This window comes from Ochotona curzoniae, unplaced genomic scaffold (assembly GCF_017591425.1).
Source record: "Ochotona curzoniae isolate NIBS_2020 unplaced genomic scaffold, NIBS_Ocur_1.0 contig_908, whole genome shotgun sequence".
NCBI lineage: Eukaryota > Metazoa > Chordata > Mammalia > Lagomorpha > Ochotonidae > Ochotona > Ochotona curzoniae.
In genome coordinates, this window is record NW_024466607.1 from 25,756,286 (window position 1) to 26,307,799 (window position 551,514).

The window sequence follows — 551,514 nt, forward strand, 5'->3', positions numbered from 1 at the left end:
CATTATGCTTAAACTCTCCCCACTGACAACCTTTCAAGTTTAGGACATTCTTTTTCCCAGAACTCTTCATTTTTGAGGACTCTGAATGGAGTATACACCAAGTGTGAACTGCTTCCAAGATAGAGTTGAGCCATTGATGAGTTGAACTAAACATAGGAATAAGAATGTTGTCATTAATTCGAGGAAATTGACAAATCAATCTCCTGGAAGAAGAAAGGGGAATACTGGTCTTTAGCAACTAGATCACTGGCAATGCTATGGGAAAAGGGAGGGAAAAAAGTTAGATCAACAGCCCCAAAATACACTGGGGTGGAAAGAGTTAGTTTTGATATTATATAGCCTATTAGAGAAACTATGAGAAACTATTGGAAAGTCAGATAGACAGAGAGAAGGAGAAACAGAAAGGAAGATCTCCCCAAGCAGCCACAACGGCTGGAGCTATACCAATCTGAAGCCAGAAGCCAGGAGCCTCTTCTAGGTCTCCCACACAGGCACAGGTTCCCAAGGCTTTGGGACGTCATTGACCGCTTTCTCAGACAGCAAGCTGGATGAGAAGCAGGGCTGTCAGGATTAGAACTGGCACCCATAAACAATGACTTTATCTACAAGTGCTGGGTTCAGACTGGGAAATTTAATGAATCAGCACAAACTAGACAAATTTCATCTTTCATAGTACAGGAAGTTGGTTAAGAAGAGCGCATGGGTAGGATTAGTTCCATTTGAAAATTCTGATGAAGGAATTATTTTGTGTCTCCCACCTTCTGCTGATTCTTGGCAATTCTTTGGCTTTGTCAACACATCAACCCACTCTCCACCTCCATTATCCCATTGCCTTCCCTGCGTGTCTTCTCCTTTTTTACACTTTTTTTTTTAAAGAGCACAAGTCATTGGATTTAGGGCTCACACCAATCCAGTAAGACTTCAACTTGACCTTTAATTACCATTTGCAAAGACCCTACTTTCAAAGAAGGTTGCATTCTGAGGTTCCAGATGGTATGAATTTTGAGGGGACACCATCCAATTACTTTCACAGACATTTTTTTTTTTCATGGGAGTGAATGCCAAGGCGTTATGGACCCAAAAATATCAGCACCTGTTACAAAAATCATAAAAGAATAATAGGAGAAAAATCCCAACGTTTTAAAAATATGAGTCTCTGATTTAAGAACTAAGTATTTCTCATGATTGATGTAAACAGATCCATATAGAGACAAATCATTATATTTTAGAACAGGAATAAAGATAAGATCTTGAGCTACTCCAAAATGAAAGGATGGTATTTCACACAGAAAACTATATGTATTTGTGTGTGTGTGTTCATGTATAACAGGGGTCAGAATGAAATCAAGATTCTGATTTACTATATTAAAATGCTAAGTGTGTGGGTATTTATTCCCCTAATCAGCTTATGCACTTGCTGGTGGTTGCAATTGCTGGGTCAGTCATAACTTCAGCCCTGTATTCTACATAAACCAATGGGTGTTGCAGTCCAGCCCAATCTGGCATTCTACACACTCAGCCCTCATGCAAACCAGTAGAAGCTGCAGCCTAGTCAGAGTGATCCACCATAAACCCCCACCAGGCCTGCCCACTGCCCTGGTTCCCATGCTTGCAGACTGGTCCAGTCTTTCCCATATTCCATTCAGCGCTCATACAAGTCAATGGGCATTAAAGCCTACTCAACCCAACCAGCCCCACTATCCAGCCGGTGTGTGCCATTCTCTGTCTAGCCATGCCTGTCTCCAGTCCTGATTCTCATGCTTACCAGTTGAAGTGGCAACCCTAGAGGGAGGTGCCCACTCTCAACCCTGGATCTTGCACTATCCAGGTGTTATGCAGTTTAACTTGACAGGATTTGTCCCCATGCCAGTATCTGCCACCTAATGCTATGGCAAAACCCAACCAGTCCATACCCACTCTGGCTTATGCATGAATCTCCTGTTTTGCATATACTCTTGAAGACACTGTTCCTTGAACCCACTGTTTTGTTACAACCTGTACCATCATCTCTATAGTACCCCTTAAACCTTGGGTTGAAGATACCCTTAGCTCCCACTCTGAGGATTCCCATAAACTGGGGCTGGTGATCCCAGGATTTCAATCCTCTTAGTCAATCATTATATTTTGTCAGAGCAAAGAAAAATAGCATATTAAGGTTAATTTAATATATGGTCACAAGACCAACTCACATGCAGAGAGAGAGAGAGAAAATAGGTGTTATCATGTGATGGGAGTAGTGACCACTTGCATTTAAGGATGGGACCCATTTGTTAAGTCAATCATTGGGTGTGGCTAGACAAGATTAGCCCATTCTTAAACTTTTGAATGCATGCCATTAATTTTGTGGATTGGGTTACCATTAGGCGAGTCAAAAAGTGTGATTAGAGGGTAAGCACCTTGCTTCTGAAGTTATTTTAATTTCTAAGATAAAAATGAATGATTCAATCCATCATGAACCTTGAAGAGCTATGTTCAGTCACAGTGCTGATGGATTTTTCTACAAATTGTAACACAGCTGATCTTGTAGAAAGCTAATGAGGAAAAAATTGTGTAATCCTGTGACAGCAGAAACTTTTCACAAAAAAATTACATAGATGAAATCTCTGAAAATATTAACTGTCTTCAGCTAAAATTTAAAATAATGTCTGTGTTTAAAATAAATCATTATATATATACATTCTCTGCTGGGACATCCTTTTTTCATGTTAATGCTTCAGAAAATGCAGAACTCTAACAGAATAATGAATGGATATACCTGCATTTTAGACATGTCCATTATACTAATTAAAATCTAGTATGGCCACAGCTTTTAATCACTTTCCATCACTGCTGCACTCAATGCAGCTAGCTTTATTACACGTGATAATGCCTCGCTGGCAATAAATCTTCATAAGACCTAAAAAGAATATCTAATTATGAAATTCCAGGAATGGCCTTTTGTTCACAGATTTTGTAAGAGCAGAATGCATAAGCCAGTTGAAGTTGCTTGCTACTTAGTAAGACAAGCAAAAGAAACAAAATAAGACTAACAAGAACTTAGGCTTTCACTGTTTTTATTTAAATCTTTTTTTCTTATATTTCAATGTATTTTTAACTTATTAATAACACTTGATTATCAACTGAGTCTGGAGAATGAAAGCAAAACTCTGAAGTCTTGGGTTCTAGTTGTGATTCTGTCATTTTCTTGCTGTTCTTAAACCTTAGCTTCAAAGCCTTACATTCTCCAAACCTATTTTCTTCAACTGCATAAAAAGAAACTGAGCGTAGCTTCTCTGATGTGAGGAAGACAATGAAAGGGCTTTGCAAATAAATCTCTAAGCAGATGGGAGGAAAAGAACTTATGAAACAATAAATGAAATTATAGAAACCATAAGGCAGACCTGGAGACTCATTAATTTACTCATTTAGTATTTATGAAGTATCCTCTATGAGCTCAGTTCTTTACACTACTGGAGATTAGTAATGAATGAGACACACCAAATCCCACTTTATGGCCCCCAGCCACCATCTTGTAGTCTAAAAGGGGAGACATAAATGAAATAAGCAAACACCTAATAACCCTACAGTAAGTGCCATTGAGGAAAAGACAGGAAGAATACTATGAGAAAAAGAAACAGATTGAGCTGACATGGTAAACATCACTGGTATTCAAAACTAATCTTGGACAGTAGGATGAAATCTGACCAGCAGTTAAAGGAGTATACAGAAAGGTCCCATTCAGAAAGTCACTCCTGGATGACCAGTGCACCAATGAGAAGTTGTTGGCTTTGACTCAAAATGTTAAGGCATCCAATGGAAGACTTAAGAAGGAATGTTGGGATGTGACACTGTGCTTTACAAAGATAACTTAGGTATATATCACACTCTTGAGCTGTGAGGATCCAGGATGGAAAGATCATGCTGCTTGATACAGCTGTTAAGACCTGTGCATCTCATATCGGAGGGAAGGGATTCAAGTCCATGCTCCACTTTGCATTCCAGCCTCCTGCTAATGAAAACCCAGAGAGGCAACAGGTGACGACTCAAACCTGCTACATGGAAGGGAGGCCCAAATAGAATTCCAAGTTCCTGGCTCTGTCTGGCTCAGCTCTGGTGTTGCAAGCATCTGGGGAGTGGATCAACAGTTGGGAGATGTTGATCTCTCTATTTCCCCTGCCTTTCCTCTTTATCCTCCCTCCCTCTATCATATTCATTCTCATTCTCTCTCTCTCTCTCTTTCTCTCTCTCTCTCTCTCTCTCTCTCTCTCCCTGTGTATTTTCCCACATTTCAAATAAAACAAGTTTTAAAAGAATGAAAACAGAGGGCTGGCACCAATATCTCAACACCAATGTTTCAATGTCTAACCCTCTGTCTATGAGCACCAGCATCCCCTATGGGCACTGGTTTGTATCCCAGATGCTCTATTTCAGATCCACCTCTCTGCTTATGGTCTAGGAAAGCAGCAAAAGATTGCCCATGTCCTTGGGACCCTGCACCTGTGTGGGAGTCCTGGAGGAGGCTCCTGGCTTCAGATTGGCTCAGCTCTGGCTATTGTAGCCACTTGGTGAGTGAACCAGTGGATGGATCTTTCTCTGTCTACCTGTCCTTCTCTCTATAAATCTGCCTTTCAAATAAAAATATTCACAACAAAAAGGACAAATACAAGAAACTACTGTTGAAGGCCAAAGAAGAGTGATAACATTTAAGAATTAACAGAGAGGGCCCGGCGCAGTGGCGCAAGGGTTAAAGGTCCTCGCCTTGCACGCCCGGGATCCCATATGGGCGCCGGTTCTAATCCCGGCAGCCCCCAGCTCCCTGCCTGTGGCCCGGGAAAGCAGTCGAGGACGGCCCAAAGCTTTGGGAACCTGCACCCGCGTGGGAGACCCGGAAGAGGCTCCTGGCTTCGGATCGGCATAGTATCGCCCCGTTGCGCTCCCTTGGGGAGTGAATCATCGGACGGAAGATCTTCCTCTCTGTCTCTCCTCTCTGTATATCCGCCTTTTCAATAAAAAAATAATAAAAATAAATCTTTAAAAAAAAAGAATTAACAGAGATTAAATGGATGCAAGATGTTTTTTAGAGGTGGAACTGACTGAATGTATTACAATTTGAAAGAGGAAAAATTGGAAAGAGGAAAAAATGAAGCTCCAAGACTGTTAGCTTGAGCAGTCATAGTGTGGTTTCTTTTACTTACAAGAATGAGGAAGCTAAAACAAATGTGTAAGGAAAGAATATATGTTTCTGGAATGGTTGTTATGGCATCCAAGTGGAGCCATTAGGGAGGCAACTGGCTAGGGAATTGGCATGGGTTGGAGAACTACAAAGGTCCTGAGTGCACATTCAAGCTTCTAAAAGCCACTGGTATTGGTTCGGTGCAAAGCAGCCAATCCTTGACATTGCTGTGCTGCCATCTTTGACACACCATACCTGTGCCACCATGTGTAGTATTGTTTCCAAGGCTGGACATCATGTCGAGTATCCTTTCTATTTTCCCTTGTGTATCCTTATCCAAGTTTCCAGCTCTGTCCAGATACCATCAACCTTGAGCATGGGATAATTTTCAGTTAAATGCAACATTAATGTGTTTGTAGAAAAGGCAAATGATAAAGCTTATTTTTTCTTTCCTTCTTTTATTAAATGCAGACATGTTTAAGAAGAGGTAAAGAATGATAGACTTTTGCCAAAATCAAATATAAGTTCTGAATATTTAGCTTAAAGACATAGGCATAGAATGCAGATTTCAAAAATTTTTTCCTTTGCCCCTTGAGTCTCCATGTAAGTGGTAAATAATTAATTGTAACTTCTTTGTCTATAGATAGCACTCAGTGACAGTCTGCATATCACTTTCTAATATTTCACAACGAATTAAAGAAAAAGGGTTTTTGTTGTCACACATTAAAGTTTTGCACATTCCCTTTTCTTTCTGATTCAAGTAACATTGATGCTATAATTTCATTGGATGCTGTGTTCTATTGGATATTGCTAGGGCCTTAAATGACACAGTAATTTCCTTGAAGGAACTCCAACAGGAGCCAGTCTGAATGTGAAACCTCACTTCAGCATTTATAATCTCCATGAATTTGAGCTCACTGCTTATTACTTGTCCTTATTGTCTTATTTGTGAAATGGTAATAAGAACCTGATTTTTTTTTTTAAAAAAGCAAATGGAATGTGCATAGTCTTGGCATAGTGCTGGGTAGAGCAGTAGGAGGCTGTAGTTATTACTATCATCAGATGGAACCAAAACAATGTGGAGTATCAGGGCTGCATATCCTAGAGTATTAGAATCTCTAGTGAGGAACACAAAATTATCAAGTTAATAAGCTATCAATGTAACTTGGGTGTTATGGTGATGTGAATGATGTGGACACAGAATAAGATAACAATGTAAGTTTAATATCCATAATGTCCAACTTGCACAAAGTTTCTAAAAATTTTCCCCAATAAACTAACTTGATGCATGGCCTACTTCCTGGAAGGCATGAGACATCTTGAAATCAAGTATTATTTTCTAGGATTTCATATGTTGGATGGGTGTCCACATTCATCAAGAAACTCTCATGATCTCAGGGAGACCACACTCACTTTAGATGAGGATAGGGTTGGAAGGAGAAAGAAAGAAAAGTGCCCTGATAGCAGCAAGCTATGGAAAGAAATGGCAATGACTTGGCATGAGCTACTGCCCTCTGCACTTAGAAGCACTTGAACATGCGTTCATGCCTCAATGTTATACTGTGGTTTTCTACTCATACTGTTGTTTTACTCACAGGAGATCTTCAACCATTTACCAATATTTGCTCATCACCTTTTCCACAGCTGATTCCACACCTCACCACAACTCTAGGAGATGGCACATGTTGGGGAAAGTGAGTCTCAAAGAGATGACATTCCCTGCTTACCAGTATCAAGCCTATTTGCAGTTGTTTTGTGTTTGCTCTGAGAGCTAGTCTAAATGAACTTCGGACTAGACTAAATGGAAGACCATCAGACTCCAAAGTTATCATTCGCATTTCTGACTGTGCATGAGCAACTTAAAGCTCCATAACTTGTAAATGTACGTGTATACAGGTGTCCCTGGGCATATGCTGAAGTGGCTTCCAGGACCGCCTGCAGATACCACAACCTGTGGATGTTCAAGTCTTTTACATAATGTGGTGTAAGATTCGCATATACCCTATGCAAATTTCTGATGCACTTTAAATCATCTCTATATTATTTGTAATATCTGATAAATGCTATGTAAATTGTCATTGTACCACATCATTTAGCGACTAGTGACAAGAATAAAAGTCTGTTCAGTTCAATGCAGATGCAATTTCTCCCCACAAATGTTTCTGACTTATGATTGGTTGAGTCCTTGGATGTGGAACCCATGGATACAGAAGGCTGATTGTATTTTAAGTTTGCGAAGCACAGTTTTGTGTGGCTACAATGCTGCTGTGTGGGAGGGTGTAAACGGCACAGCTGTTGCTTCTGCCTGGCTGGCACCTATTCTCTGTCCCTCAGGAAGTGCTTTGGAGAACTGTGCCTCACCTGATGGAGGCTGCCCCAGAATGTGTCAGTCTAGGACCCCACTCTCCTCTGAGAAGTGTCTGGACACATACCTCAAGTTTGATCTGATAGACTATCTCTTCAAAGGAATTCAAATATTGAAGTAAGAGATAACTGGACAAGGCCAGCATTATTGGAATAACAGGTTAATCTTCTGCCTGCAATGCCTGCATCCCATATGGGTGCCAATTTGAGTCCTGGCTTCTCCTCTTCCCATTCACTCCCGCTTATGATCTGGGAAAGAAGCAGAAGATGGCCCAATTTTTGGAGCATGGAGCACCCATGCAGGGGACCCAGAAAAAGCTCCTGGCTCCTGGTTTCAAATCGGCTTAGCTCCAGCCATTGCAGCATTTGGAGAGTGAACCAGCAGGTTAAAGACCTCTTTGTCTCGCCGCCTCTCACTGGAACATCTTCTTTTTAAACATTAACTAATTGATTTTAAAAAGAGATTTGGGAGCATAAATTGTTGATAAAGATCTAGCTCATCTATGTATAAATCACTAAAGATGTTATAGACTGATTCCCATTATTTAGCAGAAGAGTTACCAACCTTTCTCTGTAAATATTCTAATAGTAAATATGATATTCTTTGTGGTTCATAAAATCCCTGTCTGAAATATTTAACACTGCTACTGTAAATGCAAAACAGCCCCATGGACAGTGTACAAAAAGGAGTGAGTGGCTACAGCTCAAGAAAATTCTATTTGTAAATACCATCATGAGGCAAGATACACCACTGGGTCATGATTTGAAAACCTAGAGCTTCAGAACTTACTTCAGTTCCTGCCATTTCCTAGATAGTTTTTCAACTTTTTCTCTTTTACTTTGTAAGATCCCTGCGTAGACAAATAAATTACTACCTTGTTTAATGTTATCAGAGTTCACTTCTTTTGCTTGCTAACAAAGAACAGTCATTCCACTTTCCTACAATCTTCAAGTATCCATCTATGTGATTATTGCAGCAACAATACCAAGTAGGTACAGTTTCCTTCATGCTGAGAGCAGAAATCTGGGATTTCTTCGTACAATGACAGCTTAATGATAAGTTACAGAACAGAAATTTGAAATAATCTTGAGCTAGTTCCAGAAGCTACATCCTTTCTGTCTTCCAAAGCCAAAATCCTGTCCCCTTCAATGTTATGCTCTAGCCTGAGCATGCTCTGCACTTTCACCATCATACTTCTAATGAGCACTGAGTATAATAAATGTACTTAGCAAATTCTCTCCTAGATATCTCATAGTCAGATCAACCAGAAATCAGACAAGAAACCCTGTGATTGAAAATCACAACCTACTCAGACTGGCAACCGGAGAAATAAAATGAGGCACACAGATAACAAATGGCGGACATCCATGAGAGAGCATGGCATTAAATAGCTGCAATCAGTGAAAATGAAATGTGGGGCAAGTCTACACTGCTATTAATGAAACTGAGAAATGGAATATTGATATTTCATACCAATACTGAGAGCTTTCTGGTTAATTACATTCCTGGATAAAATCAGAAAAAATAATGTGACACATTTTTGTTTTCAGAGAACACAGTGATTTTAGTCATCCTCTGAGAAATGGGCTTAGCTCTGCAGCATGCCTGCTCTCTGCAAAAACCTGGAACAGCATTCTATTAACTGTGAAGCCCTGAAATGTGTAGTTCTGATAGGTCCTTTGATAATACATTTATTGAGCACTTGCAATGTGCTTGGCTAAGATCCTTTATAAAGCTCATGTTTGGATGAATAAACACAGAGACATCTACATCTTAGCACAGAAAAATTATCAGAATAAGATTCCATGTCCTTCCCCATCATTTCTCCCTTACACTGCATAGTTTTATAGTCCTTTAGGAGAATTAAACATTATATATTTAGTTGTTATATATCTATTTTCTATTTCTTAAAACAGAATGTAAATACTAGGGAAATGAAAAGCTGTGCTTCTTGCTTTGTTTCCAGTGCCCACAAAGTTGTTGAGGTCCCACTCTCACAGAAGTCCTTTCTCAACAAAGCCTCAGAAACTTTGGTTGGGATCTAGTATTTGAATGTCAATTATTTATGTTATATTTTCTTTAAAGATGAATATCTCTACTTGCTCTGCTCACCATGCAATTCATTGGCCCTCTCAGTCCAAGTGCTGTAGTAACACATCTTTCATGGAGAGGTTTTATTAACCTAAAGTAATTAGATAGGGTTTGAGAATGAATATGGAGAAACACAGGTTGTCTCTAAGTGTGTCAAATCTATATTCTGTCACTTTCAGCTTATTCTCTTTCTTTTAAAATTAGAACTGCTTTTTGAATGAGTGCCAAGCTGATTAGAGTTAAAACTCTTGTTTGCCATTTGACAACCAAAACAGAAATTATAAAAAAGAAACTGGAAGAATACTGCTTCATCTACAGAAACTCAAATAGCTGGGCCTCCCAATGATTTGAAACAGACATTTGAGATTCAAGCACATTCAATCTTTGAACCGTTGGGTCCACATCTTTCTGCCACCTCCCATCCCTATTTGTGCCTCTGCCTCTGATCTAGACCTTTCTGTTTCTTTCTCTGTCATTTCTCTCATCACCTACCTGCAAACTTCCCTTTTATTCACCTTTCACTCTCTTTCCTTATTCTCTAATCATTTTTGTTTGCCTATGCATGCTATGACAAGCCATCCTCGTAACCCTCTAGATACTGTTTCCTCCAGAGAGGAGGATCTGACTGGCCCTGCCTGAGCCTGGTAGCATCCTTGGTCCAATCAAGTGTGAGCAGACAAACTGTCACGGGATATAAACAAGACGAGAGTGGCAAGGTGCAATGCAGCAATCCCAAAGAGCCTAGGGAGGACTATTTTTCAGAGAAATGAGCATAGAAATTAATATGTGTCTACTTCCTCCAAGCACAAAATGGAGATGAGAATTAATGGATGTATTCTAAACTAATGCTGCTTAATAAACAAAGATTGATGACAGAAATTCAGCAGTTCAAGTGAAACAATTCTTGCTATGGAAAGTTATTTAAACTTTCAGGAAGTCAGATCACTTCACAGATGCGTAGTCCCAACTTTCTAGAAACACAGCCTCTTAACATCACCGGAAATCAGACAAAGCTCCTATGCTGGCTTTACAGAACCAGGATCCCATACAAGCACCAGTTCAAGTCCCAGCAGCTTCACTTCTAACCCAGGTTCCTGCTAATGCACCTGGGAAAGCAGTGGAAAATGGCCCAAGTACTTGAACCCTTGCATCCACGTGGGAGAACAAGGTGCGTTCTTGGCTCCTAGCTTCATCCAGGCCCAGGCGTAAGGACACTTTGGAGAGTGGAGAAATGGATGGGAGACTTCTTGCTTGTTCTCTCCTCCTTTCCTTATATTTCAAATAAATAAAATCTTTAAATAAAAAATAAAGTCACCTGAGCTAATTTCCACAGGCACCCATGCAGGTGCAGGGTCCCAACTGCTTTCCCAGGTCACAAGCAGGGAGCTGGATGGGAAGTGGAGCTGCCAGGATTAGAACCGGTGCCCATTTGGGATCCTGGCATGTGCAAGGTGAGGATTTTAGCCGCTAGGCTACCACGTGGATGTCCTAGTTATTTGTATCTCTTCCAATAAATTCTTGTGATTTATTAACTGATCATCCATAAGATGATGGATTGCTTGTAAACACTTAAGATTGTAAATGTCCGTTTCAACACTGTTTTGCTACATATCATGAGTAATGAAGGTCTAGTTTTTAACTGTTTTCTTAAAATATTTATTTATTTTTATTACAAAGTCAGACATACAGAGAGGAAGATCTTCGGTTCCATGATTCACTCCCCAAGTGAGCGTGACGGCTGGTGCTACACTGATCTGAAGCCAAGAGCCAGGAACTACCTCCAGGTCTCCCACACCAGTGCAGGGTCCCAAGGCTTTGGGCCGTCCTCGACTGCTTTCCCAGACCACAAGCAGGGAGCTGGATAGGAAGTGGAGTTGCCGGGATTAGAACTGGTGCCCACATGGGATCTCAGCACATTGAAGGCAAGGACTTAAGCCACTAAGCCATTGCATCAGGCCCCTAGTTTTTAACTGTAACTCCTTCGGGATCACGCACTAGCATCTGTTTCTTTCTTTAAAAAAAAAAAAAGATTTATTTATTGCAAAGTCAGATATACAGAGAGGAGGAGAGACAGAGAGGAAGATCCTCCATCTGCTGGTTCGCTCCCCAAGTGAGCACAACAGCCGATGCTATGCCGATCTGATCCGAAGCCAGGATCCAGGAACTTCTTCCGGGTCTCCCACACGGGTGCAGTGTCCCAAGGCTTTTGGGCCATCCTCGACTGGTTTCCCAGGCCACAAGCAGGGAAGATGGGAAGTGGAGCTGCCGGGATTAGAACCGGCGCCCATATGGAATCCCGGCGCGTTCAAGGTGAGGACTTTAGCCTCTAGGTCACGCCGCCTGGCCCTAGCATCTGTTTCTTCAAGAAGGTTTCCGATTCCCATTCACCTTTCTTGTGATGCATTTTTATTTTTGAGCATGTTTGTTAACTTCATGATGATGAAAATTTATTATTTTCACCGTGTTGTAGACTGTACTTGCTGGTTCTATATTTTAGGGGATAGATAATGGAAATGTAGCCTGGACTGATATGTTCAGATATGGAGATAAATTGCTGTATGTCACTATGCATACAGACCAAAGATGGACTCCTTCCCAGTAAAGAATTGAATACATCCTATTAAAAAAAAAACTGACTACATCCTAACAGTATGATGGTGGACTCTCTGACACTGTCCATGCCTACATTGCTGGGAAACACTTCAATAGCAGCATGATGGACTTGTGACTGTTCATGAAGGACATCCATTGTAAAACTAGGGAGGAAATCAATGAGTTGGGGCGGGGGAAACTTGGGGAGGGGCAAGGGCAACCCCATAGCCTATGGAACTATATCATAAAACAAAACATTCTTAAATGTTAAAAAAAAAAGTAGTGTCCTAGAACTAATGTCACTACATGGAAGAAAAGGTAACCACTTGCTGGCAGGTATCTGTGCGTGGCTGCATCCTCTTTGCAGTCATCTGAGGTCTGAATGACAGGCTGTGGTTCTCAATGGAGGACTTGAGCTGGAGTTCTGGGCTGCACTGGGAGGAGCTGCCTGCATCATCACAGCTCACAGAAGCATCTGTGCTGCCAGGCCCCCTGAATCCTCCATAAACCGTGGCAGCTGAATGCAGGAGCCTATTTTTATTTTCTAGGTAGTCTGAAATTAGATTTGCCGACTTTGCAGCTCCTGTCAGATGTCTGTTTCTCTGAGGAGAGATTTTTCAGAGTTTGAGCAAAAGATGTTCCCAAGGACAGTGGTTATCTTCATCACCTCCCAAAGCAGGATGCTCCACAGTATTTTGACTTCTGAGTACAGACCATGGGGTCTTTTCCATCTGCTTACTGTGGAAGGGATGAACCACAGTACCTAGCCTCCTCCTTAAACAGGCTGTCAGCAGAACCCAAGGGCTACAGGTTAAGCCAGCTGTGAAAAGTGAAACAAGCTCTCAACTGAAGGCTGTACTTGGATATGACTAATTATGTAAGTGGTGTCGTGATTATACTCATAGTTATCTGTGCATTTGGCAATGGATATGAAAGTAAAGATGGAAAAGGAGTGGAGATGCTGTCAGTAAGAAGGCATCTTGACTTGTGTCCCTTTCTTGGAATGCTTTGTTTACTCCTTCAAAAAAAAAAAAAAAAAAAACTCTGGATGTGGCAATGCAGCAAGGTGGAGGAATCCATCATGGGGGGAAGGTTGGAGGAGGAGTAGAGGGAATCCCAGTGCCTAAAAAACTGTGTCACATAATGCAATGTAATTTTAAAAAAAAGAAAAAGAAAAACCTCTGGAGTACCGTCTAAGTTCCCAGCACTCCCCTATTTCGGGGAAGTAGAAATAGACAGGCACATGGGTCTGTCTGCAGAGGCAGCCAACTAACAAAGCACAGGAGCATTAGGCCAGGATGGGTCAAGGGGATCTATCTGCTCCATCCATCTTCTTTTGTTGTTGGTTTCCATACATTCCCACTGTTGAAGCCCAGATCATAGATGGGAATGAAATGATGTGAGTGGTGGCAGATGGTTGATAGGCAATTCTGGAGTTAAGACATAGTTGCACTAAGTGGGAGGTAGAATTTCTACAAATGCAGAAGGAAGAAATTCAGGTGAAAATACTGGCATAAGTAAAACTGCAGTGTGTCAAGATATGAGGGATGGCCCTGGAGGATGAGAAGCCAAGAGGCCCACAAAGCAGACATGCAAGGCAGATGCTATACTTAAGCAGATTAAACCATCTGCTTGTGATGTTCATACCCATATTAAAAAGCCAGTTTGAGTCCCTGCTACTTTATTTTCCATCCATCTTACTGCTCATACAGCTGGAGCAAGATGATGGTTCAAGTGTTTGGGTCTTTGCCATTGATATAGGAGTCCTGGATGGAGTTCCAGGCTCCTGGCTTCAGCCTGGCCTAGCAATGGCTAATCTGGTGATTTAGGAAATGAACCAGTAAAAGGAAAATCTCTCTCTCTCTGTGTCTGCCTTTCCTGTGGTAGAAAAAAAATACTATACTCACATTGGAACATACGACTCTAATCCCACTGTTTTAGTTGGGATTTGCCATTGTAAGTAATTATAAATAAAGCAATTCTGGCTAATTTAGGCATTATTTGGATTTATGGAATGATATTGAAATTCATTTATTTAGACTAATTTTCACTTGAAAGGGAGAGAAACAGAGAAATACAGGAATGATCTCCTATCCACTGGTTCATACTCTTAAGGTCCACAAAAGGCAGGAGTTGACCAAGTCAATCCAGGAGCCCGAAATTCCAGGATTTTCACCTGGGTGTCAGGGACTCAAGCCTTTGAGTTATCACTTCTTGCCTCCCAGGGTGTGAATCAGCAGTTAGCTGAAATCAGAAGCAGAGAAGCCAGGACTCACACAGGGGATGTGGATTCTGAGGTGAACTCAGCCACTGCTCACCCCAATACTGGGGAGCTCACCTAGCCATGGAGAGAATGAGGACATTCACCCTCAGAAACAGCACTGAAACTGCTGCCTTTGCCCTTCCATCCACAAGCACCCCGGCTTGCCTCAAATCTGCTGTAAAGCACAGACCGTTAAACTACTCCTCTGCCTCCGTCACCGAGAGCTCCAAATGATGGCCATAGCTACCACACTTGTATCACCTTCCCCAGAAGGTATTAAAGCAGGTCGGCCTCTTAGCATCAGTATTTCCTAGTTTGAGTCCTGGCTAGCACAGTTTATTGGGGAAGATTAAGTCATATGTTTGTGTTCCAGCTTCAAGAAGACTAAGAAAACCCAGAATGGACATTTTCAGTAAACACATATAGAAAAAAGCACCAATGCCCCAGGCACACCTATTAAGCAGGGAGGGAAAAAAAAAAGGCAAGCGCAATGGCTGTTATCTGTTTTTTCCTCCAGATTATCTCTTCCACAAACCTGAGGATTCTTCAGAAAAGTTTACAGAAAATACACATTATCTTTTCAATGTATTTGAGAGACAGACAGACAAACATCTTTCATCTTTTATAAACTCAAATATTCATGATACTGAGGCTGAAATGGAACCAAGAGCCAGTTATTCAATCTGGGTCTCCCACATGGTTAGCAGAAACTTCACTACTGGATCGGCCTCCCAGATCTGCATTAGCAGGAAGCTGGAATTAGGAGCATAGTAGGTACCTGAATCCAGTCACTACAATATGAAATGTAATGTCCCAACTGGCATATCAAGAATCCCTGTGTTATTCTGTAACTCTACTTTCACTGAACTTTTTGAAGCCCCCTAACATATACACAAATGTGTGTATAAATAATTCAGTTTGGATACATTCTGATAGTCACAAACTCAGCATATACACAACCCATAAATAGGTTTTGCTTAGGATACATAGTTCTTGTGTTTGGTTGCTTTAAAGAATCTGATACAAATATTTCAAAATGTGTGATATTTTTATATAAGGACTCAAATTCCCAGTGAAAACAAGGCTTGCATTCAGATCCGGCAACAATTAATTGCAAGTGAGGAAAAGCTGTCCTTTAGCAATCCACAGTACTCATCCAATTCTGTTGGAATCCTTATAAGCCACTTCACTCATCCACATGCACATCCTTGAAGTGAAACTTTGTGCCATTCTTGCCGTCCTGCATCTCGGTGCCTTCACGTCACAGTACATTTCTAATCTTTTCATATAAAACTACTTAACTCTATTGGGTGCTGCACATATGCTGTAGTTTGTTGAACTAAGTTTATTAAACTAATGGGCATGAAGACCTGAGTGAAGACTGAAATTCTAGCTTAAGAGTGCTCATCAATTGCCTCAAACATAGCACTCCACCTCTTGGGGTCTTAAAATTAGGGGATGAGTGGGATCTTTTCTGGGTTGACCCATTTAGCCATGAGATTAATGTCTGTAGTAAGCAATTATCCTGCTCCGTGAGAACTTCAATAATCTTTGAGAGAACTGGTTAATTGTGCTATAGATGCACAACTGAAATTGAGACAGTCATTAAAAATTGTGACATAACACTATTTGCTGGTGATAAAGGAAGTTACAATATTCAAGTCAGTTTTAAGCCTCTAAGGTTAATACAATTGGAGATGCATATTCGGCTGTGAGAAATACAGAGAAGGCAAAAGAACCCTGTTCCCATTTTTCCCAGTGGCAACAACTGGCATTGCCACAGTGCACTATCACCAGGACAGTGACACTGATACAACCCACCCAGCTTATCCATATCTCATCCTTTCTATACACGCTCACTTGTGTTCTGTGCAGTTTTGTGTTCTATGCAGATTTACGCCACTACTGTCACAGTCAAGACATAAAACAGCTCTACTATAAGGTGTTTATAATATTTTAGGTAAAATACATCAGCTCATAATATACTATAATATTTATTTTGAAAAATGCACTATACCAACACACACCAAACAATTGTGGTTCTAAGTTAAACATTGTCATTCACTGCGTTTCTGATCTTGAACAACTCACTTTGCCTTTATGAAGGACAGGATAGTAGTTGACTGAAACTTACCTTTTTTCTCCAGACAATGTGTTTACATAAGACATTTTTACTTACAAAACTACAGGCATTTTGTATCAGGCAAAGGTATGGTTGTACTCTTATTTGTAAAGCATATATTTTAGGACCACCCCTAAACTCCAACACATCATATAATACTGAACTCCACATAGCTACATACTATGTTGTTGCCTGTACATACATATCTGTGGTAGAGTTTGATGTATAAATCAGGCCCAGTAAGATCAATAATAATAACTAACAATACAGCAATTTTCAGTATACTCTCACACTTTAATAAAATTGCTGTTATAATTACTCCTGTGCTTTGGGGGTAATTAATAAGTAAATAGGGATGCCTGAAAACAAGCATTATAAAACAGCCCATCTAATAACTGGGAAAGTTACTTCATGACAAGGCAAGGAGCAGATACAGTGAACTAAAAGTGCCTGATTCATATCTTGGGCAAGATAACCCAGAATGATGTGAGATTCCATCAAGCTACTCAGAATGGCAAACACTTAAAAACTGAGGAATTTATTTCTGGAATTTGCTACTGACTATTTTCAGACTGTAGCTGACAATGGAAACTGCAACCTCGGAAAGCAAAACCATGAATAAGGGGTGATTACTGCTTTACTGTGTGAATGTTATCTTGTACATGCCAACCAACTTCTCTTTGTTATAATTTTATGAGTTATCTCCATTTCCTCCAAGGAAATAAAAAAAGGATTTGTTGTGAGTTTGTATCACTGCGAAGTATTCTCAGAGCAACCGGCCTCCCAGTGCCATTCGTGCTATTCTTCCATGAAATGCGCGTATTCTTTACAGAGGTACTGTGCCTGCTGCCTTGTACATGCGACATATCTTCCTGTACAGCGTGGATTTTTTTCAAAAGCCCATGAAGAAACAAAAGAGGCTGGCAGAATCTCCTGAGGGGCACACGAGTCATTTTTGAAGGTCAGTGCCATTCCTCTTTGGCCTAGCTGTCATAGAGGGCAGGAATATGCTCTCCTGCTCCTCTCCTGTGGCATCTGTAGAATCCACCTGCTGTGCCCAATGCTCCCTGCACCTGCTCCAAGTATCACTGCCAATGATGATGTCCTTAAGGAAATGCTCAGGCTGCCTCCAAGGGCCTCAATAAAAGCAGCCAACCACACTGCTTCTCTCCATCCTTCCTTTTGGATGGTCCAGAGCACAGACTGCTGCTTAAGCAATGGGAGACACCTGGCTACAATGGAAGAAACCTACAGTCAGGAGACCTGGACTGGGGACCCTGCTCTGGCAATCCAACCTTTTCCAAGTCACATAGCCAGTCCTGGCCTCCATCCCTTCCCCTGCCTAGTGGAAGCTCATGTCTGAGGCAGTGCTTTACAGCATGCTTAGGATCTGACTTACACAGACATGTGTTTAAATCCCTGCTTCAACACCCACATGAACTTGGGTAGAAAGCTCCATTTTTTTTTTTTGTCTCAATTCCCAGTACTAATCCACAGCATTGTATAAAGGAAAATCTTACATAAACAAAATTGTTTATTTATTATTTCAAATAAAATAATTGTAAGAATTTTCCACCAAATTTGGATCTTAAGTTAACTAGATAATGTGATTCAATACTGAATCTCTATCATGTATACATAATTCATTTGGCTACATGCTGGGGAGCTACTCAGAGAGAACCATCATCATCTTCCCAAGCATCTGAAGTTGAAGAATGAGGTATGTGTACCCACTGAGCTAAGAGACGTGCTTTGTGAATTAAGAGAGCTCACAAGCAGAACACAACAAAACAATCAATCGTGGAGTGTCAAATATGAATCCAGATTCTCCAGGGCAGAAAAGAAAAAGCAGATACAGAGTTGTAATTGCACTACATTGCCTCTGAGTATCTTCTCACAACATATTCTGGGGAAAGATGTGATAATGAGAACCAATACTTACCAGGCATTTATTGTATTCCACACACTCTAAGTAAAATCTCTTTTATTCTATCACCACTGGAAAAAGTTGCTGTATTAGCCATCCATTCCAGAGAAGGAATTAACACATAGACTTACGTAATCCTGAAGGGAACAAGAAGTTAAATAAGCCCTTTAGCACAGCTGGTTATAAAAATTACCCAGCACAGTGCTTGGAAATGTACAGGACTTAGTATTTAAGCTGGTTAGTATGCAATTTATTCTAATGGCACTGACTACATAAAATATTAGCTGTCTGTGCAGAGAACTAGGATAGTCTTTTGATTTTGTGCAGATTCAAAAAAGACTACACTGGGCCTGGCGCGGTGGCGCAAGTGGTTAAGGTCCTCACCTTGCACGCCCGGGATCCTATATGGGCGCCGGTTCTATCCTGGCAGCCCCACTTCCCTTCCAGCTCCCTGCCTGTGGCCCGGGAAAGCAGTCCAGGACGGCCCAAAGCTTTGGGACCCTGCACCCGCGTGGGAGACCCGGAAGAGGCTCCTGGCTTCGGACTGGCATAGCATCGACCGTTGCGCTCACTTGGGGAGTGAATCATCGGACGGAAGATCTTCCTCTCTGTCTCTCCTCTCTGTATATCCGCCTTTCCAATAAAAAAAATAATAAAAATAAATCTTTAAAAAAAAAAAGACTACACTGAAATCAAGCCATGGGAGCTGAAAGCCTGAAAAAAAAAAAAAAGGATTTTCCTATGAAGAAAGGGGGAGGGTGTTGTAGAACCGAAAGGATAGCCGAAGCAAAAGTAAAAAAGCACAAAGTACAAGACACTATTGGAGAACTGCTAATGGCTTCTGGTTGCAAAGTTAAGCACATGAGGCCCCAGGCCAGCCCCAGATGTTCACAGACCTCTTGGGAATAGCTTGGAAAGAACATGAAATTTGTCTTGTGGGCCATGGGCTTTTATTTGTACCACCTAGATTCTATCCCTTCAAATTTCGTATTTCTATTATTTACAAGCTGATGCTTAAAGCTAAATATCCAACTTTTCAATTTTTCTTTTTCGTTTTGTTAAAAAAAAAAAGAAAAAGAAAAAGAGTTCTTCACCCTACTGATTCCCCCTTCAATTTGGCAGTATATTTTGGCACTGAAACACCACTAGGTCCTTAAGATAGCTTCATATGTTTCCACCTTTCCTTGTGTGACACTGAGAAAGCTTCTTTCCTTTCCTTTATCTGTTCTTTTCTTGGGTCATGTAGACTGGCAATGACAGCTTTGAGCCATGATGAGTAATGGTCACATAAGAGTTTGTCATATATTTACGTCTACCCATCTGCTGGAGGCAAAGTGCTAAGTTATAACTGTTTTCATTAAGGAACTCATATTTCGATAGTGGGGTGGTTGGTATACTGGTCACTTTCCCACATACAGTTATTTCAAATAAAGTTAAATTAGAATTTCGGTTTTTCACTTGTACTAACCACATTTTAAGCACACGTAGCTGGTTTACTGTATTACACAGCACAGATCCAGAAATGTTCCTCATTACACAAAGTTCTATTGGATAATGCTGTTTTGGTGTTTCAGTCGGGGATGAAACACAGAGGAATACACAACAAAAGGCACAAGCCATTTGGCTTACATGTGTTGGATAGGATGGGAGATGATGACTAGTGGTTCCAGTAGTGGGAGAAAACACAAGCAAGCACAGTAATGATCATTACGATTAGACTGGAGTAGAGTTTGTATTGCCAAAGTTCCTGGAAGCAGGGGTTGGTTCTGAAGATGGGTTTGGGCAGTTGGAACCAGAGCAAGAGAGGGCATTCTAGCAATACAATCTGAAGCCACCTCCTACAGCCCTGGGAAAAAAAACAAGGAGGTCACATTTTGAGTAGTGAGGCCAGCAGATTTCCCTCTGGGAATAGCTGAGTGGTTCTACCAAATTCAGAGATGCTCAAAAGTCACTGTGGGGCCTTGTCCCTAGACCTTCACCCCAAGAAGCAACTGAACAACCAACCCTGGCTGGTTTAACCCATTAAGGCCCAGGGAAGCACCCTCCTCCCAAGAAGCTGTTGAGCAGCCTCCTCTGAATGGCTCAGTCAACTGAGGCCACTGGCAGGTAACTGAGTTTCCTTCTCACTTTAATGTGATCCCAAAAAACAGATGAGCAGTCCACCCAGACAGCCCTGGCCCACTGATGTCCTCAGACATAGATCTCTGGCCCCTATCCCTCCTCAACCTTAGAGGCCCCATTAATAGAGCTGTGCAGCTATCTGAAACTGACAGATACACCACTGGTGCAACAGAGCATCCCTGTCTTCCTTCATATGAAGAGCAGATCATGATGGGTACCCCGCACTCGCACCCTAGTATGCCATACTAAGAGATGACAACAAAGCTGTCCCGCTTAAGGGAACTGCATTGCACCTGGTGGTAAAGTCCCACAGCCTGTTCTCTCTAGACCATTAAAACCGTTTCAGGTAAGATCATTGTTGATTGCATCTGAAGAAGCTACAGGGACACCACATGGACATATCCACCTACTACGAATGTTGGTGGCATAAACCACCAACAGCCGAACACACATCACCAGCAGAAACTCATCTGCTGTCAAAAGCATCCCCGTGAAATTAGCTGAAAAAAAAAATGGCTCACAGAATTCACAAACACCAATGAAAAGACACAAAAAGCATGAAAAACACGGTAGCATGATATTGCCAAAGAACACAGTAAGTTCTTAGTAAAAAGGCCAAAGAAACAAATCATTGGGCATCCTAATAAAGAATTCAAAAGAACTATTATAGGGAAACTTAGTGAGATACAGACAGAAAATTCTATGGCATTATTAAGCTAATTTATGATACAAATGAGAAATTCAGAAAAAAAAAGATAGAAGTGATAAAAACCAAAAAAGAGCCAACTACAAATTAGAAACCTCAGAACATGAAGTTTAAAAGATATGGTTGAGGACCTCAAAAAGAACAGTTGGACAGGGAGAAAAACTAATTTCTGTGGCTGAAGACAGGCCTTTTGAAATAATTGTCAGAAAAAAGAGCCAAAAAATTCAAAAGAAAGCAAAATTTATAAGACTTATGACACCATGGCTATCATGAGCATTCAAGATGGAAAATAGAATGGAAAATGCATGGCAAATATATTGAATAAAGCAACTGTTGAAAGCATTCCATGTCTTAGAAAGGATGTGGACATATAGGTCCAGGAACTCCAAATGACCACTAATGTTTAAGAAAGAGACTGTATGGCAAAACAGCGAAGAAAACACATATAATCACCTCTTCAGATTCTGGCATCACAGCACCAGTCTCAATTCTGGTAGCTGTGCTTCTAACCCAGCTTCCTGCTAATGGACCTGAGAAGATACCTGAAAATGGGTTCACCCATGTGGGCAACCCAGACGGAAATTCAGGCTCCTAGCTTCATCTGGCCCAGCCCAGTCATTGTAGCCATTGTAAATGAACTAGCAATGAACATACCACACTCTCTCTTTCAAATAAATAACTAAATCTTAAAAACAAAATATACAACTCAAACAACTGTATAAATAGAAAAAAAAAGCAATCTGGTGTCAAAAACCTGAATAGCTATTTCTTCAAAGAAAACAAAAAGTTGCCAAGAGATATATGAAAAAAATGTCAGGGGCTGCTATTGTAGCATAGTGGGTAAACCATCAGCCTGCAATATTAACATCCTATTTGGGCACCAGTTCATGTCCCAGTGATTCCATTTCCTATCCAGCTTCCTGACAATGGCCTGGGGTAAACAGCAATTGTCTAGGCCTCAGCCACACACATAGAAGACTTAGGTAAAGTTACTGGCTCATGGCCTCAGCCTGGCTCAGCAGTGGCCACTGTGGCCACTTGGGAGTGAACCAGTGGATGGAGCATCTCTTTCTCTTTCTCCTTTTATCTCTTGCTCTCCCCCGACACTGAACTCTTTCAAATAAATAAATAAGCCTTTACAAAACTGCCAGCAACACTAATCATTAGGGAAATATAAATTTTAACAATGGCTATCACCTTACATCTGTCAGAATGGCTATTATCCAAAAGATGACAGATAGTTTTAGTAAGGATTCAATTAAACAGGAATCTTTGCTCACTGTTGGTGACAATGTCAATTTAATATAGCCATTATCCAATATTGAATGAAGTTTCTTTTTAAAACTATAAGCTATATTACTGTATGATTCTCAATCATAGTTGTGAGTACTGATCAAAAGTTACTAATCTAGTATGTTGAAGAGTTGCCTGTACTTTTAGGTTCAAATAGTACTGTTCACAACATGGAAAGTAACAGAACAAAGTGTCCAAAACCAATGAACAAATAAACAAAATAAGGCAAATATACACAATGGGGTACACTTTAGCATTTAAAGTAAACTGTGTCATTTCAAACATCATGCATATATCTGGAGCATATTATGTTAAGTGAAATAAGTCACACAGAGAAGATAAACAACATATACAATGCCATCTAATTGTGAGATCTAAAACAATCAAATTCCAAGAACCAGAGGTGAAATAGTGACCAAAGCAAGCAGAGGTGGGGAGAATGGAGAGATTATGTTCAAAACATATGAAGCCTGAATAAAGAATTTTTTCTTTAATATTTGTTGCAGAAAATAGTCAATACATTAAATAATAATGCTCTCTCTATCTCAAAATTGCTGAGATAACAAAGCATATTTCACATTGTAATCATTTATCAAAACATTGCTTGGTACCCCATAAAACTGTAGCTACAATTTATAAACCTATAATTATAAAACAAAAATAAAGGGAAAAGATCAACATCAAGGAGTCTTTTTTTTTGTCTAAATTTTTCTGATATATACACAAGCGACATATATTATAAAATAACCTGATTTGAAAATTCATGAGCTAATCTCAACATCAGAGAAAACATGACAAGTTGCATCCAGTTCAGTTATGCATTCTATGAATGTGTAATTTGATGCTTGAAATATACTTACTAGCTCACCTTAGGTGATATACTATCCTACTGATGATCTTGAGATTCCATTACATACTTCATGCTTTAAATTTTAACATATTTCTGATATTTGTCGTGTTACTATATGTCAAAAGGATAATCAAATGTTAATAGTTTCTTCCCACAATCATTTCAAAAACAGCTTAATCCTATTGCTAATTGTCTATTATTTATTTTCATTTGAATTTATTTATTTTCATTTTATTTGAAAGAGATGTACACAGAGCCAATTTCCATCCACTGGCTCACTCCCTCACTGCTTGCAAAAGCTAGGGTGGGCAAGAATGAAGCTAAGAGTCTTGGGAGTTGAACCTGGAGTTTTCATATGAGTAGTAAAGGTTCAGTAAATTTGAGCTATCACCTTATTCCTCCCAGGGTGTGCACTAGCAGAAAGCTAGACAAAAAGAACTGGAACTGAGACTCAAAACCACACATTCTGAATTCAAATACAGTCATCCCAAACAGCATCTTAAACACTTCACCAAATGCCCACCCCCTAGAATGAATTTTATTTCACAATCAGCTGATGCTCCAGAGATTCATTATAAAGTTAGGAGTTCTGTAGTCAAATAGCTCTTGAATATTTGGCTGCAAATAAGAAGTGTAAAGTTGAAGAAGCATGATGGTATATCAGTTCATAACAGACAGCCAAAAAGACTCTCCTAACAACACACTGTAGTCCCAAGACCACACACTAGCCCTTAGTCAGGCAGCTGCTACTAAGACACAGATTCTCATTCTCTAGCACAAAATAACCATGGGCTCCTGTGGAAGGAATCCAAAAATGGGGATATTGCTCCAATGATTGTTTTGCAAGGTGTCCTCAGACCTGGATTCTAATTTACACATACATTCCCTTTTGTTACAGTTATAAAGTACATCATTCAAGATTTAAAGGAAATGACGTAGGGACTTCACTAATTCGGAGAGCAGAATGAATTTTGCAAGGCACACATATGGAACATAGAATACATATTTGTTATTGCTACAGGATATTTGATGCTTGTTACTAAAAGGTACAGACTGCAACACGGACCTTCGCTGAATTCTATTTAAATTATACCAGACATCTGAAAAGCACCCAATTCCACAACTAAAAAAATAATTATTTAGAGGATATCAGCTGATTGGTTTTACAAATTAAGAGTTCCTACTTTGAAAAGTGGCTTGGCCCTATACACCAGGGGACTTATAAATATTTCTCTCCGTAGCAATAATTCTTATAGCTAGAAATTTCCTCTAAAGCGATAATCAAGAGTGGCAGCTGCTAATATTTAACTGCAGCAATTTCACTTACTGCACACTTCCATAAAATGAGAAACAAGCAAAATGTATCAGCAAGTGGAATTGTTTTAATAAATGGTCACCTATGTACAAGATGACCTATTATATAGCAATTACTATTACATTTATGACAAATAATGTTGATGGACAAAACGTACTATCTGTCACTGGAGCGAAGGCTTTAACACTCAAGGGATGCCTAAGGCTGCTAAATTTGCTAGGCAAAACAAGTCTAAACAGGAAACTGGATTTTGCTTATTTATCAAAATCAAAAGTAAGCAGGATTTTGTTAGCGAATTTTTAGGTAGGGGAATGTGAACTATAGAGAAAAAAATTTAAAGATGTTAAGGCAAACATAGCAGGATATGAAGAAGGAAGGGAATTGAGTTATAATTAGAAGACCAGCCTACTTTCACTGAACAAAACACAAACTCTGAAGGCCTTAGCCAGTAGTTCTACATTTGGGGAACAACGTGGAATTTTCTTAAAATTTCAGATGCCAAGGCTCCATTAGACCCATCAGAATCTTTGGGAAGTAAGATCAGATATCAGATTGTTTTTGTTTTGTTTTGTTTTGTTTTGTTTTGTTTTGTTTTAAGCTCCTAGATGACGCCAATGCAAACTCAAGTCTAAGAACCTGACTATGGATTCCACTGAGAGCTCACTCCTCACATGGCACAAGGAAAGAGAGAACCCAGATCTCAATGTGTATTTCCTCCTCCTTGTATCAGTCTAAGCCCTCTGTAAGAGCTTTGAAGCAGTGCCTGGAACCCTCCAATGAAAAAACTCTTACACTTTCGCCATGCTTCGGTTCTATGCATGACAAGAGTGTAAATTTCCTGAGTTCTTCCCACTTTGGAAGCCCCCACATCATGAACAGGAAGCTAAAAAAGAGCCCAGACTAATGTTCTCAAAAGCATCTGGAAACATCCTGAGGAATCAGGCAAAGTTGAAATTTCAGCCTGCCTTTGTTGTTACAGCAGCATGGATAAGAAGTCCCCAAATTCCCCATTGCCTTAGACTTATCAAACCAGGCCATAGCTTCAAGGTGTGTTCTAAGCACATCCACAAGTTTGCAGTTCAACATTTAAAACTCTAGGATGATGTGCCCACCTCGTTCCTTGCTTGAGAAGATAATTAGATCTCCTTCAGAAAGAGAAGCAGCTGTGGCATTAGTACAAAGAGATACCGTAAACATGTCTCAGGAGCAGAGTGGGGAAAGGAATGAGAGACAGAAATCATAAATAAGCTTGAAAATTCACTGGAAAGTGATGTCCTTAAGTCCATCAAGCCCCCAGCTCCTTTTCTGGTAAGCACACACCATGCTTTCAAGGTTAGAATTTGTAATCTTTAAAGAATGAGTGCCTCTCCAGCCTACTCCATCTCAGTTCTCACGACACATCAAAGCCAGACAAAGCACGTTGTTCACCACATCAATCCCTAAATGGTTTTCATGAATGCTGAACTCCACTGTGGCTTGGTATTTTCCATCCTAGTCTCTCTACAAAGATTGGATACACAACAATAAGCAAGGTGCGGAGTTTTCTGACAAGAGTTAAGTTTCTTAACTTTTCTTAAAGGAAACAGAACACAGATTTGATCCAGTGTGGGAATTATTATTAGCCAATGTTGATCTGAGACACAACTTTCCAAATCTGCAGAAATTCACCCAAAGAAATGATGGCATTCGCCTAGAACAGAGCCTGCAGCTCCATCGGACACGATCCTACCAGAGAAGCAGCTGTTCTTTTCCTGCCCATAGGAGGGCAAGGCAATGGATCATAAATAACTGCAGCAAGTGTAAGAGGCGGAAGGCCGTGTATTGTGCTCTTCTGCTACAAGGGGAGCCCACATTTCCCAGATGAAAATGATTTCACTTGAACATAGATTCACAGCTAGAAGCAACATTGCTTAAGGAACATCAAGTTTGGCATATTTTGCTTTGACTTTTGGTTAACCCATTGGGAAAAAAAATATCAAATCCTCATCATTTTATTTGTTCTTTGTTCAGTAAATAAAATTCAACCTACATGATTTGCAAAGGCAACACTGTGTCCTCACTAACAGATAGCAAAACACTGATGCATACATAAAAGAACTGAACAAATATTAGCTCAGTGAATCAATGAGACCTGTGGTAGACCTACCCTCAGTCTAACCAATAATACACTGAAGCATCTATACAAGTCAGCACCTGAAATGCTCCTTACTTGCTATAAGCAAGACCTGCTGCATGTTTTGAGGAGGAAAGTTCCTTTCACTAGAGGAATATGTTTAGAAGAAGTAGGTTTTGAGCTGTACCTGGAAGGATAAGAAAATGTACAAATCACCAAGAATTAAGAGTACAGAATATTTCAAAATATGAGCAATGACCAACATAAATTGCTATCTCAACAGAGAATCCTTCTAAAGTAGGAAACAAAATTTCACAGCAGAAAATTCAGAGAATTTAATTGGAATTTGTGCCTGAAATGAAAATTACAAAAGTGAGTGTAAATGATATTTTACATCTTGTCAATGATTATCATTGTCATATTCTCAGTATTAAAACCAATGCACCAAGGTATTTGTGTTTGAAATCTTTTATACACCTGCATAATCAAATGGCATGCCCTTTTTCACTTTATATTTGATCTTTACTGATGGACCATGAGGTCATTCCTGGCAAAATATATAAGAATTCCATTATTTTCCTCTATGTCACCTTTCTCAATATCAGAGTATTGCATCTTTTGTAATGTAGACAGTTCCATATCCAGTCATTTCCTACTATGTGCCTTGCAGAGGGAAGTTAAAGCACCTGACAATCCCATCAAAACTGAGAGACTTGAAGAGCAGAGAGCTCAATGGAGTTTGTTTCAATTTATAAGATTTTTTTCATTGACAGTTTTTCTTGAATGAGACCTCAATGTATTAGTCGCATGCACTCACAGTCCGGAGCAGAAGGACATCTCTCACCACACATGGGCACAAACTGTTGCATGAATGAGTGAAGTAAAAAAACGTGGGCTTTACTGAACTTATCTGGACAATAAGACGCTGGACTTTATGCTAGATATGTGTTTGCAAGGAACGAATCTCAACTGAACTTGAACTGTGGTTATGCATCAAGGTGGAGGAATCCACCATGGGGGGAGGGGTATGGGAGGGGTGGGGGGAATCCCCAGTGCCTATAAAACTGTATCACATAATACAATGTTAACAACAATAAAAAAAAAAGTGGGCTTTTGAGACAGGTTTTATAGTAACGGGGCAGTGAGATTGTCACCTAGTTCCATGAGGGGGATAAATCTCCTTATGGATGTGATTTTAACTTTGCTTTCTAACAGTGTCACATTTTTTATATTTACTACTATTATCTGAGAATATTCGTTATCACCTTCATCATTACTAGAAAAGGCTTTGATAGAAAATACTCAAGATAATGATCCCTTGTAGTTGCTTTTGATGTTGGAAGAAGTAAGGATGGCAACATTGATAGGTGCTTTAACACCAAGAAGACAGGATTCCTCATTCCTCCGTAGAAAGCCATTGCAGGTGTATGATCACAGAAGTGGGGCTATTCTGCAGGAAGATCTATCCAGCAGCGCAGAGAGGTTCCAGATCTGCACACCGTCAGGCAACTGACAGGATTCATCAACACGCGTACTGCCTTACAGAATGGTTGCCTACAGGGAAAGGCAGTTTCCTCATTTGTCAACACATTCTGTCCCCCTTTGACTTCCAACAATGGATGGTGATGCACACCTTCATATACCTTGCCAGGAGGAGATGCTTTTCAGAGCCATTTGCAAGTTTTAAGCAACCCAACACAGAGATAAATGGGATGGACTATTTGAAATAGATTCTTCATTCAGGCCCAGCATCATGCCTGAGGGGAGTAGGGTTAACTAAGAAGGAAAAAAGATCCTCCTCCCTGCTTCCTACTCCTATGAAAACTGGAAATTAATTTTTTCATCTTGAGATGATTTCTTTAGGAATTAAAGCAAATGAAAAGGCTAGCTAGACCTTTTGTAGAGGCTAATGGCTTAGGAGAGTGCCTGAGATTAAGATCTGACACTATTAGAGAAACCATCTTTCTAAACCAATTTATGTAATGCAACTTTATGTTTTTCTCTTGAGCTCTCTAATGAAGTGAAATTAGACCTTTGTATGGATATTTTACCCACTACAGTTAGTAAACCCTGTTGGGGGAGACACCGGAGAAATGTGTGTCCCCTTTGTCCACCCTTCAGAAGTAAAGCATCTAGAACCAAAGGCCATTTCACCCTAGCTCTGGAGATGGGAGAAGACTATTACCCTTCCTCCACCCTCCACTCTCCATTCTTGTTCAGGCTTTCAGTTATTAACCAATTTGAAATGAGGCTGTTTTCCTAATCACCTGTGGGGCCACCCTTGAGTCGATATTTCATATTCATTAACTAATGAGCAGCTGGGAGGCTGGCAAAAGCTTTCGCAAGGCTGGTTTCTGAGCTAAGTCAATCCACTTCCTTTGATTCTTCTGCCACCTGAATGTGCATTTGGCTCTTTCCTAAAGAATCACTCCTAGACATTGTGGCCTGTGTTAACATTGTCAGGTGCCATTGTGAGCCCCGGAGTTACGTGTGTTTAGGCTATTGGTGTGTATGAAAATAAAGAGAAGGTTTGTTGCTCAGGTTCACAAAGGGCCCTGGAAAGCTCAGAAAGACCTTTTGTTCCCCAGTCTTTATTCTCCTTTCCTTCTCTTTCCCTTTGTTGTTCTGCTGTCTCCTGGCATACTCTCTTCCCTCATTGCTCTATACTGTCTTTATTCCTTCTTCACATTATATTCAACTCTCTTTCTTTCCTCCATCTGTCTAATTAAAATTTTTTGAATGGTCTGTTTATTTCAAGTCTATCCAACCAAGTGAAAATGCCAATACCCACCTCTCAGGGCTTTGTAAAACATGAAATAAACAATTCATAAAATGTATGTGGGACATAGAAATGGCTCCATTATTGCTTCCTTCCTTGAAACTCCACAATCGTGAAAAAGAAATAATTTCTGACCATCTTTCCCCTACATCATTGTGACAATCAAATTATTTTGGGAGAATATTATATATTTGCAAAGTATTTCATTTTATTTGACTCTCTGCCTTTCCCCCAGAGATCAACTTAGCTGTTCCTGATCTGATTCTCTTGTCATGTGGCTTGAGAGAATAATTTTAATGGCAAAACTGATCATACTTTGCTTTCCTGTGCTTGAAAGAAAGCATGAACTGTAGCACTTGAAGATGCTTTTCATAGCGACCATCTGCCACTACTTAACACATCCTTAGGGTGCCCCCTTCTGTTTTCTGAGAGTAATACTGTAGATTTTCTTTTTTTTTTATTGTAGTCTGAAGTCCATGGTAAAATTTTTTTGCAAGGGATGTGTGAAGGTAGGGTAGTATTAACGTCAATGCTGGCTAGTTGGAAAAGCATAGGAGCTCTGGGATTTGCCTTGATGCTCTACGTAGGACCACACCTCTCATACTGTTTGTCAAAGTTCTTGGAAAATATCTTAATGACGTGGATCCTGTCTATAAAGTGATGATGTTGACAGGAAAAAAAAAAAAAAAGGTATTACAACTCCTGTTGTAGATGACAAAACTGAGTAATTTATAGGTCTTTCCAAATGAGAAGACGCTTAAATCTTTGCTTGTTGAGCTTTGGGTAGACAGATACTTTATCTGTATTTCTTAGAACTCACAGTTAAAACAGGGACTGTCAGTAGCTCAGCAGCAGGACTAGCATTCTAAGCTCTGTTTCTCACCCAGTTGCCCTCTGGCCTTTCTGCTGGCTTCTTTCTGCTTTCCATCTCCTTTAGTGCCTCCAACTTCTAAGCTTGCCTGAGACCCAGAGGACTCCAGAAGACTGCTCTTTCCTTTCCCATTATAAGTTTCTGGAACACACAGTTAGAATGCTCTCCCTAGAGACAGGTGTCTGACTCTGAACCTATGTAAGCGGGAGGTGCAAGATGACACAGCAGAAATACAGAAGTGACCTCTGTGTTCAGTTCCTGGAAAGAGTTCCTGAAAAGACGACTAACAAGTGACGTCTGAGTTACCGCAGCATCTGAATGCGAACACCAGAGGGAAGCCTGAGAGTATTTCTCACCTGTGTCTTGAAAAGGACTTTGTGAAAGCTATACCCAACCCCACCCACTGCAGGCCAGCTTTCTAAATAAATAAATAAATAAATAAATAAAATGACAACCAATTTCTTGATAAATCCAGCCACTAAGGCTAAGGCCAGAGCCAGGGATATATTTTCTAGTTAGTAGCTATAAACTGCTTACCTGGCGACATGCTCCAAGAACCCTCTGAACAACACAGACCATTATCTAAATCTGAATGATCATCGAGACATTACCAGATCCTAACAAGGGCTTCTTCTGTTGATTCATCATCAGCTCCAAAGTTGCTATAAATAATTATTACCTTACTATTACTATTACTATGAAAGCAATACATAATTTCACTGTCTCAAAAGCCAATGCAAAACTTCAAAAACTGCAGTTGAAAGCTTCCCTAATTTCTACCACGTTACCAACAGACAACAAGTGATAACTCTTGAAGGTATGCCAATCCAAAATGTCTACCTGTGAGTATACAGAAGCATACTTGAATGTGTGTTACAGGACAGCAGCTGTACAAACAGTCACATGCCTTTGCCCCCTCATCCAATCAGCCACTTCCTAGAATTGACACAATATTTTTTTTATCTTGGACATTTTAAAGTCATTACTGGGAGGCAGAGAGGAGATGGGGTTAGGGGAGACTTACTCTTCCTAACTGGAAATCAAAAAACAAATGTTGATTTATTTAATCCAGAAAAACAGGGGAGTGCTCCTTGTCTTCAACTTTTCTGAGTCTCAATTTGACCTCCACACCTGACAAGTAGTGGGATGAGACACCCAAGGACTGAGAGGCCCATGACCCAGGCACAGCCTCTCCAAGGCATAGATTTCAACCACTTCTACTCTTTGGAGTTCTGTCATTTTCAGGTTTTCAGAGGAGTCAGATTTTCCTGCCATATTTGAATTTACTTAACATTAACTATCCTAAATGTCAAAGAACTGACTTCCTTCCTCCAATCGAGCCATTCTGTATTTCCATGTAATTCTACCACGAACAGCATTCACTTTGGATGATGATTCTAACGACTTCACCTATCCCTTGGAAAGAACATTTTTTTTTAATGAATTTAAAGGCAGCCAATTGAACTGTACAATTTTGCTTCACTCTATTTCATCTCATCTCTATATTATGACCAGTTAATAATGTGACATTTATTAAATGCCCTGTGCAATATGATTACTCAAATCTATAGTTCTGTGTGAATTATAACAGCCATTTTGGAAATTTTCTGTTGTACAGACAGTATGCCAAGTTTTTAGCCTTCATAAGCATTGATTCTTTTTTTTAAAGATTTATTTTATTTTTTATTGGAAAGGTGGATATACAGAGAGGAGAGACAGAGAGGAAGATCTTCTGTCCGATGATTCACTCCCCAAGTGGCCGCAACGGCTAGAGCTGAGCCAATCCGAAGCCAGGAGCCAGGAGCCTCTTCCTGGTCTCCCACACGCGGGTACAGGGTCCCAAAGCTTAGGGCCATCCTCTACTGCTTTTCCAGGCCACAGGCAGGGAGCTGGATGGGAAGAGGGGCTGCTGGGATTAGAACCGGCGCCCATATGGGATCCCGGGCGTGCAAGGCGAGGACCCTAACCACTACGCCATCGCACCGGGCCCCCTAAGCATTGATTCTTAACACAATTTACGCATGAGGGGATGAAATTCAGTATTTGCCAAGGCTACAGAGATGTGCAATCCAATTGAAAAACCATGCTACTCACATAGGTAGCACATTCCAGAGACCCAGGTTAAATCAATTTTTTAAATTATTTTGAACTTAATTTGTCCTAACAATGACTATTTCAACAAGAAACATCAATTTTAAAAAGTGATGAGTTGTTTGATTTTTCTGCTTGAAGTCTTGCAGTTCACACTGTTTCACTTAGAGCACGTCTCAATTAGTCCTAATTGAGGACACGTGCATTCAGACAGCTTTGCCTCACGTTTAGGCCAACAATATCCTCTGGTTTGGGTTTATGCTTCTGCATGGATTAGAAGACAGTGGCCTTGGATTCACAGGGAGAGGGCATGCAGAAAGCAAATTAAACTGATGATGCAATATTGCTGCTTGCCTCACACTGATGGGTTTCTTAACGCTGAGTTCTGAATCCGGTGCTTTCCACTGGGAAGTCTCGGGGGTTGATCTTTCTCACATATCTGACCTCTCATTCTGACCTTGTCTTCTTTGATGAATTCTGGAAAAGTTTCATGTAAGAGGCTGTTTGCAACTAATTTTTTTTCTAACAAACAAGGGGCATTTGCAAAGCCTGCGGACTGGTAGGGCTTAAAACACGTGAGCAACTGTGACACACAGGTCACTCCTGCCAGTACATCTGAAATGTGGAGACAAAGAGAAGCCTCAAGAAAGTGGCCACAAGTCTGGCAGCCACACTCACTCATTGAAAAGGGAAGAGGTAGCGACACCAAGAGCGGAAGTACTCAGCCAGCAAAACAGGGAGACTCCAAATGAAAGGCTCCAGACAGTGTGGTGAGTGAGTGGCACCTGCTCTCACCGGTGCGCCTGGCTGTGCATGGAGATGAAGAGCACATAATTAAGGCCTGGGACTGCCAGTGGTGTTCAACCCTGTGGCACAGCTCATGAGGCTACTGCTCAAAGCTGCGTTCAAGAAATTTCACTTCTTCTGGGAAGTCTGTTAACTGAGACATTTCCCCGTTATTTTTAATAAGACACAACCGATGCATAGTATAAGTCCCTCATTTTACTGTGTGACTTTATGAGTTTCAGCAACCATTATCACAATCAAGACACTCCACATCTCCTTCCCAAATTCTCATGTCCTTTTGGCAGCAAATTCTAAAACCCATCATGGCCCCTGGCAATCACTGGTTAGTATTGTGTCATTACAGTTCACCTACTCCAGAAAGTCCTATAGATTTTTAAAGGATCCAGCCTTTTGACTCAAAGAATGTTTCACACAGCCTAACAGTTTCCATCCTTGCAGCTGTGTGTATTACCAAAGCCTTCCTTTCCTCTGCTGTGTGGTATTCCACTGGAGGGACTAGCCACATTTTGTTCATCAAAAGCTGAAAGAAATGTGGAGTGCTGCCAGTGTTTGTAAATTGCAAATAAAGCTGCTTTGTGAGCAAAACCAAGAAGTTTTGTAAAAAAAATTTTTCAGTTCCTCAACTGCACAATTTAATTACATGTTAACAAATTGAGTTACATAGAGATGTATACACAAACACACAATATTTTAAAAGGATGTGCATCAATAAATGCCCTTTTAAAAAAACAGTGTGAAATAATTAAAATGTCTCGGTTGTTGCCTATTTTAATAACTAGTCCAAAATCAACAGCAATAAGCCAGTAAGACTTTGAGTCCATTTACTTCTCCACAAATAATCTTCTCTAGTGAGTGTTCACACACAGCATTAACAGCCTTGTAAGAGATCTACCCCCATTGGTTTCATTACGCATCATGCTTGTTTGCTGAGCCCTCTAAACCAGAGCTGAGCTGTTGACTCTTCAGTGACATGAGGATATACAGCCTATGGTCAGTGGAGAAACTAGGATTTTCTTTTTAAAAATACTTTATTTTTACCCAGGAAACCATTGTGGCCTCTGCTTGATGTTTGTCACTGAACACAAATCCAGGCACCTTATCTTTTCTAATAGCTAAAGAGAATGACAATGAGCAGTTCTATTATTACGGCTCTTAGACCAGCCATCTGGCTGAGAAAGACAAAACAACCTCTTTGGTAATGGATCTCTGTTTTTCTATAGAGGGAAAGCTGGCAATTCAGCTGAAACGAACACGCTTTACCAAATCACCCTTTATGAGTGAAGACTCAGAGCATGGACTCTTCAAGTTTCTGTGTGTTTCTTGACAGCTAGAGATGGTTCTTCAGATTTGCCTCAGCTCACTGATACCCACTATATTATTTCCTGACTGCTTAATGGTGGAGGAGGAGCAGGCATCACAGAAGAGCATTTTCTTCTCCTTTTGTTTGTTTCAATAGTCAGGCACTGGGTTCTTGATACACATTTTGGAGCACTGTGAAACTGAAGGTCTGTGATTAGGAATGAATCAGACTTGACCTTATGTGTCTAGAAGAAAAAAAGGTATCCTCGGTAATAATTGATAATTGGGTGTATGGCTGATACCATGAAGAACAGCATGTGTGCATTACAATATTTATTACAACAGCAAAACCATCAATTAGATATGATTGCACAATCAAGTTTATATAGATTAAGGAAGTGAGACTCACAGAGGTTAACTACATTGGTTATAATCACACAGCTCATGTAAGGGTATAGCCAGAGAAAGCTGTTACAGAGTTGTATATGAACTCAAGCTGTTAGCCATCACATTTCATTGCCTTCCTGAGCTATCCAGTACCCCCACAGCTCTCTTATCTGTACTAACAACTAAATTAATATGGCCTATATAGCATATGCTGTCCTGGAATAGTTTGATTTTTATCCTGGTTTGTTTTTTATTCCTGGACATAGCCCACACCATGGTTCTCTGTAAAATCCATTTGTTAGCTAATCTGTATTCCACATTGTATTTAACCCTAGATATTATATAGATTCTGAGTGACAATTTCTTTATGTTAAAAATCTAAGAAAAAAATCTTCAAACACACGACTGGCATATCTGAAACTAACCATCATGGAGTGAATGCTGGCGCTCAAGGGAGAACAGAGAAAATATAACAAGTATATAGGAGCTTCGATGTGTCAGCAGCCAAGATATAGCCACACACCACACAAGCAAAAACACACTAGATATCCAGTGGCGGTTGCATGAAACTAACAATGATGTCATAACCATCTTTTGAGAAGTACAGGCCTTGCTGTCCCCACGACAGCACGCTTTTCAAAGCATATGGCTGTCATAAGGTGGCACATGAACTAGGCATATAAAACATCCATTGCCTTCCCGACATCTTAGCGTGCATACCATCATTCCAGTGTTCACAGATGAGAAAACTGATGTTCAGACAAATAAAAAAAGTCAATCCACAGATGGCAAGAGGAGCATAAGGTAGACTCTCATTTCTTTTTCAGATTTTTTCATCTTTTGCTACTTTGCACCAGAGAAAGGTTGCATCTAATATTTGTGTGTTTGGTTTATTGTCAGGGGAGTGGCAATACTGTTAAGGCAGCTCCTAAGCATTCTGAAAGATTTATCTGTTTGTGAGATCGGAGACCATTTGGAACTGAAAGTGCTTTAAGTTTGACCCTATTGGGATAATACCAATGTGTGATCTCAATGGAAGAAACAAGATGGATAGAGCAGGGTCATGCAAGTGTAGTCTACACCTACAGATCTTTCTGCAAGTACCATTCCCACTTAGTCTCACTGAAATTATATCTGGAAGAATTGCATTCATGTATGAACTAGTTTCTAAAATTGGCTACTAAGAAGAATCCTGTATAGAGCCCAAATTATGCCTAAATATTCCTTTGAAGGGGGCAGGCATTTGGTCTAGTGCTTTAGACGGTCATATCTCACACCAGAGCATCTGGGTTTAATTCCTGTAATAGAAACTAACTCTAGCTTCCTGATAATGCACAGCCCGGTGGCAGATCAAGCACTAGGCCACTGTCACACATAGGGAAGACTGGGATTGAGTTGCTAGTCTCAGATTCAGCACCTCCAGTCACCGTAGGCAGTTTAGAAGTGAATCAACAGATAGGAGAGCACACCCCTGCACACACAGCTTCAAATTTAAAAAAAAAAGAAAAGAAATTCATAAAGGAGGAAAAAAAATGAACAACTCTCCCAAGAGGCCCTTAGCCTGGCTATGCCCCTGATGTAATAATAGGTTACTATTTCCTTAGCTGAGTACAAAGCAGTGAAGGAATCATACTTCACAAACATCACTCTCTTTCAGTGTTGTAAGATGCAAAACGCAAGAGAAAAAAGCATGTCAAAGTCTCCAACTTAGAGCAGCCATCTGGACCACAGCCATCATTCGTTCTTCTACGTCTCACCACCCTGTCTGGAAGTCTGTTGCTTAGGAGCAGAATCAAGTCTGCAAGGCATGGATCTCCAGAGCACATCTAGGATAGAGCAAGTTGACGTGTACTCCCACAAGTGCATTACTAAGGATCTTTAGCCGCTTGCAGGGCATAAAACACAAAGATAGCAAGATGCAACTTTACACCTTCAGTGATGGGGAAGACCCTTTCAACCAGATGTATCTCTCTCTTTTTTAAGATTGATTTTATTTTTATTGGAAAGTCAGATTTACAGAGAGAAGGAGAGACAGAGAAGAAGATTTTCCAACTGCTGGTTCACACCTTAAGTGGCCTCACTGGCAGGAGCTGAGCCAATTTGAGGTCGGAAGCCAGGAGTTTCTTCCAGGTCTCCCATGTGGGTGCAGGGTTCCAAGCCTTTGGGCCATCCTCTACTGTGTCCCCAGGACATGAGCAGGGACTTGGAAGGGAAGTGGAGCAGCAGCAATACAAATCGATGCCTATATGGGATCCTGGTGCATGCAAGACAAGGACTTTAGGCACTAGGCTACCGTGCTGGGCCCATATTACTTTCTTATAGGATTGATTTATTTTACTAAGTCAGAAAGCACGTGCTTTAAAGATGCTTGGTTTCATTAAATTGACTTTTTTGGTGATCCTTTTTATATTAATTGTTAATAGTGAGCTCTGAGTTCTTTCAGAAGTCTCATAAGTTTATAAAACTCCTCAGAAGGTAGATTGGAATGCAACACTCCTGCTCTCCCTCTATCTGCCAGATTCCATCCACTGTGCGGCTTTGACATGGTCTCCGGCCTCTTCGGGCCTTACTTTTCATGAGCAACATGAGTGCTTTGTATCAAATGACTTCTAACATGCTTTGCAAATAAGCATTCTATCAGAGACCATGATCAAGATGTTGACGTTTGGATATGCTTTTGAAAAGCCACATTTGAACAAACTATGCTTGTTAAGGTGGAATTTTAAAAAGAGATTCACAGATATTTTTTCCCACCTCCTGTTTGTAGAACTGCTTGAGAACAAACAGGTCTCCCGAGTGAAACACAGATGAGCAAAAAGAAAGGGAGGAGATATTTGTGCTTCAAAATAACAATCACGTTGCAGGCTATAAGCAATGTTCTGCCAGTGATCCATGAACACAAGGAAGCGAAATGCAGAGGAAGATTTAAATTCAGTACTGGGGAGACTTTCCTGGTTCTCAAGGTTGAGAAGGAGAATGAAAAGATATTTTTGAACATCTCTGTTCTATATTTCTAAAACTCAAGTTTTTAGAATATGATCAGATACTATCATCTATTTCTAGTTTTGGTTTGGTCTAGGGATATTTCATGATCAAACATCTGAGAATTAGGGTCAAACCCTTTTTTGTTGCAGGACTTCTGAGAGGCTTTGCTGTGTTAATGAACACTGCTAGTAGGATGTTAATGAAAAGATCTCAAGAAACTCGATCTTCTAAAATTGATTTGACCACAAAATACTTTCTAAAATAAGTTTTTCAGAACCAAGATACCAAGCATCTGGCACAGCAGTGAAGTTGCAGCATGAAGGACCTGCTTCCCATATTGAAGAGATTGGTGCAAATCCTCATTTCTCCACTTTCGATCTACCTTCCCATTAATCTGTCACCTGGGAGGCAAAAGGCAGTAGCTCCAGCATTTGAGTCTTCTAACCAAGTGAGACCCGGATTGAGTTGTTGCTTCTGGCTTTGGTCTCTCCCAGCCCTGGTTACTGTGGACATCTCAGGGGTGAATTAGCAGGTGGAGAGTTTTTCTGTGTCTGTCTCTTCATCTCTCCAACTTTCAAATAAAAACTGAAAATAATAACATTTAAAAAATAAAGAACCTGTGTTCCTTGGAATATTTTGGTAAAGTTTGTCTCACTTGTCCAATATTCATGATTGAATAAAGTTTGGCTTGTACCATCTAGTCATTGGAATGAAAAATGAGACGTCGTGGAGTGGCTACTTTGAAACATGACTGACTTGGAATGCCAGTTACCTGTCATTCTCTCCTTCCAATTTACTTGCTGAACAAGTCCAATGTAACCATTCCAAAAAGCAAATCTGATGTTTTCACACACTACCCAGCACTCTTGGCCCACTGCCTTTAAAAACAAATGAGTTTGTCTTAAAAGAGTTCCCAGGTGCTGAGCGGCCTGACTTCCTCTACTACTCAGCCTTTCTCTACTACCCATCACTCTTCATGCTTGCATTAATTTCCTCATGCTGACATTACAAAGTATCACAAACTCAGTGGCTTAAAATAGCAAAAAAAAAAAAAAAAAAAAAAAAAGTATTCTCTCACAATTCCAGAGGCTCCAATTCCAAAATCAAGGTGTTGAAAGCTCCATGCTCTTTTGAAATCTCTAGAGAAGGGGCCTCCTCTCATGTCCACAGGTGTTCCGGTGTTCCTTGGTTTGTGGAAACAGTTCCAAACTCTATCTTCACCTTGCTTTGCCTCTCATCCATTACACTGGTGAAAATCCAGTCAGGAATTTTAGTTCAGCTCTGAGGTTTTAGCAGGTGGTACTGTGGCACAGCATGTTAAGCTGCTGCTTTAACACAGCATCTTGTACCAGAGTAGCTGCTCTTTCTTTTTTTTTTTTTTCTTCTTCTTTTTTTTTTTTTTCTAAGCTAGCTCTCTGCTAACGTGCCTGGAAAGCAGCAGAAGGCAGCTCGAGGACCTGGACTGTTGCTAAGCATGTAGCAGACCAAATGGAGTTCCTGCCTTCTGGCTTCAGCCTAGCCCAGTCCTGGATATTGTAGTAACATGGGGAGTAAAGCAGCAGATGGAAGCTTGCTCTCTCTTTCTCTTTCTTTCTCTCTCTCTCTCTCTCTCTCTCTCTCTCTCTCTCTCTCTCTCTCTCTCTCTCTCTTAGTTTGATAGACCTCCAGAAAATTAAGATTTGTCACAAGGAAAGGACTCCTTAGTCACTTCACCCTGTAGATCTTTTTCTCAATATTTTAGCTCCTGTTTTCTTTTTCCTTGTAGAGAGCCATCCAAATGTTCCTAAAAATTCATGCAACCATTTCAAAAGCTTTTGCACTAAAAACTTAGCTTTTAATTCCATTTTCCCACAAGTTTTTGAAGTCCTTCATATTTATTCTAGTCCTATGTTTCTCAAACTATGCCCACTTAGAAGTGAATTAACCTAGACAACTTGTGAACATCTCTAATCTTCTTATTTTCCCCAGATGTTCTTAGACTTTCTGAGATAGAGTAAAATAATCCTCATTGTGAATAACATCTATGAAGAATTCCTAGGTTTCCTAAAATTTAGAACTTCTTGCTTAACAATTACTAGTTTAGGGAGCAAGTTATGCTAAAATTGTTCAGTGGATATTTATAAACACATAGCCACAGGAGGAAAAATAGTCAGATGATATCTAAATTTTAAGTGCTTTATTTCATGTATTCACAATCTGAGGTGATAGAGATAAAACTTTTGAATGTGACACAGATGTATTTAAATTCATATGTGAAAAGGCTACAAAACGAAGACATGAAGTTGGGGATATGGAAAAGTAAGGAAAAGTGTCCTTCAGAAAGGGAAAGAATGAAACTGACAGACATACACAGAGAAGCATCAGGCTGTCACAGAGGAGGACAATGCGAACCAGCTCCTGGTTTTCCGATATCAGGAACAAGTCCTGTTGGCAGTGGAGAGTGTTTTCAGATGGAGTAATTACACTTAGTTTTGTAGTCCTGTCATTCCTGCAACCTAGATCATTTTTAACGAAAGCATAGAACCTAGTGGGCAGGTAAAGTGATGGGAAGGTCGGAAGATAAACAAATCCCATGGAAGATTTTCCCTCAGCGGCAAATGTCAGGACCCAGGGCAGCTTGGCGTGTGTAAATGTTCTGATTCAACATTGACTTTCCTGTAAGCTGTGGTCTAATTTTTCCTGTCACATTATATGATCAAGCTAATTTCCTTAAGAGTGGATTGTCAGTCACGAGCCAGAATATGTGGATTCAGTTTTGCCTTGAGTAGCTTGTGAAGGCACTGTCACCAGAGACAATGATTCATAGGAAACAATTATCATTAACAAGATTAAACAATTTCATGAATATCCTTAAATGAATTTATTTACCTCATCTTCTTACAATGGATGTCTCTGAAATAAGCCATCAGTCTGTTTGTTTGTTTGTTTGTTTGTTCTGTCTCCATCTAAATTAAAGTCACAATGTCCATAACCAAATACAGTGTGAATGAATTAGATCTGTGAGCAACAGGATTCTTAAAACCAAAATAATTCATCAGAAAAGAAAACAGAGACCCAAAGAAAGGAAACACGGGCCATCTCCTATCCTCTGATAATCTAAATATCATCCAATCTCCTATCTTAACTAACATCTAAAACATTTTAGAAAATACTAAAAGAAAAAAATATCCATTCAGATATACTCAAATCACAGCTTTAAGCGTGCTGAGCTTTAACGAAGCTAAAGTCATAGGAAACCCATGAGGGTTTTCACATTGCCCACCCCACCTGAAAGACGCCCATGGCTTTCAGTTATCTGGGCAATGTTTGGTTAATTTTATATCTGTTTTCCTGGAAGAATGTTTCAGAGATCTTGGTTTAGAGATGGCCAAAAGATGAAAGAACAGTTTCTCTGGTATTTCATGTACACACACACACACAGAGAGAGAGAGAGAGAGAGAGAGAGAGAGAGAGAGAGAGAGTCAGCAACTTGCAGAACAAGCATTTATATTCAAAGCAAAGAGAACCCGTCTTAATTACTCTCACCTCCACTGTGTCAGCCTTCTTTGAATTAAAATCACATCAGAATGGGCTCCAGCAGAAGACCTTGTATAATATAGTTGTCTGGAGGTTTAAACAGCTTGGGAAGGAAGACCTAGTCTGCCTCTGGGGTGGGTCTCAGGAAGGACGGGGGTCCATCCTGAGAACTCCCTGGGTGCTGCTGTCCACCCTGGTACCGGAAGAGTTAGCGTTTCTCACTCCAGGATGCACATGCTCTTCTGATGTTGCAGCTTCTTCATCTACTTTCAAAAGCCACATGTCATCTGCTTTGGTTTTCTAGGAAACATGACCTTCTCTGTATCATTTTTCAAAGGCAGCTTTCCATCTAATGAAATCTAAGCATTGTGGGGATGCTTTGTACTGAGTCTTCTAGTTAGGATCAACAAGTATTTTTCAACTAGTATTCTTCAAGTGGTATTCTTTTGCAAAATGTTCTGCAAATAAGGCAGGAGCTCTGCTTCCCTCTTAGAAATCACAGTCCATGTCGCAAACGCTGTGGACTCTTTGAGGGAATGTGTCTTTTATACTTCCACGGTGTCCCTGAGCTCAGCATTCTAGGTTAGTAAGAAATGCTGCCTTGAAAGAATAGCTAAGGTTCTGAGAAATTTCTCAGTAAGGTCATATATCTGCTTTTGATTAACTTACTATTTTTGCCGAAAGCTTCACTTCTGAATTTTTAAATTTCTACACAGTATGTTTCACACATAGCACAGAATTTGCAGGTCACCATTTTTTCATTTTCCTCTAATATGTACATTGTACTTCAAGGACAGAAGGAAGGAAACCCTTAAAAGCTCTGTCATGATTAAAAAAAAATACTTCTCTGGAATGGCATTGTGGTGTTTCAAGTTAAGATGCCACTCAAAATGAACCTGGGAAAGCAGTAGATGACAGCTAACTAGTTGGGCCTCTGCCATTCACGTGGAAGATCCACATGGAGTTCCAGGTTCCTGCCTTGGGTTTGGTCCTGCTCCATTTGTTGCAAGCATTTGGAGAGCAAATCAGCAGACTGAAGATCGCTGTCTAAGTCTCCCTCTCTCTATAATTTTGCCTTTCAAATATGTATATTTGTTTCCCTTTAAAAATGTGATACTACTCTGGAAATATAAGTATTATTTTATATCTTAAAGGTCAAGGAAGTGTAAATGATGGAAGAAAGAAATTCCAATGAATCTATCCTTGTGTGCCAGAATCAACTTAAACCACAAAGTCAACACCTGGATGATTTTCACACTTACTGAACTAGACTAGTCCTTCTGAATTATTTGTAGGTCCAGGTTAAAATACGGCAATGAACATTTAGCCTACCTGATAAGATGCTCATGAACTACCTCTGAATGTTTGAGTTCAGTTCTCAGCTCCAGGTCTGGCTCCTAACTGCACTTTCCTGATAATGATAAGCCTGGGGAGCAGCAGTGACATCTCAAGCTCTTGGATTCCTGACACCCATAAAGTGCATCTCATCTGCCTTCCAGTCTCCTGCCTCTGGTCTCAGCCCAGTGCTGGCGGTTGCAGTTATTTAAGAGTAAACTGGTGGCTAGTCTTCTAAACTGTTTGTTCATCTTCTCTCTTGCTCTCTCTCATTCTCTTTCTCTCTCTTTCACCCTTCCTCCTTCTTAGACAAAGAAAAATAATTTTTAAAACAGTAAAACAAGAAAATACAGCAACAGTCAGCCTTTCACATTCTATGGCTCTCTGCCAAATGCTCAGTCAATCCATGGGATAACGGGTCTCCCCACTCTGCCTCCCTCACCTTCACCAGAAACGCTGGCTCATCCTTGTTTAGGGATGGTTAAATAAACTGCCTAAAAAGCTATTATCCCCCTCCTTATTCACTTAGTTCATTTTTCATGAACCTCTATCTGTGGACTCTGGCATCATTTCTTTCTTAGTAAAGAGGTCTCAGTTCTCTAACCTATACATTCCTGACTTAAACTTCTGCAAGATAACATTCATCACAATTTCAGTAAATAATTATCTAGGTAATTAGTTGGATCACATCTGCCTCCTGCATGGATTAAAAGCTCTTGCAAGCTCAGACAATGCTTGCCCTGCTTGCCCAAAAACATGTGTTTGGTAGGAATATTATAATTACTTATTGGCTGAAATTTGGCTTCGTTTTATACTCAAATAGGCTTTCAAAAACTTCAGAGAGCACATGTTGACTAAATAAATTTTTCCCAGGAGGACATTGTTCTTACTAAGGCAAAAAGACTCAAATAAATCTAATTATTGAGGTGGATATTTGATACAATGGTTAAGCCATCAATTGCAATGTCCAGTCTTAACTCTGCTTTCCATTCCAGCTTCCTGCTAATACACCAACACTTGATATTCAATGTAATGGTTATACATTTTGCACAAAATAATTATGCACGAAACTGATTATGCATAGGGCTTTGACTTTTAAATTTCCTACCACTTTCTCTTGATTTGCGGGCTTCGCTAAAATATTGCTTTGGGCAAAATTGACTTGGGAAGTATGACTTCCTAAATACTTTCCTTATTCCCATTGTCTTTCTCATATTTGAAAGATTTACTTACAACAAAGAAGAGACACAGAGAAAGAGATTTTCCATCCTAATTAACTTCTCAAAATCCCATAACAGCTGTGATGGGCCAGACTGAAGGCAGATCCAGGAACTCCATTATGGTATTTCACAGCGTTTCTGGGGACCCCAACACTTGGACTGTCTTCTACTGTCTTCCCAAGTGTATTAGCAGGCAGCTGGATTGGAAGTTGAACAGCCTGGACTTGAACTCGTGCTCAGATATTGGATGAATGCCAGCTGAATCCACTATTAGTCATTTTCCTAAGAAACACTTCAGCTTTTGGTGCGTTTGTCCACACAAATTAGTATTAGGAGAGTGGCTGAAGAACAGAAATGACAATGAGAAGGACAGACCACGGTAACTGTTAGTGGAGGGAATAAAAAGTGCTATCCACGTTGATTTTCTGTAACCTTAATTTTTTTCTTCTTCTTTCCTTCCTTCGTGCATAGCCTCTTGGTTTCCTTCCCTCTTACCTCTCATTTTACTCTTTTTTCCCTCTATTTCTCTTTTTCTCCCCCCATATTCTCATATGTCTTTCCTTCTGAATTTCGCTTATATTTAGTGAGGATTTTAGTTGTCTCTTCTGTAATAAGTAATACATTGGTTTTTTTGTGGATTCTCCAGTGTTTGTATGTCCTAGGCATATTTCCACTAAAAATGATTACTAAAGATGAATCACTAGCAAACTCACTGAAGTAGTATTTAACTTATACTTCATTGATTTCAATTGCTTGTGAAACAAATTTTATCTTCGGAGTGCAGTGCAATAGCCTAGAGGCCAAATCTTCACCTTGAATGTGTCCTGGCTGCTCCACTTCCATTCAAGCTCCCTGCTTGTGGCCTGGAAAAGCATTTGAGGATGGCCCAAAGCCTAGGCATCTTACACCCATACGGGAGACCTGGATGAAGCTCCTGGCTCCTGGCTTTGGATCAGCTCAACTCCAGTTGTTGTAGACAGTTGGTGAGTGAATCAGCAGATGGAAAATGTTTCTCTCTGTATATCTCCTCTCTGAATGTCTGCCTTTCCAATAAAAGTAAATAAATAAATAAAAATTTAACTGCATTCATACTGTCCTTTTGCCCTGTGTTTTCAATACTGAAAACAATAATCAAGGCAGGAGCTCCTATGGGAGCGAATCAATACAACTGGGAAACGCCAACTCACTCAGAAAGCACCTTGATTTCTGTGTTATTGATCATCAGGGAACATCAGGCGTAGATTGGTTTGCATCAGGAACTTCCCCAATGCTTCAAATCCACACTTTCCATTAAAAGGCTACTCATAAATCACCTAACATTGTAACTTCTAGAATCTTTTGAAGCAGCAATATTAGAATGACATATTGGCCTGCTTGCATTAACATGAGGAGTGCAGAGGACATGATTTACAGATCCCCCCATCCACTATCACATCAATAAATCACAACGTCCAGCAGAACGCATTTCACACTGGCTTAGTACTTGGCAGCATGGCCACACAGAGGTGCCCTAAACTCACCTCTACAGTCCTATGGAAGAATCAGAATCACAGACAAAGATGGGAGTTTCCAGATGAGTGATTCTCAGCAAATTCAGTGAGATGAAGAGAATACAGAGGGTTCGACAAAATCAGGAAAACAGCTCATGTTATGAGTGAGAAATAAAGAGGGATCTGAAAAATAAAAAACCCAAAATGTCAAATAAGAATGCATTTGAAAGTCTCATTGCAGACTACATGAAGCAGAATAAGCAATGCATGAACTTCAAGGCAAATCTTCGGAAATATTTCAGATTGAAAAAAAGAAACACAAAAGAGACATCATGCAGAAAAACAACAAAGAAAACTTACTCAAAGGAATTACTGCTGAAAATCTCTGCAATACTAGGAATGATTTGGACATCCAGGTACAGGAGACCCACAGGATCCAAATAACATAACCAGAAAAGACCCTCATGTGTAATATATTACAGCTCAATTATTGAAAGTGTAAGACAGAGAATTCTGAAACTGAATGAGCCAAGTCACAAATAAAGAAACTTTCACTAGACTAACAGCAGGATTTCTCTGCAGAAATCTTACAGGCTAGGAGGAAACTAAATAACATCATATAAATTACGTAAGAAAACCTGCAAACCAAGAACACCATACCCAGCAAAGTGATCCTTCAGAAATGAAGGGCAGTGCTGCTGGTAAAGCTGCCACCTGTGACACGGGCAACCCAAATGGGCACTGGTTCATGACCTAGTACTCCAATTCTGATCCAGTTCCTTGCTCATGGCCTGGGAAAAGAAGTAGAAGACGGTTCAAGTGCTGGGGACCCTGCCACCTGGGAGACCTAGGTGAAACCCCTGACTCCTGAATTTAGTCCAGCCAAGCTCTGAGCTCTGGCTATTGTGGCGATCTGGGCAGTGAATTTGGCTATTGTGGAGATCCGAGGACTGAATCAATCTCTCCTTTCTCTCTCTCTCTTTTTCTCTCTCTCATGACTTTCAAATAAAAACTAAAATCTTAAAAAATAGAAAGAAATGAAAGACAAACACAGAAATTTCAAGATGAGCAAAACCAGAATTTATCATCACCAAATTGACCTAACCAGAATGCATAAGGGAGTCCTACTTCCATGTGTAAAAGAATAATAACTGCCATCACTAAAATACAGGAAAATATAAGCACACTAGAACAGAAGGCTCACAAAACATACACATAAAAAGAAAAATATGTATATAAATAAGCCACCCAACCACAAAGAAAAAGAAAGAAAGAAAAGAACAAAGGATAATCAAAACAACCAGAAGAAATTTAGCTAAATGGCAGGAATTAAGGCTTTGCTTCTCAGTAAGAACCATGAATGTAAAGGTTGTAAATTCTCTAAAAACACAGAATGACAGAATGGATTTTTAAAGAAAAGACTTGCGAGAAATCCATTTCAGCATTAAAAAAAAAAAACATACAGACTGAAAGAGAAAGGACTTAATGGGAAACCAAACATTCCGAGTACTTATACTTATATCAGATAAAACAAATGCATCATCAACTTAGCTATTCACTGACTAGTGAGTGGACAGAGGAAATGCCCACGCCAGGGGAGCCTTAAAGGATGAAACCCTGCCACTTGGAAGACAATAGAACTGGAGGGTAATATAAGCCAGACATAGAAAGACACATAATGCATAGGTTCCATCATGTACAGTAGCTTAAAAAGGTCAACTTAGAGGTAGAATCATGTTACCAAAGGTTCTAAGGCACACTCAGCAGAAAGAAGTTCCAGTGTTCAACTACACAACAGAATATGTGTTATGAAGAACTAGATGAAGAAGCTCAACTCTCCAGGGGAAAAAATGGATGAGATGAAAATAATCATTCTAATTCAATGAATACATGATTTTTACATGGACTGAAATACTACATTGTTACCCATAAATATGTGCGATCATTACATGCAAATAACATCTCAAAGAGAGATCATATTATTTATTATTATTTCTAATACAACTAACAAAGATCAATCAATAGAAGACACCCTGTCCGTTTGCATCAGATCTTAACACATTTATCTGGACTAAATCTGTAATAGGAAGCATACTAGTATGTCAAGAAAGGGCAGACGTTTGGGAGAGAGCTTACTTCAAATCCATTTTTACTTTATGGTACTTTTCTAAACAAGACAAAGAACCATAATTTTTTTAAGTTCTCATTAACATTTACAAAATTCAGGTGCCAGACCCCAAAAAAACAAAATGCACTTATTTTTTTTATTTTCTTCTACTTGAGTTTCACTTTTGGTAATCCAACCTCATACTTGGCATTTTTATATGTGCTTCTTTGATACCTCAAACTCAATTAGAAACAAACAACTTACAGTCACTTTTCATCTTCTTCCAATCTATATAGCTTTTTCAAAATTACATTACATGCTTCTGGGGGAGGTTTTATACTGCCTTCTTGTATTCTTTAGAATGATGCGATGGTCCTGGAGCAAGGACACCTAAGGTTATAGTCTTTCGCAGAAACAGTTCACTGTTGAATCCTTTCAAGCCCTTACACTCTCTCCATAGGCTAATCCTGCTGTTATTTGTTATAAGGTTGTTCTCTTCTTTCGTTTTCCATCTGCCTTGGTAGAGGACAAGGACTTTAGAGAGCTCAAGCTGTTTTCAATTTGGGGGAAGGAGAAAAATTAGCCTGCCATTTGAGCTTCCTAGGGTCTGTAATGAAGCACTCCACTGCGAAGTCAGGTTTCAGAAAGTAGCTTGAATCTTTCTTTAGCTGGGGATTTATAAGGACAAATTCCTTCAAATGTGCTATAGTCTTAAAATGGCATGTCATTAAATGATAATTTCATTTAATTTGTGGTAGATTGCCCCAACCCACCGAAGAGCATTTATTATATTCCTCAATATATGAAGTTGTATAAGAGGAATTGTGCATCCATGCTTTCCAGGATCCTTGATGGAAAAAAAAAAAAATCTAGAAACCTCAATCCTGCTATTTCCTCTCTTGCCATTTTCATTGCCAGTTAGTATATTCTTTCTAGTCATTTCTTTTGGACGCATTCTCATTTCGTTTTTTCTTTTTTTCAATTAGCCTTTCAATTTCAAGAGCAGGATCCTGTTTACTAGGATTGTAGAGACCAACATCTTTCAAGGTTGCACCGATTGATAACACCATGCAATAGTGGTCAATGTAATCCATGCCAGGGTTGTGATGTCTAGGCTGCTCTGTTATTCTCTGTAGAATGCTAGCAATTTGTTTCCCCAGTAGATGGACAAAAGCACCAAGGTGAACGCGTTGGCTTTAACATTTACTAAGAACCCACTATGTGTTGTGTATCACTCCAAGTACTTTGTATGTCATGTGTCAGCATTAAATATCAGAATTATAATCTTCCCTTTTCAGAAGACTGCACTGGAATCTAATCACTTTATATTCTAACATTCCACTTTTGCCCCTAACCTTGCTTGCTCAAGTTTTATAAGATGTACCTACAAATTGTTTGTTTGTTCATTTCCTCTCAACAGAGTAAAATTGGACTCTGTATCTTCTAGTTGGAAAGTGCTGCTTGTTTCTGCATTAATGCAAGTTTACGCAGAAGATTTGAACTGAAAGTCTGTGCTCTCCAATACATATTAACACAAGAATTCTTCTTCAGAAGAATTTGAGAGACACTATATTAAGAATGGTTCTGTGGCCCAATGAGTTTGGGTACTTCTGGATTAAACAACATCAAACTGACTTTCTGAAGCTTTTAATTGATACTCCATTCAGAAAATACTTTGTTGTGGCACTACACTAAATGTTAAAAGAAAGAATGTAAATGAAGTCCCCACTCTTTAGTAAAGCAATGATCAATTAACATACTTATCTAAAAATTGAGAAAGTTAACAAGTTCTATGAAGAAACTCAAAGGAAGATGTAATAGAGACTATTAAGAAGAGGATTTCCTGCACATGCAGCACTTCCCCGTTATCCAAGTGTTCATGCCCTAAAGTCTCAATTAATCCTGGTAAACTATGCATCAAAATGTTAAAAATGATCATTTAAAATTCACAATTTTAATTTTGTGCTATCCTACTTCATAGAATTTTATCCAAGGTTAAAATCTTGCACCATCCTACCCTGGCCTGGAATATGAATCATCATTTTGTCGAATGGATCATTAGTCGCTTAGCAGCCAGCTTGGTTATCAGATCAAATGTCTTGGCATCGCACTGCTTGTGTCCAGATAACCCTATTTTGCCTATTATAGCTCCAAATTGCAAGAGCACTGATACAGAGGAGGCACAAGCACGTGAAACACAGAAGGCGAGATTAATTTTTTAATGTATCAGCCTTATTTTTCTACCTAAAGATCAACAGTGCATGTAGGTTCAGTACCAGGTGTAGTTTTAAATGCCTGAAATTGGGAATCTTGAAATACATGCCCAGAGGAGAAGTTGAAAGAGGAGACTTCTACCTATGGTAGGAAGAAACAGGAGTTGACATTTTAACAGAAAACCTGAGTGATGAGATGAAGACACGTAAGATGTTGAAGACTGTTTGGGGCAGAAGGAAAAGAACATAGAAAGGCATTGGGCAGAGAAAATTTCTGCCAAGCAACTGAGGGTTTCTTTAAATGACAGGTACATGATGGCCTGTAAGGACATGGGCAGTCATCAGGTCATGCAAGAACTTACACATCCACAGCAAGATTAACTTTTGTCCTATGTAGAACAGGAAGCCTTTGAAGGGCTTTAACAAGAGCAAGCTTGTTGTTCTGTGTTATTAGCAAGGGCTAATGTCAAAGTTGCCCAAGCACAGCACTTGGTCTGTTCTGTTCACTACGAAAGTTCAAGGCCAGTCTGTGGCATACAGAAGGTGCTTAATAAACACCTGCTGAAAGAAGGTAGAATCTGGAAGAGAGTAGGAATGAAATGTAAAAAGTCCAGGAAGAAATATGTTGATGTAGTCAGAGCTTTGCACTGAAGCTTATGATGAAAAAGAAGGAACTATTTTGTCAAGAGAGGTATTACAGCTTTCTGACCCATTTGATGCAGAATTTCGGCAGGAATAAGGAATCAGACATAATTAAGTTAGTAAGTGATTAATAGCAGGCTGAGCTGTAGGCTTGCTGTTCCGGCTGTGTGTCCTGGATGTGACCGTCAGGCTGGGACTCGGCCAACTGTTCTTTGCTTTCCAGCTGCTCCCTATTAGGCTCCTTCCATAGGAGATGTACAGGGATGGGAGCGCAGAAAGGTAGAGCTTTTTCCTTCCTGGTCAGTTTCTGTGACCTTTGGCATACATTCAAGACTTCCTGTCTCATGTACACTCCAGCAGAAGCAGTTGCTTGTCATGTCACAGGCTTCGTCCACTAGCACTCACATAATCAGCTTCCTTGTTTTCCTCTGAGAATTTAGTGCCACATGACACTCCCTCTGCACGTGTCTGAACTCCTACCTCTTTAAGCTTGCTTTTCACTTTTTGTTCTCTGAATCTACAAGCGTAGCTGTTGAGTCAGTTTGGTGTTTCTATAATATCTTTGCACTCTTTGATTTACATAGTTAACAACTCAATGACTAATTAATAATTCTTTTTAGATTTTTTTAAAGATTTATTTACTTTTTTTTTTTTTTGAAAGTCAGATATACAGAGAGGAGATAGACACAGAGAAAGATCTTCCACCTGCTGGTTCACTCCCCAAGTGGCTGCAAAAACCAGAGCTGGGCCGACCTGAAGCCAGAAGCTTCTTCCAGGTCTCCCACATGTGCACAGGGCCCCAAGGCTTTGGGCTGTCCTTCACTGCTTTCCCAGGCCACAAGCAGGGAGTTGGGTGGGAAGCATGACAGCCGGGACACGAATTGGTGCCCATACAGTATCCTGGTGTGTGCAAGGTGAGAACTTTAACCACTAACTACCTCACCAGGCCCTCTTTTTTTTTTTGATAGGCGAAGAGTGATCTTCTGGTTCACCCCCGCTCTCCCCAAAATGCCCATAACAGTGGAGACTGAGCCAATCTGAAGACAGGAGCTGGGAATGCAATTGAGGCCTCTCGTGTGGGACACACCTACTAGAGCCACACCTGCTCCCTTGGTAGGAAACTGGAATCAGAAGCAGCTTAAGAGCTTACTCTCAGCACTCCAGCATGGGTTCCACACACCCCATCTGGTGCTTCATTACTATATCAAATGCCATGTTGATTATTCTTCATATTAAATAATCTCAGCTCAAATAGCTAGTATGGTTTCTCTCTCCCCACATAGTTCTAATCAATGCATTAGGACTTTTGATTTGGCTGACAAAAGAAAGATGGAAAAGACTGGTAGAGACATAGACTGAGTGTAAATGGAGATTTGAATACCTGAAGTTTGATTTGCCTTTGGTAGCTATAAGTGAAGAGCTGAAATAGGCACTCAAACAAATGTTGACACTAAAGAGAGAGTTAAAGTTGAAATATAATTTTTGGAATTGAGGAATGCAAATGGCATATGCATTCATGGGGCTAGATGATTTCACCTTGCAAAAAAGTACAAATGGATTAGAAAGCATTTAATCTAGGGAAAAATGAAAGAATAGTCTAGAATTAAGTTCAGTGCTCTTAGATTCACTGTGAGTCCCAAACTGTTACAGGAAAGAATCTTTTTTTAAAATAATCTTACTTAGTTGATTAGGGTACAAAGGGTCAAGGGCTACAGGAAAGTGGACGATACCATTGTTTCCACACTAATATCATTTTTCTCCCCATATCTGGGATCAGGGGAGAAACAAAAGGAAGAGCCTCACCCAGCCTCCGACCCATCTCAGGTCCCCGATGTGAGGCACACTCTGAGGGTTACAGGAAAGAATCTAATAGATGTTCAGAAACACTGGTCCGATCACTGAGCGCAAAGAATGAAAATGCACTAGTTGGCCCACTAGCATAGAAGGCAGAAGGGAGTTTGGATAAATTCACCAGAACAGAATAGAAAGCTGTGTGATTTTGGTCCAATTATCCTGTGCTATGTTTTCTCCGACCTTAAGTTAAGTAATAAGTACTCAAGAGATTTACAGAGCTGCCTGAACAGAGGACTGTTTCAGCACTTTCCATCTGTCCCTCCCAGTCCCATAATTAGAAGTCAGAAACATTCTTCAGTAAAGTGTATGGGCTCTTAAGTCATCAAAAAACACATTCGAATCCTGGCATTTTCACTCATCATCTGCATACTTGTATTTTCAGGAAAATTTGCTTTCTCTGAGATGCAGTTTCCTTGGTTAGTAGGTAATGAATTTGTGCTCCTGTCCCCACCACACACACACACACACACACATACATACACACACACAATAGCTAAAGTATCTCCAAAGAGTTTAGCACTGGCCCAAGCATACTGTTGATGATAATTAATGTTAACTACCATTGTAGTAATCTGCATTACTCAGGTTTTCATTACTACAGTGGTATAAGTCATACCAGCAAATTATGAAGGGAAGAGGTTTGTTTAACTTCACAGCTTTGGAGCCTGAGATTCCAAACCTCAAGACAAAGGCTTGATGGAAGGCCCCCCGGTGGATGGTAGAGCTTGTAGGGAACAAAGAGCACAAGGTAAGCAAAGGGGCAGAGAGAGTGGACGGGCCATAGCTCAGACTTTCATGAGAACCCTCTTAGGATAACTCTAGAGGTCACACAAGAATTACCTTTCCAGTACATCTCCCACCTGCTCCAACCTCCTAAAGATTCCAGGACCTCCCAACAGTTCCACCCTGGGGATCAAGGCGTTGACATGTGGATATGTGGAGGATCCCCAGTGTAATATCCAATGCACAGAATTTCAAAAGCAGTAGTAATGAAAGACTGCATCATATGCCTCCAGGCCAGAAACTATGCCCAGTTGTTTCTTGCAAAGCACTGAGCAGAGTGGCTCCTTAATACACTTGTTGTGGGTAACATGAGGTTATCCTTTGGGTCCCTGCCATTTTAAATCAGACCTTTCAAGCATCATAATCCTCCTGATAGAACAGCAATGAGCAGCTAGATCATTATTCTAGATGAACTAGATCTACTCATGCTGCAGCATACTGCAGAGTTCCTAAATGATTTATACCACAGCCAAACTCTGATGGGAAATCTAAAAATAAAATAATACCATGAGAATTTAAAAAGGCTGATCCAGAATAGAGTAAGATTTGGTGTTATACATTGAATTTGAGTAAAATGATCCATTTCAAATTTTAAAATTATTTTCAAAGAAAAAAAATCACCCACCCTGATTTTTAACTTATAATGAGAAGTATATAAATGACTTACAAATACCTAGTCAAATTATACACATCCCAGTGAGCAAAAGGAAAAGACCTTTCAAAAAAAGTGCCAAGAAGCTCTTACTGTAGCTGTATAGTCAGAATTATGTATCTGGCAGAGTAGGTCAAGTTTAGGTAAGCAACTTCAAGATATTAACAATTCAACATGTAAAACTGTATTCCCTGATTACTCAAAATTGAATGTAAACCTGACTCTTCCAAACTGTTCCATACAGTTACTCATCAATGTTGTATTCCTGTCATTCCAACACTAAACCTCTGTATTCTGCATATTTCTCAAGAAGAGGAAGAGAGAACCTCAAGAATTATGCAGGGAGGTTTGACAGCATGAGTCTGGAAGGGACATGGGTCTCCTCCATTCCATTTCATCAGCTATATTCCCTTAGGATGTCTTTCCTCTTGTATTGCATTTCCATGACTCTGTGGCCTTTATGAATACAATTACTCTCTTTTAACAAAACTTTGCTTGGCTTCCTAGACCACAGAGCCCATGGCCGACTGAAGACGCCTATCGCAATGCCTTGCTTATGAGAAGGGTTCAAACATACTTAGTTGAATAAATGAATGTTCTTTTCTCCCTAATGTCAGTAGAAATTCCTGACCCTCAAAGAACGTATGGTCTATCAAACTGTTAATATCTTGAAGTTGCCTACTTAAATTCTAGTTCAAAGATGATTTGGCTTCCCACCTCAGGCAGATGCTTAACCCCCAAAGTCATAAGCCACTAGAATTACATGGTGAATCAGCCAATGCTGAGGCAAAGGAGGTGAGTCTGGCAGTAGGGCCAGGGGGGTAGTGTGCCTTTGGAAGATAAACCTTGAGAAAGGGTTGTTACAGAATCCTGAAACTGACTTTCTCTGCTACCTGGGGCACCATGGGATCTTTCTGCACCTGTTCTACCACACTCATCAAGTGCTCAGTCAATAGGAATGAAGTTCCAAAGACATGACAGAAATGAGCTTTTCCCTTTTTAAGTTAGTTGCCTTGTGTATTTTGTGGAAGTAATGAAAAGCTGAATAACACATGGGAAATTGATTACGATTCAAAATAGAAAGAAATGAGTGTTCTTTTTGTGCAAGAGTTGGGTAGAAGATGGGATTGATGTTGCTCAGGGGAAGGAGATGGTGGAGGGGAGAGTTCAAATCAACAAGCTGAATTGCGTGTTATTTTAACTTGGGGAAATGTATGTTTTCGATGGTAGGTAAAGGAATATCCAGAAGTTCTGGAAGGAACCACAAAACTTCTTACAAAGCTTAAGAAATTTGTATTGACCAAAATATCTAGGAACATGGAATCTGTTGAGCATTCAGATAAAGTAGATGGCCTGGAACAAACTCGGAACTCTGAGCTTCCGTGAAGAAAACACATTAAGAGTTTCGACTTTCTTCCTCAACCAATACAGGACTCCAAAGACACAGAGGCCTCTGGTTACCATGCCCTTGTCAAGCAGAGCCTGCTGGACTTGTCCTCAAAATCAGATTGAACAGGGCAGGTCCAAGAGAACACATTTCTCCTTGTCTTCACCATGGAGCTACTCCACTGCTTCATTATGAACAGGGTGGATTTGCAGGCCAGGATGGCGGCATCTGTTTTTGCCATTAGTTTCTTGGTATGAGATTCTGGACCTCCCCAGATGATAGCCATCACTTGTCCTTCTTCTGTAACTCTCACTGTGCTCCTTGGTAAGAGTTTCACCTCTACATTTGCCAGACTCACAGCCATGGGAATGTGAATCGTAGCTTCCACATGTGTGTCATGAACTGCAAAAACAATCCGGGATATGGGTCTTCATGTACTGATACAGAACAAATGCCACTGATTTAGAATGTACCTCAGAGATGGCATCACTGAGAGGGTAATCTCCAGGCTGCCACCATTGCTGTGGCTCCCACAGGCCACTCCACGGCTCTGACAAGCTAACAACCTCCGAGTGCCACAGTCAGGGAATCAGCCAATGGGTTCTTCACTCTCCTTTTACTCATCATGTGGCCATTGGATGACTCAGTTTCAAAATTTCACCTTTTCATCTATTTTTCAAACTATTCTGGCACCAAGTCTGGCTCTCTCATCAAAAGGCTCTAAGAGGCACATTAGCATGCAGGAATTTTGCTATAGCATCCTTTGGGGATCAACATATTTAAAAGGGAAAGGAAAGAACAACGAGGTAGGGAAGAGATCACAGGGCTATGATGACATAGCCTAACAAGGGCCTCATTCAATCCCACAGGGGACTTTGAAACTGGGATAGGCCTTTGTGGTTGCACCTTTTAGCAAGAGGACAGAAATAGCACATATAACCTAGACTAATTATGGTTCAAAAATTTCTTACTGATCACATCTGCATTGTTCCCCCAAAGGCATGCTATTATAAATAATAGGACTCTGTTCATGTGGGGGAGCAGCTTAATAAGCCCAAGATCCAGGACCCATCAATTGCTAACCTCACCAGGAGCTGGAGAAACAGATGCTTCAGTTTAAAAGGGAGGAGTCTAGGATATCTAGATCCAGCCACGAACAACATCTGGGATGAGTGAGGAGGGAAGGAGAGACGAAAAACTAAGAAACGTAAGATCGCTTTTGACAACTTGAAACAAAAACCAGAAGACAGCCACTTCATTAACTATAGATGTATTTTTTCCCACATTAAGAAAAAAAAATCTGCGGGTAGGCCATTCAAGCTGGTATCACATTCCAGTCCATCAAAGTCTCGAAATCCCTTTATCTTTTTGAGCCCTCTATATTTAGCATGCAGGCTTTGACCCGATCGTCATGACATAAGAGCTCCATCCACAGGTATTGTGTTCCTATCCAAGGCTGGGAGGAAGGTGAAGGGTAAAGGCCCAGGCAAGCTGTGTCTGTCCTTTTCTAAAACGGTGGACAAAACAGCTTTCCCAGGAAGAACCCATCAGTATTCTTCCACTCATATGTCATTAGCTAGAAATGGGTCATATGGCTACTCCTAACTCCAAAGGAATCCAAAGAATTGAGAGTTTGCATCTGAACCCATGCTGTCACATACACAATTGGAGTCCTGCTCATAGGGAAGGGGTAGAAACTGATATGACACTGGCTAGTCAGCCAGCAGCGTCTGCTTCAGGCAAGGTGGGGTCAGATCATGCAGGGTTCCGTCTGCCACAGGAAAGAGTTTGGATTTTATTGTAAATGTAATGAATGGACACTGAAGGATTTTAAGAAAGAGAATGATGGGATGTAATTTATTCAGGCAGTTGGATTCAGCTGGATTCAGGTGCTGTGGGTTATATGTGGGAGGGGAGACAGATGGAAGCCTACTGTGATAAGCCAAGAGCACAACCATGGCTCCTTTGACTGAGACACCCATGCCCTAGGAGTGTATCAAGACTGCCTGAGCCATAGCCCGAGACTGTCACCACGATTAGAGAAACCCATTCTGCGTATGACTCCATTGTCCTTGTAAAGGAGAAATCACTTATCGCCTGAATGCAGCATGAATTTAATCAGTACTATCAGACCACACTGTCTCCGACTAGAAAGCTAGATCAAGCAATCAGATTATGTTGTTTTTAACCTTGGGCAGATAACAAGCTACCATCTGCACTTTACGTACCAAACAGCTGATACTGAAAGCAACTATGCCACCACTTGCACCTACAACTTTAAAAAAGTAATTGGATGGATTTCTGAGTCTTACTGGAACCTAAATTCATTGTTGTGAAGCTTTAGTGAGTAGTTTCTTCATTCCCTTTTGTAATCTAGTTAGTTGGCATTTTCTTTTCCTGAATTTCATTTCTCCTTTATTTATTTAATCTTCAGTTTTCCATACCTTCACAATCTTTGGACTCCTCTCAAAATCTTTTGATGGGTTAAAATATTTATAATTAACAGAAAAAATGGGTTTTCACGTAACTTTATGCATCAATCTTTGCTTTAAATCTTTGTTGAACAAACTGATAGGAATTATATCATTTTAATGACTATTTCCAAAATATTTATTCTTTTTTATTGGAAAGGCAGATATGTAGAGAGGAGGAAATTCAGAGAAAAAGATCTTCTGTCCACTGGTTCATTCCCAAAGTGGCCAAAACAGCCAGAAATGAGCTGGTCCAAAGCCAGGAGCCTCTTCTGGGTCTCCCATGCGGGTGCAGCATCCTGAGGCTTTGGGCCGTCCTTGACTGCTTTCCCAGGCCACAGCCAGGGAGCTGGATGGGAAGTGGAGCAGCTAGGATACAAACTGGCACTCATATCAGATCCCGGAAGATGCATGGCAAAGATTTAGCCAGTAGGCCATCACAGTGGACCCTTAATAACTGTCTCAAAACTTGCTTTATATGAGTATTGAATGTTTGTTGTTATAGCCCTTGTCTATTTTCTTGCTGGATTATGGTTTTTTCTAATCTGATTTGCTGAACTGATTTGCTGAGTTAATGGTATTAGAGCCATTAATCTTTTGACTAAAATATAAATTAAAATATTTTTATCTCAAAAAAATAGTTAATTAAATAATAAGAGGGAAAGAAAATACTCTAAGTTTTTCTGCAAGTAAACAAGAAATAGAAATAACTATTTGGCACCACCAAGTGGTTACTCCAGAAATTGCATAGGGGAAACAGCCCAAATTCTAGCTTTACTTTCTTAGTTATTTAAGTTCCTGGCAGAAAATGAGATACTAGCATGATTGCTGCCATCTTGAAGGGATGCTATTTGCAGAACTTGGCTACACCATGGGTCCTCTCTTGTTGATTTGAGGGGGAAGAGTTACTGTTTATGTAATGAGGGAAAGGATTGTTTGAGATTTTTACTTGGATTTGACATATTCTTATTCCCTTATGTCAGAAAGAGATAATGAGTCTCCGAAAGTTTCCGTGAATCAACCAAGAGTTTACAGATGGTCAGCAAGACAATAAAGATTTCATCTTTTTGCCCAGTGTTCTGCCAAATATGCTATGCATCATTGTGGCATGTAAACAGCAGTGGTCAAGGGAGACGTGTCCTTTCAAGCACCCAGTCAGGCTTTTAGGTGTAACAATGGGCTACTCTCACTGTGTTGTTTCATGTTGTTCTCTGGCCATTTAGTAACCTCTGTGTGACAGGACTTACACAATATTTTTTGCAGCCTGCAGTGAAGCCAAGTATATCTCAAGCTACTTTGTCTAACTAGTGTTATTCCATATCTGTGACCTACTTTCCATTTCCATTGTTCCAGTTTTATGTGTATTTCTTGAGATAAGCAAAGATGGAAATACAGAAATTACAAAGTTCAATTCAAGCTATCCCTTCTCAGACTTCCTACATCTATTAGTAATTAAGCTGACAACTGGATGTGTGCCAATTGACACATGAAGCACAAATCTAAATGATTCTATGTATATACTAATAGCCATCAAAAGTCCTGTGACTTCCTTGGGAGCCTAACCCTGAGAACAACTTTTCAGTAAGTGGCAGGAGATGCATGAAGCGATCTAGTCTATGAAAACAGCACCTGCTCAATTCCAGCTTAATTCAAATAATTAATGACCAGCAAGGTACCCTCTAATTAATTCACTACCATTTCTTTAAGCTCAGAAACTTTAACCTTACTAAACAGTTTCTGAAGATCTGCTACTTACAATTCTTTCTTTTATATTTATGACTATCATATCAAGAAAGAAATAGCTGTCATTTCAGAAATAAGATGCTCTGAACTGGAATCCTGGTGTTATTATTTGTAAGATGGTACCCTAGCACAAAGAAATCTTCTATATCCATGGCCTTCATTTTCACTAACTACATTTTAGGGTCACTCACTCTTAATTTTTACAGACTTCAAAAGATTAGCAGTACGTGCAGTACTGAGCATGTATGTGATGTACACAAATACACATACATACAAACATACATTTTGGCTATTCAATAAATTGGAACAAGTCATACCATTATTATCACTAACGTAATTTCCAGAAGGGAAAAAAAGAAACAATTGTTAGAGCTGGCAGTGTGGCAGAGTAGGGAAAGCTGCTGCCTGCAGCACTGTCACCCCACATGTGCAACTATTCGAATCCCAGCTACTATAGTTTTATTACAACATCCTACTAATGTACTTGGGAAATCAGTGGAGGATGGCTGGGTCCCTGACCCCACGTGAGAGACCCAAATCAATCTCCTGACTCCTGGCTTTGATCAGGTTAGATCCAGCCATGGAGGCCTTTGGGGAATAAGCCAACAGATGCAAGATTTCTCTCTCTCTCTGTAACTCTATCTTCTTTTCTTTTAAGATTTATTTATCTTTATTAGAAAGGCAGATTTTACAGAAAGAAACAAATAGTGGGAGGTCTTTATCTAGCAGGTCACTCCATATGGCCACAATGTCCAGAGCCAAGCTGATCCGAAGACAGGAGCCAGGAGCTTCTTCCAGATCTCCCAAATAGCTACATTGTCCCAAGGACTTGGTCCATCCTCTACTGCTTTCTCAGGTCATAAGCAGTGAGCTGGAAGGAACCAGAGCAGATGGGACATAAACTGGCACCCATATGGGATGCTCGCACCACAGAGTAGAAGCTTAGGTTGCTGCACCACCACGCCAACCCATACAACCTTGTCTTTCAAACAAACAATATTAAAAATTATAAAAAGCAGTCATTATATTAAATCATAAAAAGGCAATCATTACAAGTAAGTCCTCTCTTTGCAGTTACCCTTGGGCTGTGAGATCATTTGAATGAATGACATGGTGCTTCTATGCTTAGATTTTCTAAGTCATGAAAAGACTAAATGAGGGTATTTTCCCTCTCAGCACACTCATGTAGCAGGAGGACTAATTAGGTCTCACTCATGATCTCCTAGGACTCCTTCTGGCATGTGCACACTTGCAATGTTTCCACAATGGAGAAGTTTAAACAGTGTTAACTGAGAGAATGGGCAGGTGTGTGGTTTCTTCCTAATATAAGAAATATGACTTATTAAATAGGCATTTAGCTTTCTGCTAGTGCAGATCCCAGTAAGTAGTCAAGATGTAAGTTAGTTTCTGCCACCCATAGGAAAAACCTGTATTAAATGTCCAACTCTCAACTCTAAGTCTAACCAAGGATTGTAGCAATCATTTTGAAAGTGACCCAGCAGATGGAAGCTCTTTTATCTATATCTCTCTTTCTCTCTCTCTCTGCCTATGAAACAGATAAACAAAACTTTCAAAATAACAGTAGAAATCATATTTATCTGTGTTGTGGAAAATCTATAGTTAATGCAAGTACCTAGGCATTCAGCACACCATTCACTTGAATTACTTTGAATTAAATTACTTTGAACTTAATTATGAACTAAACTCATAATTAATCATTACAGTTATCTGTGCTTTTGTGAGTTAGTCATATGTTTGCTGGTAAGTGCATTAACCTGATCTACCATTATTGTTGAGTATACAGATGCTCGACACCTTCAGAGATTTCTCCAATCTTCTAAGCGTGCACAGCCTCTGGAGGCCCGCCCTTGACTTGGTCTAAATGTCTCACTTTACAGTCAAAGCTACTTGGCTTATAGACATAAAATGACTTAGCCAGAGATTAAATCCGAGCACCTGGAGTCTCTTTCTCATACTCCCATCTCTTCTATAGAACATTTCCAACTTCTATCTGAATCTGTTTCACTAGTATTATTATTATTCAGGTTAAATATTTGCTTGAATCTGACTTAGGTTTACTCAGTCAAAATTTAGTCTCATGGAAGAAAAAACATAAAGATGGGAACACAGACTGTTGACTAAAAGAGGCCGGGAGGAGTGGGAGGGATACAGAGTTTGGATTTAAAATTAGGGGGAAATGCGTGTAGCTTATGGTTTGTGACAAATATACTAACATAGGATGTTAGTATACAGGGAGGTAGGTGTGAAGCATTTCAAAATTGTTGATACAACTCTGCAATTTGGTGCAACTGTGCTGTTTTATAAATTTAAAACTATTTGAAAACAACAACAACAACAAAAACTTTCTTAAAAGCCTTGTCATAAGAAGTGGTATCATGAAATCACTGGTCTTAGATACCAGCTTTTTTTTCTTTAAGTAATTTAAACTAATTTATAGTTATGAAAATGTCTGAATAAAAATGTATTTGAGTACCCCCCGGAATCTTCTCAGATAACACCCAGAGCATGCAGGCTACAGGATGCCCTATCCTGGCAACACTGCACTGCCTGCCTGGAGTAGGAAGGTCCAGGTTTTCCCCTTCCCTCCAGTGGCTTTATTGTCTCACTGGCAGAACTCAGTGGCTGCTCAGAACAATCCTGTATAGAGTTGCAAAGTACTGCAAACATGGACACCTGCACTCATGACTCAGAAATGTAATGTAACCTATGAGAAGAAAGATAATTCAAAAAGCTATGGGAAATGGGATGAACCAGTAAGTTTATTTTGATGAAATTCTTTTTCAAACCCATGAATGACAGCAAGTTTTCAAGAGGCTCGTCGAAAATGCATATTACAAAAAATTCTCTGAGTTTTGGCATTTTGAGCACCAAAACAAAACTTACTTTAACGTTCCATTTGTTTACAAACTTGATGATGTACCCTAATATAGCTGTAATATTGCTTGTCTCTAATACACACAGCATGTCTCAGTTCTGGTCCTTTTCATATGTTTGCTATTTATTCTTTCTGTTCACAGATATCCTGAAGGAAGGATTTTGATCTGCTGCAGTAAATAGAGCATGAAAATCAGGTCTGGTTTGCAGTGTACCCTAGACATTAAGCCTACATCAGCTTCTGCAGGCTTCACCTCACCAGGAAGGGGCAGCGAGTAATTAACTCTTTTGGCCTTTTCACAGTGGCTTGACCTTCAAGAGATTGAGAAACATCATGTAAATGTTCAGAAATAAATATGGCCTGCGACATCAGGAGCCACTGGAGACATTTCTCTACACGTGAATTCAGCACGGATAGCACGGTGAGGAAGAGCAGGCACTTGAACTTTGCCTGGACTGAAGTAAAAACTCTGCATCTTCGTGTCACTAACAGAAAAGTGGGAATGATAACAGGACCTTCCGGAGCTGGCGTTGTGGCCCAGGGGAGTAAGCCACCGCTGGCAGCACTGACATTCCATGTGGGAGAACTGGTTCAAATCCCAGCTGCAAGATGTCTGGTTCACACGGAAGACCTCAATGGAGTTCCTGGCTTTGGTCTGGCCCAGCCTCTAAAGTTGCAGCCATTTGCAAAATAACCCAGTGTATAGAAAACTTCTGTATCTCTTTCTCATTTGGTTTGCACTTCAAATAAAATATTTTTAATAAAATAAATCACTTCATAGAATCATTAAAAGGGATCAACCAGATTCTATGGGTAAAACTCTTAACATTATACTTGACATTTCTTAGGAACTTGGCAAATTTAACCATTACTACTATTATATTGAGGCTAGCAGGCACCTGGGAGGTTTGAAATTGTCTGGCCTTTGTTATGTTTAAGATGCTCAGAGGAGGGACAAGCATTTAGAATAGTAGTGAGGATACCATTAGAGCTGTCTGCCTCCATATCAGAGGGCTTGGTTTGAATCCCAGCTCTACTTTTTTTTAAAAAAAGATTTATTTATTATTTTTTATTGCAAAATCAGATATATAGACAGGAGGAGAGACAGAGAGGAAGATCTTCCATCAATGATTCATTCCCTAAGTGACCACAACGGCCAGAGCTGCGCCGATCCGAAGCCAGGAGCCCAGAGCCTCTTCTGGGTCTCCCACATGGGTGCAGGGTCCCAAGACTTTGGGCCATCCTCGACTGCTTTCCCGGGCCACAGGCAGGGAGCTGGATGGGAAGCGGGGCTGCCAGGATTAGATCTGACATCCATATGGGATCTCGGCACCTTCAAGGGGAGGAGTTTTAGCCACTAGGCCACTGCGCCGGACCCCCAGCTCTAGTTCTGATACAACTCCGTTCTAATGTGCACCTGGGAAAGCAAACAGATGATAGTTCCAATACTTGGCTATCTGCCAACAAAGTGAAACTCCTCGATTGTGTTCCTGGCTCCTAACTTCAGCCTGGCTCATGGCCCAGCTCTGATTGCTCTGGGCATTTGGAGAATAAAAGACTCTCTCCTTCTCTCTCTCTCTCTCTCTCTCTCTCTCTCTCTCTCGTTCTCTCACTCTCTCGCTCTCTCGTCATCTTCCTGAATTTCAAGTAAAATGAAAATAAATAAATGACATTTTTACAAAATATGCTCAGAAGGTACCATTTGAAAGGGCTTGGAATTAATCACAGTTTCCCGTTAAAGGAGAAAGCAATGTTCCCTTACTGCTTAGTGACTGCTTCTTATCACCCAATTAGATTCTTAACTCTTCCATCTCCGGAAATTACTTCCATCGTGACAGCGTTACTGATTCTTCGCATGGGAACAGCACCACTGCTGAGTTGCCAAACTCTAGGCTCCACCGCAAAAGTGGTCAGCAACCTTCCTAGCAAAGGGCCATTTTTCTCTCCACAGCTCTCAGGGGAAGAGACTCATGCCAAGCAAGCAAACGGCTTCACCAGATGCTAAGCCATTCAGCGAAGCAAATGTCACATGTCAGAAAAATAAAAGAGAAAGTTCAAGTCTTGCGCAGATTTCCTTATCAAAGCCAAGATGACTTCAAATAGAAATCGGCTGCGCTACTGGGGCTTTTACACCTGTTCCCCTTATTGTAACAAGATGAACACATTAGGCTGACTCTGCCATTGTTCTTTTTCATCTTGACTTGTTTTGTCCTTAAGTGAAAAGCTCTATTTCTACCAAGAAAACACTAACAAACCAGTGCACAGGGTGAAAAGACAGAGGCCACATGATTATAACTGCAAGCCCAATACAGTGGAGGAAAGAAAGAAACAAGGCACTTCATATGCAGAAAGATACGCCAGATTTTAAAGTCATTGAATACAGTGATTGCATTTACTTCCCAAAGGCTGTTTCAAACGAGTATTTCAGATTATGGCTTTTATTGGAAATACAGCTGAAAGAATTGAAATGTGATAAAGTAGCATTCTTTTCTTCATTCAGCACCTGCAAAATTATCAAACCTTTTTCAAGGCAGCCTATGGGAAATGACACTGGATGGGCCACCTGGGATCCAGTCCAGCTATCATACTAAGTGTAGAGACCTGAGCTTGTTACTCTCAGGACCTACGTACTTCATACATAAAATGCAGAAACAGGGCTTGCTTGTCTAATATCCCACAACTGCTGTTATCATCTGAAATGACAACGTGTTCACCATGGAAGAAACAGTTGAGATTATTATTTGACTAAATGGGGAAAGAGAAAACATCTTCCAAAGAAACCTTTATATTTTAACATATTCATTTTTTTCTTTAAAAAAAATCTCCATGTTAAAATTGCTTTAAACGCTCAGATTGTTTTTTCTAAAAATAACTACGCAATGAAACAAGTTTTCGTGAACTCAAAGTTTTGACATGCTACCCTCTAGTGGTGACTGGGAACTACTTCAATAATTCTACTTGGAAACGCATTCAGTTCTTCTACTCATAATACAAGGAGTAAGGAGGGTTTTCCTTTAAGTTTTAATTACAGGCAGTCCAGCACAGACAGCAGCTCAAAGAATTGGGACTATGGATTTCAAATGCATAGTTTCCTAGCGTCCTCTCCAAGCCAACTACCTCAGGCTCATTGAGAAAGAGGCCCCCAAAACTGAGTGGTTTAACAGAGAATTCGGTGGACTCTCAAACACGCTGAAACGTGAAATCCACTCTTGCAGCCTCCTGCAACCTTTAACAGAGATTTGAAATTTATCAGAAATCTACTGTTTGGTTAGAAAGCCACTCTCTTTTAGCTGCAGAGAGATATAAGTGCAAATTTTATTTTCTTAATCTAAAGGTTTGAAATAGGTGCAGTAAACACACCATTTGTTGTTCCCTGTCAACTCTGGCATAAAGATCACGTTCTTCAGCACAGAATCCAAGGCACTCCGCAGTCCGGATTCTACATTTCCAGTCATCACAGTCCCACAGCTCTCTCTGCCTCCACTGCATACTGACACCATCACCATTACCACATTCCAAGCAGAACTCTTTTCAATATCTAACATCCTGTGCAATTAGTTCTTGCATTTTAAAATATGCTATTCATTTTACATGGAATATCCTGCACCTAAACTTAAACTTTCTAGAACATTATCGTTTTCAATGAATACCAACAGAAATGAAGAAGATAACACTGTATGATGTTGAGATAACAATAACAACCAGGAAAAAAAAAAAGCAGAAAAAACTTTCTTCTGCAGTTAGCCACTTTCCCCAGCTCATCCAGTATAGCTGTGTGATCTGGATGAAAACAATTATGTTCGTTACACACAACAAGGCAACAGAAATGTTAACACTGGTCATCGCCTCTTCCAAACCTACTGGAAGCCCAGAAGCTGTTTCTATTTTACCTAAGTTTAGACATAACTGAGAAACAGAAGAAAGATAAAATTCAAACTGTCTACTTTATTTCTGACAAAACCTGGTTGGAGAACACAGCTTAAGAGGATGCCAAAAAACATCCTTGCTAATATTTTTCCCAAATCCTTGGGTCTTGGGTTCCCATCAACAGAAAGGTTTACTGCTATAGAGCAGATACACCAACTCAGAACTGCTGTCCAACATTACTTTGGGGTTAAGAGGGAATAAAAGGAGTCATATTTCAATTTTTGCAGCTTTTTAGTAGACCAATTGTCCTCAATTTAGAAAATGAGCAAAAGCTGTCTGCAGCAAACCCCAGCTGTGTAGGAATTCTGGCACGGCCCCTGTGTGGAAGTGATACATGGGATGAATAGACTTGCTAAGCTTCAGAATGTACTTTTCCGGAGCGAAAGTTTTTTTGTTACTGGAGTGCAGTCTGTTCTGCTCTGAGCTGGCGGGACTGGGTCCATCTGCTGGCTTCTCACACAAGATGCCACTTTGGACAACTAAAGAGGAGATGACACAGCTAAATACAGAAGTAAAACTTCAGTTATTGAAGAAACAGAGAGGCTCTTTCACTTTAATGACATTTTCCTTAGGCAATTATCGAGTCACAGGTAAGAAATCATGCAGAGCTTGCCTTGGACATTTTGCCTGTATTCTCTTTCAACCAAGAACGTTTGCCAAACTATAGTATCACAACCAGGATATAGTGATACAACCCATTGATCTTATTTCAATTTTTTCCAGTTTCACTTGTACTTATTTGGGTGCATGCTTATGTGTGCGCATATGCGTCAAGTTCTTTAGAATTCTACCACCTCTGTTGACACTGTCTCTCAAAGTAAAAAAAATATATATATATGTATATGTATGTATATATATATATATATATATATTTCAACAGCACTACAGCCAAGACTCTGAATCCACCACAACATAGATTTATCACGTTTCTCTCTGACAACCTCTTTTCTCTGCTGGGGATGGATCTGCCTTGAAGACATAAAGGATTCAAGCCTATACATTAAACTCCAACCAAGGATAGACAGTCTTTGTAACAAATAACATCAGAGTAATTTATGTCCAGAAGTAACCCGATCTCGCAACAACTAATTTGCTCTGCATTTCTGAATTTTGTTTTGAAAAGTCTTTGTGTTATGAAAACAAGCATTCTAATAAACATGAAGCTTGTCGTAAATTTTTCCTTTTTTTCCTTGTCACAGGACTTTCACATAGAGCAAATTTGAAAGTCAAAGTACTGATGTTTGCTTTATTGATAGTGCTTTGGGTGTTAAATCTAAGGACACTTTCACCAGCCCTAGTTTGGTAATTTGATCTCTTCTTGTAAAAGTGTGTTTTTTTCTTTTTTTGCTATCTATGTGCTTATTCATGTAAAGGGAACAGATTCAATGTATTCTGAATAAAAAGTGTTAAGAACATGACGATAATTTTTAGTTTCTCCTTTGCTCCCAAGTTGCCTCTTCCTTTCTTATTTTTCTTCTAAATTTTGTGATGGCATACTTTTAATTCACTTTATCATCTCAAGGTTAATCCACCACTAAATAAACAATTCAACAATCGTAAACAGAAAGACCACTGCTCCTCAGAGGTACCAAGTCAATAAACAACAACCCAACCTCAATATGTCAATTTCACTCATAACCATTACATTTTTTGCATGTATTAGTTACCACAAATTAGAGAGAATTTACAACATGTTTTTTTGTGAACTGTCTTATTTCACTAAGAATAATGGTCTGCAGTGCATCCACTTTGTCACGAAAGACAGGATTTCATTCTTTAAAATTCTTCTCCAATTAGTCAAAAGAATCAAAAGGGAGAGAATTCTCCCGAACTCCACTAAATCAATACGCATGACACATAACAAATTGAAGAATAAAAGCCATCTCAATATCTCAATAGATGCAAAGAAGGCACTTGATGAAATATAACATCCTTTCATGATTAAAAAATAAATAAAAACTTTCAGCAATTTGGGTACAGAAGAAACCTGCCCCCACACAATCAAGGCAACAAATGACATTCCTGCAGCCAGCATCCTATCAAATGGGGAAAAGCTGGAGATATTTCCACTAACATCCAGAACAAAGAAGCCCACTTTTATCATTATTTCTCAAGATGGTTCTGGAGGTGTTAGCCAGGGTCATTAGGCACGACAAAGAAATCTATGCAAAAGGACAGTCAAATTATTCCTGATTGCAGATGACAAGATCCTATACATATAGAAACAAAAGACTTCACCAAGAGACTACTGAGACTAAATCAGATTTTCACGATGTTGAAGGAAATAAAGGCAGCAACAATCCACAGTATTGCACACACACACAAACTGTGACATGGCTGAGATGAAAACTTGTAAGATCATTCCATTCACAATAACTAAAGTTTTCTGGTTCTATGTTTTAAGTTTGTGATACTTTTTGAATTAAGGTTTATAAGGTATATTAAGCTGAGCTTCTGCTTTCTATTTCTTCTTTAAAATTGTTTCAGCCTATGGATATGCATGTGTTCTAGTACTATTTGTTAAAAAGGCTATTGATGTTTGCAAACATTAAATATCCTTTTTGCTTTTCTTAAAAATTAGTCGTTTTCTATGGGCTTAGATACAGGTTCTGTATTTTTTTCACCTATTTATGTATCTGTCCTCTGCCAATAACACACTATTCTGAATACTGTAGTTACATAATAATCTTTAATATGGAGAAGAATCATTCCTTCCACATTTTACTCATCAAGATTAATTTAGCCATTTTATGCCCATGTTATTTTCTACAAATTTCAGACTAACAATTTATAGTTGAGGGCCTGGCAATGTGGCTAAATCCTTGCCTTGCATGTACCAGTATCCTGTATGAGTATTGGTTTGTGTCCTGGCTGCTCCACTTGCCATCCATGTGGGAGACCTGGAAGAAGCACCTGGCTTCTGGCTTCAGATCAGCTCAGCTCCAGCTGTTGTGGGTACTTAGGGAGTGAACCAGACGATGGAAGATCTTTCCGCCTTTTCTTCTCTCCATAAATCTGGCTTTCCACTAAAAATAAAATAAATCTTTAAAATAATAATAATTAAAAAAAAAACTTTCAGGCATGTCAGCTGCCACCTCTGAGCTAGCCAAGCGCTTGTGGGGGCCGGGGTATGGGCTCACAGGAGGCCTAGAGGATTGCACTGGTGGGGCATACAGAGACCTGCAGGGCTCATGCAGAGACAGTCGGAGTGAGCCTGGGGATTTCCCCATGTGCTTGGTCTCAGGAAGGGTGGAGAAGGGGGAGTGGAGAGCTCTAGGTTAACATGCTGCTGCGGTGTGCTGGTGGATCTGGTTTGGGGAACTTTGAATGGACTAGGAACTTGAGTGGGCAGAGGAACAAGGTCCCAGGCCAGCAAACATGCCAGGAGATTGGGACCCTAGTGGGTAGACAGAGCCTCAGGCCAGCACCCTACCCCACTGTAAGTCTGGGCTTCAGAAGACTAGGCTGGGACACAGGGACTATAGGCTGCTCAGGAAAAGGGTAAGAGGATGTGTGGGAAGGAGGACCACTGAGGGAGTATGTTACAAGAGAGGATTGACTTCTGAAGGACTTCCATCGACAAGGTCACTGTACTTGCAGGTAAGTGCGGAGCTGAGACCAAGCGGTTTGAAGGGGGGCGGGGGGGACTGGAAGACCTTTAAGGTTCAGACCAATGCACCAGGCCACATGGGAGACATGAGCTGGGCTAGTTAGCATCAACCATTGATGACCACCACTCATTGGCCCACACTAAAGCTAGGGCTGGGGGCCTACTTGGCAGGGCTAGATCACAGTATCTGCTGGTAAGAATCAGAACAGGGGACAGGTGAGTTAGGTTGGGTCATGACACTAACCAGCATGCAAAAGAATCAGGTCTTGGGGTAGTTTCTGTAGGGGATATGTGGGCCCATCCCTTCAGAACTGCAGCTTTTGTTGGTTTGCTTAAGAGCTGGGGTAGTGATGGGCTGAGCTAGGCAAGATAATGGAACCCTCATGTATGTTCATGGGTACTGGGGTTGGGAACAGGCCAAGATGCCCCAGGTTGCAGTACTGGAAGGCGCACCCAAGAATAGGGTGCGGGGTGAGCCAGGCCACAACATCCACTAGCTCATACATAGGCCAGATCATAAAGGGCAGACTATGCTGGGTAAGGGCCTAGTAAATGTTGGCATGTGTGAGATCTTGATCTTGGGAGTGGGCCTGATGGGATAACTTGGGAAACCCCCTTAGTGGGCCATAGCTCCCACTGATGAGCATGTGACTCAAGCCTTGGTGTTGGCCAGGCCTGGCAAGGTAGCTCACCATTCAGAAAGTATATGGGTTGCTTCTAGAAGGGGGCCAGATTGGGCAGGGCCAGGCCAAACCTTAGTACACTGGCATGTACAGGTGCCAGGCTGGAGTGTGGGTCATGCCAGGTTAGACTATCACACCTACCAGTTTGTATGAGCCTAGCTATTGCATTTCTCAGCGTTTCAGCTCTATAACTAAGTACATATCGCAAGTTAACAATGGAAGAATGAAGCTGATTTTCACTCATTGTTTTATAAGTTCATAGTCCAAGATTAAGTCAGTCCCATGGGTTTGACCTCCTGTGATCCTGGAGAATGACAACAGCAGAGCATGTGTAGAGCAATGAAGCCATGGCCAAGCAGGAAGTAGAGAGAGCAGCTGCGTCTACCTCACCCTTACACAATCAACGTTCTCGAAAGAACTCTCTTGACAAGGCACACTCCCAATGGTGTATCTCACTAGGACCATCTCTTAAATCCCATATTCAGATCAAGTTTCGACCCTACTGGAACAGAATGATGCTTCAAGCCTTTTAGTACCATTTACTTATGACTTTGAAGTAGAGCTGTCTGCATGAGTTCAGGAATCATTTCCTGTTCAGACCACAGCAGGTACCTATACAGCAAAGCCAGTCCAGGATGTAGGTCTTGTTCATGCATGAAACAGAGACGAGATACCTACAAAACGCCAGGAGTTCTAGGAACTAGCTAGAATCTACCACATCAGCTGCAGGGAGATGCATAAATCTTGCTACATATGCCAGATAACGTTTGAACCCACCATCATGAGAACGGGGGGGGTGAAAATTCACCTCATCAGTATGGAACATAAACTCCTACTTGTGAAAGCAACACAGAAGCTGAAGTAAAATGAATGAAATCCACAGAAATTTAGAAAAAGCAGTGTTAAAATAGCCCACCAGGGAAATTTCCATGACTTAAGGAACCTACAGAAGCCACAGAATTCAGTCTCAGCTTAAGATGAGGCCCTGGTTGAAGATTCAAACCATTCAAATAGCAGAGGGGAGAGAATTAGTGGCTGGAAAGTAAGAGAATGCAAAAAGGAAGAAGAAATTGTACATGGAGAATAAAAAAATAATAGAATTGCCTGAAAAAGACTTAATTATTTTTAAATGCTTAAGTAATAAATGAAAACAAGTAGAAAAGACAAAGTATAAAGGAATATAAATAGAACAGATTAGAAAATTGACAGCAATCATTAATTTAAATTTGAAATGTACCAAAAAAATTTTTTTTAAGATTAATTTACTTTTTTATCTGAAAGTCAGATATTCAGAGAGGCAGAGAGATAGAGAGGAAAATCTTCTGTCCACTGATTTACTCCCCAAGTGACCGCAATAGCTGGAGCTGAGCTTATCTGAAGACAGAAGCCAGGAGCTTCTTCCAGGTCTCCCACATGAGTGCAGAGTCCCAAGGCTTTGGGCCGTCCTCGACTGCTTTCCCAGGCCACAAGCAGAGAGCTGGATGGGAAACGGGGCTGCTGGGATTAGAACCATTGCCCATATGTGATCCCAGTATGTGCAAGGCGAGGACTTCAGCCACTAGGCTACTGCGCCAGGCCCCAAATTTACCAAAATTTTTTTTTAAATCAAACAACTGGTTAAGCAATGCATTTATAGATGAGGAAAGTTATAAATATCTATATATGTGTATATATATACACACAGATTATATACATATTATAATATGTATATATCATATACATGTTAACCAAGAAAATAACATATAATGTAGGGCAGAGAAATAGAACTAAGAGAACTTAGTACATGAAAGACAGGAGGACAATCTCCTATATATCTGATATGATTTCTAGAATGAGAGAGCAAATTGAATATAAGACATGTAATTTAAGAAAATTTTTCTTTGAATTTTCCAAAACTAAATATAAGTCAATCTTGAGATTAAAGGAGCACCCCCACCCCAAGATCTGACTAAAACAAATAAAAACAAGCTCACATAAGCTTGGTAGGAAAATTGCAGAGTATGAGAGTTCCTCTGTGTGCTCAGTCACTTTGCAAACAGCCCCAACAGCCAGGAGGATTAGGCCAGGCTGAAGCCAGGGGCCTGAAGTCCCGCTGGAGGCTTCCCTGTGGGTGGCAGGGGCACCAGGACTTTGGCCATCTTCACTGCATCCCCAGGCGTGTTAACAAGGAGCTGGATCAGAAGCAGGGCAACCAGGGCTCAACCAGCACCTCTTGGGATGCTGCCCGCACAGGTAGTGGCTTAACGCACTGCAACAAAAGGTTAGTTCTTCAAAATGATTTTTAAATGCCATGGAATGTAATATGCAAACTAGCCTGGGACAGGAAGTCCTTTCCAAATATCCCCCTAACTCAAATGATGATCCCTGCATCAATAAAGAGAATCAAATCAGAGGAATCTAATAAATGTTATTAACCTCTGTAGGTGATGTAGCGGCTAAGAGACTGCACAGCACCATGAGGCAATTCTGAATTTGGAGAAAATAAGGTCAGATTCCGTCTAAGATTACAATGAGAGAAGCAGGAAACAGCTGGATTGGAGTTCAGGAGTGAAAGTCACCAGATGGGCCCATCTGATGATGGAGGTTACCTGCAGGAACAGGTGCCTGCAGACACTGCAATTTCTGCTGGAGCTGCCACCTGAAGCAGAGTGTACGTGGAACTGCAGTAACTTGCCTGCTTTTATCATGGGCTAACTGCAGGCTTTCATTAAAACCTTCCTTTAGACACGCCCAAAAGGAAGCAGAAGACACGGAAACCTAGGTAATGCTGCTTCTTGCAATACCCAATAACCAAGGAGAGAAGGACAGAAAACAAATCTGAGGAGTCAAACGGACGACACCACTCACGCATCGCTGCAATGGCTCTTAGCACTAGCACCGGCATCTCCACTCTCAGAGGCCGGGGCGCTGTGTTCTCTTCTCTAACCCTGCTGCCTGCTCTGTTCATCCACTCCAGCGTGGCAGTCAATGTCAGTGTGAAAGAAGCAGGTGCATCTGTGTGTGATGACTGACTGGACCCCTCCTGCCACGCAGAGAGCCTGCTTCTCCTCCATGAGAATTGCATTATATGCACGCTAGGACATGTGGACTTCATTTTCGACCATCTCTCTACAGAGCTTTCTGGAATACAGATGCCCTGTCAAATCTGCTCTGCCCAGGAGCTCATAGTGAACTAAAAATAGCTTTTGCTGTCTGTATAGCTTTTCTTATTCTAAGCTTTACTTATTCTAAGTAGAATCATTTCGGCAGCCGCAGGAAGCTCTTCCTATTTGCATTTATTTTGTCCAAAGAAAATATATGGTTCACATGACTGCTGTGCTTCAAAGGAATAATCAAAATACAAATTGCTTGAACTATAAAGACAGGAGCTCCAAAAACCTATCATAAGGAAAAAAAAAAAAAAACTAAAGGCACATTTGGAACATACATACAAGATTTTTCTACCATGGTTTGTATCAGCTTCCCTCACTAAGGCACTACTGGAAAGGAATTTTGAAAATCATAACTTGATTCCTTCCAAAATTTTACATTTTTGACTGTGTGAACCAGAAAATAAGTCCATGTTGCAGCATTGTTTTCATTTGGGGTTGATAATAAGAACACAGAATATGATACTTTCTGAATCTAAACTAATACTAGGTATTTGTCTTTCCACTTTCTGAGAAAGTCTTTGATCAAGAATACCCTATCAAGGAGAGGAGAGACTGTTGAGGCTCATTTAAAAAGCTCTGGCTGGCTAACATATTGAGTTATCCAGACTTCTTACCTGTTGCTTATGTTCTCTTGGCCTTGATGAAGGCTTGTTGTTACATAAAATATCATATTCTACACTTGGATGAACATTTTTGGTGGTAGAAAATACATGGCTTTGATGGCTGTGTAATTGTTAACTAATCTACACAGAAAGTGAAGTAGATTTCGTTAACTGGTTCAATTTATAAAAACTTCAGTGCTATCAGCAGGCAACGATTTTCACTTTTTGAACTGCTTCTGTTTGAGTTTTCTATTAAATATTCAGTCCATACAACTGGTAACAATTGGTCAGTTATATAAGAATACTTGGTGGAGTGACTCTGTGTGTGTGTGTGTGTGTGTGTGTGTGTGTGTGTGTGTGTGTGTGTGTAAACTATTTCATAAAGAACGTTAGCACCCTCTTCTGGATGTTCTTTTTTTCTTTTTTGAAGCTGTAATGACACTATTATGACCATCTTTACAATAAACAATCTCAATATTTGTTTCATTTATTTCTAATCAAACCACAACCTCTGCGTCATTTAATTATACTGTATCTCCCAGAAGCACTGATAATTGCTAGGATCAAACAGCATTTCATTGCTAAACATTATCCACTGGAAGTAGGCTTCAGGGAAAAAATGCTGCTTCTGCATGTCTCAGCATGCATGGCTCCTGTGATTCTAAAGCATACAGAGCTGTGCAAAGAGGAAGGGTACACAAGGACACTCCAGGAGAGCAGATCGGCACATTTTTATCCCAGCTGCCAGTGCTTAAGAAAAATGTGCCCCCTTGAATGCTGTCATTAAATTGTATTTCTTTACAAAAGCAGACATCTTTAAAACCTGACTCCCCAGAGCCCTTCTTAAGCTTTCATTAATGCCATCTTATGGGGACGATGAGGGAAATGTGGTTGTACTTGTTTGATGCATTCACTCACTCATTCATTCATTCATTTTTCTAGAAATAATTAATGAGTATCTCTACATACCAGGCACATTTCTAGGTGCTAGACTGACAAGGAAGTTTCAAGTTCATGAACACAGAGAGACCACATTTGCAATGAGGGGAGAAGTATACACAGAATATGTGAGATGATAATAAAATCTATACAGAAAAGTAAGAGTAAATGAGATTTTTTTTAAGTGTAGAAGCAAAAGTATTGGTATTTTGTGCCAGTGGTTAGAAAAGTCCTTTAAATAGACTTACAGATTAAGTAAAGTTTCTAGGGGTGGGGAAGCTCTTACCCACCAAAGGCCACTTCGATATCTATAATATCAGTGGTGCGCCAAACAAAATTTTCAACTTAAAAACTTGTCTCCTATAGATTCATTGCATCTCAATTTCCACCTATGGTTGTGTTGGTAGGGCCAGACAAAAAGACTCTGTGGGCCTTATCCCATCATGAGCCAGAGTCCCCACCCTTGGTAGACCTTGCGGCTGCTTAGAGAAGGTGTACAGCAGGTAGAGAGAGCAGGGTGTGGGAGCCCCTGAGGCAGTACTCTTGATTTGCTGGAAATACTCCCAGTGCTATTTAGGGGCTCCATGTGTCACCACTGTGTGCAAGCCTCCTTAAGCTAAGAAATTTAAAAACTTGGAAGTAACTCTTTAAACTAGCCAAACCGGAATTTATATACAATCCTTTGCTTCATCATTATTGTCAATGCTAGCAGAAATAACCATGCAGCATGGAGCCTGCTAAGTTCAGCAAAAAAGTGCATTAATGGAAAAAGGGAGAAATTATGTTTCTCAAGGAAACTGGAATTCTTCTTACAACATTCACATATACAATTGATCACAAGTATTGAATTGAAACTGTTTTCCAGTGCCCAGTGCCACGGCTCAGTGGCTAAATCCTTGCATTACAAGCACCAGGATCCCATATGGGCACCAGTTTGTGTCCTAGCTTTTCAACTTCCCACCCAGCTCCCAGTTTATGGCCTCAGAAAGCCAACTGAGGATTGCCAAAACCCTTGGACCATGTGGAAGAGCCAGAAGAAGTTTCTCGCTCCTGGGTTCAGATCAGCTCAGCTCTGTCCATTGTGCCACTTGGGGAGTGAACCAGCAGATGTAGGCTCTTTGTCTCTGTCTCTCCTTCTCTCTTGAAATCTGCTTTTCCAAGAAAAAATTAATAAATTTTAAAAAGAAAAAGAACTATCTTCCAAATACTCACCAAAAAATTTAAAGTGAATAGAAATGTGTCATTTTATCTGTGGTCTGGGGAAATCCACTTTTCCTCTGCAAACCTCAGATATTGCAAAATGAAGGAATTAAGTAAATTAATATTTAAAAAATTTAAACCCTCTGGGTAATCTGAGAGCTACATGTATTAAAAAAAAAGATCCTGATTGAACTGTAGATTTATTCTGTTCAGAACAACAAGGAATTTGACTCTCGAGTTTATTTACACTTCACTTACGGAGTTGAGTAGTTAAGGCCTCTGTCTGGGATGTTGTGTGACAATCAGTACACTCCATCTATCTTAGGGCTATCTTGAAATGTACCTCAAGTGCATTGCTTTCCCAAACTCCTGGCTGCTCAGGATATTTTCAAGAAGCTTCAGGTCTAACTCCATCATCTGAATTGCTACTGGTTCCCTTCTATAGCATGAAGTCTTTTTTCCCTCCCTTCATCCCCAAGTCCCATTGCTTCCTTTTCTGGGCCTCAAGGGAAAGTTATTTCCCAGGATGCCCCCAGGGAGTCAGCCTAAATATAAGAGGAAAGGTCGGCAGACTATGGGATACAGGGCACCTGAACAGGAAGGAGAAGGGAACAGAGGAAATAGTGCAGCCAGCCAAGCCTGGCATGAAGAGAAAATGGCCCAAAGCTGGAGCAGAGAAACAGGAATCCAATCTATGCCCCATGTGGTTTTCTCTGTTCTTGAATTATATAACAGTGGCTGCTTCACCCACCCTTACAATCTTTCACTGAGATTAAAAACAGCTGGCCAGAGCATTGAAAAGACAGCTAACCGCCCAGAGGGAAAGGGATGTCCAAGAGGCCTTCATCTTGAGAGCTGCTAACAACAGTTTCAGCAAGCTCTATTCTAAGAAATGCCACATCACATAAAAAAAAAATTCTCCTTCCTTTTCTTTGCAGAATTTATCAGATTCCCAAAACATGTGAATGCTGATGCTATAACATAGCAACATTGACTCTGGATAGTATTGTAACCTCTCAGAATCAGGATTCGACTGTAAAATGCGGATGGGGATAAGCATCTATAGAGTTGCATGGCAGGTGAGATGGTTTCAGTATATGGCAACAATTACAATCAAGATAAACATGAAGTGGTTGGCTACAAGAAGCCTAGAGGGTATTTCCATTTAAAAGAGTGCTCTCACCGGAAACAGTGCTCATTTTAGGCAAAGTATATATAAAATAGGAAATACATTAAATGGAGGAAAAGGTTTCAAGAATGAGAATTCCAATATTTCAGATATTATAGCACTAAACCATTTAGATATGCAACACATTTATAGTATGATGAAAAACCTTAATCATACCCTTGTCAATAAGTCTTTGTTTATTCCTCAAGAAGGTCTTATATAATTCCTACTGGAAGCAAATCTATTCTGGGGCAAACTTCGAGGCAGTGACAACATAGGGAAATATATGTTTTGCAATATTTGAAATGTGGCCAAAATCATTGTGCTTATTAGCTACTGGAACCTGCCTATTTCTTCAGGGTCAAGGGACAATCGCTGTGCCAGCTATTATGTGAACACTGGGACAAATATTGTTTTGATGAAAACTAGCTCTATATTTGGAGATCAGATGCCATTGTTGAAATGTAATTATTAGCTCTCTATTAGTGAATGAACATTTGATCCTTAGTCCTGTTTGTTCCTTTTCCTTTATTCATTCGCTATCTACAGAGGTAGACTCATTAGTAATAACAAGTGCGCAGTCTACCTCCCCACACCAAAAACATAGTTAACACAAAATGCTTGGAAAAAAAAAAATCTAAGTTTTTTTCTGAACACAGTCTTTCAGAAGAAAAAAAGCAGTTCATGGAATAGAAAATGAAAAGGAAAATGAAAAAGGCCAGAACATCTGTAAAAACATGTTAAATTACTCTAATAATTAAAGATATGGAAAAATCAGAAAATTTCGAGAAAACAATTTCAGCTAGCAGATTAAAGAAATCTAAAATGAGTGAAAAAGACTAATGAATGAAGCTGTAGAAAAACAGGCACCTTTATATAAAACAGTGGTCATGTGATCTTTTTTAAGGTAACTGTCATGATTTTCATCAATATTTGAAAAAAAAAAATGGGGCAGGCACTTGGTTTAGGAGATATGACACAAGATAAGAGGTGCACATCCCATATTAAGCTACCTAAGTCGGTTGCCCAACATGAGTTCCTGACTGTGGCTGCCCATTCTACTGACCTTTGGAATCAACACTGATAGCTCAAATAGTTGAGTCTCTGCCATCATATGGGGAATCAGCTTTTAGTTCTTATCTCCCAACACCAGATCCCACCCAGCCTCAGCCCTCCACATGTCAGCCCTCCCTGACATGTGGAGAACAGGCCTCTGTGTGGGAACTCCATGTCTGTCACCAACAAATAAACTTTGTTCCAGAACTTACAATGCAAGGATTTATATTGTCAATATCCTTGCCCCAAATAAATTCTCGAGCACACTGGCAACAATTATTATATTTTGTCACAACAACAGCAGTACAAATGAACAATATATATGACTGCTGATAAAGAATGATAAACAGTACATATACACACATGAGAGAACATTTATAGTACTCTTTTTTCTTAAATTTCTTTTTCATGTGGTGTGTTGAATGCTTTGCTGCAGGGCGCAAAGAATGCAGCAGAGTGCAAATAACAAACTATGGTTAGATTTTAGTTTCAAAAACCTGGACCCTGACATAAACAGAATACTTGGAAACCTCTGCCTAATTAAGGGAGCCTCAGCTATCTGACACTACAGATTAAAAATGCTCTATTGCAAGAAGGGAAGAAGCTAGAAGAAAAACAGGCACATGCCCTAGAAATGAGCTGTCTAGGTAAGTGAATCCAAAGGTGGAGTCCACAGATAATTTTGCCAATGAAAACTTGCTTTGAAATGCTTGTAAAATGACAAGGATTCCTGTTTTGATAGTTTTCTGGTACAATGCTAAGAGAGTAGAGCAGAGTATACCAGCTCTGCACGGTGTAACTAGAACATGAAGAGAGTCTGCAAGATGGTTTTCCAAAAGCAGTGTGCCACTAACTTCGCTGAGAATAACATAAGCTTATCAAGGAGCTGGTGGGACTGGGTGAGAGCCACGGGTGATCAGCCACAGCTCAGCGCCTGAAGACCGGGTGAGATGGCACAACCACCAGGGACAAGATTCAGCCCACTTCCTTATCTTAGTGAGTCTCAGGAGCTGTGGCAATGCCATGCTCAAAAACTGTGACCTGCAGAGATTAAGGTTCGACTCCCCAACCCCAAGGAAAACAAAACCATAAGATTAAACTAAGTTGCATAAAAGAAATAAAACCAATTAACTGTCTTTTTTTATCTGAATTGATGAGTTGAGTTAGCCTCTCACTTCAAACGCAATGGAGTAACATGAAACTATTCAAGATAACAAGGCAAGTTAATACATTCTGATACTAAAAAAAAAATCTGCATGATAAATTGTAAATGTGAAAAAGGCAAAATGAGTTACAATTTGAATAGTATACCTTCCACTTTCATTACAAAAGGCAAAAAGGCATGTATTTGGGCCAGTGTGATGGCTCAACTAGCTAATTGTCTGTCTGCAAACAGCAACATCCCATGAAACTAATTCGCTGGCTGCTCTGCTTCCCATCCAGCTCCCCGCTTGTGGCTTGGGAAAGCAGTGGAATACAGCCCAAAGCCTTGGGACCCTGTACACATGGGAGATGCAGAAGAAGCTCCTAGCTCCTGGCTTCAGATTGACTCGCCGCTGGCCAGAGAGGTCATTTGGGGAATGAATCATTGGATGGAAGATCTTTCTGCTGCTCCCTCTCTCTGTAAATCTGCCTTTCCAAAAAATGAATGCATCTTTAAAAAAAAAAAAAGGCAAGTGTTGTAAATGTTTGAAAAAAATCTAAACAACAAAATTAACTAATTTTCTATAGAGATTTAAATTATTCATTTCAGATCATTTTATAAAGATTTCTTTCAAATCTAGCACATGTATAATTTTTACTGTCCATAGTAAAATATCCCTTTCATACATATGACATGGTTCGTGATGTCTTACACTGAATTGGAATTCTATTTAAGTGGCATCTGTTGTGATAACTTCAGAAGAAAGACTGATAACATGTCTTAAATATTTTTACAGTGTAGCATAAAGCTGCCAAAAGGAATTCATTGTGTTTTCTTTCTCAGTTTTGAAGTGTGTTGCAATGTGCCTTTAAGGAAAACTTCATTCAATCATTCTGTAAAAGTGGCTATTCAGCTTTTCTCACTACAAATGTTACCAGAAAGCTTCCTAAAAATATGTTGCTGATTGGAACAATAAGGTATGACTTGAAGAACTGAATAGCAGCATGCATTTTCTTATGCCCCAATGTATGGCCATGTCTGCAGGTAACCAATTTTGAACAAATGACCAGAAAATATAAAGGCAAGTCAGAATGGCTCCCTCAAACTCATCCTACCGCTATCTAAGCACCCAAAATTATTTGATGAGTTATCTGTCGGAATTGCATATGACACATTCTTTCAAATGTCCTAAAACCGATGCCAAGTAAAAACCTCTTGAGGGTGGATTCAAATTTTAACAGAAGCCAAAGGCTATTTAGACTCAAATGCAATAAATAAATAATTCAGTTCAATTCAGGTAATAAATTCACAGTGAACCAAACATGTCATAAATAAGAAAACAGAATTGTTTTCCAAGTATAAAAGAAACAATGGCATATCCCACCCCCTGCATGTTATTTTATGCTTCATAACAAGCTGCTTTTAAAAAATATATATTTTTTGTTTATTTGAAGGGTGGAGCTACAGAAAGAGGAGATTGGTGAGAGGAAGACGAAGCAGGGCAAGAATTCTTTTATCTGCTGATTCACTCCCCCAGAGAGCTGAAATGGCCAGGGCTGAGCAAGAAGCAAGCAAAGGAGTTGGAACTCTGCCAGGACTGCCACATAGTGGCAGGTGCCCAGTACTCAGGCAGTCTTCTGCAACTTTTCCAAAGTGCATCAGCAAAGGAGCTGGATCAGAAGCAGGTATCTGGGATAGGAGCAAGGTCTTCAGCTAGGATTCCCGGGTCATGGGCGACAGCTTAAACAGCTATACCACAACATCAGAGCTAGACTACTTTAAAATAATAATTCTGATGAAAAGTCGCTCTATTAACACCAAGTGTAATTGACTTACCTTAGCATTTTATACATCATATTTGTTTTTAAAATACAAACTGCAGGATTTAAAAGCTAGGGAACACTTGAATTGGGCATTTTTGCCACTGCAGATCAAGCTGTATTAACTGGTCATGGAATCATTTTAGCAACCATCACCCACATTGTGAAAGTTAAAGGCAGGGTCTGGTACGATGGCTCAGTAGCTAAATCCTCACCTTGCATGCTCTGGGATCACACACAGGTACCATTTTGTGTCTCAGCTCCTCAGTTTCTCATCCAGCTCCCTGCTTGTGGCCTGGGAAAGCAGTCAAGGATAGCCCAAAGTCTTGGGATCCTGCACCCATGTGGGAGACCAGAAGACGTTCCCGGCTCCTGGCTTCAGATTGAATCAGCTCTGGCCATTGCAGCCACTGGGGAACGAAGCAGCCAACTGAAGATCTTTCTCTCTGTAAATTTGCCTTTCCAATAAAAGCAAATCTTAAAAAATAATAAATAAATAATTCAGTTAGAATGAAGTCAGTAGTGTGGAACCTAATCTAAAGTGGACAATGTTCTTATGATATGAAGAGATTAGGACACAGCCAGGGAGATAGGGAGGACCACAGGAAGACACAAAGCAGAAAGAGCCATTTGCACACCAAGGAGCATTCACAGAAGAAATCAGCCTGAAGGACACCTTGATCTTGAAATTCTGACCTCCACAACCATGAGACTCTGTTGTTCAGCCACCCAGTCTGTACCATCTGCTGTGCCAACTCTAGCTAATTTTCCCCCAATACATAAAAATGCTGACACCCTCTCAGGTTATGATGACCATGAATAACGAAAGTCATCTCAAAGCCCAGCTTTAGATGACAGAGGCAGTCACCAAAGCATGGGCCCAGCAGCCCAATATCCCTGGTACAGAGTCAAATGGTTCCCGGGGCCACCAGCAAGGCACAGGCCCAGGGCCCACTACACATTGCAGATGGCCTGGCTGAGTTGTGGAAATCACTGTGATGCCAAGAATAAAATCTACATTGAGCTCTGGAGTCAGAAAAGGCAGGTGTGTAAAATGCCTTCCCATTTATCTGGCTCTCTGGTTGTTTATTTAAATAACAAAAAAGTTACAGTAGGCCAGAGTTTGAAAAATTAAACAATGGCCTGGGAGGGATAGAAATATAAATGGAAAAATAGGCTAGCTCTGAAATGTGTTGGGTTGGGTTGCTGATGGAGTGAACTGGAGTGAATACACTTGGAATAAAGAGAGTAGCACTGCACACCACAGCTCACTGGTGCGTGGGGCAATGTGGTCCAAGTATTACTGGATGGGCAGTCTTTTGTAGGAGAGAAACTGGAACTAAAAATCTTCATGAGATGTGCCCATATTTATAGATGTTTGCTTAACTTATCTGAAAATATTTAGAGTCAAAGAGAAGACAGCTGTCAGTCAGTTGGATCACTAGCCAGTCATCTCTCCCACTTAGTCACTAGGATTTTTTTAGCCCAAATATTCTCTAGAAAATTGACACAAAAGCTTAACATCCTTTTATTTTTCTCCAAGATGGTATTTCTAAAGTGCTTACTACATCCTGGAATTAAGCGAGCACTTTAAATCTATTACCTCACTGGATTTTGTTCCAATCAAAATTGTCACATAATAAAGCATTCTGAACTCAGTGACTTAGAACAATAATTTATTTAGCTCCGAGATTTACAATAGCAATCAACACAGAACATTTGTTTGAGTTCCATGTGGTGTCAATTGGGCAACTTTACTGCAGCTAAAGATTCACTTCTAAGATGTCTCACTTATGTGACTAACACATGGTGGCTAGCTGCCAGCTGGGAGCTCAGCCATGGCTAAGGGCAAGTAGCTCTAGTTCCCTTCCATCTGGGTCTCGCCATGAGATTTCACGACTTGGCTACAGGACTGGGTTCCTAGAACAAGCATCCCAAGAGATAAAAAGTAAATCTGCTAACACTTTACTGTCCAGAAACTGACACAGTGTATTCTATTGGTGAAGCTGTCACAGAGACCAGATGGAACAGGAAAGGACAACAATCTCTGCCACTCAATGAAAGAAATATCCAAAACTTTGAGAGCCACCTTTCAAAATTGCTAATTCTTTCATTATAGACATAAAATAGACTATTAATATTTCCCAATCTTACATACCAGGAAACTGAAACAGAGAAAGAATTTCTTGTTTACCTAAGGTAAGTCTGAACAACTTTTTAAAAGAAAATTACAATAAAATCACAGTCAGTACACACACACATACATCTTATACATACACATAATTAGGTAGGAACCACCTAAGGGACTAAAATTAGGTTCAAAATATGCAAATAAAAAATAAGACACAATACATAAAAAGAAAGAATAGCCATACCATTACCCATACAGACATAGAAAAAGCATTTGACAAAATCTCATACTCCTTCATAATAAATATTCTGACCAAATTAGGTATAGAAGCAGCACATATTCACATAATAAAGACCATTTATAGCAATCCAACAACTAACATCCTACTGAATAGGGAAAAAGCTGAAGATACTGAGGAGATTCTTTTAAATGCTAAAAATAAAACCATTGCTTAACCCACTACCAGAAATCCCACTACCTGATATACATACAAACAGATAAAATCACTCTGTCAAAGAGATAAGTTAGTATACCACTATTAAATGGCCAAGAAAACAAACTACATGTGTAAGGAAAATGAACATTTATTTAGCCCTAAAATGTGTGAAGTATTGTCATTTGCAACTACACGGCAACAGAACCAGAGGTCACTGTGTTAGCTGATACAAGCCAGGTACAGAAAGACACCATGTACTCTCATTCGTGGAATCTGGAACAGTTGGCCTTGGGGAAATTAAGAGTATAATGGTCATCACTTAGACGCTGACGAGATTAGGAGAGAGAGGGTAGATGGAAGAGGTGTACTAGTGGTTATTCAGTCAAAATTAGGAATAAGAAGTTACGTTCTACTCCACAGCAAGATGATTACAGGTAATAGTATACTGTAAATTTCTCTTTTAAAACATTAGACAAGAGGATTTTGACTGTTTTCACCATAAATACATGTTAAATATTTGAGGAGACAGATATCCTTATCATATTTTGAAACTATGCCATATATGCATGCATAAACATCAAATGACAGCCCATAAGCAATCAAAATTTTGTTACTTAAAAATTAATTTTTAAATTTTTTAATATACAGTTGTTCCTGAGAAAGGGTAATAATATTATATGATAAGAAAAATAAGCAATGGAAGAAGAATTATTGTTTTCTAATAATAAAAGTATGGGCTTCCATATTGTTCAATACACTGGAATGTGGTGGCAGCGTGGCACTGTATTCAATTCACACTCTGCATTGGCTGGCATCTCTATTCTAACCACAACATGATGGTATTTGTGGTTGAGTAATACCTCAGTAAACAATTATTAAATGAGTGAGACTTTCATTCATGTGAAGAAATAATATTTAGACATAGATTCAATGTACACTCATGAATTTAATTTGTATTTGTCAGTATTTAACAAAATGTTTTTGCTTTTTCCCCTTAATTTCTATCAAGCAGTGATATTTTAAACCTATTTTACAAGTGAAGAAATTGAGTCTAGAAATGCAAAAATTCATCCAACAGTCAAAAATTCATGAAGATTTCAAGCAATGTAAACCAGGCAACACTCAAGCCAAGCAGACAAGGGTGTTGTAACACTCATTATTGACACAAATGGGAACATGATTATGCCTCATCAAACCAAAGATGTGCTCACATCCCCTAAGCTGGATGAGGAAAGATAATTACTTGTGATATCTTTCTCTTTTCTCATTTTTCATATGTATGGTTTTCCTGCCACTGTTTTCATATCATCACATCCACTATTTAATTTCACCTAACCCAACCCTGGAATCATCAGGGTTTTTACTTTAGTGTCTAGACACCAGTAAGAGCTCAGTAAATTGATAACAGGGAGAAAACAAAACAAACCAAAAAAAAAAGTGTTATCATAAATCCCCTTGTTATAATTATGGAACTCCTTCACAGGTGGTTTCCCCACTAAACCTAGCAGCCCCAGTGACTCTGGTCTATGGTGCCTTTAGGGGGTTATCAAGCTATTTAAACGTCTTTCAAAATCAAAATTTAAAAACGAATATTATTCCGGGTGGGTTCTAATCCTCTTTACACCAACACAACCATAAAATCCATGTCTTTATTTTGAGTTTATGGAGATACAGCCCACAAGCCACAGGCTGTTTTAAGATTCTTTAAGAACCAACGTACAAAGTGACGGAAGCACAGACTCCTTCAGAGCTTCCGACATGAAGCCGGAGCAGCTGACACGGGGCTCTTCCTCAGAGACACGGAGCAGGCTAGCTCAACGGACAAGCCAAGGCGCAGTTGGAGACACTGAGGAATTTTCTCTCTCAAAATTAAGTGGGGAGCAGGCCGTGGGAGCTTTCCTCACAGAGCACACTGTAAGGGGGCACAGCGAGGTCACCCCAGGGCCTGTCCTCCCGGCCTGAGGGGGCCGGAGCGATGGCCAGAGACAGTCATTCCGAAGCAAAATATTCTGAAATGAAATCTATTTACAAGGTGCCCATCTGCGGAGCGCATTCCTGGCCCGCAACTTGTACTCCATTCCTGTCAGAATGCTGTTAGCAACGGGGCGAGCATGGACCAGGGGTTGGAGGTACCACAGGGAAGACAGGAATTCTAACTGCCGTGGTCTAAGCTTGGGTCTCATATTATTTCCTAAGTGCTTACCTCTTACTTGAAAAGCATTTTTAAGCGCAGGCACCAACATGGCTTAAGAGAGTGGTGAGGTTTATGCGGGGTGGGGAGAGGCATACAGACACACCGGGACCATGTTGGGGAGACGCGTGGGGCGGTAAAAGGGGAAGGGGGAGAGATTGTTACCTTTTTTTCCCCCCCTTAGAATTCAGGGTCCGTCTGCCAGCAGCAAGAGAGCGAGCAGGTACGAGAGCCCCAGAGCGCGGAAGTGCGAGCCCCTCCTCAGCTTGGAGAGTGGTTACGTCACCACCCCACCCCACACCGTCCCCACCCCTCAGGTCCCAGGTAATGATGGGTAGGCGTGCTTGGCTGTACAGGTGGGCAAAAAGTATTCCACAGGCAGGGCAGGTGTGGCTTCTGAACTAGCTGCTCACCTAGAGCATATCATAACCGATTTTGATTCTAATAGGATACTTGAAAGTACAAATTGTAGAGTCAAGAGAAGTTCAAATGAACATATATTTTTGTTTGTTTTTAACAGAGCAAGCGAAGAGCAAGCGAGTCACGATAAAGGTTTCTTGCGAGGGTCTGGAGCATTTTTCTCCACTAAATACACTTCGAAGGAACTGAAGGAGATCGAAATGTACAAGCAAGGTGTTCAGTATCAACAGTTTCAACAAAAATTCTTTGCAACAACTAATTAGACAGGAGTACATTTTTTTTTTTCCTACACTTGAATATTAGTTGTTTTTGTACCGTGAGATGGTTACTGCAAATGTGAGCGCGCAAATTTAAAGCAGCACAGGCCTTAACTCGTGGTTCTACTCGGGAAAACAGTCACAAAAACAGCGATTGTGAGAGAAACAATTACATGACATTCAAACAGCAAAAGGAGAGGCTGGCGTGGTGTTAAGGAAATCCCTGTTTCATGTAATTAATCGATCATGTGCTTGATTTTGATCATTTCTATTTACATGAAAATGTTCGTGAGGAATATGAATGAATGAAAATCCAGAGGTCCTAATATTAAGCATCCTACATATACTTTCAATTTCTAGGAGTGAAATACTTTCAAAGAATACTTTTTGTTATTATCTTAGTGTTAGCAATAAATGACTGAGAATTCATTTGTGTACTTAAGTATCCCACATGCTTTGTTGTCCAATTGCAGAGAGTCCAGCATCCTACTGTCAGGATATATTTAATAGTTTGGGAGTCCATCTTTGGTCTGGATGCAGAGATGCATACTGCACTATGTCTCCACATCTCAACCTGTCAGTCTGCTACACTTCTACCATACATCCCCTTCAATACTGGGTCAGAAAACACAAATGTATTTCTTTACTGCGCTTTTGTTACTCCCTGGCAAAAGAAGCAGGAGTAATGGGTCAAGACTCCTATTTTTAGTTTATATGGTACTAAATTACTGGAAATTATATTTTTACTTCTATAAATTTTAGTAAATTGAACAGAGCAGAAAAGGTACCAAAGTTGTTATTTTGCTTTTATTTACTCAGAGTAAGTTCCCCATAGACACATGCTTATAGTATACACACATTAAACCAAAAAAAATCTTTAATTGAGCTTAAGATACAAGTAAAAGTCATTCAAAAGAAAATTACGTTTTCTCCAATTGAATTTATAGAACATATAAAGGAAAAGGCAACATAACATTCATTTCACCAGATGAACAATAAATATTCATGTTTCATTTGTTATTGTACCATTGAGTATACTAGATCTTTAACTAGGGAAATAATAGAGGGAACAAGGGAATAATAGTGATTAGCATTTTTTAATCAAACACTCTGTGTCATCTCAGAATTAGACTCATAAGCCCAAAAACTACATATAAAATATATCAGCTGTTTTGAAAACAAAATGAATAGTACTTTGCTTAATATAAAAGATGCTGTAAAATAATTAGAAGTAACATTGAAACAAAAGGATATATATATATATTTCTTGTATATATATACATATATATATATATACATACACAGAGAGAGAGAGAACATATACACACCATTTCCTATATCTTATTAGGTAGGGAGGCTGCTAGCCAAATAAAATTCTCACCAATATTTTACATGCTAGACATAAATCTGGGAGACATACATTTCTTGGGTAATTCTTGGATAATTACAAAGTACACAACTAGTTCAGATTCTCAAGGATTATTGGCTTCAAGCATGGCCTTGTTTGCATTTAGTTGCATGAATGTAGACTAATAATTCAACATACCTATGTTTCAGTTTCAATATTCATAAAAAGGGCATGATAACTAATTCATAGTATTATTAGAAGATTATCAAAATTCCTGGAAAATGAAAAATTTTGCATAAAAGCAGTTTACAAGGATGCTTTTGATATCTGTTAAACAGTGTTTGGACATAATTATATTTCTCTCTTTTTCTTTCCCTGTCTCTCTCTTTCAAACATTTATTTGAAAGGCATTTACACACCAAGAAGAAGATTCAAAGACCTTCCGTATGCTGGCTAACTCTACAGTAGTTGCAATAACCAAAACCATGTGCAAGGAATTCTGTCTGGTGTCCCATGTGGGTGATAGGGGCCCAAGCACATGAGCCATCTTCTGCTGCTTTCTAAGGCACATTATATAGATCTGGGTAGCACCGTCCCACTCACCTCCTTTTTCCTTCCTTCCTTCTTTCTGTACCTTCCTTCCTGCTCTCTTTCTAAGTGCTCGTTATTTTAACCTATGGTCTATTTCTGGCAAACAATCTATGTAATTGTACCTTTCTTCTGGGTATTACTTGCCAAGCAGGTGTAAAACTCCAGTGCAATATAATTTAGTGAAAAACTAATTTTAGATTTTATTAGCTTTGTGTGTGTGTGTGTGTGTGTGTGTGTGTTCAGCAATATCTTCATAGTCATCAAGCTGTGCAATGAGACTGAGTTGTTGGAGAACGATCCTGGAGTACCAAAGCAGTCAGTTTTGTAATATCTTGTATTTGAGTTCTTTGAATTTGGTTTTTGCTGACAGGTTTCAATTAGAAAAGAATAAGTAAACGACTTTCTATAAATGTTGAGCCAGGTAAAATTTTCTTCTACCTCATTAGAAGCAAATACAAAAACAATGTTGTCAAAATGAAACACAAAGTAAAAAACTTTCTGGAGAATAGCTGGAGAATGTAATAAGGTAAACACATTCTGTACAATGTGGGGATTACCTACTTTTATGACGTATACAGTAGATTACACCTGACCATTCTGTCTTCCTTATCTGTAAGCTTTTCACCTATAAATATTTCTTTTGTAAGATAAGAATAAAATGGTTTGTTCTATTATAGAATACCACATTCCTCAGAAGAACATAAAGATTTCTGCTGATTTCTATTAACAATCTTCAGAGAAATCAACAAGCTGTATTATATACTCTTTTAAAGTGTGGGAACGTAGGTATATCTCTCCTCCCACCCCCCAAAAAAGGGTATTTCGAATGACTCAATACTTTATAAACCCTCAAGGTAAAATGCCTCTCAATTGACAAGCTAGAGTTTTAAGGAGAAAAGAATAGAGAAATGAAGAACAAAAGAAGTTGTGGGTCCCAGCACAGTGACTCAGTGGCTAAAGCCTCACCTTGCACACACCAGCATCTCATATGGGTGCTGGTTTCATGTCCCAACTGTTCCACTTTCTATCCAGTTCCCTGATTATGGCCTGGGAAAGCAGTGGAGGATGGCCTAAAGCTTTGGGACCCTGAACTCACGTTGGATACCTAGAAGTTCCTGGCTCCAGGATATACATAAACTCAGCTCCAGCCATTGCAGCCACTTGGGGAGTGACCCAGTAAAAAAAAAGATCTTTTTTTTTCTTCTTAAAGATTTATTTTCTTTTTATTGGAAAGGCGAATATACAGAGAAGAGGAGAGATAGAGAGGAAGATCTTCCACTCCCCAAGTGAGCGCAACGGGCCGATGCTATGCCAATCCGAAGCCAGGAGCCTCTTCCGGGTCTCCCACGTGGGTGCAGGGTCCCAAAGATTTGGGCCATCCTTCTTTCCCGGGCCACAGGCAGGGAGCTGGAAGGGAGGGGGGAGAGTCGCCAGGATTAGACCTTAACCATTGCGCCACCGCGCCTGGCCCGACAAAAATCTTTTTCTCTGTCTCTTCTCTCTATAAATCTGTCCCCCTTAGGAAAAAAAAATCTTTAAAATTAAAAAATAAGACTTTTGAAAAATATAAGTTCTCCAAAAATTCTTTTAATGCTTATTTTGAGTAGTGCTCACATGACAATCCAGTCACTCTAATAAATGTCTGTGCCAGAGCTTTTCTGGTGCCAGATATTCTTCCAGGCGTTTTACTTAAGGTTAACACATGTATTCCTTCATATAAGGTGATGGGGTGGTAAGGCAATCATCTCTATTTTAAAGACAATGAAAACTAATTGACACAAATGTGACACACCCAAGGTCATACAAATAGAAAGTGATAGAACCAGAATATGACAAATTCAGTAAACCTGATTCTAGAACTTGTGCCATTGGCACTTGTGCTACATTTTTTTTTTTTTAATGTTGAGGATAAAGACATAGGGAAGAGGCCTCCATTATTTGGGTTCCATTTACTTCATTCAAAAACTGCAACGAGGGGCCCAGCTTGGTAGCCTAGTGGCTAAAGTCCTCATCTTGCACCTACAGGATCCCATATGGGTGCTGGTTCTAACCCCAGCAGCCCCACTTCCCATCCAGCTCCCTGCTTGTGGCCTGGGAAAGCAGTTGAGGATGGCCCAAATCCTTGGGACCCTGTACCCACATGGGAGACCAAAAGAAACTCCTGGCTCCTGGCTTCAGATTGGCTCAGCTCTGGCCATTGCGGCCACTTGTAGAGTGAATCAGCAGACAGAAGATCTTCCTCTTCTCTCCTCTCTGTATATCTGACTCTGCATATCTGACTTATTTTCAAAAATAATAAACTGCAGTCAGTGGAGTACAATTAAATTCAAGCTGTTGTAGTCTCTGATTCTGCTAAAAGATGGGAGTGATCCAAGAACGTCAAAAATGATGAGCAGTTTGGAAAAACACAGCTATTCATGAAAGTAACTGGATCACTGAGCCTTGGAGAAGAGTGAGGACCTTTCTGGTAGAGTTCAAGTGTACACACAGAAGAGCTGGAGTAGAATATGGTGCACATCACCCTTCACGAAACAAAAAGTTTTGTTTCTGTTTCAGCCAACAAAAAATATCTTCCCCTAAAACTTGTGACATTTTCCAATTTGCAATAAATCTGTATATCATCTTCTCCCTGGAAAGTTATGAGAGTAGGAGGAAAACCCTGACTCTGCTATTTGCTCTTCACAAAATCTTAGCTGAGATTTTAAATTTCTCTGAGCCTATGTTTCTTCATTTACATAACAGGAGTAACAGTTATAACTGTGATGCTGATGAGGAAACTAAATGAGTTGTATTTACGGAGGCATTTGGCATTCCATCCAGCAGCAACTTAATCCTTACTGTGTTGACAGAGTCATTATTATGTCTGCTGTTGCTACCACTTTCCCCTGGGGTCAGTGACAAATCTTGCAATGCTGATTTCAGTTCTTTAATTTGCATATGTTCAAGCTTGTTCAAATTTACACAGATCTGTTTGTTTAAAGTGAAGATGGACACATACATGGGCAAATTATTTGAAGGCATGAGTTTGCATGGGCTATCCATGTTTGCAATTCCATCAGATATAATCATTAATTTTAAAAATTGCCTTGTTTGAATACTAGGAATTCTAATAGTAAGTCTGTGAAATCTTACTTTATGATACAGTTTTAGACCAAACATACACATATTCTCATGCACGTCATTGTATCCATTTAAGATAGAAACATAAAAGATGGATTTTTTGATGTTTGAGTGAAGAGACAATGTTTTGTTTATTGTAAAAATGTGGATTTTCAAAATATTCATAATATCTTCCATCCTTGTTTGCAAGTATCTTACTCAAACCACAGATAAATGCAGACATGTTTTGTTCCTTATTTTCTCAGTTGCTCACTCATTAATTTCACCTAAGAAAATTTGGAAACTTTTGATTAGTGGCATGAGCTGATAATTAAATTTTAATATTTTGATAGATTTCACCTCATCACTTATTTATTTTAGATTTCCTGATATATCATGGTGTTTCCTCAACATGACGGTATCACAGATAAAACTGTAAATTACATTTTCTATTTTCTCATATACACACAGGAAAATGAAACCCTTAGAATAATAAAATGAAACCACGGAAAATATGTTTTCTTCTATGTTAATTTTTTTAATAATACAAGTCCTTCTATTGCATCTTGGTATTTTATTGTGGTTTTTGAAGCATTGGTCCAGGACAGCTTCTCTTTGACATTCAAAATGATTATTTGTAACTTGATCTTTGTTTATTTGCTTTTGAAGAAAATAATGAACTTGTTAAAGTTTTATTTATTTTTGTTAGAAAGGTAGATTTACAGATGAAAGGAAGGACAGAGAGAAAGATCTTCCATGCACTGGTTCACTCCCCAAGTGGCCACAATGGCTGCAATGAGCCAATCCGAAGCCAGGAGCCTCCCTTGGGTCTCCCACACAGGTGTAATGTCCCAAAGCTTTGGGCAGTCCTCAACTGCTTTCCCAGGCCACAAGCAGGGAGCTGGATGGAAAGTGGAAGATCAAGAACATGAAGCAGAGTCCATATGGGTTCCTGATGCATGCAACATGAAAATTCAGCCACTGAACCATTGTGGCTTAAACTATTCCCACCAATATATGAATAAACTTTGGTGAAGGCATGTTACAGAACTATTCAAAGAACCTAGCTCACTAGCAGCACATGAGAAAAATTCAATCCTTAGTTGCCACATTACCACGTCTCTGAACCTTGGCACTGCTTGCATTTTCCAGGTTATTCTTTGTTGAGGGATGGGGACTGTCCATCAATATACGTCGTTAACATGGATCATTTATGCCCCCACCAAAGTCAACAAGATCACTGAGTCATCCTGGTAGGTTTATTGCAGACTGAAAGGAAATTATCGTTCATGATCTTGGAGTAAAAGAAAATGTCACTTGGTTGCTGATAGTAACATTGCAGCAGTGTTGCCATCATTTTTCTACCCGTTCCTTCCTAGTTTAGGGGGTGCATGTTATCTCCAAGTTTGAATGCAAAGGCTCTAACCCAGAAGTCTACAAAAACATTGAACATTGCAACTGTGGTATGAAACTCTGGGTTATTTTGGTGATGCAGCTGTTGGAAGCTCATACATTTCTGGAATGTGAAGAGCATCCTCTGACAATGTGCGATTGTTGTCTAAGCCATTACACTGCCAATTGTCACAATTCTGGCTTTCTTCACACAGTGTTTGGAAAACCTGAGAAATATGCCACCGTATTAGAGAAGAATGTTGGGTGTGAAGAGAGACCTGGGGGAAGAGGCTCAGTAATCACACTTGGTGCCAAGTTCTCAACTCAAACGATATGTAAGTAGACAACATTTTAAATAAATCTCTGCCTATCTAAAGATATACAAATGAATAAATGACCTTGGGGATGTTCTTAGCTTTTCTAAGCCAGAACATATTTCTCATATAGGGGAAACTGCAGTGATGCTTAAGTGATGTACATAAATCACTTAATATAATGCCTGACAAGAAGCAGGAATTGAATTAACAATAATGGTAGTTGCCATTATTAAACACCTATGAGAAGTATTATACCTCAAAAGCGAGGGAACTGTGATGAACAGAATAAGAACACCGGCCTAGAATGCAAGCACAATGAGGTCAGACAGACGTAGGGTAGCATTTTGGTTCAGCTGCTTTATTAGCTGTGGGAACTCCAGTTCAAACCCATGAGCTTAAGTTACGTTACACTGAAATAAAGAAGTTCTAAAATCTTGCGGCTTACTCTCCAAAAACACATTTTATTGCTCAGTTTCCTCTCTACCAACGGCCACCTGCAGCTCTGCTGTGTGTCATTCTATGAAGGACTCTGGCTGCCAAGTATCCTCTACATAGATTTCATGCTCATCGTGGTAGAAGGACATAAGGAAGAGAGCAAAATCACACAACAATTCTTAAAACCTTCACCCAGAAATGTACAAATTACCTCTGCCTATAATGCATTGATTTGAGCAAACCAAATGGCGACTCTGACTCCAGAACGGCAAGGATATGTATAAGAGAGGGGGCGCTACTAAGCAGCTGGATGATGCTACACTCTGCCTCTGATGTGTTCCTTTAGGCCTTCATCTTGGCTTCTGTAGAAGCACAAAGGCTGAGATGTGAAACTTACACCTGTAAGATTATGAAGGTCAAACTCTGCCTCCAAATGTGATCTACAAAATCGTCCGAGTTTGCGTTAAGAACCACATTGTCATTTCACAGACTGCAACGAAGTGAGGTCCTAAAGTACCTATGCAACTTCATCTCGAAGATCACGTACAAAAAGTTCAGGACACACACTAAGTGTATGATAATGTTAGTTCCCCCGTTGACCCAACTCATCCCTTGTGGTTACATAATGGTTTATTTTTAAAACAACTGTTTGTAATTATTTCATACTCTATGCACATGTAGGAAGCACAGTAGAACAAAGCTAGCTGACTGCAGATGGTGGAACTAGCTCTGAGGAGTCCCTGCTCGGTAAATGTCTAGTTTATCTCTAACAAATTCCACGGGCAGGGGGACATCTACACTTTCTTACCCACTTTTGACCTGCTATCTCCCCCTCCCACATTGAAACTATTATTATCTATGTTTTTCTCTCATATCTAAATATTAAACCTACCTCACCCCCGACCATGCACACACACATTCAAATACACACAAACTCCAAACCATTTTGGCAAGTCTTTGTAGTAAACAGATGGACTCGCTGTGTTGCTGGGAGACCAGCTCATACATGGAATTCAGTCCAAAGGAAGTGAGAAGCAAGGGGACCTATCATCTACTTAATATAGTGGCTCTGAGCTCCTGTCCTCCTCCCGTCCCCTGCTTTCTCCCTTGTCTTCTTGACTCGTTTTTGAATTCCGTTTTAGCTTCGTTGGTTGCTAGTTGTAAAACATCCCAACTCTTAGCCTTGCTTTCCTATGTGAAGTAATGTCTATTAAACATCTACTTTAACAGTTTCCACCTAAAAGAAAGAACCCAACTGTTCCTACTTTAGTTAGCAAGGTTTGCCCACTCAGAGGTGGAGTGAAGTGGTGGAATCAACGCATTACCTTTACTGAGGTGGGGGAGGGAGTGGCGGGCTGGGAGAGGGGAAACGTCTGGAACTTATCCAAAAGATCTCAGTACATGAAAGGTACTTGAATTATACTGCCTATTTAGCCCTTTATAAGGTTTTTTTTTTTTTTTGTATTTTTTTTACCTTGGCTAATTCAGCCTCAACAACTGGTGTGCACAATAACTTGCACCTGCCCTTGCCTTGCAACCATCAGGTCCCATTAAGGATAAATATGTTTCCCCTGCCTTAGTCCTTTCTAGGCAGGGTAGATTCACCTTCTGGGAGCCCCACGGCACCTGCCTTCACTCTATAATCAGGCTACGTTGCCATTTTCTCTGCTTGTCCTAGGACAAGAGAGAGAGAGAGAGAGAGAGAGAGAGAGAGAGAGAGAGAGAGAGAGAGAGAGAGAGAGAGAGAGAGAGACAGAGAGACAGAGAGAGAGAGAGAGAGAGAGAGAGAGAGAGTGTGTGTGTGTATCCCAGTAGCTGCCCTTGGGGAACTTTGCTTTAAGGTTTGAGTTATGAATGTTTGAGGTCGACAAATAGCCTTTTCCTGTGGTGTTGAGAAGTCAGTCAGGATTCATACACACGTGCTCCATATCACCTGTGGGTGTTTTTCTCTGACCCGAGAGCCCTTTTCTTCAGGTGGGAAAGCGTCGAGCTAACCAAGCCAGCCCATTCTCCGTTAACCGGCAGCTCAAACTTTCCCTGGAGCTGCAGAGCACGGGGCGCGGCGGCTAAGGCTGCACCAATGTCTGCAGGTTGTGCTTGGCGCACTCCCTCCGGAGCGCGGGACGGTCCAATGACAGCCTTCCCCGAGCGGCGTGGGTCTCTCTCCTCCCCTGTTGCCTCTGCACGCGCCCCGCGTCCGCCTCCCGCCCCGCGGCTGGCTCGCCTCTCCTCGCCTGCTGGGCGCGCTGTGTTCCCGGAGCGCACGGCCGGGCGCGGCGGCGTTAGGCAGCTGGCGCCGGGCAGCTGCTTCTCCCAAGTGCCCTGCCGGCGTTTAGTTGCTCCCGGGCCTTGCTCCACCCGCCTTTTCCTAGGGGTCTTGTGACCCTGAGAACGGCGGAGTCCGTCCAAGTTCATTCGCAGTGCTAACCGGCAACCGAGAAGACCGAACGAGAGGGCGAGCTATGGATCCCGTGAGTCAGGTAGGAAAGAACGGGGCAGGGCGGTGAGCGCTCTTTCGAGGACTCCGGGATTTGGGGAAGGAGCCTCCAGCCCCTTCCTCATGCTGTTGTGTCTTTTTTCTGTTTCAAGCTGGCCTCAGCGGGCACCTTCCGGGCGCTGAAGGAGCCTCTTGCCTTCCTGCGAGCGCTGGAATTGGTGAGTAATGGTGGGCGGGAGGGGGACCGAGGCAGTCAAGGATCAGGTGAGGCGAGGTCGGGAGGCGCGATCTCCACTCTGCTCACTCCAGAGCTGCCCCGCTGCCACGGTGTCGTTCCAAGGTGGTGGGGACAGAGTCTAGAGACTCTGCTTGGAGGCGACAGGAATGTGGAGGGATTTGGCAGGTCCTTAACAGAGGTGTCTTCTCACCTCGGCGCTCGCGAAAGCACAGGGGCCCCGTGTTGCTGGTTGTCTCTCCCGGTGGTGGGGAGCGAACTGAAGAAGCTGCCCCAGGATTTGTGAATGTTTACGACTTGAGAGCTTGGGAGGAGGGACCCATGGGGTGGCTTGAAAGATTGGACCAAGCTTGGAAAGTTGGTCAGCACTGGGACAGCTCTTGGCTGTGGTACACTGCTGGCCCGGAGCTGCTGCTGCTGTCAGGGAGACACCACAAGGATGCTGAGGTTGACCTAAGGAGTGGGTCTGCTTGCTGCTGTGTTGTAGTTTCTGTGCCACTCCCCCTCGTGTTTCTAATACTTAATCCTGGAAACTCACAAGGCTGTGCCGCTTTTTTCAATGATTGGAGTGAAGGAAACGAGATTTTTCCTATTCAGTTGCTTTCAAAAATAATGATAAAATGAAGCTGTCCTTGGCTATCCTATGGCAGTTTGCCCTTGGACGGAGCAGGGAAGCCGAGAAATGGTTGCTCATGGGGCCACCGAGTGTTGTCATTGTTGTTTGTGGGGGTGATGATTATTCGGAGTGAAATCTGCAGGTCACACATCTCTTGCTGGGAGCTCTGGAAGGCGAAGTGAAGCTATCTGAACAGAAAGTTCAAAGCCCGTCATGTAGCATTAATCACGGGCCCTAATGTGGACTTGCTGGGATGTTATGTAAGTGCCTGTCTGTGTCCCCAGGTCTTCGCTCCAGGGGTTGTATTTGGTTTTGCCTGAACAACTGGTGTGTGTTGATAGGGATGATCTATGTGATCATCATATTTGTTTCATTTGTGATACAAAAATAAAAGTGTGACTGTATCAGCTTGATGTGTTTGAGGACCCCTTTTGGATCGTTTGGGTTGGGGGTTCTCAGCTGGCTATCCATGAATTGTTTTCCTGACAGGCAAGTTAAACAAAGCAAGCTGTGCTCATGTTCCAGGAAACTCTTCAGTTGACAGTCTCACAATTCTGTCCGTGTTCATGCACTTGGCATTCAATAAGCATTTTCTGTGAAATAATGGTGTTTTGGATCAAAACAAAACTGTGTTGTCACATTGGACTCTCTTGAAACAAAGTTCAGTGGTCTGACATCATTTTCTGACATAATCTGTCTCACATTCAGTTCACTGAAGCATTAGTTGATGTTCAGTCCTATCGGAGCGTTATTGTTTGGCACTACCCATCACATAGCTTCTACTGGGGTATTTCAAAATGTGGTCAATCTGTATGAAATTGCTTAAATTACAGAGTTCTTTTTAAAAAAAATATTTGAGGGGCAGAGTTAGAGGGAGAGATATATGACAGACACTCAAAAGATTTTCCATTCACTGGTTGACTAGCCAGGTTGCCCCAGCAGGGCTGGACCGGGCTGAAGCCAGGAAGCAGGAGCTTCTTTTGGGTCTCCCATACGGAGGCAGAAAGCAAGTTCTTGGTAATCCTCTTCTACTTTTCCAAGGCACATTAGCAGGGAGCTGACTCAGAAGTGAAGCAGCCAAGACTTAAGCCAGTACCCATGAGGGATGCTGGCATCCCAGGTGGTGGCTGTTTACCTAGCTACGTAAAGGTGCCAATCTGGTAGATGACAGAGTTCTAAGCACCTGAGATGAGTGCCCATAAGGCTGCATTTTAAACAAGCTGTTTGGGTAATTTGTAGGCACGTGAAACTTGGAGAACCACGACCCTAAGCTGTATCAGGTTTCTCCAAATCTCTAAGTGTCCTTGATATTTCAGCGCACACTGCATGAAGTCCTCACACATTTTGAGCCTGAAAAATAAGCTTTCTTTTCTATCTTAACTGTTATCTCCTTAAGGAAGATTTCACTCATACTTATTTCTTACCCTTCCCTCTAACCCAAATGGACTGATTCAGGCTATTCTTTGGGCCTCCGTTTCATTCATTATTTTTTTCCCCTGGGACTTTTTTTTTTCTCACACTGATTTGTGTTCTCCTGTAGTTATTCCATTATTTATATCATTTATAACATTGACAATCTTTCACCTCCTTTAGGACACTGAAAATCTAAGAAATAGAGGCTTTTTGCTTACAGAGCAGCCAGTAGGCTCTGATCGGTGGTTAAGAACATGAGTCATGGACAAAGAAAAGCTAAGGAGGCAGCTAAGTTTTATGGCTGATCTACACATGGGAGGAGTGAAATTAGAAACTTGAGAGTAGAGACAGAGAAGGCTAGTTCCTGGAAACATTTAAAGTAGTACATATAGATAAAACAAAAAAATTTGCATACAGTGGGTGAAGAGCCATGCTGAACTTCATTTTTTGGCTAGAGATGCCGACAGTGAGAGTTTCTGTTCTATTTGTGTCCCCTACAAGAAGCAGTTTTCTCTCATGGCAGTTACTAAATAGTAAATGATCAGCAAAATGTGTAAATTGGTAATGACGAGCACTAAAAATACTGCTGTTTTTCCTGTTAAAATTTTATGAAGCAACAGAGACAGTCTGCGACTTCCCCTTCGTCAAGCACTCATCCTTTTGTTCAGGTACTTCATGTTTGTGTGTGCTATATAAATAAGAGTGTGTGAAAGGGAATGTGTGCCTTCATCCATTGGGGCTACTATAAGAAAACCTCATGAACTTGGTTGTTGGTAAATGATAGATATTCATTTCTTTTGATTCTGGGAGCTGATAAAAGTTCAAGAGCAAGGTGATAGACAATTAACTGGGTGTCTGCTGAGCACTCTTTTTCTGGCTCAAAAATGGATCCTACTTGCTGTGTGCTTATATGGCAAAAGAAAAGGTCTCCACTTTCTGTGGCACTTAATAGGAACATCGACACCATTTATGGGGCTCTACTCTTGTGAGATAATCACCTCAAAGACTCAAATCTTAATACCATTACTTTGGTAATTGGATTTCAGCATGTAGATTTGGGAATATTGAGCTCAAATATTTGAACTGTAACAGCATGTTCAAGGATGTCTCAGAAACATCCTCTGGAATCGAAAGAATTGGAAACAACTGGAAAGTAACAGCAAGATAATTGAAATTTGAACCCTTTGTGGTGTGGAATATTACACTGCCATTTAAAACAGTGGAGTAGGTTAATGTGTGTTGATGTAGAGTTCATTGCATGGAATTTTGTTTGGGAATCTAATAAAAATACATCATATCCTATATCCTATATATTTTATAAACTTGCTTAATGAATAATCTCTTCTTTAAATCAATATCTCTATTTAGCCATAGTAAAAGTAACAGAAAGCATCTCATTTTTGAAAAAGAAAAAAAAGGACTTTTTCCTTTTTTAAAAAAAACCTGTGTTGGCACATTTTTTTCTTCCCTGTAAAATCAACATGAATCTGGATATGCACCTGTATATTTGTGTGAAAATGAAAGTGGAAGACACCAAGTCATTGGCATTGTTCAAGACTACTTTGGGAATGCAATGACATTGAAAATATTAACTCCTCCAAATGATATTTGCTTGGCTTGCATAGTTTTTCAGTACAATAGTTGGTTGTGTATGTGTGTGATCTATGTGCATACGCAGTAATGCAGAGTTTTATATGCGTGTAATTTGAGGTGAAGGTGATAAACAATGATAGGCATAATCATAGACTTGTCACATGTCAACAGTTGTACACATGAATAATTCTTTAAAACTAATTGTATCTTATTTCCTATGGACTGACCATAGGAGCTGATTTTACTTCTAAAAGGCTTTCACCTTGTTTGGATTCACAGCTTTAGAAGGAAAACACACTTCATTTGTATGTTCTTTCCTTTCAAGAGACTCATGGATTTAGTACATTTAATATCGTAAAAGTGTAGAGGCCAAGCCTTCCTAGAAAAGCTTTACCCAATTTCAAAAACTTTGAAGCACTATTTCTGTGTCCTTAATCTCTGCTGAGCTGAGATTAGGGGACTTTTCAATGTCTTTTGGGACAAAATAAGAATTTGGGACACAGTGCTGAGCCCAGTGGTCTGCTTCATTTAATCTGTAATGATAAAATAGCAGTGAGAGATCTCACTGGTGATGACAGGAAAACTGAGTTTATTTTGTTCTAAGACTTACTTTAAAAAACTCAGTGTTTTCCCCTCTTTTTCCCATCTTTAATGGATGAGTCCTAATTTTCTGCTTCTGTGCTTTTTCCCTTTCCTTACAAAATGTTAGCATAGTACTATTAACAAAGTTCTAGCTTTCTACCTGTGGACTCACATGAAATGGAAAATGGGCATCTCCAACCATCACATTGCTGAAGATCGCATTGTTGCAGGTGGACAGACCCTGAAGGGACCTACATTCTGTCAAACTGCTGTTGACTTCATTTGCATAGTGCCCCAGCACAGGACAACAGATCCAAATTCTTCTGGACCAACTTGCCTGATTCTTTTCATTATTTGTCATCCATCCCTAATTTTACTGTCCATTTTCTGCTGTAACCCTTGGACTTTGTCTGCATTCTGAGTTTCTTTTCTACTTGTATCCTTTTCCAGAGTGGTCAGCAACTCCAGAGATTTGCTACACCTTGTACATGAAGTATAGGTCAACTTAATTTAAATGGAGTTACTAGCATTTAGACATCTCTTATTCCTGAATCTGTATTTTGAGCTATAGTTTTCAATAAAACATCAACATCTTTCTTGATATGAATGCAATTTATAAGTCATGTTAGTGATAATAAAATGGATCATGCTGATGCAGTAGAATAGCTCAGTTTTAGAGCCACCATGTCAGGCCTCTAATGACAGACGTAATAATAATGAACTTTCATTATGCAGACCCTATATAAGTCATTGTATTGTGGGCTCTCCACATGTCCATATTGGATCCATGTGACTTACTTTTCACTAGAACACTCTGGAATGATCATGAAATCAAGGGCAAAACTGTGGAGAATGGCAAAACCAAGATTTAAACAGCCTCACTTCAAAGTGTATTCTATTAAATGCTGCGCTATTCTCTGCCTGCAATGTGGCAGGTACTTGCTGTATCATGACCCTAATCCTCAAAGGAATTTTTAAAAGAGTTATCTACTTTTCAGTATGTATCTCTCTCTCTCTCTCTCTCTCGCTCTCTCTCTCACACACACACACACACATTTTCTGAAAATGCCAAAGATTAACATTGAGAGTTGAATTCAGCAGGTATTAATTGTATATAATATTTGGTCTGTGTGCATGAGATAACTTTGTCCCTTAAGAATAAGCAAGATTGAAAATTCTAATGTAAAACTTTTAAGTGAAGAGCAATAATCTACCATTGACAATCTGATGTAATTTAAAACTATATTCATGTGAATTTAGCTATAATGTTTCAGATTTTCAGTTATTGACAAAAATCACATGCTATGAGAATATGAAGCAATAAATAGACACTAAGAGCAAGATCACTTAATGCTGTTTTGAGTTTATTTAGAAAATTGGTATCTAGCTTCACAAGTATTAGAAAAGAGATAGGAGTGAGGAATGTTTCTTGGGGATTTGAATTCACATTTTATTCTTCCCCCACTTGGTCACCTTGGGCAAATTATTTCATTTATTAGGTTTCATTTTTCTCATCTGTAAAATAGAGCTAATAATAGTTCCTACTTTAGAAGTTTGCTGTCATGATTAAATGACTTAATCCAAGTGAAATACCTCAGAGTGCCTGGGCTATAAAATATTCTCAAAAAGTGATTATAAAAGTGGTGATGAAAATTCTGGAGATTATGAGGACGGTGAAACAGAAGAAACTGTAAATCAATTCTAGGATAGTTCAAGTTTTTTCACTACTTCTTGCAAATAAGACTCATTGCAAAACCTTAAAGTAAAAAATCGGTGTCCACACTTCCTCAGACCTCCTTGGACTCTTGTGTGGAGACTTACTTTAACCATCGCATGAAATTTCCAGGGACTGGCTCCATGGAATACACTCATTTCAAGCAACCTTCCAGAGGGGATAGTGTTGAAGCAAAAGAGTAGATCTAATGGCACTATTGCAGGCGCTTAACCCTTGAGGAACTTTTGGTGAGGACTAGAATAATTTTTCTGGTCTTTCTTAAAGTGTAATCTGTCAATAATTTAAAGGGTTACAGTGTAGTCAAAAACAAAAAAAATCTCTCAGAGAGTAGGTGAGGTCCTCATCGGGTCAACTAGGCGCTTTCTAGCATAACTGTGCACTAATTCTCAGGTAGAGGTGGTCTTGAGAGCTTCCCCAAGAACATGGGGAGAATTGTACACTGATGCCCAAGGAAACGAATTTTCCTTTGTACTATTTCCAGAGGATTTTCAAATCTTTGTGATATAGTATTAGAAGAAAAAACAGTCTTGTGTTCATAGAAAAAAAATACTAAAAGGTATCTAAGGGAAATGGATACAGACCAGAAACTGGCTTTAAATCTTCTGCTTTCAAAGGCCTAAACTTAATTTTGCTCTATATGCAATTATTTCTGTTCATTAGTTTAGTATTTTCCTTATCTGAACATGAGAGCACTGACTCTTGCCTATCTTCCAATAACATCAGAGATTGACTATTGTTGTGAAGCTATTGAATGGGCTCCAAAAGTAACAGATGATTGTAATTGTGATGATCCTCTATCTCTGGACACCAGATGGTTGATAAGTAGAGGATAGGGTAATATGTGACCCGTGAGAGCCTATTCTCTTCTCCTTAAGAGACAGAGTCTTACCCAAATAAATAGTCTCTCTCCTCTAACCAATATTGTAGTCTTTTTATATCTTACAAGAAAGAAGGATATTGTTGGTGAAGTTGGTGTATTATCAAAACTTGAAAGGATCAACATTCATCCTTTTTGAACTGTTACACCAAAGGCAATTATTTCTCAAAACACAGTCCACATTTCTTAAATGTTTTGGAGGGGCCTAGTGATGGAGTCTTTATAGTCTGGTGGACTTTTTCCTCTGTCATTCCCTTTCCTTAATATAATCTCTCCTCCTCTTTTTGTGTAATTTCTCTAAGACAGTGATTTCTGGCTTGCCTTCAGGCATCACCACCAATAAGCAACTCTGCTATGGTTTGTTTATTAGTTTGGGAGTTGAATGTCTTCCAAAGGCTCATGCATTGCAGAGTGGTAGAACACCAAACTTATACTAATGGTATTAAAGGTGAAAACTTAACCCAATTGTGATATCTAAAGCTTAGTTCATTGGAAAGTGATTGGATTAGATTCTTTCATTAGGGTAGATTCCCCGTTATTAAGACCTCATGGATTATAGACATAGTCACACACATTCCATCTTGCCAAATGATCCTGTACACCACTTGGGAGATGCAAAAAATCATCCTAGGCTAAACAAGTGGGGATTATTCTGTCTCAGGTCATAAACCTTGAACTTAAGTGAATCTCTCTATAAAATTAGTTGTTGTGTATATATCATGGTAGCAGAAATAGTCTAATAAACATCTGCAGAGGTCTTGTTAGATCAGACTCCTGGTTTTTTCCAAAGCATAGGTTTTGAAGATGTGTGTACAGTCTAGCTCCTCAGCCAGACCAAATGCTCCATGACAGCAGGAGTCTTATTCAACTTCTATATTCAAATGTTCTAAGACCCCAGCATCATACTTGTCACAAGACAGGACCAATTCTAAGCAAATACACAGACATTGTATCAAAACACTCAGACAGTACTTGCTGATTAAGCCTAGTTGAAGGGCCAAGGAAAGAGAATGAAGAATGAATAAATGAATTCTAGAAACACAATGTATGTGGTGTAAGTTCCCCTTCAGTATCTCCATCATAGAGCGCAGTTTTAAGGACTTCGGTAAAAACAATTGTTAGGTATGTGTTGGTTGTAGAGGAGAGTGCTCATATAAGTGACTCAGCTGTTAAAAAAAGCTATGGTTGGGAAAGCTCCTGTGTAATTATAGAAGAGAACCCATATAGGAATAAGCATAAGAACTGAAACAGACTCAGGTTGCATGTTGTGAGGTTCAATGCAATGAGCAGCAGAAATGTATTAACAAGGATGCCACCATTATTTTGTGTTGTCTATTGAGCTGGTTTCTCTCAGGATGTCCCTATTCTTTTTGCCATTTTTTTCCTATGATTCTGATTTAATGTTTTAAGAGAAGTAATGGTTTTTATACATTGAATATCACTATGAGCTTCAGGCCAAATCATATATCAGTAGCCAGTCTCTGAACTAGTTGACCATGAATCGGGTGCCCAATGTTGTACTTCCACTTGGGGCCTGAAATAAAAGAGTCATGAAACTGAAATCATGGAGTTGTTGGAGATACAGTCTTTCAGTAATGCGGATGAAAGGCCAAGAGATGTGTGAGAATAAATGATTTTTCAATAGTGCTTCTTTCATTAAAGTAGGTCATTTTCTGAAGAGATTTTACCTTTGAGGTTTGAGAATTAACATTCTTGGAATTTTCTGATTTGGTGATAATTCTGTGGATTCACCATTATAAGATTATTCCAAAGAACGTGTTTTTGTCTTCACTAGCTTGTGCCATTTTGTCCATCTGTTAAATAACTCTCCTTCTAAAAGGAGTGATGAGGTTTTGTCTAATGGTGACATAGGCCATTTGGGAATGAATATGTTTCTACAATGTCAAGTGTAATCAATCTCTCCTCGAGGCCAGAAGATTACATTAATTACTACATTGATGTGTGTGTGTGTGTGTGTGTGTGAGTGTGTGACAGAAAATAGATCAGTCATGCAAGAGTCTTTGGTTTACTCTATGTGATGAGTGTGTGTTAGAGGAAGGTAGAAGGAGGCATTGTTTGATGAGAAAACAAATAAAACTTTGTGGAAAAGCCTGGAGGACAGTATGCTGCGTGAAGGAAATTGTATGTTGAATCAGCCTTATGCTGGAATTGTGCTCTTTTCTTCAGCCATGGGACTCTGTGTGGGCTTATAAGTCTTCTGATCCTTTACGGCCACAGCAAGTAAATGAGGATTCTGAGAGATGTGAAGGCAGCATTTGGAACAATGGGGTTAAGACCCCTCTTGGGACATGCACATTCCCATATTGGAGTGCCTGAGTTTGATTCCTGGATCTACTATCAAATCCAGCTTCCTGATGTTGACAGTCCAATTACTTGGGTACCTACCACCCCTATGGATAATGCATAGTGAACTTCAAACTCCTGTCTCTGATATAGCCCAGCCAGAGCTCCTGTGGGCATCTGGGAATGAACAAGTCAGTGCCTTTCAAATACAAAGGGAAAGAAGTCATGAGTTTGGTTTCTATAAGGGTTAAGTAAAATAATGTTGATAAACCCTCCAGAAGTATCTAGTCCATGTTACAACCCTCTGAGAGAGAAAACTTTTAAGTGATAATATATCATTAAATAAAATTAAACATTTCCACATATCCCTTTTTAAAATATTTATTTGTGTATTGAAAGAGTGAGAAAGAGGGAGGTCTTCACTCTGCTGGTTCACTCCCCAAATGGCTGCAGTGGCCACCGTTGGAGCAGTCTCAAGCCAGGAGCCGTAAGCTTCATCCAGGTCTATCCCATGGGTGCAGGTGCTTAAGCATTTAAGCCATCCTCTGTTGCTTTTCCAGGTGCATTAAGAGGAAGCTGGATTAGAAGTGGAGCAGCTGGACATGAACTGGTGCACATGTAGGATGCTCATATTACTGATAGTAGCTTTAACCAGTACACTGTGGTGCACGCCCTAATATTTCTAAATTTTCTAGCTTAGTATAAACCTAAAGTATGATCAGTGTAGTGTTATTAATATTGATTCTTTGCATGATCTTCCTATAGTAGAACATTAGCTATGAGGTGATCATAAACAACACACAAATAGTATTGGTACTACTGTATGCAATCAATGTACTACATGGTATGAATCTATTATTTCAGTGAAACTCTTATTTCCCTTATGAAGAGCCAATTAATGCAGATGAGAGATCCAAGGCCTTGAGAAGCCACACTTTTTGCCTCAAGTTGCATAGTTAGTATGTCATAAAGCTAGAGATTTAACCTACACAAATATAACCAAACTCTGTTCTCTTAATCATTCCTTATGTTTTAAAGTCAAAGGTTTCCACTTTAAAATATGCACAATATATCTCTGTGGGAAGTACACATCAAACATATACACAAGGAAATTTCACAAAATTTGTGGAAAGTGGAATTAAAGGAGAGACTTTTTGGATAAAATATTTAAAACTCATGCATAACTTTGCTCAGTATGCATTTTTTTACATGAGCTTGTCTGAATTTTCCATATGGATGCAGGATCCCAAGGGCTCAGGCCATTCTCTGCTGCTTTCACAGGTACATTAGCAGGAAACTGCATTGAAAGCAGAGCAGCTGGAACTTGGGCCTGTGCTTATGGGGGGTGCTAAGTTCCTGTTCTACTCTACTGTGTTGTCAGAGAACAAAGCAACATTTAAATTTCCTCACATTGGCAAGGGGTTCCAAGCCATTATATGGGCCTGCTTTGCTTTGTAAAATACTCTTGTTTCCTGAGAAAGTTTATTTACCTTATACATATCTTCCAAAATAAAATCATCTTTGATTAATCCATTGCAGAAAAAAGCAAAATTCTGGAGTATCCTGCTTCAAATTGATGTAAAGAGATTTGTAGAATTTAAAAGGGTTTGGATATTTATTAAGGTTGCAAACACTTAAATTTCGTGCAGATATGGGGTAAATTATCAAATCAGGTTCTGTCAGAGGGTGATAGAGGTGCAAATGAATTTACTTTGTGTATTTGTGTATGTGAGCTGCCGTTTCTTGGATATTTTTATTTTGAAGGATCATGTGCCAAGTAAGAAGGCATGCCCACTATGGCTTTAGCAGGAAGTACTCACACATCCATCTGGTCTTTCATGAAACTGCCTGGCTGTGTGCTCGTGGGATGACTGCATCTGCTGATTTTTGCCTGCACCTGGTAGACAGTTGGCGTACCTGCTGGAATCCTTTCTGAGGTGGGGTCCAGAAAGGCTGAGAAAGTGAGGGTTCGATTGGAAAAAAGATAGACAATTTTTAGGCTCAAACCCATAATCTGAGTGATGAATGGAGATCTTAAGAACCATAGTAGTTAGAAAGAAAGTTGTAGGAGAAAAGGGTAAGTGGAGATTATGATTGTTATTCAAAACATGCTGGATTTGGAACCAGCTCAGTGTGAGTTCACACAGACCCTGGCGATGCTCATGGCAAAACAACCTCACTGAGACTAAAGTTCTTCAGGGATTTTAGCTACGTTAAAGATGTGTTGAAATGAAGTGAATTCATGCCGGAGAAACCATGGGCCAATCTTTTACTTCCATGTCTCTGTTTCTCAGATTCTAAAATGGATATCAATATCTCAAATACAGAGTTGTGGAAGAATGAATTCTGTAGATGATTCCTTCAGAGTGGTCAATTACTGCTGATTGACCATTAATCTAGGAAATTGCAGTTTAGATATCTTGGGGGTGCCTTCCTGTGTCTAAGACAATTCCTTCAGTGCCCATCCACAGCTGCAGTTGTCCGATGAAATGTGCAAGGTGGATTTTCATGTTTCATAGGCACTGACTAGAATTTATAAAAGAAATGTTATTGTCAGACCCATAGATTCTCTCTGTGAAGCAGCAAAAGGCCGTGCTTGTGGATGTGCTCAGTAAAATCACCCAGGGTGATGTATTTGACATTCATTTTTAAATATAGACTTCATTGTCCATGTAAGAGTGCATGTTAAATTGATAGTGACATTGCATTCTAGCTTTCCTGGAAGGAAAAGATGTGCTTGTAAGTAAATACGAAGTATAAATGTCTCTCTGGCTCCCTCCCTCTTCATCCTCTCTCATGACATCCATGTGTAGGCAGATTCTTGGCTGGTTTTTTAATGCCTGATTGTTCACTACATTCCCATTTGGGTTTGTGTTTGACTGTTAGCTGCATTATTGACAAGATCCATGAACTTAAATGTGATCTCTCTGAAATTTTCATAATTATGGGAGTAGAAATAACAACTAGCATCACAAACTGTTATATTAAATGAGGTGACATTTGCAAGAGTAATAGCACACAGGAAATATTCAAAGCACATAGATTTTCCTTCTCCCCTCATCCCTAATAATTTTTTTTTTTTTTACTGTGGAAGAAGAAAAATTAGAAAACTCACTGGAATTTTTTTCTATAGAGGTTCTCTCTTACATGTGCCAAGCATGTACACATGCACATCTATGTGCATGCATGTTCTTTGATAAAGATGTTAAGGAGTAGATCTATTTAACTGTGATGCATTTGAGTAGGTCAGTAAGATTTAACAGAGGTGGTTATCAGAAAGGAAGAACTTCAACTGCAGTGTGAAGTTCTTTATCAGTGTCCCAAGCTTTGGCAAGGTCACCATGGATTTGTGAAAAGCTTTTTTTTCTAAAGAAAATAAGATACTCCTTTATTTTTTTAAGAGAGCAAAGGCTCCGTTAATGCTAGGTGTTCTATGTAGAAATAATTGGCTATGCTTGAAACACTGCAGTAAGATAGATTTTTACTCAAACCTTCTAAGGATTGTGTAAAATGAACTTGTTCAATGTAACATAGTTTTTAAGTAACACACCAGGGGATTTCAAGTCTTACAAATAATGTTTACCCTCTGCTATCCTGCTGTGCTAAACATAAGACAAGTATTTTTGCACTTGGTATTAGGGTGGGATAGCAATGCTAATTTGAGCCATTTTAAGTACCAGTAATACAAATAAAAAGTGGTAAATAAAAATGACCTCATTTCCTTCTACCAGCAGATACTTTTTTAAAAATAACTTTTACAACTTATTTTAAAATGATTTATTTCACTTGAAAGGCAGAGAGATTCAAAGGGAAGAAGAGGGGTGGATTGAGAGAAAGACAGATATTACATTCACCAGCCAATGGCTTAATTTCATCTAGGCAAGTGCTTGGACCATCTTCTGGTGCTTCTTATAGGTAGGAAGCTGGATCAGAAGCAGAGCATGCAAGACAGAAACTCATGCTCAAAATGATAAGCCAGCATCACAGGTGGCAACTTAACTTGCTGTGCCACAATGCTTGCCCCCCAGAATAAACGTTTAGTCATTTTTATGAGAATGTGAATTTTATGTGAATGTTTTCCCTACAACTTTGTTAGAGTTGTAAAAGATAACAAAGATCCACAAAAAGAGTGCCTTATGTAAGAAAAAGGTATTGTCAGGAGTGTAACAGTTTAAGATCAGGACATCTGATTTGCTGGCCATTTTTGTGGTAAATTGGCTTATAGATCACCACCCTGGTATCTGACATCGCGTGACATTCTGTATGTGTGTGTATTTTCAAACTTGCTCTTTCTAAATGCATCAGTTACATTGAGTCAGGGTCTTTTCCATCTTAAGGATGACCTTACCTTGATGAAGTGTATATACAGGAACCCTAATTCCTTGGAAGATCACATTCCCAAGTAAGGAAAGCAAGTCACCAAATGAATTTTGGAGAGGGACACAATTCAATCCGTATTAAACAGTATTTAAGAGGGGTTTAATAGTACACCTAGTTTGTGCGTCTTCCACTACTGTGAATTCTATTTCTTTGTCACTAGGTACAGTATCTTTCTCTGTAATCTCAATGGTAACATATTGTTATATTCTATGCTTGCCCTACAGATTGTTTGATCCTTAATTTCAGCAGTTTTCAAATATATATTATGTTGTTTACCAGATCTATAGAGAATTTCTCCTTAAAAAGAAGTGATTCTTGAAATTTTAATACTGTTAACTTGAGTTCTACACATAGAAATGTTTATCCAAAAGGCTATATGGTTTTAAGGTATTTGAACGAATTGCCAGATTGCCCACCAATGAAGTGTTATTGGCGTGAGATTTACATAAACCATCTAAACATTTTTCTGATTTGCTAAGTGAAAATGATGTCCTGAGTTTGCCCTTCTTTAGTTTTCCCATGAGATTGCATGATTTTCCTAGGCTATTCAAATTCTTATTTTGATTTTAAATAAACAGAATGGATTTACAAAGCAATAGCTGACAATTCATGATACTGTCCACGTGGACTTTTACATAAGCTGCTGCCATAATCGTTCTAGGTCATTGTACTGTTTCTCCATTTGGAATTCATTTACATTGTTGTGTTCTGACATGGGCTGAGAGGCACATAGCTGAACCTGGCTCTCTCTGAATCATTATATAAGAATGTAAGTTATTGTTAGAGTGTCAGAGAGTTGCCATGAAAAAGCTTTTAAAATATATAATTTTATAATATGCATTTATTCTTCTGTTTATAAGTTTATTTATATCATAATTTAAATTTATTCATCCTAAATGACTTACTATTCTGCTTTATTTATTTTAAATAGAATGATCGGATTTTTTAAAGATTTTATTTATTTTTATTGCAAAGTCAGATACACAGAAAGGAGGAGAGATAGAGGGAAAGATATCCATCAGCTGTATCACTTCCCAAGCAGCTACAACAATCTGCAACAGTGGGAGCTACACCAATCTGAACCCAGGAGCCAGGAGCTCCTTTCGAGTCTCCTACATGGGTGTAGAATCCCAAGGTTTTGGGCTGTCCTCGACTGCTTTCCCAGGCCACAAGCAGGGAGCTGGGTGGGAAATGGGGCTGCTAGGATCAGAATCGGCACCTGTATGGCATTCTGGTGTGTACAAAGTGAGGACTTTAGATGCTAGGCTACTGCACCAGGCCTACTGTTCTGCCTTTAAATGAGACGCATAAGCATTGGTCCAGATTCAGACTTTATTGAAATTGCAGGTCATATGTAAATTTGGATGCATAGACACATGTGCACAAATTAATAACATATATACTTTGAAGATGGATCTGAGGCCTGCTATTTTTTTGGGTGGGAAAGATAGAATGGAGTGCATCATGTGAGAACTCAGAAGCATATTTTGCTGTTTATTTTCATTTTATTTGAAGGGAGTTAGGCTGGGAGAGAAAGGGAAAGAGACAGAAGAGGAGAGCCAAGACTGAATTAGAACGAAGTCAAGAACTTGGACCTCCATCCAGCTTTCCCATGTGGTTGCATGATCCATGTGCCCAAGCTCCCATCCGTTGCCTTCAGAGGTGCACATTACTAAGAAGCTGGGTTGGAAGCAGAGCAGCCAGGACTCCAAACCAGGCATGCTCGTACAGGATGTGAGCATCCCAGCAGTGACTTAGCTGTTGTGTCAAACATTTATCTCTATGTCTGACTTTTGATTACAGCATACCTTGTCAATAAATAAATACAGTAACTACATAATTCCAAAGGTGCTTTTTCTCTTTCATCGATCTAGTTTCTGACCTCACTTGTTACACTGTAATATAATGTGGTAGATGTTCTTTGCCTCTTCCTCATAGATTGCTATTTGGGGCCTCTATGGCCCTTTGGTGAACTAAAATAACGCTTTCTGACCTGCACTGCGTACTTATGATACTCTAGATCCATTAGCAGTATCTTCTACATGTTATACCAATGAGTTATAATGGCATTTTTAAAATGTATACATTCATATTTCTTTTTTGGGCAAAGGACCTAAGATATAATCCCAGTTCTTCTAATATGCTTAACCTGGTAGTCACGTAGAGCAAAAAAAATCGGATCTTCTGCCTAAAGTTTGTTTTTTTAAAAACCAGTTCTTGTTAGGGCAATATACTTCTCATTTGTCTCCATTAGGTTCTTAAGTTTTCTTCATAGCACCAGGCCAGTCTCTGCAAAAAGACAGAGGGGGTAAGGGAGAGAAAGAGACTTATTTGAAATGCAGAGTTAGAGAGGGAGAGACAAAAGACATCTTCTATTGACTCCCCAACTGACCATAATGGCCAGGGCTGGTATGGTCTGAAGCAAGATTACAGGAAATTCTGAATCTCCCATATGTGTGAAAGAGCCTAAATACTTTGGCTGCCCTCTATTACTTTCCCAAGCACATTAGCAGGGAACTGAGTCAGAAGTAGAGGTGCTAGGACTTGAACTGGCACCTGTATGGGAATCCAGAATCACAAATGTCAGCTTTACCCATTACAATATAATACCAGCTCCACAAAGTACTTTTTAAAACAAAATTTTCTTTTGAATATATTTGATGAAACAACAAATGAAAGAATGGTTTTGATTTTATTTTAGTTTTGATTGTGTTTGTGTAAATCAGAACTACAGTTGCCTAGCAAGTCACAAAAAATACATAGACTGCAAGGGAAGAGCTGGTGCACTCCAAACATAAAGAAAAGCAACTGGAAATGCTAATTGCCTATATGATCAGCTTACAACTGGATCTGTGTCTTGGTGTGTTGTACCACACCCTTGAAAAATGTACCAGTTTTACATATCAATAAAAGCAACTTTCTAATCCGAGTGAAAAAAAAGTTCCTAAGAGTTATGGGATTTACTGCTCCCTGTTTTTTCTGCTCAGTGTTTTTTCCATAATGCCTTACCCACCCCCACCTAGTTGTGAAGATCCTTATGCTTGTCTTTTTGCTGTATGGCTATGTTTGGGGAAATGCTCAATTTCCTCCCTCATGTTGGTTAGCCTGGCTTTGAAAAATCTAGATGACATGTCGAAGGCCATCTGGTCACAAAAGGCCAGGATGCAAACTGGTGTGCTGTGGGACAAGCAGCCAGTGCATTAGGAAACAGAAGACAGGCTGCCAGACACAGCAGCAGTGGCCAGAGAAGGTGGAGCGCACTGCACCTGCTCCCACGGGATCAGCTGCCTCTACTCTGATGAGTTGTTCATCAGAAACACAGGCTCTGTGTGTCCTGATGCTTCTGCGTTTCTTGAGAAAATAATAAAAAAAAAAAGATGTTGGTACTGCTAATAAAAGATTTTAGTATCCACAATTTTTTCCCCTTTTTTGTTCTTTCGTTTTTAAATATCCCATCATTGAGAAACAAATATTACAGAGAGACAGAGAGTGCCCAACTCCTAATTCACCAAGCTTGGGACTGGGTCAGGGCTGAAGACAGGAACCAAGAATATAATCCGAATTACTGGGGTGTCAGGGACCCAGTGACTTGAACCATATTGCTGTTTCACAGGGCCTAGACTAGAAAAGTTGGAATCAAGTGCCAGAGTTGGGTCAAACCTGGCACTCTGGTGTAGGGAACAGTGTCCATTAGGCTGGGTGCCTAGTCCACATTTCTTCGTTGTTCAAACTGGCAGAGCTCTTCCTTTGCAGGATAAACTGAATGTCTCTGGCTTGTGTCTGATGTGCAGCTGTTTGTTGGAGCTCTGGGAGCTTTTTCTGGTATCTGCGAGGACCTAGCCCAGTTCTATGCAGGAGGTTCACAGGATCTGTTTGATGAAAGAATGGGAAATATGGTGTCCAGAAACAAATTCTAACTAGACTTTTGAGATGATGGAGTCAGTGATTCTTCTTTGCCTCCCTTCAGATAAAATTCCCTCTCCTTTCAGACCTGACAACCAGGAAGCCTCAAGACATAGGCAGTGTATCTAGGACCCAAACACTAATGGGACTGGAGACAGTGGCTGATGTTAGGAAAGAACGCTCTGAGTACCAGCAATACAAAGAAGTGACTTTCTCTATCGACCAGTGTGATTGAAAGGAATTAGATCCTCTAAAAACGTAGCTTAGTTGTTTGTGGTTGAAAGAACCAATGAATAAATGAATCCTAATGGGGGACAGCTCTGAATATTTATCTGTAGAGTAGGCTTTGCAGTAGAATATTCTGCAATAAAGGGAATGTTCTGTATGTGGCTATCTTTGAGCAACTGAATTTTTTTTGGTTTTATTTACTAAATTGAACAGTGTAATTTTCTGTCAGATTCTAAACCTCAGCAGAAAGCTAATGTAGAAACAGGTTATCACGTGGTAGAGAAGTTCATATCCAAAGTTATGGCATCTAAGGGGTCCCTGTAGAGGAGATTGGGAAGGTGTGAATTTGGGAAACAATCAGCAAGTTTCAGGCAATAGGATATGCAAACATGAGTTATAGGAACCAATACCAGTAAAGAAACAGTAAAGAAACAGATCTAAGTAGAAAAGAAACATAAAAAGCTTTGTTTTTACTCAGATAATTTAGGCCACAATCACTAAAAGAAGAGGAAAAGATAGTGAAAATGTTTCACAACTCCCCAGGCACGCTTTGCCAGCAAGGCTGCCTGCAGTCCCAGCAGGATGTCTTTGGAGTCCTCCAGACTCGTGGTCTGGTTTAGGGGGCAGACCTCCAAGAATGGTGTGCCCAATTCAGGAGCCCAGGAGCTATTGAAACCTCCCACATGGGTAACCGAAGACTCAGATACATAAGCCACTATCTGTTGCATCCCCGAGTGCATGTTAGCAGGGAGAAAGATCAGAAGTAGAGTAGCCAAAAATCAAACCAGGTATTCTGATATGGGATACAAGCATTTCACACAGTGACTTAATGGCTACTCAAAATGTGTGCCACAATTGTCTGATCTTTAAAGTACTAACTTTTTACAGTTATTCTTCAACATGTCATTATGGTAGTGGCAATTCGTTTGTTGAACTTCTAGAAATTTGAGTTTCCAAGTTTTTAAAACTTCACCAGTTCTTAGCTTATGTTTTGTGCACTCTGTTTCCATGTTTATAGTCATATGTTGCTTAGCAGTAGGATATGTTCTCAGAGATGTCCCCTTCAGTGACCTCATCCTGGTGTAGATTTCATCCGTATTGAAGATTTGTACGGAGAAGTAATTTTCTTCCATGATGAACTTATGTACAGTTTCCAAAAATCTTTCTGCTTTCCTATCAGTCTTGCAGACGCAACGATTCTTGAACAGTTTAAACCGCTGAGTGATAATTCAACATTCTAGTCCGGTCTTGCGTTTTCTTTCCGCATCTTTTAGGGAGTGATTGTCATGCTGAGAGGGGCAAGTTTCTGGTGCTGCTGTTCAGTCCACATCATCAGCAGATTTCTCCATATGTGATACCGGCCCGGCTTGATTTCTTACTAGTCTCATTGCCATCTATGAAGTAGAAACTTCCTTTACTCTGTTCTTACTCAGGCTCATAGCTTTAGTGGAATGAGATGTGTTTGTGAAGCAGTACCCACCACTGATTTTCCACCTCTTGAGTCCTTAATCACTTTTAATTTCATTCCCAGGTCAATCACTCGATGTGGCCTCTTCCTGGCAGCACTAAGCAATAGGTTGTATATAATCTGGGACCATGATGAACAGAACAACATGAAATTAATCAAAGGCAGGGGAAATAAGGCAATCAAGGGGCCTGATCAACAAGAGATGTATGAGGCCGCCGCCTGCATAACAGAGTATTGTTTTATAATGAGCTTTATAAAATAAATCCAAGGAGTACCATCTAAGACAATGATAAATGATATCAAATACAGAAATAAATAAGCATAGTCATTTATTATTAGGTGGTATTTAATGTCCATAATTGTATTTCTATTTTTTTAAGATCTGTTTTATTGGACAGGCAGATATACAGAGAGGAGGAGAGACAGAGAGGAAGATCTTCTGTCTGCTGATTCACTCCCCAAGTGACCACAACGTCCAGAGCTGAGCCAATCCGAAGCCAGGAGCCTTGAACTTCCTCCTGGTCTCCCTTGCACGTGCAGGGTCCCAAGGCTTTGGGTCGTCCTCTACTGCTTTTCCAGGCCACAAGCAGGGATCTGGATGGGAAGCAGGGCTGCCAAGGTTAGAACCGGCGCCCATATGGGATCTCAGCACGTTCAAGGTGAGGATTTTAGCCACTAGGCTACTGTGCCCGGCCCTCCTTTATTTTTTTATAAGACTTATTTATTTATTTAAGAGTTGGTATCACAGAGAGAAGGAAATACATAAAATTGGTTCATTCCCCAAGGGATACCGCAACTGGGACTGGGCTGGCTGATGTCAGGAGCTGTCTCCTGCATAGATAGCAGACACTCAAGTACTTTCACCATTCTCTGCTGCTTTCCTAGGTGCAATATCAAGCTACAGAGGGGAAACAGAGCAGCCAGGACTCAAATTGGTGTTTCAACAGTTTGTAGGAATCACAAACAGAGGCCTAACCTCTGTGCTAACAACCCTGACTATATATTGTACTTTTATATGACTGGCAGTGTTATAGTTTGGTTTCCCCCAGCATCACTTCAAACACACGTTTAGCATATAACATTGTATGATTTTGATAGCTCTGTTTTCACTAGACAATAGAAGTTGTTCAGGCCCATTATATATTTATGGGACCACTATTTTATATGCAGTCTATTTTTTTAATCAGAATGTTCTTACGTAGTACATGACTGATTATTTGAACTTTTTAAACATTGAATTAAAATAATCAGTTGTAATAATATGTCCCATGTGAGAGACCTGGAGGAGGTTCCTGGCTCCAGGCTTCAGATCAGCTCAGCTCTGGCCATTGCGGCCACTTGGGGGAGTGAATCAGCAGATGGAGGATCTTCCTCTCTGTCTCTCCTCCTCTCTCTCAATATATATCTAACTTTGCAATAAAAATAAATCTTTAAAAAATTAACTTCACAAGAGAGCAGAAGCTCTAACTATCAGCCCATCTGACTCCTCTTCCAGAAATGACATGGTTGCTATCTGCTAACGCTACCCATTTATAGTTTCTTCAAATGTAAGAAACGGTCAGGTTTGTAAGCAAGAAAGGTCTGAGAAAGTTGGTGAATCACCAAGCTCACCAGCAGTGAGGATAGTGGTTTCACAGTAACAAGAACCAGCACATCTCCATGGGTGGTGACACTTATCTAGATGTTGGGGTGCCACTCTTCCAGCTATCTCCTGTATAACAGGATGAGACACTTCCTTGTTTTGAATGTAGCATTGTTGAATCATTAATCATTAGAAGTGCTTGATATTAAAATTAGCAACAAATGATGAGTAGCCTTGATTGCAAACACGTTTTTCATTTACAGTGCTCTGGAGTGATTTGGATCCATTTCAATAACGCTTTCAAGTTTCCCTGCCAGTTTCAGAAGAAACTCTTCACAGAGGGTCTGGAGGGATACAGTGATGGGAAGGAGGAAATGCAACCCTCCTCTGAATGATGCCTTTCAAATTATGCCTTGGAGTTGACATTTTATAAAACTGCAAATGCTGCCAGAGTTTGAGTTGTGAGTGTGAATTGTGGAAGAGGAACTTCATCACCCATATCCCCTCCATGCCCCTAGTCCATCCTGAGGTAGTGTCGGGATGGGAGTACTGATTCAAAAAGGTTGAGGTTAAGAAAAACTGTAGCATGGTCTAAGTGTTCAGCAGGTCTTCAGGTGTGCTTTAGGATGCCATAACTGTAAGCAACTCTGTTGGAACATCTATCCAGATCCTTTACAAAGTTACCACTCAATACTCCCCTGCCCTGGATGTTAGGAATATTAATTGTCAGACGGGCAGAATCTACCCTTTCTAGGGAGTTATCTTTGATTGAGTGAAAACAGCTTCATTCTGAAGCTCATACCCCATTTCAGAAGTAGCCCACAGCCAGTTACAGGCCAGCCAACACAGAGATAAAACGTCTAGCTCTCTTGGTGTAGGGTGAGATGGACTCTAAGGGGAACACTTGCTGATGTCAGCCTGAAGCTAGCCTCTAGCTGACAGCTTTCTAGCTACTTCCTGTGTCTCTCTCTCTTTTTGTCTCTTCTCAGTGCACGTCCCAGCATATGGACAACACTAAATCTTTCAAGTTGCATCCCTAGAGAACCCTGTCAACACAAGGAATGTTCTATATTTTTTAATAGTCCTTATTTTCCTTAAAAAAAAATTATTTGGGCCTGGCACGATAGCTTAGCGGCTAAAGTCCTTGCCTTGAACACACCAGGATCCCTGTGGGCACCGTTTCTAATCCCTGCAGCCCTGCTTCCCATCTAGCTCCCTGCTTGTGGCCTGGAAAAGCGGTTCAGGACGGCCCAAAGCTTTGGAACCCTGCACCTGTGTGGTAGACCTGGGGGAGGCTCCTGGCTCCTGGTTTCAGATTGGTTTAGCTTCAGTCATTGCATCTGCTTGGGGAGTGAGTCATTGGATGGAAGATCATCTTCTCTGTCCCTTTTCTTCTCTGAATGTCTGACTGTCCAATAAAAATAATTCTTTAAAAAAATTACAATTACTTTATTTGAAAGTCAGTTACAGAATGAGAAAGAGTTAAATATAGAGAGATCTTCCATCCAATGATTCATTCTTCAAATGGCCATGACAGCCAGATCTTGCAAATCTTGGCTGATCTGAAGCTGGGAACCAGGAGCTCCTTCCAGGTCTCCCACGTGGTTGCAGGGACCTGAGGCCTTGAGACTTTCCCAGGTACTTTAGCAGGGACCCTGATTAGAAGTGAAGCAACTGGGGTTTGAACTGGTGCCTATATGAGTGGTAGATCCTAAGCTTAAGGATTAGCATGATATGCCACTGTGCTACCTTCAGGCCATATTTTTTTTATAGTGTATCTTCAAAGGAAGATTTAGAAAAATGGGATAGTTCTGTTAAATGTAATGAAGTAGGCTCAGTGAAAAGTTAATAGGATTTTAAACTCTAGGCTTGACTCTCGATTTCCCTACATTTAAACTCTGTGAACATGCACAAAAAAGTCACTTTGTGAGTGCCAGCTCCTCACTGGAAAAATGGCAATGTTAATATGCTTTGTAGACAAAGCCTTTACTATGACAGTGCAAGGATACTTTCATGCATTGCTAGAAAATGGATTTAGAGTTTATTTTGATGCAGAAATTATGAAATCCATGCAGTGTTTTCATAGTATGAATTTCCCGTCAACTTGTGGGAGACTCCTATTACAGTGCTGTTCTGAAAAAATAATTGTGGATATTTAGATAGTATTTTGGGTGATCTCTAAGTATAAAATATACGTAGCACTCTCACCAGTGTAAGGACTCTTAGTAAGTATTGTGGATTTTGAGCAGATATTATTAAATATCTGCTTAAAATAGATTTTAAACCATTGGATAATTTAAAAGACATGTCTAGCTATAGAACAAAATTTCATTTCAAACACCTATTTCAAGTCAAGTTGTAATGATAGAAATGGATGAAGTAGAGTTTGTAATCTCATATTGACTTGGATGCCCAAACCTCAATACACTATTTTCAAAAACCATGTTTTTAGCTGTGCCACAGCATCAGCAGCAAGCTCTGGGCCTGGGGGCAAATCCTATCAAGCTAGACTGCAGGACCACCTGGACAGTGCAAAACTCAAGACTGACAATGGGCCCAGTAGGGAAACTGTGGGCTCCTCTCTGAAGGGTTGCAACTCCCACTGGTGAACATGAGAACCAGAACCAGGACCTGGTTAGACAAGTGGTGGCACCTGCCGGCATGAGTATGGGCTGGATACTGGCATCAGTGGGGTTGAGTTAGGCTTCAAGGCCAATTGATGTGTACACAAGCTGAATGAAATGTGGGACAGCCTGGAGCAGTGTGTTGCAAATATTGACACAGCACAGGAACCAGGGCTGGAAGCAGGCCTGGTGGGGATTATTGGGAGTCACTCTGACTTGGCTGGTTTATGTGAGGGAAAAATATGTAGTGGCCTAGGTTGGGTTGGGTAACAGCATCCATTGGTTTGTGTTAGAACTGAGGCTAGAGACAGAAATGACCTAGCAATTGTAACTGCCAGTGTGTGCAAATGCTGATATGGGTGATGGACTGAGCCAGACCCTGTACTGGCAAGCACGCACAAGAGTTAGGTCTGGGATCAGTTCAAATAAGGATTTTCAGGGATTCTTCCAGCTGAACCACAAGAACTCAGAACTCCAACTATAGGGAGAGTCACAGAATCTGTGGTTTGACCATGGAGTGCGTGTGTCAGAGCAGGTCCTCTTCAGTGGCTTGGATGGAGTGATGGACAGTATTCCCAGATGCACATGGAGGATGTGGCAATCCATTGGAGCCTGCAGAGGACATCTGGTACTGTGGCAGGGGAAGGAGGGCAGAACAGATTGGTTGCCAACACGTGGCTAGGGTAGCTGATCAATGTCTGGGCCAATGGAGGCTCTAAGGCGGACTGTGCCGGCCAATGGACCTTGGAAGGATTTCCTCATCTCTGCAGTGATGAGATCGACAGCACTTGAGAGCTGTTGAGGCCACCTGGGCAGAACCCTCTGAACATGCTCCACACTAAGGACCCTGGGATGACATCCAGTGGCTCTTTGCCATCCCTTGGCACTGAGGTGGTTGGGAGACTGGACGTGACTTTGTCCTTATCCTCCCACTTCTCCCAGATACAGGAAGAAGAAAAAAGAAAATGTGAATCAGTGGTTTCACCTACTTTCTCCTAATCCTCGACCCTTCCCACCCTAAACAGTTATGTAAACATCATCAAAAGAAAATTGAAAATATTTTGTGCTGAAGTGTAAGAATACTTAAATCTTCCAATGCTATTCTGTCACAAAAGCAAACGATTTGTAATTCTGAGGGTATGATATGAATCCTCTGAAGATGACATTGAATTTATATAGTTATTTCAAATTTGTAGTGCTTACAAGTCTGTAGTCTCTGTAGAGCTTCGCAGTTACTTGCAGGTGGATGCTTCCAATACTAATTTCTGTCCTTTCTTGTCATTCTTGGATTTTGCGAAGTTCCTATCTTGTTTTTTCTAGTGCTTAAGGGTACACAGCCAGAGCAGTTTCACTTGTAATATTAAGTGGTTCCACAAGCTTCACCAGAATATGTGCTAAGAACAACTTTGTCAATCAAGTTCACCCCTGCAGTTCTATTACCTACAACTGTGCTCCCCAGTAGGCACCCAAGTATTTCCTAGAAGAATAGAAGTGTGAATAAATGAGTGAGTCATTTTCACACATGGGGTACCATTCCTCATAGACATTTGGCTTTTCACCATTTTCTTCCCAGTGAAGTTTTATCAATCTCTACAGGCCCATCTCAAATACCTAAAATATTCTATTAAGAGAGGTCTTCAAAAAAGTTCATGGAAATGAATATTATGAAAAAGTTGTGATTTTCAAAATGTGCACAAAACAATCTTTTAATTTCATTTTCACAGAAACTTTTTGAAGTGCCCTTCCATTTGAACTTTGAGAAACTTCTGTCTTTTTGATGCAGCTGTGGATTCCTTCTCTTCATTAGTGCCGGTGCTGGTGTTTCCTCATATAGAGTAGGTTTTCAAGCAAGAGAGGTGGTGAGAGAGAAATAAAAACCCTTGTTTGCTGTGCAAATACACAGAAGATCTGGCTTTGGAAATACCCTGTGATTTTGAAAGGAAACATGTGACGAAGATGCTCTTGTGGGACTTACTCACTTTCAAGCATCACAGCAATTTTCACAATGCACTGCTTGCACATATCCCTGTCTAGCAGGTGGTATAAAGCAAGGGCCAGAATTTCTTCATCAAAATTGCTTAACGTGGATTCTGACCCTATTTTTAAGCCCTTTAGAAAACTGCTTCCATGTCTGGCCTTCAGGGAATTGATGTACATAAGGAACTCGTAACTATCTGCTCATCTCATTTGCCATGTCTTGAAGAGCACCGGGTGTGTGAACCATGGACCTACGCATGCAAGCTGAACAGTAGCTCCTTACATGCAAATACGTATTTCATCCTATGGTCTTAATCAAGTTCAGTCTGAAGTTTTTGCTCAGTTATTTCCAGATGTGAATGAGTTTCTTCATCTCATCTGTAAAACTGTAGTTAGAAGCACTTGCCATGTAGATGTATTATGACAGTGATATCTTAATGTACATGTCACATACTGAGAAGACTTGATCTTACTCACTCAGGAAAGTCAAGCTACTATAAAGACTCTAACCCTTTTAAAAATCCATTATTACTTTGTAAACATGATGCTTTAAACTCTCCCAGAGAGAGGTCTTCTGTGTGCTGGTCACTCCCCAAATGACCACAATGACCAAAGCTCTGCCAGTCTGAAACCTGGAATTTCTCCAGGGTCTTAGATTTTTCAGAATAGCACCTTTTGGCTTATGTTTGTCACCACAAGATGAAACAGCAGATGCAGGAAGCCATGCAGGGGGGCTTTATTTGCAGCAGGCCACAGGACCGGAGCAGAGGCAGAGAGGGAGGTTAGAGAGACGTTTCCTGACATAGTGGCATGAGGGGGCTCTAAGGGAGGAAAGTGCAAGACAAAGGACTGAGAAGGGCAGCATGTGACAGGTAGGGAGGCATGTGGGAGTATGCTTTTTTGTGGCTGGGGCGGGCATCCTGGGGCCATGAGGGATTGGTGGATAGGATTGTTGGAGTCACAGGGGATTGGTAGGTGTGGCAGTGGGTGGAGATTAGATAGAGTGACTAGGAGGGATTGGTGGGTAAGGCTGTTAGGCCCAGTGCCATGAGGTTACAGCGGATTGGTGGGGATGGGTTTGTGAGTTTACAGTGGATTGGCAGACAACAAAATTTGAATCTGAATGGCATGCAAATCCTAAGGAACCTGAGACCTAGGGGAAGCAGATCTTTAAAATGGTACCAAGTCCAGAATGGCAAGGGCCTTCAGGACTATTAGATATACAAAGGAAAAGGGGTGTTGTTCTCCTCCATAGTTTCTTCAAGCTGAGTGTGGGCCTAGAGTGTTTTCTAGGCTGTGTTGTCACAGTGATTGGGGAGCAGTGGGAGGTCTGAAGAGGCTAGTATCCCTGGAGAAGAATCTAGGTAAAAGTTCAATTAGAAAAAAAAATGTTTTGCATTTGAGTGTGGATGGCATAGAAATGGGGGGAAGGATTAATTATCAGAAGTCCTTTTGAAAAGGTAGCTTGAGTTCTTCCTGAGGCTTGCAGGAATACAGGGGCCAAGCATTTGGGCCATTCTTCCTGCCTTCCCAGGTGCATCAGCAGGGAGTAGGGTTGAAATTGGGGCAAATGGCACCAGTATGGGATGCTGGCACCACAGGCAAAGGCTTAGGATGCTGTGTCGCTGCCCCAGCCCTGGTGAGATTTTTTTTTATATATATACCTGTATAGGTGTCTGGTGTTACCTTTTCTTCTTCCATAAAGCAAAATGGTCCTTTTGAGATTTACCAAAATATTGTAGTTAATAAATTTGTCACCAGGGAGTAATCCTGGGCAATGCAGGACCCAAGCTATACTGTCAACAAAGGCGGTAGGACTGACCCCTCACATAAGACTGCCCTAGCTTTACCTTGAGACACCATTTGAATTCTCTAATGAGTGCTTTTGGCTTTCCTCTGCACCTTTTCTTATACCAACGACTGTTCACCAAAGGCGATGCGTTCCACAGTTAGAGATAACATTTAAATGGCAAATTTTCTTTGGAAAATGTAGCAGCTGGGTTAATTTTGTATTGTGTTGTAAATGGATACCATCCCACTCCCTGCAGATCCTTTTCTGCAAGAGTTTTCCTGTAGGAGAAAGTACTTGGGGACTAGAAACTAAACAGAGAAGTCATCACTGATTGTGGAATTGTGCTACAGCTCCCACAAGCAGTAGAATTTTTTTTCTTGTAAGGATGGCTGGGTTTCTCTGAGCAAAATAAAAATCAGACCAGAGAAATGGCACAACCTAAAGGGAATTGATCTTTTAAATTGCAGTCCCATTGCATTGTGGTAAAAGTGTTTCAGGGTGCAAGAGAGATGATGTCAGACACAAGTGTAAGATGTACTAAGGAGTCTGCTAGCCAAGCTTATGGATGGCAGTGCCCACTACTCTAGGAACCACCACCATGTTTGGCATCACACCTTCCTAATTACTAGCTGCAGGTACTGTGTAACCATTCATCTGGTGATAGCAGAAATTAGCAAATGAAAAGTCACAGTGGCAATCCAGTCTGAAACCCTGAGAGGAACAAATGGTTATTACTGTGAAATCTGCCCAATGAACTGAAAACTTAAGTTCTAGGTCCTCCAGCGATATAAATTATCCTGAGACAAGCAGTGAACCATGTGGACACACTTACAAAACTGCAAACACTCACTTGTTTCTGACTTCTCGGCCCATATTCCGTTAATGCTAGGCTTTGCTTCTCTTGGAACTCTTGAAGGTACACAAATTAGAAATATAAAACATCTTAGTATTTGCATCTTTGCTCACTCACCCAGGCAAGGAGCAGAAGGTGAGGAAAACAGAAATACATGGGCCATGTTTGGGGGCTACCTGTCCTCAGTCTGTCCATGCAAAGTCAGAGACAGGCAGGTACTGGGAAGGCTGAGAGTCCCTTGGAGCCTGAGAAAGAGAACTGAAGAAGCATGCAGCCCAGAAAGAGAGCCCATCCCCGTCCTGGGCCTTTATGGCAGAGTGGTTGTGCAAGCACGCCATACTGCCCCCTCCTCGGGTTCCAAGTACCAATAGCTGAGCCTCATTGGACTCACAGGTGGACAGGAATGATTGCAGGGATGGGGAAGGTGTGGTTTTTCTGAACTAGCTGCCCAAGACCATAATAGTAAGATTTTGGTCTTTCAGAGGCTCCAAACCGAAATTGTATGATTTTTTTAAAAAATATTGTAAAGGAGAGTCATATGCAAAATATATGCAACTACTCAAAATGTCCTTTCTCTTTAGAGTGTAAGCATCACGGTCATCTTTGATTTAAATGAAATCACTGTATATGTTTCTCTGGAAGAAAATAGCAGATTTGTTATCAAGATCTGGCTTCTCTGAAAGTTAATTTTTTTGCCTTAAATTTAACATTAAGTTCACAATTTTGCTGTTTAACAATGAGACAAATCAGTACCTTACTAAATACAATCCTAAATGATGATTTTGAAGTAGTTTTTTTGTGAAAACTTAGTAGTTAAAATATTATATACAAGGTATTTTGTATATAATTTTTGTATTTTGTATGTATTTTTATATTATATGTTTTGTATGTAAAATGTGATATGCAACTTATATGCAAGATCAAAGAGATCTTGATTTTAGTTCCAATCTCATATTAAGCAAATAGAAGAGAAGAGAAAATTACACCCTGAGCCTCATTTTGCAGACCTATAAGGTGGGTGAAGTTGGAGAATGATACTAGCTAGCTTAAAAATGTCAAATGACTTCCTTGCATTTATTGTTTTGAAATTTTATTTATGTAATTGATTATTTAGTTAGAGCAAACATAAAGATGGAGAAACACATATATCTTCCATCTACTGGCTCACACCTCAAATACCAGCAAGGACTGAACCAGGCTGAAGCCAAGAGCCTGGAACTAAAACCAGATCTTCTATACAGCTAGGGAGGACACAAGGCTATGAACCCTTACCTGCTGTCTCCCAAGTGAGCAATAACAGAGAGTTGAAATCAGGAGTCAAGTTGGGACAAGAACACTGGTTCTATGACCAGGAAGTGAGTGATATGGTAACCTCTTTTTAGAAAAGATTTTTGTTTTATTGGAAAGGCCGTTTTACAGAGAGAAGGAGAGCCAGAACAAAATCTTTCTTCTGCTTGTTCACTCTCCAAATGGCAATAATGACCAGAGCTGAACCAATCCAAAGCCAGGAGCCAGAAGCTTCTTCTAAGTCTCTTGTGGAAGCAGGGCCCCAAGGCTTTGGGCTATTCTCTGTTGCTTTTCCAGGCCACAAGCAGGGAGCTGGATGGGGAGTAAAACAACTGGGACATGAAACAGCACCAATATCTGAAGCTTGCACTTAGAAGAAGAGGATTAGCCAATTGAACCAATGCACCATCTCCCACTGTTCTTTCATTTTTTTGAGGATGTATGTTGTAGCATCTTGTTTGTTCACCAGTCCTATTTTTTTTTTCATGATACAGTTCCATAGGCTCAGGGATTTTCCCTTCCACCCTCTGCATCCCCATTTCCCTCTTCCACTATTGTTTCCCCCTATATTATTATAACAGTATAGGCCTTCGGCAACAGCCACAAGTCCATCATTCTGTTAATTAAGTATATCCTTATGTTGTAGATATGGACAATGGTAGAAAGCTCAGCATCCTATTGTCAAGATATATTAACACTTAAACATAGCATTTTAATTACTAGACCATACACCTGCCTCAGGTTTTCCTCTCCAGTGATTTTTCCACTCCACTACTCTGAGTTGTTCAGCTCTGTGCTGAGCCCTACAAGGCAGGGAACTAAAGCCTGCAGGCAGCAACAGTGTGGAAGCAGGCTTGCAAACCATCTCACAAGTGACCTTGAAAGTGCTTCTCCAGCTCCCCATGAGCCTGGGGATGATTGTGGCCCTGGTTCACAGTTTGATTCCCTCTTACCAGATGCCTAGAGCCAGAACCTTTCAGGTCAACTAATCCCAAGTTTCCCAACATTCAGGAAAGATATGTTGTGGAAATGATTGCTTAAAGTGGCTAATTGGGGGGCCTAGCTTGTTCCATAGCAGTTGATACCCAAACATTGTTATATTTTTACACTTTTTCATTTTGCTTTTTATGGTTTAATATAGTTTAGAAGACAGAGGGAGAAAGAAAGGGAGAGAGAGAGAGAGAAAAAAAAAAGCAGAAAAAGATCTTTCATATGCTGGCTCCATCTTCAAATGATCGCAACAGTCATGGTTAAGCCACTCAGAAGCCATAAGCCAGAAACTTAATCTTTTTTTGTTTTGTTTTAACATGTATTTGTTGTTATTAGAAAGGCAGATCAGATTTACGGAGAGGAGAGAGAGAAAGATCTTCTATTATCTGGTTCACTCCACAGGTAGCCACAAGGACCAGAGCTTAGGTGATGCAAAGCCAGGAACCAGGAGCTTGGCTCAGGTCTCCCACATGGGTGCAGGGTCCCAAGGCTTTGGGCCATCCTCTACTGTTTTCCCAAGACACAAGCAGGGAGCTGGATGGGAAGTGCAACAGCCAGGATTAGAACTGTGTCCATATGAGATCGCAGTGCTTGTATGGGAGGATTTAGCCATTGAGCCACTGTACCCGGCCCCGGAAACTCAATCTGAAATCCGTCATATGTGTGGCAAGGACATGCATACTTAAGTCACCATCTTCTGGCTTCCATTAGTAGAAAACTGGATTGGAAATCAGAACCAGAACTTTCACCCAGGCACCCTGATATGGAATACATGGTGTGAATATCCCAAATGGTATCTTCGCTACTGCCTTTCTCTAGAATTCTCTCATAACACAACCCTTCCCTCCCCCGCCAGTTTTTAGACTGTTTAATGATTATTAATCACCAGAACCTGTTTGACATACACACACTTAGGCTCTATCACCTGAAATTTTGATTTAGTACATCAGGGGTAGGGCCCATCTTCATTTTTACCAAGCATCCCAGAGGTCTGAGAAGCAGGTGTACTCCTCACAGGCCACCTGTCTGAAGCTCTGCCCTTACACTGAGCTGCTAGATACTCTCCAGCATTTCTTACATAGCCTAGGTGAGGATTCATCTTGGTTTGCCATGGACCTTTATAACTGTAACACAGGAAGTCCTAATGTCCAAAAATATTTCAATACTGGACTAAAACGGATCATCTAGCATCTTCCTATCCCAGACCCTGTAGCTGTAATGCCCCCTTGCACTCCAATCTGAGTATTTGCACCCAAATCTAATCCACCATGAAAGACCTTCAGTTTGAGCTCTGCACAATTACTCAGTGGTTAAATCCTCACTATGCATGCACTAGGATCTCATATGAGTGCCAGTTTGTGTCCCAGCTTTTCCAGTTCTCATCTGGCTTCATGCTTGTGTCCTGGGAAAGCAGCATAGGATGGCCTTAGGACCCTGCATTCCTGTGGGAGACCGGGGAGAGGGTGGGGAGTGCAGGAGCTCTTGGCTCCTGGCCTCAGATTGGTTCAGCTCTAGTCATTACGGCCACTTGGGGAATGAACCAGCAGATGGAAGATATTTCTGTCTCTCTATCTGTAAATCTATGCCTTTCTAAGAAAAAATAAATACATCTTACCAAAAAAAAAAAAAAAAAGACCTTGGGTTTGAATCTTATGCCTTTTGAATGAAAGATGCCAGTTCTCTCTCAAACTTCCTCTGTCACTCAGAGCAAGCTCTCACCTTTTTACTGGGTCTTTGAATTTTCAAAGCACCTTTTCTTTTATAGCAGTTGAGAAGAGTAACATCTGTAGCTTCTTTATCCTTTGTGAGTCCCTGGAGGCAAGGACTGCTCTCTTATTCACCTTATGAATGAATGTCAGACTGCTTGATTCAAGGTGTCAATTCAAGTTCAGGTTCAGCTCTGAAGAGCAAGCCTTTACAGGAAGGAAGAAAGCATCTCTCTTCAGTGAGGCTTCTCAATACGCTTGCTTTCAGTATGTTTGAATGTAAAACAGTCTCACATCCCTCACTTCTGGAAGATTAAAAAGGCTGCCATTATAAACAGATGGCTTTGCCAAGGCATGTCACTGACTGTCTGACAGCTTCTGTTTTTTCACAGCAGAGCCCACTGGCAGCCCACTAGGGACTTGGACAGATACGGGCATTACCTCTATCAGATTTACCAGTGATGAAAAACAATATTAAATTAGTTTATAGATAGTCCATTGAAATTTGCCAGCGAGTTAATTATAATGCTGAACATCAAAGTAGCAAGCAATTCAATATGCTTAGTTATGATTTCAAACTGCAAAGACCTCAATCACAGCTCTCTCATGCCTGAAAAGGATTTCTGTGCCCAATTTCAGATGGATTCCGTGCAAATGAAAGACTTTGCAGTCAGTAGACAGGTGAATTTAATCACGGGTTTGACATCCCTGTGGTGCAGACTTAGGGAAGAGAAATCAGTTGGGCTAAGGAAGGGCAGCAGGGTTTACTCTTCTTCAACTACCATCATTTTTATTGTATTTATTCTCCTAAATCATGAGATTTTTGCTCTCTACAGTGACAGCATAGTGGCCGGAAGAAGTTGCTGGCTCAGCGTTATAGTTGTCATCTACTGAATTCTAGTCTGGGGTGGTGGGCTAGTTGGAAGCATCTCTCTTCAGTGAGTTTTCTCCATATCTTTCCTTCTAGTATGTTTGGATGTCAAGCAACTTGGCAATTTATTCACAATTGAAATTTGCATTGCACGACATAGTTTTTACAGTAATCCATAGGAAAAATGTATTTTTACTGTCCACATTTTACAAGGTTGAAAACCCAGAAGTTCGGTGTTTCATCTTGAGTTACATACAAGCTAAATTGGCAAAATTCAAACCCCAGCAGTCTGACTTCCACTCTCAATGTCTTTGCCCTGAATTATTCTCTCACTCCCTCACTATCTCCTCAAAACATAGATTTCTCTGCAAACCAGTTTTCTTGTTGAAAAGCTACTTTAAATGTAATCACTGGGGGACCCAGCACAATGACTCAGTTAGCTAATTCTCTTCCGTCAAACACCAGGATCCCATTAGGGTGCTGGTTCGTGTCCTAGCTGTTCCACTTCCCACCCAGCTCCCTGCTTGTGACCTGGGAAAGTTGTACAGGGTGGCCTAAAGCCCTGAGACTCTACACCTGCATGGAAGACCCAGAAGAATCTACTGACTCCTGGCTTTGAATTGGCTCAGCTTTGGTCTTCGTGGCCATGTGGGGAGTGAACAAGTGGATGGAAGGTTTTCTCTTTGTCTCTCCTTCTCTCTGTAAATCTGATCCACTTTTCCAATAAAAATAAATAAATCTTTTTTAATGTATTGACTGGGAATGGGCATCCAGCTTAGTGATTAAGATGCCCACATGCTGCATTAGAATGCAAGGGTTTAATTCCTGGCTCAGAACTCAGGTTCTAGCTTCCTTTCCTATTAATGTAGATCCCGGAAGGCAGCGGTGATGGCTAAAGTAATTGGGATTCTGCCTTCTGCAATGGGAGACCTGACCGAGTTCTCTGTTTCCGCACCCTTTTAATATGTGTGTTACCAGCAAAGCTCTGTGAGTTCTTTCCTCTGCTTAGTATGGAAATAAAAAGCTGGTTGTAGACAGTTTTATTTGCCAAGTTGAATAAGTGAACATGAAAAGCAGAAGGAAGGGGAAAGTACCTCCTGGGAGGGATCTGTGAAGCATCTCAGGTGTTGAAGAGTTCCCTGACTCTTCTTTGGGTGGGAACCTGCAGAAGACCTTCCACATTGGTGGTCTTTCAACCAATTAGAAGATGGCTGGGCATGTCCTGTGCTGCACACTTGAAAGTGCAATATCCTGATGAAAGACAAATGGTGGCTTTCCCCACAAATGGCAAGTTAGCCCTATCACTGAGGTGTCTGGCTTCTCAGGGCTTAACACTCTTCAGTCTGCTGATGCACTACTTGCAAACATGGGGCAGTGAGAAGGTAGCCCAGGGAGAATGATCCTAAGGCTTGCCCCTGGAGCTGACAGAAGATTTTAACTGGCTTGAGTGGTCTCAGTGTGGATTGGTGGTTGAAAGCTGGTGTGTGTGTGTCCATGCTCTCTTAGATAAGAAGGTAAATAGATAGATATAAATACCACTAGTATCTTAGGATGTGTCCGGTTTACTTTAATTCCTTCATTCCTTGTAACATGTCTCCCAGAATTTTGTCCTAATAGATTTCAGTTTTAGGACTAATTAACATCGTCATTTCAGAAGTGCTTCATCCTCCTCAATCACTGAGTGCCATTTCACTGACAGCTCCACCAACCTCCTCCAGGTGGTTCTGCTATCTCTTCCTTTCTCCATCATCCTCTCATTTCTACTTTTCTGTCAAACACTGAGAGGTTTGGGTTATTATTGGAGGAAGTGTTCTGGAGTGTTTTATAATGCAGTCAGCCCTCAATTTTGGAGTTTTGTAAAGCTTGCTTTTTGTGTAAGTGTTCTTAGAGGGGTCACATGTTGAGCTGAAGTTAGAAATTCTGTGCTGATAAGAATCTATGGGGGGAAAAAGGATTCTGTCCAGGGAAACCTATTTAAGAGTTCACTGTAAAGGAAGGGAACATTGACCCTGGTCTAATTACAGTCGGGACTGAGGGACGGATAGGAGCTGATAGCAGCTAGAGAAGGACCTGGCTCAAGGCTCTTAATCTTGCACACGTTACTGAAAAATAATGAATAGGGTTTTTACTGAAGTACAGAACTTTGAAGGCCAAAGAGACAGGGAAGATTACCTTCAAAAAACCTTAAAAATATTAGGATAGAAGAAGGCCTGAGATAGCAATAAAAATAAGAGCTACTAAAATAAAATCCCTCCTTTGGCTTTGGCATTTAAGTTGAGAGATAAAGAGAAATTGGATTCTTTTTGTTTTGTAATTATTTGAATTTTTCATTGTGGGTGTTATGCAAAACACTGTAGAGTAAGAAAGCTAACTAATAATGTTGATACCCTCACAGCAAAGAATATGTCAAAGCCTGGAGAAGATATTCAAGTTTAATTCCCCAGGTGTATTTTATTTTTAATAGCTTCATTGAGATTTAATTAACATATAGAGGATTATGGGATTACAATTCCTAGCACTCTTCCTATTTAGATTTGCATTTCATCTGTCACTTTCTGTTTGAGATTTTCTGCAACATTTTGCAGAGTATACTTATTTAATAATAAAGATTGAAGATACCTAAAACAAAAATTCAAAGTTAAAAACACTCCAAAATCTGGAAATGTTGAGCACCAATATAACACTGAATAACTTCTGAATTCATATTTCAGATTTCAGGATTGGAATACTTAACTGGTAGAATCTATGCAGGTACTCCAAAATATATTTCTGGTTCCAAGAATTCCAAGTGAGAGGTATTTAATCTGTAAATGGCTTCAACTTCATGAATACTGAAAAAGTATTTGTCGTTTTTTATTCTGTTTAACTTTTGTTTCACCGTGAATCTATTTAAAATCGTATTTATTTTCATTTTATTTCAAAGAGAGACAGTTTTCCATCTGCTGTTTACTCCCCAGATGCACACAGGAAGCAGAGCTGGGCCAAGCTGAAACCAGTAGTCCTGAATCCAATTTGGGTCTCCCATGTGGGTTGCAGAGACCCCGATATTTGAGCCATCTCCTGCTGCTTGCTGTGTAGCAGTAGGTAAAAATGGATTTAAAACAGAGCAGCCAAGACGTGCAACAGGCACATCAGTATGGGATGCAGGTGTCACAAGCTACGATTTAACCAGTCTGCCAAATGCCTGACACAATAGTTTTGTTTTGAAAGGCATCATTGCAGGCTATGAAATTCTAAATTATGGGAGTTTTGCTTTCTGTGTTTTAAAGGTGTTACTCCGTTATCTACTCACTTGCATTGCTTTTAGCAAGAAGCACTTTTTTTTTTCTTGTTACAACACTGTGGTAAAGTGCATAAATCCAGTATTCCAAATGGGTACTGGTTTGAGTTCCATCTATTCCACTTCCAATCCCACTCCCTACTCGTGTGCCTAGGAAGGCAACAGAGGATGACCCAAGAGCTTGTGCCCTTGAAAGTCATGTGAGAGACAACCATGAAATTCCTGGCTTCAGACTGGTCTGTGGGAAGTGAACTGGCAGGTAGAGGATCTCTTTCTTTTTCTGTTCTCTTCCATTTCCACCATAATTCTGCCTTTCAAATAAAAATAGAATCTTTACAAAAACATTTTGTGATTTTTTTTTTTTTATGTTCCTCTGGATAGAAGTCTTTCCTCCAAGATGTATTTAAGGGTTTTTTTTCCTTATGATTTAACAGTGACATACTTTGACAGTTTTCTTCATGGTTGTTATGCTTAGGGATTCATTACAGGCAGCTTGAGTACATGGATATATAGTTTATAATTTCATCAAATTGTAATTTTCAATTTAAAACTTCATAGTTTTCCTCAAATTTTAAGCATTGTTAGTTGACTTTTTCATATTCTCCTCCTCTGGGGACTACAGTTTCTTAGAATAGACCTCTTGAATTGATCTTACCTGTAATTTATGTTCTGTTAACTTGAAAATTCTCCTCATGTTTGGTCTTAGGTATTTTCTGTGACAGTCACTTCAAGTTCACCAATATAATATTTTCTTACGCATTTCTCATCTGCCATTCATAACGAATGTGTTTTGCATTTCCAGCAAATACAGTTTTCATCCCTAAAACTCAGTTGTGTTTGTATTTACCATGTCTATATTCAGCTTTTAAATTTCTATGATAAAATAATGTTTGTTATTTCCTTGCCTGCTAAGTCTAACATTTGTGTTATTTATGTACTGTTTTATTAGTTTAATTATGTTGAATTAGTTTTTTAAATATTTATTTGCATGTTTATTCATTTGTTCATCTTTGGCTAAATACCCATCATTGTGAGTACCAACTGGTTTGATGCTGGAATTTTTGTCATATTATTGAGCTTTATTTGGAGATTAAGCCTAAGTTCTATGGAAGTTACCTGATCCTTTGGGGTCTGTTAGTATTTGTTAATTAGGACTAGAAAGGTATTCAGTCCAAGGATAAATACTTATGCTTCTGAGACAAGATCTCAGATGTGAGTCTCAGACTCCTACATAATTCCCATGAATGGTGGATTTTTCCAGCTTTCTTGGTGTACCCAGCATTCCTGCTTCCCAGGCTTGTGTGAGCATCAGACTCTTTGCTATCTATCCTTTCAGGGGTGTCCCTTCCCCAGCCACAGGCAGCTTCCTTACATGCATGTGCCAAGCACAAGTCAACAAGAGCCCTCTCCAAGCTCACTCTGCAGTTTGCTCTGTGCCTCACCCTCATGTCCACTGTTTATTCTTTCCTGCAACCATAAGGGTTCTGGTCATTGTGTGTATGATGCAAGTGAAATAATCCCCTTCTCTGTGCTTTCTTACTCTGCTGTTGAGATGTTATTTGTATGAGCTGAGCTACTCTCCAGTCCTGAATGAAGGTTCGCTGGAGGAGAGGCCCCTGCTTCAGCTGGGTTTGGTGAGGAATGCAATCCTCTCCTTGGCTTTGCACCTCAGGTTCCCTCTCAAGGCTTCTGCCTGTCTAGTCACCTGTTTCCCTAAAGTTAGGATGGAGTCCAACTCTGACTCATCCTTCTCTTTTGAGGTATCCTCCTTTTGGTTTCTTAATAGAACATCTCAGACTTGACAGAGAAGATGGACTCCCATTGTTTTATGTAATGAAAACACTAGATAATGAAAACCTTCTTATGTGACTAAATCCAGAGTTAGGACTGGGTTCAGGCTAGAACTTTGTCTTCTGATTGTCAGAGTTGATTATATGAAGCTTGATACTCTGATTCTGTTTTCTTCAAATATTCTAAATTGTAGGGTGGGTGCTTGGCTAAGTATTTAAGATAGTAATCTCACATCAGAGTACCTGGATTTACTGCCTGATCCCGGCTCCTGTCTTCAGGTCTGTACTAATATAGGCCTTGGGAGTCAGGACTGAGGCTCAACTAATTGAACAACTGCCTCCCACAGGGTAGACCATGTTATTTCTGTTACTACATATAAGAATTAATTTCATTCTATTGACACTAATAAAGAAAAACACATTTTTAAATCTAAAAAATATGAAAATAAATGTGGCCCATACCTAAGTTACTAAATAAGAAAAAATAAAAATATCCTTTTCATTTACCTTGTGTATAGTGTTCCATCAAGTTTACACACAGTAGCTCAGTACTCATGCCAGACAGTGAATGTTGTTTAGAATTTTGTTGTAGAACTGGGAAAGAGACTGTTATGTCTTCTACATCTTCGGTAACAGAACATTAACTTTGGGCAAAATAATTTTGTTATAGGAAGCAAATTGGCAAATTGGCAAATTTCTAGTTAAGAATTTAGTTACAGGTATTTTTCTGATTTCTAAAATGATACATATTTGTTGAAGTTTAGAGACTATTTTAAAAATGATAATTACAATATTCAAAGGTATTTTGCCTTTAGAACGTGCACATATGTTCTATAATAGATAAAATTCTACCAATTTCTGATTTTTAAACTCCTTTTTAATGTGTGATGAAAATATTTCTGCAACCTTAAGAATTGTTCTAAAAGATTGTTTAGAGTCATTATATAGTGGTCAATCATATTGTAGATCTTAGTTGATGCAATGAGTCCCTTGTGATGAAAAAATTACTATGTTTTTGCTTTTACTATCTTATACATAACACTGTCATAAACATCTTGAGAGATGAATATTTATGTACTTCATTTTTTCCTGAGTCTAAGTTCTTAAAATGAATTTAGAAGTCAGCACAATTAGGCTTAGTTCTGTCCAAACAGTGCCAAGGAAAGATAGGAAAGGGGGTGTTAAAAAGGTGCGGGGTCTTTGGGAAATATTTCTCTTCCATCTAGGGTTTGTGGATTAAGCTGAGGAATGCTACCTTCAGTTTTCTAAAGAAGGCATGCTTTGTTAGAAGAAAGTCCTTCTACAGAGAGGACTTTGAGCACTAAGGATTCATTCCATTATGTGCTAGTTGTCCAGGAGAAGTCAAGAGGAGACAGATTCCAGGGTGAGCCTTCTCCTCTTATGCCTGTAGGACTTAAGTTATTGGGCACAGCACAAGGTAATGAGTTTGGAGATACTTAGTGAATGGCTGAGAGGATGAATAAATCATTATTGCATGATATGAAAGCCATTTTGGGGCCCTAACATATCGTCAGCTGTATGTTTCAAGAACTCTTTTATTTTGTTTGCTGACTTTGTGCAGAATGCACAAAAAAGTGGTCTCAGAGGAAGCAAGAATGGGCCAACTGCAATTCTGCTCAACTAATTCATGCACTGGTGATGCTCCTCTTCCAATGGAAAATCTACTATAGCCTTTTCTTTATTGAGGCTTTAGTTCTGAACTTTTGAGCACTTCATCAAGAAGAGAGGGGAAGGGCCATGCACAATAGCCTAGTGGCTAAATCCTTGCCTTGCATCTGCCAGGATCCCACATGGGCACCAACTCCACTTCCCATCCCGCTCCCTGCTTGTGGCCTGGGAAAGCAGTAAAGGACAGCCCAAAGCCTTGGAACCTTGCACCTGTGTGGGAGACTTCAAAGACACTGCTGGCTCCTGGTTTCCCGTCAGCTCAGCTATGGTATTTGTGACTACTTGTAGAGTGAACCAGTGGATGGAAGATCTTTCTGTCTTTCCTTCCTTCTCTCAGTAAATCAGCCTTTTCCCAAAAAAATCTTAAGAAAAAAAAAGGAAAGAAGAAATGGATAAATTTTATCCCCAGGAATATTTATTGGGTTCTTCCTGTGAAGTTGATGTGAAGACTTAATCCTTGAACTAGATTTTTTTAGATAATAAATATAAGTGGCTAGAATGTCTCAGTTCTGCTAGAAAAGTACTTCTTTACTTTCTAAAATTTCTTCTTTTTTAAAATATTCATTTATTTATCTAAACATCATATTTATACAGAGGGAGAGACAGAGATCTCCCATCTGCTGGTTTACTCCGCAGATGCTGCAACAGCCAGGGCAAGGCCAGGCTGAAGTCAGGGCCCAGGAGCCACATTTGGCTTTCATACATGGATGGCAGGGCCCAGACACTTGGGACATCTTCTACTTCCCTACGCTATTTTCAGGAAGAGGGATTCAAAGTGGAGAAGTTGCAATGTGAACGAATACTCATATGGTCTACCATCATCACAGGCAGCAGCTTTCATCACTACATCACAATTCCAGCACATCATATTAATTTATTTCTGAGATGTTGTTTTCTGCTGGGGCACCATAAAAGGCTTCCTGTAAAAGGAAACGTGGTATTTGGTCTGGGTTTAAAGACTACAGGATTTTGGGCCCAGTGTGGTAGCCTAAAGACTAACGTCCTCGCCTTGAATGTGCCAGAGTCCCATATGGGCATCAGTTCTAAACCTGGCAATCCAGCTCTGTGCCTGTAGCCTGGGAAAGCAATCAAGGACAGCCTAAAGCCTTGGGACCCTGCAGCCTGGGCTGCTGGCTTTGGATCAGCTCAGCTCCAGCCATTTCAGCCATTTGGGGAGTGAGCCCATGAATGGAAGATCTTCCTCTCTGTCTCTCCTCCTCTCTGTATAGCTGACTTTCTAATAAGAATAAAATAAATCTTTTAAAAAAAGACTATAGAACCTAAACAGCTATAAATAAGAGGAAGGAATGTCAGCTGGTTATAAAAGAAGATTCAACTGAATGGACTCAATTTACAAAAGAGTAAAGTAAGGGAAATACTGCCTGCTTTTCCTAAGCACATACTTCAAGTAGTTCTAAAAGTTAGTGTCATATGTATCTATTTAATGAAACATCCTGGGTCAGATGTGTTGTACCCATTTTACTGAGAAGAATGAGACCCAAGTCCCACATCAAGTAGAACCATCAACATTAAAGCCTAACCTCCATGTGAAATCCTAATGCTTAACCACTTGTACAGTTTCTATCAGTAATTTTGGCTGGAATAGTGGAAAATAGGGCTGAAAATTAATCATAGGCATCACCTGCCTCTAGGGGATTATTTTCAGCTCAAAGGTACTAAGCAAGACATTTTGATGTAACTTAATTCCTGTAACATTTGTGTATTATTCATCTCAGTTTAAGATTGATAAACAGAAAGTCACAAAGTTGATAAGGGGTTGTTAAGGAAGCAGTGGACTCTATCTTTAAACCAGTATTCCTACAGGAAAATATTAAGAGTTTATGAGCTGAGAGGTATGTGGCTTGATTTGAGCTTTTGGATGATTGATTTAGGGTCAGCACTGGATAGATTGCTGGGATTGCAATTCAGAGCAGAGGGACCAACAGCGGGGCTACTGTGCTAGTCCATGGGAGTAGATTTACCCAGGTGAGATGTGCTGTCCAGGTAAGCAGTCCTGAAAGCCTGTAGTAAACTCACGTAAAGAGTGAAAGGAAATCTTCTGAATTGCTGGGGTGGGTTGAAGTTTGGGTCTCTTTCTGGAGAGAGAGAGGCTTCCCGTAGTGGGGCCTGCTCCCTGGGCAACAACTTGAGCTAGCTGTTTAGTATGGAGAAAGCCTGATGACCAGACATTGGGTTGCAGCTGCAGCCACCCAGAATTAGCCTAGCCAGATGGTGATGGGCAGCTGGCTGTTCTCCATGGACCTCAGGAGGGAGCACTACACATTTTACAAGCAAGAGGCACATGCTTTCCTGTGAACAAGTCAGAAAACTCACAACGTGAGTTGATGGTCTCTCAAAGCATTTTCCTCCTATTGCTTCAGTTACATTAATGCAAGTTGATAGTGGTGATGAATACTTTGTACAAGTGGTAGTTTTTAATTTCTTACAGGAGGTTATCTGATGAGTTCCCTACATATATGCCCAGATTTCCCTAAAATTTATCCAGCAGATTATAAACTGGAAAATTCTCTGTCATTACAGTAGTAATAGTATTTATAGCATGGCAGAACAGCCACTGCAATTACCACTTACTTAGTGGACAGGAGGCAGGATGATAATTAGATATTACAGAGAATAGTAATGACTGCTTACATGTATCAGGAACTCTTACACATGGAAGAGTATAATATTAGCATCCCTTGAGATATACAACAAACAGAAGTGTAACAAACTAATTTGAACCCACAATCCACCTAGTGATCAAAAAATCATCCACAGTCTCAGGAAAATACTAGTGCAGAACTGTGTTGGTCATTTCAGGTTTAGGATGCAATCAGATTATTCTCCAGTCAGAGTAGGTACTAATTTCAAGATCTCTTCCTCCAGTTACAATTTGATGATAGTAGCAGCTGAGTGTGTATTTCTGTATCTTGAGTGAAAGGTCCCATACTGGCTTCCTACATCCAAGCTTAATTCATGTGGTCAAACTGGGGTGCACCTCCAAATAGGGCTTGAATAAGCTATTTTGGACTGGTTTCCATTTGACTCTTAGTTCAGGTAATCTGGGAAAATGAATGACATTCTCCCATCATTCCTAATCCACAGGTGCTTCAGGATTAACATTGAACATATAGCACTTTTTCCTCATATCAGGACACTGCTGTGCACCTGTGCTTTTGCTTTTTTATAAATTGCTTTAAATGTTTATTTTAATTGGAAAGGCAAATCTATAGAGAGAAAGAAAGAAAGATCTTCCATAGGCTGGTTCACTCCTCAAGTGGCCACAACAGCTGAAGCTGAGCCAATCTGAAGCCAGGAACCAGGAGCTTCTTCCAGGCCTCTGACATGGGTTCAAGGGTTCCAAGGCTTTGGGCCATCCTCTGCTGCATTCCCAGGCCATCTGCAGTGAGCTGGATGGGAAGTGGAGCAGCTGAGGTACAAACTGGTACCCATGTAGGTTCCTGATACTTACAAGGCGAAGATTATCCAATACAGCCAGTGCACCAGGTCCAATGCCAGTGCTTTTTAATTACCTTTGACCTTTTGCTGAAGATGCATGGGATCATATTTGCTCCATATCCTGTGTGTCCAGGATAGCATCAGAATCTAAGAAGTTGTAGCTTTTATTCATTGGTTTGTTTCCTGGGAGCCCCTGGTTGAATGGTGATCTCATGTATCTGTCTACTTGTGTGGGAGTGGAGTAGAAGAAAGGAACAGTTGGCTTATACCTCAAATTATGAATTTTCCAGACATGCTCATAATCTAACTTGATCTCCATAGTACCTCTTGGTAATAGGAACAGTATCTTCATCACTGTGAAAAATGGGACAGAGAAAAGTCAAGGGATATATTAGCAACCACCCTGAAGCCAAGACTAGCACTGAAATTTCGAAATTTGTGTTTTACCACAAATTACAGAGGGGGGAAGGGTGGAGAGGTCAGAGGCATGTGGAGAGGAAGAGATCCTATCTGCTGGTTCTTTCTCCAAAGAGTCACAGTATCTGGGGATCAGCCACGCCAAAGCCTCGAGCTCCATCCCAGTGTTGCATTTGAGAAAGAGTGGCCCAAATAATTAGATCATCTTCCACTAATCTCCCAAGTTCATTATCAGGGAGCTAGATCTAAAGTGGAGCAGCTGGAACTCAAACTGGCACCCATCTGGGCTGCTGGCCTTGCAGGCAGTATTCCACCTATTGTGTCACAGTAGTGGCCCTGAGTCCACCTCCTAGTCCACAAAACAGAACCTGAAGCTGGCTTATAGACTCTCACCAAGAATTCAGCACTCCAAATACTTATGTTGGATGTGTATTAATCAAAATGCCTTATAATATTAAACATATTTATTCCTTTATTTCTCTCTTGCTAGCTATTAAGGGCAGTAGTTAAGCCATGCTTGCATTGTTCCTTCATGGCTAAAGAATTAGACTGATTCTAATCAACACCCCCTTAGTGTTTTGATGAAAAAGAACTCTTAGGGGCTGCAGGTTGGAATTCCATTTATTGCATTCCATAGCATTGGATGGCCAGTTTTGTCTGGAAAACTGGAAACCTATGTTCTGATCCTGGATCTCCTATTCTGGATCTCTCCTATATTACAGTAATATCCTGAAAGCAATGTCTTGCACTGTCAGTTTTTCCCTTTGTTAAAAGAATGCAAAGGGAGAGATTAAAGTTGCTACTAACTTTGAGATCATTAGAAGAAAGCAAAGCTCTTGGAAAGAACTGGACTCAGTAACTCATAGAAGTAATTGAAGGCTTTGCTTATTGTCTTTCAAAGTTCAATTTATGATGGGCTAGTTTTAAGAGAGTATAATATGAAATCATCTTGAATTTAATTTGTGATCAGACTGATTTTCCTCCTTCTCTATATTACCCAAGGCAATATACTGTCTCAATTCATTAGAAAACTAAATTCCTTAAAGCACATTAGTGATGGAAATATACACTGGTAAAATGTGAAAGATAACACTAAGTAATGTCAAAGATACAGAACAACTAGTATTTTGTGATGCTACTACTGATTACATAGATTGAAGTAACTTCAAACAGCTCTTAAGCTGCTTCTAAAGTAAATGTTTATGTTTGCATTTGGTATATATGTGATACATCTGGCATGCAATTATGTACAAAAATACATGCAAACATTTATCTCCATATTCACATACATTAAAAATATGTTCAAGCAATTTTCTTCTTAGGTGTATGTTTCCTAAAAGACATACATAAATACATACCTAATACTGCTTATAAAACCACAAATATCTACCAAATGTTTAATGAACACATAAATAGAGTTGTATTTAGACATTGGATAGCTAATAACGAGAATGAGCCAACGAGAGTTCATGCAATATGGACGAAAATAATGCTGAACAGAATAATAAACCAGATATAATAGAAGATATAGAATATGATTCAATTCATTTTAATACACATTTGGAAACTATATGTACTTAAAAGTCAGCATAGTGGCTAATTTTTGATAGGAAGAGGGTATCAGGGTCCTACGTGTGTTCCCACCACAATCTGTCTACATTCAGGAACTAAGGAGAGAGGTGAACTCTCACCACGAAGATGAATTGAGCTGTTTTATGCTTTGCCAAACACATATAATCTATCAAGAAATTAACTTTAAAGGCAATCTGTGAAAGGGACCAAGTGAGACACAGATGGAAAAAGTAGGGCAAACTATATATTGTTAGCAAATTAATTGGACATAAATTGTAAAATGTTCCTCAGACTACCAATGCACACATGCTGGCTCTAAAATAGATTTTAGCAGCCCCATCACCAAGCTCTAACATTACGTTCAAGAAATTTTACAAATCTTATATCTGTCAGAAGATCGTTGTGTCATTTAAGATGTTCAGTGCTAAGTCATTTAAAACAGAGCATGCCCTCAGAGGTACTGTGTTACTTGCCAAGTGAGACTTCCTTTTCCCTTTCCCCCTCATTTCTGGGATTTTAGAGGCTCATTCCTTATCTCCCTGATTTATTTTATTGGAAAGATAAATTTACAGAGAGGATGAGAGACAGAGAAAAAAGATCTTCTGTCAGGTGATTCACTCCCCAAGTGGCTGCAATGGCTGAAGCTGAGCTGATGCTAGGAATCAGGAGCCTCTTTCAGGTCTCCCACATGGGTGCAGGGTCCCAAGGTTTTGGACCATCCTCTACTGCTTTCACAGGTCACAAGCAGGAAGCTGAAAAGAAACTGAAACTGCTGGGACATGAACCCACACCCATATGGGATCCTGATGCTTGCAAGGTGAGGACTTTAGCCATTTGGCTACCATGTTGAGCCCTCCAGGATCATTTAATCAGGTTGCATATTTCAATATGATCAGATGATCTGTCTAACATTCCTGGCCTCAATCTCTTCACTTTGTATTTAAAGGAAGCAATTTCAAATGCGTCAGTAAGACCTGAAAGTCTAATCACCAGGTTGGGCAGCGTAGGCCCCACTTCCCCTAACATGCCTGTTGTCCCTGGAATTGACTCACAGTCACATGTTTTTGAAATGGACAAGGGAATGAGCATAAAAGCAAAATTGCTGGTGACTAAGAATAGTAGCCAATAGTCCTGGGAAGAACACAGTGTTTCAGGGCTTAGCCGCCTAGCTGTAGTCTGTGTTTTGTGCTCATGCAGAATAAGCTCTGTCAACTTGTGGGGTTGGTATTACATCCAAGGAACTGGGTGATCACAGTTCTGAGTTCCCCAGGACTCCAGGGCTGGTGCTTGAATCCACAGTGGCCAGATAATCCTGCTAAAAGTGTTAGTGGCTTCAGTTCGAATATAAATATTAGATGGCCAAGCAGAGGTGGTGGCTTTATTTTTCCTAATGAGAAGTCAGGACTTTTTTTTTCTTTTTCTTTCTTTTTTTTTTTTTTTGCTGCCATAACTACAGAATTGAAGAAACTACACTCTAATGACTGCACAACAAGGTTGTTTCGTGAGAGTTTTGAGTACAATCTCTGTCAAATCCACACAGAGATCTTCCAGCTACAGATTCACCACCAAATATTTTCACCAGGCAGGGCTGTTTCAGGGCCAACAGAGGAGTCAGAAATTGCATGTAGGTCTCCAACATAGGTGACAGGGATCCAATCAGCTGGGTCACTGGCTACTGCCTTTGAGCAGGAAGCTGACTCACAGATGGATGCAGGGTATGGTCCCAGGCACTCTAATATGGGCTGTGGGCATCCCAAGTGGCAGTCTACCTACTATGCCACATTGCATGCCCTTGGTGCTGCGATTTAAATGCAGGGTCTGTAATTGCTTTGAGAACCAATCTGCTCTGCTAAACTTGACCTGAGTAACTACTGCATAGTCATTATGATGGGAGATAATAGAGTGAGTTTGTTCTTGATCTGGATAATTGCCCAAATCAGATCAAATCTCTAAAGTGTAATATGGTATGTTTCTTGTGGGAGGAACTGTGCTCCTTAATGACACACCAGTCACAGCTTCAGATCGATGGTAGAACAGCTAATAATGCCACCTTCAACTCTCTCATACATGGCTTTCCTGTGAACAACAAGAGGTGTTTTCAAGAGATGATGAAAATACATAGTACGTAAAATCTATGTGTAGTTTTAAAAAATTTTTTTGCACCTCAATTTTGTTTTAATCCCATTTGAAGCCATTATCTGTTTGCTTTTGCCAGAAAGTTCCAACAATTTCCAGTAAGGTTAGTGTGTCTTAGAAGCTATGTGAAGGATGGGACCAATTGTTTCATCAGAGACAGGAATTTCGGGATATAGATCTCACTGTGTCTTGACTACAAACTGGCAGTGCGGTGGTTTCTGGGTGATTCCCTAAGGGAGGTCCTTGCCTTGCTTGCACAAGAACCTGTTCTGTCTTCGTTTTTTCCTAGCTGGCAGTGGCTGTCACAGGCAGGAGGACATGTAACCCCTTGTTTGCAGTTCAGGCATCCCTGCAGGTATTTGAACATCTGCATGGCCTGGCTGGGCTGCAAGCATGCTGTGCTCAGCCTTGTGCTGTCTCAGCTGTGCCTGGTGCTCTCGGAAGCACAGGGACAGCTGAGACAGCACGAGGCTAAGCTCAGAAGTGCTGCTTGACCCTCCACGAGCCTTATCTCCAACAGGTATTTTATGGAATCAGGGCTGCTTGGTTTCTTAGAGACATTTTTCTAGAACACATGCTTCCAAGGACCCATCTCTCCGAGGGGGCTTTGTAACTGTGAGGGCCGAGAACTTCCCTCAAGCTACCTAAAGAAAACAGAAATATAACTCTACCATCTAGGTTCAGATCGCTACTCAGGGCACAGCTGGATCCAGCATTCATCCTGGTCCTCACTGAAGTACGTTGCCTTGCTGTAAAACCTCACAAAGACACTCCTCTTTTTCCCCAAGGGCACATTTCAATCCAAAAATAGGGCTCCAACCAAACCAGGAAAAGAGAAGATGGCAAGCATGCACAAAGTGTTCTTCTATGCTAGTCACTGGTGAGTACTTCACATATTTTAATCCGCTTGATTTCTCCATGAGCCTTATGAAAGAAGAGTGATTATAATTACTGTCCCATTTTAAAGCTAAGGAAATGGAGACACAGAGAGATGAAGTAGCCTCTTTAAGATCACACAGCTTGGGATCATTGTCTAGTCGGTTGCTTTAAGGCACTCAGCAATCAGCTGGTAAATCAAGGCTCCCAAGTTTCTTTTCTGAAGTCTTTATTCTCAAAGACCAGGGATAGTCAAGGTTGGTACCCCTGGTACTTGGGGACTGCTAAGCATTTGTTGTGGAGGCGATTCTGTGTACTGTGGCATATGAGCTGGGTCTCTGGCCTGTACTTGCCAAAACAGTAGTATGTACCTCACACACAGCCCCACAACTGTGACAGCCAGAAATGTCTCCAGATACTGTCATGTGTCCCCTGGAAGTCAGAACTGTACTCTCAAAGCAACATATGAACACTCAAACCTTTTCAAAAACAGGATTCTTTTTTTTTTTTTTTTTGATCCTTGAGTTTATCTCCATTTTCTTTTGCTCAGTTCAAATCAAGGAGCTTTCAAAGTATCTGAGATCCTCGCTGGTGCCACCCTGCTGCTTTTTCGGAAAAGTTGGCTAGCAGTGAGTCCCTATTTCCCCTTACACAGACTTCCAACCCCTACCCAGTGTAGTCCACCAGTGATCTGTTGACTTGAACTCCTCTAAACCAAAAGCCTCAAGTTCAAGGCAAGAGAGGCACAAAGATGTGACTTCAAGAATGAATTTCTTACCTAATTCCAGGCTCTTTCCTTTTCAGTCATGACAGTGACCAACCCAAAGATAGTCATGTCAGTGCAAATAAATCTGCCACTGAGTTTGATCTTTTCAGTCTGATCCATTTTTATTCATTTGTATTAAAACTGGAAGCAGCTTCTATGTCTATTCCCACTGAATGCAAGGGAGAGTATATAAAAAAAAAAGGTATAATGTTCTAGGAGATTTTCCACGCAAATGACATGAACCACGAAGAAGCTATTGAGATGGAGAAATTGGTGACACCTGGTGGTGGACCACATAATACATCTTGGAGTTAAAACAAGGCTATCATTATTTTAGAATACTTTGCTATTTCAGTCCAGTGCCATAAAGTATTTTTGGCTCACAGATGCTTTAATGAGCAGGACAGAAGTGTTTAATTGCAAATGATTTGGCTGTGGGATACAGAATAGCTAATAGATTTTTTTTTTCCCTAGCACATAAAAGGTTTGTGAAATAGAAGCAGGGAGCAAAGCAAAATTGACTTGCCCATGACACCTCTCTCAGGAAAGAGCTTTGGCCCTAGAGTTCACGAAGAAAAGTTAGTCCTGGGTGGGTTTATAATGAGGCGCCCCACCCCTGCAGAAGAGGGTCAGGGCATGGTTGCTCTGAGAGTCCAGAGGGGTGGGAATGTGAGTCCTGCTTCTCTCCTGTGCGTGAAGAGGTTTAGTCGGGAGAGATCAGGTGCACAGGAGAATGGCGAGCGTCATAGCTATCTTTTATCAGCTCCTCTAGTGAAGTTCTGCATGAAATTTCCACAAATGGTTTCAGTATGGCAGTGGGTATAAGTGTGCCTGGGCAAGCAGACGGTGGTGAATGTAGACCACACCACTGACTGAAGACCCTGTGAATTCAAGCTCACTGGCTCAGAGGGAGAGTCCATTGCTGACATCTTCAATCCAGGGCGGATTATAATTTGTTTCTTGATAAACCCAACCTCTGGTTGGTGAAGCAGGTCTTTTTTTTTTTTTTTGATAGCTGATAAATTGAATTCCACTGACCTATGCTTGTCCAGCCTACTGCAAATTTAATTCTAGAGTGGCAACGAGTTTCAAATGTATACCCTGATCACCTAATGTCTGGGATACAGTGGGGACGACCCACTGCCCACTGCCTTGGGACATCAAGTTCAAGTTCAGGGGACAGAGCATAGTCAGGTTAATGTGGGTGTTTCGGGGACATACCTCCAAGTCCATTGAGCAGGAAGGAGGTCAGGGCCAAAAGAAACCCCAAACCTGAAAGGCCTGGAGGCTTCCATTAGATTGACTAAGTCAGTGTCCTAGGAGTGGCCATGCCTTGGAGGAAGTCACTAATCAAAGGGCTTTTTAAAACCTGGTTCCATTAACCAAAATTTTTCTCTCAACACACAAACTACCCATCAGGCCATAAGCAGGGAGCTGGAGTAGAAATAGAGCAGCTAGGATGCAAATCATTGCCCATACTGGCTGCCAGCACTGCATGTGGAGGCTTAGGCTACTCTTTCACAGTGCCAACTCTGGCACCTGGTTTTTTCCACTGGGCTTGTTTCTCCTAAAATTCACATCTAAGTTGCTCTGTGTGGACATAGTACATACCTCTTTATCACTGATCAGCAGTGCATAGCTTTAATGGAGCACCCTTTGTCTAAGTAGTGTTTCACAAAAGAATGCCTAGCCTATTGTTATTTTCTGGCGGGGAAGCATACAGCTGCCATAAATGTACATATACCGGTTTCATGTAGCCATAAATCTTTCCTGTCCAGATTCTGTTATGTGTATCTCAAATATAAAGAGCAAAATTCAGAACGTTTGTAAAAATAGCCATAAGTCTACCACCTAGATTCTATGATTAATATTTTAATATAATTATATAGAAATTTTGGACTTACAGGAAAATTAAACAAATGTTGTGGTGTATCCCATCTGCCTCTTCTCCTCATAATTCACACTGTTAATGTCTTTTTAAAAAAAGACTTATTTATTTATTTATTGGAAAGTCAGATATACATAGAGGAAGAGAGACAGAGAAGAGGATCTTCCATCCGATGATTTACTCCCAAAGTGACCGCAATGGCCAGTGCTGTGCTGATCTGAAGCCAGGAGCCTTGAACTTCCTCCAGGTCTCCCACATGGGTGCAGGGTCCTAAAGCTTTGGGCCATCCTCGACTGCTTTCCTGGGCCACAAGCAGGGAGCTGGGTGGGAAGTGGAGCTGCCGGGATTAGAACCAGTGTTCATATGGGATCCCAGCATGTTCAAGGCAAGGACTTTAGCCGGTAGGCCACAGTGCCGGGCCCACACATTGTTAATGTCTTAACATTAATGTGAAACATTTAGCAAACTTAGGGAACCAACATCATGGATATGTTGGTGTTATGTGAAGTTCATATCACACATTAAGGCCTGGCATTTCATAGTTTTTCAATATGGATCTTGTTAAATGCAGGCCACGTGTCCAGCTTCACTATGCTATGTACATTCATTTAACCACTTTAAAAACCCTCGGTGCAATCCCCAGGCTTCCCTCCCTCCTTCCTTGCATCACTAATCCCTGGAAACGTTAATATTTTATTGTCTGTATGGCTTCACTTTTTCCAGAATGTAATATGTTTGGAATTATGTGATATACAGCCTTTTCAGACTGACTTCCTGCTTCTTAGCATTAGATCTTTAAGGTTCTTCTCGGCTTTTGTGGCTTATGGATCATTTCTTTTTATTACTGAACATTGCTTCCTTGTATGGATGCGCTAAAATTTGCCTTGTGTAATTGCTTTCAACATTGGGCAATTAGGAATAGTGGTGTTATTAACACTGGCAGGCAGATTGTGTGTGTGGATGTAAGTTTTCAGTTCCTTTGACTATGCACATAGGGACACAGCTGTTGGGTCCTGGCGTGCAAGGTTGGTTTTGTGAGAAGCTGGGAAACTATGTTCCACACGGTGCCGGCATGTGTCCCCACCATCAATAAATGACAGTCCTTGGTTCTCCACGTCCCCACCAGGATTTGGTATTGGCAGTGTTAGGCATTCTAACTACTCTATTTAGGTATGTGGTGGTAGCTCATTCTGATTTCATTATTTTAAAGATTTATTTATTTTTATTACGAAGTCAGATATACAGAGAGGAGGAAAGACAGAGAGGAAGATCTTCTGTCCGAGGATTCAATCCCAAAGTGACCGCAATGGCTGGTGCTTCACCGATCTGAAGCCAGGAGTCTGGAACTTCCTCTGGATCTCCCACATGGGTGCAGGGTCCTAAGGCTTTGGGCCATGCCATCCTCAACTGCTTTCCCAGGCCACAAGCAGGGAGCTGGATGGGAAGTGGAGCAGCTGGGATTAGAACCGGTGCCCCTCTGGGATCCCGGCGTTCAAGGTGAGGACTTTTAGCTGCTAGGCCATGGCGCTGGGCCCCTGATTTCGTTTTTAAGTCCTTGTGACACTTAAATTTGAGCCTCTTGACTTGTATTTGCTATCTATGTAACTTCTTCATTAGGTTGTCTATTCATACCTTTTGCCCTTTTTTTTTTTCTTTCACTATAGAACTTTGAGAGTTCTTTGTAGACTTTGGATACAAGTATTTCATCAGATATTCATTTAGTAAATCTTTGTTCCCATCCTGTAACTTATCTTTATGTTATGTTTCACCAAACGTACTTTCTTAGTTTTATTAACAGCTATACGTTTCTTTCATAGATTATGCTTTTCTACCTGACATCACCTCCAAATTCAAAATTGCCTAGGTTTTTCTCTTGTGTTATCTTCTAGAAGTATTACAGTTTAAAACTTTACACTTAGGCTAGGATTTATATTAGGATGATTTCTGTGAAAATTATTAGGTCTGCACCTAAGATTATTATTATTTTTTTAAATTCTGAATGGAAATGCAGTTGGTCCAATGCCACATATTGACATGGTGGCATAGCACCCTAAGGTTCCCCCTGTGGTTCTGGCATCCCACATGGGCACCGAGTCATATCCTGGCAGCTCCGCTTCTGATCCAGGTCTCTGTGTATGGATGGCCTGGGGAAGCAGTGGAGGAGCATGGCCCAAGTCGTAGGCTCTGGGACCCTGTCTCTTGTGGAGACCCAGAAGCTCTTGGCTCCCAGCTTGGTGGCTATTTGGGGAGTGAATCTCTTTCTGTCGCTCTCTCCACCTTAATCTTTCTATAATTCTGACTTGCTAGTAAAATATATATGTATTAAATATATATTCATATATATATGAACTAAATATATATATATATATTTAAGACAAAAGCAAGCCTGATCCTTTCTTCACTGAATTCTTTGTGACTGTATCAATGACCTATTGACTGCTAAATCTATTACCAGGCTCTCTGTTGAATGCTCCATCGGTGTCTTTTGCTATGCTTTAGTACCACACTTTGGATGATTGTGGATTCTCTTTATAAAGTTGAACAGATTCTTATATGTGAAATAAATGCCACTTGCTAATTATATTGTCATTCTCCCGCAACATTGTTGACATCAATTTGTCTATGTTCTGCTGAAGATTTTATTTTGGGACCGGCACTGTTGAGGAGCAAGTTGTTGCCTGAAACACTAGCATCCCATATGGGGCCAGTTCGTGTTCCACCTGCTTTACTTCTGATTCAGCTCCCTGCTAATGGCCTAAGGAAAACACTGGAGGATGAGCAAGTGTTTGAGCACCTGCCACCCATGTGGGAGACTTAGACGATACTCCCGGCTTCAGCTTGGCTCAGCACTGGCAGTTGCAGCCACTTGGTCAGTGAACCAGAAGATGGAAAACCTCTTTCCGTGTGTCTCTTTTTCTGTAACTTTCAAGTAACTAAATCTTTCTTAAAACTATTTTTTATCTTCGTGAGAGATATTGGTCAACAGTTTTTGTTCTTGTGCTGTCTTTGATAGGATTTTATATCAGAATAACATTGGCTCCATAAAGCAAGTTGAAAAATGTCTCTTCCTCATCTGTTTTCTTGCAGACAGAAATGATGTAAAATTGGTGTAGTTTTTTTAAATGTTCGGTGTAATTTCTAGTGATACCATCTGGGCCTGAATGTTTCTTTTTTTAGGAGCTCTTTGATTACACATTCAATTTCTTTAATGGTTATCAGGCTTGTCCAGATTGTCTGTTTCATGTTGATTGATACTAGGTGGCTTATTTTGGAGGAATTGATCCATTTCTTCAAACTTGTGAAATTTGTACCTGTTAATTTTTTTTCTAGATTTCTGTAATTCTTTTGAATTTGCTCTTAAATCATGATAGATGTTATCAATTAAGTCAAACTATGGGTGGCCAGGAAGGGCCTCCCCGAGTATGTGATCTATGAACTCAGTACTGAAAGAGCCAACCACAGGAAGCATAGGAGGAAGAACATTCTGGATAGCACAAGTTTGCACAAAGGCCAAGAGGAAGAGCCAAACCTGGCATTCTGAAGGGAAAAACATCTACCCAGATTAGGATACAAGGCACAATAAGAAGACTGGTTGTAGTTGAAGGTGGACAGGAGAGCAGAGGCCACTTAGTGTAGTGCCTCTGGCCTATGGCAGGCTCTCAGAAGCAAGTGTGTTGTGATGGGACAGCTTGGAATGGTTGTGTTTATATTCCCAGCAGAGCTCTGTGGCTATTCCAAGCAGAGCCAAGAGAGCATCAGGAAGACAAGTTATGAGACTTGGCTGTTCTGATGGAAAGAAGGCAGTACCCAAACATGGCTAGAAAGGGACCTTGCTGACCCTTTTGCCCTACTACCGAACTCCTTCAGTGGAAGACCAAGACCATTCCTTCCTGTCGAGCTTGAAATTCAGTGACTTCTTTCTCAGGCCATCTCAGTCCGTGAGGTTGAAATCAGGTTCAGGCTATCCACCACCATCTGAGCCTGCGAATGTGCTTTTCTTCCTCAGTATGAATCGCCGCTTTGTGCAGGCCAGTGATCACTGCCTAACTTTATTTAGAGGGTGTCTTGAGAAGGCTTCGGCCATTTGTTCTGTCAAAGGTTTGGGCCATTGTTCTGCGTATTGAGAGATAACAAGGGTACCGTTTAATGGGCTACAGATGTCTGGAATGGTGACTCAGGTTCCTGGCAGCAATCCAAGGCAGGAAACCTGCTGTTGCAATTCGTATTCTCTGTGTCTACCCCGGAAACAGCTCGAGCTGTAATTGCAGAGTTTATAGTGATGTAAATGCAGCCAAACCCCAAGTGAAGCCTCACAGATGCACCTCATTAGGGGAGCTCTGGGCCTCACTTTTTGTGCTGTTCCAAGGCAACTCATTTGCAATCAATTTCAAAGACTCTGTGGATGGAAAGAATGTTCTTTCCCTATTGTCTAGCTCAGTTGAAAATCTGCCCCTCCTGACATTTTGATAAAAGGTAATAACCAAAATTCTTGTGTTTAGCAGACTGTGCTTATAATAACAAACCTGACATTAAGAGGGGAAAAAAAATCCAAAACATCAATAGCCATTTAGAAATGGAGTGTGAAGCTTTCCATTGCATCCAGTTGTTAGCACTTCTTCCTTACCTGTTTTATGATTAGTGAGGACAGGTGCCATTGGGCTCCCAAGTCAGAAAGCCCTGGCCAAGTTGTGGAAGTGCTGTGTGTTTTGTTTTTTTCGTATTGTGAATACCCAAGAAAAATTTAAGCTTGATCTACTTAATTGTATACTGCCTTGGGAATATAGATAATTGTTTAACATCCATTGCTACAGTATAATTTACATTCTTGTGCAATCTGTTAGGAGCCCAGTGCAAAGCAGAGGTATATTCAGGCAAGAGGGTTTCTTTATATGCGATTATTAATGAAAGTGCACTTTATTATAGAGGAACCACCCGATATCAAATGCAGGAACCCAGAGGGCAGTAACAGAAGAACCGTACCCTGAAAGAGGTGGGACAGAAACCCCTACAGTCCCTGTTACCAGAAATGCCCGGTGGGTTCTTTCCTTAGCTTAGTATAGAAATAAAAAGCCGGGAATCTGTTACAAACAGAAAAGTTTATTTGCGAAGGGACCAGGTGAGCAGGGAAGGGAAGGTAGGGGAAGCACCTCCGGAAGAGAAGCCAGGAGGTGGGGTGCTCTCGAAAGAGGAGGGAGAGAGAGACACCAAAGGTTTGAGGAAGGGTCTAGGGGTTTTAAGCCTTCCTTGACCCCTCCTTGTTGGGCGGGGAACCTATAGGTGAGATGTTCCCCATTGGTGATCTCTTGATTAGTTAAGAAATGGGTGGACAATGCTGATACCGCCCACCTGAAGGTGTGGCCAAGACCTCAGAGGACCTGGATGGTCTCAGTCCCGAACAAGGCAGGATATGGTCATGGGAGGAGGAGCGAATTGAAGAAGAGCCTGAGGAATTAGTACCCTGATCTGATGCTCCCAAATCCCCCGATCGCCTGCTGGACCCTCACTGGGTGACTCCAGTCCATGCTGGACCCAGGGAGTCCATTCATAGTCTTACACCCAGCTTGCCTCCTGGGGCGGGGTTGGGGGGGGTTGCTGAAGAGAGGTGGAGAAGGAGGTGGAGGAGCAAGTTGAATTGCACTGAGAAGTGGCTATTCTCAAACAGAACGCTAACTTACAAGTATTGACTTTGTTGACCTCGGTCCTCCGTGAGACTCAAGCTCTTTTCACACACTTCAAGCTCTTTTTGTACATCAATATTATTTCTATAACTAAAGCCATTTGAATCAGTCTTTTAAAAAATATGCATACACAGCTTTTAAATCTTTCAATGATCCTGTTACTGAATATTTTTGTATTTAAAGGGAAAATTTTCAGAAATGAAAAGAAAGATTCTCCATCCACTGGTTTACTCCCCAAATGATTACAATAGTCAGAGCCAAATCAGTCCAAACCTGGGCGTCAGAAACTTCTCATCTGCCACAAGGGTGCAAGGGCCCAGCAACTTGGGCCATCCTGCACTGCTCACCCAAGCCATGAGCACAAAGTCAGAGGGGAAATGGAGCAGCTGGGACTAGATCTGGCATTCACATAGAGATGCTGGTGCTTGAAGGTGGAGAATTGGCCTGTTGAGACACCAAGCTGGCCTCATATTACTGGAATTTTTATCACAGTTGGAAATATATACATTTATTATTATTGACAGTATAGATACAGAGACCACTATATAACTAGTTACAAGATTTTGCTTTACAATTTTTTATGATTTAAAATCTATAATTTATTTGTTCCTGGCAGTTGAGGGGTCATCTTAATGAACCATATGACGAAATTCATATTTGATCTCTTTGCCTCTCTACAGTTTTCTCAGCTCACCCATAATAAGTGTTCAACTTGGATTAATGAGTTCACTTTAGCTGTGCTGGGTCTGTATCACCTGGTACCTGTCAGTGGAGCATCTGTGATTCGAGAGGCTCCTTAATGGTACAGATATAAGGTTAAGTATGTGTTTAAGGTCAGGAATAATTTCGTGGAGCAAAGTGTTGCTATGAGGTCTATACTGTGTTTAAAAATATCCATACTTCCAGCTCCCCAGCTGTCAAATGAGAGCAATTCCAGTACTTAGTATGTTCTCTTCTTCATTTGGTGTAAGTGGATTGTTTACACAGTTTCCAGATAGCTGTAAGTAATCCATTTCCTTAGAGAGCTGTCTTAACTGATAACTGTTTCCTTTTCCAAATCACAGGCCACATGTGCCTCCCATGATTTGATAATAAAGGAAGGCAAACGTTGTGGTTGAACACATTTCCCTCTGATTACTATGGGTAAATTCTAATATTTTCTGTGGGCATTTCAGTTGGAGACAGAGACCCTCTGGGCCATGCAAGGTGATTTTAGAAACCTGCTTATCTTTGGCCTAAACTCCACACGTACCTTTTTGCTGTATGAATGTGTTACTGCTGAATCAATCACTGAATCAATTGCCACCTTTAATCTTCTGTAGGCTTGAACACTGGAGGAGTTTCTATTTGTGTTTCATTTGCTTTTGCCCAGGAGGTGGCAGGGGCATAAAGGTTTCAGCTGCCCTTACTGTCAGTACCAGGCAATAGGATTTTGCCTTAATTGTGTTTCATTTTTGCTTTATTTTAGTTTTGTTTGTTCCTGTGAGGCTAATTGTTTCTCAAAAAGAACAATACATCAAATTTGTCCAAATCCATTTAAGTTAATCAAAAACTTCAAAGCTGTTCTTAATACCTGGGAATTATATATATATATATATATATATATATATATTTTTTTTTTTTAAGATTTATTTTCATTGGAAAGGCGGATATACAGAGAGGAGAGACAGAGAGGAAGATCTTTCGTCCGATGATTCACTCCCCAAGTGAGCGCAACGGCCGATACTATGCCGATCCAAAGCCAGGAGCCTCTTCTGGGTCCCCACGCGGGTGCAGGGTCCCAAAGCTTTGGGCCATCCGCGACTGCTTTCCCAGGCCACAGGCAGGGAGCTGGAAGGGAAGCGGGGCTGCCGGGATTAGAACCGGCACCCATATGGGATCCCGGGCGTGCAAGGCGAGGACCTTAACCACTTGCGCCACTGCGCCGGGCCCAATACCTGGGAATTATATTTCTAAAGTACAGGGTCTTTTGGGCCAACTTTATACTGAAACCAGGAATAAGAGCTAGCTACTGTTTCATGATTTTGCATTTTAGGGATCCAATCTGTATTTTAAGAAAGGGATCCTTGATAGGAATAGAGTCTTCCTGTTTATAGTTATACTTTCAAACAACAAGTAAAATACGGAAGATAATCCCCCTGAACACACATAGATCCAGGCACACGTGTACCATGATCATTCAGTTCTAAGTGAAAGCAGGGGTTTTTCCTTGCATATACAGTGTATGCAGGAAAAGACATCTGTAAGAAACCCAGACATCTGTCCTGCTCCAGCTTGTTCTACTCATTAAACCCATGATACAGCCTGAGTTGAGTATAGTCATCTGGGAATAAGAAAGGAACAGGAATCATCTCTCTGATTTAGCGTAAATAGGAACCTTGGAATATGTCACCATGGCAAGGAGGTGGTGAGAAAAGCTAGGTTCCTAAGATGAGACGACAGAGGTACCACGCCATCACACCAAGCATCCCCACCGGGCGAGGCAGCTCTGTAAAACCGCATGCCTGTAGCCATCCCGCAAGCAGAGAGAATGCACGCAGCAGAGTGGCTGTAGAACATCAGCAGGAAGCCGCACGGCCTGCCACTGGCCGTCAAACTCAGTGTACCAGGTGTCTTGAGCAACTTCCCGGAAAAATGTATATGGTGAGAAAATCTTACAGAGATTCCCGGGGGGGGGGGTTTGCACCAAAATCAATTGACATTTAATTCCACTTTTGGGGGTTGGGGGCGAGGCGAGGGAGATGAACTTGGGAAGTGCTGCAATCTGTATGAGACTGGCTGGGCCTTCCTTGCTCTCCTGGTTCGTAGTCGGCCCAGCGATGCAGGGGTTAAACCGTGCCTGCCATCCCAGTCCGCCCCAGGGCCCAGCAGTCCAGGGCCTCTGGACCTCGGGTGGAGATGAAGTCTCTTTCCTCACATCTTTCAGAAACCCTTGCTGGTTTGACCGCTGGGGAGTTTGAGCTCAGTGAAGTTCCATGTAGGTCACACTCTCTCCTGGCTGTGTGCCTGTTATCAGAGATCATGCTTCATTCCTAAATAGTTTTTTTCTCTGCTTAATCCTCTTTGTTTTCTTCAACTACACTGAAGTGAACAGTTTTTCCTAATCTTCACTGGTCTTATGGGAATAAATGTGCCTCGGTGCCTCGAAAGCCTCATTCCGAGTGATCTGCCTAATTGTTCTTAGTGAACTGAACCTGAGAACAGATAAGTTCCATAAATACTGCTGAGTTATTTGTTGTGTGTCTTGCTGTTTTCATCTGCTTGCCTCATCTGGTTTCAGGGCTAATGGTACACTTGACACTCTGTGCCTAATGGGTTTGACAGTTTGAGTTCAAGTTGCAATATCGCATTTATGCAGTAGAGGGCAGGTGTGCTTTTCAAATCAAGAGTGAGGAAACAGTCCTTTTAGCTTACTTCGCTTTCCCACTAAGTTTCCAAGCAGCAAGAATTCTTGGTTCTTTGTTGCATGAAGGAAATTTAAGTCAAGATTTCCTTAGGTGAGGATGTTGGATATTGAAAAGCAGCTGTTTTTACTTTTGCAGGCAACAGAGATCAAACTGGATGGGGACAGTGGATGATAATTATACTGAAAATGTAATCTGAGATAACAAATTCCTAAAGGTGAATGTGATATTTGTTTCCATTCGTCACAAATTGCTTGCAACGAAATAATAGAGTTATGATACTACTCAGACTATTTACTATTTATTCAATAGTATTTGGTAAAATAATTGTTATGGCAGAACAGTGCTGTAATACAGTGAGTTAATCTGCTACGTTTAAGGCTCAGTTTCTGGTCTAACGATGTTCCTGGGAAAGCTACAAAAATGACTCAAGTACTTGGGTCCCTGCCAGCCGTGTGTTAGACCCTGATGGAGTTCTTGGCTCGTAACTTCAGGTTAGCCCAACCTGGGCTGTTATAGCCAGTGAAGGAGTAAGTCAGTGGATGGACAATATCCTTTTCTCTCTGTTTCTCCCTCTCCCCCTGTCAATCTGCCTTTTAAATAAATAAAATAATTTTAAAGTGAGAAAAAAAAAGGAAGCTAATTCAGAACAATTAAAGTTGTAGGCGCTGGGGATGGAGTCTAAGGAGACAGGCCCCGTCTTCGCTACCATAGAACTTAAATCATGGTGGGAGAAGTGTAAAAGAAATAGCCAAACAAATGCATGATGGTCACTCTACATAGTAATGGCTGCTGAGGTAGACCTTGCGAAGAAATGCGGTGCATGATGTCTGAGAAGGTCCCATTGCAACTGACCCAGAACAAAGCAGTCATAAAGACCTTGGTTGGAGTTCCAGGCTGAGAAGGAGTGGGTCAAAAGTGCTGGAGTGGAAACAGAAACTGTGCAGGAACAGACGGAGTGTGGGGAAGTGCTGCCCGGAGAGGGACCTGCAAAGTTCCCAGAGAGCTGAACGGTTGCTAGTCTTGAAGGCTTTCAGGCTTCAGCAAGGAGCTACTGCTTTTGTCCCCAAACAACTAGCATTGTCACATTGGGAAATATTTCCTCCAATTTTCCTCCAGTACTTGAAGAGGTCTTTGAGGAACATGTCAACTATGGAGATCCTTGCCAGAAAATCTGATGAGGTCAAGGATGAAGTTTGTGGATCCACATCTTGGGGCTCAGATGGTTTATATGCAGGTAGAACAGGGGCCGTATTTGGAGAAAATACCTTTGGAGAAAATTTTGATTTATCTGTTGGAGCTTTATCTGCACATACAAGCAAGAGAATTCCAGGCCAATGCAGTAGGAATATGCGAAATTTATGGCAAAGGAGTTGGTGAACAAATGGAGCAAAGAAACATTGATCAACAAGGTGCAGTGGTGCTTCAGGCATGTAGGTTTGCAGAAACAATGGAGTATCTTTCTTGCTTTTCTTTCTAAAACTTACCTTTAGCTGGCTGGTCGTGGTTGTCTTTTTGTATAGTGGAGAGTCTCTTCTAGGTGCTACAACCTGAAAATCAGCTCCACCCCCGGACTGTGCTGCTTGCTGCGGAGTTGGGTTCTTTCACTAACACATGGTTACTTTTCATCTTCCAAGTGCAGGCAGTGTAACAGTGACTTGTGTGCGGTAATGAACTGAGGAAGTCTGCTTCATTAACTCTAAGTCTCTGTCTTCCCTTCTCTGCATTCCTTCAAACATTTATTGGGCAAGTATTTTAAGCACTTATTGTGTATAAGATGATGTGGGTGAAATGGAATCATAAAAAGGCATTCTCAGAAAAGACAGCAGCTGTGAAGGAAAACAGAAGGGGGCTGGCATTGGGAACTCATGGAGGAGGCGGCTGTTATTGAGCCAGAAGGGTTGGGGTACCTTTTCAGAGAGGAGATGGGGTACCATATGCCAACTTCCTCTCCCACAACAGACACCTAGTGGGGCTGCTTAGGACACCGCCTCCATTAGAATCCTTCAACTGGGTTTTGTAGATGCTGCGCTTCAGGTAACACATCCTGTTCTCTTTTGACAATCATGATGAATGATAAAGGCTTTGCCCACGCAGTCCCCGAGGAGAGATTTGGGCATTAGCCAGGAGTTGGATCATGATGCAGATAGATCAGTTGGATGAGTCATGTCCTTATCAGTAAGGACTCACTGGCTTGAGTCACTGATGACTCCAATTCCCCTCATTTTAGCTCATAAAACTTAAATTTTACACCACATCCATTTTGGCAAATGAGGTAGGCCACTAAAGGCTGAAGGTAGTGATATCATAGCAGTCCAGGCATGGGCGGGTTATTAGGAAGATATCAAATTTTTGTGAGAACTTGAATGCAGAAAAATAAAAGGCTGTGCATTCCTTGTTTTATGTTTATTTGCTCTTTATGCATTGTATCACCTTTAGAAAAATCAGCAGGTGCTTTAAATGTGAAGTATTGGCTTTCTTAGGAGGTTGTGTGTCTGAACCGACAAAGCAGTCAGAAGTCAGGCTGTCTGGGAGCAAAGCCCAAATCTGACACTTAGTTGCAAGAAAGGGTTGCAGGACCTCTCCATGTCTAAGTTTCCTCATCTGAAACATGAGTTTTCATGAGTACGGCCGTCTCTTAAGATGCATGTGCTAGCACTTGCCACAAAAGTACTGCACAAGAAGATAAGCTAAAACTCAAAATCTTGAAACATTGACCTGTGTTGTGTATAAATCAGGGTCAGCTGGATTACAGGGATCCAGGTGGGCTGGCTGTCTCACCCCCCACCCCTCCGCTGATGAATGTTGATTTACGGGTCCCGCGTCATGCTTGGACTAGCAAAGTTACCCTTCCCAGAACAATAAAGACATGAAAATGGCAAGTGGAGATACACAGAGATTAAGAGATAGCCTCAAAATTAGACTGCTATTCTGCCTTGTCCTATTTAGACCAAAGTAACATGATCACATCTCAAATCAAAAGAAGGGAAATACTCTGTTCTTTGATGAAGAGGAACGTTCATGTGGGAAAGGGGAGTAGATAAAGGGAGGAGTGAATGATTTAGACAAATAAGGCCAACACAGGCTAAAGTAAATTAATATATTGATATGTGCAGTGATGTTGGGCGCAGCAGTTACAATGCCCATGTGTTATACTTGACTGCCTAGGTTAGAGTCCGGCTTCCTCTGTTTCTAATCCAGGTTCCTCATGATGTGTATTGTGGGAGTGTTGCCACAGGTGATGACCAAAGTACTGCCCTTTATGTGGTGCCTGTCGTACATGTGGGAGACTTGGACTGAGCTGACTTTCCCTCCCCGATCATTGTGAATCTTTGGAGGGTTAACCAGCAGATGGGAGTATGCTTCTGTTTCTCAAATTCTCAACTACATATCAAAGTGCATATATGTATATATTAGATAATAGCTAGCTATCGGGTAGGTAGCTAGCTGGCTAGATAACATGTTTAGGAAGATGCCTGAGACACAATACATGCTATATCTGTATTTGTTTTTACAAATATTCTTTTCCAAATGTCTTATCAATCTAGAAAGTACTGCAGGAATACATATTAGTATTTTAAGCCAGAAGTGAGCCTGCTTATATACTATTGACATGCACGTTTGTAATAATCACCTTCAATACTTTTTTGAATGCCGTGTCACTTCTGTTATCTAATTTGACCCTCATACCAAAGCTACGTAGCAGGCATGGTGTTGCCTTTTGCAGGTCAGGAGCCGTAAGTTAAAAACGCAGAGTGACTTCCCATAGTATGAGGATTGCGCATTCTAGAGTTACACCCAAGTGTAGTGGCTTACATCCGGTAGCAGTGAGACCAAGACCCTGGCCTTGAAGCTGTTAGGTTTCCTGAGCTGGGATGACTTTCCCCTGGAAGGCTGCCTTGATCTCCCTGGAGGTCAGTTGCACATGTTCCTTCAAGGCTGTCCATCTGCCTTCCCGGCTCCTGTTGAACCTGTGACCCTGTGCGAGTGTCACGGGAAGCCACATCTTCTGCGTCAAGGCTTTTCACGGGAGTGTGGGGTGGTTCCCCTCTGTGTCATCTGCTCACCCGTGGTTCACCTCCGTATCATCTGTCTCACCCAACTCCACAGTGGCTAGAACGCCTCACTCCCGTTCACGTTGCCTCATCCTTCTCCTTTGTAGAACTTCACGCGCTAGTCATTTGTCATCATTGCCCTTTTTTTTTATGAAAATCTGTAAATTCAATGACCTCAGTAATCTGTGTCATGTCCAATGTGTTTGTAGCAACTGGCCCGGTGCCTGGTGCGTATACTTGGTTTGCAATGGCGCTAATATCCCAAGGGATTGTGAGTGTGTTAATCACTCGGTTCTATTTGGATAATGTCCCTGGAGTCCCTTCCAACTTTGTTCAAGAAATCAGCCCCAACATGGCATTCATCAGGTACTCACTCTTACAAGCATGGTGCTAAGTGCATTACAAACATTATTTTGCTCAATCCTCCCAATAGCCTTTTCAGGGTTCTGTATTATACACAAAGGAATAAGAAGATGGGTTAAACCATTTGATTCACATGAGGTGGCAGGATCATCCTCCCCCAATGCCAAAATTCACTGTGTTTGCCTGCCTGGTTTAAAAGAGCCAAACAGCTTCATTTCAGGTACATAGTAGGTTCTGAATGAATGCTTACTAAACATGAAATATATTTACCCCTATACAAACCAGTAAGTGTCTTTAGAAAAGCAGAAAGAAAGAGTTTCCGAATAGATCTAGGAGCAAAACAAAGCAAGGATCAGTGGATGTGAGGCATGGCGAAATCAAGCATTCCAATGCAAAGTTCAGCAAACTTGCTCTAGAATCAAAATAATGGGTTGCAATGTGGACTCTGGCTGTGTAAAGTTGTCTAAGACATTTATCTTCTCCAAGCCTTTAATTACTGAAAAATGGGAGTACACCCCATGACTTGTTATGATGTTAAAATGAGTTAATGTGGGGGAAAGAAATCCTTAGAAAAATGCTTTTAGTGTGAAGAATGGTGAATGCTCTATAAATGGTTACTAACATTATTACAAATCTTGTTTTTTAAAGATTTGCTTGTAGTTATTTGAACATGTTCCAAAGACAAAAAGTATGAAATACGTCATCTGTCTGCGGATTCACTCCCTCTTGGGCTGTAATTCTAGAGCCAGGTCAGGCCAACACCGAGTGCCCGGAGCTGCTTCTGTGTTTTCCACATGGGTACAAAGGACCAAGGACTAACCCAGGCATGTCAGCAGGGAGCCGGATCAGAAGTTGAGCAGGCTGGACTACTCGAACCAATGCCTCTATGGAATGGCAATATTGAAGCCAGAGGTTTAACCTGTTATGCCACAGTGCCAGCCCCCATTATTTGCAAATCTTTTCTTTTTAAGATTTATTCTTTTAAGATTTATTTTATTTTTGTTGGAAAGCCAGAAGTGAAGGAGAAACAGAGAAAGCTCTTCCATCCCCTGGTTCAACCCCAAGTAGTCACAACAGCCAGAGTTGAGCCAATCTGAAGCCAGGAAACAGGAGGCAGGAGCATCTTCTGGATCTCCCAAGCAGGTGCAGGGTCCCAAGACCTTGGGCTGTTCTCAATTGCATTCCCAGACCACAAGCAGGGAGCTCGAAGGGAAGCAGAGCAGCCAGGACATGCACCAGCACCTAAATGGTATCCTGGGCATGTAATCAAGGCAAGGATTTAGCCACTAGGCTACTGCACCGGCCCCACTATTTGCAAATCTTGATGTCTTGGCCCAGATGCTAACCATAAGTGCCCTCGTTTCTCATGTCTCTGGGACTGGAGTTGGATTTTTTTGGCATTGGCAGTTTTTTGGTCTGTGTTGTCACTTTGCCCTTCCTTTGCCTGTGTTGGGGAACTGCCCTCCGCTCTCACAGCATCACTGCCTCAGAAGCAGATATCGTTCACACTGTAGGCAGCCTCTGGCCGTGCTCTGAGGACTCGCTCAGGACCTCCAAGAGTATGCGGCGCCCAGACATTGGTCTGGCTTTTGCCTTTCAATGATGCTGCTTGGCTTCCATCTCAGCCGCCATGGCTCTCGCTTGAGTGTCTGTGAATGTTGCTTTACTCCATTTCCTCTGATCTTTGGGATTATGGGATAAAGCATTTTCTCTCTGAGTTCCTTCCCACTCTGCCTGTATCCTCGAGGACCCCATGGCCTGCCTTCAATTATACAGCACGGGTGTGTGTGTGCTGGCGCAGGGGTGAGGAGACTCGTGGGGATTTCATGTAGTGGTCAACTTCAAGACTGAAAGGATTGAATAACCCTGTCTACGCATCGTCTTGGAGATTTTTCAAATGCTAATTCCTTGGCCCCTTAGATTCAGCATAAGGTTTAGGAGCTAACCAGCAGATGGCAAATCTTTCTCACTCTGTCTCTCCCTTTTCTCTGTAAATTTACCTTTCCAATAAAAAATAAATATTTAAAAATATATATTTAATTCAGTATTAAATGTTTAAAAGTTTTTGTATCATTTATTTGAAAGCAGGGTTAGAGTGATAAGGAGATCTCTTGTCCACTGGTTCTCTCCCTAAATAGTTGCAATGGCCAGGACTAGGCCAGGATGAAGCCAGGAGCCAGAGCTTCACCCCGATCTCCACATGGGTACAGGGGTCCAAGTTCTTGGGCTATCCTTGACTCCTTTCCCAGGGGCGTTATTAGGAAACTGGATCAGAAGTGGACCAGCCGGGACTTGAACCCATATGAGATGTTGGTGTGGCTAAATCCATTATGCCACAATGCCAGCTTTTATATTTATGTTAAATAGTCAGCATCTAATACTAAACTTACATTAATCTTTAAATATTAAATTAATATTTTAATGATAACAAATTTTCAGAATTCGGTTGTAGTTAACCTACATTTTTCCTTGTGTTTACTCAAAATATGTGAATTAAACTTTTACTGAATATCAGACACTGTGCCAGGCTCTTGGGCAGAATAAGTCAGAGGAATGTCCTACCCCTCTGGATACCCCTTGGAGGATGGCCTTAGGAAAAGAAACCTCAACACAGCATTGTTAGATCATGTTGATACATCGGGTCACATCTACCAAACCAGGGAACTTCTGAGCCTGTGAGGGTCTGGATGTGAATTAGATTTCCAATTTTAGCAGAAGAACAATTGAGTTCCCCCTCCTTGTCAACTCAACAGCTCTATTGTTAGGAGGAGTCAATGAAGAATTGTTTGTATGTTGCAACAGAAACCAGTGTCAAATTGCAGTGTGTTTCCAAGAAACTGATGCCTTGAGGTGCCCCTTAGAATTCCAGGTTCACAACTTGGGCCTCTCCAAAGAAATGCTCTTCCTATTTGAAGTCTGGGCCCCTCCTCTGCTCCTGTCGCTTTAAACAGTATCCCGTGCCTACAGATTTTTTTTGAAGGCTGCTTTCTAAGGAGACCATGGAAACAACAGCTCTGCAATGTACTAGCCACTCGTGTAAGGGGTTCCTGCCGATAGACCAGGCTTCGAGTCTAAACTCTGGCTTCTTCCCTCCCTTGTCTGTGATTTCTGTCCCTTTTTTTTTTTTTTTTTTTTAGCTCTTCTGAGCTGCAGTGGGATAATAATAACTAATGTCTTTGGTTGCAAGCCACAGAAGATGAGTTTGGCCAATAGAAGGGGGAACAGAAAATTTATTTGAAATTTAAGAAGATGCAGAACTTCCAGTGATTAGTAATTCCAGTGAAATAGTTGAAGTTCCAGTGAAATAGTAATTAATAACTACGTATATATGTATATGCCTATATATATATATAGAGAGAGAGAGAGGCAACAATAGTTGCAGTTATAATTAGCATAAGATGTTTATTGACTTTGACATTATATATCTCTTTCTAAACATCCACGCTACCACACAAAAAGATTCCATTATTTTATAAAATAAGAAATTGGAGCTTGTGAGGAAGCTCCAGAAAAATAGCTAATGTTATTATATTTCATCCATTTTTTTTGTAGACTAGCTGAGATGGTACAAATATTTGCTCATAGGTGATTCTTTAATATTGGAAACAGGAGGAATTCATTTGCATTTGCCATTAAATTTGGGTTTTAATGATACGGCTGTGGCCCATAAAATGGGAGATATAATGCCTATCCTTTCAGGCAGGAGCGTTTAAGAGCTGGCACATGCCATTCTGCTCCTGCCATTAGAACCAGAGATGCTCCCGATGGCCAATCCATGGTCACACTGCATCCCTGACTCTGTAAGGAACACTGTAGCATCTGATGGCTATAGCACATGCGTGAGAAGTAAACCTTCATTTCTTTAAAGCTGGCTGAATTTGTTTTCATCTGCAGTACGATTAAGCCTATCCAGACCCAGTCAGGGAGCACTGCTTTTCTTTAGCTCTTACTGGTGAAGCATCCACTAAGTGAGAGCTGCCCTGGTAGAAAGCAGGTTCCAAGAGATAAAGCTCTCTTTCTAGTCTAGCTACATAGATGTGCCGATTAAAAAGGAAAATTAAGTGGCTGCTATGTTGCCAGACCTGACACCTAGCCCCAGGAAGAGAGAGTGAACAAGTCGACTTACCTTTCTCATTAGAGACCTTATGCTCCAGTGAGATGTACACTGAATAATCAAATGAAATAGCTCCAGAGTCACAATTGTGATGACTACTCCAAAGAGAAAGTTCTGGGTGCTGAAAAGCGGACCTAACCTAGTTTTGACGAAGGAGGCAGCAAGGGAAAGCTCCCACAAGGCGGTGTCTTTTAGACTGACATCCACATAATGAGCTGAGATTACTCAGCCACTAGCGTGAGGAGTCAATATAATGATTCAACTCTCTGAAATATAGTCCCTTGATTCCAAAATGGCCCCATACCTTCAGCCTCTTGCTAGATAAATTGTAAGACAGAATTTCATGGAGAGCAGAAGTCATTAGCTGCACGATTCTTGAAAAAATAGAAAACGAACTGCAATAGAATTATTAAAAAAAGGCTTGTACTGAGAGAATGAATAGTACGCAATTTAACATTGGAGTATTTTTGTCAAATTCATATGCAAATAATCGGCAAATGCAACTTTTGGTTTTTATACTATTCAAAGTAATAACTGTGTGTGCTTGACTTTTGAAAGCCAATAGCAACCCCCATAATTATTACTTGCCTTGTTACCGTCTTATATAACAATTTAAAATTTTTACCATCACACAGCATGTGTAGTTTTGTACGAAAATCATCCTTTTAATGTTTAGATAATTAACCGTTTTCTTCAAAGAAAAAGTTGAGAGCTAATTGTAACTTAATGTTTTATTGTGCTTCCCAGTTTATGCGTTTTTTCCTTTGAGTGTTAAAGCAACATTTTAGGTAGGCAAAGCCAGCATTATGTCTTTTATCTATTTTTCGAAGCACTATTTAGTTTTACTTTATTTGAAAGGCAGAGATGCAGGAAGGCAGGCAGGAATCTTCCTTGTGCTGATTCACTGTCCACATGCCCACATCAGCCAGGGCTGGGCCAGGCCCATGTCCAGTCACAGAAGTTCAATACAGGGTCCCCACGTGAATGGCAGGAACTCCTGTTCTTGAACTCTGTTATATCCCACCTCTCATGGCACGCCCTAGTGCGAAGCTGTATCAGAAGCAGAGCCAGGCTTTGAATCTAAGTCTCCAGTATGGAATATTGTTCCTTTTTTCAAATTTGATAACTGATTTTATCTGGAACTTTATAAGACTTTCAAGGTTGGCAGCTTGTGTGTAGTTGAACAATAAAGTGGAATTCATTCTTTTGCCAATTGATTTAGGGACAGATAAAACCTGTTTATAGCCCGGAAGTTGAAATGTGATAGCCTGGAAGTTGAAATGTGAATCTCATTTTCCTTATCTATAAGATAAGCAAGGGTTTCTAACTCATGGGGCCACTGAGGGATTATACAGGGTCAGCTGCCGTGTATTGATGTAATACTTCACTACTCCATTTAAATGTCGCTGAATTCCAACTCTGTTTGGGGTGTTATCTAGGTACTTAGAATAGGACCCTGCATGAGGAAATCTTTGCTTTTTTAGGATGTGCAAGTTGCAAAGGAATAGTAGAAGTGCCATACAGCTCCAAACCCCTTTCTACTAACCTCTTATCTGTCTTCACTGCCTGTATCCAGTGTGGAAATTTTACAGGATGTTGAGAAGTGTTAAATACGAGAAGAAATTCATCGCCAACACCTAATTACTTTTATTGCTACTAATATCCCGACAGATATTCTGGTTTGGAAAGATGAGAAAATATTAGCAAGTAATTATGGATAAGAATATTATTGGAATTCACATCAGCAAAAGTTTTCCTGTAGCAAGCCCCTATTTTTCATGTGCTTATTCTGCCAAAAAGGGTAACCACTGATGTGACATATAAGACACACCCTGCTAAGGCTAATAAAGTGTCATACATGGAATAGAAATGAGTTCATGGTCCTATTCTGAGTGAGTTAAGCATTCCTGTTCATCATTACAAGATCTTCTCAGTTCACTAGGACATTGATTATGCTTTAAAAATCAATGGGAGATACATAGATAGTGCAACTTATAGTTTCAAGAGCTTGGTGTCCAGTAGCAAATACCAGGATAGGTGGACAGATGGATGGCTTGTAAGTATGTGTAAAAGGAAGCAGGCACATGAGAAGGAAACATCGATTTCACAACCTCTGAAAAAGAAAATAAGGATTGGGATAAGTGCAGTGATTCATCATGTTCATCTCCTGTCTGTAGCACCAGCGTGCCACATCGGCAGCAGTCCTGGCTGTCTGCTTCTGATGCAGCTGCTTGCCTATGGGCTGGGGGAGCTGAGGATGGCTCAAGTCCTGTGGTCCCTGTGCCCATGTGGGAGGCCTCCAAGAAGCTTCTGACTCCTGGCTTTGACTCAGTCCAGCTCCAGCTGTTGTGGCCATCTGGGGAGTGAACCAGAAGATGGAGGTTATTTGCTCTCTCTGTTTCTGTCCTATCTAAGTCTCTGTGTAAATCTGGCTTTCAAGTAAAAAATAGTCTTTATAAAATGAAACTTAAATCAGTAAAGCACATTTTAAATAGGTGTATCAGGATGTCTTGGGGAAAGTCACTTCAGGCATTCTTATTTTCAGTATGAATAAGAAAAGTAAGCTAGACAAGAACAGTGCCAGTGAGTTCTTGATTACTGGAACTGTCCAGTATAAATTATGGGCTGACATTCATCAGGGTTTAGATACTCTGTCCTTGGTCCTGATCCATCCACTGCTACCAGTGACTTGCTCTAAGATCTCTAGGGCGTAGGTCTGTCTAGGAAAGATCTGAGTCGCCTGGGAACATGGAGTAAATAGTTGCTCTAATCTGTAACGTGCATGAGATGAGAGCTGGGATGCTCTGTTTACAGAGCTGCCCTCCTCCATTTTGTACGTGAAATAAGGTTGGAGGATGAGCAAATATACTGGGTGGCTGCATTGTGACCTCATGTGGCCTGACTGAACTGAAACTAAGCTTATGTAAATTATTTTGGAAATAAATGAAAATATCCACCTTGGAGAATCTGAAGGCAATCCGGCAAAGTACATGAAGGGGGAGAGGTCACTTAAGATTAGGGGATGTTAGCTGCCTGGGAAGTCAACATGTGTTAACAGAGAGGGCTCCTCGGGGTCAGGTGTTTTGGAGAGAGTGGGGAATAAGTTGAGTTTTACATTCCCTTCCAGAAAGTAAGCTCTAACTAGAGCAGTTTTGCTATTGCTACCTCTCTTCACATTTGAGGCAGCTGCATAAAGATTCATAGGAGGAAATTTCATCTTTAATTTGATTGATTAAAATTTAACATGGGGAAGCAGAGTTGAAAAATCACTGACAGGAGTGGCAGCCTTACCATTTGCTGTCAAAAATATCATGGGCGTATGTTTCCTTAAAAAAATATACTGAAAGAGAAAAGAGGCGTATTTTGTGCTACTCTCATTCATTTGAGTTTAGGAAATGCTATTACCCACAGCAAAGAAGGCCTGTGTTCATTCAAAGGAGACATATATATCAAAGGATATAAATGTGTGGGCAGCCATGCATGTGTGTGTGTGTGTAGTCGTGCATGTATAATTGGAAGGACAGAAACAGTCTTTTGTTAGAGTTTTCATTCAAGTTCAAAGCAGTGCCAAGATTTTAACCGTCGGCACATTTGTGTGATGAGTCTATTTACAGATAGATGCTTCATATTCTCGTTATTTCTTACATAAACAGGTGAGCAAGTGTTCTGCGAAAAATCTTTTTATATCTTAGTCTCTCGTTTCCTTTGTTGTGGCAACAGATCCTTGCTATTTCAAATGATGTTGAATATTGTCTGTACAATTTATAAATATTTGCATTTGGTAATTATATCAATAAAAGACTTGGAAGACTGAATTCTGCTGGATCTATTTTATTTTCTGCAGAAGAGACAGAATCTTAATTAGCTTTATTTCTGGTACTCATTAACCCCTGTTTAGTCTCTGATTATGTACTGAATTCAGGTAGAATCTGAATGTTTTCAAGTCTTTCTTGAGACAAAGCTGATGGATATTTTTCCATAGGTTTTCCTTTCTTCCTCCTAAAATACTATTTTTTTTTTTGTAAATGCTTGTTTTTCTCTACATGAAAGAGTGAAAATGAAAGAGAGAGGTCCTTCATCTATTGGTTCAATGTCCAGATACCTGAGACAGCCAGGATTGGGACAGGATGAAAGCAGAAATCCAGAACCCCATCAGAGTCTCCCACATGAATGGGAGGGGCCCATGCCCTTGAGTCATCCTCAGTTGCCTCTGGCATAGAGTAGCAGGAAGCTGGATCAGAAGTAGGGTAGTCTGGACAGCAACTAGCACTCCTTGCAAACTTTAATAAAGGCGAGGATGGTAAGAGGACTATTTGTGATTTTATGTAAACTTAGATGACTTTTTAAAATTGATTTTGTTTTTATTTGAAAGACAAAGTTATATATGTAGAGAGGTAGAGAGATCATCTGTCCACTAGCTCACTCCCCAAATGGCCAGAGTGGCAGAGCTGGGCCAGTCCAAAGGCAGGAGCCAGGAGCTTCTTCCAGGTCTCCTGTATGAGTGCAGGGGCCCAGTGACTTGAAACATCTGCTTCAGCTTTCCCACGCCATAATTAGGGAGCTGGATAGGAAGCGGAGCAGCCCAGATACAAACTGGTGCCCATATAGAATGCCGGTTGCTCGGGCAGAAGCTAAGCCTACTACATCACAATGCTGACCCTTAGATTATCTTGATAGAGCTGTAAGTAACTTCACCATGCTATGAAAAGAAAAAGCCTTATCTTGGAGAACATGAATGGGAGAGACCGTTCTCAGAAACTTTCTAAGTCAGAACTTGAAGGATATACATTTATATGGATAGCAGTGCTACCTGGTAGTTCATTCATAGTCATTCATTAAGCACTTTTTTTTTAAGTGCTGTTTACTCCTGTTCAGAATGCAAAGCAAATGAAAGGCAGTTCCATCTTACTGGCAGCTCATTAATCTAGTTTCAGGAGTAGGAGATGAGTAGGTTTATCTATAAGAAACTTACTTTTATAATTTTAAAGAGTTATGATGAGTGTCACGAGGAGTCCAATCATAACTATGCCACGTGTTGTGGTTCACAGTCACAACTCATCACACCTCATTCTGAAACTGAAAAACAAAACTCCAAGCCACAACATTTTAAGAAACTTGCTCCAGTGTTGCCCAGAGAGAGTAGTGATTACATGATCTAATAAATGGTAAGCAATGCTCACTGTGCTTGGCACTGTGCTTGGTGACAGTAACGATGCTGTATATCTCTTAGAGCACCTAATGAGCTAGCTGCCCATTTTAATTCCAATGTTGCAACTGAAGAAAGTTTCAGAGAAAATAAATGACTTGGTTGGGGACACCAGGCATTCCCATGGAAAAGGAGGAAGTAAGATCAATGCTGCTATTTAAGACTCATCAACTCTGTGACCTGGGTTTTGATTTTCAAAAGGCCGGTACACTCACAAATTTCTGCGAGGAATGTCATTGCTAAGAATGGTTGCCAAAGGCTTGGGTTGCCAGACTATTTTGAAGAGATATGATGATGGTGGATTAAGGTGGAGGTCCAATAGAATCAGCTTGCATCTTGTTAAACTCATTCCAGTGTGATTAAATGGAGGTTAGCAGAAACAAGAAGCCAGTTTGAACAGTAGAAAAAATTTTTTTTCAAAGAAGAGATGAGCTGAGTGATACCCAAAAAGAAGGATTTCCAGAACTTAGGGACAGTCTACTTGACAATAAAGACAGTTTCCATGGTCCAATGGTGATGCTAAACACTGTTTCATTCATTGATAAATGCCTTGCCTACCAGTACCTCCCTCCCAGCAGGTGCTCAAGAAGTAATTGGGAAACAGATGAATGAATGACTTCGTTCAAGCCTCAGGCCTGAGTGTCCTGTGCTAAGGCAAGTAGATAGCACAGAATTAGTCAGTAGTAAGAGGGAAAGGATTTTGCATATGCTAAAAATAGAAACACAGCAGACCTCAGGATAAGCCTGGACTCTTAAAAATAGTAGCAGAAGCAAGGGAAGGGCAGCAAGAAGATCCAGAAGACATAAAGGCCTAGTCTCAAAGAAAGGAAACTATCTCCCAAAGGAGGCAACAATGATGGTATCCAGTGCTACCGAGAGCAACAGAGAAGTGGACCGAGAAAACAGATCCACAATGACTATAGCTGAGCCAATCTGAAGTCAGGAGCCAGGAGCTTCTTCTGGGTCACCCACGTGGATGCAGGGTCCCATGGCCTTGGGCCATTCTCTACTACTTTCCCAGGCCATAACTATGTAACTGGATGTGAAATAGAGCATCTGGAAAACAAACCAGTGCTCATATGGGATCCTGGTTTTTGCAAGGTGAGGATTTAGGCATTGAACCAGTGTGCCAGGCCTTATTTTAAAATTGTTTAAAAACTAAATTATTTGATATGCAAATGGAAGAGAGCAAAAGTGAACTTCAAGCTATTGGTTCACTCCCCATGTGCATGCCATGACCCCTAGCCCAGGACCAAAGCTGGCAGCCTGGAATTCAACCTAGGTCTCAGGAACAGGAACCCTTTCATATGTCTCATCACTACTACTTCTCAGGTTTTGCGCTGGCAGGACCCTGGGGTTAGGAACTGCAGCTGCAACTCAAACCCAGATAGTCCAACATGATATACAAATTTCTTAACCAATAATTTAAATGCTAGGCCAAATGTCTTTGTTGTTTTTTTTTTTACAGTAAGTGGAAATAACTTCTATATTCATGGAATATATTCAGAGAATAGTGTACCCTCCATTTCACATTGACATACCAATACCCTCAAAATATAACCATTGGTGGCTGGTTCATTGGCTCCACAGGCTAAGCCTCTGCCTGCAATGCCAGCATCCCATATGGGTGCCAGTCCATTTCCCAGCTGCTCCACTTCCAATCCACTTCCCCATTTATGGGTTGGAAAAACAATGGAGGGAGGCTCAAGTTCTTGATCCCTTGTACTTACATGGGAGACCCAGAAGAAGCTTCTGTTGCAGCCATTTGGGAAGCAAACCAGCAAATGGAAGAGTTCCCTCTCTCTCTTTTGTCTGTGTCTCCTTCTCTCTGCAAATTTACCTTCCAAACAAAAATAAATCTTTTCTTCCAAAAAAATATAAATGTATTTTAAAGTTAAGTCGAGAAGTGGTTAAGTTGCAAGGCAGCCTTTGTTGTGGGGACCTAAACCAGTCCTTGTAGTTTTGTAAGAAGGGGAAGAGAGGTGAAGCATGTGAAGAAGTAACAACAGGAAAATCTTCTGCAAACCAAGGAGGGAGACTACAGGAGCAACCAAACATACCAACCGCCTGACCCGGGACTTGAGCCTCTAAAATGGTGGACAAGCTTCTGTGCTGCAAGTCACACGTTGTACAGCATTTCTTTGGCAATAGTGGCATGCCAGACCTGTCTGTCAGACCAGGGCATGCAATGAAAGTGGAAAGCACAGTGTTCAATATAGGCAAGATAGATGTCAGAGTATAAATGTGTGTGAAAAACAGTGCAATTTTAGAAACTCAGACAAAATCTTACTGCCAAGTAACTTAACCTAGGAAGCATCAAAAAAAAAATTTTTTTTTGCTTTCTCTAAATCTTTCATTTTTTTTTGCAGTGAATAAACCAATTAAAAACTTTGTTACTTAGACACCTGATGTTCAAGCTCTCTAAGATTTAATCTCTTTTTCCAACTCGTTGCCTTTTTGTTGTCATTTGAATAATCATTATCCTGTGGTGTGAAGGTGAAGGAGGGAGACAGTGTTGCTCTCAAAGCCTTCCAGGTCATCTGTGTTGGTCTGATTATATCTGGGATCATCAACCATCATCTAGTTTCGTATTTTACTAACAGTGTTCAAGCCCCTTTCAACCATTTTTGTCTATTTGTTGAGGTGTGAGATTCTGGGACTGATTTGGCCTAACAAAGACTAGGAAGGGTCCTCTTGCCAACCTGTGGAAGTTACAGATACAGAAACTCACAGCCTGTTGGAGTCCCTGACTTGCCCCAGGATTACTCTGTGAAGAGGTCTGTGGAGTTAACTTATTTGAATCTGTCTAGAGCAGAGAATAGCATACACAGTCTATCTGTGCACATTGTTCTTGCGAACTACCTGTATTATCTGGGACTTTGAAAAGTTCAAATGAAGGATAAGTGACCAGACTGATGGATGAGAAGTGTAAGTGATGGTAAGTGTGTGGGGGGACCTTTGTCCTCATTATAGAGTCACCCTTCCCCAGTTCTAGCCCAACAGACCAATGGTAATTTAAAATACTTGGAAAGGTTTCATTTAGAAAATCAGACCCTTGAGAGCATTCTGAAAGGATTGCCTTCACTTCTATCTGAGAGTTCTTTAATCCTTTGATCAGCTTTGAGGTTAGTTGTTTGTTGTTTTTTTTTTTTCCCCGAAATATATTGACAAGCTGCCTAGGTTGCCAAGAATGAATCTACTGGGTAATTCCTTTTAGTGGAACTTTGTAATCTCAACTTCTGTAGAGGTCCAAAGAATAGATTTCTTGCTCATCCAAAAACATTATCCTTGGACTTAACTGGCAGTTGCACACTGTGGCATTTAAAATGGACAAATAACATGTGGCCTTTTATCTATGATTTATGGGCATAGCTGGAAGTTTCTAGGCCAGAGGGAAAACTTCATGATGGAACTCTCAGCACTTTGTGAGCACAGAATCAGCTTATCTTCTGCTCCTCACCAGTTTTTGATTAGAGACGAAAGTAAGGGGCAATTTAATATTTTATCCCATCAGGTTTGGCTATGAATTCATGAATGAGTGCCTCTTCAAAACTTAAAGTGCTGACTTAGAGAAAGACTCACATAAATACTTACACAGAACATTCGGAAGCTCATAAAACAACCTCTAAACTCCATGTTGAATTCAAATTTAAATATTCCTATTTATATTGTGTAATCAAAGCAGTTTTAGTCCCTGCATCTTCAAGGGCTTCAGAGTTTCCAGTTATCCTTCTTTGATATTTTGATTACAGTTTGTGAGAAGGCAAGAGTGCACCATCAGTTTGGCTAAGACTTCGAATTTCCAGCTAACTTGTGTTCAAGACAGGCCCTGTGAGATGATGTTTAGCAGCAATTATTTAATGTTGTATAAATCAATACTATCCATCCTAGATTTGCTCATGTCTGAAATTTCAGACACGAATGTGTGGTGGGTCCACCAAGCACTTCAGTGTCTGGAGGCATCTGAGAATGAACATGTTTTTAAGGAGCTCTGAAGTTCCATCTGAAAACTTGGGTCTGTAGTATCCTTCTGTCAGGAAACACTTACCACCACCTAATTCAACAAGCCCAAACCTAGGGGTGAGCCATCTGTTTCCCTTTTGTTCTCTATTCCCTTTCTTAATTCATCAGCAAGTTCCGCAAATATTACTTGTTGAATATGTTGCAAATCATTCTTCTTTCCATCTTCGCTACCCCTTCTGTATGCTAAGTCATCACCACTTTCAAACAGGCTTCTGCAGCAGTCTCCTAACTTGAACCTTCCAATTCGGCCACTTCCAGAACCCATTCTCTACACCACTGCTAAAATGAACGGGACACAAATTTAATCGGTTCACATCGTAAGCCTGTTGAACTCTCTAATGGCTTCTCCCATACTTAGGATAAAACACAACCTTTCTCACAGCCGACAAGACCTCACCTTATGTAACTATTTACCCTTCTTTCTAGAACATTGCAGTCATCTATCGGAGTCATTTACTCTTCTACCATCCTGAGCATCTCCCGTTTCTGTTAAGGAGGAAAACTTCCCACCCCAGGCAGGATCTTTGCACCTGCTCCTTCCATCCTGCCTGCCACCTGCTTTCCCCCAAGATCATCACTTGATTGAATCTTTCTCCACATTCAGGGATTTTGTTTAAGGACCAAGTTACGTCAAGTTACTCAGCTGCTATATCTAAAATGTTATTTGTATCTTAATTTTTCTATATATCCCTTTTGGGTTTATTCAATTTATCAAAGAATAGAAGGAAAAGCAGTTTATGCCTAAATATTTCCACAAGACTCCCCATTTTGTTACCAATTTTATAGCTAGTGGCACTCAAGCCTCATGAAGTGAAAACAAATGAGGTTTACAATTCTAGGTTTAAAAGACAACTTGCTCCTTCCTGTGTTACAAGTCAGTTTAAGGTAAGAAGAGAAGTCTTACTTCATACTTATCAGGTTTAAGTGAAACTGGCAGCCTGGAAAAGTAAAATGAAATAGCTTTAGGACAATAGCAGATTTCAGTAGGGGAATGCCAACCTATCATCGTTAGTGAAATCCTGAAGTTTTAGTCAGTCTCAAAGTTTCCTAAAAATGTAATTAAAAAAAAAAAAAAGAATCAACCAACAAGGATGAAGTAGAATAGGACAGATGCATTGTAAATGTTTAAAAAAAATCTATACCTGCTTCATAAAGGCAATATTTGGGAAAATTAGGATCTGTGCTGTTGTAAAACAAAAGTGTCAATTATGTTTTTCTTTCTTAGCAGAGGACCATACAGCGCACAAAAACAGTCATGCATCCATCATTCTGCTATTTAAGTGTATCCTGACATAGGTACAGACATTATTACTCATTATTACAATTATTACCCATTGTAGATGTTGATACCCATTGTCCACTGTCATTCTGAGGAATGCCCACAACTTGATATTCAATGATGTGAGTTTAATGAGAGTTTTTGTGAAAGCAAAGGTCTTTCACAAGTCTTCCCTTTGAAGAAAATAACTCATAACCTGCATGTCACATTAATAGCACCTCTAGCTCATCTCCCTCCTGCCACTAATTTATAGTTTTCTAAAAATCATCTAGAGAATTTATACATGATGTACTGGCTGGGTAATAGGGGTAAGTGGTTAGACTTTATTAAGGGTTACATAGGAAAACTATCCATTATTTCTTCTTTGGGGAAACATGTTGCAGTGTTTGCTCTTTTAATGTGGGAAGCAGCCAACAGCTCTTTATGTAGCATGTACTTTATGTTAGGCATTGTACTGAAACAGCTGAAATAGAGGTCTTAGCCTCACAGAACTAAAGGTCTGACACAGGTTGTCAAAATGAGGAGACACAATACAAGTTGCTAATCTTGTCAAGAGCTTGCTGGATGTCTGCCTAGTTATAGTTTGGGAATTTTGAGTAGCTGACTGTTCATATTGCCTTTTTTGCATACATCTTATCGTAATTAGGTATTGCAGTCAATTTGAATTATCTTGGTATTATGCAGTTGGCATAGGCAGGGGGCTTACTACAGAAGAAACTTCATGATGCCAATCAGCACATACCTCATGCAATTCTCTGCTGTTCATCTTTATTTTGTCTGCAAAAATGTTTGTAAAGAATAAAAAAAAAGCCCTGGAGAATGCACATGCTAAATGGGCAAGGAGGATTTGAACACCTGTTCCATTTGACTTTATAGTCTCTGCTGTAACTACCAAGCCTTACTGTCTTACTTCAGAAATGGAGAAATACAATTCTTCCACCCTGTAGGAGACCATGTGTTCCTTTGCTGCCTGCTGTCTTCAGTGACATGGGCAGTACCCAGTTCTGGAGTAATGACAAGGTGTCTGCCTTCCTGGTTTAAGGAGCTTTGTTTGAGTCGTTTAGATAGCATTCTTAACGTTTCTGGAATCTGTTTTGTGTTTGTTTAATTATAATATAGTCTGGCACTTTGACATTTAATTTTCTTGTTTGGCTGTAATTATCTTCTACAAGAGTAAGAGCAGAGTTGGATTGTATTTACTTCCTTTCTTCCTTCCTTCCTTTCTCCCCCCACCTCCAATCCCTTCTTAACATGCAAATTCAGCTGTGACTCAATCTATCCCAAGGAGCCCCAGGGCTGGGTGAATGACCTCAGATCAGCTTTCAAGGATGTAGCTGTGCTACAGGCTGGCCTGGTGGGAGCCAGAGGCTGGTTGTGCGCATCAGCATCATGGAGCGGACTGCAGCTTGGCTCTATGCTGGGTCAGCGCCTGAGGGTGGGCCACAGCGCCCCCTGGCTCCCTGGCTGTCTTAATGGTATGTCTTAGGTCAGAGAGCCTCATCTGGACAGCAGGAACCCTGGTAACCGGCCTCTGCTCTCTGTTCTGGATAATTAGGATTGTTTGAAAGAAACAGCAGAAAATTCTACTTCTCTGGAGTCAGGTTATGTTGGGCATGCAGTAAGGTGGGAACCTTCGCCTGTGGTTGGGCCTGCATTGTTAGGTCTGGCCTTCGGGAGCACTCTGATCCCTCATTTGTTACCCCGCTCTCACTATTCTGGTAATTCTGCTGGTAATTGCGTGGAGGACCTCTTTGACATGAATAGCATCTACAATGGAACTCCACCAGGACCTGTAGCATTTGCTGTCTCCGCACCCCTTTCTCCTTCAACATCGAGCTCCACAGTCTCTCATCTCACACACTGTGAAGTTACTTCCTGGGTTTATTCTTCTTTATGGTTGTCTGGTATACAAATATGTCTTCCTTGGTGTCATTCCTATTGATGAAGCCATATCCGTTCCTTACATTGAACCATTTCACTGTTCCCAAACCCTCACTTCGATGACCTTCTTGTCCCCGCAGGCAGGTGTCCCCAGTGTGAGGCTGCCGCTCTCTGCACCCAGCTGGTGGTGCTGCACTGAGGAACAGGGTTGAATGGGGCTCACTGCAGCAGCTATGGCTCCTCCTGGGGTGTGATGATAATTAGGCCGGGTGGTGGTACGCCACAATTTCTTTATCCAGTCATCAGACATCTGGGCTGAATCCGTTTCTCAGCTCTTGTACGTTGAGGGATACAGATGATTATTCTGTATGCTGATTTCATTTCCTTTGGGTAAATTTCCAGGAATGGAATAGCTGGGTCATATGGTAAATCCATTTGCAATTTTTCTAAGGGCTCTCTGTGCTCATGCTGTCTTCTATAGTGGTTGTACTATTTTACATTCTCACCGGGAGTTGATGATGGCACCTTTTGCTCTCACATCTTGCCAGCACTTGCTATTTTTTATTTTTGGATGATAGTCATTCCAACAGGGGTGAGTTGAAAGCTTGTGGTGGTTTTTATTTGCATTTCCATGGTGACCAGTAATCCTGAACATCTTTTCCTTGGTGTATGCCATTCTTTCACAAAGCCTGTTCATATTCTTAGTCCATTTCTTAACTGAATTTTTTGTTGTTGAGTTTTGTGAACTCCTTATATGTCCTGAACATTAGCCCTTTATCAGATACATAGTTTGTAAGTAATTTCATCCGTCCTGTTGGTTGCCTTTCACTGTGTTGAGTGTCTCCTTTGCTGCACAGAAGCTTCTCAGTGTAATCCTATTTGTCTAATTTGCCTTTGTAGCCTGTGCTTCTGGGGTCTTATCCAAGAAGTCTTTGCCGGTGCTAGCCCAAATGTCTTATTTTATATTCTCAAAGCAATGAATTGGTATGTGCTTGCATGATACAGATTCCCATAAATGGGGAAGGAAGAAAGAGGAGTGGAATAATGAAAAACGCCTTTTATTACATATGTTTGAAAGGTCATGTTCACCTTCTAATTCAACTTAGTAGGTCTTCTTCCTAGGAGATTCTGTCTTTAGACTACATTTGGACTTTGACTTTTATCAAAGCATATTTAGAAAGAACAGAGTGATGGTCTATAAGGAGAAATAGGGATGAAAGAATATATTTAATTGACTCAATTCTTGTGCGTACTGCATTATGACATTTTTTGTCAAGTGAACGGGATGTGAATTGGGCCCTGAGTTTAGATATCCAACCAAATTGAGGTCAGTAGAGGAACAGGGAATTCTTAGGCTTGATGTGACTGAGGCATAATTCAAGTCTTAGAATTAGACCGACTTGCCTCTCAGGTTGGATCTCCCGAAGATGGATGTTACTAGCCCTGGATTTACATCATCCCAGCTTAGATCAAGAACAGAAAGAATATTTCTCCTAGTGGGAGTTTCTGTCAACTCTATGGGACTAACAGTCTTTCATTCTGATTGGCTAGCTATATCATGTCTCCATCCATATGTCCCTCACTGTGGTCAGCAGTTATGACATGCCCACTGGCCAGGTGGGTGCTTGCCTCTACCTCCACCCCTATGTCAAAACACCGCATCTGCCAGTATGTGACTGTGTGGACTGAGAATTCAACTGGAGTGACTTCCGAAAGGATAATCAGCATGCTGCTACTACAAAATATATAAATGAACATCAGACAAAAACATCTGAGATCTACTATCCTTTCAGAGTAGCAAAGATTCTGCCTCTATCCCTCATATTGGGCAAATTATTTCTGTTTTCTTTTCCTCACTATTCGTACATGTGAAATGCTGCTGATTTTTCTGATTTTGTGGGATTGTTGTAATGTTAGTTATAAACGTGTCCATAAAAGTTCTTTGGATCATAGGAAGCACTTGCTAATTTAGAGCTCATTACAGTCATTATAAGCATATTCTGGTTTCTGTGCTGGCATTTCAACAAGTATTATCTCACTTCAGTTAGGAACCTAACAATGATAACTTGTGCCATTTCATGGAATTTTAAAAACATCATTCTCATCTCATGAAGAGAACATTGTGTGATATTTCAGCATTTTCCATCCTTCTACAGAAACTGGGAACAGGGAAATTGATCTCTCCCTAAAGATAATAAACAAATGTGTTTTATAGCTCTGGTTTGAATCTTAATCAAAATATCGAACAGAAATAGAATTCCCATCAGAGCTTTCTCTTGACTATATGTTTAGCAAGAGTAGCAAGAATACATTCTTCAAATGCTACCCGGGTGGTTGTTCAACAGATCAAAGGCAGGAAACTCAGGAAAGGAAAGATGACTGAAATTCAAGTACAATTGCTTTTGATGTGAATAACTGGAAGGTTAGAGACAGATGAGACCAAACACCTAAAAGAAAGGGAAATGAGCTGAGCCTGAATGAGATGGATGGCATCATCACGGATGACTTTGCTGCTGTGGGGTACCATGCCAGCAGCAGGTGGGAGGAAGCAGGGCATGCTCTTATGTTACAACCCCAAAGCCTTGGCTGCGTACTGTTCATGAACTTGGATAAAATGTGTTTATGCCCAAGACTTGAGCTTCATCATTCCTTCATGGTTTTTTCGTCATGTTCTTGCTCCAGCTAGAATTTTTGTTTTCACTTATAAATGCACTTCTTCCCAGGGCCTTCTTTTACACTACTCCCTAAATAAGTGCTCATTCCTAACTCGTTCTGTGTACTCAGCTAAGACCTGCTTGAAAGCCACTGCTGGGGTTCATGCATCTTTCATGGCTCACTCTGCTCCTCCAGGGCCTTCTGTTCATTTGGGCTGTGAGTTCCACAGAACCACGAATCCTATCTGCTGTTCACAACTGTCCTTCCAGTGCTGTGCAGATAGTTACAAGATGTGGTAAACTTCCAATATTTTTGCATGTATTAATGAATGACCATTAAAATGAGTTTTACCTGATTTTACCTTTATTAATAATAAAAGTTCAACCTGTTTAAGAAGGAAGATATTTGGAGACTGTTCTTCCATGAATTCTGTCCATCTTGAGTCCAGTCCTTGCCAGGCTTGTGATCCAGTGGAATACCTGTCCCCCCTCATCCTTCCCAGTGGCCTCCCTGAGGTCCACAAACCCTAGGCTGCTCAAGAAGCTATTAAATGAGCATGAGATTTCTGTGAAACTTATGTTACTGTGTCATAGTGATCTTAAATTTCATGGCAATCATTTATTTTGGTTTCTTGAGAACATTTGTGTTTGCTAGTTGAGTAATGAATACCTCCTGAAGATCAACTTTGTGCTTTTGGATGGAGGAATTTTCTTTTGTCTGAATCTGCAAGAAGTCTTTTTCATAAGGTCAGCTGCACCAATAGCACCACTGGCATCCAGTATCATATCATGAACTGCATACTAAGTTAAGAGCATTAGCAATAATTGCTACTGCATGTGAGGATACATGTGCCAATCGAACACAAATGAGGGTTCTTTGAAAAGTCTATGGCAGTGAAATTAAAGGATAAACTTGGGTGCAAAAACAATTGAAATCCATAAAACAATATTCCTCAAAAGAATGTCATGGAAAATAGGTATTGTGAAAAAAATATGTGAAATTAAAAATTTTTCTGCACCAATATAAACTTTCATTCTCAACCCATTTTTTGAAGTACATATAAATATCCCCTTTTAATCCATAATATGATCACAATTGTCTCTCATATAGAAAATGGAGACAAGGAAATTTCATATTGTCTGTGATGGTGTAGGAAGATAGATGCAGAGCAAGTGTGAACTTACAGGACTGGGCTGATCTGCGTTCCCCACACCTGGTCTCAGCCAGAAGGCCTGGAGCCCATTGATCTGTGTTCTCAACTCCTCCTACCCCATTTGCTTTAGGAAAGTAAAGCTTATGGCAGTAATTTTGTGTGCTCAGAGTTTCACGGTTAGTGTGTGGCAAAGGAGGAACAATAATTACATGTATCTGAGTGTAGCACTTGGGTTTTTAATATATTTTATTTATTTTTATTGGAAGGTAGATTTACAGAAAGGAGAGACACAGATCTGTCCTTTCATTCACTCCCCAAGTGGCCACAATGGCCGGAGCTGAGTCAATCCAAGAACAGGAGCCCGGAGCCTCCTCCAGGTCTCCCATGTGGATGCAGGTTCCCAAGGCTTGGGGCCATCCTCAACTGCTTTCCCATGCCACAAGCAGAGAGCTGGATGGGAGGTGGAGTGGGCAGAACATGAACCGACACCCACAGGGATCCCTGTGTATACAAGGCGAGGATTTAGCCACTGAGTAATAGTGCCTGCAGCCTCATCTGAGGATGTTCAGTCTCTTAGCCGATGGGAGCAGTGAACCAAGGCTGCTATGTATAAACTGATATTCTAAGTAGTCCCAACTACAATAGGACCCAAAAAGGGACTGTCAATAATTAACATTTGTGTAATAATAACTTTACTGTGGATAAGACATGAGAGAATGAATCAGAGAGTAGAATATTTTGTTGTCCAATTTTAGTAAGTAACAGGTTTTCAGAAGTGATACTGCCCTCTGATTAAAAGAAAAAAATCAAATAGTTTCTCACATCACCATTATACACAAAGACTGCAAATTGCCATTTTCCCATTTCATGGTTGCACAGTGAGAGGGATGACATTTACCAAAAAAAGGACTGGTAAGATAAGGTTATGTCCAAGCCTTGAAAAATGATCTTGTGTATGTATATGCCAGTTTGTGATATTTTGAAAATCTGCTCTTTCTCGTCCACTTGAGTGTCATCGAGGGAAAAGAGCTACAACCTCATGGGGCTGTGGTAAGAATCCAGAGAGATAATGTGTGAAAGGAAGTTTGAGTATAAAGTGCCGAACAAATAGAAAGCAGTATTATCATTGTCATTGCTCGAACTCAGCTACAGCCCAGCTCCTGATGGCTTAGCCATAATAACCCAAGGGAAACCATTTTCTTTTGCTGCAGGGAACTTGTTGAAAAAAAAAAAGCTTCTATTCTTGTCTCACATGAAAGAATTTTTGTACAATGTCAGTAAGGAAAGCAAGATATATTAACAACATTAATGACGGGAACCTTTTGTTGTAGCATTAAGAGAGGGGCTCCAGGAGAGGAAGATTTGGTAAAATGGGGAAAGTGGTATCTTTGAAGCATACTTTTGAGAGAGAAAAAGCTAGAACAGAGGCTAAGAATTACAGGCTGGAATTCTAATATGGTTGGTCTAGCTTGTACAGAATTAAAAGGCCATTGGAAGGGAGTGCCTACAATCTCCTCTTCCCATCTTCAGAATTAGCTGAAATCTTGGGCACTGTTGGGCATTCCCATGAGAGGTGAAATTCACTTGCCAATTAGGGCTTCATCTAACTGCCCAGTTGCTATTCTTATGGTGAAAAACAGAAGCTAAGAGAAGCAAGATCTTACATTGCCCTCTCCCAACCCAGGACCCTACTTCCAACCCTGCAGAAAATTTCACTTGAGGCCATGACCCTAACTACCTTTGTGCTTTTGCTGGGAGGAGATGACTCATGCCTAAACACTCATTGGAAAGGTAACTTGATATTTCACAGGATCCATGTACTAGTGTTTATTTTACCTCTTCCCCTACTGGTGAATATCTATTTGTTTCAGGTGTTTTTTTCCCCCTTTGGTATAGATAAAACTAAAATTTAATTCATCTTGTACAGACATATGTGAGTGTTACTCTAGGGTAAATACTAGGAAGTGTAATTATTGAATCACAAAGCTTCAAAGTAGCTTCTCATCAGAGTTAGACTAAGACTGCTTTTGTCTGTTGCAGTTGTGGCATAGGTTAAGACTTAGTATTTATGTCCTAGGTGCCGACATGGCTTAGACAGGTGGTAAGGTTTGTTTGGAAGGTGTGGAATGCACACAGGCACCATGCTGAGGGGCAGAATGGGCCAGTAAGAGAAAGGGTGAGGGAGAGAGAGGTGGCTACCTTCTGTGCTGTGGCTCTGCTGTAAGGAGAGGAAGGACAGCACGCCTCCCTCGGTGTGGGTTTTTTGGGGACTTGAAAGGGGGAGTGGCTCTATGTTACTACACCCCTCAGGTGCCATGTAAGTGTCCTTTGACTCACGGGTGTGCAGGAAGGATTACTTAGGCAGGGGAAGTATAACTTCCACACTAGTGACCTTGCATTTGCCACCTACCTAAGGCTGTATCATTCTCACAAACTATGGCCAAATTTCAAATGTGCTAATGTAATAATGGTGCCTTCTTCCTGTCTCAGGGTTCATATGCTTTGTTTATTTGCCCATGAAATATTTTTCTAATTAACTTGTGTTGTTGTTTGTATATTTTGGCTTCTAATTTTTTGTCTAATATGTATATATATGTGTGTATACTTTATACATAATATATAATCTATATATTATATATTATCTATAGTCTATTATGACATATATATTATAAATCTTTTCTAAACAGGTACATTCATATCATTTTATCAGAATTTAATTTCCCTGAGTTTTATATAATAAATATGTTTTCCCAATATTAAAGTGTTAACACATAGTAAGTGCTATATATAATATTATATAATTATAAATAAAATAATATCTAATATCAAATCTAAGATATAAAATATATAATATATAGTATTGCAATATTATATATAATATATATATATATATATTAGGGAGCGCAATCAAATGACTTCTCTAATAGGACAGATCTTATTCCTATCTTTGATGATACCTTTTGTTAGGTAGTATACCTGGATAAATCTTTTAACTTTTACTTGCCAGAGTTTCCTAACCTTACCTCATTTTTGTAATTCTGTTTTTTTGGCTCTCTCTTCCTTTCTTAAATTTTTTTTATTTTGGATGCTAGCATTAACTCTACTCATCCTGATCCAGAAGTTAATGTAAATTAAATGTCAAGTTGACCCTTTTTATAAAGATAATTATGAGAAAAGCAGGAAAACCCTATTCACAGTGAGATTCTCCCAGTTTGTTTCCCGAGGGCATTATGAACTGAAACTCTATATGTACTTAACACTTGTTTTTGAAAGGTGGAAAGAGAAAAATGAGGTAAACATAGGCAGTGAGAGATGTCTCATCTGCTGATGCATTGTCTAAATGCCAGCAGTAACTGGGGCTGTGCCAGGTGGAAGGCAAGAGCCAGGAACTCAATCCAGGCATGCCATGTGGGTGGCAGGGATCCAAGTGTTTGACCCATCCCCACTGCCTCTCAGGGGCCCCTTTATCAGGAAGCTAGAATCCAGAGCATAGGATGTACTCTGATGGAGTAAGATGCAGGAAACCCAAACAGCATCTAAACTGCTTCACCAAACATCTGCCTCTATTCTTAACTTTTGTTCCAGCTTTCTGAAAATAGAGAAATTGTATCCCCAATTTTTTTTTTGGACTTAAGGGAAAAAAGGTAACCAGTATTATCAGACAACTCTCAAACTTTCTGGATAAAAGGGACTATGGAGCTTTCTTTCAAAGGAAAAAAAAATGCTTCCTTGATTTCCCTGGATAGCACACAGGCTGACTTGCTCCAGGCTCCCATCATCATATAGCCTCAGAAAACCAAAACACTGAGAATCACTTCTCCAGTATTTAGTCTGAGACAATTATAAGCATGTTTTAAGAAGCAATAATGCCATAGATAATCATGCTTTAAAATTTCCTTCTACTAAAAGCAAATGTTAACTGGCAAAGCAATTGTGAGCATTAGTATCAGGAGAAGTTTGCAGTTATACTTATGGGACATAATTTAAGGAAGAAAAAGCTTCTGTAAAAATAGATGCAGCTCTGAAGATATACTTAATTATGCTTCTACTAGTCTGTATGATGATATGAAAAGGAGTTCACTCTCACCATCCACCTGCGGTGGATTTGATGGCCTTGGCTCCTAATCACTACTTATCAAACAGCGTCTGTACTTGGGGGAGCTGAACATATGCTGGTTGCAGTTGCTAGCTAGGGCTTCTTGTTAGTTGGGAGAGAGTTGTTAGATGGCTATTCTTTGCCTTACCCACGTATTTTTGGAGATACCGATAGTAAGTACAGCTTATGGGATACTTCTTGAGTCTGTCCAATTATTTCCTTATACTAAATTTCAAGAAAGAGACATGAGCCTGTCAGTGACTCTCTTTTGTTGAGGGGGGGTAATATCCTGTTATTTCACACATTATTCACATGGAAAGGTTGCACACATTTTCAGTGCTGTTGGCAAAATATGTGTGATAGTAACAGCAAGAATGAAAGATGAAGCGTCTGGGCAGAGTTGTTGCTGTGTGCTAGGTACTGCCAAGCACTTAATTTTCTTGTCTGGATCTCAGCACAACCTTCTGAATTAATTCTTCTGGATTATGCTTTATTCAGATGCAGATGATGACGTTCAGGCAGTCAGAGAGGCTAAGTATGTTGCTTAAGGTCACACAGCTCATGTGTTAAAGCTCTGTCCCCATTACATATGAAGCAATGATAGCAATAACAACAACAGTTAGCAAGCAGTACATGTTTAATGTATTGCCAAGTATTACACATATGCATATTGCATACATTGTGTATACATCATCTTTTTTTCCAACAAGATTTATTTTTTTATTGGAAAGTCAGATTTACAGAGGCAGGGAGAGACAGAAAGATCTTCCATCTGCTGATTCACTCCCCAAGTGGGCACAATGGTTGGAGTTGAGCTGTTCCAGAGCCAGGAGCCAGGAGCTTCCTTCAGGTCTCCCACACTGGTGCAGGGTCCCAAGGCTTTGTTCTGTCCTCGACTGCTTTCCCAGGCCACAAGCAGGGAGCTGGATGGGAAGCAGGGCACTGGGACACAATCCAACACCCATATGGGATCCCTGTGCATTTGCAAAGTGAAGATTTAGCCTTTTAGACGTTGCACAAGGCTGCCATCCCTTCTAATAGATATGTTTGTTCACTCTAAGTTTACCTGAATTGTACTTTAAATTGCCTGGGTAGAGTTTTCTCATCTAGTGATCCAAAATCTTCCCTTGGGATTTGTTCATTGCAAAAATAAACATTTTTTTTATTGTTTCAATTAAAAAAATTCTAGAAATACATCCAAAGCCTAGATCCATCCAAAGTCCAACTCTGTTCTGTGTATCTCTCATAATCTCAGCTTTCTCATCTTTTGTGAAGATTGCATGAGTAAGAATGGGTGAAACATTTGGATGAATTCCTGACCTGTAGTGAACAGGCTAACCAGGTTAGCCATTATGTAATGCTAGCCTAATCAAACCCACACAAGCGTGACCACCCTTCTGTCACTGAACTTCTGATCAGACAGGGGCCAGCTGTCCCTCCTTGCACACTTACCTCCTGGGTGACTACACATGCACACTGCGTGGTTCCTTACATGATGTCAGCTCTATCATTAATGAATTCTGGAGTTGGTGTGCGCTTTCTGTGAAAGGCTTTTCTCATTGCCCTTCAAGTGAGCTATTCATCCACATCACAGGGCTATCTGAGATTCTACTTCTTGGAAAAGCTGTCAGCCTAAAAATGAAATTTCGAGAACTCCCTTTCAGACAAAACAAGGTTTGAGAGAAGTGAAAACCCCAGAAGAAAATGATAAAAATCAACTCTGCAAGGAAGTCAATATCCTGTGGCTACAGCACAAAAGGGAGCAGAAAAGCTTCCAACTCCCTTCCCGAGGCATCCTAAAACAGTAACCTTCTGAGAAATGATAATAGCTCAGGATCACTTCTTTCAGCCAACATCTTCAGTTCCCAGAATTAACAATTTATTTTTTTCCTTTAACATATCAAGAACACTACCTGAGCAAGCATCTGGGCTGTCAGGTGTTCAGGTTGAAAAGCTGTGTGATGGAGGCCCGAGCGCTCCCTCCAGCACAGAGACCACAAACACTCAAAACCTGATGTAGAGGCAAAAATAAAATTAAAACATTTCATGTCTACATGTAGTTTCCTGTGCGAAACTTTTGCCTGTAATTTCTGGCTCCTCATGTTTTGGCATAATATGGAACAGACTGGTGCCTTAAAGACACTAACAGTAAAAATATGGTGGAGAAGGGATTTTTTTCCGGATCGGATGAGTTTCTAGAAGGTCTAGACCCTTCTGTCCGATGGGAAAAAGTGTCCCCCTGAGAACAAGATAGCTGGAGGCTGTCTGGGTGTTATTATTTGTGGAGACCTAGAGCTAACCATTTAATTCTTCCATAAAATTGGATCTACAAAAGTAGAGCTGATTTAAATTAGTAGTAAACCAAGAAAAAAAAAAAGTAGTAGACTTTTTAAGTGTAGCAGAACCCTTAATGTTAGTTGGAATTCTGAAACGCAACATAGAAAAAAATGGAGCTGCTATGGTTAAATAGAATTTGGGGCCAGAGCTGTACCTATGTAGCCTTCCTGTGTCTTAATCTTTGACTTTCTTTTCTTTCCCCAACTCCTTCCCCTGCGATCTTCTATTTGGAAGTTTCTGAATCACCTTTGAGGAATTCCTGGACTTAGTTTTAGCTTAAAAATCTGTAATTCCTAAAGTCTTGAAAGTTCATAAGATCTGGGACATCAGAAGCCAGGTCAATCTAGCAAGCTACAGAAGAAAAACGATCCAGTTTGAAATCAGGAAGAGTTGGGATTCAGTGTGCAGTCTGCCACTGGATATTTGCACAATTTTGAACAAGCCGTTAAGTTCTCCATAAAAATGCTCTACCCTGAAAAATAGGGAAGGTGGTGGCTTGCTCAAAAGAAAGGATAATATCCTATGAAGTTGTTAGAATATATTAGTTTTCCTTTCTTTCGTGTATTAACTTTTTTCTAGAAATTAAAACCATTACTGAAATAGGCTCAGATAGCGTCAGCAGAGAAATCATTTCGGGCTGTGTTATATACTCATGGCATAATGGAATAAGTCTCCAATTATACTTGGAGGAGAAAGAAACTGTACTGATCTGAGGTGTGTTTGATGAAAAAACGGGTAAAAGAAAAGAGAATCACGGGGTATACATTGATCAAGTGTTGAAAGCATGGATCATTCAATATTTGTTATTCTTGGTCTTGTATAAACAGTCTTCCACATTAAAGACTTTTTAAGCCAACAGATCACAAACTGGCCGTATAAATAGGGTAATGAGAGAAGCTCCTTTGCTTTGATAGTCTAAAGTGCAGAGTTTCGAGTTGGTTGTGAGACAAATGAGATCATAGTCTCCACTAACAAAATTGTAGTGTCTAGAACAAAGAAATATGCCCTTTTTTATTCTCTGTGACTTCAAACAGGCATGGAAAAATATATATATATATTTATATGTAATATAAATAAATACAAATAATATATATTTATGTGACATAAATATATATATAATATAAATAACACACACACACACACATATATATATATAATTTATTTTTATTGAAAAGTCAGATATACAGGCAGGAGGAGAGACAAAGAGGCAGATCTTCCATCTGCTGATTCACTCCCCAAGTGGGCACAATGGCTGGAGCAGAGCTGTTCCAAAGGTAGGAGCCAGAAGCTTCCTTCAGGTCTCCCACACAGGTGCAGGGTCCCAAAGCTTTGTTCTGTCCTCGACTGCTTTCCCAGGCCACAAGCAGGGAGCTGGATAGGAAGTGGAGTTGCTGGGATTAGAACTGGTGCCCACATGGGATCATGGGCTTTTTTTGTTTGTTGTCTTAGTTATATTTACTGCTGTCAAACAGAATAACCTCCCAAAAATAAAAGAATAGTGAGAATTTATTGGTCCATGGAATTCCCATAGGCCAGGAATCTAGAGCCAGTCTAGCTGGAGGATGTGACATGGATTTTACATGAGATGTCAGTCTCCTGAAGACCTGGGTGATCTGCTTCCAAAACGGATGACTCACATGTTGGTTGAAACTGTTAGCAGCAGAAGCCTCATTTCCTTACCACCTGACGTTTTCCATGAGGCTGCCAGTGTGTGTCACATGACAGGCAGCCAACATTCCCTGCTGCTACAGATTTCCCAAGAGAGATCCAGGAGGAAGCCTTGGTGGCTTCTTTGAGACAACCTGGGATGCTGTGCCCTATCACTGTCAAGGCATTCATTTGATGCCAGTTAATTAGCTCACCCTTAGGAGGAGGGGAATTAGACCCCATTCAAAGGTGGAAGTGTCAAAGCACTTGTAGATATGTGTTAGAAGCAGCACAAGTAAGCGCTAGATTAACTCATCATTGAGCTGGACACAGTAGGGTGAAGGGAGCTTCCCCAAATAAGGGTGTTATAAGAAAGGAACAGGGAAGACCATCGTAAGTCAGGAATTAAATCTTTAAGTCAATAAGAGTAGGTTCTGGGTGTGGAAGAGTAATACCAAGACAGAACTGCTTGATATCAGTGATGGCAGATACTGTGAGGTTGTACAGAAGGAAAATTAGGTTCCACGATACAGTAGTCAGGGTCAGGGTGGGCTGCTACAACTAGATGTGTTGCAAAACCAAAGAGGTTTAAGGATGGTGATGACTAAGAAGAGGCCCTGCTCTTCCTAAGAGGAGGAAGAGGGTTTACAAGACCTACAGGGCTTTGAAGCCTGTAATGCAGGTGGGTAGAAGAAAAGCGATAGAGATGCAATCTATGCACTTACAAAGGTATTCTCAAGAAAGCTATGAAGAGAGCTCTAACCGAAATGGCAAGGAAAGCTCCAGATAAGACAATTGGATTTGCTGATGAGTACCCTGCAGGTGTGTGTGTGTGTGTACACTCCACAGGCTGGCCCAGAATCAAGTCAGTGCTTGATGAGAGCCATTTAGTTAAGAGGAGGTGATTGCTATGGTCAATTAGAAGTAAGAAGAAAAGGACAGTGATGGTCATTACGTTTACTGCCAAGAGAGGTGTTGCTGCAAAGTGCCTCTCTATTCTTCAGCCCGTAGTGTCAGGCTTTGCTACCTCCTGTGCGGTTATAGGGAAACCAACCTAAAGGCTAAGACTAAAGGCGAAGGAAGAAGATAGAAGAACATACCATTTGCGTGCAAGCTTACGCAGGTGGTCTGTGGAGTTTTGGAGAACACTGGTTAGGATCCTTTCAGAGACCTGTTCACTGGGCCAGAGAAGAACGTGATCAAAAGATGAGCCCCTTCTAAATCAGGAAATATGAGGGGATTTCAAAAAGCTGAAGAGAAGTAGAATTAAATGAAAGTTTTGTTTGGGGAGTGAGCTTTGTGCTTTCTGCCTGGCCCAGCCCTGGCTGCTGTAGGCATTTCAACAGTGAGCCAGCTGATGAAAGATGTGTCTCTCTCTCTCCATCCCTTCCTTCCCTGGCTTCTTTGTTTTCTATCTCTCTTTGTCACTCTGCCTTTCACGTAAACAAACAGACACACTCTTTTTTTTTTAATTGGAAAGTCAGATTTACAGAGAGAATGAGAGAGCAAGATCTTCAATCCGCTGGTTCACTCCCCAAGTGGTCTCAGTGGCCAGAGCTGAGCCGATCTGAAGTCGGGAGCCTCCTCTGCGTCTCCCATGCAGGTGCAGAGTCACAAGGCTTTGGGCCATCCTCCACTGCCTTTCCTAGGACACAGACACGGAGCTAGAAGGGAAGTGGAGCAGCTAGGATACAAACCACCGCCCACACAGAATCCCATGGCATACAAGATGAGGATTTTAGCCACCAAGCTACGGCAGTAGGCATTTTTTTAAAAAAGTGTATTTTTACACTACGGTGTCTGCAATGCATGTATGGTTACTCCAGGGTCCGTGATAATAATGAGGAGGAAAATTGTGGAAATCTGTGTTTTAATTTTTTTGGTCTGCATTCACCTCTCTCTCTTTTTAATGATATTTTATTTTTACTGGAAAGGCAGAGACTTAAGGATAAAATGAGACTGTCTTTCTAGCAACAAAAAAATGAATAGATCTTAAAAAAATAAAGGTTGATGTTTATATGTTTGTGAGTATAGCCATGGAGGTTTCCACTCCTTTTGATGTCTTCAGGGCAGGGGGAGACGGCAGGACCGTGAGCTGAGATGTGGACAGAAGGAAAAGGAAACACGTGGAGCCCCAAGGCGTAGGTCCACGCAGCCACCGGTCCCTTGATTCTGTTGTTTCTTTAGGCTGATGTGCTCTTCCTTCACCCCAGAGTCTGTCTAGCTCTCTTTTATTAACTGAGTCCAGTTCAAAGACACTATTTCAGAGAACCCCAACCCTCAGTCACTCCCTAGCTTTGTATTCTATTCACAGGATTTCACTCCTGAATTAGTTTTGTGTTAGTTTGTACACGTGGAGACACTATATGGCCAGACACTCAGCAGAGTGCAAGCTCAGCTGGGGCCAAGACCCTATCTTATTTTAATGGCTTTCTCTGCAGTGCCATGCACAGTGGCGGTTCAAGAAATGCAGGATGGCATCAGAAAATTTGTGGGCAAATGGACTGAAAAAAAAATTGACATTTATTTTGGTGCAAAAAAAAAATTTGACATCCGTGTATACAAGCAGTCTTCAGAAATTCATTGGAAACTCATGTTATTTCTGCCAAAATACACTTATTTTTGAATTCCATTTTCGATGAGTTTTCTGAAGTAGCATCTTATTTTTTAGAGAAAAAATGCTGTTGAGTTAATGTAATGTGTAAGTACAAAGGCTCATGTCACAGAGATCTAGATTGCCTTGGACCTTAAAGGAAACTTCTCTGGAGAAACAGCTTCAAATAAGACAGACTTTGGCTACAGAAGAGAACATATAGTAAACATCTCTTTACACACACACACACACACACACACACACACATTCATATACACACATACACTTCACACAGCAACTCCTTGAAGTAGACACACTTGTTTATGCCATCGCTGTTGAAGAAGTCCAGAAACACACATACCCAGAGGTAAAACTCATTGTGTCCAAGGTCAAATCAGTGGTAGCGTACAGAGTGGAGACTTGAAATTGGAGCCTCCAGCATGAAAGCTCACACCTCTACCATCACACTAATGGAAGAAGACAGGGAAATAGCATATTCAAAGCCCCAGGGGTGAGGGAGGACATGGTGTTGAGAAGCTGGAAGGCATCCAGGAGGCATTAGGCATCGAAATCAAAAACAGGATAGCCAGGGATGAAATGAGGCAATAAGAAAGAACTGGATCAAGGAACACCTCACTGGAAGGTCTTGGAGATATCTTTAACTGACCTCAGCTCACATGCTGCATATACACATCAGTTCCACTGTGCCTGGAGGAAGGATTCCATTTCTGATGACCAAGTCCCTGTTTGTCAGTTGGTAGTGGTTAGAAAGGTGTTCTTGGCAGCTGTCTTACCTCCCACCACAAAAACACTGAGCCCAGGTGTTCAGAGCCTGGTTTGTTTTATTTTCTGAAGTAAAGGCAACAGAACATTAGCTTTTATCCTGGAATAGATGGTTTGTCCAGCTGTAGATGCTGTCGAAAGGAAGCTGAATGTTAATTAGATGTCAACAGTAATTATGGTGATTATGTTTTTTGAATAGCTATTGGGAATAGCTGGATCCGCATCTAGAGTGTGATGTGAATGACATTTCAACAGTTTTTAAAGGGAAAAAACAGCAGCCTGTTCCTGAGGAAATTACTGTGAGTAGGATTATAGTAAAATAGATTTCTTAACAAGAAAAAAACTAGCAATGATAATAGTCTAACATGAAATGTATGGTCTATATTGGAGGGAAACCATAATAAAAGTTTATAAAGCAGGAATCTTTATTTAAAAGGAAATCAATTATCTTAAATCTTTGCCTCAAGGTTTTACTGGAATGCTTTTTGCTATATCTTTCTAATTTTCCTTAGAACTAGGTCAGACTACAGTTTTTATAACCCCTTCATTTTAATGATATTTTAATTACATACTCTTATCTCCCATGAGGACCCAAGTACTGCAATAACCTGTATGGTCAGCTACTTGATATAGTAACTGAATTTTACTTTCAAATAGAAATAATAATTTGGAATATCAATATGTAAGTCAGATATTTGTCATATTTTTATAGTGAAGTAATTCTTTCTACAAAATATTATCACTTGTTTTTTTAAGGCATTTGCTAAATGTGATTAAACATTTTACATAGATACCAGGAATAAGACCAGATTAGCATACTCTCTAGAACTGTAACTTAAAAAATATCTACATGGAGCAGGTATTTGGACTAGCAGTTAAGATGCTGGATAAAATACTTAGCTCTCCCATTGCAGTCCAGCCCCAGCTCCAGATCCCAATTCCAGCTCCCTGCCACTGCACAGCCTGGGAGGCAGCAGTGCTGGCTCAAGGAGATGGGTCTCTGCCATCTGTGTGGGGGTCCTGGATTGTGGTTCAGGCTCTCAGCATCTGCTCCGTGGGCTGTTGCAAACATTTCAAGTGTTGATCAGCTAACAGAAATTCTGTTGCTTTCTTTGCCTTTGAAATAATACAGATCTATAACAGAAAGAGGTGCTGCATTAACTCTTTATAATCAGAAATGCAAGCCAACAGTGCAGGTGAATGTGCAATAATTTATGTAGTCATTTATGTAATAAGTATTTGTTGAGCACCAATCAGGTAGCACACCTCATGAGAGCCGAGAAGGGTACAGCAGTCCACATCTTTAACTGGTGACATTCCTAAGGAGTAGGCCATAATCTTGATGGGGCTAGTGGCTCCCTACATCTCAAAGAGATCCCCGTCCTTCTCTTTCACCAGTTGAGAAGTGTGCTGGACCTGCAGTGAGGAAGCATATCCTCCCTGCAACAGCCATCTGTAGAAAGTGGCTTTAGAAATCAGTAGGAAAATGTGAAATGATGAAACACATAGTCTAACGGAAGAGATACACAAAGCTATGAAATGCCATAGAAAGTGTGCTCTGTAGGTAAAGGGAATGCTGAGAAGCAGCAGAGAACAGCAGTTACAAAGCACAGAGGATAACATAAAACAGACCTCCTGCAGGGGGCCAGGGGATCTACCAGCCAGATGCTAAAGGGCCCTGGCGGGTGTTCCTCACACAGAGGCCCAGGTAATTCCTGCACACTGGCTTAAACAAGGGACAAGCAATAGGAAGTGGGGAAAGAATGCTCTCCGAGAAAGGGAGGGAGAGAGAGAGAGAGAGATGAGTACACTAATCCTTCAGGAAAACCCTGCCATGTGGACAGTGGCTTAGAAAGGGCAAGGAGATCAAGACTGACAGCAGGAAGAGCAGCTGGAGACCTTGGCAGACCTGTGGGCAAGAGTTGGGCGGCTTGTGCTGGCATACAGAAGAGCATAAGCAGACTTGAAAAGAGCATTCAGAAACAGAAGCCACAAACCCTTGTTTGCAGTAGCTTAAATGCTGTATGACTAGGGCACATTGTCTAGTGCTTTCAACAGTGAAAGCAATCACAGCCACAGCGTTCATGAACTTAACTCTAGTCAGGTGCTTGATCAGCACTTCTCATGTCATCTGCAGATGGCCGTGAATTAGGCATACTCACTGTGACCTCCTGCTTATACACAGGAAAGTGAAGATCAGTGCTGTTGACTTCTTGCCCAGGGCTGCGAGACTGTAGGTAGCAGAGCTGAGATTGGGGCAGTGACAGCCCAGTTTCAGAGTCAGTGTTCTCCTGGGAAATAACTGTTCAAGAATAATAAGGAGATGAGTATGAAAGCTGTGTCTTAAAGTATCTGGGTTAGAAATGAAGTCTTTTTTACTTTTACCTTCTATATCCCTCATACGTGTTGGACCCAATATGTAATTGGTTCCTGTTTCATTGAAAAAAACATAGGCTTTGAATAAGAAAGAGAAATGAGGAATAGAGGAAATAATTATCACACAAAGTTGGACTCTGAATACACTGTGTTTTTTACACCAGATAGTGTGTTACTCTTCAGGGTGCGAGGTGCTCATTTCTGAATTATTTTTAGTCCTCTCAACACCTGAGGAAGGAAATGATCATGTTTCATGAATTTAATGTTTGAGGCTTAAAAAGGTTTGTCTTTCTGTCCAAGGATGTTCAGTTAGTATTGGCCAGACAAGGATGGTTTGATGGTTTTCGTACAGCATACTGTGCCTCCTAGAAGGAAAGGGAAGAGCCCAGCACTGTAGCCTAGAGGCTAAAGTCCTCACCTTGCACACTCGGGATCCCATATGGGTGCCAGTTCTAATCCCGGTAGCACTGCTTCCCATCTATCCCCCTACTTGTGACCTGGGAAAGCAGCGGAGGACAGCCCATGGCCTTGCAACCTTGCACCTGCATAGGAAACCCAGAAGAAACTCCTGGCTCCTGACTTTGGATCAGCTCAGCTCCGGCCATTGTGGCCACTTGGGGAATGAATCAGCAGATGGAAGATCTTCCTCTCTGTATCTCCTCTCTATATATCTCACTTTCCAGTAAAATATTAAATCTTTAAAAAGGAAAAAAAAAAAAAGGAAGGAAAGGGGAGACACAGCTTTGTAAAGCAGGGGTTTATCCCAGTAGAAAGAACCACAGGTTTGAAAAGTACGAAAGAAGGGAATATTTGCTGATTGTAGAATGTGGAGTTGGACAGCCTTAAAAATGGGCCTTGCTAAAATAACAGAAAGAGTTTTTGCTTTACATACTTATCTTCTCTCTCAATAGTAGGATGGTGTTCTATTAACTTTTGTGGCCCACATTGAACTCCATCCATCACTGTTAGAAGTCAGGACCAGAACATAAGTTTCATTTTAGTTATTTTTTTTTCAGTCTGGATATTTTAATTGCAAATACAAATGATTTGATGCCCTTTGGGTTGTCACATACTTGTCCATGTTGAATAACTGAGAGTCCAGGGAGTGTCTCCTTACCTCTGAACCTTTTTGAAATATCTGGTACCTTGAGCTGATGGTCCACCTGTATGGTCCCAGGAGCTTATAACTGGAGGACTGAAAATATCTAACAAAGCACAGTTAATATTATTTATGCTCTTACTGTTATCTGGTGGTAAGGCTTTTACCTAGTTATTTCCATTGCATATTGATTTTCCATGGAGGAATCACCTGAACAGTTAAGAACCATGGCAGTGATCAGCACTGAACCATAGACAAGGGGAGGTTTTGCAGAGTAGTAATTCTGTGTCCAGTTGATTTCTTTACCCAGTGATGAAGTGGCTAAGCAATGAAGTATAGTGATTATACCAGCTTACTCAGCTTGGTTCAAATAATCCTGTTTATATGACACTGATATTTCTTTGCATCAGTTTTCTTATCTACCAGATGGAGATAACACTATGGTGAGATATTTCATGTAAAGTATTCAGGGACCTATGATATAATATGTGCTCAGTTCTTATTTGTCAGCATTAATAAGCTATAAGTATAACGTTTTAACTGGCAAGCTTGCATAATTTTCAAATGTCTTTGCTCAAGAGGGAAATGTCTTTGCTCTTTAAAAGTTGGGTACAGAGGTGCACTTTGGTCCAACTGAGGAGGAAGTTAAGAGTACTCAGAATTAGATTGTGGCCTAGAGCAAGTGTGTTTATTTTCCCAACCAAGATTCTGCCTTCAACATCACCATGTTGATAACAATGGTCTTTCGAGATTTTATGGCATCTAAGGCCATTTAAGGGGCATTGGAATGTCTACTTGCATTGGCCTCAACAAAAATGGTAGACATACTAACAACATCTTTTATTTTATTCAACTCTAGAGATAAATTTTAAAATATGTGCCAATAATTTTACACATTTATGGTGTACAGATTGAATTTCATCACACATAAAGATTTCTGATTGAATCAAGGTGATTGACACACTCATTGCATCAGACATGAATACTTTCTCTGTGCTGAGAATATCAGTATCTGGAATAATTCACAAGTGTCTTTAGAAAACTTAGTTATATCGGTCAGTATGAAGACATGTAATCCTCGCCAAAAGTCAACAGAAATCTGCAGGTTTTAATTTGACTTTTTCTTAGCTGCTGCATTATTCAAGGCTCTCCAGAGAAACCAAAACAACAGAAAAGATATGAGAGTGGAATTGTTATGGGAATCAGCTTAACTGATTACTGAAGCTGAGGCATTTCCTGATGTGCCTCCTTCAGCCAGGGAAATCAGTGGTATGACTCAGACCAAGCCTGAAGCCCGAGAGTCAGGGGAACCCAGGATGCAACTCTCAGGTGGAGGTTGGAAGCTCACAAAGCTGAGGCCATCTGCTGCAAATTCTGAAGTTCCCAACTCAGAGACCCTGGAGACTGGAAACCGTGCTGCCTGAACTCATCTTTCATTTGCCCTTTTTGTTCTATCTGGATCTGAGGCTTATTGAATGGGATCCACTCATGTGCTGAAAGGGTGGTTCTTCCTTACTAAATTCACTGGCACAAATGCCAATCTCTTCCAGAAGCACCCTCAGAGACACCCAGGAAATAATGCTTTCCAACCACTCAGCCATCCATACCTCAAGTCAATACCTAAGATAACCCTCGCAGCTTTCCAAAGGGCATCTTCCTTCTCCACGCTCTGACCTCTGTTCTGTGAGAGATCTCTCAGACCCCAACAGCCTCTCCAAGGACCTTCCCCTCCCTTCTCCCCCACTTAGCTCAAGTGACACTTGTCTTGCTATAGGTAGATCAGTCTGTAGGGTGTGTTTAAACCAATATCCTTCATTCACTCCCCAAAGCTTTTCATGTTAGTTCTCAAAAGTTCTTTCTTCTCTCAGCAAAAATCATTCTGTACCAAAAGTCATGGCTTTCAAAACTGTTGTTTCTGTTCTGGGCATCAAGAACATATTTTGAATTCAGCATCCCTGGACATTGATATTTTTGTCTTCTTTACATTTCTGTATTACCAGCCTAGTTCTCCTTAGGGCAATGCCGTACCTCTGATTGACAGGAAGAATAGGAAGAAAAACACAAGAACAAATGCTTTGATCATATCTTGCTATATTACATCCATTCACTCTGAGTCCTACTTTCAAGTGTCAGTTAGCTGACTCCTGGCTTTGACTTGTCGCTTTTGGTGATGCTGGACAATACTGTCTTACCCATATGGAGACATAAAGTGAGGACCATGGTGGGAAAGATCTGCAGAAATTTATGTTCATATCATAATGTTTCCTGTGAGTTTGCATAATTTAAATATTGTTCCTAAAATACAAGTAATGAATATTATACCATATTCTCACCAACAATCCTATGAAGTAGATATTTTATATTTGCCCCCATTTAAAAAGTATATATTTAATAAGCAGAAAGACAGAAAGAGGTATCTTCCATCTGCTATTAAATTCCCCAGTTGCCCTTAATAGCTGGAGTTGAGCCAGGCCAAAGCCAGGAGCCAGGAGCTCAGTGCAGGGCTAACTTGTGGGTAGCAGGTATCTAAATACTTGAACACATGTCTGTATCTTAGGATGGACATTAGCAGGACAATGGATTAGGAATGGAGCTAGGACTCAGACCCAAGTGTTCCAGTATAAACACAGATGTCCCAAGTAATTTCTTAACTACTAAACACCCATCATTAGATATAAGGAAACTAATATTTGGGAAAGTTGAGGCCATAATTGCTGGAATTTATATTGAATACGATCCCTATTGGATACTACTGTAACCCTTTGGGGTTAGACGTACCCATGAAATGTGAGAAGTGATCAGTGTCGTCACGTGGAGGTGCTCAGAGACAATGGATTGTCCACTATGCTCTCTTCTTCTGGGCCTCAACCCTGTTCAAAGGAAGAGAACTACATTCATGAGCATCCTGTAATGAGGAGACATGAGCGGAATCACAAGCATTCCTGGTAAACAGGTAGAAACATGCGAGAAAGCAAGCTTAGTTTCAAGGCACTGAATTTTTTAGGAGCTGTTAGGCTAGGTGTGATGGAAAAAGCAAACTGGCTGAAACTTGCTATCAAAGAGAAATGGAACATGCTGCTGTCTTCCCCAAAATCCATCAGGACATTGGCTGTACTTTATGCAGCACTTGTATCATCTTAATAATGTCATGTTTACAGTTTGTATTTTTTGGTGATTCTCCAAATTGGGAGACTCTCATCTCCAGCCTCCTTTGCACCCATGGCACCTGCGTGTAACCATAATCCACCTATGAAATGCAGCCTTGCTAGACTTTAATTCAGAGATGAGCAATTCAAGGAAAGGGCTTAATGTAGAACCCATTTCATGGCTGAGGGGCAGCAGAAGTCCTAGGCTCTGAGGAGGACAGTGACAGCAGAGCTGAGCATCTGGCGCAGGATGCAGCAATGTTGACAGGCGCTCCCTCAGTGGTGCCAGTGGTTGGGACAGCAGTGTTTCTTGTTGGTAGGCTATCTTTAGAGCATTATTCCTGGAAATTTGGCATCAAGCCCGGTTCTCTAAGGCTCTCAGCGTCTGTAAGCTACCCACTATCCTTTAATGAACTTTTTTTCGTGCTTAATCAGCCACACTCAGCTTCTGCCTTTTCAAGTAAGCAGGTTCGCTGATGCAGTGTGGAAGCTGAGTCAGAAAGTTTCAAGCCAGATCCTGGGAGAAGCGGAACAGTAAATGGCTCATCTGAAGGTGTATGAGTGGGTGGGAAATTAAAATCTGAGATCAAAAGGGAGTAAGGCTTGAAAAGGAGATGAGCTTCAGGTCCACCTAGAACAAACATGTGTGGGCAGCATCCCTTGAGCAACCCAGTATCCTGCTATAGCTCATTGTTCAGTTACTCAGCAGATGTTTGGAGAGCACATACTGCCTGCCTGGCCCTAAACTTAGGCAGTTGGGAATATAATGGTGCAAAAAGGACATAAACTCAGCCCTCATGTTGTTGACAATCTGATGTAGGAAGGAAACTTAGAGTAATTAAATCATCACCCTAATGAACAAATATATAATTTCACATGCAGTTTGCATTCTAAGTGCATAATATGACTGAACACATGAGGTCAGGGAGCTTTTCCAGAGGAAGTTATTCTACAGATGAGGTCTACAGGGCAAGCAAAGGAGGATATAGCAGAGAGAGCAGAAGAATATTCATGGAGGCATGAGCAGTATATGCCAGGGCTCTGAATAAAGAGAGAAATGGTTATTCAAAGAACTGTAAAGCTCATATCCTTGAGGTAAAAGAAACAGTTAAGAATGGAGTGAGGTAAGGATGTAGTGGTACTGGGAAATCACAAGCAAGCACAGGATCTTAAAAACCTATTAATAATTTTAGTCTAGTTTCTAAAATCCATAAGAGGCTATTGAAGAGTTCCAAGCTATGATATAACCCTGTCATACAGGTATTCTAAAATGCCAGGTAAAACATAATGGAAAAATGGATAGGGCCAGGAAACAGAATGAATCCAGGAAAGTGAATTAAGTGCTTACTGCAAATAGTCTAGGAAATGGTGGCTTGCTTGATCTTTATGGAGAATTATCAGGAGTCTTGGAAAGGAATACAGTGAGTAGAGAGATATTAAAAGAAGGTACTCCCAGATGAAGAATGTGAATGATTCTGTCTTTTGTCACTTGGAGAATTTAATCAACCACCACTGGAAGAACTTGAGGTTAGGTGGCAGAAAACTGAGGACAGTGTCTTCAGTCATTTACCTGGTGAGACTGAAGTATCTCTCAAGTATTACAGCTAAGACAAGTTGACAGTTGAATATGAGAGTCAAAGCTCCCAGAGAGAATTTTGTGCAAGAGACATGTTGCGATTGATCTGAAAAGCAGAAACTGCTAAAGCTAGAATCCGATCAAATCCACACTAATAAATCCAAGCTGGAAACAGCCATCCATTTATTCAGTGAAGCTTGAGTGAATCTGTACCTTCTAGCAAGCACTGGGGACAGACTCAAATAGGAGACACTGACCCAGAAGAGCATAGGGTAGTATAGCTGAAAACGATAATGGTCATCATACAAACATCATAAAGTGGATGGAGGTATGTGTGCTGTATTTGTTTAAAAGGTACGTTGTGTAGGGTTGAGGAAGAAGGATTATTTCCTGTCCAGAAAGAGGAGACAGCAGCACCAAGACATAGGGGGCAGGAAAGGATATGCAATTATTAAGAAGTCTCCCATATTAATTGTGACTGTAACAGGAGAGTTGGAGATTGGGCAGTCAGCAAAGGCAAGGCTACAGACTTAGGCAGATAACTGCTACCAGCAGTACTACACAGATTTGAATTTTTTTTAAAAAAAAAGATTTATTTGTTTTTATTGGAAAGGCATATTTAAAGAGAGAAGGAGCAACAGAGATAAAAATTTTCCATCACTGGCTCACTCCCCAAGTGGCCACAGTGGCCGGAAGTAAGCTGATCTGAAGCCAGGAGCCAGAAGCTTCTTCTGGGTCTCCCAAGCAGGTGCAGGGTCCCGAGGCTTTGGGCCATCCTCAACTACTTTCCCAGGTCACAAGCAGGGAGCTGGATGGGAAGTGGGGCTGCAATGACACAAACCGGCGCCCCTCTGGGATCCTGCCCCATGCAAGGCGAGAACTTTAGCCACTAGGCTACTGCGCCAGGCCTACAGATTTGAACTTTAACTTGACAATTGTCAGTAGTTGTTAAAGCATTTCATGCAATGAAAGGATCAGATTTGTGTTTCTGACAGATAAATTGTAGAAATGTGCTGGGATGGTTTTCACAGGAGAATAAGAAGTACCATTCATGATTCAAAATCACTATCTACATCCTTTTAAGCAGGTGGATTTTGTATTTATTGATGCCTTTAGGGTTCTTAGTGTTCATGTCATTATCTTATCTCACTTTAAGCACAGCACTTGGAAAATACTCCATTATACATGGTCCTTTTCATGGCTAAATTAGATAACAATCACAAAATGGCATTGCTTGCTCACTTACTGGAAACCATAAAATAACCTTTCCCATTAAATAACCATTTCCTTTCATAAGACAAGCTTGGAACAAAGTACAGTGCGTCTTTAATCTCTCTTTATTGGTGTATATTATTGTCCATCCTTTTCCGTGACTCGCCATGTTCTGGCTGTAGGTGATTAGACCTGTGGTGGTCCCTTGTGTTCTGAGTGCAGATTACTAGATCTGTGATAAAGCACGTAGGCTCTCCTGTTCTCGCTGTGAGTGATTGGACTTGTTATATAGCCTCTTTAGGATCTGACTGTAGGTGACTTAATTTGTTCTGGCTGTGGGTGATGGGGCCTTTGGTGGTCCCTTGTGTTCTGACTGTAGATTACTAACTCTGTGATAAACTTGGCTGTCTCTCTTGTTTTGACTAAAGGTGACTGGACCTTACCTTTTGCTACAATTTTCCAAACATTCAGAGAGCTAAGTAGGATGCTGAGGTAAAAATGTTAAGTCATGGTGTTTTTCTTTCTTTTTTTTTTTTTTTTGAGGGCAGGATAGTTTTAATGTAGTAAATAAATAAATAAATGAGAAAGAATTCTGAGAGAATTTGTAAAGATTTATTTAATACACATGAAAAGCAATATAGGGCATTTAGTTCTTTTTGTTAATGTGAGTAAAGGGAGACAAATTCAAGAAAATATCCATGGAACAGATATAGCCTCTTAGACCAATTCATCTGAGAATGGTTAGGCTAAACCAGAGCTTTACTGAGCAAGGCTAAGGGTGCTTTTGGCTCTCTCTGTTCGCATCACCATCAGCTATTTTACTAACTGTAGATAGCTAAGATGCTAGCAGTCACGGCTGAGAATGGTTGCTGATTTGGGAAGTGGCTCTGGAAAGAAAGATGCCCCAACTGTGTCTGCTACGTTGTCCAGATGCTTAAGGCTTTACTGCCCTGGAAAGATAATGAGCTGTTGAACACTGAACAAAGAAATGATCTGTTAAAAGCTAGGAGTTGCAGAATCTTCAAAAAGGGGCTTTTCTCCATTTATTTTCTTATCAACAATTGGAGGTGAGAATAAAAAGCCTCAAGAGGTTGTACTTTTCATCTGTGTCTGAAATAAAACAAAGACTGCTTCATTTGTTCTTTTTGAGGCAGTAACTTAGGATTCTTGATTGACAACCTCTGTTTGGAAGCCAATGTTGTGAATAAAATAACGATTCTTATGTGGGAAGAAAAGCCAAGAAGGCTTGTAGTGATTTAATAACAGCTTTCTGCTGGCTAGATATCTGAAAGCTTAAAATCTAGTTCATAGTAATTAGTTTGTTTCTTTCCTTGAAAACATAAAATATTAAATATCTCTTTGAAAAGCTCACACACATAGGGACCTCTCAGATGGATTCTTTATTCCTTGGCATTTTATTAGAATGCGAATCAAACTCCTCAGCCTGGGTTCCAAGTCTGTTGAATCTGAAGAAATGTGAAAAAAGACTTAGCACAGAAAATGGGCCAAATGCCTTCTGCAACTCAAACAATGACAAGGAGATGTGGCAATGCTGCAAACCTATCTTTATTATTTTAATTAAAAAATAGTGTAAATATTCAAATATATTCACAGACCTTTGAGACTCTACCTTCACTGATCAAAAGAGGGAAGAACTAATTTACCAAATAACTTGAGTCAGTCAAGATCAAATACACTGGCTACTATTTTGTGTTTATTTAGCTGGAAAAAATTACTTGGGATCATGCTACATTGTCTAAGTCTGATAGCAAACTGTAAATAAAAACTATGATTCTTGGGGCTTTCAATGTCTTTAATTACGCTCACTATATTTTGTACATGTAATGAAGTTAATCACCCATGATGTTTCTGACTGAGTCTTTTCTTCAAGTGTATATCGTACATTTTGAAATTTTGCACTTTTTAACTATAATACCTGTTGTACTTTGAGCTCTAATCAGTGCAATATTTACTGAGCTCAGTATGTACTGCCATTGGCTTTGACTGGCTCACGAGATTCAGTTGCTGAATTTTCAAGAATCTTGTGAGTCACTTGGTAAGTGCATTCCCTTAAAATGAAAATTAAAACCTAACATTTTAAGTTGTTATATTTGGTATCATAAGCACTTAAAACTCACCATTCATTATTTTACTTTTTATTGTTATTATCCTCTTGAAGTTGTTAATCTGTATTTTGCCTGTGTGAAAACAATGCACCACAGCTTGCTACTACCTGTTTTTTTTTTTTTCCCAAAAGTGCTCTTGTTGAAGGCATGTTGGTAGCTCTGTATTTGTGTGGGTAAGAGCACTCCCACTACCTAAACTGGCAAATGCTACACAACAGATTATTGCTGGTCACCTACTATCAGAGATGGGCAAATTATGACCCAAGAATCAAACTCCATCCCAGGAAACTAAAATAGTTGTTTAAAACTGTCTAAAAATGAAAATAAATATAGGAAACAATATATGACAGCCATTTTTCTGTGAAGAGCTTGTGGGTTGAAAATAGGTTATCCTCTCTGAAAGTCAGGTTGAAATTGGGTCCCCTGGGTAACTGTGTTGCACCATAGATGGGACCCTTTATGGGGATTTGGGTTTTTAGGAAGAATCAATGCAATTGTTATGGGACTTGTTTTGTTACAGCTGAAGTGCAGCCACTTGTCCTTACTCCTTTTTGACATGCTATACAAGTATTCATTTGATCTTGGGCTTCCAGTTTCTAGAAATATGAGCCAAATAAACTTCTTTCCTTGATAAATTTCCCCATCTCAAATATTCTGTTAGAGAAAAAAAAAAGACAGACTCTGATGTTGTAAGTTTTCAGGCCATGGAGTTTTTCTCTTAACAACTGAGAGTGCAAACAAAATGTAGGCATATGGGCTTAGCTGTGTTTCAGTAAGAATTTAGTCAAACTCGTAGTGAGGGGGGCCTGATTTGGCCTGAGAGCCACAGTTCTTCGACCAGGACTGTACATTATAACCAGGAGTAATCAAGTCCATGTTTTTAAAGAGTCCACGTAATCAATAAATAATAATTGAGATAATCGTTTTTAAATCTAGACAATGCCCTTAAGGAATTAAAACTATCAATGACCTCTCACTGCAGCAAACTGCAGCACAGCTCATTTGAATCATTTTGCAGTTGCAGTAAATGGAAAATTCCATCTCTGAAGGCACTTTGGTCAATCATATGATAGCAGCTGTAAATGAAGTTCTGTGGTTTCAAAGCCCTTGAAAGTTGCTTGGTTCCCAAAGTTGCGCAGATAGCTCTTAAAGAGCCACTGAAAGTTGCAAGCAAGACATATATTCTTATTCAACCCTTTGCTCTTTGAAGCAATCTAAAACCAAAGGTTTCAGTTAATATATATTTCACTTTCTAAGGGTTTTTTTTTTCTTGAATTGAGCTCTCATGGCTACTTGTAGCAAGGAAGTTGTCATTTTATTCTATTTCATTCTACTTGTGTGAATAGGTCTACATGTAATCTTCTATGCATGCCTGTACACAGACCATGTAGCACAATGCCTAAAGCACAGTTGTTAACACTATGCTGTTTCTACCCATTGACCTGGCAAGTCTGTTCAGATTTTAGCCTATGAGCCTCTAAGTATTGCATGAACAGAGCCTTCATGGCCTATGTGCAGTTTTATCCTCATCTTTGAGTTTTGTATTGTGAGTTCTCTTCCGTGCGCATTCCCAGAAGGTCAATCCTCTTTCCCTTGTCAGATGAACTCTCCTTGACTGAGAGCCTCTTGGAGGGGCATACCCTGCCCCTTGCAGGCTTTGCAAAGCGACCAGACAAGGTGAGCAGTGGAGAACCTTCTGCGTGTGTGCTTTGCCTGCCTGAATGTAGGGCTTGGCCTTACCCCTGCATTACAGCGTGAACCTGAGCTGACTGCTTCATTGTATCAGCCTCAAAACTGCTTCAACAATCCAAAGTGAGGTAGAATTAGACACAAGCTAATATCCCTCATACCTCAGATGCTGTAGTACCGGAGGCTTTAGAGGTAGAAAATGTTCCACACATGCCAGGACTGCTCTGAAAAAGAGAAAATAAACAGAAAGATTGTGGAAGTCTTTATGTCATATCAGGACTTAAAGCTGTTTAATTTGGTCTGCATGATAGTAAGTATTTTTTTTAAAGATTTATTTTTATTATTTTTCATTGGAAAGGCGGATATACAGAGAGGAGAGACAGAGAGGAAGATCTTCCATCCGATGATTCACTCCCCAAGTAAGCGCAACGGGCCGATACTATGCCAGTCCGAAGCCAGGAGCCTCTTCCGGGTCTCCCACGTGGGTGCAGGTTCCCAAAGCTTTGGGCCGTCCTCGACTGCTTTCCCAGGCCACAGGCAGGGAGCTGGAAGGGAAGTGGGGCTGCCAGGATTAGAACCGGCGCCCATATGGGATCCCGGGTGTGCAAGGCGAGGACCTTTAACCACTTGCGCCACCGCGCCGGGCCCGATAGTAAGTATTTTTTAAAAATTTATTTGGCAGGGCTCAACACAAGTACCCGAGTGGCTAAAGTCCTCATCTTACATATGCCGGTTCATACCCAGGGCTCCACTTCCCATCCAGCTCCCTGCTTGTGATCTGGTAAAGCAGTGGGGGATGGCCCAGAGCCTTGGGACCCTGCACCAATGTGGGAGACCAGAAAGAAGCTCCTGGCTTCAGATTGGCTCAGTTCTGGCCATTGTGGCCACTTGGGGAGTGAACCAGAAGATGGAAGATCTTTCTTCCTCTCCTTGTCTCTTGTAAATGTTTTTCAAATAAAAAAACAAATAAATTTAAAATATTTGGCAATACTTCAAAATCAGAAAATGTTATATAAAAATGTAGACCCTCAGTTTTTCTTGGAAAAGATTTAGTGTTCTTCATCTTGCATATTTCTTAGGTGCAGTAGCATTTAGAGCTGAGAACACCTACCCCCATACAGTGGGTGAGGGAAGTTCAGAGTACCTATATCTTGAAGACAGACCATAGAAGGTAATCCATGAAAAGCGTGTGACGTGTAAGGGATTCTTTCTTCTTTCTTAACAAAGAAGAATGAAAATATAATTTTAGACATCAATTCATAAGCAATACCGAGAGCAGATTCATCTTCTTTGTTGAAAGTCGTCCGTTTGGTGAGATTCCAGTTTCTTCATATTATACTTTTCATAGGGAAATAGCTATGATGGTTTGTGTGAAATTTTAAGACCTTCTCTACTTAGGAATAAATTTAACAAAGGAAGTACAAGACTTTTATGGGCAAAAGAAATTGCAAAACCTTATTAAAGCATTGAAAAGAAGACAAGAAAAATGGTTAGAAATAATATGCTCATGGATGAGAAGACACAACATTATAAAGATGTAAATTTTCCCCTCAGTTAATGCATAGTCAGTACAATTCTAGGCAAAAAAACATGCACCAAAAATGTTCAGATATTCTGGTAAATGTATTGTCTATTTTATTTATAGGAATAAAATCTAAGAAAGGACAAGATAATTTTGAAAGAGAAAACGACTCAGAAGCATCATTAAACATGAGACTAGCAGCAAGAAAATCATAAATAAATAAAATTGTTCTATTGGTTCAGTAGTAATCAATTACACAAGGGAATCAGAATAGACAGCTGGAAAATATAGCTTACACATAGGGACATTGCTGTACCTGACACAGCAAATCAATAGAGAATGAATGAACTGTTTGTTATATAGAATTCTGAAAATTAGCTTAATTTATGGTGGATGAAAGCAGAGAAGCTATTTCCTGGGTGTTCATTTTCTATTGCTTTGTGATGAATTAAAATTCTCTTAAAGATTTAGTTCAATCACTCTTTATTATGTCCCACATTTATTTCTATGTTAATTACTTTTCTTTCTTAATTTTAATTTTCTTTTTAATGTTGTTTACATAGTTGAGAGGGGTGAACACCCATGTGGACCTCCGTTAGGGTGGGGGAGTCAGGTATGGAGGAAGATGGATGGGACATATGTTTCAAAAAAGTTTTCTCTTCTCCTGTGACAGCAGGGATGGTTGAAAGGGGTTCTGCTTTCTGTCAGACTACGTTAGCACCTGCGGCTGGGGGATGGTCATTTGGTGATGTCTTAGAGACCCTGATGTGGGGAAGAGCGTGTGTAGTTCTAACAAGTTGCTGGTTTCATTGCTCCATGTTCAGAAAATCTTTCCAAGATCTGTTGGTTGACAAACTCCACCTTAGTGCATTCACAGACCCAGGAACATACGGCAAAACTTGGCCAGGAGAATTGTCCAACCTGTTCAGCTTTCTGTCCTCTGGTTGATGTCCCCTATTGGCCTAGAAGAGCTTGCTGTTTTGACCCCTATGTGCATCTGGGCATGCTGTGCGCTGCACAAGCATCAGTAACAGTCTTGATACCTGCCCAGTCCTGGTACCTGCACTCCAGGACTGGAGTCACCTTGGTTCTGTGCTCAGTCTGGATGTGAGGCTGCAATCTCATCAGAGCTTTGGGGTCTAGGTTCAGTCTCTGTTGTTGGTAGAATTTAGTTCCTTGCAATTTCAAGAATGAGGCCCTAAGCTGCCTCTCGTGTGTCTTGCCTTTGTCTGCCACATAATACTGTTTGCTCTTTTAAAATCATTGTTGCTTTTGACTCTCTTACATAACTTTTTTTAAGGGCTCACATTATTAGGATGAATCCTGGATGACTTCCCTTTTGATTATTTCTAATCAAATGCTTAGGGACTTCAATTTCATTTGCAAAATTCTCACCCTTCTGTAAGTAATGTAGTCTAAGCTCTGGAATGTTGTAACATCCTCTTCAAAGCTCACATTCACCAAGGCAAAGGTAGTGTAGACCAGGAGGCAGGAAACTAATGGACCACCTTAGAATTCTGTTGTTGGCACCTGTTGTGTAAAGTTGAGGCAGAGATGTCAATAGAGCAGTATACCTTATCAGGGTCCCTAGTATACGTTATCATTGTCCTAAACTGCTGTCTATATTGCATTGTTTTCCCCCTTTTTTTAAAAGATGCATTTATTTTATTGAACAGACAGATTTACTGAAAGACAGAAAGATTTTCCAATGGCTGGTTCACTCCCCAAATGACTGCAGCGGCCGGAGCTGGGCGAATCTGAAGTCAGGAGCTTCTTCCCAGTCTTCCCACAGGACTGACTAGAAAGCCAAGCAGCCGGGGTATGAACTGGCACCTATGTGGCACTTCAATATGGGCCTTGTTGTCTTGGCCATCTCCTTAACCGTAAGAACAAACACCCACCTCTATTGCAGTTTGTTACAGTTATTGAGATACTATCTTGAATATTCCTGTTTTGTTCATACAAGATTCATATTATTCAGGAACTAATTTTTTTTTTAAGAATGAAACAAGTTTGAGTTGCCTGATGTTAATGCAATAGTAAGTCTCTCAGGATAGGTTTGCAATTTCTTTCTTAAACAACAAAATATACACAGCATTAACTATCCCATTGACAATATGGGGCACACTTAGGGGAAGAGAAGCTGTTTGTGAATTATACATATAAGCCATGTGCTTAGGCAACAGAGTTTTATCTCCTATTCTTCCTTAGACTCAAGCCAAACCTTGTGATTATATTCCCTAGCCAATGAGAGAAAAGCATCCTAAGGGGGAAGAAGTTATTTAATGGACAGTATCTCTCTTGTTCAAATTAAGTTAGCAGGGTTGGGGCAGGTGGCAGAGAAAGCAATCCAGGCCACTTTGAACACAGTGGCCTTTCCTGCGAGATAACACATCCCATCTCGAGTTCAGCAGCGCCTTCCAGGTAGCAGGATCAAGGAAAGGGGAGAGGAAGCCAGGCTTTGTCATTCTCTGCTGTTGCTGTCCAAAATGAACTATTATATCATAATGAAATCCTGTTTTCACAAAATACTTCATAATACAAGGAAAATATGGTTATGATGTAATTATCAGGGAAGGGGGCATAGTTGAGTTTATTGAGAAGTGACATGTAATGGGAAGAAAAATATTAATTGACATAGAGAAAAGATGGGAAAGATGATCTCTTAATTTATTTATTTTTATTGGAAAGACAGAGTTACAGAGAGGAGAGAGAGCCTGAGAAAGAGAGAAAGAGACTGAGAAAAATAAAAGAGAGAGAGAGAATCTTCCATCTGCTAGTTCATTCTCCATATGACTACAAGTGCCAGAGCTGAGTTGTTTGAAAGCCAGGAACCAGGAACTTCTTCTTGGTCTCCAACATTGGTGCAGGGCTTCCAGGCTTGGCACCATCCTCCACTGCTCTCCCAGGCTATAAACAGGGAGTTGGATCAGAAGTAGAGCAACTGGGACTTGAACTGGCATCCCATTTGGATGCCAGCACTACAGAAAGTGGCTTAGCTACTACTACTACTGCATGGTACCAGCCTCAGATAAATTCTGAAGTAAAAGATTAGCCATCTGAGCAATGATTCAGTATTTACCAGAAGTGGTAAGATAGAAGGCAAATTTTGTTTCATTTATTATGAGCATATGTACTACAAATTATTGATGGCAAAAAGTATGTGAATGTAGCTGACAGTCTCAGAAAAGGACTCCTCACATTTGTAAGTGCCTCAATTTGCTCTTCTGGAAGTGACAATATTAGAAATTTCAGTTTTACGTTCTCACAGTAAGCCAAGCATACTTGCAAATTCGTGGTAGAATATATTTTAACTTCATGTTCTGGTATCAATCTAAGTTCAAGGTGAGACAATCTCTTATCTATGTGAGTTTGGGCAGGTTACTTACTGAGCTCGCTTACTAAGTAAACCTCAGTGTCTGCATCTGTGAAATGGGCATGAGAAATGACAGGTACCATCCTGAAGTTATTGTACTTCATGTGCTCATGGAAACAGACTACTTAAAGTTTGTGGCCAAATGGTAAGTGCTTATTAAAATCACTCTAGTAGTACATGGAGGAACATGTTAGGGCTTGGAGGAGCTGAGGCTGCTTCTAAGGCCCTATGTCTGTAAATGGGGAAACATTCAAGCCTTGTTGCCTCAAACACCAACTGTTTTACTATTCCATGAGGTATTGCTTTCATTGTCAAGTCACATGAGTCCATGAGTAGTTGTCTTGGGCTGAACAGCTTTGGGGTTGACTTCAACATTGAAATTAAACCAATTTTTAGATAACTCAAACTATATCAAGCCTTCTAGGTCTGCCAAAATAAGAATTTTTCTTGGAAATTTTCGTCTTGATTCCTGCATTTCTTGACAAAAATCAAACAACCAGAGTGTACCCCTAAATTTGCAACTCAGAAGACAAAAATGTCTCATTCTATGTTTGAAAGGGAGAGTTATATAATGTGGCAAGTTGGCAAGTGTTGTATTTAGGAAAAAAATATTTTACAAAACCCAAGGAGACAATAAGATTTATGAGAATCTGTTAACATTGATTTTATTTTGTGCTTTTTTTTTTTAAGCTAACACTGAGCTGTGTGTTGATGGAGAAGATAAACCATTTCTTGTTACACTTCAGCTTGTCTGAAAGTCATTTACTTTTGGTTACATTTCAGAAGACAATCTCTCAGGGGAGACTAAAGGAATGTATTCACATTAATCAGCATATGAAGTATGGATGTATATATCAGCTAGAGTGAGCAAGAGACTGGACTTCCACAGAAAAGTTAAGTCTTTGAACAGGGCTGTTGGCTGATTGGTTGAAGAACTCTCCTGGTGGTAAATCACATGGAACATTGGCTTGCAAGCCCTAAGGATGGGGTTCTACCCCCACCACAGCCACTGGTTAACTCCTCAATGAGCTTCACGCTTCTCCCATCTTGGCCTTGTTCTCCCACCTGTAAAATCAAAAGGGATAGATAATAAACCAATTCTCCCTCCAAACTGATGAATTCCTGAAATTCTCCTGAAGAAAGATCAAGGGATTCTTGGACTCAGTTCCGGACACTTTGAAGCAAAATGCTTGGATGGGTGGTTTAACATGGTGTAGATTCTGAGCCCAGTGCAGTAGTCTAATGGCTACAGTCCTCATCTTGCATACACTGGGATCCAATATAGGCACCAGTTCTAATCCTGGTGGTCCTGCTTCCCATCCAGCTCCCTGCCTGTGGCTTGGGAAAGCAGTCGAGGATGGCCCAAAGCCTTTGGACCTTGCACCCATGTGGGAGACCCAGAAGAAGTTCCAGGCTGCTGGCTTCGGATGGGCTCAGCTCCAGCTGTTGCAGCTGCTTAGGGAATGAATCAGCAGATGGAAGATCTTCCTGTTTCTGTCCTCCTCTCTGTATATCTGACTTTCCAATAAAAATAAAATAAACTTTAAAAAGAAGTTATAGATTCCATAAGCTCATTGACTCATTTTTTTAAAATTTAAACTGAAATCTCAAGATATACTTATTTATAAAGTAAATAACATGGAATTTCATGTGCTAGTTTTGATAGCTGTGAGCTGTGTAATGTTCAAATTGGGATAAACACATACTTCTTAAAATTTCAAGTTATCATTTCATTTTTGTAAATGATGAAATTTGGATCGAGGCTAAGTTGGCCAATGTATAAAATTCATCAAAAAATACAGGATTAGAATCACTATTAAAAGACCAAAGGCTGGTGCTCTTTGTATTGCATTATTACCTTTCCTAACTGCAAACAATTTAAATATCTAACAGTCAGGGGAACATTTAAATTAATTACTGTATATTGACCTTATGACACGTTAGGCAGCTATTAGAAGCTTGATTTACAACATGATTATGACTCAGTCAGCTATTCGCATACATCTTATTTCAATTATTGCTGCATAAGGAGCACATAAAACAGTGCTTAAAACATTGGGCATTATTTTGGCATGATATCCTAGAGGCCAAAGTCCTCGCTTTGTATCAGCCAGGATCCCACTTCCAGTCCAGCTCCCTGATAAAGCAGTAGAGGTTGGCTCAAAGATTTGGGACCCTACACCCACATAGGAGACCTGGAAGAAGCTCCTGACTCCTGACGTCAGATCAGCTCAGCTTTGGCCATTGGGAAGTGAACTAGTGGATGGAAGATTTTTCTCTTTCCAATTAAAATAAAATGAATCTTTTTTTAAAGTGGGCATTTGTTAAATCTCATTGTATATGCGTGCAAAAGGGGATCTGTTAACCAGCTGGACTTGCTTGCAGGTTATGCAGTCAGCTGTTGTGCCAGCAAGATGCTGACTGATCTTGGATAGCCACCCTAACATGAGCAGTGGCCAACTGACTGTGCTGGGGTGATGTGGGTCATGAGTGACCCAGCAGGCTAACCCAGTCTTACCTATCTGGTGGCTTGGAAAGGTTCCAATAAAGATGAAACCTCAAGTCGACTTGAACTCTTGGCTCAGAGGGGGTCCTTCATTTCTGCAGCATTCCGTCAGCCAGACATAGGTATGCCAAGACTCTGAATTCAGAGTTAGGAAATCAACTCTGCTTGTTGTATTTAAAATTATGCTGAGTGTGGACACAGAAAAAGAGATCATCAGGTCTTCTCCATCACATATGTGAACAAGAACTAGAAGGCATATATAAATGCAAACATTGATGTTGGCAAATTATACCTATGTATTTTCTCCTTTATTATTTCACGCAGGTGGATATAGCTCTGATGCAGTAAATAACAAATGAAAGAAGCAATAAGAGGGTCTGTGGTAACAAAGGGTCAAAACCTTTGTTACTATAGTGAAAGGGTTGTATCAATAATTTGCATATGATTAACTAGTTTAGCCTCCTGTTCTGTAAGTGCATGTAAGTGGGAGACAAAGGAAAGAATTTCACATTGTCAAAGCTAAGCAGGTCTCTAAAATATATTCTGTGGCCTTGAATCATCAATGGAATTTTACTGTGAGATACCCAGTCGTTCTTAGCACTTCATGCACTCCGTATATTACCAGGACTGGCATGACTGCAGGGCTGTAATCCTTTAGCAATCTCCAGAACGTGTAGGACACTATTGTTTAGCAGCCAGGACTTCTGCACATTGAAATTTTACCCTTTCAGGAAGCAATATTTTAATTTTTTTTTTTTTTTAAAGAATCAGACTTGTTTTGAATAGCAGTTGTTCTTGAACAGTATAAATTGTTCATGTCCTTGTCTCTTAAAATAGAGTTGATAGAAAATATTTTAACAGCTTTTGACAGTATTGTTCTTTGCCATAACGCAAAACATCCTCGGAGCCTGTGGAGCAAAGCAGGATTTCTTGGCCCTTACATAAAATATGCGATGCTTTCCGGGTTTTTCTTATGCCCCGTGTACTGTCTTTGCATCCCCAGAGGAGTCTGAATGTGCCTGCCTCTGATCGACTGCTCCAGCTTACTTGGTTTCTTCTAGTGTTCTGTCAACTTAGAAAAATCAGCCCTGTTACGGTTATTTGTAAAGTAAGAGTAGTGGCTCTGAGTTGAAGGCTGAGTAACCACAGGACTGAGGGAGGTATACAACCTTTAGCATGTGGACTTTAGCTTGGTGATGTGTCCTTTCAATGATTATTGATTGGTTCTTGCCTGTATCCACGAGACAAACAATAGCCCAATGCTTGCAAATCCACAGGCTTGGCGAGTTGTAAGGTGTGAAAGGGATCTGAATAGGAGTAGTACAAGAAAAGCGTAAAATACATTCTAGATTGGCAGGTTGGGCTTGGGACATAAAGCATTCTATTATCTTATCTTGCTAATAGTTTAATCTCCATATCCATTATGCAGTTTTACTTCTACAGTTTATTTTAGAGTACAGGGTGAATCTTTGTGCTCATCCTATGCTTTCCTTCATTCTCCACTACACTGAGGATATAAACACACGATGACAGAAATCTTGCCCTTGTGTAATTATTTTTTTAAGATTTATTTCTGATGGAAAGACAGATTTACAGAGAGAAGGAGAGACAGAGAGAAATAGAGACAGAGAAAGACAGTCCACCCACTGGTTCATTCCCCAAACAACCACAATGGCCAGTGCTGAGTCAATCTAAGACCAGGAACCAGGAACTTCCTCCAGGTCTCCCACGCAGGTGCAGGGTCCCAAGGCTTTGGGCCATCCTCTACTGCTTTCCCAGGCCACAAACAGGAAAGTAGAATGTTGAGACACAAATCAGTGCCCATATGGGATGCCAGTGCTTAGGAGAAGAAAACTAAACAGTACAGCTATCGTGTCAGGGCCCATGAAATTCTATTATGTTTAAAAGATAAAATATAAATACCTAACTGTAAAGAATTAAAACAGTGTTATGAAACTGATTAGTCACTATGAACGGATATGAGATGAAGGCAGAAAAAGCCCTGCTAGGCCTTAACAACCCTTATTGAAAGGTGGCTTTTAATATTCAAGTAAGATAATTTTTTTTAGCTTTATTAAGGCACTGATAGAACATAGGTTCTCCAAAGAAGTAAATTACAAAGTGGTGTGGAGGAACACACTGACTAAAAGAAAATTTTTTGCTGTTTGAGATACCTGTATTAAAATTTTAATTGAACTAGAATTTGTTTTGCCTCAATTTTCTTTTCTGGCAACTGGAGCTAGTATCTGGCTTGTATTGTTATGTGACTAAAATAAGTGATGTATCACACATAGTGCATGGAAAAGTAAGTATTTTACAAATACCAGCATCTTTCCTTATTTCTTCTTCATGGATAGGTTGACCATTGAGTTGGGTTTTGAAGGATGATTAGGAGTTCACACACCAAATCACAAATTCCCAGCAGGGGGAAGTGGCTTTTTCAGAAAAGATTGGGAAAATAATTGTTGAAAGCTTCTAGTCCTTTCCCAGCAGAGTACTCAGTGCTTCCTTCTTTATCAGCTATAATATCAGCTCACTGATGTGGTGGATTTGTCAATTGATCTGTGCCATCTCACTACAAAAGCGTATTACTGGAGTTCCTGTTTCAGTCCAACAATGACATGGCATTTCTCATGATACAAGGGGCAGAGAAGACACTGGGAGTCAGTAACAAAAAACCAATAGGATCTTTGAAAATATCAAAGAGGTTAAAGACATTTCTCCTACAACCATACACCCGGGTTAAAACAGGTGGAATGGTTAAAAAAAAAAAATTCAGTATCTCGTTAGTTAGGATAGTTCCAGTCCTGTATTCAGTCGGTAATGATTGAGCACTTTCCACTTGGAAAATGCTGGAATAAGTGAGGGAAACAGAGGAGGCATTGCTTTGACACCTACAGAGTGAAGGCTATAACGCAGCAAAGGCAATTTACATGGTCTTGGAAGAACAGGCAGTCATGGCTGTCTGAGCAGAGGAATGAAGGTGTTCTGTTTAAGAACAGCCTTAGAAAGGACCACAGCTCCAAAGCATGTCACTGACAAGAGAAGATGGAGCTGTTGCATAAATCACCAAGCCCTGCAAGCATCAAGAAAAAAAAAAAAAAGCAACAAAAAACATTGCTGTGAAGTAGAGCCAGAACCAACCTGATTTTTCCTTGGTGTCCTCGTTTGGAAAGTCACGGTTTCCTTCTGTGTTTATTTCCTTCCCTGCCGTGACTTAGTCTTTCAGAGGCACCTGCTCTGTTACAACAGTCACTGAGGAGGCTGCGCTCGACATCTCTGCAGAACTCACAACCTGTTGCAGCATCCCTGGGAAAGGACCTTCCACCTTCCCAGCCTGGAGAGTTTAGGTTGTCGAATGAGACAGCAAGAAAATAGCAGAGACTTAACAACTACAGAAACTAACAAGGGAAGGGAGCTGGAAGATGGAAGATGAGTTGTACCCACTTCCTGCACCTCATGTGCAGTACCCCTGAATTGTGTGTACGCTGCCTGCAGGATCACCTCCGTGAGACCAAACTGCAGTTATCTCCCATGGTCCTCTGCTACAATCACATCCCTGTCTGCTTTCTTCCTTTCTCTGAAATCCTCACTCTCTTTTATCACTTTCCAAGTCAATCACTTTCATGTATGTGCTTATCTCATGAGGAAGTTAAGGATTGGCTAACCTAAGACAGACAGCTTAGGCCTGCAGGGAATGGTACCCAGGGAGCAGAGCTGATGAACTGACAAGGGCAACACTGTGGATAACCTGAGGCAACACAGCAGAACCTGATTCTACAAAATGGTTCAGGGGAGAGTTAGGTTGGTCTTTAACTTTTTAATTTTTTTTTTAATTTATATCTTGTTTAATTTTCATTTTTACAAAATTGAGAGAAGTTTCATCTGCTGGCTCATTCCTCACATACGTCCTATGGCAGAGCCTACTCCAGGAGCCAAGAACTAAATCCTGGTCTCCTACGTGAATGACAAGAGCCCAGTTCCATGAGCCCTCGCCACTCCCTCCTATGGTCTACAGTAGCAGGCAGCGGGAAACCAGGGATGGAGCTTAGAGTTGACATGAGACAGAATCTAAGGCAGTCTGATGTGAAACATGGATTCCTTCACTGCTGAGGGCCACCCTTCTATGCCTGTATCTTAAAGAAGACTGTGCTAATCCTAGACAGTGCTTCAGAAGGGGGCTAAAGACCAACCACTGTTACTGCTCTCACTATTTTTCATTTAGTTCCTCCTCTTATTTTTTTCTGGGAGAGTGTATTTCATACAGGATAAAGGAGGAAGAGTGGGCTCAAGGACTCGCTGGTTATGCTTATGTCCTATGACACCCATTCCAGCAGCCTCCTCTTTCTTCTCCAAGCCTTGGGGGAACATGGAGCTAACTTTATGTGACAAAGTATGGTGGCCTCATTGAGGGTGTCTTCATATAGTGAATGTCCTCCTGCACTATGCAGAGGTTCCTGGTCCAGTTCCCTTCCACAGCTTGAATTTAGGAATTTCGCTACTTTCCTAATTTCTGCGTCACTAGGCCTGGACTGGAAACTGGTCATCTCTGTTTTTATTCAAAGCTGCTCAGGTGATTCAGACCTGTCGTCAGGTTGGAGATTCATGTTGCTGCTTAACTTTGGTACTGAGAATCCCCATCACAGAGCAGTGTGGTGCCCTAACAGAGGAGGTGGACTTTTGAATTCTTTCTGAGCAGTCTGAAGCTTACTCACACACTGCAGATGGTATTACAGTCCCTCACAAGGCAGCTTCTCTCTCTACACTAAGATCAAAAGGAGCTGATGTGCAGTGCTCTTGAAGTTGAGATTGGTGAGATTCTGGAAATATCAGGATATCCTTCTCGAGACTGACTCTCAAGTTGTTTAAGAAGGTGCCAACATTCTAAGGAAGACACTGGAGAAAGATTCTTTTTTAAAAATACATGTAGAGTTGAGGGAGAAAAGACTGGGTTCCCTCTGCATGAGTGCACATGGCATTTTGAACTGTTCTCAACAGGCTCACAGGAATAAGTAATCAACGCCTGAAGAAAACACAGTTTCATCTTATGTTTATGAAGGGAGACAGTGAACACAGAAACCAGCCCCAACTCCATTTAGTCTTGCAAATTTTACTTCAAGTATTTTTCCATGAGCTGCCTCATGGTACCATCAGTTATGCTACCAATAACTTGAGGCACAGCATGTATTTTTGTAGCCCTAAAGCCATATATTTGGGGGAAATAAAGGAAGAATTAGCAATATAAGAAGCATCTTCATGAAATTGTAGAAACTTTTATTAGCCAAATGGATTATGGCACGCCACAGGAATCCAGAGACATCTTCAACATAAGGTCTCCTAAATTAGCAGAAGAAAGATCATCCATCTAGTGATTCACTCTCCCAAATGCCCACCATGAGGAGCACTGGGCCAAGTGCAAGTCAGAAGTCTGGCACTTAGTTAGGTGAGTAGCAAGGACATATGTATCAGCAAGAAGCCACAATGAAGAATCAGGGCTGGATGCAAGGCATTCTGACATGGGAGTGGAGAAAAGTTTTCAGGACAAGTGTGATGGTACAACATGTTCAGCTATGTTTCGGGGTCACCATGTGATATTCGGGATTAGGATTTTGTACGCATTCCAGAGACTGCTTCCAGCCCACCTTCCTGTTATTATACCCTGGGAGGCAGCAGACCAACGTTGACTCAAGTTCTTGGGTTAGTGACACCCACCTGGGAAAGTTTGTTGGTGTTCTGGCTTCACAGCTTCCATTGGTCATTCCTGACTGTTGCAAGTATTTGAGGGAGTGACCCACTAGATGAAAGATCTGTCTCCCTCACTTTGAATCTGTCTCTTAAGTAGATGAAAATAAACACACATTTTAAGGAATATTGTTAAATAAATGCTTAAAGAGAAATTTTCATAAAGATTTCATAAGCCCTCAAGTCAAAATATTGCTCCAAATCCGCTTTGAGCCAACTTTTTGCATGGCGTCGTCTGATTTGTCCATTAGATTGGAGCTGGAGCATGGGTGGGGAGCAGCAGAGGGAGAGCGTTTTCACCCAGATCTGTAATCGGGTTAGGCATGGCTAGACTTCTTGGAGTTCCATGAGAACACTCAAATGTTATAAATTTCATAATTTGTGAAATATGTCCTCTTTACTAACTACGCCTTATTTTTTTAAGAGCTGTAATTTTGTCCAGATTTTGCAGGTATATTTGTTTATCAGAGGTTGTAACTTGATTTGTTGTGAGAGAAAGAAAATCCAGGCAGTTTTTGTGCAGGTGTTTGCTGCCCAACTCTGTTTTGCTGTAAGCATTAGCAGAAGGAGCCTGCATGTTACACGTGCCGTTCTGTCAGCAAGCTCCTCTGCATGTTTTTGTACAACTCAGGGCTATCATTATCATTTTTCAGATGAGGAAAATGACGCTTAGCAAGTCTAAAGGACATGGAATAATCTGGAAGGCATCGTGTTATGGGAAATAAGGCATAGAAAGACAAGTACCGAATGATCTGCCTTTTAGATATCATCTAAAACAAAATTGATTTCATAGAAGTAGAGAATAAAATAGTAGTTACCAAAAGATAGCATGGGCTGGAGGAAGCCAGGACTGTGCAAGTGCTAGCCAAAGGATATACTAATTAAATAGGAGGAATAAATTCAATAGAGTTACTTTATACCAGATGACTATATTTTTAAAAAAAAAAAAAAAAAGGTAAAAACATGTTGTATTCCTGAAAGCTGCCACAGGAGTGGATGTTAGTATTCTTGCCGGAAATATAACTAGGTAAGGTACTGCATTTGTTAAATAGCTCAGTATAATCATTTTACAGTGTTTATAATTTTCAAAAATGTCATGCTCTATGTTGTAAATACATAAACTTATCTGTCAATATAAGAATTCAAAGGAAAGGCTAGGAGAGACCCATAAAGATACACAATTGGCAGTGACACCTTCCTTCATAGGAAAAGTATCAGTGAAAAGCCATGTAGCTCTGGATCTAATTTCCAATTTGTTTCTCAATACGCTGAGCCAGATTGTTGAAAATGGTCTCATGTTTTTCTTCTCTCCCTCTTATTACAGCACTAACAAGTTTCATGTAAAAACCAGACCTCAGGGATTCTTTCTGATAGAGAGTCCTAATCCTCAATCATAGTAACAGCTATTCATTTCTGGTTCTACACTAGGCTTTAAAAAACTATTTGACAGGAATAGCCAAGCTCTTAAGTCATCAATTTCCTGAGTGAGCTTTCCCTATTTTCAATATGATACGTGAAATACAAAGAAATTAACCTTTGATATTCCTGATTAGAATTATGATTGTGAATCCAGAAAAAGTCATTTTAATATTTTCTCAAAGACTCACTAAGCATCTACTATATACAAATAGTGTGTGCTATGCAGGACTGCAGGGTCATCCAGTGGTTTGTGCTGAGATCAGCTTTAAAAAAGATTTTTATTTATTTGAAAGGTGGAGTCAGAGGAAGAGAGAGCAGTGTGAGGGCAAGAGAGAGACTGAGCTTCCACTCACTGGTTCACTTCCCTAATGGCTGCTACAGCCGGGATTGGGCCATGCTGAAACCATGAGCTTTGAAATCTGTCTGTCTCCAATATGGGTACAGGTGCCCAAGTATTTGATCTGTATTCTGCTGCTTTTCCAGGAATATTTGCAGGTACCTGCAACAGGACTAGAACAGCTGACTCAAACCTGTGCACATGCGGGATGCTAGTAATTATAAGCAGGGGTTTCCACTGCTGCACCACATCACTGGCCACCTCCATCAGAGCAGTGGTGGTAGTTGCTCCTGAAATGTAGCCAAGCTTTTGATTTACAGCAGTTGTAAGCTCCAAATGCAGCAAGAAATGCCACATCCAGCTGCACACTTTTTAAAATGTTTATTTGTTTTAGAGGTGGGATAGCTAAAGCTCTCATTTGCTGGTTAACTTCCCAAACGCCCACAATGGTTGGAGCTGGGCCAGGCAGAAACTGGAAGCAGAAGACTCATTACAGATCTCCCACATGAGTGGCAGAGACCCAATGGCAGAAGGCATCATTTGCTTTCTCCCACGTTAGCAGGATAAACTTCAAAACAACGTCATAAGAACATGTATTTTGTCTGTAACTTTCAGCTGGGAATCAGAAGCAGCACTATGACTTGAACTTGGGTATTTTGATTCAGATGCCAGCCCTGCTACCAACATCTTAACTGCTTGGCTAAATGCCTTGCCTTTAGCTCCCTACACGATACTCCCTATGTCAGAAATGAGTTGTAATCACCAGAAATTATTTGGTTGAAATGTATCCTGGTTTTTGATTTCCAGCATGCATAAGCTTTAATGGCAGCCAGAGAGGCACTGTCCAGCTGTGCACCTTGTATGTGCTCAGCTTGCACACATTAGTAAGGCTTTATAATGTGGGAAGCACAACCAGACTTCAGAATCTGACATTCTGGGTTCAAGCCCTCATTCTAACACTATCCCTGCAGACTAGGGCAACTTGTTAAACTGCTTTAACCTTCAGCTTTCTCATTTGTAAAATGACAATACTGATTCAGGACATAGAGTTGGCTGATAACACCCAGGAATAAAGGTGGGCATCACTCTTGATATCAGAAAAGTCTATGGCAGGAAATCACAGTGCCACTTGTTTCTATTAGGTTACTGCTTCTCTATAATTTGTCATTTTTCTTAAATGTGGATATGTTGAGAAAACTGGAAAAAGGGGAGAAAACTCTGGAGTGTGCTGATTGAAGTGGAGAAGGGGTATGGATCCTTGCTTTCCTTGGGAACTCCTTACACTATCTTCCTATCTCCGTGCGTGCTATGAAGCATCTTCATCAAATCCATGGCGTTGAGATTACAGACTGTGATATTAAAGGTTATACTCAGTCTTGTTAGCTAGGTGATTGGTTTGTTGGAGCTGAATACCTGTGTTCTAGTACCTCCCAAACTTTCATGGAACTATTTGATGGTCTTATGTTGCAGTCTAAAAATTGTGTAGCCAAGCTAACATGTTCACATGGATCCTTATAATTAAGAAATTTATTATAGTAATTCATCATTTATTCAATAATTCAGCAAGAAAATATTGAGCACTATTTGTATCTCAGGCCCTGGTAGGTTCATTACTTGTACAATGCTCAGAATAATTCTAAGTTCCTTTTGAGAAAGAACTATTCCATGTTTCTCACCACTATATCCACAGAATTGATTGTGTACCTGGTACACAGCACTATTTCATAAACAATGATAGATCTTAGATTTTAGGCTAATGAACGATGGCCATTTACATTCAGAAGATAAACAGAGCTCACATGGATTGGAATTGTTCTTCCTTATTTGAAACATGAGTCCTGAAGTAGGCATTAGCTGTGATATATAATACCTACATCCTGTTCTTCTTTGGGATGTTGATGGAATTTCTAAAGGGACTTGGCCTTCTCTTCCTGATTTAAAATACTTAATTAGGAGAAAATGAAAGCCTAAGAGTAATCAGCACTTTGAAGCTCAGTAATTGGGGCCAGAGTTATGACGGGGGATAAAGCTGTCTGCAACATTAGCATTCCATGTGGGTGATGGTTCATGTCCTGGCTGCTCTCTTTCTGATCCAGCTACCTGCCAGTGGCTTGAGAAGCAGCAGAGGGTGGCCCAAGTGCTTGGACTCCTGCTACCCACATGGGAAACCAGAAGAAGCTCCCAGCTTCAATCTGGTCCATTGCTAGCCTTTGTGATCATCTGGGGATTGAATCAGTAGATGGAGGATCTCTTTCTCTCCATCACCCCCTCTGTAATTCTGACTTTCAAATAAATAAACAAAACTTATTTTCCAGAGGTTCAGGGTCCATGGAGGGACAATTATAAATCCATGTCTTGGCCATCCCAAGTGTCAGAATGATGCAGTTCTCTGCAGACCTGATCTATAGGCTGAGTGGGCAGGGAGTATAACTCTGTGGATGGATGGATGGATGGATGGATGGATGGATGGATGGATGGATGGATGGATGGATGGATAGACATAATATTCATTATGCACATAAATATTGCTGAGTATTTATTCATAAGAACCCAATTTTGTAGATGAGGGTATGTGATTTGTTGATAGTGAGGTACTGAACTAGACATTGAGTCCACCTGTTATGTATGAATCAGGTCCCAGCTGACACATTAGATGACCTAAAGAAGCTTTGAAAAGGAATGAATTACAGAAGTGGGCAAAATTTTAAAACAGCAAAAAGGGATATTGCAAGGGCTGGACTGTGAGGGTAGTAACTGATAGGAGATATAGTCACTCCAGGCCTGATGGTTCAAGGTGAAAGATGAGACTACAGAGACCCAGACACAAAGATAAAGGTAGGGAAAAACGGTTATATGGTATAAAGAAGGCTGCTTGAAACCCCCTGTGGCCTTCTCTAGACTAACCACCATAGGACAACCGGGGCAGAGCAAGGGAATAAATACCATGCCCTCCTTCTCCTCTCACCTTGGCCTCTCCTTTCCTGGCAGTGCCTACTTTTGCATTGCTTCAGAGAACAGGTGCTTGCTGATGTGGTCATTCAGTAAACTTCATGGGATGCAGAGTGAAGGGACAGTGGTTCTAGAGGGATGGAGGGAAGTTGCAAACACAGTATCTGCTGAAGGGGAACATTCCCACCATGTGATTCTGTCTGTTCAACTCTCCGCCAGGAGTCCTAGCTGGGCTGCTTTGCACTAGGCACTTTGTTCTATTCTGTGGGTACAGCACTGAACGAAATATTAGCCTGTGCTTAGAAAGCTTGGACTCGTGGTCTTCAGGGAGTGCCTCAGGAACATCTTTGACCTGCTGCTTAATGTGTCATTACTTCTTTCACTTCCTAGGCATGGGTTTATTTCACTCAAATATGCTAACTTCTCAATCTTGTCGCCCTATGCTTAGGAGCTACTCCGTTTATCCAGTCTAGACACCACTTTCACTTTTTGCATAGAGATCTTACAACCACCTTGGAATGCCACTGAGGGAAGCAAATGATCTAAAAGTGTTCAAGCAATACTGACTTAAAAAAAATCAAATTAGATATTTGAAAATAAAAACAGCTGGAGAGAAAAAAAAAACTCTTTTGTACCAGGGGAATAAAAGACAATAGACCTAGAAAGTTCTGTCTTGACTGTACTCTGCTCACAGCAGAATTAATTGGATCTTACCCGTGCTAGTAGCTATGCTCCATCAGAGTAGGAAAGGCCCCATTAAAGATATTGAGGCCATCCCATAAGTGGGTTAGGTGTGAGTGCTCCCATTGCTACAGCTTGAAAGAGTTGAAGTTGCTCATGGAGCAGAAGTGAGGAATCTTTGCTAATTCCCTCACTCATTATTAGTCTGACCAGAGTACTCTTGTCTTTGATTATACCGCTTCTCCCGGTGGAGAGATTCCTGCAGCGCTGGAATTTTCCTCTCAGGCTTTGCGCAGTGCTTAAAGTGAGGCATGCCACTGCCCAACCGTGGAGCAAACAGGCCCGAAAGGATCCCTTTTTTGGAGGCCAGATGTTTAAGAATAGAAACTATAAAGACTAAGAAGGGAAGACAAGTTGCAGTTTGCACCTCTTTTCACCAAATAAGAGGATTCTCAATGCAGCTGTTCGATCTACTTTGACAACAGCATCCTAGGCTATCTAGCATTATCTATACCTACAAGGCGACGATGTACTAAGCGGCAGAATGTTGGACTTGTGACCATGTGGAAGGACTATTCTACTGTGACATCAAGGGAGGAAACTGGTGTGCAGGGTGGGAGTGGGAATTCCTATGCCTGGGGAACTGTATCATGAAAATCATAATTAAAGGAGCTACAAAGAAAAGAACACTTGCTTTTACTGGGAAGTATGACCTCTGAAGGGGAGAAAAGCCTCTCTGTTCGGGAAAAATAAAATAGTATTTTGAATTGATCTGAAGGCCATGCTCCACTAAAAGATCAGAGTTGAAGATGTGGTCATATTAAAATTAGCAATGCTAATGAAGGTTTCGTGGAATCACAGATCATTTTAATCCACTTAACCTTCTCTATAAATGCTCCACTTAGAAAACACTGTAGTTCTATTTTTAATAGTCTAATCATGGGTCTGTGTTATTTTTAAGACAGAAGCAATAATGCTTATATAATGTCAGGACCAATCAAAACATTGGAATATGGCTTAATTTTTTGTCAGTTCTAGTTTTGTGACACTGTGGTAGCCAACTAATGAATTGTCTGATAAATTGGAAAATAAGGATTGTCTAAGTCATTAACTAACATGACTTTTTGTTCTTTAATGACAAGCTGAAAACTATCTGAATATCACCTTCTCTGTGTGGGCCTAGGCATACAGAACACTGTAACATAAATTTTTATAAAACAAAGGATCAGGAGCCCAATGTGATAGCCTAGTAGTTAAATCCTCACTTTTCAACCATTGGGATTCAACCATGGGTGCTGGCTCATGTCCCAGCTGTTCCACTTCTATTCAGCTCCCTGCTTGTGGCCTGGGAAAGCAATTGAGGATGACCCAACACCTTGGGACTCTGCATCCACATGGGAGATCTGGAAGAAGCTCCTGGCTCCTGGCATTGGATCAGCTCAGCTCTAGCCATTAAAGCCACTTGGGCAGTGAGCCAGCAGATAAAAAACCTTTCTCTCTGTCTCTCCTTCTCTCTGTAAATCTGATTTTCTAACAACAACAATAATAATAAAAGATCAGTATGGTTCACATAAGGAACCCTCTACCATCTTTATAGTGGGTTCTGTGTTAAGGAGATACTGACCTTGCAAACCTTCCAGAATGTTCTGTAAATGAAGAATAAAAGCAGGCTGCCTTCACTTATATAAATGATGCTAATTGCTTTTATTCATTGGTTCTGTATTTCCTCCTTAATGTGTTTTGATAATGATTCATTGATTGCATCAGTTTTTAATTTAGAAGACAGCACTGTGCACCTACTATGAGGCAGATACTTTCCTGAATACGGAGCTTATGGTTTGAGTAAAACAAGCAAGCTTCTTGTTTTTATAAAAATTATTGCTTAGTAAAATGGAGATAAAATTAAATGAACAATAAAAGGCAAGGATATATTAGGAAGTAAAATATGTAAAAGTAGAAATTACAATCAATACAACAACAAAAAAATATAATGAGAGTGAGTGAGTGGGCAAAGAGGATTGTTTTCAGTTTAGGTAGTCAGGAAAGATGGACTGTAAAGTTCAGAAAGCAGGACCGCTAAGTGAATGTCAAAGCAGAGGGAACAGCAGGTGCAAACCTGAAAGGTGAGGAGGAAGAGTACTGAAGCCAGCCAGATGAATTCATATGGAGGTGGGAGCCCCATCCCATAAAGCTTTGGAGTCACAGGAACCAGGTTCCTGGAACAAGGTTAGGTTTTGCTCCAAGAATGTTGGACATTGATTGTAGATTTCTTGTCAAATAAGGACGTGATTTAACATACTTTAAAAGATTCAGCATTAAACACATGTGGGCAGTGGTTTATAGAAGTGAAAGTGAAAGCAGCAAGATCTGTTGCACGTCTGTGTCGTGAATGGTGGTGGCAGCTCTGTCCACCAGTGGAGAAGAAGTGTGAATGCATGAGGAGGCAAAAGTTAACCAGAAGATTAAATTCTATCTATTAGCATAAGAACCTTATCTGGTTAGAGTTGAGTAAGAAATCCCTTTAGAACTCAGTCCACTGAAATCCTTCAATGCATTGAAACATGAGAAAAAACTCAGACACATTTGGAACACCACAGCATCATAGAAAAGACAGATTGCTAGCACACACAAGCCTGGGCCTTACACTTCTTTCCTTCCCAGGTGCTCAACGATTTACATGAATTCATACAGCGTCTGTAGGTAGTGGATAGGGACACTGTCATTGGGTAGACCCTCCCCAGTTAGGAACTCACGATGGCCAAGATGTGAACCCTCAAAAGTAACACCCGAGGGGCTGTTATAGGGTGCATATCTGTCTATGGATTAATCATACTCTTACACAAATTAAATAAAGGTATGAACACTATTATATCTCAGAGAGGCCTAAAGCTCAGACATTAAAAACCCACTAGGTTCGAATCTTGGCTTGACAAATTATTGACAGCATCCCTTGGGATGAGTCATTTAATTCTTTCCTTACAGTAATTTCGTAGTTGTGTGATGACCCAATAAGGTAAAATAGCAAAATACACTGAGAACAGTCTCAGGTGTGAAGTCAAAGCATTTGACCAATGCACACTATTATTATGCAGTAGACATTTTTTTTTCCTTTTACTTGAAATGAAGCTCTTTATATTCCAAACCCATGAGAACCACTTCCTCGCCACTCCGAAGGTACCGTGCAGGGTGATTCTCACCTTTGATCACAATGCTGGCAAGTGCAATGACCTTGAGCACAGAAAGTGCATTCCCTTGGCCAGCCTTTCACTCAGGGATGGTATCAGTGCATTCTGAGGGCTTGCTGACATGCCTGGTGGCTCTCAACCTTTCAGCCCAACTCCCTCCCCCTACCCCCCAGTATCTAGTGTGCTCACTTGCTTGATTTACTTCCCTGAGTAACTCCTCTCATTGAATACACTGACTTTTTGACAAGTGGGTCAAGGGATGGACTAGGAGAGTCTGGAAGGAAACGGTTCTTATGAGAATTACAAAGAGGCCAAGGAGTACATAGAACTATCCGGAAGGCTTATAAATTAGCAGCAAGGAGATCAAACGCAGAGGCCGAGAAGGAAGCTGGAGCTCCCTGAGCCCGCTGTGCAGAAGTGTAGCTTTGTAAACACTACCTTGGCTTTTTCTCTTCTCTTGCTCACGCCTCCCTGCCAGTAGTTCTATTAGGTGTCAGTGTGTCCATTTAGAAGAAGGCAAGCTGAGGATAAAAAGCTTTAGGAGCTTCCCAACCCACAGGACTTGGAAGTGGAAAGTCAAGATTAGAATCCAGGTTACTTCATTGTGGTTCCTTAGTTGGTTTGCTTGGTTTCTTCTCCTGTTCTCCCCTCCCTGGCCCAGTTTATAATGTGTGTAAAGGAAAAGGAAGAAAACAGGATGAGAGAGAATGAACTGTCATGATGTAAGGGAGAGACAGACTAGGGACTTGAAGATAAATGAGAGGCCGAGTCCAAATTAATACCTACCTGTGGAAATCATGCTTAACCTGTGTGAGTTTCAGTGGAGCTATCACCAACTGCACAGATGCTGAAGCAGAGCACCTGCACCAGCCTCCTGAGTGGGGATTTTAATGACAGATCCCCACTGGGGATGGGCACTGAAGGGATGAGGCAGGCAGGTGTCTTCCCTCTGGGTAGTGGTACAGATCTCTCAGGTTGCCAGGATGAGGAGCATGTGGCACCTGCAGGCAGGCTTTCCCTGACTTGGTGCCAATGCCATGAAAACCTGCCCCAGGGTGCCGTGATCTCAACTTCTTGCCTTAGCTGAATCCAGTGCTTAAAGAGAAAGCAGATGCAGATCTTGGTTCAACCTCTAAAAGCTTTTAAATTATGAGATCTTAGAAAAGGCCTGTAGGAACCGTGCTGTGATGAACCCAAGCTGTTGTTTGTCGCTTCTACAGAAGCCATCTCCTGAAATGCCCGTCTTCCAGTTCTATCACATTAATGATTATTTATGGATGGGTCATGAATTTCCCCATTGGGTATCAAGCATTACATCTGTGCATTTCCATAAAAACAAGGGCATTTAAAGAAAAAAAATATATCAACATTCACATAATCTATGCAAATCTATTCAAAGGGATTGTATAAAACTACTGCTTCTCCCCGCACCCTCGAATGCAGAAATCTGGCTTCTTTTTTATCTCTTCATGTGTTTTTTAGCTCTGTGGTTGAGGGAGGAGGGGGCTCACAAGTCAGGGCGAGATGAGCCACTGTTCACGACACAGGCTGCCTGTGCAAGGCAGTCCTGCACTTGCAGTTGTGAGCAGAGAGCCAGGTGTGGGAGTGCACCATGGTAGGAGCCAGCTCCCCGTGAAGCAGGCAGCATTTCACCAGAGGGAAGTATCAGGTTCCTGTACTCGGCTGTGGGCTGTCACTGTCTACTAATATGACCGTTTTGCCGTCTCTCTGCAAATAAGGCAGAAGCTGCTACCTGATTGGTATAGCAGGCATCTCACTTTCCCTCCGCATTGATTTTCTTGTTCTCCTCCTTTGCTTCACAAAAAGAGGGACAAGTGGCTGCTACAGTGGACACAGAAGCTTTATTTTTAGTATGAGACAACCTCTGTTTTCTTTCAGGAGAGGGAAGTTGGATTATCAATTCTTTTGTAAATGTGTATGGTGATATTTGCTCCGGTGAGTTTTTATCTATCTTGATTTATAGCTGGCTGTGTGTGTGTGTGTGTGTGTGTGTGTGTGTGTGTGTGTGTGTGTGTGCACGTGCGTGTGCGTGCTTAGATACATTTCAGCTACACACTTTTTCTTTCCAAATAACATTTTTGGAATGTTTCAGGATGTTTTAACTTTTTTTTTTTTTTTTTGCTTTCTCTCATGCATGAGTTTAAATGCAAGAGGCTGTGTTAGTTGATAATGTGATGTTTAGCTTTTACAATATATACTGGGTTTCTTTTAACATAGTAAGGCAATGCTTAAGGAAATTTATTTGCTTTATAGAAATATAATATCATTCTACCCCACCCTCAAGAGTGTAGTCATTGCACTACAACTTGCTTACTATTTTAATTAAACTTTTTTTCATTAGTGCCGGAGTGAGAATTTTTAAACTTCAAAAATATCTACCAAATATTGTATTCTGTGTCCAAAAATGCATGCTGTTTTGCAAGATCTCATATCAAAGTAGAATAAATGGGATGCATCTTTACAATAACTGGGTTTAGCAGAAGTATTTGGACTATTAAAATGAATCTCCAACATTTCGTGAAAAGACTGACTTACAAGTGGCTGTTGCTGCTCTCCTGCCTTCGTTTTTACACTGTGCATTTATGCCACCATCTGTCAAATATCCACCCGTAGCTTTTACATTTCTGTAGCTGAAGCTAATCAGGAGAAAAATTGATGTTATTAAATTCAAACAAATGCAAAAATAGATGTCTGGTCATGACTGCTAATAATGATTTTTAATTGCATTACCTAGTTAACTGATTGGTCTGTTTTTCAGGAGTCAAAGATGCTCTGAATTCGGTGTTGTTCATGCAGAAGTCTGGGAGAAAGTATATTAATGTAATTATCCCAGGCAGAGATGATAAGATGTTTAACTAATTGCTCTAATGGAAACAATCTGACACTTTAATTTTTTCTTTTTGTTATTCAAAGAATCTGTATAGTCTTTTCATGGGGAAATGGACAAGAGAATATATTTATAGTGAAAGTTAAAGGCATGAGAGAATGTGAAGAGGATGTCTATATGTTTTTCAGAGACTTTGAAAGTAAAATTTGGACTATCATACATGCCTTGAGCTCTGAGATATAGATTCTGTTCCACAGCAGCAATTTTTTATATTCCAAACTGGTGTAATGGCTGTTCATGGAAATAGTGATGTGTATGTGGGAAAGTTGTAATGCTCATGGACACTGCCTCTGGTTAATGCCACGACTCACGTACCCTGCAAACACTGGCATAGAGCTGTCTGTGCTGACAAATAGAATAAGTTTTGATTAATTTAATGCAATTTATCAATGGACAAATCCTCTCAACCTATAAAAAATTAGCATATTGCCTTGTTTCTAGTCACAGCGTGACCCAGTAGCAGCCATTGGTGTTTGTGTACCTAGGCTGGAGTCAAGTGCTTCTGAGCAGTTTGTTGGAAAAGCAAGCACAACTTTTAGCTTTGGATGCTGCCAGCTACTCCCCAGTGAATACATCAGCAGTGCTTCCACCCATACTACTGATCCAGCACCTCTTTTCTGTCCTTGCCATTGTTTCAGGCTGGATATGCAGTTACTAGTTGTTAATGGAGTTATCATCTGAGGTTATTCATAAATGAATGAACTTTGAAGGTGTGGCATCCTGCTGACAGCACAGGTAGGGCTCTCACACTCAGGGCAGGGGAAAGACTACAGGGTCTCTGCATCCATGAGAGGTCAAGAGTTTTTGACTTAGTGACAGTGTATGTGTTCCTTGATAGTATCTCATCAAAAAAGTCCAAAATGACATAGCCCCCCCAAAAAAATCTATTGTAATCTATTTTGGGGAATACAAAATAATCTGTGCCATGAGGAAGAAAATTAATTGAGAGGTTTAAAAAATTCTTTTTTCACAGTGCATTATCTGTTTTTGTTTAGCAAAATGAAGAATGTGATAATCATTCCCGTTGAATAAATACTGGTATATGCCTGGCACTGGCTAACCATTTATATGGTTTGTTGCCTTGAATCCTCCAAACAGTTCTCTGAGGGAAGGCACAAGGCCTTCCCATTTTACAGATGGGGTGCTGGGTGCAGGCAAGTATGACCTTGCCTGCGGCAACACAAGGATGAAGGTGAGAATCAGGCAGGTTCATTCCAGATTCAGGTTTCATCAGAACAATTGGAACTCTTAGACTAGATTGATTTAGAGAGATTTCTAATAATGCATGGTATTTTTGTTGTTTTTTTCCTCCCCCTGCCACTGACTAACCACCTTCTTCTCAGCCTGCGCCTTTGTGACTCTTAGCTAATTACGTGTTTGAAACTGAAGAATGTGTGCTTTATTTCCACCCAATTTGTGCAGCTTACAGATGTGGATGTGAGGAAAGTGGGCCAGTCTTAGGAAATGTATATGCAGAAGTGGCTAAAGGAAGGCAGCTTTTATAATTGATGCAAATAAATCCATTCCTTTGACTTTCAATCTTTTGAACATAAAGTCAAAGCAAAAATGCCACAATGACTTAGAAATATCAATATCCCAAGGTATCTTGTTCGTCATTAAAGCAAAATATAAAAAGCCATTCCAACTGAATTGATTTATTTGTGGAGAACTTTATAGAACTCTCAGCTTTCTTTTAATCACCCACACCATGATTTTTCTTTGTGTTCTCTGGATAGCTGGAAAGGGCTGAGGTGGCACTTCAGTTAGAATGTGGACAACCATCTGTGTCACCTGGGTAATTAAAAAAATGAACACAGATGATGACAAACATGTAGCAAGGCATGGCCAAGTGACAATTTGGAATCTCCAAACATTCCTTTGCTTTTGCACACTAAACACGATCACTACCCATTTGAGCCAGTAAAATTCACATGAGTTTTATAGGGGGAAATGCACCTGACATAGAATCAATATGCTTGAAATTTCTTGTCAAATAGCAGTTTACAGGTTGGTGGCAGGACACCCCAGTCTTGAGCTGAGACTGAAATGGTGTATTTCTCTTCTCTGTCAAGAGAGAAAAATTATGAAAGAGGATCATGAGTGATGAAATTGCTTCTAGAAAATAGATTCTGGCTCGGGAATACCCTTGCTTTATTGTCCTCCTAAAAATCAGAGGGATCTGGAAAAAAAAAAGAATAAGCCCACCCACCAAATTGGGAATGCTAGCAGCTGGGTTTTGAAGTGTTAAACAAAATGCTGAGGTTTACATGTGATTTGTTGTGTCTAGTAAATGGTTGCTTTTAAGGTAGCATCTGCAGACACCCAGGTTATACAGCAGGGTTCAGAGTACAGCACACAATAAAATGTTTCCTAAAGTGATAGTCATTTCTGTTGGAGGAAATCTTGGCAGTTTGTTGATCTGACTTTGTTTCTTTTCTTGTTCTTATAAAAAGAGTCATTGTAACTAGGTGGTTTAATCAGAAAATATAGAACCAGAGCTAGTACTGATAAACAAATATAGTTCAATTTGCTGTTTCTAATAGCATTTTTTTTTTGAGATTTAAGTATACAGTAAGGTACCAAATAAGAGCTAGTTTAATGACATTTGTTGTGCTCAGCCTGGGACTTATCAAATAATAGGGCATGCCTTAAAACTAATCTTAGAGGTAATTTTCTAAATTCATCATGTTTTAGTCTTTAGCAAGAAGACACCACTTTTTTCCAAGAGGTGATCCAATCCCAAATAAATAGTATGAGATTTGTACTTCATCTTACCTGTCTGTCTTTCTACACTTTGTTTGGCTATGTGTGTTGATGCATGTATTCAAACATACTGAACATCAAATGCTTTAAAATGCTCTAAGAAGTATAAAGAATGTAGCCAGTATTAAGATATAGTGAGTGTTGGATTGGTCTTCAATTCATCCCCAAACATCCTAGGACAGATAGACTGGTGGTCTTAGTGTACAAAAGAAAAACCAATCATTGAGTTATTTTGAGCATGAAAGCAGCGTGTGAAGCCCTAAGAGGCTCGGGGTCATCAGTGTGCCTTTAAATGTTTAAAGATTAGGTGAGTTGAAAATGGAAACACCTCAATCTCTCTACTCTGCAGACTAATGGATCTACATAATTAATATATTTTGTAGAGATCATTTTTTATCTCTCATTCAAGCCAAAAGTACTAATGGAAAATTGTGCAGGGGTCACTTCAAACACATTCCAGTACAGTTCTGGCAAAGCTTGTTCCTAGCCCTGGGACGTCAGTTCACTGGGTGTGGACTGGTAACACGAACAGAGAAGCATGTCATTGTGATCCTTTGGGGGAATGCTTTGTTGGGCATACAAGGAATCTATTGATATCCCCATGTGGTTTTGGAAGCCATTCCCATAGGATATTTAAATTATTCCAAGTTCTACACATTGTGTCAGTGTAGATTTACAGCAAATATGAAAAGTAGTTGAGCCTTGGCTTTACTTCTGATAAAATATGAGTTTAAGAATATTTGTGTCAAATATGAATTATTGCCACCCAGACATTTTAGTTCACCATATTGGCCTCCATTTCCCAATCATAAACACATGTGTCTGGATTTCTCTAAATTGGCACTGTTAACATTTTAAAATTTTTCTATTTTATTGTTTTTGTTTGATGACACAAGCACTGCAATTTCCATTACCCCCTCCCCACATTCCCTCCCCAACACTAGTTACCTTATATTATTACTATAGTATAGTTCTTCATAAACAGTCACATGTTCTTCATCGTGGGCATGGACAATGGCAGAGTCCAGCATCCTATTGTCAAGATATATTTAACAGTTTCACAGGAAGTCCATCTTTGATTTGGAAGTAGAGATGCATACTGCATTGTATCTTCACATCTGGATATGATAGTCTCCATTACAACAGTTACTATACATCCCCTTAAGAGAAAAGCCATAAAACAAAATTGGCAGGAAGAAAAAGAATTAAAAATGCCATGAAGTTAAATATCATGCTACTGAATGACTAATATGTTGCTGAAAAATGAAAAAGAAAATGAAGAACCTTCTTGAAGAAAATGATGCTACTGTATGACCTATGAGTCAGTGAAGAATCTAATGATTAAAAAAGAGTTTTGAAGAAATAAAACTAAAAGCAAAACATCAATCCATGAGTTATAGTTTCCTCTGATCTTTGTTGATGAGATGTATCTCCTGTAGGCAACAATTAGATAGGTTTTGTTTTTAATCCAGTCTGCTAATCTGTGATGTTTGATTGATGAGTTTAAGCCATTTACATTCAGGGTTAATATAAATAAGTGCTAACTGGGTCCTGTCATTTAGCAATTGGTTGTTCATTGATTTAGTCTTCTGTTATTTTACTGGGATGTTCTTCACATTTGCCTGTGGTTTTGGTGGATGCAATTCCTTTTTTTGGTCAAGAGAACATCTTTAAGTATCCTTCATAGGGCAGGTTTGAAAGAGATGTATTCTTTCATCTTTTCTTTGCTGTGGTGGAAGAATTTTATTTTATTTTCAAAGATGAAGGAGAGCTTTGCTGGGTATGTTATTCTGGGCCAACATTTTTTTTCCTTTTAGAATCTGGAATATGCCAATCAATTCTCTTCAGACCTGTAGAGATACCTGTGAGAGTTTGACTATGAATTTAATTGCCATTCCTCTATATGTCAACTAATTTTTTTCACATGCACATCTTTTCCTTGTGTTCAGTTGAAGAGAGCTTGATTATCATGTGTCATAATGATGATCACTTTTGGTCAAGCCTGTTGGGAGTTCTGTGGCCTTCCTGGAATTTGTTTTCCAATTCTTTCTTTAGGTTAGGGAATTTTTCTGTTATTATTTCATTAAATATATTTTAAAACCCAGCTTCTCTTTGTGTACATTCTGGGACTCCCATTACTGTTATATTTGGCCTTTTAATAGTATCTCTTAATTACACCCTTCATTTCCACTAATATGGCTTAATTGTTTCAGTGTTACTATATCCTGTGTGACATACTGCTTAAATTCCTTGAATGCCAGCATGTGCTTCTCATTGTTGATAAGCTTTATAATGAGTTTTCTGAATTCTGTATCCCCCATTTTCTTAATGTATTCCTCAGTTAAGTCTGAGGTTGGCAAAGGCTTTTGCTCCTTTGCAGGGGAACTTCAGTGATATTCATTGTGCCTTTGTCTCTTCTTTTCTCTTGGTCATTGTACTTCTGGTTACCAGAGTCTTCTATGTGTGACAGATTTCTAAGCTGTGTCACCTACAGGTCTACAATTTGATTTTACTTATTGCAGTTGGTACATGGTTCTTTGTTTACAGAAACTTGTGCCACTCCCTCCAGCGAGTTTCAGATCTAGGCTCTTATCTATGACTTCCACCACAGTCTCCATAGCCCCAGCTTTTGGCTCACCACTCTCAACCTCTTGTGATCCTGTGCTGAGGCTGCATTGTTGTCTGTATAACCTTTCTCCTGCTTCTGGTTGGAGCAGGTCCCAGGACTAGGGAGATACCAGGTGTCCTAAAAAACTAGGTTGTTGGTGGTGCTAATCTTGCTGAAACCTGCTAGGTATTAGATCTGAGAGCCACACTGACATATTTTGAGTTGGAAGATGCCAAAATTTGTATTGTTTTCCTGTGGGACCAGTACACTTCACTGAACTCAGTGAGTTCAGTCCCAGCACTGCGCAGGAGGAGCTCACTGTTGTCCCTGCAGTCTCAAAGCCTTTGTCACATTGTACAAAATGGCACCTGATGTGTTACTTGTGGAGTTTTTGATCTGCTGGCTATTTGGTCTGGGGCCTAACAGGAGCTATTTTGGGTAGAACATGTAGGATAACACACTGTTGCAGTTCACTGAGCCAGAAATGAGTTCACTCCCAGCTTAGTGCATGCACAGTGCTGTTTCATAGCCTTTGCCTCACTACTCAAAATGCTATCCAATTCAGCTCTAGTGGGGGTATAGGCTGTAAAATCTACCATGTTCCCACACTGCCTGTTTGGGATCTGCTGCTTTTTCTCTGCTCCTGGTTCAATCAAACAGACCAGCAGGACGGGCTGTTCTTTGGCTGGGTTCACCCCTTGAGTTCCTGGTGAACTCCCCACCTGGTTGTTAGTGGAGTTCTGGCTGCAAATGGAGTTCAGATCGCTGCTCGCTGGGTTATCTGGTCACTGCAACCCCACACCGTTGTCTCTGCTTCTTTCCCATGTCTGTCAGTCTGCAGGTACCCCTCTGCTACTGTTCTGTCCTCTCCTATTTCCCACCATTAATATTTTGACCCAGATAATGCATTTGGTGAGAACTCATTGTATTGCAGGTTGTTTAACAGCATTCTTAACCTCTCCCCACCAGGTGTCAGCAGCTGCCTCCCTCCCCCATGTTGTAACAACTAAAGTCACCTCCAGACTTTGCTGTCCTGTGGAGAATCACAACACATTTTCCCACTGAATTTCTGTCTTTCTTCCTTCTGGATAACTCGGCCGCATGGTTAATCCTAGAGATTTTGGTTATTTCCCTAAAATAGGCTGGCACACAACTTGTCTAATGAAGATAAGTAAGGCATGTCCACGTCTTTACCGTGTACTCTGTTCAAGGCTTTGCCACATTCAGTTAGCTTATGTTATCTCATTTGATTCTAGCAATCAAGTGAGGCAATATTAAGATACTATGACCTTTATCAGATGAGTAAGTGGCATTTACAAAGGTTCTATGCTGAAATTATTGAAGCTAATAATGGATAGAACTTTTGTATTCATACTCACACATCCTAATTGTGGAAGAAAAAAAACCTGTACTGTTCAGTTTTATTTGTATGTTTGGTGGAAAACAAGCGTGAATATGTTTAAGGCCCCTCTTTTCTTTCTTTTTTTTTAATTTTGAATTTTATGGTACAGTTTCATAGGATCAGGGGTTTCCCTACCGCCTTCCCAAATTCCCAACCTCCCAACTAATTTTCCTCATATTATTACAATAGTATAGTCCTTCATAAGCAGTCACAAGTCCATCAGACTGTTATTTAAGTGTGTCCTGAATTGCTGGTACAGACGATGTCAGACAGTCCATCATCCCACTGTCTAGTTAGGTCCAACAGTTTCACTGGGAGTCCATCTTTGATTTGGAAGTAGAGATGCATACTGCATTGTATCTTCACATCTGAATATGATAGTCTGTATCACGCTGTCCCTATATATTCCCCCAAATGAGAAGCCACAAAACAAAGCCAACAACAGATACAAAGTTAAAACAAAAATTTACACTGAATAACCAATGCATGGGTGAAGAAATGAAAAGGAAACACAAAAGCCTCTTGGGTAAAATGAAGCCACTGTGCAATCCATGAGCCAGTGATGAATTTGACAAGAGAAAAGAAACTACTTGGGAGAAATGAAAACAAAAACATTAAACAAAAACAGTATTGAAAGGATTACTGATTTTATAATTTGCCTGAAGGCTGCCTTATATCAGAGAGAACATATAGTATAATATGTCCTTTAGGGATTGACTTATTTCACTGAGCATAATGGTCTTTAGTTGGGACCATCTAGTTTTAAATGGTGTAATTTCATTCTCTTTAATGGCTGAGTAATATTCCATGGAGTAGATGTACCATAGTTTCTTTAACCACCCCTCTTTGGGCAGGCATATGGGTTGTTTCCATGTCTTTGCTATTACAGATTGTGCTGCTGTAAATATAGGATTGCAGATCCCCTTCTCATGCATTTTTCCTTTTCCTGGTACAGTCACTATGGGAATCAATGTGGAAAGTGCTTAGAGAATTGCAAATAAACCTGTCATATGAGCCAGCTATCCCACTTCTAGAAATATATCCATGTTTTCTTTTTAAGGGCATTTTGGACATTATTGGCAGCATAACAGTGGATGGAATACTGCAGGGCTATAGATCTGACTTATGTGTTAAACACATAAAAATGTTTACTGAGTAGTTTTGTCTGCTTAGGAGTCTCACAATGGTTCAGGGGCTGTAGAGTGACACAGTGGAAAGCCCCAGAGCTCTCAAGCACAATGTACAGGGCCCAGGTTTTGATGTTATAAGCATTTGCTGTGTGAATCAGTACTTGACAGGAACAGATGATCTTCTCAGACTGGCTAACCTCTTGCTGCTGACTAAAAAGCTCAATATCTTTAGGCCAGAAAGCTGATACTCAACAGATGAGTTCGCTTGCCCAAGACCTTAATGTACATGCAGTGTGTCCAAAAGGCAACAGCAGAACTCAATGGCCTTCCAACCCAGTGAACTAAAGAACCATTTCAGAGGGAGGATGGCCAAAGAATGAGTTGGAAATGTACCCGAAAGGCATGTGTTTGGATCATAAATAGATGATCAGAAGCCTGAGGTAGGCTCCCTCTTTTCCACTGGGTGCAACCAAACATCTTTGGTGATTCGGCATACTTCAGCATTATTGAAGGGTATAGTGACTTAGGCAGTACTTCAACAATCTCAGAAGAGTAGTAGACATGGGGCTGTCATTAAAAGCAGGTGGAAGGTTGTGATGGTGCTCATCATACCTGCTCCAGAGAGAATAGAGTTGGGGTCTTCCTAGAAGAGGGAATTTACTGTGCATTGGTACATATCCTTGGCCTCCTGATGGGCTGTTCAAAGAGTTCGCAACTCCTAAGACCCGTGGCACAGCTGCAAGAAAAACACCTTTCAAATGTTTCATTCTGACAGAACTCTCCAAATGTAGACTTTCTTCTATTTGTATTGTGTGGAGACCCTGATCTTGTAATGAGGAAATAGTTCCACATTCTAGCTGTACAAGTTAGGAGCGGGAGTGACGTTAGATGCTTCGTCTGCCCTCTCTAGGCTTTAGTCTGTTTATGTATAAAATAGAAACAGTGAGGTCCCTTCCCAGAGTTACAGGAAAGATTACTGTTGCCAGTGATATGGAAAGGAAGGCTCTGGAGACCTAGAAGACATAGATAATATTCTTATTATTATTTTCTTCTCTTTGTAGTCATAGTCCACTTTCTTATTGCTCATCATTCCACAGTGCAATGACTGCCTGAGGTTGCAGGAAATGATTTCCCTAATATGTCAGGACTAAAAGGACCACCAATATAGAGTGTACTTAAAGCAGTATGGAAATGTTTTAATGAGTCTCTCCCTTTTAAAGGAAGGATTTTTTTCCTATGTTATCCATCAAGAGACAGTATCATCTCTAAAGAATAAGTATAATGATACCAAATGTGATGCAGTTAAAACCATTCCCTTATCTTGAGGAACATCCCTGAATTTTCCTTTCTAGTACCTTTCACTTGCACCCATCCTAGCAGATCCCTCTAGAAACAGTACCTAGAACCTTGCCCATCTTCTACAAACCCTGTGTGACCTGAACCCCTCCTCCCTGCACATGGTCCCTGGGACTCCTCAGGGAATTGACAAATGGTAATTTGCTCCTCTCAGAAGGCTACCACTCAGGGAAAGCCTGTTGCTGCCTCTCCTGGACTCCCCATTAGGTGCTGCTGTGGGAAATTCAAAGACTTCGCGTTGCTCGTGTTTTGTTTACCTCAAAGCCACTTCTTACACATTTGATCAGGAAATTCAGTTAGCTCACATTATTTTTTTTGGGTAGAAACAGTGTCTGCTACCAGCCCTCTTTCTGGCTTCTTCTCTCAGCTCACCTCTTGTCTGGAATCCTTTGAAGGACTCCTCCCTCCAGGGCTGCCCCAGAACAGACCTATGATAGAACTGCTTCCCTTATCCTGCTATCTCCACACTCAAAGGAATATTTCTTGTGCAGTTTCTTCTAGAAATCTTTTTTTCAGAAAGACAAGAATACTTTCATATTCACTCACTCACTCATTCATTTATACATAACACTGGGAGGGAGGTAGCATTGGGAATGCTGATAAAGATGCCTTCTTTCGATCTCTGGGTCCAAGTCCTGAATCCACTACAGATTCTGGCTTTCTGTTCATAAACACCCTACAGAATAGCAGTTGGGGGCTCAAATATTTGAGATTCTGCCACTGACCTTGAATCCCATATTTAATTCCCAGATCTTAGTTTCAGCCTAGTGCAACTCTGACTAGTATATCCATTTGCATAGTAAATCAATAATCTGTCTCTCTTCCTTTCAATTAAATACAGTTATTAGGTTAAGTGTTCCTACTGTATTTCCTGAGCAATGACTTTGTGCCGGGCACTGTGTTAAGATTTGGGATATGAGATTGTGCATTGCATATTCTCATATGATTTGCTTTCTCATGGAGAGAGAATCAATTTTAAAATCCTGCAAAAGTGATTTAATTATTATTGTAGTAAGTGCTAAAAATAAAAGCTAAGCCATCTTGGGTACTAATTATGTGACAGGCACAGCTCCAAGTGTTTTATGCATATTAATTCACTTAATCCTTGGAACAACTCTTTGAGGGAGTTAAAAGAGAAAAGGGAGTAGAGTCAATAAACTCTTAAGAGCATGGAATTATTTAGTAAATTCAGGAATATTGGAATAAGAGTGACATCGTAGGAAAATTGTGAAGAGTTTCCATAGCTGCCATTCATGCAGTACCTACTATTTAGCATTCACTGAGCTTTACACCTCAAAGATCTTTACCCTGTGCAGAAGCCCAAGATGATTGTAGTGATTAATCTAAAACGGAAGAAAATTAGATGTGAAGAACCTGCACCCTTTATCCAAAGTTGCATATTTTATGGTATGTGACTTTAAGACCAGAGCTTAGGTGTATTTGATCCATGTCCAGCTCTTGCCCACTATTTTAACCTGTGAGAAGGTAATATAAAACACGTTTCACCTTGTCCATATCCTGGAAGATACTGGTAGGTAGAATAAATGGGAGAAGGAGAAGGGATCATTTTAATAGCTATTTGAGTCCAAGCCACAGTGGTCCATTCTGCAGGCAAAGTGGAACTTGATGGGACATGGAAGTGCTGAATCTGTAGCCTTTAAATGTATTTCAAGGAAAGCAGCCAGCTGCTTCTACAACTTTCCATTTGAAAAGGCAGCTGGGGATAAGAGCATTAGCCACACCAGGGAGCTGACTGGTAAAGAAAACACTTGAGTACCTGGGATCCGTGTTGAGCAGATCTCCCAGCCACAGTTCAGGAGCTAAGACCAAGTGTCCAACCCTGGTGCTGATGGAGAATGGCCATTGTTTGACCTGCCCAGATTTTCTTAGTCTCCTCCATGGATGTGGCCTTAGCCTCCCCACAGAAGAGCCTGGAACTATTAAGAGGAAGATTCGGTAAAGTTTGGAATAGTCTGTGGTCTGTGAACCACCTACACCAGAATCACATGGGATTTGGTATTTTAAATGATGTCTCAAAAGCAGACTTTTCAGAATGGCAGTAAATGGCATTTATTGCCAATGCAATAGAAGATCATTTCACTGGAAATTTCTGTGGCATACTAAACTACAAGTGGGTTTGGAAATTGAAGCAAGGACAGTGCATGAGGTTTATATAATGTATTTTAAAACATAATCCTTGGCTACAAGGATTTAACAACATGCATGTCACCAGTCTGCAGTGGGACAGACACTTGTGGGAAGTTGTCCCCACAGAAGCTCTTTTTGTGTGGAAGATTGTTATGGCTCTCATGCAAGTTGCAGCTCTGGCAGTCATTTTAACGCATGGTTCTTGTTACCAAACACACATGAATGAGCTCTCCTTGCCCATGCAGTCCTGGCTTTATTATTTTTTTTTATTAGAAATTGGTTGGGCCCGGCACGATAGCGCAGTGGTTAAGGTCCTCGCCTTGCACGCCTGGGATCCCATATGGGCGCCGGTTCTATCCTGGCGGCCCTGCTTCCCATCTGGCTCCCTGCCTGTGGCCCAGGAAAGCAGTCGAGGATGGCCCAAAGCTTTGGGACCCTGCACCCGCATGGGAGACCTGGAAGAGGCTCCTGGCTTCGGATCGGCATAGCATCGGCCATTGCGCTCACTTGGGGAGTGAATCATTGGACGAAAGGTCTTCCTCTCTGTCTCTCCTCTCTGTATATCCGCCTTTCCAATAAAAATAAAATAAATCTTAAAAAAAAAGAAATTGGTTGTAGTGACGCCATTTTGATTCTGATAAGTTTTATAACACTATTAGGACAATCATTAAATAATACTTAACTATTCTATCTAATTACCTTTTAGAAGCAATTATCACTACCATAGACTCAGCCCAATTTTTATTCCTGTTCTTCGCTGACTGTCCACCTTTGAGTGATCCACATTATTTGAATCTGTTTTTCTCATCAACAAAATAAAGAAAAAGATTATCATCTGGGGGAGTTGAAGGAGCTGCTATGATGTTCTTGATAGTGCATACAAATACATGGCATACAGCATTGTACTACATAAATCATAACTATTCTTACTGGCTAGTAAGTAGAATGAAATTTCATAGCCATTGCCCTCCAATTATCTGTATTATCAAAGCCATAGTCAGGAAGTTAGAGATTAGTTGCTGTCTATAGAAATCCACTTAAAATATTTTTGAAGTGATGCTTAATTTAATTTAGCATATACATTTTGTTATTTTATTTATTCACTTATGGAAGACATGTTGATGACTGTTCTGCCAAATGCCAGGAACTTTCCCAAGCCCTAAGGATGTGGTAGTCTTCTATGCAACTTCTGTGTAACTTGGCAGGGTGGGGGAGATGAAGCAAGTTTAATTAATTGTTACAGAGAAATAAAGCCATAAAGGAAATGGGCCATTCTTGTACATTCATAGTTAAATTAATTGATTGAAACCATGAATTGATGAGGAAAAGCTGACAGAAAAGTTTTGGAAGTATAAGATCCATTTTCATCTTTGTTGGGTTACAGGGTTTTCTCTCTCTAGGATTGCTTTAAAATGGAGTCACCCTATTGGAAAGTTTTAAAAGGATTCAGTGCTTGAAGACCAACACTTGATGACTAGCTTTTGCATCCTCCCACAATGTGATGATGGCAGGCTTATGGCACTTACCATTTGACAAAGTGAGGTGTCATCTGATGTGATGCTAGCAAAGACTGCCGAAATAGATGAGTTGTCTTTTCTATCAGGTGATGGAAGCAATGGCTCAGCTCTTGTAGGGGATGGTGCAGTGACAACATATGTCGCCCCTCTCCAAGTTCAGTATGGGCTGCAGACCTCCCTAAAATGCCTGACATTAAAAAACAGTAACAACAAAAAAAGATAAGGGATTCAGTTACCAGGGAAGTGAAGACAGCTGTATGACGTAAAGTTATGAATTACCTGGACTTGTTTGGGTTATTTTAGGTTCAAACCTTTATCTAAATATGATGGTGTTGAGAATGAAAAGAGAATAAATGATATAAAAACAAATGAAATTTCTGAGTCATGGATCATCAGCTCAAAGACAACTTTATCGTCATAGATATAAATCTGGTTAGGCCATTATGGAATTTTCTGAAACCTACTTATATTTCAGCCTGAACTTTTAAAGCATTTACTCCAAAGAAGCTCTCTCTTAATACTTTTTGATTTAAACTTACGACCAATTTTATTCTTAGTGGCTCAAAATTGAAATGATAAACCAGGGAATTCTGCCAGTTAACCATCCAATATGTACGTTGAAAAGAGAAAATCCTGGGGCTGGTGTCTTGACATAGCAAGTAACGCTACTACCTGTAATATTGGCATCTGTTTGGGGGACCTGTTTGCATCCCAGATGCCCCACTTCTGATTAAACTCTTTGCTAAAGCCTGGAAAAGGCAGTGGAAGATGGCCCAAGTGGTTGGACTCCTACCATGTACATGGGAGACTTGCAAGAAGTTCCTGGTTTCTGGCCTCATCCTGGCTCAGTGCCAGACATTATGGTCGTCTGGGCCACTCAACCAGCAGAGGGTTGGCGCTTACTTCTCTCTCTCTCTCTTTCTCCCCCTCCTCTTTGTCTCTCCCTATCTTTGTGTAACTCTTACAAGTAAGTAAATAAAATAGAAAATCTTTTCTTATTTTTCTGTGCACCAGTGCACAAATATTGTGATGATCTAACAATACAAGTGTTAGAAGAAATAGCACTTTTTTGTTATATGTTAACTCTTTAAGAATAATCAGAACACAACTGGACTCCAGTTGACCTGTGTCCACCCATGGATTCTAAAACGACTTCATTGTCTCCTAGTTTCATTTCATTAAGCTTACAATGCATATTATGTATTGTTCAAATTCTGATTGGAAATAATTTCTATAATAACAATGACATACTGTAATAAGTGGTCTCTCTCACACACACACACACACACCACACATACACAAAAGCATAATTACATTATCCTCCTCAACTCTGTAAGGAATATGATATTAAGAAAACGGTAGGAAGCATCCAAAGATGTTTGGCAATTCTGAGAGTAGTACAAACAGCTGAAGGGGTAGTGCAAATGGGTTTCTAATGAATATGGTCCCTAAGTTCTGACAGGGCAGATGCTTTTCCAGTAATGCATCAATGCAAGTATAATTTAATATTGTTGATTCAAAAGAAATTTATTCATAAATAATATAACATGACCAAAGGGCAATTTTCCCTGCAATCCTAATTTTAATTTGATAACATTCTAAAAGTTTCTTTTTAGCTTTGTTCTCTTAGATTCTCAAAGATAAGAGTTATGGTTCATCTTGAGTTAGCCGTGATGTTGGCTACATGCCTGTGGGTTGAATCCAGAGATAATAACCCGTCAGGACCAGCATTGTGGCACAGTAGGTAATCGGACTGCCTGAGATGCCGCATGTCATATAGGCATTGATTCATGTCTCAGCTGTCCGGTTCTTGGATCCTGCTCCTTGCTAATAGCTTTGGAAATGCATCAGAGAAGCCCAAATATTTGACCTCTGCCTCCCATGTGGGAAACCTGGAAGAAACTCAGCTCCTGGCTTGGATTTGACATGGCTCTGGCCATTGTGACCAGGCAGGGAGGGAACCAGGAAATGCAAGACCTCTCTCTCTTTTTACCTCTAGCTTTCAAACAGATAAGTATTTAAAAAGAAAACAAATTTTTAAATTTTAAAAATTAAATGATAACCTTTCACTAACAAGGTCAGAAAAGCATAATATTACTATGGATGTTCTTCTTTTTTTTAAAAAGCATGTGTTTATTTTTATTGGAAAGTCAGATATGTAGAGAGAGGAGGAGAGACAGAGGGAAAGATCTTCCATCTGCTGAATCACTCCCCAAGTGGCCACAACATCCGCAGCTGAGCCAATCCAAAGCCTGGAGCCAGGAGCCTCTTTTGGGTCTCCCATACAGGTACAAGGTCCCAAGGCTTTGCTCTGTCTTTGACTGCCTTCCCAGGCCACAAACAGGGAGTTGGAAGGGAAGCAGAGCCTCCAGGATATGAACCAGCACCCATATGGGATCCCAGTGAATGCAAGGCAAGGACTTTAGCTGCTAGGCTAACACTGGGCCCTCTGGATGTTCTTTACAAGTTCTTGATCATTGCAATGATTGGATTAATGGTTGTTCTTTAGTTGATGAATTTTAAAAAGTTATACCCATAATATGCTGAGTATCAGATAAAATTTATGCTGCCAAGACCTACTGAATCCACTAATTGAGATACATTTACTCATTCAGTAAGTTAGCCAGATCAAAACTGAAAAATTTTTCTTTTTCTTCTTGCTTTTTGTGTATTGTTGCATATGAGGTCTGTAGTTCTTCAAATGTTAATGGTTTTACTTCCCTCCTCCTTGGTTCTGAAATAGACCTGGGAGAAACTATTTGACTAGGAGTTAAGATGCCATTTAGTAGGCCTGCAATCCTTACCTGGGTTTAATATCTATCGATGCTTCTTTCTCCAGTTTCCTGCTAATGTTTACCCTGGGAGACAATGGTGGCAGGCAAGCAGCTGGCTTCCTGCCACCTCTGTGGAAGACACAGGTTCAATTCCTGACTCCTAGCTTTAGCACAAGCCGGAGACTGCTGTGATTCCCAGGAAGTGGACTATCAAATAGGATCTCTTTTTCCTCAATCTCTCTCTCCCTCTCTTCCCTACTCCATCCCCCTTCAAAATAAATTAATGAAAAAACAACTTTAATATGGAAAGCAAATATCAAGACTCTTTCTACAAATATGTTTGAAAACAGGATACTAGACACAGGCTAGAGAGCAGACAACCTGGTTTACCATCTCCATGGGTGAAACAGCTAGATCTGGACAAGGCCAAAACCCAGAACCAAGAATTCCATCCTCATCTCCCACATGGGTGACAGGGGCCTGAGCACCTGGGCTGTCTTCCACTGCATTCCTAAGTGTAATAGCAGGAAGTGGTTTGGTGGCAGAGCAGCTGGGATTTGAACTGACACTCAGATAGGAATGTCAGCCTCCCACATGATACCATGTGGACCATAAAATCGGTTACTGAGCACTCTTAAAATAAGGCTTTGGCCTGCAGTAGTTGCCCAGAAAATGTTTGTTTAATGAGTGACTGACAAGTATTTAGTGTTCATTATTTCAACAGTATCCTGAAGCATCAGGAATACCTACCACGTGAAGGGTAGGTTGGTGAAAGTGATAGGAAGGATAGGAGAATGGGATGGATGGGACAATAATCAGAGCTCTCTTTCTTTCTTGAATACTGTGGGCTAGGAATGTGCAAAACACATGAAATTTCCATGACAACATGGTGAGGTAGGGACTGTTCCCTGCTCTATCAGGGCAATCCAGAAGGGTGACAGGGCTGTGCTTGATGGATTTGTTTAAGGACACACACAAGAAGTGATGATGTAAGATTGTTGCCAAGGTCTATCCTGAATTCAAAGCCCCTATTCTTTACATTTAAGAGACAGATTTGGAGCAAGTGTTCCTACCCACTGGGACACTCCCCAAATGCTTGCAATGTCCAGCCCAAGACTAGGAACCAATGACTCGTTTCGGGTCTACCATGTGAGTGGCAGGGCCTTGACTACTTGAGCCATCTCTTGCAGGGTATACATCAGCAGGCAGCTGGAATCAGGCTCAGAGGTAGGACTCGAACACAGGCCCACAAAGCTGGGATGTAAGCATCTTAACTGCCAGGTGAAATTTCTGCATCTTTGATTTTTTAAAAATGTGTATTGCTTTTTCATTGTCCATGCTCTTTACCACTGCAAAAAGTGGGAAGGGGCAAGTCTAATTCATGTTCTTTTCTTGCATGATTGCAGCTTTTCCCATCCCTTTGGTGAACCTACTCTGTTTTTTTGGTTTTTTAAAATTTCTTATATTTATTTGTAAACCAAAGTAGGGAAGAAATAGTGAATACTTCCATCTGCTAATTCACTCCCCAAATACATACCACAGCTTGTACTATACCAGGAGTCAGGAACGTGATCTAGGTCTCCCTTGAGTAGTAGAAACCCAAATTCTGGAGCTGTCATCTATTGTCTCCTGGAGTGAATTACCAGGAAGCTGGAACAGAAGCAGAGTCACTCTGATACAGAAGGCAGATGTCCCAAGCCACAGGATAAGCTACCATCAAGCCTGCTTCCACTTGACCTGGCCAGTTTCTTTCTGGGTTTTCCTTTTTCCTTTACCTCAATATCCTTGAATTCGAACTCAGCTTGGAATAATTGTTGCACTTCCCATCAAATGAGGCGAGAGCACACACAATACCAGTAAAAAGTACCTGTATTTTAAAATCTCAGTGGGAGGATACAGATTACTGATGGACCCTTCAACACTGCCCTCTGCCAGACTGTCTTGTGGGTTGTGTAGCTGTGTGTGAAGGGAGAGCCAGCTGTTGGTTCCTGGGGTTTGTTTCTCACTAGGGGTGGGAGAGACCTTAACCTTCTGAGCAGTTTATTTTGTATAGCTTTCCTTAAGCACCTCTTGGGAGTTCTCTGAGGATAAAATCTATTCTCAGAGCTCTCTTGTTCTTCTCCCAAGATAAGAATGAAATTCCTCAGTTCAGTGCTTTTTCTTTAAATGAATTCTGACTTCACAAGAAAAGTTTGAGTTCAGCTGGTTGTGTGTGTGTTTTAAATTCTAGCAGTGTCATTGTATGGAATTTTTTTTTCTTTTTAAATATTTAAATTTTTATTGGAAAGGCAGACTTACAGAGAGGAGACAGAGAAAGATCTTTGTCTGCTGGTTCACTCCCCAAGTAGCCACAATGGCTGGAGCTGAGTTGATCCAGTGCTAGGAGACAGGAGCTTCTTCCAGGTCCTGTTAGTGGGTACAGGGCCCCAAGGCTTTGGGCTGTCCTCGATTGCTTTCCCAGGCCATAAGCAGGGAGCTGGATGGGATGTGGAGCAGCTGGGACATGAACTGCTACCCACATGGGATCCTGGTGCGTGCAAGTCGAATGTTTGGCCACTGAGTCATCGGTCCGGGCCTGGAATTTTCATTTGTACTTTAATTATTTTTTGATTATTTCTGTCGTCCTGTGTAAGTCCTTCACAGGCCACTTGTTCCCTCTGCTCCCACCTGGGACCTTTAGGGAATGTTTGTCTAACCAGCTTACTTAACACTGGGCGTAGAAAGTATTTTAATGAGTATTTTTATGATCTTTCTTGGAGCTGCTAAATTAAATTCAAAGGCCATTTCAAGAGATCTGCAAGCACTCCAACATTTAACAAGCCAACTGTTATCTTGGAAACAGGAAAAAGTAAAAATTTGAACATTAAGAAAGTCATCAAGCATATTTAATGAAGGATCTAAAGTCTCAATGGTGCAAACCCTGATTTCTTCCACCTATGAGAGAGAGAGAGAGATGCTCTGCCGAAGAACTGTATAAACCCACAGAACTCAAACCATTCCATGGATGTGTTGTTTAGCAAGCTTTGTTCCAGGAAGGGAGAAGGCTACTTTGTGTGTGTAGCTTCACTCCTTAGGTGTTAGTTTTACATACGTGCCTTGCTCTTGGCTGGTGCTTTGCTCATTCATGGTCTCATCAGATATGAAAAATCTGACATTGACTCGCTCCTTCTGACTTATTCACACAAAATGGTGAGAAGAGCCTCAATTCATTTCTTCTTTCCTTTATTTCCTCCTCATTCCAGTGAAACATGCACCTTTTGTGAAATATGGAAATTCAAGACACTTTTTTTTTTTCACTTTTGACATGCACTAAGGCAACTTACCACTTTTGAAGCCTCATGAAATGTAATTCTATGCTGGATATATGTGAGCTTATTTTGATGGTATTGTACTCTGCTTCTCATTTTTGATAATCTTAGTTTTACCACTTACCAACCCATTGTAACATTATGTGACTTGAAACCGTATCACCTACATAACATGATTCTGTGGCTAAACAGTACTGACTGAGCTCAACTTGGTAATACATATTTGGGCCTTGTTTGCACTTGCTCATGTGTTGATAATCTTTTTCTGATTCTTTGGATAGCTTTCTTTCAAATGTTAGCTATCTGTTAACCAGGAAAATAGTGATGAGTTGGCCACTTAATTGTCATCATCTCATATTATCTTGGTTCCTTATAGGTTCAAGGTTGGTGATCAGGTTGTAAGATCTTTAACATTTACAGTTGGAACCCTCAGATTATTGCTTTCATCCCATTCTGTTGGTGTAAGCAAGTCACTAGGCCGTCCCATATATTCAGGATTTGGCGAAATGAACTATTTTCTTGATGGGAGTTGCTGTTGCAATTTTATGACTTAGCCAGTCCTTGAACCAGTGTCTCCAGGAGTCTGATCTCACTTGTCCTCAGTAGCACGCATGCTCAATCATGTCCATCTCACCTGAATTTAGACCTGTTTAAAAAGAGGCCCACAGGCTCCCTTTTCTACTAACTCTTTTCTGACAAGGTAACTGTCATTTTCTTTGGCTCTTACCTCAAATTTTCAGGTTCATGTTACATCTTCCTCCGCTTTCATTTTTAGCCCAAATACCAAATTCTGAGAGTCCTTTTGAAGTGCCTTCAATTACATTTCCCCCATTCTCTAATGTCCTTCAGCTTCTTCTCTCATTACTCTTCTAGTCTTAGCATTCAGCACTATAAAGATCTTACATACCTCACCTATCTCCTGGTTAAGAATGCACTATACAAAAGACAAGCCAAGATGATTCTCAAGCTTGTTGCTTTATCTTTCCTTTTTACCTTTCTTTTCTTTGTTGTTTTTCTTTCTCTTTTTAACTTTGGCTAAACAGTAGTACCATGGGTCAGAAATTCTCAAAATAGTTCATAAATGGGTTTGTTGTTTCATTTCCAATTTTTCATTGGAATTGCCACATTAAGAAATGGGGACATTAAAATAGCTATAATCATTAAAATTATCTGCTTCCTACAAGGCAAGCACTACATTACCCTACTCTTTCTACTTCCCTCTAGCATTCGTCTGCCAGTTTTTCCCAGGGAATATAAATACATCCCCCAACAAGAGCCAAACACAGCAACTTCCTCATTTGACTTGAGCAAGTCTGACACCTTCTTTTGTCCTTATTCTGATCTTTCTCTGGACTTGAGTCAAAATTTTCTTCTATCCTCTTTCCGCAAATCATTGATTCTGTTAGGTAATTGGCTCCCATCCCAACAGCTACCAAATACAGTGGTGAGACTGGGTGGAATCCAAAGGAGCCTGAGTAGCTGTGCATTCTAACACCAACGCGCCTCAGTTGGAGTGCTTCGAGAGAGGGGTGGAGTTCAAGAGAGAGTTCTTTGCATGTGATGGAGCATCAGTTTAGATATTCTAGGAAACCTATGGCTTCCCCACTTACTCCTTAGCATTTTCACATATTTTGAGTTCAGTTTCTCCATCTGTATAACATAGATGATTGCTCGCATGGAGGTATCTTGGGAAGCTCGCTTGAGATGATGAATGTAAAGCATGTTTTTGGGTTTCTGATTATAAATAACATTATGATATTTTTATTGGAACTATTCTATTGCTAATAATTACTCTAGAGTGACTTATAAGTAATGGGCATGTTTTGTATTGTAGCCCCAGAATTCTTATGAAGACACTCTTACCTTAAGCCTCACCACACGTTCTTCTTGCCCTGGGAAGTTGCAGTAGGTTGTTACCATTCACTCCAACTTGCGAAGTTCTTCCCCCACTCAGAATCATCTCTCCGGATTTCACCTTGCTTCATCTCCAGCCCTTCCAAGACTTGCCAGACTTAATGTCCCTTCCTTTAAGAAAGCCTTCCTGTTTGCCTGGTTGACAATATCCTACTAGCATGTATTAGCATCATATCTGCTATAAAATACATTGTAGTTATTGTGCAGCTAAAAAGTATTTATATTTAGAAGATACAGGGTTTTTAATTTTAGGAGAAAAGTCTATAAACCTCTGACAAACTGCTTTAGGAAAAGAGTATCTCAAAAACAACCATACATCCAGTTGTGTGAAGTTCTGAAGTTGTGACTTTGTTAGCAGAGATGTGTTAGAAAAGTATGCTTTAATGGATGCCCACTGAAGTCTGCAAAACAAAACAATTTTGCAGTCTAATGTCTTCATTGTTTTCTAGTCGTAATAGATGGAAGGGAATATCATCATGTAAAAGAGGTGAGTCTTAGCTCATGTTATATGACCACATAACTTAGGGAAGGCACCTGTCTGTGACCTCCCTTCCCAACAACTTTGGGCAGCAGAGTCCTGCATTCAGGTGATGAAGTGTAACCGAGTGACCTAAATGAGAGGTTTCAATGTTCTCCATCAATCTCTTGGACATCATTGTCAGTTTCCTGTAAGTTAAAACATGTTAGTGTGTGCCCTCAGACCTGGGGCTGTCAGGGAAGTGAGTGAAGGTTGGGCTTCACCATCAGAGTGTACTTCTCCATTCTGCAGACACACAGTTCAGCTGTTACTGGGAGTTACTGCCATGACCCCTGCTAACCATGAGACTAGGGGATTCCATTGGACTTCCAGAGTCATTGAGTTCTTGCATGTGCCAGGAGGGATTCAGAAGGATCCATCTCTTTATTCTATAGGCCAGGGAGCAAGATTTGAATAAAATCACCTTTTTGAGGGCTTTTTTATAATTCACTTTTTTTCAGTGGGAAGATTTCCAGGTTAACACCCCTTTGTGAAGCGGGACTGGCTCAAAAAATATAAATCTTCAATTTTTCCAAGATGAAATTTTAATGTTTTGGAGCTTTCTGTTCTAAGAACAGGAAAGCAATTAGAAAATGATGTAACTCTAAAGATGCTGATTTAAGGTAAATGTTGGACGAAATTGGAAAGTAAGCTATGGGAAACTTCATGGGGTGAGGATCACAAGCTTTTTGGAAAGAGTCATTGCCTAAAAAATAGCTGTTAATGAACATGAAGGATAGATCTTAAAGGAGACATCTGACGGCCATCACTAGCTGTGGCATCAGACAAGTTTTGCTTCCTTACGGTTCTCAATCCCAGGGATTTCTGCATGAGTCCAATAGAGTCTTGCAGGCTCTCTGAACCCACCATGTCTGTTTGACTATATATATATATCTCCCTAACAAAACCCTAATTGTCAGTAGTTCCCCAAAGGGTAAACTGAGGTAAAATACCAGCCGTAGACATTCTTCATGTCATCCCATCAGGGCTTCCTTTGTGACCAGTCCGAAATAGCAAACCCCAAATAGCATCCCATTCCAACTTCCAACATGTCCTGTCACCCGAGAATGTGGCCCTTCAATAACTATGATCTCATTTGTCTATTTCTGTCCTGTTATTTATTTCTGCTTCCTCTTACACGGTTTCAACTATTTTAAGTTAGTACTTGATTTCTTTTTAAGATAATGTTTAGATTGCACTTGATCTTAGACAAAATGCCAAGAAGTAGTATAATATTTAGATTGATATTATACTTACAGGTTTAACCTCTCTTCTCAATAGAATTTAACCAAAGTAAAGAGCTTAGCCCAATGGGATAATATGTGCCTTCACATTTTACGTGGGTGATATTTGTCTAGCATTGGGTTCTACTTCCTTCCTTCTAGGAACCCATCAAAACCACACGTTGGACTTCTGTGGCCATTTTGCTAAGATGTGCGTCACCCTCTTTAGAGTGAAAGAAGGGTTACAGTTCCATGAATTGAACAAATTAAGTGCCAACCTCAAATTATGCGTAAGGCTGCACTTGATACTGGTTCTGTCATATCAGCCTTTATTTACCTTCATCAAAGAACCATTCTCTCCAATCCCTTCCTATTGAGCTCGCTTGCATTGTCTGTCTGAGGAGGCTTACTCTGAGTGTCTGCCCTCATAGAGAAGACTAATCCACAGAAATAAGAGATGGCCCGATCAGTTCTTAGTTACTTCAATTTGTACTTAACTTTTTCCACTTTTCTTCCTAGTTCCTCCAATTGCTACTGTCTTCCTTTACCTCCATCCACCATTTACTCTCACATCTTCACTTATTATGATTAAAAGCCTGCATTGTAGACCCTCAGACTCCCTCCTTTACACCTCAGCACCACTCCCAGCAGCCCCAGCAAATGTCTCCTTGTTCTCTCTGAAGGAAACGTCATCCTTTAAAAGAAAGCTATTTTTAAAATTCTGTGGGAAAATGAAATGACAAAAAAATGTTTTGGGTGAAAAAAATTTGAAAATCATGCAAAGGTTCGTCTAGCATCATGAAAACTGCACATTATGGGGAAAAAAAACTATATATGCATTTCAAATTTTTGTAACCAACATAAATCCATGATTTCATTTTCCATGAAACTTTCTAAGTCCTTCCATATTCATTAAACATACATTGTCAAGCAACTATTGTAAATATTTGCAAAGCATGGTCCTCCCCCAGGTCTATCCCAGGCATTTTTCTCTAGTCCATGCAGTGCTTTCCTGTAGAATTCTGTCACTACTTTGATATTTGTCAGCCGTAATAGATGTGTTAAGAAGCAATGTAGGGCAATAGTGAGGATGGCTATACTAATTTAATTCTTGTCATCAACACAGGAATTGTGTCTTGCAGTTTTTAGCTATGATGCAGTGTTAGCTACTGTAGGTATCTGGTCAAATAAATTAGTGAATGAGACCTCTGTCTCAATGTTTGTTTCAAAAATTTTAAGTGGAAGAAGTTTAATTTGGGAGCCAGAAGCTAACAGTTTTGAATGCTCTGTCTTTTGGATACAGAATCATTGGACAGCTCTGTGCTTGCCGTTACCTTCTTCAGAGCTTGAGTGGATGTGATAATATTTATATCTGAACTTACAGTTGTGGCCTATAGGAATTACATTTAATGTTAGTACTCAGAAGTTAAAATCAACATATTAACTCTTACTGTTAGTACTCAGAAAGTAAAATGAGTTTGTGACATCCTAAGTAATTTGATATATTTTATGACCTCTTGGGTTTAATCAATAGAAAATTGTTATTGAAATATGGTGGAGAGTCTTGTCTTGTTGCCTAGGAGATAATGTCCTTTATAAGGAATGCATAGTCCTTTAGGCTATGGTGATCTTTCATCTCATTAAAACATAATGAGAAAAAGCCACTTTCTCATAATGAGGCAGCACTAACTGGATCTTTTGTGTAATCAATAAAAAATTATTAAGAAAGAAAAGTTTTGATAAGGAATACCTTTTAAGTCCTGTAGTTTTTTAATAGTGGAACACAGTAGATAAATTTCCAGGAAACTTTAAGTTTTTTTTTTTTTTAACATTTAAAGAGCATAAAAACTCTATTTATGTATTTTAAAAGAAAAATTTACATTGAACATTGTCTTTCTCCTTGTTTCTTTCCTCCTACACTGTTATGTAAATTACTTTATAATGTCATCCCAGTTGTTTCAAATATTTTTAATTCATTAATTCAGAGCATCCTCCTGCTGGTATCTTCTATAATGGCCCCAAGGCCAAGTTCGAAACCAGGAGTTTCTTCTGGGTCTCCCACGTGAGATCAGGGGCCCAAATATTTGGGTCATTTTCCACTGCTTTCCCAAGTGTATCAGTAGGGAACTGCTTGAAAATGGAGCAGCCAGGACATGAACCAGGGCCATGTGAGTTGCTAGCAAAACAGGCAGCAGTTTACCCATTATACCCCAACACTAGCCACAGTATCACCTGAGTTTTTAAAATTTTTTTTAATAATAGAAATTTTTAAGCATATGGAAAGCACAGAATATAATGAGTACCCACTGCCTCATTGCGTAACACCAACACTAATGAACTTCCCACATACACATTTCCTCTGAATCAAAGGATATGTATCTCTCAAAATTATTTAAAAGAACATAATATTGGGGCCAGAATGGTGGCTCAACAGGCCGCTATCTGCAAGCACTAGCATCCCATCTGGGTGGTAGTTTGTGTCCCAGCTGCTCGACTTCTCATTCAGTTCCCTGCTTATAACCTGGGAAAACAGCAGAAGAAGGAGCAGGTGGAAGATCTTTCTCTCTGTCCCTCTTCTCTGTAAATATGCCTTACCAATAAAAATAAATAAATCTTTTTTAAAAACCATAATATTGTATCATGTGTAAAAAATATCCATAATATGTTATCCCATATTGACGTGTTTCCAAAAGTCTCATGATTCTCATGATTCTTGTGTAGTTTTCTTGAATCTGAGTCTTGGAAACAGTCACACGCTGTGGTTTCTAAATGGTTGGATGTCTTTGAAGACCTTTTAGTCTGTAAGCACCATTCCTTGGGCTCTCTCAGTCCCTGTAACTCTGCCTGTGTCTCTGTCCTGCTTGGCTGCTTTGGTTACCTTGTACACTTTGTGGTCTTGGGCTGTACTTGAATAAAGGACATGTTTCTCCTGGAGAGTTTCTTATGGGGTGGTGCTATCATTTTACACGTTTTCTCCAATACTCTCTTTTTTTTTTTAAGTTGGCAATTAGGCATAGAGACTTGTTCAAGTTCAGTGTAGTGTTTCTGTTTTCCCCTATTTGTTGAGAATATCTCCGACTTGGCGTGGTATTCTTCCATGAGAGGTGCACAGTATCTGCTATCTTCTCTCTCTCAGTCATCAGTGCTCACATTTGCTGCTTTCTCAATGGTCAGGCCATAGACCGCGTGGTTTAAACAAATCAACAATTATTTCTCAGAGTTCTGAATAACTGAACTATATGTTCGAGGTACTAATGAGGTGATTGTCTTCTGAGGTCTCTTTCTCAGAAGGTGCATTGCCAACATCAACTGTTCAAATGACTTTTTCTCGTTGCACATACCATGGAGTGTGAAAACACACTCTGCTGTTGCCTGTAGTAAGGACACTGCTGCTGTAGGAGCAATGTCTCAGCCTTGTAAGCTCATGTAGCTTTAATTACTTTCTTAGACGTCTCTTCTGCAAATAATGTCAAGCTAGAGGCTAAGGCTTCATTTAGAAATTGGGGGAGCACATTGCATCCATAGCAGATTATCAAGTCTTGTCCTCTAGAGTTTGGACACGTGCTGGTGGTACTCTTAAAGAAACTACAAGATACATAACTATTTTCCATATCAATTTTTAGACAGAATTAATTCCCAAAAAATCCTCTAATGGTGACCAGTTGGATGTTCATGGTGAGTCATTCTCTTTAGTATACTTAGAAACTCATGGATCTACACTATTGTTTTCTGTTGCTTCAGATGAATTAGCTAAGTCATGGTTTGCCTTGCTCTGAACTGAGGAAAATGATGGGCTATTTCATGGGATAATAAAGTTTCAATGAGTTAACTTCTGTTAATCATTTCTTAATGTAATGGAGGACTGCTAAGCCACAGTAGCCCACTTAACTCCTACCTGCTGTTCATAGGACCTGGGGTTTTCATTAAGATTAACATAAAATTTTTAATGAATTTTATTTATTTGAAAGACAGGCAGACGGCTTGGTGCAATGGCTCAATGGCTAAATCCTTGCCTTGCAAGTGCTGGGATGCCATAAGGTTGCCAATTTGTGTCCTGGCTGCTCCATTTCCCAACTAGCTCCCTGCTTATGGCCTGGGATATTAGTCGAGGATGTCCCAAAGCCTTGGGCACCTACCTGCACATAGGAGACCCAGAAGAAGCTCCTCACTCCTAGTTTCTGATCAGCTTAGCTCCAGGCATTGTGTAAGATCTGCCTCTCTATTTCTACTTCCCATGGTAAATCTGATTTTCCAATAAAAATAAATTTTTTTTTTAAATACAAAAGACAAGCAGGTGCAGAAAAAAAGAGACAGATCTCCCAACTACTGGTTAATTCTATTAATGCCTGCATTAGCTAAGGCTGGGTCAGGCCACATCCAGGAGCTGATAACTCAACCTAGGTCTCCCTAGTACATGTCAGGAACTCAAGTATTTGAGCCACCACCTGCTATTTCCAAGGCTGTACATTAGCAGAAAGTTGAAAGAGGAAGGGGGCGGCAGGATTTGAACCCAGGTATTCCAACATGGGAATGTAGGCATTCCAAGCACGTGGCATCTTAACATTCAGTGCCTACCCAGATATTTTTAAAAATTAAAAAGAGGGGTAATGAAACTTCTCTGTTTAATGACGTTCTAATAAAAAGAGTTGAATGCAGCTGATTAGGTTTTGGGTCATTTTTTTTTTCCAAAATGACTCCATGCTATGTTCAAATGTTTTATGGGCATGGACACAACTCTAGTTGCTAAAATTTTAAAATATTAAAGCAAATATGCCAAATACACCGAATCCTACCAGAACAGAATCCCAACTGATGTCTATACTGAAAAGTAAAGCGAGAACAAAATTGAGAGTTTTGACTTACCTTCGATCTGAAAAAAAAAAAAAACTATTATCATGAAAGTGTAGCTTCTGGCACAGAATAATGCATGCTCTCATAGTCAATGTCTATTGTTGAAATGCAGAGCTTGCCTACGTGCCATTAGTGTAGTTTGCTCTGTTTTTTAATCAAGCAAAAGTATGCTGTTATCTGACATCAGTGAACTTCTGCAATCCAATATGATATGGTTATAGTGGGTGAGAAAGTTTTGGAACTCTGTATCATAGATTTACCTAGGAAAAATTCAAATGTGAAGGCACTACCATGGGCAAGAAGCAAATGCACAAGACTGGCTCATCAGATGTCAGAGCAATGGCATCAGGTCTAAGGGAGAGAAGCCTTGGTGAATTTTCATTTTATCTTGTTACTCAGATATGAGAGAACTGTGAAAGAAATTATCCTTATTTAGTCTTATCAAAGAGAAGTTGTACTTTTTACTAAGCCAGTGATTGAGGCTGTATTTCAGCCATGGCTTCCCATGGCATATTTTGAAATACTTTTACAGCTATTAAAGTGAGTTTGATAGTAGTTTTAAAATAAACATATCAAAAAGTATATTGCATTCTTAGTCTCTATAACTATAAATAATGTGAAAGTGTTATTGAAAATAATTCCAAAGGCAGTAGGTTTCTTTAACTTAACATTTTTCATCCAAATGAAAGGTAAAATAGTACAGCCATCAAAAGACAGGCTTCAATTTAATTTGCTTGTTACCCACAGGTTGTCTAAGTTTTCAATTTTTTCTTTTCTTAATCTTTAATTTTATTTTTAATAATATTTACGTAATTGAGAGCGCTATATGCACATGTGAGCCTCTGATTGAGGTAGAACAGTCAGGAATGGAAGAAGGTAGGTGTGAGAAATGTTTTAATTTTTCCCCTGTGTCGGCAGGGGAAGAGGGGACAGGGGTTGTTCCTTGCTGTCAAACTACATCAGTCCCACAGATGCCAGCACACAGTTCCCCAGCCTGATGTGGTCGACTCCCTGCTCTGACACTCACTGGTGGGTACTGCAGCCTAGCCCAGCCCGGCATGCCCTCATCATCAGCTTCTGTGTGTCCCAGCAGGTCATGTAAAAGGTAACTGCCTACATACAGCTCTAGTTAACACGAAGTTGGTATTAACCAGGCCCAGAATCCCACCAGCTACTGCTGCTTTTCTCCCAGGAGTGTAATACTTACCTAGGCATAAGGCAACCTAGGCAGTTGCCTACAGCTGGAGTAAGTTTCCAATATTAAGGGGGAAAAAAATCAGTTAGAAAAATTGTATATGTATGTTAGAAGAAACTGAAGTAAAGTAAAAATAATTAAAAACAGAATCTGATTTCAAATTCTGCTGCTCAATGGTCACAACTAATAATACTACAGCACTATCTTTCTTTTTCAATCTTTTTAATCTCTGCTAAAAATGTGCATTATATATGTGTGTATGTGTAAATGCTTCCTTTTAGAAAAATATATGTAAGTTACACTTGGCAATATACATTTTTATTTTGCTTTCTCAGATTATCAATTTCTTAGATTATGCAGCTTTTTATGCTGTTCTTTATTCTTTCTAATGTGTAAAATTTATTGTGTAAGTCATAATTATTTTTAATAGGCATGAAGATTGTTTTCTGATTGCTTTACTCTTTCTCAATTCAAGTCCCTGATGTGCAGGCATAGGGCCACTGTGTAGGGAAGAGGGACTGACACGATTTTGAATGGGCTTGCCTTTAGGAAACACTGTGCATGCTTGTTGCATTCCTCTGATCCTTCTCCAGCCAGTTCCTCTGAGATACTGGAGAAAGAATGGTTTTCCACAATCATTTCCCAACCAATTCCCTTAATCCCTTACCCAGCTCCTTTATAGAACTCAGGGAATCTAACTGTTCATTTGCTAGGCTTCCACACCGCTAAGGGCATCACGGACACAGGAGTCATTTTGTGAACTTGAGGCAAAGACCACAGAGCCAAAGAGGTGTCAGTCTAGATGTTATAATATCAGGGCTCATCTGACTCTAGAGTTCTTGATATGTGTAAAAGCCAACAAACTCCTAAATTGAAAGCCAACCTCTATTACCTGCAACTGAATATTTGGCCATCTGATTCAGTCCCCAAGCTGCAGGTTGAAGGAAAGAAGAATGACATACTAGTGTTGCACTGTTGTAGTTATCACTTGTAATGCCAGCATCACATAAGAGCAATTCAGCTTCCTGATATTCCACTTCCTTTCCAGCTCCCTGCTAATATGCCTAGAAGGCAGTGGAAGATTGCTTAAGTATATTTGGGCATCTGCCACCCCTGTGGGAGACCTAGATGGTGTTCTTGGCTCCTGGTTGTAGCTTGGCTCAGAGCTGGCTCAGAGCCGGCTGTCGTAGCCATCTGGGGAGTGAACCAGATGGAAGCTTTCTCTCCCTGTCTCTGTCATGTGGGCTCTGTCTTTCTCATTGGCTCCTGTTGCTCTTTCAAATGCACAAATACATCCTTTTAGAAAAAAAGAATGGAAACTTCTTTTGCCAAGAAACTAATTTGGAGTTTTCTTTTCTGCAGTGCCTTGTTAAAATTCCCCAGTGTAGCGTCTGAAGGGCCAGGTCTGCAAAGCTGTTTTTATCCCTGGGAAGATTACATACCTATAACAAACAATGCAGCTAACAGGACCCAGTATCCAATTTTTGACAGATAGCATGAAATGGAATGTAGTGTGGAAGGTACTGGAGCCATTTAAGAACACAGAGGGTTAGGAAAAACCCATAAGGCTCTATGGGAGAAAGCTTTTTAACAGTAGTTTTCAGTGCCTTTAAATTCAATTCCGCTATCGTCCAGGGACAATTGGCAGTTTTTTATCTTCACATTAAGGTTGTAGCTTAGTTCTTACAGGGTTGTTTACGAAAAGTCTCTGGGTCAAAGTGTCATACACCTGTTTGGTTATCATAAACTGGAGAGAATGCCCAACCAATTTCCTTTTTTAAAAAAAAAAATATCAGTAGGAGGAAAAAAACCCTAAAGAATTAGACAAAGATCAGTAGAAATGAAACATAAAAGTTTAGAGCTGTTATTCATTTCTCAGGTACTTCCAGTTTAGTAAGTGGAATATGAGGGATGCTGCCCCGCATCAAAGGCTCTTTCTTCACTGGAGAAATGTTCTGACAGTGAGTGTTCTTTGCTTTCAGGGCTACAATTGGAACAATCAACTCCAATATACAGCTATATAGTCCTGAAATATTCTGAGGGAGTACTAGGAACTAATTGTCAGCTCAAGACAGAACAAAGGGAGAAATGCGTAGGAGTGTTTCATCAGAGGAGAATGGAGGGGAATGGGGTTTGCCCTTTTGAACCTGTAACCTTTAACCTGTAAGATGTTGACTTACAGAGTCCAATGAAAAAAAAAAACATCAGGACTCCTGTCTGTGAGTGTCTGATGCTTAGGAGGCAGGACCTGTCAAATATAATTGGTAGCATCTACTCACATCAGCTCTGCTAATATTCCTATCATGTCATACTGTAATTCTGCTGCTGCTGGTCTGTGTTTGATGTGAAACAAAGATGTGCTTCTGAAGCAAAGCACACGGCGATCAGTCAGCACCCATTTGGATCATCAGGACTTTGTCATACACATGCTTTCTAAGTATTGGTGTTGACAGACAGTGCCTTCACGGATACTTCAATGGATACTTCCTTAGTCCTCCAAACCCATCCCCACCTCTCCATTCCCCTGAAGGAGTAGCCAAGAGAAAAATAAACTTTAGAGAAAGGCAGATCTGAGTTCAAACCATGAGCTCCTCACTTGCCAAGAACCATGCATCCTTGATCAGGTTTTTGCACATCTATTCTCTCCTCTGTCAGTAAGAAATTAGATTTCTGGTGCAGAAGGTTTTAAGGGAAGATGAAAGAAGGAAAGGCAAACAATGTAGTTAGGGAAGAGACTGGCATAGAAAAGCAAATTATTGTATCATCATCACAGCTCACAATTTGGTTACTCAACACCAAAATGTTATTTTTCAGCCACTGCTCATCTTCTCTTGCCAGTTTATTCATTCAAATCTTGATTCACTTGATAAAATGTATGAGTTATCTCCAATCTTTTGGCACAATGATGAATACAAGCATGTCACAGGCATGGTCCTCTTGGCAGAGGATTTGCAGCCTGCAGAGGGAAGAAGATGCTCTCTCATTATCCAGCATCTAGTCACATCCTCTGCCAACTCAGAGTGTATACTGCACCCAGTGTGCCCTTTGTGAACTGAATACTTGGCAATGTAGCTCCCCATTGGGAAACCAGATAGCCTCATGATAACTGGGTTTCTTCACAATGACAGACAAATTCTGCAAGGATCAGAGCCTGAGTATGCATGGCTTTGAGGAGCACAGATTTTGTTTGCAAATGCTAAGCCTCATTATCACAGAATGAAATCAAACCAAAATTAGGCTCAAATGAGTAGATCTGGCTGGATCTAGTGCAGGGACTGTAGATTCCTACTAGACTAGAACCTCCACTGTTTCTGCCTGCTTCTTAAATTCTTCCTCCCACAGTGGTGCATGTCCTCCAGTTGTCCTAACCATGCAGTGCAAATTTGCCTCACTTGTCTCAGTGTGATTCTGGCTCTTGGCTGTCTCTGCCAACAACACACTTGTCATCACTCCAACCTGGATAATCAGTCATACTCTCCTGGTTTGTGCTTAGCTGCCCATTGTTCCAGAAAGTGATGTCTCGTCCTTCCACTTTTATTACACTTGCCTCTTGCATGCTGTAGTCATTGTTACAATGTCACGGTGCCAAGTTCATCCACATTCTGGATCCCCAAATAAGCCCCGAGTTCCTGGATAGTGAGGGAGAGGCATATCTTTACTAGTTTCTATATCCCATTTATTTTATTTTTCATATCAACTAACATTTAAGGAACACCTACTTCAAACACTGCAAGGTAATGGCAGAGATTCCACGGTGAGCACAACGTGTTATTTCTCCTCAGGGAAGATGTCAAATGAAACATAAACAAGTGAATCAATAATATCAAACAAATAGATATGCTTCAAATCCTGTTCATGTTAAAGATAAATAAAAGCTGGAATAATGCAGGGCAAGATGAGGGTGAGATAGGAGGAGGAACTTAGTTTACACAGTGTAATAAGGATTTCTTAATTGAGAAATGAGAGAGGAAGGCATTTGGCACAGGGTTTGAGATGCCAGTTGGGATGGCAAAATCCCATATTAAAGTGCCCAGGTAAACTCATGGCTCTGTTTCTGGTTCCAGCTTCCTGCTGGTATGCAACCTGGATGGCAGTGATGGGGCCTCAGGGACCTGGCTGCCTGACACCCAGGTCGGGAATCCAGATTGAGGAGTTCTATGTTTCTTGTATTGGACTCAGTCTAAACTGTTGCAGGCATTTGGGGGAGTAAATCCTGACCTGTCTTTGTGCCTTTTTCAAAACAAAAATAGACAATTTTAAAAAGAGGGGGGAAAATGGAGAGGGCATCCTCCCCCTCCATGTGAGACTACAGGGAAGGAAGTGTCAGGAGAGAGAAGGCACGAAGAACCTGCAGCTGGATGTCCTGTTGTGTGGATGGAGCAGAAGACACTAACAAAAGGGGCAGAAACACCCGACCCGGGTGGTCACGGGGAGTATGAGCAAATTGTTTCACGAAGATAGCGCTAGCACCCACTGCAGCCCCTAGAAGGTGGTAAATGTGACCTCAGAGATTGAGATTTGTCTTACCCGTGTCTTCCCAAAATATACACCAAGAAAAGATTATCAGCTCAATAGGTTTATGTGAGAGGCAGTGACAGAAGACATGAGGAGAGACTGGAATGGGGCAGGGAATGAGGAAAACCCAGCCAAGGGGGTGAGTGAGTAGGTTGTCCTGGCACCACTGGAGCTCCATCCCATCGGACAGCCTCTAAAAAGCTGTATGAAACATGCCTCCACATCATGCCACCAACAGGCAAAGACGTGGGAGTCTCTAGCCCTGAGTTCCTTCCCACACTTGTTAGCAGTTGCCACGATATTAACTCTGAGGGATTTCTACCTTGTTCTGGTCTTCAGCTAAGCAAACCCCTAAGAAAGCACTTGGTAGGCAGATTCAGGTATGTGAGGAAGGGAGCCTTGCGTATGTGATGAAGCAGCAGGTGGCCTGCAGGATGACCTGAGAAGATGTGGGCAGTACATCAACAGCCTCTGATACAGTTACCAAATAATGAATAAATGGTTGAGAGAATAAATGCATTAAAAAGTGAATTATTGGGCCTGGCATGGTACCCTAGCACCTAAAGTCCTTGCCTTGCATGTGCCAGGGTCTCATACGGATGCTGGCTTTAATCCCAGCAGCCCCGCTTCCCATCCAGCTCCCTGCTTGTGGCCTGGGAAAGCAGTGGAGGATGGCCCAAAGCCTCGAGACCCTGTACCTGTGTAGGAGACCCAGAAGAAACTCCTGGCTCCTAGCTTCGAATCAGCTAAACTCTAGCCATTGTGGTCACTTTGGGAGTAAAACAGGACAGAAGATTTTCCTCTCTGTCTCTCATCCCTCTCCTCCTCTCTGTATATCTGACTTTCCAATAAAAATAAATGAATTTTTTTAAAGTGAATTATTGTCCCTGATGGATAAAGAGTAGAAGAAATATATCCAAAGAGATTGAAGGGTCTTGTCCCAGGGGAGCTATTCATTGTCAAAGATATGCTAGGACATGGAAGATAGTGTAAATTTTCTCTTCCCAGTTCAAGTTCAGAGGCATTCTGTTAGTCGCTAGCTATTGGCTGTGGTGGAAACATTTATATTTTGATAAATGAAAAGTGCCATGAATCACAACATTGGCCCCAGAAGATCTAGTCTGTGGCACACACACAGCTCAATGGTGAGATGAGTCCTATAACTGAATGCAAATTTCCCAGTCCTTTCCTACTAGTCTCCTTATTGTCACCTGTTTCTTCCAAGGCCCCTTTACATCTGTCATGCCTGAATTTGTACCAGACCTCAGAGAGAGTCCCTCCATGACTCCTTTCAGATTGAGGATCCTACAAAAGCTATTTATAAGCTGCTTTCCTGTCCTCCTCCAACCTATTGCTTTCAACGGTGACTTGCAAATTAACCAGGAGGATTAATAGCATCCTGCATTGATAGTTCCTTGTGTAGTTCAGTTAGTTATGAGCAGGGAGCCGCTCGCTTCCTCTCCAGGGGAAAGCTTTGGCGTGATTAACAATGCAAAGCCACCACTCCTGCTTTGGGTGATTATAGTTTAAGAATGCTTATTAAGCCAGAAAATGCAGGGTAATGTTTCTCATCCCTTTCACCCGAATGCATTTCTAACCAAGCTGTCTGCGAGGGAACTCTGGGCTGACAAATTTGACCCTTTCATGGGTCACTTTTTGTTGTTGGGAATAGAGCCATAGATCACCCATGGCAGTGGTGAAATGAGAATTTGTTTTAGATATATTTTGACCTCTGGAACAGAAGACAAGTGAATGTGCCAGTGGTTGTGACACTGCTGATCATGGAATGTGCTGGGGGTCAGGGTCTTGCTTTATTTGAGAATTGGGAGCTTGAGGTAACATGGGAACACACTGCTTCTGTAATTCCATTTCATGGGGCAAAGGAATTTAGGCGCCTGGGATAGACACTCAATGGCAAGAAATACGAATCAGTTATCTCCTGACTAGAAAGAACAAAATGGCTGAGAACAAAAGTACAGAGCCTACAGTTTGGAGACAGTGGCACACACATGCTTGCCCACAAACAACACAGTGTTGGTACTTCCCATTCCGTTCCTTGGTTTCTCTTAGTATCTTTTTAAAAAAAAAAAAAAAAACACCATACACACCTCCCTCCACCCCCCACATGTGTTCCCACAATGTCCCCTAAGGCTTTTCCTCTTCCTTTGACTTCCAGAACGCATTCCTAGGTTTCCTAGTTTCAGGAAAGAAACTTATCCCATCTCCCTTGTTTGCCTTAGAAATGGGAATTAGTTGTGTGGAGACAAGCATCTCCAAGATGTAGCAGTCTTCCTCTTGCTGATATTAATTACCCCAGAGAACACTAATTGTCAGGCTGCAGAAGGCTCTGTCTATCTGCCATGTCTTTCAAGGTGTGCCTTTGAAATTCTTCCATCTCCTCCAGGAAGAAAAGAGAGGGAGGGAGGACAAGACACTTTTTTTCGCTTTGGCACAAAGTTTGCTGATATGTTAGTAAGATGCTTAAGAGAAAGATGCTTAAGAAAAGGAACCTCAGGTTCTTAAAGCACCCATGCTTCATCTCTGGAAAGAACATAGTAGATTATTTGGCAGCCAGCTTCTTCAACTTACATGATTAAAAACTGTTCTTGCAATTCTAGAGCTAATCAGTAGAACATTGACTTGAAGAATCTGTAGACCAGGATCCTAGCTCCAACTCTGCTTTTAAGTTAACTGGGGCAAAAAGCTTTTTCCTCTCCAATTATATCCCCCAGAGTAGTAGTAATAGCAGCAGGAGGGAGGAGGGTAAGAAGAAAAAAAGGAGGAAAGAGATGATACTTGGATGTTTGTTGAGGACCGTGAATCCTATACTTTCTATATGATCTTTCACTCATTTGACATAAATGCTATAATTGAACCCCTTTCAGCACCTGCTGGCTATTCTGTTCTTATACTGGCTTCTTGAATTTGTTGAGCTTTCCCCCAAAAGGATGTCGCATAAGCTGATCCTGCTGCCCAGAGCACTTTGTGCACTCCTAGAATTATTTTTTTCAGGACTTTTTATTCTAGTTCCAGGCTTCGGTTCAGAGAGCAGATACCGTGGCACCATGGCTTAAACTAACTGCTTCTTGGGGTGACAGCATGCTACGTTATAGTGCTGGTTCACATCCCTCCCAATCTACATTCCTGCGCCATATCTGGAGAATCTTTCTACCTCTCAGCCATTAAAAAGAATCTAACCCTCCCCTCACTGTGTCTTGATGTCTTGATATAGTCTAATTTGGGGATGAATCCTCTAACTGCTGTACTCTGGAGCTGTTGATTTCACTTCTCAAATATGAAATCAACTATTTCTGTAATAAGTTATTCACTCAGCAGGATCTGCCTCTCCCAGTGCTATACAGACATTATCTGTTTAATCCTCACCAAACCTTTGTGAATTTGATATCAGTCATGCGGTATGATTTCTCTTTAATCAGCGAGGTCTGTGGGGATGGGAAGAATTTAACTAGAGAGCACAAAATATCATATTTAACTTAAGTACAATGCCTTTTTTCAGAGCTCAAATGAAGCTAAAAATAAAACATTGAGTGATTTCATAGGTAGACAGATGCCTCTTTTTAATGCATTTAATTTTTTGAACTAGTTAAGTACATAATTGTCTTTTCATCTGAGATTTCTTACGTGGTGTTGTTTAAAGCACATTAAGATGAAAAACTGGGACAGGTGGTGTAGCATGGCAGATTAAGCCACTTCCTGCAATATTGCATCCCATATGGATGCTGATTCCTGCTGTTCCACTTCTGATCTAGCTCCCTGCTAGTGTGCCAGGGGAAGCAGCAGAAGATGGCCCAATTACTTGAGCTTCTGTATCCACATGGGAGACATAGGTGGAGCTTCTGGCTCCTGGCTTCAGCTTGGCCAACCTTGGCCACCGCAACCATTTGGGGAGTGGGCCAGTGGATGGGAGACCTTTCTGTCTTTCCTTCTATCTCTGTAGCTCTAGCTTTCAAATATATAAATAAATTGTTTAGAAAAAAATACACAAAAACCAAGATACTTTTTATAGTTACTAAATGCTAAAATTAGCAAGATTTATTTTTATGCTGTCCAAATTTAATTTGATGCATTATAATGTCCCAAGGAATTTTCTAAATGCAACTTTTACAAAGAACTATGTTATTCAGCCAAATTTTCAATAAATGAATGTTAAGTTGCATACATACACACCTCTCACAAGTCTGTCATCACAAGAAAATATAATTATGTGTATTAGGTGCTGGATAGAATACCTGGTCCACAGTAGGCACTTTAAAATAGCCTCACTGTGTTTTCTGGGTTAGTCAGCTTTTCATTGTTACACCTAAAATACCTTCTAAGAGCTTCTTGGGACAGAAGAAAGTTTATTTCAGCTCACAGTTAAAGGTTCACAGTATGAATCTGTGCAGTCCCACTGATCAGAGGGCGTTTGGCAGAGGCAGAACACACGGGAACATCCTGGTAGGGCAGGATTTTCCTGAAATTAGCTAATTTTTAAAAATGATTCATGTATTTTGCTAAAAAGGCAGATTTATAAAGAGGAGAGATGAAGATCTTTCATCCTCTGGTTCACTCCCCAAATGATTGTAATGACTGCAGCTTAGGTGATCTGTAGCCAGGAGCCTCCTCCCTATTTCCCACATGGCACAGGGTTCCAAGGCTTAGAGCCATCCCCCACTACTTTCCCAGGCTACATGCACTGAGCTAGATGGAAAATGGAACAGCTGGACACAAACTGGTGTCCATATGGGATACTGGCACTTACAGGCAGAGAATTGACCAACTGAATCATTGTGCTGACCCCTGAATTTAGCCAAATTATCATGTGAGTGAAATTTGGCAGTTGCCCAGTTCCCATCTTTAGCCAACCCTGCCTTCCTGGAGTGAGCGTAAGTCTCTCTGTAACACTTCCCTAATTCCTGCTTGTACTTTTCAGAGCATAGTTCAAAGATTCGCACTCTACACAGGATAGGTTATGACACCAGCTGGTCACCAGCAGAAACCTTTAATAACTGACGTAGAAATAGCAGCCAACACAAAGATGCAACCACCAGTGTGGCTTTTGGCAGTAATTGAAGGAGGTTTTATACTCTGCACATCATATTTCACCTTCCATATATCCACAAAATTTCAGCTCTGGAATTCTTTAACCATATATTTTTAAAAATTGCTCTGTGGTATTCTGGATGGTACATCACCTGTAAACCACATTAACTATGCACTTGTGTCTGATAATTACAGTAATTTAATATTCTGTATTGTTTTGCATGCTTTGTTTTTAATTGATACATAATTTTATATATGTTTATGGGGTAACATTTTGACGTATACCTATATACATTGTCTAACCATCACATCATGTATCACATATCCCCAGAAAACATTGATATTTTGTTTATGGAACGAATACTCAAATACCTCTCTTCAGGTTATACTCCCATGTTCATTGCTGCATTATTCACATTAGCCAATGTGTGGACTCAGGAAGGTAGCAGCAGATAGCACATGAAGAAAACCAGACTCAGTGGAGTAATAAGGACTTATAAAAACAGTGACATCCTGTCACTTGGGGCAACTTAAACAAAATATACTTACTACACATAATAAATCCAAACAGAAAGCAGCAGCCACGTGCATACTCCAAATTCTCCCTACTTGGAAATACCCACTGTTGACCAAATGGCACATTGTAGTCAACATCTTCCCAGGATTGTGACTCCAAACAGCTCTTTGGACCCTGAAGTAATTACCCGTCCTAGTTTTACATGATGCTCCAAGACGCCTCCCTGGATCCTGCCATCTTCCCACCCTTTCTCTTTCAGCTTGACCACAAATGATTCTGCCTTTCAGAATGACCACACCTCTCTCGCTTCAGGCATTGAGCTCCGACCTTTTATTGGATTAAGTCTGCATCTTCGTAATAGTTACCCTCTCTTGTGTTTCTTGTGTCTCCCCAGCTTTTTGCAATCTTTGCATTTGCAACATGTGGTGGCTACTCTGGAGGCCTGCGGCTGAGTGTAGACTGCGTCAACAAGACGGAGAGTAACCTGAGCATCGACATCGCCTTTGCCTACCCGTTCAGGTAGGAGATGGTGGCCCAGTGCCTTCCTCTCACTGACAGGGTATTTCCTTACTTTCTGGTTTCTCACACACACACACACACAGATGTGTTCTCCCAGAGACTTGAGGGTAAACAGAATAGAGTCTGCCTAAAGCCATGGAATGCTCAAGTGCCCATCTGTTAGCACCTCTGACCCCACCGCCCACTGGGAAGTTTTATGACTCTTATATTTGAATCCTGATCTGACCATCCTCAAAACCAAGTGCTGCATGTGGCCCAGCATTGGAGGATATCAACATGGAGACCTCCGTTTCATGATCCCTTCTTCCCCTTAGATTTGCTAATGTTATGGTTTCCTAAATCTAAGACTGTGCATCCCCTTTAACCTCATAGAAACTATGTGTCTGATAATGTGTGTAACTAAATTAATATTTAATATTACTTCTATGTGCCAAACACTGTGCTTGGCTAATGTGTCTGAGTTCATTCAGTCATCACAATGTCCCTATGTGGAGTACCATTGTCAGCATCACTGAGCAATGGGGAATCTATAGCTCAGAAACCATCTGCCACCATGCCAAAGAATGTCCGTCTGGCCTCCGTGAGAACCAAGAGTTCACGTTGCTATTGCTCTACTGCAGCTGCTTGGGTTAACTCTTACAACATCTTTATAACTTCAGTGTAAGACCCAATGCTTTATCTAGACATCCTGTTTTTTACAATGAGAGCTAGAAGCCTACCAGGACTTGTCCGAAATCTGACATCTTGTTATTCTGATTCATATATTCAAAGTAAATCCAGTTAATTCAGGTTTTAAATAGTTTATTTATGTAAAATACCCCCCAAATACTTGCCACCAGGCAACTAGTTTGATCTTTGAAGAAAAAAATTCTGAGCAGCTTACCACACTGCTTACCAGTATCCTCTCCTGTTCATTTCAATTCAACAGGCATTTATGGAGTTATCTATCTTGTGCAAGGCATTATACTGGTCCTTTAGTTAAAAACAGAAGTAAAAATTAGCCTCTAAAATAGTTTGTCAAGAAAAAAGTACTTTAAAAAAAAACTTTCTCCATTAATTAAATCTCGCTGTATATACTGAAAAAAATTCCTATGAAACGATAGAAAATTGATTTCATTAAAATGAAAGAGAATAAGCAAGTGAGTAGGGGGCAGTGTCAGAGTCTCACTTGTAAAAGTTATCTCTTTCAAAACTCTGTTTACAAAACAGATGTGATTCTTGGAGAAAGCTGAAGGGAGGACGGGAGCGTGAAGTACCTACTTATTCCTCCTCCTCACTCTCACTAGCACACGCATCCCCACCCCACTCCTCCATCCCCACTCCACACTGCCCCTGCAGTATCTCTTGAAATCTTCAAGTCTCCTTTCTGTAAGAAAGTGTGGAGCCTGCCAGCCCTCTGCTCACCATGCCGGTAGCACATCTGTAATGTCCTATCAAGAAGTCAGGATTAGCCTATCTCCTCCCTTGGACACGGTGCGTCTTTCTCCTACTCCTGTCTATCCAGAAGACTCTCACAGTAATAGAAAGGGGATGTGCTTTGCTAGAGTTGCAGTTTAAAGTTTATATTATCCTCCTCGAGCATATCTTAGTTAGAAGCTAGATTTATACTGATTATTATGAAGGCATTTTCTTTACAAGCTGCAGAGTTAGCAAGATGTTATTTTCTCTTAAAACTTCCCAAGCCATTGCCAATGCTTTCATGATAATTTCAGAAATAAGAGCATTCATCTGTTTCTGACTCTTCTGTTTATTGCAACCCCAGGGAAGACAATAAACTGAAACGCCCCTTCATTTGAACAGAAACCAATTCGTTTACAAATGACAGACCAAAGAAAGTCACTGAACCTGTTATCATATCTACTTAGCCACCATATAAAGTGGGTATTTTGTTCATACTTAGATCAAAGTTGCCACATAACAAAATATATCATTTACCATAGAAAAAAAATGGTCACTTAGCTTCTTTTTTGATATTAACATGAGGAACTGCTTTCTCATCTGCTCTGTGCTATCTTTGAAACTTGCTTGAAGATGGGCAGAAAGGTAATTCTGTATTCAGTATTGTTAGCACTTCCTTTATACATTGAAATGTGGAGCAGGCATTCCCATTGTAAGGTATGTAGAAGCCTACCTGAGTCGCAGGAATGATGGAAAGGGTCAAAGGTGAGAATTTAGGGGACTATGGTAACAGTTTTCCAAGCAAAGGCTAGTTTTGAAGGGCCAGAGTGATGAATGAATGAATGAATGAGTGCACTCTTAAATGCTTACTGCAAGGATGCGACGTGCCAAACACTGTGCTAGACATTTCCAAATACAGTATATCATGTGACTGTTTAAGACTCTGTGAAGGACATTACTATTACACTGATTGGTAAAACAGAGAGAAATTTGATAACATCATACAAAACATGAAATCTGAAAGTTTGGATTTCATATTTCTATCAATTTGAAGAAAACTAAGAGGAAAGCGATATTCCAGTTGAACTATGGTGAGCAGAAAAACAGTGACTGATGGAGAGAAGTACTACAACTGGAAAGGTCGCTCTCAGTCAGATGCAGGAGAACCAGAGTGCCTAAATGATTGAATAGGAAGGTGCTATAGGGAATAAAGAATATTAAGGAAAGCATTTTAAAATGGAGAGAATAAAGGTGGATTGAATCAGCATTTGAGGTACTTTGAAAGAAGCTTGAGGAAATTTCTGTCAGGCAGATTTATATTACATTCCATTAAAGAAAGGAAAAGGTAAAGCCTTAGAATGCAGCATTAAGAGTACTTATGAAATGCAGGAGATCTGTTCTCTTATTAACAATTTTTTTTAAAGAAAGAAAGCTAAGTTCCAGCCCATCATGGTACCTAGTGGCTAGAGTCCTCGCCTTGCATGCACCTGAATCCCATATGGGTGCCAGTTCATGTCATGGTGACCCTGCTTGCATCCATCTCCCTGCTTGCGGCCTGGGAAGGCAGTGGAGGACGATCCAAAGCATTGGGACCCTGCACCGCGTAGAAGACCTGGAAGAGTTTCCGGGCTCCTGGCTTTGGATCGGAGCAGCTCCAGCTATTGCAGCCACTTGGGGAGTGAATTATCAGACAGAAGATCTTCCTCTCTGTCTCTCCTCCTCTCTGTATATCTGACTTTGCAATGGAAATAAATAAATATAAAAAAAAACTGAGAGAGAAAGAGGAAGGAAGGAAGGAAGGAAGGTAGGTAGGTAGGTAGGTAGGTAAGTCGGTCAGTCGGTCCCTTTGAGAAAGAGAAGTTCCATGAGAGAGAGGAGCCAAAGCCCAATTCTGGTGACTACCCACAGTTAGAAAACACAGAGAGGAAGGTTTTCTGACAGATCAAGGAAACTCAAATAGGAGAGTTCGGAAAGTGCAGTTTTTGTGGGAGATAAGCAAATTCCACACATGTTAGCATTCAATAGTCTTGAGTACTTCTAAGAAATAAAGGTGTGAAACCAAGAAAAGGTTATTGAGTATAGCTTGTTAAAGGTCTCACAAAATACTCCAGTAGGAAAGAAAGCATGCCAAGTTGCTGGAGCCTAAGACGTAGAAATAAGTATTGCTTTACCTCAGAAAATAAAATGCAGATTCAAAAGACGGTACTCATGCAAGTCTGAAATGATAATTATGGGGGAAAAAGACTAGTTTGTTAGTGATCTTTTTTTAAAAAATATATATATAATTATGGGCCTGGCACGATAGCCTAGTGGCTAAAGTCGTTGCCTTGAACATGCTGGGATCATATTGGCGCTGGTTCTAATTCTGGTGGCCCCACTTCCCATCCAGCTCCCTGCCTATGGCCTGGCAGGGAGAACAGCCCAAGACCTTGGAATCCTGCTCCCATGTGGGAGACCCAGAAGAAACTCCTGGCTGCTGGTTTCAGATCAGCTAGACTTCAGCCATTGGGGAGTGAATCAGTGGATGGAAGATCTTCCCCTCTGTCTTTCCTCCTCTCTGTAAATGTGACTTTCCAATAAAAAAAAATGTTTTAAAAATACATATTTTTAAAATTTTACTAGAAAGGATTAAAGAGGGAGAAAGCTTCCATCTGCTGGTTCACTTTCAAAATGCCATTTTGGCCAGATATGAGGTCTAAAACCAGGAACCAGGAGCTTCTTCTAGGTTTCCCATGTGGATACAGTGCCCCAAGGACCTGAAGCATCTTCTCCTGCCTTCCCAGGCCATTAACAGGGAACTGGATCAGAAGTAAAGTAGCTAGGATACAAACTACTACCCCTATGGGTTGCTGGCACCACAGGCAGAGTATTAGCTTGTTATACCATGGTGCCAACTCCAGCCGGTTAGCGATCTTCCTATATAGGTAAGGTATTCACTTCTTTAAGTAGTGTAATCACTAGGTGACTGATAAATGCAGATTGAAACACAAGCATCCCATGTTGAAGTGCCTTGGTCCAATTCCTTCCTCTGGCTTCTGAACTCAGGTTCCTGCTAAGCAGTGCAGGGGAGGCAGTGGTGATGGCTCAAGTGATTGGGTCCCCTCTCCCCACATGAGAGAGCTTGGATTGAGCTCCTGGGTCCCAGTTCTGAGTCAGCCCAGTCCCAACCCATGTGTGTTCGTAGGCAGTAAACAAACTGACAGGAAATATTTTTCTTTCCTTCCAAATTAAACAAAAATAACAATGTGAACTAAAATTAGTTATCATGTCACTTCCATGTTTTGATATCACACCAGGTATAAAAAAGGAAAAGGTGGATATAATGTTGGGGATATTTTTGGCTTTGAGATTGGTAGTCATAATTTTAGATAATTAGGAACTAGTTTTTGGTTAATTTACCCACAAAAATAACCAAAGAGAATGAGAATAACATATTTTAAAGAGATTGTCTAATTTCTTGAAATATTAGAAAATCATAATCAAGAAATCAGTTGATACCTTGTGAAGCATCTGTATTATGAAATAGTCGGCAACCATTAAAAATAATTTTCTCAAATAGTATTTTAAGATGTGTGAAATACTGTCAATATTATGCTACGTGATACAGCAGATTACAAGACTATATACTCCCTGCTACTATTTAAGAGATTCCTCTTATCATATGAATATGTTGGTCAGTAAACAGAGCAGGCAAGAAATGTTGAAAGGTTAATGTCCAACATAGCAGCCCTCAAACAATCACAAATGTGAGTTGGGAAACAAATATTACAGCTTCCTCAACTATAAAGTTTGTTTTGTACTAGCTCATAGTTACCCTTCTGATTTTCATCTTTTTTATTACTTTCTTCTGTTCCTGAAGATACATTCTCCAAATTCCAGTTGCACTCAAAGCTTGACCACAGGGTCTAGAAATCCAAATCTAAGACACTGGCATTGCTTTAGAAAATGATCATAGAAGAAAGTATATGGCTAATTTTTTTTTTCATTGATTAGTCAATGGATAGACTAGATTGCTATTTTCTTTCCCTCTAAATAATGACACATAATATGGTTCATACAAATGCAAGACAAACTCGGCTGGAAATCAATCCTGTCATTTAAAACCTCTCCCTTTTTGGTTTTCAGTCCAAATGTCATGTATGAATACATAATTAGATTTATGCATCTGTTTATGCATCCTAATGTGTATGGCAGGACTTTGCCAGTGGGCAGTTATATGCTTGCATGTCCTTCAGTCTCAGTTTTCAGAGTTTCAGAAAAGCAGATGATTTCTTGGCTGTTGAAGGTTGTCATCAACCACTGGAATGGAATTTGTGTAACACATAGCCTGTATATGTTTTGCTAAGTTCATCCCAAACATATACTCCTGCCTTGATGCTATGTCTAAAGTATGCAAATTAAATTGTAAATATCATAGCCAGTGCATAAAATATCATTTACTTCATGTTGTGATAGTGTGAGTACATTAAATATTCTCTGTACCCTTATCCACATTTTGCAGATATTCTAAAGTAAATTTGTATGCCTTTTATATTGTTAGACCGCTTAAGCAACATAGCATAGCTAGAAATTTAGAGACAGAATATTTGCATTCAAATCTGTACTCATCTGATTAGTAGCTGGTAATGTTGAGGAAGTTTGCACCAGTTCTATTCCTTATTTGTGGAATATCAACTGCTTCACAATATTATGGTAATTATTATACGAAATATATATGTAAAATGCTTAATGCAAGATCTGCCATTCAATAAATTTTCATTTGGTATATTTTCTTTTATAATCAAGTAAGGATATTTAAAAATGAACTCAAGTGCAAAAGGTACAATCATTCTAATTAGTAAATTTATACTTGAGAGAATAAATATCTACTTTATTATATTTAAAAGTGGGTCCTTAGGCATATCTCTTTTCTCTCCTCTCCCTCCCTCTCCTTCTATTTCCCTCCCTCCTTTCCTCCATTCTCCCTCCCTTTCATCTCCTCTCTCCCCGTATATACAAACATTAAAAAGTGTAAGTATTTAGCTGTCTGATGCTAACTTACTTTTAACTCTTGAAATCTTCAAAGATGGGAATTCAGAGGGTCTTTTGTGTGGAGGTCAAAATTAAGCTGCAACTGCTTCCCTGAGCTCTGGCTGGCTGGACACTGTTTCCTCATGGCTCTAGTATCTTGCTCCATCACTCACCCACTTCTCCTTGAAAGTGGGCCTGGATAGAAATAGATGCCTGGAAAGCTGAGGTGGGTTGCCCATTATCTCATAATGCCAACTCTGGTTGGATGGCAAAAGCATATTTTCCCTAAGATTCATCCTGAAGAGCAGTAGTGAGCAACATTTTTTAAAAGCCATAAAACCACTTTGGGAAAAATAAGAGTTTAAAGGGTTACAGGTTTTTTTATTTGTTATTTCTTGTGTTCAGGAAATGCTGTATTTGCAATCACAGGCTTGCATTTATAGTTGTTCATTATCGAATTTTACTCTTTATGGCTAAAATTTCATAAACTTTATATAACCACAGTATCTCATGTAATGCTGTGTCTTAAACTATATTTTGTGTGTAATGAGATCTGTTGACTCTATGGGGCAGAGAACTGGAGTTATTTGAAAATCATGTGCCAGAGCATCAACAGGGAATTGGTAAACAATTCTTAGCTTCTTGTCCAAGCTTTGTTAGTGAATGGGCAGAAAGACACAGCCCAGGGATTCTGGGTTTGTGACTTCCCTGGTCCTTAGATCCTTATTACAGAGAGGATATAGAGATTGTTCGATGTAAGTGATTCAAGGAAATTGTGTAGTTATCAACCTGGCACCTGTCAGATGTTTATATAATGAATTCTATCATTACTGCTGTTACAATTATTTGTAATGGAGTCCTGTATAAGAAATGGGCAATAGAGTTCCGCTTTAATGCCTTCCCTCCAGTAGGTACCTGTATCTACCACCCAGTACTCTATATGTATGTGTGGGGATGGGGGAGGGTAGCATTCCATCACTTTTTCTTGTGATGTTAGGCAGTGTTAGTCAAGAGGGGAGAAAGCATCCATTTTTGAGACTGCCTCCTCCTGATACTGGCTTGCAGGCACACTTGGGGCCACTAGTTTTTCAGTTCAGCATGAGTGCATCGGTTTGGACAAAATACAATCAGGCAGGCAGCTAATTTCTCTTAAATGATGAATCCACATGATACCGCTGAGACGTGTCTGTCAGTGCATTTTTTGAGGACCAAGAAGCAATAGGAAATTTATGAAGTGGTTGATAATTACATTTTCTGAAATATGATTTTAAACAAGTCATTGCCTGCTGTATCAGGTAGGAAAAGAGAGCTCATGGCAGATGGTTCAATTAAAAGGAATTAAGGTAGAGGCGAGGCACATAGAGCTTGGATGGTTAGGCCAGGAGGCAATCCAGGGATTAGCAAATGTCGGAAACCGCTCTTGAGATTAGAACACGAGTTGGAAAAGTGCAGCCTTCATGTTAGTCATCTGCCTGTTTTTATACAGCACCCAAGGTGAAGAATGGCTCATACATCTTGCAATAATCATATTTAATTCTTTTTAAATGTGTTTTTGAGAGGCAAAGAGAAAGTGGTAGAAAGACAAAAACAGACCTCATCTCTGGGCCCACTCCCCAAATGCCCGTAACAGCTGGGCTTTCTCAAAATGCTTGTCTTGCTTAGCTAAAATCTGAACAGGCCTTTAAAACCTGGGACTGGGGCACTTACAGTGGATGTAGGTTCTGTCATCCAGGCTGCCGTTTCTGTCGCACTCCCACTGGGAGGTGACAAATGGGAGAGATTAAGTCGATATGTGCTGAGTGGGCTTTGTGTGTAGTTGGTGGGTCTCATTGCATGTAATTTTATAGAACAAGCAGGGGTGAATGTGGGTAGATGAACCTCATTAACTGAACAAGACTTAGACTCTAGAGGAATGCAAATATTTCTTTCTTCACAGTTATAAAAATAAGTTCTAATTCTACTTTAGATTGGTTTTCTTTCCTAGAACAGGACAGAAAGAGAGAGGGAGGGAGAGAGAAAAGATTGACTTGAGTTGTCTGAAAAAGCACAAAGAAATCCAGCCATAGTGATAGCTGAGAAAATAAGAGGGAGGTACCCTATTTGTCCCTTATGTCATTTGCCTTTGAAATGCTCGCCCATGTCATGTGCCCATTAATTTCTACCACCAAATTCTCTACATCAGGTGCCTGCAAGTTTCACAGTACACATTACAAAGTCAAACTGGTATAATTTTACCAGTAAAGAACTGTGATTCCCCCTCCTTCCCCAACCCCAACTCCTCCATGACAGAATGGTACTTTGTATGAGCCGGGAGTTGAATTGGATTTCCCAGTAGTTACACATCAAAAGAAAAGAAATCAAGTACTACTAAAGAGACTTGTTTGCTAGATGTTCTAGTATCCAGAATCAAGACATAAATGTGTCAGGTCCTGGAGTGTCCCAGGGTTACACCTGTAAGTCCAAGAGTCACATGCTTACCTTCCATTCCAGGATCCTGCTGTGGGAGGTCTCAGGACCTGTCTCCTGAAGTTCAGGGGCTCCCTCCTGCAACATGTAATGCAAAGATAATTTTTAAAAAGAATTAATTTATTTTTTACTTGAAAGGCAGATGTTAGAGAGAGTTAGAGACAGAAATCTTCCATCTGTTGATTTACTCCTCAGATGGCTACAATAACCAGAGTAAAGGCAACCTAAAGCCAGGAGACAGGAGCCTCCTCTGGTTCTCCCATGTGGGTGCAGGGGCCCAATGACCTGAGCCATCCTCTACTGCTTTCCCAGGCCATAAGCAGGGAGCCTTATTGGAAGTGAGCAGCCAGGATACAAACCAGTGCCCACATGGGATATCAGCGCTTCAGAGAATTAGCCTACCTTGCCACTATGCTGGCCCCTATAGAGCTTTTTTAAAAAGGCAGATTCTGAGATCATACCGCAGATGTACTAAGTCAACATCATTGTAGATAAAGTCCAGGACTGGCATTTTCAAAAGCATCCATAAAATCCTAAACACACAGAGAAGCTGAATAATTGCTGACCTAAAGAGCATTGGGTAGAGAGCTTCAGTATGCAGTAGCCTGAAATTTTGTGTTTAAACATAGATTGTTAAAAAAATGTATTGGGTTACATTGCCTTATTTGCTATACTTAACACAATGAAAAAGAAATGGGTGTTTTTATTTTTTGTTATGGCACTATTAGAAGATTTGGCAAAAATAAGATATAATTTCAAAATAGTAGTAATAGGCAAACTATGATAATATTACTTCTCCTGTAATGGTCTTTGGTGCATTATCCCCTAAAGATATGGAAATTTGTATTTTCCCCTTAAGCCAAGTAGAAGACTGTAAATCAGAAGAGTGGGAATGATAGCCTGTTAGTACACTGTTACTATATGTATATCATAGATTCTCATAATAGTTGACAGTTGACTATGGGCATTGTCTCCTTATTATTACCAAAGCACTATAATAACTGGGTAGCATATAACTTTTGTTCCTCTCATCATGTATCAGCACATGTAGAAGGACACAGAGCTAAGAATTATTAATCTTGAAAACCTACACAAACTTCCCATCTTCCCTAAGTGTCTTAATGGCATTGTTTAACACTGCCCCTAACTCTTTTCTATCAACATAGAGTGATGGACATAAAAATGGTCGTGGAGATAATAGTCATCAACATCAGTATCATCAAATAAAGCCAATATGAAGAGTTGCAGCATCTATCAGGGACTGTGCAAAGCACATCACATTTATTATACACCTTAGTGATAATGATATCCCTATGAGGTAGCTACTTTAACTGCACAGATGAGAAGACTAAACTTACTAGAGTTAAACGAATTGCCCAAGTTTACAAAACTAAAAAGTACAAGGCAGACGTTGAACATGTGGCCTAGGCTCAGTCCCAAGACAATGCTGAGGTCCACACTTCATGGGCAGTAGAGATATACTTGAATGGGTCAGATTCAACAGTTGCAGAATTCCTTCCTCACTCCTAAATGTATAGCCTACTTCCCATAGCAGGCAAGCCAGGGAGCCAGGAGATATTTAGGCAACAGTTCTCTGGGGACTTCATGGTCTTTAGGGCTCAGGTTAGTGCCCCTACCTTTTTTTCCCACTCAATTTCTTGAGTCCAGGGATAAACCGTGAAAGACAAATAGTTCCAGGCTAAAGCAAATGATTGCCTTTTTGAACCAGCAAGAATTTGAAATAAATAAGCTGCTGCTGATTCAGTTTGTAGAATTTAGTGTATTTCATTTCTAAAGATTCTGTGCCGAAGACATGGCAGCTGTCACTTGTGACTGGCTGTTAAGGAGACATATAAATGATAGGATATATTAAGATGAAGTTATTTTCTAGGCCAAGTGCTAGAGAAGCTTCTCATTCTCCCAGCAAAGAGGTGGACTGTGGAAGACAGTGGGAGTTGAGTGGAGAGGCTCCTGTATCTTTCAGGGAATGGTGAGCATCTTTGATCATAATGAATAGTCTTTAGGTCTTTCCATTTTGTATCTTTTCTTTCTGTTTGAAAAGTACCAACTATTCAGCAAAATAACAACCAGCTTAGTTGAAAATTGGGCAAAGAATCTAAATGGACATTTGTTAGAAAAAGAAATACAAATACCATCAAAGGTGTGAAGAAATGCTCAGTGTCATTAGCCATCAGGGAAATGCGAAAAACCACAGTGATGTACCATCTCAGTGTACTTCAAATGACTAGTATGAAAAAGAAAAAAGGTAACAAAATCTGGCAAGTGTTGGGAGATAGGAGAATTCTTATACTGCTGGTGGGAAAGTGAATAAATACAACCTTTATTGAAAACAAAATGGAGATTCCTATAAAGAAATAGATCTACCATGGGGCAAAAAAAATTTAAAGTTGAGTATATTTGTGCTTCTTCACAATTAAATCATTGAAAGATCCATTTTTTTTTTTCATTTGCTTGCCCCAATCTCAGTCAATTCATTAAATCAGTATTTCTTAGTGCATTCCTGAAAGTTACCCACACTTTCAGTATGGGACAAGATGAGATACTTGATAATGAGGGGAACTTGAAAATGAACATGGAACAGGCTCTCTTTTCATAGAACTTTGTTCTTTTTAAAGAATAGCTCAATACTGATAAAGATGCAGAAGGTTACCTGGCTCACTTACAGCTCACAGCCAATGCTGGTTTATAAATGAACTTATACTCAATATGACAGTCACACAGAATCACATGGCAGATAATTAGAACTGAGGTCCTGTTAGTCTTCACTAATGAGAAGAAAGTCTATAATACATTCTCTTAATTAACAATTTAATATTTACACGGTGTGATAGAATTGTGAGAATTCATATATTAAGTCAATTTACATCATAGTGTTCATCTTAACACATCTCATTAAGGAATGGCATTAAAGAGTCTACTACTAGTTACAAAGAGAATTAATTCTGAATCCTTGTTCTCTCATAGATACAAAGATTTCATGAAAGAATTTGTCTTCATGATTAATTTGCAAGAATGTATTCTTATTTTTTTATTTAATTTATTTGTCAAAATGAGAAGGAAATGATTTCCTGTATCTTTCTGTGAGGCAAGATAGTGGTTGTCAAGAGGGAGCAATTGCCACCAAAACTCCGTAAAATGTGATTTTTTTTTTCAGTATAAACTGTCTCTGACATGAATTTTCCCACTTCTAAATCTAAAATTACTGCTCTGGTTAGCATGAACTTTAGATTTGAATTCAGCCCCACTGTGGAGTGATTGTTCTCTAAAGGATGATGAAGTTTAATGTTTGCTTTATACAAATCAAAAAAAAGGTAAAGCACAAATATTCCATTTTGGAAACAAAGAGCACCATAGAAGAAAATGAATGTAAATGCCTTATGTTGTGCAAGACTAAATGAAAATGTAACGTGAGTTCCTTCTCAAGTCAGATTCATCACTGATGACACATGACTGTTTCTATAGTTTTAAAAATCACTTCAATTTTCAACCAAATGCCATGAACCAGATAAACACTGTCTCTGGCATTTTTTTTTATTATGCATCCAGGAAGAGACATGCAGACACTAAAGGAAAATGAGCACACTAGCTCTTTTTTCACAGTCTCACTGTATATCAGCCGGAATCCTAGAGAAGTGTTAGAGCTGCAAGCCCTCCTCCAGTCCCTTGTTAGGTCATCAAATACTTGCCAAATGTGTCACCAGTGAAGTGTAGGATGTATGCCCTCATCATGTGTCAGTCCAGCTCTGCCACAGGTGTGTTCTTGGAGTCCCACCCATTTTTGCAAAGTAGACAGTTATTAGAGAATTGTTAATGTGTGAGTGGTTACCTGCACAAAGAGAGACTAATTCATTCACTTAGCATATTTCTGGATGCTCACTCTGTGCAGGAACTGTTCTTGGTGCTGGAGATCCAGTGAGGACTACAGAGATGGGGACTCTTTCAGTTGTAATGAAGGGAAGGAACAGAAAATAAACAGGAAAGAGAATAAGACTATGTTAGGTAACAGTAGGTACATAGATCAGGACCGAATAATAGGGAGAGGTTAGGCAAAGAGGTCTCTCTGAAGAGGGGACACTTGAACTGAGACCCAAGTGACTTGGCCTGAACTAAACTGAACTGTGTGAAGACCTGGAAATGGCATACACACTGAGGAGCAGGGGCAGGCAGGGTTCTAGGATAAAGGAACTGAGGCGTAGTGTGATGAAAAGCAGTATTGGTAGATGCAGAATATTGCATACTTAGGCAGGCAAAGGTCAGTATCTGAGAGGGCCTCCTCTGCTCTGTGAAGCTCTTGAGTTTTTATTCTAAGTTAAATGAACACCCTTTGCTTAAAACTAGGAGAGATACTTGATGTTATTTGTATGTGTTGTTCAAATTATGTTAGTTGCATTATGAAAAATATACTTTTCTGTGAACATGCAGACCCGTTCAAGGGCTGTTAAAAGTAATGTAGTCATGAGATGGTGGTGGCTTAATTTGGGATTTTGTAGTTGATATCAAGAAAACTAGAAAGATTTAGAATATATTTAGAGGGCTATGCACAGAAGTGGTTGAAAGCATATGTGGCAGAAAAGGTAAGACAATGGCAGAAACAATTTGGGGACCGAAGAACCAGGGGATGGCAATGGGAAGTTGGTGGGACATTGATCAGCTGTTCTATTTGCAGTACGTAAAGTTGTAATATTTATTGTATGCATTTTGGTGGGTTTTTTTTTGGTTATGTGATTAATGATCTATTATATAAAGTTACTCTAGACCCATCAGAATCTTTGTGGAATTTGCACTGAGAAACTAGAGGGAGCATAAGGAAAGAGAATTGCACATCTCCACAATCCCAAGGCCACAGAGGCCATGAAGAGCACTTAATATGCTAAAAATATAAGAGCAAAAAAACAAGCCAAAAGGAAGCCTGCCAGAAGGAGTAGCAGAGCAACAAAGGCATCTGAAAACCAACACATTGAGAGAAGGGAAGTTAGTCGCTCCCTCGGGTTACCACTGTCTCTTACTGTCTAGTTCTCTCCAGATGTGCTTCCCCAGAAATGTGCTCTCTTCTGGACATAAGCTAAATGAGACTCTGTTTCTTTCTAATAAATTAATTCGATTGACATAAGTATGTAAGCACACTGAAACTCACAGAGATCATTAAGGCAGAGTCATTGTCCACGAGGAGTTCACAGGCTGGTGAAGCAGAGCAGATAAAAATGCAAGAAATATTAGGAAGTTCAAAATGGAGCGCTAAAGATGTTACCACACTATTTACCATGGTGATTACATTTTCATTTGTAATCAAATAAAACATTAAATGTGTGTATCAGCCATTGGAATACATGTGACAATTTCTATAAGAAAATATATGTCTTTATTTATATAAGACATTGATCTTCTTAATCTTGTTCATGGTTTCTGGTCTATGTGCTTACCAACTAGATTACTTATTTCTTGATATTCTTAATTGACTAAATTCACCTTGGTAACCTGAGTGTGTAGTTTAACCTATGCTAAGCAATAATGCCTTTGAAATAATGAAAACAAAAAGAATAGTTTTATATGTTTCTAAAAATATTCATAACCTCTAGGTCTTGCTTGCACCAAAATCTAGAACGTGCAGGGTTATTTTGGACATGGCTGTTTAACTTAGCAATTATACAATATTGGGCAAGTCCATCTCGTTTTTCCTTTGGCATTAAGATAAATTGAATATGGTGTACTCATAGGAAGTGATTCAAGATCAGATAAGCCAAGTATATAAAAATGTTTTGTAAGAAGTGCTCAACAAATGACAACATTTACTATAAATGCAGTGGTGTGCTTGCCATGATCATATATTAGATTCCTAACATGAGTACAAACTTTGGAAATCCTGACATTTTAAAAAAGTGACTTTTTTCCCCTTTTAACTGTTGTTTTAGAATGTTCCAGCTCTTTCTTCTTCATTTATCAGAGCCAGGTAATTTGAATCAGGTTCATTCATCGTTTTTGTGTCATTTCCAATTATTACCAGCAAAGCAGCCTTACCTTTTTATGTTCCTTAAGAGGTCCCCAGAGAACAAACTTCTTTTGCCAAACAAGTTGACAACTGTAAAACAGATGATATACTGCTGTACCCGCATGGTGTGAACAAGCAGGTAGTCTCACCTATGACTAGAATGTTTATTCAAGATAATCTCTCTGTCTCCTAATTTGGAAAGTAAAGCCAATTCTTATTTTTAAAGATATGTGTGAAATGTAGGGAAATAATGACAATTAATTGCTTAACAAAGCTATGGTACACAGTAAGCTGTGTATGAATGTTAGCCACTATGATTAGGAGAGCAATGAGCATTATTGTTCATATTTGTGGTGTATCTGTTTTGAATCTATACTTCTAAATACCATTTTGCCTACCATGTAGGATAATTATGAAAATTAGAATAACCACAGATAAACAATTGAGTGGCACAGGGCTAAATAAACGTGAACCTTTTCCACTGCCATCTCTTTTTTTAAAAAAATCATAGTATTTATTATTTGAAGTCTTACTTGAGGTAAAGAGGGATGTGTGACTTTAAGAGCCCTTAATTGCTGATTATGATAATGTAGTACATTTACTGTTTGAGGTTTATTTATTTTCATTTGTTTTTAAAGGTTTATTTATTTTTTTATTAGAAAGTCAGATGCACAGAGTGAAGGAGAGACAGAGAGGAAGATCTTCCATTCACTGGTTCACTCCCCAAGTAGCTGCAGTGACCAGAGCTGAGCCAATCCAAAGTCAGGAGCCAAGAGCTTCTTCTGGTCTCCCACGCAGGTGCAGAGACCCAAGGCTTTGGGCCATGCTCCCCTGCCTTCCCAGGCCACAAGCAGGGAGCCAGAAGGAAGTGGAGCAGCCAGGATACAAACCAGCACCCGTATGGGATCCCAGGCATGCAAGGCGAGGACTTTAGCCATTAGGCTACTGCATGGAATCCTGTGTTTGTTTCTTAAGAGAACCTCACATTCACAAAAAAAGCTCTTATGCCTTCCCCATTATCAGTATGTACCACCACCATGTATACCTGTTACAATTAAGGAACATACATTGCCACTTCATCACCCAAAGTCCATCAGGTCTCACTCTTGCTGTTGCACATTGAGTTTCAGCAAACCAATAATGATATATGCCAAACACACACTATCATAGAGTGTCCACTTTGCTTACTCTCTGCTTACCCCAACTCACTACCTGTGGCAGCCACTGATCTGCCAGCTGTGTCCTAGCCTTTCCCACTATGTCATTTGGTTGGAATCTTGCTCTATCTTCTTCAGACTGGCCTTTTTTATCTTTAGGTATATCCTTCCAATATCTTTTCATGACTTGATGGCTATCTCAACTGAGCACTGATTCATATTTGATACTCTGGAAACTCCACAGTTTTATTCATCTACTAGCTGCCAGTCTTGAGAATTAAAAATGGAGCAACTTTAAACATTCATGCACATATTTTTGTGTAGACATAAGCTTTCAGCTCCTTTGGGAGGATGCCAAGGAGCATGATTGCTGGATCATTAGTGATAAGAGGGTGATTTAGTGTTTTTTTCTCCCCCTCTGCTTTGTTTTTTAATTACCAGATGAATTTTATTTTTTTCTGGACTAATGATGACAGAATACAATGTGATTTTTTAAATTAACTTTTTTGAAAGATCTATTTATTTTTGATTGGAGAGGTAGATTTTCAGAGAAAACCAGCACATTGTCTTCCAATATGACTGAGCCATTTTACATCCCCACCAGAAGCAGCGGAGGCCTTGCCAGTGTCAGCCAGTGTCAGGGTTCTGGACTGTGGCCACTCTTGTGGGCAGGCAAGAGCTGTGACGTTTCTGTGACTTTATTTCACATCTCCCTGATGATGTGTGGTGTGCAGCATGCAGCAGCCTCTTTTCATATGCTTACTTGGTGTATGTGTATCTTGTGCGGTGAGGTATCTGTTAAGATCATGTTGTAAGGGGGATGTTTACTTTCTCATTGTTGAGTCTTAGGAGTCTCTTGTGTGTTTTTGCTGAAAACCTTTTTCTAGACATTTCTTTTGCAAATGTGTTTTCATTTTCTTGACAATGTAGGCATTTTGTAGCTCAAATGTTGTCAAAATAATGTGGCTTCTCCTATGGCAGATTCTCAAAAATGGCCTTTCAGAACACAAATTAGTAACAAAGCTCTTTTCAAAATTTTAATTACAACTTTTTTTATACTATTTTCTGTCTGTTGAAGCTGCTTTCCAAATACGCTGTTTTGCAACATACCACGATTTTAAGTAGAGTTTATTCATCAGTCTCAGTATTGTTACATCTTATCTTACTAGAAATATATTATTGTGCAACCTAAAAGATTCAAGAAATTGCTTCTCCTGAATTGGAAGAGTGACAGTGCCTCTCCAAATCAACCAACATGCCCACAATGTTACGTGTGTTTGTTTATATAAACATACATAATCTTTAAGAATAATCAGTGGCTCAGACTACATGAAGAGTAAAAATAATTGTGGATTATTTATATGTCAATAGTATCTTGGTTACTTCATGAGTAACCAAATATTGATTTAAATAATACCATCATGCCAAGTAAAAATTTAGATTATTTAAGATTACTATGTCCTATACAGTATCCAATGTTTATGGGTCCAAAGAATTTTTAGAAATAATCTCATAACATGCACATTTCCAAATCACTATTAAGTATACAGTAGAAGCTTTTAGTGAGCTGTTTTTCAGTGCTGAAACAAAAATAATTTTTCAAAGATTTATTGATTGATTGATTGATTGATTTACTTAAAAGAAATAGGGAGACACACAAAAAGAGAGAGAGAGACAGGTATCTTCCATCTATTGCTTCATTCCCCAAATGACTGCAGTGGCCAGTCTGGGCTGATCTGAAGGCAAGATCCAGTAGTTTCTTCCAGGTTTCCTGTGTGGGTACAGTGAGCCAAGCGGTTAGGCCATCCTCCTCTGCTTTCCCAGGAACAATAACAGGGAGTTGGATCAAAAGTGGAGTAGCTGGGACTTGTGCTGGTGCCCAAGTGAAATGCTGGTGGCACAAGTGGCAGATTTAAATGCTATGTTATGTTTGCACTGTAACAAGGATACTGTACTAATAATGCTTACAATTCTTATATTCATACTGTATTGCATATGTCCATCTGAGTTTAGCTTTTGGAGAACATTACAAGATAAAGAATCTTGGCCAGCAAAAAATAATTTTGCTTCAGAAAGATCTTTCAAACAATATTCCCAAAACTTTCTGTGAACCCCAAAATGACTATTTTTGCAAACATTAGTACCAATTTACTTCAGCCTAGAACCAATTATTACAAAATGGAAATAGCAGAATACTGCTTCTTTTGTTTACCTCTATGTTCCTCCTTAACTCTGCTTAGTTGACTTATTATTATGATTAATATTCTAATTATGCATATTAATAAGACAGTGTAATCATTTGAAGCATGTATTCAACATGGGAAGCTCCAAAGAGGATAGTTAGCATTCTTAAGTCATTAAACATTCTTTTTGGGATTATTAAGCAATAAAAAGTTAAAAGTTTATAACATTTATGCTTCAAATTTATAAGCCAGTTGTTTTTCCCAAGTTAATTTTTAAGTCAGTCATTTGTCTCTGGAGAGTAATATAATTGGGTTCAAGGCTAGCATACTGAAAAAGTTCCATGTCCTACTAAGGTGTTACATATTTGCAATAAGTAACACAAAAGCAATATAACAAACAAAAAGAAATTGTTACCCCAAACTGACAATTCTTGTAACAATGTTTCGTGGCCAGTGCTTGAGAAACAGTTTTTATCAAGTGAGCAGAAGATAGGAGACTTATACAGACATTCTGAAAGCTGCTTTGGGAGCCATCAAAGGCTAACAGTCAGGATTCTGAATGGTATCCAATGCCATCCGCACATGCCAGCTCCTTTTATTAATAACAGGAGTGTGTTCTGTTCTTACATGCATTAGCCATAATGGTGTTTCTGTGAAGTTCATCTGGATGGGTGTGGGGGACAGACCAGAAAGAAAGCAAACTAAAGTAGAGAACTTTCTGAAATGATATTGAGAAATGAAAGTTGGAGAAAGGCAGGTAGTGTAATTAGATTGTGTGCCTGTGAGATAATAACTGAATAATGGACAGACAGTGTACAGAAAGGTGATGAGACACAACAGCTCCCTGATCCCTGATCTAGGCACTGACCATATTTTAAACAAATACTTTCACGTTTAAAGGCAGTATTAGTCTCATTAAAAAACAGTATGACCAATGCCCAGAAGGCTGGGTATTAGGTTGAACCAAGTGAAATTGATACATGGTTCAAAACTGGGGAAAATACCAATGTCCAACTTTATGTGATTCTATATCTAACCAGCTCAAAGACACCCAACTAGTACATTTGGGAATGCAAATTTCAGTTTTAACTCTTTCCTGGATCTACACACTATTTATTCCCCACTCGGCATTCTTCTCCACAACTAAATCAAGCATGCTGGAGGAAAGAGAAACTGTTTACTTAGAGAAGATGGCATTGGGTAGTCCCTCATTCTAGCCTGGATGATGGATCAATCCAAAATCCTTCTGGACCAAGGATGAGAGTGAAGACAAACCAGAATTCATCATTTCACTGCATGGGTTCTTTCTGTGTGTGCTGTTTGTGCCTTGAAAGTCATCTTTCAAACAATTTATGGGTATAAGTCTGCCAACTGATATAGTTAAGGCTACCTCTATCAAAGTGGGAGTATATTATAATGCATTTCTATACATGACACACATTTTGATCACCATTGAACCTAAGATAACATTTTATTAGTTGTGTTGTTTTTAAGCAAATCATTCCATTCCTATTGGCTGTAAGTCAAATGCAACAATTTTTTTGGAAAGATCTATTTTTATTTATTTGAAATTAATAGTTACTGAGACAGAGTTCTAATATCCACCAGTTCATTCGTCAAATGGTTGCAACCACAACAGTTGTGCCAGGACAAAACCAGAAGTGTAGTTTATACCAAGTCTTCCACATGGATGCAGGGATCCAAGCATGGGGGCTGTCTTCTGCTGCTTTTTCCCTGGAGGAATTTCCTCCAGGTCTGCCACATGGATGCAGAGGCCCAAGGACTTGAGCCAGCCTCTGCTGCTTTCACAGTCCATAAGTAGGGAGTGCGACAGGAGGTACAGCTGCCAGGACCAGTGTCAGCACCCATATTAGACACTGATACTGCAAGGTGAAGGATAAGCCTGTACAACCACTGTGCCAGCCCCAGCATTAGTATTTTATAAAGCTCTTCTTTGCAGAAACTCCTTTTGGCTTCTGCATTTTCAAGTCCCCTAATATTTCATTCCTGGAGTTAAAACTTCTACTCATCAACAAGTGCAGCTTAGATTGTCATTCTTCCTGAGTATTAAAGAACTTGCTTCTTTATACTTTATTGTTACTTAACTTTGGGCCCTCCTCTCTTACCTCTGCCCACCTTTCCTCTTCCCTCCCTCCTCCCTTTGTGTCTTCTATTCCTACTTTCTTCTTCCTCTGTCTGTCGCTCTTGCTGCGTGTGTGTGTGTTTGTGTGTGTGTGTGTGTGTGTGAGAGAGAGAGAGAGAGAGAGAGAGAGTGTGTCTTTTTTCTTCTCCCTCATTCATCTGTAGAGCACATCTGTGGAAAGGAACTGGTATTAGGGCTTGGACCCCAGTCCCTGGAAAGTGGCCTGAGATGGCTGGTGCAGGACATGGGGCTTTTTCCACAACTGCAATTCTTGTGTCTGAGCAATGCACCTAAAAAATTCATCAATTACATTCCATAAAACTTGGCTGATATGTTTTCTCAGATATTTTTAGAAAAGGGGTTGTGTCTCCATCCCAGGACATATTTCTCCAAAGTGATACTGGTGAAACATTAATTTTGTAAAATATTCTTCAAAGAAACAATTCCAATATTATCAATAAATGCCCTTTACCAGTACATTGCAACATTACAACAGTTAAGGCTCTAACAAGTCTTGCAATACAGAAATCCATTTTTTTCTGATTAACCTAGCATCACCCATTTGATTATAGAAATTTTCTTAAAATATTATAACTGGGTCTGGCATGATGGCTCAGTGGCTGAATACTCACCTTGCATGTACAGGGGTCACATGTAGGTGTCAGTTCATGTCTTGCCTGCTCCACTTTCCATTCAGCTCTCTCTCTCTGCTTGTGGCCTGGGAGAGCAGTGGAGGATGTTCAAAGCTTTGCGACCCTGCACCCCTGTGGGAGACCCAGAAGAAGCTCCTGCTCCTGGATTCAGGTTAGCTCAGCTCTGGCTGTTGCAGCCACTTTGGGAATGAACTAGAGGATGGAAGATCTTTCTCTATATATCCTTTTCTCTGGAAATCTGCATTTCCAATAAAAATAGATAAATTTTTAAATAGAATATTATATCCACAAATATCTTCCATAGAATGCACTTTGAGAAATTCAAGTTATACCTTAGCAAATTTTCATTCACAGTGCAAAAAAAAAAAACCTATATTTTTTTTACGGATCAATAAGAAATAAACATTAGAATCACTGGGCTGCTTTTGCTATGAGTCTGTAAGCACTGGGCTGTAAGATGTTTGAGACCCTAATGAACCAACTATAAGGACAATACAAACTCAAGTAACAGCATTATGCAAACAACACGAATGAGGAAGAAGGGCTATTCAACACCACAGTGCAAAGGATATAAATCGACCAAGGCCACCACTACAAGCTCTGTGAAGGGCTGTCCTCCACAATCCTGGGATCCTCACCAACAGCTGCTAAAAACATGCCCAGAGTATGCCCATGTTCTAAGTATCTGTGCCTAGGCATATGTTATTATGAGAAAAATAATAGTTGACATGATATGCCAACATCCCCACATTTCCTCTACAGTTTTTTTTTTCCCACAAAGATATAACCTTGGTATAACACCAACAAAGAAGAAATACTCAAATTAAGAGAGATATTCTGTGATCAGAAGTGTCATAGTTGTCAATATTAGGAAGAACTGTCTTAGGGCATTGGAAGGTTAAGAGGCCTCACTACTAAATGTATTGTGGGCCACTGGATCAGTTCTGGATTGGATAATAGAAAATGTGGTGACATTCACATAAATTCTTTAGATCAGTTAAAAACATTTATGACAGGATGAAATTAGCTTAAAATATTAAAGTAAGGATAGCAAAAAAGTTTAAATAAGAAAGAAAAGAGGAAGGACAGGATTCGAACACTCACCCAGCAGTGACTTGTACAGAACTGGACTATGAGTATGAAGCACATATTTAATTTTAAATTATCCATAGTCTGGTTAAAGGACAACATGAGAGAAACTAACTTTACTAAATAGTTCACTTAACCTACTGTATCTGAAATATTAATACTATGACATGTGATCAATGTTAAAAAGCATGAGATTGTAATATACTTTTTGTGACATCTTTAAAATCCAAATCTCGATTCAGAACAGCCACTTTACAGATACTCACTAGTTACAAGTCACTAGTGGCTATCCTGTAACAGTACAGGTCCCACCACTGCAAGACATGTTCTCTATACATTTGTCATCTCTGCTTTTTTCCTAGGAGGCTTTTGTTCCTTCCTGCTGTCCACCCACACACAGCTCCTTCCTTCACTCATCCACACACCTCTGACCATTGATAGATTGCAGGTCTCATTTCGTACACAAAGCCTGACGATTCCTGTCCTCCCAGGCTCAAATTCTCAAGGGGGAATGACCCACTTCAGCAGCAGCTATAGTTAAGCCTGTAATACTCAGGAAGTGGTAAGTGCTGTCGTGATAAAGACACTAGTAAGAGAGCTGTCTTAGAGATGCTGGATGCAGACTTGCAACTTCAAATGTGTGCCTTAATTGAGAAGCTTACAATGAAAGACTTGACAATGACACATACAACTCTGTAGCTCAGTCCTCAGAAAAGTGGCTTCCTGCCAATTCCAGATAGAAAAATGCTGAGTCAAAGAGTAAGTAAGGCTGGGCTGCCTGAGATCATATGACTTATTCCTGGCCATTCACCATGATGAAGAGTAGGGTGAAATACAGAAATTCCTGGCTGATATGGTGGGTTCAGTCACAGCCTGTGATGCCAGTATTTCAGATGAGCATCCATTTAAGTCCCAGTTGCTGCACTTCTAATCCAGTCCTTGACAAATTGCCTGAGAAAACAGTGGAAAAAATGGCTCAAGCACTTGGGTCTCTGCCACCCATGTGGGAGACCTCCATGAAGCTCCTGGTTCCTGGCTTCAGCCTGGTGTAGCCATGGCAGCTAAAGCCATTTGATAAACGAAGCAACGGATAGAATCTAACTCTGCCTTCTGAAATAAGAAAAAAAATTAAAAAGAGATAATAAAACTATTCTGATTTGTTTGCTTGGATCACTGATCAACCAATCACAAATCAACAGATGGCAGCTGCCAGTTACAACCAGGGAAGTAGAAACAACCTCACCCCTCCTACTCCAGCTCTTAAAAGGAGAGGTGATGAACGGGTACCAGGCAGCAAGACATAAAATCTTTCACTACCTGTTTTTGAAATTTCCAAAAGAAACCAGGTCTATTGTGACTTTCTGGGTAAAACCGCATCCTTTCCCTTGGGAATTCATGCCGTAGCCTTTAACGGGGAGAAAAATAAATGGCACAGAGCTGCGAAAGGGTGAGGCTGGTATGGAGTCCCAGCTCCTGCAAGATTAGCTCTCTGGCTCTGGAAGTACCATGAATCTCTCCACTCAGTGGTCTGGATGTGAATTACTAAGGTGATATATATCATATATTACATTATAATATATATTAGACATTTTATATGAGAAATAGATACATACATATGATTTTGTGTTAAAAACACCTTATTTGAAAATAAGCATTTTTAGGATAATTCCTCTGTCCTCACAATAAATCTGACTTCCTTTTTGGAATGTTAATTTTCAGCTTCTCTGCATATATTCCTTGATTTTTCCAAGATTTTCTTTGTGTCCCAGAGGGAAAGTGAAAACAGAACATATTCTCAGCAAGAGGAATCACAAACCCATCAGTTATGGATACCTAAGAACAATTGTTAGTTTATTCAGAAGTAAAAATTGATAATAATTTTTAAGCTCCAGCTGAATTTATATTCCTGAGAAAGATAATTTTGGGCAGACTGTGAAGACTCTAGTTTTTAAAATTATACAATGTAATCTAAAGCGAAAAAAACAAAAACAAAAACAAAAAAAACCCCTTGGCATCATATCTGTGAAATCATTTCTGTAAAGTTTTCATTAGTGAAAGTTAAGAAATTTCAATATGACAACTGCATTTTCACATAGGCCATTTCATGAAATTGTTTATGAAAGATAGAAATTTGTTTATCTCCTTACTGACCTATCCTCTTCCTTCCCTTTTGGCCTCCCCTCCCTCCCTTTTGTGAAATATTTGGCAATGATGGTTCTTTGCAAGGCCTACGTTGAAGAGTGAGGGGAGGCAGATATTGGTCCAGCAGGTAGGATGCTACTGGTGATGTCAGTGATTGGTTCGAGTCCTTTTCTCCAGTTCCTACTGGTGCACATCCAGTAGTTGATAGCTCAGTCCTGCAGTCACTACCACCGCATGGAGACCCAGATTGAGTCCCTGACTCTGGTTCTTGCAGGCATTTAGGGCGGGAACCACTAAAGAGATCTGCCTATCACTCTCGCCCTGGCTCTCTCTCTCTCTCCCTTTCAAATGAATAATGTAATTAAAGTAGTAGGAGTAGAGTGATAGTCTGTGTGGCAGTGGATGGGGCGGTGCACAATAAACAAGGGTAGACAAAAATTAAATTGAAAGGATTCTGTGCCACAAGGGTTAAAGTGGTAGAGCCCCAAATAGAACAATAAATGTTTGCAAATTAAGTTACTGGAAGAGGCAGGACTTGCATTCAAAGCCAGGTCTCTATCACTGCCTGTGGCTCTCTCCAGTCTTCAGTTTCAACACACACTTTTGAGAGCAGAAAACAGCAAGGGATGGATAGTAGTCCTTTGCTTTTGTTCATTTGCTAGTTAGTTAATACAGGCAAAGCCTGCTCAGCCATGGACAACTGCACTTGACCCTGTTTTTTGCATGTCAGGAGCCACAGTAATCAGAACGACCAGGTCTCCAGCTAAAGGAAGCACGAATATGAAAAAGCAACCTGTGAGATTAAGGATATCTAAGTAGAAATAAATGAGAAAGTTTCTGAATTATTACAGCCCACCGAAAGGTTTTGACAAGAATTCAGGAAAGATTCGATCAAGTTTTCATTTTTTTGTATCCCTGAAATTTGAATAATTATCTATAGTCTGGGGAATTTAACATACAGAAGTTGATTTTTTCTCTAGATATAGAACTTTGTTTAGTCTCCTAATAATAGTGCACGAAGCTCCCTGAGTCTTTAAAATATCTGATTAAGAATAGTTGCTTATTTAAGTATTTCCCAATCATAGATGTTTAGGTCCTGGGGTTCAAGAAAAGAGGAGGGGACTCCCTGTCTCATGTTTGTCAGAGTCTGAAATATTTCAGAGAAGCTAAGTAGCAGCCAGCAAAACCGAAAGTGTGTGTGTTACTCTGCAGTGGTGTTGTGCAATTGCGTTTGGGAGAGTGCTTATTGGAATGCAGATTCCTAGGTATACCCCCATCTCTCCTGATTCTGGTATATGAGAGGTGAGCCTGATGTTCTGGGTGTTGAGTTCACACCGTGAGTGAAGCTGGTAGGAACCAGGAAGGCCTGCATGTGAACCTGAAGCTCTGGTCCACTGGCAGGGTTCTGAGGGTGCTCTGAGGACCCCCGTCTAAGACTGTGACCCCTAGATACCCCCATGTGAGCTGGCAGGTTCTCTTTTGAACAGACCTTACAGGAAACAAGCGGAGGAATTCAGATGCAGTGCTGTGCATCCCACTGTGTCCAGTCCAGCAGGAGAATTCTTCATATCTCTTAATTATGACTTTTCAACAAATCCTCTGTTCCCATGTTTACACATAGTTGAAGTGGAGGCTTCCTTTTGTGTCTGAGGCATTTGTCTCAGCTGCTCTTCTAGGAACTTAGATCCCTCTGATGTGCATATTTTTAGTCCAAGGCGGGGAGAGAAAGGAACTAGGACAAACTTGTGCTTTCAAGGCTTGCCACATGGACTTGGACAGGGATATGTCAGGCCCACAAAGATGAGCCAGCAGGTTCTTTGTTGGTCTCTCTGAGCCAGGACCTTTTATCATCAATGGCCTCATCCAAACAGCTTTTCTTAAAGAATAAAGCATGTTATCAGGGTCTTAGAAGCAGCTGGTAATTAATGGCTCTTGAGTGAACTTGCGTACTATTTAAAAGCACCAAGTAAAAAAAAAGCATACCAGCTTTCTGTGTTTGAGCTAGACCTTGCAGCCCTGGGGGAACTTGTTTTTTATGCTATAGTCTCCTATTTTTTCCCTTCATCTTTAAAATTACAGAAGTATTACACGCCCTTAGTAAAATATTCAAATAATAAAAATACATTCTTTCTCATTTCCTCTAAACCTGTGTGAACATATGACAGCATATGCACATACATACATATGTGAGTAATTAAGACTTTTGAAATGATAAATGAGAGAAACAATTCAAAATTAGTTTACATTACTGTGTTGAAGTGAAATAGATGAGTGTCAGCAGTGGCTTGATCCACGAGTTCCAACTGTGTAGTGTCTTTCTGTCCTTCTCTTTTGGCACCCCGTTTGTGTCACTGTTTCTACTCCCATGACCTTTGCCGATGTGTTGAGCAAGTTAGGTGTATGCAGCCTTGGATTCACTCCAGATTTGAGGCATGATAAAGTCCCCCCAACACGCATACATGGAGAAGCCCAAATCTCCATCCCAGAAACTGTATTCCCTGACATGGCAGAAGGGTATTGAGATGGTTACTCAAGTGAAATTAAGGTGGTTAATTAAATGACCCTAAATGATATTTTGTCCTATGTTCTGTGGATGAGGCCCCAGGCAATCAAAAAGTCCTTGACCAAAGAGGTAGGAAGCAAAATTGGAGAGAGAGATGTGATGATGGGAGGAAGGCCCAGGAGACATGATGTAAGGGAGACTCAGCTGTTTATTCCTGAATTTGAAGATGGAGGAAGGAGCCAGTGGTCATGGAGTGTGTGTGTCCTCTGGAGGCTAGGGCAGGCAGGGGAACGGAATGTTCACAGATACTGAAGATGTGTATCACATTTCTGGACCACAGAGTGATGGGATAACATTTGTGTTCTTAGCCACTGAGGTTGTAGTAATTTGCTCTAACCAAAGGATACAGGGCTCAAAAATCATACTGGTTTCCTCTTCAAATGTAAATTTTTATGGTTTATTTTTATTGGAAACTTAGATATACAAAGATAAGGAGACAGAGAGGAAAATCTTCCATCCGATGATTCACTCCCCCAGTGACCGCAATGGCTGGAGCTGCGCCCATCTGAAGCCAGGAGCTTCTTCCAGGTCTCCCAGGAGGATGCAGAGTCCCAAGGCTTTTGGCTATCCTCAACTGCTTTCCCAGGCCACAAGCAGGGAGCTGGAATGGAAAATAGGACTGCTTGGATTAGAACCAACGCCCATATGGGATCCCAGTACATGCAAGGTGAGGACTTTAGCCACTAGGCTGCCAGGCTGGGCCCCAAGATGTAAATTTTAAAAGCCAGTAAGGGATGCTGATTTGGCCTAGCAGGCATCAGGCTGATTGGGATTAGAGCGTTCTAGACTCCAGCTTCCTGTTAACACAGATGCTGCGAGGCAGAAGCTGATGGCTGAAGTAGTTGGGTCCCTGCTACTCACGTGCGAATTCATGGCTGAATTCCTAGTGCTTGCCTTCCATTAGCTCAGTCTCGGCCATGGTGGGCATGTAGGGAGAGAACCAGCACCAGCAAAGGAGCTTTTTCACTCTCTACCTGTCAGATGAAGGGGGAACAACTTTAAAATAAATCAACAAAAACACTTAGAAAGTTCTGTGTAGGCTGTGTTGGTTTTTAAACCAACCTCCTTACTGGTCTCCACAGTTAGCACAACAGGATGGTAACTTACTAAGTCTGAATCTTCTGGCAGGAAATGGGTGTAAGAGGCATTGTTGGACAGTTGCCTCCATAGAATCACATAATTTTGAATGGAAGGAGAAAACATTTTTTAAAAGATCCTGTGAGAATATACACAAATTCTACCTGCACCTACACACACAGGCAGTTTATTAGCTTTTAACGTGGTTTCTATAACACAAATTGTTGTTCCATAACTTAATCTTCTTGAATAATGTCTCTTGGAGATATTTACATTGTGATTCACATTGATCCTGCCCTGTTCGTGTTAAGTGCGTGGTATTCCAATGAACAGAAGGAAAAGAGAAGGAAAGGGAAAGAATGAATCGAGGGAAGAAAGCATCAAAGGCAGAGCAGAATGTAATTTTGACAAATGAGGAAATACTAGAAGTCAGCAGGACATCTTGCTAAAATTAAACCTTTATATTTAATTCATACACCCAGCTGGAAATGCTCATAATATGCTCAGTGTTGACTCCAGTGGCATAAGGTGTCACTTCCCGCTCTCAACTCCCCCCAACTCTGCCATGGTTTCAGGTGGAACATCAAATGCAGTGAGCAACATTCCAAGCAGGAAGTTAGGAGACTGGTTCTTTGATTGCTTTTTTTTTTCCCCCTTTTAAATTTTTGTTTTATTATAGTTTTGTAGGTATAGGGCTTCCACCCATCACCTCCTTTTCCTCCCTGCCTGTTTCCCCTCCTCCCTAATTCTTTGTTTTTGGTCTATAGAACACTAAAATCCCTCTTCTCCTCTCATCGTTGGGTATTGCTAGCACTTTTGCTGGACTTCTCATTCATCCCATGCCCAATACAAATGCCAGTTTTCTTCCTCCTAACCTAGGTAAAACTTCAAGGGAGAATCTAATTGATTTTCGTAAAACAGAACAATTTAAACATTCTGCAGAATGAGGTTATTCAGAGTAAGTAATGGAGTAAGGAGTTTGACCCATGTTACAGAGCATCAGCTCAACCAAGAACTGCCCATTTCCAAATTAGCATTGTTTAGTTTAGCTTCTTCCCTGAAATTCTGCTGAATTACAGTCTCCTCTTTTGATGGCCTTTGCTCTCCTTGTTTTCTCAGTGCATTTAAATTGGATCAGGGGTCCGGGTTTGGCAGCCTTCCTAGTCTTCCCCCAAGAAGGCCTATGATGTATGTTTAATGCTTTTTCTCTGTTACAGAGATAAATGTGGTCAGTAATTCTGAGTGGCAGGCCCAGTGGTCAAGGCCTCTGGGATTATGTAAATCCCATGGTCACAGGCATTATTCCACATTCAAATATTTACAAAGCACGCTTTGAATAGGTTAATCATTAAAAACAATATGCTTTTGTTAAATTTTTCCCTTCTCCCATTTCTGCTTGTTTCATCATTCCTTTTCCCCTTATCAATATCTCTTTCATTTCTGTTTTCTGCTTTGGGCTCTCCTCTGTGAGTTTAAGATATTTCAGACTTTTCATTGAATTTCTCATCTTGCAGCTCTTGCTACTGCCCTGGGTTGTTTTCATCTCCTCAGTATCTTCAGGCCCCCTCACGCTTTGTAGATTAAATCTCTGACTCTTGTCATCGTCCTCCTCCCTTTGCTTAATTAGCCAATGTCTGAGACAGCATGGAAGATGCTAGGTGCTATCCCCATGCTAAGTGGGATTGTTATAATTATCTTGAAACCTCCCATCACTCAAAGCATCATTTTTCCTTTCTTTTCTTATCGGCTGGGTATGAATCAGGAAAGCCATCTTTACATAAGTGGAAAAATTGAAATGTAGCTGAGTACTTTCCCCCAAGTTGCCTGTTCACGGAAATGGAGGCACATCCATGTGCATCTGTCATGAGAAATGAGAAAAGAACGAGGCAGGTAAATTTGTGGTCATCTGTATTGTGAATGATCAGAGGCTTTGAGATTTTTGTTTGTTTACTGAGATTTGTTTTTATTACTAAACCAATGTAAAATCATGATAGAGAAAAGCACACAGATGAACAGACAAATCTTATGTTCCCACCTTCCAAATCTTCAGTATATGTGTGCATATATGTAAACTATATTCATATTAATTTTTTCATACCCCAAAACAGTTGACCTGAGCATATTTTCTAGCCCTTATCCTGGGACTCATGAAATGGACACATTTACATGACATTTTCCTGGTGTCATAACTATAGAGTCCTTCTGTGCAAAGATACATTTTGATGACTTAACCAGTTCTTGATAGGTGAATAATTAGCTAATTTCCAGCCAATAATACATCCAACAATTAACTAGACTAGTAAACACTACTGAAATTGATATTTTTAAAAAATCATGTCTCTACAATAAAACGATTTTCAAGAAAAATTGATAAAGTTAGATTTGCCAATTCAAAATATGAGCCTGGAGGTATTCAGAAAGTCACCTAGAGACTGTACTATACCATGCTTTCTGTCTTGGCTATGACATCAGCAAAGGACATTCCATGGAACTCTGTCTCAGTCCTTGGTGACCTTGGGCAGTGAACACTGGATTGGTCTTGTTTCTGCCTCTGGAAATGCAAAAGTAAAACTATTAGAGTGGTACTAAAGAATGTTTTGGATTTTTGTTATTCATCAATGAGTTCTTGAACCTCTGGCTCATCAGCTGTATTAGAATCAAGTTCTGTAATTTATGTTCAAACAACTGTCACTAGAAATAATCACTCTGATGTTAGGCCACATCAGAAAGGAAATATGAAACAAAAAATTTTTAAGAAATTATTTTTATTTGAAAGGCAGATTTATAAAGAAAGGAGATTGAAGAATGGTCCACCCACTGGCCACAAGGGCCACAAGGGCCAGAGCTGAACTGGTCCAAAGTCAGGAGCTTGGAACCTATCCCAGGTCTCCCACATGAGTACACAGACCCAATGACTTATAACATCATTTCCTGTTTACCCAGGTACATTAGCAGGTAGCTGCATCAGCAGTGGAGCAGCCCGGACTCAAACTGGTGACCAGGTGGGAAACTGGCACCGCAGACCCCTTTGCCACAGCACTGGCCCCAAGAATAATCTATAAAGAGTTAGATGAGCTGCTATATTGATTTTGCAATGCAGCAACTAAAGCTATCAGGTGTCTGAGGTGTAGGACAGTCAAGATTCAACCCTCTGTCTGCTTAACACCCCAAGATCATGGCCTTTCCTTCCCTTTGTAACTCAGTTATGCAGTTTATCTTCTCAATGCAAAATTTCAAAGGTAATACCAACTGCCTTCGAGCTTAGCTCTATTTTCTGTCAGATTTTTCCTTTTTAATAGCCATTTCATATGTTTTTGCCTTTCCAAGTATTAGAAAAGTAACTTTTCATGTTTTCATTAGAATCTTTGATGTGTTAAAATATTCTTCTCTATCCTTATCTCAAATTTTAATATATATTCATGAAGTCTTTGAATACTATTGTATACCACATGTCACTTAAACTGTCTTGCAAAAATCTGTTTGTAAAAACTAGACAGTTTTTTGCGGGTGCAAGTGAACATTCTAACTCAACAGGAACATAAATTGTGGACTCTGGTCTATCTTTGAGTGATATGGATTGAAATTCCCAAGAAGAAACTGCTAGTCCTAGATGTATTACAGAACAGAGACTAAACAGAGGTGTTTGTATTTACATGCCAAGGGCAACACAGCACAGGCATTGTAAGCACACGCAGACAGCTTTAGAAGATGTGCCTTTATTTATCTGATGCAGGCCAGAAGGAACAGAGGTAAGGGCATGTTAGGGCTCCAGCTAGGTGCAACTGGCCCCAAATCCATTGATCCTAATCATTGCCATTGACGAGATAACATTTTCTGCCCTTGAGGATTCAAAATATGAATGAATTATAGTATGGCATAGCAAATGTGCCATCACTGCACCTAAAGGATGAAATGATTTTCTGGTGAAAGTTGTGGTAGATTATAAGCGTCATGACGATAACTGCTTACCTGGACTGACTGCATGTGTGCAATGTAGGTGCAGGTTATGTCATGGCTCAGAGAGAGTCTATGGACCATATGCATATGTAGAGAGAGGGAACGATTATTTTCTCCCTTTAAACACACTGATAATTCCATACACTTAGGTCTCCACTGTTTGACATTTTTCTTCATAACTCTACTACATGCCAATTAGGGCAAGTTACCCCAGCCTCTGAATAATTCAGTTAATACATTTTGACTGCTGACTGTATACCTGACCATGTGCTAAGTGCCCATGCTCATAACAACCTTCTAAAGAAGGAATTATTTATTACTATTGAATAACAAACCTCAAAAGTATGAGCAACCTGCTCAAAATCACAAAAGGTATAGCCGGAAATGGATCTCAATCTACCCTTAGCCGGGAGCCAGTACCCTTAGCCGGGAACCCTCTCATAAGGCATTGGTGCCTCCAGAACAGGTCAGTTTCAACTTTCATAAAAGTGGCATGATGGGCCCAGCATAGGAGCCTAGTGGCTAAATCCTTGCAATCATAGGGTTTTGCCCTAAGAACCTAATCCAATGTAATCTCTTCGCAAAGGCCTCATTTTAGACACCAAGTTCGTGTTATGTTTCCATTCTTAATCCATTAGCATTAGTCTACTAAACATAAGACTTTGGAAAACAAGTTTTAAACATATGGGCCTTTAGGGGAGGGCACTCATACTAATCCAAACCAGGACACTTTCCAAGGCTTTTCAAGTATCACTTAAAATGACTAAAGGCGCTGTCTGTAGAATAATTTGTCTAAACATTTTGAAAGTCAATATCCAATGCTATCCTGTTTCTTCTGTCTTTTATCAGTGTCCTGGCATGGACCCCATGGACCCTATGCCAGGACACTATCAGAATGGAAGGGTGGGGGAAAGAAAGAGATGGAGAGAAGCCAGATCATCCTAGGTTCCCTGTGCCACTGGTATAGACTGGAGCTGTTCCACGCACAGCAAGGAGAGGAAACTGTTAGGACGCATTGGAGTCTCTGTAGAAATTTAGAATTTGTCCCAGATGTAACTGCAGGTAGTATTGAGAAAATGGATACAGAAGATCACTATGTGAACTAGGAATACACAATGACAAGAGATAGGGAACTGAAATAGTGATACCCCCACTTACTGTGTCCTGTGCATCAATATGTTCGCACACATCAAGGACTGCAGCAGCTCACAGTATGTCCCTATTCCATGCCCACTGATGGTTCTAAATCACAACAAGATACTTGTTTTTATGTGTCTGCCTTCCAAATAAGTAAGAAAATTAAATAAGAAAGAAGGAAATCTATTTAAAGGAAGATGTCAAGTGAATAGAAGCATCAGTGGTACATAGATGTGACATCACTAAGAAGAGTAAGAGAATGCCAAGTTTAGAAACACTAGATTAGACAGGACAGGAAATGAAGTTGGGAGGCCAACCTGGCAGGTGAGAGTTTGGTTACCTTCCACGCAATCTTGTATGATCGCTGGGGCGCAGTTCCCTTGGCATTATCAGCTGTATGCTCAGTGCTATGGCTGGGGGTATTCAGCATGATTTGGAATCCCATCCTATCTTGGATGTATCCATAGTATAAACCTTATTCCTGGTCCCACCACAGCAGAAATGCAAATGTGAAAACTGCTATCAGAAAGGTCCAGGCAGGCCTGAGAAGAGAAGCCTTTCTTTGCCCCGAAGCTTCTTGGCAGAAACGGAGAATCTGAATAGAGGCTCAAAGAGTGGGTGAGACTTCAAGGGGTTGGAGCTAAGGCAACCAGACTGGGGAGACAGCTGGAAAAAAGGCAGGCAAAATAGAAGCAGCAAGTAACTAGGGTATGGGGCACTGTAGAATAAAATAAGGAGGAAGGGATATAGACTTCCATGGAAAATACGCGCAATACCTCCCCTTAGCCTGCTTAATCCCCAGGTGTCATCTCAAAGCTATTAACTGATGATGGTGCCCAGGTCCCCAAGGAGAAGAGCTCTAAGGAGCCATCTCTACTTCCAAAATCACCAAGATCAAGTTCTCCCTTTTCTTGCCTTAAAGAAAATATCCAGAAAACACAGTTGCATCATTTCCATCACAAACAGGTAGGCAGCAAGCAATAGTTGCCCTAGATTAGCAAGAAAGGCCGGGAGAGAATGGGGTCTTTTTCTCTCCTGGAGAAAAGCCCTGGAACCTGGAGGCATGTTATTTGGTCCAGGCCCTGAGAAGCTCTGCAGACAGAGGGCTGCTCTCCATCAGCACTCAGAATCCAGGGCCATCTGCCCTCCAAAGCAACCAGGGTCCTACCCATGCATGCAGGTTCCAGCCCCTTTTAACTCCAGGGGCAGCAGATCCTGGAGGGCAGATTTCCTTGGATGCCTCCCTGCCCCTTCTGCCTGCTGTGGCAGCCCAGCAAGCCCCTGGCAAGTAGTGAGTGGTCTTGGCTTGACATCTTGCTACCGTTTTGCCATACCGTGTCCTGTACATCAAGAGCACAGCCTCAGTGTCTATTTTTCAAAGCTGATATGATTTAATGGGGCACTTTATCTTCTGAATGTACTTCAGAGTTAATATCCTACTTAATTTTATCAAAGGTCTGTCTCTTGAGTTACAGCATGGAGCAGAAAATTCTAGGGAGGCCATTATGCTATTAAATAATGCATGGAGAAGCGAACCTCTCCTCCCAGTAGGACAGAAGCTCCTGCTGGCCCCTCGCCTCCTTCCCACATGCTAATATCTGATTTTTGAGGAAAGAACTTGGAAGATAACTACAGGATAGAAATGCTCACTCACTTGCTCCCCCACCTCCTTTCCTCCCTCCCTCCTAAATCAAAAAGCAATCCTTGTAGAGCCTCTCCCTCTTGATCTCCCTTCATCATTAACATCTCATTTTAAACCGAAAATGTGCTTCACCGAATGTTAATGACTGTTATGCAATCTCAATTTGGAGTCAAGTAAACTTTAGGGAATACTGAGTTAAAGCAAAATTAAGCACATGTATTTACTGAGGTCATGTGCAAACCTTTCATAGGTGACTCTGCCCTATTAATATTCAAGAAAGGCACATAATCTGCACTTCTCAAATCTGATTTTTCCATTACAATGCACCTCTTTTTTGATGCAGCATTATAAGAGATGTAAGTCCATCAAGTAGTGTTAAACTGGCAAAAAATAAATAAATAAAATAAAATAAAAAGAGGTCTCTACAGCAGATGCTAAATATCCACACTAAAACTACAACTCCCAGGGCAGTTACTTTAACAACCTGAAAAACCACCAGGTTTTGCCACTGTGCTATGTAAACATAGTGTTCTAGGTAAACATAGAACTTTTACTTCAATGTTCTATGTAAACATAGAACTTTTACTTCAATATGCATAAAAGTCAAGATATAATATTGCATTTATTTCATTCTCACAACATGACATTATTCTTTCCTGCAAGTATTTCTGGGTATTGATGGAGTCCCACCCAATTTTACTCACCCCCGTTTGACCAGTAGGTGAAGGCTGGCTGAGGGCTGGCCTAATGCTGTTACTTGTAAAGCTGAAATATAATTCTGTTTTCATTTGCACTTTGGATAACTGATACCCCCAGCTATCTCTTTCTCTAATGATTTGAGAAATAACTGATACACAGAACTGGCAGGTGCTATGCTTTAGCTATTAGTTTGAAAGTCTCCCAAATGGCCTTGTCTTGTAGGATTAATTCTCAGGCTGGCACTTATGGGAGGTGCTGGAATCATTAGGAGTCAGTGGGTTCATGGATCCCTAGGGGCATGCCCACAGAAGGTATTTATTCCAAGAGTGTTACCTATAGATACCAGACCATTCTCAGCTTCCCAGCTTTGCCATGTAACCAGTCTTCTATACTTGCTCTGCCATTGTCCTCTGCAACCCTCACTAGATGCCAAGCCAATGGGACCAGCTGATGTTGGACTGGAACTCAATAAACTTACTTGCTGTAGGCATTTGATCAACACATTGAAATGCAGAAAGCACATTGAATACAGAAATCAAACTACTGCTTTTGTTCATGGAAAACTTATGGGTGGAAAACCTATGGGCTTTCTGTCTACAACTGCCAATCACAGTGACCTACCTACAATGGTCAACATCAGGTTTAATCACAGGTAGACCCAAGCCCAGGGCTCACACTTGGAATCACCCTATCATCCCGCTTCTTCATTCACAGGGAAACACACAAAACACAGTAAAATGTCTGTGAAACTAAATGGTTGTCACTGAATATCTATGACATCTGCAGCCCCAAAGTATAGGAGTCAAGTGAAACCAGAATGTGACAAAGCAGAAAACTAAGAAATGCAAATTCCAACAGACTCTAATTACAATCCATAGGAGTTATGCCTTGCCAGAGAAAAATAGAACAAACAGTTACAAAAGAGCAAGGTAAGGATTTAAGCTGAGGGGACTGAATTGTAGAAGCCAGTCTTGCTTCCAGGACATTGGCGAGGAGACCCTTTGACACAGAACAATCTGGGGCCTGTGGATCCTGTCTACCTGCAGCTGTTCAATCAGGTTCTTGGCACTTTCAGGTGAGGAGAGTGCAGTGCTCTTGATATTGAGACAGGGATGCAGCATGGGAAGGAGAGATACCTGACTTAAAGGCATATTACATTGCTACTGGCCCAGCAGCTAATCAGTGGGGAGGGGCATTTCAGAAGCACCACAGGGATGCTATCTGCATCCCTATACCTCACACTTCCCAAGTGTAAGGGCCAGTGAGTACTCCCCACCCTGGATATAATGACACAAAATAGCAGGTGAAAACAACCCAAGAGACAGATGGAATGAGGGGAGAAAAAGAAAAATTTTCCTGCTTTTTGAAGAAGGTAGCCCCCCCCCAAACCCTTTCAGTTTTTTTCTGGGTCTCAGCAGTCATGCAGTCCACTCTACCTTTTTGCTCTTCCACAAAGTAGGGTAAGAGACCCCCTCTTTTTCAGCTATTATGCTTCCCAGCTGTTTTAAGGCTGTGGTAAGCTGGACAACTCCCCAAAGCCTCCCGTCTAACTTCACTTCCAACTTCTCCTCTGTGTATCCTAAGGAGTGGTAATATTTACCCCCACATGATGGTTAATGGAACTGATCCAAAGACTAGTATGGAGTAATTTAAGTGGATGTGCTTAGCCAAGTAGTAGACACAAAGCATGCATGCGATTAATAGTACAGGAGCTGGTAGTACAAGGTCCTGCCAGGAGTTGCACTTGACTTTGACTGCCTCTGTTTGCCTCAGGGGAACTAGTTTCAGAGCAGATGCTCACTCAGAAGGTCGGGCCGATGTGGAGTGGTGGTGGCACTGAGGCTCTTTAAGCTTGTGCTACTGGTCTTAAAATAAATAAAACACAGTCTCCAAAACTCCACTTTTCAAGAGTTATTATACATGAAGAACTAGACATGGTGTCACCTTGTCTATTGGCAGGGCAGGTGTTGGATGCAGTGGTTAACACGCTGCCTGGGATGTTCACACCCTGTAGTACAGTGCCTGCCTTGATTCTTACCTACTCTATTTCTAGTCCAGATTCCTGCCAATGTGTACCTTCAGACATAGCAGATGACGGCTCAAACACATGGGGTCTGCCACACCCATGTGGGAGACCCAGACTGAGGTCTGGGCTTCTAACTGTATTGACCCATCCTTGATTATCACCAGTATTGAGGAAATAAACCAACAGATGAAAAATTTCTACTCTCTCCCTCCCCACATTTCAAATAAATGACAAAGAAATCACTGGTACAAACTGCTTTGTAGTAGGAAGTCCTTGTCACTCTGCTAGACTTAATGGGGGTCTTACAGACCTTAAGCTGTATTTGTGTGATGAGCAAACTTTGAGGAAGTCCGGAACATTTTGGATCTTTTTAAACTTTTTTGTTTAGTCATTTTCATTATCAGAAACCAGGGAGGAGGAAGAACAGGTGCTTTCAGCTACTGGTTCACTTTGCAGATACCAGCTGCAGCCAAAGCTAAACCAGACTGAAGCCAAGAGCCCAGAACTCGACTTGAGTCTCCCACATGGGTGGCAGGGGCCCTAAGACTTAAGTCATCACTGCAGCCTCCCAGGTTCTCTACTGGCAGAAAGCAGGAGCAGAAGCAGAGTAGCTAAGACTCCTAACCCTCACTTGTCCTGGTTGTACCTAGACAGGAACTGTTAGTGGAAATGGAAAAGGGTATGCAAAGTGAAGGAGAAACTCTAAGGAGCCCAAAGCAGTGAGCGAGTGGAGACAGGGACACAGTGGACCATGGAACTAAGGTGACCATGTCTCAGGCATCCACAAAACAGTCAAATGGGCTATAAACAAATGTGCATTTCTTTTTTAAGACCACCATAATGGAGTACTGCAAGCTCGCACCTTAAAACTACTGAAACTCATTGTCTCACTGTTCTGAAGCTCCAAGTCTAAATCAAATTTCCATCTCTGCTGTCTTTAGGGAGGTCTCCCCGTGTGTCTGTGTGCACTGACTTTGGCTCTCATAAGGATACCAGACCCACTGGCTTGGAAGTCCACCCTACTCCATGGTGATTTGATCTAAACTAGCTATATCTGCAATGACCCTAGTAATGACCCATGTAATGCATTCTCATGTTTTGGGGAGCTAGGTCTGAACCATATCTTTTTAGAAGAAACACTGTGATCTCTAGTAGCAACTAGGGACACAGTCATTGAGCCTGAATCATTGTCTGTGGCCCCAATTAATTTCAGAAGTAGCCTCTGCACAATGAGCACTGTGAGCCAATACAGGGTCGTGGGTCTGGAGGCCCCTGTGCTCTCTATCTGTACACCTTCCTAACTGGGGATCCCTAGGCAGGGCTGACATTCAGGCTCTTCTGTTGGAGAAACAAGTTAGCATTGTATTCCTACTGAAGTCTTCTCTCCCTTGTCCTACCTACTTGGGAAGGTGGGATCACCAGGCCCCTTTGGAGTGTGTCCACCCGCAGGGTTTAATTACAGAGGGGTTGACAATGTCTTTCTCCCCAGCTATGATGGGAAGCAGTAGCCTTCCTTTGTTTCCCTCCACTCTTGTCCAGTGGAAGACTTACATCAACACTGTCTATACTGTGACTTTTGTAGACAAGTGGAAGAGGACACTGGCTGATTATCAAACAAAGCCATATTTTTGAAAAACTGGAAACTGTTTCTCCTTAAATGCCTTTCTTCCTTTCAATACACATGTTATGGCTGGAAATGAATTCACTGTCTCTAGGTACATAGCATTTTGTGTTCCAAACAATATTGCTTCCTAATGCCTTAGAGATTCCTAGCATGCAAGAGGCATTTCCCACAAAACTCCTGTACCCATAATTATGAACAGTTTTTCTGACTTGCTCTATCAGACTTATTGTCCTGCTCAGATTAATTCAGAACACTTTTTCCTTTACTAAAATGAAGAAAGTTCACCACACTGTGTTGGCAGGAGAAGAGAAGTTATGGGGGGTGGGGAGAATGTATCTGTTTTCAAGGCAAATGAGAACAAGTTACAGGGTTCTGTCCTTGTTGTTGTCTCCAGCTGGAGAAAAAAAAACTGTAAAACTAGCTGCTTTAACTAGCTGGTAATCTAGATTCAAATTCCAGTGAGAAGCACATGGTCCCCAATCTGGGCAACAGTCAGTTGTCACTGGTTCCCACTGATGGCCAAAAGATGTAGATATTGGGCCTTGGACGTGTTAAGCACAGACCAACAAGGTTTAACATCCTATGTCTTCAGGCCCGTCCGAAGCAATTTAGGCCACTGCCCAAGAAAGCATAAACCTGAGAATCTAATACACCATGCTGAGAGAAAATAAGCTATCCTCTACAGGTCAGGCTTAATTTTGCAAACTGCATTTGCTGTAGATAATTGGTCACCAGACATTTGCAGGAGGATTAGTCCACTTGAAGTTCCATTTCTTCCCCTGAAATCTTCCCCAATCCTTCCAGCATTAAATTAATATCCCCTGCTCTGTACTTCTATTGCACTTGACCTGCACCTCAATAACAGCACTTGCCACAGTCTCTCTGGCATTGCAGCTATTTCTGCATGTCTTAACTTTCCCTCCTAGATTCTAGGCCGGTTAAGGAACAAGAATATGTCATAATCGTTTTTGTATTTCCAGTATCTAGGTCAGAGTGTGGTATGTCCGCAGTCAGTATGCACTGAAGAACTGAAGGAGGGGAATGAATGAAAAACTTGTGCTTTTATCAAATGTCATTACCTCCTGGCATACAAAGTCTCAAGTCCTTTGAGAAAGAATCAGGAATACTTCGGTGATTCTGGAATGTAAAAGAAAATTCTAGAATTTAAGAAAATTAGGGAAGAATCTGAAAACGAACAGTTGACATGCATATGCACTTTCAGTGCCCCTTCTTGCTGTGGAGGATTTGTCAATGAGCAGGAGTGCAGAGGTAGACTTTGTATCACAAGTTCTTCGGGTCACACAGTCATTTCCTTTAGGCAACAAAAGCAGAGAAGGAATCTAATGGAGGGATGTAGGAAAGTGAAAGCAAAAACAAACTGGACTTCAAACAGCACCACGAAGGCAGGCTCAGGGCTCACACACAGTAGAAACTAGTGAAGGGCTTCTAGGCACATAGTTCGATCTGTGCATTGTTATCAGGTTTTGTTGTTGTTGCTGTTGCTTTACTTAGCTGTGTGCCTTCATTCTTACATCATGTCACTCAAGGCTCAAAATCTAGAACAATATTATTGATTAAAGTTAGATCGTAAACCCATCACTTGGATGGGTAATTGTCTTTTTTACCCTGCGGCCCACCTGTGAGGTGGGTGCTGGGTTCGTGAACCCCGGGGGTGGGGAATCTGGCAAGGGGTGCTTGGGTTGCCTGGCCCGGGTCCTGAGGCCCACATGAGAGAAGGGGTTCATAAGCCCTGGAGGCTGGGGATCTCGGGGGCTCAGATCACCTGGCCCTTGTCCTTGAACCTGCCTGTAAGCAAAAAAGGTAGAGCAGTGGGTGCAGACCCTGATGTACATGCAAATTTGGTACTATAGCAGAGGAAAGAGAACAGAGCAAATTAGACAACTACCCCAGCAAACAAGGACAGCATGGTGAATGGAGACTTGAGGTAGACTATGTCAGAAAATGGACATTGGGTGGGTTGCCTCACCCTTGGATCAGTGAAATCGACATTTCAGAATTATCCAAACCACTTGGTCAGAACCCTCAGAGTTCGCTCTACATCAGGACTCAGGGTTGATACTGGGTGGTGGTTCCCTATCCCTGGGCACTAGGACATTTAGGAGACTGGTTGTGGCTTCTCCCTTTATCTCCCCTTCCCACAGAGACAAGAAGAATTAGAGAATTTGGAAACAATAATACTAAAAAACAAGACACATAATCACATCTTTTGAAGTAATTACACAAAGTCAAGGTGTTACCTTTACATGAGTGGAACAGGAGTGCTTGGCAAATAAAATATAGTTAGTGTCCATGATAACTTCACCTTGGAAAATATCCAAATTAGAGTATTAGCTTAAGAACTAAAACCCTCTTATCGCTAATAGTAAAGATGAAATCCTAAAGTCTTATTCAAGTAGATTGGACTTGAAAATCAAGCACAAGGCATGTGGACATGTACTATCAAATAGCTTGTCTGCTATTTATGTTTTCCAGGTATTTTAGGCCTTTTGTTTCCTGTTCAATTACTGGGAAAACTATCTTTTTGAAAGAAAAAAAAGTCCACGTTAATGTTTGGAAGAAGTTATCAAGAATTATTTAAGCCTGAAATGAGAGTTGAGAAAAAAAACACTCACTGGGGTCCGTGCAGTAGACTAGTGGCTAAAGTCCTCGCCTTGCATGCACCAGGATCCCAAATGGGTACCGGTTCTAATCCCAGTGCCCCTGCTTCCCATCTAGCTCACTGCCTGTGGCCTGGGAAAGGCAGTGGAAGATGGCCCAAAGCCCTGGGACCCTGCACTCACATGGGAGACCTGGAAGAGGCTCCTGGCTCCTGGCTTTAGGTTGGCTCAGCTCCAGCTATTGTGGCCACCTGGGGAGTGAAACAGCAGATGGAAGATCTTTTTCTCTGTATCTCCTTCTCTCTGTATAGCTGCCTTTCCAATTAAAAATTTAAATAAAATTTTAAAAATACTGAATTTGATAACATTTTCATAGGCTCTCATGTGGATAAAGAACCAATTTATAGTTAAAGGGAATCTGAACAAGTTCAGTTTGTTAAAGAGAATTTGAGAAATTATTTTATTAAATGTGTTCAGTATCTCACTTTTATGTGAAAAACATGTTTTGGCAACAGATAATTGTATGTCAGTATTAATACAGTAAGCTTAAGAAGCTTACTCCATTTTCGCATTCATTTCTCATTTAACATTTGTGAGGACTCTATGAAAGTAGGTACTCTCGCTATTAGCAAACTTAGAGGTCAGAGAAATTAAGTAGTATGCCCAAGGTTACCAAATTAATAAGTAGTAGAACTAAATAGTTATGTGGAAAATATGCTGCCTATACAAACACACAATTACAGACATGATTATTGGTGTAGTGATTATCTCATGAAATACAGAGTTCATTTACTGTTACATAGAGAAGGTCCTGCATAACTACATAATAAAGGCAGAAATCTATTAGGTGGTTTACAAATGACTTCCATACAGATGGGGAAAAAAAGATCCACATACAGGGACTCTTACATAGAACACAGTGACTTGTTCTCCTCTGACTCTAGAAAGTGACTCAGTCGCAAGAATTAATTTCACTGACACATCTATTCTCATCTACATCTTCATGTTAATGGACACTGTGAAATATACTTCTGTGGTGTTAAAAAATCAGAGTAAGATAGAGAAGTTTTGCTGTGAAGATAAAGGTCTAGGTTGCAGGAAGCAACCGATACTAGCATTGAAGGAGATAAAGGAAGCCACGAACAGTAGAACACATAGGGAGTAAGCTGAATTAGATTAGTTCAAATACACTGTGAAGGAGCAGGGGTGAGCAGGACAGCCAGAGAGGGGACTGCTGCTGTCACACACCGCCAGGGAGCAGCAGGTGAGCAGGGCGGCTAGAAGCGAACCACTGCTGCAACAAGGCTTAGAATGTGGCGGTCATGCATCTGAGGCAGATGGTCTTTGGTTAGGGTATTTTCCATCCCTAAAGGGGCTATGAGGATTTTCCCTAGGGGCTTCTTTATTGTCAGAGGCCCAGGTGACCTGCACGATACCTGTGAAATGAACTGAGAGACTAGAAATAATTTACACTACTTTCCACTGAGTTCACAGGAATGTACAGCACATGAATAGAAAAATAATGCTCCTTTCCACGAATGATGCTTCAACAACTAAACAGCCCCTCGCAAAAGAAAAACAGTTAACACTTAAACCCCTATTATCCACAAAAATTAATTCAAATGTGATTGTAGAAACTGTCGGAGCTGAAAGTAGAAAGTATCTTAGATAAGAATAATAAAATGATACATTGTAATGCTCTTGGACTGGGCAATAATTAAGAGATGCAATGAGGAAAGTAGTTAAACTGGATTGAATCAAATTTTAAAAATATTTCTGTGCTTTGAAGACACTATCAAGAAAGGAAAAGGACAACCCACACAATGGGAGATACGTTTTGCAACTCATATACATAAAATGTTAGCTTCTATTTAACATGTGAAGATTTAAGTGGGATAATCACTAAACAAGGATTTGAAGTTTTCAGAGAATTACAAGTAGCCAAAAAAGCACATTAAATGCTGCTCAACATCATCAGTCATTAAGGAAATGGAAATCAAAATTACAATAAAATTCAAATCCTCCAAGATAACTAAAGTTAAAATTGTACCCAGTATGTTTTAACAAGGTTGTTAAAAATATGAATTTTCCCTTAGATTGCTAGTGGGATTGTAAGATGGTAAAGGCACTTTGGAAATCAGTTTCAGAATTCCTTTAACTGCTAAGCATATGATTATGTTACTATTAAACCACACAATCTAGTATTTCCACACCTGGATGAGAGGAATGAAAACGTATCTACACAGAAACTATGTATAAAGGTTCCCAACAGCAATTATGTATAATAGATGATCAATATCAAAAAGCCAAATGTCCCTCCACTGATGTATGAATTTTAGTGTGGTTTACATGCACAATGGGTTATTTTTCGACAATATACATGAATAAATACTGACATGTCCGAGAATATGGACGATCCTGGAGACCATGCTAAATTAAAGAAGTCAGTCACAAATAGCCACGTGTTGAATGATTGCATTAATATGAAATATCCAAAGTATATGAACCCATAAAAACAAGCTAGCAGCACCCAGGGAGTACAGGATGAATTCATGAGGTGTGGCCCTGATGGACAGAAAGCTTCCTATGAGGCTAATGAAAATTTTCTGAAATTAGATAGCAGTATAGGCCACTCTATGAATATGTTCTTAGATGTATAAAACCCACGGAAATTTGTATTTTACAAGCTTCAGGTGTTTTTTTTTTTATTTTAGATCTCACATATAAGGGAAGACCTAAAATATTTATCTTTCTGTATCTGACTGACTTCATTCAACTTCGTATTCTTCAGTGTCATTCAGTTGGTTACAAATGACATGGTTTCATTCTAATTTATAGCTAAATAATATTCCTTTACATGTATGTGTATCTATCATATTCATCCATTCATCTGATATTGGATACCATAGTTGATTCCACATTTTTGGATGCTATGATTAGCACTAGTATAAACATGGTAGAAACACCATGATCAGACATCATCTCTGAGATAGTAAATTTGCAGGATGACTCAGTTTCACAACTGTGCTATTTCCAGATATTTCTATAGCTTTGTGTACAATCTAAACTTTTACCCATTTTCCCAGCCCCATGTTTTACCCATTTTCCCATATCTATTCTTTCCTGAAGCTTTTATTCTTCCTTCATGAATTAATTCAGACTTCATCTATACTGCAAAAATCTTACTGTTCCTTCATTGAAGTTCAGCTTCGTTCATTTGATGGCCCACACTTTGCCATTTATTCCTCCCAGCACACCTCCCATCCCATGGCAATCGTCTGTTTCTGTGCTGATGTCTCAGCAGTGTGTAAGTTCTTAAAGTTCTTTGTGTTTTGAGGATTGGCACAGTGCCCGATAACACTTCTAATGGCACTTGGAAATGTTTACTAACTGAATAAATAGATAAATAAATAAATAAAGGCATACAGACAGAAGACCAAACAAAGCCTGTGTCCTAGAGGAAAGATTATATATTGTTAGAGCATTTTCTGATCATAGAAAATATATTGAATTGAAACCTTCAATACTTTTCTATTTTCATTCAAATCACCTGCAGAAATCAAGCTGCCATGATTACGTATTTTCCTTCTAAGTATGAGCTGCTAACTTAGTCCTCAAGTGTCCCAGAACACAGTTCCCTAAGAAAGACATGAAATTCAGGTTGCCACATGGAATACACCTGCAAAATTGATAACCTAAATTACAAGATCCTAACCCACTGTATTGGAGTGCCTTGGCCAATACAGCCAAAATACTCCAAGATTTGAATCACAGATCTATTACGATAGATTTTTTTTTAACCCAGATATTGACCTTACAAAACAGGATTTCCCTGTTCTACAGCATAAGTTGTAGCAAGAAGAAATGATGAAATGCAGAAAGATGCCCACTCTAATGGCAAAAGTGAGTATGTGTGGAGAATTAAAGAGGCCAATAGAGCTAGTGCATGATGAGTGTGACAACAGTTCTGCATAGTTAGTATCTTTATACACAGAACTATCAGCCATAATTCATTCCCTTCCCCTGACAGGATGAGAGGTTTTAAGAAGTTCATGGAAAATGCATAGTATGGAAAAACAGTCCCTGGTTTTCCAAAATATTTTTTTCCAAATATTTTTAAATCCAAGTAAACTTACCTTTTAATTCCATTTTCCACACACTTCTTGTGGCAACCTCACAGTTTGCAAGGTCGCTTTGCCACAGTCTCAGAGAAGAGCATGTATTTCCCCACCCAGTGATTGTGGGCTTAACAGACACTTGGTTAGTGGAAAGATAGCAGTGATCATATCAAACTGTCATTTCCCGCAAAGTCCAAGAGGAAACTGCATATGTCTGCTTACATTCCTGCACCTTCCACTGGAGTTGTGAAATTGCATCAGGCAGAGTCCCTGCAGCCCACCAGTAGATAAGACAGCAACAATGTGCAGTAATGCTTTAAAATCATTACCATAGCAGTTATCAACTGCTACCATCTTTTTCTCAATTCTCATCCTATGTATTGTTATCTATGTTTCATCCGAACTTTGTTCATATAATTTACAGTCACCAAAGCACTTCTGGAAATAGCTGCTTGTCCTTCAAGTCATAACTAAAAATAACTGGGGTCCAGCTAATTCCATTTGGAAAACACAACCCTAATCTAACCAGGAGCCTGATTCATTTTCACTATTTTTTTTTTTTTTAGCTAAAGGAAAGCAAAGATCCACTCTGTCTTTTGCAACTTTTCATCAGGATGTCTGTCATTTCAGTTTTGTAGTTTGTGTTTTCAGGGGTATAATAAAAACTTCAAACACACACACAAAACACTCCAGCCTGCATTTATATTTTGACATGTTAGCATGACACTACCAGCCACTCAAGAAATGGGTGATTCCTCAACAAGTACAACCCACCAAGGGAATTGTGAAGTTATTTTCATAAATAAACCTGATTCATGCGCATTTTGCAAATTAGAGTTCCTATGCATAATTTCTCAAAAAAAATTGCGTCTAAGTCCACACAATGCAGCAAATTATGTAGATTCACAGAAGATTCTTGCCTAAAGTGACCGTTTCCTAAGAAATAAACTTACAAACTCCAGAGAGCCACATAAACTGTGCCCCTGACCACAGCCTGCCAATGAGGCAGCCATCCTTGTGGCCCTAGTAATTGTTATCAAGATGAAGGCAAGATCTAAGTTGTGCTTTTCTACTGGAGATGGGAGGGAAGTTGGACTCTGATATTCACAGCTACAGAACTGGCGAAAATGTTTGAGGTTTTCACCTTGGCTACCACAAGAAGAGTGAGTAAAAGCCAAAGAGACAGGCAACGTTTTTTGGTATGGAGGAGAGTCTATGACCAGTACGCTGAGGTCGTGGTCTATAGTATGCATGATGTGAGTCTTGGGACTGATGCAGTAGCCTAGCAGCTAAAGTCCTCGCCTTGCATGTGCCAGGATCCCATTTGGGCAAAAGTTCATGTCCCAGATGTTCCACTTCCCATCCAGCTCCCTCCTTGTGACCTGGGAAAGCAGTAGAGGATGGGCCAAACCCTTGGGAACCTGCACTCGCGTGGGAGACCTGGAAGAAGCTCTTGGCTCTTGGCTTCGAATGGGCTCAGCTCTGGCCATTGTGGCCAATTGTAAAATGAACCATTGGACAGATCTTCCTCTCTGTCTCTCCTCATCTCTGTATGTCTCTCCAATAAAAATAAATAAATCTTTAAAAAAATATGAGTCGTATTTGAAATGTCTCAGAAGAAATTGTTACTTGTGCACTGAAGAATGGAGGCTGGCTGCTTAGGTCAGCTTCCCTTAACATGATTTCCTATTAAATTTGACTGAAGATTCCAACCTGCTGCTGATTGTGCTGCAGGACCCTGGACCTGCGCAGTCCATCCTACTGATAACTGCATTCTATCTGACCCACTCAGTTTTTTTATAGCTGAGATTCTCAATTTGTTGCACAGATTTCAGAAGAAAATCCTTATTTTCTGTTCAATGAAGGAACCAAGTTTACTGAGTTCTACTCATTATATGTATCACTCTACGAAACTTTTTCCCTTTGCACACTCTCACCTACTTCAGTTCGTATCACATGACTCAAGATTAAGTCTGAATACTGCACGGGTTGGCCACACTTGTAATTTCTTTTACAAGATTTAGATGTACAGACAAGCTAAGCCAGGAAATGTGGAACTATGTATACTTTCAATGAAAAAAAAAAAAGCTTTTGAATCACACAACCTATCCACTGTCCTGAGAGAGCACTTGAAATGAAAACAGCATGCTTAGAGCAACCAAGATAGGAAAGAAAATAAAAGAGGAAGTGCATTTTATTAAACTTTTGAGGTGCCACTGGGTATTTCTGCAGCCGATGCCTATTCATAACAAAGTCTTATACAAGCAAGTGTTTTTATCGGAGATGTGCCAGGAATCTGAATACAAACTAAGTCACAGACTTCTCAATCAGTAAATATTTTGTACCCTATTAGGTGCTAGGGCCAAGTTATGAACTAGGATCTTTCTCACTGTTTTTCTTCATTCTTTCCTCTGGAGTGAGCCCATTACCCTGGAGTAGGATAGAGTATGCATGCCATGCCTTAGCTCCTTCAAGACCACACATAGAACTTAGTGATTGCTCAGATGTAGACCTATTCAATCCTCAAAAGCTGTCCAAAAACGGAGAAAAGGTTCCAGGGAAGAAAAATGTATCAGATGCCTACCCCATAGGAGATGCTAAGAAAAACCGCAGGCAGCGTGGCACAGTGGGTTAAGATGACACTCAGTGTACTCACATCAATAACGTGTTAATTTGACTCCCAGCTACCCTGCTTGCAAACCCAAGTTCCTGTCACAAATCAGATTCAGACAGAATTCAAGAGTCCTGACTCCAGCTTGGCATAACCCACGATGTTACAGCCATTGTAGAAGGAACCAGTGGATGCAAGATACTCTCTCTGCTCTTTCTCTGGCTTTCAAATAAAAATATACATCTTTAAAAAAAAAACCTACAGAAAATATAAAATGTAGAATACACCGTGCAGTGACTGACCAAAGTATAGAACCAATCCCTACCAAAAATGATCACAACTATTATTGTTAATGCCCTCATTTCCCTAAAACCCTAGCCTCTGTACTTGAGCAATTCCTCTTAAGCTTAAAAATTTCACCTAAACATCACCACTTCTAGGAAACTTCTCTGACCCACTGGATTAGGTCAGGGCATCTGATTACCCCAGCTTTCACCCTCATTGTCATTGATTTGGAATATTTTTCAGTTGCATTCCTTTTCTTAGTTTCTGATTTCAAAGGTTTTATTCTATCTGCATACTAGTCACCATGGAACCGGTCACTCCTGGCAGCAAGAGGTAAGTGGATGGTCCAGCAGCTACCTGATTAAGTAAAATAGGATACTGTTTCAGAGACCCAGTCCACACAATAGGACAGTGTCGGTACTGAGGAGTTCCTTAAAGACTCAGTCTGGTGGAAACCTTTGGCTGTTCAGAGCTCCTTGTTGAGCTTCTGCAGGTCAGCCCGTGACTAGAAGGATGGCTTTGTTTACTCCCTGTCACTGTGGCACTCTGAGCCCCCAGGCAAGGCCTCTCTGGGCCACAGGGAAGCTGCTGCTTCCAGGAGCTACCGAGCAATGACAGGTCCCCTGAGGTAGCAAGCTGCAGGGAGCTTGAATTGTGATTCCTCATGTGACTCCAGTAGAGGTCTTCACCTCCCCAAGCCTTAGCTGCCTCTGGTTGAAAAAGTAAGCTATCTCTTTCTAGAATTCTCCAAAATGAGAGCAGGTACAAGCAAGTGTCTTCTAAGAATTTGATAAGCTTTATTCTTTGACCTCATTCCTTCCTTCCTTTCTTCATTAAGCTGGTGCTTACTGACTATTTACTGAAAATCAGAACTGGTTAGGTACCTCAGTAATATAGAGGCAGGGGCTAGTGCTGTGGTACAGCTAGTTAAGACACCATCTGCAGTGCGAACATCTCACATGGGTGCTGGTTGGAGTCCTGGCTGCTCCACTTCCAATACAGCTTCCTGCTAATGTGCTTGGGAAAGTAGCTGAGGGTAGCCCAATGGTCTCAGTCCTTATACCCACATCAGAGTCCCTTAAAGAAGCTCCAAGCTTCTGGTTTCAGTCTAGGCACAGCCCTAGCCATCGTAATCATTTAGTAAGACTAAAGACCAGCGGATGATAAAGCTTTTTCCTTTGTCTTTTTTGATAACTTTGCCTTGCACATAAATAATCTTTTTTAAAAAATAAAGAAGTGGATACATAGAGTCCCTGCCTTTGTGCTGATTACAGTCTAGTTGGAAAGACAACCAAAGCACGGATTCCCAAGTCAACGGGACATTTCAGACAGTGATAAGGTGAAAGGGCAATAAATGGAACAAAGTGTTGGGAATATAAATAGGAAGGCATGGGAGACACACTTGTGCATTGGACCAAGGGGTGCAGTGAGGCTCCTCAGAGCAGGTGATGGGCCTGGCGCCATAGCCTAGTGGCTAGAGTCCTCACCTTGCTCACGCCAGAATCCCATATGGGCACTGGTTCTAATCCCAGGTGCTCCATTTCCCATCCAGCTCCCTGCTTGTGGCTGGGAAAGCAGCCAAGGACAGCCCAAAACCTTGGGACCATGCATCCACTTGGGAGACCCAGAAGAAGCTCCTGGCTTTGGATTAGCTCAGCTCCAGCCATTGCAGCCACTTGGGAAGTAAACCAGTGGATGGAAGATCCTTCTCTGTCTCCCATTCTCTCTAATTCTGACTTTACAACAGAACAAAGAAACAAATTTAATAAATCTTAAAACAAAAACAAAATAAAGAGCAGGTGACACCTGAGACCTTAGGGAAGGTCTGAAGTTGACCACGGGCCATGTCAGGGGCTGATTACAGTGGGGGGAATCTTGTTGCAGGAAAATAAAGCAGTACAAAAATAGAAAACAAGGGGTCAAGAGTGAGGTTCTTTTAACCCCCATGTGTCCCATCAATGGGCCTGCCTGCAAAACCAGGCAATTAGGGGAGAGTTTTACATAAAGGAGTAACCTATTCTGATTTATATTTTTAAACCGCTTCTGGTTCCTGTGCAGAAAATGAATTCTTACATGTCAGGTTCCAAATGCAACTTGAAAATAGTATGATTAATTCCTTAGTCACTGGAAACATGGCTGACATTATATTTGCTGACAGCAAAGGGCATTTTTTCCCTAGCCCAAGCGGGTAAATATGTTAAGCAGTTCCTAGTTAACGAAAATGAACAGTGTTTCCTGGAGTCGCATTTTTCCCCCCAAAAAGGATGGTGATTTTAATAACTGAAGAATTGCACATTTACAATTCAAGAGGCTCTTGACATGGCAATAGCTTTTCAGCTGTTTAAAGGAAATTGCATGTTATTCTATATGCACGAACACTGTTTATTACATTATAATCAGTATATATATTGAATTTTCTACCAAGATACCAGTTCTGTATCTTGAGCATTCAGAAGGCTAGTAATCATTTGAAGAATGAAACGATAGCAAGCAGAAAATGACCAAATATCTGCTGGCTTTTTTTTTAACAGTCATGTAGTTCTATAACCTTGTCTTTTTAGGTCTTCGTACATTTAATTCATTTTATTTCTTAATTTATTTTTAAAACCCCAATGCTTTCAAGGAGTAAACTGTTGCAATTAAACTTACTCCTTGAGTTTCAAACTAGATTTCTTGCAGTTCACATATGAATAGCATCTACAACTGCTAATTCCATTCAGGCACCAATGCTGTCCATTATCTCATGTGAACCTCACAGGAATCCTCATTATGGTGGCGCTTGTTTGCTTTTTTCAGTTGAGTATACTGAGGCTCACAGAGTCAAGATCACACAGCTGGTGACAGCTGGAGCTGCTTTTTAATGTCTTTCCATTAAGGAAAAAAGAAGGACTCGGATGTTGTTTCATTGGACAGAAAATGTTGGAAACAACAGCTCGCTGATCTGAATCCTCTTCCTCGTGCGGCCCCGAGGTCTGAGAGTAGATGAGGTAACTGGCAAGAAGGACGACCACCACCGTTCTCGTGGTGTTCGATCCACACTCCAAATGGCAGGTCATCTCAGTCACAGTTGTGTTGCATTACTCCCAAGGTAACAGTGTGTTTTTGAGTGTTGTGTCTTTTAGCCCAACTTGTGGCATTGTCTATTCATGAAACATTTCTATACAAACCAAACCAAATGGGTAAGTAAGCGGTTGTCAATTGAATCTTTCAGATTCCACAAAAGCAGCAGCAAGAACAAAAATAACTGTAAAGCTGTTTTTGCTTCACAGTTCACTTGGGTAGAATATCACAGTTCAGTGAAGAAAAACGGGGAAGAAATTATCCCCGAAATATGCAAATAATGACCTCGTTATCTATTTTAATTTGGCGATGGAATGGCAATCTGAGTTCTCTATTCCTCAAGTTCTATTTGAAGAAACCAAAATTAATAAATCACAGTTTAGTGAGCCTAGAAATGCCTTTTAGCAAGCCATTCGAGGGATTTTAGAGTTTCATGTCTCTAAATTCAACTCTAAGCCTTGCTCTGGACTCATCTGTATCATTTCTTCTTCATGCCTTTGGAGTCTACGCTTTTGTTTTGAAATGTCTGTCGACACAATTACATACTGGAGTGTGTGTGAGAGTGTAAAATTTGAGATCATTTTTCTTATCAGCACATCGTACCTTGCATAAAGGGATAAAATCTCTTTCCAGGCTAAGGAAATGGGAACATGTCAGCATAAGAGAAAGGGGTACAGTGATTTTCCAGCCTTATCTCTGCATGCATGAACACAGTTAAGAATAGAAAAGAATATTGCTTATAATAACCTTGATCATGTTTTCTGTCTCCTAGCTCAGTCCCTTGTGCTTTTAGTCTCCTTTAAAAAATACTACTTCTCCAAAAGCAAAGTAGAAAGGACAAAAAGAATGGAAAGTTCCTCCTTTGGAGACAATGAACTGTACTTGTGCTTAAGAGCAGATAACATTATCCCCTCCCTCACTTTGGCCTCCTTTTCCTTTAAAAGAAAATACTTGGGCTCATGCATTCTATCATTGGAAGCTTTGAAACTGTGATTCAACCAAGGTTAGGATAGAAATGTCTGAAAAAAAATGATTCTGGCAACTTCAACAGTGCCATTTAGCTGAAGATCAGAGAGCTGGAGAGCAAGGCTCAGGCATAGCAATGAGAGCGCAGATACCAACATCCGAGTGTGCACTGACCTTCATGGAGCAGTCAGCAGCATCAGAGTCCCTGAGGTTCTTAGAAGGATGTCAGTGCCCTAAGTAGTTACATGCTTCTGTTTGCTTTGATATTGGAGGGAGAGTAGTAATGACCCTTTGCTTCAAGAGAATCACTGCAGGTCTAGTTATCCTTCTGGATGTCTAGGGAACAGATACTGTGTTTCCAATAAACTCTATTCCCACTTGCAAGACGAAAACTTCAACCTTGCTACTTTCTTAAGCAACTTGAGCCCAACTGCTCAATCCTCCCCTGGTTTCTCATCACAGTGGTCTATTTCCCAGGTCTGTTCATGCAAGATGAGGCTCTCTTGCCTTTTCTGCCCCCAAACAGATGCTAACCCTGAGGCTCTGTAAAGGCATAATCTCTTGTCAGATTTTGAATACAACATAAAAATCTATCTGGCAAGGTGCTGGTAGCATAAAGGAAAACCTTGTTCTAATGAAAACAAGTCTTCGGCACTCGTTTGAAATCCACCAGGAAGCCAAGACAGTTGTAGAACAAATGACAAGTCCAATATATTCTTTCCATGACCTCAATCCTGATGAGAGGTTAATGTGACTAGTTATAGAGGGCCAGCTGATAGGAGGACACTGGAAAAACTAGCAGTGGTAGAAGATCAGCAAATATGTGATTTGTAAGATCACTAACAGTATATCTATTATTATGCAGAAGATCAAGAGCAGATTTAAATGAGCTAATCTATCAACACATTTGGTGCCTGACCTAGTATATCCTCAATAAATGTTCTGTGATTGGCATTCAGTAGTAGGGGAAGTAGAATCACCATTTACCATGCTTCCGGTACAGTAAGAACCAGAACAAGTGACAAATAGAGTTTTCCCTCTTGACTTGTTTGGTAATTTTGGTTCCTGTTACCCATGACTCACTCCCTTTCTATTTGTAGGTGTCTGCTGGCTAGCTGATGGGGCTCAGTAAGTCATAGTTGAGGGGGCCAGGATTTGAGCACAGAGCTTGTAAGATCAAGAAATGGGATTCAGGCCATTAGAAGAACAACTTAGAGTTGGGTGTCAGGAAGCCTGGCTTCCTCATTTGCCTCTTCTCTGGGCCATCTTCAATGATTCTTTCAACATGATGGAATTCCAACTTCCTTGTTTATAGATGGAGACAGACAAAAGAATCGACATGGGGCATATGAAAATAAATGTAAACTCCCATTACAGTTATTTCTGTTATGGGCCATCTAAGCTGAGTAAGTAGGGCTGTGTGGGAAGTGTGCACATATATCTATAAATGTACACACAGATACTCTTGTTACACATATACACATACACATGGCAAGCAAATCAAAAGCTGAACTAACACTAGACAGTCACCAACTTTCCATACTGGGAAGGCTGAGAAAAAAATGAAGTAACAGCACTGAAGTCCTTGCCAACTGTCAAGCAAGACTGAAACAGGTCCAACTGAAGATGATCAGGTAAAGACGTGATCAGCACCAGAATTCAGTGACAGCTACTTTCTGCCTTCCTTATGCCCTTCCCTTCATTCCCATTTGTGAGCCATATCAGTGCTCACAGGACATGGCGTTACTGTATTACACTAAGCCACCCACAAACGTATGAGATTTAATTCCATTTTCTTTGACTCTGCTGATAGATTTTTAAAGTCTTTTTTACCAGATGGCCATAGTAGTATGCTGCTACCTAAAGAGGAATTTCTAGACACGAGGTAGTGATTTGCCCTTGGCTTGATTCTGCAGCAAATGTTAGATTAACTTTGTGTTGGTTGGTGAACTGGGATTTGATTTTATTATAGCTAGGCACTTTGTACAAAGCCAATTCATATAACTCAAGGAGTAACAAGATGAATATTAAAATAATCTGATTTGGCAGAAATTGTCAGTCAAGTCCAAATTAAGAAAATCCACACTAAATTAAAGTTCAGCTCAAAGGGAGCTTTAGTGGGAGTGCTCCAGGGCGAGGTTCATTGGTCCAGCACAGACAGAGGGCCAGGGAAGTCACACCAGGGAACATGAATTAGTGCTTTTATACCCAGGTCAAAATAGGAACTGGGGCCTAGCAGGGGAAAGAACTTTTCCTTGTATGGTAATATGAGTGCAGATAAGTTCCCTCTGGCCTGGTCAGGCCCATACATTACTCCCTGGCCAGGCAGGCGCTTCTGGGTATTGTATGGCATCAGCCAGCTTGATGGCATCAGCCATTCCCTCCTCCCATCTTTCTTCCTGGGGGCCACTCTTCCCCCACCCCAGTGGACCTTACAATCAACCTACCATTACATGAAATTACAGGGAAAAGCTGGCTTGGTTACTTGCATGCCAGCATGCAACTAGATATCATAACTTTAAAAGCGGAGGGACAGAAATGCTCAGTGGCTGCTCCTCATCTGCTCGCATTTGCAAAGCATCACAGTCATCCATAGGCTACACGGCCACAGGCAAGCCTATGGCCTGCCCAAAGCCCCAGCTTCCCCATCTGTAAGGGAATAACAGTGACAGTAACCTGCCTAAGAAAGTTGTTATAACCATTAAGGGAGATACAAGTGTCCAAGATCCTAGCATAATGCCTGAAAGCACAAGAAAACTTATTATAAACATCATTTTTAATAAAGCAAACAAGTTCCAGCTTCACCAAAGGAATAGCTACATTTAATACTTCTTTCCAGACCCTACAAATGGATAAAAACCATGGGTACACAGCATTTCCTTTCACTTAATTGAAGCGCCAGTGAAATGCTTTAAATTGCTCAAGTGTTGGTTTAAAAAAAAAAAAAGTTAAAAGAGAGAACAATCCTAAAATGGAGGCCTTTCGTTGATAGACACAGTGCAGTGAAAACCAGCAAAATTCAATTACCCCTTGATTGGGTCAGGCCAGTCAAGAAGGAAATTATACTTTGAAATCAACAAATTGGATTTGGTCCCTTCTACAGCCTCAGCAATTGCTCCCTTGCTGGCTGTGCACAGGATCAGAGGTGGCCCGGTCTGCCTCCAGATTCTGTTGACAGACACGCTCCATCTGCAGAGAACAGTTTCTAAATGAATGCTATTTGCTTCCAAAGTTATTACGGCTGCAAAACACATGCTGGCTGTAAACTCTCTCCAGCCAAAATATGTATTTATTTATACATATACACAACTACTGATTAAAAGAATTTCTACATGTATACCTTCTATGCTATCAAATTGCATGCAGATTTCTTAATGCTGTGATTGATCACACTGATGCTATCTGCAGCTTCCATGTTCTTCCTCAGGGATTAGCAGCTCATTCAGAGCTTCATTTCCCCAGTGCCTCTTTGTCCTGATTCTACTCATATATGGCTGGTGTGATAAATGCCAGACTACAGATCACTGTTATTGATAAGCACAGCTCATCTCTTTTTGAACTTATACACATTAGCCAATTAACAATTCCTGGAAGTCAACACTGAACGAGAGGTGGGCAACCAACGCTTGCTCTGCTGGCTGTTTGGCAACCGAGCCATTCTCATGTCTGCTCCCTTCTCAGCACACAGAGACTGCAGCTCCAGTTTGGGTGCATCATTCAAAGGAACCAGCATCCTGGATGCACACAAAGCCCCAGATATGTCCTTAGCACCTGTGCACATCTCCATATCAATTCCACAAGCAAAATGGTTTTTGTTTTACCAGTGGATGCCAAGAACAGCTTTCCAGTCTTTATCTAGAGGTCATACCGTCTCACAATGGGAGCTGAGCTACCCGGAGGTAACTCTGCATCTCCTCCTGTGCCTCCCCACACCCGTTTCCCACAATCCACCAGCTTCCCTAACCAAATTGTGTTTCCTCCTAGTGCTTCACTCCTTGCCCTATGCAGAGGGTTGAAGCATGCTCTCTTTCTCCTATTATCTCGTAGTTTTCCTAAGAAAAAATTCTCACCCCACCCATCACACCAACTGACACATTTGACATGGACAAGTCAGCAACTTGCATTATATTCACCAAATATCCGTCACGACAGTCTGTTCTAGAACATCCTCATCATCTCCATAAGAAATCCCAAAGCCCGGGTGCCGGCATTGTGACATAGTGTGCTACGCTGCCACTTGCAACACCAGCATCCCCATATGGATGCTGGTCTGTGTCCTGGCTACTCTTCTCCCAATCCAGGTCCCTGTTTATGGCATGGGGAAAGCAGTGGGGGATGATCCAATTGTGTGTGCCTCTGCTTCCCAAGTGGGAGAGTGCATTGATTCTCTATGTTTCTGCCTGGCTCAGCACCAGCCATCGCAGCTATCTGAGGAAGGAACCAGCAGCTGGAAGATACTACCTGTTTGTCTCTAATAAACAAGTAAATCCTAAGGGGGAAAAAAAGGAAAAAAGACATCCAGGCATCCTATACCCCTTAGCTGTCATGGCTACCTGTCCCATTCCATGCCCCCACCCTCTGCTAGACAAACAGTAATCTCTGCTTTAGACTGAAATAGATTTACCTATTCTGATCATTTCATGTAAAAAGAACCATGCCACGTGTGGTCTCTTGCAACTGTCTTTATTCACTTAGGACATACTCAGGGTTCATCCATGATGTAGCATATTATAAAACTTCACTCCTTTGTATTGGCAAATGCGATTCTACCATAGGGATATACCATATTTCCTTCATTCTTTGACAGACATCTGGTACTTCTACTTTGGGGCTATTATGAATCGTGCAGTGGTGAACAGTCTTGCTTAAGTTGTGTTTTCCTCTAAGTCTGTGGTTGAAAGGCACAGAGACAAAGAGATGCTCTGATTCATGCTCTGATTCAGCTGCTGATTCATGGCCCGAATGCCTTCAGCAGCCAGGACTGGACCAGCTTGAAGCTGGGAGTGCAGCTGGCACTAGAAACTCAATTCAGGCCTCCCACATGGTTCTCAGCAAGCCAGTTACTTGAGCCATCACCCTGTTTTCCAGCATCTGTATTAGTGAAGTTAGACTCCTGAGTCAGAGCTAGCCTTTGACTGTGACATGGAGCAAGGACATCTTAACCAATGTTTAAGCCCAAGGTCAACTGCTTGCTCCTGCTACTAGTCTTTATAGAGTCAAAAGATCTCCCTGATATGCAGATACGAGTAGAATTGCTGGATGTATGTAAACTGTTATCCATTGATAAGATTTCAAGCCTGATTTCCAAAGTGGCTGCACCATTTTACATTCCAAATACTGGTATGTGAAATTGTCAAATGTGAAAGTTCCAACTTCTCTGACCTTTCCAACAACTTGATATCACAATTGTGTAATATTTCATTTTTCTTATTATAGAGTTTTAGTGACATCTCATTCTACTGCCTTCCTTCACTTTTTATTTGGATGATATGGACTTGTTTCTAAAGCTGTGATGTAACAATTATTTCCATAAGGAAGCTTCATCTTGACCAAGCCATCCTAAACTAGCTTAGGCTTCTCTTAGAAAAACGTCTCCTTGTTTCCTAAACTCCAACGCAACCTAGGAGGACACATTTCATCTATTAAAGTGGTTTCCCAAGCCACTGTGTGAACTATATTTAAAATCTATCAAAAGGGAGAGAACATTGTGGTATGGTGAGTTAACACTTAGGTCACCTGCCTGCAAAAAATCCAAGTTCATGACCCAGCCACTCTACTTCTGATTCAGCAATTGAATCCTGAGAAGCAGCAGATGATGGCTTAAGTGTTTGAGACCGACACCTAATTGGGAGATCTGAAGTTTTATGTTTTTGGCTTCTGTTTGGTCTAACCGAATCATTTAGGGAATAAACCAATGGATGATAGAGTTCTCTATCACTCTAAAACTCTGTCTTTCTAACAGGTGGAAATGAACGTTTTAAAGGAATTATTTTTGTTTGAAAAGCAGAGTTGCAGAGAGAAAAACAGACAAAGAGAAATCTCCCATCCCTTGGTTCTCTGGCAGGTGCTAGGACAGTTCAAACCAAGGAGCTTCCTCTGGATCTCACATGTGGGTGGGTACAGGGGCCCAAAGACTTGGACCATCTTTTACTGCTTTCTCACATATTAGCAGAGAGCTGGTTCAAAAGTGGAGCAACCAGGATTCAAACTGATGCCCATACTGGATGGCAGCACTTCTAGTGCCATGCCATGGCATCAATCCTGAAAATAAATATTTTTTTAAAGATTTATTTTATTTTTAATGGAAAGGTAGATATACAGAGAGGAGAGACAGAGAGGAAGATCTTCCGTCTGATGATTCACTCCCCAAGTCAGCGCAACGGCCGATGCTATACCAATCCGAAGCCAGGAGCCTCCTCCGGGTCTCCCACACGGGCGCAGGGTCCCACGGCTTTGGGCTGTCCTCGACTGCTTTCCCAGGCCACAGGCAGGGAGCTGGATGGGAAGCAGGGCTACCGGGATTAGAACTGGCACCCAAATGGGATCCCGGGCGTGCAAGGCAAGGACCTTAACCACTGTGCCATCATGCCGGGCCCAAAAATAAATATTTTAAAAAATATATTAAATGAGGGGGCTGGCACTTTGGCATAGCAAGTTAAGCCTCTACCCACAGCATCCCATAAGGGTGCCAGTTAGATTCCCAGCAGCTCCACATCTGATCCAACTCCCTACTAGTGGCCTGGGAAGGCAGTGGAGGGGGACCTACGTGTTTGGGCTGTTGTACTCATATTGTAGGCATGAAAGAGGTTCCTGGCTTCAGACCAGCCTGGCTCTGGTCATTGCAGCAATTGGGGCATGAAGCAGCAGATGGAAGCTCTCTTGTTTTTCTCTCTATGTAACTCTACCTTTCAAATAAAATCAAATTTTTAATATATATGTTAAATGAATATTACAATATGAGGAAAATATGTTAGCTGGAAATCACATGCAGAGTAACACTTGGCTTGACTACATTTTAAATCTTTGTTCTTCAGTATTCCTACAGACTAAACTGTTAAGGAATATTTTAGTATCTCTGACAAGAACAAGAAATGGGCTCTGTAACATAACTATAACAAATGTTTCCATTTTCCTGAATTTTATTGAAGTTGTACAGTGTATGTCAGGGTTATTTTTTTAATCCTTTGTAAGGAAAGTCAATAACCATGAGCACAATCAAGTGAACTACATAAATAGTTCTTTCTTAAATCAAGCGGAAAATGAAAAAGAACATGCTTTTGAGAACCAAGAAACTTAAGGAAATCAAGTTTTCCCACCTGATCTGTCAGCTAGGCCAATCTCCTAGAGATGTCAGTTCAGTCCTATAGGGATGGAGCTCAGGAATATGCATTTTTAAAAATGCCTCGAGTAACTCCAGTGTCAGTGGCCCATTAACTTTGATTAAATATTTATTCCCAGTTCACGTCCTCATTGTTTAGTAGAACAATATTATGCAGAAGTGAAAAATCCCACTCTGGGGCCCTGCGCAGTAGCCTATTGGCTAAAGTCCTCACCTTGAACGCGCCAGGATCTCATATGGGCACCAGTTCATGTCCCAGCTGCTCCACTTCCCATCCAGCTCCCTGCTTGTGGCCTGGGAAAGCAGTCAAGGACTGCCCAAAGCCTTGGGACCCTGCATCCATGTGGGAGACCCAGAGGAGGCTCCTGGCTCCGGCTTTGGATCAGCTCAGCTCTGGCTGTTGCAGCCACTTGGGGAGTAAACTAATGGATGGACGATCTTTCTCTCTGTAGCTCCTCTCTGTAAATCTGAGTTTCCAATCAAAACAAGTAAATCTTTGAAAAAAAAAAATCCCACTCTGGAATCTAATACAAGTATAAATCTCTGATCCAATATTTATCCATGATGTGGCTCAAGAAATTTCAAATGTTAGTTGTAATGGCTGCTAATTTACCCTTTTAGTATTAGTCTTAATCATAAAAGGCTGTATACAACAAATCTGTTGCCAAGAGATCAGATTTGACTGAGTAAGAAAAATACTCCTACATTTACCAGGTTCATCAATAGTTTTATCATCACGGTTACTCTGTAGATGATTTGCAGGCAGTATTTTATTGAGTAAGTGAGCCTCATTCATGCCTGTATCCCAGCGCCTCCCTAAGAACACCTTCTGGCTGCTGTCACACTGAATTACAGTTTGCCACTTATCATTGCTTCAATAGGGATACTATATAGGCTATACCACATCTTTCTTAGGTGTCATTTCCTGGAGCAAAAGTACTGCTCAAGTATGTTACTTATTTCTATCAAGTAGTATACCTCGTCTGATATGATAATAGAACACTCTCCAAATATAGGACATCTAAAAGTTCAACTGAAACAGGATTTATGAGAGCAAGTGTATGGCCCCATAGCCAAGCCCTGCTTGGGACACCCCTGACTTACATCTGAGGATGGGCTTGAGTCCAAGCTCCTCTTTGCACTTGAGCTTCTAGTTAAAGTGCACCTTGTGAGGCAGCAATTGATGGTTCAACAGCAACCCGTGCGGAGATCAAAATTGAGCTAGAGGTTCCTAACGTTCCCCAAGCTCATCTCCAGATGTTGTGGGAATTGCAAGAGTAAACTAGTGAATAAGACGTTTCTTTGTTTCTTCCTTTCAAATAAGCAAAATGAGAAATTATGCAAGTACCTTAGGAAGATACTTGAATTTTTAAAATTAGGATAGATGCTGGACTTTATGCTAGGCATATGCTTGCAATGAAGGAATCTCAACTGAACTTGAACTGAGGTTATGCAGCAAGGTGGAGGAATCCACTATGGGGGGAGGGGGGAGGGAGGGGTGGGGAGAATCCTCAGTGCCTATAAAACTATCACATAATACAATGTTAATAACAAAAAAAAATAAAAAATAAAAGTAAAAAAAATTAGGATATATAAGTCATCTTACAGAATTAAGAGTTTCCATTTGCTTATCCAGGCACTGAGTGTCTGTCAAATGTCAGGCTGTGGGGATGCACAAAGCAGAAAACCAAGATCCACCACTATTGTGGAGACAGGCTAACTACTGAGGGACTAGTGAGACCAATAAATAAATAACAAAGGAATCCGATAATGTTACTAGGACTACTGCACCAGACAGGGAGGGCTCCAAGTGAAATTTAACAGTGATGTGATGACGAACCCTCAAAGGAAAAGAGAGCCGTTTTATCAACACCCAGGAAAAAGTTCTTCTAGGAGATGTTTGAACTGATGCCTAAATGCCAAGGAGTCAGACGGGGCAAAGAGCCAAAGGTGTAGAGTGACTTGGGAAAGGGTGATAGTCTATGGCGAGACCCCAATACTACAACTACTGAACAGAAATCAGGGCCCCATATGATTGGAACAAGCTGATAAAGGACAAATCAATACAGGGAGATGTTGGGGACACAGCTGGGAGAACAGGATAAAAGTCCTAGCAGAAAATGCTTGGAGAACTCAAGAAGGAGGATTCTAAAATCTAATCCAGCACCATGTCGGGTTCCCTTTCCCTTTCCAGCTCTTATGAAATCCAACTGAATGGTGTTAACAGCAATTTTTCTTTCATGTTTCCAGCTATAACCTATAAACTCCTCAACTAATCCATCAGGTTAGCATACCGTAAAATTCCCAAGTCACATCTCACTTTGTAACAGGTGTGGAGAACATTTGACCTTTGAGCTTCTTAAGCCCTGCAAAATCATTTGATCTGGGCCTACCAAGGCACTTGTAATTCGATGAATCTATACCAAACTTTTAAGTTGATAACTGTGTATCTTGATTGATACTATAAATATCTAAATGGACCTTAGCATCCAAGGGCCCTTGGTCCCTGCTAGGAGATGGACATCATCAATACTGTCTGCTTTGCTCTCTGTGTCACTTACAAGAGTGTTTCTTTCCATCTGCCAACATAGGCTGCACCAGGTGACGTTTGAGGTGCCTACCTGCGAGGGCAAGGCAAGGCAGAAGCTGGCGTTGATTGGCGATTCCTCATCTTCGGCAGAGTTCTTCGTCACCGTGGCTGTCTTCGCCTTCCTCTACTCTCTGGCTGCCACTGTCGTGTACATTTTCTTCCAGAACAAATACCGAGAAAACAACCGGGGTCCATTCATAGTAAGTGATTCTCTTTTTGAAACAAATTTTTTTGTCTCTCTTCTGATTTCTTTTTAATAATGCTTGAGCAACTCTAGAGTGACCTGAACCTTTGCAGCAGCTATTCAAGATAAAATCATATTCTTTTTCATCCAAAAACTCTTGGATCTCTAGCAAAAAAACATGATGGCTGTCAATTACTTGTGTCCCTGCTTGGGCAAACTATTATAAGACTTGTTAGAAACCTCTAAAACTAATTATTGGAAATCTGTTGAGCTCAAGGAAAGAGTTGGGAAGCTTACTGCTGGATTTATTCCAGCTCTGTGCAGTAAGTCACCCATTTTTCTCACTGTTTGTATGAACTGAGACTGGTGCTCTTTTAAAATGTGTTATTTCCCTATATGTGATAGACTGGGCCGAGAAGTGTTTAAGATGGAGTTCCATCTCCACGTATCTCCCCGTTCTCATCTGTCTGCACTGTCAGCCACCCCCTCTCCGCCCCCTTCCCTAGCTCCACTCTCTGTTGCCTTATACAATGGTCTCAAAATTCACAAGGCTAACACCAGGATGACCCAGCATTTCCATATACAGACACTCGTACATCTAAGTGGACCACGGCAGTTCTCAAAGGGGTACATGACATGGATCATTTTAAGGAAATATTAAATATTTAAGCCTTGTCATGTATGCATGTATGTATGCCTAAAAAGCATCATCCCAAGAATGTTTGATCTGAAAATATCTTGCTGTCTTGCTCTTACAAAAGTATTCTTTCCTAGCATCCAAAAATCTTATAATGAAATGAAATGTATGTATTTGTTAAGCTAATAATACATTAACTGTGAGAATTTCAATAGCCACTTTACAATTACGTGAGAGAGGCTGGCATGGTAGCACAGCAGGTTACACTTTTGTGGAACTCCCTCATGTCCAGCCCACTACAGAGTGCCTCATTTTATCCCAGCAACTCCGCTTACCCTACAGCTTCCAGCTAATGCATCTGAGAACCAGTGGATGAAGACCCAAGTACTTGGGTATCTAAAACCCCTCTGGGAGGTGTGGGTAGACTCCCTGGCTCCTGGCTTTAGTGTGGCCTGACACCTGCTACTGCAGGATTTGGAGAGTGAAGCAGCACATGGAAGAATCTCTCCTCCTCTCTGTGTGTCAGCCTGCCTCTCACAATTTAAACAGATTTTGTGGGGAAAGGGGGCTGTGCTATTCAAACTCTGCTGTTTTTATCAGTGAAACCAAAATGACCAAAGGTAGTTTATACAACAAGGAGTGTATACTCATTGCAGGCACACAGTGGTCTCTTGGTTCAGATTTGCTTTTTGCCCAATGTATGCCAAATGTCTTCATGGCTCCCTAGTCGGCCTCAAAAACAGTCCTGAGAGACAAGCGAAGCAAGGAGGCCACATTCTACAGATCCAAATTAATCCTACATTATCAAGCACCAGACGTTGGGAAATGAGTCCGTGGCTGCTGTCAGAGAAGTTAATGACAGAACAAGGACTGACACTGGTAAGCCTGTGGATCTTAAAAGGTAGTGGCTAAAATACGGAGTCCTGGATTTTTGACCCTCCGTGTGACTTTCTGTTATAAAGAGAAGTAAAACCCACAAAACACTTTGCCCTGGAAAAGGTAGACAGTGAGTGACAAATTAACAGCATCTCATTGTAACACCATTATTGCCATTATTTTTACTTATTCTCCTACCTCAGTACTAGGCAGTGCCTTAGTTCTACAAAGGTAAATTGCAGGCACCTTCCTTTAATTCACTGAGGCTTCACGCTTCCACTTTCTGCTGGTCCCTGAATCTATTCCAAGTGCCATCTGCTCCTCCCATGCCCCCCAAGGATAAGCTTGACTAAGGGCCACTTCTAAACTCAGTCACTAGATGGAGGCATCCAATGAACCTTTCTGTTCCTCTGAGGGGTCTTATGGGCAACTAGAAGGGAGACTCGTAACCATCGTAGACTGCAGTCCGGCTGTCCATATTGAAGCACGGGCTGAGGCCATCACTGAGGAGGAAAACAGGAGACAAGTACAGAGCTGGATATCCAAAGAAAGACTGTCAGCTGGCCCTGTACTTGGGTGTAGCCGGAGATGGAAAGAAGATGTCACAGACTCTGAATTCTTTGGAAATTGCCAGGAAATCTGTCTCTCCTCATCCCTTCCCCCTCTATGATGCCTGCATCTTTTTTTTTTCTGTTTTCTCTACTCTCTCTCTCTCTCTCATCCTTTCAGGTCCACTTCTGACTATATTCCATGTTAGCATATTAGAAAGTGTCTTTATGTGACCGTGCAACACAAATACACAGGTGAATCAAAACCATCCAGTGTGGCGAGGAAGGTTAGTGGTCCTTGAAACCTGCCCATAGTGTCCTTGAGGGAGAAGCATGTTTGCCCTGGGGAAGGGAAGGGCCTTCTGCCTCTTCCACACCTCTACTGGGGTGGACTTATTATAAACACAATTCCTGGACAGCCAGGGTTTGATGCTAAAGATAACATTATTTTCAGCCCTGAATGTATTTCTCTTGCTTACTACAGGGAAACCTGTCAGAATCACTTATTTGACATTTCTCCAGCCCACCACCTATATTATTTATCAGATTTTTGCATTCTCAACTTCTTTTTCAGCTTCTTCATGATTAGGTAATTTTTCTTACAGATTTTTGCTTTTATTCGAAAGACAGATATACAGAAAAAGGACATACACAGAGAAAGATTCCAGCCACTGATTCACTCCCCAAGTGGCCACAATGGCCAGAGCTGAGCCAATATGAAGCCAGGAGTCAGCAGCATCCTTCCAGTCTCCCACGTGGTGCAGGGCCCTAAGGCTTTGAGCCATCCTCTACCACTTTCCCAGGACACAAATAGGGAGATGGATGGGAAGTGGAGCAGCCAGGACACAAACTGGCACCTATATGGGATCCCAGTTCATACAAGGCAAGGATTTAACCACTAGGCTATTGCACATGGCCCAGATAAACTAACTGTTAATCACAATTCAAATGGAGATTAATTCCCTCCATACTTGGTACCATGTTTCTCCATCTGCTAGTTAAGCCCAGAGAAGAGTTGTGGTCCAATAGCTGTAATAAAGGCAGTGAACTGTTTAAAGAATTGAGAAGTCGTCCAGAGTTCACAGCTGCCTTGGGGAGGATCAGGGCAAATGTGTGCCCTGGCCCCATTCATTTTAAACAGAGTTTCTCTATGCCAGGGAACTCTTCACCCCAACAGAAAGGGAGTTTTTGACTAACAGAAACTTGGCAAAACCCCAAGTGTGTCTTGATTGTCTTTCCCTTTTCATCTAAAACAAAATCAAGTATGAAATGTGCTCACTCCCTGGCTCAGCACACCAGGGGAGACCATACTCCCTTTCTTGAATAAACCCGTGGGTTGAGGTTGTTCTTTGCTTGATTGCTTTTGTTTGGAAGACAGGAGATATTCCATCACTGGCTCAGTGCCCAGTGGCCCACAACAGCATGGGCTGGGCAAGGCAGAGAGCAGGAGTCAGTAACTCAATCTGGTCTCTTAAGTTACACAGATCTGAGACAACACCTGCTGTCCCATGAGTGTGCATTAGCAGGAAGATGGAATCCCAAGTGGAGCTGGAACCCCAACCCAGACATTCCTACATGGAATGTGGGCGTGGCAAGCAGTGTCTAACAGCTGCATTCACTGTCAACCCCAAGACTGATCTCCACTCCTGGCTAGGAGGTTGGTAGTGATACCCCCACAGCCCATCTTAGTCCACTGTGCTTTTACAACAAAATACCTGAGGCTGGATCATTAATAGAGAGCTTTAGCTTATTTCCTTACAGTTCTGGAGGCTTAGCAAGTCCAAGTTCAAGGCAACAGCAGATTCTCTAGTCTGGTGAGAGTTGCTCCCTTCTTCCCTGTCTACTGCATCTCCCGGAATGTTGTGAAAGGTAGAAGTGCCAGAGAGCTGAACACATGTGATGTTTCTTTTATAAAACCGATCACATCAGTGGTGGGCCCTAATCTCATGAAGGAGGAGCCCTTAAAACCCAATTACCTCACCTTAGTACTGTCTCACCTTAGTACTGTCACTCAGCTACTGCCTGAATTTTGGGGGGCTAGTAGAGGGATGCTATGGTTTCAACTTGTGCTCATCAAAACTTCATGTGGTGCCAAAGTGCTAGTACAAATTGGTGGCACCTGTAGGTGGCAATTAGGCCCTGAGGACTTCTTTGTGGATGGAATTGGAGCCCAATAAAAGGGGCTTTGCAGTGTTCAGCTCCCTTGACCTTCATCCTTCCTCCAGAGCATGCAATAAAGTGCCACCCCAGAAGCAGAGAACAGCCCTCACTGAACCACAGACCCTGCTGTTGCCTTGGCTGTGGGCTGTGCAGGCTTCCTCACTGCGAGAACATGCATTTCTGCACTTGCTGAATTATCCAGTCTCACCTATCAATTTTAACAGCACAAATGGACTAAGACACTCTCCCCTTTGGGTTATTGGGCCATGTCCAGAGGCATTTTTCATTTCCATTACCAGGATGCTTTACTGGTATCCTGCAAACTGGGGCATGGGATGGTGTTAAAGACCTTGCAGTGAGCAACAACGCACAAGATTCTCCATGTCCAGGTAAAAGTGGCCTGATTTATAGCAACAATCAGCAGCCACTGAACACCTGCTATGTGTCAGGTGCTGCCACAGGCTTTTTAAATCCTTTTTTCTCCCTTAAAATCCTTAAGATAACATTCTGAATTTGGTATGTCAATTTAATTCCCATTGTTCAGATACAGAAACTGAGGCTGAGGACATTATTAGCCTTGTCTCAGGCTACTTGCCTCAGAGGCAATTCAAATCTGTCTGGTTTAAGCTCAGAAGTTGCTTCATTCTTCTTTGAATGATCCTACTAATGGAGAATGCTCTACCTCTCACTGTGTTCATTTCTCCAAGTTTGCTGGCTCCTGCCCACCACAAGCTCTCTGTCCTGTGTGCTCCCTGTCTTAGCTGCTCTCTCAATGGGCTTATAAGCTCTCACCCCTATGCTGCCCACCCTCCTCTCTCTTTCTCTTACACACACACACACACACACACACACACACACACACATTTTTCTATACGTGTGTGTGTATATATCTTCCCACCAGTCTGCACTTTTCTGCCTTGTAGATTCTTACTCCAAAACTCTTTTTGATGTTGCTGACATCCTATAATTAGGAATGGCATTAATCCCAATTTCTTGACCAATTCTGATATTGCGCATCCTCAGAAAACATTTATCTTCTCCAGGAAGGCTGCATGGGCTTTCACAGTGCTCTTCACACTGTCTAATTAGGGGATTTGAGCACATGGAGTAGAAGACATCTACCGCCTGTGTGGCCATGGGCACCCTCAGAAACCTCCCTGTACTTCAGTTTCTTCACTTGTGAACTAGAGGGAATGCCTCCACACTATGGAGTTGTCAGATTGAATGAGTTATGACATGCAAAGCCACAAAAGCACCACTAGGCACCCAGTGGGTATGCATTTATACAATTCCTTGTTTTTGCCATCCTGATGATGATCTATCCTAGTGTCCATCCTGTGCTTTCTGTGTCACTGCTCTTTCTTAAATCTCAGTGGACTGACTGGCTGGAAGACAAGCTAATAAATACAAACGCTTTGCATCATGCGAAGGGTTGCCAAAAAGGCTTCTTGCTATACTGATAGTATAGCAAGTATAAGTATATAACTTATACATAGTATAAGTTAGTGTGTTACAGGTAAACACAATTAGTTCTCCTATGGACTGTCTCTCTGTTCCATTATGCTCTACTGCACTCGCATGGCAGGCTTAGCACTCAGATTTCAAGCTTTAGTGACAAAGGGGGAATGGGTCTGACTCCATCAAACCGGCATGGCTGCCTAAACAGGTGCTGAATCCCTCATTAGTTGGCAAGTCAGAGAATAGCAGAAGAATGCAGAACAGTGATACAGAAGAAATCATGCAAGTTGACCACTGGACACTCTAAGAAACTGGCCCCAGACTTTCACCTTCTCCTCTCCATTGTTTTAAAAGGATAAGATCTTCCCCATGCCATCTCCTAACATGAGGGGAAAAAAGTCACCTTAATATGGGCTCATATATTTCTCTTAATGCAGAACAAACCCACACTGAGAAACACACCTTCAGTTTTATTCTGGCACTCCACAGTTTACAAATGTCTTGCTCTAATACCCACAGTTCATTAAGCATTCACATAATTGGCACCAAATCCAGAGTTTGGATCTTTTTTTCTCAAGTCTCTTAGCACTTTCTCCCAGCTGGGCATCTTCATTTCCAATGCTTATTAGCAACACAGTAATCAAAACCACAGAGCCCTGTAAGAATAGCGCTTCAAAATTTGCTCTGGGAACAGGTAATAAGTGACTCCAAGTCAAATTGCTTGGATACCTTGTGAGAAAACTGGTTATTGAAAACATCTGAAAGCTTGGCAGAGGCACGATCTAAGACCCACAACAATAGATTCTGCATATTGGTCTGAAATACATTAAGAAATATCCAAATCAATTCATGTACTGTCTCAATAAATGAATAGCTAAGGCAGAATTGCAATGAATTTTTAATATGTAGTCTAGTGGGGTCCACTAGCCAATTGGTTAGCTGCACATATGGATAGAAAAGGATATAGACAATTAATAATCTGGAAATAATAAGACAAGAAAAGGAAAGTTACTACAGTATCAAAACAACTTGAAAAAACTGCCATCGGAACTGTGGGAAATCAAGTTTAAATACCATTTTTTGAGCTGCTGCTTATTGTGCATTTTTCACAGATCAACAATTACACAAATGCTTTTAAGGCAGTTACTGCTCTCCCTATTTTACAGATGTAGAATCAGATTTGCTGGGGCTAGGCCATTTTTAAAGATATATTTATATTGAAAGTGTTATACAGAGAGGGAAGGAGAAAAGAGAGGAGAGAAAGAGAAGTAGGGAGAAAGGAGGGGACAGAGAGAAGAAAGCAATCTTTCCAGCCACTGGTTCATTCCAATGGCCACATGACTAAGGATGAGCCAGGCCTAAGCCAGGAGCTTCAACTCGGTGTCTCAAGTGGAAGGTAGGGGTCCAAACTCTTGGATCATCTTCTGCTGCCTTTCCTAGGCCCTACAGAGGGAGCTGGATCAGAAGGAGAATATCTAGGACACAAACTGACACCCACAGGGAATGCTGGCAATGCAGGCTTCAGCTTTGCCTGCAACACCCCAATGCCAGCGCTAAGCTTAACTGACTTGCATAAATGCTACACAGTGATGTGGAGCCAGAGGCAAGCACCTTACCATGGTGCTCTCCTTAACACCTCCTTTTAGGCTGGGCGTAAACAAACTGAAAGTCAAGAATTTCAACTCTTTGGGTACCTGTTACTAAAAGAGATGCAAAGTCTGCCGAGGCATGAAGTACAGATATCCTCACCACATTGACCTGATTGCTGCAGCTGACAGTCTAATCAGTAAGACACATCATACAAAGGAAGTATGTTTACAATTATCCATTACTGGAGAGACCATGTATGAATCAACAGTACTGTTAGCAGTTGGTAACAGTTTGGGTAGTCAAAGACAACTTCACAAGAGCCCATGACAAAGAACAGAAAACTAGTTGGATGTCAAGCAGGAATTTCTGATCCAAGTGATAATGGCTTGAGCAAGAATGAGAGGAAGAAGATGTTACAGCGGGTACTTTTTGGTTACTCCATTGCCCATTAACTTTTTAAATAATGAAGCTGAGGAGAGGTAAAGATCATAGCGAGGAGAGACCGAGTTGTAGAGAGTCTTAACTAAATTAAGAAAAAAAAAGGAGCACCTGAATTCAGCCATCTTACACACACACTCTTTAAACTTTCTAAGCTCATGAATTTCCCTGTTTGATTTCTACCTTGATTTGAGTTTTCTGACACTTGCCAAATGCAATATGAGCAGGTCTCAAAACATCAGTGAAAAAATGAAATCAAAGGATATTTACTTTGCTGCAGAAACATAATTGAATTCCATACTTATTTTTACAATATGCACTTCCTTTAAGTTCTCAAAGACATCTTTGCATACTGACTTATATAATTCCTACCTCTTCTGCAAAATGATATAAGGATTCATACAAACAGTTATGAAGATTAGATAACCAATGTCTATTATAACAGTTAGGAACTAAAGACATAGTAGATGTTTTGCAATTATTTATTCATAGGACCAAGACGTAAAATGAAATAACTTGGATTGTACTTTCACAATCACTGTTTGACTCTGCTCATTTTCCTTTGTAATCCCTATATAGTACTCTAGTGAGGAAGCCAAATTGTCAGTCCAATTTCTTATCAAACTTTTAATTTTACAGGACTTTGAGTCTAAGTAGTAAGTCTGTACTTAAATCTTCACACTTTAAATTTTTCTTTACAAAGTCAGTTTTCCTGTTGGTTTTGAAGGCTGAATTTTTATTTGCAAGCCTATGTACAGCATTTGAATGAAGAATCTGAATTTCAAGCTTCTATCCACCCTAGGCCCTAAGAATTTATGCCATTTTAAAAGCAATCTCCTAAAAAGACCTACCAAGAGAATTTTCTTCCAAGAAAGGAAAAATAAATAAAATAAAATAAACTTGTTCCGAGGGACCTGCTATCAAAACCTTTGCTTTGAAACCTGAGATACCAAGGATATATCAAAAATTTAACTCAAGCTGTGCTCAAGTATGCAGAAAGTCAGGCTTTAATTACTAGGGAGAGATCCCCAAGGCAGGCATTAATCTGCACAGCAGTGTAAGTTTTGCCCCGGTACTGGGCTCTGCACACTGTGAGCTCTGGCATTAGGCTTTCACACTGGGACTTAGGCAATGAAGTTCAAGACTATTCCCAGCTCCTCTGACCAGAAATGGAAGCAAATGCAAACATCCAAATATTCCATGTGATGTAAATAAACATAATGGAATACTTGACAAGTGTCTTCACGGGGTGTCTCCAAGGCCTGTAGTTGGGAATGCAGCAGCCCAGCAGATGGTCAGGGAGCAGCAGACTGGGCAGGAGTGGAGCTGCTACTGCCTGCTGCAGGTGGCCTCAGGGGGCTGCCGCATACATCTGGTAGCTCCTTTTAAGCCCTCAATTAAGCCCTCTCCCACAGCGTGCCTTGACTTTTTAAAACTATTGAATCAGGATTGAAAACAAAACAAAACAAAAAAGAAAAGAAAGAAAACACAGAAAACAACGGGACATGTGCCTGGTAAGGCCATACACTGGTGACAGAGTCCCTTCTGAGCCCTCATGTCCTGAGGACCGTCATAATTACAGGAAGCAGGGTGAGCAAGGAACTGTGGAAAAGAAGCAACTGCTCCTGTCTGCTCCCGTTTGGGGACATCCATTGAAGTAGTTCTTTATGTTCATCTAAGGACAGTCGTGTTCTTTCCATTGGCTATGTCTGCCTTATAGAATAGAAATGAACCTCCCACTCCTAAACCATCACCTACACTACCCTTCAGAATCATCTCCTGCTGTATGAGTTTCTCTCTCTAACTGGCTTTTGAGCCTCTCTTTGCTACCTGGTCAGTCCTCCTGCATCTTCGCCTGTGAGCGATGGCTTCATCCTCAAAGACATATCTCAAATGTTGTCTGCCCTCATGCAGTATTTCCTATCTGTATCATTACTGATATAATATAAATTCCTTCTTCCAAAAATACTCCATGGCATTTCCAGAAAAATCTTTATGTGGAAACCTTCACTGCCTTGTGCTTAAGTTGGCTCTGGTTTTGTCTGATTCTCCCCATCAAACATCTCCAAGTCAAGGACTACTGTATTTTTTTTGAAAGGACTATTTTTGAAGATTTATTTAATTTTATTGGAAAGTCAGATTTGCAGAGAGAAGGGACAGAGAGAAAGATTCTCCATCCACTGGTTCACTCCCCAAGTGGCTGTAATGGCCAGAGTTGAGCTGATCCAAAGCCAGGAGCCTCTTCCAGGTCTCTCACATAGGTTCAGAGTCCCAAGGCTTTGGGCCATCCTCAACTGCTTTCCCAGGTTACAAGCAGGGAGCTGGATGGCAAGTGGAGCATCTGGGATGTGAACCAGCACCTATATGGGATCCAGGGCATGCAAGGTGAGGATTCAGCCACTAGGCTATGATACTGGGCCCAAAGTATTCTAATAATTGTGTATTTCTAATGCAGCTAGAGCTCCCTACAGCTACAGCAATATTGAAAATGAAATTAATGGCCTTCCAAGATTGTCATTAATAATGCCTGAGTTATGATCAGCTATTCAACCACATTTATTGAGTTCATACTGTGTGGCAAGAATTGTGTGTAGAACTGGCTATGCATAACAAATAGAAAAGAACTAAAAAACATACAGCATATGCATATATGCTCTTCAAAATCTGAGTCTATAGACATGGGAGGCACTGTCTGTGATTGCTACATTTTTAGCATTAGGATTTTGAAAGATCCCAAATTGCATCAATGTGATTAAGGCAAACATTCCCAAAATGGGCATAGCAGCCCTTCCCATTTCTATGATCCTAGGACAATGCCAGAGTTTATTTTCTGCTGATGTGTTCATTCCCTATCCTGAAAAAAAGAAAAGAAAAAGCCTCTTGAAGGTATGATTAAATCTTCTATTCCAGAAGGATCAGATAACTAGATAGCCCAACACACAGGAGACATTCCAGAAGTACTTCTTAAATGGTAAGCTCCAGAAGCAGGTCCAGGTTTAATTCCTGACTCCAGCTGCACTCATAGAGATCTTGGGAGGCAGGCAGAATGACATGTGTAGTTGTGTTCTTACTCCCGCTGGAGGACCTGGACTGAGTTCCTGATTCCCGACTTTGGCCTCTACCCAGCTCCTGCCACTGTGGGCATTTGAGGTGTGAGTCCATATGTAGCTGGGTAATCACCTCACTCTCTCTTCCCCTCTCTAACTCTCTCCCTCCTCCCTCTGTCCCTTCCTTCCTCTCTCCAAAAAGTGTGTGTGTGTGTGTGTGCGCACACACACACACAAGGTGAGACAATCCAGACTCACTTGACTTTCAGTTATACATGGTCACACATTTGGGTGTTAACAATGTATACTGGGATGTTGAGTTACAAAATGCACTTTTAGTTGTAGTTCAATGTAAAAACTTTCTACCTATTATCCCCAATTGCTCAAACAGGCTTTCCTAGTCATCAAAATTCCAGCTATCCTTTTTGTATACCTTCTTCACAACCTCTTTTTGCCATGAGATTATTTAAAGTCTTCCCTCCTGACTTAGGCATTGTTCTCACAACAAAGATCTTTGCCTGCTGACTTTAGCTAGCCCCAGTCAACTAAGCCGTAGTCTCTCCATCCTCTTTTGCTCTCTCATTTATTAGGTTATCTCTCCCAAACAGAAATACTTTCCTCCCCCAAGGCTCATGAATTAGGGAAGGAGGTCAAATATTAAACATTATTTCATCACTCTTGTCTAGAAATACAGCATCCTTATTGGTTTGAGCAAGTGGGACATAGGAACCTATTTTTCCTGTCTAAAATTGAACAACAGCTAAGTAGAAGTGAAGGGACAGATTTAAATTAGAAAGACTATATTAAATCAGCCAAAGTCAAAGCTGATTTCACTCCAGGAATGGTAAGCATGAAAAGGTATAATTATAATAACTTGATATTCTGCTGCCTTTATGCATATTCACTTTATGAACTTAGACCTCCAGATGCCTCCTAGGCCCGCTTTCCTATTTTTACTAAGTATTCAGAATGAGGCTCTTCCCAAAGGTATTCAAGAGCGAGAAGGCTTTTCCTTTCTGCTAGGTTTTCGTGTGCTTTAAGAATGCTGTAATAAGTAGGAGCTCCCCTGGAAGCTTAGCAACAAAAAGTTTGGCAATTAGGGGGACAACACATCTACTGGGAGGGGGAATATTTTTAATTATGGAGTCTAATCATCATCTATGGGTCTGTTTGCATTCACTCAGGAGATTTGTCTTGGGCAAAGGAAAAAAAGGAAATGATTTCAGAGAAATCCCTGAAGATTCAGCTATCCAAAGCCCAGGGGTAGAAGTGGGTCCTAGCTGCATCAGTGGCGCTCCTAGAGTGGCAACATCAAAGCAGAGGGGTGGATAGGCGAGTTGGGCATCAGTCCAGACACAGGCAAACTTGCCCTAGTCAGTCATGGTCACTACCAACCTCGAAGCTCTGTTCTAAACTCTCCCACAATCAACAACCCAAAAAAGCCAACCAAGAAAGATACAAGGACCCCTGAGGGTCCAATTTGTATGTGCTCTTTCCTCCCATCCCCAAGATAAAATTAACTCCATGAACCCCTTAGTTACGTCAATCTTTACAGATATGAAATAACAGAAAAAGGAATAAGAGTGATAGAATAGCTGGGAAATCATTGTTTTCTGCACCCTCAGATCTATCAGAGAAGGCCCAAGAGAACTTGACCATTGCTTAGGGTCACACAACCTGTTTACAAAACTTCCACTGTTGGTTAACATGTCCAGATCCACCAAGGACTAACAGGTCTCAGACTCACCTAGCTCTATCAGTCCAATTAAGGGCAGAGTGGTGAAAGGAGGCTGTGAATTTTCTTCTCATCTTTGCACCAGAACAATAGCTGACTGGGGGGACATTAATCTGTTGCAAAGAATATTTACTTTCAAGAAACACAAGGTTTCAAGCTACCAGGTGGGCTTATTGGTAGGCAAAGCTATTAGTTGAATGTCAGGGCTTCCCCCGCCCTCCCACTTTTAAAATCTGGACTTTTCTTTTCCCAGCTGTGGGTGGTGGAACCTAAAATATTTATGTGGCTTTATAAGGACTATTTAACATTTACAGGCACCTGGCATTTGCCAAAGTGCTTGACAGACAGTGTTTATTAACAAGAAAAAAAGCTGCTAGTCAATCTGCCCAGTGGCATTTGGGGAGTAAATTCCTTCGGAGCTAGGGAGTGTTTGAGGAAGCAAAGTCGGGACCAATGACTCAGCATGAATTCCATAGTGAAATTTTTCCCAGTGTGTAATCTTCAAATCTAAGCCATTGCCCAGGTGACTCGAAACTGTTCCAGGAATCGTGAAGGACTATATAAATTATCACATGTGTTATTACACATTAAGCCTTTATGAAGCATTAACAAGGCTTTGAGGATGAATGTTTCATAAAACTCCAATCCAGGATCCAACACGGTAGCCTAGCACCTAAAGTCCTTGCCTTACACACACTGGGATCCCATATGGGTGCTGGTTCCTGTCCCTGTGGCCCTGCTTTCCATCCAGCTTCCTGCTTGTGGCCTGGGAAAGCAGTCAAGAATGGCCCAAAGCCTTGCAACCCTGCACCCACATGGGAGACCTGGAAGAGATTCCTGGCTCCTGACTTCAGATCGGCACAGTCCAGATGTTGCAGCAACTTGGGGAATGAATCATCAGATGGAAGACATTCCTCTCCTCCTCTCTGTGTATCTGACTGTCCAATAAAAATAAATTAAAAAGGAAAAAAAAAAAGCTCCAACCCAAGTTGTCAGTTGGATATTCTTCCCATGGTACCTTGGGTCTGGACTTAAGGAATCAGTAGTTCTCATCTGGGTAGGAGAGAAGCATATGAAATGGGAAGGTGTGAAGTCTGGCAGTGACTGGGGACACTTTAGTCATCGTTCTTCAGGTGATGCCACTAGGGTCCAGGGAAGCTGCCAGCAAGATACCCTAGCACAATCCTTTTAATGGCGCCAGGGTGGAGGAACCTATCTTGTGCCCACATTTTGAATTCATGCATTTGTGCCATGTATCAGTCATCTTACCTATTGCAAGATCTTTGAGTGCAAAAACCACATTTCATGATTTATTGTATCTCAACACTAATTCATATACATAACTCAGCACATAGGGGCGAGGGAGTTAATTAAGATGCTATCCCATCCCTCGGGAAACCCATTATATCAGAGGTAGAGAAAAAACAGGCAATATCAGGATAAAACATGCTAGTCCGATAGGGACCAGTGTCATAATGTGATGGGTTTAGCCATCCATGACTCTGTGACGCCAGAATCACATATAGAAATTGGTTTGAGTCCTGGATGCTTCATTCCTCATCCAGCTCCCTGCTCATGTATCCAGGAAAATAGTGAAAGATGCCCCAAGTCTTTGGGCCCTTTGCCACCCCTGTGAGAAACGTAGAAGCAGCCCCTGACTGCTGGCCTTGGCATGCCTCAATCCTGACCTTTGTGATCATATAGGGGAGTGAACCGGAAGATAGAAGATCTTTCTCTGTCTCTCCCTCTCTCAAACTTTGCCTTTCAGATAAATACATCTTTAAAATAAAAACAAGTTTAATCATATAAAAGTTACATTGATATCCAAACATACTCTTTGGAAAGTAAGAGTCAACACTTACCAAATACTTCAAATGCTGAATATAGTACAAGTCAGCAGGCCAACTTCACACAAACCACATATATGATCAATCCTAGCTCTGCAGTCGGCAGATTCTACCTCCAACAACATAGAGGATGTTAGTTAAGTTTGTGGGAGCTGGAGAAGTTTAGCAATGTATGCCACATAGCCAAAGGTCCATGTGTTCAAACATCTTAAAAGATGAAACCCTATCATATGCAACAATATGGATGTGCTGAGGAGTGGCTCAACTATTGCTCCGAAGATTGAGGAGACCCTGCCATTTTGCACCCGGTGCCACCCCAGCACCTGCTTCCTTTTCCCACAGCTCATAGATTTCATGCCATTCCAGTTGCCCACCAATATGCTTAACCTCATGACATGTACCTGACAAACTCCCCCACCAACCCCTTGTCCCATCAACCTACCAATGCCCTACAGCTCTGACAATCTTATCCACCAATCCCTCATGGCCCTGTTATGACCTCCCAGGCCACAAAATAGTCACTCCGGTGTGTGTGTCTTCCCTTGGGGTGCTGTTCATTCCCCCTTTCTTCCCCGCCCCAGCTCTTCCCCTGTCCTCTTTCATCTTGCCCCTTTCTTTGCAGCCGCTCCTGCCATCATGGCAGGAGACATTCTCTTCTCTCTCCCTCCCGTTGCCTCCACTTCTGTCCTTATCCTGCTGGAATAAAAGACCTCCTATGTACCCCACTGCATCTGGTATGTTGACTTACTGCAACAAATTTATCCTGAAAAAGGACTAACAGCTGCACAAAAGAGCTAACATCTGGAGAACATTACTTATGCTTAATAAAATAAGCCAAACATGGAAAAAACCAACACTATATTGAGACATGTGGAATCTAGGGAAAAAAATGGTATCATAGAAGTTGACAGTATAATATTGATTTCCACAGTGAGAAGATCGAAAGGCAGATTGATTACTGGGTACAATGCTACTGTTAGCTGAGAGGAACAAGTTCTGATGTCCCATGGCACAGCAGTGTGAATACAGCTGACACACTGTTACCTGAAAATGGTTAAAAGAGTCAATTGTAAATGTACTCACTCTAAAGAAATAACAATAAAATTCTAAATTGATGTCTAGGCTAATTAACTTGATTTGGTCAGTATACAGTGTATACAGGAAACATCAGTGTATCCCACAATTACATTAAATTATATGTTAATTAAAAATTTGGGAAGAATCCCTTCTACCAAAAAAATATATATGTATAAGTTTTTTTAAGAACTGGGACTTCACTGAAAATTAGCTACTATACAATGCATTCATTAAATAAATCCAAATGTACATGATTTGTTCTTTTCATGCCCAACCTCTGCAAACAACAATTTTCTTCTCTTCTTCTTGAGTCTCAATCCATCAGCCTCCCCAGGGTTCCAGATTTTCCCTTCTTCCCTTTGCATATCTTTTTTATCAAAGGACAAGGTGCAGTACCAGCCTGAATCCCTACATTCATTAGCCCTACTCCATGACTAAGGCAACCTCCCCACCTAGGAAACACTTTGAGATTCAAAATAAAACGAACTGGGCTGGTGGCATAGCGGTATAGCCGGCTAATCCTCCACTATGTGGCCCCCGGGTTACAGGGAATTTGAAGCAAAATACTGGCAGCAACCTTGTTTCCTGTCTCACAGGAAAGAAGAATTTTCATGGGGACAATTCTAGTTTGCAAAGCACACTTTATTTAGGAAAGGAAGAAAAAGAGCTCCTGTCATCATGGCAGGAGGAGGTTCCCAGGGAGCAAAGACCAGAGAAGAATGTAAGAGAGAATGAGAGAAATCCAAGGAAAGAAACATCCCAAGGAAATGTGGGAATGGTGTCTTTTATGCACCATCTCAGAGAGGGGATTCGATGAGTCACCCAAAGGGCAGAAAGAAAAACAAAAAACAAACAAGCAAAAAAACAAAGAACCTCATTCTCAGTGTACCAGCAGGTCACTCAGAACAAAAGGGTGAGGCTTCCTCCTCCCGCCTTGATGATAAGCTGAAAACTAAGGTGCCATCCCTTTGATAGTGACCCAGGCATGAAATTAGTGTGGGCCAAGTCTCCTCTAAGGGAAAGGACTGATACGTTGATTCTGTCCATTTGTTCTCACTCATATGTGGTTTTCCTGGCTGCATGCTGCAATGGGTCCTCCTACAATACTATAGCTCTAGACAAAAGGTAAACCCAACTAGAGGCTTAGAGGAAAAAGCTTTACAGAGGAAATGATCTTCAGACTGTTGAGTTTACTCAGAATGAATATAATGAATATAATCATCAAGCCCACAGCAACAGTCAAGAAGTCTGGGCCTCCTGTTCGCTGGGTGGGCAGAAAGAATATTCTTTACCAGCAAATTTGCTTTGCTAGGGTTCAACGACAAAGCCCTATTGTGGAAACTTGCACAAGCAAGAAATAAATAAGATCTTCACAGACAGGTTTCTTTAAACAGATTTTGGAAGAAAGACGTTGAAGCTTCAAATTAGCATAATTTTTCCTTTAATAGCAACCTCTGAATCAGTAAGAATTAACTGTGTATCATCTTTGAAAGAATTATTTCAAAAAGAAACACTAACTTCTTTGTAATCCCAAATGTTTTTGTTTTATACTGTCAAATGTTATAGACAGTGGAGTTTCTATCCTTAGTTAGAAAAACCTCATTTATTTTACAGTCTGTTCTGGCATGACTGCTACAAGGAATTTTCCAACTAAGACTGCAATGTACTATTTCTTCCTACATTGAAGAAGATCCTCCAGCAACCAAAAACCATAAATATCCATTTCCCTTGTATAGAATTCCAAGTTTCATGACTTTGGGAATTTGAGAACAAGTGCAACCTTCACAATAAAATATTCCTGGTATATAGTATTTTCCACAATGCTTGAAACAAACATAAGATGGTAATTTGTACAAGGATAGGTTGATTGCTGTTAATTTTAAATCTTGGCCATTTTCCTTATGCACAGTTAGGAAGGGACTTCTCCATTAGAATGATTTTCCAAGTCTGAAGCAGCAGATGTCAGGTTTTCAGAAAATTGCGCCTGTTACCAGCAGCATGTCAAGCCAATCTACAGTATTCCACACAAAGAATTATCTAATTTTATAAAATTATGGGTAAACATATCAACCAGGACAAAGAAGCGTTTAACCCTAGGCAATCCATGTACACATTACTCTCTTGCTCAACATTGTCTTAACTAGTGAAACCAGTTGGACCAGTTTATCTTTGCTGGTCTACACTGACAGGTGGCACCTGTCACTGAAAAGGCTCACTGGTGAGAACTAAATGTAAGGTGTAGTGATGCAAAGCCTGGGCCAATCTGGGCCTGTTGGCAATTTGTGGAACAGATGGCTATGCAAATACAATTCTCATACTCGACTGTAAGGTAAACTGTGAACCAGGGAGCAGCAGGTGGCTGGGAAAATGCAAAGCTTAAATGTTGTCCGTATGTTTACATTTAGATCTTTGAGACTGAAATATTCCTAATTGAATTCAACAAACAGTTGACTTGAAAAATCATTCTGTGCAAAATACCCCCCTTGGCTCCAAGGCCCAGAGCAAGTGTAGTGAGAACTCTGGCTTCAGGGATGTGTGCTTCACTCTGCCAGGGTCCATACTGAAAGGAAAACCAATGGCTATTGTTAGAAGAAATGAGGAGCAAGGAATTGAACTGATCCAACAAGAGAAACTCTGAAACTTGGTGGAGGGGGAGTGAGGTCAAAAGTAGAAACAGAGATTGATTTCAAACAATACAGAGCTTGAGGATGGAAGGGTGTGGGAGATGGGCAAGGAGATGAATATTCAGGATGTGTGGCAAGGTGGAGGAAAGGTAGGGCATGCCAACTGCAGGTTTACAAACCATAAGTGATCTGTGACTGCTTCCTCCAACAATAATAAATGAGTACCTAAGGTGGATTTTTCTACAGACTTATGTGCAATTGAAGTTTTGAGTAGTAGAGAACTATTACCAAATCTACATTTTAGTAACTTTGTGCTAGCATTAAATGATATACCAGTAAAGGGGCCAGGAGGGGAAATGATTCGGAGGGGATTGTAATTGTCTAAAGAACAAAATCTAACTTACCATCTACTCTCTTTTGAGCACTTACTGTTAGCTGGGCATGGAACTAAGTACTCCCCACGCATATCACTCAAAGCCCACAGAAATCCCATGAACTGTGCAGCTTTTGTCCTATTTCAAGTAAGAACCAAAGTAAATAATGTGCCTGGTCACTGTTTGAGCCAGATGTGCAGCCAGATCTGTCTGATCCAGGTCCTGAACTAGTAATCACCATCTCACACTATCCAGAGAGCAAATCAGAGGGCAAGGAAGGGAGGAGCCTACAAAAGCTTGGGTCATTTCAGCACACCGCAAGAGAGTGCTTATTCAGATGCACACAGATGGAGTATGTGCCGGGAGGGAGATTTAGTTTCAGCCAAGGTAAATTGGAACAGAGGACAATCATGCGTGTGGATAGTAGCCAAGGGTTGGAGTGTGGATGTGAAATGAGATGTCATGAGAATAGAAGAGAATGTGAGAAGGAAGATGGAGAAGAAAAGCCATCCCTTTGTTAGGGATAAACAGGAAAGGACTCTACAGTGGAACTCAAGAACTTAAAAAGTGGTAATACTGGCTATCAGAAGATCCCCTTTGAGGGGCTGCCATTGAGGTGCAGCAGGCTAATGATCAACCCTGTGGTGCTGCCATTCCTTATGGGCAATGGCTGTTCCACTTCTGATTCAGTGCCTTGCTTATTGCCTGGGAAAGCAGCAGAAGATGGCCCCAGTCCTTGGGCCTCCACACCTATGTGGAAGACCCAGAAGAAGCTCCTGGTTCATGGCTTCAGATCAGCACATCTCTGGCAGTTGAGGCCATTGGGGGAGTGAAGTCAGTGGATGGAAGACCACCTCTTTCTCTCCTCTTTGTAAAATCTGCCTTCCAAGTAATTTTTTTAAAGTCTCCTCTGAAGGAAATTTTGAAATTGATAAATGAAAAGTTTCCCTTAATCATCCCTAACCCAAGAAAAGATGTGGGATACAGCAGTACTTACTTCATGTTCATTTTTTTTTAAGATTTATTTTTATTGGAAAGCCAGATTTACAGAGAGACAGAGGACAATCTTCCATCTGCTGGTTCACTTTCCAAGTGGCCACAACAGCCCTAACTGAGCCAATCCAAAGTTAGAACCCAGATACCCTCCCCACCTCATCCCACCCCCCACCTCCCTGCAGGACTCCCATGCAGGTGCAGGTTTCCAAGCTTTGGGCCATCCTCTACTTCATTTCCAGGCCACAGCAGGGAGCTGCCTGTTAAGTGGGGCAGCCAGGCTATGAACTGAGTCCCATATGGGATCCCAATGCATTAGCTACTAGGCTACCATGCCAGGGGCCCCCTGATGCTCACCTTTAAGAGAGGAGTTGGACCTAGATGAAGTGACCATCCAGGAACCTGACATGTTTGCTCCTCCTTCACTTGTAGAGCTCTGTAAGTTGGGTCCAGCAAGTGCCACAGTTACCTGCTGGAGTATGTTACTGGTAAAATCCCAAAGAATTCAGCTTCTCAGGGTTCAGTCCCCTGTAAATGTAACCACCATCTTGCCCATCTGAAATCTGGGTATTTCTTCTGACACTTCCTGCTTACTGCCAAGTGAAACCCTTCACTAAACACTATTAAATCCATGTTGTTATCACCTCTTCCTTGAAGCCAACTCTACTGCACTAATTCAGGCTAGCACCACCTCTGGTTAAAAATACAACTACAGTTAGCTACTCAAATCTTCCTCTCCACCCCTAAATTTGCTGAGAATATATGTATTGTTGTCTTCACATGTTTGATGGATGCCAAAAGGTCAAGAACCAGTGTTGAAGTTGTTGCAGCAAACAAGACTTTCATTTTACTAGACTCACAACCCCATCAACTAATTCCCATTCCAGAACTCTCATTTGTACTCTATTCATCCCTACAGCTCTTCCCCAGGTTTGGACATATTTGGCTTTTTTTCTTCTATTCTGGTCTTTTCTTAAAATATGCCTTCTAACTAAGGTGTGCCAGACCCCTTTCTCTAGAATTTCAGCCTCCACTGGCCTAACACACACAGTTCGTGTCTGGATTTCCATTTCCTCCTCTTATTCACCGCTATCTAAATGATTTTGTATTTAGTTGGTTTGTTTTTACTTGTCCCCTAAGTGAGTAATTCCATTATGAGTACAGAGACTTTTGCCTGCTTTTACCCATTACTAAAATTCAACTTTAGAAATGAGCCGGACATGTGGTAGAGGATGAATAAGTAATGTGTCCTGTTTCTTGCTGGTGTTTTTATTTCTTATTGTACTAGGTTAACTGATTAATTGTCCCAGTGCCTACTTGAAGTGCCTAAGTCATTTCAGTTTCTTTTTGAGTTTGGTTCCTCACATATAGCTACCATAAAGAAAAAAATAGCTCCACATACCAGCACCAACAAAAACTGTCATTGGTCATTTTGACAAAGCTAGTCTGATGTTTCTTCTTAGTTGTGAATGCCTATCACTGGGAGGAAAGATTCTTCTATTATGAAAGTATTGAAAATGAATTATGAATTTTCATTTGAAACGTCTCCTCACTCATGCTTATAAATAGCTATTATATGACCCAATTGAGCTAAAAGCTGTCTAATGGCTGAAGTATTATAGTTAGAAACAAAAAAGTTGGCGACTATTTGAAAAAGTTCTCTACTTCATTACTTTTTTACAAGCCAAGTTCATCCAAACCTCATTAGACAGCAACTCACAGCTTTGAGAAAGCTCTGCTTATCTCGCAGAAAATATGTGTGCATTGGTAAAATATAGGTGATTCTGCAAACACAGCAGGACCTCTGGGAATGACTGGTATGATTGCCTTTCTTTGCCAAAGCTCATGGAATTAAGTACCCTGCAGCAACTCACACTGTGTCTCCAAAAAATACTTTAATAACTGTTCTCTTATAGTAGTGTAGATCCAAACCAGCCATGGCCTGTGGGAGTTAAATGGCAGTGTAGATTTCCCAGCGTAGCAGGGAGAAACACCGACAAAAGCCAGGCACACATGCAGGACCAACTTGTCATTCAGGAGGGCAGCTGGCTGCTGCCTTGCTAAGAAGCAAAAGCAGTAACCTAATACACACATCATCCTTGATTAACATGGCAGATAACTGAGACTTAGTTGCCACTCCATCACCCTCTGAAAGTTACTGGATTTTTCCAAGTACAGTAAATGAATTGGCATGCAGCATACCCGGTCTAACTTCCAAAACGACTTTGCCTCAGAATTCATTGCTGCTTCTTTTAAAAAAATGTTTCTGTTGGAAAGGAAGATCAAATGTACAGAAAAGAGGAGAGATGGAAGGATCTTCCATCTGCTGGTTCATTCCCCAAATGGCCATGGGAGCTGCAGCTGAGCTGATCAAAAGCCAGGAGCTTCTTCTGGGTCTTCCAGATGGGTGCAGGACCCAAGGCATTGAGTCATCCTCTACTGCTTTCCCAGGCCTTAACAGGAAGCTGGATGGAAAATGGAACAGCCAGGACATGAAGCAGTGCCCGTATAAGATCTCAGTACTTGCACGGTGAGGATTTAGCCATTGAGCCCAATTCATTGCTTCTTACACAGTTAATACTGGTTGAGTGTTGGTCATATGGCCATTATCTAATGCATGTTTCCTATATTGCATTACATTGAACCCATGGATAGTTTTGTGAGATGGCCTTATGGGTTTAGGGGTTTCCAGCTAAGGGATCATACCTTAAGTCAATAATTGCAGAACTAATTCCACAGTTATAGTTGTAAACGTCTATGCTGAACTGGTTTCTAAAAGGTAGAAACCAAACAGATGGGGAAAAATGGCAAAGAACCCCCAAGGGGTGTTTTCTACCATTGGCCTGAATGCAGCCAGAAAAGCTACTCACTGAACTAGAAAACTGACCCAGCCAGATTGACACTTCATAAATTGTTTCCAGGGAGCACAAGGTCAAGAACCATTATTTTTAAATCTTTAGGAAAGGCAGGATAAGGAGATTGTCACTCAAAAACCAACCAAATGAACAAATCTATGACCGCTGTAAATCAATGAAATAGTGAATATATTGCCTGTTCACTTGATACATGATCCAAGACTTGTATTTATTCAAGAAGAAAAAAGAAAGAAAAAACTAGCACGAATACAAGAAAGGTGCCTAGGAGGAAAACAAATCCAACCCACCATAAGAACAGAGACATAAGCCATTTCTCAGCTCTCACATGAATCTCACAGTAAGATAGTCTCCTTGACAGACATTGACAGGAACAGAGGACTCCACTGATTGGTTCATTGCACAGATACTCACAACATGCATATGTAGACCAGGCTTAAGCTAGGAGCTGGGAATTCACACGGGTGGCTAAGAGCCCAGTTACCAGAGCAGATAGCTGCTGCTTCCCAGTGTCTACAACAGAATGCTGGAACCAGGATCAACTCCAGATCTTCTGTTGTGGAGTAAAAGCATCATAACCACTAAGGCCAGACACAGACTTCTAAAGATGTGCAAACTTCGTACAACATAGTCTCAAAACGAGCCAACAACTTAATGCATGCACAAAAGGCCAAGATGCCTCCTGCTACAGGAAACTTCACAAGTTTAGCAAAAGCTCATTTTCACACCTGGCGATTATTTTCTCATGACAAAACAAAAATTTAGAACTTATTCTTACTTGTGATTCAACTCACCTACATTTCCAAAACAATTTAAAATATCTTTGCTGTTACAAGTGTGGCTTGCTTTCTTAAGTCAGGTTTAAACCATTATTTTAACAGGTGCCATTAGTTTTCACATTGTCTCAAACTCTTCCAACCACAGCCAGTTGTTGGGACATATTTGTTCCCTAGTATTTTTCCAATGCAGACAATCCTGTTTGCCTTGTACTTGGGGAGAATGGCTCATAAAATATTGGAACCACAGTGTTGCACACTTACTCCCTCAGTGGGATGTAACCTTCTCTCTGTTTTGCAATCTAACTCCCCTTTGACTTCATATTAGGTGTGGTGAACATTTTTAAAAGTGGAATGGAATTCTGAGCACCAGGCAACAGGGGGCAGCACTGCAAAAATAACAAGATTATTTCATCTCCAACACATTTCTGTATGTTTCTGCAAAAGCAGGGTCCCCTGTGACAAAGAATATCTTGTTTAGAATCTTCCCTTTTTAGCAGCTCGTCTCTTCCGCTCATCAACAGGACACACTATGGAATTTAATGAGATCTCATTATAACAGATTTTAATATTGCAGGGGTCAAATGATGCCACCATAAAACCGCTCATGATCAGATTCTAATAATATTCTAGCTAAGTGCCTATAATTGAACTTTTATCTGGTAATGTTCTTCATAATTCCCCCAAATCCAGCTCCACGTGTTTCTTTAAGCAGCCAATGGAGTGTGTGGAAACAGTCTATATACATACATATGCTTTAAAATTTTTTTTTTCAGTTAGAATTCATTAAGTCTAACACTGAGATATGTGTTTCAGGAGTTATAATACAATGACACAATCCTGATGAGGCACACATCTTGGAAAATCCTCACTGGCTGAGGACCCAGACTCAAGTCAGATTTCATTTGTGCCCTGCTTTGCCACCTGCTAGCTAGAGGACCCTGGGAGCATAACTGGACCTCTGACTCTGTATCTTCCCCTGCTCATTGCACATGCACTTCAAAAGAATTCATGAAAAACTTGAGTTAAAAGTCTATTTGGCACAAAAAGAACCACTTTTTCATTTATGTGTAGTTTTTCATAATATGCATTTCTATGGACTTTAAGACTCTACCTTGTAGTCCCTATTACATCAGTGATTAAATCAGAATTGAAGTAGTTAATGTTACTCATACCAACACTTAGTGAAGCACCTGCCATATAAGAATTACCCTAGTATTTCAAATGAGTGTTTTTGAAAAAAAGAAAAATTTATTTTTAAGTTGAATTGGAAGTCCCAGTTATACACAACTAGCTAGGTTGCCTTGTACCTAGGCAAGTGTTACACAGCTGGGAGAAAAGCAGCCAATAGCTGGTGGGCATCCTGGGCCTGGTTAATGCCAAATTTGTGTTAACTATACCAGTGTGCCAGCATAGTTGCATATTGCTTTTTTTTTAAATGAATGTCAGGGGAATCTGGTGCCACAGCATCCCAGCCCAGCTTGGGCTGGCCCACACTAATGCTATTTGGCACCTGGCACCCCATGTGTTCCTGGGCACAGGGACTGTGGATTGACCAGGGAAAGGGGCAAAGGGAAATGTGGGAGGAAGAACCACTGAGGAAGTATGTTGCAGGTGAGAAATGGATTCTGAGGGACTTCCACTGACAAGGCCACTGTACTTGCTGATTATGGAATGCATGTGTCAGAACTGAGTATCCTCAGTGGCTCAGACATAGCATTGGACAGCATATCCAGATGCATGTGGAGGATATGGTGGTCCACTGGAGCCTGCAAAGGACATCTGGTACCATAGCAGAGGACAGAGGGCAGAATGAATTGGTCAACTTCCCCAGCCATACGTTGACAGCAAATATCTGGGCAAATGGAGAGTCTGAAATAGACTACGTCAGCCAATGGACTTTGGAAGGATTTCCTCATCCTTGGAGTGGCCAAGATCAACAACATTTCAGAACTATCAAAACCACTTGAGCAGAACCCTTACAGCATGCTCTATATCAGGGACCCTGGGATGTCATCGGGTTATCGTTCCACATCCCTGGATACTGAGGTGGTTGGGAGGTTGAGTGTGACTTCTCCCCTTATCTCCTCCCTTCCCCAGATACAGAAAGAAAAAATAAGATTTAGAAACAGTGGTCTCACCCAATTTCCCTTAACCCTTGGCTCTTCATACCATAACCAACTATATAAACATCATAAAAAAACTAAATAGTATTAAAAATAGAAAGTTGAACTGGACAAGTGAGACCTGCACAAGTCTGGGGAAGCTGTTTTGAGCGTAGCGCAGTAGGTAGCAGCAAGTGCTGGAAACAGCTGCGAAGTTTGGCAGTTAAGAGATTTCTTCACAAGCTAAGACCTGTTTCTCAAAAAGGTTCCCTAGACCATTAGCACTGGCATCCCTTGGAAGCTTATTAGAAATACAGAATCCCAGAGCCTACTGCAGACTCACTGGGTCAGAAGCTGCTTTTCAGCAAGATGTCTAGAAGCTTTGCAACACATGAAGCAGAGAATCCCATTTCCGAGATGCATCTCGCTTCTCTGAACATTTCAATCTGCCACTGTCTTTCCTATCACACATCTGCACCTACAGAATAGCCCTGGGGAGAGGATACCAGTACTCAGAAAAAGTCCCACTTTTTGAAAAAGTACTGTGATGGCACAGTAGTTACATCCTAGAATATAATACAAGTGACAAAAATAAGTAAAGTGAGCAACATAAAGCCTGAATATTTATACCTAGGCAGAATGAAAACAAAAAGATTCATTCCTTCCCGATTGGAATAAAAAAAAAAAATCAAGAAATCACGGCATACAGATTTGGGCACAAGTCCCTGGTTTTCTCCGGTTTACAAGCAGCCTAAACACTCTTAGAAGGCAGCGTCATTTCAGCGACACAAACCTCCCGTGGCTTCCCATCACACATTGCAAGTAGCATCATCTACACGACATGAACACAACATTCTGTGACTTACACTATGCGCACCCCACACATTGCAGGGGAGCGGAAACACACACTCCTTACCTTATTCACAGCTTTCTACTTTCTCGTGCCAGCCTACCTTCTGTCCTTAGGCACCTGCTCAATTTGTGACTGCTAGAGACACAGAAGCTTTGATCTGGAATAAACTTGTGGAAAATAGGGACTGAGAGCAGAAGAGAAGAACTCATGGTGAAAATAATAGTACCTATCATTTATTAGGTGCCTACCTGTAAGTCTTGTCCCCACAAAATTATCCCTTCCTTTCTAATCCCTGTAAGTTATTAATTATCTTCTCTTTAACCAGAGCAAATTATAGCCAATTAGCTCCAATAAATTGGCAAATGCTATGCTGCCAAGAGGTGGCATAACTGACACTCGAACCCAGGTCCTTCTTTGAAAGTGAAGACATTTACAAAGCTAGTAATCACCTTTTGCAGAAATGGCTCCTAATTTGTCATTTAAATGCAGTATTTTCCCTCACTTTTGCTTCATATGAGTTGGGAAGGGGCAAAGGAATAGTTTGATGTCAGGCTGATTTTGAGCTGAGGATGCAAAAACACAACATAATTTCCTCTTTGGTATTTTAGAAGTTCTTCATTTTAACCATCTGTTGCAGGCTGACAGATGGGCTGATATATGACAGAATAATGGGTCTTCAATTCTACAAAGGCATAAGGAAGGCTTGAAAAATAGCAGCTCTTTTCATGAACCTAACTGTGTTAATGCCACTTGCTCATTTGCAAAAAAAAAAAAAAAAAAAAGGTTAGGTGCAGGGGAGTGTGAAATATAATCTTTCTCCTAAACATTCTCTTTATAACTGCCAGAGGTCAAGTCCAGTAAAGGACTGGATTCCCAAATCAATCACTTCAAGGGCATGTGGAGGGGGAAAAGTAGATATACTAAAAATAATAAAAAACTAATTTCTAAAAAACCTTCCTTCTTATTCCCCAGCCATTAGTCTCTTTTCTTATAGGAAGTCAGGTATTAGCTTTTTTTTCTCTTTCATGTTGTTTAGGAAGCCTGTTGATTTTTTTTGAGATTGAAATGGTTTTTCCCTGTCTCTAAACAGTGATTAAGGCACTCACTGAGGCCTCAGGGACTCATTGTCAGGCACAGCTGTTCACATGGTCCTATAAGTCTTTACACCAACACCCAAGTTCTTTGGATGCTTGGATTTTACCCAACAGGTTTTGGATTCCATCTGCAAAGCCCCAGGGACTCAACACTTTAGACTGAGTTGCTAATACTTTGGCCATATTTATGTAACCTCAGCAGAATGTTCCTATTTTCAAAAGAATGCCAGAATAATCTGGGAGGTGTGGAAGGGCTAGACAGCTCTTTCAGCTGAAATCATACTCAATTGTATCTAGTCATGGCCACATCAAGTCCTGTCACTTGAAGATTGAATTATCATTTCATCAACATCACCACAACTGTTCAGGCAGAAATGAACATTTTTTTGGTTGCCTTGCTTAACATTTTTACTCCGTGTTAATCCTCACAACAGCTTTCTATTCCTTCTATAGAAGAAAGCACTTCTACTCCATGTTACAGGTGTAAACACTCAAGTCCAGAGAATTTAAAAAACCAAGTCAGGTTGATTTAAATGTGTAATTTCTAGCCAAGCATATCAAATCTTTCATGTCTCATGTGGGAGATACCAGTAGTGTAGAATAGTAAGTTAATAATAAGATTATGTTTTCAAAGGAGTATTTGACAGCCTGAATTTATCTCAGCAGTTCCTTCCCACTCTGATATTATGTAATTCTGGGGGAGGAAAATGTGCATTTTTCCCTCATTTCAGGAAAGATGAAGGCAAAAGAACATAGAACAGGGTTCAGAAAGAAGCTGATTGATTTAGAAGGTGGCACCTGAGAGGCCTGCCAGCATTTTCTGAGTCACAACTCAGTGTTGGCTTACTTGAAATAATTTCCCATGCAACAATGCTTGTTTCCACATATAAGCTGATAGCAGAGGAACTAAAAGCTACTTAGGCAAATTAAGAAATCACTTTAGATTATCAAAAACTTTCCTGTTGCTACTGTCTGCTATTGTATTTGGATCCATGTGTCTGTGTGATAAATTATATATATGTATATATCTCCAACATCCAAGATGTGTGTGTGGGTGGGGGGACGAATTTGAGAGGTAGTTGAACACCCATGATGATAAAGCACCGTTGTCTAGAGGACCATGAGGATGCAATTCCATCCTGGCTGCTCCCGACACACATCTTTCCACTGTGTCTCCTGCAAATCCCCCTTCTTCCAAATGCTTCATCTCGACAAAATGCTGAACATCTGGTGTTTTCCAGATATGCTGATAATGCCCAGATGTTGTGTGACAAGTCAACAAGGCTGGTAGTTAATTATCTAAATCTCCACATTTTCACCTATCTTGTGCAAATGGCAGCCCCAAAATATTTTGCAAGCTTTAAAAAAATGTAATAATGAGAAGGATTGCTATAATGTTAAATAATTATCCCCCTATTTTCAGATCCATCTTTGACAAACTCTACAAATAGGATATTTTTCCAAGTTATTGTTAAGGTATCTCATCTCTGGACTAGGCTTGTTACTTAATTCTGAATTTATGAAATCAATTACTTTTTTTAATGGTGCACCATTAAAATTCCTCTTTATAGGCTAACAACTTGCCTAGAAACGCTTTGTAACACTGGTTACTTCCCTGAACTTGGACCTTTCTGGGATCCAAAGAGGAAGGACTATTCTACCAAGATTTGCATGTGTCAATACATCCATCCTAAATCTCTCTACCCTCTGGACTCACATTGTTTACTGCTTAACTTAGAGAGTGACTTCAAAGTGGACAAGTGCAGAGAGATGATAGCCCCAAGCATCTCTGTGAGCCACCACACCCCTAAAAATCCAATCTTCTCCTGCTTACATTGATAGCAGTGTAACCCAAACAATATCCTTTTCTCCTGACTGATCCAGTATTGATACACACCCTTCTTAGGCATGGAGCCAGCTGATAATCTAGAGTACAAAACCCGCTCCAGGGGCCAATTCTCAGACATTTCAGATAAACTATTTCATGCTGTACTTATTTAACCTGAGTCTTTTAAGAATCATCCCAAGTCCAAATATGTATATAACCTGCATGCAGCTAGACCTGTTAGCTTTTTCTGTCTCAAGTGAGTCAGTGCTACTCATGCATTTGTATTCAAAACATCAGATTTCCACCCCCCCCCACACACACAGTTGTTACACCAATTGCCATTACATTTTTTTGTTACTATTTAAGATCCTTCCCTTCTACCAGCAGGACTATTAAAGTCATGTCTATTCTTATTTACTACTGTATTCCCAAAACCTGACACTGTAAGGTTTTCAGTAGTTTTTTTCTGAATAACAAGGAAATTTCAATGGCTAGACTAAGCATTTTAGTGCATTCACGTTTTTATTTTGGGCAGAAATTTTATTAAATACTATCATTATTGCTCTTTTGAAGCTAAGGAAACCGAGACTAAGTAAGTTTCCAGTGCTCAGACAAACCTGAAATTTGAACCTAGGTCTACCCAATTCCAAGGACTATGGATTTAATCGCTCTGATATTTTTTTTCTCAAAGTCTGTCTGTAATAAGGACTATCTCACACAAAGTCTGTGAATATTAAGTGAAACTGTGTATATAAAGGACTTAGCACAGTACCTGGCCCATAGTCAGACCTAACTGAATAGCATTCTACTGATAGTAAGTCTTACCAACACGCTTAATATTGAACAGTTATTAATTTGACATTACTATTAACTTGTGGAAAATGTGGTGTTATTTGTAATGAAAATCATCAATTGAAAACCAAACTGAGTAGTCCAGTGTGTTTTTAACCATATAACTTAGAGTGGCATTGCTGAAAGCTAGTGAAGACTTTGCCTCTATTTGGAGCTTGCCAGAATACCTCCCTCTTGCACCAAGATTACAGGATTAGTTGCTATGACTGGGCTAACAGAATAAAGGCAAAAGACCTTTATCTGTAAGTCTTATTTACACACACACACCCAAAAAAAAAAAATTAAAGAATTAGGAGCTCTTAGTCCCACAGCTGAGCAATCACAAATTAACTGAGAAAGTTCTCTGTAAACAACCAAGAAGCAAGAAAAGTGCAGTATGTCAATTGCAAGTTTAACTTCAAGGAAAAAAATTAAATCCTACATTGATTGTCAAGCATAAGCCAGATCCCTCACACATCAAACAAAATCACTGATTAGTTCCAAGCTCTTAAGAAGAACATCAACATGCAAAGTATTAAATTCTAACTAGTTGACAGTGTTGTAACAATTTTGTTTCTCACCATTCTAGCACAAACAACCTAGAAGTTATAGAGAATACCCAAGCATAAACCATTTGTGTACTGGAGCAGTCCTTTGGCCGCTATACTCCTGCTCTTACAGCATTTTAAAAATAGCACATTGAGGGCCCGGCGCCATGGCCTAGCAGCTAAAGTCCTCACCTTGAACACACTGGGATCCCATATGGGCACTGGTTCTAATCCCGGCAGTTCCAATTCCCATCTAGCTCCCTGCTTGTGGCCTGGGAAAGCAGTCGAGGACAGCCCAATGCCTTGGGACCCCACATGGGAGCCCTGGAAGAAGTTCCTGGATCCTGGCTTTGGATCGGCATAGCATCGACCATTGCGCTCACTTGGGGAGTGAATGATCGGATGGAAGATCTTCCTTTCTGTCTCTCCTCCTCTCTGTATATCTGACTTTCCAATGAAAATAATTAAAAAAAAAATAGTAGCTTGACTATAGTGGAAACATGATCAATGTTGAACAGAAGATCTAGGAAAAGGATGGACTCAATTCGGATGATGAGCAAGTCAACGAGTTTTGCTGTCACACAGAGAAGTTTGAGGCCCAGCCCTTCTCTGTAATTAACTGTTGCAATATCACCACTTCTAATTTGTGAAATAAAAAAAAAAAACTACTTCAAATGATTGTCTTGTCAAATGAAATGAGATCAAATAGGTAAAGCAGTTAGCATCACACCTCACATGATGGATTCCCCCACTCAAGCTGGGATGGGATCTGCACTGGAATTTCACTTTCCAATGAGGAACACTTTAGCCACAACTGAAGTTTAACAGCTTAGAAACTCTGCAAATCTCCTGTAAATCATTTGATTTTTCTGTAACTCAATTTCCTCATCCATGAAATCAGATCAATAAGAGTTATAGTGAGAACTAAATAAATCATATATGGAATGCATACTGTCTGATTCTTAGTAACTGTTCCATAAATGATAGTCATAAATATTAATATCAACACTTAACTTCTATTATGAGTCAATAAAATCATGGTCCTCTAAAAGCAACAGAGTGCTTTTAAAATAGATTCAGCACAGAGATTCTAAAGCAAAACTTTATAGCTTCAAATCTTTCCAACTGGGTATCAGTAACTTAACCTTACCTGTAAGATGGCATAATAGTCCCTACCTCAACAGCACTGTTGAAAAATTAAATAAGCAAAGTATGTGTAAAGAATGAATAGGTGCTCCCTATGCGTTAGAGACTCTCATCACCATCACATTATAATCTCCAACACATCATCATCATCTACAAGATAAAACAACTTCAGGATACAAAATGGTGCCCAATGTGGCACTGGTGGGGGCCTGTTCCCACACCCAACTGCTTGGGCTCTGCCACTCTGCTTCTGCTTGTGGTCAGGTAAAACAAATCAGCAGAACCCACAGTCCTATGGCTAGGTTCTCCTCTTTAGCTCCAGGTGAACTCTGCTTCCCACCTGGCTACTGGTAGAGCCCTTGTTGCTGGAACCTCCTGGCAATTAGAATTGGGGCAACCCAGACTTATTTTAGATGGTCTTAACTTCCTTCTTCTCATTTTCTCATCTGTAAAATGAATCTAACTGTCTTCACCCTCATGTGGCTGTTGGGAAGATCAACTGATCAAAAAAGGTAGGCACCTTCTGGAAGGTAGAGTCTAGCATGGTTAGTACTTCAAGTGGAATAAACAAAACCAACAGTGGGCACAACAGTATGTTGTTCCATTAGCCTCTGCTAGGCCCTTCTCCATTCCTGTGCCAACCCGTCCACTGAGCTCCCTTCTTACTGCCTGGTTTTTGCATTTCATTCTGGTGTTCCTGGAGGCTAAATTAGCAAAGTCAGTCCACCAGCACTGAAGATAATAAGCTCTTTGGACTGTTCACTCTCTGGCATAGATTCTTGGTCTAAGTATCAACAACAGAGAAAAGTCGCAAAACTATTAATTTGTTTCAACAGATAGAACAGTCATTAGACCCAAGTACAAAACAGTCGTTAGACTCAGGTACAGTACTGGCAATATTTGTTAATAGGTATAGAAGTAATCATTTGTGTTTTGCAGTATCAGACAGGGATGGAGACAGGTTCTTCTAGTTCTGAAATGCATGCATAGTCATTCTCACTAAAAAAATGAGTTTCTCTTGTATATGCCAAAGTGATCCAGGAGTAACAGCTTTATTACATTTAATGAAATGGCATTCATTTAAAAGTGAGTTTGCTAACACTTAAGAGAAATGAAGGCAACAAAATACTCCCACCAAACTAAATGGAAATCAACCGCCCGCCTCAGCCAGCAATGAGCCAGGCAAGCTGTTTCATGGTTCACTGGACAAATATTTCACCCACTGCAGTAATACAGCCAGGTCACATGTCAAAAGTTCTTTTAGAATGAGACCAGTCACTCAGTGTGCATTTAAAATGAGCCACTTAATGAGCCATGGGTAAATAAGTCACTTCCCCTTCCTGGCTGCAATTTTCTCCTATCTGATGGGGCCAATAGTACCTATTGACGTTGTAGTAGGGGCTACCAACATCATCATGGGAGTGTTTAGGAAGCACTGCAGTACCTTCTGGATAGCAGTTTTTTTCATCCTAATAACATAGGCAACACCAGCAGAAGCCCCCCCTCACAGGGTTCACGCATGCACCATGAGAACATTGCATTTATATTCCCTGTGCTATCTGGGCCCTTTGCTAGCATGCACCAACTCAAGTCACTTCCCAAGTGCCAGCATGTCCTCCTGATATGGAAGATGGTCTTAGACAGACCTTTAACATGCCATAAATAACAGCAAGAAGAAGGGTATCCCATAGTCAGTTTAACTTCCAGTTTTCTAATTGGGCCACGCTACTGTTCCATTAAGAACAGTCATGAATCTCCCATTTTAACAAAGATCCTGTATTCCAAAGCCTTGGGTAAAATTCAGATGTTTTGCTCGCACTTAGAAAAAAAAATCACATATTAACGCTCTCTGTCTCTGGAAATGTATTAGTGTAACATTTACAAGATGTGTAATTTCTAAGATGAACTTGCTTATATATATGAAGCATAATTTAGTGAAATATTAAATACAAGAATTTGTAATAAAAATTATGTAGTAGTAAATGAACAGAAGTTTAGAGAACACTGCGTTATCTGTATAAAAGCATCTTTTCCTCTAAATTGTCAGCAGGCTTCTGACATGCCACAGTGTTCAAACCAGAGGTTAATCGTAATTAAAGTATTTAACCTGCATAGGCTGAAGTCCCCTTTAGTAGAACAGGAGAAATGGATGTTAAGTCATAAGGTTAGTGATGTTTGTAGAAGCTCGGCCAAATGCTTGCATTAATGACTCACTGGTCAAGGCCAGCAACCCTTAGTTCCGGGTGGTGTCTCGTCTACCTAGAGCCCAGCAGCTGACCTGCATGGGCCACGGCTTGGAATTCCTGCCCTTGGGATCCCAGGTAGGTGTGGCCAGCAGGGAAGCTCCATGGGAAGTGGGAGAGTGAACAGAAAATGAAGTCAAGTATTTATCCTCACATCTTTCTCTGCCCAAGGGAACAAGGTCAGACATGAATCCATAAACCATGAAGTTCCTGGCAAAAATATTTCTTCACTAGAATTTCTGACATGATCTGCTCATCTAGGCACTTTGCTTAACTACTGAAACCCGGCTTCAACATATTTTGAAACCTGTTGGTGCAAAACTCCCACTTGAGATGATATGTATTGAATATAAACAACCTGATCATATGACCACATTATAATGAGAATGAATAATAAATGATTTAAAAGACACCGAGATTACCAAAAACAAGATAAAAGTCATCTCGAATTCAACCATCACTTAGTAAATCTTCTCCAGTGCTCCATACACAAATATACACATTTAACACACCTGGAATATTTTGTGTATGGATCCATTCATGTTTTCCCTCATTCTCCCAATCACCAAATGCTGATGACACCTTCCCCGTGAGACACAGCAACGAACAAGTTGACAATGTCCTACCGCCAGGGAGCTGGCATTGTGCTGGGAGAAACAGATGAACCAACAAGCAGAGATTCAAACTGCAGAAAGGGAAAAGCAGAATAAGGGAATAGAGATATGGGTGTATAAGGTACACTGAAGACTGAATACCAGGGAAACCCATCCGGGAAGGTGATCATTAGTGGGGACGCGTTAAGGTGACAAAGCAAGTCAGGTCTGGGAGAGACAGGGCAGACAAAGAGCAGAGGCAACAGCCCAGGGCAGGCACGTGTGTGGCCTGGAACCATGTATTGTAGCCCTGCTACTTACATCTCACAAATACTTCCTCTTACCGTCATTCATTTAATAACTAATTACTAAGCACCTACTATGCGTCGGGCACCATTCTATGTACATGCTGGGCAGGCAATAATGAACACCTCAGACAAAATACTGTCCATAATCTACTCACATTTAGGTGGAGGAGATAAAGAATTAAAAAGCAATTAAATGTACAGCATACCACTTGATAAAAAAGAACTTGAAAATTTTCAAAAGTGAAATTAAGAATATTCAAATTGAGAATACAATTTAGCTCAGATGCCACTTATTCATGGTTGGCAAGAAAGCATCTGAAGACATTAAATAGGGAAGAAAGGGAGTGGCCTGCGTCTGTAATTGAGAGAAGGATGTGTTCAATGCAACCTCAGATTTGTGTGTGTTCCTCAGTACAAGGAGGCCTATAGGTGGGATGGGTTAAGAGAAGCAAGGTAAGAACTGAAGTTGAAGTGGTAGAAGAGCAGCCAGATCATTATTGCACGTGAAGCTGTATGAGGCCTTCAGATTTTATTTTCTGGAAGGATGGAGTCATTGGTCATTTTTGAGCAAAGCAGTGCAGGTTCATACTTGTGTTCCACTCGGCCCACTGTCTTAGGAGTAAATCAATGTCAGCAGTGTTCTGCCATGTTATTTTTCATGACTGCACATTAACGTTCCATTGCCAGACCTACAGCTGGTTTCCAACTTTTTCAATTATTTTTAAATGGTGCTATTTACAATCTTGTTCAAAGTCTCCACCTTTTAGCTGCTAGATATAAGTCACTTAAGACAGAGCTACAGGCATGAGAGTTCTACTTCACAGCACCATGCTATTTATTATTGTGGCTTTTATTGCTTGTTTTACTGATAACATTAAATTTTATGTGTAACGGACCCTATTTGGTACAGTAAGAATTTTATTTATGATATCTTACAAGGCAGATTCTATGTCAGTTTATTGAGAGGTAAACTGAGGCTGCAGGAAATGTAACAAATTGTCAAAAGCCACATAGCCAGAAAGTGTCAAATGAGGTCTGCATGATCACTAACCTGAGCTTTGAACTCATATAAAAGATAACCTACTATAATATACGGATTCCTCTTTAAGAGAACGAGACAGGAAGTGAGGTCAACTTCCAAAAACATCTATAACCCTATAGATCCTTGACTTTAACCACGTTAATTTACAGAAAATTATGATGTCAACTCCAGCTTTTTAAAAAAATGTTTAACTTACTAGTTTTAAACAGACATGAGAAGCAGTGTAGGACAGCCCTGCACACAGCCCTGGCAACAGACCTCCAGGCTCAGCATCTTGGCTTGTTCGCTTCCTAACTCATGGCTCTGCACAGTGTGTAACTTCATTGTGTATGTTTCCTCAACTGTGAACTGAGAACAGGATCAGCATCTTTCTCATGGCGCTGTTGTCAAGACTGAGGTCAGACACATGAACGTGGAATAACACTTAGCATTCAGTAACTGATCAGTAAACGGATGTATGATTACTATTTCAACAGTAAAACCTGAAATTTTTGACCTAGTTTGCTCCAACTTCCCACTGAATTATCTCCTAGAATTCTATTCTTAGTTCCATCTAAGTGACTTTTTAAGGCTGTTTCTAAGGATGATGACTAAATAATGACAGTCACTCTCATACTTGGAATTTTAACCATTGAACTCCAGCAAACACATAAAAGTCAAAGAGACAACAGAGAGAAATGGTAAGTGGAAGATGCGAGTTATGTTGATTCTGATTAGACATTGTGCAACATAAAATATATTGAAACATGATATCCCATAAACAAGTTAGAATTTCATGTCAATTCAATTTGTTAATTAAGATGCAAAGATCCATACTAGGAAGTTTTATTCCTCTAAAACCTTGCTTAATATCTAGCATATTACTGTTTGAACGAATACATAAATAAATAAATGAAACATGAGCAGAAAACTGATCTTAGTCTGACTTATTTGGAACTCTTCTTCCACTGTTCAATTCAAATCCAGACACCTGATCTTCTACTAATATTTCTTAATAATGAAACACTGCAGGTAACTATCTTTTCTTGTTTGTCTATACTTCCACTTCACATCAGAAAGCACTCAAGATGGCATACAAGATGGAATTTATTAGAAATGAAGGAATCAAAGATGGGCATATACAGCAACATGCAGAATAGGGTTACAATGCCCACACCACGAAACTGTAGGATTTAGTCATCAACTCCTTCAGTGGTCCAGAGTCAACACAATGTAACCAGTGAGCTAAACAATCCATAGCTACGACTTCCAGAAGTGGAGCCTCTTCACCTTCACTGGGAACCAAGCCTAGCAAATGCTAGGCACAACAGCACCATTACAGCCTAGACTTTCTACCACTCAGTTCGTGGGATTCGAATACCGAGTCAGTCCGTGACACCACATAGACGGAAGCCGGAGCAAGTCCCAGGCATCATGCTCTTAAGAAACACATGCACACTTTCTACTTGAGGCCTTTAAAAATCAAAGAACAGCCCATTTCTGCTGAGGTATCAAAATTATACCCTCGTTTGCAGCCCGCTGACAGTAGCACAGAACATGTGTCCAGGAGTTGAGCATCAACACGGTCAATCTGGAGAATTGTCCTTAGAACTGGACAGTGAGTTTTCACCTGTCACTCCCTCTGCATCCTTAGGGAAGGAATGAGTTTTGGGGATGGTGCTCTCTGAAAACAGTCCTTGCCTCACATCACTGAGATTTTGTATAACATAAATCTAGAAACTTCTCTCTTCTGAACAAATAGGGAGTCCAGGGTCAAAAACATCTGAAATCATATTTTGGCTCTGTCTGCCACTTGCTATGTTTTATATGTCTGGGTCTCACTTCCCTCATCTTTAAAGGGGGCATTATAAATGTAATAGGATTAAAATTAAGAGAACTTTTACATAAAACTTCTCATGTGCCATAGGCATTTAGAATATTAACAGCTATTATTGTTTCCCTTTAAACTCAGCTCCAAGCATTAAAAGGATGACATGTAGGTTTGTAAATTAAGGAGCATTGACAGCCAGGAGTGTTCAACAATTGGCACACCTTTCTGAATGTGTAAGAGTCTGATAACAGTTTAGAGAGGGGTTTGTAACCAAATGCCAACCCTGTTAAGTTGTACTGATTTCTGAGTTTGTCATCTAACAGGATGATGATACTAAGTTGATTGCAGGAATGCTAGGGGAAGTCAAATGAGGGATATTAATGTGCTCAACATCCCTGGAAGCACTCAATAAACACTACCATTATTTATGTAATGTAAATGCCACAGACCTTTAGTGTAAACGCAAGCATTTGTCCTGAGTACTGATGTTTCCCTTTGCTATTTTATCTCATGTTTCTGTAGGACTTCATCGTCACTGTAGTCTTCTCCTTCCTGTGGTTGGTGGGCTCATCAGCTTGGGCGAAAGGACTATCTGATGTCAAAGTCGCTACAGACCCCAACGAAGTCTTATTACTGATGTCAGCTTGCAAACAGCCTTCCAACAAATGCATGGCTGTTCACAGTCCTGTCATGTCCAGCTTAAACACTTCCGTGGTAAGTAGGCTTTCCCTCCCAAATCTTTAGAAAGTGAAACCGTGAGACTGGCAGCTCAGAAATCATCTTAGAAATTTCTGCCTTGAAAACTAGACCCATCAAAGAAATAGTATTTCATTCCAGGTACAATGTGATGGTTGGTCTTCATTTTTTTTTTTTTTTAATTGTGACAAGCCATAGGCTTTAATGCCACCAATTACAGAGTTCTTAATAAGAACACAGCAGGTATTGGCAGCTGCTGTTTAGATGACAGGCAAGTCAAAATTCGCAGCCAGAAGCAAATATAAAATCTGAGCTTTAAGCCTGAAGACTGTCAGAAAAGTTAAAAGGACAACTTGATGGTATAAAAGATTCCTGGGAAGAAAACATTAAACCACATGCAGAATACACCTTACTGATTAAAGAAAGACACATAAACCTAGTAGGAGACAAAAAGCAGCACAGTTCATGTTATTAAAAAATACTTATAATAGTTATGGTGATGCATTTTTATGTTCCCAGTACTCCCTAATGGATTACTTGGTAATTTTAGAAGATCTACCATGTGAGCTGAACAAAGTCAGATATCATCAACAAGTATCTAGATGTAATAGTAAGAGCATCTGACCACAGAGACACCAAATCGGATTGTGAATATATATGTGTTGGTAAGGTATTTGTTTTTTCCCAAAGAGAGAAGTTGTGTCCAAGAAGCTATGATGGCAGGAAAAAAGCAGCAGTTAACAAATAGAAGGCTCAACCATGTTGGGTGCAGGCACAGCGATCTTCAGAAAACCCCCAGAATATTCATCTTTGCTTCTAGGTTAACCTGTGTTTCTACAGCTTTCTGAAATTCACTTTGGGGAGGAAGTAAAGAAAGGAAAAAAGATAGCTATTCTTCTCGTGAGGATTTGACTTAATCCTGCCTTGATGAGCTGCTAGCCATGGAAATGAAGTATATACTAAGAGATGATGGTAATGTTGATTAATAGCTTAAGGTACATATCAGTGTATGTAATTATTACTCCATAATTTGTTTCTAGACAGTTTTTAATTATAAAACCATTGTCACCCTGATCTCGAAGTATAAGAAGACAAAGATAAAATTACTTGGTGTGTCCCTTAGGCTAAAAACTCAGTATTTTATCAGACACGGTATATTACTTTTAGTTTCACTTCTGAAATCTCTAATACATTTTAATGAAAATAGGAATTATGAGTGAAAAACAATGTTATGTGTTTCCTAAAAATCAAAAACTGAGCTATATTAGAATCAGTTAATGTGATGTGTGTGAAAGAATGCATCTGACAGCTTGGAGGCATCTATGGCCCTGAAGAGCCCTTTAGTTCCTTGGGACAGAACACTTTCCAATTTGTCAAAATAAAATACTTTACTGGTAAGATCTGCTTGTTACACCTCAATTCTGATACCAATGTTTGTATGCATTATACCTGGATTGCTAGGAAGACAGACTATGATTTCATCAGGGCAAACATTTCTTTGAAAAGCTACCAGTGATCTCATAGATCCCATCTCAAGAAACAGGCTTGTCAATGAAACAAGTACAGAGCAGAACCAGGGTTTTAGGTTGGGGTACCAAAGAAAAAGCTCTTCAAGCTGCCCCTAATGGGAAGCAAGTTTACCTAGCCTTGCATTACTCTACTCAAGGGCAAAGTTCTTTCTTTTTCATTAATTTTTTTGTCTGCTTCAACTCGTGGAACCAGCTTATGCAAACACAAAATAATTGGAAAAAAAATGCTTGAAATGTGTCCTCCCAGGGCAGAAGCCTGAGGCAGGCATAGGAATCCTTCAGGAAATGGGACAGTTCTCACTTTTCATCCTTCTATGCTACTGCATGTCTGTCTCTTGGTGACAACATTCCTTTGGCAGATACTACATTACCTCTTTCTCTAAACACAGAACAGAGCTACTCTAGTTTGTAATAGTGCGCTGCTGCTTAAAAAGACATCCTGTACTCAACTAGAATCACTAAGGTCCAATCCCAACTTCTAAAAGAGAGGAGCTCACTAACCCACCTAAGGCTATCTGTTGACCTTGGCTTGTCAATTATGTCTGAGAAGTTTGGGGAGTCACGCGTTCAAGAAAGAACCCAAAGAACTGACCTATTGAGCAACAGTTTGGAGAAGGAGCCAGAAATATACCACTATAGATGACCAAGTGGATGGGCCAACAACTAGTAACCCCATTTTCTACTCCTGATAACAAAAGTATTCTCTTCAAAGTGCTTGAGCTCTGTAAGTTCACAACAGCAGACAAATGTACATGAGCTATTCAGACTCTACAAACACAGGCAGCTGAGTTCCGGGGACTTGGTAAAACCTCCAAACAGTCACAGACGTGCCAGAGCTGTAGCCAAACTCTCCTGTCACTCCAAATACTTAATGGCACAGTTCTGGACTCAAGCCAGTTTGGCAGCAGCATTCAAAATCATTATTAGTTGCCATAAGACAAATTTTACTCTCTAAACTTTGGTTTAATCACCTGAAAGTGGAGGTAACTATAGAACAGACTTTAAAACTATTGAAAGGACTCAGTAAAATAAACTATGAAATCCCTTGCCATGGTGCCCACCACAAGGCCAGAGGTCACACATATCAACTGGAAGCTGCTACTAAAATGTTCTTAAGAAGAATGTTTCCAAAAGATTTTATATTTTGCAAAGGCAGAGTTACAAAGTGAGGAAGAGATGAGATGAGATGAGAGAAAGCAAGCGAGCTTCCTTTCGCTTGTACCCAAATGGCAGCAACAGCCAGGGCTGGGTCAAACCAAAGCCAGCAGCCAGGAGCTTTTTCCTGGTCTTCCATGTAGGTGCAGAGCAAAGTACTTTGAACATCTTCTGCGCTTTCCTAGGTGTATCAGCAGAGAGTTGAATGGGAAGTAAAGCAGCAAGGATGTGCATCAGTACCCATGAGGGATGCCCCACGCTACAAGCAGCAGCTTTGCCTGGCACACCACAGTGCCAACCCCCCAAAATGTACTCATTTCCTTGAATGTCACACAGTGTTAGATTCCAGAGAGAAATGGAGAGAAGTTTTTAGGCTCTCAATCTTTTTCCGAAGATTTCCTGAACAGAACTATTTTATGTTTAATTGCTGATGCTATTTCTCCAGGTTCACTTCATGCACGTTAACATCTATTTTTGGCTCATATATTTCATCTACCCCTCACTTCTTCAGTTATATGCAGTTTTTCCCCTCTTTCTGTTGTCCTCACATTAGAGTTTGACTTTAAATCCTTCTTGCAACTAAATGGCAAGAGCTCACGTGCCCTTCAAAAGTGGCAATGTAGAAATTTCTGCTCCTTCTGTATTGACCATAGTGTGAGAAATCACTGCTTCTTAAATACACTCAATGGAATGCTTTGTCCATCTTTCTCTTTCTCAGTTGCATTTACCAGATTCCTAGGTTCCTCTTGCAGCTGTTGTTCTGAAATGCAAGTGGCATAAGGAGAAATAGAGAAAGTATGAAATAAGAAATTCTGAGCCATCTCTTAACTGAAAAGACTGCTTCAACATTCTCGTGTTGGTATATATGTACGTGGTATATATATATGAAGCCAGATTTTAATTAGGATCACCTCTAATGGGAACTGTGCACAGTTCAAAAGTTCTGTATGTAGCTTTGTCTGTGATGAACTTGTTCATTTTGTTCAAGCAGCTGTTAAACCTTGTTTATGTTTTCTATTGCCCTCTGCAAGCAGTCTATGGATGCTCAGTGAGTGTTAAGCAAAGAGGAAGGATGGAATAGAAAAAGACAGAGTAAAGGCTGTCTAGATAAACCAGGGTTCAGTTCAATCAGTAAGAACTCTTGTCTTTTTGTAAACATAAAAACAAAACTGAGGACTCGAGAGTAAAACCTTTGTACAAGATCTCAAAGCAGGTCATAAAGAGTCCGGAGCCTATGGAAATTACTCCAAGACTCAAGTCAGTGAACTCTCATCTGCCTGCTAAAACATTGATATACTTTGGGGCCTGGTACGATGGCATACTAAACCAAGCCTCCACCTGCAGCACCAGCATCCCAAAGGGGCACCAGTTCATGTCCCAGCTGCTCTTCTTTCAATCCACCTCTCTGCTTATGCCCTGAGTAAACATCACAGGATGGCTCAAGTGCTGGTGCCCCTGTCTCCAGGTAGTGCCTGGCCCTTAGCTTTGGATCAGCCCAGCTCAAGACGTTATGGCTATTGGGGAGTGAATCAGTTGATCAAAGATCTCTCTATTGCTCCTTCTTTCTATAATTCTGCCTTTTAAATTAAAAAAAAATGTTTAAAGCATATTATGTACTTCGGTAAAAAGACCCTGCTCCAGGTCCTGCATCTTGAATATATCAGTATTCCCAACAGGGCATTCACCATACCAATGCTATATCCAGAAACCAACAAAAATTTTAACCCATGAAGGGACCTTCTAGCACCTGCTCTAGAACCATAGCCATTACTCAAGTCTGGTTTGAATCTTCTTTCTCATTCTAGAAGGGTGATTAAATATGCTTTGTATCATAATTCTGTTATCCTGTCTCCAACAGGGAGCTGTTAATTTAGAATAAATATCTATTGCTTTTAAGAAATAAGAAAAAGTAACAAATGCTGGTGAGGGATTCCAAGGGAAATTCTTACACATTTTGGTGAGATTGTGTGTGAGTACAGCCATATGGAGAATGGCATGGAGATTTCTGAAAGGACTATATGATCCAGGCATCTCAGTGCTGAGTATACATCCAAAAGAAAGCAAAATGAGGAGGTTGGAAAGACACCAGCCACGTTCACTGCTACACTATTGACAATACATGAAATATGAACTCAACCTAGGTGTGCATGGATAGACAAATGCACAAAATGAGATACACACATGGAATATCTGTTCACAAAAAGAAAATCCTGCATGTTTAAGTACTTTTATTAGTATTATACTTGTGCATCCTTAAGAGATGTTGTGCAGTATTTTAAGACTGGTGTGCAGCATAACCTGATGAAATCAGGCAATGAACATTTCCACTCTTCCATCTTTTCGTTAGATGTACCTTGCGGCTCCTCTTTCCTTTATGCCTGTGATATATCACACATTACTGTGAACTATCGCCACCCCACTGTGCTGTGGAATACTACAATCTTTTTTTTGCCTGTGAATTCTGTGCCTGAAAGCCAACAACATCCCTCAATCCTCCCTCCTTCCTTCCCAGCTCCTAGTGATCCTTATTCCAAGTTTAGATTGACTTTTTAAACTTCTTAAGCTCGGCATATGAGAGACATTATGTGGTATTTGTCTTTCTGAAATCATGTCATTTATAGCAGCAGGGATGGAACTGGTGGACATTATGTTAAGGGAAATAAGCCAGGCACAGAAAACTAAATAGGACATATTCTTACTCATAAAGAGAAGCAAAGCAAGTTGGCCTCATGGAAGCATAAAGTAGAACAGTGTTTACACATACTGGGAAAGGGATGAGAAAAGGGGTTTGGCAATCGGGTACAAAAAATATGTTTACATAGGAGGAAAAAGTTCTAGGGTCCTATGGAATATTAAGGTGACTACAGTTAAGAGTAGTTTATTGTAAGTTCGTAAACAACTCAAATGAGGACTTAAAATGTTCCCAGCACAAAGAAATGCTAGAGAAGATGGATATGCTGGTCACACCGATTTGATCACTCCACACTGTTTACATGTATCAAAATAACACACTGTACCCCATAAACATGTGTGCACAACTGTAATATGTCAATTAAAAATAATGAAAATAAATGGAAGGCTATTAAAATAGACACTTTGTAGCTATTCCCCATGCCAGCCACTAGCTTGGGTCACAGCTACAGAATAAATAATGTCATGAGGGCCTCTGTTTCAACCTGCTGCATGTGGAATTACTCTAATTCCATCCAACACTTAAAGAAGCTAGGAAGGAACTTCTGGGAAAGTTCTAACAGCAATATCAATAGGAAAATCCCATTCCCTTACTTCAAACAAACATGTCATCCCTCTGTGGAATAGACACTTATGCTATAGTCTGTTTACAGGGTTCATCTCCAGCATCACAGGCAAGAAAGTACAACTCGTCATAAGATTCGAGCTCCATGGACAGGGGCACTTTTCAAAATACGTGGAAAGGGCAATTTTTAAAAATATTAGTTTACTCTGGTACCCAAAACTCTGAAATCCATGCCTAGCTCTTTCATAACATGCATTTCCATGAACTCCTCAAGAGCCTCTGGAGTGTTTCCACGTGTGTGCTTATCTGTATGTTACCTGAACCATTCTTCACCCAGTATTTTTTTATTTAAATTGACTTGTAATATTATTATTATTACAATAGGTAGAAAGATAGCATACTTGCCATAAAGATAGGTCAACCTTCCCTCCCCACCCTAGTTGGAGCCCCACTTGGGGGTACATCCCTTTCAACCATGTAAGCAATATTAAAAATTAGATTTAAATATTTTAAGTTGAAAAAATGTAACTTTATAAATAGCATTATATACTATAGTTTATAATAATTCCATTGTGGTATAAATATATAAATGTACTATATTAAAATAAAAATATTCAGCCCTCTCCTATCTGAAGGTATTTTTACACAATATGAGGAATCTCTCATTTGGGCAGGTAAGCATGGCTTAGTTAGGAATGCAAACCATTTTACTATTTATCAACTTATTTGATCTGCAAATTATTTTCCATATTGAACCTCTCTGTTTTCATACCCACCTGTGGGTATAACATAGCACTTTTCTCTGATTGTTGTTCTTAAACTCAGTGAATTGATAATGTAAAGTCTTCTATGCCACTTCTGCTTTGCAGTAGCATTCGATAAACCCATACATTCTAAATGAAGAAAACAGTTCCAAACAAACTACTCATTGAGGTAACAAGTGTGCTTTTCATTATGGAGGCTTTCTCTGGAATTGAGGTTAATTTTCTTAGGTCCCAGTCTAATCTGTTGATTCATCGTGTTAATTCTCTCCTCCAGGTCTTTGGATTCTTGAACTTCATCCTCTGGGCTGGAAACATATGGTTTGTTTTCAAGGAGACCGGCTGGCATTCCTCTGGGCAACGCTATCTTTCTGACCCCATGGAGAAACACTCCAGCAGCTACAGTCAAGGTGGTTACAACCAAGACAGCTATGGATCCAGTGGTGGGTATAGCCAGCAGGCCAATCTGGGGCCATCCTCAGACGAGTTTGGCCAACAACCTGCTGGTCCCACTTCCTTTACTAATCAGATTTAACAAACATTTGTATTCTGGAGATAGTGTCACCACTTTCCATTTTAGTGGCAGAAGATTTTTTTTAAAGAGTTCTGATCAATTATTAATGCAGAGTGTTGCATATAAATCAGAGATCTGTGGTCTTCCTCATTAAGGCAGAAAAGCCTGGGTGGTGATAAATGGTATTTAGAGGTGAGATGACATAAGGAAATATATTATTCATCATAGAGAGCTAATTGGAGAGAATACCTTGTTATATACACCGATACTTTTATGGTCATTTTGTATGTGGTAGAGATAGTAAAAGCATTTTGTAGCTTAAATTCTCTAGTATGTAATATGCATAAAGCAAATTAAATAGCACTAAGGTTTCCTATGCATTTTCATGCAAAGGATGTTTTAAATGATTCCTAGAAGACAATTTGGTGTAGTGCAATATGCATGCATTATTTGTTAGGTTTAGGCCCTGTATTGTGCATCTCTAAATATTTGTTTCAAACAGTTACTCTATTTTTTTTTTACTTGATAAATCAATGCTATGATTTAATGCATGAATAAGCATTTTCTCACACAATGAACATTTGAAGTATGTTTGTTAAAATTTTCCAGTTTGCACCATGAATTTGTTAAATGGATGTTTAAGGAAATATATTCCCTACTTTGTATACTTTACAAATTGTCTCTCTGGCTTTATCAAGTTTTGAATGCATTGTAGCTAAAGTTTGGGAGATTTTGTCCTATTAGTAGAAATGCAATGATTTATATAAATATGTATTACTTGCCCACTATTTATTCTATTTACTTAGCTAAGTGTTTACACCCTCGTAACTTTCTATGGTGTTTTTGTGGATTTTATTCTGGGAACCATAAAACTGAAGGCCCAGGAATTGTTCATGTTGATGTAGTGCTATTTCTTAGAATGACGGAAATACAGATGCCAACAGCATGGTCTTATCAACGCTGTGAGGAAGCATTAATCCAGGAAGGATATTGTGTAAAATCGACACTACCAGCCAAACCTTTAAATCCTATTTGTAAAGCTAACCTTTCTAGATCTAATTATTAAAAATTCTCAATTTACAGCTCAACATACTTATCTTGATTTGAATATGACCTAGGAATTAAAGATGGTTTCTCTATATCCCAAAGAGGGTTTTCATAAAATATTCCTGAGAATGTATTCATCATTAAGAAAATGCCAACCTTCACCTCTTGGTTTTAACTGAGTTGAACACCAGGGTCCAAGTAAGGAAAACCGAGCATCTGTATTTCCAGAATAAAGTCATTATCTGTATATAAACTGTGTGATCTGTGATGTTGGAAGCATTGTAGCACAAAACAGTCTTGTGTCTTAGATGATATCTGTGAGTGAGTTTCTCGATCCTGTGGATAGACCTGTATCGTGATATCTATTTGACATTAATAAAGTGATTGCATACAATATTGACTGGACCATGGGGAATTACAACAATGGAACCTGGTTGGCCTTAACGAGAGAAAAAAAAAAGGAGATGCACAGTGGTTTCCATCTCTTTTGCCATCTTTGTTTCCTAACCCTACTCTCATTTGTTCAACCATTCAAGACCTCTGTGCACCCACTGCTATGCAGGTCACCAGGGATGTAAGAGAAAAAGCACAGTCAGGTCCTGTGTGTCAGGGAACTTCAGACCTGAGGACTGTGCACAATTTAGTAGGACAGGGTGGGAGTGGAAGTGGGCTGAGCAGAGGACAGCTGGGCAAAGCTTTCCACCAACAGACAGGTTTCATATACAGAATAACTCAAATGTAATAAGCAAGGTTGATTTTTCAAGAGATGGACAGTTGCCCGAAGGAAACTTGCTCAGAGGCCATGACCCGAAATTTCCACCTCCATCCTAAAGAAGCTAATGGAAAGTATTATTAAAGGGTTTTCTTAAGGAAAGGAGGGAAATGAGATGATTAGCATTTTCAAAAGATTTCAGTGACTGAGAATTGGAAAGAGGAGAAATGAACAGGCTGAGGATGAGGAAAGAAACCTAAATGCCTAGCGTCTTCCAGGCAGTTGGTGAGAGAGGAAGACCAAGATGAGCTCTCCCTGCTCCCATCCTGGGATAGTGGCTTCCTTAAGAGGTCCCGGAAGAGAGCAGGACTTCTGCATCACAGACTGTCGTGAGCTCTCAGCTAGAGAAATCGTTAGCAGTTCCAAAGAACACAGATGGTCTGATACATACAGAGACATTGCATCCGCTGTTAGCCACAACTTGCAATAGACAATTGCCATAATCCAAATGGGAATCTAACTAAACTTGTCTTGTTTAGTGTGGTTTCAAGAAAAGAGCAGTGGACTTGGTCTTTTAGATGAAGGGAACTGATCGATGGAGCAAGCAGGTGACCTGTGGATCCAACCAGCCCTGTTTTGGAATAGTTTCTCTTCTCACCAGCTGAATTTTTGGGTGTGACTTCACTTTGTTGATTCCTCCCCTGGGAGGAGGTCAAGCGTTAGAGCAACAAGGATGGGCCCTGAGATCTGCTGCTGGGTTAAAATGCCAGCACTGTCTTTTCCTCATCACTCCTCTTTCACCATCATCAGTACCCCCTGTAAGACCCTGGAGTGACTGGGCTGCGTTCCTTCTGTTCCCTTCTGTCCTTTCTTTCTTTCCTTTCTCATTCTTCCACTTGATTTTGTGTTTAGCCCTAAAATTTTCATGAAGCTACAATCAATAGGCAAGCGCAGCCTGCACACATAGGTGAGTTAATATGCTCAGAGATCACCTTCGGCTCCTGCAGTATAAGAGCAGGTCAGTAAATGCTTCTGGTAAGGTACTTCTCCATTGAGTTGCGCATCTATACAATGGAGACAGTGGTAATATCTGCCTCAAAAAACCAGTATCAAGACAATCAATGAGTAAGTCAGATAAGGAAGTTCAAACATTCTGGCTCAGATCTGAATTTGAAGTCTCCTAACATCAGAGCTGACAAGCAGTTGGCAGCAAGTGGTTTTCTTAGGAACCAACTCCAAAAATCAGACATGGAGGAGTGGGGAGCGCAAAGCAGGTAAGGGGTGAAAGTTTAAAAAAAAAGTATGCGTGAATTGTTGCTGCTAAGGGCAGTAAGAAATCAATTCTATTAGCATCTCTGAGTGTATTCAATTAGTAACCCCAGGGCCGAAATGATTGAGTCCACTACGGGCGCGGTAATTTTCCCACACTTCCAGATTGCACAGGGGCCTGGAAACAGAGCAGACTGCTAGGTCTTTTGATCAATAGCCTTGAGCGCTAACGCTATCAGGCAGAAGGTGAGGGGACAGACAAGTCTGCTGCTCCTTCCCAGTTGTCTTAGGAGGTGGATGTGTGAGGGAGGCTGTTGACAGCATGAACTGCAACTTTCCCAAAATCTGTGGCTAAAGTTAGAGGTTGGCCAAAGAAAAGAAGTATAACAGCACACACACACACACACACACACACACACACACACAATCACTTTTATCACCAAGTTTACACAATGAAATTGTAGATAACTTCACATCATGCCCCAATAACTGCCCTGCTCATGCATAGGAAAGGTTAATTAATTATATAGTACTTGGCAGGCACAGTGATTTGGTGTAGAGGTTGCCTTTTTGTCACTAAAATGAGTAGCCTAATGAGATTATAAAGGAGAAAGGTCTCAGAATAGAATGAAGGCAGCTTGGGAGGTTCAGGGTCCAAAATTGGGTGGTCCTATGGTCTGGGCATCTGAAGACAGTGACTGATGCTGCAGTGTATGCAAAAGAAGGGTTACATGGAGAGCCAAGTAGCACAGAAAGGCACTGCTCCAACTCACACCTTTACAACCAATTCTACAAAAACTACCTTCTGGGGACACAACCCCCAAAGGCCTCAAGACATTTTACTAGGTCCACCAACTGTATATCCCAAACATCATAACTGGCCACAGGTTCCCCCCTTAATCTTTTAGTTGTTGATGCAAGTCTGTGGAAACCAAGTCTTCAACACCGGGTCTGTTGGGTAACACCCAACTTAATATTGAAACCATACCAGTTGCTATTGGATGCTGAGGATCTATGCACACTTCTCATGTTAACTGCCTAACTGCTAACTGTGTTAAAGTTAGCAAAATTACTAGTATCTTTTTTTTTTAAAGATTTGTTTTTATTGGAAACTCAGAGAAGAGACAGAGAGGAAGATCTTCCACCCATTGATTCACTCCCCAGGTGGCTACTGCTTTCTCAACTGCTTTCCCAGACCACAAGTAGGGAGCTGCATGGGAAGCAGAACTGCCAGGATTAGAACCAGTGCCCATATGGGATCCTGGTGCATGCACAGCAAGGACTTTAGCTGCTAGGCTACAGCGCTGGGCCCAAAATTCCTAGTATCTTTGGAGCTCACACTCAGTGTAGCAAGAGCCATGTAAAGACAAGTAAATCAACCACATATGACAATAGATTTGGATAAATGCTCTGAAAGAAACAAGCATGGACGGGGGTGGGGGAAAGAATGGGATAAAGTGATTTAACAGGGAAAGCCCATCTGAAGAGGTAACCTTCAACCTGAGAAGGGAAGACTAGATAGGAAAGAGTCAATTCTGGGCAGAACAATCCAGACACAGGGAAGACCTCACTAAAGCCCTAAAGCGGGAGACCACTCAGCACCTCCCAAGAGTCACCAGAAGAGAGCCTGTAGGACTGGGACATACAAGGAGAAGATGTGGATTGGAGGTGCCAGAGTTTGAAAGAGCCGAATATGGAGGAATCTTGGAGGTCACAGGAGGTGTCCATCCTAAGTGAACAGAGAAGTCCCTAGGCAGGTAAACAGGGTAACGATAGGATGAAATTGTCACTCTGAGAAGATCTCTCCGTTCATTTCCCGATTTTGAGATTATATTACATTTACATAAGAAGTCCTCTATCTGAATGAAGAGCTCCTGGGACTCTGTGTCCCATTTCTGCAACATTCTATAAATGAAAATACAGAAAATGGATTTATTACCTACTTGCTAAGTTCATTCAACAGCTATTCAATGAGCTCCTGTCACATGCCACACTCTGTTAGTGGTGCCACGGACAGAGATTTGCAGAAGGCAGGAGTTACCCAGGAGCTCATGAACTATATGATCCCGTGTTAGGACATATACAGGCAGACTCAAATAATGATAAATGTTAGCAAAGAAAACAGGATGAAGACCTGAAGGAAGGCTGGGCAAGGGATGAAAAGCCAGAGACCAGGAGTGAGAACACGGCAGCCTAAATCAGTTGAAGCACTGTGTTGGTACTTGCCACGGAGTAGGAGAATTGTAGTGTTTTAAATATTGGTTTGGGGAAATTTCAAAGAGTGGAGAAAGAGTGTTCACACAGAGCCTTTTGTGTTGTTCAAAAGTCATAACATCTATGATTGCATTTAATCCTTTGTGTTCCCACAAAGAGGTAGATGCCATTGGCTCCAGTTGAATTAAGAGTGTCCTAAATCAAGTTCCGCTAAAGCACAGTGAGACAAGAATTCCAAGACAGGTTGAAATCTTAAAGAAGTGATCCACAGAATAAAGTGAAGGTAATTACCCATCTTTCTGTGGAGAGGGTTAGGGTTTAGTAAATCAAATGAAGAACATGGAACATACTGTAAAATACAGACACAGTTAACAACACTGAAGAGCTGCTGGGCTATCTACCCGGCCAATGATGGCTGTTCTAGAAGAAATGTTAACATTTTCTAAGCATCCTGTGATTGGATTACAGCCAATAGATAAAGTGTAGGCAACATCACAGGTTCTGAAAGTCGGGAGTCATTAGGTCAGCACACACAGTGTGATGGAAAGTAAGAGGACATGACTGAACCACTAATAGTGCCTGTCCCACTGACGCTCAGCAATGTTACATAGCAATACCAACTTGATGCCAAGAAGATTAGAACTTATGAGCCCCACGTGTTAGCCTAATGGCTAAAGTCCTTGCTATGAATGCACCCGGATCCCATATTGGCACCAGGTCATGTCGCAGCTGCTCCACTTCCCTCTAGCTCATTTGTAGCCTAGGAAAATAGTACAGGAGGTCCCAAAGCCTTGTTATCTGAACCCTTGTGGGAGACCCAGATGAAGCTCCTGGCTCTGGGCTTTGGATCAACTCATATTTGGCCATTGTAGCCACTTGGAGAACGCATGAGCGGACACATGAAAACTAGAACTTAAGGTTTGGTGCTTTTTGTTTTATTTTTGACACTAGGATATTTATATTTCCATAAATTCCCTGTCTTCTTAGTATAGCAATGTGACTTCAAGACCAATATGCCACCGACTTTATATAGATGCCCAAAGGTACAATCTTTAGTAACAACTATACAGTAATACATATCATTTATTGTGTATTTAAAATTTGTCAGCCCTTAAGCTAAGCACTTGGCATTTAAATATACAGAATTGTGTTACCGGTACTAACATTACTCCTATGTAACAGTTTATGGAAGCAAACTTCAGAGAGGTTAGATAATGATGTAATACTTGAGAGCATCTTCAATAACAGAAGTGGTTCTTCATGCTACCATCTACTGGGTATGTGTTCTGTGCACAGAGCCATAGTTTTTTTAATTATTTGGTTTCTTTAGGAGGCAGGGATATATCTCCCATTCTCTGGCTCATTCCCCAAATGCCTTTGATAGCTGGGGCTGGGGCCAGAGGAGGAACCCAAGCCTCCACTGTGGGTGTCAGGGGCCCAGCTCATACAGCCACAACCTGCTCTCCTCCAAGGAATGCATAAGCATGAAGCTGACATTGGGAGTCGAAACTTCTATGAAAAACTCACTCTTGTTAAGTGCTTTATATCCATGTTGCTACATAAAACTCATTGGAAATCCAAGATGATGTCTATTTTTATAGATGAGCAAATAAGATAATACAAATTCATGCAGATTAAGTTACCTGCTCAGTCATTAAGCTGCCATGGGACAAAACCCACTGGGTGCAGAAACCCACCTCTCCCTTCATCCCAGTCTCCTTGTTCCCAGCTACGTTTCTTGACCGTGACAGCACTGCTTCACTTTGCTGTTACTGTTCTACCCTATCTTGAGTCTGATACAGAGAGTCACAGATACAGAGTCACCCAAAACTGAAAGCACAGCTTTTGTCAGATCATTTGCCAGGATGAATCAAGTTAGACTCCATTTCCTAAGTTAATTCAATTGTTGAGACTGTTACAAGTCCTGCTGAATTAACTATGATCTGAACAAGCCTGAATGGAGTTTGAGACTTTGTTGGGTTTTAGAGCTTCAGAACCCTTTTAGCAACAAGTTCTTCTAAGAATGGCTCTGGATCCTCTAATCCCACCTGGAGACTCTCCTCTGTGAATAATACATGCACACGAGACTTTTAAAAGCCAAGATGAGAACAAAGCAAACTTGAACTGCTTTCATCAAAGTCCCGTGTTTCTACAGAAAATGTTCTCAGTCTAGTTGCACATTTTCTTATATGGCCAGGTATCCACCATCTGTACCCTAGCTTGCTGAACCAATCACTTGAAGGCAATTGTAATAAATCAAAGGGATTTCCTCCTTGCCTAAAAGGAGTTTGCTTCGAGTTTATTCATATATGGATTGTTCAGACTCTCGTGGTGGAAAACAGTATAATTGGATTGTGTTAGGACTGCATTCACTGGCTCACTTGAGGGTACTTAAACATTCATGGAAAATGGAATTGAGAGATAAGTATTCTGGTGCAAAAACTTTTGAAACCATGTATATGAGATACCTCCCAAAATGTTGTGCATAACATGCATGTTATGAAAAAGCAACGCCAGGCATTAAAAACATTTGAATCAAAATACATTTAACCTTAATACCAATTTCCACGAACTTTTGAACATTTCTTCCAATGTACTTAAAACCATCTCCCCACTTACTAGCTACAGTTTCATGTAACATGCTACCTAATGGCATGCCAATTTAGTCAACACAATAAAAAACAGACTCAACTTTTTTCTTTCTTTTTCTATAAACTCACATTTCTCTTGCATGTTTTCTCCTGGAATGGCCACCTTGGCATTGAGTCTGTTGTGACTATCTCCCCTGACATACTACTTCCAGCATTCAGCATATTCTGTAGGGGCCAGGTTGCTGTAAGCATTATTGGTCTTTCTATAAGTCTCTGTTCATCTCGCATTACAGATGCTCTCAAGCCTTCTGCTGAAATTTCACATTTAGTTTTGATCAATGTTTCCACACAACTCAACAGCACGGGGCCTCATGCTCTCTCCGGGATGCATTTTTTTTTAGCACACACTGTTGCTTCCAATGAGACCTGGTTTCATCTTCAGACACTGGTAGGTTTTATTAGTTTTACAATGTAAATTAGTCATATAAATTACTAACAGCCAAGTGTAAATAGGAGCTTACAGATACACAGTTATTCTAGCCTGGCTACGCTACTGGAGGCAGGCAGGCTGTGCAATTGTGAAAAACGATCTCATCATCTTTCAGCCTCCAACTCCTCGTCCTTGGGAGAGAGAATGATCTTTCTCTATCGACTCAAGAGGCCACACATCCAGCAGCCCAACTCAATGCAAATTTGTCATGTTATGGTTCTGTATGCAGGTAACACTAAGCTAAAGCAGAGGATCAGCAGAGCCAGCCTGCTTCTGGAGGCACTAGGGGAGAATCCGTTTCTTCATCCTTTTCAGACTTTAGGAGACGCCTCTACCTCCTGGCTCATGCCCCTGTTTTTCCACATAGAAGCAGAAAGAGCAGATGGCGCTCTCACATGGCATCTCTCCAACCTCCTTCCTTCAGTATTTTCCCAGGTTCAGGGACCTTGGTGTTCAATTAAGCCTGCTTGAACAGCCCAGAATAAATTCTCAACGTTAGGTCAACTGACCCTCAACTTTACTTCCAGTCACAACCTTGTTTCCCTTAAGTCATGGGATCTGCATCTCGATTGTGATCAGGGTATAGTCATTTTGGGGAAGGCATTTGTTTTTGTCTACCACACTCCCCTATCAGGAAAGAATAAAGTGATAAAAGTAAATTTTGTAGGTTTGTATCAAGCACTTAGTAGCTGATAATGGATTATTAAAAGTGTTATTTTTCCCAATCTACAATATTAACTTTGCCCTTACATATTCACCTAGATTACAGTAAACGTGTGCTGTGTGGGTGATATTTCCATGATCACATATTGAGGTAAACAGCATTGACAAAATTCCTAATCGCCAACATCCAATTCCCTGTTGAAGTGTGTAAATAAAAATATTTTGTAGAATACATCATTGAGTACATCAAATAAATGCAGCCGAGCATATTGCTAGAGAAATACTTGCTTAGGGCACAAATCCTACATCAGTGTTTTGATAGTGCAATTGGAGAGATTACACATAAACCTTAAGTTACATATATGTCCATTTATTGTCTTGTTTATGTCTCTCCCCAACCAATTCTATGGAAGCTGGAACTGCACATCTGTATCCTCAGTGGCTGGAATATACTAAGTACACAAAATAATGGTTGAGAATGTAACAAGATACACTATATCATAGATTGTTCACAAAATACATAAACCATGATACCATAGGCAATGGAACCTATTACCTAGCCATAAAGGAAAAGTATGAACGCTCCTTTGGCAGGTTTCCACGTGGTGTCAAATGTCCTGACAGGATGTGTGCTTGCTGTGCTGTGAGGCCTATAATCTCTGTCTCTCATTTGGCTCACTTCTAGTACATTCCTCCTTGTTACTCTGTTTGAGCTGAGAAAACAATACAGCAAAATCAGCTGCTCTGGACTTTGAATGCAGAGAACACAGCAACCTGTAAATGCAGGGAAGGAATTTTCTTTGATGTTCCTTCATTTACAGATCAGATCCACCAAAGAGGAACACATCCACCTGCAAATCTTCTAACAGAACTTTTATTACCAATGAAGATTATACACGTATCACAACGACTGAAAATTAAACACCATCCCTAGAGATGTGTCTCAACCCACTGTCTGTTCTTTACGATCACTTGTGTCCTCTAAAAGTCATTACTACCCTTCTAAAATTTGCAAGTTCCCTGTGCCCTACAAAGGGTACACTTAAGTTCCAATCATACAACCCCTCTTCAAGTTGCATATCTTGTGCAGCACCCACACACATAAGCACAATAACAAATCTGCATTACTTTTGTTCATCTACACATTCTGCATTTTGGTTTGAGGAAATTTACCCCCCAAGCTTTTAGGGAGTAAAGTATGAACTTTCCAGCATCTGTTTGTAAATCACAATATCCGAAGGCCACTATGGAAGTGTCTCCATAAGTCTATGCTTGTGCATTAAGTTAAGGAGTAGTCATTGTATCAATCCTCTCCCTCTACCTCACCCCAATTAATAAACAAACTAAGTTCAAGTTTATAAACACAGAGGGTACAAAACAACTAAGAGATGTAATTGAGGCTGTCTAGAAGGGTAGGAATTTACCTAAGCTAAACAGGATCATACAAGGCTCAAAATTAGGAAGTCCTCTTACCAGGATAAGCACTCTTAATCCATCTGTTTGATATGAGCCCCAATACACATACACAACTAAACTCAAGACTACAAAACAAATTTTATCTTCACCACATACGACATCTTGTGTGTTTTGCTTTCTTCATCCCTGGCTCACTCTATCACAATTCCTTTTTTTTTTTAAACTGCTGGTCTTTCCTATGTTTAGTTCACATATTTGAAGGGTCTACCAGGATCTGATCCATTAGAGGGCGCAGTCTCCCATGACATAAGTGTTTTGGCCCCCGGATCAGGAGTATGATCAGATGGGTAAGAGCAAAGCTTTGCGCCTATAATCAAGTGGTATGACCAGTCCCTTGTGCCTTCATATTCTTTGCCTTAAAAAGCACTGTGGGCCCAGCAGATTCATTTACTGAGTAAAGAATAACTAGAACATGTGTTCCATCATGTCATGATATATTTACTTTAAAGGCAGAGTTACAGAGGGAGCACACACACACGAGACAGAGAGAAAGAGACAGATCTATCTGCTGGTTCACTTCTCAGTGGCTACAATGGCTGGGGCTAGGCAAGGCTGAAGTCAGGAGCCAGAAACTCCATGCTCCTTTCCCACACAGGTGGCATGATTTCAAGTATTTGGACCATCTTCTGCTGCTTTCCCAAGTGCAATAGCAAGAAGCTGGATAGGAAATAAAGCAATTGACTCAAACTGGCAAGCCAGCTGGGATGTCAACTTTACAAGCTGTGGCTTAACCCCACTGTACTTCAACACCAGGTCTAGTCCTCAATTCCTTACAGAGTCTTCAAGAGATGTTTGATTAAGATGTAAGCACACAGCAACCCTCGACTTTTCATGTGAAGGTGTCATTGCCCTCAAGAGGGTGCAAGACAGATCTGGAAGTGAGTAGCAGAAAAGTCTTCCTCTTCATGTATAAAAACAGTACATTAACACACTAAAATACTAAAACAATTTAGGAGGTCACTAGCAAAAACAAAAAAATGTCTAAGACTGTTGCTTAGAAGAGAATTGAAAATTGGTTGAGACACACTGATAATCTCTTTCTTCTGTGTATTACATAATTGGTAGCTCACTGTCCCAGTACACACTATTCCAAGAAGCAGAATGTGGGCCGGGTGAGAACTTGGCATTGGCTTTCAATTCCTAGCCTGATTCCTGGCCCCACAACTTACCAGCTGTGAAAAACTGACCAAGTTTCTTTCTGTACAAACATGTGCTTAGTTACGAGATATCAGAATAGTTACCTCACAGGGAAACCAAATGTTGAATTAATGCAGGGATCAAAAAGTTCACACAAAATGCACATCATATTTTAGTAGCATTTTTTCATGAACAAGTTAAAGTCCCCTAGCACACATCAAGCACTTCTAATAGTGCCTGGCCCATGGAGAGAGCTCTACGGGGTTGTCTACGTCATGATTTTCCCCAAGTGTTTATGTGCCAGAAGTATTCCTGTTAATGACTGCATACTACTCCCTTGAGTGTGCAAGCCATAATTTATTTAGACCAGGGGTTAACAAATTATGGCTCGCAAACCAGTTGCAGTCAACAATCTGTTTTTATTAATCAAATTAGTTGAAACACAGTCCTGGCCACTTGTCTGCATATTGTAAATGACTGCTTTCACACATGGCACAGAGTATGGAACTCACTGTGACATATTTATTATCTGATCCTTTATACCAAATGTTTGTCAGCTGCTGATTTGGTCAATCCTCTGTTCAAGAGCCCTCGAACTGTGAGATCAATCTTCTACCACCTCTAACATCACAGCAGTACCACTGAACTCACATCGCTTGAGCACATTAAAAAATATATTTAAACTCTCAGGAGGAGCTTTCTTGGTTCATAAGATATATGCGCCCTTCATGACGACACATATTGCCTTTCCTGTTATTCAATGAATGGTGTCTTCTCCCAGATTCGGATGTACGATCATAACCTCCAGCGTGTTCACATTCGGAGATAGTGGAATTCTATTTAAAGATAGTTAGGTCCCATCGGGCCATTAGGATGGGGCCCTAACCTGATGAACTGGGTGTCCTTAGAAGGACCACCACACTGAGAGCACAGAGGTCAAGCCTCACAAGACCAGTGGTCATCAACAAGGCAGGAACAGAACACTCACTGACAACCATATTTACTGGAGTCTTAACCTTCAATCTATAGCCCTTCAAACTGACCAAGTTACTTTAAAAATTACTTTACTGGAAAGGCATATATACAGAGAGAAGGAGAGATGGAGAGAAATGTCCATCTTCTGGGTCACTCCTCAAGTAGCTGCAATGGCCAGAGTTGAGCTGATTTGAAGCTGGGAGCCTGGAGCATCTTCCAGGTCTCCTACCAAGGTGCAGGGTCCCAAGGCTTTGGGCCGTCCTCTACTGCTTTCCCAAGCTACAAGCAGAGAGCTGGATGGGAAGTGGAGCAGCCAGGATACAAACTGGTGCCCATATGGGAAGCCAGCAGGTGCAAGGAAAGGATTTAGCCACTTGGCTATAGTGCCGGACCCAAAGTTTTGTTTCTGTTTTTTTGTTTTGTTTTGTTTTGTTTTTTAATGTTAAAGCTACTCAGCCTGTGGTATTTTGTGATGGCAATCCTAGAAAACTAACCCACCTTCCCTCGCCATTTTGCCAATGACAATCACACCAGACTTGATTTACAAGAACCTCTTCACTCTTTTCCCTCACAGAATTGGTCTCTCAATTTTTGGTGTTGTCTGATACATTGGAAAACGGGGTGTGTGGCTTACTGCTGAAATACATGTATTTTATCAGATTTAATAACCAGGGCCTTTATCTAAAGCCAACAAAACCTTTAGCAATTGACACGTAATATACTAAAAGTTAAAACTAAAGCCTTGCAACAGATCATGAGGAATACTTGATGATACCCCTTTTTTGTACATGAGGAAACGGAAGCACAGAGAAGTCCCACTGGGCAAGACCTGAAGTGTGGTAGCACTGTGGTTTACACAACTGATCTTGGAATTAACCTGAGTTTGGATATTTCACTCTGTGGTCTTGGGAAAGGAGCTCAACATCTCTATGCCTCAGTTTCCCTTTTTGTTGAATAAAAATGATCATTCTCATCCTGGGATTTGGGAAAACAGATGTAGACATATCAGTTTTAAGTAGCTAAGCCACAGCTTGAATCTAGATTTGCCTAAGGCAGAATAGAGGCTACTAAAAATTTGCTATTTCCCTTTGTGACAATGTGAATTTTTAGTTTTATATTTGCAAGATGAATGCTTTGCCTTTCCTCGTTCCTGGAGACCATTAGGAACGATGCCAACTCACCCACTGGTATAGAATCTGGCCCCTGAGCCACACACCTCAACTTCCTTGCTCACTACTGATTCGAGAACATGAGGCCCATCAGAGTAAGCACCAGCACGGAGATGTGAAATCTATTTAATCCTTCCAGGGTTTCAGATCATTCCCACATAAAATACAGATAGCACAGCATTAGGTTTTAGGAAGACTCACGTAAAACAGGATTTTAAAATATGCTTTATCCACACATAAATATGCTGCCTCCATTCATCTTTTGAATGGAGCTGGCTCTCCCCACATTAAAAGGCTCTCCACCAACTCAACCCATGTTGGTTGAATTCCTGTGCTCAACACCACAACACCATGTGCCAGTGTACAAAATAGGCATACATCCACAAATTTAAAATCTAATGCATTGTTATCCAGTATGCATTTCTACAAGGTTAACAACACTCCCTATCTCTAGTCTCCTGTAGGTTAGCCACTAGCAATATGACAATACAACATTTGGAATGTCACAACTGAGGAACTGAATTTTTAATTTCAGTTCATTTAAATGGCAATCTAAATTGTCCCCTTGCAGCTAGTGGCTACCATATTGCCACTGCAGCTCTACTGGCCAACCTAGATTTTGTGCTCATTTGCAAGATCTGAGGAAGGACTATGTGTACAGCAGGCATATATGTAACACCTGGGGAAATAAAATGCAGTGCTCTGGTACCCTTGCAAATACTACCTGGTAACCCAGTTGCTTGGTCCTATGAACTTTCCAAGCCATAATTGGCTTACATGGTCCAGCAGAGTACATGTGCAAGGGAATCAAACCAATTCCAGAAACAAGAGTGACAAGACTGCCCATTCTTTGTGCTACCGTCCAACATGGACCAAGGCCTGCCTGACCTGAGAAGCCACATTTTGTGCCTGTAATAGCTACTTTAAAGCACCACTGAACTTCAGTCTCTTCTTGGGAGGCCGTGCACCTGTGCATAGACCAACACACTGCTCAGACCTCCTACTTCAATGCCTTTGAAACACTGACTTGGAAAGTTTTCCTTTGGCTGATCCCCTACTCTTCTTCCAATATCCACAAAGCCAGCCAAGGTAGGTAGGCAGAGGGAGCTTGTGTGTCCTTTTCTGTGAACTCAGAACATGTCACACACTGCCATCACCATTTACCTCCCTCACTCCTGGGCTCCAGATGAGTTCCAGAGGCATCTCATGAGTTCCTAATGTGCCTGGACCCTAGTATGGGGTCTGATGAATCAGTTCTGAAACCTCAAACCTGCAGCCCAGGCTTTCTGCACAGATCAGGACAATCTACCAAGAACTTTGATCCTGCGCACTGCTAAGTGCTGCCATCACAGCCCTTGCTGCCCTTCAACCTGCACTCATCTTCACACTGAGCCAGTTACCCTCTTGTTTTTTCTACCTCTAAATCTCTAGTGATCCCATAATTATCTAAGTGAGCCATCGAAAGCAACAAGCAATGGATCATTTTGGTTCTTTCTTCTGCATCCCCATATCATGTAGGACATAAAACACATTTTCTTATTCTCCCTCAGTCTCCACCATCCTTGATGCAAATGTGTTTATTTCATCACAAGTCACTGATGTCAGCAATCGCCAATCAAGTTTCCCACCAGTTCTCACTGTATTCTGGGCTCCCTTTGCAAGCACATCTGTTTCCTTTCCAGGACTCTCTACTTCACTCGGATGTATCCCATCCTTCCACACCTGGCAGAGCGAGCTTCTCAGAGCCTCCTTGCGAGTTCCCATGGCCTCCTTTCCCTGTCTCAAAACTTGGCACATGCCATTTCCATTGCCAGAAATGCCCTTCACGCAGCATCTTACATGAATGGTTGCGTTCTTCTGGATCCAGCTTAGAGCCACAGAAGTCTGACTACCCAACCTGAAACCATCACCCATCTCATCTTGTCACTCTGTGCTACACCATGACAATGTGTCAGTCCCTTATCAAAACCAGTAGTTTTTTTTTTATGTTTATCTGCCATCTCCATTGAAATATAAGCAGAAAAGGTGGGGGCCTTGTCCGTAGCCTGAATCTGTTGTGACAGTGCTTAGCACACCTTTGTCACTCAGCCTGTGTTTGTAAAGTGCCATTTGACTCTCAGTAAATGAGCAGAAATGAATATATATACAGCAATAATCTATTCTATTTAATTCACCCATAAACCAATGGATCTAAATTGTTTCTCCTAAAAGAATGGCTATTGGGCAAGGAGGAGAGAGTTGGGGAGAAAATTTAGTTATGTGAAGAAATGGAAGTTCCAGCTGATCAATAGTGCCAATGTTAGTGATGTGGAGCTACCTGGGGCATCAGTTAATCTTTATCAGAGTCTTATTTTTAAAGCCACTGTGCTCCCTGAAACCTACAAAGGACTTAGACCTTCAAATTGGTAGTGGGATTTGCTCAGGCAGACATGCCCTAGAACAATCCATCATCCTGACAGGTGCTGAGCAGCTGACAGAAACTTACCGATCCTCGGTTTTTCTAAGTCAGATCTCAGAAGGACATTTATCTTAAGAAAATTGAACACCCCCCTGCAATAGATTCAAGGTATTCATCTCTTATGGGCCCAAGATTGGATCTTGCCATTGATAACTTGATTTTCTTTATTTGTGTCTGTCCAATTTCAAACATGCCATAGAAAAGACATATTGCCAACTCTTTAGTTTTAAAGGACAATGTCATCCACCCAGTTTTTTTTTTTTTAAATCTACACACACTATGGAGGGAATATGGTCCAAAATGGAGAACTACAGGTTTAAAACATAAATGATGATGGTATTCTGGGAATCCAAATTTCTCCAGATTAAGTCACATTCCCTTAAAGCACCAACAGAAATTCAATGCATTATTTTATTTTATTCCTTCAGTGAAGACTAGTCTCCAGCTCTTATATGAAATCACCATGGAAAAAGTTTCCAGTGGATTTAAAAAGATACCTCCTGAAGAACTGAGAAAAAGGTCTGACTGAAGGTTCTGCACTCCACTTCTCGGGGGCAACAAGGGGCACACAATTCACAGGAGTAAATGCAAGTTGAAAATAAAAGAGCAACAAAGAGACTAATTATCAAGTCAGAGGAGGAGACAGCCAAGAACGCGAAGACAACAAAAGCCAGGGTTCAACAGCTTCCAATTATTGGCCAAGTTGTCCTGCGCGTTCTTCCACTCCAGGAATACAGCCAAGGCCTCATTAGAAAGCGGCCAGGAGCTACACAGCTTCCCAAACACTCCCAGTAGAAGGAGACGTAAGGGAATCGTGGCTTTCTCACATCTCCATTGGATATCTAACTTTATTGCCATGGATGTATGTCTCGCTTTATTCTGCACCTCGCCCCTGAAGAATTTATAACAATCATGATTCTGTGTGGAAACCACTCATGGAATTTTTGTCAGGAGAAAAATTGACCTTATAACTAATTCATACTAAGTTGAAAATAACTGGATATTGAATGAAACTTGGGCAGACCTGTATAGAAATGGGAAGATAATTTTCCACTATCTACCTTTTTCAGGCATTTGGTTTTAAAATTGTGTTGTTTTTAAAAATTAGAAGTCTGAACATATACAGATAAACCCTTTTTAAGGACTTTGTAATCCCCCAAATAAGTATCAATGCAAGTGAGCAAAGTTTTTAGTCAGGTTGGAAAATTTCTTTCCACCCTTCAATCAAAATTCCATAGACAGGGTTGAGCATTTTTGCCTGATGTCTCTACCCTGTTGGCATTAATAATTCTGAAGCCAGAACCCAGGGATTAGTCAAAGCTATTCCAAACCCTCTTTGTGAGTGGTAGATTACTAACAGGAACAAAGCCTAAAATTTTGTTTCATTTTCTGGGCTAATTGGTGGAATAACAAGCACCGATTTTACATACAGGGGTGTGCTGGCTGTGATGCTGCAATTCCATGGATGTTTTATTCATAAGAGAAAGCTCAGTTTGTTTCAGTGATCATCAGGACCAATCACTCCCTCTCAAACAATGTCAGCAAGGCCTGCAGAACAGTCATCAATGGAAAACCAAAGGTTCTCTCTTTTTGCCAACTCAATTGTAAGATAATCAAATCCTCGGCCTATAGAATGTTGAAAATCCTTAGTTTGAAATTGAATGCCCTCTACATCAGTCATACATTTAATTGTGTTCAGCCATCAGCTGGCAACTTCACTTTGTGGTCTGATGACAAAACCATGGTCTTTCCAAGTTGCTTTTCTAAATCCCAACTCAAGAGATGAAATGAACCTGGCAAATGAACCCTCTGCATTGTGTTGACAGCCATGAGCCCCGATGCCTGCTGGCTCTGAATAATAAATCAGAATTGTTTCCATTAAAAATAGACAAAGCACCAAGAAAGATGCTACATAAAATATGTAACATAGGCGTAGGCAGGTCTAATTCTGCTATGTGCTAATTCATGGAAGCCAGATTCTCTCTACTCATCTGTGGGGGTGTGTTCACTATGACTTTTAGTACAAGTTTAGCAGCAAGACTCTTACTACATAAGACCATCTCAAAACATATGAAACTTCGACAGCATGGGCATAAAGAAAAGGGCTGATGTAATGTGGATATTATTACTAGATATTATTGTTAATTATTATTAGAGTGAAGTGAGATAAGGCATAAACAGAAGGAAAATAGAGATAGGTAGATAAGTAGATACAACAGGGCATACAATACATAGACTACATGGTTATAAACAGAACTAGCATATGTGCAAGGATAGAATTCCATAAATAGTTTAATCCATAAATATTACATGCAATAAAAGTACCATTATTGGCAAAGAAACATTGTGGGATGGTACAGACTATGCCACTGTCACATTAGAAAACATGATCCTGGGCCAATATGTGATCTCTGGACCTGTTCATGACTACATGGCAAACATTTAAATAAGCTAATATTCCTGTCATTATATAAGAAACTCTACTTCAAAACAGAATAAGCCACCTTCTCCTATTTCTCCTCCTAAACACAATTGTAATCCCTAGGTATTACACAGGAAACAGAAGGTAAAAGGCAGAGAAAAGAAGGCCAATTGGCAAGGTACATCAAGATTCAAGTAACTATGGAAAAGTGAGGGACCTGGGTTTGCTTTCTGTCCTACATGACCACCAACTTGAATACTGATGAAGCCAGCCACCAGAAACACCAATGCCAACAGACAAGAGTCGCTGTGAAAACACACACATGGGCAGCTGAGCAAAGTCAATGCTTTCAGAATACAAACTACTAAAACTAGCCATCATTACCCATGTTTGTGCACCTCTCCAGCACACTAGCAAAAATCATGGATGGGCCTAGATCCATCCTTTCCAACCTGCAGTGAGGGTGCCTGGCCACACATCAGCATGCAGCCAAAGGAGGTTAAGAGAAGGAGGTCAGGGCTTCTCACTTCCAACTGCAATAATAGATCGTATACACCATGGTATTGCTGATGCTTAGGGGGCCTGCTCCTCCATCCTATGAGAAAGTGGTAAAGCACTCCTTCCTACTTCCAGCTGATATGATCTGAGAGGAGACCAAGCAATCAGACCAAACTTTTACCATTCCTCTGAATAAATGAGACCAAATTCCAAAATAGTGTCAGGTTTGAGAGCACATAGGGAGCATGACCAAGGCAGAGAAACATCTGTGCAAACCTAATACACAGCTGGAATTCTCAGTCTCACTTGGAGGTAACAAGGAGATACCCTTCCTCTCCACCATCCAGATTATCAATGGAATCCAACGGAAGAGTCTAGAATTCTACTCACAACTGGCAGTAGGGACGCATTCATTTATTGGGGAAATATAAAGAAAGTTAACTAAAATAGACAATTTAAATAGGATTAAAAACCTTAAAATACCAAAATATTCTCATTTATAAATCACCCATGATACCAAGAACCAGAAAGATCTTGAACTATGTGAGAACGCATTTTCACAATTATAAACACACTCAATAACTGTTTCAAAATAAATCCTCAATGAGGGAGCAAGTTGGCCGACGAGGGTAGGAAGGAGTAGCACTGAGTAGACACCAGAGAGTGACGAGAGAACAAGCAGGTGCTGTGTGCAGAGTTGGAGGAGGAAAATGAACAGATCAAGTGAGTGGAGTTTGCAGGAGGCCTGTGGAGGGAAGGTGCAGCTGTGTGGACAAGGGAAAAACCTGCTGAAAATACCTGAGGCTGCAGCCTATAGCCCAAGAGTAGGTGTGCAAAAGGTGAGGCACAGGAATGCAACCCAACCTATAGGTAACCTGCATGTCTGTGCATCTGAAGTTGACACAAAGGGAGACTGAGCAGGTGGAATCTAAAGCTGTGTGTGTGTGTGTGTGTGTATGTAAAATTATGATATATATTATATATATATCATAACACATATATATTATGATGATTTCTTCTTGCTAAATGGATTCCTTGATCATTATATGGTGTCCTTTTTTCATCTCTCTTAATGCTTTTCGCATAGAAGTGTAAATTATCTGACATAAGAATGGTTATGTCAGCTTGTTTTCCTTTCCATTAACCTGGAATATCATTTTCCGACCTTTTACTTTCAGTTTCCACCTACCTTCATTGGTGAGATGTGTCTCCTTTGTCTCCTTACAAACAAAACAAAAAGGTCTTGCTTAGTGTAGTAATCAATGACATTTGATTGATGAGAGATCACAAATAGCCAAAGCTACCTTGAATAAAAATAAAGCCAAGGAACCTCAATTTCAAATCTTAAAACATATTACAGTGCAGTGGTAATCAAAACACTCTGATACTGGCACAGAAACAGAGAGGAAGATCAATGGAACAGAGTAGAAACCCTAGAAGTGAACCCAGGATAAAGGTCTGTCTCAGCAATAAAACTTGGGACAACTGGATAGCTGTATGTAGAAATAAGAAGCAAACCCCTTTTACTGCATTCAAAACTCAAATCTAAATGGATCAAGGATCTAACAAAAAACCTAGGAAGCCCACTACAGATAGAAGTGTAGACAAAGACTCCTAGAAAAGTCACCAAAAGCACACGTGGTCAAAGGCAAAATAAACAAATGGGACTACATCAAACCAAGAAGCTTCTGTAAGCAAAGCAAACTGTTTACGGCAAAAAGGCAACCAACAGAATTAGAGGAAATCTTTGCACACTACGTAACAGATAGATTAATATCCAGGATTTACAGATAGCTCCAGAAGCACAACAGCAAAACAAACAAACCAATTAAGAAATGGGTGAAGGAAATGAGCAGACATTTTTCAAATGAACAAATTCAAATGGCTAACAGACATATGAAAAATATTCAGGCTCCCTTAGCCATAAAGAAAATACAAATAAAAACACTGGGCTGGGCCCGGCGTGGTGGCGCAAGTGGTTAAAGGTCCTCGCCTTGCACGCCCGGGATCCCATATGGGCGCCGGTTCTAATCTCGGCAGCCCTGCTTCCCTTCCAGCTCCCTGCCTGTGGCCCGGGAAAGCAGTCCAGGACGGCCCAAAGCTTTGGGAACCTACACCCGCGTGAGAGACCCGGAAGAGGCTCCTGGCTTCGGACTGGCATAGTATCGGCCCGTTGCGCTCACTTGGGGAGTGAATCATCGGACGGAAGATCTTCCTCTCTGTCTCTCCTCTCTGTATATCCGCCTTTCCAATAAAAAAATAATAAAAATAAATCTTTAAAAAAAAAAAAACACTGGGCTAAGCACAGTAGCCTAGTGGCTAAATTCTTGCCTTGCATGCACCAGAATCCCATATGAATACTGGTTCATGTCCCAGCTATTCCACTTCCCTTCAAGCAATAGAACACAGCCCAAAGCCTTGGGACCCTGCACCATGTGGGAAACTTAAGGGGAGGCTCCTAGCTTTGGATGAGCTCAGCTCCAGCCACTGTAGCCACTTAGGAAGTGAACCAGTGGGCAGAAGATCTGTCTCTCCTCTCTGTAAATCTGCCTTTCCAATAAAAGTAAATCTTTTTTTTTTTAAAAAAAAAAAGATCATTTAAAATAAATAAAATGAAATAAACACACACAAACAGGGACCCAGTGTGATGGCTCAAGTGGCTAGTTCTCCCCCCTTTAAGCAGCTTAGCCCAGTCACAATGGCCATCACCCAAACATCAGAAAATAATAAATGCTGATAAGAATGAGAAGGGGAAGTACCTGCTCTCAGTGTACCCTAATGCACTATTGGTAAGAATATAAGCTAGTTCGACCATTATGGAAAATAGTATGTAGATTTCTTCAAGACTTGAAAATAGATCTACCATATGACCCAGCCATCCAACTCCTGGGAATTCGCCCCAAATGAAGGCACCTGATGGTGTGGTGGTAACAATCACCCAAGCTTGTACAGCTTTCTAAAATGATGGAAACATACAGCTGGAGACAAGGCAACTAAAATTGTACTGCACAACAAATACTCCTTAGTTCATGTGTGAATACAGATACATATGTAGAGATCAGGTACAGAGTATCACAGAGAGGACAGGGGTCAGGATGAGGAAGCAATCACTATTGGTGTGTGTTCACCAATTTGATCGCAGTGTAAAAATGACCAACAGCGTTAGTGGGAAATAAGAGGAAGACAAACCAGGTGATTCCCCTAGGCTAGGGACCAAGAGCACACCCAAACCTGGACAGGACTGTGTTTAGTTTTGCTTTAACTTGAGAGGCAGGCACAAACAGAAAAAAAAAAAGAGATAGCTCCTGTCTCCTGGTTCGCTTTCTAAATGACCACCAACCATAACAAAAATGAAGCCAGCTCAAAGCCAAGAAGGATACGAAGAATCTTAATGAAAGAGATGAATCCCAAAAAGAAAAACGCATTTCTGATATACAGTAGTTAATATAGAATACAAAAAAATATATCAAGCAGACATCTTAATGATCCCTTTTAACCCTTGCCTGCACACCTATGGAACTGTCATGTTTCTGGTTTTCACTGTTGAATATTGTGGTTAGTAGTACCTTAATTCTGATTAGGAGGTTAAATTTTTGCAAAACCATAATTTCAATTTAAGGAGAGAGGGGGAAAAAAAAGGAAGGGGGACTGATGGATGAAACGAAGAAAACGGACAACAGAGGGAACTATGCATAAGAACTGTATCAATGAAACACAGAAAATCTGTTCTTTGTAAATTAAAAGTTTAAAAACCAAAAGAATGGGCCTGGCATGGTAGCCTAGCAGCTAAAGTCCTTGCCTTGAACATGCCAGGATTCCATATGGGCGCTGTCTCTAATCCTAGCAGCCCTGCTTCCCATCCAGAGCCCTGCTTGTGGCCTGGGCAAGCAGTCCAGGACGGCCCAAAGCCTTGGGACCTGCACCCGCATGGGAGACCTGGAAGAGGTTCTCCTGGATTCAGATCGGTGCAGCACCAGCCATTGCAGTCACTTGGGGAGTGAATCATCAGACAGAAGATCTTCCTCTCTGTCTCCTCCTTCTCTCTGTATATCCGGCTTTGCAATAAAAATAAATAAATCTTTAAAAGAAAAAAAAAAGAACTACCATCACTTGTGTAATGTCTATTGGAATTTAAGATACAGGTTTCTCAAAACTTAAAACTAGTCTTGTCTGAGACCAGGTGTTTGTTTGGTGGTTAAGATTCCAGTAGAAATGCTGATGTCCCATATTGGGGTACTTGTATTTGAGGTATAGCTCTGCATGCAATGACTTCCTGAAAACGTACACCCTAAAACTTAGCGATGATGGCTAAAGTACTTAGAACCCTGCCAGTCACAACTTGCATTTCTCAGTAACAAAGTAGATGTGGCAAGTGGCAGCATACCAAAGCATGGAACGAGAATAAAGAATGTAAAGCAGAAAAATCTTGAGTTTCTTTCATGTATTATGGTTAAGTGAAGATCCAGTTGTATAAATTCTTACTGTTCTTTGCACCTGCTTCCCACTTAGGCAAGGTCAACAAATCAATGAGGAGTATCAGCACCAGCAGCTACAAGGACACCACCTTCCAAAGGCTAGATGATATCGCCTGACTATGTAAAACAGCCTTTGCAGGAAAGACATTTTCTGCTCTCCTTCTACTGCAGATAAGAGTTGGCTATAGGATAAGAGAATCAGATTAGCCTTTGAAAAAAAAAAATCAATACCATGCCCCAACGCCCCAAGCCTAATTTTGCAGTTGATTTAACAGAATTTGTGGCAACAGAATCCAAGAACTCAAAAACTAAATTGTTTCTATCAAGTTCCATTACACAGGAAAGAGGCATCTTTACTAATAAAGTCCATACTTAGCTGGAGAATTAAGTTCCCAAGACTAAGGTATATTCTTGCCTTGAGGAAGCAATGGATAGTACTCAAAAAGAAGAGAGCCTGAGTAAGCAAGGAGGCAGCAGTATTCTTTCCTTAGTTGGGAAACCACAGCGGTGTTTGCTATGATCAATGTTTATATATGCACTTCTTTGATGGCAGCTTCCTATCGGTCATCTAAGCTTGTTAACTGCATTCTTCAAATGAATTCACTTGGAAAAAAATTAACAAACATTACTCAGATTCAATTTGTACATGGCTACATCCACATGACTACATCCAAGGTCCAGTATCAAAGTACCTCATTTTTCCAAAAAGTCCCTTATACTACTTTACAGCAAATTATCTTTTCAGTGGCAACCATTATTAACTTCTGCTCCCATTAGTTTACTTCAAGAAAATTAATCCTGCAACATAAATATTCTGCCTGAAATTTTTCTGCAACACAATGTCTTCACATTTTATTCATATTGTTGCACATATCAGTACCATGTTCTTTTGTTTCTGTGCAGTGTGCAGCAGAATGTAACCAATGTTCAACAAGCACAGGATAAGGTCCTCACTGTCACTAGTCATCCACGTGATTAACAGGAAGAAAACCACACTGTGACAGACAGATGAGTCAAGTTCCAAAAGACTGGCAAATAGAAGGTCTTCAAAAAACTATTCGAAAATTTCTAGAAATTTAGACATCACCTACCCTTACTGAGCATTCCATATCTGAATATATACCAAACGGAAATGAGTACATATATAAACAAAAATTGCAGAAATTTTAATAAATGCTCTATTCCATAACACTCCAAATATCCATTAGCTGAATAATAAGACATGAACAGTGATTTACGTAGTCAAGAATTCCCTCAGAGGGCACCTCCTGCACCCTTGTCATCACTTGACAAGGCAATCTCTCATGGGGGATTCTATTTCATTCTTAGGGAGACAGCACTGGACACTATGTGTATGCCTCAACAGACACAAACCCGGCTTTTCCAATGGCTATCACACCTAGACTCATTAGGTGCCCAATCTCCAACCCTTCCTGAGTAACACCACTAGACCCTGAACACAAGATGAAGCAGCTGTGGTCCCTGATGACAAAACGATGAAGAGCTTGACACGTGCAGTCTGAGAGACACAGTTTTCTTACTAAACTGCAAACCTGCTCACCAAAAAGCAGTGGAAGCACTGAATGAGTAGACACACGTGAAGTGCCCATAACATCTGATACCCTCAAGTTTTCTGATCAACACTGCTTATTATTTTCACATGTTCTCAATCTAATGAGGCGAGAAGGTAAATTATAACTGATTGTAAATGTGAGACAGAGGTGCTGCATCAAAGCTAAAATGTGCTCTGCCAATATCGAGCAGGAGAAGACGCTAATTTGGGTTAGATAATTCTATTCAGATTTCTTCTAAGATTTCTAGAGAGAGTTGCTGTGATGGGTTGGTTGAGGATACAAGAACACAGCTCCAACTTTACTGACCACGTAGTACAGGAAGGGGCTGCGTGAAGTTGGTTAAAGGAGCACTGAGATTCAAATGCCACAGATCTAGGCTCATGTATTTGTTAGCTATAAGGTTTTGGACAAATAACTTGACTCCATCAAGTTTCAATTTCTTCATTTTTCCACTAGGACAACGCTTGTTTCTAATGGTTATTGAGAACCAAAAGAAACATTTCTCAAATACCTAGCACCATACTATCTGCTAAATGGATAAATGTTATCAACCACGTTCACTAACTCCACATATTCAAGGACTTGCTGTGCTGGTAAATGGCCACAAAATTTTCCAACCTAGTAGCCCCTTTAAAGGCCCTGTCAAGAATCTTCTAGTTTTCAGGCAGGAAAACAGACACATACGAAAAGCTTTTCACAATATTCCTAGGGCTTTTGTGACTCTTAAAAATCCACAGCCGAGTGTGTTAGTCCAAATTTCATGACTTTAACGAAAACATCGGACGGGAGCCTCCTGGGGAAAGAAAGGACTCATTTCAGCTTACGGTTTGGAGGACCACAGCATCGGCGGTCGCAGTAATACAGCGTCTGGGTGTAGCCTGGTTATGGCGGATGAGGCAGCAGTGACCAGACGGCGTTGCAGTCGGAGAGAGAACCCGGCCACAACTCAACTGAAATACACAAACCTCTCCAGAGACCCACCCTCTAAGGCCACGCCCCACTCCACGATGCAAAAGACCTCCAGCAGCCTCTCTTCTCAGGTTCCAATCATTAGCCCAAGTCCCCAGCCTTAATCAAGTGTGAACTTGAACAGCTGCGTTAGTCTGGAGCCGCGAAACCCTAGTCAACTCACAATACCGAACTTGCAGATGCTGTAAGAACTTTGTACTAGAAAAAGATCATAAGCCAAACCTTACACCCAAAGCAAAATCCCTTACACTCTCACTCGTAACAAACGCTAATGAATTTGGCTGAAGAGGAAGTAGAGCAGAGGACGCACGTGTCAGAGCACACCTGCCATAGCAGTTCTTTCTCATTCTGTTAGCTAATTAAGCCTTAAGTGCAGCCCTCTGGTAAGTGGTCCTTGGTGCTGGTCAATAAATCCAATTTGTCCAACTCCTGTATGCCACCCACAAATCTGCCTTTCTCTAAACTGATACCTAAAGCACCGTCCTCACATTGCCAAGGGCCAGGTTGCTTTGGGGGTGTTTTAGAATGCTTTGGTTATATAGTTTGAAACTGTATGTGAATAGCCTATGGCATCTGTGATGCTATAAGATTTTAGTATCACAAAAAAATAGTGCCATGGGCCCAGCGCGATAGCATAGCGGATAAGGTCCTCACCTTGAACTTACCGGGATCCCATATGGGCGCCAGTTCTAATCCCAGTGGCCCCACTTCCCATCCAGCTCCCTGCCTATGGCCTGGGAAAGCAGTCGAGGAAAGCACAAAGCTTTGGGACCCTGCACCTGCATGGGAGACCTGGAGGAGGCTCCTAGTTCCTGGCTTCAGATTGGCTCAGCTCCAGTCGTTGCAGCCGCATGGGGAGTGAACCATAGAATGGAAGATCTTCCTCTCTGACTCTCCCTCCTCTCTGTATATCTGCCTTTCCAATAAAAATAAGAAAATCTTTAAAATATATATATATATATATATATAGTGCCTTATCACCTGAAATGTCTGGAGAACCCCATGAAGCTTTCTGAAAACGCCAGCATTAAATCAATTCTGATTCACTGTATAAAGGTGAAATGGTCATTTTTCCTTTCAATTATTGTTTATAGCTGTTGTCCATAGTTCCCACCAACAGAGTTTTTCTGCTTTTTACTTGTTAAACTTCTTATTTAGCTAAGTATTAGCCCTTTTTTACTAGAATATTTAAAATGTGTTATTTCAGAAGCTAAAAGAAAAAGAAGGCAGAAGGAAGGAGGAGAGGGGAGGAGAAGGCAGGAGAGAGGGGAAGGAGAGGAAGAGAAGGGAGGAGGAAGAGAATAACACCACATCCTTAAAAGTGTGCCTAAAAATCACACTAAAACTGTTAAACACTAATTAAAATTTTAGACATTTTAAATAGATTTAAAAATCTGGGCCTTGCATGGTAAGCTAGCAGCTGAAGTCCTTGCTTTGCAAGTACCAGGATCCCATATGGGCACCAGTTCTAACCCGGCAGCCCTACTTCCCATCCAGCTCCCTGCTTGTGGCCTGGGAAAGCAGTCAAGGACGGTCCAAAGCCATGGGACCCTGCACCCACATGGGAGACCTGGAGGAGGCTCCTGGTTCCTGGTTTCAAATCAGCACAGCTCTGGCTGTTGTGGCCACATGGAGAGTGAATCATCGGATGGAATATCTTCCTCTCTGTCTCTCCTCCTCTAAGTTCCAAAAAAACAAATCTTTAAAAAAAAAATCCATTATCTAAAAGGCCTTCCAATTCCCAGATGGCTTCTTGTCCATCTGTTTGCCTCTCTCGTGCTTGTTCTTCTCTGCCCTTCTTTGTCCCAAAGAGCTGATTCCTGCAGCCCCATACCCTAACCTATTTTGTTGTTGCTTTCTTGATTGGCTGAGCCAAAAGGAGTTATCTCAGAGCAGGAGCCTCAGAGTACAGCATGCTCCTTTCCCACCTCTCTGCCTCACCCTCCTTTTTAGTAGTTTTGGGGTCTCCCTCGAGCCACTGCTTCCCCTCGAAGAAGCTCATACTGGCCTCCACAGAGCAAGCGCTCTCTTCACTCCTTGGGATCTAAGCAGGTAATGGCTTCTCATTGCCACACGTCAGAGCAAGTCTTACCACCCGTGCTGACTTTCCTAGGTGGTCCACTAGGAATCACTTCAGGAGTGACTCCACTGCCATCTGAGTTGGGTCTGTGTGTCCGTCCAGGACGCTGACATCTGATGATTCACTCCCCAAGTGACTGCAATGGCTGGTGCTGCACAGATCTGAAGCCAGGAGCCAGGAGCTCTTCCAGGTCTCCCATGTGGGTGCAGGGTCCCATGGCTTTGGACTGTGCTCAACTGCTTTCCAAGGCCACAAGCAGGGAGTTGGATGGGAAGTGGGGCCACCGGGATTAGAACTGGCGTCCATATGGAATTCTGGTGCATTCAAGACGAGGACTTTAGCCGCTAGACCATGGCACCAGACCCCACTTTCAAAGATCTTATCCCAGTTAATACAACAAGTGGCAGTGTCAGGATTACACACCCCTTATATGGAATTCTTATTAAAAATCCAGATTCTTGGCCTGGCGCTGTTTTTTTTAAAAATTCAGGGTCTAGGAAATCTAATGTCTCTTTTTCAGGACATCAGTTCTACCTTTTACCTTGAGTGAGAAGGACTTAGAATACATGCAGTGTATGCAACAGACAAGCCAAGAAAACTCCAACCAGAATGGGAAATGACCATCAGTGAGGCAACCAAATGTTCTCTCTGCTACAAATTGGAATAAAGAAAAATACAGGATGAGGACATTGGTGAAGCATTAGAGAAAGAGAAAAATAAAGGCTATCAAGAGAAACATGCAATGACCACAAGACCTTGTGAGAATGATGGCAGAATGGTGACCAGTATTGTAGCAATAAGACAGCAGTGTCCCTGGATCCAACCCCAGCCTGAATAATGACCATTCTTATCTCCTATTGAGATTTTCATCTCTTACCCATCAGATCCCCTGTGACATAAGCAATTATGGGACATATCATCCCTGATCCAACACTTTTAACTGGATTGATACATCTCCCAGTTTATATAGAAAGAGTGCTGAGCCACCAGGAGTGAAATCACCACCTCTAGGGTCTTCCAGCATTTACCGTGTTCACTCTTTAACACATTACTCACACTGACGCTGGGATGAGTGCTCCAAAATATAAATCCAAAATCCTTGCTCGAACCATTAACCTCTGGGCTTAAAAGCTGTAAATAATTTTCCACCCTTTAGACACAGAGTGATAATGTTAAACCATGGCCTATTAGTTCCTGCACAATCTAGCCAGCATGCCTCCTTTTCAAACTCTGACTAAGCTAGAGGGCCTCTTGACTCCTTTGAGCCAGGCACCATGGCCTTCTGCTAGCCCCTCCTGATGGCCATAACTCTCACCCCTCTCTCTCGATCCTCCCACCCCATGCCTCACAGGGCTTTTTCTAGGAATAATTCCCCCTGCCCACTGTAATGATGCCTCGCTCTCTCACCTAGCTCACTCCTACTCACCATCAAGCACTTCTTCCCCAGGGAAATCTCACTGATGCCAGCCTCAGGCATCTGTCCTGCATGGTGAAGCAGTGACTTCTTCTGTGAATATTTCATTAATGTCCCATGAAACTCTCTGTACATCAAGATCTGTGTTGAATTTTGTTCACTGTTGTGTCCTGATATATACCCTGGCCCACAGTAGAAACTCAAATGCTGAATGCATGAATTGAAGGCATGAATAGCACAGGGGACAAGCTCTTGTGAAAATGCCTTTGCAGAGTTGTCATGGAGTGAATGACAACAGTAACAGTAGCCAAGTAACTGTTTGTTATCAGGGGCACACATACAACAAGAGACCAGAGCATGGGTGGCTGCACACACAGTACTCGGGACCAAGCACTCCACTTAGGAGGACACTCCAGTCCTTCTGCAGCTGCAACATCCACTGTAGCATCCAGAAAGATGCCAAAAAGGTCAGTGCCAGTTGTTCCTCCTCTTTCAAGTTTCATTTAAGCTGCAGGTGTACACTCAAAGATTTCGTGTCAGTAGTTTGATAGGTTAGAGATTGCAATTGTTGTGCCTATTACCCACGCCAATACAGCTTTAAATTGAATTGGAAAAACAAAAAGAACCAACTTCCATCTTTGACTGCAAACTGAAAGGATAATGCAATTAACACAAATATCTTCGATTGCCTTTTGAGAAATGTTTCTGGATCAAAATTACTGATGCTTGGGTGGTATTTGACATTCTTTTGAAATATCCATGAAAGTGAGAAATTATTTTTACATTATCGAAGTATGTGAAATGAGATCTAAGCAATGAAAAAAATGTTCTCTTTTTGTAATTCCACTTAAAAATAAACCTTGAGTTTTTTTAAAAGTGTGGCTTTTCTTGTTGGTTGTTGTTCAGTGTTGCTGTTTTTGGCACCTAATAAGTGCTAGGTTTTTTGCTAGGCAAGGAGCAGGAGATATAAAGATAAGAGGTCTGATTCTTGTTTCTTACAGCCTGCGGAGACTAATGGAGGTTTCAGAAAGTTAGTCACAGCTATAAAAAAAAATAGCATATCTGAGATCATAAGGGCACCTGGTGTGAAGAGGCAAGAGGGCACATCTGTCCATCCTATGAAGGAGAAATTGACAGCACAGAGGTTTAGAAGATCAATAAAATATTACCAAGAAGGCCATAAAGGGCCCAAAATACAACAGAGCCTAATCTCCTTATTTGACAGGTGAAAAAAGTAAAGGCCTCCAAGGCAACGATTCCTTTACCAGTTGATGCCGAAACTAGGACCTGTAGCCAAGAATTTGTCTTAAGGTGTTTGTCAAAGGTGTGACCAAGTCCTCTTGCTGTTATTGGCTCTCCTCAAAAACAATTCCAGCAATCGCAGACTCAAAAGTCTGTTTGCTTTTCTGTTTATAAGGAAGCAAAACTCACTTTTCTATCTTCAATGTGGCCTCTTTCTGATCCATTTCTGATACAGCAGGTGAAATAACTTCCCCAAGTGGATATCTGATGATGTCATTCCTGTGACCCCTGACACAACAACTAAAATCTTTCATGAAGTTTCCAAGGTTCAACACCTTCTAGCTCTCGCTCTTAACTTCAGCCTTTGTCAAGGTTCCAGCTACTCTGCATACCCTTTTTGATTTTTCAATCATGTCATACCTTCACCTCTGTCAGAATTGCAACACATGTTCTTCCCTATGCTTAAAATACTCTCTCTCCCTCTCATCCCTCTCTCATCTTTCCCTCTCTCTCTCTCTCTCTCTCTCTCTCTCTCCCCCCTTCATCTCTCTGTAACCTGGCCTTCCAAATAAAAACAAATCTTTAAAAAATATTCTTCCTCCTGCATGTACTGACTCATTAGGCTCAGGCAAATGCCATTACAGTAACAGCAGATAAAGTTCATCTTTCTCTGCTCTCCCTAGCTGCTCTGGCATTACTCCTTATGGGATTTACCTGTTTATACCTGTCTTCTACACTAGACTCTAACACCTGTCTTCTACCTCTTATACATGTCTTCTGTACTAGACTTTAAGCTCCGAGAGGCCAAGAACACGTCTCTGTCATTCCCTGATGCCTAAACCATCTGCCAGTTAGTATCTAGATTTCTGGTTAAGCAGACTGAGGAATTAGCACAAACCAACCTCAAAATCTCAGAGTTTAACAGGACAAGGTTTTCTTCCTGTTTCAGGTGACAATCCCAAGCAGAACTGATGTTTGCACTATGCAGCCAATTACTGTTACAGATCAGTGGGAGCCCTGTCACCTCCAATGTTTAGCTTCCAACATCTTCCTAATGAGCCCCACCTTAGTCAAATGGAAAAGAGAAAGTGCACAAAAGTATTACAAAGGAGGTGTTCACTTCAATTCTGCTTCTTTCCCTACATGATGGCAGGAAAGACTGGGATGTGTGGGCTATCCAGCCAGCCATGATCAAGTACTTCTACATTATGTGGCAAGGGCACAAGGAATTCTAGCACACAAATGGTTGTCCCACCACAATACTCTGTGGAAGTTTATTTTTTTTAAAGTTCATTCTATGTATTTGAAAGGCAGAGTTACACTGAATGGAAGAGATCAACAGAAACAGGTCTTCCATCTGCTGATTCACTCCCAAAATGGCAATTTTGCTGGGCCTGGTAGAAGGCAGGAGCTTCTTCCTGGTCTCCCACAAGGTTGTAGGAGCCCAATTAGGGGCACTTGGACCATTTTTCACTGCTTTGCCAGGCTGTTAATAAGGAGCTGTAAGGGAAGTAGAGAAGCCTGGACTGGAACCTACAACCATACGAGATGCAGATACTGCAGCAAGCAGCTTAACTGGCCATACCAGAGCCAGCCCAGAAGTTTATTTTTTATTAATATTTTTTAATAATTTTATCACTTTGCTGTGGTTGCTGATGTCAGTACCCAAACTCCCAGAATCATCATATTTCTTTCATTTTTTTGGCAGCATTTCAATATCCAAACAACTCGCTTCAATAAAAGGTAAGGCATGGAGCGATGGGAATATGTGTGTTTCTGCTCTACTATGACAGAATGTCAAGGGTTAAACATAATAGGATATGGCAGAATGCTGGAGGTACAAGAGAACTTGTACATAAGTCATCAAACACTCATGATATCCTCAGGAAAGAATTGAGAACCGAGTTCCAGAAATCAAACTCTCTTCCCCAACAAAAAACAAAGGAAAAGCACTGCATTAAAGGCAAAGCTAAGGTGAGCCATGGATCCCCTTGACTCCTAGTTCAGTTCATCCCACAATGTCCAGTTACTTCTCCAGGGTCAACATGCTCAGGACGCTCATGGAAAGATCATGAGGATAAGACTCAATGGCTGTTCAGTAGCACTAGGACATGATAAACTCCAAGGGCTTCTATTCATTAAGGGAGAACACAGCATGGCCAGCTCCCAGAGCAGAATTATTTACTCTAAGAATTTGATTGCTTTGATAAAATGTCTTCCAAACCAGCAGCATTGCCATGGAAATAGCAATGCAAGGGGGGAAAAAAATCTCTCCTATATTTGAACCATGATCTTATTCCAAAATACATGACTTTACACATTTACAGGGCCGCAACCATGGCTGGGCATTATTAAGCTATAGCTGTTTTTCCTTCTGGGAGGCTGGTCAACTTCAGAACAGAGTCTTTATATTTTTATTTAAATAAATTTCTATCGAGATAAAAGTATTATTTTTTACCCTCCACAATGCAACAAACCAATGATTTCCATTTCATAATTTTGCACAATTAAGAACAGGCATGTAGTTTCACAGGTAAGATGCTCATACCCCACATTGGAAAACTGGGGTTAAAATCACACATCTAATTCCTAACCAGTTTTCTACTCATTCACATCCTGGAGGCATCAGTGATGGCTCAAGTGGTCTGATCCTTCCACCCACAAGGAAGACCAGCTTTGGCCTCAACTCAGTCCTAGCCCTTGGCAGGCATTTGAATAATGAAACAGTGGGGTAAACTCTGTTTGTTTGTTTGTTTGTTTTCTTCCTATCTATCTGTCCTCCCCTAGCCTATTCTTCCCCAAGTAAGCAAAATTTAAACAAATAATAATAATGCAATTTCATGCACTCTTGAAAGTGTTTCATCACACTTCTAGCACAGTTTCTTCCTCCAGGAGGTTGAAAGGAGACTTTAACCCTATCACTACCACTGCCCACCCTCCCGTACACACATTCCACTCCTAACACCAGACCCATGGACTCCTGCAGCTTAAGAAGCCATGCTTCCTTCTCTCATAATGTAACTCGTTCAATAGTAAGCAATTTTAGATATTATTCACTGAATCAGACATGGGGAGGTCACAAAGTAGAAATCAATATGCAGGTAGATGTTGTGGCACTGTAGGTTCGGCTGTTGATTGGTAAGAGTGAATACTCTCTTAGAATGACCAAAATCAAATTCAAACTTCTGATTCAGCTTCCTGCTAATGTGCCTGGGAGGCAGCAAATGATGACCCAAGTGCTTGGCTTGATGTTATCCATGGGGAAGAACCTGATAATGTTCCTGGCCCCTGACTTCTGCCTGACCCAGCTCTGGATATTTTGGCCATTTGAAGAACAGACTTGCAAATGAAATACAGATCTCTCTCTCTTTCTCTCTCTCTCTCTCTCTCTGTCTCTCTCCCTCCCTCCCTCCCTCCCTAACACCTTCTCTCCCTCCCTCCTTTCCTCTCTTTCTCTCTCTCATAGATACACATATAGACACATACACATAATATTCTATCATTATGCCTTTGAAACAAAAAGATGTTTAAAAAGAAAGAAATCAATATGAACCCACATTTTCTCTACTGATTATTGAAGCATCAGGGATCTTGGGTGAATATATAGTTGCCTAAAATAACCAGGATATTTTTCCTGTGGAAAGGTTTGAAAAATATTACACTAATGGGAAAATTACTAGCCTAGAAAATAGAATGAGGATCTAATTTTTGGCTCTACCATAATCACCACTCTGAACCTAGGCAAGTGACTTTTTCCTGCATATATATTCATTTCTTCATTCACAAAAATAACTAATATTAGGAAAAGTCCTAAATACAAGTGATTCTAACGCTCTGCTGTATAAAGTAAGAGTGGTATTTATGTAACACCAAAGTGTTATCAACTCACTAAATCTAGTGCTTAATATTTAGTGTTTTATGTCCCTGGGTAGGTAAACAGGAAGAGCAAGAACAATTTTGAAATCCAAGTCCTCTCAGATCAGCATATGCATACTGAACTTGGCAAAGCATTAGGAGCAGGAAATGAATGCACACCATAAATCAGGCCTTGTCACTCCCCTTGGGGAAATATGTTTTAGAACTATGCTGTCCACTGCAGTAGCTACAGATCACTTCAATGTAATCACAGTGAACTGGAACTGAGATGTCCAGAATTTAAGAGGTTAGTGGGAGAAAGCATAAACAATTTCAGTAATTTTTTTACATTACTACACACTGAAATGACAACATGTTAATATACTATGTTGGATTCAGTGAAATGCATTATTAAAATTTATTTTCTTTTTACTTTTAATGAGGCTGTCAGAACATTCAAAATTTTCATTATGGTTCATATTGTGTTTATTTTTGACAGCATTTCTCTAGAAGATAATTTAGACAAACAAACACTGTGCTTCGATATGAGGGCTATGAAAGGTTACAGAACAAGAGAAGCCAAATAAGAGATAAATGACCTCATCTAGGGATTTAGGAAAGAAGCCCACAGAATCCATTGTCCAAGAAATAAAACCAAGAGGACATGTCAAACAGAGCGAGGAATGAGACTGATTGTCTAACACTGAATATATAACGTAACAGATCAGCTTCCTCATCTACAAAGCAGGGATGATACAGCTATCTCACAGAACTGGTATTTGAATGAGTTGAATCATGCACATCCATCCCATAAGGAACTGCAGAGTAGAATACAAACTCCATAGTTGCACATTTCCGTCAGCCACCAGAAGTCAAGCACAAAGTCAGGGGCTGCTCTTTTGCTATTGTCCGTTGTTCAATATCCGGAACTGGCATAGGGTCTGGCAATCAATACTAGTTGACAAATACTTGTTGAGTGCACCAACGATTCAATGGCAGCAGAGGTGAGAAACAAGCTAGGGTACAGCAGATGGGGATAACACGGAGTGGCCTAGATTAATGGCCTCCCTGCTATCTCCATTCCAGATGCAAAAGAGAAACAACAATCTCTTGTATTTTTAATCACATGTATCCCTTTAGAATATGCTTTCCCATCCTGGTTCATTACTCTGGGAACAGACAGAAAAGGAGTTAGGAAACAGCCTGCTGGTTTATTAGGGAAAAAAAACAAATCACAATAACAGGAAACTAGAAAGTCTTGCAAAATATCATCAGTGTTGTTAGGATAAACAGAACTCCTTATTGGCTTTATTTTTAATATTTTCTACTTCTGTCTTTATCGTGACCATATGTGATGTTATCATTGGTGAGGAAGTGATGCTGAGGTCTGTTTTTAGAAGAGATGGAGGAGAAGGTTGAGAAGTCAGCTAGCCCAGATGGAGTCTCCTTCAGAGTGGTCAAATTTGAAGATCTGAATTCATCAGAGGATTGGAAAATGGCTAGATTCCACAACCACTCTGGACACGCCTACACAAGGAGATACTCCAAAGTGGACAATCTTTCTATGTGCTTTGATTTCAGAGGGACTATTGTGTCCTTCCTTTGAGACTTCTGAGCAACATGATCTAAAGAGGTACCAGTCCTTTGTGAATTAGCTAACAATGTTGTAAACTTATGCACAAATAATATCTACACATCTATGTTTTACAAAGCATTGAATAAGATGTTTGAAAGGAACCTGGTACCCAGCCAACAAATCATCTTTTCCTTAAAATTATTTTATTTGTTCATCTATCCATCTATTTTGAAAGGCAGACAGAGATGAATACACAGAGTAAGATCTACCATTTATTCGTGCACCTCTCCCAAATGCCAAAAAAAAAAAAAATCAAGATTGGGCAAGGTGAAAGTTACATGTCTGGAAGTCAGTTCTGATTTCCCACATGGTGACAAGCATGTAGTTACTTGAGCCAGCATCTGCCACACTTCAGTGTGCACTGGCAGGAAGCTTGAATCAGAAGCAGAGCTAGTACTCAATCCCAGACATTCTAATACCAGATGTGGGCACCCAACCTTAACTGCTACACCAAACACCTGCCACACATTCATTTTTCAGGTCAGTATGTTCCACAGTATCATCATTCAAAATGGAAACTAGGGCTCAGCATGATAGCGAAGTAGCTGAAGTCCTCATCTTGAATGAGCCAGGGATCCTATATGGGTACCAGTTCTAACCCTGGCAGAACCGCTTCCCATCCAGCTCCCCACATATGCCTGGGTAGGCAGTGGAGGGCAGCCCAAAGCTTTGGTACCCTGCACCCACGTGGGAGACCCAGAAGAAGCTCCTGGCTCCTGGCTTCACATTGGCTCAGCTCCAGCCATTGTGGCCTCTTGGGGAGTGAACCACCAGACAGAAGATCTTCTCCTCTGACTCTTCCTTTCTGTATATCTGCGTTTCCAATAAATAAATAAATCTTTCTAAAAAAATGGAAACTGACTGAAGCACAGCACACCACCCCTTGAACCACACATATTCTTTAAAAGGCAGATGATTAACTAAACGAAATATAACCATCTCTTTGCATCCTGATGTGTAGTAAAATATTAGTCAACTGAAGAAATCCTCAGCCCTGAGTGTAGCAGAGGTGCAGAGAAGGAAAAACTAAGGATGGAGGGAGAAAGAGAACCAAAACAGGGCATTTTCTGAGGCTGGAGTTTTAGGATGAAACAAGTTGCCCACAGACAAGCAGGCAAAGTATAAGTTAAAAATCAACATAAGGGTGAGAATTGGAAATGCAGGAAGCAATTAAGGAGTAAGAAGTATAGCACATAGGCTTTGTAGTCATCTATACAATAGATATTTATGAAGTGTTTCCTGTGTGGTAGGCATTATCATAATTATTGAGAATTCACAGAAAACAAGACAGGCAAAAGAAATTCCATCTTCATGAGGCTTATGTTATCAATAGTTCCAATGTAAGCTCTGCCTCTTATAAATAGTGCATCTTCAGTAACATCATACCCTTTCTTTATCTTTTCAAACTGGTAAAATGATGGAGAAACACTGTGTCCCTGGATTGGAAGAATCAATAAAGACATCAACTAGCCCAAAATTGTTCTATGGGCATAATGGAATTCCTATCAAAATACCAGCAACAAGTTTTGCAGGTGGAAAAGCTCATTCTAACTTTCACATGAAAATAGGTAGGCCCTGAAATAACCCAAAGAATTTTGAAAAAAAAAAAAAGGCAAGATCACATCTCAATGCTATGGTTCATGTGTAACTAAAGTAATCAAGACTGTGTGGCATCGGCAGAGGAACAGACATATAGATCAATGAGAGAGAACAGGGCCAGAAACAGGCTCATGCGTAAATTCTTGCTGACTTTGGATACATGTGCAAAGGTAATTTAACATAGAAGGATATGTTATAACATTTGGTGCTGCAGCAATATCTATCAAAAATAAATTTTAAAAAAATACAATAAACTTTAACCTAAATTCCACATATTAATCCAAAAATCCCTCAAAATGGATCAGAGATTTAAATATACAACATAAAATATAAAATTGTTAGGGAAAAACACAGAACAAAACCTTTCCCTAAAAAGAAAAATTGATAAATTAGACCACCAAAATTAGAAATTTTTCTCCACAAAAAAAATCTACTAAGAGGTTAAAACGATCATTTATAGAATGGGAAAGAAAACTTTCAGACTCCTTAATATTCAAAGAACTAATATCTGAATAAATATGAAGCTCTAAATCTCAGAATGTTTTTGAAATTCAATTAGAAGATGGGCATTAACCATGAAAAGATCAAAGTGATGTTTTATCAAGTAAGATGTCAAGTAGTGATGAACTACATGAAATTATGTTCAGCATCATTAGACATCAGGAAACACAAATGAAAAACACAACAACTTTTAACTATACATCTCTCAAAATGGCTAAACTTCAAAAACAGTGACATCAACAAAAACCGGCAAATGTGGGATTAAAACTGCATCACTCATGTGCTGCTGTAAAGTGATGTACCTACAGAAAAAAACAAGAGACTTGCATGACTTGGCAAGTCTCCTCTAAGGCATTTCTTTCAGGGATACAAAATATTATGTAACAATAAATTGGACACAAATGTTCAATGTTATTTGTAATACCCAAAAACCATAAGCAGCTTGCCCAGTCAAGAGTAAACAGTTAAATATATTAGAACATTGATATCCTGAAGTGTTACTTTAGCCATGAAAAGCAAACTATTGACACAGGCAAAAATTCAGATGAATCTCAGGAATTATGCTGAGTAGGGGGTGGGGGGAGGAATGCCAATCACACAGGTTCAGAACTCCATTAATATAATTTTCATAAAACTGCATCACTATTGAGATGAGCGGAATAATGAATGGCTGTAGTTAGTGATGAAGGACTGAAGGATAAGCCATGGTTATAAAGAGGTAGCGGGAAGTAGGCTTGTATTGACAGAACACTTTTGCCTAACGTCATCAAATCGCATACAGAATGAAATCGTGCAAAATTCTATACATACATACAATTGGTAGAGAACTGATAAAATCTAGAAGTTCTGTGGATTGTGTCAGTTTCTATTAACTGACTCTGCTATTGCACTAAAGCCATGCAAGGCATTACCACTGAGGGAACCTGGGTGAAGTCTATGTGAGACATCTTTGCAACTTCACATAAATCTGTAATCATCTGCAAATACAGAATGAAAAAATACAACACAGTTTTGGGCAAGTATAGTGCCAGAGTAGGTTAAGCCATGTTAATTCCAGTCTTGGCTACTCTGCTTCCAATTCTGCTCGCTCCAAGTGCATCTGAGAAAGCAAAAGATGGCCCAAGTACTTGGGTCCCTGTCACTCACACGAAAGACTTGGATGGAATTCCTGGATCCCAGTCAAGCTACGATTGCTGCAGCCACTTAGGAAGTAAAACCAAGGCATGTAATATACTCCTTCCTCGCTCCCACCCTGTCTCTCTCTTCTCTCTCTCTCTCTCTCTCTCTCTCCATCTCTATCACACACATACACACATTACCCCTCTCCTTTTCTCTCACCCTTTCCTTTCCCTTCCCTTCCCCTCCCCTCTTTCTATTGCTCCGTCTTTCCAGTAAGTAAACTTTTGTTCACAACATAATATCATTTTACATAACAGTATGATTTTAGAAACTTTTTGGAAAACGTAATTGAAAGATCAGTTTGCTTAGGTACAAATTTTTTAAATATAAGCACAGTTTTAATATCACATAATAATCCTATGATGTTATGAGGATTGAATATACAATGTATACCAAGAATCCAGCACATAGTAGATGCTAGATGAATGACAACTCTACCAGATTGCCACTTCTACTTATGTTCTTGACTTGCTTTAGCTGAGCAGCTCAGTGGGAACTCCTGAGAGGCAAATAAAAGCGTTCTCTTGTGCAAGACTGAAAATTCTGAATGGTTTAAGCTCCAGAACAAAAGGAAGCTGACAAGGCATTTGGGGTATGGAGGGGACACATACTTCCTTCTGCAATAAGGAGAGATGCCAACATAAGGACTAGAATGAACCTGCTTCAGAAGGTGTTTGTATACACAAAAATGATCACATCCGGGGCAGGCGCAGGTCACCACTGAGGATGCCTGAACTCAATACTGAAGTACCTGGTTTGCATCCCAGCATCTCCACTTTAGATGCAGCTTCCTACCAGTGTGCACCCTTGAAAGCAGAACATGAAGCTTAGGTCCTTGCAAGTAATAAGAAAGACCCAGATGCAGTTCCAGTTTGCTTGCTTTGGTCTGACTCCAGCCCAGGGTCAGGCATTTGAGTGAGTAAACCAGTGAATAGAAGATCTCTTGGCCTCTATGCCTTTCAAAGTTGAAACAAATGAAAATAAGTCAATATATTTTTAAGTGTCACATCATAATTCCATGATGGCCCTGCTCAGAGATACTGTCAAAGGAAGGAGATCCACACACCTTTTCCCTTCACTCATTCTTCTTGACTCTTGTCCCTTCCTAGGACTATAGTTCTACATTTCCAAGGAATTTAAATCAGAGAAATCATTTGGTAGATCACTGTGTAAGGCCACAAACCAGACAGCGCTTGTCTATCATTATGTCAAAAGCTTTTCCTGCATGTCATTCTCCTTTATCATACTGACCTAGGTAGATGCCATGTCTGATCAAGAAAATAAATTAAAAAGGAAAACATTTGGCACACAGGTAACTGGCAGCTTGGGATGCCTCTTCTCTAAATTCAGGGTTCTACACAAAGCCAGCTTCAAAGTCCAGCTTCCAGTTGATGCACCCCTAGGAGGCAGGAGGTGACAGATCAAAGAGTTAGATCCTTATCATTCACATGCAAGACCCTCGCAGATGCCCAGAAAAGCTATCCTGTGTCAGTCAGAAGCCATGAGCCTGGAGCTTCATCCAGGATTTCCACATCGGTGGTAGGAACCCAAACACTTGGGAACTCAAATACTCAGATCTTCTGCTGCCTTCCAAAGCACACTGACAGGATGCTAAACCAGTACTGGAGCCACTGGAACTCACACTAGCATCGCAATGCGAGATGTTGGATTCAAGTAGGGGCTTAATTCATGGTGCCAGAGCAATGGCCCCTAAGGAAGCATTAATTCTAATCCATAATGTAATCTACACATGTTTCTTTTCTCACAGCTCTAAAGAAGGGCTCAGAACTGGAAAAATCCATTGCCACCACTGCTCTGATTTTCAAAAACTCTTCCGACCCTGATGGTAAACTTGGAAAAGCTACTGCTAAAAATCTGCTACAAACCCAATTCAGCAATTTCGTAGAGGTAAGAGAACTGATATGCTTGAAGTAAAAGGGGTCACACCACAATGGCTGGCCTCAGGAACCAAAACTCCACCTCTCCACTCCTGTCCCATAGCTCCATTTGACAAATGTCTATTGAGCACCTACTGTATATCAGAAGATGGAGACTGAACTTGCTGCAGCAAGTATGCTAAAAAAAAAAAAAGCCAGCAAAAAAAAAAAAAAGGAATGGGAGCAGGGGATCAGAAATGCTTAAAAGACATGAAAGAATCGAGCATTCTGTGAGGGAGTTGGTCCCCAAAGGGACCAACTTTGGGCAGCTGGTCAGCAAAGGACTCCTAGAAAAACAAGATGTAGCTGAGATCTGAAGAGCGAGTGTAAGTATGTAGGCAAGGAGCAGTAAAAAGGGCATTGCATACAGAGGGTTTGGCATGCACAAAGGTCCTGAGGCAGGTCAAAAATTCAGAAGACCATTAAGAACTAGGTGAGAAATGGGGAGAGAAGAGGAGGTTGGTGAGGTTCATTAGAAGCCAGATCGTATTGAGGCAGAGCCTCACAGCCTGGGGATGCCAGGAATGGTGTCCAAGTCAAGGAGTGAATGAAAACTTACCCAGCTAGACACAGCGGGGGCAGCAAAGGGGCACGGGAGGACAGGAAGGATAAGGGTAACCATGGTGAAGAAATCCAAACGGAAGATGCAGATCGCTTGCTCCAGCATGCAGGTGGACCTCTGGAGAGTGGTGTGAGAAGGATTTGAACAGCAAAGGAGAAAACAGTGATATTCCAGTTTCTGATTTAGGACTGAAGCGAGTGGTGGTTTCATAAGACAGGAGGGCAGGAGAGGGGACGTAGGTGACAGGGATCACAATGATGTGTCAATTTTAAGATATCCATGAAACATCTAAGCAGAGAGAGAGTCAGTCACCAGGATGTGCAGGTTGGGAGGGCAGAAGAGAGATCTGTGTCCGAAATACAGACATTAGAGTTGAAAGTCTATAAAAGCCACTGACCTAAAGGCAGGAACCTAACCCACCTAGAGGCATATTGCTCAAGCTCCATTTACTTGAATGCCACATTCATTATTTTTGCCACATTTGCCTACCCTCTGAATTATTGTTTTCTTGGAACATTTTCTTCACATTTTCTTCTACACTTACATAAGTTTATTTTATAAGGACACTTAGTTACCCTTCTAAAAGTAAAATCAACTGGTAAAATTTAGAGATGATGGTAAAAAAAATAGATATATGACTATCCATTCTTATTTCACCATTCTTACATCACCTAAAATTGGATTACATTCTACCACCAGCGTATTTTAGGCTTTGGGAAATTGTAACTTGGGGAAAACATGAAAGAAAAGTAGATCTCACACAAGCTCCAAGTTGCCAATATTTACCGATGGGTAGAGCAAGAAAAAAACTAAGAGGTAGTCTCTGGGTGTTCTGAGATTTTCAAAAGACAACTATTCCATATAGTCACACATACACACATATACACATACAGGGGTATAGTGTCATATAAGAAGTCACTTATCAGGGACAACCGTGACTATAATCACTGACAGTTACGTTTGTTTTTTTTTTTTTTTTTTGTGAATGTACTTTGATTCAAGAGAAATGATTGGAAAGCAATATTCAAAAAAAATACCCCTCTTCGGAAAATGGAATAAAAGTTGTTTCCATTTGTCTTTTAAGCTTTGTTTTCTTGTTTTGTAAGATTTATTTATTTCAAAGTCAGAGTTACAGAGAGATAAAGAGGAAGAAAGAGAGTAAGACTGAGAGAGAGATTTTTCATCCACTGGGTCCTTCTCTAGACAGTTGTTACAACCAGGAACCAGGAGATTCTTCTGGGTCTCACACTAGGGTAGCAGGGGTCTAAGCACTTGGGCCATCTTCTGCTGTTTTTCATCAGAGGGAAATTGGATCAGAAATGAAGAAGCAAGACACAAACCAATGCCAATACAGGATACCAGTATTATAGGTGGCAGCTTTTGGTGATCTTCTACCCAGTGATTCACTCCTCAAATAGCTGAGCTGATCCAAAGCCAGGATCCAAGAGTTTTTTTTTTCTGGTTCTCCCACATGGGTACAGAGTCCCATGGACTTGAGCCATTCTCCACTACTTTCCCAAGCTATGACCAGGGAGCTGGATTGGGAAGTAGAGCAGCTAGGTCTTGAACTAACACCTATGTGGGATACTGATACTGCAGCTGGAGGATTAGATTAACCAGTTACATCACCACACCAGCCTTGAAGATTTTTTTTTCATGCATAAGCATCAGGCAGAATTTGACAAGAGATAAAAAGTCTGGAGGCAGGGAGAGTCCCTATAAAAAGAGTGTAAATAAACCCTGCATCTTAGCCTGCATCAGAAGCCAGAGGGAACAGCATATGCCAGAGAGAAAAGGCTCTGTCCCCTGTGAAAGAATGCTCCACAGGCCTGTAACAGGGATGACAACAGGACAGAATGGATCCGTCATCTGCACACAACCTACTACCCCAACTCAGTAGAATTATCTTCAGTCTCACGTCCCTGAGTGTAGGCTAAATACAAGCAAAGCAGCTGATCTTGGAATGTCTGTGGCGGCACACCTAGGCCTGCGTGCCATCCTGTTCCCTGTGTGAGATGATGACAGGCACCAAAACCATATTTCAGGAAGCTCAAGTTCACCTTCCTTAGGACTTTCTCAGGATCAGCTGTGATGTTTAGCTTCACTTAGTAAACACGTGGCTTTGAACAGCTGCCCTGATCTAGCCATATCACTCTGGGAGCCTCCCAGGGTGGGAAGAGACAGGGTGGCAGAGGCTATTCCACTCCTAACTGGGCTTTCTCCTAAATTCCCCAAGGAGAGTTCTTCAGAAACTGAGCTAGGTCTTTTCGGCTGAGGCTTGAGTCTGAAGTGAGAAGACCCTCCCCTTCTCATGAGCCCAAATATACTTCTTAATGTCAGCCCTCATAAAACTAGCACTTAAAAAGAAGTTCTTAGAAGATACAAGAAGAGCTGGCCATGTGCCAGAAGACCAGAGCTCAGCTGCCTCTGTGCTTTTACAACAAGGGAGGAAAGAGCTCCACCTATGGGTGACCCTGGAGCTGACAGTGCACCATCATCCCGTTAGTGAAGTGATTCTAGCTATCTAAGTGTCTGACCTTTCAGCAACTTCAGCTCTCCGGAGGGAGGAGCTGGAGAACTCCCTGTGCCCCCAGGAATGGCCGAACTACTGAGGAGGAGCGGCCAAGGAAAACAAGACAGAATCCAAGCTTGTAAGAGGAATGAACCATCACTATTAAACAGCTTTGCTGTGGCTATGATGGCTTTTACAGCATGAGATTTGGGGCTGAACAAAATCCAAACACAGCTCCGCATAATAGTGAACCAAAACATCAACCTTTTGAATGTTGCCAGGGAAGTTAGTTCGCAAGCTGAGTTCGAAATGGGACAGTGTTTCCATTTAGGTTCTGTTGAAATATTTCTCTTTCAATCTATTTATAAGGACTATGAACTCGGATTTAATTTATGAGTAAACTAAATGCTGAACTTTGAATAATCCGAAGCATGCTTTCTTTCAGCATAATTTATTCCATATTTCTAGATAATATTATGGTTCAGGTGAAAAAATAGCAACTACCTCCCATAACAAAAAGATTATATTTTGAAAATTGGAAAACACAACATTATCCATGTTGAAAGACACGCAGGATAGCTTAGCAGTTAACTGCAGAATCAGACAGACAAGACTATTTGGGTCCACATAAAAACCGGCTAGCTTTGGACAAGCCCATTAATTCTCACTGAGCCCTTTGATGCTGCATTGCATAGTGAGGATGACAGAACAGGTTCAGTGTGGTTACTGCGAAGGTTGAGTGAGACAACCCATTAACAGCACTAAGACCGTGTTGAGCTTGTAGTACTGCTGGCATCTACTACACATGGTCTGAACAAATAGACAAAAGAAGCTCCACACCTCCAGTCACAGAGCAAAACTGAGGATGCTGTTGATGATGCTGTTTTGATCACTACGCATGACATACACGTACTGCAGCATCACACTGTAATCTATTAATATGTATACTTATCATTCATTTTTAAAATTAAAAGTAATAAATTTATTATTGCTTGCTATATTTAAGTACAGGTTGCATAACATATTGGGTTTTCATTTATTTTTTATTTTCACAGGGACAAGAAACTAAATCCAAATACAGAGAAATCCTTGCTGAACTTGATGAGCAAACAGAAAATAAACTTGACTTTGAGGACTTCATGGTCTTACTCTTGAGCATCACTGTCATGTCAGATTTGCTACAAAATATATGGAGTGTAAAAACCATGAAATAGAGCAGCTTTAAGGATATGGTTATAAAAATAAGCAAAAGACATTGTCAAAAGATTTTTTTCCATCTTGTTTTTGAGTACTTGAATCTGCATATCATACATTGGTGATAATTTTGATTGCTAATATTCAAACCCAACATAACATTTGCATTTGCTCTTTGGGAATGTTTGAATATATGATCTCCCCACACATTTCCAAACGGTGGATGTGATACCACAGAATACCTAATTGCTTATGCTGAAACAATAATGGCAATCGCTGACTAGAGCATCCATTCATATGCTCACTGATCGGTATTCTTTGAGCCTCTGATGGACCTGCTGAAGATACAATCCTGAACTGGCTACCCCTTCCCTTTTCTCAGACATGCTTGCTAAAACCTAACGGAAGTAGTGAACATTAAACAATGTTTTAATCAAACATACATACAGTGAATTTGTAATTTTGATAAAGGTTATAGGATCCTAAAAAAGATGATCACCTGTTGTGTTCAAGGGTCAGAGCTTTGCTCGCATTACCTGAAAGGCAATGAAACAATTCAGTGGTTCTAGGCTTACTAAAGTGGGCTTGTCCACAAAGGGGCATGGAAACCTTTCAGGGTATGCAACTGTCTTCTACGCTGATTGTGGTGACAGACTTAGGTCTGTGTGCATTTGTCAAACTCTTAGATCTACAGAGAATTATGTCTGAATAAACATGACTCAAATCCAGTATCTTTGCAACCTCTGATCATGATTTAACAACAACAGGAGATAATGACCTACAAGAATCTGTACCCTAGAACAGGAATCTGGGATTACAGTTAAGACATCTGTGTCCTATATTAAAGTGCCCATGTTGTAGCCATTGTCTAAACCATGACTCCAGGTTCCTGCTAATACAGATCCTGGAAGGCAACAGTTACAGCTCATGTTGTTGTTGGATCTCTGCCACTCACTTGTGAGATGGACATTCAGTTCCCATCCCCTGGCTTCAATCTCCAGACTTTGAGGGTATTTGGTGAGCAAATCAGCAGATGAAATTCTCAAATGTTCTCCCCTGCCTCTCGTCTCCCTCCCTCTCACTTGCTCTCTCTCTTTCTAACTCATTAACATTTATAAATGATCATATCCCAAAGACAGACTTATTCACACAGGCCTGGGGCAGGAGATCTCAGTGAGGCAGCTCAGCTGACACTGAAGGGCAGTCAAGAGCCCCCACAGGGGCCGCTGCTCAACAGTGACAGCCATAAGCCTTTGTAACCCACTGGCTTTCACAAATACCATTTCACTCTTTACAAAACACAAGGAATTCTCCCATTTTCCAGCTGCTGCAGCTGAGACAGAGAGGAGCTAAATGATGGTCCAAGTAATCAACTCCAAAGTCAGAATCCCAGCCCAAGAAAACAAAACAAAAAAAAAGTTGCCAAAGGAGAGAGCAAAGGAAAGATCACATCTTACACTCCCATTCTCTTACGGTGTTAGTAACAAGATTTGCAGGATTTCTCCTAACATTTATTGCACTTCTACTGCAGGCAGTTGCTAAGACAAAGATATGAGGAAAGAAGCAACTGGCTTTCAAAACATGTAATAGGGTCATGCTATTCATCAGGCATAGTTTTTCTCCTGCCCAATACTCAGGTAGACTGTGAAAGCACTCCCCCTCTCTCTTTGAACCTTGGCCAGTGACATCAGAGCTAAAGTGATATGAGCTGCTTTCAGCCAGAAGCTTACAGAGCCAAGCCAGGTAATTGGCAACATGCCCTATTGGAGTTCACACCATCAGCCTGAGTTTTGCAAGGGGCCAATTTGGAACTGAAGCCCAGACAAACCGTTATGGACAATCTGCTAAACAGAGGTACAAGTCCTATTGCTTCAACCAACATTGTTAAAATAATTTTGTTCATTGCAAAATTACTCTCGCCGCCCAGGTGCCTCTCCCATTTGATATTTTCTTCCCAGCCCTATTAGAGTAAAATTTAAATACCAAGGAAGATCAGCAAAGAGACCACCACATTCATGATGGTGAAGTGTTATTTCATCCTGTAGGGTCCAGGATCCACCAAAACCCAACATGTTGGCCCTCTCCATTTCCTGTAGCCCAGGTAAGACTAAGACCATGCAAAGGAAAGCCCCAGATTCTATGTTCTAGCACTACTCTTAACAGAGTGGGAAAGCACTAGAGGGTGACCCAAAGCCCTGGAACCCTGCAGCTACATGGGAGACCTGGAAGAAGCTCTTAGCTTTGGATGGGCTCAGCTCCAGCTGTTGCAGCCAGTTGGGGAGTGAACCAGTGGCCTAAAGATCTTCCTCTCTGTCTCTCCTTCTCTGTGTATCTGCCTTTCCAATGAAAATAAATAAATCTTTAAAAACTGAGTCAAATGCATTTTCCAGAAGATACCAAAATCATGTACTTAACCAAAAAGAAGTGATTGAAAGAAAACTTTTAATTTTTCTTTCTTATTTTTTTAATTTATTGAATGAACACAGGATCCATATTTTATTCAAGGTCTTGTTTTGGGAGTGTTACAATTAATAAATCCTTTAATTCCCACAATAGCCTTGTGACATAACTATTATTACTGCCATTGTTGCTATATTCTTGTTGATATGACTATTACTAATTAATATTTTATGGATGAGGAAACTAAAGTGCAGAGGTTCCAATTTTCCCCAAGGCACACCAAGACAGGTTAGAAAGTTCTCTGCCATCCCCAAAGGCATTGTTAACTTGGTTTTAATATTAGATTTCATTGTGAGCAATAATATTATAAAGCCAACCAAAATAGCTGTGCATACTTCAGGCGCTGTGAGGAGATAGCAGTACCAGCTGGACCCTGGAGAACCATTTGGCATTCCTCAAATAGAACTCTGTAGGCTGTTCTCCCTCAGAGCCCTTTGTGTCTCAGTTGCAAGTTGCTGAAAATGGCAACCTTGGTGACCAATGAAAAGGTCGAATTCACACCTTTCAAAGAAGGGAGGAAAGAGAGAGGCTGCCCAATGGCATAAGGCAGCTACTTGGAACCCTTCCAATTTTCTGGGCTCCCAATAAGAAATTTCCAGAAACCCATCCCAGATGGAAAGTCACACTCCTCAGAGGGGGATATAAATTACAGATCCTATTTTAGCCTGATGCAAAGGATGAAAAGAGAGCCAAAGCACATGTACATGGTGAAGTATCGGTGACAGAGAGATCAACGAGATGTATGCTGAGACACATATCGTAAAAGTTCCCATTTCTTGGTTCTACTTCCTGGATTGCAACTTCTACTCTTACAATGGCACCATCTTGGAAATGCTACAGCTTTTTGCAGGTGAAATTATCATGGAAATATGTCTTGAGATTCCTTGCTTTCCAGAGAGAAATTCTACTCCAATTACCTACATACAAACACATACACAAGGGGCATATAGAAACGTTCTTGGCACATACAACTAAGACAAGCTCATTCTGATGCCAACAAATGTTGAAATACACACAGAAAGGATCTTCTTAAAAGTTCAAGGAAAACGCATATTACAGAAAACCACGCACAGCTTTGCTACATCTTATTACAAAAAATAAACATCTTTAATTCTGTATTCCACAATATTTTCTGAAGTGCTTTGGCACAAAGGAAAAGGGGTAGGTTTGTATTTATCAACAGGTACCAGGGCATAAACTGAAATGAAAGAACACCCAAGCAAGGATTACCCGTAAAATACTAGAAAGTCATTGCAGTGAAACTGAAGTTTCCTTATTGTCTTCCAAATTAGTTGGTTTCTTTCCTTTGCCTTTCTCTGCATGCAGTCACTATTCTTCATTATTTCTTTTAATCTTTCTACCTACTAAACTCTATCCATCTTCATCTATTGACCAATTATTTCTGCATCTTGAAACAAAGTCTCAGTGTCTCTGTGGCTGACCTGACTCTTCTTTTATATGCTCAACAGTCACTTAATAGTTTCTCAAAAGACCAAGTTTCATCCTCAGGAGTAAGAATCTGGTCGGCTGAGTATGAGAAGCAATGCACCAGTTGCACTTGTCTGTGGACAAGAGGGCAGGTGATATGGCCCTCTAGGCAGGGATCAAGGGAACTGGCTCTACAGAGAAGACAGAGCAGGTTCAAAGCAGGAAGGAAGCAGCAGAGGAAGAAGTGGTTGAGGAACATACAAGAATCTCTAAAAAAAAATTCCTCAGTGGACTAAAAGATCAGCGTTACTTGCTTCTCAGCAACAATGCCTTGATGGGACAATATCATTGGTTTTTTCCATGGAAATCTTTTGTGCATTGTTAGTATATCAAAGAAGCAAACCTGAGTTTCCCTGAGTGATGGTTCCAGGAAATATCTGGTTTTAGCCCAGATATTTGTATCCAAGAGATGAGGCACTCTTGCCATTTGGTGAGCATGACAGAAACACACCATTCCCAGAATCCTTAATTTTCTCTATTCAGCATCTAAAACTGGGTCTGAGCATGAGGTCGGGATTTGTGCTTGATCTTTGTAAGAAAAACTTGGACCAAAACCAATGGCAGTCCTGTTCACAGCCTGACTTTGGTGCTGGTGGAGATAACTAGAGCTGTTGAGTCACCACTCAGCTGAGTCAAGTCACAGCACCCCAGCCCATTGGCAAGCAGAGACAACACCCCTAAGCAAATCTGACCCAAGACATTTGTTGTACCAGTATCCTTTTTTTGTAATTTTTAAGCAAGACACACCTTTGATCCTTAAGGGGGCAGAAATGATAAATAAACAAATTCAAGAAGTAATTGGTGTAACACAGGATTTTAAACATGGCCTCTACGTCCCACATTGGGGAGCATCATGCACCCCTGTTGCAAGATCTCAACAGTTTTATTTACAATCCCAAACCTACTGAACAGGAATTATCACAATTTCTTCATAATCATTTGGTGATGAAACATGACTTTTAACTAGTGGTCATTTATGGTCTTTATTTCTCCCACTTGGTGTGGAAGCCAGAATGTGAGACTGAGAGATCTGCAGCGTGAGAGAAGTCATTGAGCAGCAGAAGGGAACACCAAGAAGACCTGAACCCTGGTACCAGATCTGCCACTCCGAATTGTGTGGCTCCTAGCAAAGTCTCCATCTTTCCCAAGCAAACGTCAGATTTTTTCAAATCCGAAGTTGGAACCAATGAGGAGCCTGCTTTCTTAAGGAAGTTTCAAGAGGCAGATAAGCAGTTCAAGCATGGAAGGTAGACATGCACTCCTGGCTGATGTCTGCTCTGATTTGCCTAATTCTACATAAATTGTTAGGATCATTATTTTAATTAATAGCTGTTCCTTGTAGAATATCTTCTACCTTCAAGTGTTGCCATGTGGTTTATTACTTAATTCCTTACACAGCCTTAGGAGACTGGTATTATTATCTCGATTTCACTAAAGAGAAGGAAGGGAAGGGAAGAGTGGATGCCTTACTTTGGGTCATAGAGTGGTAAGTGCAGGATCACAGCCAGGGGCTGTAATGCAGGCTTGTTTTCCATCACAGCCCAACTGCTTTCCTTAACAGCATGAATGGAAGTAATTCTATCAAGAGAGTTTCTCTGTTATTCAAGCTTATACCTAATTGCAACTAATTATTCTTGAAAATGAGGAATCTGAGGAATAGTCAGGAGCAATAGTATTTCAAATGCCCAGAGCCAGAGAATTAAGAAGGCTTTTTTTTTTTTAATGCAATAACCATATAATATATTTTCCCTTCTTGCCTCATTCTCATTTAGCTTAGTTTGCCAAGGAACTATTCCTCTGGGGGAAAACACAATGCAATTTTTAAGCCTGTGTGGCCTAAAGCCTGTGGCTTTCCATAAACAAGGTGTAAATAATGAGAGGCAGGCCATGGAAGCTAGGAACGGAGGGCAGAAGGACCAGGGCATCCCTGGCACGTATGGATGGAGGCAGACAGCAGCCAGTCTTATTCCTAGCTCTGCACCTGCTCCCCCAACTCTGGCTTTCAGGTCCTTCTGTGGTAGAGGGGAACCTTAAGATCATATATTCCTTAAAATGCCTTCCCATTTGGATTCTCTCATGTGTCAACCAAGATTTTTTAAAGTTCTAACAAGGTAACACTGTGCATAAAGTCTAATCACTTAAAATCAAAATCAGGGCAGGGGTTTGATTTCACAGTCAGGGAGCTTGCAGCCCACCCAGGTTACCTGAGTTTGGGTACCTGATTGTGCTCCTGATGCCAGCTTTTTGCTTATGAGCAGGGATGGCTCCTGTCACTGAATGTCCATCGTTCACATGGGAGACCTGCATGGAGGTTACAAAGCCATTTTTTAGCCCTGGATCATGGCCTTGCTGTTGCAGACATTTGGAGAGCAAATCAGCGGAAGGGCTAGCAGTTTATACATCTATCGCTTTCTCTCTGCCTCTTAAACAGTAAGTTTCAAAAACCTGTCTCTTCTGCTCATACTCACTACGTGTTTCATGTGAGTTGTCTGTGGGATAAACCCAGTACAAAGAAGGTAAGGTACCAATAACCAAGTAAAGTTTTTGGGGTTTAAAAAAAAAAAGAAATGATTCTGGGAGGAAGAGAAATTGGCTAAACTCTCAATACTTTGTGCAGTATGACTGGTATAGCATTTCAGCTGGCCAGCTGGCCAGGCAAGAGTTCCCAGATGTCATCATCAGCAGTTTCAACCCCTAGAATAGAGTCTGGGATTCAGTACTAAATATGAAATAAATGAATGAATGAGTTCTCAAATAGAAGGAGTAGAGAGAGAAATGTTAAAATATATGCCAATGACATACTTAAGGAAGCAAGTCCAGATGTGCTCTGTGTAGCAGGTGAGTGGGCTGACCTCAGAAACGATGGTCTTCAGAGTAACCTGGGAGGGAACAGGGGTACACAGCTTCATGTATACCCGCTCCAGGTTAGCTCAGCACCAACAAACACAAAAAAGCATGGGGAAGGAAGCACTCTACCATTTCTGGGTTAGTGAAGCCCACTCCAACAGAGAAGCCTAGAATCCACAACCAGCCATGAGTAACAGGGGAGAGAGCACACTGGTTCTCAAGCCCCCTGGCTTCTCCACAGCACATCTGTACAGGTAAGACAGCATCTATTGAAAGTACCCGACTGACTCCCTATGTTCAAAGTAACTTTGTTAGCTTCATGGGCTTCTCAGTCCAGTTTCTTGTGCCTTTTTACCTGAAGGGTAAATTTTGGCCTTAAGCAGATTTGCAGACTTCAGCAAGCACAAGTCAGTCCAGGGAAATTTCTGGACTTCTCACAGGCAGAGACTTCAAGAGCAGGGTGAGTCCTGACCTGCTTGCATGGCCATGGCCCCTCAAACGGCCTTAAAGCATTTGGATCTAGCTGTGGCCTCCAAAAATTTTCTCTCTTCCTCTTTCTCCCTCTTTCTTTCTTTCTCTCTCTCTCTCTCCCTTCCTCCCTCCCTCTCTCTCTCTCTCAAGATTAATGATTTTTATTGGAAAGGTAGATTTACAGAGGGAAGGAGATATAGGGAGAAAGATCTTCCATCCAACGCTTCACTCCCCAAGTGGTCACAGTGGCTGGAGCTGAAGCTGATCCAATTCAAAGCCAGGAATCTCTTCTGGGTTTCGCACATGGGTGCAGGGTCCCAAGGTTTTGGGCATCCCATACTGCTTTCCCAGGCCACAAGCAGGGAGGTGGAAGGGAATTAGAGCAGCCAGAACACGAACCAGCACCCATATGGGATCCTGGCATGTGCAAGACAAGGATTTTAGCCACTAGGCTATTGCACCGGGCCTCAAAAAGCTCTCTGAAGCAAAGAAAGCTGTAGGTGCACTGGGCACTCTTTAATTTCAGTAAAGAAATTAAAGGTGATAAAAAGACAACCACAGGTTTCAAAAGGATCTTCTGACTTCTGTGACACTTTGTTCTTTAAGGAAAGATGGTGATTTCCCTTCCAAAAAGCATTGGCCAAATAGTGAAGACATGAAATTGCACTGCAGAGTGGCTTACTGCTGATGAGCTGTCCTTGGATTTCCCTCTGCCTTGCTTGCTCTCTGAAATTAAGATGAGAGCAAAGAAAACAAACATACAACCCTTTTCATCTCCAGCGTCAGTGTCCAGGAGCGAAGCGCAGTATCTTGCAATTGGAGACACGTGACAGAATGAAAAGAAAAGGGAGGCTTTTGTCTGCCCTGAGAGGTCACACACAGAACTAACCTGATCACCATCTTATCTGTGACCTTTGTTTTCAACACTCTGAGCTTATCTGAGTAGGATACAGAAGCCCTGGAACAGACAGTTATCACAAGAGTTAGACAAGTCATTCCTAGAGCTCTTCCGCATTTTATGTCATAATAGCCTTGTACTCGTGAGTATGCCCACAACACACATATACATAGCAAGTTTTCTGCATGGTCTATGTCAAAATTATATAAGTTGCTACATATGTTAATAAGAAAATCTATGTTGCAATGATATAGGACCAAGTCACTACCTTCCAATAATGAACCCTGAACACACATGACCTAAACTCTCCAATCAAAAGACATAGACTGTCAGTCTAGATCAAAAATCAAGACCCAACTATCTGCTGCCTAGAAGAAACGCATCTCACCAACAAAGTGACTGAAAGTGAAAGGATGGACAAAGATATTTCATGCCAATGGACAGGAAAAATGAGCAGGTAAAGCCATTCTATCTAATATCAGACAAAGGTGGCACTCACATAAAAACCATCAAAAGAGATGAAGGAGGTATTACATAATGACCCATGGATTAATTCAACAGGTTGATTATAATAAATGCATATTTGCCCATTGTCAGGGTACCTGGCTATGTGAAACAGTTTTTCATAGATTTAAGGAGACACACAGACTCTAACACCATAATAGTGGGGGACATCAATACTCCCCTACTATCAATGGACAGATTGGCAAGGCAGAAACTCAATGAAGAAACAACAGAACTAATCTAAATCACTAGACCTAATTGATATCTACAGAGTATCTCATCCCACAGGTGCAGAATATGCATTCTTTTCAGCAGTTCATGGAACCTTCTCCAGTATAGACCACATGACAGGCCATACAACAAGCCTCAACTAAAAAAAAAAAAAATTGAAATCATACCATAATTTGAATGCCAATTCTATAACAAATGAAACTAATGCCCACCCCACATATGAAGAGCACACAGCAAGACCATAAGTCTTTATAGGAAGCCTGACAGAGGAAGAACTACATTATTATAATAATATATAAAATGGGATAAAAATGATTGCAGGGCAAGAATATGGAGAGAAAAGAAAGGAAAAGGAAGGAATTCCTATCCCTACAAAATGTAACTTGGAAAATAATAACAATAAAAAGTTGAAAAAAAAAAGAAAAAAGAAAAAATGGGCAGAGTATGAACATGGGCCTCCCACAAGCACAATGTGGATTATGAAGTTCCAACAGATAAAGTTGCATGTCTTCCTAATATATTTGACCCTAGAATGCTCGTTAGATAGATCATCCTAAAGAATTAGCAACTGCTATAGTTTGGCTGTTGCTCTGGTATCCCTTAAGGCTCAGTGTAGAAGTTTGGTGTCCATCCCGGTATTCTTGGTAGGTGGAGGAAGCTTCATGAGTTGGCCTTAGGTCACTAGAAGCATACCCTCAGAAGGCAGTTCTTCCCAGAGGGTTGTTACAAAGGTCCACATTTATACACAGTAATTTCTCTGTTCCTGGCTTGAGATCTGACCCCTTTCTCCAACACATGATCCTTCCATTACTTCCAAATGCACTCATTAGAAGCCAAACCAACAGTGCTATCCAGTCCTGAACTTGAACCTCCAAACTTGTAAGCTGAATCAATCTTTTCTCTTTATAAATGTCAGTTTCCTTGCGTATTTGGCTGCAATAATGCAAGATGATACTACAGTAATGTCGCACATAACAAACTGAGTCTAGATGTGTAGTCAATAAACTATTCATAATGGGCCATGGGGTCCATATTTTTGGCTTGGCAGGTTATATAGCCTGTCATAGCTGCTCAACTTCATTTGCTATATCCTGAGAGCACTTACAGACAATATAAAAATACCCATGGCTGTGTAAAAACTTTATTTAAAAATCCAAGTGATGGGCCAGATTTGGCCCAGGAACAATGGCTTAGGTTTTTGTATGGATTTTTTTCTACAGATCCATTAGGCTTGAGGATCCTAAGGTATGACTATGATTTCCCTGAACATCAGATAGGTTGGATCCTGAGCCAAGCCTTTCTTCCTTCCACTGCATGTGCGACCACAGTCAAGTGTTCCAGATCACTGGGCCTTCTCTCTAAGCAAGGCCATCTCAGGCAGCCCTCGCAACAGCCTGTGCATCCTATTTTGCCCACAGCCACTCTGCTGAAGAAAAGCAACAGGGCCTAAATTTAATTATTCTGCTGCAGAAATAAAAATAGTACTGCCTGATGCCAAGAATTTTCCATGTCATGAAAAGAGAAAAATAAATAGTAGCTCAAAATAAACAAGTCCTACCCACCCCCATGGGGGCTCTTAGAGAGGTGTGAAGACTGGAAGGGGGATGTGAGTAGGAGGTCAGATGGCAAGACTTAGCTCCAGCTGCTTTATTTTCAGGCTTGAAGACATAAGGCAATAGTTTCTCCTGATGTACTCATTTAGCCTGCATTTGTTAGCCACACTGTGATGGGCTGTCAAGCATTCATTTCTTCACTCAGTAAAAATACACTGGATGCATACTTTGTGCCAGACACTGTGCTAGACAGGACTGGCTATATAAGACCTAGTGCAAAACAAAAGTTGGGGGCTGCTTGTTTAACTATCATTAAACATGTCAGCGTAGTGACAGCAGAGTATTAAACCAAGTAAGGGGCCTTTTGGAGTGCTGTGAAAAACCTAAGCCACACAATCATCACAGGAGTTAGGTGCTGGTGTTGCAGATATGTGTGAGGCTCCAAAAAAGGATTCACATCTACCCACTAGAAAAGTATAGTCCAAAAAAGAAGATATATGCAATAAAAGATCTATCCGGGCATCACGCCACTTTTTGCAGTTCCCTTAAGACTTTCATGCAAATAACGCACTAGAGAGCATCAGTATGAAACAGCTGGAACCTGTGTCACTTTAGTGGAGTCGAACCAAAGACTGCTAGAGCTACTTTATCTGGAAGCTCAGAGACCCGGGCATCTTTGGCCAGTGTCTTCTATAGGACTTCACCTCATCGTTGTCCTGCTCATAGTATGCAATGACCCCAGACTTCCCCTGCTGCATTGAGCCACAGCCTCTACTTTGTCTCCTCCCTTCCTATTCCTCCATTCCCCCACCACTCCTAACACTGGAAACACTTTCTAACTGATGAATTCTGAGAACAGAGCTGTGCACTGTGGGGTCTGATTTTGAGAAACCAAACCTAAGACACATATACAACATGCAATTTACAGGACAATGTATCCACTACATGTGTCTCCCCCAGAATTCATATGTTGATATCCTTAGCCTCCAAGGTGATAGTATTGGCAAATAGGATCTTTGAGATCTGATTATGTTGTGAAAGTGGAGATGGATCTCCTGTGAGCAGCCCCAGTGCCCTTATATGAAACAGGAGACAGGTGGCTTCTCTCTCAGTCTTAGGAAGATGCAATGAAAAGATGGCCACCTGCAAACCAGGAAGAAGACCCCCCCATCAGGCACAAAAATTATAGTTGCCTTAATCTTAGGCTTACTAACATCCAGAAGAGCAAGAATAAATGTAACTGAAGCTACCCAGTCTATGCTAGTCAATCTGAACTATGACTCAAGATAGGTACAAAATGAGAAGTGGCAGAGATGCTCAGAAACAACTGGTTCCTTCTGAGATGGGGAACAGGAATTCTGGTTGAATACAGTGTCTCAGGGTGGGAAGACTGTTGGATGAGCTAACATTTTCCCCAGATTTTGACCACAGGACATTACTGTAAAAGCTTGACATGAAGGGTGCAAGTAACAGAAGAGGTAATCCTTATTAGCCATTTGTCTCTCCATATATTCTCTTTGTTCTTTTTTACATAGCTCTATCACTGGGCAGTTTGATCTCTATGAACTACACCAACAAAGCAATCTTCCTTCTTGGCATCTGCTTGGAGCAAGCCAATGGTTTTAGGGATGGCAGGATGGTGCAGCATCATCAGTGCATAAGTGTAGATAAAAGGAAGGATGGATGCAGTTGCACAAAATAGTGCTATAAAGGGGCTTGACCTTGACTTTCTAGTACATATTTGGGTAGAAATATTTGTTCACTCTCTTGTGATAATTCTCAGGTTCTCATTTAGTTCTACATTTCAGATGTTCCATTACTGAGAATAATTAATAGAGCCATATTCCTTCCCACAAAATTGGACCTACAAACTATTTTGTATTCTTGGTACAGAACAGAATGCTGACAGAATGACACAGTTGCAAAAACAAACAAAAAATAATAATAAGGAAACTATGAGAAGAATTTGGCAGAATTAACATCATTAGAAAGAAAGAATGGCTAAGCTAAAATAAATGTTTCCTGTTAAGCTTGCTTTGTATTTCAAATCACAGGGTAGCATGACTAGATAGCCCATTGTGACAAAGAGCCTGCAATGCATTTTTCTCATTGACTTCTGGCCAACCTGCTTCAGGTTGCATGTCACCGTATTTGACAGCCCATTTCTACAGGCTCAGAAAAGATGGCATGAAGCCCTACCCAAAGAAACATTTGACTGAAGGGCCAATTCCACTGCACATTACCTCCAAATGTGTATGTTGTCAAGGCCCCCACACAAAGTGGCTAATTAACCAGAAAACAAAGAGATGATATATAAAGCACAGACAGGGTAGGAGAGCCCACCTGCAAGGAGTCTTCAGGCACTTTGGACCTAACAGCTTCCAACCCTATTAAATTATTTTTATAAGCCATTTTTTTCCATGTATCTTTAAACAGGAGTCCAGTGATTCTGGAAGTTTCTCACAGACCTCCTCTCTATCACCCCAAGGGTATCAGTTTGTTGTTTCAATTATCTGATATCCACCCACCACTTCCTATAACTATGCTATCATTTTTCTTTGGAAAACAGACTAGGTGATTCACCAAAAAACAGATGGGTTTACTATGCTGAATGGGGAGAGGGGGAGGTGGGGTGCAAGAACAGATAGGCATCTAATTCAGGATGAAGACTCAATGCTGCAAGTGTCAAGGAAGGCTTGTGCCTTTTTCCTCTGCCAGGGTTCTTATTAAGCTGTTGGACCGCACACTTGGAGAGAGCTGTCAGAGAATGCCGGCAATAGCAAAGCAGCCAGAGCTGTGAGAAGAAGAGAGCTGGGTTCCTTGCAATGTGGCACCTGCACCTGGTTTGGATCTCGCTGGAGGGCATCAACTCCAAAAGCCAGACATCCCCTCAAGCTCTCCATGAAGTAAGCCAGTTAGTCGTTTTTTGGTTTAGACCAGTTCAAGCCTGAAATGTTGCTCTTCTAGACATTTTGAGTCACTGAGTCCGTCTCTAACATTTTGAATAATCTGTTTTGGTTTTGGATTAGGGAAAATGGGCAGTGCAGGATGGAGGGGTGGGGGAGGAAGATCCACTATCAGATCACTGATTTTTTTACTCAAAATCGGGCAGAAATTAGCAAGTGTTCCATAAATATGAATGGTAAGCAACATAAAAAATTGGGGTTCCAGGATAAGGTCATCAGAATTCCTAGTGCCTCAATAATATTGATAATGAGGATAAGACAGAGGGGGAGAGCTACCATTTATTGCACATTTCGCTGCTAAGACTTTTAGAAGCATTTTCTCATTACATCATAGGAGCTACCACCGCAAGCAATTGTGTTAAACCACAACTGTCAGAAATCAGAGACTGAGAGATTTCAAGTGTCTTGCCCAAAGTCATGCTGCAAGAACCAGGATTTGTCCCTCACACACTGCATTAGCACACACCTTCCCCTGAGACTTCCTTCCATCGCTCCGTTCTCCTGGGTGAAACTCCTTATCCTGACTTGCCACTCTTGACTCTGTCTTGCTTAAACTCCACCATATTAAGGAAACAGAACTAAACTTCATTTCCCAGTTTTACCACCTCAGGCCAAATCTGGCCCCTAATGGATCAAGCACCTTCATACCAGACTGAGCAGAAAAGCAGCTTTTGTTCAGAATCACTTTGGGGACTGAGAAATTCAGTGATCGCAGGGGCCCAAGCACTTGGGCCATCCTCCTTTGCTTTCCAAGGTACATCAGCAAGGAGCTAGACTGAAGTAGAGCAGCAGGGTCTTGACTTGGTCCTCTTATGGAATGCTGTCTGTTGCTTCAGGCAGAGCCTCAACATGCTAAGCCTTAGCACCTGCCCCATAGTTGTGCATTCTTCTAATAGATGTGCAGCAGCTCTCCTGGTTTCCTGGAGTGTGTTTTTCCTTCCATATTGTAATCAGCCTTGTCAGGAGCTGACATCTGACACAGCAGGTGGCTCTTAAGATCTCCCAAGTTTAAAGAATTAATGTTCATTTGTAAGAAAAATGGTATTTTAAAAAAGGAATGGTATTGTGAGGGCAAAGTGCACCCCAATGTTCAGTGCAGCACAATTAACAAGCGCAAAAACATGGAAACAACCTAAATGCTCATTAACAGAGGACTGGATAAAGAAACTGTGGTTCATCTACACTATTTTAAAAAAAAAGAAATACAATTGTTTGTGGCCAAATGGGTCAAACTAGAGACCATTATGCTAAGTGAAATGAGCCAATCCCAAAAGGTCAGATATCATATATTTGCTCTAAGTAAGACAATAAGATATCAAATCTCAGGATAGTACATGTAAATTTTACCTTATGTCACTTCCTAGATACTTACACCTTTTATAATAAGATCTAGTGATATAATTTGTTAATCAACCATCCATAAGAGACTGATTGTTTATAATCACCTGAGATTGTTAATATCCCTTTTATCACTGTTATTGCTACTGCAATAAACAATGAGGATGTAGTTCTCATTGTACCTTCATTCATGCCTTGGAACACACACTGACATTTATTCCTATGCAAAGATGCTGGATATCTTTTTTACCACCCTAGCACCACAATGATGCCTTTTGTTATATGTTTGTTAACCTCATGTGGATAAAGGTTCAATATTTTTTTCTCTTCTTTTTTCTTTATATTTTCTTCGCCCCCTGATCCTCAAGGGGATACATCATGGAAATGTAACAGAAATTAATATGTTCATAGGTGGAAACAGAGAAATAATTCTTCATGCATGTACTACAAGGATGGACTCAGAATGAAATGACTGACAATCTCCTACACTAATGTAAGACACCCCAGTGGCAGCATCATGGAATTATGAAAATTCATCAAAGACACCCATTGTAAGACTGGAGGGGAGAACAGAGAGAAGGGGAGAACAGTGGGAAGGGTGAAGGGAGACCCCAGTGCCAACCAAACTGTACCAACTGTGTCAACCAAACTGTATCAACTAATTTTAAAAAGGAATGGTATTGTGAGGAGTTTTTTTAAAGCCTCACCTTTTAGAATACATAGCAAACCTGTAAGGAAGAGATGGAATAATGTGTGGGATGCACTTCGAAATAAAAAAGGATCAGGGAAGTAGATGAAGACAAAATCCTCCCCAAATTGGTAATTGCTGAAGCTAAGAGATAAGTGCATGGGAGTTCACTCTCATATTCCGATGATTTTACATTCGAAATCTTCCATTACAAGTATTTTTCAAATATCTCCTGAGAACAGTAGCTCTGCACATACATCGACAAGGCAGGACAGTTATCCACAGGAACACCACATGTAAATCAGGCAGCCCACATTTTATCCCTAATTAGACTGTTAAGCAGCTTTGGGATGTTGAGCACATCACTTCTTCTCTCTGAACTTCAGTTTGCTTATCTGCTTAAAAATGGGGGAAAGCGGATTCAATCGTTTCTGTAAAAGTGTCTGAACTTCAGGTCACTGGGCTGGGACCTTTCAAGCTTTCGTCAGTTCATTTGTGCACTGCTGAGAGCTCCTTCTACCTATCAGCTGTGGCAGGAGAGGGACTACGCTTAACATCTGCCCACAATTCAACCAAAGGGGCATGCAGCTATGCTGTGTGCCCTGTTCTGCTGGACTTCCTGTGGGAGAGTGACCCAAGCCCTCCATGACCAAGAAGCTGCTGTTTCCTTCTTACATCCACATACACTTGAGTGTATAGACCCAACTCAATAAGGCCTTCTATGCCCACTGTGGCATATACCACCCTTTTCATTCAACCCTTAGCTCTTATGCTTTCATGTCTGCAGCATGTCAACTCACACCCTCCCTCCAAAGTTCATGTATCATCCTAAGATGAAAGATCCATTTTGAGGGGGAAAAAAACTACTTTCCCTAACGTTGAAAATGCAATTAATGAAAAAGGATGACCAAAAAAAGTAAAGAAAAGCATTCTACCTAAACAACAATCTAGTAGAATATAGTGGTTGCTGGGGTTTTGAGGGATGGGGGGAGACAAACAAGCATGTGCTCATTGTGGAAAAAGAAAATTTCAAACAGAGAAGCTCAAGAACATCCCAAAGTTCACTGCTTGGAAAAAATTATCGTTAGCAGTGTCAGACTACAAACATGTAGGGCTCCCAAGAGAATGGCTCCTTTCAAGGCTGAGGCAGGAATGAGCTGGGAGCATCTTATACCAGGAGACAAGGGCCAGCTAACTAGGCTCCCAGGCATCAAATAACTCAGGAAAGGAAGGACCTGTGAGCAACTGCATATGTGAACCCACACTCAAGACAGACAAAAATATAAATTTAGGCATATTTATATACTGCATATATGTATAAAATACATATATACTCTATGTGTTACACATACCCATGTGGTGTATATGTGTGTGTATATATGTATGTATATATAGTTAATCAAATATTTGAACTGACAACAGCTTTCAAGAAAACCCTATGCTAATTTGTTTAGGATTTTCATACACTTAGTACACTGATATTCAACAGATTTTACAAGGTTCTCACATTACCTTCTTGAAAATGACTTTCTAGAGAGAATCAAGGACTGTACCCACACTGAGCTTGGAGTGAACTCATTTCTGGCTCAGTGAACTGCAACATGGCATCCTACAGGTTCCACCCAAGATAGGTCCAAGTAGCCCTCAGACATGACAGCCAGCAGATGAAGAACTCTATTAGTAGCACATCAGGTGCAATTTTGCATGGTGTGGCAAAGGTGTTAAGATAGTAAGGATAACAGTAAGCTGCACATTCTCTGAGCTGAGAGCAAACACACTGAGCTCAGTGCATTGCACTGATCCCACAGGAAAATAATACCAACTTTGGCATCACACAGGTCAAAATAGGTTCATGTGACCCTCAGACCTAACGGCGAACAAGTTCTGTCAAGATCAGCACCACCAAAAACCTAGCTATATACAAAACCTGGATTCTCCCTAATCCTGGGACCTGCTCCAACTGGAGTAGGAGAAAGGTTTTACAGACAATGGTGCAGTCTCAGCACGGTATCACAGGAGGTGGAGAGTGGTGAGCCAAGAGCTGAGACTACAGAGACCACTGGGGAATGTCTAACATAGGAACCCAGACTCAGAACTCACTTGAGGGAGTAGCACAAGTGACTGCAAAGAGCCATGTACAAACTGCAATAAGTAAAATCAAATTGTAGACCTGTGGATGACACAGCTTAGAAACCTGCCCCAAAGAGAAGAATCTGATAACCAGAAGTACAATGGCCAACAGCAAGAGAAGAGACAAAGGCACATTGAATATTACTGAAAACTCCCCTGCACAGGAGCAAAACCCATTGCCAACCTCAAAGTTAACTGAGGAAGACATCAAGAAAATTGGAGATACAGAATTCAAAATACTTGTTGTAAAATTCTTACCAACAATAAGAAGCACGTAAAGCAGGCATTCAAGAAATTTAAGGAATATGTCATAGAGAATATGACTCAGATGAAAGTTAATATATCAGAAATTAAGAAAACAGTGGAGCAAATTAAAAGTACAATGGAAAGTATTCCAAAATGCAATCAATGAAGCAGAAGAATCTCAGAAGATATTTCCCATCACCAGGAAAACAAACAAAAAGCTGGAAGCAGAGCTGGGTCAAGCTAAAAAAAAGTATTCAAGAACTGACAGACACTATTAAAAAGCCAAATACAAGAGCTATGGGAGTTCCATACAGTGCAGAAAGAAAAGCTGGGATTAAAGGTGTATTCAATGAAATAATTAAAGAAAATTTCCCTAACCTAGAGAAAGAAATGGGAAACAAGATCCAGGAGGGGCACAGAACTCCCACCAGGGTTCCAAAAGCGTTCTTCACCATGACATATGATAATCAAGCTCTCTCCAATCAAACATAAGGAAAAGATCCTTAAATAGGCATTTGAAAAACATCAATTGACATATAAAGGAATGTCAATTAAATTCACAGGAGACCTCTCACAGAAAACTCAATAGGCAAGAAGAGAATGGAACAACATATTCCAGATTCTAAAAGCAAAAAATTGTCAGCTAAGAATAACATACCCAGCGAACTTTCCTTTGTCTTTGAAAATGAAATAAAATTCTTTCACAGTAAAGAAACGTTAAAAGAATATGCCTCTTCCAAACCTGCCCTACAAATGATAAAAATGTTCTCTCGACAGAGAAGAGGAATAACACCAAACAAAACCAAGGGCAAATGTGAAGAACATCCCAATAAAATAACAACAGAAGACTAAATCAACCCATTGTTAATCAACCCTTTGCTAAAATGACAGGGCCAAATTACCACTCATTCATATTAAGCCTGAATGTAAATTTCTTAAACTCATCAGTCAAACATCATACATTAGTAGACTGTATTAAAAAAATAAAACCCATCTATTTGTTACCTACAGGAGACATATCTCACCAACGAAGATCAGCAGAAACTATAGCTCATGGATTTTGATGTGTTTTTTTTTAAATTTAGTTTCATCTCTTCAAAATACTTTCTCATTAAATTCTTCAATGAGGGCCCGGCGCGGTGGCGCAAGTGGTTAAGGTCCTCACCTTGCACGCCCGGGATCCCATATGGGTGCCGGTTCTATCCCGGCAGCCCCGCTTCCCTTCCAGCTCCCTGCCTGTGGCCTGGGAAAGCAGTCGAGGACGGCCCAAGGCTTTGGGAACCTGCACCCGCGTGGGAGACCCGGAAGAGGCTCCTGGCTTCGGATCGGCATAGCATCGGCCATTGCGCTCACTTGGGGAGTGAATCATCGGACGGAAGATCTTCCTCTCTGTCTCTCCTCCTCTCTGTATATCCGCCTTTCCAATAAACAAAATAATAAAAATAAATCTTTAAAAAAAAATTCTTCAATGACTCATGGATCATTCAGTAGCATCATTTTCTTTAAGAAGGTTCTTGATTTTCCTTTTCATTTCTTCAGTGACACATTAGTCATTCAGAAGCATGTTATTTAATCTCAAAGCATTTTTAATTTCTTCTTTTCTTCCTGTAGTTAATTTTTTAATGGCTTTTCATTTAAGGAGCTGTATAGTAAGTGTAATGGAGACTATCATATCCAGATGCGAGGATACAACACAGTATGCCTATGTACTTCCAGATCAAAGATGGACTCCCAACGAAACTGTTAACTCTATTTTGACTATAGGATGCTGGACTCTCTACCATTGTCCATGCCTGCAATGATGGATATATGACTGTGTGCGAAGAACTATACTATAGTAATAATACAGGGGACTCAGTGTGTGGGGGAGAAGGTAATGGAAATCCCAGAGCCTATGGAACTGTATCATAAAATGATACTAATAATAAAAAAGTTTTAAAAAATGACTTTCTACTTGAGCACACTGTGCCTTAACCAGCTTCTTGTTTCTGTAACCAAATATCTGAGACTGGATGATTCATCAAGTACAGAATTAATTCGGTTCTCAATTCTGTAGGCAAGGAAATCCAAGGGCATGGCTCCAGCTTCTACCCAGAGTCTAGTGTCTGGTAATGGCCCGCTTGCTGTACCATCACAGGCATAGCAAGCCAGCTCATTGGTTTTCCTCTTTGAAAGCCCCCAATTTTGGCACAGCAGCTTAAGCCATCACCTACAACACTAGGATCCCATATGAGGGCTGCTTTGAGTCTTGGCTGCTCTACTTCAGATCCAACTCTCTCGTAAGGTGCCTAGAAAGAAATGGAAGATGGCCCAAGTACCTGGGTCTCCATGTGGGAGATCTGGGTGGAGTTCCAGGTTACTAGAACCCAGGTTCCAGTGTTTGGATTCAAGTCCCAAGTGTTCATGAATCCAGCTTCCTGCTAACATACACCCTGACAGGCAACCATGATAGATCAAACAGTGCTCCCAGCTTGGAGAGTGAACCAATGGCTGGGAAAGTGAAAGACTTCCTCTCCCTCCCTTTCTCTGCCTCCCTTCTTCCCAGTGTCTTTCAAATAATTTGTTTTTAAGGAGGCTGAATGTCAGGCTGCAGAAAACATTCATGATGCAGTACATGTGACAATAGAAGGGAATTGTGCCCAGAATATATATACATTAAAAAAACTTCTTAGAATTATATAAGAAAGCAAGATAACAAGTTTTTTAAAAAGGACAAAATATCTAACTGCACATTTCACTAAAGAAGATATATAGCCAGAGATTACACATACAACAAATACTTGTTATTGTTAACCACTCCAAAATTGTTTCATTCCAGGACTCAGGTCCTTGCAGTTGCTGAAATGATCATTCTTGAATTGCTTGGAAGGGCCAACTGCTTCATTAACCTCCCATGCCCTATTCAAGCTTTCTGATAAAACTTGCTGTCTGACTTCATCATTCAGATCAAATAAGTTGAGCACAGAACAGAGTTTACACGCAGATTTATCATTGAGGACATCTAGCAAATTCAACATATTTAAGTGTCGGTAGCCTCAAACTGAATCTGAAACAATTCTGGCTTCTTTTGGATGGGTGGTTGGGGCAAACTCTGACCTGAGACTCTAAGCTAGAATTCGCCCACTGTATCTCCTTAGCAATTGTGCCAGTTCTTGTCCTTAGAGATTGGAGCCTGCTTATGGAAATTGTATTTTTGCCTCTTGTAAATATGCAGACTCATACTCCAAACCTCTCATTTGTGATTCTATAATAGAGAGGAGAAAATAAGCTTAGAGGAAGGACGACAATATTCTCATTTCTGAACTTAATTTAAAACTGACTTAATTCATCCTGAGCCACATCCAAGAATAAAAACAATTTCCCATTAGATACCAGTTAGGACAAACCTCTCATCAAGAAGGGAACAATGGTGAGAGCAATCTGATTAGCTCCACCGAATGGATTGTTTAGAGGCCACCTTGGGGCAGGGGTGGGGCTTCTTATGTGAGCCATTTTGGACAAACTGTTTTCTCTCCCTATATACTTACATAATAACAGTCTCTAACATGACTTGGAACTTCTTATACGCTGGGAACAGTGTTAAACTTCTCTCATGACTCCTCTAAAGGCCTCTGACCTGGCCTCAGTTCCACTGTGTAGATTAAGGAGCAGAAGGCAGAACAAGATGGTGGCTGAGATGTTCTAATGATTGCCTAGAACATCAAGCAAAGTCAACAGCTTATTCCCACAGCAAGTCTCACTGAGTAAACCTACAGGAGCCAGGTGGGAGACCCAGGTGCATGGTTTTACTGAAACACTAACAAAAGACAGGTCCAAGGTAGCAGAAAGGCAAGTCATTCATGTCACCCTTCCCCAAACCATGAGTAACTCAGCATGGAGAGAGACTTACCATGTAGGAAATAGAGAAGGATTTTAGACTTGGATGTTGGTACAGTCTCACCATGATAGCCACCAGAGCTAGACTAAGCCCCCAAACCACTGCTACCTGGCTTTATCTAGTAGGCCAGAAGACAACCCCTACCACCCCTTATTGAATTTCTGGCAGACAGCAAAGCAGCACGCAAAGTCCTGGGGAGGAGTGTAGGAAAGAGAATGCATGCCTTAGAACTCAGAGCATGTAGACAATTGATTAGGAGAGGACAATGAGAAATCTCCAAGGTATAAAACCACAGCCAGCTATAGTCCTGTGAGAACATCCCATGAATTCAGGGCAAAGATTTGGAAGCTGCTAAGTCAGAAATGCCCAGCTAATTCTCAAATTTAGCTAGCAGATAAAACAGAGGTACCTGTTAGAGGAACACAGTGTCTACTGCCTTTGTTAGTAGCATGTAAATCACATCCTACTTCATTATGCTTATCTGACCCTCAGCCTTTAAAAGCCTGATACTGTTTATAAACTTGGTCTAGTAACCATCACTCAGTAGCCCTGTGTATGATTATCGGCTCCATACACCAAGCAGACAGGACAATATTTTTTTTCTTAAAAAACTCAACATGTTGTGGGCTTAGGCAGGTAGTTCAGGAAGCTTTCTGAACTTCCAAGCTAGTCACCTAGTTCACAAGCTTGGAAGCCACAACCACCCAACCCCACCCATGTGGTCCTTTCTGTCCACCTGTGTTACTCACCTATCATCACCTGGAATCTGAGGAGGGAGCAGTATTACGTTATTGTGTAACTACTCCCCTCACAAACCCCCCGAGAAGCCTTTGAGAGTGAGGGGCTCGCTCTCTTGGTCACATGCTTCCATCACTTTTGCACTCCAACTCTTGGCCTCCCCAGTACCTGCTTGCACTCTGGCTTCCTGCGGACAGACTCCAAGGACAGGTAGCCCCTGAACATGGCCCCCATATGTCTGTATTCCTCACCCTCTGTTCACTGGGTGAGTCAATGAAGATGCAAATGCTGTGATGCTTTGTATTTCTAATTTGTGTACTTTTAAGAGGTCCAGGAGAGGTGAGGCCTAGCAGTAATGGAATGTGGGCAGAGAAGCCAGGAAAGGTGAATGTCTGCAGCTTTGTAAGTGTGTTCAGGTTGTTTGCTGCATGCCTCTTAGGATAATTTATATTGTTGGGAAAGCTGGAACATAGGTCTTCAGTTTAATGGATGGATTTCATGGTAATGACCATTTGTTCCTCTCAGGATTTTGATTCAGATTGGATTGCCATGTCATCACCAAGCTGGGTTAATAAAGATTCTTTAATGTCTCCTAGACTTGTCTGGCCTGATCTCTGTGGCACCCTGCAACAAATAAACAATGAGAAATCACTTTAAAATATAAATCACCAAACACGTACAGTCAGTAACATGACATATATTATATGCCTACCTCAAAAGGGAGCCCTTCAAGATGTGAGGAGTCTGAGATCAGAAATCTAGCGTTATGCTGCTTAGGTGAATTTGAATTACACATGTACCTCCTCTCTTCCAGATGGCCTATGCAAATTACTTAACATTTCTTTACCAGTCTCTCATCCATAAAATGTGATAATAACATTACTTATCTCCTAAAGTAGCCATCAGCTTAAGTGAACTAAGTCTGATACACAAAGAAAAATAACACATGTTTTCCTCATATGTAGGTGTTAGCCCTTTTCGGTTTTAGCTCTTTTCAAACCCAAAACACCAGACGGAGCAAATCATGCAGGAAGTTTGAATCCAGCAGGGAGGATGGCCATGGAGGATGGGGGAGACAACAGAAAGAGAAAGAAAGAGAAAGAGAGATTTCCTGCCACAGTGACAGGAGAGGGCTCCAAGGGAAGAAGGAGAGAGAGAGAGAGAGACAGAGAGAGAGAAAAAGCAAGAAAAAGGGTAGACACACATGCAGGATCATGCTTTTATGGCTGAGGGAAGGTAACATGGTGCTCTGAGGGATTGGTGGCTAGGTTCATGTGCGGATCACAGGGGATTAGTAGATGCCATGGTAGGCAGGTACTAGTGGGAGGGGCCACAGGGGATTGGAGGATAGGCCTTTAGGTATGATGTCATGAGGAACTGGGTTACAAAGTCACAGCAGTTTGGTGGAGAATGAGGTTGGGACAAAAATGGCACCCAAATCCAAAATAGCAAGTGTCTTATCCATCTTCAGGATAGTGTTGGAGTCACTCCTCACCATGGGAACCAAGAAAAACTCAGTGTGAACATAGAATGGTGTTTAATAGCAGCTGGAAAGAGGGAGAGGGAGAGAGGGAGTCTGGATAATAGATACCCAGTGAGACAGAAGGCATCAGATCCTCATGTTACACAGCACAGCGGGGAGACCAGAGTTTACAGCCTACTGGATGCTGCCTGGGTACATGGGCACTTCAAGTCTCCAATCACAGAATGATGTCAAAGAAGGGAATACCAATGATCCTGTTTTGATCAGTACACTTGTGTTCTTGTATTGACATATTACATTATAATCCATCAATCTGTGCAACTATTTTCTGACAAAAATGCTTAAAGGAAGACCAAAATAAGTAATTCCATGTAAAACGGCATAGGGCTTGGCATTATAAAGCAGCACACCTGCAAATATGCCAAATGTTATGAGTATTTATGGTTGAAATCACTAAACAGTGATTCTTAACTTTTTCATTTAAATGCTCAAATTGAAGCGTTTCTATTATGCCACAGCTATTTTCATTTGCTTCCTTTTCGTGCACAGGAGGGAAGTTTTTAAAACTCTGGATCTTCAGTGTTCCACCAAAGTCTCCCAAAACAAAAACCCAAGCCACTCACCACACCCTCATGAGGAATGCCTTTGCTAGGACTACACCCTCTGTGCGCCTCACAGAAAGCAAATTCCTCTTTTCCCAAGCTGGCAGCAAGCAGAGAGTGTTCAAGCAAAGATCAAGTAAAAAAAATTCAATCCTCAAATTGCAAATGGCAAGTATTTGGCATTATGAAAACAAGAAGCAATAAATGTGAATAACTCCCAGGTACTTGAGTTCATCAAGTCCCCAAGGTGCCATGAGAACAGGAAGTATGTCCTATCACATCATGATTTATAATTGGATGTTAGAGTCTGTTCAGTAATAGGTTTGTAACATGGCTGGGAACTAACCATGAATCTATACCTTGTTCAGTTGGTGGGAGCACTGCCAAACAGGACTCTGTCAGAGGCAGACTTCTATGTCTATAAGCAAGAGGCCAGCTGGGGTCCAGAGGACATTCACCACAGTACTTTTCTTGTAGAGGAAAAGACAACTGATTATTCAAAATAAAAGCTGTTGTCTAGCTAAACAGCCCTAGGATTCAGATGAAGCCAATGAAGCAGAGATTCATCTGTGTTTCTTCTGAGAGGATGGATGAGAAAATCAGCTGCATATAACCAGGAAAACAACTGGGAAAAGAGCTTAACATGTTTCCTACGGGCAAGAGTCTGCTGCAGCATGTAACTGTTGATGTTGGGAAATTCAACATGTGAAAGCAAAGCAAGGATGCTGTTCTGGGAACCTGTTATTCTCTGAAATGGTGGTTAAATATTTCCTTCTAGGCACACCCTCCCTCCCCCAGTCCCTAGTTCTTTCCACCAGGGCCTGAGAGGGCTGGGGAAGATGAACAGCACCCATGTGACTTAGACTCAGTTCCTTGAATTCTGGCAACTCCACTTTCTCCACCTGTCCTAGAAGAGCTACTGTGCAGCACATCTGTGAGGATTCTAGATGCAGTGTGCATATCTTAAAACCTGACCCCTGAGGCCAGTGTCATTACTCAAAAACTTAATGCCACAGCATGTAATGCTGGCATCTCACATCGGAGTGTCATTGCAAGTCCTGGTGATTCCACTTGTGACCCACTTCCCTGCTCGTGTGCCTGAGAGAGCAACAGGTAATAATCCAGGTGCTTGGCCCATGTTACGTAAAGAGGAAACCCAAGTGGACTTCCCAGGGGCTCCTGGTATCCAACTCTTTTAGCCACTTACAGAACAAACCATCAGGTAGATCTCTCTCCCTTATGTTTGTGTGTATGTGTGTACATGTGTGTCCATCTGTCTTTCAAACAAATACATAAATAGAACTTGACACTTCACAGATCCTATGGGGCTAGAAAAGAGAGGAAAAAGGCAAATTGCTGCTCACTTGTCAAACATTATTTAGCACCAATTTAGGTGAAGTCGGCCCTGATTCCTGGGAGAAGGAGGAGAGACATGCCGATGGACTCTGCCTAAAGTCTAGCTTTGGCTCTATTATAGCAACAACAGAATCAGTCACAGAACTCATCATGATCAGGCTAAGGCACCAGCTTCAGTGGTATAAGATAGTTCTCTATTTCTATTTTCATCCAGTTTACCTTATGACACCTGCCAAATGTCATCTCTTAACTGGGTAGGAGGTCCATCTTCATCACCACTGAGTCCTCTCCAAGCCCAACTTTAGAATGCAGACTTCAGTGTGGTTTCCCTGGAGTTGGCAACTACTTGTTTACTACAACAAAATATCCAAGGCAGCTCTCTCTGTGAAGGACAGAGGCTTGTTTGGGCCCTTAGGTCTGAAGGTTCACAATCCCACATCTGCCAAGCTGTACTATTCTGACATCTAGCAACAACACTGGAGAGTCCCAAGGTGACACAAAGCATCACATGGCAAGAGATAGGAAGTATGTCTGTGTCTATGTGGTCTCTTAAAAAACCACCAGTATTTACTCACAGATATCTACCTTGGTGACCCAATTTCATTGCCCACCTAAGACTCCACCTCCTAACACCATAACCAGATTACATTTCCACCTTCTTAGTATCATTCACCTTTTAGAAGCCAGATTTTTAATATGTAGTGGGTGACATCCAACAACCAAATTAACATGCAAACCCTAGCAGCCTCTGACCTGCCATGCTGCATGGTCATAGCCGGGCTTCTCTCTGCTACAGTTGGCAATGGTCCCTCTTCACTCTCAGTAGCTCTTGGATTAAGTGGATACAAAACTACCTGCCGAGACAGAAATACCTGGATTTTGAGTCCTCCCCTCTCTCACATTTTGCTGCTTTGTGAAGACCTGCTCTATACCTTGTGAGAGTCCTATTGTTTCTTACCTTCCAACTTCAAGCTCCGCCTGATTTGAGACAGCCCCTTCTAAGCGAGAGGATGGCAAACTTTTCTTGTCAAAAACCAGAAAGGAGCTCTTTCAGCTTTGTAGATCATGCCATCTGTCACAATGGTTCAATTCCATTGTTGAGCTGCAGCAGTCCCCAACAGTGTGTGCATGAATGTTACTGAGGGCTACCGCTCTTATTGACCCTAGAAATCCATTTTCACAAAATTTTCACATGTCACAAAATATTATGCTTCAGTTGATCCTTCTAAAACCATTCTAGTGTCCAAGTCATAGAAAAACAAATAAATAAAACAAACAGCAAGAAAATAGATAAAAGGAAACATTAGCAAGACATCCAAACACCAGTCTACCTCTGGTAGATAAAGGTATTTGTTCATTCATTCATTTGTTTAATAAATCCCTGTAGGGTGACCTTTTACCACCCCTGGTTGTCTGGGGCTGAGCAGTTTCCCAGGATGTGAGATTGTTAGTACTGAAGAATCCCAGATCAACAGCAACAGTAGTTCCCTAACCTGACAGTGAGGTTCATGAGCAAAATACAAAACAAAACCTTTGTCTTTATGAAACTGGCAGGCCTTTCAGGAAAGCAAATGTGTGGGTGAACCCACGGCTCCTGTCCTTGGCTTGGGATACATATGTGCCCTCACTTACATGCACCACGCCCAGGGAATGGGGGAAATGCTTGGAGGAAAAGCCCTAAAGTATCACCTCTACAGATGGTTCTACAGCACAGTGAATTGCCTAGCATTAGTTCTAAAGGTCAAAGGTAGAGTAGCAAGTTTAAGTTCAAAAAGCTCTCTGGGACAAAGTGACAGAATAACCATCAAACCATACCCACCCATGCACCCAGCCTCCAGGACAAAACTAGGCCTAGGAAGCAGAGCAAGGCTTCCAAAGTCACCACCAAGCCTGTTGTATACCTAAAGATTCCTGCTGTATGAGAAAATTTAAATACTCTAAAATCATATTATATAAAAACTTTCAGGTTTTTTTTTTGTTAACATCAGACACAGCCCTGGCAGCAGGCTATGATTTGTTTGTTTACAGATTTAGACATCTGTTTGAAAGATAGGGTTACAGACAGGGAGAGTTAGAGAGAAAGAAAAAGAGAAAGCGAGAAATCTTCCATCTGCTGGTTGACTCCCCGAGATGGCCACAATGTCCCAGTGACCTGAGTCAGACCAAAGCCAAGAGCTAGGAACTTCTTCCTGGTCCCCTGTTTGGGTGCACGGTCCCAAACAGTTGGTCCATCCTCTACTGCTCTCCCTTGTGCTGCAGCAGAGAACTGGAGAAGAATTGGAGCAGCCGGGACTCAAACCAGCACCCACATGGGATACCAGCACTGCAAGCAACAGCTTACAGCTTAACCCTTTATGCCACAGCACCTACCCTATGCTATTTTACTTGTTCAATTCTGTTGGTTCAATGTCTTCATCATCTCTTCATTCCTCACTATAGTTTCATGACTCTGGGGGGCTTTAGAAATGTTCCTTAAGCAAAAAGAAAGGCTCTTCTCTCCCTCTTACTGCCCATTTCCCTCTACCCTTGACCCCTGCCATTAGAGTTTGATAAATTAAGACAGCCCCACCAGAGTCCCTGGGATCTTCCTTAATTAGGAACAGCTCCCACTTTGGGGACAGGAACAAGACCCCATGCCATGGCAGTGAGTGAGGCAGTATCTCAACCCCATCTTAGACCTCCCCTGCAGTCATGCAGCTTTGAGCAATGCACAACCTGTACCACCATACAGGACCACCCAGAGATAAATGCCTGGCCCTTCAAGAAAGCAATCAGATCCTTTTCTGGAAATTAAAAAGCATAAAGAACAGAGTGAGCATCAATACTCTAGGCCCTGTGCTCATCATAGGAGTCTATATCCAAACTGCTCCTCTCTGAACCCTAGGCAGGAAGTTGCTCCTTAAGACATGAAATCTGGATCACAATCGCTGACTCGAAAGCTCAAAGCTCAAGACAAAAGATCTTCAAGTACTAATATTGACAGCCCTGGGTTAAGCATTCAGCAGCCCCTGGGGCAGGGCACAACACAAAGAGCACTCCCTAAAGGAAGTTTCAAAGACAGGCTTGTGTGGGTCTGGCTGTGGGATGTGACTGAAGGAGTTCCTAGAATAAGTGTGTTCAGACACTCCCATCCTCCCTCCCCCAGCTGAGAAGTGTTCATCAAGGATGGCTCACAAAGTTCCCTGAATGTGCAGCCTGACAATGCCACATGACAGCTGGTAGTCAGGTTGCCATGCCAACAAGATAAGCCCCCATTAGAGTTTTGTTTACACCTGAGTAGCACTTAGTTATGGATGAGGCTGAAAAATTGGACCCTTCAACTCCCCACCCACCTGCAAGCAGCTTCTCTGTGTGCTAGAATTACCTGGACCCCAGTGAAACAGAATCTATGGCAGGGAACCAAGGTGTGGAGGAATCTGAGGAGTAGACAGGTAGAGATTTTAGGTGAAGTGCCTTATTGCATTGTCCTGGGCTTTCACATGCCTGGAATGTCTACTTTGTGTCTGAAATTCTGCTAAAGACTTCATATTTTTAAAATATCATTCTTACAATTGTTCTGCTGTAGTGACATTAATATATCCATTTTATAGATGAGCAAAGAAAAGCTAAAGAATCAAATGGCAAAGAAGAGACATTGCATTTTGGCACAATGGGTGAAGAGGCAGCTTGGGACTCCTGCAACCTTTATAAGATGCCCTGCTTAAGTCTCAGCTATGCTGGCTTCTAATCCAGACTCCTGCTAACATGCCTGGAAGGCAGTAGGTGATGGCTGCAGCTCTTGGATCTCTGCCACTCATGTGGAAGAATCCAGATGGAGTTCACAGCTCATGACTTCCATCTGGGCCAGCCCTGGCTGTTAAGAACATTTGGGATGTGAATAAGCAGATGGAATTACTCTCTCTCTTGCTCTCTCTCTCTCCCTTCCTCCCTCCTTCCCTCCCTCCCTTCTATACAAATGAAAATAAATGAACAGAACAGAAGGCTAGTATTATGGTATAGTGCATTGAGCTGCCCATGACAGGCACATTGGCACCAGTTCATGCCTAATGGTCTGGGAAGGCAGTAAAGCTCTTTAGGATGTGCTCCCACCTATGCAGACAACCTGGAAGAAGCCCTGGGCTCCAGGCTTTGGTGTGGTCCAACCTGGCTGGTTGAAGTTCTCTGGGGAGTAAACCACCACATAGATGCCCTCTTTCTCCATCCGCCCTCTAACCTTATAACTCTGCCTTTGAAATAACACAAATAACTCTTTTAAAAATTATTTTTAAGAGAAGCAGAGTAAAGTAAGCAAATGAGCATAAAATGAATTATGCAGCCATTAACATCACATTTTCACAGATATTTCATGACATATTTGCCTTAACATGTTGCTAAGGGAAGACAAAACAGAATGACAGCACAAATGATAAAAATACAAAAGAGGAATAAAATCTATAGAAATGAATTATGGACAATACTACTGTGGGAATTACCATAAATCACCCAATTAAGAACAAGCAAAGACAAATTATTTGCAGCTAGCTCTTCAAAGCAGTTAGTCACTGCCACGAACAACTGAAAGGTAGGCAGTGGAGAGGGAGAGCTGTACAGAGGAAAAGGGGAAAGCTTTGGGTGTGCCTTGCTTGAGGGCTGTTAGCCTGTGGAAGCTACGGGCAGGCCAGCTAGGAATGGTCAAACCATCGCTAAACCAGATAATAACTGTGTTCTTAACTGTCCACTGGGGCTTTCCCCAATAAAATCCCTGATGTAATGCCTAAACATGCTGCTAACCAGGTGTGATAAATCCAAAACAGGACCAAAAAAAAAAAAAAAAAAGTTAAAGGGACTCTAACTGACATCGGTAAAACCTGCACCCCCCAGCCGCACTGGGCTGCCCTTGGTTGGCCTAAATTTGAAAACAGGCAAAAACTGGGAAGCTGGGCATTGGTTTGGCCTAGGAAGTGAGACACTGAGATGCCCTTGTCACATATCCGAGTGCCTGTGTAAGTGTTCACCTGCTTTCCATTGCTTTAAATACCTGAGGAACAACCAAGATGGTTTATTATTTCAGCACACTCACACAGTAGAGATTACAGGATGGAGCAGTGCCACATGCCAGGGCTTGGAGGAGACTGATTATGGCATGTGGCGGCACTGGTCACATGGTGAGCCAGGGAGCAAGAGAGAAAACACAGACTGAACTTGAACTGAAACACACAAACCTCTGATAAGAGCCATTCCCCACAGGCACAACCCCCCACCCAAGACCCATAGTCTTTCCACAAGCTCCTCCCCATGGATACCATCATTAAATAAAGTCGCCACCTTCAATAAATCATCAACATTAAGATCTCTGCCTCTCCTCCCCTTTGTGTAACTCTGCCTTTCAAACAATCTTAAAAAAAAAAAAAAGATTCAACCATTAAAAAACAAAAGTATCTGAGCTTAAATGGGTTACAGGGAAGCAAATCCTGTTCAACTCCGAACACTAGATTTGAAAGCTGCCGCTGGCTCCATACCCCAGCTTCCTGTTGAAGCAGACCGTTGGAGGCAGTAGTGATGGCTGGTTGAGTCCCCAGTGCCGGGCTTCACTCCTTGGCCCAACTCATGCACTGCAAGCATTTGGGAAGTGAAGTAATGCAGAGGAGGAACATCTCTCTGAAATGCTGGAATGGATGGGAATGCCTTTCGCTCGTATTAGAGGCTAGCACCATGGGTGATGACTTTACCTACTAGGCCATGGCACTGGCCCCAGAATACACATCCTTCTCAAGAACAAATTATATATTCCCTAAAGAGATTATATCTGGATCACAAAAAAGTTTTGATATAAAATTTCATATAAACTTACAGTTATAGTAACATCCTCTTTACAATAGTATTAAACTAAAAATCAATACAGATTTTATTTACAGAAAATAAATAACATATTACTAAATAATCCACCCATCAAAGAAGAAATCTCAAGAGAAAGTGGAGGACTTTTCACAAGTGGAAAGGAAAATGCAATATATCATTTGTTCGATGCAGCAAAAATAGCAGGTACAGAGAAATTTGTTACTTTGCATTTTTTCATTAGAAAGAAAAAACATAATGAAATTGATTATCTCAGTTTCCACTTTAAGAATCAGTGAAATCAATTGGTATAGTCAGTGAAAAAGAAAAGTAACAAAAAGGAAAATTAACAGGTCACTAGTTGGTTCTTCAAAAATACCAATAAAAGTATGACAGTCTGAGTGAGGAATCAGGAATATATCAATCCCCAATACCAGGTGTGAAAAGGGGTTCTGAGGATCCTGTGGCTGTGAAAGACTAAACAGAGACTACTATGAGTCGCAAATACAACTTACAGAACAACATCCCCCATCTCCACTCCCAGCCCCACAGATTCCCATTGTCCAGGGCAGGGCAGCCAAGCACTAGAAAGAAGTTCATTTAGAGGGGGTTGGGGAGACATCACCAAGCTTTCACAGGACAGTAGCTTTGTCTATGAATTATACTTCAGGAGATCCCAGATATTGATCACATTGTACTGAAGCCTGGCCATCCAGTCCCTTGAGAGTGACTCAGAAGTAAAGGAAATAAAGACACTCACAAGTTTCCAAGCAATGCAGGTGCTTCTTTTCCCTATAACAATTGAATACAAGGACAAGAGTTCCTCTAAAGGAGGCAGTCAATGGTGAGCCAGCCACAAAGTGTGATCAACAAAACAGCCAGGAAAAAAATGGGAGCTCCCAGAAAAATGGAATTAGCTGACAAATTTATTTTGCTGCAAAAAAACTTTTCTGAAAATGAAAGCAGAGTCCAGCCGAATAGCCTGATTTATTTTACCCAGAAGTAGATGGGTTCACTGGGAAAGGAACTGGCAGAGAAAAATTCATATTGCTGTTCACTAAGGTCCATGGCATTCACAATTCACATGAAACTTTGTCACATAAAACAATCATTCTCCCAAATTCTCAAAAGCTACCAAAACCATTTAGAGCTGCACACATTAGCTAGGCGTCAACAATTTGGCCATCCAACCAGTCATTCCACAAAGAATACAGGTGGTATTTGAGTTGCCCTTGGGACCTCAAGGCTTTAAGAGGCTGGGGATGCTCCAAAAGAATAGAGTTGGATGAATCTCCATCACTGCTACCACCACATTCACTTTTGTTTTAAACAGCAACAAGTGCATTCTTGTTACCTAATGTAAAAGTCAGAAACAGTCACATAGAGTTAAACTTAGGGTCGCAGCAAAACCATGTGAACTTCAGAGGGGCACCTGTCCCTTCCTTTTCTGTGTTAGATTAGTTAATGGCTTTGCTCATGATCGCCACCCAGCAACAGCCTCACTCCTACCTCTTTTTCATAGTTTCTTCTCTAACTCCAACCCTGCCGCCTCCCTCTCATGCTGCTAAACAGTCCTGTGATGACATCTGAGCCAGTCAGATAATCCAGGAATATCTCCCCATCTCAAGATGCTTAGCTTAATCTTATCTGCAAAGAAGTTTCTGCCAAGAAAGGTAAGAGAGTCATGGACTCCAGCGATTGGTATCTGACTATCCTTGGGTAACCACTATTCTACCTCCTGCTCCCAAGGACAAATCCCTGAAGAACACAGCTGTTATTTATGGAACAGGTAAGCCATAGGATGAGATAAAGAACCAAAGACAGGGATGACGTCCACACAAGTCAGTTGCCAGTGACATTTTCAATTTCAAGGATATCTTCAGCTCCAGTTTAAGTTACTTTGTTGAGATGCAATGCTTGGCCCCCTCCCCCTTTCCTTCCTGCCTGTGATCTATTGGAGTGAGAAGCTATTTTGGGTGAAATACAAGCCCTCTGGACAGCACAGGGACGTACATAAGAAGCATTTCAAAGCCTAGCCTCACATTCTAATCACCATTCTGAAGTTACTCCTGAACAGAAGAAAATCTACCTCTTCCAAAAAGTCACCATCCTCACTAGGGAGGACTGTGGTCCCGTGGAGAAGTTCTTCATGAAGGGGTAAAGCTGGGTTGCTGTGGACTCCCAGAAGCCCTTGCAGTTCCCTGGCTCAGTCCCTCCCTGGCACTAACAGAAAATCTCTCCCTCACTGACAACTTTCTGACTTTATGGTACACCCAGGATAGCAAGGATGCCCTGCTCTTCTCCTTACACCAGGTCAAAATGAATAGTCTCTCTTGGACCATTGGCTTGGCAGAAAGCTGGCTTCAGGAGTATGGGACAGACTAGGTCCATTTTTTTAAAGTTATCTCCTCCTTTGCTTTCAGGAGGGAGTCTGACTCTAGAATTTTCTATCCCTCAAGAATGTTGTGTCATTAGAGGCAAAGTCAACAACAATAAAATTGGGCCAGAGGTCACAAAGTGTCTCTAATCAAATTCCTTGGAAGCACATACTAAGGCAAGAATCCATGGCTGATGGATTTAATAAGGAAGTACATCCAAGAGAAACTGGTAGCAGAAGAGGTCAACTTGAGAAAGGAAAGGGAAAAGATGGAAAGGGTGCAGGATTGTGCAAAGTTGTACTCTTTAGATGAATTCCACAGAGAATTCCAGGGTTTCCAGGGTTTTTCTCCCTGAAAGCAAGGGAGCTGGGTTTTCAGAATTCTCCACTACTCAGTCATTGTCTTAAAGCACCTTCGCAGGAGAAAATAGCACCTATCACCAGCAAGGTCCTCAATAAATACTTAGCGCTTAAAGCAATTAATGTTATAATTACCATCACTGTCTCATTATTGTTGGAACACTGGGTAAATACATGGTTATGTAAAGCAGCTAGTACAGTGCCTGGCCCACCCAGCCCCTGTGAGAAGGCATGCACCCATTCTCTATGTAAGATTGCAAACATGTGCCCTGCACATGTGCCCAAGGCATCACCACCAGTAAATGGTTTGCTTTTGTCAAAATACTTGAAACAGATGCTGTCATTTCAAAACTCTCAGCAATGTTTTTACTTCCATTTCTCTTCTGCCAAACACAGTGTGATGAGAACAAGAATGAAGACAAAACTGGGCATCTTGCACAGGGATTTGCCTGGAATAGATAAGAATGATATGGGGTGGGGAAGGAAGACTGAGAGGCCAATGAAAATATAAATATTTGGGGACTATTGACGTGGAAGGCTCAACTCTGACCTACCAATCACCTCAGAAATAGTCCAAGCCTGGAGTCACCCAAACATAAATTCAAAAGATGCTCTACTCTTTATCTCTGGGTGAGTGGCTTCATCCTCTAGATCTGGGTTTTCTCATTTGTAAAATGAGGATAACAATAGCAATTTTCTCCAAAGATTCTCTAGGATTCATCTGAGGGATGAAGGAGTTGAGGAATGACAAACTGTTTGAATATGCTTTGCTAAGACTACGCTGTTGCTATTGTCGCTGTCGCTGTTTGACTTTTAGTCATTCTTTGTTCATTTATTCAGTCAGTTAATGCTGACACAATGACATGTGCCACAGTGAGCTTACAAAATACAGTGGAAATAGTACAGACAAATACAGTTAACTCTGATTACAATCAAACATGCACTTAGCTACAGATTGGCTTCTTTTGCAAATGCTTTTTATACATTGACACTTTGAGTAGTTTTTGAAGTCAGTCCTTCTGTCATCCTTGGTAGACAGCCAGCCATCTGAGGTGTTAAGCCACTCACACAAAGTCACATGACCAAGTGGTAGAGTAAGGGTGGAACTCATGCACCCTGGGTACAAAGCTCCTCTTTTAAAAACCAGGGGGCAGAGTGTTCCCACATAAAGGACTCTCTGGATGTTAAGCTGGTCTTCAGGATGTAACATGAAGCTGACTACCAGTCTCTAGCCTCACGTTCAGGGACAATATTACAGCACTCAACAATGAGGGGAGGATAACAAATTAGTCTCCTCTTGGACCAAAGCTGTGGCAATCTGATTGAGAGCTAGGAGGAGCGTGTTTGCTTGATTTGAGCAAGATGAATGACTGCTTGTCTTCATTTCAGAAAGCATCGCTTCCTATCAGCAACTCAGCTCTAAAGAAGGCACATCCTTTCCCCCAGAAATCATCAAACACTGATTTCCCACACTCCTCCAACCCCCACGCCCAGTCAATTGCAATTAAAGGCCACCTTTCTTGAAGGTGAGTCTTTAAGACTGATGTTTCTTTTCAAATCCCCAACATCAAAGGCCAATGATCAGGGGAATTATAAATATCAATATTTCTGAAGAGGACAGATGGAGAAAAATATCCAGGCAATTACAACAAAATCTGATAGAGAAATGTTTCCAATTTTTAACAAGTTGGTATATTTCAAATATTAACAGCTATTAATACAGGGGAAATTGAGAGCAGAAAGATCTCAGGCTCTGTATGTTCACCAGTATGTGTCTGTAGAGGAGAATTTTCCACTAAGGAAAATACTACTCTCAGAATCCATATTTGTATATTTTGTGGTTTATCTATTTGTGGATTTATTTGATAGAGAGCAAAAGAGAAAGAAACACACATACATATACAAGAAAGAGAAAGAGATCTTCCATCTGTGGATTTACCACCCAAATGACCACAGACTGAATCCAGGAGTCCAGGATTCCAGTTGAGTCTCCCACATGGTGTCGGGGACCCAAATACTTAGAATATCATGCATTGCCTTTCCATAACACATGAACAGGATACTGGATCAGAAACAAAGTAGTCAGCACTTGAACTGGAATTTGAAAAGAGGTGTGAGCTTCCCAAAGTGTTGGCTTACCCAGCTGTACCACAGCACTCACCTCTCAATTCACATTTGTATTAAGCCCGAGGATCCATCCAGGTCTCTCCCATGAGTTCATCTCTCTCTCTCTCTCTCTGTCTCTCTCTCTCTCTCTCTGTAGCCCCTTCCATTAAAACCAAGACATTCAGACATATGATAAGAAATAAAGACAGAACACCTGGGACTAACAGGGAGATGGCAATCTAATCAAGAAGGAAAAACTCCATGCTAGAATATGGGGAACAAGAAATGGTGAGATCAAATCTGTTTAGATGTTTCTATCCTCTGAAACACACAGCCAAACTTAACTGGGCACAAGACTTAAAATAATTCAAAACTATTTTTTACAAGAGCAAAGAACTAACTTCTGCTGTAATTTCTACCTAGATTCTGGCAGAATTCAATTATGGGATGAGAGGAAAAAGCAAAAGGAAGGATAACCGTAAAGGAAGGCCCAGCATGTAAGACATACTACAGACTAGTTAGGGGCTATTTTGACATTTTAAACAGAAGAGCATAAAGATTTGAATCTTAATAAGGACACTAGTACATGGAGTGGGTGGAGGAGGGATTGGAAGAATGAAGCGGGAAGTAGGAGGATCTGTTGAGAACTGGGACAGGAACATAGAAAAGCAATGCTGACTGCCAGCATTAGTTGGCTGCTTTAAAGACAAAGTCCGATGAACGTAGAAAGTGGACCCAACAGGTCTTAGCAATAGTTGGCTGTGAGTACAGAAGTCAGTGGAGGAGTCATAGGTGATACACAGGTAATTTGGGCAAATGAGAGGATGACTGATTTACTAAGGTGGCAAATGTGGGACAAGAGGAGACTGACTGGGAGATGTGGGCATTACGCCTCCGCTCAAACTATATTTCAAGCTTCACAGTATCCAGGTGGCTTCAGAACAAAGATTTTGAAGAGAGACTCTGAAAATGCAAAGGCCTGGCTTCAAGTTATGACTCTTCCATTTACAAGCTCTGAGTCCTTGGATAAGTTATTAAGTCTGCCTTAAGTTATTAAGTTTCCCCCTCTGTAAACTGAACTAATCAGTACTCAAACTTGTGAAGTCAAGGAGACCTAATTACTTACATAAAGCAGTTAAAATCTGGCACATTGAAATATTCTCTATTCGTTTGAGTCCTTGACATAACTATGCTACTATTGATTGTAAAATCAAGATGCATACTTAGTTATGCCTTAAATTACTGGCCTTTAAATGAACTTGGTAGTTTTCAACACTGCAGGTAGAGACAGACATTTCAGATCTTGCTATGACCTACTGATCACACCCCAGGTCTTCTCCAATCCTCCTGGCCAGCATTCCCTCCCTACTGACCCTTCGCAGCATCATTTAAAGAGGACTTCAAAACTCCCAGAAGAAATTACAGACAGGAAGCTCCCCAGTGGCATTATCTGTGTTATATGTGACACCAAAAGCATAAATAATAAAAGTTAACAAGTAGAACTACCTCAGATTTAAACATTTCTGTACAACAAAGACAAATAACTAACAAAACAGAAAGGCCACCATAAAAAGCAAAAAATTATTTGCAAAGGGTTGATATAGAAAGTGAAACAATGCAATAGCCAGAAAAAGACAACCCAGGGTTTTTTTTTCATTTATTTATTTTTATTAGAAAATCAGAATTACAAAGAGAAGGAGAGAAGGAAAGACAGGAAGAAATACCTTCCATCTGCTGGTTCACTCCCCAAGTGATCGCAATGGCAGGAGCTGAGCTGATCCGAAGCCAGGAGCCAGGAGCTTCTTCCAGGTCTCCCACACGGATGCAGGGTCCCAAGGCTTTGGTTCATTCTCAACTGCTTTCACAGGCCACAAGCATGGATCTGGATGGGAAGTGGAGCAGCTGGGATACGAACTGGCATCCATATGGGATCCCGGGGCATGCAAGGCAAGGACTTTAGCCACTAGACTATCACACCGGGTCCAACAACACAGTTTTTAAAACTGTATAGGACATGCAATAATAAATGCTACCTATCTCATTCATCTCATAATGGACCAACAACATAGGAAAAGGGAGTACATGTTATATAATCAAATAACAAAAGTCATCATCATCATTCCTTAGTTTTCGATCACTATCGGAACAAAAATAAAACTTTTCCATATGCCAAAAGAAGATGCATACTGTCCTTTCTCTTTTGAGACAACCAAACTGAGGCTCAAAGAGGTCAAACACATCATGTTCAAACACACTACTGTTGTTTGTGGGCTGTCACTTTAAATGCTTAACCGTTATACCAGATATTGCAAGTTTACTCATGCAACATTCACCCAACCCTCTTCTTTTCCTCTCCTCTAAAAGCCAGAAATCATTCTTGCACAGAGTCCTCAGCATCCAGGAGGGTCCGTGTGACACATCTCTGATTAATGAAAACCCCAGAGAAGGCTTTCTTCCAAAATCAAAGGCAACACCCAAAAAGCAAGCACACGTAGAACTTCCCTGGCACATGACACAGCCCCAAGGTGAAGCAGCTGTCCTGGAATGCCTCGAAGGAGGAGGCTGAAACACAGAGGTGGGAGACAATGAAGCTGAACTAGACAGAGAACCTAGAACACTGGCAGCACCATGAGCCAGGAGACAAGTACACAGGGCTGGCCTCTTGTTACCAGTGGCCAAACCCAAACAGTAACTCAGACAGAGTGAAAGCAGGCACAATAAAATCTAGGAATGTAGCACACAGCTAGAAGAGAAGGTTCAAGTATTTCTTTAAAGGTAGAATGGAAGGCAGACAAAAAAGAGATAATATACATATTAGCAAACTTATTAAATTTCCTAAGAGAAAATTCATGGGATATATTAAAAAAATATTGTCTTCAACATTGAAATATCGAATAACCTGAATCTACCCCTCCAACTGAGACATCTTTGTACACCGATAGGCAGGACTTTCTTTTCTACTATAGTCCAAAACTCCCGTGATGTTTTCTGATTTATACAAACAGTAACTATCAGCCTCTCTGACAGTTTATGTTCATGAAAGAACAAGTTCTTGATGCAGGGGTTAAAAGTTGGGATGCATGCACCTTTCCTCAGAGACCTTGGGTCCAGGTCGCAGCTCCACTGACAGTGCCAGCTTCCTGCAATGAATACCCTGGGGCCTGCCACCCATGTGGGACACCAGGTTTAACCTAGATGGACTGTCGTGAGCATTTGGGGAGGAAGCCAGCAGATGCAAAAGTGCAAGTGCTCTCTCTCACTCTCTAGTAATAAAAGGGATGTAGCAAGTAGAATTCAAAGATTTTTATTTTGGCGCAAAGATTTTTGGAATCAATGTATACTTGTTACATGAAAAAATCCATAGAAAATATGTTTATGAAAAAATATACGCAGATACTTTCAACAGCATCATAAATGCACTTTTTTAGTTTCATTTTTTAGTCTACCATATAAAGCACCCTGCTACCATTATCTCCTTATCATAAATGAGAAAATCAAGATTGTGAGACCCTGCTGCCCAACAGGGCAACTTTACTTTAAATCTAAATTGTAATTAAAACTTTAGGTCTTTGGTTAAGCTAGCCATACTTTTTAAAAAGATGTATTTTTTACAGGGAAGAAAACAACATTTTACTTTTTTAGATTTACTAAGCATTTTACCTGACATCACACGGTAGGGGTGGGGAGGGAATATTTCTTTAATATCCCTTTTTCAAATGTAATTTTGACTCAACACAATTTTTGCCTTATGTGGTAACTTTAAACACTAACTCCCACAAAGGATATGGCTTTGTGTTAAGTCCCACAACACTCCCAGCCTCAAGAACCCTTCATATTACACGAGTTTCTCGAAAGACCCTCCGATTCCAATCCAAACAACTTGCATTAAATCCTGGTATTCACACTTGCTTTCACACAATTCACACCTTGGTTTAAAGCACAGCAGCTCTTCCCAGGCTCATTTCAGCGGCTTTCAGCACTGTGGGCCACAGCTCCAAAGAGCTTAGGGTCAGACAGGCTTGCAGGTTTAATTATTAAAGCCGCAATTATACAACGGAGAAGAGTGAAATTGGAAACAAATCCAGGAGCTGATGGAGGAGTAAGTTTGAGAGGAGTCTTGGGAACCTGAAGGACCAAGCAGAGACACAATCTTCTCTCCAGCAAGAGGTTTACATAAGCAAATGAAAGTAACACAGTGTGCTAAATTAACAAAGGACAAATTGGATCTTTTTTTTTTAGTTTCTGTTTTTTTTTTTTTTATAGGACAATTCTATAGGGCCTGGGATTTCCCTACCCTCCCAAACTCCCACCCCCAACTGATTTTCCCCATACTATTACAATAGTATAGTCCTTCAGAAGGACCCATGATTCCATCCGCCTGTTACTTAAGAGTGCCTGTAATAGTTCCTAATGATTCTCTGTATGTCTGAGGTACCTGTTGTTACATTTCCTTTCTCATCTCTGATGTTATTCAGTCTCCATGTGCTTCCATGACTTCCTGAGTACTTTGACTTCTTGCTCAACATCACTGGCCATGAGGGAAATGCAAACCAAAACCACAATGAGCTCACCTCACTCCTGTCAGAATGACTAGAACCCTAAACCAGGAGAACAATAGATGTTGATGAGGATGTGGAAAAGGGGGAGCCACACTGTTGGTAGGAGTGTATGTTAGTGCAGCCATTGTGGAAAACAGTACAGAGCTTTCTTAAAAAACCATAAGCAAACTTCATGTGATCTAGCAATGCCAGTACTGGGCATTTACCAAAAGCACATGAACTCATACCTGTACCACCTGTACCATCAATGATTATAGCAATAAACATTGTGAACACTGTGCACAATAGCCACAATATAGACTCAAAGTGCCCATCATCAGATGAGTGATAAAGCCCATTGGCTTGGGCTGTTGCCAGAGAATCAGCCTAAAGCCAGGTGAAACCTTGTGTTGATCACTGAAAGCTTCATTTGATTTGTGACAAGTAAAGGAGAAGGGTAGAGTCCCCTACAAAATCAGTCTCCTGGATAGCCAGGCTGCCAAGGCTAGGGGAGTGCCCCCGAGATAAGAAACGGGGAGAAAGAAGGCCCTTTTGCTCAAGCCACTCACATCATCACACAGTATGTGTTTGAAAATCAGGCTTAGATTGGCTTCGTGCTGTCTTTGTGGTGGTGTGGTCCCACCTGATTGCAAGATTGCAAAAATTTGCATTCAGTATCCTCTTAAAAACGGGCTCAGAGTCAAGTGATTCAGATTCTCTGCCATGATCTTGTACCCCTCTAACTCACTTGTGCTCTCTTGGTTACCTATACTTCTATACACACTTACCTACTACTGAAGCAAGAACAATTTTGGTTGCTTTTAAATGCAAAGGTCATGTCACTTTTCCCAACCATTCCTTTGCAAATAACAACATGTTCCTTGGGGCCCTCCCCTGGCTCTCTCCATCTTCTTCCATCTCCTCCCTGGACCTAGCCTCACTCCCTCTCTCTCCCCCCTCAGAAATGCCAACTCATTCTTGCTGTTATTCTTGCCAAAAGGTGCCTCTCTTCCAGCACCTACTTCATCTTGACCCAGTTTACTCTTCTCATCCTTAAGGAACCCCTCATACTAAGTCTGTTGCCTTTCCCAGCAGCCTTCGTTGAACCCATGTCTCAGAGTACTGAGCATCACTGTCACTACATGCCTGTCTACGACATTCATCGCCTATCTCCTTCAACCAGCACTGCCCAACAGAACGATAATGCAAGTTATGGATGTGATCTTGAATGTTATCACAGCCACATTCTTAAAAACAAGAAATAGCAAATTAGATCCATTTTCTTAGCACATTTTACTGAACTCCACAACCAACATTGCCACTTCAATGTCATTAGCATTAAAGATGACTAAAGGTGCATTTTACACTCCTCTGTTCACACACTCATCCAAAACCTGTGTACATTTTGCACTTGCAGCACAACTCCAATTGGACTAGCAACATTTCAAGCACTCAGGCGTGTCCAGTGACATTGCCTAGCTGGAGACAGTGAGATCTCTAGAGACATGAGCACATAATTCTTACAGTTGTATCCACAACACCAGACTATGCCCGAATGGGAGCTAAAGCCAAGTAAGTCTTTGGCTTAAATACTAATCAAAGAATATTTGCACAGGGAAAGAAATGGAGAAACAGGCAGAAGTGATTGGCCCAGGGTCACAGCCATAATTAATGACAAACCACTTCTAATCTGTAACTGGAGCCTCCAAATGAAGCTGCCCACCCCCTGCATCTCTTGGAAACTCTTGTTAAGTGGTTCTCAGTTCAATCTGCCACTAGCCCACCATGTAAACGTGTTCCCCAAGATCAGCCCCAACCAACTTTATTAAAAGCTTTACCTTGACAGATAGAAAAAGTTTGACTTTGGGAGAAAAGTTTTCTTTCAATTACCTTGTAAATCCTATAGATTGATAGGTGCTACGCTAGCAGCATTAACAGGCTGTGTGCTGACTGCCTCGGAAGCTATTTGAAGCCCTTGTGCAGCTATTGTGTTATCAGTGCAGATTTCCATCAGGGATCAGCCTTTAATTTCTCCAGGCGATGCTGCAGAATGAGTCAGGCTTGCGTGGGTGAGAGGCAGGTCGGTCAGGATCTGTGGGTGCAGGTGAGACAGCAGGGAACATGGTTAGCATCTCCCTTGCCTTGCCTTCATTTACCTCCAAAAGTCAGACTGAGGTTAAGAAAAAGCATGCTGTGTCTCAGCAGGTTTCATTATAAATGGGGAGGTGGGGCACAATTGCCAAAAAGTTGGAAAGTAGGGGTGTCAAAATCATAGGTTTGCCCTGATTTAGACATACGATGAATTCTTCCAAAAATTCTAGGAAATGCATATTATAGAAAACTGTGCTTAAATTTATAACAATTTTGCACAAAAGTCAAATAATTTTTTAATTCATTTATTCTCTTGAAATTTCTGAAGCACACTTGCAGAACAAAGAGTTGCAAAAAAGTATCACAATCTGGACCCATGTTATATGTAAATTAAGCCCTCACCTGCACTGCCAGCATTCCATATGGGTGCTGCTTTGAGTTCTGGCTGCTCCACTTCCAATCCAGTTCCTTGCTAAGGTGCCTGGGAAGAGAAGTGAAATGGCCCAGGTCCTTAGACCCCTGTGCCCACGTGAGAACTGTGGGAGAACTGGAAGAGGTTCCTGACTTCTGGCTTTGGATTGTCCCAGCTGTAGCCACTGCAGACAGAGAGTGTACCAGAGGATAGATAATCTCTTCTGTCTTTTCTCTCCCTGTAAATCAGCCTTTCAAATAAAGTAAAGAAATCTTCCAAGAAGAAAAACATCACAATCTGATTCTAGCATCATCACAAAAAGTATGCTTTTAATTTTTTCTGTGGACACACTTAAATAAAAAATAATGAATTAACGTTTATAATATGTAACAACACAGCTGGAGAGGGGAAGCAGTTGTAAAGCTGTGCATACAATATGACAACTATAGTCTCCAACAACTAACATTATTTTCAAACTAACTTGAGAAGGATTTGAAGATCCCCAACTCATATAAATGATAATATCCAAGTATATGGAAATGCTAATTACCATGATTTGTTCACTATACACTGTATGCATGTGTCAAAGTACAACATTGTAACTCCATAGTTCAAATAGTATAGGTCAATTAATAAAGATAAAATAAAGAGCACTTAAAAGAAGTCTGTGTACACATACATACACCAATACACATTTCCAAACATACCGATGCATTTTTAAGGTTCAGATATTCGGGGGCATTCCTATAAAACTCCCTGTTGCTTTAGCTTTTAAAGAAATGAGTTCAGATTCAAATTAATCCCAGGGGCAGAAAACCAGTGCTGGGGAGCCAGCACTGTGGTAAAGCAAGTTAGGCTAATGCCTGTGATGTGGCGTCCCACATCAGAGCATCATTTGGAGTTCTGGCTGCTCCACTTCCAGTCTCCTGCAAATGCACCTGGTAAGGCAGTAGAAGACTGCTAGAGTGCTGTGCCCTGCCTCCAACATGGGAGACCTGGATGGAACTCCAGCATTCTGGCTTCCGCCTGGACCAGCCCTGGCTGTAACAGCCATCTGGGGACTAAACCAGAGGATGGAAGATACCTCTGTCTTTTCATTCTCTCGGTAATTCTGCCTTTAAAATAAATAAATGTATCTTTTTTTTTAAATGAGAAAGGTAAAAGCAGCCCCGAATGTCGTCACCAGCAAGATCAATACGGCTTCCCATAATGTATACACAGAACCCACAACCCACCTGCAGGGTGCCCAGCTGGGCGGGGCTTCCCAGAATGGAAGTGTGGGACTAAGAGGATGGGGGCCTGATATTTGGCACAGCTGCTTATTAAGAATTCAATTTCAGTAACTAGGAAACAAAGGCGTTGGTTTGGCTGCCAAAGAAGGTATTCAAGACCATCAACCTTTCTTCTGATGAATAATTTGGGAATGATTAATTTAAAGAGCCATTGTCCCCTTTAAAAACTGAAAAGGATCATTTTTCATCCTACTAAGGGTTTCACTTTCTTCACCTCCCCAGGCAGAACTCAGTTCTCAACCAGGTAAATCTTACCATTGGTACAGCAGTCATTGCACAGTGTCAGGACACATTTTTAGCTGTTGTTAAGCGGTGAGACTGAGTATTCCTACCATGATTGCAGTGAATGTCAATTCCAGGAATGCTGCTAAATACCCTATAGTGTACAGAATACCAAAAGTCAATGAGGAATGAGGCCTGCCTGTCTTCCCATTAGCTAGCTTTCGGCCTAGATGGAAAATACAAGCATTTACTTGCTTTCTGGCAAAAAAAAAAATCATTCACCCTTTCCTTATTTCTTTCATTCACTTGATGCATATCCATCATATTAGAGCAAAAAGTATGATCTTGCGAGGTGACAGAGAAGAGCAAGCCATGGGAAACAGGCGACTGGGCCCTACAACTATCAGGCTGCCATTTCTCAGCTAAATGCCTTTGGCTGTTTATCCAATGAATTACACTGTGCCACATGGGCTTCTTCAGACTCGGCATCCTTCAGCAGAAAAGCTGTTAGGATGCCCCTGAAGTCTTAACTTTGGAAATCACGTACGGAGAGATAAAAATCCAAATCTACCTGGGAAAGAAAGAATGAATACAATGCTATGGATCTGTGTGGGGATCCAGCATTTACATAAAGAGCTAGACTGCTCATGCGGCTTATGAAAACATAACATTAATGATTCATCATAACAGGTATTAGTGATGGTGTTTACTATTACAATAAACATAATTAATGACTTTCTTTCAATACTGTGTGTCAGATATTTTGCTAATCATTTGTTATAAGTTGATGGGGACTTCCATACTAAATTTTTACAATTAAAAGTACAAAAGGGGCCCAACATGATAGCGTAGTGGTTAAAGCCCTCACCTTGCATGCGCTGGGATCCCATATGGTTACCGGTTCTAAACCTGGCATCCCTGCTTCCCATCCAGTTCGCTGCCTGTAGCCTGGGAAAGCAGTCAAGGACAGCCCAAAGCGTTGGAACCCTGCATTCCTGTTGGAGACTCAGAAGAAGCTCCTGGCTCCTGGCTTCAGATTGGCTCAGCTCCAGTCATTGTGGCCGCTTAGGGAGTCAACCATCAGATGGAAGATCTTCCTCTCGGTCTCTCCTCCTTTTGTATAGCTGCCTTTCCAATGAAAAAAAAAAGTACAAAAGAATAGGAACCAGGGGAGAGGGCAGGCCTGGTGGGGGTTATTGTGGGTCACTCCGACTAGGCCACAGCTCCCACTGGTTTATGCGAGGGCCGAGTGTGTGCTGGACAGATTCAGGCTGGACTGCAACACCCACTGGTTCCAGTGGAAGACAGGACCGGAAACAGAACTGACCCAGCAATTGCAACTAGCAGCTGACTGGGGTGATGGACTGTACCAGGCCGTGTACTTGCCAAGTACACACAAGAATCTGGTCTGGGATCACCTCAGACTAAGTTTCTTTGGGGATCTCCCCAATCGAACTGCCAGACTCAGATCCCTAACCATGGAAAGTCAGAGGACAGAACAAATCAACTACTCCAGCCATATGTTGGCACTGAAAGACAGGGCAAATGGAGACTCTAAGATGGACTGTCAATCAGTGGATTCTTCAGCGACTTCATCGTGCTTGGAATGGCGAGACTGGCAGCAGTTCATAACTATGGAACAATCAAAACCACTTGAGCAAGACCCTCGGAGCATGTCTCACATAGGGGACCTGGGATGGGTGGGAGACTGGGTGGGGCTTCTCCCTTTATCTCTCCCCTTACCCCAGATACAGGAAACAAAATGATGAGGAAATAAGTCTTACTCACTTTCCTGCAGCCCTTGACTTTGTGCCCTACTTAACTAGTAAAGATTATAAAAAAATAAAGAAAAAAATGGTAAAAAAAAAAAAAAGTACAAAAGATATAAAGAGGTCTGTTGAATGTCTTTGTCCTCAAACTGTCCCTATTATCAAATAGGTATCTGTGTAAGCCTGATATTACTGTCCACTATAGTAAATACAAACTGAATTTGTTTCAAGTCAGATGAAGTGTCTAGGCTGATGCAACAACTATTTGTAGCAGTAACAATGCTTACAATATATTAAGAGCATAATAAAACTGCCAATCTTTCCTATTTAAAGTCATCCACAGAGAGCTTAGGTGATGAGCTAACAAAATGATGTGCCGTTAATTACATTCCTAGGAAATTTCCAGCCAAAAGGCACCATTTTGCTTTTTCCAAACAAAAGTAAGTAGTTTATTATGAGGAAGGGGATAATTTTGGAGCTGCATTCAATGCTAGGCACCCATACTGAATGGTAGCTCTTGTGCATGTGTCTTAGTTCTCAATCCTTTTGTTTTCAGCTAGTGAGACTATTCAGTCCACCGAGGTTTCTTAATGGAAAAAGAAAAAAGAAAAATTTTATTTTGTTTTCTTTCTTTCCAATTATCTTAAAAACATATCCATGTCTTTATTTTTATATTCAGAGAAAAATGTAGGAAGATTGCAGCTCACTTTTCCTCCTGGTTTCAGTTATTGCTGCAGAATGAACCAGAGGCCCTGGATAATAGCAGCAATTTATGATTATATATTAAATATCTATGGGCCACATAAAGGTGGGCTGATCTAAGTTGACCCTAGTTGGGCAGCTCAGCTCATCTGGACTAGATGCCTGTGTCTGCACATGGGCTTTGGTCCTGTGCTTGGTTAAGCTGGGGGCACCTTTAGATGGTATATAAGTAAGAACTGACCAGTGTCACTGAAAAACAGCCAAGATTTTGTTCTCCCTTCTGAACCAGAAGAAAATATTAGGAACAACTTAGAAGACTCTCAACACATCAAAATGAAGAAAAGGATTTCATTCTGGGATGTTACACTCACTGGACCTTACCTCCTCCCTAGAGAGATGAGGACATTCATCAATGTCTCCCTGATTCCCAAAAACCATGGGTGCACTGACAGCATCTGAGATAAGGGACCTCTGTCCCCAGAACCAGCAAACCAAAGGAAGCTCTGTCTTCTTGACAGATCTAATGGCCTTCCTCACTCCATCAAGTCACAAGGCAGAAATGGCAGGCTCCTATCCTTTGGAAAGGCCATAACAGCTCATGTGAGCCTTACGGGAGAGAAAAAAAAAAAATGACAAGAAACCCAAGAGACTGAGAGTGTAGGGAAACCAGTAACCATAAAAAACCAAATATTGAGAGCAGACTCTACTGAGACAGAGCTGTCAGGGGAGGCAGACAACCACTTTAAGCAAATGACTTAGATCCTTGTGAAATATGCACCTGTGCACAGCTTCCTCACACACATGTGCATACACACATCTTCCTAAAAATAGGATTTTAAAATTTTAAACCTCGATAGACAGGACTGGCATCATATGTCAGTGGGTTAAGCCACCACTGACACTGCCGAAATGCCATGTGAACACCTGTTAAAGTCCTGAGCTCAGCACTTCCACTCTAGCTCTTTGTTAATGCAGCTGGGAAGGTAGCAAAAGTGATTTCTTATAATATGCTGTTACTTAAGGAACAAAGTGTTAAGAAGGAGAAAGCCCTAAATTATCACCACCAGGTAATCCTGACTTAGTTCACTAAAGAGTAAAAGCTGGTAAGGGGACTTTGCCTGTTAGTTGAGACGTCTGAAGACCCTGGTCCACAGCGGGAACGGCTCAAGTCCCTGGGCTCCTACCAGGAACACCAGAGCCGAACCAAGTAGGGGAGTTACTCAGCAGATGAAACCTCACTCTTTCAACCAGTCTCTCAATAAAGAAAGTTCTAACAAAAGAAATGTGGGCACAAGGTTAGAATATCCAATGCATCATAAAAGCAAATATATATATATCGCCGTTATCCTCTGCTGTCACCTCCCCTAATGTTCTCCAACAAGGTATCAGTACGAACAGTTCTTAAGATTTCTCACAACCCCATAACCACATGGTAATACCAATACAGACATTTATGTAGTTTATTTTTATTTGTTCATATTCATAAAAATTGTATAGCCTACTCAATTTTATCATTCATATATAGCTTTCATAATATACATACCTAATTCCTTTTAACAGCCACATAAAAACTAATTCCAACTAATCCCATTAATAAATTTTATTCAAATGTTACCTAGAATAACCATGTAATTAAATCGTGTCGGTCTTTTATAGCAACGTCTACAAAGACATTCCAATTAGTCAAACTGCCAAGCCAAAGACATTTATGTTTCTTGATTAAAAGCCTTGAAAAACTGGCACTGGGTAAGCGCTTAATACTATTTTGTGCCAAGTTACTGTGCTGATCTACCAAACACACATGTCAAGGTCTTTGTAAATTACAATATTGGATTGAATAGGACCCTAAAAAACATACATTCATGACCTAATCCCCACAACCTGCCAACATGACTTGAAACAAAGAACCTAAAGGTGCTATGAAGTTGAGGATCTTGACGTGGAATTATCCAGGATGTCATTTCCAGAGTGATGCAGAAGGCAGTTTGACACACAAAAGAGAATATGAGAGCCCATGGAGATGCAGAACTGACAGGTGCAGCCCCAAGCCCAGTGGTGCAGCAGCAGTGACCAGCGACTGGGAGAAGTAAGCAGCAGATCCCAGGGCCTTGAGAGGAGTACTGTGAACACCTCCCTTTCAGGCTCTGAAGGAGATCTATGTTGTTGTTAAGACACAAAATGTATGGGGATCTCTAGATAGCCTCGGGAAACTCTACAGTCACCATTAAGTCAGAGCAATAGAAAAGAGCAGCTAGTGTTTTTAGAGGCAAGTTAATTATGACACAAAGAGATGGTGAATTCAAGTCCTGTCCTGAGGGTTGCTCCCTCAAGAGCCTTCCTGGCACCCCCTCTACTCTCCACAATCACAGTCCTGACATCTTCTCTTGACATGTCTGAAGCTAAGATCCAAAATGACTAAACAAGTTGAAACAAAGATTTTTGTTTTGAAAACAAATACCAACTTACCGATTGTGTTTTCTTTACTTTTGGCACAGGCAGATCGAACACAAATCGAACCAATCCAGACTTTGAAAAGAAAGTTTGCAAGTGCCTTTTTTCTTTCCCCCTTAAAAGCCCAGGTGGTGGCAGATGGAGACACACACATGGATATCCATCAAATCATAACTGATCCAGAGAGAGCCTCGCTGGGGAGAAGACAGCATTTCCCAGACAATTTGGTCTCTCCCTGGTGAAGAATTAGCATGCCATCTGGAAAAATGCAATATACTACTTTCACAGTCAATGTAAGGCTAATTATTAACCAATTCCAAGTTAGATTGGCCTAGAACCACAAAACAATAACTCCTGTATACCCACATCCCAAATCCCTTCTCTCACAGTGACCAACTTTGAGTTAATGAAACTAACCCTATCTTTTACTTACATGGCACTCACAGTTGAGAAAGAACTGCCAACTGTAAGCTCTCAGTTGTTTCTCATGGCAAAACTGCAAGACAGAAATGGGCCAGACCTTACCACATTTGCATTTCCCAGAAGACAAACTGGACTTTCCATGCAATAGTTGCCTAGTCAAAACCCCACACTTTAAATCCACTTATGCCCATCCTACAATACACATACCACAATACCACCTGAGGACTGACAATTTAAGGGAAACACATATTTTGAAATGAGCCTGGAAAACCATGTGTCCCTGGCATGAAAAGAAACCATGCAAGTTCATGTGCTAAGGGCATAAAAATCTACTCACCAAGGGCCCAGCATGATAGCCTAGCAGCTAAAGTCCTCGTCTTGAACGTGCTGGGATCTTAAATGGGCGCTGGTTCTAATCCTGGCAGATCCACTTCCCATCCAGCTCTCTGCTTGTGGCCTGGAAAAGCAATTGAAGACAGCCCAACACCTTGGGACTCTGCCCCTGCTTGGGAGACATGGAAGAAATTCCTGGCTCCTGGATTCAGATTGGCACAGCACTAGCCATTGTGGTCACCTGGGGAATGAATCATCGAATGGAAGATCTTCCTCTCTGTCTCTCCTCCTCTCTGTATATCTGACTTTCCAATAAAAATAAAATGAATTTTTTAAACAACAAAAAAAAAAAACATGGAAAGGGAGGAACGAGGGAGGAGGATTCCTAGCTGAGATGCGTACTGGATCACATGTGGATCTGTCCTCTCCTAGAAGCAGCACTTCTAGGCGCCCACTGTCATGTACCATCAGATAACCAAGGAGGTCATCAGAGAACCCATATGTATTTTAAAATCTGTCTCAGTGCACACCTCTCAAACAACTTAATTCTGACATCTCTTTGTCAAGTCATTAATAAGTAAAAAGTTTTCAAGTGGCCATTCTCCACACAGCTATAAAAAGAAAATGAAAAATAAGGTCAATTGCACTTTTGAAAAACCCTACATTTTTTATGACTATCAGTAGCCAAAATATTTGTTTCTAATGATAACTTCTATTTCTATTTCATGGGTCATAGGGTAATGAACAATCAATTAAAGACAAGAGGTCTAAAGTCATAGATTCAAATTCGTTTATTCTCCAAAACAACGAAGTCCTCACTGGGTCAAGCCTGTGCTAGGGCCATCGCAGCAAGCAGAACAAAGTCTTTGGTATGAAGATTTGGATATTTTGGGGGCAAAGTAACACAATAAAACCATGTTGATTTATTCTCTAATTTTCAGCAAAACACATTCAGGCACTCAGAGCTGACTACTGTTGTCTTTCCCCCACAGCCCTAAACAGAGAGGTCACAGAACAAAAGTTACGAACAGTCACAACACAGTTGACCTCATAATGGCAATCTAATCTTAGGTAGCCAAGTAAAAGTGCCTGTGGCAGTCACACATACACAAAACAGCCATCATTCGGGGACATGGGAAAATCCTATCATTGTATGGGCATTTTTAAGGATACAGACTCCTTAAGCATCTGGAAGCATCTGGAAGCGTCTTAGGCATCTGGAAGCAGGTAGATGTTTGCCACAGACTCCTGCTGGTGCCTCAGTGGCTTCTTCCACTTTCTTGCACCTGTTCTGCTGTTAAATTCATACACATTACCAGACACTGTGGGAAGGAAAATATGAAACACAGAGAAAGAGAATTTATAATGAACTTGCAAAGTATTTATTCAGCCACCAAGTGTTTACTGAGTATTCGGTCTAAAGCCAGCATGGTGACAAGTTTATCTTCTCAAATCTTACAATCTTACTGAGGGAGAAACCAACAGAAAACTAGACACAGCAAGTGATTTCAAGTACATTAAAATTTATCCCTTCTAGGGAAATCTTTCGTGGGAACGAAGGATTCTGTACCTTGGCTGTGGTAGTGGTTATGTAAATCTATATAGATTAAGCATAATGGAACTACACAGCAATACTTTAAAAATTAGAGTGCATAAAAACATGAAATCTGAGAAATTCTATGTTCCAGTTAGTTCCATTTCAATGATACAGTTAATTGTACCAATATCAATTTCCTAGTTTGGGCAATGTACTATGTAGTTTATTTTAGAACTTGAGAACTGATTCCTGTATCACACATGAAACATCCAGGTTCAAATCAATCCAGATGAATCGGTGCAAACACAGTGTCGACATCTCCTCTCATACTGAAGAGTAGAATCAGCCACTGCATCAACAGAAAGTGACTGCAATGGGTTCTTGCATTTATGCAATCATACACATTTTTGTTTTAAACATAAGGACCTTGATCCCAGTCTCTATGGATGCAATTATTAGCTAGAAACATAGTATTAAGTACAAGGGTCCTTGTGTCAAAGTGATTGCCTTCTAATGCTCACCATTAGAGAGAGACATCTTCCATGCTCTGGTTCATTCTGCAGATGGCTCACAATGGCTAGGTCTGGGCTAACCCGGAGCAAAGGGCTAAGAGCATCATCTGGGTCTTCCATGTGGGTTGCAAGGACCCAAACACTTGGGTCATCTTCTGTTGCTTTGCCCAGGCCATTAGTAGAGAGCTGAATCAGAAGAGGAACAGCAGGACAGAAACAGATGCCTCCTGGAGATGCCGGCATAATAGGCAATGCATTTACCTGCTATGACACACCGCCAGCTCCTGATCCTGACACTTCCCTCTTACTATGACTTTCGGAGAGCTAAGTTGTCCTATCAGTTTTTCAATTTATAAAATGAAGATGATAATAATCACCACCTTAAATTGTGAGAATAAAAAAAGTTTGTAAAAGTATTTTTATCATAAGAATTCAATATTTGCAATGATTTTGCACTACAAATTTTCTTTAAAATATCTCATAATGTCTTCACATACATAGTTAAATATTATTCAAAGGAGCCAAAAGATGAAAGCAAAGCAATTGTACATTTACGAATAAATGGATAAACAAAATATTACCTATACACATAGTGAAATTTTATTAGCCTTAGAAAGCAGGGTAACTCTTGGGGGCTTGGCGGAGTGGCCTAGTGGCTAAGTCCTTGCCTTGAACGCACCGGGATTCCATATGGGCCCCAGTTCAAATCCCAGCAGCTCCACTTCCCATCCAGCTCTCTGCTTGTGGCCTGGGAAAGCAGTCGAGGACGGCCCAATGCCTTGGGACCCTGCATCCATGTTCCTGGCTCCTGGTTTCGGATCAGCACAGTACCAGCCGTTGCACTCACTTGGGGAGTGAATCATCGGACGGAAGATCTTCCTCTCTGTCTCTCCTCCTCTCTGTACATCTGACTTTGTAATAAAAAATAAATCTTAAAACAAAAAGGAAAGCAAGGAAACTCTGACACTTGCTGTAACATGGATAAACCTTGAAAACATAATGTATGTAAAAGAAATCACATAAAAAGTATTTATGATTTTATTTATAGAAAGTACCTAGAGTACTCAGATTTATAGACAGAAAATAGAATAGTAGTTGTAAGCAGTCAGGGAAGAGAGGAATGGGGGAGTCAAGGCTTAATTAGTACTGAGTTTTAGTTGGAACAGATGCAAACGTTCTGAAGGTGAACAGTGGTAATATTTGAATAACTATTTATTGCACGTAATGCCACAGAACTGTAAATGCAACTTAAATGATCATTGATTTTAAAACACCATTTTATCTCATTGTATTTAACACAATCACAAGATAGATTAATGATTATAAAGTTCTTAACAATATGCCTGGGACCTTAAATGAACTAATTTTTAATTAAATACACATCTTTTATAATTCTTTTTATAATTTTGTAAGGAAACAAAAGATGGCATACAGTGATTTTTATTATATCGAATAATAATAGTAAAGTAGAAAAAGAACCAGGAGAATGACCTCCAGGAAAAAGGCAAGCTTCTGCTCTGATGCTCCATCAGGAGACCTGGGAGAAGACCTTCTGTCCTTAGCAGGTATCCTGTGGTTTGCCCACAGACCTATGAGACCTGAAGTCTCGGTCCCTAAGAGTTACACCAATGTTTTACTTTCCTTGAGAGAAAAGCAGCTACATGAGAAAAACCCCATAGTCCTCTCTGAGCCTCTGTTGGAATGTATATAAAATAAAGACAATAATGGTCATAATAATAAAGAAATGTAATACAATCCTCACAATGAAAAAAAATGGAATATGTGGCATAGGTACTCATCACTTACTTACACAATGCCTCTTCTTTTCGTAAATTCTTGGAACACTAGGACTCACAGGAAACTTATCAATCAGATTAGGATCTAAGTAGCAGGCTTTTTTTTTTTTAACACAATTAAGTATTTTGGAAAAAGGTGGCTTCAGGAAGAGCCTGGCAGCCAGGAATAAAGCTTCAATAATTTTATGCCAAGACACCCGAGGCTGTCAGGAGATGATTTGTGGTGAAGTATTATAAGCTGTTATGGTGCCCATGAGCTCTGAGTGACATTTTGGAAGATGACTTTTACATTTATTACATTTTTGCTTAAACTTTACAATCACCTCCCATGAAGCAGATTAAACCCACAGGCTAATGCCCACTTTTCAGCTGGGATAAAGGAGACTTGAGAAACTTAAACTCACACATGAACTTTGTCCAAGTTCACACAGAGGGTTAATGGTTAGGTCAGCACTCAACCCCGGTCTTGTAACTCTATACCCAGAGCTTCAACAGCACATGTGTCATCTTCTGCTCTTCTTTAGGGGGAAAGTGTATAGAAAAAGCAAAAAGCCTACGGGATATTTTGCAAAATGGAAGTATAATCAGCACTGTAATTTCAGGGTTCACTGATATGAGAGCACTTCCAAAAGCTCAGTGAAAAATGGAATTCAGAGATAAATTTGAGCAGGTATTCAGTTCAGCATTCCATATCATAGTACCTGGATTCAAACCCTTGCTCTGGCTCCTGCATATCCTGAAAGGCAGGGGTAATTGCCCAAGTCATTGGTTCCTCAGGAAAACTGGATTGTGTCCTTGACTCCTAGTTAGAGCCCTAGCCACTGCAGACATGTGACATGTGAAACAACTAATGGGATCTCCCCTTTCTTTCTCCCTTTCCCGTTCAGATAAATAAGCTTTGAGGGGGGGGAAAAAAGCTTTGAATAAGCTTAGACCCAAAAATATTCAAATCTGTAAATATTTTTAAAATGTGCATTGTCCATGAGCTTCATGAAGTACACTTATGTATCCTTAGATCAGGTATTGCAAATCTATGAACCACAGCCTGAAGATGCCATGGCTGGCTGAAGATGAACACAACCTCTTTGGCATTAACCCTTAAAAGGTAATACAAGGTAATGCAAGGTGGGGGACTCCAGCCACTAGGCAATACATAAATCTTTTTTTAAAACAAAAGTAAGGTACAGGCATTTCTCATTGAACAAAAGATGACTCTGACAGCTTTCGTGGCACAGAGGGGATACTGTGTCAGTTACCAATCCCAGGCCTCAAAGCACTGCCTTGTTTTGCCTTGTTTGCTTTGCAACTTGCCCTGAGAGATATAAACTGCTACACGTGATGAATCTTGTTAGAAAGGTTACAAAAAGAGGCCCTAACATTACATGAAGAGGGATGTGGAACCCAGCTGACCCCCAACTTGCAACTGTCCCTGCCAAGCTGTCAGACTTCTGCATGCAACCACTTTGGAGCCACAGCACAAAACCAGCAAGCAGCTGAATATCATTGTAGTAACATTTATGATAGCCCATAAAGCATAGGAATTGCCCATGAGCCAATCTCTCCAATTCCTGACCCAGGACCTTGTGAAAATAAAAGTGAATGCTTGTTATTCTAAGCTCTAAGTCCTGGGGAAGTTTGTTATACAACAACGTAAAACCAAGAGAGGTGTTTTATTTGACACACAAAATAGGGTTCAATTAAACTAGTTACCAGCTATTTAAAAATGAGCACTGTTCATGGAACAATTTGGATTCCCACCTTATTTTGAAGCACCAGAATGTCGCCAGAACCAGCCCTTATTCCCATGTGGCAGTAATGGGATGGAGCTGAATGTGGCCAGGCACCCCCAGCATCAGCTGACACCGATGCTTGAACTTCCTGTTGCATTTACTTCTGGCCTATCAGTTACCTACTCTGCCTGGTCCTAAAAAGGTTTGCTTCAGGACAGAATCTCAATTGGTAAACCATCCTAAGTGTTTCACACAGTTTAGTATCCAAAAAGGCAGAGTGGGTGTAAGTCGAAAGGTTTTCCAGCAACATACCTGGATCAACGGCTTCTCCATCAAACACAGTCTCAAATACAATAGTTTCCTTTTCAAAAGAAAAAAAGCAATCAGCAATAAAGCCATCTTGATAAACCTGATGTTAACATGTGTTGAATACTTTGCCTAGATGATTTCTTACAAGTGACTCCTCTTTTTCATCTATACATGGCTAGCAGCCAGAGAGTAAAACCCTTCATGCCATCAGTACCTCTTTGCAACCTCATACCCTACATCACCAGCTGTCTTCGCTCTCCAAGAATCAGGTTCTTTTTGTTTTAGTCTGCTTTGTTTATTCACTTGAGAGTCCAGACTGCGCAAATGAGATAGGTACACAGAGGGAAAAAAGGCGGAGAGAGAAGTCCTATATTGCGTCAACCTCTAAATACCTGCAGCAGGTAGTGTGGCTGAATCTGGGCTCCAGAAACTCGGTTCAGGTCGCCCAGATGACTGACAGAAACCCAAACACTTCAGCCAACACCTGCTGTCTCCCACAATCTGCATCAGTGGGAAGCTGGAGTCAGAACTGGAGCCAGCAGTTGAATCCAGGCACTGGCATGTGGGTTAGGACATCCTAAGTGAGGCTTAACTGGCTTTTTTTTTTTTTTTAAGATTTTCTCATTATTTGAAAGGCAGAGTTCAGAGAGAGAAGGATAAACAGAGGCAGAAAGTTCTCATCCTCTAGTTGACTCCTGAAGCCAGCAGCCAGGAACCCCATCTGAGACTCTCACATGGATGGCAGAGGCTCAAGTTCTTGGGGCATTTACTGCTGTCTCTCCAGGAGCTTTAGCAGGAAACTGGATCTGAAGCAGAACAGCTCGCACTCAAATCAGCACAATGACATGGGATCCTGGTGTAGCAGGCAGTGGCTTAATGCACTGTGCCACAAAGGCAGCTCATCGGTGGAATAATTTTTTAGAAAGTTTTTGACACATAATTGTGAATATATATATATATATACATACACACTTTGGTACATGTAAAAGAACAAAGGGCAATGACTTCGTTAGTCAAACATTTCTCATCTCTTTGTGCTGGAATCCTTTTCTTGATGTGACATCCCATATTTTAAATAGGAAATATTAAAAGCTGGATTGCCCCCCTCCTGTTTGCATAATGAAATTCTAATACTCAGTACCTCAGAAGGTCACTGCATTTAGAGCTAGAGCCTTTAAAGCTGTAAGGCAAAGTCGTATAGGAGGGCCCAGTACAATGATGGGCATAGAAGAGATGAAGACACTGAAGACCCAGGCAACACGAAGGGACACACTAAGGGAAGTTATCAGCAAGCCAGAGAGAAGTCTTTAAAGAAACCAACTCTGGTAAAATCTTGAGCTTGGAATTCTAGAACTGTGAGATATAAATGTCCATGATGTCAGCCACCCCAGCCATGGTATGTGTTAAGACAAGACCCTACAAATTAATATGGAAGATTAACTGGCATAATTTTCCTGAAGACACAGGTAGGGGAAGGAAGGGTCAAAAGCTAGCCATGAAGCAATGTCATGAAGAGTCATGACCCAGAGAGGAATTCAAGCTAGTTAGGAAAGCAAAAGAAGCAAGAGATGAAGACCAAAATCATTCTGCCTGCTTCCACCTCACATTTTCTTTTTTCTTGGAGCCAGTGTTACTCTTACACAGCTGTGTGACTTGGCCAATGAACATATTTCAGCCATTTCAAGGTGGTCTACAGATTCCACAGTTTAGAAACACCAGCTGTTAAGAATTGCCAGAACTGGGCCCGGCGCGGTGGCGCAGTGGTTGAGGTTCTCGCCTTGCACACCCGGGATCCCACTGGGGTGGCGGTTCTAATCCTGTCAGCCCCAATTCCCTTCCAGCTCCCTGCCTGTGGCCCGGAAAGCAGTCGAGGACGGCCCAAAGCTTTGAGATCCTGCTCCCACGTGGGAGACCCAGAAGAGGCTCCTGGCTTCGGACCAGCATAGCATGGGCTGTTGCGCTCACTTGGGGAGTGAATCATCGGATGGAAGATCTTCCTCTCTGTCTCTCCTCTCTGTATATCCGCCTTTGCAATAAAAAAATAATAAAAATAAATCTTTAAAAAAAAAAAAAAGAATCGCCAGAACTGAAAATATATTCAAGCCTATCTCATGTATACTCTGTTGTCAAATATAATTTGTATTTTAAGTAATGTGAGATATTATAAATGGATTTCCATTCATTTGAAGTTTTTTTCTGAATACACATTTAAGACTTGACACACATTTTGACCTAGCCAAATTTTAAAACTGGATGTGATATTCGAACTTTGTAACACAAACAAATTCAAAAGTGGGTGTCCTCTGAATGTGTTTTTATGAAAGAACTTTCTGTTGGGTAACAGTTACAGGGAAAATGCAGTTCTCTCCTTTTTAATATTGAATAGTCACAAAAATGTACTTACTGTTAATTCTTCCAATTTTTTATTTCTGCTTATTTTAACAGTCTTTTCCTTTTGGCTTGCATCTCCTATCCAAGAGAAATACATAAGACTATAGACATCTGGTGAGCAGCAATTTAAAGATTATGCAAATCAAACTTGACTTTGTGACAATTAACAATCTGTGTCTTACCTGCAATATAGTTCATCTCTCTGCAAGAAAAAAAGATTGGCAAGATATCAGCTTCATTACAATAACATAGGGGAAAAACAATTTCATTCAATAGTGGATTAATGACTATTATTCCAGCTTCTCTACCCCAGAAAATAAAGAATGGTTGAATGGGAAAAATAAAAGTCTTCGTTAACTAGCACTATTGCTTTCATTTCACTATGAATACTTGAGTGCAATAAAAAAAAAAAAAGAAAGAAAGCCATCACTAAATCCATTTTTGAAGTCATGATATTCTTCAACCTGAAAAAATGATTTTTTTTCATTGCTGGTGGAATTTATTTCAAATTCACACTTAGAGCTTACAATTTCAGGTTGTATGATACATAGTTTTGTGTCTTCGTGAAATCAGTAATCTCATTTTCCCCTCATTTTGTGCGTTTTTGTTCCATCATCCTTAGCTATTTTAAAGGTGGAGCTAGAATGACAGAGAGGAAGAGAGAGCGAGCTCTCCCATCCATGGTTTCTCTCTTTAAATGGTTATAACTGCTGTGGCCTAGGCCAGAATGAAGCTGGGAGCCTGAACTGAATTGGAGCAGCCAAGACTCAAACTGGCTCTCGTGTGGGATTTCAGTGTCACCAGCAGCAGCTTAACCCACTGTACCACAATGCCAGCCATGCACTGCTTATTTATATATATATAAATATATACATATAGCAATGATTTTGCTTTGGGTTTCGTTTGTTCTCCATGTGATTTTTTTAAATTATATTTATTTTTGCTGATTAGCGTGATAAGTGGCAAGATCACCACTTCTACATTTTTTTTTTTCCTTCCTGTACCTGGGGGAAGCTGGGAGACAAGCAGAGAAAAGTGAGGGGAGCTGCTGCAGGTGCTTTCAATTGCTTTGGCCTCTCTTGCCAGGTTCAGATAGATTCTAACACAGCCAAATATGTGAAACGGACACTGGCATTGATTACTGGCCCTTGGCTTGTTTGCAAGTTTGTTGAACACCTGTCCATGAAATAGCTTGCCTCAAAATATTACGGGAAGCTGCTTTCTTGTTTCTTCACATATTTATTTTTTAAACATATTCTCAACGCAGGCATTTGCCAAGAGATAAAAATGTTGATTATCACATGTCATACTGGAGTGTCTGCGTTTGGGGTAACTTATATGACATCATCTGCTCAAAATATTTAATGTGTTCAAATGTAACTGCATCAGAGTGGGTTTTTGGTTCAGCAGTGAAAATGTTTGCATCCCACACTCTGGTTCCTGACTCCAGCTTCCTGCCAGTGTAGCACTTGGGAGGTAACAGTGATCGCTGAAGTAGCAAGGTTCACAACACCCACCTGCACAGCTGGATCAGGAGCCTAGCTCCTGGCATTGGCCTGGCTGAGGCCCAGCCCTTGCAAGCATTTGGAGAATGAATGAGTAGATACAAGAGCACGGGAGCTTGTTTCTCTCTTTTTCTTTTTCTCTTTTTTATTATTATTATTTTTTATTGGAAAGGCAGATGTACAGAGAGGAGGAGAGACAGAGAAGATGATCTTCCATCCAATGATTCACTCCCCAAGTGGCCGCAATGGCTGATGCTGAGCCAATCAGAAGCCAGGAGCCAGGAACATCTTCCCGGGTCTCCCACATGGGTGCAGGGTCCCAAGGCTTTGGGTCATCCTTGACTGCTTTCCCAGGCCACAAGCGGGAAGCTGGATGGGAAGTGGAGCCTTTGGGATTAGAACCAGCATTCAAGGCGAGGATCTTAACTGCTACACTATTGCGCTGGGCCCTCTCTTTTTCTCTTAAATGAATAAATAAATACAATTGCAAAATAAATACTATCATAGAAAATCTGCTTCAGATATCCTAAGGTAGAAATCACTAATATATTATTTTTCCATGCTTTTTTTTTAACTTTCTAGATATACTTATGGATTTATTTATTTCATTTGAAAGGTAGATTTACAGAGAAAGAGAGAGATGGAGAGATCTGCCATCTGCTGGTTCACTCCTCAAATGACTGAAATAGCTTGAACTGAACCAATCCAAAGACAGGAGCCAGGAGCTTCTGGGTTCTCCTTGTAGAGGTAGGGGCCCAAGGATTTGAGAAGCCCTCTGCTGCTTTGTTAGGCCATAAACAAGGAACTGGCTCACAAGTGGACCATCCAGTACTAGAACCAGTGCTCATAAGGGATGCCAGTGCTGTGGGCAGGTCCCAATGCTCGTGGTGCCACCACACTAGCCCTAAATGTCATTTATTTTTACATCCTTAAAATTTTTAACTGACATGGATTTGTATCTATTTGTGGCATCTCCTATGAAGTTTTGATATGTATGTGTGTGTACTGTAACATCTGCTTAAACACCTTTCTCTTTTGTTTTATATTGAAAGCATTCTAAATATTTTCTTCTAATTTTTAAAAGAAAATACATAACCAATTATCATTATCTATTTATTTGAAAAGCAGAACAACAGGGAGAGACAGGATGAGATCCTCCATCTTCTGGTTCATTCTCCAAACGCTGGCCAGGGCTGGGCCAGGCTGAATCTAGCAGCCAGAAATTCCATCCAGGTCTCCCAAGTAGGTGGCAGAGAAACCTGCACTTGGGCCCTGATCTGCAGCCTTCCCAGGTACACTAGCAGGGATATGGGGGCCTAAACTGTAGAACAGCCGGCTAAGGTGGTGACTGCTCAAGGTTCTCACTTTGAGTCCCAACTGATCTACTTCCAAGTGCCTGGATTTGCCCAACCTTGACTGCTGGGGGCAGGGAGGGTGAAAGAGCTGATGAAAGATCTCTGCTTGTTGTAACTCTGCCCTTCAAATAAACAAAAATCAGCATAAATAAATACAGAAATCATTTTTTTAAAAAACCAAGGAACTGTTTCAAAATTTAGTCACATCTAGAACCAGCACAGTATTTATTGGGATGCCTGTGTTACAAGCAGCAACATAACTCACCATGCCACAAGGATGGCACCACCCAACTATGCTTTAAAGAAAACTCCACAACTGTTCCTGAAATGCAGTTAAGTTTGGAATCATTCACAAAATGGGCCACTGACTTCTATATCTCAAGTACTTTACTCTTTGTTCCTCAAAAGCAAATGTACAGGGCCAGTGCAATGGCTCAAATAGCTGATCCTCCACCTACAAGCATTGGCATAACTCAGATGCTCTGATTTGTGTCCCAGCTGTTCTACTTCTGATCCAACTCCCTGCTTACTGCCTGGGAAAACAGTGGAGGATGGCTCAAAATCTTGAGAACCTGCACCCGCATGGAAGACCTGGAAGAGGTTCCTGGCTTCAGATCAGTTTAGCTCTAGCCATTGTGATCATGTGGGGAGTGAACCAGCAGTTAAAAGACCTTTCTCTCTGTTTCTTCTTCTCTGTGTAAATCTGCCTTCCCAATAAAAATAAATAAACCTTTTTTTAAAAAAGCAAATATAGGTAGAAGTCAATAAATAAAATCCCTAAAGCCAACTGATTTTAACTCTTTATATCAGAAGCTTAGAAATATCACCTACTTGGCATGAGGCTTGGAGACTTCCTTAGCCGTGCTCTGGCAGCATTCCTTTACATTGCCACATCTCCAAAGTAGGAAACATACCCAGGAAACCAGCCCAGCACAAAACAGAGCCATCAGAGTGAAGGTGAAAGGGATGTACCAGTCACTGGATTTGTATGTGTTGATAGCTGTGTACACAACGGTCAGACCTTTCCTGTGCTGGTTCAGAGAAAACAATTCAAAGCAAATAGAGGGCATCAGTTCCTATTTTCCAAGAGCATCTGTTCACATACTTTCCATATTTTCAAAACAATGATTCCACTTCAAGGGATATGAGACAATAAAACACACTAACTGCAAAATCTATAGAACACAGTTCAATCTCAGGTGTCTTAGAAAATTAAATGATGGAGTGGAGCAAATTGGCATAGCAAGATAATCCTCCACTAGGTGGCACCAGCAACACCTATCGGCACCAGTCCATGTTCCAGCTGCTCTATTTGCACTCCAATTCTTTGCTTATGACCTGGGAAAGCAAAGGAGGATACCTCAAGGCCTTGGAACTCTACACTCAATGTGGGAGATCAGGAAAAGGAAGTTCCTGGCTCCCAGCTTCAGACCAGCTCAGATCTGGCCAATGCAGCAATTTGGGGAATGAACCAGTAGGTAGAAGACCTCCCCTCCCTATCTGTTCTTTCTCTGTAAAACTTTAAATTTCAAATTTAAAAAAAGAATTATACAGAGGCTGTGCTTACCTACTTTTAATTATGAAATACTGAAGCATCTGTTCTAGTGTACAGGGTTGAGATTAGAAGAAATGATGGATCTAAGTCAGGAAGCACAGGGTCTGGTGGCAGTAGGTGCTCATTTCTGTGAGTACCATGACTCCCAGCAGATATTCTCAAAGTGCCCATCTGTCGAGATTTCTACTGGATAGAATGTATTGAGTAGTGGCCTTTTCCAGTGGGCAGCACTTTCTGCTCACTGACGTATTTAGCTGCTTATAAGTTTTTTATGTACTTCTTGCAATTACCTCAAACTCTTTCTCACCCATACACTTTATACTTACTGATGCACAAGCTGAGATGTGGCCCAGTGTCGGGAAGGGGTAGTACACAGGGAGAAAGGAACATGGGTTCAGGTGCTACCTTAAAGAATTTTCCCACACAGGCCCAAATGAAATTCTGTAACTCCTTACTTCAGAACTGGTTGGAGAAAGCAGTGTCCTGGCTCTTGTCACATAAATGTCTATAACAGCAGTCCCTGTCCTGGGCTGGACTGATTTGCCATATTTCAGGTTGTCATCAAGGATATGCACCACGAGATGGTACTGACGCCGCCGATCAGCTCCAGATTCAAAGCGAAAAGGATTCTTTACGATTAATCTTGGTGTATTTGAGCCTCGAGTTGGGTCAAATCCAAAATGATGATTCTCATTTCCTGTAAATGGGTTATTTGAAAAATCCAAGCTATTTTAAAATATGCTGAGTGGTTTCTTCAAGCTACCTTCAATTGTTATTAAAACGTAAAGAGGAAAAATTTCTATTCTTTCTGGATTCACGTATCTATACATGGCTTACAGCAATACTGAGGTAAAAATCAGCAACAGATTCAGCTGACTATGAAAAGGAATGTTTTAATTGTGCAGATCATGAATGGAGTCTCTGTAAAGCATCAGCAAGCCATCATACTACTTTGCAATGATTCTCTCTAATTGCTTCCCCTCCCCTCATCTTCCACTCAGTGCAATTTGATTCCTACCTTTAACTGAGTCTAGATCAATATGAAATGAGCCGGTGAAACCACAAATATCTATTAGCCTCTACTAAGTTCAAGTTCTCCTTCACCCTAGACACATTCTTGTCAACAAGATGCCTACATTCCCCATCTTTACTAGTTAGCAAGTGAAACAGAAATTAAAATTGCCTTTATAACGTATTACAACTGTGTTTACTGATTTCAATGCTCTCAGTCTTTCAGGCAGGTAACAGCACTCCTGAACTCCATACTTTAAATAAGTTTCCTTATTATGCTGTTTTTGGATACCCATATTCTTTTATAAAACTTAACACCATTTATAATTTTATAATTGTTAGTGTTACTGGTATATTGAATAAGTTCCACGAACACAAATTTGTATCCTATCTATTTCTGTGTACAACTATCCTGACAGTACCTGATACATAGTTAGTCCCTATAAATGTTTTCCTTAGAGGAAAAATGCTTGCTGAATTTCACATGGCTGTGCATAAATACAACAACACAACTACAGGCATCTATCCTAATGATAATAGCGACAAATAAAAAGGTGCTTGCCATCTTGGCCAAAACCGTGGACAATAGCCTTGGTTCCTCGGAAAGTAAACACCACAGATCCAAACCCTTTGTTGTCCAATCATTTGTGAAATAGCTGATACTTCATTAGAAAATAAATTAAATTAGAAACATCCAAATGAACAGGATGCCTTGGGGTGAGTGTTTGGCTTATCAGATAAGAGCTGACCATATCCCACACTGGAGCACCTGGATTCGATTCCCAGCTCTATCTGTGACTAACATGCACCCATGGGGGCGGCAGGGATGGCTCAAATAATTGGGTATCCATTTATGGCCCATGTGAGGAACTGAACTGTGTTCTTGGCTACTGGCTTTGGCCACAGCCTGGCTTACCCATTCCAGGTATTTAGGGAGTAAACCTGAAACTGAGAGTGGTTTCTCTTCTCTATAATAAGTAAATACATATAGATATAAGTGAATAATTTTTTTTTCAAAAAGAAAAGGCTACCTTCAGAAAACTTAATGGCTACGGATATAAAATAGTTTAACCTTTACCATCGTTTTTCATAGTTAAATATCATGTTCAACACAGTATAATTAATGTCGATTTGACAGTGCTCGTGGTTAATGGAAATAATAAGATCATTCACCAGAAACTATCTCAAAGCGCATTTCAAAATCTTGTGAATCTCTGTCATGGCAGTTTAGACTGAAGCCATTGACGTTTGTCCCGGCGATCACATTGTCAAAAATAACTGCCTTATACAGATTGGGTGTGCAGACAGGTGCTTCATCGTTCTCATCTTGGATGTCAACAGTGACCTGTCAATGATGAGGGAAGAAAAAACATCACATCCACATCATGTGACTATTTATACACACAATCAGAAAGCAGCATCTCAGAAAGAGACACAGATCATTTGCAATTATTACGCAAAACGTCTAGAATTTTGTATTTGCAGAAATATCCCTGCAGATTTGGACTCTGGCTGTCAATCAAGTCACTGGCTTATTATTCATGGGTCAATGGTGACATTCAGTGCAGCCATTAGGGAGAGCTCTGGGCTCATTAGAAGAGTCTGCAGAAAGCTCACAAATTATGTAAATCATAAGAAAAGAAGAGCTGAAGAAGGATGTCTCTAAAAATTGTAATCTCTTGAAACTTTTAAATATCTGTGTTTAATGGCAAGCATAGCTTGACTTTTCTTTCTTTTAGTGTCTAGTCTGTACTATTCTTTCAAAAAACAATACATTTTTAAGGTTACAATAGGATCCCTGCCAAGTATATTTTCCCCTTAATTAGAGGCTGTACCTTCATTAACTGAAAATACCATAAACCATCAAGCAAAGATTTACATAGGAAAAGATAAAAATATCAAAGATTTGAAAATGTCAGCAACCAAATACTAGTCAGTCTAGAAAGGTTATCTGCCCAGCTCTTAGATGACTAACAACTTTCTCAACAACTTTCCCAGGAGAGACCGTGATACATCTATATTTGCCAGTACTATCACTTTAGAATATTTTCTGGAACATTTTAACAACATAACTAAATTCTTTGGGAATAGTTGATTCTTTAAATGCTATTTCTGCACAATGAATATAGTTAAGTGTACCATTTATGTCAGATCACTTTCTGTGATAAACAGATTAAAAGACATTTCTGTGATATGAAAACTAAATTGAAGGCATGTTCAAGACAACTTCTTTTCTGAGCCACTCTCGTGTTTCCCTTTCACATGTTTAACACATGTTCTTAACAAGTGCACGTCTTCAGAGACTACATGCATTTGGCTCTACAATTTGTTGATTCGCATGAATGATATTGTGCTATAGGCATTTCCTACTTCCTCTCTCACCCAGAGTCGTCTGTTTCTTCATGTCACTCTACAACTGGTTCACTATTTCTTCTTGATTCTTAGTATTACATAGGATGCACCTAGTAATGTAGGGTACTTATTCAATCCCTTAATGATAAATATATGGATTGATTCCAACTTCTCCTATGACATGCACTACAAAAAGCCCTTAAACTAAGTCCCATTTGGACAGAGATAAGATAAAAATCACATGAGCATTGGAGAATAATAGAGTCTTGAGCAAAGATTCTGAAATACAAACATTCTTGATATGTTAGAGAAACAGAGAAATCTGAGGTTGAATTGGAAGCCAGGTCCAGACTATACACGGCGTCACAAACCTTACATATGACCCTGGAGGTTAGCCAGGTGTTGTGTGAAGTCAAGAGGGAGCTGCAAGGAAGGGGATGATTAACCATTTTAATGGAATCAATGAGGCTCCTGAAGAATTGACCATAGGAGCACAAGCATCAAGGGAGTTCCAGAGATGAGCCTGCCACACTAGCCCAGGCAAGGGGTGCTGGTAAGACAACTAAGGTTTTTGCAGTAAATGAGTGAGAAGTAGAAGAATGCAAGATATATTTTGAAAGCAGAATCAGAGAATTACCTTCCAGATAGAGATCTAATTTGGGAATCATAGCAATGATCAAGTATCCAAACTTAATCCCTCTACTTCATCCAGCTGGGTGAACTTAGATAAGCCACTCAACTTCTAAGCTTTGGAAGTATAATTCTTTGAACCACCTCACAGAATCAAAGTGACGGCAAAATGAGATAGTAAATGGTGTGTATCAGTACTTGGCACTATATTGGTGAACAATGAATGAATGATGAGAATGATGGCAATGATGAAAACAACAATGACAGAGTCTTGAACTTTGATGTTTAAAATGTTGTCTCTCTTTTTTGAACTTGAAAGTTGATTTTTCTTTATATCATCAATTTTGTACCTGATACATACAATTTCACTTTTCAAATGTTAACATTTTTCAAACTGCCTGAAGGCGTGTGTTAGCATGGTAGCACATCTACTATACATAATTACTCAATAAATATTCATTAAAATAAAGAAGGAACAAAGTTCTGTTTTATCATTAGGCAAAACATGAACTCTTGTTATAAAAAGAGTCATTGAGAGATTTTTATTATCCTTATTATCCAATCTGCTGTTCCCTCTTCCTGTTTGTAGTACGCAGATGATAACTGCATCTTACCCTGTTTGGGGAGATCATAAATGACTGCAGGGAAAACCGCCATAGCTGCACAGATGTGAGGATAACACTTGTGGTTATTATTGTTTTTAAATGTTTATTTTTCATCTGCTTGAAAAGCAAAGCATCAGGAAGCAAAAGCAAGAGTTTTCAACTCACTGTTTCACTCCCAAAATGCTTGCAACAACCAGGGCTGAGACAGGCTGACAAAGGCCCAGACCTTCATGTGAGTCTCGCATGTGAGTGCAGGTCCTGAGTACTTGAATGATTGTCCACTGCTGGATGATAAGCGAAGCAGCCAGGACTTGATCAAGCACTCTCCTAGGGGATGGTGTCTAAGCCCAATGCACAACAGCACCCATCCCCTCAAGTTATTTTGCGACAACAAAGCTATAAAATTCTGTCCCCATGCCTGTAAGGAAGTCGCTGTCAAAGATATTCTGATTGTGGGTGTACATGGATCTAAAGTTTTCATCACAATGATACATTCAGGAATGCTAATAACCATGCAAGCATCCAGCCAGGGGGCTCTGCTCAGCAGGAGGAAATGCACAATGAATCACCACACCAGATGAGGGCCTAATACCTCTCCCACCCTCCTGCTATCTCTTCTCCAATGACTAAAGCTTGTAGTCACTAATAACCCAAACCACATCATCAGCACAGCAGTATTCAATCTTGACGTCTTTTACAACAGTCCTTTAGTATTACTGGGGAAATTTAGAGGCCCACACTGCCCCCACTTTGATACCAAAAGAAGGCAGAATAACTAATTTCCTTCAATGTAAAAGTCAATGAGAGGCCTAAGTGAATTTAGTTCTATGGCCCTTGTGAGTATACTCAGGAGGGTTTCCTAAGCTCTGTGTATCCAGCTCCTCATCTGCAGCAGAAGTGGTTATGATATTGCCAATCTAAATAAATATGTGTATGTGTAGCCTGCCTGAAGGGTGTGAAATAATTACGTATCTCCATCTATCTTATCTGTGTGTAACAGTCATGAGGTTTTCCAAAGATCACACCTGCCAGACAGATCTTTACCCTGGGCATCTGTGGTGGTTTGTCCTGTAGACATGTATGAATCCTATCAATAGTACAGAATGGCCCCATTTGCAATTATCATTCATTTACTACAAATGAGAAAAGGGAAAGACAAATTGAATCATAACACATTTCTGATAACTCCATTCTTAGACAAAACATTTGTTTGGCCTAGAATAGGAACTGAGTGATAAGTAAGCATGGAGTGTGTATTTGCCATTATTATAAGTTTACTAATTTAATGAGAATTAGTCCTTAGTTCCTTTTTCTCAATCAAGCTTCAACTTTCCTACTGAACATATGCTTGGAAAGTTGGAGAAATTTGCAAGATTCTCTATTCTCCAGTGTGGTTACTGCCTAACCATTCCAATTGTAGTATATCTGAACATAGCGCATTGTGCCTGTTGCGTCTCCCTGCTTACCACGGTGGTCCCTGTGCGAGGATGAACTCAGTCACAATCCACAGCCTCCACAGTGAGGTTATACTGCTTCACAGTCTCATAGTCTGGCTGCGTGGTAAGTTCAATCACCCCCGACAGAGGCTGAATCCAGAATCTCTGCATACCCCGGATGTCTCCACTGGTTATTTGGTAGGTCACACAGTTGAATGGGTAGTCTTCATCAAAGGCCATCACTCTCCCAACTTTGTGGAAAGCTGCCAAGCACATTTTATAAGATTCACTCTCGTCATGCAGATGCATCACTCTGAACAGCTTAACCTACCTTTGCTTGTCAGATGGCACTACAATTTCTCAAAGGTTCACTCCGAATTCTGTGGGGCATTAACATGTATTGAAGATCCCAACTCTACCAATGGAAGATGGATTTAGAGGGAGTTCTCCACCATTTTAAACATGGCATAAGTCAAATTATTTTACTTTAAAATAAATTTATACTACTAAGAAATCTTAGCCTTAGGATAAGATTAGCTTCAGATAATAATTCACAGCATACATTCTGAGACTAGACTGACTGCCTAGGCTCCCAATCTCAGCTGTGTCAGGCATGAGTGTAATTCATTGGAAAGTTCCATAACTGCTGTAGCACTCATATTCTTCATTGGTAAATGAGAAACAGCAGCATGGGTATCTAGTCACATAGAAGACTGAATGAGCATTTAGACTTAAAGCATTTGGATTACTGCTTGGTATGCATTAAGCAGAAAATAAGAATTAGCTATTACTTACAATATTATTTAATCATTGCAATGGTCTATGATAAATGTGCTATTAATGCCTTCACTTTACAGATAAGAAAACTCGATCCAGCAGACCTATATAAGTTGCCCAAGGTCACAGAGCTAGAACTATAAGAGAGAGGATTCAAAACTAATTCTAAAGCCACATTTTTAAAAATTATCTTGTTCTAATTCCAGTCTATAGAACTCCTCACCAATCTTCCAGAATAAAACTGGTATGACAACCTGGTTGCATCAAAAGGCCAAAATTCTTTATCCTTCTGTATTCATGTTTCATTTCTTAGAAATTTATAGTGCCCTTTGCCTATGACCTGGGGCCCAGCCTCACAGCTTATTTTACAAACCTGGTTCAAGCAGTCTTAAATTGCATTATTACACTTGCCTGATTGTTGCAACTCTTTCTTTGACCCCCAAGAACATGCCCAGAGCAGACTGCTGGAACATAAGGAAAGAGTCAAGCTATCCCTGGTCATCCCAGCCAAAGCCAGGACAGATCAGTTGAAGATCAGCCAAGTCTCCTAACGGTGAGCAAACCCAGACAAGCCAATTCCCAGAGCCACAGGCTAAACAAACGTCTGCTGCTGTGTTACTCTAATTGGGCTGGGGGAGGGTTTGCACAGTACGCTCACACTGCAGAACTGGTATAATAGGTTTATCTTTCAATCGTTTTCTGTGTGAATTAAATACTGTGCCTCCTCCATTTAGTAAAATGTTATCTTACAATGGCTAGTTCACCAACATATGTACAGAATATTTTGGTGGCTAATCATCAAGAAGGAAATACAATAATGAAAAGGCCATTTTACATGCAGTCCCTGCCACCTTCCACCTCGCACAGGTTCTTTTCTCTCTTCGCATCCTCTTTTTATCAAAGTTCATCAGTGTCTGAGGATGTGCTGAGAAACAAACAATGAAGACAATGCACAACACTGAGAACAGAAAAGCCACCTTTGTGAAAAGGACATGTTTCAAAGAGCCCAACCTATTGCATGCATAAAAGCATTATTATTAAGACAAAGGTGCTACAAGTAACACAAGACCACATAGAAGACTTCACAGAGGAAATTTTCATTTGCAGTCATACTCCTGGAAAAAGATAATGTCATTTTTACATTTAACACCTGGTTAATGAGATGCTCGCTCTTCCATAGGTATAAAATTAACCTTCCAATAAAAATTAAAAGCTACCTTGAGCATCTTTAACTGAAGTTTAAAATGGAATCATTTTGCAGAACTGTAATTATGCCCAACTCTTCATCAAAAATTACTAGAACTAGATATATCTTCCCCTGTGACTTGAAACCCAATAAAATTCAGTTTCCATGTATTTTCTGGTAGTTGTATTTTCTGGTAGTTGCCTTTTTGTTGTTGCCGATGCCCCTCAAGTTGTGTGTATGTGTGTGTTATGTGTGTGTTTTCAATTTACCACAGACTATTGGGAAAGGGGAAAAATCTATTTAAAATACTACAGATTCACTGAAATTTATACAGGAAAAAAAAAACAAGTTATTCACAAGACAGATCCAAATCCCTGATGTTAATCGACACATCCTGAGGGATAAATCAGGTTTGTTTTTTGAAAATTTACTTATTTACTGGAAAAGCAGAGTGAAATAAACAGAGAGAGGGAGAGAACAAGGGTGGGGGGAGAGCCGGAGAGAGAGAGAGAGAAGAATGAGTCTGATACCTTTTTCCCTAAATGGCTGCAACAGCAGAACTAGGCCAAGTGGAAGAGCTAGAAACCTTTCCAAGAATGTCAAACACTTCCAGTGGATTATACGGGCCCAAGAACTTGAACTGTCATCTCCTGCCACTCCAGCACATTAGCAGGAAGCTTGTTTAGAAGTGGTAGAGCTGAGACAAGAACTATCACTCCAACATGTAACATGGTTGTCCCTTGCAGCTGCTTTAACCCACTGTGATCTCAGTGCCAGCCCTTAACATATTTTTTCCAATTTTCTTAAGGTCCACAAGCTAAATATTTGATTTTCTGAGAGGAGCTTGTTTTCAGAATAGTTTCAGCTTTCCAGTTTTCCTTTTTTAAGTCAAACTACTTCCAAGTTGTGAAGCTCTTGTCTAATAGGAAACTGCTAAGAAACAAAATCTTTTAATTTCATTCACTCTTTTTACTCTTGTGGAGAATGTTCCCTGCCCCTGCAAAAAAATTGTTTTTTAAAAGTTAAGGAAAGTGCTGATATTATACATGACAGACACTCAATAAATACTGGTAGTTATTAATATCACTGGCAATGAAATAATGTCTATTTTAAGTCATGGACTTCACATATGAGTGTACTTCTAAGACCTCATAGAAATGGAGTTAAAAAGTAAGTTTTCTGTGGTATAAAAATTTTTAAATTCACATATTGTTTTCCACAATATTGGTTTTCTTTTATTTTTTAAAGATATATTTACTTTTATTGGAAAGGCAGATATACAGAGAGGAGGAGAGACAGAGGAAGATGTTCCATCCAATAATTCACTCCCCAAGTGGCTGCAATGGCTGTAACTGAGTCAATCTGAAGCCAGGAGCCAGGAACATCTTCCATGTCTCCCATGCAGGGTGCAGGGTCCCAAGGCTTTGCGTCATCCTTGACTGCTTTCCCAGGCTGGGTTTTTTTTTCCCATTGGGACCCTCACAGTTAATTCTCAGATCCTCCACTCTCAATTTACAATTTAGGAGTTGGAGATGATGAGTTAATTGCAAATGATTTAACTTCTGCTCATCATAGACAACCACACTATTTACCATCCGCGAGAACCAGGAGAATTAAGGGAAACAAGAAGCTATCGTAACGAGGCTCTGTGAACAAAAGATTACAGTCATGTACCAGTTGACCTTTGGTCAACAACAGAAAGCGTCACAGTGATGGTCCCATGAGATTGTGTCACTGCTATGATTTGAACTCAGCTTGGCTCTTGAACAGCCAAGCCATAAATTAGTGGTGCTAAGTGAGTAAAAACATAACCCGATTATAGTGCCTAGGAGGTGAGCCTTGCCCTTAGATCATTGGGGTGTGCGCTCACAAAAGCTATTCTTGTGAGAGTCCCAGCCACTCTTCTCTGCTCCTACTTCTCCTCAAACTCCTCCAATCCCATCTGCTGCCATGCCAGATGTCAAAACAATAGGGCCACCTGATCCTGAACATTATTCTCCAGAACCATGCATCAAAATAAATTTCTTTCCTTCTTTAAGTAGCCCACGTCAAATATTTCACTGTTAAAAAAAAAAAAGAAAGGAAAAAGAAAAGAAAAAAGAATGAGCATCAGTGACACTGGAGCCACCTTAGCTTACATAAGCACACTCCATGAGATTCCCACAGCACGATCACCTAATGAGAAATTTTTCAGAATCTATAACCCATTATTAAGTGGTATATGACTATAAGGGATGGAGGACACATGGTGTAGCAGGTAAGGTCACCAATGGCAATCCAGTATATGTGTCTTAGTTGCTCCAATTCCAATCCAGCTCTCTACCAGTGATTTGGGAAAGCTATGAAAGATGGCCCAAGTATTTGGGTCCCTTTACTTACATAGGAGATTTAGATGAAACTCCTGGATCCTGGATTTGGGAATGGCCCAACCCTGGCCAGGGTGGCCATTTGTGAAATGAACCAGCAGATGGAAGATTTCTCTTTTTCTCTACATATGTGTGTGTATCTAACATATTTTTAAAGAAGTATTTATGACTATACTAAAAAGTCAATATTAAGTACTTACACAGTGAAAATAAAGCTCATGGAGGTTGAAGAGTCTAGGATCCTATATACAATAAGTGTAATTTATATTCAACTATCCTGCAATTTCTGCTCATACACTAAAACATGCAGTTAGATTTTATACTGGACCAGGAAATAAACAGATTGCTTTTTATTTTACAGAGATATTAGGAAATTTACAAAAAGCTGCCTGGTGAGGCAAATGAAGGATTTAAATCAAAATACATGGGCTTTAGATTTACTATGCTGCCCTAAGAACAAGTGTCTGATAATGAGTTGTCTGTCAAAGGAATAAGCTGGCTCAAATTAGTGTGGGTCCCACCCACTGGTGTGCTTGCAAATATTTAACCACCTGCTCTCTGAAATCTAAATTGTGTGTATTTTTCTTATTTGTGTGTATGAACATACACACAAGAACTATATACATTAATTTTAAATTTTAATAAAGATATGTAGCATTATATATGTAACAAAATACACATTACTCTTTATTGTAAACTCCAATGTTGCAGTTAATTTTCACAGAATGCTTCCACTGGTTTCCACCAAACCACCATCCGTTAAAACACTATGATTGCCATAGATGAATCAGAGCAATTGCAACTGAATACTACTTGATATTTTCTTTTATGTGAATAAGTGAAAGGAAAACCATGTCAGAACTTCCAACGTTTGTCAATGATAGGAATGGTTTCTTTGCTGAATTAGACAATAGCTTTTGATTGCTGAAGGACTATGTATTTCTACAAATTTTTATGCCATTCACAATAATAGTCTCAAGCACAGAGATTTTCATCAGCATTACTAACATTTTCTCTGTGATCTTTTAAAGTCTGGATAACTTAGGGAAACAATGAATCAAGCTCAATAATTCCATAATTTCCCATTTCAAGCTATTGACACAACATTAACAAGTTGAAAAAGTGGACAACAGCTCAATTTTGTAATTCTAGCATTTTACCCTGTAGATCCGATAGAACTAAATAACTGAAGGTACAGGAAAAATCTAACAGAATTTTTTTTAAAAATATACCTTTAGTATTCATTCATTTTATTTCAATACATTACATAAATAAGCTATCTAACTTTTTATTAATAATGTCTGTTACTAATAATCAAGTCATAAAACCCTCACAATTAGGTCTTATACACTAATGTGATTTGACTACAGTACACAACACTTTCCCTCCACCCCTTGAAGTATGTAAGTCAGATCCGTATGACTGATTATCCATAGACACTGATGAGGGGATCATGTGTTCTTCCTCTGAATGATGGACGACAAGCCCCGCCTCTGCTCTTACAAACTTAATGCTATCTGGTCTATGCTAACAGACACACCCAAATTCTCTAATTCATGTCTGAGATAAAATATTAGCCCAAACTGACTCAGGATCTTACATTTTGTGCCCATTGTTCTTGGCATTTAAGTTGCATGGACAAGGCCTGTACTGTCCCACTCCTTCTTTACATTTGGGCTTAGTTTGGAGTCAAAGGGTAGGGGTTGGGGAAGATAAAATTAATAGTGTGTATCTGCCCATGACAAAAGTCCTAGGTCTGACATCAAATTTCAAGGGAGACTTGGCAGAATCATCAGGATAGTTGGGTCGGTCTCTGAACACTCGCTCATCTGCTTGAGTTTCTTAGACTTTCACAGTTTTGCCCATTGACCACTCACCTGAGATCTAGCAGGTGTTTCTCTGTGCATCCTTTAGCTACCTGCGGGCAAGGGATCTCTTACCTCCTGATGTTTCTGACACCGAGAAGGAGTAGTGTGCAGCTTTAAACACAGGGCTGAAATCATTGGTTGGAGTAATCACCACAATGATGGTCACAGTGACTGTAAAACAGTGAATAAATGTGTTGTGGTTGCAGCTTTACTGTTTGATTCTATTTAATGAGGCTAAATGTGCCCCCCTCCTCCTGATCCTGGAATTAGCTTAGCAGAGGATTTTCAAACTACAACTGGAAATTCTCTATTCCAAAATTACTCCTGCTCCCAGATTCTGTGTTCTCTAAGACTCAAAAGAAATTGTAGTACTAGCCAAAACCAGTTGAAGAACATATATCATCAGAGTATGCCATGCTTTATTTATGTAATAGATATGTATAAGTATATGTGTGTGTATGTATACTTTTCTCTTGTATATAAATGTCTTATAACATATATTTTACACAACTTAAATGACTTTGGTTTTCATGGGTACAGTCTTCACCTTTAGAAGAGCTTGTTGGGGTATCACACACAACCTGTTTCTAATATACACACCCCAGGGCACATCAGAGAGGGACTCAAAAAACTGAAGCTCTAGGTTTGACTTTCCCATGCACTCTGGGGCCTTGAACCAGTTTTATTTCTCTTTTTTTCATCAATAAAGAAACAGTAAATCAGTATATATCTCATATATTACATTATGAATATGAGAACCTAATGAGATCATATTCCAGAAGGGTTTTTTCTGTCTAATTTTTGAAAAGACACACAGTTCTCCCATCCACTGGTTCACTCTTCAATACCAAAAATGGCAGGACTGAGTTAGGCCAAAGCCTGAAGGAAAAAACTCAACGGGAATCTTCCATGTAAGTGGCAGAGACCCAAATACTTGACCCATCATCTACTGCCTACCAGAGTATAGATTAAGAGGATGCTAGAAACAGCAGTAAAGTTGAGACTCAAATCCAGTCACTCTGATATTGAATCGCAAAACCCAAGCAGTGTCTTAACTTTCTTTTAATTTTTATTTTTCATGATACAGTTCCCCAGGATCAGGGTTTATCCCTTCCACTGTTTTCTCCCATATAATTACAATAGTATAGTTCTTCAGCAACAGTTACATCATCATTCTGCTATTTAAGTGTATCATGACGTTGTAGGTATAGATGATGGTAGAAAGTCCAGCATCCTATTGTTAAGATATATTTAACAGTGTCATTGGGAGTCTTTTATTCAAAAATATAGATGCATACAGCAACATATTTTTACTTCTTGGTATACTAGTCTCTGTTATACAGTTCCTCTAGATAAAAATTGTGTATATATTTGTTTACTGATGTATTTATTTATCTTGTACTTTTCATGAAGCTTCCCTTATATCAGAGAACATGTGATATCTGTTCTTAACTTCTGCACCCAACATACATCTCCAATAAATAATTTCAAGGGATCAAAGCTTAAGTTAAATTTTCCACTTTAGCCAGATATTTGTATGCTGTATATTATAGGAAAGAAACTATTTCAGAACAACAAATTAGCATATCAGAAACTTGACAAAAAAGAAGTTGGTGCTCAAACACAGATGCAGCAACAAGAGAGTTTTTTTTTTTAAATAATTAGCATTAAGTGTATAAGTCACAAGCTTGTCATTACTATGACTGTTCTGATTTTACAGAGGAGAAAACTGAGGTTGAGTTAAGCTCCTGACCAAATGTCACAAAGTTGTTGACTCTTAAAAGGTATCCATGACCGCCTTCCCCCAAGAAAAGTTAAAAAGTGCTGTTCTGCAAAGGCAGGTCATTTATGCTAAAGCCTGTATTTTCTCTTCAATAAATATCTTATGTGTTGAAAAGCAGGTACCATTTACAACCCTACCATACTGTGATCTTTTGCTGAATTCATAGACTCAAAATTGTACTAATTAGCTGACCTGTAAAAATAGACAGAGCCACACATGGGGTGTTACAAGCATCCTTTATGAGCAGCTGTGAGTGTGACGGGGTTTGTTTCCTAGATGGGATCCAGATTTACTACCAAGAGATATTTTCCCCCTTCCATTTTGGGGAAAGGCTCAAATGGGCAGATTTCTTGCTAATTAAACCCTCAGATCAAGTATTTGCAAGACAATGTATCTGCCCTGAAAGGTCAGATGGACACAAAACCCCAACAGTAAGGAGTAGAGAAAATACATGTAAGGACACTTTGGGGCCTTTTTTCAGGCCTTTTTCCTGTCCTTGCAATCACCTCCTCAGATAGTTAGATCCTCTAAATCTACACATTACCTTTGTAAATTTAGACCCATTAAAACTCTTCTTTAGTGAATCAGATTTACAGTGTTCTAGAGGAATTGATCATAGTTCAGTATTTGTTTGACTGCAAACACACCTTCATTGCATTTTTCCACTTCCATAAAAGACACAGCTCTCCTTCCTGCTTCTCCCACATGCAGCTTCAGAACCTTTCCCAAAGATCCAGATAGCCACTACCACCAATTCAGAGTTCTCACAGAAGACACACAAACCCTGCTGCTATTCTAGAACCTCCTTTATCATGCGCTGCCATTCTACTGATAACTTTGCATTTGCCATCCAAATGCCCACATTTTAATGCCAACATCAGACATCTTTAATGCTAACCACCTGCTGGATTACTTATTATTATGCTTTCCAGAGACAACAGACCGTTGACACTAATGATAGATGTAGCCAGGACAATTTGAGACTATTATTTTCACAAATAACTTCTATAGCTAACAAATTCAACAAATAGTTGCAAATGACCACTCAGGGCACTTCGTGCATGATCAATAAGCAGGCAGAAGCAGATGTCAGGTGGTTAACTAAGTTCACCTCCCACCAGGTATTTCACTGTGTGTCCACAATACACAATTCAGAATGTTCTGTAATTAGCAAAGCTGTGGCTGTTACATCCAAAAATGTCAAAAAGTTAAGGCTTATGCACTCTGGGTGGAATTAACTTCAATGTACCCAAAGCCTATTCTACTATATGCTGACCCAAAGTGATGTGACAGTTCTAAGAACAAATGGCAAAAAGGGGTAACCACACTTCAAAATTTTATGAAAGGCATGAACTGCAAAAACTTGTCCCAGTAATGGCTCCATCTATACTAGGAAAAATAATTCAAATAAAATGTTTAAAGGCACGTAATTACCTATATGCTTAGACTACATGATTCCTAACAGCTGGCTATCTCCAGTTATGATATATTGGATATGACTAAGCATGAAGCCACTCAAGTGTCAAGCATAATTGTTGGGTCCACATATTCCTTGTCTCTTCTTGCTCCCAGAATTGCTAGTCAGAGCTGTGTTTAAAAGTTTTGTATTGTTGAAAGTACTGCTTAGAGGTAAAAACGACTTCCAACATCTAAAGGAAACTTTTAACATAGTTCTACCTAACTCTCTTCATCATCTGACTAACTTAACAAACATGTCCCAGATGAGACACAGCTTTACATTTTAAAATCTAAAGTGAAAAGCCTAAAGAATTGACAGTTACTGTTCCTTGAAAACCCTATCAAAATTTCTGATATGTAAATGCAAATTGAAACCAGAGTAAGATATCTCATTCTGGTTTTATAAAAATGGCTATTAACAAAAATTCAAAAGTACAAATGCTGATAGGAATGTGAAGAAAACAGAAACCCAACACACCTCTGGTCAGAATGTAAGTTAGTATAGCTATTACAGAATATAGCATGGAGCTTCCACAAAAAAACTGAAAAAAAAAATTATCACCTGACATAGTTATCACACTTCTGGATAAATATATATAATTTATTTATTCATTTAAATCATATATAATTTCTAAAGACAATTAAATCATCTTTTTATACTCTCTTATTCCTTGCAGCACTATTGACAGTGGCCAAAATATTAAATCAACCTAGGTGCTCACTGATGAATGAATAGAGAATCTGGATATAATAGAATATCATTCAGCTAAAAAAAAGGAATAAAATTCTGTCAAATGCAACAAAACAGATGGAACTGGAGCTCAAAATAAGCCAGATACAGAAAGACAAATCCACATGCTTACTTCCATATATGGCAGCTTTGCAAAGTTAATCTGAAGCTTCTAGCTTTGTGATAGGTTAAAGCCACCACTCCCCAAGTCCGTGCTGCTCCACTTTCCTGTTCATGCTCGGGTCCTAGCCATCCAAACAGGACACCACGATGGAGTCCCTGGCTTCTGGTTGTCACCTGACCTACACCTGGTTTTCCCAACCTGTTTGCTGAACCTACAAATGGGAGATGTCTCTCTCTCTCTCTCTCTCTCTCTCTCACTCTCTAAATCTCCCCCTACCAGTCCCTCTCTGTCAGTCTGCCTTTCAAACAAATAAGTCTTTTTTAAAAGTCGGTCTTAACGTAGAATAATGCTTACTTGAGATACATAGGGAAAGGGAAGACAGAAGGTGACTGAAAAACAGGTACTCTACTTCACTCAAATAATTTAGATACTGACAATTGTTAAAACCACAGCAGTATATAGCTCTTAATTTACTTGACAACAAGTTAAAACAAAACACTACAGAAGTTGAACATCTTCTCACTGGATTACTGTTTATAGTCTTTGCCTAAATTCCTATATTAAACTCTTTATTTAATGGAGCATTAACTCTTGGACTATAATGTTAATTATAAATGTTCTTTCAAATACAAAACATTAAGCTAAAGAAAGTATATGAGAACTCTTTTATTTACTAAATTTTGTCTGTCAATCTAAAACTGCTATAGTCTACTAATGGAAAACTCTAAAGAAAAAAAAAATACCAGGTACCCAAACACAGTTAGGTTGGAGAGGAAGAAAATCTACCGTTCCACAGCCCAGTGTGGAAACAATAACTCATAATCTCATGCCACATACTCTAGGTGTAACTAGCAAAGAGGAGCTTAAAGATACCGATGATACAGAAATGATAATGATATGACAATGCTAATGACCTGATTTAACCAGTTCATACCCCCTATAAACACACACCCCACAAGAAACGCACAAGCACTATACATTACTCAAACTAAATAAGTAAAACCTTTTAGAAGATCACCTGTATGAGAGGGATGTGAGTCATCAAACACTGAAACCATCAGCTCATAGATGTGGCCAGCTGCAATCATCTCTGGGTCCTCATAATCCACATCTCTGGAAACCTTATAGAACAGAAAGAGTGTTTGGCTATTTTCATGTCTTTGAGATATAATCTATCGAACAAGAACAAAGGGGCATCTTGAATTTCCTTACAAAGTAGCGAATTTTTGGATATAGTTTCCTAACACAGCAGAAGGAAAACATTAGTTATACTCTGTCTTCACTGAATGGGAATTGTGTAACCTAATGCCAAATATTTAAAAAGAAAATATTTAAAACATACCTTATAAATAACTAAGCACTATAAACACATAAATGAGAGGCCCTTGTTGTGACCCAGCATGCTAAGCTGCTGCCTTTGATGCCACCATCTTTTATGGGTGCTCATTCAAGGTCTCAGCTGCTCCACTCCCAATACAGGTCCCTGCTAAAGTTCCTCGGGAGAACTACTGGCAATGGCCAGGGGGCTTGGCCCTGTGGGGGACTCAGACAGATTTCAAGGTCCTGCCTTGGCCAGAACAGCCATTTGAGGAGTGAATCAGTGTATAGAAGACCTCACTTTCCTCTCCATTTCTTGCTTCTTGCTCTCTGAGTAACTCAACGTAACAGTGTGAATTACTCCCATTACTATAAGTCACTCACCGTTTTTAAATATTTATTGAGCATTAACTAGGTGCCAGGTGTATTTTTAGGCACTAAGAAGCTCATAAAACCGAAAACTCATTTCGATAATTAAAGATGCTCTGAATTGACTAGCATTACTAGAATTTCAGTTTCTAAAAATTGGGATGGATCAATGTAAGACCAACGACCCAGATGTCTGAGAACAAGACATTTTTAAAAAATTTAATGTTAAACTTAGATTCATTCATTCATTCATCCATTCAACAACTACAATAAATACCTATCATACAACAAACATAGGGGCTTGGGAATAGAAATATGAGTCCATCAGAAACTTATAGTTAGTAAAATCAACAATGAAATAGGCGGTTGTAATAAAGTCTAAAAATTGTTCTGAATAGCATATATAACTTATAATGTCTTTAGCACAGAGAATTAAGTCAGTTATAATAGTAAAAGGAAACTCTTAGTAGTAATGTTTTATACTTAGAAGATTATTACAGAAACATAAAAATTAGAGGTGAGTGATAGATGACAATAGTTCTTGATATATAAAATAAACATGTGTGAAGTTGCAAATCTTTTTTAAGATGTATCTTTTTATTGGAGAGGTAGAGTTACAGAGAGGAGAAGCAAAGATCTTCCCTCTGCTGGTTCACTCCTCACATGGCTGCAATAGCCGGAGCTAGCCAGTCCGAAGCCAAGATCCAGGAGTTTCTTCTGGGTCTCCCACATGAGTACAGGGTCCCAAAACATTGGGCCATCCTTGACTGCTTTCCTAGGCCACAAGCAGGGAGCTAGAAGGGAAGTAGAGCAGCCAGGACATGAACGGGAATGCATATAGGATCCTGGAGCGTGCAAGGCAAGGACTTAAGCCACTTCCACACCGGGTCCAAAGCTACAAATCTTAGATAGTATAATTCGAGCATATGGGTGCCAGTTCATGTCCCACCTTCTCCATTTCCCATCCAGCTCCCTGCTTGTGGCCTGGGAAAGAAGTCGAGCATGGCCCAAAGCCTTGGCACCCTGCACCCCATGGGAGTCCCAGAGGAAGCTCCTGCCTCCTGCTTCAGTTCAGCTCAGTTCCAGCCAGCCACTGTGACCACATGCAGAGTGAACCAGCAGGCAGAAGATTTTCCTCTCTGTATCTCCTAAGTCTGCCTTTCCAATAAAATTAAGTAAATCTTTAACAAAAAAAAATAGCATATTTACAAATCTCCATTTTCACCTAAGCTCTATTTCACAAAGTAAAAGTTGCCATTGAATTTCAAAATGAACATCAACCCAGAAAACTCTCAGCTCAAAGCGTGATCTTCCAAATTTCACAACCTATGCAAAAGCTCAGCTTAAAGCTAGTGGGGCATGTCGAGAAAGTCCAGGTGGAGAGTGAGAAAGAAAAGTAACCCATGTGTTGTAAACCACATACCTGATTAAGGGGGGGATTTGCTCAGTGTTAATCTGGATTACAGAGCAATTATGTCAACCAACCAGGGGTTGGCGCATTGAAATGAAGTCCTGTGGGTTGGAAAAAAGAATATCTGGGGCCAAGCATGGTAGCCTAGTGGCTAAAGTCCTCACCTTGCATGCACAAGGGTCCCATATGGGAACCAGTTCATATCCTGACTGCTTCACTTCCCACTCAACTCCCTTCTTATGGCCTGAGAAAGCAGTCAAGGATGACCCAAAGCCTTGAGACCCTACACCCAAGTGGTACACTTGGAGGAAGCTCCTGACTTTTGGCTTTGGATAGGCTCAGCTCCAGCTGTTGTAGCCACTTGGAGACTGAACCAGCAGATGAAAAACTCTTCCTCTCTGTCTCTCCTCCTCTCTGTGTATCTGTCTTTCCAATAAAAATAAATACATCTTTTTTAAAAACCAAGAAGATAAAAAAAGATATTTTCCATTTTTTTTTTATTTTCCTAAAAAGATAAGTCCCATTTTGGGAAAGGGAGAAAACAAATATTTACTGAGTCCATCCTCTGCCCAAAATTCAGCATTGCAAGATGCTGATGAGCTCAGAAGCCCCATCCAATGGTGGAAGAATAACAATTTCACTGGAATATTCTCATAGTCTCACCTCTAAGGAAATCAGCATGATTTTTAACCCTCAGGTTCATTTCTTCAACTCAATAGGTAGCACATGGTTTGGAGCTCATTACAGAAAGGATAGAATGCACAATCATGAAAGACTTGTCCAAATGCCTTCCATCGGAGATGGCACAGAATCCTAAGATTACGCTCTCCTGGGTCAGAGCTCCTCTTGCTGAACTTTTTATGGCCACAAAATTACTCCATCTCTGTGGCAAAGCCCCTCCTCCCCTGCAGTGACCGCTTCTGGTGCTCACCTGGATGAAATTGTCAGCATTTGGCACTTGCTCGAAGATTTGTCCAGAGCCCAGCGGGCCTGAGACAGAAGCGTAATGGATCGTATCCGGAGGCTCATCCAGATCGTGGCACCTGAGCTTTGCCACCACTGTGCCCTTCGCAATCACTTCCTTGCCTGTGTACCTGTTTGTTTTTTTTTTTAAGAAAATTAAAAACAACTTTAGATACTCTTTCAAAATGTAATTCTCTTCTCAGGAATGTCTGCAAGTTTAGAAAATGCCTGCCTGTGATGCCTCATCCATGTGGGAGCAGACAGATGATGTTTAGAGCACCATCCAGGATGACATTTCCCAAACAGTCTATGAATTCAGTATAATCCTTCTCTGCTGGGAGGAGCCCGTGCCAGCAGCCAATGGTGCACTTGCTTGGAAAGCAGTTCATCAAGGCCATCCAGCTCAATGATGAAGATCTGAGTCGGCATCAGCTCATTCTTTTGGATTGTTAAGGCCTGAGCATCCAGTGGTGCAGTACAGGAGAGAACCCTCACCGCTCCACAATAGCCACGAACTTCTGACCAACTCCAAGGATTCACTCATCTCTTTTCTGTGCTCCCTGTGTCTTGGATGCTCATTCTTAAGATGTCAACCTCTAGCTCTGGTTCATCTTTCCAAGACTGATACAGCCACCATGCATTAGGAAGCTTCTCAGCCTCACACCTTTTTTCTCTTAGCAATTGAAGCACAACAGTTAGGACTTAAAGTCTTCATGTATTTTTTAAAAAGTTTTTTATATGGATACATCTTATCTCCCTGGCAAGGTAACACACATACCTTTACAGTGAATGAGCTGAGCGTAACAAATACTTATCCTGTCCCGCCAAGGAGTGAAGCCTGAAGTTATTTTACTCTCATTCTTCTGGGGAAAGGAGAATGAGAAAGGATAACATTTGCCTAGTGCACGCCAAGCCCCAAACCAAAGAAACTCTAAGCACAGGTTGTGTTTGATCATAATGGGTGGCAATTAGCAAGGCTCAGTTTTATTTTTTATTAGACAGGGACTGGAAAAATCATATTCAATATTATATCCAGGAATCCATTTGGCCTAAAAGGAAGGAAACCAGGTAATAAGCTTATGTGCCTGCTCTAGCTCCCGACTCCAACTTTCTGCTAATTAAGACCTGAGGGGCAGCCACGACAGCTCAAGTAAGTAGGGTCCTGACGCCTGCATTTTGGCTCCCAGCTCGGGCAGCAGCGGGAAGCAGCTGGTGAGTAAACCTAGAGATGGAGCACCCTCTCCCTCTGTTCCTCCCTCCCCCCTCTTCCTCTTTTCATACTCTCTCCCTCTTTCTTTCTTTCTCTCTCGGGCTCTCCCTCTTTCCCCCTCCCCTCCTTCTATCCCTCCTTCTTTCTCTCTCTTAAATAAATAAAAAAAATGTTAACCTACTTAGTGTAATGGATTTCAGTTAGTGAGTTATAGAATTGTAATAGCAGCACTTATTTACATGCTTATTTATACTTATATCAGATGCTCAGTGCTGTGCTCAGAATGTCGCATGCATTTTCCCGTTGAGTCCTCACAATCATCTATAAGTACTATCATTACCCCATTTTGTGAAGAAACACACTGAACATTAAAGAGCTTAAGTCAATTACTCAGGATCACACTGATAATAAGTGATAGAACCCAGATTTCACAGCAAGCCTGTGATCAGAAAACTCAAGTCTTTAACCACCTACTCTCAGATTGTGAAAATCCAATGTTCAACCATGAACTGGCTCAAAGGCTATTTCTGGGGCCCAGCACAGTAACCTAGTGATTAAAGTCCTCACCTTTCATGGGCCAAGATCCTATATGGGTGCCAGTTCATGTCCCGGCTGCTCCACTTCCCATCCAGACCCCTGCTTGTGGCCTGGGAAAGCAGTACAACATGGCCCAAAGCCTTGGGACCCTATACCCCCATGGGAGACCCAGGAGAAGCTCCTGGCTCCTGGATTTGGATCGGCTCCACTCCAGCCATTGCAGCCACTTAAGGAGTGTACCAGCAGATGAAAGATCTTTCTGCCTTTTCTCTCTGAAAATCTGACTTTCCAATAAAAATAAATAAATACATAAATAAAGACTATTTCTGAGGGCTAGAATATGAGGCCGATTAACAGTATAATCTGAGAGGCTGTCATGTGGTGCAGTAACTGAAGTTGCAGTTTGCAACCCAGCATCCCATATTGAAGTTCCAGTTCCAATCCTGGCTCCAATCTCACTTCCCTTTAATGCCCCTGGGAAGGCAGTGGAAGACAACCCTTGATGACCATGCAGAAGACCAGGCTAGAGGGAATGACCGACCCAGCATGTGGAAGCTCTCTCTCTCCCCCTCCAAATAAGTAAATAAGTCCTTTCAAATAAGTAAATAAGTCTTAAAATGAAACAGAATCCATGGAAGTAAGTGATGTGTATAAAGAACATATCCCCTTAAAACAGAGAGTGGGCAAGAGAGTAAGAGAGACAGAGTCGGCCTGATAATGAACCACATATCCAACTGGGCCAATAATACAGCAGTATCTCTAAGCTCAACCTGCTCTGAATTCTTGCTCATGCCCGGCTGCTTCTACTCACCTAATCAGATACTGATCACAGAAAGGGGAGTTGTCGTTAATGCCGCGGATATAGGCAGTCACTGTAATTGCTGCACATCTCTGGTCACGGTCACAAGCCTTAACAGAGAACCACTGCACACTTGCAAACCCAGTCTGCTCCATGTCTAGACGGGCAGCTGTAACCAGAGTCCCGTGCTCTGTAACAAAACAGCACATTTTGCCCAAGATGGTGCACCCATTTTTTTTTTACTTTATTATATATATAGCAAAAGAAAACGTGAATTACAAATTATCATTAGAACTAATGAAGTGATTCAAAGAACAGTCACAGTGTCTAATCATTTGTCACCAAAATATACTTATCAATGATTTTATTTTAGCTGGTAGAAAATTAAAACATTTTGGCTTAAAGAAACAGAGAAGATTCTCTAGAAGAAACCCTTAGGCTGGGTCTTGGATAATATAAAAGAATAGTGGTGAATAGGTGGAGATCATTCCCCATAGAAAAAATATGATAAATTAAACGATAGTCCTGCAGGAGGCACTATGCTACTTGAATTTAGAATGCACAATAAACTACAGCAATTAAAACAGCATGGTATTGGCATAAAAACAGATCCATACACCAATGGAACAAAATACAAACCCTAGAACTAAACTCACACATCTACAGCCAACTGATCTTTAACAAAGGTTTTAAGGAGATATTTCAAAACAAAAATCCTTTTTAATAAATGGTGCTGAAAAATTATAAATCTTCATAAAAAAGAAAGCAACTAGATTCCTACCTCTCACCATTTACTAAAATCAGCTCAAAATGTATAAAAGGCCTAAATGTGAGGCCTGAAACCATTAGAAGAAAACATAGCAAAGTGCTTCAGAACACTGGAGTAGAGAAAAAGTTCCAGGATCAGCCCCTAAAAGCACAGGAAATAAAAGCAAAAGTTGACCAATCAATTGCATCAAACAAAAGAGGCTTTACACAGAAAAAGAAATAATCAACAGATCTAAGACACTATCCACAGAATCAAACAAAGTATTCTCAAGCCCTACAGACAAAGAATCAATATTCATATCACATAAGGAAGCTGAACAACTAAAAATCAGAGAGAGGTACCCAGCATCATGTGGCTGAATCCTCACCTTGCACGTGCCAGGATTCCATATGGGTTCCAGTTCACATCCCAGCTGCTCCACTTCCCTTCTAGCTCCCTGTTTGTGGCCTGGGAAAGCAGTCAAGGACATTCCAAAGCCTTGGGACCCTGTACTTGTGGGAGAAACCAGGAGGAAATTTCTAGCTCCTGGCTTCGGATCAGCTCAGCTCTGGCTGTTGCAGCCACCTGGGGAGTAAACCAGTGGATGACATATCTTTTCCTCTGTCTCTCCTCCTATCTATAAATCTGCTTCCAATAAAAAGAATTTTTTAAAAAAAATTTAGAGAAATAGAGGAGGGGGAAGAAGGGAAGAAATAAGGGAGGGAGGAATGAAGGAATATCTAATTTTAAAAGGGAAAACACATTTAAACAGAGATTTCTCAAAGAAAGATATAAACAAGTACATGAAAAAATGTTCAACATCACTATTGATCAGGCAAACATAAACAAAAACCATGAAGAAATATTGCCTCAATCCCACAAAAATTGGTTAGTTCAAGAAAGCAAGAAATATCAAGCATTATAAAGAGTATGTAGGGGTTGGTGTTATAACATAGCATTCTAAACCTCAAACTTTGATTCTGGCATCCCCTATGTGCTCTGGTTCATGTCCCAGCTCCTCCACTTCCAATCCAGTCCCCTACTTATGGCCTGAGAAGGAAGCAGAGACCTTGGGCCCCTGCACCCATGTGGGAGACCTGGAAGAAGCTCCTAATCTCCAGACTGGCCCAGCTCCATCCATTGCAGCCTTTGGGGAAGATAACCAGAGGATGAAAAATAGATCATTCTCTCCTTCTCTTTCTCCCTCTTCCTCTCTGTAACTCTGGTTTAAGGTAAAACAAATCTTTTAAAAACAGAATATATTTATACTGATTGAACATTAACACTGTATATATTACATACTGCATACATGCAAACACATTACTCCATAAATAAGTCCACTTTTCTATGTTAATTTTTGAAATAAAAAAGTTGAATAAAACGTGATACTGGATCTTGACTCATTGTGCTTCCTTTCACACCCCCAACCACTCATTTGCTCTACATTTACTAAGTAGCACTTCTGTGGCAGCAATTGTGCTAAATTCCACAACAAAGTAAAGTCTTGGCATATATGGAATTTACACAATGAGCTGGGAGACAAAAACTAAACAAGTACAGAAAAAAAAATAAGCAAAATCCAAATAGATAATTTAAGATAACAAGGACTGTGTTGTGATAAAAAGAAAAGCGTCAGCTGGGCAGATCCTAAAACATCCAGGGCAGAAGTTTTGAGCAAAGCAGCCTAACTGTTGAATTGCAATGGTTTGGATCAAGAGAAACAAGGAACACAAGAAGGTTGGATAGCAGACGGGTCAAAGAGAATGGAGAAAACAGAGATGAGGTAGGTGGTCAGGGCTGCATTCTAAGAACAACAGATAATCTCGGGATGACTTTGCACTGGGGGAGGATCTGATCCCATTTGACTTGTACTTAAATTCTTTCTACTGGTTCTGTGGAGCCTCCTGGAGAGGGTAGGAGTGAAAGCAGAAGGCCAGGGAAGAGATGCCTGCAGTCACTCAGGTAAGGGGGCTGGGAATGATAGTGTCCTGATTAGAACTCCAACAGAAGCAGACTTTGAGTTAAACATCTAGGTGCAGGTTGTCTATTTAGGAGGTGATTTAGGGCATTGTGGCATGGGGAAAGTGAGACAAAGAAGGGAAACTTGAGAGAAAGTACACCAATTGGGAAGCTATTTTGTTTAACATGTAAGTATCAAGTTAAGACAGCTACATTCAACATCAGAATAACTGGGTTCCATTCCCAGGTCTAGCTCCTGACTCTAGTTTCCTACTAACACAGACCTGGGGAAGCATGGTGATAGCTCAAGCAATGGAGTTTCTGTCTGCTATCCATATGGAAACCTAGACTGAGTACGCAGCTCCCAGCTTCAGCCTTACCTGGCCATGGTCACTGTACATATGTAATGAGTGACCAACAGATAGGGTCTCTCTCTCTCTCTCTCTTCTCCCTTCCCCACTTCCACCCCCGCCCCCAAGCTCCCTCCTCCCTGCTTTCAAATAAGCATTTTAAAATTACATCATTCAGTAAGTTAGAACTATGCACAAGCTAAGCACAGATCTCTGGGGAACTGTGGAAGCCAGTGTAGGTCCCACGTTCAACACAGCTCCACGCCAGCCACATTGAGATGGAGCATTTGTCTGCACAGAGTCTCCCTTCATTCCCTGAAAGCTGAAAGCCAGGTAAGGATTTCTCTAACCTGATATGTACAGCAGACAGGGAGGGACAGCATTAAATCCCAAATAATGCATCAAGCAAAGAAACAGATGTTGACCATTGGAAGTCAGGCCTCAAGAGGCAAGACTGGGGCAGGACTGGCGCTTTGACAGCCTCTGCAGCCACATCTAATCTGGCTCAGGTGCTCAACATGACCTCATTGCTTCCCTACTCAGCTCCACAAGAAGGCGTAGATACCTGTAAACTGACCCATCCCCTGCCTCAGCCACAGCTGATAGGCTGAGGAGTGAATGACTGACACTAGAAAGTCCAATCAGGATCACTTTCACAAACACTTGGCCTTGAAGCAGAGAGAAGAGTTGGCTTAAGTCCAACAAGACAGAAGAATAGGTAGAGGATTGACACGGCCACTGAACAGCAGCTGTGACAAGGACCCCGTAGCTCAGGAAGAAACAAAAAACTGTGTCTTCCTGAAAGTTATTCAAGAAGTAGCTTCTGGAAATGAAGACCTGTCTGTGCAGGAGATATGAGCAGACGATGGCAACAGCATAGAATAAGGACTGTACTTCACTGAGAATAACTCTCAACTTACCCTTGTCCACTCTAAAGTAAGCATTCCAGGGATCTAGTTCAAAAGTTAAGTCTCCCAGTTTATCGTCATCAGTTGCCTTGCATCTTCCAATTGTTTTCCCAATTGGAATTTCTTCATCCAGTGTAAAGTTGATTTGATGGTGCAGAGTTGAGTTGACAGAAGTAATACTTGAGATAGCATTTTCAGTCCTGAATAAACTAGTTTTCAAAGAAGAGATTATTAGAATGGCATTGGCTTGTTGAGTTGGGTTTCCTACACCTTCTAGTGGCAAAGGAGCATGAGGTTAGAGATAACAATAATGAAAGTGGAAACTGTGACCATGTATTAATAGCTAACCCACTTATTAAGCCCTTATCTACAATACAAATTGAATACAAAGCACTTTTAATGTACCCATTGTTCCTCACAGCAGGTAGGAGATGGGTTCAATCACTGCTCCCATAATACAGATGTGACAACTGAGGCTTTAAGAAATCAAGTGATTCTCAAAGTTAAATATCCAGGTGGAAGAGAGAGGATTTGAAGCTAAGCTTTTCCAGAGCCTGTGTATTTCAACACTGTGCTCTTATCCTTCTGTGGCCAAAAACAGTTTGGTAAATTTGCTGTCCCTCAGTACGGTGCAATAAACTCCCTGGTGATAATACTAACCGAATCTCCCTTTAGAGTAAGGAGAGAAAGTCAGCATGTCAGGCAATAAGAGCATATTACATTAATAACTTATTCTGTTGCCATTTCAATTTTAGACCTTTAAACTATTTTGCTTTCAGTCTCTCAGAAAGCCTTTTCTTGTGAATTTTTTACCTTAAATGGTTGTTTACATCTTATTTGCTTTTTTTCCCATCTTAGCAAAAAGGGGAGGGGGGGGAGGAGGACTAAACAGAAAAAGAAAACATATTCCATAATGAATTTGAGAAACTGCATCTTCAAAATCACTATCAAGGCCAACTTGAAATACTAGATTCCATCTCCTTACCTGCATGTCAGAATGGGGTCTTTGTTGTTGACATTAACAAGGAAAACCTTCAGATTTCCAGCAGCGAACAGTCCTCCAAGATCAACCACTTTAATAACCAGTGAAAAGCTGAAAGTGCAGCCACAAGAAAGACTGGCTGAGATTTTCTAGTAACCATCAGGCATTTACAGAAATGCATCTATGGGGCTTAACTGGCTGTTTAAAACAATGGATTCAGATATTTAAAATGTCAGTCAAACCCATTGTTTTCACAGTTGGAAGTAGCTAACACTTTTTTGAGAATCAAATTAGTCAAATCAGTTAAAAGGACAGGGAAGAACTCAAAAATCTGTGAATCCCCATAAGTTGTCAAAAGCCACGAGAATTGCTTAGAACGCTGTAGCAAAGAAAGACGATGGGTGACTCTTGAGTTCTCGCCTTTTATGCAATGATTTTTTTCTTTATCTTGAAAATTGACAAATACAAGTGAAAAGATGTTAAGAATACTTCAAAAACAACTTGATGGTTATGGGGAAATGGTTGGGTGGTTAGGTGATGAAAGATTTTTTAATTTAGCAATTCTGTATGGCTCAAAAGAGTGGAGTCTTGGAAGTGAAGAAACAAAGTTTACGCATATTTGCATCCAAATAAACAATTGCACATGTTCAATTCTCCCAAACAGCTGACACTGTCCAGTTTTTAGCACTAAAAAGGCCACATCCAAGGAAATTCCTCAATCTTCCACAAACCAGGAATCCTCCCTGAGGATGGGGTTGGAAGTGATTTCTATTTTAACTTTAAATGTCCTGAATAAGACCATGAAAAAACATTTTCCTCTTAGGTATCCTAAAAAGAAAAACAATTCCAACTTTCCCCTTAATTCACAATTTTTCCTACCAACAATGGATTCTTTAGGAAGCAACCCTTGACCAAAAGCACAAAGGTAATCCACCTCTCAGAATAAAGACAAGACATTTTAAAAATACTCCTAAAGCATTAACTATGGACATGGCAGGGCCCCAGGGTGGGCAAGACCCAAAGCCCTGAAGAGCTCAGATTAACTTGGTCCAGCTGAATCCTGGGAAGCTACTACAAAGATGTGAGGAGGTGATGCACTCTTTTCACTTCTTCATTGGTATTTGAACAAGCAATTCCACAACCCCTGCCTTTGATGGGAGGAATTGATAAGACTCAATGAGGTCTTTCATTCCCATTCACAGATTTGCTCGCTGACCCTGGGATGCTCTGGAGTTGAGCAACCCAAGCAAAGGTGTATTCTGGGTAAACATTAGTGAAAACCCACTTGGGCTGAAATACTCCATGCTCTGCAAACAGAACTTTCTTTTTCCAATGTTAGCAGCACTGATTTCAGAGTTACTAAGAAAGAGGCTTACCCGTCCAAAAAAATTAATTTCCTAAAGTCTATTGGATAATTTTAAAAATACTCCTAAAACCTTCCATTTATTAACAAATTTTAAGATCTGTAAATATCTGGAATACACCTTATTTTTCCAAGAGCAAGTCAAAAAGAAAAAAAAAAACCGTGATGAATATAATCTTTTAGCCCCAAGGAACTCCGAAAATGATTTGACATCACATATATGAGTGTGGGTTCATGAGAAAGCAGACAACCGTTCTGATAATTTCAACTCCAACATCAGATAAAGAGAATGCAATTTTCTTTCATGCACTAATATCCTTCTGCTTTTTTTTTTTTTTAGAATGATCCCATTTTTTGACTCTGAATGTCTTTTATTGAGAGGTCTAAAATGATGTGTGGAAAACCTTTTTGTTTTGTGCCTTCACTTCTAAAGATGCTAACCATTAAGAAAGATATCACCCTCAATTCTCTGAACAGGGAAGACAGTCATAAGATTCAGAATGGCATTGATCGGAATGACTGAAAGATCCATTTTCTTGTGAAGCGCTTTGATGAAGAACACAAGATGGAAAAGGGTGATCATACAAGTCATTATAAAAATAAAAATAGGGCCTGGCATTGTAGCCTAGCAGCTAAAGTCCTCACGTTACACCTGCTGGGATCCCATATGGGCGCCGGTTCTAATTCCAGCAGCGCCACTTCCCATCCAGCTCCCTGCTTGAGGTCTGGGAAAGCAGTCCAGAATGGTCGAGGCCCTTGGGACCCTGCACCTGCGTGGGAGGCCTGGAGGAAATTCCAGGCTCCTACTTCAGATCAGCTCGGTTCCATCCGTTGCAGCTGCTTGGGGTGTGAATGAGCAGATGAAAGATCTTCCTCTCTGTCTCTCCTCTCTATACATCTGACTTTGCAATAAAAATAAACAAATCTTTAAAAATAAATTAATAAGAATGATAACTTTGGCCAATGACTCCCTTCCTGACAGAGAGAAGTAGAAAATGTGTGTGTATTAACTATACAAAGATGCTAGTTCACAATGCAAATGAGTTTTATATCATAGCTATCCGGAAAACCCATCCATTTGCACAGTAGGATGCAAACACCACCCCTGGAGTCCCATGATGCTTCACTCTGAGGGAAGGGGAGGGATACAGATTGCTCCATTAGCGTGCCTGGCGATTCTAGGTGAACCAAAGATTTAATTTTGAGGTCATGTCCCAAGCACGGTCATTTTAGGAACACATTAAGACCAGATAGGCAGAAATAATCTCAAAGAGGAAAAACACAAGGCAAAGGACTTACATTTCAAGTAAAAGTACAGTAGCAACTGTTTACCTTCTGGCTTTACTCTCAAAATCAAAAGCTGCGGCCGTGGAAACAGTTCCAGTGCTGTCAATCACGAAGCCAAAGCCCTCCGGGGAAATGAAGTACTGTTTATGGGACAGTAAAGAGAAAGCAAAACATTGCAGAGATCTCAATTTGTTCCCTGGCAAGATTCAACAGCTCTAGGAACTGTACCTGAAAGCTTTCTGTGCTCTGGGGCTGCACCCTTCCCTTCCCCATGCACAACGGGTGCTGCTGGGCGATGTTCACCGAGCATGATGATGCTCATGATGACGAAGAAGAAGGAATTATACTCCATTCAACTGAGTTCAGGCCAGCCTACCCTTAAATATTCCTAGTGAATTTTGTTAATCTCTTATAGACCGGTTATCCAAACACTTCTCACAGCATTTTTCCAAAGTCAAAATTAAATAAAAATAGAGCGAGTGACATCTAGAGAAACTTACTGTTTAAAGTTTTCGTTGGTTCTTAATTATTTGAGACAGAGTGCTTCCATTTCCCAAATGCTCACCACGGCCAAGGGTCTAAGCGAGAACTGAGAACAAAATCCCAGTCTCCCACGGGGAGGAAAACCCCACAGGAGTTCAGGAAGCCAATTACATGAGACCTTCCTGCTGCCCCTCTGCAGATCTGCAGTTAGGACAATGCTGGCGATGGGAGCCAGAAGCTGGTGTTGAGCTGGGCACTCCACACGGGGACACAGATGACTTCCCTGTTGGGCTACATGCCCACTTCTACTTTTTCTTTTTTTATTATTCTTTATTCTTTTCATTTTTATCTTAGAAAAATGGCAGCCTGAGTATTTCGTGAGAACTCAGGAATCCCTCTGTTGTTTATTAACAGTAAGCACAGCCTGTTTCTTTGGAGAGGTAAGGAAAATTGGGGAACTGAAAAAAATAAAACCTTGGGGCACCTGCGCGTGTGAGTTTGTATGTGTAAATACAAGCAATGATTTTACCAAGTTGTTCTCTTAATGTGTCACTGACTTTTGTTCTTAACAACTCCAGTAGTGTTAAAATATGTCAACTACATTGGCTTTTAATTCTTACAATGACTACCTCACAGATACTGATGTTTCCCTGTCTACAGGAGGTCTAGAAAATTCAAGTGGATCTAGAAAATTCCACTGCCTCTGCTCCAGGTGCCAGCTGAGTTTTCAGTCATTTTTCATTTTCCCTCTATTCCCCACCTTCCCCACCCTACTCCTCCCGTGGGCATCCCAAAGGCAAATTTCTTGCTAAAAGGGCCACGGGAGGTCACAGTTTCTAATGTAGATGAGAATCAAATGATTAGGAAAAAGCCAGGGCAAAAATTCATGAGAGGATTAACATCAGGAGTTAATTATATGAAGTGCTACTGACTTAATAATTGTGTGGTCCCAGTGATCATTTAACAGAGAAGATAAAACCCAAAAGGATTGCAAGGCAAACTAAAAATCATTTGGAGAAATTAGTGCCCTTTAAATTTATCGATTTTCTGATGAATCATCGTGTTCTGATTAACTTTAATTTATACCATCCCTTTGTACACATCCCCAATAAGATACAATTGATTTCTACTTCTTCTGTGAACAATGTATAATACTAGCACTCAGGAACCACAAGCAAATCTATCACACATACTTAGCTTTAGGGCAAACACAAGAAAAACAATGCCTGTTTTATAGGGGCAGAAGGGTGGTGAATGCCCGTTAAATTACCCAACAGCTCTCGTATCCACTAGATCTGGTAATATATAAACGCATAGGATTTTTCTGGACACCCACAATTATGTTTGCAGTCATTCCAAAATGTGCAGTTCTATATTCAACCTCATGGTTATACAGTTGTTAAGAACAATACATATTACAAAGCTACATTTTCATAAGGTTTAATTTTTCATAAAATGAAGTACTCTTTTTAAAAAAAAATTGATAGCGCTGATATGAACAACTTACACCCATGTGCAGGGAAGGGTGGGGGATGCTGGTTGCTAGGCAGCGAAGGCCTTCCCTGGGCAAGCCACCTCAACAAAAGAGCCCCCTGAAAAGGAAAACAGACTCAAGAATGAGAAAATGAATTCTCTCTAGGGACAAGAAGCTTAGAATCACTGTTTTTGCCTTTTTCAGTTTTCTCTTCCCTACTTTATCATGATGCCATAGCTAATTAAGAATTATTTCTGCCATAAAAATAAACAAATTATTTACTAATTGTTTATTTTATTTATTAATATTTTATTTAATATTGTTTATTATAGTGATTATTTATTAATAACTATTTCTTAATAACCAAGTCAGAGACAGAAGTAGAGACTAAAAGGGGGAACAGGTGCCGGTGAGACTGTGGTCCTTCTGGAAAAGCTTCTCTCCTGCACGCCCTCTGCTTCTCTCTTGAAAAGCTTATTTGCGCTGGTCCTCAAACCCCTGGACATTTCCCATCCAATACTTTCTACCACCGCCCGGCATTTGGGCTCAGCATTTTTTCCTAAATGAGCACTCTTAACCTTTCAAAAGACTCTTTGAGATGGGTAGGTTTTCTAGCCCCTCTTACAGGCAAGGATGTCAAGGCTTACAAAGTCAAGGGGATGTCCCCAGTCCTCAAATCTAGTGAACGGCTTCACTGAAACTAAAACTCAGGTCTCTCTCACCACAGAGATGTTACATCATTGTATCACAAGGTTCTTTCACATTAGACACTTTTTACCGGGCTGGGTGCAGTAACCTAGTGGCTAGAGTCCTCCCCTTGCACGTGCCAGAATCCCATATGGGCACTGGTTCAAACCCCAGTGGCCCCACTTCCCTTCTAGCTCCCTGCCTGTGGCCTGGGAAAGCAGTTGAGGACGGCCCAAAGCCTTGGGACACTGCACTCACATGGAAGACCTGGAGCAAATTTCAGGCTCCTGGCTTTGGATCAGCACAGCTTCCGTTGCGGCTGCTGGGGAGTGAATCAATGGACAGATCTTCCTCTCTACATATTTGACTTTACCGTTAAAAAATAATAAACCTTCTTTTAAAAAAGAAGCTTTCTACCTTTTCCCTCAGTATTTAAGCATTCTTTTTTTTTTTTTAAGATGTATTCATTTTTATTGGAAAGGCCGATATACAGGGAGGACAGACAAACATCTTCTGTCCACTGGTTCATTCCCCAAGTGGCCGAAATGGCCAGAGCAAAGCCAATCAGAGGTCAGGAACCTGGAGCCTCTTCTGGGTTTCCAAAGCAGGGTGCAGGGTCCCAAAAATTTGGGACCATTCCTCTCTGCTTTCCCAGCCAGAAGCAGGGAGCTGGATGGAAAGCAGAGCAGCCAGGACACGAACTGGCTCGCATGTGAACAATCCCAGCACATGCAAGGCGAGGACTTAGCTACTGAGCCACTGCATCAGGCCCATGCTCTGTCTTTCTAAGCAGTAAGAATCACATTCCACCTGTGCACCTTTTCTACACTGTTGCCATCCCCATTCTCCCCAGAGCAGAGTCTCTTTACATTTCTCACTGGAGAGTGCTCCAAACGGCTCATGGCCATTAACACTCAGGCATGCTCACCCCATCCTGGAGTGACTGGTCCAAGTCCCAGCTACTTAGTGTCCAACCCAACTTTCTACCAGTGCACATCCTGGGAATGAACAGATGATGGCTCAAACACTTGGGTCCCTGCCACCCATGTGGGAAACCTGGCTGGAGTTCTGGGCTCCTGGTGCTGGCCTAGGCTAGCCTTGGCTACAGTGGACCTTTGGGAAGATCTCTCTACATATCCCACTCTCTCTGTACTTTTCAAATAAGAAAAAGAAGTTTGTGGAGAATAGATGGATTCCAAAGATAATTTTATCTTATTGCAAAAAAAGAAAAAACTTTTGAAACATATAGTTTTCTCGTAAGACTTATTCCATAAGCCTTTTTCAAAACCCATTGTGCACTGTCCCACAGCATGGTGAAGTTGGAGACCTTGCACTGCTTGACTGTGTCTATTCCAATGGTTCAACCCAGTGGCCTTGGTCTCTGGCTTGTGTCTGAGGGATTCCCCAGAAACAGATGAACATGAAACTAACATGAAACTGTAAATGAGATGATGCAGTAAGTGCTTCTGGAACACCATGGAGAAGGGTCGAGAAGAGACTGAGGCCACAGAAAAATACCTCTCCAAGGCCCCTGGAGGTCCCTTGTATGTTACCTCATGGGAGCATTACGCCTCAGAGTTGTCCCCACTCAAGGACACTTGAAGAAAGACTTGCATGCTCACTCCCTGGCTGAGGGCTTTACACCAGGGAGAAGAATTGCCAGCATACCCTTCCAACCCACAAGAAATATCCAAGAACAGTCCCCTTCTGGGCTGACGGATGCAAATGCTCTTAGAAGTAGAGTATACCAGTATCTCAGGGACCTGAGACAGGAACAAGTGGTACTCAGTGCCACCTCTAAATCTTCCTTACAGAAGCTGACATCACTGGCTAGAATCGCGCAACAAAGCAGACATGGTGGCTTTTCAAGAGGCCACTCACCTTACATGGGAGTAACATTTAATTCTGTTCTATGTCCTTTGATGACTGAGAGCAAACAGACTTCATTTAACTCTGAATTGATTGACCCGGGCTTCTCTTTGCTAATGGAGAGAAGAGATGCGCTCAGGCTGGAAAAGTGCCACGTTCCATTAGTGATGCCTGCCCCTAAGCAAATGAGGAAGCAGCATAATACTGTGAGTGAGGGTGGCTGTCTAAGGAACCTTCAGACTGCCTAGGGAATTTTTCCTTTACTCACTGATGCCCAGGTCCTCCCAGACATTCCCATTTGGTTGGCCTGAGGACGGGCCTTGGCATCCACTGACTCTGTCATCGCAGTCAAGGTAAAGCATGAGAGTCATTTAATATGAACTACAGGACCATTCCCAAGCTATTCCTGGAGACATTTTTAGGAATGCCTTAAAATAATGACTTAAATCTTCTTGAAAATACATATTGGATTATAATGGCTGTCTCAGTCTCATAATTTTCCAAATATGAACAACTGAACATTTCTATATGTTTAATCTTGTCTTGTGGGGCCTTCAACACAGTGTCAACTCTGAACAGGCTAACCACTAATGAATCTTCGCCTTGTATGAATAAACATAAATTACTGATCTCATTTCATACATGTTGTTTTAATCATTACAATCAAACATATTATCTCTGTAAAATAATAGCTTTTACCTGAAGCTAGCATGGCCAGAATTTATACATTTGCAATGCCTAAGGCCAAAACTAAAAAAAAAAAAAAAGAATTGATTGATTGCACGATGCTTATGAGTTTATTTGCTTGTTGCAAGCTTGGATGGGAGAAATTCATGGCTTACCAACTACGGTGAATCACAAGCTTGTCTGCCACCTTGTGGAGCAAATCACAAATTGCACCCTTGAAATAAACACTGCCCTGAAAGTATTTACTAAAATCATGATGTGGTTTTCTCCAATCATCAGACTTTCATGAGGACAATTAAAGATATTTTCTAGATAATTAAAGTTTTCTTAAAGTTACTTCTACTCTGTTATGTAGTTACTTCGAGATAATGGTCTCCATTCTCAGTCACTGGGCTAGAGTACGCCTAAAACTAAATTACATTTCCTCCACGGCCAGAACCTTCCAAGAACATGTCGCATGATACAAACTTCATCCATGGTTGTCTCGGTGTCACCAAATAATAAAGTGTTCAGATGAAGTTAGGACAAATCAGGTGTTGGAAGTAACTCAGACATGAATCTTTCAAGTGATTCTACAAATATTTCTTGATGGTCTACCATGAATTAAGAACACAGTCCACTGCCTGTTTATGTGAAAGAAAAACACAGAGAATGCAATTGAGAAACAGTGTCCCTATGTGCACATACCCATGAATCAACTGGATCAAAGCACATTACACCTTTATAGGGTATGGATAGCAAGAAAGAGAGAGAGAGAGAGAAAGGGGGCAGAGAACAAAGGGAAAGAAGGGAGGAAGGATAGCGGGGAGGAATAAAGATGTCCCATTTGTAACAGTCTTGTTGCAGATACAGTGGTGTGTCAAACTTTATTGTAAATATCTGTCCAGCAGCTGGATAGGGATTGTATGTTACCACCGTATTCAAGATTGTGTGACTATTTTGAAACTTACTTTAGACGAAGTAAAGTAAAAAATGAAAAACCCTTTCATTCGATGATCGTTTCTAGCCTTTGCTTCTGTTCTTGCTCGACTGCACTCCTTTTACATTCCAACTGCTGAACTCTGTTTAGCAGAACCATTAAGTATTTGACATAAGGTTTGTTCAAAATATGTTTTCTAGGGGGTTAGCATTGTGGCATTAGCACATTAAGCGACCACCTGCAATGCCAGCAACCCTTATGGTCACAGGTTTGAGACCTGGCCACTCCACTTGCTATCCAGCTCCCTGCTAATGTGGAAGTAGTGGAGGATGGCACCCAGGGGAGACCAGGAAGAAGCTCCTGGCTCCTGCCATTGTCTTAGCCCAGCTCCAGCTGTGTGTGGAATAACTGACTGATGGAAAATGTCTGTCTGTCTGTCTGTCTCTCTTTCATCTCCGTAACTCTTTCAAATAAATAAAACAAACACATTATCTGGAAAAAAACTTTTTAAACAAAATATAAAAAGATAAATGTCGTATCATCTGTACCACCCAAAATGGAGTGACAGTAAATGAACAAGAGGATGTTTTTGTTTCTTTCGGCTCGTGGTTCCTGACGTTGGAGGGGCTAACCACTGCTGAACCTTTTTTCACTCCATGAACAAGATTAAAGCATGAATTGCTGCACAGCCCCCCTGCAGAAGCTATCATCAATGCAGGCTTCATGTTCTGCCCCTCGGAGCAACCATCTGAGCAAGCCTCATCTACACCTCCATCACCCCAGGCAGTGAGTCTGTGACCCTCGTCACCAGGACGATGGCTCCTTCCTACGTGCCCCGGGGGACCGGGGTCTTCATCAGTGAGGGCCCCTGTATCCTCCACCTCTTCTCACCATGCTCCCTTCTCCTTCCACATTTGTCTGAACAGCCTGTCTCCCTCTATGAGAGGCAGCCATTTCACACTACCTCCATCAAAATCCCCGCCAGCTTTCCTCCACTCTCAGCTGCCGCCCTTTCTTCCTACCTCACTGACAGAAGTAACACAAGCTAACCCATACACCTGCGACCTCTATGTTGAAAACAATCATCTTAAAATTTTCAAACTTGCCCCCTATACAATTCCTTATTCCCACCCCTGCCTAGGTTTGCCCCATAACCCTTGGCAGCAGGTAATAGACTGAAGTTTGTGGCTGATCCTCCTGCTGCTAGAATAGAGGCTCCCGAGGGCCAGGATTCTTATTCACTGCCGAAGTCCCACCTATTAGAGCATTTTAGAGTGAAAGGGAGACAGAGAGAAAGATCTTCCACCTGATGGTTCACTCCCCAAGTGGCCGCAATGGCCAGAGCTGCACCTATCCAAAATCAAGAGCCAGGAGCTTCTTCTGGGTCTCCCACGTGGGTGCAAGGTCTCAAGGCTTTGGGCTGTCCTCTACTGTATGCCCAGGTCACAAGCAGGGAGCTGGAAGGGAGGTAGAGCAGCCACACTGGCACTTATACGGGATCCCAGCACATGCAAGGCAAGAACTTTAACTGCTAGGCTACCGCTCCAGGCCTGCAACCACTATTTCTACCTACCTTTTTTACATACATATTCTATTCCCTGTCTTCTTTCCTATTTCTATAGGCAAACAAACCGTATGTCTGAGGTCAAGCCTTCTACACATTCCCTGGTTGCCAACACCTGCTGTCTTATTCAAGGATATTACCTTCAAAGGGTATGTAGCAGGCACCTGGCGCGATGGCCAATCCGCATCTCCTATGAGCTGCTATGCGCCCAATTCAGCTTCCTGCTAAAGCACACATAGGGAGGGTCTCTTGCCACCCATGTGGGAGACATTGACGCATGTCAAGGCTCTTGGCTTCAGCCTGGCTCAGTCCTGGCTATTGTAGGTATTTGGGATGAACAAGCAGATAAAAGGTATCTCTCTCTTTCTTTCTCTCACTCTCGCTCTCTATGCATGCTCTTTCCATGCCCACTTCCTTCTGTTTCTTCTCCTCTTTCAAAAAAAGAAGAAAAAAAGGAAAAGAAATGAACCAAAATTTAACACATATATGTATATCTGCAAGCTGCTAAAGTGTCTAAGGAGACAAAGGTTACTTCAAAGTGAGGGAATGTTGTCATGCTGGAAGAGTGGACAGCTCATGAGAGGACAGAGAAATATCAATTACAGACTCAATTGGTAGAAATATGGCTGTTCACACTTCATTTTTCACTTCCTTTAATTGTTCTTTTTCACCACCAAATGCAAGCCAAAAAAAAAAAAAACACAAAAATTCCACTAACTTCCCACTAGCCCATCTCCCTGCATTCTAGGCCAGGCCTCCCTCACCTCTCCCCTGGAATACTGCAATCACCCCTGAGTGACTCATTCTCCCAGCCTGCCGCTGTCACCTCTATCTGCTTCCTCCAGACCTCCCCACTCACTCCTGAAGGGTTCTGCTGGTCTGTTGGTGTCACCCTTAAATAGTTCTCTTGTCTCCTCCCAGTATCTTTTTTGACACAGAAGCTAGCTCGCTCGTTTTAAAACAGAGATTTTGCAACTTATACCTTTACTCAAAAACTTCTGAGAGGATTCTACTTTTACCCAAAGTGTCAAGTTCCAAGGGCCTCTAGGATCTGAATGCTGGCTACAATCCCAGCATTGGTTTTGGCTAACTTTTTAAAAAATTATTTATTTTATGATACAGTTCCATAGACTCAGGGAATTCCCTTCCCCAACTTCTCCCCTCCCACTGATTTCCTCTAGATTATTACAATAGAGTAGTCTCTCAACTACAGTTGTAAGTTCATCCTTCCGCTATTTAAGTGTGTCATGACATCACTGGTATAGACAATGGCAGAAAGTCCAGCATCCTATTGTCAAAAAAGGCTTACGATTTCATTAGGTGTCCCTCTTTGATTCAGGCACAGAGAGGCATACTGCTTTTTTTTTATTAGATCAAAATAAAAATTCTTAAAAAAACATGATTCGGAAAAAAATAACTGGCTTAGCCGTGGATGTGGGTGACTTCAGCAACACAAAGCAAAATGAAATGAAACAAAATCATATCAGTTCTGAGGCACACTGCTTTGTACCTTCACTTCTCAATATGACAGTGCATTACACAGCTTCTGTAGACAACCATAGGTACACGCATGTTTACCGCTGTATCTATTGGCTTTTGCTAACTCTTCCACTCTTGCTCTTCAGTCACATTAGTGATTGGATAGTGCCTTCCAGCCCGGTTCTTCCTCAGGGCATTTGCACCTGTTGCTGTCTTTGTCTATAACTCTGCCCCAAGATACACAGCCCCTCCTCTCACTTTATTCAAGTCTCTACTCGGCGAGGCCTTCTTTTACCCTCCCTACAGAAAGCAATCCACACCACCATCCTCGCTCCCTGTAACTCCTTGCTCTTGCCTTCCCTCCCCACACACACCATGGACTATCTGAATGATGTAGCTTCTTTGTTGTTTGCCAGTTTTCAGTTGTCCTCACTAGACCATCAGGTCCCTGAGTTCACATTGCTTATGCAGTGTTGTACGTGGTGATGTATTCCTACCACCTAAAGCTGCAGACTCACATCAGGTACTCTAACTATTCAGACAGTGCATACACTGAAGGGGTGCCAAAAAGCAGCTTTAACTTTGTTTTTCAGTAAATAGCTGCCCTCATTTTTGCAAGTCATAATTGATATTGAAACATGTTGATCTCTTTTCTTAGAAAGTATCTTACTTGAAGGCCTTTCTTGCTGATTTTTAAATTTTATTTATCTACATCTCAGAAACCAGGGTGCTATGATAAGCATCCAGTCTGTGCTGCTAGGGAGTTTATAATGTCATATTCTACATAATGACCAAATGTGATCAGTATTATGAAAAGGCAAGAGCAAATTTCTCTAACTAACAATATTTCACACTAAAAGCTAATTGTTGTTGAACCACTTCTACAAGTAGGTCTACAGATATTGTCAAGGCAATAAGAGACTTTATCATTGGCCAAATTAACAAAATGATACAGATGTTGAGCTCATGTAAATATTCTGTCTATAGAGGAGAGAGGAAAGGAAGATTTCGCAAAATCAGATAGCAAATTCAGCTGAGTAGACTCCCTGTAGTTAGAAGTTTTTGTTTTTTCAATGTTAAGGTCACCCTGAGCCCAGATTCCTCACTCTGAATCCAGGTAGTCTTCGCCTGCACTCCTCCCAACCATATTTTTTGGGGTAAAGCACATGACCTAGGCCTAAGCCAATCTGTTCACTACGTTCTACTTTGCTGCAATGAATGGCTGGGGCTGGTGTATGTTCTAATCACAGCTGCCTCCTTGACTTTCAGGACATAGCTCTGAATGGGATTCCACTCCTGAAACTGAAATTCCTGCCACCAGTTTGTTTCCAAAGAAGAAAGGACAGACTGTGAGCCATAGACGTAAAAGTAAAACACATCCCACTTGCACCATGAGAATCCAGAACTCAGATGGCCTAGAAACCATGTTCACCCTGGATGTTTCAGCTACTCTGACAACAAGCCTCATTTGCACCAAGTTTTCTCTTTTACTATAACCCCAGGAGTCCTAACACATCTCTGAATAATTAAGGCTCTTGAAAAGAAAAAAAAAATAGACTTCCATTTATCAATTTTGTCTGCAAAGGAAATGTAAAAATGACCTGACCTGATACTTTCAACAGCTGAATACAGCTTTTCCTTTTGGACGTGTGTTTCTCCTCGCATGTAAATCTCATGAAAGTTGCTATTCAGGCAATATGGGTCTCTTCTCTAAGATAATTACACTTAAAAACAACCCATTAAAGCCACAATTACCACGCCAACATATAAAGTGAAAAATTTACATATTCTGATTTTAAACTCGGTAGACTCATCTTTTTCTCCCCTTTAATGTTTGTTTTACAGCTGAGTTATAAAGTAGGACTGTATAATTAAAATCCCCAGACCATTAATGATAAGCTCTGCTACAGTGTAATTGTTGAGTCTTTTGATGATTCCATCACTAATTATGCCTCCCAGAATCTCCAACTATCACTTTCCCATAAAAATCTGATCATCATCTTCCTTCTATCAATATGCCTTACTGAAAAAAAGTACTCCTTATCTTCATATATAATCTGTGGCCTCTATTGATTCATTACATTTGTTTTATTAAAGAAGGTAAATGATATACCCATATGAGAAATAGATTTATATTTCTCATTCATTAGTATATCTTTTTTCTCTTTCAAGGGCTAACCGTGAAATTAGTTCTTATTAGAACTTCCAAATTCTTCCAAAAAGTTATTAGAAAGTTCACTTAACTGATTACTTTGGGATACTTCAAAAAGTTGGTGGAAAAAAAAAAGTTAAGTATATTTTGGTCCAAAAACATGAATAAATGGATAGTTTTTCATTAAATGCATCTTCCATGAACTTTTCATGTATCTACATAAAGAAAAATAAAAATGTATGGAACACACAAACTGCAACTACGTATCTGAAGATTTATATTCTAAGGCTGTCACTAATTTGGGGGCAATTTGAATGAAGTAACATTTTTATCATGATATGGAGATGTGAAAGTTTATTTCATGAAAATAGCACTACTATATCTCAGCCACATTTTTCATTATCCTCTGACTCTTCTAATCTGGCCATAGCCCAACTCAGCAGTTTGTCCCAAAAATCTGAACTTACTCCCATGTGGTGCTAATGGACTGTTTTCACAGACAGCCTAAGATAGCACACACTACTTCCAAAGGTGCCTGCTAAGGATAGCCTGATTTCACCACCAGCTACAATAAAGAGCAAGATAATTTCCTTCTATTACTTATAATGCATGAGTCAGAAGCATCTGTAATTGCCTTAAAAGTAGGATTTTTTTCAAGAAGAATTTAACTGGGGTAATATCAAGATTTCCAAACAGACTTTTCATGGGAAAAAGCAATAAGGAAAGATGCTTGCAACCACCTTATCTCAAGTCAGGAAGGGCAAGAAGATCACACGGGCAAGGTGTGGAATGTGGTTGACAGTATGGGTGATGGAGTGGGACAAGCAGAGTCCAGGTGGAACTGAGAAGACCCAGTGAGACACTGAAACATGGGGAAAGAATTAGACCATCTGGGGAATCCCGTTACCTCTCCATGGGAAGAGAGCGGGGTACAGTCATTTTTAATCATCCCAATTTGCAACCAAGACATCAATAACCTGGCCTATCCGCTCATTCACTAGCTATGCATCCTCCCTTCCCTGTTTGAACTGATAAGCTACCTCAGCTTTCCCTGGATTGCTATGCGCAAGCATCTCTTTATCCATCCTTTTACCTGTTTAACCCATGTGAACTCTTACAATTAAAGTGGGTCTGCATGGGTATGGAGCCCCCATGGGTATCAGGGGCCTGAGCCAGGGACACAGCCCAGGTACTCTTACACAGGCTACAGTGCCCACCCCTCTTTTCTCTTTTAACTGAGCATTGCATATGATTCCATTTTATATCCTCTCTTAGCATTAGTTACATTTTTACGTGTTCTATTTATTGCCTCACAATGTCCAATAACACCCTTAACTAATTTAAGTGTAGCTTCAAACAGCACTATATCACTTCATAGTGTATAGTTTATTACAGAATGTTCTTATTCTGTCCCTACCCCCATTCATTTATTTTATCTATAATCTATATGCCATAATCTTCAACATCTTGTTACTATTAAATAAAGTTGCCTTTTAGATCAACTCACATATTTTACTTTCATTTCATTCTCCTCTGAAATACTTCCTTTCAGTGTATGGACACAAGTTCTTCATCATTTTCTATCTCTTTGACAAACTTTATTCCATTTATGAAAGTTCCTTTAACTGTTTTCAGGGACAATATCTGGAATGAATTTTCTCAGTATGTGTCTATCTGAAGAAGTTTTCAGTACTCATTTGCTTTTTCTAAAATTGAAGTATATTTGACAATTACATATATATATTTAAAGTACGCAATTTTGTAATTGAATATAACTTCATTGTGTACAAAGTTACTGGCTTTTTTTCCTCAACACTTCAACTACTGCATTCAAATAGTGGTTTGTTTACAGAGTTTCTGGTGAGAAATTGGCTATAACTGTTCCTCTATGGATAACATGTTTTTTCCTTTCAAGACGTTTTGCTTTTCTTTGTTTCGCATTTTTGCTTGTTTGGTTAACTGAATATTAGACGTCTAGGGACATGGGTGTTTAAGTCTACACATGCATGAATACATGTGCATGAATACATGTGTTTATTCTGTTGAGACAAGGTTCAGCAAAGTCATTAACCCTGCAAAACTGGCCTTCATTGTAGAGAAAATCCTGACCTTCTTCTCTCAGAGACGCAAGCAGATCCTTCTTGCATCTTCATGATGAGAAACTCAGGGAACTACAGGTGGTCAAAACCATCAAATGACCAACAGTATCCAGGAGTTTCCTAATCTCAAGCTAGTCCAAACTGAGCACTCATTCATCAAGACTACTGGAGAGTCTTCCTACCAGTCTATGTTTCCAGAAGCTTCTTCCCCAGAGAAGCTTCTGTGACTGTGCCTCTCAGGTTTCACTTATCTCCATATTTTTGGGTGGCAGTTTACCACGACAGATTCAACAAAAGTTGTTTTATTCCATTTTGTTCACCTTTTACATACTGTAAGAAATAAATACAAATTTTTCTATAGCTCACAATACTGCTTGAACTGTCATGTCAGGTATTCTTAATATGTGCAGGAGCAATGCTGCTAACACATAAAAAGTCTTAGTCTCAATACTCAGGTGGGTCTAAATATGAATGAAATCCAGTGTGATTTCACTAATGTTTAAACAGCAATTACTTTATTGGCTATGCCTCACCTAGAATTTCATCTTTCATCATTCTAACAACCCCAGGGTGAGGACACATCATATCAATTTTACAGCATGATCCAATGCAGTCATTCTGCCCTGAGAAATGTTGGACATTTACTTGAAATGCTAACAATGTTGTGTTTGTTGAATATGCTACAGCAAATGTTGAGGATGAATCTGAATTAACATAGCTCTATTAGATCATTCTAAAAGGCATTTATATGCCATGTATTGTGAAGTCATATCCTTTGGTCATAAGATCTCTCATTTCTCTCAGAGATCTCTGATGAAACTTGCACTTTGTGAAATGCACATCGGGAATTTGTAAGATGACAGAATATAGGCAAGATTCAGAGAAAACATGGACATCAATTTTAATTCTAAATACATTATTTACTATTTAGGCATACTTACTTAGTCTCTACTTGCCTTGTATTCCTTTTCTATAAATTAAAGACATAGTATTTTAATTTATCAACTCTGTAGGTACTATCAGCACACAACAGCTCCTCCTTCAGTGATCAGGAGTTCAATGATAACTAAAATATATGTCTGCGTATAATAAACACTTAGTTACTAATAAATACTACAGTTACTGTTATTATTACTATCATCAGTGTAAGTCAATTTCTAAAATATGGCAATCTTTCTCCACACTGGAATCAGTGTTTCTCTCAATCAGTACAAAGGCTCAGACAAAGGTGGTTACCCAGTCCTGGGTTCTTGAATAACACACCTGCTCGAATCAACTGTGTCACCAGGATGTGTGTAGGAGTGTGTTTAAACAATGTTCCACAGTCTTTGTCACACTGAAATGTCATCCCTTGTTGTGTAAAACTTGCAGAAAACAATGCACAGGCCTTCCAAATATGGCCCAGAAACCGACTGTTTTCTGAGAAAAGTATGGGGCCAGAGCCAGAAGCATTTAATCCGTAGAAGAAAACATTTGGGAGTCTTTCATTTGAAATGAATTATTTGTGTTAATTGGCTAGTAAGTCATTTTTGATTGCATGTTATAACCACAGCTAAATGCTGTTGGGTTGTAACACATTTTCCACCCTACAATGTCAACGTGAGGGGTGAGCTGCCATAGGGATCACAGAGGAAGCAACTGTAATGCAGCTGACTCCTGTGTGGCTAGAGCTGCTCAGTCAGTGTGGTGTTCAATGCTATAATCTTGAACGCATTGATTTGGAGCAATGTGCATGATTAGGTGGCTTAATTGTACGTTGTAAGGGAAGCTGTGACCTTTCCAGTCCCATCTCAAATGTGTTGTTGTGCTACTAGGAGGACTAAGTGACGAATGTAGCAGGGAAGGGAATGTGACGACAGCAGTGTTTCTTTGTTCAACCAGTCAAATGTATTTAACACTTAAAATTGTTATTCACTGTTTTGTACGTACCCGAGAGGCAGGGTAACAGAAAAAGACAAACAAAACCCTAAATTTCTCATTCATTCCCCAAATATTTACAAAGTCTAGGACTTGGCTTGGCCAGATCCAGAACCAGGAGACTCAAGCTAGATCTCCTGAGTGTGTGACAGGAGCTCAACCACTTAGTCCATCACCTGGTGCTTACTGAAAAGCTGTCATCACAAGCCAAAGCTGAAGTTTAAACCCAGCACACCAGGATGGAACACAACAGCCATTTTAACCCCTAGGCCAACTTGCCATTCCAACTGTTTGAGAATGCTTGTCAACGATGCCTCAGCTGTTAATGATAATCTACAATTTAGAATTGTAGAAGATTCAAGTTGCATAAAACAAGGATCTGATTGTAATGATCAATTATTTTTAAATGTTGAAAGTATATCACCAATATGTGTGATCTACTTGTTTTAGACAGTTTGTTCAAGCAAGACATTATTAAAAATATTTTATTCTTACCTAGCAATCCATTAACTACTATCATTATAATCCATTAACATCACAGCCACACTCTGTCATCAAACTCTAGGGCATTAATATTACTCTTATCATTGGTGAGACATTTTACAGTTCAAAAACTACTTCAACATTCACTCTTTTATTGGATTCTAATGAGAGCAAACACTAGATGAGAAGACAAAGCAGGTATCATTTTTCCAATTTTACACTTAAAACAGCAAAGCAGAAATACTCAGTAATTTGCCGCAGTGAAATCAAGACATAAACTCACATCAACTCATAAACTCAAGGCATTAAGTCCACACTTCCCTCCTACACTGGATCAGTCGAACGCCTGTGAGTGAGACTTTGAGTTGTGAAACACAACTTAATTCTGCCAGCAACTGGGATTGCTCCTTTGTGTGGTGGGCAGCCAAGATCCACAGGAATTAAATGCAATGACTTGGCATCTTGTGTTAAAAGTTACCTAAGGATTAGCCAAAATCTGCCTGCACAGAATAGAATGTGCTAGAAGGGAAGCAATTCCCCACACAAGCCAGACCTCAATCATTTCCCCCTGCAATGTCTTAGTAATTAAGGCATAAGGTGTGTTTGAATGGCAGATGTAACTGACATGGCTGTCTCCATGCCTTTAGAGTTGAATTCAATCGCACATAAAACCACTAAGCAGCACTGATGTTCTCTCTCCCAAAATATGAATTACCTCCAAAACACCATCCTCTGGGTCCTTGGCGGCTGCTCTGTAAATGACCGTGCCCGGGGCAGTGTCTTCAAGGATATAAATCTCAGTAACTGCCAGAAAGCATACAGTGGATATAACTGAATGAACATCAACACCATAAGTTCCCAAATCCCTCATCCAGTCCTGGATTTTACATAAAACTGAAAGCATGTCACCTGCTCAGCAAGGATATGTTTTTAAGGTAACCACCACTACGCCAATGATGGCAGTAACAATAACAACTTACCCGGTGTCTGTGTCCAGTGCTGTCAGACACTGATAAATTTTTATGAGATTTTATTTTTTTATTGGAAGGCAAAGTGACAGAGAAAGAGACAAAAAAAGAGGTATTACATCTACTGGTTCACTCCCCAAATGCTTGCAACTCCCAGGTCTGGACCAGGCCAGGAGCTAAGAATCCATCCAGGTCTCTACTTGTATGTGTGATATCAGAAGCTGGATCAGAACTGGAGCAGCCTAGACTCTAACCAGCACTCCAATGTAGAATGGCAGCTATGCAAGCAGTGGCTTAACCTACTTTGCCACAATACCAGCCCTAGAATGTACAAACAACGTTAACCCTTTTCTGCATGCTTCTTAACTGCTAAAGACAACATCACTGGTGACTTTATTATTATTTCCCTTTTAATGAGGTTTATAAAGTTTGAATAACTAATTCAGGGATATCCTGGTAATACATTAATGCCGGATTCCAGCTCCAGCTGAGAACAGAACTCAAGAGGGGTATGTGGATGAGGCACAAAAAGAGAGACGAAATGGACCACTACAATTCCATGATCATCGTGGACAATGCATGACAGCTGTCCGCTTTATTTATACAGAACCAGTCAAACTCTGGCTCAGACATTTTACGTCATGGTCAAGTGGGTGTTTCTAAGGATAATTCTACCGTTTGTTTCACCTTAAAGCAGGATGTTATCCATCCCGACCCTGTGGTCAGGAAGTTCTCAATAGATGGTGCATATCAATCAGCAACACATTCCTACTACAATCCTCATTCTACAACTTAATCTTGAATCAGTTAAAGGAGGAAATGCATCACAGAAGGAAGGACCTAAAGATCAAGGAAAGAGGGAAAGAATAGATTCCCACTACACCTGGAGAGGTAACACCCTTGATTAGTATATGGTCAGTGGGGGCAGCAATAATAAAAGGCCCTTTGGCTAAAAGGTATCAGCAACATCAACTTCCAAGCTCACATTGGTAGTAAACATTAACTCTGCAGAGGCAGACAATGCCTGAATAGATTACAGGGTTCTCAGCGTGATGGTCTGGTGTCCATGCAAAGGGAGGTGGAGCTGCATTCGGGTGGTTGCAGAGACATCCTCCCGGCCCTGCCACACAGCGGGAAATTCCTTGCGGCCCTGCCTGCAGTGGAACAATATTCTACCACACCTTCCTGTCTTCCACACCCATCACACAGACACCAGCACATTCACATTGTCCAATCATTTGGTTCATTTTCTGTTAACTTTTCCCCGCTTCAATATGTTTTCAAACTTCGTTAATCAAGCCACTCTTGGGTGATCAGAAATTCTGGAGTGGTGCAAGATCCTTGAGAATACAAGGGAAAACCTATGGTCCCATTTGGTCAAGGGAGCAGGATTTGTGAACACAAGGAGATGCACCAAGTAAGCTTAGGTTGTAGTAAGCACAGTGGATGATCCACGGAGTACCCACGACACTCTGGCACTGGACTCTGTGTTCAGAAAACCAGAGAAACAATCTGACCTCGGATCTGCCCCGGAGTTTATCATCTGTGTGTGAAACTGCAACTGAGCCTGGGTTGTGTGCCTGGCCCCCTGCCACAGGAGTCTGGCTCATCAAGACAAGATTAATTATGCAGCTCAGCCAGTAGGGAAACTGAAAGCTCAGTCAGGAAACTGAAACTTACACGGGCCAAGCAACTTGTTCCCAACATCTGAACCTCGGAGAACAGGGATCATCTACATGTAACCATTTTAAAACATGTGACTACACTGAAAAAGCAGAAATGAGAAATAAGAGAGAAACAAACACATCCATACTTGGCCCAAAAAAACCAGCAGACCAAGACAGAGCATTAAGACATAGCCCCTGTCCTCAGCAACCTTTAAGTTTAGTGATATAAACACGCTGTTAACTAAATAATGACAAAATTAAGTTCTATATGACTCTCATTCTTTCTATTTCTGCACAACACAGGTTAAGGAATGCTTATTTCGGGGCCCGGCACCATGGCCTACCGGCTAAAGTCCTCGCCTTGAATGCACCAGGATTCCACATGGGCGCCAGTTCTAATCTCAGCAGCCCTGCTTCCCATCCAGCCTACTTGTGACCTGGAAACTAGTTAAGGACAGCCCAAAACTTGGGATCCTGCACCTGCGTGAGAGACTCAGAAGAGGATCTGGGCTCCTGGCTTCAGGTCAGCACAGCACCGGCCACTGAAGCTGCTTAGGGAGTGAATCGTTGGACAGAAGATATTTCTCTCAGTCTCTCCTCTCTGTATATATCTGACTTTGCAATAAAAATAAACAAATCTTTAAAATAAAAAAGGAATGCTTGTTTCTGAAGCTGGTTCATTGGTAAAATAACAGAAGAACACAAACAAATGATTTTCAGCACTGAGCAAGAAACTTTTACCTTTCTCTACCTGATTATCTGTACACTGGAAACAGCACAGAATTGACCTCCAGCGCTCTGAGTATGAAATGCAATAATGCGCTGTTCTTGTACAATGCTTAACACACATGGTTAGTTCCCAGTAAGAGCCCCCCATCCATCCCTACTGCTGATACAACTGCTTTCCTTATCACTAGCATAACCATGACTCTATGTGGATGTTTCCATTCACAGTGAGAGGAGAGCCTTCATACCTTGGTCTTCCCGGGCAAGCGATCCAGTGAAAGCAGGTGGCTCATTCACATCTGCAATCTGGATTGAAATGGTCTGTGATGCTGTGGCCCCGTGCGTGTCTCGGGCATGGATCATCAGGGAATACAACGACACCATCTCAAAGTCTAGCTTGGGGACTCCAGTGGTGAATAACTAAATGGGAAAGAAAAAAAAATGACTAACTTCATGCAGTCGTACATGCAGGGTTCTTGAGCTCTAGTTCCCAAGATTAACGCTCACTTTTAAAGGATATGAAAATCATGTACTTATTAAAAGCCTTCATGACTAAGGAATTCACTGATATTATATCAAATGTTTTCCCCACCTCTTCCCCAGCTTCCAGTGGTCCTTTCTGAAACTCTCTATCAAGCCCCTTTTCCATCTTAATTTGTCAAGCACTTCATTCTGTCCTTCCGCAAGTGCATTTCACAGGTGTAGAAACGGAGACTCACAGAGATCAACTTCCCTGATCGTGTTCTCACACATACAAACAGAATGCACCTGGACTCCATCTGACTTCATTCTCATCCTCTCGATCGTAAACCTGACCTGCCCAGGACCTGACACGGATGGAAAGGCAGAAAATGCCCTCTTGTCCCTCCTCTGATCAGTCACCACACACCTCATTTGCGGTTTTTTAAAATTGCTCTGTTCGTGCAGTCCTAGGGTTAGGAGTCAAGAGAAAGGAATCTAAGCTCCAGCTCAAGAATGAAACAGCTCCAAATGTTGGCCTCTGACTCAGATTCCTCAATCATTACGCGAGAGCCATTAAAACTCTGTATGCCTCACATTCTTTCCATTTCTGCACAATACTGGGTTAGAGAATGCTTATTTGTGAAGCTGGCTGAAGACCAATATTTTGTTAAGTGGTAGCATTTTGCACGAGAGAGGTATAAATACATGTCTTTTGATGTTCCATGCCTAAACATGAACCCCTTGTCAATCATAATGCTGAACTCTAAGACAAAACTTGCAGCTAACATGCATTGTCAAAAGCAAGTGTTTAATATCAGATACATCATTTCACTGCAAAAATGGCACTACTTTTAGTAGGCTTAGTGTGCCTACTCGACAAAAGAAGAAGAAAGAATAGAGAGATCATTCATCAAGGAATAAAAAGAGGATGTGAACACAAATCTAACACCACAATCCATGCTCTTAATCACACTGCTTTCACCTAATGAGTTTGCCTTTCAGTAAGAGATCAGTAACTCTATTTTATTTTTTTATTCTTTTTAAAGTTTTTCCAAGTTTTATTTGTATTTTTTTATTGGAGAGGCAGATATTCAGAGAGAACAAGATACACACAGAGACAGACATCTGTCTGCTAGTTCACTCCCCAAAGCTAAGCTGATCTGAAACCAGGAGCAAGGAGCTTCTTCCAGGTCTCCCACACAGATGCAGGGTCCCAAGGCTTTGGGCCGTCCTCAACTGCTTTCCCAGGCCACAAGCAGGGAGCTGGATGGGAACTGCAGGAGCTGGGACAGAACCGACTCCTGTATACTGGCACCTGAGTGAGATCCCAGCAGATGTAAGGCAAGGATTTAGCCACCAGGTTATCTCTTGGGTCCAGATCAGTGACTCTTAAAAAAAAAAAAAAGTCTATCGGGTCCTGGCACGGTGGCGCAGTGGTTAAGGTCCTCACCTTGCACTCCTGGGACCCCATAGGGGCACCAGTTCTAATCCCGGCAGCCCTGCTTCCCATCCAGCTCCCTGCTTGTGGCCCGGGAAGGCAGCAGAGGATGGCCCAAAGCTTTGAGACCCTGCACCCACGCAGGAGACCCGGAAGAGGGCCCTGGCTTCGGATCAGCATAGCATCGGCTCTCACTTGGGGAGTGAATCATCAAACGGAAGATCTTCTTCTCTGTCTTTCCTCTCTGTATATCTGCCTTTCCAATAAAAAAATAAAATAAATCTTTAAAAAAAAAGTCTATCTTGGCAGCCTAACACAATTGCAAGATAATATTTGTTGAGTACTTTCAGTGTAACATATCCCTCTCATCCAATCAATTTAATCACCAAAACAGATCTACAGGTAAATATTCTGATTATGAGTCTTTCACAAATGAGATAACTGAAGCTTAGATTATATAGTGGAGCTCAAAATTCATAGTGCAAAAAGAGAGAACCTGAATCTGACCCTTTTCCGTGAGTCTCAGCACTGCTGCTAGCAGCAACACCCAAGTGCAGCAGAAACTATATTTAAAATAAACCTGCACTCTGTTCTGACCTGTTTTTCTATTCTTCACACACTAAGGATCCCTGATACGTTAATTCAACACAATGGCCTGATTTGAAAAACTCAGCCAAGGAGCACAACGCAGACCCCAGGCTGTCCCCGCCATGCCAGGAGGAGCACAGGGGCAGCGACGGTCTTCCTCTCACTTCCTCGTATCTTATGGAGTACCAGGTTCCGCACCGGTTTTCAACAAGTGTTTGTTCAACTAATGAAAGTGAATATTCTCTGCTGCTTCCTTTGAAAGAAATGTGGTTTAAATCTCTGGTTGGATGTGCCCATCCATGCAATAGGAGTGCACATACAGAAGATAATTGGGGTTCATTTCGCATCCTGCCTATGCATGTTCATTTATGTTGCTCCATGACAGGTAGCAATTTGCAGATCACATAACTACAGCTTACCTTGTCTCATTTCCATTGATTGAGCTCTCTAGTCAGTTCACTTTAAGCTTTTGCTATTTTTTGCTGTTGCTTCTCTAGGAGACTACTTGGGCATCTGTCTGACAGTGATGGCGTTGTGGTCTGACTGCTGCACGGTCACTCCTCCTAAGCTCAATCAGTTTTTGATAAACCAAACAAGCTAATAAGGTGCAAGGAAGGAACTTCAACGGAGAGTAACGATATGCTGAAGACCACATAGAACAGATTATTCCTCTTTCTACCATAATCCAGCAGAAGTGGATGCTAACTCGTTTCATTCAGACCTTATCTGCAAGTGCATTTCCGTGCTATAACTCTTTCATAATTAAACTGGTTCTAATACTGCCTAGCACTCATCTATGTTATATCATCACATAGCTATGCCTGTGATAATGCAACCACCTCTTATTATTTTTATCTATAATCTGGCAACAACCATATGAATGCTGAAGTAAAAATGCATATATTAGAGCAACAGCCATAGTGTGCTAATTGCTTGCTGCGAATCAGCCACAAACATGATGCTATGCATGTATTATCTCATGGGACATTCTTCTCAAATTCCGAGCTAGGTGATACTGTTGTTGTTGATCTCATTATACAGGAAGGAAAACCAAAGCACAGCAAAGTCAAGGAACTCGCCCGTGATCCTGCAGCTATCAGCTAAAGAGTCATGGTTAAAAAGTGGGTTTGTCAGACCTCTGAATCTGTGATTAGAGCACCTGTGCTCGTGACCACCTCCAAAACAAATAAACAAGACAACAAGTATCGAACAAGTTTGCTGCCACTTTGCTGCCACTTACAATTTACAACAAAAAAATCTACGAAAGAGATTGCAATAGCATTTGACACCCAACTGAAGTTGGCAGCACACTGGAAAGTTTGAGGGCAGTAATCACGGACAAGAGTCTTCAGGAAATCACTCTCCCCCTAAATGATCTCCTTTCCACTTCACAGCTAGAGCAGTTCTCTTCAAATGCAAGCATGTCTCTTCTCTGAAACACTCCTCAGGGCTTTCTCAGATGTGGAAGGTTTATGCCTCTAGGGCTCTGTCCCTTTCTGCATTCATCTCCTTTGCTGTCCCTTCGAGTAACAAGGTCCATCTCTCTACACCATGGCTTGGATATATGAGGTGCTTTAGCCAATGAGATACGAAACAATGTGTTTCTGAAGTCATGGTATTGCAATTTTCCTTTTGCTCTCTTCCTTTTGCCTATTTTAAAAAGGGCATGGGCCCAGCACACTAGTCTAGTAGCTAAAGTCCTTGCCTTCCATGCACTGGGATCCCATATGGGCACCACTTTGTGTCCTAGCAGCCCCACTTCCCATCCAGCTCCCTGTGTGTGGCCTAGTGAAAAAGTTGAGGGTGATCCAAAGCCTTGGGATCTTGCACCCACATGGGAGACCAGGAAGAGGCTCCAGGCTCCTGGCTTCAGATCAGCTCAGTTTCCAGCATTTGCAACTACTTGGGGAGTGAATCAGCGGATGGAAGCTATTTCTCTCTGTCTCCTCCTCTGTGCATATCTGACTTTCCAATAAAAATAAATAAATCTTATTTTAAAAAGAAGAAAAAATGGTAAGCGTGAAAGACACTAAGCTAGGTCACTAAACAACATATTGCTCTTAAGGACTTCATTGTTCTTGCCCCAGCAAGCAGAAGAAGAATCAAATTCATGGTGATTTGCTTCTCCCACTCTCAGAACTCAATGCAGAGCAGCCCACGTGAATGCCATGCTACGTAACCCCTGGGCTTGGATCACCCTGGAGGAACCCTGGTCTCTGGAAACCCAAATCCCTTACAATGAACATCCTTCCCACGCTGTACTCCTGAACCAGAAATTGGCTAAACAAAACTTCCTAACTGGGTCACAAACTCCCACCTCCAGTGTATTGTCTCTCCAAGCGTCTCTTCCAGCTCCTTCCTGTAGCACTGCTCTCTCCTCTTTCTCCCCATGTCATTTCCTGATGAGGCCATCCCATGTACCTCTAACTGGGTCTTGTTCTCTGCTCTTCTTCTATTCAATTTCCCTCCATGCTGTAAATTTTTTTTTCATGCCGCTGTTTCTCGGGGAAACTTGACTAGATCAATTGTCTCCTTCGCTATTCTTACATACCTGTGAGCCTTCACTGTCATAGCTATTATCACACTTATTAATTTGTACTCGTATGCACGCTCAGCTGATTAACATGTTTTTCACGAACCTGTAAAGGCTATGAAGGTAATTTGTAAAATAAATGCTCCTTGATGTCTCCAAGGATTTCTAGTGTCTGACACAAAATAGGGTCCCAGTGAATGTCTGCAAACTGGTTACTTAGTGGAAGGGAAAATGAGGCAGACTCACTTTTGAGCCCTAATAGTACTAAAGGATAACACTGTTTGGCTGCATACTTACACCCCACTGGTGCGTGGATCTACGAGACAGCACAAATGGATGGACTGCAGGATTTGCATTAATAACTGGATCTCCAAGCAGCGAACCACGAGATGAGACAGACACAGTGATTTTAGCGACTTGTGTGTGTTCCGAGGCATTTTCCGGAATAGGGCTGGCAACCTCCACGGTAAGATTTACAAAAGCTAGAACATCTTAAGGAGAACAAAATTTGATTTTTTTTTTAACGACGATTTTTGTAAAGACTTTCCAATCTTATTTTAAAACCATCAAAGCAAAAATGCTATTTATATTTAATATTTTTTTAACCTCAGAAAGCTTAAAAATCAGTTGACTTGGCTTAGTAGGGTCATGGAGAATTCTGAAGGGTCAGAGAACTTACCCTCCTTGCAAGGTACAAGTTAGCTTTCCACACTTTTCATTAAAGACCTCAGACTTCGGGGTCAGAGAGAACTTCATTATTCAGGGCACAACAACCAGCATGACCTTGTGGTACAGGAGTGGGGGTTAGGGGTGGGGGAGTGGTCCAGGTGAACGCTGGGCAGGCATATATATTTGTATCACAATAAACAAACCCAGAGCTTAGAAAACAAACAATAGGTGTTTTGACCTTTGCCCTTGAGGGAAAACATCAACTTTTTATACTGCACGGTAAACAATTTTCTACTCCAAGGGGAGACAATATCTACATAGTTATTTGAACTTTTTTTAAAGATTTACTTACTATTATTATTATTATCGGAAAGTCAGATATACAGAGAGGAGGAGAGACCACAAGGAAGATCTTCCAACTGATGATTCACTCTGCAAGTGAGGAGCTGAGCCAATCCGAAGCCAGGAGCCAGGAACTTCCTCCAGGTCTCCCACACGGATGCAGGGTCCCAAGGCTTTGGGCCGTCCTCCACTGCTTTTCCAGGCCCTAATCAGGGAGCTGAATGGGAAGCGGGGCTGCTGGGATTAGAATCAGCACCCATATAGGATCCTGGTGCATAGAAGGCAAGGACTTTAGCCAATCAGCTACTGATCTGGGCCAAAAAAGAAAAGCTAGTAACCAATGCTTTTAAGTATAGACCTGTGTTCATGGAAGGCTGGAAATTCATCTACATCTGTGTATCTACGTGCAAGAGGAAACTTAAAAAGGCTGATTGTGCTCCTTTAGTAGAGGATCACACAATACCTGACAGCTAGGTGACGGACATGAGGGAGTGCTGGGGACCACGGTAAAACCGAAAGCTGGCTCCCAGCTAACAGGGGCTGGTAGCAAATACTCAGCTACTATAGGAAGGTGAGCTGGGTTCACATATTATTTTTCATGATGATCCTGAAGCAGAGATTTTTATGCAAATCTTCCGATATCCAAAACCTCTTGTGGGCCATTTATGATTCGAGGTTTAATATACAAGTTTTTGTGATCACGGTACCTTCCCTGCCAGGGAAGGCTCTCTTCCATCCCAGAGTGCAGAGGCATTTGGGAGGCTGGGTGTGGCTTCTCTCCTTGTCTCCCCTCCCCCCCAGATACAGGAAGGAAAAAAAGTGAATGAGGAAATGGTGATCTCACCCACCTTCCTGTAGCCCTTGACCCTAATCACCCAACTCAACTATGAAAAACTCATCAAAAGTAAAAATAATTAATAATTTTTTTAAAAGTCTTCATCCAGGGCTCAGCATTGTGATATAGCTGGACAATCTGACACCTGCAATGCCAGCATCCCATATGCAAGCAGGTTTGTGTCTCAGCTGTATCGCTGCTGATCCAGCTCCCTGTTAATAGCTGGGAAAGGCAACAGAAAATGGCCCAAGTATTTGGATCCCTGCCACCCAGGTGGGAGATCTGGAAGAAGCTCTTGACTTCAGCCCGGCCCAGCCCTGGCTACTGTGGCCGTCCGGCCAACCAGCAGGTGGAAGATCTCTTTCTGTTTCCCTGTAACTCTAACTTACAAACAAACTGATTTTTTAAAAAAATAAAAGGACAGCTTAGCACCTCTGCAGCATCAACCCAATTCACTCTTCATCCTCAAGCCCCTGCTCTGCTTAATACATAAAGAAATAAATCTTTGTACAAACAGAAAATAGAACAAATTAAACTGAAATTTGATTTCACTAGATCCTTGCTTTTACCAAATGCTCCACCTGCTGAGTTGATCTGATCAACTCACTTGCAATTTAAATCTCAAAAGAAAAAAAAAGGTGTATGTACAGTATAGCAGATTTTAATTTTTTTGGATTTATTTATTTATTGGAAAGTCAGATATACAGAGAGGAGGAGAGACAAAAAGGAAGATCCGTCCAATGATTCATTCCCCAAGTGACCACAACGGTCCATGCTATGCTGATCCGAAGCCAGGATTCAGGAGCTTCTTCTGGGTCTCCCACACGAATACAGGGTCCCAAGGCTTTGGGCCGTCCTCGACTGCTTTCCCAGGCCACGGGCAGGGAGCTGGATGGGAAGTGGAGCTGCCGGGATTAGAACCGGCGCCCATATGGGATTCCGGCACATTCAAAGCGAGGACTTTAGCTGCTAGGTCACGCCGCCGGGTCCAGATTTTAATATTTTTTAAAAATTCTTTCTAAGTGTATAGACCAGCTCTGTCCAATATGTAATTTGAAATGTTCTAGTAATCAAAAATTTTAAAAGGTTTTAAAAGTGGGTAAAAATAATTTTAATATTTTATTTAACGCAATGTATTTAACATGTTACCACTTCAATACACTGTCAACATTTTAAAATGTTAATAACAGCTTTTTAATCTCTCATTCACACACAAAAAGTTTAATCCAGCATGTATTTTATATTTACAGCATGTCCTAACGCAGACTAGCTGCAATCAAGTGCTTAAAAGCAACAGGTAGGGGCCCGGCGCAGTAGCCTAGTGGCTAAGTTCCTCACTTTGAACTTATTGGGATCCCATATGGAAGCTGATTCTAATTCCAGCGGCCCATTTCCCTTCTAGCTCCATGCCTGTGGCCTCAGAAAACAGTGGAGGATGGCACAAAGCCTTGGGACCCTGCACCCACATGGGAGACCCAGAAGAGGCTCCTGGCTTCGAATTGGCTCAGCTCCAGCCGTTGGGGCCGCTTGGAGAGTGAATCAACAGATGGAAGATCTTCCTCTCTGTCTCTCCTCCTCTCTGTGTATCTGCCTTTCCATTAAAATAAAATAAATCTTTTTTTAAAAAAAGTGACAGAGGTGTAGCCTCATCGTGAACATGCCAGTTAGAAGCATCCACCCAGCATCCCAGTGCCCGAGTTTCAGCCCCAGCCCCGGCTCCTGACCCCAGCTTCTTTCTGATGCTGACCCTGAAAGGTGACCATGATAGCTCATTGGCTGCTGCTTTCACAAGATTCCCATCAAGCGGTCGGCAGCTATTTTCACTGCTGTCATCTGCCCTGGTAAGAATGTGTGGCCTGAAACACAGACTGTTCTAAGATACAGCCCCAGAGCACTTGCTAGTTTCAACAACCGATGCTTAGAAGTTATTGAAGAAAGCAAAACCAAACCGAGTGGTAGACGCCCAGGTAATTATTTCACAGCAACAAAACAGAACACTCACCGGCGGTGGCAACCAACAGCAAGAGCGCCTGAAGTGCAAGCATGGTGTCCTTGAAGGCCTCCTGCCTCTTCAGGAACACCCCGCTCTCCCCAGCGCCTCTGCTGACTTCTGGGGAGTTAACTCACAGCAGACGCTTCTTGAAAGAAACCCTGTTCCCAGGTGCTCTGTGTACACATCCCCATGACAACACCACTCTTGCTGACTGATCCGCAAAGCGCCACCTTCTTTCTCTCAAAAGGACCAACCTCCAGCAAGGGGTTTCACCTGAGCCACATGAAGACACTCCCAACACCTATTTACACCCTGCATTTGCAAACTCCCTTTAAAATGGATTGCGGGCAGGCAATGTGGCATAGCAAGTAAAGCCACAGCCTGCAGCACTGGCATCCTGTATGGACGCTACCTTGAGTCCCGGCTGCTCCATTCCCAATCCAACTCCTCGAGAATGTGCCTAGGAACGCAGCAGAGAATGGCCTACGTGCTTGGGTCCCTGCATCCACACGGGAGATCCAGAGGAAGCTCCTGGCTCCTGCTTTTGGCCTGACCCAGCCCTGGCAGTTGTGATCATCTCGGGGAGTAAACCAGTAGATGGAAGACCTTCCTCTGTCTCTCCCTCTCTCTCTCTCTCTGTAATTCTACCTTTCAAATAATTTTTTTTAAGATTTATTTTTACTATTTTTTTTTTATAAAAATGACTGCATGGCAGTAAAGCACATTCTCTTCCCTGTTTGTCACACCCAAGTTTGGAAACAAGATGCAGAAGCTCAACTTACCAAGTTTGCAGAGGCCTTCCAAGTCACCAGCTGCCGTTAGTATGCAATTAGAGATAAGTCGCAAAACACACGACGCGAATTGGCAAAGAGTCAATTGAGCGTTCTGCAGTTCAGCCGCAGCTTTGGGAGGGCCAGCAGCCTGAAGGTGGCTGGTGAGAGAGGTAACTAGCAACCTGTGGTCCACCGATCACGTTTAAGTGCACAAAGTTTCTTTAAAGCCCAGCACTTCGCAGCCCGAGAGTTCCCACCCCTCCCTGTTACCCCCTGCAGTTTCTCTCCTGTCCCTACTTGGTTCCTGTAGACATTTTGTCAGTGGTTTCACGACATAATTACTTCACACTCTCGCATACGTACACGCACATACGCACGCATACGCGTAAGCACGCATACGCGTAAGCACGCATACGCGTAAGCACGCATACGCACGCATACGCATACGTACACGCACATACGCACGCATACGCATAAGCACGCATACGCACGCATACGCATACGTACACGCACATACGCACGCATACGCAGAAGCACGCAGAAGCACGCATACGCATACGTACACGCACATACGCACGCATACGCATAAGCACGTGTAAGCACGCACACGCATACGTGCACGCACATACGCACGCATACGCATAAGCACGCATACGCACGCATACGTACACGCGTACGTACGTATGTACGTGTACGCGTTTACGTATAACTCATTTCCATATTTCCTGATTATATCAGCAAACCCCACCCCCCGACGCTAATAAATTCGTATGAACTTATAGGAATCATCTGTGTAAGCTTGGTGCTTTGCCAAACCCCAAAAACAAGACCTGTTACACAATATTAGGAGCTTAAGACATGAAACTAAGTCAGCTATGACTTTTACCGAAACCAACCCTAGCCCACCTCTCAATTAAGAACAATGGAATTTATTACAAAAGTTTACAAAAAGTCGCCTCGGGCGGCGACGGGGGCGAGGGGCTCAGGGTGCGGGGCCTTCCCCGCTCGCCCGCAGCCCGGCCGTGGCGGCACCGCGCGGGGCCCGGGGCGCCCATGGCCTCCGAGGACCTGACGAGGGCGCTGGCGGCCGTGCTGGAGGGCAGGGGGCTGCAGGTGCAGAACTGGGATTCGGGGCCCGCCGGTGGGAAGCCGCCGCCCCCGGCCCGGCTGCGTGCAAACGTGTCCTACGTGGTGCTGGCCGTGTTCCTCAACGAGAAGGTGGAATTCTCAAAACTTCCAAGGAGGCAGACGCTGAGTCCCTGCAAGCTGGCTGGTTCCCACGCACCTCCCTGGCCACGCCACTACGTGCCCATGACATTGTGCACCTCCTAGAGCTGGGTGCCCAGTACCTCCAGCAAGCCTGGCACCCTCCCTTGCTGCCCCAGGAGCTTCCCTGCAGTGTGGTGTGCCAGCGGCTCATAGCTGTCTTCATCGGTGTCCAGACGCTGTGGGTGCTGGTGGGCACGGCGGGGACACCTCACCTGCCTGTCACTGCTTGTGACTTCACCCCCGCGGAGCAGAGGGGCGGCCTCAAGGTGGCCGTCCTGCGGCTGCTCCAGGAGTGCCTGGCCCTGCATACCTTGACAGTGGAGCCCAAGGGCCTGCTGGGGCTGCAGCACCTGGGCAAGGACGGCTCAGACGGCATCTGCCTGGACGTGCTGGTGGCCGTGGCCTTCCACAATGCGGGTGTCCCAGCCGAGGAGCCCCCAAAAGTTCGGGGTGAGAACTACGCTTGGTGGAAGGTGGCAGATGAGGACCTGCAGAGCCAGCTCCGCCAGAGGCTGCGGGATTGCTCGGTGGTGCCGTTGAACCGATAGAAAGGTGCTGGGGCTCCCCGAGGGAGGCAGAAGCAAGGGAAGGCCAGCTGGGCTCCATGTTGGGAGCAGAGCTTGATCGGGTCCCCAGGGTTTCGGGGGGCCGAGGGCCCAGTGACGGGGCCTGATGCTGAGGGGCATCCATTGCTCTGCCACACCCTTTCAGGTACCTGGGACTCGGATGGGAGCCACAGGGCCATGGCTGAGTAAAAGGGCATTGTTCTGTAAAAAAAAAAAAAAAAAAAAAAGTTTACAAAAAGTCAGGTTTAGTGAGCTAAGATTTTTAATTTTTATTTTATGGTTACGAATTGGCTTCCACAATACTGACGCAGCTCTTGTTTCTCTTTCGGCGGGTTAGGGCCGCCAACTTCTTGTGGCTCCTAAGATATAGACCAAATTTTTAAAGATATATTTGCCTATCGAGGAAAAGAGGAAACTTGTCAGAGAAGAAGGGAGACATGCCATCTCCTGGTTCATTCCCCAAATGCCTGCAACAGCCCTAGGTCGGCTGAAACCAGGAGTCCGGAACTCCATCAGGCCTCCCGTATTGGTGACGGAGCCCAAGCACTCGGCCCATCTTATCCTGCTTTCCCAGGCGCATCTGCAAGGAGCTGGATCAGGGCAACCACACTTCAAACTGATGCTCTAGTATGGGATGCTGGCCCCGCGACCTTCAGTCTCCAACAGCAGATTTGCTTATCTGATCTGTGAGGCTCGGCAGATTTAGTCCTATTGGTCTCTCCACATTTCATCTCCGTTTGTCTCCTTGACCCGCAACCCGCCTGGCTATTTGACACATTTCCAAAACCACCAGACTTCTCCGAGCCCAGGGCTTTGGCGTCTGGTCTTTTTGCCTGCCTGACATACACAGATCTGGCCACGATGGGCTCTTTATCCTTATCCACTCCTCAGCCCCCCAAACCCCTCTGGCTATGCTTTCCTGAACCCTCCGGGTGTAGCTGAGCCTTGTCATCACTCTATCCGGCTGTCCGCCCCTACCCTTTGTTTCTCTCACAGCGTTTGCCACCACCCCTCCACGCGGCTTTCCTTGCGTTTGTTCAGAGATTGTGTTGATCTGGTACCTAGGGTAGGGCCTGGCAACACCGGGGCATTCAAATATTCGTTGAATGAATAAGTCACTACAACAGCCCTGGGAGGTAGCCGTTACTATCCTTCTTTTACGTAAGACAATGCAGGTGGAGAGAGATCGCATCATCTGCCCGAGGGTTTAAGCAAACACCTAGAGTCAAGCACCTGATGCAAAAAATCAATATCCATACTCTAATTCTTCCACCAGGCCTGATCTCTCCAGCTCCAGGACTGCTTCAGAATTCCTCTGGCAACCGTATGTAAAGAAGACTCCCAAAAGGTTGTTAAAAATTGACTTGAAAAATGAGTCAATTCTAGTGTAAAAAAAAGTTTTAAGTCCATAGATTTTTTTTTTTTTCATTATACCCATGTCCATGAACTCTTTAAAAACTCCTCACATAAAAGGATTTCAATTTTTTTTTTTTTGGCACCAAAATAAACTTTTTATTCCTTTCCCCCCCCCCCAAAAAAAAAACCCTAGCTTTTAAAGATGTATTATTTAGGGCCCGGCGCGGTGGCGCAGTGGTTAAGGTCCTCGCCTTGCATGCCCGGGATACCATATGGGCGCCAGTTCTATCCCGGCAGCCCCACTTCCCTTCCAGCTCCCTGTCTGTGGCCCGGGAAAGCAGTCGAGGACGGCCCAAGGCTTTGGGACCCTGCACCCTTGTGGGAGACCCAGAAGAGGCTCCTGGCTTTGGCTAGGCATAGTATCGGCCGTTGCATTCACTTGGGCAGTGAATCATCGGACGGAAGATCTTCCTCTCTGTCTCTCCTCTCTGTATATCTGCCTTTCCAATGAAAAAAATAATAAAAATAAAATCTAAAAAAAAAAAAAATAAAAAAAATTAAAAAAAAATAGATTAAATAAGCCTAGATAGTTTGAGTGATTTGACCAAAGCCACGCAGTTGACTGAAATGAGAATCCAGGTGCAATTTCCAAACCCACCCTCTTCACCACTCATGCTTGAATATTTTAAAGCTCCATCCCCAAGTCTGGAAAAGCCAGATGTCTCACTGCAAAAAAAAAAAAAAAAGTGCTGTTTCCCCACCAGCACTGCTACTTTCACTTGGGAGTTTGTTAGACAACACAGTGTGAAAACTTGGCTCTTACCTCTGCTGTGTTGTGCTCATTCCACCTCTACAAGAAATCCCCAGGTAATTCCCATGCACGCGGAAACTTGAGAAGCGTCATCCAGATTGTAAATCGTGCAGACCCAGAAAACAGAACAACGCCTGTCTGAGGTTTTCCTTGTAATTCATCCAGTTCTTTCAAACCAAACCACTAAGTGCCAATAAGTAATGGGAATAATCCCTAGTGTCTGCTGCCACCGTGTGGACAGAATTTTCAACCCAGGCAGTATTTCCCCTTTTTTAATTCCAAAATGTGGCTAAGCATCAGGAGAAGCACAAATTTCAACTTGTTCAACCAAGTTCTTTGAGAAACCACTACCAAACTCCAACATCAGTGAAACAACCCTCGAGAGGCAGTGTGAGGCGTCCAAATCACCACAGAACGTCACAGTCATCCCACATGCTCACATACAGAGAGATCAGCTCCCATTAACTGATAGCCATTGGTGTCCCTCGAGGCTCCGTTGCTCTGTGGACCCGGCATGCACACAGCTGCAGGTGATGGTCAATGGACATTTGATTTTATTTACTGCTAATCCGGATGGCAGTGGTTATACGAGCAGAGTACCCTTTCTGCATCTGCCTTATCTAAGAATCTATAAACATTTCCACGGAGCTTGGGAATTTCCCA

The 551,514-nt window shown here is 40.9% G+C and overlaps 4 protein-coding genes across 5 annotated transcripts; 3 read left to right on the forward strand and 1 right to left on the reverse strand.

The window, feature by feature from the left end:
- Positions 1-96,818: 96,818 nt before the first annotated feature.
- Positions 96,819-379,648, forward strand: SYNPR (synaptoporin). Of its 2 annotated transcripts, XM_040995058.1 has the most exons (6): positions 96,819-96,836; positions 96,946-97,011; positions 269,974-270,098; positions 332,660-332,858; positions 370,819-371,010; positions 377,971-379,648. In XM_040995058.1, exons 1-6 carry the CDS (start codon positions 96,819-96,821, stop codon positions 378,226-378,228), a joined length of 858 nt encoding a protein of 285 aa, XP_040850992.1. In that variant the 3' UTR covers positions 378,229-379,648. The 2 variants fall into 2 exon arrangements, with proteins under 2 accessions (XP_040850992.1, XP_040850993.1); XM_040995059.1 differs by lacking the exons at positions 96,819-96,836; positions 96,946-97,011 and adding an exon at positions 229,545-229,846.
- A 28,549-nt stretch (positions 379,649-408,197) lies between these two features.
- On the forward strand, positions 408,198-424,077 carry SNTN (sentan, cilia apical structure protein). Its single transcript, XM_040995094.1, has 4 exons — positions 408,198-408,307; positions 410,791-410,825; positions 419,621-419,760; positions 423,919-424,077. The coding sequence occupies exons 1-4, from the start codon at positions 408,198-408,200 to the stop codon at positions 424,075-424,077; spliced, it is 444 nt and encodes a 147-aa protein (XP_040851028.1).
- A 51,955-nt stretch (positions 424,078-476,032) lies between these two features.
- LOC121166005 (cadherin-related family member 3-like) lies at positions 476,033-547,262 on the reverse strand. Its single transcript, XM_040995029.1, is given in 21 exon segments — positions 476,033-476,145; positions 480,582-480,759; positions 483,112-483,176; positions 483,281-483,300; positions 486,790-486,989; positions 487,969-488,210; positions 489,698-489,869; positions 493,578-493,810; positions 499,817-499,915; positions 504,858-504,960; positions 507,868-508,030; positions 510,458-510,635; positions 514,423-514,619; positions 515,396-515,503; positions 518,088-518,182; positions 534,571-534,659; positions 537,465-537,636; positions 542,535-542,728; positions 546,086-546,193; positions 546,859-547,031; positions 547,192-547,262. Coding segments are annotated over 21 exon segments (2,973 nt in total).
- Positions 547,263-547,532: 270 nt separating this feature from the next.
- Positions 547,533-548,810, forward strand: LOC121166006 (8-oxo-dGDP phosphatase NUDT18-like). The gene is made up of 2 exons (XM_040995030.1): positions 547,533-547,552; positions 547,802-548,810. Exons 1-2 carry the CDS (start codon positions 547,533-547,535, stop codon positions 548,664-548,666), a joined length of 885 nt encoding a protein of 294 aa, XP_040850964.1. The 3' UTR covers positions 548,667-548,810.
- Positions 548,811-551,514: the final 2,704 nt, after the last annotated feature.

What these genes read in the sequence shown, in the direction of transcription:
- SNTN (XM_040995094.1), top strand. Translation starts at nt 408,198, where the DNA reads ATGGGTGGCTGCACACACAGTACTCGGGACCAAGCACTCCACTTAGGA. An exon ending in TCCAGAAAGATGCCAAAAAG is followed by an intron (nt 408,308 to 410,790) that starts GTCAGTGCCAGT and finishes TTTTTTTGGCAG; the next exon opens with CATTTCAATATCCAAACAAC. An exon ending in ACAACTCGCTTCAATAAAAG is followed by an intron (nt 410,826 to 419,620) that starts GTAAGGCATGGA and finishes CTTTTCTCACAG; the next exon opens with CTCTAAAGAAGGGCTCAGAA.
- SYNPR (XM_040995058.1), top strand. An exon ending in GCCTTTGCCTACCCGTTCAG is followed by an intron (nt 270,099 to 332,659) that starts GTAGGAGATGGT and finishes CTGCCAACATAG; the next exon opens with GCTGCACCAGGTGACGTTTG. An exon ending in ACAACCGGGGTCCATTCATA is followed by an intron (nt 332,859 to 370,818) that starts GTAAGTGATTCT and finishes ATGTTTCTGTAG; the next exon opens with GACTTCATCGTCACTGTAGT.
- LOC121166006 (XM_040995030.1), top strand. Translation starts at nt 547,533, where the DNA reads ATGTACGTGTACGCGTTTAC. An exon ending in ATGTACGTGTACGCGTTTAC is followed by an intron (nt 547,553 to 547,801) that starts GTATAACTCATT and finishes GTTTACAAAAAG; the next exon opens with TCGCCTCGGGCGGCGACGGG.